At 41.0% G+C, this 576716-nt stretch overlaps 2 protein-coding genes across 7 annotated transcripts in view; one reads left to right on the top strand and one right to left on the bottom strand.

Moving 5' to 3' along the window:
- lrba (LPS-responsive vesicle trafficking, beach and anchor containing) overlaps positions 1-217650 on the top strand; it is an 866835-nt gene extending 649185 nt beyond the window's left edge. Inside the window, exons 47-57 of the mRNA XM_060827381.1 lie at positions 16024-16176; positions 88107-88274; positions 139210-139299; positions 141919-142096; positions 142652-142714; positions 143313-143468; positions 178407-178574; positions 200638-200739; positions 205635-205831; positions 212264-212415; positions 216317-217650. Coding sequence (XP_060683364.1) covers positions 16024-16176; positions 88107-88274; positions 139210-139299; positions 141919-142096; positions 142652-142714; positions 143313-143468; positions 178407-178574; positions 200638-200739; positions 205635-205831; positions 212264-212415; positions 216317-216407 — 1518 coding nt within the window. The 3' untranslated portion in view covers positions 216408-217650. The remainder of the gene's footprint in view (positions 1-16023; positions 16177-88106; positions 88275-139209; positions 139300-141918; positions 142097-142651; positions 142715-143312; positions 143469-178406; positions 178575-200637; positions 200740-205634; positions 205832-212263; positions 212416-216316) is intronic.
- A 22610-nt stretch (positions 217651-240260) lies between these two features.
- On the bottom strand, positions 240261-555059 carry dclk2a (doublecortin-like kinase 2a). 6 transcript variants are annotated; one of them, XM_060827350.1, is made up of 18 exons: positions 553814-555059; positions 499878-500209; positions 392091-392193; positions 380845-380949; positions 379566-379613; positions 369578-369672; positions 337820-337892; positions 324338-324446; positions 309393-309450; positions 305730-305849; positions 298056-298202; positions 278023-278156; positions 272092-272169; positions 269775-269871; positions 258595-258675; positions 255967-256080; positions 248844-248903; positions 244301-245491 (listed from the first exon to the last, which is right to left on the bottom strand). In XM_060827350.1, the coding sequence occupies exons 1-17, from the start codon at positions 554253-554255 to the stop codon at positions 248874-248876; spliced, it is 2166 nt and encodes a 721-aa protein (XP_060683333.1). In that variant the 5' UTR covers positions 554256-555059; the 3' UTR covers positions 244301-245491; positions 248844-248873. The 6 variants fall into 6 exon arrangements, with proteins under 6 accessions (XP_060683309.1, XP_060683325.1, XP_060683342.1 ...); XM_060827326.1 differs by lacking the exons at positions 244301-245491; positions 248844-248903 and adding an exon at positions 240261-240901; XM_060827368.1 differs by lacking the exon at positions 248844-248903.
- Positions 555060-576716: the final 21657 nt, after the last annotated feature.

Raw genomic sequence — 576716 nt, 5'->3', positions numbered from 1 at the left:
TTCATCTTTAGTATCAAAGTATTTCAGGGTATTTCGGGACAGTGGGAGCATTGTCAAACAAAAATTGACATCAAACCTTATGAGCTACTAAGTCAGTTATTCAAAGTTTGGTCAAAGACCATTTGAAGTCTGTATTAAGAGTTCAGGATTAGAGCATTGCAGAAATTTCATCAGCAAGACTGGAGAATGTTGTAAAGATAAAGAGGGTCAGAGCCATAGAAGGACTGGTAACACATACCAACATAATTCGGTGATCATGAATGATGAGTGAATGTTTCTTGATGTCTGTTATCATGGATAAACTCAAGTTCACAGAGGGTGCAAGATGGGAGACTGACCAGGAGAGTATCACAATAGTCAAGACTAATGATCACAAAGGCACAAATAAGTTTTCAGCACCACATGAACGGAGTCAAGAATGGCATTACAGAGGAGGAAGTATACAATCTTGGCAATGAAATAGATACAAGATCTGCAGTTTATCTCTGTAAAGTAGGTTGTTTGATTTAGTCTCGAAAAGTGAACAAATAGTATCAGTGCCTTGGGATCAGATTTTGTGGTGGAGACTAAGGCAATGGTTTCAGTTTTCCTAACTTCTAGCTGATTGAAATTTCTGTACGTTTGTTATTAGATGTCGGACAAGCCACGTGACAATTCAAAGGCACATAGGGGTTGAGAGAGATTAGGCAGAACTGTCTTGTTCCAGGTGATGCTACTGAGAATGAACATGTGGATAAGAAATGGAATTGAGAGAAAATAAAATGGAAGACTCGAGTGATGGAACATGAGTGAAAAGAGAACCTACTGAAGATAAGTTTGTGTCAAATGAATAACAATGAAACCAGATGGAGGTAGTTACATGCAGCTAGATAATGGAGAAGCACTGGAGGTGGATGCTGCAATCAATTATCAAGAGATCAGTAAGGATGCAAAATAATAATTTAATACAGCCCCAGTCACATAGGATGCCATTGGACTATAACCTGGTGTTGTGTGATTTTTAGCTTTGTCCACCCCAGTCCAACACTGGACCTCCAAATCATGGATGCCATTTGTGACTTTGATAAGGACTATTTCACTACATCGGCAATGGTTTAGACCTATTTGGATGTGTTCAAATGCATAGTTTTGGGAAATCTCGCTATGGATTTGCGAAGCAACAAAATGCTGAGGAACTGAATGTCCATGGTAGGTTTGAAGGGAAGGGCCCAGTACCTAACTAAAGGAAACTTGCAAATAATATCACCTGAAGTGGAATCCAGAAAGAGAAGTTGGCTGGTCAGCAGTTTGTTGGAACGCTGGTAGAGGGAGCAGGAGGCCAACTTCATGGATATATGAAAACTTGAAGAAAGCACAAAAAGAAGGACAGAACAGAAATTAGAGAAAGCAAGTTGGGGAGTAAGGTGGGAAACTCTGGGACATTTGGCTTGGTGGGCTACGAGAACAAAGGCGCAGCAGAGACATGTTTATAACAGATTTTGTAATAAGATATCGATAAACTCCTCACATCTTTAAAGGTGAAGGTGGAAGGGCCAGAGAAGAAGGCTTCAAGCAGTGAAGAGAAATCAGGGAATATTTCCACAGTCTCACATGATCCTAGTGTCCGTAGTAATATTATAAAATTCTATTGTAAAATTCAACTTTATTGTTGAAATTCTTTAGAACTTTGCAACTTGGCACTGTGGCTCAGTGCTTAGTACCACCGAGACACAGCGGCATGGTCCCAGGTTCGATTCCAGCCTCTGACACCTGCCTGTATGGAGTTTGCACATTCTCCCCGTGTCTGTGTGGGTTTCCTCCGGGTGCTCAGGTTTCCTCCCACAATCCAAACATGCACAGGTTGGGTGAATTGGCCATCTGAAATGCTCATAGTATTCAGGGATGCCTAGGTTTGGTGCATTAGTTAGGGGTAAATATAGAGTAATGGGCCTGAGTGGTTACTCTTCGGAGGGTCGGTATGGACTTGTTGGGCTGAAGGGCCTGTTTCCACTCTGTAAGGATTCTATAAAATTCTATGAAAATGATAAAACTCTTCTCATAGCAGTAAAATTTCCCTTTACAAAAAGTGCAAAACAGCAAAAATTCCTTTTCTTTATGGTACTTCTTTCTGTCCCACTCCCCTCCCAGAAATAACTAAAGCCACCTGGCCATTTTTTTCATTACAGTTGCCAGCAAAGTATTTTTGGATAAATAATATATTGATGTTATTTATTTCAGGGAGAATTATCACCAATGCTTAAAAACATGGTTTACCTTCAGCCATTCTGCAAGTTATTTAGTGCTGCCAATGGGTAACACCAGACACTGTAGAAGTCTGTCCTATAGTACAAGTACATTGAAGCTTGAGGCTGGCAGCTTTTCCATAGGATGTAGGGAAAGAGGAAAATAATATGATTTTTTGGCTCTCCCTTTCATCTTGCTTTATCTTCCATTTCTGAAGAGAGCAACCTTAATGATTTTAACAGATCCTCATAATTGTTTTAGTATTTGATTAATTCTGGTCCAATCATGATATTCTGTCAAATTCTTTGAAATGTACATTACAGAGTAGTTATTTGCAAGGATTTGAAAATGTTATAACCATGACATGCAAAAGTAAAATGCATGTTCATTGTATAGCAATGCTTCAGTTAGTTATTTGAACACCTTTATTTTAAATTGAATACATCCAAGACAGTGAATACTTTGTTAGAGATGATGTCAGTTTCTTCATTTAAACTTTGACTTGTTTTAGGAAGAGCAAAGACAAGGGAGGTCAGAGGTAGGTGCAGTAATATTAATCTATTGAGTCTTAAACCACCTTCATACTGACTGACTTTGCTTTTGTGTGCTCAAGAGTTATTGCTAGTCTCTGACCTGATGATTAATCTTCCTTGCCCTGGTCTTGATTTCTTTTCTTCAGATATTCTTAACTGAACAAGAAATTCACATATGATAGGTTTTGGTCCAATAGATTACATCTGGTGGTTGGATATTGTAGCTTGAATGCCAGTGAAATGATCTTGTTAGTGTTAAGAGTTACAGGTTTTCTTTCTACTACTTATCTTGAACATGCCATGCTGTCAAGCAAAGCTGCCTTTTAAAATAGTTTCTTTTCATTTCTTCCAAAATGTTTTTTGCTGCATCTTTTGAGCCTGCCACATCCCATTTCTTACCGTGGGTGACTTACCTGTAGTTGGTGATCTTTCTTGGCCTGTGATATCTTTTGGCCTCAAGTGAGACTTCATTGCTGCAATGGTGAAAATAAAGTTGTCTCCAAGAAATGTGGGTCTCAAGGTTTATTGACAGTTTGCCTGTTTTACTGGAATAACATGAATATTGAAGTAGCCAGTATTGTGGGCAATGTGCAATTGCCTATTCTATGGTGAAAGTGAGAATTCTGGTACATTAGTGAAAGCTTCAGTGTAAGCACCCACACTGAAAACATTTGTTTGGCTCTTTGCATAAATCAACAGGAAGCCCTTCCCAAAATCTGGCTGTCTGAAACATGGGCTGCACCCTATTTGTATGTAGCTGGAGTCTACTTTTTTAAGATACTGCTGGAGGTCACCACCAAATAGGTTTATGCATGAATACTCTCATTGCACTTGTTGATTATAAAGCATGTTCCTTCCAACATCACCATGAGGACTGAACTGAGGGTTACCACCAAGAAAGCAAATGATTCAACATTATCTTTAAGAACTAGGAAACTGCCCCTGCACTTCTGACTGGTTTTCACTGCTTGCATCAATGTGCTGACTAGGTGTAAGCCTTCAATTTAGCTGAGCATTGTGCTCCTGATATCAGGTCTATAAGATTGCAGATAGTGGTTCATAAGAATGTGCTGATGGAAAATGTTCTATGGTCAGGTAATCCTGTTACAAGACTTGGACAGTGCTCCAATTTTAATTATCAAGGTATGAGAGCAGAAAGAACCAAATGACATAAAGTTCTTTTATCTAGTCATTTTAGGCTTTTGGTCCTCAGAAATCTGTCTCCAATTTATTATCGTGTACTTATTACATGGCGTTGTTTTCCCTATATGCATTAGGATATTTAAATAATTAAAATGTATTCAGCCACAGAGCCGCCACTGCTGTTGTAACTATTTGATAGTTTGGTCACGGAAGATCATTTTTCCTTATATTGGATAATTGTTTTGCATCTTGATGCAGGTCTTAACTGCCTAAATGTCTCAATTGAGGAGAACTCTTGCTATAGGAATTTACCAGAGATACTTAGAGAACCATGACCTCAAAAAAACAGAATTTTATGAAAGAGAAGGATGCTTTTCAACACATCAACAACTCACCAGAACTACTCAAATGTCACAATTATTGGGGTGGGACTGAAGTGGTTGAACAGGATTGGAGTAGTTAATTAGGAAATAGACTGTAGGCAGACACAAGTGACCAAGTGCTGAGGCTTGTGAGCAGGCCTGCCTTGATTGCCTGGAACTTTAACCAGTTGGATTAAAGGCAATTAGCAGCCCACCCCACTAACAACTCCTTGCCCATTCACCCCATATACTTTGTGGACAGAAACAATGAACCAAGCAGAAAAATAGCACGTGCAGACTGCTCAGAAGAAAAGCATACACTCACATATCATCTTTTCAAATTAGTAAATGCTGTTCTTACAATGCTGTAGAAGTGACCATCACTAAACTTTCAATAAATGAGCTTCTAATATTTCACATCACTTATTCTAATGTAAATGATCACTGGTATTGGTAAAAGAGTTTGAAGGAAGATCTTGAAGATGTCAAGCAAAGTCAATGGTTCTCTCCAGTTGTCAAAACAGAACCTCATATTGTGATTATTCCATGAACCAGGGCTCTTGATTATACATTCCCTAGCTATGCCATTCAGTATATAAAAAGAGCCCTTAAACCTCTCCTCTTTGTTCCTTCAAGTATCATATTTTTGGATGTAGGTTTGCTTGCTGAGCTGGAAGGTTCATTTTCAGATGTTTCGTCACCATACTAGGTAACTCTGCTGATGATTCCTGCTTTCTATTTATATGTTTGGGGTTTCTTTGGGTAAGTGATGTCATTTCCTGCACTTTTTCTCAGGGGGTGGTAAGTGGGGTCCAAGTCAAAGTGTTTGTGGAGAGATTTCTGGTTGGAATGCCATGCTTCTAGGAATTCTCGTGCTTGTTTGTTTGGCTTGTCCCAGGATGGATGTGTTGTCCCAATTGAAGTGGTGTTCTTCCTTATCTGTATGTAAGGATACTAGTGAGAGAAGGTCATGTCGTTTTGTGGCTACTTGATGTTCAAGTATCCTGGTGGCTAGTTTTCTGCCTGTTTGTCCAATGTAGTGTTTGTTACAGTTCTTGCACGGTATTTTGTAAATGACATTAGTTTTGCTTCTTGTCTGTATCGGGTCTTTCAAGTTCATTAGCTGCAGTTTTACTGTGTTGGTGGGTTTGTGGGCTACTATGATGCCAAGAGGTCTGAGTAGTCTGGTAGTCATTTTTGAGATGTCTTTGATGTAGGGGAGAGTGGCTAGGGTTTCTGGACATGTGTTGTCTGCTTGTTTGGGTTTGTTGCTGAGAAATTGGTGCACTGTGTTCATTGGGTACCCATTCTTTTTGAATACCTTTTGAATGTTTTCAAAAAGAATGGGTACCCAATGAACACAGTCAGACGATTTCTCAGCAACAAACCCAAACAAGCAGACAAAATGCATCCAGAAACGATAGCCACTCTCCCTTACATCAAAGACATCTCGGAGATGACTGCCAGACTATTCAGACCCCCTGGCATCACGGTAGCCCACTAACACACTAAAACAGCAGCTAATGAACTTGAAAGGTACTACATTGTACAAACAGACAGAAAACTAGCCCCCAGGATACATGAAAACCACCTAGCCACCAAACGACATGAACCTCTCTCACGAGTATCCTTACGTATAGATAAGGAAGACACCACTTTGACTGGGACAACACATCCATCCTGGGACAAGCCAAACAGAGACGTGCACAAGAATTCCTAGAGGCAAGGCATTCCAACCGGAACTCTATCAACAAACACATTGACTTGGAACCCATTTATCACTCCGAGAAAAAGAAGCGGAAATGACATCTCCAGCCCAAAGTAACCCAAATATATAAATAAAAAGCAGGAATCAGCAGCAGCGCTCCGTCTGGAGGCTCACTGAAGATGTTACCTAGCATGGTAGGTAGCATAGTGAGCAAACCTACATGCACAACCTCAACCTGAGCTGCAAATCTTCTCAAAACTCGCTAACATCATATTTTACTTCCAAGAAAAATTTGTGAATTAATGCTTTTCAGGGAAGTTCCACGTATGTCATTTTAATGTATGATACATTGATCTTGTTTACGATGTATACTGGATGAATGGGTGTGATAAAACCGGGAGTGCCATGGAGGCTGTAAAAGGATTATTGGGTTGAGGAGTTGATGGTGTGGGGTGTATAATAGAGAACATAAGTTGGCATGAGAGCCATAAGACAGGTTTTTGAAATGAGTGGGTGACACGAATTGGAGTGGAGGAGGCATGGGGCTATTAAGGGGCATTGTGATGGAGTGCAGGTAATGGCACAATGTGCGTTCCAAAAGGTTTCTGAGTACAGCCCATAATTCATAACTTCTCTATAGGACCATGAGCCATGGGGAAGTGCAACTGATTCTACTAAAATTGCTTGAGCCTAAGAGATGCCTACCTTGTAATAGACCCAACCAGGTTAGGAGAACACAGTGCAAGCCTGCTTGATAATGCTGACCCATTGCCATCCATCCACCTTTCATCACCTTGCCTTGCCTGACTGTCAGTTCTGAGCAACAATGCTCCCATCCCTATATCAGGTGGGTAGTTGGAGCAGGCAAGCTACTGGAGAAGTTATACTCTAACCCAAGTCTACCCTTAACCAGTGGACTCCATCAGCAGTACACCTTCCCTCATGCTGCCCTTTATAGAAAAATGCCTTAAACTAGGAAATAATAGCTGAGGACCTTTTGCAGGCACAAATATTCACCAGAAACCACTTTCTCACCATTGACCCTACTACTTGTTTCACTCAGTTTTGGTCTCCCTCAGTGACAAGTTTTGAATAATTTTAACCATTTCTAGACTGACCATTGCCTCTGTGCAGCCATTCAGTAGCAATAAGGTACTCAGGATCTTTGAGACTGTAGCTATGGAGCAGAAGTCACAAGCTCTCCAATTGGAAGAAATTAGTTTTACTCTATTCAATCTATCAAAATAGTTCATAATTTGCTGAACTCTACTCAAGTCCTTCAGTGTTTAATATAAATGTATTAGTATTAATTTCCTCACATATTGTCTGGCCGTTTATAAAATCCAGAATAATGACTTCCAAACCGTTACTAATTGTCCTTGAACCTCAAGTGAATTGTGTCTGGACCCCTCCATTTCGCTGTTCATCAGTGCCTTTCAATTTAGCTTATATGAAGTCCCATTTTTAAAGTTTTGGCCTAAGTAGTGCTGGCACACTTATCCTGATCAAATTGCATGTGGTACCCCTTCACCTCTTCTGCTAACCTTGTTTTCCTGAAGCTTTTTACAGTTCACTTCACAGTTTCCTAAGCTTATCAGTTATCTGTCAAGAAAAGTATTGTTTCTGTACTCTCTTTGCAAGTTTGAATTGTCTGTATGTATAAAGAAAGGAAAGGATCTTATTCTGATTCTTGGGTATCCATCTTTCAACACTTCTGTAAAGTTAGTCATCATATTCATACCAGACAATAGATCTGCTCTTTCATGGAAATTAGATCAGCAGTGGTGGCTTAACCTGAGCATCACCACGCTTCCGGCAAGGGAAGAAGTTGAGAAGGACAGTCTTTCATGGCAACCTCAGCTAGTACAAGAATTGAACTTATGCTGTTAACATTATTCTGAATCGCAAGCCAGACTTCCAGCTGACTGAGCTGGCTACTCCCCTCCTAAAGTTGTCATAATCCTACCAGATAATAAGATTGCTCTCTTATTAGAACAAGGTGACTGGTAATGACTTAATCTGAGGGTCACCATTCCTCTGGCAAGAGGAGAGGTTGAGAAGGAGAGTCAGACTGAGAACAGTCTGAGACTGCCCTGCCTTTTCTATATATGGCTGGATTTCAAACTGCAAAGTAATGGTGCCAAATAAAGTACCATGATAACTCCATTGTGTCCACTGCACTAGGCTGAGCCATAGCAGATTCACATTCTCTTACAATGAAGACATTAGGGGAGATTAGTTTACCCTCTGTTTGACAAACATATCAGAAAAGGGTCTCTCATTTTCTTGGAGTTTTCCTTGATACTAGCAATTTTTACAGTTTGATACTCTTGAACTAGCAAATAGAATCCGTCAGCCCTTGCACTACACTGTCCATTTTTCAAAAAAATGAAACCAGCTGATAAACCTAAAGATTAGTATTTCACATAGCAAATCTTCATAACACCGACATCTAAACTTCTAGGAAGGACCTGTGAGAACACCAAAACCACTTTCTGTTCATAGACCCTACTGCCTGTCCTGGGAGAAAGTGAGGACTGCAGACGCTGGATAGTCAGATTCGAAAAGAAAAGCACAGCAGGCCAGGCAGCATCCAAGGAGCAGGAGAATCGACATTATGGGCATAAGCTCTTTATCAGGAACATCGACTCTCCTTCTCAGATGCTGCCTGGTCTGCTGTGCTTTTCCAGCACCACACCTCTCGATGATACTGCTTGTTCTCTCAACTTTGTTCACCCTCAGTGGCAGTTTTACACCACTTTCACCACTTCTGGAAATCAAAGTATACTCCATCTATCAAAAATTGTGATTTTATTTTTACTGTGTTTACTGTGTGTGGGCCTCACTGGCTAAGCCAGTGTTTATTATCCAGCCCTAATTACGCTTGTGGTGAAGTGGTGATGAGCCTCCCTGCAGTCTATGGGGTTAGGAACACCCAACGTGTTATTGTGGCGTTGCTGGATTTTGACCCAGCAGCAGTGAAAAAAAGTGGATGTAGAGTTCCAAGTCATATTGTGTGGCTTGGAGAGTAACTTGCAGCTGGTAGTGTTCCCATGTATTTGCTGCCCATGTTTTCTAGGTAGTAGAGGTCATGAGTCTGGAATATGCAGCCACACATGTCTTGATGAATTTCTTCAGTGTAAATAGTACACACTGCTACTATAGTGCATCTATGATGGAAGGTGTGGTTGTTCGTGGGTATGGTGCCATTCCAGGAGCTGCTTTGTCCTAAAGGATGATGACCTTCTTGAGTGATTTTACAACTGCACCCATGTAGGCCAGTGGAGTGTGTTCCACTGGAGAGTGTTCCACACCTGACTTGGGCTTAGTAGAATGAGGACTGGTTTTATGGAATTAAGAGATGTGTACTTTATGTATAATTTCTTGATTCTAACCTGCCACTGAGTTTATGTGGCTGGTCATCCAATCACTTCTTTCTCAAGTGTGACTTGACTAGATCAGTCTTGGCTGTTCTTGCTTCAACAAACAATCTGAATTCGCATTACCTTGAATTATTGTGTTCATTTTCCCTTTGAAAATATAGATATCTTATATTTGTCAACCACAAATACCTGTTGTGGGTTCTGTTGGCCGAGCTGGGAATTTGTGTTGCAGACATTTCGTCCCCTGTCTAGGTGACATCCTCAGTGCTTGGGATCCTCCTGTGAAGCACTTCTGTCATGTTTCCTCCAGCATTTACAGGAGGCTCCCAAGCACTGAGGATGTCCCCTAGACAGGGGACGAAACATCTGCAACACAAATTCCCAGTTTGGCGAACAGAACCACAACAATGAACACCTGAGCTACAAATCTTCTCCCAAACTTTGAACCACAACTATCTGACTATGAGACTATATAACCTAACACCTTGGTCTCTGTTCATTATTATCTATTATAGAGTGCGGAGTTGGAGTGGTAATTTGATTCCTTCCAAAATTAATTCTTTAAGCAGGTTTGGAATTTCATCTAGTCCAAGAAATGATACCTACCTATTTCCCCAATGTGCACAAAGTCCATGCTGATGAGATAAGAGTCTCTGTAAAAGCAAAAAACAAGGCTCGATAATCCCAAGCAATTAACAATGTATCAATTAAAACTTTGTATACCTTTCACTAAAGATTGAACCAAGAAATTGGCAACCTGCTGTCAAGCTACTCTACAGCTGTCTGCCCACCATTATCACAGGTTTAAGTGGACTTAGATGTGCTCCATGTTGCTGAGGCCTGAGAGTTAGATTTTCCTCGGTCTTACATTGGAAACATCGAATAAGTTTGCTCACCTCAGAGCCCCATGCCTCCCTCTGACCCGAGATTAAAATTGTGCATTAAGTATATGAAACAAAACATTGTAGTTTTATTTGTATTCGTCATGTAAAAACATAGTTAATTTAAAACTGCTTGTCCCAATTTCAAATATATACTTTGGAGTTAGTTTTAATATCTGTTAAAAATAGATGGGACGTAAAGTAAATCTCTCTTTACAATAATTCTTCAATCCTGTCCTTAAATATGTGAAATTCGTGTTTGTCAGATTGTGAAGGAAAGTTTCAGCTGGCATATCAACAAGCTAGTGTTAACCGATATGTGCTAATCTCCTCTGGTTTATGTTTTAATCTGTTATGATGAGCAGAATACATGTTGAGCATAATGCCGACCAGTGACTCTCTCACTTCATAACATCACTCTGCAGAGTATCACCACTTTGCAGAAATTCTTCATTAAATGGAAGGGCTAGTAAATAGAGAAACTTTGGGGGATTGTTTTTTTTTTGTGAATGGAGAGACTCACAGGGAATGGGCAATTAAACATTGTGAAAGTAAAAAAAATTAAAATCACTCAATTTGCAGATGTTTATTTTCAAAATAGCTCTTAGGTCATGCTATATTTTTAAAATGAGACTGTAAGTTACTTGGTTGAGCGATGTCAGGCATTTATCAGTCAAAATGTCATTTTTATTTCTTCTACTGTAGAGATATTGTAAGAATTTATGAATTGTCTTTGGCTGTGTATTATTTTGTTTGAAAAGCATATTTTACATGAATGGAAATTGAGGCAATTGTCTTTTCATTTAAACGCACATTGAAAAATTTTACAATCATTTTGCTATTTCCATCTTTCAATTTCAGACACTTGAGATTAAATTTATGTTGATTATTTTAAAATTTTAAGCAAGTAATTTGACAAATTCAGTATATTTAGTCATAAGCATGATGCTAATTGTGGAACTATGCAGTGCACAAATTATCTGGTGATGTTCCCAACATGGTAGAAGTGTGTATTTCAAAAGAATTTTATTGGCTGTGTATCACTTGTGGCTCTTACATAGTCATGAAAGGTGCGATAGAAATTCAGAATACTATAATCTGGCTATCTACAAATAATGAGTACAACTTTTCTCAATGTTTCACGAATAATTTTAATGGAAGTCCAACTATAAAAATAAGATTCAATCAGATTAAATTTGTAAATTTATTAACTTATGTTTTAATTATATATTTTGATTTTACATGTAATAAAATGTGATTTGTAGTTATTCTCAAAGTAGTAGTGTTCTTCAGAAATAATTTGTGCACAGCATATTCATTTTGTAGCAATTATGTTGTTTTAAAAAGTTGCAGAGTTGTCTTTTATGGTGGTAAATTGGTAGTTGTGTTCTCATTTGGCAATACACTTTACTGAAGTTAGCTAAACAAAGCACTTGCATTTTCATCATGTTAGGTTAAATGTGAAATTTCTTTAGAAAGATGTGCAATTCTGTATACAATGACATACTTGGTGATAGAAGCGATAATAACTTAATTCGTTTCTTGATCCTTGCTGTCTCTGCACTGACTGTTCCAATCTGACCTTGCTCAGCATCTGATGACCTGTTCTGTTGCTGTCAGTTGCTTGGAAAACTGGTGCTGTTGCAAGTGGCCCTCAGGGGTGCCCAAGAACTACTGGTCCACTGACCCATAACAACAAGGGATTTAGATCAGAGCCACTTGCTTTTGACATGGCTGCACAGGGCCATTGCACATAATAGCCATCAGACTGGCCTGTATTTTTCTGCTTGTTAAAAGGCATGTGGTTTGTGCTTGTTAAGAGCCAGACAGGGTTTACATGCAGCACTAGCTGTGATTTTTCATATACTGCAGCAATTACATTTATTATCCCTATTTTGTTTGGGAGTGACAAAATAGCTTACAGCCTACTTGTTTTAACCAGTAATAATAATGTTGTAATTAATGATATGAGGTTACCACAAATTAATTGAGAACTGTAAAGGTGAAGGGCTTTGATCTCAGAGATAAAGGTATGAAGAGGGGAAGCAATTCTGAGAGTAATTTTTGCCTTTGCTGTAAATTCATAATATACACTTGAAGACCTTTTAAACATGACTCTTGATTTTCATTTCGACTAAAAGTCAAAATTATTCTCTCCGTGCTATCTCCATATTTATTCAACAACAGCTGCTCGTATGTGCAGGTTTTACTTAATGTAAAGAGGAATCATCTTGTAGTGTTCAATGATTGGACCTGAAATAAAATATTATTGGAAACTGCAGAGAGGAGACAACTTAATGGTTTAACTCAGTTGAAATATGATATCAAGCAGTTCAATCTTTCTATAAATATGACAAGTCATAAAAATATAATGCAGGTCCATAACTATGAAAAAAATGTTGTGTTCTTTTTAGTAATTTGATGACTACTGACAAAATGGCCTTATTAGAGATAGCAGCTGTACCACCAGAGTATCTTTAAGTTCTCTCGCTTTGATTTAGAACCCTCTGAGTATTGCGTATAAAACTTGAATGATATTTTTCCCTTTTACCTCAAATCCTGGAGACTTGAAGGGTTGGATCTATCAATTCAAGTGCTGTACTGCACCTTTCTCTTTGTCCTTAAACTTAAACTGTAACAAACCCACATCTGTAGTTTGAATCCATTTTTGAATCATTATTTCAAATTCAAAAGAAATTCAGCATACTGATGCAGTATTCTGAGAATCGACAAGGTTTTTCTTTGTTTATTTTTAATTGTCAGCTTGCTCAGTGATAACACTCTCATGTCTGGCTCAGAAGGTAATGAGCTCAAGTGCTTCCATCTATATTGACTGTAAGGACTGCTGTATTGTTGGATGTGCTCTCTTTCAGATGAGTTGAGGTGATGTAAGAGATGACATTTTCAGTAGTATGGAATTTTTCAGGAAACATTATCATTTGACCAACAAGGATTATTGGTCATTTACCTAATTTGTTGCTTGCACAAATGCTTTAAGAAATTCTGAGTACATGAAAGATCAAGTATACATGCAAGTCTTTTTCATTCTTATAAACAGTGGTTAGTTAACTACTTATTAATTAATTTATGTAACCATCCAAATAAGAAACAGGAGGAGGTCATTCAGTCCCCTGACCTCCCTCTGCCATTCATTTGAATCTTGGCTGATCTGATTGTAATGACATATATTTATTGCCGCCTACACTGATAGTTTTATGTGTGTGCTAAACAAGTATCTATCTTTTTTTGTATTCACTCATTTGTTGGTGGTGTCGCTGGCTAGGCCAGCATTTATTAGCCATCCTCCATTACTTCAAGGGCAGTTGACAGTCAAACACATTGCTGTGTGGCTGGAGTCATTTGTAGGCCAGACCAGGTAAGGATTGTAGTTTTCTTCCCTGAAGGCCATTAATGAACCAGATGTGTTTTTCCAACAATAGATTCATGGTCATCATTAGACTCTCATTTCCTGAGTTGTATTGAATTCAAATTCAACTATCTGTGATGGCAGGATTTGAATCCAAATCCCTGGAACATTACCAGGGTCTCTGGATTAGCGGTCCATCAATAATACCACTAGGCCATAGCCTCCACCTCTGCTAGAATAATATTTAAGGATTTTGCTTTCACTACCTTTTCAGGAACAATTGCTTCAAACATTCATGACCTTCTGAGAGAACAATGTTTGTCTCTGCTTAAAATGGGCAACACCTGATTTTTAAATAGTGGTCCCTATTTCTAGATTCTCCCATAAGGTAAAACATCTACACTGCCAAGATTCATTGAGATGTTTCAGTCAAGTCACCTCCTCATCTTCCAAACTCAGCAGAAAAAGCCTAGCCTGTCCAAACTTTCTTCTCATTCCAGGCAATCCATTCATGCTAGGTATTATTCTGGTAAATTTTCGCTACATTGCTTCCAATTACTTCCTTCTTTTAGTAAGGTGTCCAATACTGTGCTTAATATTATAGATGCAGTCATAACAGTGTCCTTTATAACTAGTATAATCTGCTTTCTTTTGTATTCAGTTCCCCTCATGATAAATGAAGATATTCTGTTAGTTTTCCTAATTACTTGCTGCATATTAACATTTGTGTTATTTAGATGGTAAGACACTCAGACCCCAATGCATCTTAGAATTCTGCATTGCCTCACCATTTTAATAATATGAGTCATCAAGTCAGAGAGGTGTACGGCATGGAAACAGACCCTTTGGTCCAACTCATCCACACCAACCAGATATCCTAAACTGATCCAGTCCCATTTGGCCTTATAAAGCCTTTCTACTCCTGGATGTACCAGGTGTCTTAGAAATGTTGCATTTGTACCCCGTTTCCATCTTCTCTGGCAGTTCTTTCTGCATGAAAAAGTTGCCCCTTTTTACATCTTTCCCCTCTCACCTTAAACCTGTGCCCTCTCGTTTTGGACTCCTCTATCCTGGGGAAAAGACCTTGGCTATTCACCTTATACATATCCTTCATGATTTTATAAACCTCTGCAAGGTTACCCCTCAACCTCCGAATCTCCAGGGCATAAAAAAGCATCAGCCTATTCAGCCTCTCCCTCTAGTTCAAACCTCCAATCCTGGCAACATCCTTGTAAATTTTTTCTGAACCCTTTCAAGTTGCAACAGGGAGACCAGAATTGAATGCAGTATTCTGAAAGTGGCCTCACCAATGTTTGTAAAACCGCAACATGATGTTCCAGCTCCTATATTCAATACACTGAGTAATGAAGGCAAGCTTCCCAACTGCCTTTTCCACCACTCTTGTTACCTGCAACTCCACTTTCAAGGAACTATGCATCTGGAACCCTAGGTCTCCTTGTTTGGCAACACTCCCCAGTCTGAAGAAGTGTCACGGGGCCTGAAACATTGTGTGCTTTCTCTTCACAAATGCTGCCAGACCAATTGAGTTTCTCCAACAATTTCTGTTTTTGTTTGAGATTTCCAGCCTCCGCAGTTCTTGGTTTTGTTTCTTTTTTAATTCTTCCTGTCCGAATGGACAATTTTACATTTTCCCACATTTTACTCTAGTTGTCATTTCTTTGCCCACTCACTTAACTTTTCTATATCTGTTTGTAGCTGCATTATGTCCTCTTCACAACCTCTTTCCTACTCAAGTTTCTGCCATGAGCAAATTTGGCAACCATACCCTCATCCCTTCATCTGACTCATTAATATAAATGTAAATGGGTGAGGTCCCCTCCAAGTCATGTGGAACACCATTCATTCTAATATGCCAACTTGAAAAATACGTACTTCTATCTATTCTCTGCTCCTTGTTATCCAGCCAGTTTCTATCCATGCCAATATGTTTGCTCCTACATCATGCACTTTAATCTTCCACAATAACCTTTTAATCTGGCACTTTTTCAAATGTTTTCTAAAAATCTAAGTGCAATATATCAAGCTGTTCTTCTTATTCAGAGCACATTCCTGTGAACTCTGTTCATTATTGGAATTATTATAAATGAATTGCCATTTGAACAGCATTGATATTAAAGATTTTTACAAAAATTGTTTATTTAAGGAGTTGAGATTTATTGAACTGCAGTTAATCTGACATTGACAATAATATGTAAATTTTTCAGTGTTTAAAAACAAATTTACATTGGCTAACAAGTTTAATTATATCTAGCAAATTCAAATTTCATCTGTATAGAATAAATGGTACATCACTTAACTTCAAATGTGCCTGATTTTTTAATGATTAAGTTGATTATGGTGATGTAGACTCAACTGTTAAGCCTTTATTTTAGTAGCGTATTCCTTTGTTTATTTCTTAACAGGAACTGATTCCTGAATTTTATTATCTCCCTGAGATGTTTGTTAATTCCAACAATTATAATCTGGGTGTGATGGATGATGGAACTGTGGTGTCTGATGTCGAGCTTCCACTTTGGGCCAAAACTCCAGAAGAGTTTGTTCGCATAAATAGACTGGTAAGAAATTTGTTTTTAATGTCTGTTCTGCAGAAGATCTTTGCTGATGGAAATGGTCTACCACATCAATTAACATCACATTTGCAAAAATGGTTGTAGAAGATGGTTATTCTGAATTTCATCAGTCAGCTATGGAATAAATACTTAAAGAAAAAAATTGAGATTTAACTTAAAAGATGTGCATTTTAATCTTGTATCATTTGGTTCTATTTTCCAGTTTCAAACCAAGTAAATTATATAAAAGCCTCTCGTGCTTCCTCTTCTGACGGAGGCAATTAATTGCTCTTTAATTTATAGAATCATAGAATCCCCAGAGTGTAGAAATGGACCATTTAACCCAACAAGTCCACAGCAACCTCCAAAGAGCATCCAGATTGATCCCAGTACCCTTTCCCTAAAACCCTGCATGGCTAATGCTGATAACCTACACATCCCTTAACATTATGGACAACTTAGCACAGCCAATCCACCTAACCTGCATATCTTTGGACTGTGGGAGGAAACGGGAATACTCGGTGGAAACCCAGGCAGACACAGGAAAATGTGCAAATTCCACACAGACAGTTGCTCGAGGTTGGAATTGAACTCTGTCCCCTGGTGCTGTGAGGCAGCAGTGCTAACCACTGAGCCACTGTGTTGCCCTGTTTACTTATTTGACATATTGAAAATTCTAATTCATTGGTGTTCATAACCCATAAGTAGGTGTAACCCCAGTATTTAAACTATATGTTATGCATGTTCAGCTACCTTGTTATAGATTAGATTAGATTAGATTAGACTTACAGTGTGGAAACAGGCCCTTCGGCCCAACAAGTCCACACCGACCCGCCGAAGCGAAACCCACCCATACCCCTACATTACCCCTTACCTAACACTACGGGCAATTTAGCATGGCCAATTCACCTGACCCGCACATCTTTGGACTGTGGGAGGAAACCGGAGCACCCGGAGGAAACCCACGCAGAAACGGGGAGAACGTGCAAACTCCTCACAGTCAGTCGCCTGAGTCGGGAATTGAACCCGGGTCTTCAGGCGCTGTGAGGCAGCAGTGCTAACCACTAATCTAAAAAAAAAAAGCTTGTGGCAAAAGGAAAAAAAAAAATAACCCATAAGTAGGTGTAACCCCAGTATTTAAACTATATGTTATGCATGTTCAGCTACCTTGTTATTTTGTTGAGTTAGCTGAATAAAACTAAAATCTGGGGAATTTCTCCTGTTAATGTCATACTTTATTGCCAGTGTTCTGCTTTAAATAGCTTTTCTGGGAATTTGAGATGAAAAATAAAGGGCAGGCTTTTCTACCACATGATTAAATAGAGGTGAGCTGGAGTAAAATTCTATGCTGCCAGTAAGTCAACTTTCTGAGATGGTGGATTAGAGGCCTTCGGGCTTTTTTATGCATGCAGTGGGAGTGGATAGCCAAATGAAGATACATAATGCCTTATTGTCAGGAGTCAGTTGGGATGTTCTGGTTGGCTTGCATGCCGTTAGAGGTTTTGGGAATTAGACCATCTGAAAGCTGTCGAACTCCTTGTACCACCAGCATTCCACATAGGCTTTGAGGCCCTTGCTGCCTGCTTGGTGTTAGCCGCGGTCATATTATAGTAGTGGATTAGTAGTGCTGGAAGAGCACAGCAGTTCAGGCAGCATCCGAGGAGCAAAATTGATGTTTCGGGCAAAAGCCCTTCATCAGGAATAAAGACAGAGAGCCTGATGCGTGGAGAGAAAAGCTAGAGGAGGGTGGTGGTGGGGAGAAAGTAGCATAGAGTACAATAGGTGAGTGGGGGTGGGGATGAAGGTGATAGGTTGGGGGCGGGGGGAGGGTGAAGTGGATAGGTGAAAAAGAAGATAGGCAGGTATGACAAGTCATGGGGACAGTGCTGAGCTGGAAGTTTGGAACTAGGGTGAGGTAGGGGAAATGAGGAAACTGTTGAAGTCCACATTGCTGCCCTGGCGTTGAAGTGTTCCGAGGCGGAAGATGAGGCGTCCTTCCTCCAGGCATCTGGTGATGAGGGAGAGGCGGTGAAGGAGTCCTTGGAAGGTGGGCGGGAGTCCTGATTGTGAAAGTAAGCTCGGAGGCGGAGGCGACGGAAGAAGTGATCGACGTCACGGCGTGTATTAAATTCATTGATGTGTGGACAGAGGGGGATGAAGGTGAGTCCTTTGCTGAGGACTGATCGTTTGTCCTCAGTGAGGGGAAGGTCTGGAGGGATGGCGAAAACTCGGCAAGGCTGGGGGCTGGGATCTGGTATTGGTGTGGAGCTGGGATTGGGGGCGGAGCCAGTAACTGGAGTGGCAGTGATGGTGGGGGGAATGGGAGTGGAGTCATGAGCAGGGGTGGTATCCACAGAACACACCAGATGGCCTCCTTCTTTAGAGACCGCAATTTCCCTTCCCACGTGGTTAAAGATGCCCTCCAACGCATCTCGTCCACATTCCGCACCTCTGCCCTCAGACCCCACCCCTCCAACCGTAACAAGGACAGAACGCCCCTGGTGCTCACCTTCCTCCCTACCAACTTTCACATAAACCAAATCATCCGCTGACATTTCCGCCACCTCCAAAAAGACCCCACCACCAGGGATGTATTTCCCTCCCCACCCCTTTCCGCCTTCCGCAAAGACGGTTCCCTCCATGACTACCTGGTCAGGTCCACGTCCCCCTACAACCCACCCTCCCATCCTGGCACCTTCCCCTGCCACCACAGGAACTGCAAAACCTGTGCCCACACCTCCTCCCTCACCTCCATCCAAGGCCCTAAAGGGGCCTTCCACATCCATCAAAGTTTTACCTGCACATCCACTAATATCATTTATTGTATCAGTTGCTCCCGATGCAGTCTCCTCTACATTGGGGCGACTGGACGCCTCCTAGCAGAGCGCTTTAGGGAACATCTCTGGGACACCCGCACCAATCAACAACACCGCCCTGTGACCCAACATTTCAACTCCCTGTCCCACTTTGCTGAGGACATGGAGGTTATGGGCCTCCTTCACCGCCGCTCCCTCACGACCAGACGCCTGGAGGAAGAACGCCTCATCTTCCGCCTCGGAGTTTGCAAGTTCTCCCCGTGTCTGCGTGGGTTTCCTCCGGGTGCTCCAGTTTCCTCCCACAGTCCAAAGATGTGCGGGTTAGGTGAATTGGCCAGGATAATTCCCCATAGTGTTAGGTAAAGGGGTAAATGTAGGGATATGGGTGGGTTGCGCTTCGGCGGGTCGGTGTGGAGTTGTTGAGCCAAAGGGCCTGTTTCCACACTGTAAGTAATCTAATCTAATCGAAACACTTCAACCCCAGGGCATCAATGTGGACTTCAACAGTTTCCTCATTTCTCCTTCCCCCACCTCATCCTGGTTCCAAACTTCCAGCTCAGCACTGTCCCCATGACTTGTCCTACCTGCCTATCTTGTTTTCCACCTATCCACTCCCCTCCCCCTGCCCCAACCTATCACCTTCATCCCACACCCACTCACCTATTGTACTCTATGCTACTTTCTCCCCACCCCCACCCTCCTCTAACTTATCTCTCCACGCTTCAGGCTCTCTGCCTTTATTCTTGATGAAGGGCTTTTGCCCAAACATCGATTTTACTGCTCCTCGGATGCTGCCTGAACTGCTGTGCTCTTCCAGCACTACTAATCCAAAATCTGGTTTCCAGCATCTGCAGTCATTGTTTTTACATAGTACAATAGTGGCCTGTCTCTACTGAGGCTATTTAACCATTTTAAAGTTCTAAAATATGTAGAGGTGCACTAAAATGGGGACAAACCCTCTGTCTCTTTTAGCTGAACCTATCTTCGAAGCTGGAGAATAATCGACTGATTTTCCAGCTTCTTAAGCCCATACTCAGTCCTTAATTGGTAAGCCTGTCTTCTGGCTACAAATTGGCCAATTCAGGAAAGGACAACACTTGGGGACTGGTTCTTTTGCAGTGTGGAGTTGTGATATCATTTGATCCTTGTGCTGGAGTCCAGGATCAAAAGACAAATCCTGCTCAAAATGTTTTTTGCTCCCCAGTTGAGACCCCTGCTCTGTAGGATAGATGCCGAAGAAAACATGTACTTATGGATGGATTGTCGTAAATACTTGTTTTGGAGACTCATCCCTTCTACCTGATGTAGCATAGCTGATCTCATTCCTTATCCTAATCCTTAAATTAATTCAGCAATAAATAGAATAGTCAGAAATCATTTTTTTTTAAGCAGTATTTCTTCATGGGAATAGGGTATCATTGGCAAATCAGCATTTGTTTCTCATTTCTAATTGCTCTTTGAGGGCATTTAAGAGTCAACTGCTCCACTGTATGTCTGGAGTCCCACATAAACTATAGAAACAAGTAATGATAACAAATATCTATCCCTAAAGGACGTGGGTGAATTAACTAGATTTTTATAACAATCATTGATGGTTTAATTGTCACTTGTCCTCAGAGCATGCCAGGCCTTAATTATTAATCCAGTGATATTACCACTATGCCTCCATGTTTAAATCAGTAAGTTTTTGAGGGAGTGGAAGAAAATATTGTTTACTTCGTAAATATTCTAAAATACTATTTGTTTGTTGTTTACTTGGCTTTTCTCCATATCTTTTAATGTGTGTTAAGTTGATGTATTTAATTTATTAGATTTAATATCAGTCATAATGAATGACCTGCAGTAGACTTGTCATGCTTTCAATCTGTACATCGAAATAAATTAATTCCTAATTTCCCCTGTATGATGTGAACATGTTTAAAAAATTATTCTTTTGAGGAAAATAAACTTAAATTTATGTAGTATGTCCTTCATTTATTTAAATGACAGATAAGTATTGATTCATTTAGCTAAGTAAATGTATACTTTTTAGGTATCTCATAATTTAGTTTTTGCTAAAGGAAGTAGTTTAAACTAAAATAATTAAGGATGGGCAAGTAATCCAGAGAATTTGAATAATGATCAGGTTTATTTTCTTTCTCCTTCACCCATGGGGAGACAGTGACATAGTGATAATGTCATAGGACTAGTGATCCAAAAACCCAGATTAATGCTTTTGAGAGCATGGATACTAATCCAACTGTGACAAAGAGAAAATCTGGAGTATAAAGCTCGCCTCTTGAATGACAGCCATGGTGGTTATGATTGATTATTGTGAAAATTCATTTGATCCACAAATTTCTTTTAAGAACGGAAATCTGCCATGTTACCAGGTCTGGTCTACATGTGACCTCATATCCGTGGAAATATGGTTGATTCTTAAATGCCCTCTGAAATGCTATTGCAAGTGACACAGTTCAAGGAGAAGGGCAACAAACACTGGCCTTGCCAGCAACACCCACATCCTATGAAAGATGAAGAACAAAAAGATAAAATAACAGGAGATTTTTTTTCATGCAAAGAATCCAACCCATTTGCAACAGTAAAATTAACTATGAGATCGGATGCAATAAAGTTCAATGATCAGTCTTATTCCATACGTGACCATTCTGAACTAGAGATAATGACATGATATTTAATTTTTCACATAGACATTAATAATTTTGATTGTATGAGCCAACCTTGAGGCAGTGTTTAGTAGACTAAAATGAGAAGAAATGTAATCTGGCGCACATTAGATTTCTCTGCCATAGGTCCAAAAATGTCAGAGGATACTATTTGTCTTAGGCTGTCATACGAAGGTGTAGGGGCAACTGAGTATTCTGGAGGTTTTCATTAGGTTACCCTTGGAGTTCAGTGTTTTTAAATGTGACATTATCACTGGAGATGTACGTGAATGATATGCTCTATGGTAGTGTAAATCACACTCAGCAGAAGGAGAGGCCTGTTGGCCAGATGTTCAGTTCTGCTCTAGAATCCAGAATCCTGGCAAGAATATTTCTGACTGAGTCACAATTGACACAGCAGATTCATTCAGTCTCTCCCTTCACACACTGACATGCAGTTACATGCTAATACATGCTGTTTCTCTCACTCTTCTTTGCGTAGAAGAAAACTCACTCCTTGTCAGTGTGTCTCTTTGTCACTTCTCCTACTTTTATTATCTCTCTTCAATTTTCTTCATATCTTCCTTTTTAGTTAAAAACTCCATTCCTCAGTTGCTGTCGAGATCAACTCAGATCCATTTGACAAATTCCTTTCTTTCCCAATGAAGATTTTTACGTGGCTGAGGTAGTATAAGGAGTAAACCCATAATTTGTGACTTTCTGATGAAGTTACCATTTCACAATGCACTCTAAACCTCTTTAAGCCCTCAAGATACCAACAAAGTCTTTGTTTCATAACTATTGACCAGCAGCCATGAAGGAAGTTGATGCTTCTAGATACAATCATGGTTTCTAACTTGCATACTTTGGTATTCACACCAATATTATCAAATCAGGAACAATTACCATACTAATAATAGCACAAAACTACTAATGAGAATAGAAAGTAAAAAGCCATTTAAAATGAAATAAAGAGTAAAATATTAGTTTCTAATCTACCTTCCTATTGTGTCTATGTTTTGTTTATGTTTCAATTTTAAAGTCACATCTTGAATACTATGCAATTTGGATTCCTAATATAAGGAAGGATATAATTGTATTGAAGATGTTTCAAGTATTGATACTTGAATTGAGTTGGTTACTTAATAAAGATAGGTTAGATGGACTGGGCTCATGTCCAGAGAATTTTAGACAATCAAGAGGGTCTTGATTACAGTGTACAAGAGCCTGAACTGTCTTGACCTGGTGGGCTTAGGTAGGATGTTTGCTTTTGTAGTTGAGTTCAGAACTAGAGGGCAATGTTTTAAAGTTAGGGATTTTTTTGGACAAGATGAGAAATGTTTTTTTCTGAGGGTTGTGTGACTTTGGAACACTGTGCCTCATGGGGCATTGGAGGCAGGGCCATTAAATATTTTTAATGCAGAGGTAAATTCTTGCAGGGAGATCAAAAGTTATCATGGGTTCATGAATTTGAAGCATAAATAGATCAACCATGATTTTATTGACTGATGGCGCAGGCTCCTGGGATGAATGGTCTACTTCTGCTCCTGTCTTACGTGTTTGTTTACTTTAATCAAATATGTCTTGTTTTAGTGGGGTTTTTGGCATATAAAAAAAACCAGCTAAAAACAATGACTGCAGGTGCTGGAAACCAGATTCTAGATTGGAGTGGTGCTGGGAAAGCACAGCAGGTCAGGCAGTATCCGAGGAGCAGAAAAATCGTGCAAAAGCCCTTCATCAGGCATATAAAAAGAACCATAAAAGGCTTTTTTTTGGTCCTCTTTGATCCCTAGAAATCGATATTTGCCAGGTACGGCGAACGAAAGGAAAAGGTGGTAGACGCTCATTATTTCAAATCTCTATTGTTACTGCTCTGTTCTTGGGGATTTCCTGCAACTTTGCCATGTGATGTAATTAGATCTGAACCTGGACTAATCAGAGGTCATTGTTCATAAATTAACAATGTAGGGGTATTCATGGACTACTTGCTTTGTCTGTCAGTTGAAAACTTCAGCACACAGACTCACTAAAACAGTAGAAATTATTTGCTGCAAATAACTGCCCCAGCACCCAGTGTACTAGTGAGTTTATGTGGCGCTGGCATTTGGTCAAAGATGAAAGAAGCAGGTACAATTTTCTCCATGAATTATAGCTTGTAACCTAATGTTCAGCTGGCAAAGCCCTTCCAATATTTAGGCCTGTGCCTAAAGTATGCTCACGGAAGAAAATCTATTCGTTACCTGTTTTTTTCCTTTTGTTTGCCATCCATTTTGGATATCAGCCTGTGATATAAAAGCAGCATCAAAGACCATTTTGATTAATTGGATATCCAAAATATAAAGACTGACTCAGCAATTTCTATAATGCAGTATTCAAATAATCGTAATAGCTTGGAAGGGCTAATATAAGATGAATGAATTCACCAACAGTCATGAAACTGGTTATGCCCAGACAAGGGAAGTTGCCTTGAGAATTCTACAATTGTATGCAACAACGAATAACATGGAAAAATATCTTCCACTGTATGTCTTGTGTCTGAAACAGTTTAACTAGTATGCTACTGTATTGCTATTTATAGAGCTGAATATGGATTTCACTGCTAATCATTTTTTCCAATTAATTCATGGGATGGCGCTAGCTAGACCAGCATTTATTGGCCATCCCAGAGGGCAGCAAAGACTCAACCACATTGCTGTAAGTCTGATGTCAGACCAGGTAAAACTTAGACCTTCCTTCCCTAAAGGGCATAAGTGAACGAGATAGGTTTCCCAACAATTGACCATGGTTTCATGGTCATCATTAGACTCTTAATTCCAGATTTTTATTCAATTCAAATTCCACTCTCTGCCGTGGTGGAATTTGAATAATACCTGGGTCTCTGGATTAATAGTATAGCAATAACACAATTGGGCCATTGTCTCCCTTATTAATATGTTGACCAAATTATGACTGCAATGTTCGTTGATTATGTTTTTCTGTTATTTCAAGCACAAATATCCTGAGTAGCTCCTGAGTTCTGAATTTTTTGTAAAATCCTTTTAAACATTTAATAAACATTCTTAATTTTATGTGGTATTGGCATGTTACTGTACTCTGCACTCCGATTTATACTGCTTTTTAGATTGATTTTCAAGTTGTGTTCTCTGAACATTTTATTCACATGGGAAGGGGAACAGGAATTAGTGAGCACTGCACTCTTGCCTTTTTAAGAACGTTGGATTAGATCCAAATATTACTTGTATTTGTTTTTTGATACCCCTTCTGGAAAATAAGCAACCTTATAGATTTAACTCTTAGGGCTAGCTGTATCTGCCAATAAAAATTTGTACAATGATTGCAGTTCATGAAATGCACACTGCTTTGATCTATGACCTTTTGTGGTGCTAATCGGGTTCCTGATATCATTATACCGCACTCATTAATCATATTTCCTGGAGCCCGTCACAGAGCCAGACAGCCCAAACCAGTGTTTATAGCCCCAACTTGGCAGGCTCCTGCCGCATAGATTATTACGGTGTGATACTTTGGCTTCAAATGACCAGAGCTACATCAAGCTGTGTCTACAATTAAAGTCAGATGGTCTTCAGGTTGAGCATGGATATTGTGTTGCAGCTGTCTGTCTTCTGTATGAAACCATAGCTGAGAGCAGATGATATATAGGAGGATGTATAATTATAGATTGTACACCACTGGGTCAGAGCTGCAGTGCACAACATTAATTAACTACATGCTGTGTGAAATTCATGTTGATAGTATGTGTTAGAATGACACTCATGTTATTTTATTAAAGCCAGTAAATTCTTTCTAAAAGCTGCATTCCTAGTCTGATGCAAACCATTGATTTTAGTTGATCTAGTTTAAGTCTGAAGGAAAATGCAAACAGTTTTATGGATGTTTGATATTACAGAAAGTATTTTGCTTGCTAATATTAATGGCTTTAATTTGTGTTGTTCTAGTTAAATTGCCTTAGGAATACACCACTTAGCAATGAGTGAATCAAATATACACACCTCTATTTTCACTCTTTAATGAAATAAAACCTGGACTGCATCTGTACTTAATATTTTTTTTTATCAAAATTAATTTTAATGTAGGTTTTAATGTATTCTTTAGATTTGATTTCTTCAGATTCAGGCAAGAGTTTAACAATAAACTTACTGCAATATGGAAAGCTAAACCTTTTCACTTCTTCAAATCTCTTTGTTTTGCTTTCCTACTTGTATTTAGATATGCGTCTTGCTGTTAACTAAATCAATGAGGGCTTGATTTAAAGCAGTTAAACAAGTTATATTTCGTAAATAGAATTTGAAATTAAATTGGGCTCCTTCAATTTCAAATTCTGTGCTAATGAACAACGCATCAGTTAAGAATAATTATATAGCATCATATCACATATTATTTGATTCAAATCTTTCATCTATTCCTTGAAGTTTCATCAATGTAACAAGTATGCACATACTCAGAAGCATTTTTATCAATGGACTAGCTTAATAATGAACAAGTGTGGATGAGCGATTTTCTCTATATGAGAAGCAAAGTTCAATCTCAGGCTGTGCCATCTGCAGACGTTGGGAAGCTAAAGACAAGATTCTGCAATTTAAATCTTCTACCTTCAGTGATGTGTTTTATCACCCCCTCACAGTTTTTTTTCAGCATTAAAACTAGAAATGGCAAAGTGCAGGGAAATACCTTTGTTAACAGTAAGCTTTCTATCAGTATTTGTAATACTCTGTGGTAAAATTGCTTTGTCAAATGTATATGTATGAAAACATTTGTGATTACTTATGATTAACACTTTGAAACTTTACCTTTTATTCATAGAAAGTTGGATGGTACATTATTTAATTTTCACTTGCAACTAGTATCTGATTCTTTTGCTACGGTAAATCTGTATCTCTTGAAGGTCATAAAGTCCAATTAATAAATCAGCACAGACCCATGTGAGGAGGGTTTATTTGCTGTATGATCAGACATTTTTGTAGGTTGGAAAGTGCTTGCTTCAGATTATATATCAATAGAGTCATTACGATACAAGAAGAGACCATTTAGCCCATCAAAGGTAGACTGCAAATGATTAATTTTTTTAAAAAATGGACTGGCTGTTTAACTTCTATTAAAAAAAAGTGTGATACCTGATATGTTATGGAATTGTCTTCTAATGCTGGAAGGAGTGCTGTTAATGTTTTATATCTTGGGAAATGTGTTACTACATTCTGGTAGTACTACACTATGATAATTAAGCACATGAAGGACAAGAGTCCTTGAGCATGACAGATCAATCACAATATGAGAGCCATTTATAAAATGGTAGGAGTTGTACAGGGATTGTCACGTGAAGACAGTAGTCATATACTTCAAGAGCACTCAGGAGAGGGAAATGTGGACATGAAAATTTTTTTGGAGCTTATGGTAGGGTATTTGTACTATGCAGATATTGTTATGTTATTCTCTTTGACCTAAACATCCCAATCACACTACGTGAACAATATGAAACAAATATATTTTTAATTTGAAGTTAAGATACTACACAACTAAAATTAGGACTGTATTGGATATACATTTTACTTCATGTCCAGCTGGAAGAAGAGTGAGTTGGACTGTTAAATGGTATCTTGTAAAGGTAGGAATGATTGTCAGCATTTTAGGATTTTGCCTCTTAAAGGTGAATATCAGAACAATCGCTGAGAATGAAAGGTGCAAAGATGGTAGAACAGAGTGGACTCTGCAACAAGAAATGGTTAGCATGAATGGTAGGAGAAAGGTATAAGTGCCACTGGTAACTGAGACTCAAAATGGACTGAAGGAGAAATAGTTGTCTCCATTCCCTATAAGTTTGGAAATAAAAGCTTTCTTAGTAATTGGGGAAAACTGTTTAAACTAGACGCTTATACATATACATTTTAAGTAATGAGATTTCCTTAGCAGTGACCAAGCAATGTAATATTAGTGAAGTGTTACAAGATGACTGTGTGTTAACATGAAGAATAAATGTCAGACTCTGTAGTTGATTTAAACTTCATGTTTATAAATCAATGGCAGCATCACAGGTTTTTCAGTATTTTGGAAACTTTTATTCTTAAATTTTACTTTTCTCAAGGTGAAGAAGCTCAGAGTAGGAAGATTCAGCTCAACTTGCCTGCTTATGCTGATAATTCACATAAGTATTTCTCCAAGTTGACAGACAATACTGAAATTTAAGTGCTACACCCCTGTTTCTGTACTGTCTGTTGATGGAAAGACCAGCAATTGAACAGGAAATAGTAATTCATTTAAATATTTTGCTTAATGTTTTTCAAGACCAGTACAGTATGAACTTATGATTTGTTTTCATATGGAACTAGCTTTCATATGGTCTCAAAAGTTAACTATTCTATAAGGTGCTTGTATTGCACATACAATAGTCTGGATTCTTGTGAAGTCTGGCAACATCAGAAGGCATTTAAAATGATAGCCATGATCTAATTCTGGAGTTTCCCTAGAATTTCCAACACTTTTTTTGCTGACTATAGAAGGTATGTTTAGCCAATGCATATACATCATTTCTACTTTTGTTGGACCCATTGTAGGAGTGGACAGTTCAGCTCCCCCTGCAATTTTGATAGAGGTGGGTCATATGGTAGTATACATGATTCATGCCACATTAGAGAAGTTTTATATGATAGTGAACTATATCCTCAACAACAAAAACAGAAGTTCCTGAGAAAGCTCCACAGATCTGGCAGCATCAAGTGAAAAGAAATCAGAGTTAACGTTTTGAGTCTGTGACCCTTACTGCCACCCCCCACTCCACCAATCAACTTTCCACAGGGATCATTCTCTCCAGGATATTCTAGCCCACTCCTTCTCCACTCTCATTATTTCCCCAAACCCACCTCCCATTCAATTGAAGAAGACGTAATAACTGTCACTTTTATTCCCTCTTTCCAAGAAGAGCTCAGTGTCATGTCTTGCCCAAAATTCATTGAGGTGCGTGTGCAAAGACTTAAACCTTTGCTAAGTAGCGAATGTTCAGTATCCTTTCCCAACAATTCCTCACACCCAACAGCACCTTCCTCTGCCATCGCCAGTTTACTTCCTCCCTCATTATCTGAGGCCCAGACGCACCTTCTAGATGAAGCAGCAATTTACATGCCCTTCATTCAATCTAGTCTACTGTATTCACTGCTCGCACTATGGTCTCTCCTACATTGCGAAGGTAAAAAACAGAATCAGCAACTCATTGTGGAACACCTATATTCTCTGCAAAAGTGACCCCGAGTTTCCAGTTACCTGCTATTTTATGGCATCACTGTTTCCGTGGCCAACATCTCTGTCGTAGGCTTGCTGCACTATGCCAGAGAGGCTCAGCATAAGGTGAAAGAACAACACCTTATTTTCCACTTGGGGACCCTGCAGCCTTCAGGGCTCATTGTCAAGTTCAATAATTTTAGGGCCTGAGCACCGTCTTCCATGTCCTTTACCCACCATCACACTCTTAACCTTGTAATGCCATGGGCTGCTTTCATCTCAACCAATCTACTTTCACCCGCTATGGTCCACTCAGCAGCTTTTCTTTCTCCCAAGCTCATCAGTATCCATTCCTTTTTCTGCTAGACTACTGTTCTCTTTCTCTGGGCTCCATCTCAACCCCTTCACTCCTTCTCGCACCCAGCCCTCTCACCTCACTTCCTGGCCTTCAGCTTAAATACCATCTTATCCTAGCTACAATCAATTCTGCAGGAGAGTCACTGCTTCCAAAATGTTGATTTCGTTTTCTCTGCACAGTTGCTGCCAGACCTGCTGAGTGTTTCCAGCAATTTCTGCTTTTGGTTCAGATTTCCAGCATCCACAGTTGTTTTGTTTTTATTTAAAAGATCAGGATATTATAAATTATTAAAAATGTGGCTCATCAAAGCTAATAATTTCCTGCAAGTTGGATCAATAGTATGTACAGGGTTGAGTCCATTATCTATTTTGTGAGCTGAACAATGCATGCATAATGAAGCTATCTGAAAAAACAGATATCTGGTCGCTCCATCTGGGACAGTTGCCAATTTGCTGCAAATAGGGGTTGACTAGGATTGACTTATGAGGAGCCAAGGGCCTAATAATTATGAGTACTACTGGACTAATAATGTAGTTCACGGAAATGGCCCTTTTCGCCAACCAGACTCACCATTCTATCTGCCTCTGTTGTTACCTTTGGCAGCCCTTCAGAACTGGTAAGCTAACGTGACAAGCTTATACAAAAATAGGGTAGGCAGTCTCCTCCAAGGTGGAGATGAATTGGGGTGAGAACATCCAGAGCCCCAATACATGCCTGCTTGATGAAAACCTGACACAATGGTGAAAATTTTCACATACCTTGGCATAATGATTAGAACAGATGGATATACTTAATTTGTTTCTAAGAAAACACTCACGCAGCAGCAGAAAAAATATTAACTTTTTGAAAGCTATACATGTGTGAATTTAAACTTAGTTAAATAGAATATTAAGCAGCAGTGATTGGGAGATTAGGTAAGAAAGGCAAAAATATAAATTAGTGTAATCTCTTCTTACGTGTATTGTTTTATCGTCTGGAAGATTTGTGCTTTTGCCAAGGCTTCAGTTTTAACGAAAAGTGGAGAAGGCGAGTCAGAGCACAAAATTGACCACTGAGAGTGCAGAAACAAATATTGGTCATAAATTAGTCAAGTGCAGCATAAACAATGGCAGGTTGTATGAGGTACTGCTGACAGAGATAGAAAGAAGGAAAAGAAGTACAAAAAAGTTTGTTGAGGAGGGGAAGAAATTATATCTGATGAATCCATCTGAGCTGTTTAATTTTGAGTCTGGAGGAACTGAATAGGGCCTATTTGTCTGGAAGGCAGATATGTTGGCAGCCATTTACAGAAATTTGGGGATGTGGCATTGTACACAATTATCTCATTGAGCTTGCCGTTTGGAAATTGCAAAGGAGTAAGAAATAGTAATCAAAACATTTACTTTAGATCCATTGTATTGCTGAAAGTGAAGTTCAAGCTATCATTTGTGTGACATTTAGATAGAATGAAGGTACTTCTGCAACTTGCCTATTGGACGGAATTTGGAAAGGCATAAAGACACAGATTAAACTGTGTTGCACCTATGCACTAAATATTTGGTGACATTTTAAATATTGGCATTCTATAGGCAGTCGGTACTGCAAAAATACATGCACATTTAAAAACAATTTATACATGAACATTAAAAAAAAATTTTAATACAAAAATGACAAGTTTTCAATGTATTTTAGATATGGATGTATCCTTAAGGTAATAATTTTATTAACGACACATGGTTTATTCTGTTCATAACAGTAACAAAGGGAGGTTTCTGCAAAAGCATAAGCATATTCACGGATACACGGTGTTGCCCACCATTTTAGTTACAAAACCACCTAATATCCATGTGCTTGACAAAGTATATATTTAATACTTAACATTTAAGACGTTAAAGAAATATGAATACAATTTTCTGTAAATTGGAAAACTAGTTATATAATACAGTGCTAAATTTGACAATAAGCTTCTGTGCGGAAGATGGACTCTGCCACATATCCTACGAAGAGGCAGGCATAGCTGGAGCCCATGCGGGTGCCCATGGCTACTCCTTTTTGGTTTGGAGGAAATTTGACAATAATCTTGGTCAGATCATCCAGCACAGGAACAAAAAAAAATTGATAGATTGTGCATGAGCTTGTTCTTTGAAAGAAACATTTATGTAATCCCACTCCCTGATCTGTCACCATAGGCATTCAGTTGGTCCTCCTTCAGCTCATATCCATCCCCCTTTTGAAATTAATTTACTACTATTAATTTGCTTTGAATACTCCATCAAAATTATATTTTATAGAGTATTTTGGAGCTACAGACTTCTGAGTACCCCAGTGTTGAATTATTTCATGTAACTAAGATATTAGGGTGTAGTTGTAATTTGAGAATTCACTTATGATGAAAATAACTCGGTTTCAAATGTGAAGTGTTTTATATTATACTGCTTTAAGATGACAATTTAATTTCAGCCTAATAGGATGCCTAACAGGAAAAGGGATAAGGACAACATACACAGGATGTTTGGATTTATCTCTCTCTCTAACTGCCCATCTAAACTATTGTGCCCTCCTCTCAATGTCTGCACTCACTAACATCAAGATGTATGCATTGTGCTGGTTCTTTGCATCTCGATGTGTGTCCGACCATGGTGCCAGGGTTTTGTATAATAACCCAGTATTTACTGTGACTATCAGCACTTTTAAATGTGCTTCATAATCTCAATGTTAAATCTTTTTGGTGGATGGTGTGTTTGTTAGCGAAACAACAGCTTTTTGCTGTGTGAGCTGATGACGCATTCCTTGAGCATGCAGATGGGAGTGATGAAGCATTGGAAATATACATAAACTTCTGGTTAAAAGTCAAAAGGCAGGAAACTGACAAAGAATCCTGTATTCTCTGCCTACTGTATATTTCAAACGACCAAGAGTAAGACAAAGAGAAATAAATTACGTTATGATCTTGTGAGACACCGTTAACATGTTAATTTACTTAATTTTTGGAGAAAACACAGAAATTTTCCAAAAGATTCAAGGTACACAGTTTAAAATAATATAATTTTACAATCCAAAAGTCAGAGTACATAAATAGTAGCCATACACTTTTATATTGACAATTACATTAAACCTATTAAAAATCCAAGTTACTTAAGACTCAAACTTCTTAACCTAAATTTCTTTTGACATCAATTTCACTTACATCCCCAAAACTCAAGTCAAGAACTGATCAGAAATTTGAAGATTAACTACTAAGTCTATAAAGATTTCGGATTCTTGGGCCTCCTTTTTTTTCAGGCCAAGGTGGTTCCTTTAAACCTCCAAGTGTTCCATTATATGGTCTCTGTTAAACAAAAACATAACAAGGATCTTAAGAGGAGCCACCTTGGGTCTGAATTGTCCTGGTTCTAATATTTTGTTCTGCGAAGTTTGTATCTATGAACTCCCTTGTTCACACTCCAGCTCTCTATCTATATTCCCAGATGTCCAACTCACTACTAATAGAGTGCTTCAATTATCAAGAGTTTGAAACCATTTTCAACAACATACAGAATTTTAATTGAATCCCACTTAATCAAGAAATTATCCCTACATGTAACTTGTCCAAGACCAAACCAGAAATGTTTGAACAGTGAATCACACCCAGGAATCTATTGTGCTCTATAATGGAAACCCCATAATCAGTTATTGCAAGGAAACTGCTTTTTATTAGAAACTTTTTTTTGAGAGAAAACTAATTCTTAAAGGGATCATTGCATAAGCAAAAGATATTGACCTGACAAATGTGGTCATTGGTGAGAAATTTGAAAAAATAATGTGAAGTCAGCAATAGCATGATCCTTGATGTTGAGAGCAAAATTCTCCACTGTGTGAGAAGTGACAGGCCTTTTTGTATACATTAGCATGTCATTTTTATCAAATCTTGCTTGATTTTTAAAATCCAGTTTCCCATTCTCCCACCCTCCCACCTGCCAGACAGACTCATGGCTAACAGCTTACCATGATTGTCAGTAGCGATCAGTTAAGGAGGTGGACATCTTGCTGTCTGGCCCTGTTGTATGCCATTTGCACATCGACACCATGTGCTAGTGAGATATGAAGCAAATATGTTGCATGTGCTTCAATCAAATGGCCATGTCTCAAAGTCTACGGGGAATAATCTTCAGTCAGACCAAGGGAAGACAGCCTTTCGTCAGGAGGTCTCGATGCATAAAGTCAAAGGCACTATTCTATTATAGTCCTGTGGATCTGGCACATTGTTCACTTTGAGCAGTCAGGATTGAGGGTTCTTTATCTTTGAAATCTGTACTGGAGTACAGTCAGACTTGCAGGTCCACTGCAACCAGTCCAGGGAGTCACAGTAAGTCAGTTGGGAGCTGCATACAGATTAGTCAAGGGTCTGGTCATTTGTCAGTTGGGATTGTCCATCCATGTCACTTGATGGGGTAGGCCACTTTCTAAACAGCTGTCAGCTGAATTAAAATCAAGGTGGCTAATCAGGGGGCTGCTGTTGTGCCAATGAAATTTTGGGAGTCAGTTGTGGGGCTTGGAAGCAGCATACAAAAAAAAAATGCATTGAAGGAAAAAGCAGCAAGGATGTGACCAATAGTCACAACAACCCCTGAGGTTGATCGGGGAGCACAGCGCAGCAAGGTGGTTGACATGACCATGCGATAGGCTACAATGGGCACTGGGGAAAGAGAAGCTGAGTGTGAATTGGATAATTTGTCTAGCTTGGTTCTCAAATAGCAACTCATTTGCAAATGTGAGCTTGTATTACAGTCCTAGAAGTAGTGACTACCATTTGTGGTGAAAGGGAAAATAGGATGAGTGGGGTGTCATAAATGGTTAGTGCATAGATAATGAGGTGTATTTCAGAAAATTGCATGAGAAATCTCGCTAGAGTACATGGAAAGAAACCCTGCAAAGAATCTCACCCAAATTTATACTTAGCTGATTTCTCGTGAAATCTTTTTGTCCCCCAAGAAAGCAAATGGGCCATCACACATCCTCCCTTAAAATAAAAATGTCCTACTGGAAGTAAAGATTTTATTCACAACCAAATATATGTGACTATACACATTAGTAATTACCTCAGTCATTAGAATACAGGTAATAGGACTAATCCTGTTGTTCTGTCAAAATTCAAGTATTAAATATCCTGTGATTTCAGGTCTTTGATTGAAAGGTAATTGTGTTTAAGCAAATGGGGAGGTTATGTACAAACTTTTGATGTATAGATAATGTTTATAATGTATCTTTATGCAGGAATGAGCTATTTAAACAAATAATCAAAATCTCTGTAAAGCACTTGCAATTACAATGTTCCTCTCTGCAACCTAAATTTGTTTTTATTAACTCCAGCAAAACAATCTAAGATTATTGGTTTGGAATTTCTCTATAACATCAGTGGAATATTATCTGTTTAGAGCACAGTGTCTCTGACATTTCTGTAAATGTATATTTCAAATCACTGAAGAGCTAAAACAATACTAAACACTTACTTTTCACCTGTATTTTGTTTCAGATTTACAGCATCCGCAGTTTCTTTTTGGTTTTTACACTGTTTATTAGAATAGTCATCAGTTTTCTGATGGCAGTCTGGCAAGATTTTGTCCAGTTGAATTCAATTTCATTCTTCAATAAATTTGTTAATAAAGCAACCACTTCTATGACAGTCAGCACTCCTGTACAATCCATATTCTGAGGAACTGCAATATCTCTCATCTCGTTTTCAAAACCGAGAAGTGGACAAACTTGAACTTTAGCTTCTCTGGCAGCACTTGACCTTGCCAAAATTTGGCAAATTCACTTTTCACTGTAATTATCACCAAGTCAGCTTTTTGTAATCTCTCAAAAAATGCAGTGAGGTTGCTCACATATCACTGTAGACCAATAAATCATCAACATAGACAATATAGTTTGGTAGGTCTTTAATAATAATTTGATTTGTTAGCCTTTGAGAACTAGCTTGTGAATTGTTCATTTCAAATGGCATTACTTTACATTGATATAGGACTTATGGAGTTACAGAATGAGAGATTTCCTTGGCTTGATTTCTTAGTGGCACTTTAAATGTCTTTTTAATTGGACAATCTTGCTGATAAATGGAGAGTTGCTAACTCTGTTGTAGCAATCTTCAACTTGTTGTATAAGACCACAATCAGGTTTTGTTTTGGCATTCAGTTAACAATGTGGCTCAGTGGTTGGGGCAGCACAATGGCTCAAAGGCTGGCACTGCTGCTTCACAGCGCCAGGGACCCGGGTTCGATTCCACCTCCGGCGACTGTCCATGTGGAGTTTGCATGTTCTCTCTTTGTCTGCATGAATTTCCTTCCACAATCTAAAGATGTGCAGGTTAGGTGAATTGGCCATACTAAATTGCACATCGTGTTCAGAGATGTGTAGGTTAGGTGCATTTGTCAAGGGTAAATGTACAGAATGGGAGTGGATGGATTACTGTTTGGGGGGTCGGTGTAAACTTGTTGGGCCAAATGGCCTGTTTCCAATGTGTTGGGATTCTATGATTCTATCAGTGCAAAGCCTTTGGATTCCATCAGGTCTTGGTACCAATTTACCTGATGAACTCCAACTGCTTTGCCTCAATTCATCATTCCCCAATATAAAGTTGAGTTTTTCTTTAACTTGAACCAATTTCTCAGGGTTCAGTCAGTAAGAATTTTATGTAAGGGGTGAAGTACTTTCCAAATCCATATCATCCATAGTTAATATGTTTATCTTGGACTATTTCCATGCAATAGAAAACAAGAACTAGGAGCAAGATTTGTTGAATCAGCCCCTTGTGCTTGTTGTTCCATTTGATATAATCATGACTGATCTCATCTCGGTGAAGAAACTGAGGACTGCAGATGCTGGAGATCAGAATTGAGAATGTAGTGCTGGAAAAGCACAGCAGGTCAGGCAGCATCCAAGAAGCAGGAGAGTCAACGTTTTGGGCAAAAGCCTGAAGGGCTCTTGCCCGAAACGTCGATTCTCCTACTCCTTGGATGCTGCCTGACCTGCTGTGCTGATCTCATCTTGGCTTCAACTGTACTTTCCTGCCTGTTCTGCTAAACCCTTTAACCTGTTACTAATTGAAAATCGGTCTTTCTTCTTAAATTTACTCAATATTTCAACATTCACCTCACTCTGAAGTCGTGAATTACACTACTCTCTCATGATCCTTTGAGAGAGGCAATTTCCCCTCTTATGTTTTAAACCCCCCCCCCCCCCCCCCCCCCCCCACCCCCCATCCTAAAACTAATACCTCTTATTCTAGATTGCCCACATGAGGAAACATCCTTTCTACATCTATTTTATCAATCTCCTTTAGCATTTTACAAACCTCAAGTAGATCTTCTTTCATTCTTCTAAATGCCAGAGTATATAGGCCTAAACGTCTCAATCTCTCTCCTTAATAAAACACGTCTCAAGTCTTGAATCGATCATTCAATCAATCAATCAAGTGAGCATCCTCTGAACAGCCTTCAGTACAACTACAGAAAGGATTTATAAGGATGTTACCAGAACTGGAGGGTATGAATTGTAAGGAGAGGCTGGATAAGCTGATACTTTTTCACTGGAACACAGGACATTGAGAGGTGATCTTATCAAGGTTTATAAAGTAATGAGGGGCATGGGTAAGATGAATAGCAAAGGTCTATTCCCTAGGGTGGGGGAGTGCAAACTTAGAGGGTATAATGTTAAGATGAGAGGAGAAACATTTAAAAGGAACCTGAGAGACAACCTTTTCAGAGGGTGGTTCACATATGGAATAAGCTGCCAAAGGATGCAGGTGCAGTTCCAACATTTGAAAGACGTTTGGACAGGTACATGAATATGAAAGGTTTAGCAGGATATGGGCCAAATGCAGGTAAATGAGACTTGTTTATTTTGGGAAACTTGGTCACCATGGATGAATTGGATCAAAAGGGCTGTTTCCATGACTCTATAACATTCCTCTTCAGGGGAGACGACCAACTGTATGTCAGGGCTCATTATTTTTTCACAAATTGACTGTCATTCCAACTTATTTTCAAAACAGAGAAGTCTACAAAATTTAAACTTTAGTTTCTCTGGCAACACTCTATCTTGGAAGATAGCGTAAAATTTTATTCAAATTTTTAACAGTTCTGTATTAACTAAGTTTGTTCCTGATGGTTCACCTGGAAAACATTCTAACTCTGTCTCATCATTTGAACCCTCATGTCTTGATGCATATACTTTTTATTAACTGAAGTAACTTATTCTTCTTGTCATAATGCTGTTTCAACTTAGTTATGTGACACATTTGTCGAGTTCTCCTTTAATCTGGTGAACTAATTTTTAAAAATTATTTTATTTGGTTTCTTTGTAACTAATTAAGGCCCAGTGAATCTAACTTTCAGTGGTTCAAACTGCATGAGTTGCTGAACTGGTACCTTATCACTCGATTTAAAAGTGCATTCTACATTTGTCTTAACTGCTTGATGCTTTGTTACCTGTTGGGAAAATTTAAGGTGTTCTCAAACAACTGTACCAAATATTGACAGTGTGTCTTGGTACTTGAATGCATATTCCAAGAGTAATGTCTTGCTCCTGATCAATTAATTACTCGTTATTAATAAATTAAGTGATCTTCTTACTTTATGTCCATGGATTAATTCTTAAAGGACTGGATATAGTTGACTCTAAAAGTTCATTCATATTGAAATCAAGAAAAATGATATCTAGCTAGCCAGTTCTCTAGATATTCAGTGATAATATTTATATATGTGGAAAAAGTGAGGACCTGAGGAAGGGCTTATGCCCAAAACGTCGATTCTCCTGCTCCTCGGATGCTGCCTCGCCTGCTACGCTTTTCCAGCACCACACTTATCAACACATATTTGTATGTGTCCAGTTTAGTTTCTTGTTAATTGTAACCCCCAAAATGTTGATAATGGGAGATTTAGTGATGGTGATGATGTTGAATGTCATGAGGACACAGGCCAATCAAAATATCCATCAACGCTAACCCCATTTCCCTACACTTGGCTCACATCCTTCTAAACTTTCCTATCCATGTACTTGTCTCAACTACTTCTGCTGGCAGCTCATTCCATGTGGAGAAAGTGAGGACTGCAGATGCTGGAGAGTCAGAGTCAAAAAGCATGGTGCTGGAAAAGCACAACAGGTCTGAGGAGCAGGAGAGTCAATGTTTCAGGCATAAGCCCTTCATCAGACCACCCTCTGTGTAAAAAAAAGTTGTCCCTCAGGTTCCCTTTTATTCTTTCACCTCTAACCTTAAATTGAAGCCTTCTAATCCCTGATTCACCAACTCTAGGAAATAGGCTGAGTATATTCACCCTATCTATGCCTCTCATGGTCCTAACTTGTCCAACCTGTCCCTAGAACTCAGACCATTGAGTCCTGGCAACATTCTTGTAAATTTATTCTACAATATTTCTAATTTAATTACATCCTTCCTGTAGCAAAGTGACCAAAACTGAACACAGTACTCCAAGTGCTGCAACGATGTTGAAAATCATCATTGCTTGACACTTGTATAATGTAAATGGTATTTGCTATTTATCAACCCAAGCTTGGATATTGTGTGGTCTTCCTGCATTTGGATATTGACTGCTTCACTTTCTGAGGAATCCTTAAGGCTGCTGGACACCAATGTAGTCATCTGTGAGCATCCTCACCTCTGGTGTTATGATGGAAGAAAGATCATTGATAAAGCAGCCGAAGATGGTTGGACTGGGACATTACCCTGGGGAATTCCTGCAAAGATCCTTTGATTGAGATGAATGACCTCTGATTAACACAACATCTTCCTTTGTGCTAGGTATGACTCCAAGTAATGGAGATTTTCCCTGCTGACTGAATCCATTTTGCTGGTACTCCATGGTGCCACTGAGTCGAATGTTGCCTTAATGTCAGTAGCAGCCTTTCTTAGCATAGCTCTGGAGTTACCTCTTCTATTTATGTTTGGATAAGGCACAAAAGGCAGGAGTTAAATGGCTATAGCAGGTCCCAAACTTATCATCAGTGAGCAGGGTTATTATGGAGCAAGTGTTGTGTTTTGCACTGTTGACAACACCTTCCCTCACTTTGCTAGTGATTGAGAGTAGTCTGAAAAGATGATTCTTGATTTGATTAGACCTGTTTTTTGTGGATAGGAATAAAGCTTTAACTAATATCTGTGTGCACTTATCACTTCTGGAATTTGCTATGTCAGTGAGGTTCCGCTCCCCCCGCCGCTCGAAACCAACTACTTGAGTGCAGAACCATACCCAGGAACCTTTTCATCCCGATAATTAACTCATTAACTTATGGCTGATCTTTCTTCCTTAACATTTATCTCCCAAGCACCTTGGTCACATGATCAGTTACTGGCAGGAAATTGCTTTTTCAGAGATCTAGTTCTTAAAGGGACCATTGCACCAACATAAACATGTTTTTGTTTACACGCACAAGGGCCATCATGAGACACAGAATTTCACACTTTCCATGTTTTAATTAAACGAACAGATAAATTATGAGTTCTGTTACTTCTTGAAGCAGCACTTGAATTGATCACTGCTATAATAATTTGTATTTATTGGATATCCCAATCTGAAAAAGCCTCTTACAAATTTAAGTGCACACCAAGTAGAAAGGAAAATAAGATGCATTAAATTAAAGGTTTGTGCGAAGATTTGTAGCTCGGGTGCTCATTGTTGTGGTTCTGTTCGCCGAGCTGGAAGTTTTTGTTGCAAACGTTTCGTCCCCTGGCTAGGCGACATCATCAGTGCTCTGGAGCCTCCTGCGAAGCGCTTCTTTGATGTTTCTTCCGGTATTTATAGTGGTCTGCCCTTGCCGCTTCCGGGTGTCAGTTTCAGCTGTCCGCTGTAGTGGTTGGTATATTGGATCCAGGTCGATGTGTTTGTTGATGGAGTTTGTGGATGAATGCCATGTCTCTAGGAATTCCCTGGCTGTTCTCTGTCTGGCTTGCCCTATGATAGTAGTGTTTTCCCAGTCGAATTCATGTTGCTTGTTGTCTGGGTGTGTGGCTACTAGGGATAGCTGGTCGTGTCGTTTCATGGCTAGTTGATGTTCATGTATGCGGATTGTTAGCTGTCTTCCTGTTTGTCCTATATAGTGTTTTGTGCAGTCCTTGCATGGTATTTTGTATTAAATTAAAAGACGGAGACAAAGGACTAATTGAAGAAGAAAACATTTTTGAAAGCAGGGATGGAGTTGGTAAAATCTGAGCATTTCGAGAGTGAGTTATGGAAGTTTGATGTTTGGACAGATTTTTTCCTGTGGGTTTCTGAACTTGCCATCAGGCTCATATATGGGTTAGGCGAAAGTGAGGACTGCAGATACTGGAGATTAGAGTCGAGAGTGTGGTGCTGGAAAAGCACAACAGTCAGGTAGCATCCGAGGAGCAGGAGAATGGCTTTTGCCCGAAACAGGATGAAGGGCTTTTGCCTGAAATGTGGATTCTTCTGCTATTCGATGCTGCCTGATCTGTTGTGCTTTTCCAGTACCACACTCTCGACTCATAGATGGGTTGGACACCTGCATGGCATAGGAAGCAATCACTTCTTATGACCTGCCTCAGAGTGGACAGTTCACTGTCCATTTCAGGAAAGCATGTGGACTCTGGAAAGTAAAGAGCCACTTGATGACTTTCCACCTGGGAAGAAGTTGTAACAAGCAATGGGAGTGAGGGAAGTTAAAAATTAAATAATCTACACTCTAATATTTTTTTAAAGTTTATATTAAAAATATTATGTCTGCAACCAAGCCACTGCTGTTAGGATGAGTAAGCTTCTGTACATGATGACCTGTGACTGCTGCAACACCAGGCAGGCAACAAGAGACTTTTGGCATGCCTGAATCATGCACACTCTTCCATCTCCCCACCTCACCACCTGCCATCATCTGGTGGTCTGACTGTAAAATGCCAGTTGGCTTTTTCTAATAGGCCTTAAGTGACTCTTAGTGAGGCTAATTAGGTGACCCTACCAACCTTTTTCCCCACCCCATCTCTGCGAAATTGATTACAGTGTGGGTAGGGAAGGGAAAATGACATGCAGGTTGGTGCATCTTTTGGCATTTAAAGAATTTGATCAGGTAACTATAAATAGAAACTATTTATACTAGACAGCCCAGGACTTAGGAGTATAACCTTAAAATTAGAGCTCAGGCGTTCGAGAGGAAATGTCAGAAAACTCTTCACTCAAGGATGATAAAGATCTCTTTTACCCAAGCTTTTAGTCATATGATCTAATAATTCTTTATTGGATCAGTGTTGCACTGTCTTCTATCATGTGCCTGGGAAACACCTTTAAGTTGCTGCATTTTGCTAGAGGTTCTGTGTAAATATTTGTTACTGTTATCTCTAGATGATGCAGGAAAATGTCATGAAGACATGAAGAATGTCATGAAGTTACACAAATCCTTCTCTCCCTTTTTCATAAATCTTTCTTTTGCTCTGTACCACACAGCAGCTTGACTATGGTGACAAACTCCTTAGATTTTTAATGACAACAGAAATCAGTTCCTACCATAATATGTGGAAGTGCAGTAGCATGTTGTGCCACTAAATAATTTGATATCTATTGTGCAATGTACTTGTTCCTTTCTAAACGAAGACTTCTATTGTTGTAATTGTTTTTACCTATTCAATATTTTGCTTGCTTGGTATTTTCTCTTACTACTAAATTTGTTGGTGTTGTCTGGCCCTGCATTTAATACTTGACATCACAAATTCAATGGGATTGTCATTTTAAGAAGCGATCTTTGTATGTCCGTTGATTTGCGTTGTCATGCTGTTGTTCCCTCAGTCCAACCAGGAGGCATAGGAAAATCTATTCTCTTGATAACTGTTATTTTTTGTACATGTAAATGTAGGTCTTCCTCCACAATTCCCATTAGTCCCAAAATAATAATGGAGCAAAAATTCATTACGAATTGAATCTTAGGATATGTTAATATGTTAGTGGATAGTCAAGTGGATGTTTCTTAATGAGGTATTTTAAGTATCAGATTTTGAAAGTTGATAGGTTTTTGTTTGGATTCTGTATAAATATTTTTAGATGTGAAATTTGTATCTACAGTTTGCAGTGGATAATCAATCCTGCCTTCGATTTCAAAATGTGTAGGATGAAAGTAGTGAATTTCATTTCTCATGCTCATTCCGAACAATAAATGAGTTTAAATGAAAGCTCTAAACCAAATAACTTATAAGAGAAATATGTTTTGAATGAAATAATCAAAACTAAACATTCTAGTATATCTTATGTTACCAATTGTGGTGTCTACTGCTACATTAGGGCAACAATTTAAACAGCATCTAGCTCAAACCTCTGTCACAGCTGTGCAAAACGAGCTTTGGAGAAAATAGTATAAGAACAGCGGGAACCTTCAGGCACTGGAGCCTCTGTAATGACTGATAACTGGCATTATCTGTTGTCATCTGCTTCCTGAAGCAGAATAAGAAATTTGTAATGAGATACCAGACTCTGAAAATTAGAGCTAAGTGCAAATAGTTAACAGTGAGCTTGCTGGCTTTATCATATCTACCCTGAAGGTGTGAAAATATAACAGGAGAAAGCAAGAAGTATAATACATATACATTCATTTAAAGGGTTGTTAATCTTGCAGCAAAATATATATTTTAAACATAAGGATGGCAGTAATATCCATTTAGCAGTCAAATTTGTTTTTAACGTCACAAGTGAAAAAGTTGTATAGTTCTGTAGTGTTGTTGTAGATACTATTTTATACAAGTTTTTCTCACATGAAGGGAAATATGTTACCTTCCAAAACACAAGTTCTGCATTTATTTTAATTGTTTTTGTCTATGTTGCAATTAATCATTTATAACTGAAGTATGATGATTGTGGTCACCACTTCAACACGATCATTATTTTACATAAAGATTCTAACGGATGTTATTAAACCTATTTTCTTAACTATTTTGTAACACTTCTGAAGCCAGGTTGGGGAATATAATCATATTATGAGAAAACTCAGTTGGAGAAGATAGGATTTTATAAATCTAAGGAAAAATTCTAGTTAGCTTAATGTTCAGTGAAGCATTTAGTGTATTTTCAGTTTCCAAATCCATTAGAATAAATGGTTAAATAGATTTTGCTTTAAAGATAGTTCATTCTAAAAGAAAACATTGTGCAGTACTTAACTTTCCAGGTGTTATGTATCACTGCTTATGATATCAGTGTTGTTTAGGATTTATTCCTTCATTGAAAACTGACTGAAATTAGCTTTTATTACATTATTTTTGAACAAAATGCTGTTCTGAAATGCAAATAATGAATAGAGGAAATAAAAGGGCTTCCAAACCAGTTACAAAACTATTCTATTTTGCCTATCAGATCAATTCATGTTTGCTTTTGAATTTTAGATTTGAGTATAAATAAGTTTAAAACAAAGCCCCAAAGAACTGCAGAAAAACAGAAATTGCTGGGGAAACCCAGCAAGTCTGGCAGCATCTGTGGATGAAAACTAGAGTTAATATTTCAGGTCCAGTGACCCTCCTTCAGAACTATAAATAAGCTATCTGTATATGACAGTTACAAGCAGTTTGTAGTTATTTGGGCTGCTAGATGGCAGCAGTAGGGTAATACTTCTAGTTGGTTAAAATAAATGTGGAGACTGATAGGAACTCAGAAAATCTGATAACTAATTTGCTTTGGATTGTGGTTTCAATGACTCCTTTATTCCAACGTAACTCACTTGTGAAACAGGGATTTGCGACCATTGGGACAAAATTTGTGATAACTGTGAGCTACTGGTAGTCACATTTATGGGTTTCCACAATTTCTTTTTGATCATAAAACCCCAAAAGGCAAATAGGAATATGGTAGTGATTGGTTATTAGAGTTGTTTAACTGTTTGACTGTAAGAAGTTTATTTGCACAGACCACGGTCAGTTTGTAGTTTCCTGGTTTATTTGTGCATTTATCAGTTTCGTTTGTAGACCTCATGGGAGACTTTCTTTTTTGGCTGCTCGGTCACTTCTGACAACTTTTGAATTTTAAACATTGGTCAGGGCAGGAAATACAAGTCAAAAGGCTTAAAGCACTAAATACTATCAGATGTTCCAACATGAGAACTAAGGGTTCCTGCAATTTAAAATAAAGCAAGTTGCTGCACTCTGTTACAATGTAAAATTTGTTCTTGCTGACTTCCAGCTGCATTTTTTCCCTACAGCCAAGCCAGTTTGCAAAAGTATCACATACAGAACAAATGTAAATTTTAGTTGGCTAAATTTGGCAACAGATTGTGCTCATAATTCAAAGTCTAATAATTTAAATGAATGGTTGATTGAATTTTACTTTCCATATAAAGCTATTTTTAAACAAATAAGATTTGGGCCCATTTTTCTGACCTAAACAGCAACTACGTTGGAAATTTGAATAATTTTATATTCCTGTTTGATTCCACCTTGAGATCACGGTGGTCTCTCTAAAGGTCACAAGTGAAATGAGCTCGAACAGTCTTAATCCAATTTTCAGTGAATGTACGTTCACAGTGTATGACTACATAAAATTTAGTAATAAGAAGTACAAGCTCAGTGATGATATTCAGAAATGCCTTCAGGGTAGCAAACTAAAGCATCATGCTGTTATTGTATAGTTATGATTTTGAAGCTAAGGTTATGATACAAGAAATGGACTGACACCATGCACCTAAGGATAACTTTTTTTTTATGTGACACTTTAGTATGCCTTAATGGATGCCGTTCATAATTGCTACTGTTTAGCATTGTTTCATTTGGTGCAAACATGACCAAAAACGGTGACCCCTAAATCTGTAAAATTGCACACAAGATTATGGAATTGCTCTGTAGGTGGATGGGTAAAGAACAATGGTACAGAAATGCTTTTAGATTAAGCATGCAGCATAATGCAGCTGATTTTAAAAATGTTTTGCTTGAGAACAGAAGAGAGAAAACAAGGTTTTATTTCTGTTTAAAATACTGCAGAGTGTCACAGCCTGTAAAGTTATACAGTTTTTGTTTGGTTGTCAAAACATTTAATTATGTGATGCCTTAAGGTGTAAAGCTGTCAAATAAATCGCTTGTTAAAAGTAAACATTTAGATCATGGTATATGTTGTGCTTACCACAGTTGCACCAGTATTATCCATCTTAAAAATAAATCCACATTTACATAGCAAAGATAGCAATCCTCCACTTAAAATTTTACTTATAACTCAACAGTATCGATTTTTTTTATTCATTAAGTATATTCTATAAAATAACTTTTTTTAAATAGGTCATTTATGGACTAGTCCTTATTTGCCTAACTTTGCACGTTAAAAAAATCTAGTTATATATAAAGGACTTTGATATGAGTTTTGAAATAATCTTTATAGTTTGTTTATCTAAGCATTGAATGGAAAGACTTTGTAGACTTGGGAGATTATTGCAATCAATTTTAGCAGTGTTTGTGCCTTTCATGGATTGTACATCTTGGAGCCAATGTCTATCAGGTTAGCAGGTCAGGAAGATAATCAGATTTGATTCCCATGTATGCACAGGTTCAGCCATGGTGAGAATGCCATGTTTTTGTTGTACTGGCCCTGATTGAGAGACAGGTAATGCTGTTATTTACTATCCACTGACCCCTGCTGGCACATGCATGAACTTTGTATTAGCCTGTATTAGCATAGATTGGATCTGGTTGTGATATCCTCTATAGCTGAACAGTTTGTTATTCATTATGAAAGCTCATACATGAATAATAGCCACTGGACTTGGTTTCTATCCTCTAAGTTTTCACCAACCATATTAAGTTAATGCCTCTGGGAGGGTGGGACGGTTAGTTTTTACCTGTTAAATTGTAAATCCATCTTTATTTTCCTGTGAACATGTAGTGAACATAAAAAGTTAAAAGCAGCTTCCTCATTAAGATCCTTGTGCATTTTTCTTTTTCTCTTCATTACTTGAGACTGCCTTTCCTGTCTACAAAGAATAAAAGTTCAGCCAGTTTCTGAGTTATGCTTCACACAAGTTTATAATAATATTTCAAAATATCTATTTGAGGAGGAATCACTCCTGTTCTCTTAGATATATGCACATACACATGCATCCATAGAGACACATACTTTACAAGTGTGCAGTTATACACACAATGCAGGAAAAACAGAGACTGCCTTTTATTACTGATTGTTCATGGCAGACCATCAACTAAACTGCCCTTGGCTTTTTTTTTCCAGTTAAGTGGTTTAGAATCAGAGTTAATTACTCCAGTCATTTATTCTAATCACCCTCCTCCTTTCGTTGGCCACATTCTGTCATGTGGTGGCATCATTTGAAGCTATCAACTTTTTAAACCACTGCAGGGTACTTGAGGCTCATTAGCAAGGCCTATCCATGCCTGGCTTGAGCTCATGTGTGAGTGACTGCTTAACACACCACCCCCAACCCCCCACCCCCAACCCCAACCCCCCACCCCCAACCCCGCCCAAACAAACAGCTGCCTACAATGCAGAATATCATTTTAAACTGGCGGGAAATCAGTCTATTCTTAGAGAAATTGGTTTAAATACCTGAATGCAAACAATTTGTCAAACTACTTAAATACCAAATTGTTTTCTCCAGAGTAGCTTGTGGCCATTTTGGAAAAAGGTTAATATTTCCCATTTCATTGCGAACTTCTGAAAAGTGAAATTTAATCTTTACATTCAACCAAATTTATTGAAAAATTTGGTCTAATTAAAAAAAAATCAAAAAGAATTTGGCAAATAAAAGTAATACTTTCTCTGTGAGACTGCATATAAAATGAAACTGTTCTAATTTGGCTATAAAACATCTTCAGAGAGGACTCTTGTGTATTTTTAAGGCTCGTATTTCAGTATTGTGAAAGTGTTGCTGCTAATATTTGAAACCTTACGCTTAAGCAAAACAGGAAATTCTGTAAAGGTACTTGGTAGTAGTTAGTTTAATGTGGTTAGTCACCTTTTTAAAAATCCATGTTATTTTCCTGATTTTTGAGGCTGGACTGAGTCAAAATATTAATTTATCAGAATATGGCTAGTTCAGTTTCCCTGGTCACTGCTACTTTTTTAGTCCTTCGCCCACAGCTGTGTTTATTCCTTGATACATTAGTTCTTTTTTTCTTGATTCTTCAAAAGCTTTCTCTCCTCCCCTTCATATCACTGAGCCATTCCATCTTTAATTTTTTCCACTTTAGGTACTTGCCTGTCTAATCCCGATGGAAAGATTTCATAATTCCCCAGTTTAATGAACATGCTGCCACTGACCTAGCTGGAATCTCCATTCAATATAAACAGATACTCTTTGAAGAAAAATAAAGGTATATCAAGGCACCTATCACTGCAGCCTTAACAGCGTCAATTGCAACATCACCAGATTCCATTATCATGATCCTTCTCATCCATGACCCACAGGGGCTTTATCTTGCAGGCCTTCTCAATCAGTCCATTGCTGTACCCTTAGATTCTGCTATTCAAACTATCATCAAGCCAATCATGTTTTGTTACTGTGAACAGTCATATTTACATCATGGCTTTGACTGAAATTCGTCACGTGATTATGATACTTTGTCCCTCAACAAAAGCCCACTCCCCTCTGATCGCTAACAAAATTACACATAAGGAGTTGATAGTTCTTTTTGACACTCAAATTAATATGTTCAGCTATCTCTGCTACAATGACCCTTCCCTTTGCCCACAAAACTAAATCCTGAGCCCTAAGTCTGCCACTCTCTTATTAGGTCCTTCCCAATTGTTTCCATGTCCTTTAGGAACTCATGTCATTGATGAGATATATTTCCTGTTCTCTTGACTCAGTTTCCTCAAAGCTGCTGACCATCCAGTTTCAATAAACCAGTAAGTAAGTCAAGATATAAGCTGTGGCTCAGTCTTTATAGCTTTTAAGTCTTGTACTTGTTAACATTTCTGAATAAGGCTGTGCTTCATTGTTGATATTGTCACCTTTTCGAGTAGGATGTTAAATCAATGCTACATATGCCACCTCAGTTAGGTATAAAAAAAATCACAAGGAGAATAATAGTAGAATTCTTTGTGTACTGGTTGACATATCCCTCAAATCACATCACAATAACATCTGATCATTTAAATTATTACTAGTGGATGTAGGTTTGCTTACTGAGCTGGAAGATTCATTTCCGGACATTTCGTCACCCTACTAGGTAACATCTTTAGTGAGCCTCCAGGCGAAGCACTGCTGATGATTCTTGTTTTCTATTTATATGTTTGGGTTCCTTTGGGTTGGTGATGTCATTTCCTGTTCTTTATCTCAGGGGGTGGTAGATGGGATCTAACTTAATGTGTTTGTTGATACAATTCCAGTTGGAATATCGTGCTTCTAGGAATTCTTGTGCACATCTCTGTTTGGCTTGTCCTAGGACAGATGTGTTGGCCGAGTCGAAGTGATGTCCTTCCTTATCTGTATGTAAGGATACTAATGAGAGAAGGTCATGTCGTTTTGTGGCTAGTTGATGTTCATGTATCCTGGTGGCTAGTTTTCTGCTTGTTTGACAAATGTAGTGTTTGTTACAGTTCTTGCACGGTATTTTGTAAATTACATTGTTTTGCTTCGGGTCTTTCAAGTTCATTAGCTGCTGTACTAGTGTGTTGATGGGTTTGTTGGCTACCATGATGCCAAGGGGTCTGAGTAGTCTGGCAGTCATTTCCGAGATGTCTTTGAGGTAGGGGACAGTGGCTAGGATTTCTGGATGTGTTTTGTCTGCTTGTTTGGGTTTGTTGCTGAGAAGTCAGGAAGTACAAGTATCAAAACTGGGCTGTTGTGTCAAAGATTTGATGTGAAGAGGTTATAATGTGGTCTTTGACCCGTGATTACATGATCAGTCCATTAATTCTAAATTACATAAAATTACTCTAATTAAGGAACTAGGCTTCCAATTGTTGAGAAAGTAAAGGAGTATCTAGGTGACAATAATATTTAAGATCATAATTGCGAAGGGCAAAAACCTAAACAAAAGACCAGGGTAACCAAATGGAGAAGTGTTGATTAGAACTTGGGAAAATGAAATTGTCAATAATATTGGCAACAGCATGAGGCATAAATGAGAAGCATTTAAAATGGCATCCAGCTCAGTTCATGAAATGTATAGTCCACAATAAAAATAAGAGCAAACTTAACACTAATGATACACTATGGATGGATAAAGATAGAAGGAAAGTAAAATAGGATAAAAAATAAAGGAGTACGCAAAGTACTCAGACGACAGGAAAGAATATGATGAATAAGCGTATGAAGAGCTTAGGAAAGGCAACACTTAAGTATGTGGTCACTGTTATAAAGTAGTAGATACGACTGCCAATTTACAAATATTAGATTATCACAAAAACAACGTGAGGGTATGTAGATAATCTGTTCTTATGATGTTGAATTTGGGAGAAATGTTGACTATGACACTGGCATTAATTTCCTGGCTGTTATTCAAAATATTGTAGTCAGATCTTTACATCCATCCAAGCAGGCAGATGAGACTGTGGCTTATGTTTCATTTGAAACATGGCATCTTGTACAGTGCACTCAGTCAGAACTGCATTGGACTGTCCTTGACCTTTTTGTGTTTTCATTCTGGAGCAGAACATGGACCTAATTGTTTTGTATCTCTGAGACAGGCACGCTATCAACTGAGTGTCTGTTAACCCCAATAATTACAGAATTTTTGCAGCCTAGAGGAAGGCCATTTAGCAAATTGTATCTCTACTGATTCTCCAATTGAACACATTGTCATTTGTCTGCCTACTCTCCAGACTGTTGCACATGTGCCTGTCCAAGTGACCATCTAAGTATGCTTGTAATGCCTCAATTGAGTCTAACTCCATCCCAGTATATTCCAGGTCTGAACAATTTATTGTGAGAAAATCTGTTTACTTCAGTGTAGAGAAAGTTCATGAGGATGATCCCCAATATAAGGGATTGTCTTATGAGCAAAAGCTGAGAAGATTATAACTCTGCTCACTGGAGTTAGAAGGCTGAGAACTGATGTGGAAACATATAGGATTCTTAAGGAGCCTGACAGGTTTCATACAGAGAGGATGCTTCCACTCATGGGCGAGTCAAGGACCAGAGGGCATAGCTTCAGAATAATGGAGTGCCAATTTAAGACTGAGATGAGGAGGAATTTCTTCTCTCAAAGAGTTGTGAATCTTTGGTAGTTCTTGTCACAGACAGCCGTGGGGCAGAGTCTTTGTAGTAGATTTTTGATGAGTGGGGAAATCAAGGGTTATGAGAAAAGGCAAGAAGGTGGATGTGAAGAATCAGCAATGGTCCAATTAAATGACAGAGCAGGCATGAGATGCTGAACAGCCTACTCTTGTTCCTATTTATTATGGTCTTATGGCCTAATTGTTAGTTATTTTAAATCTGTACCCTTTTGTCCTTAATTCTTTCATAAGTGAGAACATTTCCTCTCAGTTTATTCTGCCTAGATCTCTCATATGTCTTTTCAGTCTTCTCCAAATAAGAGAAGAAAAGTAGACATGAAAATAGGGACCACCAGTAAATGGGCAAGATAAAATTACAGGCAATGATAACAAATAACCAAAGTACCAAATAGTTACTTTGCTTCACTATTTACTTGGAAGATGGACCTATTGGACATGCTGTTGAGTGTGTGGTGCTGGAAAAGCACAGCAGGTCAGGCAACGTCCGAGGAGCAGGGAAAGTCGATGTTTCAGGCAAAAGCTGGTGAAGGGCTGAGCTTTTCTAGCATCTGCAGTCCTCACTTTTGCCCAATTGGATATGATATCAGAAGATGAAAATTAAAAATTATGTAACTGCATTAAAACAAAAGAAGGAAAAATATTAAATAAATTAAACTCAAAGTGAATAAAACCACAAGTTTGAATGTTACCATGACTTTCTGGAGTTGTGTGCTGAAAATCGAGCCCTGCTGTCCCTGGAGTTGTTACAAATGTTGTTACAGAAGTTAAAGATTTTAAAAAGCATGCAAAGATTGCCAAATATATCTGCTTTCTAGGTCCAGCTTAACAGAAAACATAGGCCAGTTTCTGTGTTTTACAGAAGTTCTTATTTATTGCAAATAAATAGACTCGAGTTACAGATAAGTAGTTATGAACTGTTGACAAACTACTCTAGTGATTAAAGCTCTTAATTCCTATGAACTCCCCTTTACACACTCAGACAGACATAGTTAAGGAAGGATAAAACATGGGCATTATGGTTGGAGGGAGCACTGGGACAGCAGTTCAGCGGTCATTGTTCACAGGATTGCTGTGCTTATTCTAATGATTCACTTGCTAGTCAGAATGCTGCTTCTTAGTTTTCCTTCTTGGGATACTGCCCCTAGTTTTGAGGAGTCACAGGGTGGCTAGATCATTTATACAAGATCTCTGGCTTATTAATTTAAAGCCACAACTAAGTACAACTGTTGAAAAGATAGACTTCAGACTTGATCTTTCTTACTGCAGCTAACAGAGAGACAGCTCATAAACAGATCATGGTCCGAAAGCTTTTCTGTATCTTGTTTACAGCACCGAGCTGTTCAGCTACCTGACAACTAATCACAATTGTTTGAGGGCAGAAAACCTTTGTCATTGGTAACTGTCACTAATCCACAAACCAGTCCAGTTTATGTTGTCAGCCAAAGCTCCATTTGTGGACAACCCTGCTTTGAATGCTACAGTTGAATGTGGCCTCATAGGGATCCACAGATTGATTTCAAGTGGTCCAGTTGTTGGTATGTTCCATGAACCATTTTCCCTGTATATCGAAATGTGTGGAATAATCTGAGGCAAGCTATAAAAAAATGTATACAATGCTGGCCTGTTAAATATCATATATACATGGCTGGATGAGTTTCTATGTATGGCATGGACTTCTGCCAATTTAGATAGTTTGAGTCAATGCAAGGGAAACGATACAGATTTGTAAAAGGCAATTCCTGTTTGACTGATCCTACGTTTTTTGATGAGGTAATAGAAGGTTGTGGAAGGAAATACAGTAAGGGCTATCTGCACAGATTTTCAGAAAGTGTTTGACAAAGCACTATATGAAAAAACTAGTTTACAGAAGTTGTGGTTTAAGGACTAAGGGAGCAATATTAACTTGGATCAAAAAACTTGGAACAGAAAACAGTTGTGGTTAATTTTTCAAACTTTATGATGATAGGTGTTATTCAAGGATCAGAACTGAGATTGCTGATTTTTCTTGAAATAAATACATTTTAAAAAGTTTGAAATACAGAGTAATGTTCTCAAAATTCTTATCACAATTGTGAACGTCACAAAGAAGGAGATGGTGCCAGACAATTGCAACAGGACGTAGAAAGGCTATCAGAATGGATTCACAAGTGGCAGATGGAATTTAATGCAGAGAAGTGTGAAGTGATGCATTAGAGAGACCTTAGGTTCATGTGCATAGGCCTTTGAAGATAATAGGACACATTGAATATTGGTAGCAGATCACATGGAATTATGAACTTCATAATTAGAAGTTTTGAGTACAAAGGCAGGAATATTATACTGAACCTATCTAAAGTTATAGCTAGGCCATAACTAGAATGTTGCATTCCAAACCTGTAATCTCACTTTAAGGTCCTTGAGGGAGCACAGTGGTGATTTGGTTCCAAGGATGAGGAAATCTAGCTCCTGGTTTAAGTTGTAGAAGCTGGAGTTGAACTTCTTGGAACAAAGGAGATTGATGGGAGATCTGGTAGACATATAAAATAATTGTAATTTTAGATTAGTCAAACAAAAGCTGTCTTAATTAGCTGTGAGAGTGTTCAAGGACCATGACACAAGTTGACCTTGGGTGGCTAGCCTACCGTCACTCAATAATTGGCTACTTCCTGCCCAGTCTCCATTTTGAGGCTGGGTGTAGTTGTCCGGATGTTTGTGGAGAAGGCACAGTGGATCAGCCTCTTGAAAATACAGGTGTGACTTATCTGTCAAGGACAACTTATCACATTGATGACTCCTCCCAATATTTAAGTAATTTATATTTTTCCCCCAACCCCTTCACTAAAAGTCTGTCCCATCTCCCTTCCCATTCCCTTATACTCTTTCCCCCTTTGGCCTTTTAATCAAAAACCACATACTCCCCAGGGGTCACCTCCCCTCACCATTATGGGAACCCTGGCACATATAAGGTCTTGGATTTTGGGACTTAGGATCTGGGGACTGCTTGTCATCTCAATCCTGCCCACTTCTGCCACTGGTGCAATCAATTGGTCACCAGCTCTCTCGAACAGGACAACTGGATAACCAAGGAAAATTAGTTTTACAGTTTTTTTGTATCATATTATGGACATAACTTAGGTCCAAAAGCCCAACGTTTTCTGGTTCTGTTTGCAATAATTTTTTTGTTAAGATAACATTGTGAATTTTCCTCATTATTATCCCTGAAGGAACTTTCATGGTGACAGTGAAAGAGAGCTGTTGAGAAACAAATGCTTATGATGTAAACTACAGATTTGATTTAAAAGGCTGTGTGTATCTTTGTTCAAAAAACATTACTAGAAACCAGTATCTTGTGACTAGAGCAAGCTAATGCTTCACATGAGACATCAGACAGCAAATGTGCAATGTATTAAAGTCCTCCACCTTCACCCACCTAGTTCAGCAGATGATTTTTCTATAATTTTGTACGTCTCTGCAACAGTTGCCAACTGTCTGTGCTCATCATGTGAAATGTATATTATGCATATTGATTGCTCTTCACAGTGAACAGTTTGAATGATAACTAGATTATAATATACTCTTATTACTAGTAATTTCTTTTGCCTCACTTTTTTTCTTGTATTATAAAGGCATGTTGGACATCAGGTAACCTGCTGATGACTGAATCGAAATTTTGACTGGGAAAAGTCTTTTCATTGAAATACTTCCTGGTGTGGGACTGAAACACCTTAGGCATGAAATTAAAATTGAATGCATAATTTTAAACTTAGAACAAAACATTGCACAACATTTGTGAACTTCTCATTTTTTGGAGGTTTTTGATGATATTATACTGACTTTGCATTGTTAAGAGTTATAATCCACTCCTGTTTCTTTAGTCACATAACATGGGTGTCATTAGCAATATGAGCATTTATTGCCCATCCTCATTTACCCCTGAGAAGGCGGTATTGAACCACTTCTTTCAACTGCTGCAGATTGTGCAGTGAAGTTATTTGCACTGCACTATTAGGTAGGTTGTTCCTGATATTCCAGGAATTTGACCCAACAGCAATGACACAGCATGATACATTTCCAAGTGAAGATGGTGCATCATGTGGAGATAATAGTTTTCCCACATATCTGCACTCCTTGTCCTTCAAGGTTCAGAGGAGGTCAATATTTCGGAGTTGGCTTTTGTGCAAGGATAATTTAAATTGGATAGTCTGAAGATGCTAACATTCAAACTATGTTTTGATTATATGGAACTTCTGAGGCTGTCTATTTATCTTTTTGTGAATAGCAGTCTGCAGTGTAATACATGTTGAAACTGTTTAGAAGCTGATGATTTATAAATATATGCTTCTTAAAGTACGTTAAATTTAGGCAATAAAGACTATTGCAGTCATATATTGACATTGTTTTCTGCAGAGAATTCATCACTATTAAGTCAGCAAAAATTAAAACTGAGCACAAGCCCATTAATATTGATCTTGCTAAGTATTTAGAACCATAGAAAGGTTACAGCACAGAAAGGCCATTCAACCCTTCATATCTGCGTTCGCTGAATAAACTAACCACCTATTCTAAGCCCAGATATCATCACTTTGTCTGTAGTCTCACAGTTTGCAATGCCTCAAATATATATTCAGATTAGTTTTAAATGAGTTGAGGGTTTTCACCTCAACCATCAAACTGGGCAATGATTAGCAGACACCTACCATCATCCAGGTGAAGAAGTTCTTCCTCATGTACCCTCTAATCCTGCTATCAATTGTCTTAAATCTATACCTCCTTGTCATTGACCTGTCTGCTAACTGAATGCAATCCATCTTCTATCCAAGCCCTTTTGTACACCTCGAATAAGTCACCCTCAGCTTCCTCTATTTGAAGGAAAATGACACTGGCCTACCAAATATTTCCTCATACTTATAATTTTCAAGCTCTGTCAATATTCTTGTAGATCTTCTCTGGACTGTCTCTAACTTTATTATTACCTTTCTGCAATGTGGTGATCAGAAATGGACACAAAATTCCGGATGTGGCCTAACTAGAGCCTTGTATAGCTCCAGCATTCCATCACTGCTCTTGTATTCAATACCTCATTCAATGAAGAAAAGCATCCGTATGCCTTCTTTACAACCTTATCTTCTGTCTTACCACCTTAAGATACATGTAAACATGTACCAAGGTCTCCCACTCCCTCTACCTCTTCCAATACACTCCCGTTTATTGTTATTCCCTTGCTTTGTTTGCCTTCCCAAATTGCATGATCCCGCACTTCTCTAGATTAAATGCCATTTACCACTTTAACACCCACTGAACCAAACTACTGATATCCTGCAGTCAGTTTTAAAGAACAACAGCAACGTTCTGTTCTGGTTTTGCATCATAGTTAAAAATCTGAACTTATACTCTGTGCCGATTCAATAAAAGTAATCTGCTTTGGCATCATCTACCCAGCAATGTAAATCAACTCCGCAACCTCCAAATCCAGCTCCTGGCAAATTCAGCAGTCCCTCATTTCAACTCCTGGCTGATAAGCGCCTCCGCCTTTGTCACTCCCATTATTATAAGCCCTGACCATTATATACCAGTGCAGATGTTCAAGAAAATAGGTCAGTACTAGTGCCTACTAAGTTGCTTTTCTAATGCATGGATCTTCAAGGCCCATGAGTGGAGGGAACATTACTCAGCACCAAATTTTCAAGAGAGCTAGGATTGGACAATAAATATTGGTATTGCCAAGAATGTTAATATACTACAAACTTATAAATAGAAATACGATGGTTCTAATGCAATGACTGGATTGAGAGGCTATGCAAAACAAGTGTCTGTAATGTAAATAATTCATTTTCATTCATAAGCTGTTAGTTAGGACCATAAAGTGAGGCATAGATAAGCAGATGGACACTTTTAAGCAAATGGATACTTCTCTAAAGCAGTGCAGGTGCAGGTTTGACTATGTCACACCTAGTCTGTATAGATAATACATTTTACAGAGGAACCCAAGGATTTGTGTTGATCTCAAAAGAATTGTTTCACTTTGTGACTTTACAAGTTTCTCCTCACACAATCATTTCAGTGTGCTTTGGATGAATGCATTCTGGCTAATAAATATTTCAGAACTTTTCTTAATTTAGGAATAATTTTGCATTATTATAATTTAAACTACTTTGTGGTAATAACTATTATAAGTATTATGCATAATTACCAATAATTCAGAGCTGTGTATCAGGCCTGACGCCAGTCTTCATAATTTTATTATAAATGACTGGAGACTTTATGACTGGAATTGGTCTGGATATTGAAGTACTAGTCTGAAATGATGCCGATAACTGCAGCTACCATTATGGAAAAACGAGGCAGGGATAAGTGTTTGTTGGATCAGACTTCAATAACATATGACATATACTTCTTGTTGTGCAGTACATCACGTGAAATGCCTAGATGTACAAACCTAACACAATCAAACCTAACTACAAAATTGTAACTCATTTTGGAATAGCTAGAAGGTGCCATCATAATTTATTATGAGTTTATGATAAACAACCTCTTCAAAAATTAATCTATGTAACAGCTGAAAATTGTGAAATAAAGATTTCCTCAAGTCCAATATGACTCTTTTGCAGGACTCAGGAAAACATGAGAGCGAAGTTGGCCAGTGTGAGTGGCACAAATTAGCAATTTGTCAAATTGCCTGATTTTCCTCTGTGACACGTTTTATTTTCCATTAACTTGGAAAATATTGCCAAAAATTTCTAATTTTGTACAAGTGAAAGCAACAATGTCACCAGGAAACAATTGCCCATAAAAGACCTAAGCTATCATTCTGTGAACTTGAAGAAAGGAAGAACTCCACATCCTAGAATTCTGAGGGAGGTGGCTGAGGAAATAGTGGAGGCGTTGGTTGAGATCTTTCAAAAGTCACTGGAGTCAGGGAAAGTCCCGAATGATTGGAAGATCGCTGTTGTAACCCCCTTGTTCAAGAAAGGATCAAGACAAAAGATGGAAAATTATAGGCCAATTAGCCTAACCTCGGTTGTTGGTAAAATTCATCGTTAAGGATGAGGTTTCTAAATTCTTGGAAGATCAGGGTCGGATTAGAACAAGTCAACATGGATTTAGTAAGGGGTGGTCGTGCCTGACAAACCTGTTAGAATTCTTTGAAGAGGTGACAAGTAGGTTAGACCAGGGAAACCCAGTGGATGTGGTCTATCTACACTTCCAAAAGGCCTTTGATAAGGTGCCACACAGGAGGCTGCTAAGGTGAGGGCCCATGGTGTTTGAGGTGAGCTACTGGGATGGATTGAGGATTGGCTGTCTGACAGAAGGCAGAGAGTTGGGATAAAAGGTTCTTTTTCGGAATGGCAGCCAGTGACAAGCGGTGTCCCACAGGGTTCAGTGTTGGCGCTGCAGCTGTTCACATTATATGTTAATAATCTGGATTAAGAGACTGGGGGCATTCTAGCGAAGTTTGCCGATGATACGAAGTTAGGTGGACAGGCAGGTAGTACTGAGGAAGTGGGGAGGCTACAGAAGAATCTAGACAGTTTGGTAGAGTGGTCCAGGAAATGGCTGATGAAATTCAATGTGAGCAAATGTGTGAGGTCTTGCACTTTGGAAATAAGAATATAAGCATGGACTACTTTCTAAACGGTGAGAAAATTCATAAAGCCAAAGTACAAAGGGATCTGGGAGTGCTAGTTGAGGATTCTCTAAAGGTAAACATGCAGGTTGAATCTGTGATTAAGAAAGCGAATGCAATGTTGTCATTTATCTCAAGAGGGTTGGAATATAAAAGCAGCGATGTGCTACTGAGCCTTTATAAAGCTCTGGTTAGGCCCCATTTGGAGTACTGTGTCCAGTTTTGGGCCCCACACCTTAGGAGGGACATACTGGCACTGGAGCGTGTCCAGTGGAGATTCACACGGATGATCCCTGGAATGGCAGGTCTAACATACGAGGAATGGCTGAGGATCCTGGGATTGTATTCATTGGAGTTTAGAAGGTTAAGGGGAGATCTAATAAACACTTATAAGATAATACATGGCTTGGAAAGGGTGGACGCTAGGAAATTGTTTCCGTTAGGCGAGGAGACTAGGACCTGTGGGCACAGCCTTAGAATTAGAGGGGGTAAATTCAGAACAGAAATGCGAGACATTTCTTCAGTCAGAGAGTGGTGGGCCTGTGGAATTCATTGCCACGGAGTGCAGTGGAAGCCAGGACGCTAAATGGCTTTAAGGCAGAGATTGATAAATTCTTGATGTCACAAGGAATTAAGGGCTACGGGGAGAATGCTGGAAAGTGGAGTTGAAATGCCCATCAGCCATGATTAAACGGCGGAGTGGACTCGATGGGCCGAATGGCCTTACTTCCACTCCTATGTCTTATGATCTTATAAACTGCAATGAATAAAGTTGGAGATGTGGGCAGCGAAGAGGGTTACCTCAGATTACAACAGGATCTTGACCAGATGGGCCAATAGGCTGAGAAGTGGCAGATGGAGTTTAATTTCGATAAATGTGAGGTGCTGCATTTTGGGAAAGCAAATATTAGCAGGACTTATACACTTAATGGTAAGGTCCTAGGGAATGTTGCTGACAAAGAGACCTTGGAGTGCAGGTTTATAGCTCCTTGAAAGTGGAGTCGCAGGTAGATAGGATAGTGAAGAAGATGTTTGGTATGCTTTTCTTTATTGGTCGCAGTATTGAGTACAGGCGTTGGGAGGACATGTTGCAGCTATACAGAACATTGATAAGGCCACTGTTGGAATATTGCATGCAATTCTGGTCTCCATCCCATTGGAAAGATGTGAATCTTGAAAGGGTTCAGAAAAGATTTACCAGGATGTTGCCAAGGTTGGAGGATTTGAGCTATAGGGAGAGGCTGGGGCTGTTTTCCCTGGAGCGTCGGAGGGTGAACTTGTAGAGGTTTACAAAATTATGAGGGGAATGGATAGGGTAAGTAAACAAAGTCTTTTCCCTGGGGTCGGGGAGTCCAGAACTAGAGGGCATAGGTTTAGGGTGAGAGGGGAAATATATAAAAGAGACCTATGGGGTAACCTTTTCACGCAGAGGGTGGTATGTGTATGGAATGAGCTGCCAGAGGAAGTGGTGGAGGCTGGTACAATTGCAACATTTAAGAGGCATTTGGATGGGATATGAATAGGAAGGGTTTGGAGGGATATGGGCCGGGTGCTAGCAGTTGGGACTAGATTGGGTTGGGATATCTGGTCGGCATGGACGGGTTGGACCGAAGGGTCTGTTTCCATGCTGTACATCTCTATGACTCTATGATGATTCATTATGAACCTGTTTTCTTACTGCAGGCCTAGACCAATTTCACTTTATTTTTCCAATCTTCATAATCTTATCTAATGCTCAAGTGGCATTTGACACTATCCTATACTATAGAAGATAAAGGCTAAAGAATACTAAAAAATCCTTTGAATCTATCATAAGATTGTACTTGTAATCCCAAAGGAAATAAACATTTGTAAAGCAATAAAATTAGCTGGCTAATTATGACTAGAATTATTGCTAACTCAATATTTTCTGTAATTAAATTTTTATTACCTCAGTTGAAATGCTGTAAAGGGTTTTTAGTTTGGTGACTGCAAGTTATATGAGGAGAGCCTTAGAAGTTCTTCTTCCATATAAGAGTATGTGGGATTTATAGAAAATAAACTTTAACCCTATTAAGATAATGAGGATGTCAGAGCTTGTAAGTATTTAACAGGACATCCGTTGAAAAATATTTGCAACATATATTGTGAATCAGAATTGTTCTTGAAATGAGATCAATTTTAGGTATTAATTCTGGAGTTCGATATACTTCTCTCATTTATTTCTATTATGTTTGGAAGAAGTTTAGGCTTGACTTTGAACCCATATTTGGACCAGGAATGGAGGCGTAGGGTATAAAATTGTGCACTGCAGGTCTTTGTGCCGATTTGACGGCTATCTTTCTCCTTGACCATTTTTTTCAAGGAAAGCTTGAAGAGGTGGAGGTTGAAGTTGGTTGTTGGCAGCAGGGGCATTAACTAGTTAAAGTCTATAAATTCCTGTTAGTGGAGGTTAACTAGAATTTTCCCATTGGTAATAGGGAACAGTTTGTCCATCTCGTGGTGGCCTCTCAGTACCAGACTAGGGAGCCAGCACTCTTGACAGGCGTACAAGTGTTTCCCTACCTACTTGACTGTGGCAACTACAGATACCCAGTGAAGGGGCTTGTTCCCACCACTATGGTGACTTGGCTATAAAGGCCATTTTTAATTTACATTTTGATGAATGAGATAGAGAGGCACTTCCATTTTGAAGGGCCCTCTCCCTCACTTACTTGCTGTGGCATCCTGCTGCTGTGAAGCTGGTCCTCCAGTTTCAAGAGATTGTGCAAAACAACCCTTTGGTTATTAATTGGCCTCTTGGAGAAAACAGCATTGAATGAATGTCTCCCCCACTGACAGGATTCTGACTCCCATTGGAGCTTACCAACAGAGGGAGAGTCCTGCATAGAGATCAAAATTTATTCAGGTGCATAAAAAAATCCTGGGGTGACGCCCAGATTTTCTCATATACTTGAGAGAAAGAAAGTTCTTTGGTGGTATCTTTCCAGCATCTGAACAATGTGGGCATTGGAAAGAAAGTTCAGAGAATCTTGTGAGATCAACACTGAGGAGCTTCCTGCTGTAACGAATAAAATGTCCCATTTTCCAACAAAATGTTGAACTGCGAAATGAAATTCGGGTTAGGGAGTAGCGAGTGGTCTATTTACATGTATAGTACCATGCCTTAACATTCTAATTTTTACATCAGCTTGCCTCATTTGTAAACATTTTCCTATTCTCCAGACAGCAACTAGATAGGTCACAATTGTAGGCAGTGACCACATGCACCCATTCCAGCAAGACCTCCAGGCCCCTGTTGGCAAGGCGGGATGACCAGTTGCTTTCTGATATCACATCTGACACAAATAAAACAAACCATACAGGGCAGCTGTGGATTGCCAGTGCTCAACCACATGCATGGCTGGGCATTAAAGATGTTGCAGGCACTAGGAATTGTGGGAGGTCCCTGCAATGGGCAGTACCTCAGGGTTCATGATGAGGAAGGATCCAAAAATGCCAAAACTTCAATGTAACAAGTTTCTAGTAAAATTCTGCCTTGTTTATTTTTGCCAAACAGTGTAAAGTGTTAAAAATATTTATAACTACAGAGCCAGAAAAAAAGTTAACCCTAACTTAAGGCAATTGTGATTCACAGAACATTCTGAATATATCACAACAGATGTTAGGAATTATAGTACTCTGGTGTGGATTCAGTTCCAAGAGCGTTGCTTAATGTAACAGCAATGCCTCAGGTAGTTGACACTGAGCTGCTTCAGTGCCCTCAAAGTCCCTGTTGAAGATGACTCTGCAAATTTGCCAGATGCCTAGTAAGTGCATGATGCTTCCCAGATATTTTAAAATGATGCCAAGAAGCACGATCCCAAAGGAATTAAGTTATGAGAAAGTGGATGAGCACAAAGCAGAAAGTGCACTCAGCCCTAATAAAACTCTCTTTAAATGCAGTGAAGACTGAGGTCCTGATTTTATATCCATCCCAGCTCATTTTAGTGTAGATTTAGTCTGTCCATTGCATTGAGAGTTGCCATGAATGAAGTCAGAATATTTATTTACTTCTATTATAATTAACTTTTAAGCACAAGTTGAGCATACAAAAAATCTAAAAGAAATGTCTACCCCATATTAATCCAAAAGTTTCTTGGATTCAGTTTCAACAGTTAATTTTCCAGAAACGCGTCTCAAAATTTGTCCAGACATAGCTGTCGTAAATTATTGATCATATATCTGCAAACCAGAATATGTCTTAGAAAATGCCAAGGTTGTATGTCCAACAGAAATTGCTAATGAGTCCAATGTTGGCACTCAGGTGCTTTATCAAGGCTAATTTGAGTTTCAGTAAATTGAACTGACAGTATCTGTCTGTCTATTTGGCATCATAGAACAGTAGCTACAAGGTTTAATCATGTTCTTAACAAAGCGAACATCAAAGAATGAAAGCTATATATCGCACAATAGAAATAATGATATGTTCCATGTAATGGAGTAAACTATAAACAGCATTTTATGTCTAATTCTTCTGTTAATTTACAGTGATGTTTTACGCAAAACAAGTGTTTATGGTGTTATGATCCCAAAGGGAAACCACATTTACTGAATGACCCTCAAATGAAGGAATTACCACCAATATAGCATGTTTTTAATATAGCTTTTCTTTTAACAAGAATCAGAACTAACACAATGATGTCTTAATGAATGGGCAAATGATACTTAAAATAAAAAGATAAAATTCATTTTAAACATATTACACAATCAGAAGCATTTGCATCATTTCCTACAGAAATGTGATACTACATAGCTACACAATTCCAAAAGAAAGGCGAACGTGGAGATGTACATGTGAATTAAGAGCAAGAGTAGGCCATTTGACCTTTTGAGTTTGTCCAGCCATTTGATAAGATTGTGGCTCGAATCTCAACTCCATGTTTCCACCTACCTGTGATAACGTTGCATTTCCCTTGCTCACCAAGAATCTATCCATCTCTACCTTAAAAATTTTCAAATATCCTGTTCCCATGACCTTTTGTGAAAGAGAATTGCAAAGGTTCTGAAAAAAAATAATCTTCATCGCCGCCTTAAGTGAGTGACCACTTATTTTGAAATGATGACTACCTCAAAAGAGGAGGCATCTATTCCATATCCTCCCTGTGAAGATCACTCTAGATCGTATGTTACATTCAAGTTGTCTCTTACTTTTCTAAACTCCAGCAGATAAATATGAGCATAGCCTGGCCAAGCCAATCTGTCTTCAGACAACCATTCCATTGCAAGTAATTGTCTTGTGAAATTTCACTGAACTGCTTCCAATATATTTGAATCCTCCTTAAGTAAGGAGAGCAATACTATAAGTAGTGCTCCAAATGTGATCTCACTAGCGGCCTTATAAGAGAAGCATAACCTTTCTATTTTTGGATTTAAAACCCCTCATAATAAATAATAAAATTCTCCTAATAACTTCCTGTAACAGCATTCTCAAGCCATTTGCAATTCATGTATCAGGAAACTCATCCTTCTGCATCTCAGAGCTCTGCAATGCCACCATTTAGATAATATGCCTTTTCTTATCTTTTGTGCCAAAATGGACAATTTCTTACATAATTTTCTATTTGGCAACACTTTGCCACTCATGTAACCTATCTCTATCTCTTTATAGGCTCCTTATGTCCTCTTCACTGCATGCTTTTCTACATATCTTTATGTTATCAGCTAATTTAGCAACCTTTCCTTTTATCCCTTCAGAAGGCATTTACAAAATCAAGAGATTATTACATTTGAGGTCCTGCTTTGTAATTTCATACCAAGGTCATCATACTGCCTATACATTACCAATTGGCTCATCAGTTCTTTTTGCTGTTCTTTATTCATGCAGGCTGGGTCATCAAATCCCATCTGACAACAGTTTTCTCCCTTATATCTCATGGGTGCAATTGTCAGCAAGGCACATTTCTGTGAAACCTTTCTCACTATTGTCACAGGCCATTTCAGGGAAAATCCTAACCCTTTAGCATCCCCAAACTATTCAAACAGTTTTCCACTTTTTAGCTGCCTTGTGACCAAATGACATAGTATTTCCAAGAGCTTCCATCTGCTGTTCTGCCAAACAGATAAACTAACATCATCTTGAAAATGATTCACTTTTCTTTGCACAGTAATTTAGTATATTCATCTTTGGCTTCTGCCTGTTTAGGCTTTATGTCTGCAATTGGTTTTGCACTCTTCAACTGCTCTGCTTTTAGGCTTTCTCTCTAGTAGATCACTTGGCTTCTGATCTTAATTTCCATCTTGGTACTACATCCAGGTTGAAGTTTGCTTGGACATTTGGATAACAATTTCTTAATTTCCCAAAAACTTTACAATTAATGAAAACATTGCTAAGAGGAGTTAAGAACTTTATCATCAGGACTGGATGCAAGAAGCAGACATGATTTTAAAAAATGATAATTATATATCCAAAATGAGAAGAAAATGCTGATTGGTTGTGCCATCATGGGCGTGGAAATGTAACAGGAACAGTTAACTGTCAAATATGGATTTCAGACCAGGTAGCTCTGACTTGTCAGCATATTGCCATGGGAAACAACACAGTGTATGGGTGGCATGGTGATTCAGTGGTTAGCACTGTGCTTCACAGCGCCAGGGGGCCTAGATTCGATTCCACCCTTGGAGATTGTCTGTGAAGTTTGCACATTCTCTCCATGTCTTTGTGGGTTTCCTCCAGGTGCTCCCATGGTACAAAGATGTGCAGGTTAGATGGATTAACCAGGCTAAATTGTCCATAGCGTTTAGGGATATGCACGTTGGGTGGATTATCCATGGAAAATGCAAGATTACAGGAATAGGGTAAGGGATTTGGTCTGGATGGGATGTTTGGAGGGTCAGTGTGGACATGATTGGCCAAATAGCCTGTTTCCACACTGTAGGGATTCTATAAAGAAAAGTTTCGCAGAGTCCTTGATCTTTTAATTTTCAATTGGAAAGACACTATACTCATATGAATTTATTTTGCCTACGTAAAGACAATCCTATTAAAGGATATGCCTAGCTTCTGGCAAGCACAATGTATCACACTGCATACCCAGTTTATAACCTTAAATTGGTTTCTGGTTTAATAACACAATCCAGAGTATTGAATAAATGCTGTCCAATAGGGAAGTCATGTCTAGTAGTGAACATAGTGTCCTCAGGCTTGCAAGTATAGTCTGGTTGAGCATGATCAACATTCTACCCACTCCAGGATGATCTGAGGTAAACCGCGCCTCATTCTACGTCAAAAGAGGTGAACATAGACACTTTTGTCACAACGAGATTTTGTGACATGCAACAAGTGATAATTTGGTCAGGGTAAGCAGTATCATGCTGGAGTTTTGATCAGCCCAATTGTTGCGTTAAGCTTACATTGTAAGCAGAAAGTTTGACACTATTCACAAAGATAGAAACTTATTAAGGTCAGTTTGAAACATGCTTGAAAGCAGTTACAGATTTGACTACTTCTGATGGCTTGGGTACTTCATGAATGCCTTGTCTTTGTGTTTTTGAAATTGATTTCCTATAGCACTATGATAGTCCCACATACAATAATGGAGAGTCATTCCTGTCTTATTCAGCCATAAATGGTAATAGAGTGGAGTTGTTTCCACAAATAACCCATTCTTAGCTAATGGCTGAAACATTTGCAATCATTTCCAGCCAGAAGTGATCCATGTCGTCCTATGCCTGATGTCCCTGGCATCACAGATGCAAATTTTAAAATAAATCTGTTCAATCCACATGATATAAAAAAAACAGAGTCTTCTGGATATACAAAGATATGGATCCTAATGACATTCTGATAATAGGACTGAAGAATTGTGCTCTAGAAAGAACTGAATCCCTAGCCAACTGCTCTCATTAAGCAATGACCCTGATATCTAGATGGGAATATGAAAATTGCCCACTTATGCACTTTCTAAAATGAGTAAGAAAATCCAAGACCCCATAATTCATCAGCCAACTCATGATCATCACCAAATTGATTGCAATGACATGCAGTTTGAATTCTGTCCAGGCCACATTACAACCTTGGTCCAGTCATAAAATAAAGAGGTGAACTGCTGAGGTGAAGTGACAATAACTGTCTTTGACATCATGGTAGCATTTCGAGTCATAGAGATAAACAACACAGAAGTAGAGCCTTCAATCCAACTTGTCTGTGCCTAAATAAATCTCATCCCATTTGCCAGCATTTGGCCTATATCCCTTTGTCTCTATCTAGATGTCTTTTAAATGTAACTGAGCCAGCCTCCACCACTTCTTCTGGCAGCTCATTCCATACACGCACCACCTTCCACGTGAAAAAAATCTATTTTAAGTGTTTCCCCCTCACCTTAAATCTAAGCCCTCTAATTTTGTACTCTCCCAAGGAAAAGACCTTGTCTATTTACCCTATCTATGCCCCTCATGATTTTATAAACCTGTCTGAGGTCACCCCTCAGTCTCCCATACTCCAGGAAAATAGTCCCAGTCTATTCAGCCTTCCCCTATAAACCCTCCAGCTCTGGCAACATCTTTGTAAATCTTTACTGAACCCTTTTAAGCTTTACAACATCCTTTTGAACCAGTATTAGTATCAGCTTTAGTAAATCTGGATTCAATGGGAGCAAGGAGAAAACTCATTGTTGATTTGTATCATGCCGAGCACAAAAAAAATGTTTGTGATTCTTAGAGGTCAGTCATCTCAGCACAAGATATCACTGCAGAATTTCATCAGGGTCGTGATCCAGACCCAACCATCTATAGCTGCTTCAATGAACGAACTTCCATTACGAGGTCAGAAGTGAGGATGTCCACTAACGATTTCAAGATGTTTAGCACCATTCATGACATTTCAGACATTGCAGCAGTCTTTGTCTATATGGAGCAAGACCGGGCTTGAGTAGCTGTGACAAGTGACATTTGTGCCACATAGTGCTTGGCAATGACCATTTTCAACAACAGAGAAACTAGCCATCATCATTTTGACATTCAATAACATTACCGTCACTGAATCAATTTACTATATTTGGTGGGGGGGGGGAGGACCACCAGAAAATGAACTGAAACAACCATATAATTCCAAAAACAGAACAAAGAAGCATCACTGGACTCAAATGTTAACTCTGCTTTCTCTCCAAAGGTACTGCCAGACCTGCTGAGTTTCTCCAGCAATTTCTGTTTTTGTTTCTGATTTCCAGCATCCGCAGTTCTTTGTTTTACTTAATCATATACATATCGTGGCTGCAAGAGCAGCCACTACACCAAGAAACTCACCTCTGAACCTTCAAAGACTGTCCATCATCTACAAAGCCCAAGTCAAGAGTGTGTTGAGAAATGCCCCTACTTCCCCGGATGACTGCAGTTCTAACAATACTCGACACCTGTCAAACATAAAGTAGCCACTTGTCTGGCATCCCATCCATCACCTTCAACATTCAGTCCTTTCAACAATGGCAGCAGTATGCATTATGTACAAAGTGCAACCCACTACAGCTCCTACAATGGGTCCTTCCAAACCCTCTACCTCTTACAGGACAAAGAAAACAGATGAATAACATTATCATCACTTGCAAGTTCCCCTCAAATCGCATGCTATCCTGACATGACACTATATTGCCACTCCTCACTGTTGGGTCGAAATCCTGGAACTTCCTCTCTAACAACACTCTGGGTATACCAACCCCTTCATGGACTGCAGTGGTTCAAGAAGGCAGCTCACCACCACCTTCTTCAGAGCACTTTGTTATGGGCAGTGATTGCTGGCCTAGCCAGCAATACCCATATCCTGTAAACTATTGAGAAAAAAAACCATTCTAAAGAAATTACACCTTATCCTTACTTTATGGCTTCTGAGTCAATGGTCATACATAATTCTGCAATTGATTCATTCTTTTCAAATTAGTCTTAAAATTCTTGGAGAAATAAACACGAAACGGGTATGCAGGCCAAATGTACTGGTTTTCCAGCATTGTGACAAGAGCAGCTTGATGTAAATTTGTAACCCTGATGTCTCATTCAGCTGACTAATCTCAGTGGTGTCATTGAAGGAAGGTCTTGAGCTGTGGTAGGCAATTTTTCAGGAGGAGCAAGAATCAAAAGCTGTTGTTATACTATCCCAGCATTTACTGGAGTACCTGTACATATTGACAGATGTTTAATAACAGTTTTCTTGTCCATCCTCTCAGTTGTAGTACACCAAGAAAATATTACATAGGGACAGGAAAGCAGGTGAAATGTACCGAAGTAAACCATGTCATTCTACTAAATTGAGTTCCTCTATGGATTACAACTCCATTGTAAAACAAATTTAGTATACAATAGAACCCAATGAAATGAACAACGAATAATGAACCAAAAACAGAAATTGCTGGCAAAACTTAGCAGCTCTGGCAAAATCTACGGAGCGATATCAGAGTTCATGTTTTGGATCCATGACTACTCTTCAGAACTGAAGCTTCACCGTTCTGAAAAAGGGTCACTGGACTCAAAACATTAATTCTGATTTCTCTCCATAGATGGTGCCAGACCTGTGGAGATTTTCCAGCAATTTTTGTTTTTGTTTCTGATTTCCAGCATCTACATGAATGGGTTCACTCCTATCCGTGGTTTTGGGCTTCCGTGGTACATCTTAGAACATATCCCCTGTGGGTGCGAGGGGAGTACTGTATTCTTAATTGTGAATCATAATACCAAGGAAGATTCCCCCAATTATTCTGGCTTGTTTGCTAGCTGTCCTTCATTACCTGATGGAGATTCTCTTGTGCATCATGAAGGTTGCTCTATTTTAAAGATTCAGGACATAGTTCTCCTATAACATCACGGTTGGGTTCCAGCAAAACCTGACAAGAGAAATAATGGGGCGTGTGGGAAAAGTATGGTTTGGGGCAGACCTGTTTAAAAAAAAATCACTCACTATTGCTCAAAAATCACCCAAACATCTAACACAAAATATAGCACAGCATGAATGAAGGTTGAGATCATGTTTATTTTTTAGATTAGATTACTTAGTGTGGAAACAGGCCCTTCAGCCCAACAAGTCCACACTGACCTGCCGAAGCGCAACCCACCCAGACCCATTCCCCTACATTCACCCCTTCACCTAACACTATGGGCAATTTAGCATGGCCAATTCACCTAACCTGCACATTTTTGGACTGTGGGAGGAAACCAGAGCACCCGGAGGAAACCCCCGCAGACACGGGGGTGCAAACTCCACACGGTCAGTCGCCTGAGGCAGGTATTGAACCCGGTCTCTGGCGCTGTGAGGCAGCAGTGCTAACCACTGTGCCACTGTGCTGCCTACGCTTTGTTTATTAACAAAACAAAATTAAATTTAACACAACATTTGAAAAACGTAAGAAAGCTGCTGTCTGTACGCTATCTCTCTCAGATGCTCTGTGGACAGCTGACACTGGCGCTTACACACTTCAGCACGAAGAGCAGCATGACATACAGACCAGCGCTGGCATCATACATACGCAGAACAGCACGCAGACTTCAATGCAGTTATTGACGCATGCACAGAATAGCAAGAAGACCAAAATCGTGCATGTGCAGAACAGCAAGAAGACTAGTACCGACACCGTGCATGGGAGAGCAGCATGGGTACCAGTTCATGCGCAGAATGACATGAAGATTTCTGCATGGACATCAGCGCATGCACAGAACAAAGCGTGCAAACTGTCCATGTTGGAACCATGCTATCCTGAACGGAGGTAAACATTCTCGAAAGTATCAGTCCCTAATTCTTCAGCGACGTTATAAACAAATAGCGCTGCCAAAATGCGCATTATCCCAGAACTTCCTGTCTATCTTCAGCTAGGCAAATCATATTTACACTGAACTATGTGAATTCAGCAAAATGAAGAATAGACAAAATGTGTGTTCAGGAATTAATACCTGGAGTAGTAGAAAAAGAAATGATTCCTCCACACACACATTTCAGTTTTCTCCCAACTGTGCATCTATTGAATTTCTTATTCAGTTTACCAGGCTGTAGGGAATTCTGTCTCTTGCTTCAAGATGAAATGCAATCCAAAATTCATTCATTCATTCATTGATGAGTTCTATTTTGATCTTGAACTTTGTTTTTGTTCATGCATGGGACACTATCTGCGCCATCGTTTATAGCCCGTTCCTGGTTACTCATGAGAATGGGGGTCAGCTGCCATTTACAGTAATAAAGGAATGTGGCATCATTGACAATCATGATTAGGACTAAGGAAGCATTAAAATATGCCAGGAACATGTTACTCCTCAGTGTCAATCTGAAAAGTCTGTAAAAAGTACTGAAGGTAAAAAAAATTTTTTTTTTTTGAAGATAATGTTATACCTATCAATTTGTCTTATGTGCTGGAATTTTAAAACAAAATTGGGATTACTAGAGTTGGAGTAAACTCGAATTAGAATTTGAATTAGCATTAGAAAAAGCTATGTGAACTCTTTAATTTGCTTGTTGAGAATTCAGTGCAATGCCCCCAAGCTATTCTGCAGCCCCATAAATTAATCCCACTCATGTATTTTAGGGAATGAAATCCGTCATCCTCACCTGGTCTGGCCTACATGTGGCTCCAGAACCACAGCAATGGGATTGACTCTCAACTGCCCTTTAAAGTGGCCGAGCAATTCATTCAGTTGTTTCAGTCAGCAAGAAGTCAAAACAACAAAATGAAAGCAGACTAACTACCAACAATTGATCTAGACATTGGAAATGATAACAGCAAAATCAGTCCTGTTGGCCCTGCAAATACCTCCTTACGAACATCTAAGGGCTAGCTCCAAAACTGAGAGAGCTCTCTCACAAAATAGTCAAGCCTGACATAGTTGTACTAACAGAATCATACCTTACAGACACTGTCCCAGACACCATCATCACCATTCTTAGATGTGTTCTGTCTCACTGACAGGACAGGTGCAAAAGAGGTGGTGGCACAGTGGTGCACAGTTAGGAGGGAGCTGCCCTGGGAGTCCTCAACACGGACTCTAACCCCATGAAGTCTCATGGCATCAGTTTAAACATGGACAAGGAAACCTCGTGCTAATTACCATGTACAGCCCTCACTTAGCTGATGAAATCAGTATTTACCAGAACTTAGCTTCATCCTTACCAATCTGTCTGCTGCAGATGCATCCGTCCTTCACAGTATCAGTAAGAGAGACAACCACACAACTAATGAAGATGAAGTCCCGCCTTCACATTGAGAATTCTCACCATCAAGTTTTGTGGCACTATCACCGTGCTAAATGGGACAGACTTCGAACAGATCAAAACTGGTCATCCATGAGGTGCTGTGAGCAATTAACAGGAGCAGAATCATACTCCAACACAATTTGCAACCTCATGGGCTAACATATTCCCCACTCAACCATTATCTCCAAGCAATGTGCATGTCAAGAGCAACACCAGGTGTGCCTAAAAATGAAGTGTCAACCTAGTGAAGCTACCAAAGAGGACTACTTTCATGCCCAATTGCATAAGCAGCAAGTGATAGATAGAGCGAAGTGATCCCACAACCAGTGGATCATATCTAAACTGCAGTCCTGCACATCCAGCCGTGAATTGTTGTGGATGATTGATCATCTCACTGAGCAGGAGTATCCACAAATATTTCCATCCTCAATGGTGGAAGAGCCCAGCAGATCAGTACTGAAGATAAGGTTGAAGCATTTGCAACAATCTTGTGCCAAATGGATGATTAATTTTGGCCCTCTCCAGTAGTCACCTGCATCACAGGTACCAGTCTTCAGCCAATTCAATTCCATGTGGTGTCAAAAAATGATTGGAGGTTGGACACTGCTGAAGCTATGGACCCTGACAACATTCTGGCACTAGTACTGAAGACTTCTGCTCCAAAACTTCCTGCTCCCCTCTCCAAATGAAGCCACAAAACTGGCATCTATTCAACAATGTGGAAAATTACCCAAGCATGTCCTGTGCACAAAAAGTAGGACAAATATAATCCAGCCAAGTACTGCCCCATCAGTCTACTCCCGATCATCAGTAAAGTGATGGAAGGTGTCATCAACAGTGCAATCAGTCAGAACCTGCTCAATGATACCCAATTTGGTTTCTGCCAGGGCCACTCAGCTGCTGACCTTATGACAATCTTGATTCAAACACGAACAAATGAGCTGAATTCCAGAGGTGAGGTGAGAGTGACAGTCCTTGACGTCAAGGCAGCACTTGATTGAGTGTGGCATCGAGGAGCCCAAGCAAATTAGGAATCAGTGGGATTAAGAGGACAGGTTAGAGTCTTATCTGGCACAGAGGGAGATGGTCAGCCCTCTCAGGTCCAGGACATCTCGACAGGTGTTCTTTGGTATCGTCTCCTGAGCCCAACCATCTTTCAGGTATGACATTCCCTCCATCATGTGGTCAGATTTGGGGATGTTGCCAATGATCCACTAAGTTCAGCACCATTTGTACTCCCTCAGATACTAGAGCAATCATATTCAAATGCAAGAAGACCTGCACAATATCCAGACTTGAGCTGGCAAGTGGCAAGTATTATTCACACCACACAAATGCTAGGCAATAAGAGATAATCCCTTGACATTCAAGGCGATCCCAGCACTGAATCCCTCACTATAAACATTCTGGGGGTTACCATCAACTTCCATATAAAAACAGTAGCTACAAGAGCAGGTCAGAAGCTAGGAATACCATGGTGAATAACTCACCACCTGACTCCTGAAAGCCTGCCTGCCATCTACAAGGCATAAGCCAGCAGTTTGATGGAATACACCCTGCAGTTCTCTGGCAGGTTGAAATGCTATTGAATCCCTGTATTAAGTCTTATTATATAATTAAGTTACAACTATTCTTTAAACGTCTTGTTTATTATCACCAAAACAAGGCCACAACTACTCCAGAATTGATGACACAACAGAAAAACAATCTTAATTCTTTGAATAATTGAATTTGAAATATGTTTTATTTTCTAAATGCCGCATAACTTAGAATTTTCAAAGTTTTCTTCTGCATTGTACAAATAATTAGGATAGCATTGTATTGTGAGTTATGCCGACCTGAGTGGCAATTATTTGTTAGCATAAGAATTAGATTGAATTGTATCAAGACAAAATGGTGTTGGAACTATTAATTTAAATTTGAATATTCCGCTCACTCTGCATGATTATGCCATGGAGTAAAACATATTTTGGCAGTGTTGCAGAGAACATCCAGTAGGAGTAATGATCTGTACAGTCTAGAATTATGAGCTTCAGTTTCCCTTTTAAACCCACGTCGATTTGAAATTTTTAAAATATTGTAATTGTGGAGAGATCCTTAATTCACGATAAAAAGAGTTTTGGAAGCTTAGGATTTAAGCCAGCAACTATATACTTGCAGGTTTGTTATTGCACCCTATGCTGTTGACATGCAGTGAGCAACTTCTTGAATTTTAATTCCCTCAAAGTTAGGCACAGGATAGTGCAAACTAGAAGAACAAGAAACAAGCTTCAGACTTCCGTCAAAATTCTGACATCAACAGAAAGGTTTAGTTGACAGTTGATTGAGAGTGAACCTATATCAGACATTCCCCTGGTAAGATGCCTCACAAGTAGATCGACTTAGTTTGGATATGGTCGTCTGTACCCATAGTTGTGTAATCTGGCTAGATCTAAGACACTTGAAGATGAAACCAAAGCCTAGTTTAAGTGGCAGGTGTTGACTTGCCACAACATTAATGACTGTGGATGTATAAATACTTCCAAGTGCCCCACTGAGAGTTGTTGAGAAAAATGTTCCACCTTTTGACAGTCAAAAGTGTGGTTATATAAATGTTGTAGGGCAGCTGAACTTTATTTATCTTGTTGGGTTTTAGTAATGATTGGAGGTAAAGAAAGGGATTCTTATGAATTGACCTTAAAACAGCTGCAATTCAATAATTGCTGAGAATTGAAGATATTATTTCTTCCATGTACCACAAAATTCATTGAAGAAATAACACTTTCATGCAGATTGTGTGATCTGCAGATTTAGGCATCTAACGCTTCATGGGATCTAGGGTTTTCTTCCTCCTCCCTACTTCACACCTCTCAGCCCATTGTACTGTGAATTTCAATTGTTGGTTTGCTAATGATTGGCGAATTTTAACTGCAATTGAAGTTATCAATTCTGAACCATATATTGTAACCTTCTCTCTTAACAGCTGTGTAAATGTGATATACGTGTGCCATTTTTATTCAAACAAATGGACAGATTGTTGACAGCTCATGGTGATGCTTCAGTTGTGAATTGTGGTGTGCATGGTTTATATTGTCAAGGCTTTCCATTATTGCTGAGTAAAACTGATAGCAACTTCTGCTCTCTACACATGTAGAATTAAATTTGGAAATCTGGAGGTTGCTGTTAATGGTGCACTGTTGTAGATTTCACCATAGAAATCTTCACAGAGATCAATAAGATTGGATGAATTTAGGTTAATTAACTATTATTCTCCTCCTAAAGACATGTGAAAAGGTTAGGCCACAATCAAAGAATAGTAACTGAGTTTGTGGCTGCATTGAAAATAATAATTAGTATTGAACATCCTTAATGAGTTTATAATTATGGAGCATCATTTGCTCAGAAACAAAGGGAGGATTTTTAAAGGAACAGAAGTTAAAATAATGTAATTCGTATTTCTGTTTTTTGGCTTTCCACTAATCCTAGTCTATGACTCGGTCTTCATTTTGCTCCTTATGAAATGACTTAAATCCAATTTGTTTTCTCTATTTTACTGCATACTACTTAGATTAGATTACCTACAGTGTGGAAACAGGCCCTTCGGCCCAACAAGTCCGCACCGATCCGCTGAAGCCCAACCCACCCATACCCCTACACTTAACCCTTCACCTAACACTACGGGAATTTAGCATGGCCAATTCATCTGACCTGTGACTGTGGGAGGAAACAGGAGCACCCGGAGGAAACTCCACACAGTCAGTTGCCTGAGGCGGGTCTCTGGCGCTGTGAGGTAGCAGTGCTAACCACTGTGCCACCGTGCTGCCCACAATCAGTGTGTCTCAATGAGGATTCTTCAGTTTGAATGCTTGAAGATTCTCCTGATTATCTTGCTTAAGATTGCAGATCTTCTGTAGACAGCATCAAATTCAAAGAGATGCTGTGAGATTGGAAGTCTCCACTGGCAAGCCGCTGAAATTCTGTGGCCAGTGGTGGAGGAGATGAATGATGAATGCCATTCCTGTCATCAAATTTGTTACAATCAGAACAACAGCCAAGTGTACAATCTAAGGGTACTATCTCAGATTGCTGCATTTTATTATGAACAAATCATTTAAAGTATGCAATGTGTTTTACAGAAAGGCAACTTTCTAAAATGTGAATATTATTAATTTTTAAATATGACAATTGATTAAAGAACAGTTTTAAAAATTGTTCTTTAATCAATTGTCATATTTAAAAATTATATACTTGGAAAGATTCATTAATTTGCACATTCTTATAATTTTACTTCCAACTCATTTTGCGATTTATGGAGTCCTGTTTCACTAATCACAAATAAATTCAGTACTACAGACATCCAAAAGATTCTTTAAAGTTTATAAATAGACGTAACTCAAATTTTAATTATCTAATTTTATTTCTAGAGATTCAATTGCCATTTAATGTCGTGTTTTGAATCATTATCATTGTTGTAAGCATCATGTCTGTAAATTATCCTTTGGTATCAAGGAATGGTGGTAGTTCAAGTTTATATGTGAACATAAATAAAATTCTGTCGAAAGCATATGTCTAGAAGAAACATTGCAGCAGATTTCCATATGGTCAGCCTTTGCGCTGGCATGATATACTATCTGATAATTCATTAAGGGGAATGGTTTACAATTCACTAGTCTCATTGTAACAAGAAGAAAATGTCAACCATCTACAAAACATTTACAAGCCCTTCTTCTTTCTTGATTGAAAGTTCTAATTAAGTGGATACAGAAAATTAACTGAAATTAGCTGTCAGAAAGTCACATTTAAATGAATGATGAGCTGCTCCAGCAGTAAACATTTAAATGATATAAATTGCCATTTAAGTGTATGGTTTAATGTTTGTCATGCTTTAATGTGACATGAAACTGTAGTGGCAATCAAACAGCTTGTCCTGATTTGAACATATTGGAGGAGTTTTGTTTCTGTGTGACTTTGTGTTATACTGAATAGTTATTTTGGACTTTGCATGTAGACTGTGTATGTTCTCAAATGTGTGCATTTTAATGAAGCAGGTCAGAATTCTGGTATTTTATTCCCAGTAAATGCTTACTAAATAATGAATTTATTGCATACTTAGCTATTGGGTTTGCTGTATATAAATTATTGTTCTGACAGAAGCAACCCCTTGCAGTCTTAGATACGGAATAAATTTATTTTAGTGGTAAATTCTACATTCAGAAGTTCAAATCTTAGAGCTGTTGTATTATTTAAATTATTACTTTATGAAATATACCAGCAGGTACTTTTTAACTAGGAATCAAGAATAATTTTCAATAATTCATTCTTTTATATGAATATTGTAATATGATAAAGACACATTGATTGGTTAATATGTGAATAGATGTTCATTATCGGTATGCAGATCAAACAAAAAACCAACAAAACAAAAATTGCCTCTAAAAGGACTCCTGTATGATAATAAAAGCATTGTAAAGTGCAAGTCTGCACAACCTCTGCACCTAAAATAAATTTCATGGCAGAAAAGCCAACTCAAAATTTACAACAAATTTATTGCACTTCACAAAAAATCCCAACTGTGTGGCATAATACTGCTAGAGGAATAGGGTACCCTTTACCCTTTATTCTTTCACTGAGCCGATGAAAGTAAGAAGTAGGAGGAATAGCAGGCCATCCGGCTCATCAAGCCTGTTATCCCATTCAATACTGGCTGTGGCTAAACTCAATTTTACTTGTCAATCAAAAATCTGTCTGGCAACCATGTAAGTGTTCAATGACCAAGCTTTCACAACTCTTTGTGGAAGGAAATTCAAATATCAGTAATGCTTTGGGAAAATAAATTCCTTCTCAGCTATGCCTTAAAGGAGAAACTTTTTTTTTAAAACAACTGTTCTAGCTTATTCTAGACCCCAATAAGAAACATCCTCCTAGCATGAAGCCTGTTAATCCCCTCACAATTCTTAGTTTATGCAAGATCAGTAAGTTTGGTGGGCCAAATGGCCTGTTTCCATACTGTAGGGAATCTAATCTAATCACACCTCATACTTTGAAGCTGTAATTTCTAGTCTTCACTTATTCAACCTTTTCTCGTAAGACAATCCCTTCACCTGACAAAGCAATATACTGAACCTTCTCTGAAATACTTCCAGTACATGCATATCCCTCTTTAAGTAAGTTGACCAAAACTTTACGGAATACTATACGTGTGGTCTCTCTAAATCACTGTGCAACTATAATAAAGGTTCCCTACTTCGGTTCTCCGCTGCCTTGCAATAAAAAGCTACATTTCACTTCCCTTCTAAATTATGTGATATACCTGCAATTTTAGTGATTTGTATACAGGAACATGTAGATCCCTCTGTCTTGCAGCACTTTGCAGCTTCTCTCCATTTAAATAATACTCTGCTTTTTTTTGTATTGTTGCTGACGATGTGGACAATCTCACATCTTCCCATGTTATACTTTATCTGCTAAATTTGCCCAGTCACTTATTCTAGATATATTCAGTTTCAGGTTCTTAGCATCTTCCCACAACTCACTTTGCTTTCTGTCTTTGTTTGGCTAAGTACACTATGTCCCTTCATCCAAGTACATTGAGGCTCCAACACTGATCCCTGTAACACTCCTGTTGCCTTTTTGCCAATCCAAAATGATTCATTTATCCAAACCCATTTTCTTGATAGTTAACCAAGCCTTCATCCATGTTAATATTTTAACTGTAATACCAAAGGAATTTTTTTTCTTGTGTAGTACCTTTGATGTGGCACCTTAGCAAATATTTTTTGGAAATCCAAATACATTTACAAATTCCACATTATAAAGATTGTTGTTACATTCTGAAAAACTTCAATATGTTTGCCATGGACAACTTCCCTTTAACAAAACTGTATTGACCCTGCCTTTTTTAAAAATGATTCTCTAAATATTAATGATTCTCTACTACCTCAAAAATGATGAATTCCAGCAATTTTACCAACGCCATTTCCTGTTGTCTGCCTTTTTTCATCTAGAATGGTGATATTATACTTGAGATTTTCAAATCCACGAGGACATTTCCTTGCTGTGGTGCAGTTGCTCTGGCAGAAATCTTCATTCATAAAATCCCCATAGTATGGAAACAGGCCATTCGAACCATTGAGGCTGCACTAATCCTCCAAAGACTATCCCATCGATACCCACATTCCCTATTCCCCATGTCTAACCGACCAACCTGCACATCTTTGGACTCTGGGAGGAAACTGGAGCATCTGGGGAGAATGTACAAACTCGACATAGACGGCTGCCCAAGTCTGGCGCTGTGAGACAGCAGTGCAAACTAGTGAGCCACCATTCCTTTCTTGGATCAAGCAGCATACAAGGCAAATAAAGCAAGTGCTGATGCTGTTTCCATAGCTAGAGTTTCCAGGATTAGGTGTCTAGCCTGTCACCATTGGTAGTGATTATATAAGCACAAATAATGTGACACATCCTGCTCTGCCCTAGCCAAAAGTTTGGCCAGTGGATCTAATATTTGAAAAAGAAGCCCTTTCATATCATAGGCTGTACAATTGTGACTGTAGAAAGGGCAACTGTAATAAGGTACTTGGAAACACAACAGCAGCTTGTATTCATATGGAACATTTGTAAAAATACCTGAGAAGTGGGTTGCTGGGTATTAGGCTTTACAATTTGAAATGACTGGGAAGAGAATCGATGGCTCAAAAGAGAATAGTTTATAACATAATTTCATAAATAGTAGAAAACTTTTCGATGGTTGCAATATGCTCCACAGTGCTTTATGATCTTGGCTGACCTTAACTCTACTTTTCTGCCTCCTCATAGAGTCTATTCCCCAGTCAATCAAAGGTCTGTTTGTTAGCCTTGATTGTATTCAATGACCAAGACTTCACTATTCTTAGAGAAAGAAAATTCCAAAGAGTAATGAATGACCCACCGAGAGACAAAATTCCTATTAACTGTACCTAAAATGTGAAGCCTTTATAGTTGCTTGTGGTAGAGCCTACTAGGGAACAGGCAGTTTTGGATTTGGCAGTATATAATAAGGCAGACTTGATTAGGAAGCTTAAAATAAAGAAACACCTAGGGGGCAGTGACAATAATATGACAGAATTCACCCTGCAGTTCAAGAGGAAGAGGCTGTAACCAGATGTAACTGTATTGCAATTGAGTAAAAATAACTGCAAAAAACATGAGGGCAGAGCTAGCCAGAGTTGATTGGAGGGGGGGCCTAGCAAGAAAGATGGTGCAGCAGCAATGCCTGCTGTTTCTACAGATAATTCAGGAGGATTTCATCCCAAGTAAGAAGACACTTACCAAGGGGAGGAGTGGGCAACCAGGGGTAACAAGAGAGATCAGAGATTGCATAAAAGTAAACAAAAAGTTCCATGTGGTGAAGATTAGTGGGAAGCCAGAAGATTGTGAAACCTTTAAAAACCAGCAGAGGGCAACTAAAAATGCAGTAAAGGGGGAGGAGATAAAATATGAATGTAAACTAGCTAGTAATATTAAAAAAAGCAATCATTTTTTGGATACCTGAAAGGTGAGAGAGGGGGGCAAGAGTGGACATTGGACAGCTGGAAAATGAGGCTGCGAAGTAGTAATAGGGAGCAAACAAATATCGGAGAAACTGAACAGGTACTTTGTGTCAGTCTTCACAGTAGATAACTCCAGTACTCTACCAGAACTTCAAGTGTGAGGGACCAGAGGCGAGTGTAGTAGCCCACTAAGGAGAAGGTGCTCAGCATAGCTTCGTCAAGTGGAGGTTATGCCTAACAAATCTGTTAGGATACTTTGGGGAAGTAATGAGCAAGTTAGACAAAGAAGAGCCAGTTGTCACGATCTATTTGGATTTCAAGAAAGCCTTTGACAAAGTGCCATACAGAAGGCTGCTAAATAAGATGAGAGTGCATGGTATTCGGGCAAGGTACTGGCATGGATAGAGGATTAGCTGACTGTCAGAAGGCAGAGAATGGGGATAAAAGGGTCTTTTTCAGATGGCAGCAAGTGACTAGTGGAGTTCTACAGGAACCAGTGATGGAACCACAACTATTAATGTTATACATTAACGATCTGGATGAGAGAACTGAGGGCATTATTGCTAAGTTTGCAGATGACATTAAACAGGTGGAGGGACAGATAATTGTTAATGAGGCAGGGAGGATGCTGATGGATGTGGACTGGTTTGGAGACTGAGCAAAGAAGTAGCAGTTGGAAGCCAATGTGGGTCAGTGTAAGGTTATGCACTTTGGTAAGAAGTGTAGAGGTGTAGGCTGTTTTCTAAATGGTGAAAGGCTTTGGAAATTTGAAGCACAAAGGAACTTAGGAGTCGTAGTTCAAAATTCTCTTAAGGTTAACATGCAAGTTCAGTTGGCAGTTAGGAAGGCAAATGCAATGTTAGCATTCATTTTGGGAGGACTAGACTACAAGAGCAGAGATGTACTACTGAGGCTGTATGATGGTCAGACCACATTTGGAATAGTGAGCAGTTTTGGGCCCCATATCTAAGGAAGGGTGTGCTGGTTTTGGAGGGGGTACAGAGGTGATTCACAAGAATTATCCTAGGAATAAAGAACTTGTCATATGAAGAGCAGTTGAAGGTTCTAGATCTGTACTCAATTGAGTTTAGAAGGATGAAGGGAAGATCTCATTGAAATTTATCCAATACTAAGCGGACTGGATAGAATGGATGCGGAGAAGATGTTTTCACTAGTTGGAGAAACTAGGATCTTGAGGGCACAGCCTCAGAGTGAAGGCAATACCTTTTAGAACTGCAATAAGAAGGCATTTCTTTAGCCAGAGGGTGGTGAATCTGCTCAACTCATTGGTGCATAAAGCTGTGGAGGCAACACTGTTAAGTGGATTTAAGACATAGATGGGTTATTGATTAGTAAGGGGATCGAAGGCTACGGGAAGAAGGCAGGTGAATGGGGTTGAGGAACATATCAGGTGTGATTGAAAGGTAGAGCAGACTCAAAGGGCTGAATGGCCTAATTCTGCTCCTGTATCTTATCGCCTTTTGTCATACGACAAACACCGCATTCTAGGAATCAGTTTAGAGAACCTTCTCTGAATTGCCTCTGTTACAAGTACTTTCATCCTTAGCTAATGTGACAAAGAACAGAATTATCTGTTTTGAAATACTAGTTCATCATCGTGCATGGAAATGAACATCATAGGCATGTGGAAAGAGCATGGTGAATCTTATGGCAGGGCAGAATTATCACCTCTATCATTTATCACTACTAGTCAAATGCCCTGGCACCATATTTTAATGGCAGCAGACATCCGCTTTTTTTCTGCAAACCAGAAATCTCACTAATGCTGTCAGATTTGAAGCTGACAATGTAACATTCTGGCCCTTGCCCCGTTCCCGTTCAACCTTGCTGTCTTCTCCAGATGGACATCTGCCTATGGGTAGACAGAGGTCCCCCTTTAGCCAACCTCCTTTGCTTATAACCATTACAGTGTAGCCTCCCTTTGTCTGTCATCCTCCAATCCCCAAGCAAATTAGACTACTGATACCTAGTCACAGTTAGGGCTCAACACAGGTGATTGATCGCCAAAGAGGACATAGCAAAAGCTGCTCAATCTAGCTACTTGTATCTCACTTGGTGCTTGTGACCTATGTGCATTCATGAGTCTGAAGGCACATACTGGTCACTCATCGGGAGTTTAATTGTGAACGGGAAAATGATTCTGGCAAACTTGTTTTTCTGATGAACCTGCAGGATATTGAAATGTATGCAAGCGTTGGGAAACTCAACATTTGTTTCAAGTTTACAGAACTTACTTGCAAACTTTCATCACACATTACAAATCTGATTATTGTATTCTCACCTAATTAAGCTCCAGTAATTCCTACTCCCAACCACAGTACAAGATTCCACCCAAAACCTGTCAATGTTCTGGATGTAGTCTCACTAATGCTCTGTAAGTTGTAACAGGATTTCTCTAATTTAATATACATTTATAGAATTTAGGCAATGTTGGTAGATTACAACTAAGTGCTGCAGGTAATGCTGTTAAGAACCTGAGATGCAGCCCATCGGACCTTAAGTTCCATTTGTTTCCCCACGACTTTTTCTCAACTGGCAGCAAGAAGCAGCAAAACAGTAATATTTGAAATGACTAAATGACGTAGATATTCATACAGAGATGAAATAGAGTGCAATGGCACTGGCAATCCAGAATCTAAGGAGGTGAATACAAGATGCAGTTTATGATGTGTTTCAATCAAAACTGATGATGTACCCTCTATTATTAAAAATGGGAAAGTAGAAGCAAATTGGTCCACTTAAAATCAATTCTGCCTGGTTAATGGGATGTGAAAAGTCACAATCACCATTCAGTGGTAGGCAGGAACACATCAGGCAATGTTACCAGAGGCTCCGACAATTACAGACCAAGCGATAGAGGAGGTCCTCCAGATTCTGTGCAATCAGTACACTCAAATACAAACAACTTATTGCCTCTGTGGAATAGGTGATATCTGCCTTGGAAATACAGAATCAGCAGAGTAAGTGCTGGAAATGCATTTAAACCTCCAATCCATCTCAGTAGCTATGGTGAGGCAAGAGAGAGACAGGAAAACTTGAACTTGATCACAGAGAAAAGGATCACCAGCTAAGCACGTTGGGAATTTCCCCTGAGGAAACTCTAAAGGTGCCTTGTTTCCCTATCTCCCCTCTGCCAGTGAACTCATTGTCTGCAGCAGTTCAAGCTGAGGGTGGTGCACTTATACGTGGGTTATATGGAAGTATCTAGTATACACTTCTGTTAATATAAACTCACAACAATTGTAATGTTTGCTATAGTCTCATTACGCCACTATGTGCTGACATTCTTGTCTGAATTGAAAGGAATGGCGTATCTTCCCCCATTAGACAGTGAGTGCTGCTCTTCTATCAGGGCACCTTTTTATTGGCTCTCATCAGCAAAAATATGTGCACCTAAAGTTATTTTCATGATTCCGTGAAGTTTACATCTAGCATTTTGGGGATTGTAGTCAATGTTCACAAGATTATTTTTCAGGGACAATGTCCTTGTCTGATGAGATTACAGTGAAGACATTGAGTCTGTGATTGCAAAATTACAGACTCCATAAAGTATATGAGTGATGGAGAAATGGGGCCCTGCTCTTCAGAATTCTGGAGGAAAGACGTTTCTTCTGGTCAAGTATCCAGAACTAGGTAAAACATTATCTGAATAAGAGGAACCCAATACATTACTGATATGCAAAGGACTTCATTCACTAGGGGAAAATAGTGGGAATGTTTAGAGTTATTAAATTCCTTGAAGTGAAAACATAGTAATTGAGGATGCTCAGTAATTGCAATGGTACAGTCAAAGAACCCACCTAGCACTATGAGAATAGTAAGGGAATAAAGCAAATAGTGACATAATTGATCTATCATTTTCATGTTTGCGAGCAACCTCCTATTACATCTTGGGATCATCATCGCTTCCACTTCCTCACTAGAGGACTCTCTCCTTCTCTCATGACAATTTTCCCCTTTTGCCTAGTGAAGCTGTAGAGAGCATAACACATCACATTGATGTGGAATGTTCTTTCTGGTGTAGATAACAGGGTACCAGCTGAACGACCAAAGTGTTGGAATGTCACTGCCAGCAGTCCAGTTGCTCTCTCAACAATGCCCCTACATGCAAAGTTTAATCTCTCCTCAGCATTTGTCTGAAGATTCCTGTTGGGTGTCTCTTGTGTTTCAGCCAATCCTGTATGTGACATGTGGCATTAGAAGCTTTGATCACCTGTGAGTGCTGTATAATGAAGGAGTGATGATAGCTGATTGGATATGGTGGAGTGTATGGCTGTGTGGTTACAGAACGTCTGCTAATAAAGGAGTAGAATTCTTTCCTATTAACAAACATAACTGAGTGGTACCAGGGTGGTCTGATGACAATCATTTGTATTTCTTGCCTTCAGGAAAGCTGTGTGGCAGCAAAGTCAATTGCATCCAGAGAGCAGTGCACAAGTTGATGCATTTCAGCAAGGAGCGCCAAAGTCATCTCTGAGATATATTTATTGGTAGCTGACTATGAAATTCTGCAAAGGTCCCCAGTGGCTCACTGGAACAACCCATCCTCCCTTTAGCCATTTGGGCTTTAACATGACCCTTGCTCCTTGAATATATCCAGTCAGCTTATAACAAACAAATGCAATTTAAAGCCATTTCACTGTAAGGAGAAAGCAGTAAATGCATACCTGAATTCCAGGAAGTTGTAAAGATCACCAGATAAATTCTATTATAAGCAGCTATGTAGTGATTGCTGTCTTAATTGGGAAGGCCCACTTAATTCTAGTGAGTTGTGCTTTCATTGAGATGCCAGTATATGCACATAAGCTTCGCGACACCTGCAGATGGGAAGGTTGACCTGTCTTTTGAGGTTGAAGAATGTTGTTGAATGAGCAATCTGTATTGCTGCTCATCAAGTTCTATATGCTGTCTCTTCAATTCCTCACTATAAGGTACAGAGGACTTTTTTACACCATTCTCTTTAAGGGTAGGGATCTCCAGGACTTGCTTGATCTATTGTGGTGAAGCAATGAGAAGAAACTTTTGTCTTAACATGTAGTTTATTGCATGATAGCAACTACGCTACAAGTTGCACTTATCTGTTAGACCTTTTAAAGTGAATATGAGGACACGGATCACTTCTTTGAGATTGTATGCTATTTTTCTCACTAACACTGTAAGACCATAACACATAGGAGCAAAATCAGGCCATTCGGCCCATCAAGTCTACTCCCCCATTTGATCATGGATGATTTGTTTCTCAACCCCATTCACCTGTCACCTCCCCATAACTCTCGATTCCCTTACCAATCAAAAATCTACCTATCTCTGTCTTGAAAATGTTCAATGACTTGGCCTCCAAATCCCTCTGTGGCAATGAGTTCCAATGATTAACCACCCTCTGGCTGAAGAAATTCCTTCTCATTTTTGTGCTAAATGATTGTGCCTTCATTCTAAGGCTGTGCCCACAGGCCCTCGTTTCTCCTGCTAGTGGAAAGTTCTCCACGTCGTTCTATCCATGCCTGTCAGTATTCTGTAAGCTTCAGTCAGATTCTAATTTCCCCTCCCCTCCATCCTTCCAAACTCCATCACGCACAGACCCAGGGTCCTCACCTGCTCCTCATATAACAAGCCCTTCTTTCCCAGGATCATTCTTGTAAGTCACTCCAACATCTGCATATCGTTCCATAGATATGGGTCCCAAAACTGCTTACAATATACCAAGCATGGTCTGACCGGAACTTTATACAGCCTCAGCAGTAAATTTCTAAACCTGTATGGTAGCCCTCTTGAAATGAGTGGTAACAATGCATTTGCCTTTCTAACTGCCAACTGAACTTGCATATTAACCTTTAAAAGAATTCTGAATTAGGAGTCCCAAGTCCCTTTGTGTTTCAGATTTCCAAAGCCTTTCCTCATTTAGAAAATAGTCTATGCTTCTATTCTTCCTCCCAAAGTGCATAACCTCCCTTTTTCACGCGTTGTATTCCATTGGTCACTTCTTTACCTACTATCCTATCCTGTCCAAATCCTCTAATGTCCCCATTTCCTCAATGTTACCTGTTCATCCACCTATCTTTGTGCCATCTGCAAACTTAGCAACAATGCCATCCGTTCCTATGTCCAGATAATGTGAATAGTTGTGATCCTAACATGGACCCCTGTGGATGTCCACTAGTCAGCAGCTGCTAACCTGAAAAACACCCCTTTATCCCTGCTCATGGTAGTACCTTTCCCCTAACATAAGCCATATAACATCATTCCAATGAGTCGGGCTTAAGGCGCTCCTCAGTATTAATAATTTTAGACCCTTATACTCTTACACAACAAAGACTTAGTCACAGAACATTTCCTTGATGACAAGAATATGATGTTTTGCATCTGCCCAGTACAATTCACCCTTCCCCATTCTTATTTCCTCCTCTGAGACTGGAAGTCTCCATCCTAGAATTCTACTTCTCCTTCAAAGAACTATCTGATTGAAACTGGGACCATATAGACAGCATGCACTGCCTTCTTGTTCCACGGTAATCTTCATTATATCTGCTACAAATCCCAATGAAGATTGTAATATTGACTCATCTAAGTACCTAAGTTCATGTAATATCCTTGCAAATAAATTATAACATTTGATGTATGGTTTCTAATGTTTCCTCAGACTGCATCTGTAAATTTGGGGATTGATGATATGAAATTGTTTAGATTTTACTGTATGAAAATAGTCTGGCAGTAATTTCAGGATAAATTTGTCTCAATACATGTCATTCAAGTTCATTCTTTGAGCAATAGAATTGATTTTATTTGAATATGCTGATTATTTTCTGCATTCTAATTTGGTGTTATATGCTTTAAAATGAACTGTTAGGTGGAACAGTTCACTAGATAAATGTTAGCTGCTATTTTGTTATTTTCTCTGAAGTCACAATTAGCATTTTTTTTGTTGGAACCTTATGGTTTATTGAACTTTATTGCCAGGTTCTAAAACAATTCCTGATGAAGGGCTTATGCCCGAAATGTCGAATTTCCTGTTCCTTGGATGCTGCCTGACCTGCTGCACTTTTCCAGCAACACATTTTCAGCTCTAAAACAATCAGGGCTATAGTTGAATTTGATGGTGTTATTGGATCAGACCAAACACCCTCAAAATATATTAAGATGGTCTAACAATTTCTAATTTTAAAGGCAAGTGCCAAGTGTTGCATTCTAGATGCAATTCAATGAGTCAAACTACCAGATTTGAAGCAAAACACACTTTATTCATACACTATTGTTAAAATATAACAAACGAGAGAAGAAATTGGAATAACTTGAGTCTATTGAAAAACTTAGCAGAATGATAGATTATTTTACTACTATTGTTTAACTGTTCCAATATAGTAACATCCCATGAACATACCCTTGGAAAAAGGCAAATTCAGTAAAGCAGATTGTATGACAGGTATTTCTCCCATCCCAGAAGAAAAACATTAAGAGAAAACTCTGAGGGAGAGAGTAGAAAGGAGAGATGTATAGCAGCTCCCACCTAGCTTCATAACCTAGCAACCGATACAGCTGAAAACTAAAAATCCAGGTTCTCTAGGAGCTTGTCCCTCCCAGTCAGGCTGCTTCTGTTGTTCCAATTTTTAAAAAAAAACAAGGCCTCTCAAGCTGTTTACTTTTATGGGCTTTCACTAGCTCATCATTCTGCTTTAAAACCTCTCCTCAAAAAAAAAGCCTGGGATAAAATACACCTCTTAAAGCCATAGTGTCATCACAGTGGTTATATAGCCTTAAAGTTCTCACTTACTCTCTGGCCAAAATTGATGGTTTTATTTGATAGTTTTGCTGGGAGAGCATATCAAAGTGTGCAAGCCCTATCCAAGCTGAGCAGTAATCCTTAATCTGGCAATACTTTTACTTTGGGCCTGAGACCAGAAACAGGACAGGAAACTGGACTGTCTGATGAATAGCAGCAAGAAAGCCTTTTGGGTTTAGAATTCACCTGAATGTTTGGAGATAGAAGTCCACTTGCCTTCAGACCTGTCTTCAGCTAGCTGTGATGAACCCTTAAACACTTTAAGCAATCACCCAACATTAGCTTATTGATGTTGTGTCCAGATGCCCCATCACTTACAGAAATAGGATACTGGGGGTAAGAGGACTGAGAATGCTCTCTCCCACTTCACTTTCATGACAGATCAGGCCCATGTTCACTTACTGGGAAGCCTGGAATATTTTAAAATATTGAGGCATTGCTTTTAGATTTATCCTCCTCTGCTGTTTTGATTTTTCCACTCAGAGAATAGACATACTCCAATGAGGTCAGGTGACTGGACACCCAAGCTTCAAAGCCACTAACATAATGGGCTGCAATGTATTAGTTGATTGTCTAAATACAACTCAATCAAGGAGTAGATTTTGTAAAATATGTCCTTAGTTTAGAAACTCTATTTCTAATTTGACACTAAAATTACCCCCTGTTGTGATTTGCAGGCTCTGGAGAGTGAGTTTGTTTCCTGCCAGCTTCACCAGTGGATTGACCTGATTTTTGGATATAAGCAGCAGGGGCCTGAGGCTGTTCGAAGCCTCAATGTCTTCTATTACTTGACCTATGAAGGAGCTGTCAATCTGAATTCCATCAGTGACCTGGTACTAAGAGAGGTAAGTTCATGGGAAAACAGAGTGACATAATGCTTGAGCGAATGAACCAGAAGAGTTTTTTTCGCCAGAATTACTAGACACAGCAGAAGCATTAGATATGAAAAAAATTCAACCTTGGTTCAGTCTATCTTTGGTTTGCCAATTTATTCTAAGTAGCTATGAAGCAAGCACAAGAGAAAGTTTACTTGTTCTAAGTATCTCACAGGTGTTTTCACAGATTTGTTTGTTTGATCTACAATTGTATTTAGTGATAGAAAATATTATTCTTGACTTTCACCAATGAGCTTTGGAATGTGTGACTGGCAGATTGGTGAAAACAGGCCTGTAGCTCTGATACAATTTCTGTTAACTGCCCCAGAGACTTAATGATGCATGACAACTGCACCATTACATATCACGCTGCAGCACAGTAAAAAAGAGGGAACCTCTTAGTCATTCAGACTTTGAAATCTTTTTTCCAAATGCAGCTATATATGTTTGATAATTGGAAACATGTTAGAGGGGGAAATAATCTGAATGCACACCAGCCAGGCCCCAGTGGAGCTGATTTGCCTGTGGTTCTGTAAAGCCATTAGTGCACTTGCTGTATGTCAAAAGTTATAAACATTTTAAAGCAGTACTTGTGAATATAATGTCATTGCAGTTGCAAAACACAATTGGAAGTAGCTTTTTTTTTGTTATTTCAGCATCTTTGAATGCTTTCTCCTGCACACTGAGTACTGATAAAAGCATTGGAAATTCTTGATGAACAATGCTTGATTGACTGATACCCCTTTTCTGAAAAAAAAATCCAGTAACAACTCGATATGTATATTTTTGTTCGATATGTATTTTTTAATAGTAAGTGCTGATTGCTTATTTTTAGGGGAAACTAGTTTGAACAAATGAAGGAACTGAGATGCATCCATTAACTCAGGAGTATCTTAGCATAATATATTATTTGAATTGTACATACTAATTTAACTCTCTCAAACTAGCTCAGTAATTCGTACAAGTGAATTCTCTAACAATGCTTCATGTTTCATTGAAAAAATATTATCTTTTAAAATAGACAATGGTGTTCACATTCACAGTGCAAAATTTATGTGTGTCTGAAAATTGTTTTCCCTTAAAAGTTTAAGAACTGTGAAAATGTTTCCCTTGGTTGGAGTATTAATGGTATTGTTGTTTAAGAGATAAGTAGCATGAACTTTTCTGGTTTACTGTTATTTTTGTAATGCTTCAATAATTCATTATTGTTGACCATGTAACATTTAGATGAGTTCACGAAATAATTGACATTCATTTTGAAAACTGACTGAGGAGAGATTTTAAATGAATATTGTTTTATCTTGTATGATTAATACCATTCAATTATTATAATCATACGTGCATTTTCACAGTATCTAATCTTCACATACTTGGGGTTATAGAGACTGAACAAAATTATAAGCAACCTGCCACATTATTGGTACTTATAAAATTTTGTTCAAAGGTGTAACAGAAATACTAACTTGTTTTAATTTAGTGTTTTCACTATCTCAGAAGAAATGCTTTGCAGTCATTGAGGTACTTTTGAAGTGGAGTTATTGTAGTGTAAGAGAAACAAGAAACCAATTTGCATATAACAAGATCGCAAGCAGCAATGAGATAAATGACCAGTTAATCTAATTTAGTGACGTCGGGATTAGTTGGGAGATTAATGCTAGCTAGGCTAAGAAGAATGAACACATATGTTCAGGGATCAACAAAATATTAATCTACATTTGGAATACTATTTTGAAATACTGTTGTCATTTATATGGGCGATGCAGTCAAATGTATATCAACAATTTCAAACTGTTTTGTCAGTGTTTAAGCACAAACTTTTTAAAAGGTCTTTATTCCTCTATCCAAGAGATGCATAGAACTGCCTAACTTTAGACCACAATCTCAATTCCAACCTCAAACATTTTATTTTTAACACAGACAGATACAGCATACCATTAAAAAAAACGTTAGCACATGGAAATAAATAGTTAGCATTAAAACATATCAACTTCTAAGAACAGTGCAAGAATGCCCAATACCTCTGCCTTTTTTCTCCAAGTTGGAACTGGAAATCCAATAAGTGTCCAGCAGGTTCATCAGCATCTGGAAATAAACCAAAATACTTTGAGAGTATATCCTTCATCAGTTTGATATTCTTTCTGAAAATGCAATTCCAAGTACTTCTTCCTTCTTACCTTTTTAAAAATACTATCATTCCTTTTTTTTTCCAACATTGAGAAAGATGCACTGTTGACACTATTAACTAACAGTAATCTCTCCATCTCAGTTTTGAAAGCTGCACTTGTTTAATACTGAAGGACTGATTCGCTTCGTTGACATATCATTGTCGTGTAACGTGAGCTGAAGAGTCTTAGAGTTTATATTTCACTGGATATATAATTTCTTCAGCAATTTAAACTTGATAAACTTATTTCTGGATTTTGCATTAGCCTGAAAGACTGGTAATTTAATGAAGTGATAACTAACAGCCTAACAGCTAATGCTGATAGTTTATGTTGAATACCATGGACCAAGTTACTAGCTGAACTGCATTACACCTCCTCGCTTTTGACAGGATAATTATCCAAATAAAGGGCTAACATGTAGGCTGTGTCCCTCAACAACGTTCAATGGGACAGTGAGTTATCACAAAATATTCATTCATTCTTCACATTCCTATTCCTAGGAGTTATTTCGTGATAAATCAAATTCATGTGCAACTATTGTCTTTCACTGGTGTTCAATTTGTTTGACCTTAAATGCTATTTCAGGCAGGTGGATTGGAGCCAAGACTGAAATCAAGAGAAAGCGTATTGTAGGAAGTGCAGGTCTCTCCTGGGGAAAGAGTGAGGTTGTATAATGAGTTTCCCTGCTATATCCTTTCTTTTCAGTGAGTGCCCTCATTGTATGATGAAACTTTATGAAATGCAGTTCTCAAAATCCAAGTTTTTGAAAGTTAAATCATTTCCTGATAAATTTCAGTTGTCATGAATTCTGTTCTCTCGGGAATGAAGAAAACTTGTTCTGAATTCAAGCTATTCATTGTATACATGTTATCTATGGCCTAATGCAAGAGGACAGTGGCTGTCTTATGTCAAAATGTGTGGCACAGCAGGTTAGGCAACATCAGAGGACTAAGAGAGTCAATGTTTCAGGCATAGGCCCTTCATCAGGAATGTGGTGGGGGTGGGGAAGCTGAGATGAATAGGACAGTGGAGGTGAGGGGAACGTAGTAAACCCACCAACTCTCACAGCTACCTGGATCACCACACTTCCCGTTTTCCCCCCCTCACCCTAGCAAAAACACAATCCCTTACTCCCAATCCTTCCTTCTCCACTGTATCTGATCCCAAACAGAGCAATTCTGGACATCCCAGGTGACCTCCTATTTCAAGGTTCACGATTTCCCCCCTCACATGGTCAACAATGCTCTCCAGCACATCATCTCTACTACCCATACCTCCACCCTTGAACCTCACTCCTCCAACCACAACAAGGAACCCCTAGCCCCCAGTCCTCACCTTCCACTCCACTAATTTCCGGATACAGCACATTATCCTCTGCCATTTCCACCACTTACAATCAAACCATACACTAGAGGTATATTTCCCTCTCCACCCCTATCTGCGTTTCGCAGAGACCATTCCCTCTGTGACTCCCTCGTTACATCCTTATCTCCCACCAACCTCGCTTCCAATCCCGACACCTTCCCCAGCTGCCACAAGAGATGTAAAACCTGTGCCCACACCTCTTCACTTCTACTCCGTCCAATGCCCCAAAGGATCTTTTAACATCCAGCAGAGATTTTCCTGCACCTCCAAACACCTCATCTACTGTGTCTGTTTGCTCTCGGTGTGGTCACCTCTACAGTGGGGGGACAAGATGCCAATTTCCGGAACCTTTCAGGGAATATCTCTGGGAAGCACTCACTAAACAACCCCATCGCCCAGTGGCCGATTACTTCAACTCTCCCACCCACTTCACCAAGGACATGCAAGTCCTGGGCCACCTCCACCTCCAAATCCAAGCCACTTGACAAATGGAGGAATAACGCCTCATCTTCTGCCATGGGACCCTTCAACCACATGGCATCAACTTCGATTTGACGTGTTTCCTAATGTCCCCTCACCCCCGCCCATCCCAGATCCAACCCTCCCAACTCAGCACCACCCTTTTGAACCATCCTACCTGTCCATCTTCCTTCCCACCTATTCTCTGCATCTCCCTTCCAACCTATCACTATCAACCCACACCTGCATCTACCTATCGCCTTCTCAGCCACCTTGCCCTCCACCCCCACCCTCCTGTTTATTTCTCAGCCCTCTCCTCCAACATTCCTGATGAAGGGCTTATGCCTGAAACGTCAACTCTCCTGTTCCTTGGATGCTGCCTGGCCTCTTGTGTTTTCCAGCACCACACTTTTCGACTCTGATCTCCAGCATCTGCAATCTCACTTTCTCCTATTAGCTGTCTTATGCTTAGTGCAGAAAAAGCATATTGTGGAGTCTTCAGATTCAAATGGGTCTGATGTAACTCCTAATTTCCTTGGACAAGCCAGCTTTGATGTAATATTATGGTAGTTCTGTGGTTTGCTATTTATAGAACATAGAACATAGAAAAATACAGCGCAGTACAGGCCCTTCGGCCCTCGATGTTGCGCCGACCGAAGCCTACCTAACCTACACTAGCCCAATAACCTCCAATGCCCGCTTGAATGACCATAAAGGGGGAGAGTCCACCACTGATACTGGCAGGGCATTCCATGAACTCTCAACTTGCTGAGTAAAGAATCTACCCTTAACATCTGTCCTATACCAACCTCCCCTTAATTTAAAGCTGTGTCCCCTAGTAACAGCTGACTCCATACGCGGAAAAAGGTTCTCACTGTCAACCCTATCTAAACCCCTAATCATCTTGTACACCTCTATCAAATCTCCCCTAAACCTTCTTTTCTCCAATGAGAACAGCCCCAAGTGCCTCAGCCTTTCCTCATACGATCTTCCTACCATGCCAGGCAACATCCTGGTAAACCTCCTCTGCACCCGTTCCAGTGCCTCCACATCCTTCCTGTAGTATGGCGACCAAAACTGCACACAGTACTCCAGATGAGGCCGCACCAGAGTCTTATACAACTGCAACATTACCTCAGGACTCTGGAACTCAATTCCTCTACCAATAAAGCCCAGTACGCCATATACCTTCGTCACAGCACTATTTACTTGGGTGGCAACTTTCAGAGATCTGTGTACATGGACACCAAGATCCCTCTGTTCATCCACAAGTAATGTACCATTAGCCCAGTAATCCATCATCTTGTTACTCCTACCAAAGTGAATGACTTCACACTTAGCTACATTGAACTCCATTTGCCACCTTTCTGCCCGGCTCTGCAACTTATCTATATCCCGCTGTAACCTGCCACATCCTTCTTCGCTGTCCACCACTCCACCGACTTTCGTATCATCCGCAAACTTGCTCACCCAGCCTTCAAGCCCCTCCTCCAGGTCATTTATAAAAATGACAAACAGCAATGGTCCCAAAACAGATCCTTGTGGAACACCGCTAGTAACTGCACTCCAAGATGAATCTTTACCATCAACTACTACCCTCTGTCTCCTTCCAGCCAGCCAATTCCTAATCCAAACCTCTAATGCACCCTCAATGCCATACCTCCGTAATTTTTGCAGTAGCCTACCATGGGGTACCTTATCGAACGCCTTACTAAAATCCATATACACCACATCTACTGCTTTACCCTCGTCCACTTCCTTGGTCACCTTCTCAAAGAACTCAATTAGGTTTGTGAGGCACGATCTGCCCTTCACAAAACCATGCTGATTACAGTTGTTTGGCATTGATCTAACTGGTGAATGGCATGCAACCTCTGGTGTCTTCCATTTAATCTTTGATCATGCATTTACATATTGCCAAACATAATGTGCCATGTAATGTTTCACCATAGGCAGTGGTTAGCAGTTCAATGTACTATATAAATGTAACTTATTGTTGTTATCTACACGACATCATGTTCAACAGTTTATGTATTACATGTTTAAACATAAGTAATTTCGTCACTACAAGTGTGCAAATAGTTGGTAGCTACTGTCGTGAATGGCTGTTTATATTTGAGGAATTAGTAATTTCATGGTATCTAGGATAATTTTAGAAACTCCCATTGAAAAATGTACAATATCTGAGACTTTGACTGCCATTTTTTTCTATGCAAGTATTTTGATTTACATTTTACAGCATTGCTTTTTAATTTACTTCAAATACTGTTCCATGGATGCTGTTTTAAATTAGCAAAGCCTGAAAGCCTGTGACTGATCCCTTAAGACCAGCTGTAGTGAAATCTGGTCTGAACAAATGCATTCTCTGTACTTTTCTCTTATTAATCTCAGAATACAGGAGTAATTTGACATTTTGTTAAAGTATGATTTCTTGTATTAAAAGCTGAATGGAAATTTTAATCTGTTCTCTTACAGTTTACATCTGTGATACAACAGTCTCCAATTTACAAAGTTAAGCCTTAAAGTGTGAATTCATAGCCTAGTTCCATAAGATGCACATCCTCATTTATAGTGTTAGCTTTGCCCTCAGTTGACATTTTAATTTTACTTGAAGAGTTGGATTAAATTGGCTAAATTTCTGTTAAATCTAAGATGTAATTAGCTGCTTGAAGAAAAGCTTTGTTTTGAAATGGAAGAACAGTACCAAACAGCATTTTCTCATATTTGATCAGGCAGTTCTGTATTTTTAAAACATTTTATTCTGAAGATGGAGATATTCATAACCTTAGCGCATTATGAAGTGTTTTGACCATATGGACTAAAGTAGTTTAAGAGGAAACCACCAGATTCCCAAAGAGACAAATAACAAATACCTAAATTGCTAATGGTGTGCAATCTCCTGAAAATGAGAATTAAAGAAAAAAAGACTTCCCAAAACTTGTGTAATGTACCTAGAATGTTAATGTTCTTAATCAGGGATGAATTAGGAATCCTTGGGTCCCTGGGCACAATGAATATTTGGGGCTACACCCCACACTCCCCAAAAAAAATCATTAAAATAATTTCTGGTGTTTCTAGCTCTTAGGGTCCACATGAGCCTTTCACATTTCTAGATTAGATTAGATTACTTACAATGTGGAAACAGGCCCTTTGGCCGAACAAGTCCACACCGACCCGCCGAAGCGCAACCCACCCAGACCCATTCCCCTACACTTACCCCTTCACCTAACACTACGGGCAATTTAGCATGGCCAATTCACCTAACCCACACATTTTTGGACTGTGGGAGGAAACCGGAGCACCCGGAGGAAACCCACGCAGACACGAGGAGAATGTGCAAACTCCACACAGTCAGTCGCCTGAGGTGGGAATAGAACCCAGGTCTCTGGCGCTGTGAGGCAGCAGTGCTAACCACTGTGCTACTGTGCCGCCCACAGGTTCCAAGTTCTAGCTCCAAGATGGTGTACTTCTTTGTAGAAAATTAAGAAACGGGTATTAGCATCTCCAGCATCACTTCTCCATCACTCATCATGATGGCAGTGTTTGGTACGCTCATGATTAATATTTATAAATTGATTTTGTTTAGTTGCATGTAAGAAGTAGACTTGGACGATGGATTAATTTGTCCATGTATAAACAAGAGTAGGTTGAACTGGGGTTGCTGTTTGGAAAAGTATATGGTTTGTAATATGTTTCTCTGTAAACAAAAGTTTAGAAACGTGTATAAAATGTTCTGTCCTTCACTCTTGGACTTCCTGGAATAAAAAAATGCCACCTTGGTTTGAAAGTGTCATGATCCCAGTTGATCATAATACTAGACAAGTCAGATGCAAGAATGGTCCTTGATGGACTGTTAGTTTTAAGTCTGCTATTTGGTTGCCATGCTGGTCAATCTCTGACCCTAGTCACATATGTGGCCAATGTACTTTTAATAAAATAATTTAAGTTTATCAGACAAAGGGGGAAACTAATACTACAGAACTTTCAAAGATCTTATCATAAATATAGATGTTTTTCCTCAGCTTTTCGTAGTTCTTGGGTGCTGCAGTGTGTTGTGGCCCTTTTAAATAATGTCCCAATGCAGCTCCATTTGTGGGTGTTAGGATGTTTGCTCCTGCAGTTGAGTATCTGGTCAGTGTGACTGGCATTCCTGTAGATGCTGGCCTGCACCTCTCCATTAGCTTTTTGTTCTACTGTGATGTATAGGAAGTCAGTTATTGTTCTCTTTGGTGAATTTTATATTGGTAAGAATGTTGTTTATGTGCTTGTATGTTTCTTCTATATTGTTGCATTTCATGATGATAAAGATGTCACCCACATAGTGGACCCAAAGCATGGGCTGGATCGAGGGAAGGCTGTTCGTTCTAACCTCTGCATAACTGCTTCTGCTAAGACTTCTGATATTGGTGATCCCATAGGCGTCCTATTGATTTGTTTGTAGGTCGTGTCATTGAGGGTGAAATGGGTTGTGAGGCACAGTTATAGTAGTTTGAGGATGCTATCCTTGCTGATGGAGATGGTGCTGTCAGTTATTTGTGTCCTTGGTTTGTCTAGCAGTGAGGCCAGTGTTTCTTTGGCCAGGATGATGTTTATTGATGTGAATAGATCCTTCATGTCAAAGGAAATCATGACCTCGTCATCCTCTACCTTGGCGTCTTTGGTGTCAGGAATTCCTGTGTCGAGTGGTTGAGTCATCTAGGTATTTCAGTTTGTGTTGCAGTTCCTTTGCTCACCTGTATGGCAGTGTGCCGGGAAGTGGGACTACAAGTCTAAGGAATTTTAAGGACGCCATACCCACAGCCAGTAGAACAGACATCATACGCAGAGTACCCTGAGAGGACTGTGACAAACATTAGGATACGTGAGCACCAGCTAGCCACCAATAAACATGACCAACTATCACTGCTATCCATACACACAGACGAAGAAGGACACCAGTTCGACTGGGATAATACGTCCATCTTGGGACAGGCTAAACAAAGATATGCACGGAATTCCTAGAAGCCTGGCATTCAAACAGGAACTCTATTAACAATATATCTATTTGTATCATTGGTAGTCATAGGTGAGGTGCTGGAAGACTGGAGGTTGGCTAAGGTGATGCTACTGTTTAAGAAAGGTGGTCAGGACAAGCCAGGGAACTATAGACCAATGAATCTGATGTCGGTGGTGGGCAAGTTGTTGGAGGGAATCCTGAGGGACAGGATGTACATGTATTTGGAAAGATGAGAACTGATTATGGATAGTCAACATGGCCTTGTGCATGGGAAGTCATATCTCACAAACTTGACTGAGTTTTTTGAAGAAGTAACAAAAAAGATTGATGAGGGCAGAGCGGTGGACATGATCTATATGGACTTCAGTAAGGCATTCGTCAAGGTTCCCCATGGGAGACTGGTTAGCAAGGTTAGATCTCATGGAATACAGGGAGAACTAGCCATTTGGATACAGAACTGGCTCGAAGGTAGAAGACAGAGGGTGGTGGTAGAAGGTTGTTTTTCGGACTGGAGGCCTGTGACCAGTGGAATGCTACAAGGATCCACTATGTTTCATCATTTATATAAGTGATTTGGATGTGAGCATAAAAGGTATAGTTAGTAAGTTTGCAGATGATACCAACATTGGGGGTGTAGTGGACAGTCAAGAAGGTTATCTCAGATTACAACGGGATCTTGACCAGATGGGCCAATGGGCTGAGAAGTGGCAAGTGGTGTTTAATTTAGATAAATGTGAGGTGCTACATTTTAGGAAAGCAAATCTTAGCAGGACTTATGCACTTAATGGAAGTGTTGCTGAACAAAGAGACCTTGGAGTGCAGGTTCATAGCTCCTTGAAAGTGGAGTCGCAGGTAGATAGGACAGTGAAGAAGGCATTTAGTATACTTTCCTTTATTTGTCAGAGTATTGAGTACAGGAGTTGGGAGGTCATGTTGCGGCTGTACAAGACATTGGTTAAGCCACTGTTGGAATATTGCGTGCAGTTCTGATCTCTTTCATATTGGAAAGATGTTGTGAAACTTGAAAGGGTTCAGAAAAGATTTACAGGGATGTTGCCAGAGTTGGAGGATTTGAGCTTTAGGGAGAGGTTGAATAGGTTGGGGCTGTTTTCCCTGGAGGGTTGGAGGCTGAGGGGTGACCTTATAGAGGTTTACAAAATTATGAGGGGCATGGAAAGAATAATAGACAAAATCTTTTCCCTGAGGTGGGGGAGTCCAGAACCAGAGGGCATAGGTTTAAGGTGAGAGGGGAAAGATATAAAAGAGACCTACTGGGCAACTTTTTTATGCAGAGGGTGGTATGTGTATGAAATGAGCTGCCAGAGGAAGTGGTGGAGGCTGGTACAATTGCAACATTTAGAAAACATCTGAATGGGTATATGAATGGGAAATGTTTGGAGGGATGAAGGCCAGTTGCTGGCAGGTGGGACGAGATTGAGTTGGGATATCTGATTGGCATGGATGAGTTGGACTATGCTGTTCATTTCTATGACTCTATATCGATTTGGACCCCATTTACCAAACTCTCAGAAAAAGAACCCAGAAATGATATCACTTACCACAACAAATCAAGACACATAAATAGCAAGCAGGTCAGAACAGCCTCCGAAGAAACATTGGTCACTGATGATGTTACCTAGCACAGTGACAAAACGTCTGAAAACAAACCTGCCAGCTCAGTGAGCAAACTTACAATCTGAGCATCAACCTGAGCTACAAATCTTCTCTAAAATCTCAAGTACTTAGATACTTTTAGGCTGCTAACCAATCCATTGGTTTCTTATGAATTACACCTGCTTCTGTCCTTTCTTTATCTAGGTTGTAAAAGCTCAAATTAGCAAACACTTCAGCAACATTTTCACCAGGTAGCTGTCTCATCATCTAGCTTGATTCACATGATTTATTGGAAATGCTGTGCACTCACTGATAAAACAAATGGGTTTCTGACCCTTAAAAGTCACCTTCATAGAACTGAAAGTGAAAGCCCATTTACTTCAATTGTAGAATCCAAGTTCCCAAATAACAATAGCATTAGAAATTTGAATTATGTCATCCCCCCCATAAAAAAAACCCGAGAAGATATTTTGAATCTGCTCACTTTTTTTTCATTTAAGTTGACAGCATTAATATATCTACATGAAACACACAAGGATTTCATAACAATCATATTCTGAAGGGAGTCAGTAGCTTTATGATAAAGTCACTTGGATCATATACCAGAACTCCAGGTGAATGTTCTTGGGACGTTGGTTCAAATACCACCACTGCAGATGCCTGTTTGGTCATCCAACATGAACTGAAGGCCAATAGGCTTCACCTGGAGCATCAGAGGCTGAGGGGTGACCTTATAGAAGTTTACAAAATTAAGAGGGGCATGGATAGGATAAATAGGCAAAGTCTTTTCCCTGGGGCGGGGGAGTCCAGAACGAGAGGACATAGGTTTAGGGTGAGAGGGGAAAGATATAAAAGAGACCTACCGGGCAACTTTTTCACACAGAGGGTGGTATGTGTATGAAATAAGCTGCCAGAGAAAGTGGTGGAGGCTGGTACAATTGCAACATTTAAGAGGCATTTGGATAGGTATATGAATAGGAAAGGTTTGGAGGGATATGGGCCGGGTGCTGGCAGGTGGGACTAGATTGGATTGGGATATCTGGTCAGCATGGACGGGTTGGACCGAAAGGTCTGTTTCCATGCGGTACATCTCTATGACCACAGAGCAGGCTCCCTGCACAGCATTTATAGAGCCTGGGGTTGCTATACAAACAGAATCTTAAATTTGTAAATATGATGTCTTAGAGTCATAGAGATATGTAGCACGGAAACAGACTCTTCGACCCTACTTGTCAATGCCGATCCAATAACCTAAGTAATTCTAGTTCTATTTGTTAGCATTTGCCCGCATCCCTCTAATCCCTTCCCATTCACATACCCACCCAGATGCCTTTTAAATGTTGTAATTGTACCAGCCTCCACCACTTTCTCTGGCAACTCATTTGATACATGTACGACCCTCTGCATGAAAAAGTTGCCCCTTCGGCCCGTTTTAAATATTTCCCTTCTCAACCTAAACCTGTGCCCATTAGTTTTAGACTCCCTCACCTTGACTATTTACTCCATCCATGTTCCTCCTGGTTGTATAAGTCTCAATAAGACTGCCCCTCAACCTCCGACGCTCCAGGGAAAATAATGCCAGTCTATTCAGCCTCTCCCTATGCCTCAACTCACCAATTCTGGCAACATGCTTGTAAATCTTTTTTGAACGCTTTCAAGTTTCACAAAATCTTTCCTATACCAGAGAGACCAGAATTCCATGCATTATTCCAAAAGTGGCCTAACCAATGTCCTATATAGCCCCAATATGACTTCCCAACACCTACACTGAATGCACTGACCAATAAAGGCAAGCATACCAAACACCACCTTCACTATCCTACCCACTGCAACTACGCTTTCAATGAACTATGAACCTGCACTCCAAGTTCTTCATTTAGCAACAATCTCCAGGACCTTACCATTAAGTGTATAAGTCCTGCACTGATTTGCCTTTCCAAAATGCATCACTTATCTAAATTAAGCTCATCTGCCACTTCTCAGCCCATTGGCCCATCTGATCAAGATCCTGTTGTACTTTGAGGTAGCCTTCATTGCTGTCTTAAGAAAGAGCAAACTGAAAAAGCTGCATTTGCAATTTGGAATAAATTAGGGGTTGCTTGCTTTAACAGCGTCAATACATTTACGATCAGTAGATGATGGCCACTCAATTCAGCTTCAGTTCATAACACATAAGTCTGGCTTGTTGTATCCAACATTTCTACACTCTATCATGGTGAAGCTAATGTTCCTCCTAATCAATGTCCTCATCTTGTTCCCTGAAATAGTACTGCTATTTCCACAGCTCTTAGAGTCATAGCTCTGTTTCCGTGCTGTATGACTCTTTCAGTCCAACTCGTCCAAGCCGACTATAATCCCAAACTAAACTTGTCCCACTTGCCTGCATTTGGTCTATATCCTTCTAAACCTTTCCTATTCACGTATCATACAGATGCCTTTAAATGATGTAACTGTACCACTTTCTGTGGCAGTTTATTTTATGTAAGAATCACCCTCTACAAAAACATTGCCTCTCAGGTCCCTTTTAAATCCTTCTCCAGTCATCTTAAAATTATACCCCCTAGTTTTGAACTCACCCGAACCTAGGGGAAAGTCCTTTTGCTATTCACCTTATATATAGTGCTCATGATTTTGTCAACCATTTATACTCCAATGAAAAAGTCCCAGTCTCTGCTTATAACTTAAACCCTCCAGTCCCAGCAACATCCTGGTCAATCTTTTTGAACCCACTCTAATTTAATAATATCTGTTCTATAGCAGAGCAATCAGAATGTAAAGAGTACTCCAGAAGTGGCCTCACTAACATTCTGTACAACCTCAACAGGATGTCCCAATTCCTATACTCAGTGATCTAAGCAATGAAGGCAGGCATGCTAAATACCTTCTTAATCATACAGTCTATCTGTGACTCAACTTCAAAGAATTGTGTATCTGAACCCCTAGAGCCAAGTTCTACGACAGTACCCAAGACACTTTTAATTATACAAGTCCTGCCCTTGTTTTACCGAAATGCAATACCTCGCATTTATCTTAGTTAAACTCCATCTGTCACCCCTTGGCCGATTGGCCCAATTGAACAAGATCCCTTTGTAATCTTAGATACTGTTCTTCACTGTTGACTATACCACTAATTTTGGTGTCATCTGTAAACGTACTAACCATGCTTTCTAAATTTGCATGCAATTCATTTATATAAATGACAAACAAAAGTGGCACCAGCACTGTTCACTGTGGAACACCACTGGTCACAAACCTCTAGTCCGAAAAACAATCTTCCACCTTCACTCTGTTTCCTGCCGTTGAGCTAAATTTGTATCCAATTGACAAGCTCACCCTGAATCCTAGTGATCTAATTTTACAAATTAGTCTACCATGTGTAAGCTTATCAAAGACTTTATTTCAGTTCACCTAGACAATGTCTACTGCTGTGCCTTCATCAGTCTTTTTGGTTATGTCGTCAAAACTCCCAACAAGTTTGTGAGAGACAATTCCCTACACATGCAGCTAGCAGGCTATCTGTAATCAGAGCTGAGAAATGTGTTGCTGGAAAAGCACAGCAGGTCAGGCAGCATCCAAGGAGCAGGTGAATCGCATTCCCAATGCCCCTCCCCCAAGTCCCTCCTCCCTACCTTTTATCTTAGCCTGCTTGGCACACCTTCCTCATTCCTGAAGAAGGGCTTATGCCCAAAACGTCGATTCTCCTGCTCCTTGGATGCTGCCTGACCTGCTGCGCTTTTCTAGCAACACATTTTTCAGCTCTGATCTCCAGCATCTGCAGTCCTCACTTTCTCCCAGACTATCCCTAATCAGTCCTTTTCTCATCAAATGCATTTAAATCCCATGTCTCTGAATCCCCTCCAACAACTTCCTCACCACTGATGTCAGACTCCTAGCTCTACAGTTGCCAGGCTTCTCCTTCCAGCCTTTCTTAAATAAATACACAACATTGGCCACCCTCCAGTCCTCTGACACTTCATGTGTGGCTGTAGATGATACAAATATATCCACTAGGGTCCCACAATTTTTTCATGAAGTTCCTACAACATTCTGGGATATTTGATCAGTCCAGAGATTTATCTACTTTTATGTTTTTAAGAGCTCTAGCACTGCTTCCTCTGTAATGTAGACGCTTTAACGACATCGATATTTCTTTCCCAAGTTCTTTGGTCTTCATTTCTTTCTCCATATTAAAAACTGACGTGAAATATTTGTTCAGTATCTCTCCCGTCTCCAGTGATTCCACGCTTAGAGAACCTTGTTGATCTTTAAGGTGCCTTATTCTCATCCTAGTTTTTTTTTGCTCTTAGTGTACTTGTAGCCTCTCTTAGGATTTCCTTAAACTTATCTGCCAAGGCTATCATATATTCTTTCTTTGTCCTCCAATTTGCCTCTTAAGAATGCCTCTATACCCCTTATATTCTTCAAGAGATTCACTTGATCCCAGTTGTCTATGCCTAATGTATAACACCTTCTTATTCTTGACCAGAGCTTAGATATCTTTATTCACCCATTGTTCGCTACTCTTACCAGTCTTACCCCTCACTCTAATAGGAAAATAATGCCTCTGAACTCCCGTTATCTCAGTTTTTAAAGATCCCCATTTGCCAGTTGTCCTTTTACCTACCAACAGTCTACTCCAATTAACTTTTGAAAGTTAAATAAAAACCGAAAGAACTGCAGATACAGGAACTCAGAAATAAAAGCAGAAATTGCTGCTAAAGCTCAGCAGAAGGGTCACTTGACTCAAAACATCAACTCTGATTTCTTTCCAAAGATCTGAGCTTTTCCAAGTTGTGAAAGTTTCTGTCTCAAAATTTGCCTTACTCCAATTAAGAACTTTAACTTTTAAGAAGGCCTTTCGTTTTCCTTAACTATTTAAAAACTAATAGAATTATGATCACTGGTCCCAAAGTACTTCCGCACTAATACTTCATTCTCTTGCCCTGCCTTATTTCCCAATAAAAGGTCAAATTTTGCAGGTAGGTACACCTGCATATTGATAAAGAAAATCTTCTTGAACACATTTAATGAATTTCTTCCCATCCAAGCCTTTATTGCAGACCTGGTAAAGTTTGGAAAATTAAAATTCCCTACTACTACAGGCTATTGTCCTTAGATAATATCAGAGATCTCCCTACATATTTGCTCCTCAATTTCCGTCTGACTATTTGGGGGCCTATAGTACAATCCCATTAAGGTGATCATCTTCTTATTTCTGAGTTCCATCCATATAGCTTCACTGGACGGTCTCTCAGAAATATCTTCGTTAAGTACGGCAATAATGTTTCTCTTCATCGAAAATGCCACTTCTCCTCCTCCTCTTGCCTCCCTTTCTATCTAAACTCTGGAACTTTGAACTGCCAATCCTGTCCCTCCCTCACCCATGTTTCTGTAGTAGCAATGATGCCTTGAGTTCATCTGTCTTACCTGTAAGACTCCTTGCATTGAAATAAATGCAGTTTAATCCTTCACAGTTACCTCATTCACTGCCTTGGTCTTGCCTGCTTTTTCTCATTAACTTCCTTGGTTTTTAAAATTCTGAACCATCTTCACCAATCTTTCTATTCTCACCACAGCTTAGGATCCTCCCACACATCTCCTCTATGAGTTTAAAGAGTCCCGAATAGCACTAGCAAATCTCCATGCCAGGTATCCCTCCAGTTCAGGTGAAACCCATCCCTTTTGAACAGGTCTTTTTTGCCCCAGCAGAGATCCCAATGATCCAAAATCTGAATCGTCCACTACACCATCTCCTCAGCCATTAATTTATCTACCCTGTCTTCTGTTTCTACTCTCAATAATACATGGCACTGGAGGCAACTCCCTTTGGCGTTTTTGCTTTTTAACCTTCTACCTAACTTCTTATATACATTCTGCCTCAACCCTTTCAAGTCATTCTTGCCAATGTGTACGAAACCTTCCAGCTTCTCACTCCTCTTTGACAATATGATGCAACTGCTTTGAGACATCCTTGACCTTGGCACCATTGAGGCAACATACCATCCTGAATTCATGCTCACAGCCACAACACGTGTTCTCCCTGACAGGAGAGTTACTTATAGCAATTACTCTTCTGAACCTTGACAAAGCCCGCTGATCATAAGATTCGTTCTTGGTGTCCAAGATCTGGCTGCCACTTCTGACAGTCACCCATCTATCTGACTAAATCTGCAGTGTAACCACCTCTCTACATCTGTAAACTGTCACACTCTCTGTTTCCTGTATGCTCCTCAGTGACTCTAACTGCCTCTCCAATGGTCCAGATGGTCTGAAAGGAGACAGATCTAAACATACCTCCTGCAGACACAGTTTCCAGGGACAGTCAACTGTTCCCTAATCTCCCACATCCAACAGCTCTTCTTTATTCATTCCTTCCCCTTTGTGCCTGTTCCAGTTGTTCAGAGTACAGCATGCAAAGGTTGTGGCACATTCTGTCTGTAACATACTGCAAGAAACACTCAGACCTGGCCATGCATGGGAGCCTCATCTTGAGGAGGCAATTTTCTGAAGGTTGATGACCCCAGTATCAAGGCTTGGCCTCAGTCAGGAGTTGTAAAATGGAGTTATTGGCCATAGTAGGAGAGGATAGCTCTTACTGTGAGGCATCCAGCTGTAAGACCATAAGATATGGGAGCAAAATTAGGCCATTCAACCTACCATGTCTGCTCCACCATTCAGTCTTGGCTGATATTTTCTCAACCCCATTCTCTTGTCTTCTCCAAATAACCTTTGATCCCCTTACTAATTAAGAACCTATCTGTCTCTGACTTAAATACACTCAATGACTTGGTTTCCACAGCTTTTTGTGACAATGAGTTCCTCAATGAGATTCACTACTCCCTGGCTTCAGAAACTCCTCCTCATCTCAGTCCTGTCGTGTTGTGCCTTCATTCTGAGACTGTGCCTGTGGTTCATAGTCTCTCCTAGTAATGGAAATATCTTCTTTATGTCTACTCTATCCAGTGGTCTCAGTATTCTCTAGGTTTCAATTAGATCCCCCTTATCCTCTAAACTCCATCAAGTACAGATCCAGCGTCCTCAATCGTTCCTCCTAAGATGAGCCCTTCATCTCGCAGATCATTCTTGTAAACTTTCTCTGGAACTCCAGTCCACCATGCAAACCAGCCTTCCCTCCATTGATTCGGTCTATATTTCCTGCTGCCTTGGGAAAGCAGCCAACATCATCAAATACCCTTCCAAACCCGGTTATACTCTCTTCCACCCTCTTCCGTCAGGCAGAAGATACAAAAGTTTGAAAACACATACCAACAGATTCAAGAACAGCTTCTTTCCCACTATCAGACTTTTGAACAGACCTCTCATATACGTAAGTTAATCTTTTTCTGCACCTTCACTGTAGCTGTAACACTATATTCTGCATTCTGTTCTATTACCCTGATGTATTTACATATGGTATAATTTGCCTGGATAGCACAGAAAACAATACTTTTCACTATACCTCAGCATATAACAATAATCAAATCAAATTAAATCAAATCCAAGGCCAGAACATTTTTCCTCAGATATAGGGCCCAAAATTACTCTTAATATTCCAGATGCAGTACAGCCTAAGCAGTACAAACCTGTTTTTGTATTTTCGCCCTCTCAAAATGCATGCTAATATTGCATTTGCCTTCCTAATTGCCAACTGAACCTACATGTTACCCTTAAGAGAATCCTGAACTAGGACTCCTGTAAGTCCTCTTGTGCTTCTCACTTCCAAAGTCTTTCCCTATTTAGAAATGGTCTATATTCTTCCAACCAAAGTACATTACCTTCTACTTTACCCACAGTCCTTGGAATTAAGCAGGAATCTGTAAAGTTATAGGCATTATGGAAGCTTCCACAATACCTCATGCAGATTTCTAAGATATGGTCACAATGATCACAGTTAAATTGGATACTGACCGAATGGAACTCTTTCCTATTAGCAAAATGAATCAAGTTATGATATGGCACTCTAAATGCTACATGCAGTATAAATCACCCTGTACCTGGAAAACTCCAACAAATGACATTGTCCCATGACACCATGACAAAACATTCTCATTCAGTGGTAGCATGGCATCTCCCTCATTTAGAGGACATGCCATTGAAAATGAAAGACTGTGAGCCTCACATTTATTAACAAAACAAAATTAAATTTACCTCTACATTTGATAAATGAGAAAGATGCTCTCTGCACAGTACCTCTAACTGCTCTGTTGGCAGCTGACATTGCGCATATGAGTAATGCAGCACGAAGACCGATGCTCACATCGTGCGTGCGCAGGATGTCATGCGGACCATTGCACATGTGCAGAATGGTGTGGGGACATTTGTGCATGCATAGAACAGCAAGAAGACCAGTACCAAAATCGTGCATGCGCAGAGCAGCGTGGACATCAGTGCATGCGCAAATTGGCACAGAGTTTTCATCAGAAAAATTAGCGTATGCGCAGAACATTGGAATCATGCTATTGAAAACAGGGGGTAAGCATTTTCAACAACACAGTTCCCTAATTCTTCAGCAATGTTATAGACAAATTTTGCTTCCGGAATGTGCATTATTCCAGAACGACTTGTATTTGACATTCATCAAATCAAGTTTTAATGATTGCCAGAACACTACTTTAGAATTTTTTTATAATTGTTGTTTCCTTCATAGTTTCAAATTTTTCTCTAACTTCAATGATTTCAATCACTGATTCCAGAATACTTTTCCTTTGCAGATTTGGAAAATGTCTGATTAAGATTCTTTCTTATAGTTCTAAGTTTTAATTGATAAGCTTCAGGAACAAGTTTACAAGCATTATGATTAACTCTTTTAATAGCTTCATTGTCTGTAGGTTGCTCTTCTGGAGTACGCATTTACAGCTGTACCCCTCAGGACACTGTAACATTATTATTCAAACATTGTTTGACTACTTCAATTTCACAACTACCTTTTCAAAAAGCGTGAAATATCTCACAACATCACACTGTAAAGACTTAGGTACTCAAATTTCTAATTAAATCAAATTGTCACTGGAATCAGAATCATCTTCTGAGCTATTATCTCATTTCTTCCTTTAAGCTTTTCTCTCGCAAAGTCACATTGTCTGAATCTTTTCTCTATTTGGAATTCAAACTCTTTTCATTGTCCTCATTTTCTAATTCAAGCTTTCTTATTTTCAGTTCTCTTTTCCATTCCCCAATTTTCTATTGATATTTTCTTTTCATTCTCATGTTGTTTCATTTCTCATTCAAGTTTGTTTCCATTTCTCACTGAATCTTAGCTAATTCTAGTAGTGACATATCAATTTCAAATTTTTCTCCTTTTAGCTGTAAATGCTTGGTAATTACTTCAAGCATCTTATCCTTTCAAGATCCTGTTGTAATTTTTACCTTTAGTTTCTCTGCTAACTTAATCAAAAATTTCAAGTAACCCACTGTTCCAGTTTCTACTCCCAGAAAAGCCTTTGTAACATTCAAAGTCATTTTAAAATTTAATTCTTTGTATCATACCTTAAAGTATTGTTTTTACTAAATCATAGACCCCTCTTAATTTCATTGATTTTCTATCTCAGAGAAGCCCTCTTTTATTATGATCCCAGCTGATGGTAATCCTGATCAAGTCAATTCCAATGTGAAACTTGGCTTGATAGACAAGAAGTTTTATTTTAGCAATTTGATTAACATGGTGGTCAGTAACTGTATGTGTTCACATGATGCTGCAAAAATACGTTTAAAAAAACAGCATAAGTTTATTCCAAAAGAAAAGCAAAAAAAAAACCCATGTGGCAGTTGTGTAGATCTCATCATGATCATTAAAATAAATATTTAACCCTTTTCCAGCAATGTCTTTTACAGACACTCAAACCAAATGATGTATCATGCCTCTAGTCACTTTAAAATTGTTACTCAACTAACAAGTTCACGAATGTTTCCTTTCTGTGACTTCATGCACATTCTCCAAATGTATTCCCCCCTCCTCTCTGTGAGATACTCCAACCCAAGTTAATTCACTGACTTTTCTTGCTGAACACTAAGAAAGTATGCAAAGTATTGTCCAACTATGTTGGCTACTTTTAAGCTGTTAAACAACACATCTACCTGTATGGATTTTCTGAATTGAACCTTCCTTTGGCCTGTCTTTGTCTCTGGGTTATAAAAGTTCAGCTTAGTAAACACTTCAATAACTTTGTCACTAGATAGCTTGTCTAGTCATTTAGCTTAAATCATACAATTTCTTGGAAATATTGTTTCGATTCTCTGTTTAAAATTTTTTTTGAACTTTAAACAAGTCATTTTCACAGAATTAAAAACCAAAAAAAAATTACTTCCTTGTCTTTCTGCGCCCCATGTATACTGTTAATGCTCACCTGTTCTTAATGAAGGAATCTATCTTGCCTCATAGATGACTCTTGGTTAGATTAAAGTTGACAGAATGCATTGCCATATAGATGAATTCAGGTATCATGTCAACTCGATTTATTTCCTTATTACATTTAATGAAATGAGTGGAAATTGAGTCCTGCAGCATGCACAATTTTGCTAATCAGTTTCAGCATTCAGTGAAAAATAACTAGATGAGCCATTATTAAGTATTTTGAAGAAATATCATGCTTTTCAAATTGCAGTTTTATGGCTTTAGTATTGAAAATGGTAGAGCTTTAAGGCTTGATCCTAAGAAACATTATTGTGTCCTTACAGATTTTGCTCTGCTCAACTTCAACGCTTCCTCCAGTATAAAATGATACAATGCTGAATAATTAAGGCCATTGCTGTATAGGATTTAGCTTGGTTAACGGGGCTTTTGATGCTATCATGTTCAAAGTAGGAAAAGAAATCTATATCCGTATTGGACATGGGTGATTAAATAAAGAAAATTCTGTTGTGTATGGCCACAAAGTAAAGCAAGAAGTACTTAGGACTAGAGTTTGGAATTTGGGGGATTTGGGTTTTTTCACATCCATTACTTCACTGAGTACTTGTGCATTTTGAAGAAAAATTTATCGATTTTCATTGTACATTTTATTTCTGCATACAGTAATACAGCAAAACTTAAGAACATTTGGCTGCAATTAAAACTTTTGGCTGAATTAATTTATAAATTATTTGCAAAACTGTTAAATCAAAACATTAATTACTGGAAATTGGCTACTGCTTTTCGACTCAGTTAAAGTTTAGGTGAGACGAGGATTGAGTACTGATTATAATCAAATTGCTTTCTAAGGACATTTAAAGTTGGCTGACAATACTTTTCTCTTCTTACTTAAACTTTGCAGCACATTTTAGGCAAGGCTTACATGGTTGCCTTCTGGCAAGTTTATACTGAAAACCTTATTTTATGGGGTGGAAATGTTCAGCATTTATACCCTATTCTTAATTGTCCTTGAAGTGAGAGGCTTACGAGATTATTTCAGATGGCAGGTAAGAATCAGTCATCTTTCTCTGGATCTGAAGCCATGCTTAGGTCACAGCAAGTAGACATGGCAAATTTCCTTCCCCAAAGAACATGAGTGATCCAAATGGATTATTACAATAATCAGTGATAATTTCACTCTTACTATGTCACCATTACTGAGAGTAGATTCATAGAGATGTACAGCATGGAAACAGACCCTGCAGTCCAACCAGTCTGTGCCGACCAGATATCCCAACTCAATCTAGTCCTGCCTGCCAGCACCCGGCCCATATCCCTCCAAACCCTTCCTATTCATATACCCATCCAAATGCCTTTTAAATGTTGCAATTGTACCAGCCTCTACCACTTCCTCTGGCAGCTTATTCTGTACACGTAACACCCTCTGTGTGAAAAAGTTGCCCCTTAGGTCTCTTTTATGTCTTTCCCCTCTCACCCTTTCCAATTCCAAATTTACTGATCAAACTAAAATTCCACCAGCTGCCATGGCCCAATTTAAATCCATGCTCTCAGAACATTTGATGAATTACTAGCCCAGTGACATGACCACTACATCACCACCTCCTCTGATGTAATTTATGTATGTTAGTCTTTATTGTAAGGCAGTTCTATGAAGAAGTTGGTGTATATTGGATCTATATTCTGTTGAGTTTCGAAGAATGAGAAATTTTGTTATGAAATTCTGAGGCCTTGAAGGGTAATTGATTGCTGAGAGGCTGTTTCTCCCACTTTAAAGAATTTAGAACAAGCGCTAAAAGTCACAGGATAATGGGTCAACCTTTAAAACTGTGATGTGGAGAAATGTCTCCACTCAGCGTTGTGAATTTTTGGAATTTTCTGTCCAGACATGTAATGTTTGCACTGTCATTGTGTATATTCAAAACTGAAATCAATACATTTTTGGATACTATGCGAATCAAGTTCTGTAGGAATAGGGCAGGAAGGTGAAGATGTAAAATTTCAGCATGATCTTATTGAATGGTATGAGTAGGTTCAATGGGGTCTATGGTCTATTCCTATTTCTCCTGTGCTTCTTGAAGAGGGATCAATTCTCCATTGCACAGAAAGGGCAACGACTCATTTATGTTGGATTATTTTAGAGATAATACATTTTATAATAACAAAAACTGAGTTTTATCAGTTATTTAAATATTGGGCGTAGGTATTGATTTATAAAATAGTTTACTTCCTTACAATTCATAAAGCTGAAATTATTTAAGCTTGAATGCAGATCAGACCTATAAATTGAATCTTGCACTTTGCTCTTCATTATGCAAAGACTACATGCCAGTAAATTGGAATGGCTGTTCAGCTTTTACAAGACCTTTTTGAAAGTTTACAACTTCCATGGGTTTCTTAAATAATCAAAGGTATTAGTGCTGGTTTTTATACCTACACATGACAGAACCATCAAGTGCAATATTTTACAGGTGTGATGCTGGCTTGTATTGAAATTATACACTAAGTTATACAAATCAAATCAAAGTGTGTTAAGGTCCAAAATTAACCACTTAGTATAATGCGATTTTAGTTTTTAGTTAGAGTTATTGGTATGAAAGATGTCATCCTTTTCTTGCGTAGGGCAGGTGGTTATTAAATCATAGCTGCAGTCTCCAGAGTAAAGATAGAAATCAAGTATTTAGAAAACAATGTCAGTAAGTTGTAAATTCATCATACTTAGCATGGTAGGGATGACTGAAATCTTTGTAGAATTTATAAACAACTGCTGGAGCATTACTGGCCAGATGGCTGCATGTTCCAAAGCATGGGGTGAAATAATAAACTTTGCACCAAAATGCTTAGGAACAACTGGGGTGTGTCAGACTTTGTTACTATTTTGTTCACTACTAATGGACAGCTTCACTTTCTTAAACATAGTTAGGACATGACATACTCTGGCAGAAGCTTTGAGTATATCTGCACTTCTAAATCTATTGTTCAGCTGCATAGCACCTTTGTTTAATAGTTTGGAAAATGAAGACTGCTGTTTTGATTTTGGGCTACAGACATAGTATTCAAAACGATTAAAATATGATCTATAATTTGGCAATTTTACCAAAAAAATGTCTTACTTAACTCAGAGTGATTGCAAACATCCTTGCGCATTAAAAGTTCATATAAGATGTTTTTCTTCTACAGTTCCATTAAGAAACTGATAATTGCGATCATTTTTCCTTTTGCTGCTGATCAGACAGTTAGATTTGATTAAGCTCATCAACTGGGATAATCCCAGTATTTGCAAATATGGTGAAGTCTCTAAGATTCTGAGTGAAATTGTTTCTGCTGTAACTGGCTGGTTTCCTTCAGATTGGCAGCTGGGATATATTATGCCAGGCAGACAGCTGTAAGGCTCTAGTTGGACTGAGCATGTTCAGCAATGTCTGTATTTTAATAGATTTGGAATGTATTGCTTCACATTAGGTTAGTATGAAGGGCCCTGGTGGGGAAACCATTGCAAGCTTTTACAGATGATGATTACTTCCTGTTTTTTCTTCTTGGCAGCCACAAGAATGAGCTTTTATAGAGTAGCAATAATAATGGGTGAGGCCAGAGGGAGTTCTTTTGTTTGATAATACACCTATACTTTGTCAAGAGGAGTGTTGTTGTGGTAATATCTTTTTAAATATAATTGGTTGAACATTTATATCACTGTTACTATTAATGAATACTTTTTGTTAGCCCAGAGCCCAGTTATTATATTATTAATTAAATATAGACCAATCCAATTTTCTCATATCTCATTTATTAACAATACTAATTAGTTTTAGATCTGCTGTTGAATGATCACACCTCTTTTCATAATACCATTAATGTTTTCTTTTCCTAAGTTGATGGATTCATTGTAGAAGATTTTTAAATTGGAAAATATGAATTTTTAATTTTGAGGATCACAACCTAATTAACCTACCATGTGTCATTCTCGTTAGCCCATTCCTTTTTATAGAGCAATGACATTCCAATCAAGAAATGAGCTTTCTTATTAAATGCACTTAACATAAATATATTTACTAGCAGAATGTTTACTATAGAATAATGTGTATTTTGGAACAATGATGATTTGTAATACATTATGTTCTACAAGCTGACAATCCAGAAGAGCAAAATGGTTTATTATAATCAGCATTTTAGTTGGAAGTCAATTAAAGGGGTTTTTCTTTAGCATGCATTTATAATTCACTGAATAGAGACTTTGTCATGATTCCAATTATAGTAGTTTAGGAAGACAACAGAAGTGCATTAAACTTATATAATGCTTCTAACCAGCAATATCTCAGAAGGCACTGAAACCAGAGTACTGTTTATTTGTCTTCATGCTGTCTCAGAATAATGAATACTGGAGTAGGTTTACATTTGGGAATGAAAAAATGGAAGCGTAGAAAGCAAAATGATTACTAAAGTGTCATTTCAGAGTAGCTGGTGCAGTTTCTACCTTCAGTTTAAGGTTTCAAAGCCTGAATATTATGAACTGGCTTTCAATAGTCACACATTTAAGAGGTTTAACATTTTACATGTTCATTCATGGATGTGGGCATCACTGACTAGACCAGGACCTAAGTTGCCTTGAGAAGGTGATGGTGAGTGTCATTTATCTCAATGATTTGGATGTGAGCATAGGAGGTATAGTTAGTAAGTTTGCAGATAACCCCAAAATTGCAGGTGTAATGGAGAACGAAGAAGGTTACTTCAGAGCACAATGGGATCTTGATTAGATGGGCTGTTGGGCCAAGGAGTGGTAGATAGAGTTTAATTTAGATGAATGTGAGGTTCTGCATTTTGGAATGGCAAATTTTAGCAGGACTTATACATTTAATGGTAAGGTCCTGGGGAATGTTGCTGAACAAAGAGCCCTTGGAGTGCAGGCTCATAGTTCCTTGAAAGTGGAGTTGCAGGTCGATAGAATGGTGAAAAGGTAATTTAGTATACATGTCTTTATTTGTCAGTGCATTGAGTATAGGAGTCAGGAGATCATGTTGCGGCTGCACAGGACATTGTTTAGGTCACTTTTGGAATACTGCGTGCCTCTGTTATAGAAACAATGTTGTGAAACTTGAAAGGATGTGCTAGGGTTGGAGGGTTTGAGCTATAGGAAGAGACTGAAATAACTGAGGCTATTTTCCCTGGAGGGTCAGAGGCTGAGGGGTGATCTTACAGAGGTTTATAAAATCAAGAGGGACATGGATAGGGTAAATAGACAAGGTGGGGAAGTCCAAAGCTGGACAGTATATTCTTAAGGTGAGAGGACAATGATTTAAAAGGGAACTAAGGGGCAACCTTTTCATGCAGAGGGTGGTGCACGTATGACACATTCTGCCAGAGGAGGTGATGGAGGCTGGTGCAATTACAACATCTGGACATGTATATGAATTGGAAGGGTTTTGAGGGATATGGATCAAATGCTGACAAATGGGATGAGATTTATTTCGGATATCTGGTCGGCGTGGACAAGTTGGACCAAAAGATCTGTTTCCATGCAGTAGGTCCTTATGACTCTGCAGTGCTTATGGTATTTAGAATGTCAACGTTTATTATTCCAAGCCTTAAGGTCCTTGGAATGCTATTAGGAGAGGAGCTGCAGAACTTTGATGCAGTGACAGTCAAAAATCTATGATATTTTTCCAACTCGGGCTTTGTCAGAGCGAGGCTATGCCTAACAAATCTGCTTGAAATTTTTCTGGAGATGAGGGCTGTGCAAGTGATGTAGTTGAAATTCAGCAGGGCTTGTGACAAGGTCCCACCTAGGAAACTGATAAGGACGGTAAAAGCACATGTGATCAAAGGTAACTTGGCAAGTTGGATCCAAAATTGGCTTAGTGGTAGAAGACAGTGTGTGGTAGTGGATGGTTGTTTGTGTGACTGGAGGCCAGTGTCCAGTGGCGTAACATGGATATCAGTGCTGGGTCCCGAGGGAAGATGATAAATAAGTTTGCAGATGACAGAAAGATTGGCCAGGTGGTTGACAGTGAGAAATAAGACCTTGGTTCCAGAAGGATGTAAACAGATTGGTCAGATGGGCAGATCAGTGGCAGATGGAAATTAACCCTGATAAGTGTGAGGTGATGCACTTTGGAAGAAGTAACAAGTCAAGGGATTATCCAATGAACAGTAGGACACTAGGAAGCTCCGGGCAGTAGAAGGATCTTGGGGTGCTTGTCATAGATCTCTGAAGACAGCTGGGCAGGCTAATAAGGTAGTTAAGAAAGTGTACGAGACACTTGCTTTTGCCAGTCGAGAAATAGATTGTAACAGCAGGAATGTTATGTTGGATTTGTACAGAATTTTGGTTACAGCACAACTAGTGTAGTGCGTGCAGTTCTGGTCATTGCACTGTAGAAAGAATGTGATTGCACTGGAGTGGGTGTAGAGGCTATTAGGATTTTGCCAGAGATGGAGCACTTCAGTTATGAAGACAGGCTGGAAAACCTTAGGTTGTTTTCCTAGAAGCAGGAAAGGTTTAGGGGGGCATGATTGAGGGTGATAGACAGGCTGGATAGAGAGCAACTGTTACCCTCAGTTGAAGGGTCAGTAATAAGGTGGGGGTTTACACCTTTTAATGTGAAAGGCAGGAGCTTTAGAGCAGAGTTGAGGAAAAACTACCTTTCATTCAGAGTGCAATGTGAGTATGGAACACACTGTCAGGTAAGCTCACAACTTTTAAAAGTACTTGAATGAGCCCTTGAAGCATCATAACATTCAAGACTATGGGCCAAATGCTGGAAAATGGGACTATTGATTGATTGATTGAATGTCACCGAGGTACAGTGAAAAGCTTTGTTTATGAGCAGTACAAGTAGATCATAGTAAGCAAGGATGTACAGATCAAAAAGACTTAGACAGAAGACAGAAGATTACATTGCACATGGAGTCCACTCAGTGAAATCAATGTTAGCAAGATCAGCATTATTTGAGGCTAGTGAGTCGAATCCTCAGTCTGATAATAGCCAGGAAGAAGTTGTTCCTGAACCTACTGGGACATGTGTTCAGGCTTCTATATTTAGTATAGATTTCAATCACATTCTTTCTACAGCTGATACAGACTCGATGAGCTGAAGAAACTTCTGTGCTGTTCTAGGATAGTGTGTGACTTGAAAGGGAAATTGCAGGTTGTGGTGTTTCCATCTATCTGCTACCCTTGCCCTCTATATTGTTGAAGCTGGGAGTTGGAAGATGCTATCAAAAGAAACTAGGCAATGGTTACACTGCAAGAATTCACCATCTTTGAAGTGGTACATACTGCTGCCATTATGCATCAGTGGTGAAGGTAGTGAATTTTGAAGGTGGTGAATGGAGTAATAATCTTTATACATTCAGTTCTGGTATAATGCGATAGGTCTGTTCTCGTGTAATCTTGTGTTATAAGAAAATCACACAATACCCACGCCATTTAAACTAATGGGGCCAGAATTGTGTTATGGCTAATACAGGATCGGAAAGTTCATGTTTTACAAATAACAGTCTAAAGTTTTCAATCGAGTTAAAGCCAATTTGCATTGAAGAAACACGTGTGATAGCAGAACCGGCTGTACCTAGATGGTATAAAGCTTGTTGAGTGTTTTAGCAGTTATATCCAGCTAGATAGTTAGAGCAAATTACATCACACTCCTGAAATGTGCCTTGTAGATAATTGAGGAAATAGGAGATGAGTTACTTGCTGCAGATTTCCTCACCTTTACCTGCTTTCGTAGCTAGTCCATTTCAGTTTCTAGTCAAAGGTAACCCCTAGGATATTGTTAGCTTTTTAGTTATAGAAATACCATTGAATGTCAAGCCAAGATGGTTAAATTCTCTCTTGTTGGAGATGGTCATTGCTTAGCACTTGTGTGTTGTAAATGTTGCTTGCTACTAATCAGCCAAACCTGAATGTTGTCCAGCTCTTGCTGCCTGTGGCCATGAGTTGCTTCAGTATATGAGGAGTTGCAAGTGTTGCTGAACATTGGGCAGTCATAAGTGAACATATAGATGTTTGACTTTACGATGGAGGAGAAGCCATTCATGAAGCTACTGAAGATATTTGGACCTAGAAACAACCCTGAATAACTGTAGTGATGTCCTGGGACTTGCCTGCCCTTGTGCGTGAATCACAAGAAGTTGGTTGGCAGGTACAGCAGGTAATTAGGCAAATGGAATATTGTCCTTCGTTGCTAGAGGGATGAAGTTTAAAAATAGGGAGATTGTGCTGCAGCTTTATTGGGTGCTGGTGAGGCCACACGTGGACTACTGTGTACAATTTTAGTCTCTTTACTTGAGAAAGGGTATACTAGCACTGGAAGGGGTGCAGAGGAGGTTTGCTGGGTTGATTCTGGAGTTGAGAGGGTTGGCTTATGAGGAGAGATTGAGTATATGGGCCTATTCTCATTATAATTTAGAAGAGTGAGGGAGAATCTTATAGAAACATATAAAATTATGCAGGTGAAACACGAACTAAGAGTATACCCTCAAATTAAGAGGGAGCAGATTTAGAATTGATTTGAGGAGGAACTTCTTCCCCCATAGGTTGTGAATCTGTGGAATTCCCTGCCAGCGAAGCAGTTGAGGCTACCTCATTGAATATTTTTAAGGCAAAGATAAATTTTTGAACAGTTAAAGAATTAAGGATATGGTGAGGAGGCAGGTAAATGGAGCTGATTCCACGAAGAAAATCGGCCATGATCTTATTGAGTGGAAGACCAGGCCCGTTGGGCCAGATGGCCTACTTTCTGTTCCTAATTCTTAAGTTGTAATGACTAAGATGCTTGTCTTACAACAACCACAACATTGTCTTTTGTGATAGGTGTCACTCCACCAATGGAGATTTTCCCTGAGTCCCACTGTGCTCAGTTTTGCTCTGGCTCCTTAATGCTATACATTGTCAACTGTTGCCATGGGCAGTCATTCATCTCTTGAATTCAGCTCTTTTTTTTAAGTGTTTGCACGAAGGTTGTTATGTGGTCAGGAACTAAGTGGCCCTGGCAGAGCCCAAACTGATGGTGGCATTTTGTAGGGGTCTGAATAACGCTGACAATGGCGAGAAATCATGAGAAGTGAAGCAAGGCTTTTTCAATGTCAGGAGTCAGTCCTTCCATTCACGAATTGGATATCAAGACTAATTTCTCTCAAGGGAACAGAGCAGTGCTTATTAATGTTGTCAGCTTGTTGTTAGCCTCATTGATGGTAAAATTCACTTGAGTAATATGCAACTTCCTATACTATGAGAAAACCTGGATGTCAACAATTCCTGATATAAAACTCAGAGCAGGTACCTGGCGACTTATCTCAGTGTGTGCTCTTCTGGATTGCCATCTTGAACACCCAGTAACAACGCCTTAAGGCATGCTCCAAAACACTTGCTGGTCAGTTGCATTTGACACCTGCCTGACTTTCAGGCCCTTTGCCATCTCATGTGTAGGGTGCTGATGCGCTTTAAAGCTGCTTTTCATCACTAACTGACAACTAGCATTGAAATTCTGATGTAATGATGTTTTATGTACACAAAAAGGCACCCAGCTCATGGATCGGACCAGGCTGAATCTCAGGACAGTTTGCTTGTTCTCTTAGTACTCACTCACCTTGAGCCTAACTGGATGCCCTTGTCATCCCTACTTTGCCTTTTTGAATTTTGCCCCATCATCACCAGAGCTACCAGATGGCATTACTTCCATCTTCCCTTACCATTTTGTGCAGACACAATGCCAAGGAAACTTATATTAACTGAAAACTGTCATCATTTAAATCAATGGAGACAGACTTTAGTCAGGGGTCCCAGTACAGTAAGTACAGGGCAGCCCATGCCCAGAGGCTTGGACACTCAGTGTGGTCAGGTTAGGATCCTCTCCAAGAAAGAGTAGTGGAACCAAACATTGGACTGTCCATCACCCATCTTGGCTCTTTTGGTTCTATTGTGAGCTGTTTTCTCCTGGAATGACAAAAAGGGAGGGATTGAGTCAGATGAAAGTGGGTGGCACAGCTGTTAGTGCTGATGGCGGAAAGGTGGTGAGATGTCCCAAGTGTGGGAGTAGGCAGCACAGAAGCCATACAGGGTAAGGAGGCAGGGGAAGTGGGCAAAAGTGAACCAGGGAAGATACCGCAAATAATAACGAGAGAGGTAAAATGTGAGCCTTTCAGGGAGTTAGATGAAGCAGCAGAGGCAGAGTAACATGAGGTAGCAGAGACTAGATGGTGGCATTTATCCTGACCGAGCAGAGAAGGTCATCAATCTTCTTCCACTGCTGGGCATTCTTCCAGATGGCTGAGACCATAATGACTCAGATGGCAACATGGCCTAGGCTGGCAAGGTCTGATGGTGTGGCATTCCTCCCAGCAACTACCGGCCATGCAGCTTAGAGAGAATGTTGGTGCTTGGCTCACCCGTCATTGAAGATAAGGATATTTGTCAGGTCTCATTTTCCTGTTGTTGAATTGTCCATCACCAAATAAAATTGGATGTAGCAGAACTACAGAGTTTAGATCTGTTCTGCTTGTTGTTAATTAGCCAAATTGGCAGCTAATTGTGTTTTGATTACCACATAACCTCATTGTCAAGAAATGTTTCTGCTTGAATCAGGAGTTGTATAAATTGAATTAAAGTAGCCAATTGCCGAATCTTAACATAACAATCCATTCAGTTGTTTATCTGCACTTCAATGTCACCCAAACTAACAGAAGATACTTGATGAAATCTACTTTGTACAAAAATGATTATACAAAATATAATGCTATCATCAAATTGCTTGGTGTTTTAAATTACACAGTTAATTGGATTATTATTTATTGTGAGTTTATTATTAACAGGTTTGAATTGTGAATTCTGTGCAAATGGGACTTGATTTCATTAATTTATAATTAATCTGAACATAAATAATTTGTAGTCAGCTGTATTTTACAGATCTAGTGTGCTTTCGCATTTTATACTTTGAATTAAGTGGACGTTTCTCACTGTGATCACAAGAAGGAACCTCAAAAGGTGTCATATAGATATTTTAACAACTTCTGTTTATTTTTGAAATGTATGTTTATCCTCGTCTACACTTAATGATTCATTATTCTTCAGTTAGCAAAACATCATAGCAATAAAAATTTTAAAATCTTGAAATTTTTTAAAATGGCATGAAGAAAGGGCAGTGTATCATTTTGAACTATTTAGCACATTCACTTAAATGGTTGCAAAACACTTACTCGAGGAGAAATGTATATTGTTTATTTACACCTGTTTTTTGTCACTTTTCATAATTTCATCTACATTGTTGCAACCAACTTTAAATAATAACTTAGTTAAGTTTGCATAAAGTCATTTTTAAGAGTGGTCGGTAGTAACTATCCACCAAGCAAAAGGCAAGAGGCTGCAAAGCAGAGGGTCAGAAATTGAACAAAAGAGTAGTCAAAGAGGAAAGTTATAAAGTGATCTTTGAAGAAAGAAAAGAGGAGGGGAAGGGAGATGCAAATATTTTGTATTGCATTTGAGGTCAGCACCAAACTATTTTTTTTAAATGAAGGACTCTTGCCCGAAACGTCAATTCTCCTGCTCCTCGGATGCTGCCTGACCTGCTGTGCTTTTCCAGCACCACACTCAACCAAACAATTAGCGCCAGGCATTCTTTACACATACAGTTGCCCACGGATTTTCAACTGGAAGATGTAATGATTAGAAATCCAGAACAACACAGCACTCCACAAAAGTGTGGGTTCTTTGTGAACAGAGGAATTAACTGTCTCTGCTTAATCAATAAGATTGAAGAATCCTTACTTTAGCAAGACATGTCATGACCAAAGATGTAAATTACAATATTTAATTCAATGTCAAAATACATACAGAAACCAAAATAAGAGGAAAGCAAGAAAGGGGGGGGGGGCAATAGAAAAAACAGAGAAAAACAGATGCTTTTATTTTAAAACAAATCTCCAACCTAGCATCATATGATTATTACAGCACAAAGGAGGGATTTCAGCCCATCATTTCTATACTGGCTCTTCAAATAAGCTGCTTATAAGATGCCATTCTCCTGTCACCCTGCTCGTATTCTTTTTCAAATAGCAGTCTAATTCTTATTTGAATGCATTGGTTGAACCTGCCTCCAGATCCTGACCACTTAGTCTGTGAATTTTTTTTCCCTCACATCACTTTAACTTCTTTTAATTTAAAACTGTGCTTTCTTATTCTTGATCCTTTCACTAATGGAATTTTTTTTCCCCTATTTGCTCTGTCCATCTCTCTCACGATTTTGAAGACTTCTATCAGATTTCCTCTCAGCTTTTTCTTCAATAAGACAAACAATTCCATCTCATCCAATTTCTCTTCTTAACTAAAGTCCTTCAACTCAGAACCATTCTCATAAAATCTTTTGCACCCTATTCAATGTGATCACATCCTTCCTAAAGTGTGATGCCTAGAACTCCAGCTGAAGCTAAACTAAATTTTTCTATATATCCTCCCTACATTCAGTGTAACTGCCTTGTTCTTATACCAAGGACAGGTAAAAGGATGGGTTTGACCACAGTGCTACAGAATACTCCAAGTAGTTGAACCATTTTCTATCACCTGTCCTTTGTGGAAGGATTTGTAAAGAAGCATACCTTTGACCAGAAGTCCATTTGGAATTGATATAAGCATATAGCTCGAGACCCTGTGGGAAAAGAAGAGGGTGGATCCTGTTGCTTGGTTCCTTCAGCAGACTGTCAGTCACTTAACTATGTGCCTCATTGCCAGAACTTTCCAACAAGCACCAAGATGTAGCTTGGCTGGTGGTGAAAAGTGCACTGCCTGGTGGATCCTTCATGCTTGTCCAGTCTTTCTGCGCTTTTGTATGCTGCCCTCAAAGCAGCTGTGCTGGCAAGGAGTCTGTCACTCATTCCTTTCTGGAATATGTCTTTGCAAAGAAGGTCTGGAGAGAGTTGCAGTGTTTGTTATTTAGGTTTGTTCCAAGCAATCCCATGACACAAAACTCTGCTCTGTGGGCTGTTGTCCAGCTGCACATCGAGGCAGATATTGCAGTGCATAGAGAACCATCAACTTGATAAAAACGCTCTTTGGTCTGCCTGAAACTTGTTAGTTTTCCAGTGCAAAACGTTGACCTCGAATGAGTGTTGCAGACTGGCACATTCCAAGGTCCAGGGCTACGTGCTGAGGGATGCTGTAAACCCTGGGGCACCTGTCACAAGGCGCAGTGGGGAAAGTCCACTCTCTAAGGTCTTTCTGCTGAAGTACAATCTGAGTCATTTCAATTATCAGACCCTCTTGGTGTTTTTATGTATGTAAATATAGTCCTGTAAATGTACAAAATGCCTTGGGTTTTTTGGAACTATAGAGAAGGCCAAATTCCAATGTATGTTTGTTCTAAATAGAACTGCTTCAGTGACTATGGATGTACATAAAGTTTTTTATTAATGACTAAAATAAATTTTTGCAAGAAAAAAACTGCCTTGCTCTTATACCATATTTCTGTAACAAAGGTCTGTTTCATTTCGAGAAGTTCTTGCAGCCTTAATGGGAATATAAATAGTTTCCTTTATGTTTAGAAAATGCCTTTTCTGTTGCAACTGGATTGAAGCTCCAATGAGGAATGTCAAAATTCAACTATATTTTCTGAATGATCTGTATGGAACTGTTTTATACTTGTACTTATACAAAAGGGATTGGTGTTCGGTCCAATTTATATAAATTACTTAAATGAGAATTTAGAAGGCATGGTTAGTAAGTTTGCTGATGACATCAAGATTGTTAGTATAGTGGACAGTGAAGAGGGTTATCTAAGATTACAAAGAGTTCTTGATTAATTGGGTCAATGTACTGAAGAGTGATTGATGGAGTTTAATTTGGATAAATGTTAAGTATTACATTTTGGTAAAACAAACAAGGCAGGACTTGTACAATTAAATGTAGGCCCTTGGGTAATATTGTGAAACAGAGTGATCAAGGGGTTCAGGTGCATAATTCTTTGAAGTTAGGATGATTAAGAAAGATTTGAGCGTGCTTGCCTTCACTTTTCAGACCTTTGAGTACAGGAGTTGGGACATTATGTTGAAGTTCTACAGAACATTAGTGAGGCCTTTTCTGGAGTATCATGTCCAGTTCTGGTTGCCCTATTATTAGATTGGATATTATCGAGCTGAAGAGAGTTCAAAAGAGATTTACCAGTATGTTGCTTGGAATGAAGTGTTTAAGTTATAAGCAGAGTCTGGGACTTCTTTCATTGGAGCATAGGAGGTTGAAGGGTGACTTTATAAAGGTTTATAAAATCATGAGGGCTACAGATAAGGTAAGTGGCAGGTGTATTTTCCCTAGGATGGAAATTTCAAGACTAGGCCATTCATTTAAGGTGAGAGGACAAAGATTTTAAAGAGCAATGAGGGGCAATATTTCTTACATAGCAAGCTGTTTATGTGTGGAATGAACTTCAGGTGGAAAAGGTGGGTGTGAGTATAGTTAGAACATTTAAAAGACATTTGGATAAGTCAATGAATAAGAAATGATTGGGGGATATGGGCCAAGTGCAGGCAGGTGGGACTAGTTTAGTTTGGAATTATGGTCAGCATGGACAACTTGGAGTGAAGGGTCTGTTTCCATACTCTATGATTCTCTTTTTTTTAAGTCATGAAAGTCCCACATTCTTAACCTCATCCCTCGCCTGAGGAGTAGAGACCCTCAGTTAAACCATTATCAGTCATCAGTCTAAAATAGAGCATCTGTATGGTCCTCAAGGACTATGGTGACTTTACCTTTGCTTTACCTTATTTTCAAAATAAAAAAAACTTGCTATTTTACCCTATGCTCCCATAAATAAAGCCTTGAATACTGTATGCTTTATCAACTGCTCTCTCAACTTGTCCCATTTCTTTTAATGACTAATATACACATGCAGCTAGGTCCTCCTCTTCCTGCGTACCCTTTAGTGTTGCACCGTTTATTTTACATTATCTTTCCATATTTATCCTACCAAACTGTATCACTTTACATGTTTCCACATTAAACTTCATCTAACGCCTATTCCTCCCATACCACAAACCTCTCTATGTCCATTTGCACTATCCTCCACACAGTTTATAATGTTACCAGTTTTTTTTCCATCATTTGCAACAGTTTAACAATATTCAAAGCCTTAAGGAAAGTGATTCCACACTTATAAAACCTAATTCATTTGCATTTCAAGAGACAAGCCTTTTAACATTTTCTGATGTGTTTAATGGATATGCATTATGTAAGTGTCCCAGCTTTACATAGTTGCATGCATCTCGATACCAAGTCTATCATGGTACAAATTTGAATGATTTACAAGTCACCTTATTCACTTAAATAATTCTAAGAAATGTTTACAAGTTGAAATTTTATCAGTTATTTACAACTGTTATTGGTGCCGCTTCCCATTATTTCAGCTATAAATGGATGTCTGGTTGCAGGGCAATTGATACAGAAGAGCCTTGATTTCTGCATTTAAGTGCACATGGTACTGAAATGCAAGATGTTAAGTAATACATTATTTTCAAGGAGTCAATTAATAAAAATAAATTTTGAAGGATGTGGAGATTGACTTGATTGGGAAAGCCAAGGTGACTGATGGATGTCATAGCTCAGGAATGAAAGGAGTAAGTTGAGATGTGGCGGTGATGTAAAGGGGATGGTCTAAGGGATAGACTTGATGCAGCAAGTTATATGGGACTGATTAGCTGGATGAATGATGGGTAAGGTTCGAGATAAGGGATGGATGCCCTTGGATAGATTAAGCAGAAAAAGACTGATAGCAGGAGAGGTTGTAGGAAATAGACAGTTCTCTAAATCTTGAATGTGTAATCCAGAAGACTGTCCTTTCATTGAATAACAATCAAAGGTACAAGGAAAGACAGTTCAACGAGACCATTTGTTGTTGCAAACAGAAAGCAAAGTAATTTTTCTGCTCGTAAGGGTGATTTTAGAGTAGCAGAACAACTTGGTCGTGGAGCAATGGTAATCAATGAGGTGGTCAGCATGTACTGATGATTAATTTCCTTAACAGCTAGCTACAATGACCACCCAGCAGATTTGAAGTTAAAAAAAAATGACTCTTCTGTGAGGCTAATAACTGTCCTGGATCTCGTGAGGACATGGATCTTGAAGGTGAAATGAAGCATTTGTTCAGGTTAACAGATGTTAATGTTATTTCAATTGGAGAGTCAGATTGTGGAGCGTTTCTGATCTTTTTAGTTTTGAATTTTTGAAGTGGCTTCATTTGCCTTACATGAGTGTGGCATTTATAAGGAAAGATGACTTTTCTTCACTGTATTTCAGGAATGTCTCCATGGAGTTATTTCCTTTGCGGGCAAGAGTTTTGCTTCTCTGAACCTTTTCTCTTTTCTAAAACATTTTGATTTGCGATTCATTTGAAATTCAATGGTGGAATGCTGTACCTCTCCCTAAACCCCTTGAGAACAGAATTGTTGGCCATTAAAGTGGTCTTTAATTTGTTTACTACTGTGTCTAGTTCAGAGTATGGTATAGGAGAGGACCTCCAGAAATGAGATCTGAGTTATACCATGTTTCTCATGTAAGACAGGGCCTGATCAGTCTGTCAGTTCAACAGAACAAGAGAGGAAAGAACTTTCCATACTACTACTAATACTATATCCGTTTTCAGTAAAGAAGACTGCACTGTTAAACTTTGTGCAAAGACTGAGATGAAGCAAAATTTATCATTTTGTTGCACGTACTTTTCCAGGCTCTTTGTTGCTGTGGCAGTTTAGTAACATCAGATCTTGTTTATAGAGTTGACAGTTTATGAGTACAGTGACTTTCACCTTCTCCACAAATAAAAGATACAGAAGCATCATTGCTTTTTCTTTAGTTGTTCAAGGAGGCAAAAAGTGATAGCAATTTTAAGGATAGTAACTACACCAAAATTTATTCTTATGGCCTCTTTTAGCAAAGTAAGACATTCCCGGACTGTTCACATTACTGTTATAGAATTGTTGATCTATGGAATGGTTGGCCTGTCTTGTCTGTGCTGGCTATCTGCAAGAGCAAGTCATCTTGTTTCATTCCCCTGCCTTTTCCACATGTCCCTGCAAATACTTCTCCGATAATTATTAAATTCCTTTTTCAAGTCCATAACTGAGTTTACTTTCAGGCACTTCATTCCATATACTAAAAGGTTCTCATGAATGCTTCTGCTAGTCACTTTAAGTTGGTACCTTCTTGTTCTCAACCCACCTGTTGGAATATTTTCGCTCTCTCTACTCTATCCATCCTCCTATAATATTCATCAATTGTAACAAATCTCTTTTGCAAGAAGAACAGCTGCAGCTTCTTCAATGTATCTGCACAATTGAAGTTCCTCCTCCCTGCAGCTATTCTAATGATTTTTTTCTGCACTTTCATTAAGGCCTTCACACCTTTACTAAAATCTGGTACCTAGAATTAGACACACAAGCCAATGTTTTGTACAATTTTGCTTGACTTTTTCGCTTTTATACTTTATTCCCCTTTCTTAACTGTGTCTTAACTTGTCCTGCCACTTTCAGTAATTTTACTCATTGATTCCCCCGGGTCCCTCTAGTCTTTTTAGGAATCTCCCTTTTATTGCATCATCTTGCATCTTCATTATTCTGAACAAAGTGTCTCACCTTACCCATTTCCTTGCATTAAATTTAATGTGTGACTTGTCAAGCCATTCTGCTAGACTGGCTATGCCATCTTGCAGGAGAAAGTAAGGACTGCAGATGCTGGAGATCAGAGTTGAGTGTGTGGTGCTGGAAAAGCACAGCAGGTCAGGCAGCGTCCAAGGAGCAGGTCCTAAGCCATTCATCAGGAGTGAGGTTTGCAGTTCTACATAAGTTGGCTATTTAACTTTACATCCAAGCCTAGACTCATCTGTAAGCTTTTAGTTTGTACTATGTACAACTATGTCTAGTTCATTAATGGATATGAAAGAAAAGTTGTGGTCCTAGCACTGACACATAGCACATGAGACTAGATTGGGTTGGGATATCTGGTCGGCATTGATGTTGAGTTGGACCGATGGGACTGTTTCCGTGCTGTACATCTCTATGACATAGGGAACTCTGCTAAATTCCTTACTCCAGTCTGAAATGTAGCCATCTGTCACAAATCTGTTTCCTGTCACTTGGCCAACTTTGTATCTGTTCCTTTTCTGCCATGGTGTTTAACTTGGATAACAAACTTGTCTTTTCAACATTTGGAAATCTAGGTGCATCACGTCAACTGCATTACTTTCATCAACCCATTTCTGTTACCTCATCAATCAGTGAAACCTGATATGCTTTTAACAAATGTAAACTGGCTTTCCTTAATGAACCCGCTTTTGTCCAAGTGGATGTATAATTTTTTTCATGAGTTATCATTTATTAAAACTTTCCCAATATTGAGTTGAAACTCTCTAGCTTGTAGTTGCTGGGTTTATTCTTACACCACTTTTCAACAAAGCTGTAGCATGACAAAGCAGAGAACAAGGTAAGACTGATAAACTAAACTGCATTTATTTCAATGCAAGGGGACTAACAGGGAAGGCAGATGAACTCAGGGCATGGTTCAGAATATGGGACTGGAATATCATAGCAATTACAGAAATATGGCTCAGGGATGGACAGGATTGGCAGCTTAATGTTCCAGGATACAAATGCTAAGGAAGGTCAGAAGGGGAGGCAAGAGAGAAGGAGGAGTGGTGTCTTTGAGAAGGGATAGCATTACAACTGTACTGAGGGAGGATATTCCCAGATATACATCCAGGGAAGTTATTTGGGTGGAACTGAGAAATAAGAAAGGGATGATCACCTTATTGGGATCGTATTATAGACCCCTAATAGTCAGAGGGAATTTGAGAAACAAGCTTGTATGGAAATCTCTGTTATCTGTAAGAATAATAGGGTGGTTATGATAGGGGATCTTAAATTTCCAAACATAGACTGGGACTGTCCTAATTCAAAGTTTGTGAGAAGATTTGTAGCTCAGGTGCTTGTTGTTGTGGTTCTGTTCACTGAGCTGGGAATTTGTGTTGCAGGCATTTCGTCCCCTGTCTAGTGCTTGGGAGCCTCCTGTGAAGCGCTTCTGTGATGTTTCCTCCTGCATTTATCGTGGTTTGTCTCTGCCGCTTCCGGTAGTCAGTTCCAGCTGTCCGCTGTAGTGCCCGGTATATTGGCTTCAGGTCGATGTGTTTGTTAATAGAATCGGTGGATGAGTGCCATGCCTCTGGGAATTCCCTGGCTGTTCTCTGTTTGGCTTGTCCTATAATAACACTACTATTATAGGACAAGCCAAACAGGAAACAGCCAGGGAACTCCTAGAGGCATGGCACTCATCCACAGATACTATCAATAAGCACATCGACCTGGACCCAATATTCCGGCCACTGCAACTGACAACTGGAACTAACAACCGGAAGCAGCAGAGACAAACCACTATAAATGCTGGAGGAAACATCGCAGAAGCGCTTCACAGGAGGCTCCCAAGCACTGAGGATGTCACCTAGACAGGGGATGAAATGTCTACAACACAAATTCCCAGCTCGGCAAATAGAACCACAACAACACTGCCCTAATATTAAGGTTTAGATAAAGAGGAATTTGTTAGGCATGTACAAGAAAACTTTCTGATTCAGTATGTGGATGTATCTACTAGAGAAGGTGCAAAACTTGACCTACTCTTGGGAAATAAGGCAGAGCAGGTGTCTGAGGTGTCAGTAGGGGAGCATTTTGGGGCCAGCGACCATAATTTTATTCATTTTAAAATAGTGCTGAAAAGGATAGACCAGATCTAAAAGTTGAAGTCCTAAATTGGAATAATACCAATTCACAGGTAAGGGACAGCTGGAAAATGGGAAGCCTTCAGAAATGAGATAACGAGAATTCAGCGACAGTATATTCCTGTTAGGTGAAAGGAAAGGCTGTGAGGTATAGGGAATGTTGGATGACTAAAGAAATTGAGGATTTGGTTAAGAAAAAGAAGGAAGCATATGTCAGGTATACACAGGATTGATTGAGCGAATCCTTAGAAGAGTATAAAGGCAGCAGGAGTATACTTAAGAGGGAAATCAGGAGGGCAAAAAGGGGACATGAGATAGCTTTGGCATACAGAGTTAAAAAGAATCCAAAAGGCTTTTTCAAATACATTAAGGACAAAAGGGTAACCAGGGAGAGAATAGGGTCCCTCAAAGATCAGCAAGGTGGCCTTTGTGTGGAGCTGCAGGAGATGGGCAAGATACTAAAGAGTATTTTGTATCAGTATTTATGGTGGAGAAGGACATGGAAGATATAGAATGTGACATCTTGAAAAATGTCCATATTACTGGTGGATGTCTTGAAATGCATAAAAGTGGATAAATCTCTAGGACTTGATCAGGTGTACCCCTGGAACTCTATGGGAAACTAGGGAAGTGGTTACTGGGCCTCTTGCTAAGATATTTGTATCATCAGTAGTCACAGGTGAGGTGCCGGAAGACTGGGGTTGGCTAATATGGTGCCACTGTCTAAGAAAAGTGGTAAGGACAAACCAGAGAACTGTAGACCAGTGAGCCTAATGTCGGTGGTGGGCAAGTTGTTGGAGGAAATCCTAAGGGACCGGATGTACATGTATTTGGAAAGGCAAGGACTGATTAGGGATTGTCAACATGACTTTGTATGTGGGAAATCATGTCTCATAAACTTGATTGAGTTTTTTGAAGGAGTAACAAAGAGGATTGATGAGGGTGGTGATGGAGGGTTGTTTTTCAGATGGTGGCCTGTGACCAGTGGAGTGCCACAAGGTGCTGGGTCCACTACTTTTCACCATTTATATAAATTATTTGGATGTGAGCATGAGGTATAATTAGTAAGTTTGCAGATGACATCAAAATTGGAGATTTAGTGGACAGCGAAGAAGGTTACATCTGATTACAACGGGATCTTGATCAGATGAGCCAGTGGGCTGAGAGGTGTCAGATGGAGTTTAATTTAATTAAATGCAAGGTGCTGCATTTTGGGAAAGCAAACCTGAGCAGGACTTATACAGTTAATGGTGAGGTCCTGGGGAGTGTTGCTGAACAAAGAGACCTTGGAGTGCAGGTTCATAGCTCCTTGAAAGTGGAGTCACAAGTAGATAGGATAGTGAAGAAGGTGTTTGGTATGTTTCATTTATTGATTAGAATATTGAGTACAGGAATTGGGAGGTCATTTTGCAGTTGTACAGGACATTGGTTAGGCCACTGTTAAGAGTATTGCATGCAATTCTGATCTTCCTGTCAGAAAGAAGTTGTGAAACCTGAAATGGTACAGAAAAGATTTACAAGGATGTTGCCAGGGTTGGAGGATTTGAGCTTTAGGGAGAGGTTGAATAGGCTAGGGCTGTTTTGCCTGGAGCATCGCAGGCTGAGGGGTATACTTCTAGAGGTTTATAAAATCATGAGGGGCATGGATAGGATAAGTAGGCAAAATCTTTTCCCTGGGGTGGGGGAGTCCAGAACTAGAGGGCATAAGTTTAGGGTGGAAGGGGAAAGATTTAAAAGAGACCTAAGGGGCAACATTTTCATGCAGAGGGTGGTACTTATATGCAATGAGCTGCCAGAGGAAGTGGTGGAGGCTAGTACAATTGCAACATTTAAAAGGCATCTGGATAGGTATATGAATAGGAAGGGTTTGGAGGGATATGGGCCGGATGCTGGTCAGCATGGACAAGTTGGACCAAAGGGTCTATTTCCATGCTGTACATCTCTATGACTCTATTTGCAACTCTCCAGCCCTCTGGCCTCCAATCCTGTATTTAATGATGATTACAAGATATGGCTAGTACTTCTACCTTACCACTCAGTATCCTTACATGTATTTGACCTGTTCCTGTTGACTTCTCCACTTTAAATACGGCCAGCCAGCTAATATCTCTTTCCTCATTCAGCATTTCAACCACCTCTTTTTTCAGTACGATTTGGACAGAACATTCTCCATCTGCAAGACAGTACTCATTTAACATCTCAGCAATGCCTACCTCTCCTGATTCAAAGCATTTTTTGATTTCTAATTTTCTTCATTCTTCCTTTTCCCATCCTTTTATTTGCTACATGCTTATCAAAGACTTTTGGGTTCCCACTTTTGTTAACTGACGGTTTCTTCTTATATTCCCTCATAACTTTCTTTTCTCACTTACCCTCTGAAATTTTAGTATTCTTCATGATTCATAATTGCGTTATCCATCTGACATTGGCACTTGTGCACCTTTTCTGTGTCATCTTACTTTCATCATCCTATTGCTCTCCCTTGTAGTACTATACTTTAATGTATCCAAATTATTTCTTGTTTAAAAATATGAAGTTGATGTATTAATATTTTTCCCTACTCATTGTTTCAACTTAAAAGGGACAAATCAACTCTCTTCCCATTGAAGATATTCCTTTCCCAAATAATTACTTTTACTCTGGGTTTCCTTATCCTTTTCCATCGCCAATTTAAAGCACTCTAATATTTCTTCAATAAAGCTCCATGACAACACTTGACTCACTTGACCCATCACATTTCCCTAAATCAGATCCAGCAGTGTTTCCCTTCCTTGTTGAGCTGGAAACATACTAGTCTAGAAAATTCTCCTGATCCAATTTCATAGATTCTTCTCCTTTTCTTTCCTTTACTAATTTTCCAATTTATATTAGGATAATTGAAGTCCCTATTATAGTTTTTGCATCTCTAATTTCCTTGCGTTCCCTTACATCTTTCCTAGTCGATTTGGGATGATAGAATAACACAATAGAGTCATGCAGAAGAAACAGACCCTTCGCTCCAACCAGTCAATGCCGACCATTACCCCAAACTAAACTTGTACCACCTGCCTGCATTTGCCTGTATCTCTCCAAACATTATTCATGTAATTATCCAAATGTCTTTTAAACGCTATAACTGTACCTGTGTATCTATCACTCCTGGAAGTTGATTCCACACATAATCTGCTCTATGTTAAAAAAAATTGTCCTCATCCTTCTTAAATCTTTCTTCCATATCCTTAAAAATATGCTCCCTCATCTTGAAATCCCCCACCTTCAGGAAAAGACACCTGCCATTTATCTAATTTAAACCCCTCATTATTTTATAAACTTTTATAAGGTCACCCCTCAACTCCTACACTCCAGTGAGAAAAGTCCTAGCCAATCCAGCTTCTGCTTATTTTTCAAACCGTCTATTCTCGGCAACGTCCTGGTAAAACTTTTCTGAATCCTCTCCAGCTTAATAATATCATATCTGTAACAGGACGACCCGAAGTGGAAGCAGTAGTTCAAAAGAGGCTTCACCAACGTTCTGTACAACGTCAATGTGATCACCCAACTCCCATACACAAAGGTCTGAGCGTTGAAGGCAAGCATGCTAAATTCCTTCTTAACCACCCTACATATGATGGAAACTTCAAAGAATCTGGACCTGAACCCCTATCTTTCTGTTCTGCCATACTAACTTGCCTCACAGCGCCAGAGACCCAGGTTCAATTCCCGTCTCAGGCAACTGTGTGGAGTTTGCACGTTCTCCCCGTGTCTGCGTGGGTTTCCTCTGGGTGCTCCGGTTTCCTCCCACAGTCCAAAGATGTGTGGGATTCAGGTGAATTGGCGATGCTAAATTGCCCGTAAATGTAGGGGTATGGGTGGGTTGCGCTTCGGCGGGTCAGTGTGGACTTGTTGGGTCGAAGGGCCTGTTTCCACACTGTAAGTAATCTAATCTAATCTAATCTAACTAAGGCCCTACTTTTAATTATATAAGTCCTGCCCTTGTTTGCTTTACCAAATGCAATATCTTGCATTAATCCAAATTAAACTCTAATCTGCCATTCCTCAGCCCATTGTGCCTATTGATCAAGATCTCTTTGTAATCTTAGATAACCTTCTTCACAGTCCATTATACCACCAATTTTGATGTCATCTGCAAACCTACTACCTGTTTTCTCAGTTCTAGCCAATAGGTTGTGACCATGGTTCTTCTGGGTTATCCTTTCCAACACCACACTGTTCTCCATGATCAAGATATCCTTCTCTCTATCCTTCCTGAGCACATTATATCCAGGAATAATTAGAACTCAGTACTGTCTTTTTTTGTTAAAATCGCACAGCACCAGGTTATAGTCCAACAGGTGTATTTGGAAGTAGACGTTTGTACTTCCAAATAAACCTGTTGCATTATAACTTGGTGTTGTGGGATTTTTTAACCTTGTCTATCCCAGTCCAACACGAGCAACTCCACATTCCGTTTTTTTTTGAGCAAGGTCAGCATTCTTACCACAATGTTATATTCCCACATTGCTATATGAGCCTACAGCTCATCAATCTTATTTTCTCCACTCTGTATATTCACATGCAACTCTAATTTACAATTTACTTTGCTACCTAACCCGTTATTATTTCTGACTCTAGTGCTATCTGCCTTATGCAACGTCTGTCTTGATTTTTTTCCCCTCCTGGTTCTCAGAATAGGTTAAAACACTGTAGATGTCACAGCAGTGTTGGTCCAGGTTCCATTTAAATCCATGTATAGGTTCTTTCTGCCTCACAACTGGTCCCAATATCACAGCCCTCCCATCTGCACTATATATCTGCTTCATTCACTTCATGTTCACAACTTATTTTAATCCTAGCCTATATTGTCTGTGCTCCTCCACTCAAGTCCCAGCTTCCTCTAAGCCACTCCACTATTGATCTGCTTTACTCAGTTCTGCTGTGCTCCCAACTTAATGCTGCCTGGCTCCTGACCTGTTTCACATCCCTTTGCACTGATTCTCGACTCTTTTACTCCACTTTGTTCTGGCCTGCTTTACTTCCCTCCATTCACAGCTTGCTTTACTTTGCACCGATCAGCTCCTGGCTTGTTTTACTTTTCTCCATTATTGGCCTGCTTTACACCATTCTATTCCTGACCATTCTATTTACTCACCATTGGTCTACTCACAGCCTGACCCTTTTGCTACTCTGCTCCACTCTCTGCCTGCAGTTATATTATTCTGCTCTGCGCAGTTCAACAACACTCTCAACTGCTTTATAGTGCTTCCAGCCTAATTAACACTGCCTCACACCACTTGCAGCCAATTTTACATAGCTCTGCCCTTTGGGTTTCCCTTTATGTGGTTCCATTCCTGCTTGCTTTATGTAGTTCTACTCTTGACCTATATGTTGCTTCATTTTTGACCTGTGTAGTTCTGCTCAACTTACAATGAGGTTTTTCAACCAATCCACATGAGATGTTTTAGTGCAATCCTGGTGAGAGAGAAGGTTGTAGGGAGTGTCTTGAAAAGGTTACGAAAGCTAGAAATTGTTTCGAAAGGAAATTCAAGTGTTTCAGGCCATTGGCAGCTGAAGTTAGAATTGTCAGTAGTGATCTAAATAAAGAGGCCATAATGAAAGGAAAATAAGAGTTGTAGTGCTGGAAAGGATTAGAGATGAGGCATGTAGAACCATGAAGGAATTTGAAAATTAGAGATTTTAAAATCAAGTTATTGCCTGATTTGAAGTCATTATCAGCTGGAGTGGTAGGTGAATGGAAATTGGCGTAGGTTAAGATACAGAGTTTTGGATCACCTCAGAATTTTGCAGGGTAGAAAATGGGAGGCAAGCCAGGAAGGCTTAGGAATTGTCTAGACAACAAATAACAGAGATTTGGATGAGACTTGCAGCAGCAAATGAGCTGAAGCAGGTGCAAAGTAGAGTTTATGTATGTAATAATAGGCGATTTTCTCATGGTATGGATGTGTAGTCAGCAGGGAGAAAGTGAGGACTGCAGATGCTGGAGATCAGAGTTGAGAATGTGGTGCTGGAAAAGCACAGCAGGTTAGGCAGCATCTTGTTCAAGAAAGGATCAAGACAAAAGATGGAAAATTATAGGCCAATTAGCTTAACCTCAGTTGTTGGTAAAATTCTAGAATCCATCATTAAGGATGAGATTTCTAAATTCTTAGAAGAGCAGAGTCTGATTAGAACAAGTCAGCATGGATTTAGTAAGGGAGGTCATGCCTGACAAACCTGTTGGAATTCTTTGAAGAGATGACAAATCGGTTAGACCAGGGAAACCCAGTGGATGTGGTCCATCTAGACTTTCAAAAGGCCTTTGATAAGGTGCCACACGGGAGGCTGCTGAGCAAGGTGAGGGCCCATGGTGTTCGAGGTGAGCTGCTGGGATGGATTGAGGATTTGCCGTCTGACAGATGGAAGAGAGTTGGGATAAAAGGTTCTTTTTCGGAATGGCAGCCGGTGACGAGCGGTGTCCTGCAGGGTTCAGTGTTGGGGCCACAGCTATTCGCATTATATATTAATGATCTGGATGAAGGGACTGGGGGCATTCTAGCGAAGTTTGCAGATGATACGAAGTTAGGTGGACGGGCAGGTAGTACTGAGGAAGTGGGGAGGCTACAGAAGGATCTAGACAGTTTGGGAGAGTGGTCCAGGAAATGGCTGATGGAATTCAATGTGAGCAAATGCGAGGTCTTGCACTTTGGCAAAAAGAATAAAAGCATAGACTACTTTCTAAATGGTGAGAAAATTAGTAAAGCCAAAGTACAAAGGGATCTGGGAGTGCTAGTCGAGGATTCTATAAAGGTAAACATGCAGGTTGAGTCCGTGATTAAGAAAGCGAATGCAATGTTGTCACTTATCTCAAGAGGGTTGGAATATAAAAGCAGAGATGTGCTACTGAGACTTTATAAAGCTCTGGTTAGGCCCCATTTGGAGTACTGTGTCCAGTTTTGGTCCCCACACCTCAGGAAGGAGATACTGGCCAGCGGAGATTCACACGGATGATCCCTGGAATGGTAGGTCTAACATATGAGGAACAGCTGAGGATCCTGGGATTGTATTCATTGGAGTTTAGAAGATTAAGGGGAGACTTAATAGAGACGTACAAGATAATACATGGCTTGGAAAGGGTGGATGCTAGGAAGTTGTTTCTGTTAGGCAAGGAGACTAGGACCCGTGGACACAGCCTTAGAATTAGAGGGGGTCAATTCAGAACAGAAATGCGGAGACATTTCTTCAGCCAGAGAGTGGTAGGCCTGTGGAATTCATTGCCACGGAGTGCAGTGGAGGCCGGGACGCTAAATGTCTTCGAGACAGAGATTGATAGATTCTTGTTGTCTCGAGGATTTAAGGGCTACGGGGAGAACGCTGGTAAGTGGAGTTGAAATGCCCATCAGCCATGATTGAATGGCGGAGTGGACTCGATGGGCCGAATGGCCTTACTTCCACTCCTATGTCTTATGGTCTTATCTGAGGAGCAGGAAAATCGACGTTTCAGGCATAAGCCCTTCATCTTCATCAGAATGAGCCAGCAGCCCATTTTAGGCTAATATGACAGCAAAGTTATGCACAATCAGGGTGAGTCTTAAACTGTTTCTATGGTGAGGCATGATATTGAGTCTAGGGACACGTTATTTGTGACACAGGCTAAAGATGTCGGCTTTATATTTACAATTGTACTTCAAGAAGTTTGTACATGCAATGCTGCATTTTGGACAAGCAATGTGATAGCATAGATCAGTGCTTTCCAAAGTAGGAGTTGGGACTCCAGGTGGCATTTTGGGGTTGTGAGCTTTGAGGCAGCAATGGTTATTGTGGAGTTCTGACAAGGCATTACAGTAACTGTACTCCAACTCTACTGTAAGAAGTCATGACAATTTTCAAGCATTGAAATGGAGTCACGGAGAGAAAATATTTGAGAAGCACTGATTTCAAGAGTCTGGCGGCATCAACAGAGGTGGTGATGAGATTGACCTAGGTGTCATCAGCACACGTTTGGAAATTGATGCTTTGTCCAATCATGTTACTGGGTGGCAGCATATACATAAAATTTGGAGGGGGTCAAGATTCATAAAGGACCATAGATAATAGTACAAAAGCAGGAAGAAAAACCATTGCTTGAGAAGCAATTGAGACACTGAAAGTGATTAAATTGAGAAGAACACAACCAGGTGAGTGCAATGTCACGCAGCCTGGTGTCAGTGGAAGTATGTCAGGAACAGTGATATGGTCAGTGATGTCAAAAGCAGCAGGTCAGTTAATAGGGCGTCAGGATAGGGTATAGTTCAGCTTTATCATAGTCACAAAGAAGCAGGAGTAGTTTGTATTCCTGAAACAAACAACTTAACATGATCAATATAGAGTGAAATTCAATCAACGTGTGGAATTTCAGCAGTAGTCGAGTTTTTTTTAAAATACATATGTCTGAATATTTGAAGAAAGGTAAACCCTTTGCATAAATCCTTTGATTTAATTTTGGTTGGCAGGGGTTGGGGGAGGGGGGGGTGGGTGGAATTCAAAAGAAGCTTTACTATCATCCAAAATATTGAGGAGCATTTCTTAATTTTATTCTCTTTAAACTAAAATTGAGTACATGAAGACAACTTTGCAATCTGGACTAGGAGCAGAATCCTCTCAGATACTGGATGATATGGGCATTAGTGAGTAAGTTGTGAGAATCATGGGAGGTTTGCAGTGAGAAGCTACATGCCATCAAGAGCAAAATGTCAGATTTTCCTTCCAAGTATTGAATGGCAAGACCTGATTCTCACAAGAGATCAGTATGGTGCCTACTTGCATGTATTAGCGTGCACTACATTGTGTCACCTCATTAATGTACAGTTTCCTATTCTCCCTTCTCTGGATAGAAACTGGACAGCAATAATTCTCAATTTGAAAATAGAATGGGTACCTGGCAACTCTAACTTGCCACTTGCTCCTCCAGATCTGCTGCTTTTGACATCACTGGAGGAGTCACCAATATTTCATGGCACATTAAATGGGCAGTGACTGCACAGACCTCCCATCCAGCAGGACTCCCAGATCCATGTCAGCAAAACAAGGTTCCAATTATCCTTTGACCAGTATGTCCAGGAGAAATGAAACAGAATTTGCAGGGCAGCTGGAGAATACTAGAGTTACCATATGCACAGCAAGGCTTTAAAGATGGTGCCAGCACCAGGAATCCAGGAGGGTCTGCAATGACCAGTAATTCTACTTGTGGGAGAATAAGATGAGAGGAGAACCACGTGTGGGACCTCGATAATAAACAAGTTTGGAAAGATAATACAACAAAGCCAGCTGGGGCTCACAGGGAAAATCCTTGCATAAATTCAGCATAAGATTCAGCCTTTTTTCTTTATACCATATCCTCATTTTTTAAAAGAAAAATGGTAGACTTAGGGAAGAGTATGCCTGTTCTGTGTGGTTAATATGTCTGTAGAATTTAAGGTGAAACACTTTACACACTGCAATCATATTTCTAGATCAAGATTAAAAACACACTGTTTTGTAATTGTTTTAATTTGTTCAAGGAATTCTGTTCTTGAAATCAACATATTTTGCTCATGTCATTCAATAACATTAAAAAAATTGCAAATGTTCCAGCCAGAAAAAGCATGCAATTTGATCAAGGCAGAATAATTTTCAGGACTGAAAGGGATTATTAAACATCCTGAAAATAAATGTCATATTTGAAATGTATAATAAACCACTGGAAATATGAATAGATGAAGATATTGAACAGAGTACAAAAAAGCTCCTTTGTTTACATTTGCATCTTATTGAGCAGGAAAGTCACTACTGATGAACCATTCTGTATTTCACTGTTGCCACACTCAGTTATATTCAATCAGCCATCTGGCATAGAAAATGCTAATATATGTTTAAGCTTAGTTCTGCTCTTATTTACTAAGAAATGCAAAACCAGGAGGCAGTACACTCTGAGAGACAAAACAAAGGCAAGGTCAGAATTATGGCTGTAACAGCCAGTTTCTGTTTCTTATCAAATGGGGGGTGGGGGAGTGGGAATGAGAATGTTTTAAGAGTGTTTCGTGGAAATAACATGTACAGTTAAGTGATGAGATAATCCTAGGTGTTAGTGCCAAGCTCCCAACCAGAGGGAACATACGGGCTTGATTTTCAGTATGATGTAATCCAGACGTGTTGCATGACATTTTCAGGTGACCATTTAGTTACTAATGCCTATGATCAGCACTTTTATCATATGCTTGTGTCTTTCCTGCAGGCGGTTGAAGCTCAAATTCGTAGCTTTGGTCAAACTCCTTCTCAACTTTTAATAGAGCCACATCCTCCCAGAAGCTCTGCCATGCAAGTGGTAAGTATATTATACCCTAGTAACCAGGCATGTCCAGCTGCTCCTTAAATCTAATTCCAAATGTGGGGTTGGTGTTGCCTACTTTGAAGAACTGTCCAACTGCCCTCATGCTAAACTCATTTGTGCTGCTTTGCACTTGAATATCTTTCTAATTATTACAAGCTATTAAGAGGAACTCTGATGTGGCCTACTACTGTATATTTTATTAAATTAGATGTATGTTAACTGAAACTTCTGTGTTAACAAAAGCTCCAATAATTTATTGTCATTACATTGTTATAGGCTAGATGCTGAGTAGTGTACTTATGTGATGAAATGTTAGAAATCATGCTATGTTTCTTGGATTTATCTGATATGTATTTTGAATGATTTTATATGTAGTATGTTGTTGCTCTTAATTCTTCACCTGTCTTGGTAAGTATATTACATCTGCCAGTATGATATCAAACCAAGCCTACTGAAGTTTCCAGGTATGATCTATGTTTGCATGCTTTAGCTAAGTACTGTAAGGCCAATATTGTTTCCCTTAGTGTCCTAAGGTTAGAGTGTGGTGGAACTTGACGACTGGTCGCTATCCAGGGACCTCCGCTGGAATGCTATGGAAGGACAGACAAGGCTTGATTGTGGTGGCCTCAAATCTTGCAAACACTATCTCCTTCTTGTGCTCAAACATAAGAACAAGTACTTTAATAAAGTGCCAGTGGTCCACCATTGCTAATAAGCATATACCTTGGTATTAGGCATGAGCTTCAAAGGTGAAAGTGTGCAGGGTTTGTGGAAAGCAATTTACATTCAAAAGTTAGATATAAAGTAGACTTGCATTTAGTCTTGACATGGTAAAATATCTGTGGTTTTAACCTTGGCATTTTCTCAGCATCAGGTACAAGGAACGTTTTGCTTCTACACATGTAAGAGGTGATACCAAATGTAGTTTTGTTTTAAGTTATTTGAAAATATAGGTAATAGAAGTGACCAGAAGTTAACCATAGAACACTAAGGGGAACAATATTGGTCCTACAATGATTAGCTAAGGCATGCAAATATAGATCATACCTGGGAACTTCAATAGGCTTTGTATGATACTGTAGGCAGATTGGTTATGTAAGAATAATAATACTAAATGTTTTATCTCTAATGCTCCCGCTCCTTTTATGAAAGAGGAGACTGGATGGCAAAGCACATTTATTAGTCCTGTGTGCCATGCAAGTGGTTGAATGCAGGCCCAACTTCCACATAATGACTTTCTGATATATCCAAACTACCAGAGGTCATTTAGGAGAATCAAGACACGTAACCCTTGGCTGTTCTTTTACAATGTAATAATGCAAAACTAGAGCAGCGTAGTAGAGAAACATCAACCTATCAGCTAGCAAATGTGGAGAGAAGAGAACAAAGCATGTTGTATTTGATGCTGGAATGGAGTTAAAGACTTTACCAGAATAACTAAGGATGGGGTGCTTTCCTCCTGTCAAAATTATAGTTTCCCTTTATTCTTTAAATCACCTGATAAAAATTCATTGAGTTTCACCAAGCAAATTAGCTTTCAAAATGAGACACAGATTTTAGAAAATAAGGTTGTGTCATGCTGTGCACTGTGCATCAGTGGTAATTTATACCAGGTGTGGTAATTAGTAGACAAACGTACAATGCATATTTGTCTGCTGAGGTTTCTGTTGGCCTATCCCCTAGTGCTTTCAGTGGATCAGATAGTTGGATTTAATTGAGGCTGCATCAGATGAGGCATTACTGACACCTTTAATTGAATGAGTGTCTGGGGAGGATTAACTCATAATATTGATTGGCTTTTAGCCACTCTCACAGAAGGGTGTCACTGAAGCTTATTATCAACATTATTTTTGGTCCTTTCTTAATGCTCCAAAAATCGAATTCCTGCTTTAACAATGCAAGTATGGGTTGTGATGATTCTTCCTTTACTTTGTCTTCCGATGACATCCGGTTGAATTCAATTTCTTGTTTATGTCTTCAGAGTGACTGTTTACCAGTTGTAGTTTTCTATGAAGTGGAGTAATTTGCTGTTTCACCTGACTGTAATTGTGTGTGAAATGTTTTAAGATGTTTCAGTATTACATATACACGTATTTTTATGTATTTTACTCTTTGTCTAAAGTCTTAACCCATTATTCTTCACTGATGGCTTGAATTTATTTTCAGTTTCTTCTCTGTCTGAAATGTCTTTTTTTTTCTTCCACAACTCAAATCTCCGCTTTAATTTTCACCAATGTTAGTTTATTGTTTGCAATGTATGTAAATAAATGCCCTTTCCATCACAAAAATTTTAGAAGTTTGTTTACACTTTTATGTTTCTAAATTTACCCAACTCTATTCTCTGCACTGAATAAAATTTCTTCTGTATTTAAAATACTTGAAGCTTTTCTCTCAATGTATTATTTTATAATATTTAGAACTTCAGTCCCAAATACTTGTAAGATTTATATTCCCCCTTCACTTTAGATGCACCCATACTCTGCTTCCTGCTGCTAACCTATTTCTTCCTATTTGTCATTCTTCCTCTTGCTTTCTTCTCTTTCCCATCACCTTTTTTGATTTTATTTGTTTTTGATTTGGGGTTTTGCCACTGAATAGTATCTCCTCCTGCAGACTCCTCTGATGTTCACAGACCAGATGCAGCAGGATGTCATCATGGTACTCAAGTTCCCATCTAACTCCCCAGTCACCCACGTTGCTGCCAACACTCAGCTGGGCTTGGCTGTACCTGCCATTATCACAGTAACTGCTAGCAGGCTGTTTGCTGTGAACAAGTGGCATAATGTTACCGGTGAGTGTAGAGACATTATTGACAAAACCTAGGTTTGCTATTTTTTGCATGTCCTGTGTGTGTTGAGGTGTTCTGGCATCAGTAATGATTAAATATTTTGTTAACTCTTTGAATGTACTAGCATTTGATTGAAATGATGGTATTAGAAAAATCCAGATGATATTTTAATTCTCAGTGAAATATAATCTGAATTATTTTAAAGTATTTTATGTTAAATTTTTGGAACTTTATAATGTTCCTCACTGTGATAACTCCCAGTAAAATAGGGGACCAGGTGAGGTTACCCCTTCAAAAGCAAGAAAATTATTTTATCAGGATCAGATGATCTCAAATATTTTGAAACCATTCGAAAGAGTGTTTTGAAAAGATATAATGTTTCATACTTTTGAGAGAATAATAGATTCTTCATCATTGTAACATACCAAAATCACAACAGCCAATACATGTCAACTACAAAGCAGTTGTGAAGAAAAGAGAAAGCAATATAGAACTTTTTTTCCTTTTTACAGAGCAGCATGTGCAACATCTAATTTACTTATTTATCTACAATTTTAGGGCTTCATGGAGCTATGCAGGAACAGCCATACCAGCTGCCAGTTGAAATCGATCCTCTGATAGGTCTGTCAGCTTTCCTTTCTGCAATTCATTACATCCTGTGTAGTTGTCTGAAGTGAAGATTACTGTTGTTTTTCACTCATAGTGGTTGAGAATGGAATTTTCTTGATAAACCATTTGCATGCAAATTGGAATGCAATGAGCTGTGGATTTGCTGGTATTTCATCAACTCTCCCTCGTTGGTTTGCCTAATTTGTACAGGGATAGAACCAGTGTCAGTGAAAATTAATATGGATGCTGTAATAATGTGCGATTGAGAATGCGCATGAAGTACTGTCAGGATAATATTGGATCTTTTCATCACACCGACTTGTTGATGAGTGTGAATGAGCTTGGTTATGATAAATTGGTGCCCTCATAATGTGTTGGCTGCATCGCAGAAGAAATTTTCATAATAACAGTCGAGTTCTTTATTGGATTGGCTGGTGAAAAATATTGAACTGATGCCAAGATTTCATCATTAAGAAGATCAGTTCTTGGTTTTATGATCCTGCTGTTCGGAAGTCTAAATTACAGTAGTATAACATTTCCCAAGGTGTACCATATATTTCTCTTCCTGATGTTAGAATTCTAATGCTGTTTCATTTTTTTTTACTTCTAGCTAATAACACTGGAATGCACAGAAGGCAAATTACTGACCTCTTGGATCAAAGCATTCAGGTCAATTCCCAGTGCTTCGTGATCACTGCTGATAACCGCTTCATTCTGGTATGTGGCTTCTGGGATAAGAGTTTCCGTGTTTACTCCACTGAAACAGGTAATTGCCATTTTCCTCTACATATTCACTGATTCAGACTTGGGTTAAGGGTAATCACAGGGGTCAGAGTCAGGGTCAGAATTTTTTTTTCTTTTTTGTTGTAATACCATCTGCTCTCTTTCTCTTTAAAGAAAGCCAGTGCCTCTTTTCTAAACTTGAACTAAATCCTTCAACTCAGCTTAAATCCTTCATTTAAAAGCTTATTCAATAAGCCTAGAATCAACAAAATATACTGCATGTAACATTTTAATAACTGCCGCTTTAGTCTGCTTATCATTTGAATTCATTTGAATTTTGCCCTTCCAAGATGATCACCTGGATATGGCAGTACACCAAATATTCAGCTGCTGATACTAAAAATTCAAGTCAACAATTTATCATTGTCAAAATTACTATTCATAAAATTTAACATTATTCTTTGCCCGTGAGATGTTATATTCTTTGCAGAGTACTTGACTAAATATTAGAGTATTTGGTCATAAACTTATAGGGAAAATAATCCTTTAAACAAATGTGCACCAATTTCCTTTCCAAATGCAGCTTATGGCAGGTACATGCTTCAGTGCAGGTGCTACCAAAGACTGTCCAGTGGAGGAGTTCTCCTCCAACTCCTCCCCACCCTCTCACTATATTGGATTGTTGTTTCTTGTTAATGGAAATTTTAAAATTATTGTTGATGAGACACCTTCATGTTGATGTGCCCTCTTTGATTTTTATCCTATGCTGCAACCTAGTGCTCCTATTAGCCTAGAAAACCACTAATTGGTTCTTGTCTGCAACAATACTTGAACAGGTATCCTGGTTCCATATCAATTGCAGAGAGACTGATTCAGGGCCTAGTCAAGGCTCTGACTCCTACACAAAGTAAATCCTTTCCCTGAATTACTTCTGAATTAAGAAAGTGAACCCCTTCATTCCAACATTAAACACATTTTTTTTTGATACTTTAGTTTTGACCTTAATCCTGGCATGGGCATCATGGACCGATTTTGTATGGCTGCGCTATAAATCTCTATTCACTTATTGGTTTTTTTGCTATCTGGTACATGATTAAAAAGTGAATAATCGTCAGTGACTTTCACTTCTTGGTTTACTCTGTTTGAGAATCATTTAATCTTAGCAGCTGCTCAGCTGTTCCTGTAAGATGTCAAAATGAAATCAGTGTCATAATGGGGGAAATTGATGCTATAAAGTCTCTTCAGTCTTGTGGACAATCTTCTTTGTGACTGGCTATGAGAGCAATCCCTTCACATTGAAACATAGAAAAGGAGTAGGCCATTTCATTCTCTAGATTTGTTCCACCATTCAGTGAGCACTATTACTGGGTCCTGAACCAGTCAATCTCATCTGCAACCTAAATTCATTTACCAGCCTTTATTCCATTTTGTTTTTAATACCTTTGGGTAACAAAAATCTACCAATATTAGAATTAAAATGGGATAACTCATTTAGCATTAATCACTATAGAATCATACAATCCCTATAGTGTGGAAACGGGCTTTTTGCCCCAACAAGTTCACACTGACCCTCCGAAGAGTAACCCACCCAGATCCATTCCCCTACCCTATTAGTCTACATTTCCTCCTGACTAATGCACTTTACTTACACATCCTGAACACTAGGGCAATTTAGTATGACCAATCCACCTAACCTGTGCATCTTTGGCTTGTGGGAGGAAAAAGTGAGGACTGCAGATGCTGGAGATCAGAGCTGAAAATGTGTTGCTGGAAAAGCGCAGCAGGTCAGGCAGAATCCAAAGAGCAGGAGAATCGACGTTTCGGGCATGAGCTCTTCTTCAGGAATAGGGAGGAAACCAAGCACCCAGAAGACATCCATGCATTCGCGAGGAGAATGTGCAAACTCTGCAGATAGTTACCCAAGGGTGTAATTGAACCCGGGTCCCTACTGCTGTGAGGCAGCAGTGCGAACCACGAGTGCCCATGCTGACCACTTGCAGGCAAATTCCAACTTCAAGCATCTTTTGTGAGGAGAAGCATTTCATTCCAGAAAGATCTGACTCTAATAGCCTTAGATTCCCCAATCAATGGAAATAATTTATCCCTATCAACCCTTTTGTTTCCTTTGAAATAATTAAGCAGTTCTGATTTCGTAGTTTTGTTTGTGGCATTTTGCTTTGAGTCACTGTTCTGAATAGAATTGAAAGAAGAAACATTGAGAGGGTTCTCAACAGGGAGACAGAGGAAGGCAAACCAAGTAAAGGGCTGTTTTATTGAACCAGTCTAAGAAGAACCATAACCTGCATGCTGTGGAAGTGAAATAAGGGAAGCCTTCACTCCCTCACAGAATTTCCTCTGCTCAATCCACCTTTGGAAGAAAACTCCAAGTATTCAACTATAGAAGCCATTGTGGCCACTAATTTCTGACCTCCGGTTTTCAAACATTCCATTTCAAAAAGTGAAATCTTCATGCAAGCCAAACATGCAAAGTTAACAGAGACTAGTACTACTTTCATTTTTATAAGTATTTTTTATCCATATCAATATTTAATCTAACTGTACCACTTTTTTTTTTAAACTCTATAATTTTCAGAAATGGTTGCATAATAATCAAACCTTTATCTTGTGTAAGACTACAAGTCAGGTTAGGCACCAGCTTTTTAGAGAATATATAAAACTCTGGTTTCAGTTTTCTTAAGTGACATGTTTTTTTGACTACAGTTTACAAATACTGGTTGCTTATGGTGTTATGACCGGACTCAGGCACAGTTATAAATCATTACAGTACTAGATTGAATACTCAACACTGAGCTCCCAGGTGGAGAGAGATGAACTGGCTCCCCTTCTTTCTTCACTTACCCCAATGGTTGGTTGCAACAAGGCTAATTTGAAAAGTCCCTTTTCCAGGTGTACACTGTTACTTTTTCCAGATCAACATTTGTTCATATTTTAAAAGAATCCAATTTAACCAGACTTTCTTGAACTAACAAAAAGAGTGATTTTATGAATTATTATTAAACGTTATAAAAATTAGCAGAACACATTGCAATATGAGAAATAAGAAGCGAGTCCAAAAAACTAAAAGTTTAAAAAAAAAGTTAAATCTATCATGAAGTGCAGATGGTTAAACATTGCAACTGTTGCATTGGAAGTTACAGGTAGTATTGACTTTGGGAGTGAACAGTCGATGTTTTTAATGTTCTGGGGTTTAGATATTTCAGGTGAGATAGGGTGCAAAAGAGATAGGAGAGTTGTGTTTCTGATGAGGGAAAGTATCACAGGAGTACTGAGGGAGGACACCTCGGAGGGCTTATCCAGCCAGGTCATATGGGTCAAGCTCAGGTGTAGGAAGGGTCACTTTGATCAGATTGTACTGCAGGCCTCTCAACAACCAGCAGGTGATAGAGAAACAGATACATTCTTCCATAATCTGCCCATGTAAAAACAATTGAATTGTTGTGGTGGATGATTTTAAGTTCCCCTATACTGACTATGACTATGTGCCAAGAGCTTGGACGGGCACGATGTTTGTTACATGCGTTCAGGAGGTTTTCTTAAAGTAATATGTAATAGTCCAACGAGGGAAGGGGCCATACTATACTGATATTGAGGAATGAGCCCATCAGGTTGGGTTGGTACCTGGGACTTCGATGTTGTGGCCATTTCGGAGACATGGTTAGAGCAGGGACAGGAATGGTTGTTGCAGGTTCCAGGATTTAGATGTTTCAGTAAGAACAGAGAAGATGGTAAAAGAGGGGGAAGTGTGGCATTGTTGGTCAAGGACAGTATTACAGTTGCAGAAAGGATGTTTGGGGACTCATCAACTGAGGTAGTATGGGCTGAAGTTAGAAACAGGAAAGGAGAGGTCACCCTGTTGGGAGTTTTATAGAGGCCTCCAAATAGTTCCAGAGGTGTAAAGGAAAGGATAGCAAAGGTGATTCTCGATAGGAGTGAGAGAAACAGGGTAGTTGTCATGGGGGACTTCAACTTTCCAAATACTGACTGGGAACATTACAGTACGAGTACTATAGATGGGTCAGTTTTTGTCCAGTGTGTGCAGGAGAGCTTCCTGACACAGTATGTAGACACGCCAACAAGGGGTGAAGCTACATTAGATTTGGTACTGGGTAATGAGCCCGGCCAGGTGTTAGACTTGGAAGTAGGTGAGCACTTTAGTGATAGCGATCACAATTCTGTTATGTTTACTTTTGTGATAGAAAGAGATCGGAGTATACCACTGAGCAAGGGTTAAAGCTGAGGGAAAGGCAATTATAATGCTATTAGGCAAGGTTTAAGAAGCATAGCTGGGAAAGGAAACTGCAGGGGATAGGCACATTAGAAATGCGGAGCTTATTCAAGGAAAAGCTCCTGTGTGTCCTAGCTAAGTATGTACCTGTCAGGCAGGGAGGAAGCTGTGGAGTACGGGAGACATGGTTTACGAAGGAATTGGAATCTCTGCTCAAGAGGAAGAAGAAGGCTTATGTTAGGATGAGATGTGAAGGCTCAGTTAGGACACTTGAGGGTTACAAAGTAACCAGGAAAGACCTAAAGAGAGAGCTCAGAAGAGCCATGAGGAGACATGAGAAGTTGTTGGCGGATAGGATCAGGGTAAACCCTAAATCTTTCTATAGGTATTTAAGGAATAAAAGAATGACAAGAGTAAGATTAGGGCCAATCAACAATAGTAGTGGGAAGTTGTGTGTGGAGTCAGAGGAGATGGGGGAAGCTCTAAATGAATACTTTTCGACAGTATTCACTCTAGAGAATTACATTGTTGTCGAGGAGAATACTGAGATACAGGCTACTAGACTAGGTGGGATTGAGGTTCACAAGGAAGAGATATTAGAAATCCTGCAGAGTGTGAAAATAGATAAGTCCCTGGGCAGGATGGGATTTATCCTAGAATCTTCTGGGAATCCAGGGAGGAGATTGCCAAACCTTTGGTATTGATCTTTAAATCGTCATTGTCTACAGGAATAGTGCCAGAAGACTGGAGGTGATTCATGTTTTCAGTAGGGAAGCATTTCAGGAACAGTGACCATAATTCTATAAGTTTAAAGTTATCTATTGATATAGATAAAAGCAGTCCTTGGGTGAAAATACTAAACTGGGGGGAGGGCTAACTACAAACATATTAGGCAGGAACTGGGAAATGTAGATTGAGGGTAAATCCACATCTGTCATGTGAGAATCTTTTAAAGGCCAGGTGATTAGAGCTCAGGACCAGTAGGTTCCTGTGAAAATGAAGGATGAAAATGGCAAGATTTAGGAACCTTGGATGACAGGAGAAATTAGTCAAAAAGAAAAATAAGCCATATGTAAGGTTTGGGCAACTGAAGACAGGCAGAGGCCTTGAAGAATCTAAAGAAAGCAGCAACGAAGGCCTTGAAGAATCTAAAGAAAGCAGCAACGAATTTAGACAGTGAGTTAGGAGGGCTAAAATGGGCCATGAAAAGCCCGTGGCAAACCAGAAAATCCACACTGTTTTATACGTATATGAAGTGTTAGGGAAATGGTAGGTCACTCGAGGACAAAGAAGGGAATTTATGCGTGGAACTGCAGGAAGCTGGGGAGGTCCTTAACAAATACTTTGCATTGGTATTCACAAAGGATAAGGACATGGTGGATGGTAAGTCTAGTGAGGTGTATGTTGGTATTCTAGGTGCTGGTGTTTTGAAAAGTTTTAAGGTAGACAAGTCCCCAGGACCTGATGGGAACTATTGCAAAATACTGAAGGAGGTGAGGGAGAAACTTGCTTGTACAAAATCTTTGTATCCTCTAGTCACAGGAAAGGCCCCAGAGGACTGGAAAATAACCAACAATGTTTCTTTGTTTAAGAAGGCAACAAGGACAACCCAGGAATTTACAGGCTAGTGAACCTTACATTAAAGGTAGGGAAATGTTTAGAGAAGATTGTTAGGGACAGGCTTTACTTACAATTGGAAAAATATGGACTTAATAGTGATAGGCAGCATGATTGTTTTGTGGGGAGGTTATGTCTCAAAAACTTGATTGAGTTTTTTGAGGAAGTGACAAAGATGATTGATGAAGGCTGGATGATGGAATTTGTCTTCATGGACTTTAGCAAGGTCTTTGACAAAGTCCCTCGTGGCAGGATGATCTAGAAGGTGAAATCACAAGGTGAACTGGCAAGATCGATACTGAGCTGGCTTGGTCATAGAACACAGAGTTGCAGTGGAAAATTGTTTTTCTGACTGGAGATCTGTGACCGGTGGTGTTCCACAGAGATCAGTGCAGGGGCACCTGTTATTTATAAATGATTTGGAGGAGAATGTAGGTGGTCTGATTAGTAAGTTTGCAAATGACACAAAGATTGGTCAAGCTTTGATAGAGAAGAGGATTGCCAGAGGAAACAGCAAGATATGGACAGGCTGGAGACTTCGATGGAGAAATGACAGTAAGAATTTAATCTGGACCATGTGAGGTAATGCATTTTAAAAGATCGAATGAAGCAGTGAAGTATACAGTAAATACCAGAGCCCTCAGAAGCATTAACATACAGAGGGATCTGGGCATACAGATCCCTGAAATTAGCAACACAAGTGGATAAGGTGATCAAGAAGACATATGACATTCTTGCCTTCATCAGTCAGGACATAGGGTATAAATATTGGCAAGTCATATTGCAGCTCCATAGGACTTTAACCAGGCCACATTTGGAATATTGTGTTCAGTTCTGGTTGGCACACCGCCAGAACTTTGGAGAGGGTACAGGAAAGGTTTGCCAAGATGTTGCCTGGTTTAAAGGGTATTAGCTATGAGGGAAGATTGAACAAACTTGGTTTGGTTTCACCTGAATGTTGGAGGCTGAGGGGTGACCTAATAGGAATTTACGAAATTATGAGAGGCACAGATTTAAATGGATAATTAGAGTCTTTTTTTTTCCCCAAGGTAGAAATTGTCAATCATGAGGACAAGTAAGTTTCAGGTAAAAGGGGAAAGTTTAAAGGAGAAGTCAGAGGCAAGTTTTTTACACAGAGGGCACTAAGTGCCTGGAATGTGCTGCTAGAGGAGGTAGTAGAAGCAGATACATTTAAGAGGCATCTTGATAGATATATGAATAGGCAGACAGTAAATGGATATGGACCACTTAAAGGCAAAGGGTTTTTAGTTTAAAAAGGTGCAGGCTTGGTCAGCTGAAGGGTCTGTTGCTCTGCTGTGCTGTTCCTTGTTCTTTGTTCAAATTTCACCTACAAGCTAAACTGTACTGTATATGTTTAAACAGTCAGTCAACAAGTTGCAGCTGAGATCCTTTTGATTATGGTCGGCCAAATTTGAGGAATTGCCATGTGATATTTTTGAAGCGCTGGTGCCTACAGTCAGGGAGAACAGAGGAATTCTTCTTTCAGGTATGGAGGATATGGTGGCAGTACATTGTGCTCTATAACATGCAGGAAATGGAACAGAGAGGGGAAGCTCAGCAAAGTGAACAAGGGCTCTGCACAAAAGGGCCTACCCTCAAGGGCTGTTCAAGAGTTCTCATTCCACACACATCTTGGCCAGGTGCAATACATGAGGTGTCTTACCTTCAGCAAAGTGATTGTAGGCAAAGTGCAGTTGTCCTGTGCCAATTGGCATATGCACCATATTCAGCTTTGTAGAGGAAGCAGAGGACGGTTGTATCAATGGACTGGTCTGTACGTGACTGATGACCACCTCTGCCCTGCCATTCTGCCATATTTGCAGTGAGAACCATGGAACAATTCAGAACAGGTCGTTGGCCTGTTGAAACAATTATCCTGCTGCCTTGATTAATCAGTGGGAACTATTGCATTATATGCCAGAGTCAGTCTCATAGTTTGTGATGGTCAGCGAAGTCCTTCATAGTCAGGCCATCATGAAAACATAGCCATTGCCTCCAGGGATATGGAGGCTAACTAAAGAGGAGAAACAGGAGGAGACATTCTTGACCCTTTTCAACTTATCAGGCTGTGAGATCACAGATTGTAAGGCTGTGATTGCACTTTGCCACACCAACATGGACATTTGTCACCCATTGTTGCGTTCATCTGAGACATGTTATCACAATTTTAATTCAGACCCTATTCAATAATAACGCTAACAAAACCTTTCCAAAATATCTTTAGCTAAAAATGCCTTTTTACAAGCAGAAACGAATTGTTTATCCTTATGCTTTCCCTACATCCCTTACTTTTAAAAAGGCTTGCTTCCTATGTTTCTGGTGAAATGATATTCAAGTGCCAGCAAGCATGGGGGCTGCTGACTTTCACTGAAAATGACCTTGCAAGGTGTCACGGGCAATTCTGAAGCTTCGAATTGCATCACCTTGACTACCTGCCACTTTGGGCACAAATGTTCATAGTCTGAGTCTGTATGGCAGCTGGGATGAATCTAATCTCTTTTTGAGTTTTAAAAGCAACACTGGTCTATAGAGTAGCTTCCACATGAATTGCAGCGTAGGCTGGCACAGGTTTGCTAGAGGTTGTATTGGGTCTGGCTGTACTAATGCAGCTACAGAGTTTGCATTTTTTTATCATTCGTAGGACATGCAAGTTGCTAGTAAGGCCATGGGATATGTGCATCACTAGCGAGGCCAACATTCGTTTTATATTCCTTAATGTCCTTGACAGAGTGGTGAGGTGAACTGCTGCAGCCCAGCTGTTGGGAAGAGAATCCAAGTTCTTGATGTAGAAGGAACAGTGATATAATTCTAGATGAGGATAATGTGTAATGTGGAGAATTTGCAGGTGATCAGGGACAAAAGTTTCTGACATCGCAACAAAGAAGAATTAGTAATATAATTCCAGGTGAGGATGGTGTGTCACTTGTTGGGAATTTGCATTTGGTCATGGTGTTCACTGGTGCCTGCTATCTTTGTCCTTCAAGGTGGTAAAGGGTTGTGGCTTTGGAATGTTGTTCTAAAAAGCTTGTAGAGCTTGGTGAGTTACTACAGTGCATCTTGTGAATGTTACAAACTGCTGCCAATTGTATTTTGGTGGTAAAACTTATGAACGTTGAAAGTGGTGGTTATATTGCCGATTTGTACGGGACTAGATTGGGTTGGGATATCTGGTTGGCATGGACAGGTTGGACTGAAGGGTCTGTTTCCATGCTGTGTATCTCTATGATAATGTCAAGTTTCTTGTGTGTTGTTGGAGCTGTGTTTCTCCAGGTATGGAAAGTGTTTCATCATATTCCTGATTGGTGCCTTGCAGAAGATGAACAAGGAGGAGAAAGTGAGGACTGCAAGTGCTGGAGATCAAAGTTGAGAATGTAGTGCTGAAAAAGCGCAGCAGGTCAGGCAGCATCCAAGGAGCAGGAGAATCGATGTTTCGGGCATTCATTTTGAAGGGTTTATACCCGACACGTCGATTCTCCTGCTCCTCGGATGCTGCCTGACCTGCTGTGCTTTTCCAAATCCACATTCTCGACAAAGATGAACAAATGTTGCTGAGTTATAAGATGACTGACTTGTCACAGAATTCCCTGCCTCTGACCTGCTCTTATGGCCAAGACAAGGACAAATTGTTTCATTCTCTCTTGTTGGAGATAATCTTGACTGATATCTGCTTATGTGAATGGTACTACTTACTTGGGCCACTTACAGCCCAAGCTTGAATGTTGTGTTGATCTTGCTGCATGCAGTGCTGGGCTGCTTATTTGACTCTGTCATAACAGTAAGGTTGCTGGAATAGTCATCTGGAGGGCCAGAATAATGCTGTGAAGATGGAAGTTCAAATCCCACTATTGCAGCTCCATGGATTTTAAATTCCATTAAAAGTCTGAACTTAAAAAGGTAGCCTCAAGAATGGTGATCAGAAACTACCAGATGTATACTTGAGGAACTCTTGCAGTAATGATCTGGAGTGGGATGATTGGCCTCCAATAATCAAAGCTGCTTTCCTTTTGTGCTAGGTGTCACTTAGCCACTGAGGGATTGTTTCTGACCTCCATTGATTTAGGTTTTATGGTTATGTGCTGCCTTAATGTCAAGGGAACTCACTATCACTTTGGAATTCAGCTGTTGAGTCCATATTTAGAACAAAGCTGTTACGAGGGGCAGTCTGATCTTGACAGAATCAAAACTGAGCAACAGTGAGCTGTTGCCACATGAGAGCACTGTGCATAGTTCCTTCCTGATTACTATTGATTGTGTGTCGCTAACTGGGTGACAATTGGCTAGTTTGGTTTGGTCTTGTTTTTGTGACAAGGCATGCAACACAATTTCTACATTATTGAATAAATGGCAATGTGGCTGTGCTGGAATTCTTTAGCTTAGGACAAAGCTGCTTCAGAATCACATATCCCCAGTATTACAGACTGGATATTGTTGGAGCCCACAACCTTTGCTGTGATTAGTTTCAGCTGTTTCTCATTTTGTTTTCTCAAATGAAAACAAAGAAACTACAGGTGCTGTTAATCATGTGTCTCAGTAAACAGGCCCGAATAGAAAAGGAGCGATTGTTAATCTTTTCACTATGGTCTTTTATAAAATAAAGCTTTCAAAATTTAATCTTAAATTTGTTTGGAAAAGGCAGAGAAATTTTCAAATATGAACAGAATGGGAGGCGGTGCAGTGTGCTTAATCTTAGATGCATGCTGAGAAATTCTATAAGGTGCACGTTTTCAGAATGCACAGATGTGCTTAATAACTCTGCAGCATTTCTGGGAACAATACCCAGTCAAAGCTCAAGCTTTTGAGACTTAGGTTGAAGCCTTGATGTAAAAGCTTAGAGGAAGGTATTTAAAGAAAGATAAAATGAATCATGTAATTGTGAAGCATTGCTTTTAAAATATTTTGTTTAAGGTGAATGTACAGAATATACAGATATTGAAGAGGTGGGAGACTTTTTTCAAATGAAAACATTTACATAAAACAGGCCATTAATTGCTGGATTCTCCAGACTGGTTATGATTATTTTTAAAAACCTTTAGAATTTTTCTGTGGTAGTCATGTTCCTTAGTTTTGATTTGTGAATTCCTTACCTTTTCAATTCTGGTATTTAATGTTGAGTCAATTCACAAAGTATAGTTGGCAAATGGCAAAGGTTTGATTTTTAAAAATTAGAGGAACATAAATTAAGATAACTGTATTTTTAAAATGTACACAATGCAAGATTTTAATGAGTTACTAGAATATCTCCTGTGTTGTCACTTTGTGATTCAAAGGTCTTAAGGGCAGAAGCAAAATTGACAGAGTCACTGATAATGTGCAAAAGGGCAATATTTCAGATGCTGAGCATGTGCAATCTTCTGATATGCACTGCTAGCAATGCTGGCTTCGGGTCTTCTGAGTCCAGAGGTTTTTGAGAAGAATGTTCAGATCTAGGATAATTGACAGGGTTAGCGATATTTGAAAACATTGGAGAAGGAAATACTGGTAATGTGGGATTAAATCTAGTTAATTGGGATCATCAGGAAAGGGATTTTGGAATCAAATCTTAAAATTTGAGGTTGTCAAGATCAGGAAACATTGGGAGAGATCTTAAAACAGGCAGCTGCCATATAATTTGAGAACAGAAGGTAGGGACTGTAATCTGAAAATGCAAAGATAACCTAGAGCAGTTTACTGGAGTCTACTGGGATGCAGAAGTGAATCTTACACCACTTAGGCTCAACTTTGACATGATTGAAATAGCTTGCAGACAGAAATCGTCTGGGAACAGGGAGTTTTGGAGGATTGTTGGGATGGTCCAGCAGCCTTAGGAGGGAAGTAAACCCAAGAGAATTAAATCTGAATAGCATCTTATGGTTTTTTTTCATACAGCAGGTCCAGACCCTCCACTACATTTCTAACCTCCTTCCACTCAGATTACTCTTCTCAATGATAAATTCCTTATGATTTTCCTCAAAGTCAGCTGATTCCCATCTTTATAATCTTGCCTGAAAACATTTAAGGATATCTGCTTCAAAATTGAAAGGGCTAGCAGTGTGTTATTTCTTGGAATGCATGTGCCAGGGGAATCCTAGCCTGTGAAATGGGTAGGTTTATTAACTAATAAATTTAAACAAACAGGAGTTAGATTTGGAAAATCATTTACTGATCATGTCTTCTTACTTTGTGTCTTTCATTGTGGACTGAAATAGAAAAAGAAGTGATTTTAAAAAGCAAGGGTTGTTGAGGGATTGCCCCTTTCTGAAGACAAATAATCTGATGCTCATTGTAATTGTTGTTTACATAGTTGCTGGTTCAAGTAGTAGTGAAAGGTCTGCAGATGTGCTGGAGCTGAGGGGTTGTGTCAAAATGGAAGTGCAGCTGGTCAATTGATGTATGAACTAGTGACCAGTTATCAATGACAAAAGCTTCTGTTTGCCATCAATGATGTGATTGCCTCCCAGGATCACCTCTTAAGACCAATAAACGTAGGAGTAGAAGTACGCCATTCAGCCCACTGATTCCCCTCAGCCATTTGATGAGATCATGGCTGATCTGATATCACATTCCTGCCTTTGCCCCATAAATCTTAATTCCTTTACTGATTAAAAATCTGTCCTCTACAGCAATCTCATGGGACAAGGATGACTTGTTCCACTGGGGTGAATAGGTTTTATCATGACTGAATAATCTAATCCTGGAGATGCAGACTCTGTGTTGCAGGTGGGGAAACTGTTGTTTGAACAGGTGGGTGTAGAACTCTGTTGATTCTGCATGCTCTTTCCTTTGCTTGCGCTTGGCCTCCACATGCTCAACTTGATGACTCTTGAAGTGGTTGGCACCTTCACAAATGTTTTTTCTCCAATTTTTATATGCTAGGGCAAGCGATTCCCAAGTATGTTGCATTTGTTTCGGGAGGCTTTCAGGGTGTCCTTGTAGTATTTCTGCTGCCCTGCTAGTGATCACTTCCCATTGGAGAGCTTGGAGTAGAGCACTTGTTTAGGGCTGCCGACAATGTGGCCCACCTGTCACAGCTGGACCAGTGCCTCAATACTGTGAATATTGACTTGGAAGAGAATGCTTATGTTGATAAGTGGATTTGCAGGATTTTGTGAAGACAGCATTGATGAGAAGTCTCTGGTGGTTAAAGTGTCTGCTGTTCACTGTGTTTCTGATGCATTAAGGAGGGTGTACTCTGTAGACCATGAGTTTGATGCTGGGTTTAAGGTGTTGAGCTTCAAACATTTTGTTCCTAAGGCATCCATGGGCAGTGCTGGCATTTTGGAGTTGATGTGAATTTCATTGTCAATGCCTGCTTGTACTAATAAGAGGCTCCTGAGATATGGAAAATGATCCACATTGTCATGGACCTTGATGATTGGGGCTGTATTGTGTGACAGGAACGGGCTAGTAGCGAACCTGTGTTTTCTGGATGTTTATTCTGAAGCCCATTCTGTCTATCTTGGCCTTGAATATACAGAGGAACCTCGATTATCCATATATCAGATTATCTGGCAAGATTGCAAGGTCCTGATGCTTGGCTAAACTATGTTCTCCAGCACTTGATTATCCGGAATTCAATTAACTGAATGAAATACTTCCTTCTCATGTCCTTTGGATAACCAAGGTTCCTCTGTACAAAATGACCGAGCTTTGACAGCCTTCTGCGGTAAAGAATTCCACAGATTCACTACCTTCTGAGAAAATATGTTTCTTCTCATGTCCGTCTTAAATATGTGCACACTTATTCTGTGCTTATACTCTCTGGGCTTAGATTCTTTCCACATCTATCCCAGTAAGTACCCTAAGAACCCTGTATGTTTCAATAAGGTTGCCTCTCGTACTTCTAAATTCCAATGAACACAGTCCCAACCAACTTAACCACTCCACATAAGACAGTCCCTCGATAGCCATTATCAGCTTAGTGAACCTTTGCTGGACTACCTCCGTAGTATTCCAGCTGTGGTCTGATTAGTGCCTTGCATAGTACCTAGTACCTTGTTTTTAGGAAAACCTCCTGACTCATTTACTTCCCCTTCAGTTGCTGTCAGCTGTCACTTTATAAATGTCACTGAATTATTAAATAGTGGTGAACCAGTCACTCTGTGTCTCCTGCAAAAAACTGAAAGCATTCAGACAAAAAAGATTGAGAAGTATCATTCTGATCAACACAAGAATCATCTGAGCAAATATTATGAATAGAGACCATTGAACTGCTTTCTCCCTGGTCTTAACACTTATTGTGTTTCCTGTCTGTAAGTGTAAGGGGAGTTTATAAAAGGGTTAGGGCTTTAATTATTTTTTAATTAGATTACTTACAGTGTGGAAACAGGCCCTTCGGCCCATTTGTAGAGTTATATGCTGATAATTTTTAATTGTTTATCTATAGCTAAAGTATTTTACTTCTATCAAGTAGTCATTCTTGTTAAGAACAGAAACCTGGTCTGTGTTTTCTGTCAACTTTGTTCAGAAAGTCAGGTAAATTGGAGAATTCTGTGTACTTGTTAAAATCTTTAATTTTTGTGGTGACTCAGAGAATAGGCACCCTTGATTTTCTGTATTAGTGCCCCGGTGAAGTGAAACAATTGTCAAAAGTTCAATTAAGTGCAGTTTCCAAGATTTTATGTTCATGAATTTCAAAAGTAGTTGAGAAGAGTTTTTTTTAAACTGGACTTTTAATGGGTATAAAGAACAAGTGGCTAAACAATTTTTGATAACAAAAAACTCATCTTTTTTAACAGAAAAGAAAGTACCTAAGGCTGAATTAGCCAGTCTTAATAATTCACGATAGAATGTAGTTTATGTGTATACTTGACTGATATATAGAAACATCATATATTAATGTTTCTCTTCTAACTTCGCTTATAGGAAGTTAACACTGAGTTCGACACTGGGTCATGCGGGTTCCAACCTTGTATGGGGGCAAACCTAGGAACTATTGAGATAGACAGGTCAAAGAAAGTACAGAAGTTGTGCAAAGAGGACAGATCTTACAAGCTTGGCATTTGACAAAAAGCAGACTTTGGCAAAACAGTCACCGAAATTGGTCAATTTTATGGGTAACTTGGAATTTAGTGACATATTTCAGTTGTAGTTTTTGTCATTGTTATTAATAACAGCTTTAAGTGTGTCCGTGAGCTGGCTATCTACAGGAAATGGCATATCTGTTCAAGAAATTGAGAAACTAGGTAATTTACTCAGTTTTGGGCAACTCATTAGTTCATGAATGGGAACTGATCAGATTTCTGTTGATTGATTTGTATTAATTCTTACTAAATTTGGTGAGCTGGACATTGAACTGAAATTTATCTGTAAATTGATTACTTGAATTGCATCCAGTGTTGGCAGTGTGAATTATGGAATTGTAGCATATTTAAACACCTTCAAACATGCCACAGATATGCACCAGAATAGCTCTTTTGTTATGAAACATGATAATCAAGAGATTGATATAGATGCAATTAGTACTTTGTTAGTTTTGGGATTTACATGTATACACTGTGAATATATCCAACTATAATCCCTATCAATAGACAGATGTCTTTGTAGAGATCCTTAAGTCAATATGTTTATGTTTAATCGGTATGCATTTTGTCAAAACAAAAAGGAAATTTAAATAAGAATTATTCATAATAATTTGGAAAATGGTATTTAAGGCAAAATGGAAAGAAAACCTGTATAATTTTTGGCTTTTTCATGTAATTTCCATTATCTAAATAATCTATTTTCAACCGCTTACTTGAATATTTCTCTAGGATGATTCCCTAATGGTTTCTGGATGAACAGCTGTGCGACACCATTTCAACTCTTGGCCAATACTCTGATAGCTCTTTTCAGTAAAAAGAAATAGCCTACTGGGTCTACCCAGACAAGTGAGGAGGGATAGGAAATATCCTTACCTAGACTCAATTTTGCCAATTCCTCCTTCCCCAGCCACTATACTCTGTCACATTATTTTCACTCATGAATACACTGACTTACTATTTCCAAAGAGATTCTTCTCCTGTACAAACTACCATCCTGCATACTTTGATTCTTTGACACTGATTTCCTGTAAATTACTTTCCTTTCAATTCAGCCATCCTGACCTACTGTTGGAGAAGAATTGGTTAGCATAGCTTGTTGGATGGCTGGTTTGCAATGCAGTGTGATGCCAATAGCATGGGTTCAGTTCTTGTCCTTGTTCAGGTCACTATGAACTCCCACCTTCTCGCCCAAACTACTTGTCTGAGATGTGCTGACCTTCAGGTTATACTCACCTCTGGTCATCTCTTTGTAATGAAAGTGTGACCTGTGCTCCTCTCTAATTATGGCAACTTTCACTTTTATCCTTTTGGGACTCTCTCCTTAGGCACCTTCTCTTTTTTTCTATTGTTCTTTTCATCAAAACCTTTGGCCAAGCTTTCAGCTATTAACACACTCACCCCACTCTAGCACTCTTCTGTGAAGGCATGGGAGGTTTTTGTCTGCAATAATGAATAATAATGGCATCCGTGTTCAAATCAGCCAAGGTCTCTTATGTGACTTTTTTTTGTCTGGTGTTAACTCCTGGAAGACTCAGTTGCTGAAACATTGGACAATTGAATTGCCCCAATACTCTTAAAAGGCAACAATGTGTCATTTAGCTGAAGTACCAGTTGGTCACAAGCTTCTACATAAACTAGTGCCTGGAGAAGAAAAAAAAGATAGCATTAGAGGGAAGACTCTTAGAGAAGAAGAGATAGCATTTGTTGAAGCTTCTACTGAGTCCTCATTGTGTTGATAACATACCCCTTCGTAAAAGAAGAAGTTATGAGTGGGATGCGTTTTGTAGATGCACAATGAGAAGAAACTGAAAGACTCCGTCAAGTCTGTCTCAGCGGGAAAATCTTGTTGATCACTCCACCTTGTATCAAAAATAATTTACTGGGAAAGGTGAAAAATAATTGAAAAAGCAGGAGCAATTCGGTGGGGACCTAAGAAAATTGACTATTGTGTGCAGTTTTGTATCCTTATCTGAAGAAGGATGCTTTGGCTATGGCAGGAGTGAAACCAAGGTTTACCAGACTGATTGCTGGTATGATAGGCTGACATATGAGGAGAGACTGAATCCGTCAGCACTACATACACTAGTGTTTAGAAGAATGAGAAAGCATCTCATAGAACCTATAAAATTCTAACAAGTCTGAACAGGGTAAATATAGGAAGGATGGTCTTGATGAATGGAGAGTCAAGAAACATTCGTCTAAGGATGCAGAAAGGCCAATTAAGACTGAGATGAGGAGAAATCTCTTCACCCAGAGAGTGGTGAGCCTGTGAAATTCTCTGCCAGAGAAAACAGTTGAGGCCAAAACATTGAATGTTTTTAAGAAGTAGTTAGATTTGATTTGACGCTTTTGGGGATCAAAGGGTATGGGAAAAATGGAGAACAGCGTACTGAGGTGGATTATCAACCATGATCATGTTGAGTGGCAGAGCAGACTCAAAGGGCCAAATGGCCTACCTCTGCTTATATTTTCGATGTTGAAACTTCCTGCCAGCTCCTCAAATCGGTTGCCTTTCAAGCATATCTGGAATCACCTAATCCTAAGTACACGGCAGAGCATTTGATCACATGAAGTTGCCTCTTCCACATTACAGGCACATTTATGTGTGTTGGCCTGAAATCTATAAATGTATCCTAAATTACAAGACTTAGTGCATATTTATGTGTTATCCATAATTTGTTAATAGTCCTGCGTGAACCCTCAATAGATTATGGATAAAAATGGTGAACAGCAATAATCCAAACAAAGCCCTACAAACTGCTGTGTATTTCCAGCATAAATCGTATTTATCTCCATGAGTAACAAAGCTTCACTTGAATTATGTCAACTAGTCACCTATCCAGTATAACTCCTTTAGCCAATTAGTTTTTTTTTCCCAAGTTATTGTTTGTGTAGTACTTAATCAAATACCTTTTGAAAGTCCAGGTATATAACATCTTTATCCACTATTCTGGCTATTTTCTCAATTAGCTCGATCCTGAAGAAATGTTGGCTATGCAGAATTTTCGAGTAAAAAATGAGGTCTGCAGATGCTGGAGATCACAGCTGCAAATGTGTTGCTGGTCAAAGCACAGCAGGTTAGGCAGCATCTCAGGAATAGAGAATTCGACGTTTCGAGCATAAGCCAGCAGAATTTTTCCAGTAATTCTGTATTATATTCTGAATTGTGCTTTACAGCAACTTCCCCTGCTTCCAAAGTTTTAAAAAACTTCCAAATTTCTAATGTTCCACTGTTTGAAGTAATAGTGCTATGTGAACCACCCTCTAATCCAAGAGAATTAACTCTGTTGTCAACAAGCTATTGAGTACTGTAACTGCCAATGGCTTACATAGTGTCCAAATTATCTTCACAAAGAAAATACTGTGTAACTTTTCAAATGTATTTCCAATCCATTTAACCACTATTAGCCAACATTATTATTGAGCAAGATTCCAGAGATGCCCAGTTGTTAAATTCATAATTGATAAGCATTCTTTTGTTTCACCTTGCCTATTTCATTTTCTCCCCCTGTTTTCCCCACTGGTGAATTTATTGTTATCAGCTTAAATGTGAGTATATTCATCGCAAGTTTGGGCCACAAGATATCAGAGCAGCAATTAGGGCAGTCAGCCCGTGAAATCTGCTCTGCCATTCAATCATGGCTGATAAGTTTCTCAACCCCATTCTCCAGCTTTCTCCCCATAACCCTTTGACCTCCTTGAAATCAAGAACCTATCTCCGTCTTAAATGTACTCTATGACCCGGCCTCCACAGTCCTCTGTGGCAGTGAATTCCATAGCTTCACCACTGTCTAGCTGAAGAAGTTTCTCCTTAACACAGTTCTAAATAGTCCTCCCTTTACTCGAACGTTATGCCCTCAGGTTCTAGTCCCTTCAACCAATGGAAACATCTTCCCAACATCCACTCTGTCCAGGCCATTCAGTATTCTGCAAGTTTCAATTAGATTCCCCCATCCTTCACAACTCTATTGAATTTAATCCCAGATTCCTCAAGCGTTCCTCATAGATTGTTTTTTATTCCTGTGACCATTCTCGTGAACCTCCTCTGAACCCACTTCAGGGCCACTATAACCTTCCTGAGATATGGGAAAACTGTGCACAGTACTCTAAATGTGGTCTGACCAGACTTTTGTAGAGCCTGAGAAGTACATACCTGCTTTTATATTCAAGTCCTCTCAAAATAAATGCCAACATTGCATTTCCATTTCTAACTACTAACTCAACCTGCTAGTTTACCTTGAGAGAATCTTGGACTAAAACTCCCAAGTCTCTGCACTTCAGACTTAAGAATTTTCTGTGCAGTTTGAAAATATTCCATGCTTCCTATCAAAGTACATGACCTCACACTTTCCCACGTTGTACTCTATCTGCCACTTCTTGTACCATTCTCCTAACCTGTCCAATTCTTTTTCAGCCTCCCTGCCTCCTCCATACTACCTGTCCCTCTACCTATCTTGGTATTGTCTGCTCTCAGTTCCTTCATCTGGGTCATGAATGCATAAGTGAAAAGTTGCGGTCCAAAACACTGAGCATTGCCAACACCACTTGTCACCAGCTGCCATCTTGAGAAAGACCCTGTATCCGCACTCTGTTTTCTGTGAGACAGCCAAACTTCGATCCATGATAGCACCTTACCTCTCTCACCATGGGCTCTTAGCTTTAGCCAGCAGCCTGTTATGCAGCACCTTGTCAAAGGCCGTCTGAAGTCCAGACAGATAACATCCATTGGCTCTCCTTTGACAAACCTGCTTGTTACTTGCTCAAAGAATTCTAGCAGGTTTGTTAGGTATGACTTTGATGAAACCGCTTTATTTTACCATTCACTTCCAAGTATTCAGAAATTTCTCCTTCACAATGGACTCAAGTCTTAGCCACGACTGAGGTTAGGCTAATCTGCCTGTAATTTTCCGTCTTTTGCCTTATTCCCTTTTTAAACAGGGGTGTCACATAGTCCATCTGGTCCAGGAATATTTCTTCCGCCTGGAAGAGTTGATAAGAAATATAGTGTAGTTAAGTGCTAAATGCCTAAGGATCAGTTCTGTCGGCTTGTTCTATTTTGAGGAAGTTACTACTCAATAAAATTTTTACTGACATAATTCCAAATGAACAAAATAGTTGAGGAAGCTATTTCAGGCAGTAAAGAAAGTAGAAGTGATTACTTGCACCAAGTTGTCATTGTCCTTGTTATGTGAATGTTAGTCAAATTTGTAACACCATTATCTTATGTGTAAAGGAGTTATTTTCTGAGTTGTTTCAATAAAAAATGCCTGGAGGAAAAATTAATACAATGAAGTGACTGACATTATAATCTATGCCATGGGAAAAATAGATATGACTTCAGATACATGAGGAACAAACAAAAAATGGGGTATCATGGTTGAAAGTGAGTGCAGGAAATTTATTTTTAAAATGTTGGAAACATACAGAAGCAAATCGACAGTCAGAAATGTTCTATTCTCATCATCCAATCCATCGACATTGTCTCATGACTGAAGCAGAATATGTAACTCGGAACTGAGCTGCCAATTCCCTGTATCTTCTATTACAAAAACTGTACAAAAAATGTCTCCCAGCTTTGCTCATACCTCAGTCCTTCCATCAGTGAAATCTGCACCTGTACTTCTATCACCTTCAGATTTGACACTTTCGACGTTCTTCAGGCTCCCTCCCACCCTCCATAAACTTCACCCTGTCAGAAACAATGCTTGTGATATCACATCCTGCATTATTTAAACCATATTGGCTTCTGGTTCATCAATATCTCAAATTTAAAATGCTTGTGCTTCTATTTTAAGCTCTTAAAAGTTTTGACCACCTCTCCTCTCCTTATCTTCCCAATATCTCTACAACCTCCTGCAGCCCTAAATCCCTGTCACTGACCTTTATGTTTCTCTGATCATGTTTTTGCATCTTCCTTTCTTTCCTTCCACTATTGTCAGTGAGGCCTCGCACTATTCAATACTCCCTTTAAATTTTTCCTTCCTCACCTTTAATAGCATCCATTTGAACAACCTGCTCCCAACATTTCCTTTGTCCTGACATGGATTTTCGTCTGATTATGCCTCTGCGAAAAGCCCAAGGACCTTTTTGTGCTACACTGTACCACATAAATGCAAGCTATTATTGTTGAGGTGTTATTATGGAAGCGTTTATGTTCCTGATATGAATCCAAAGCTCTAACTCAAGTGATAGCAGTTGTTTCACTGCTCTTCATTCCTGAAATTTATCCAGTCATAATCTTACATGTGGCTGTTCCTTCCTTATGGTATAATACAGATCTGGCAGGCAATAGTCCATTCTTGGTGGTTTGTGCTGTAATAAAGTAAGACTGAGTTTTTTTTTTGATATTCAGCTTAAAGGGATCATTGTCACCAAGTGAAAACCAGTTTCTTTTCTCAAAGGAAACGAAAGAAGGACTTGCATTTATATCTTGCTTTCATGAATGCAGGATATCTTACATGATTAGTTTACAGCTTATGAACTAGTTCAGTCTATTTACACATGGCAAGCTCCCACAAAGAATAATATGACAATTGTATGATGATCTATTTTTCTGATGTTCATCAAGAGATGAATGTTTGCTAGAACAGGGATAACTCCCCTCTTCAAAAGGGCTTCACTTTAATATTTGACCTGAAACATGGAAGCTCAGGTAGTGCAGCACTTAATACTGCATAGAGTGACAGCCTTGACTTTTGTGTTCAAGTCCTGGAATGGGACATCCTTGGTCAGCATGTGATGTTATGGTCATAAGCTTGACAGTGAAAGAGGCTTGGGAGCAAGGAACTAAAAATGCAAAGCTAAACTGATTCTAAAAATAAATTGTGGAATTCATTGTTTTTCAAATTACTGCTTAGCTTCAGAATGTTTAAGTGACCAATAGAGGGGTTGTTTATAACTGTTTTGGCTGGGACAAAGGATGCTTCTTTCAATTCATTTTAAAATTGTACTTGGGGGAAAAAATGAATCACCATGACTATTGATAAATACATTCTGTACTGCTTCTTATGGCTGTGTTGGGTGTCAAATTGCTGTTCAAAATTCTACTGAGCATTTATGATGAAAGAGTTCTATAAAGTCGTGGTGTCCTACGGCACGGAGGATAGGTCCTTCGGCCCAACCTGGTCCATGCTGACCAAAATGTTCATCCATTCTAACCCATTTCCCTGCACTTGCCCCATATGCTTCTAAACCTTTCCTATTCATGTATTTGTCCAAATGCCTTTTAAATATTGTTAATGTACCTGCCTCAGTGCAGCACTTAGTACTGCATAGAGTGACAGCTTTGACTTTTGTTGACAGCTCATTCTATATGTGTACCATCCTCTATGTAAAAACCATGTCCCTTAGGTTCCTTTTTATTCTTTCCCCTCTAACCTTAAACAGATGCCCTCTAGTCCTCGACTCCCCAACCCTAGGGATCACCCTACCCATTCCTCTCATGATCTTGTACACTTCTATAAGATCCCGCCTCTGTCTTGCATGCTCTAAAGAATAAAGTCCTAGTTTGTCCGACCTCTCCCTAAAACTCAGACCATTGAGTCCAGTCAACATCCCTGTAAATTTCTTCTGCTTTCCTTTTAGTTTAATAGCATCCTTCCTGTAGCAAGGTACCAAAACTGAACACAATACTCCAACAGTAGCCTTACCAACATCCTGTACAACTGCAACATAACTTCCGAACTTCTATACTCAGTGCCCTGTCTTATGTAGGCCAATGTGCCAAAAGCTGCCTTCACTGCCATATCTACCTGTGACTCCATGTGGCATATAAAGAACCATGCACCTGAACTTCAAGGTCCCTCCATTGCTTAAAGCCCTACCATTCACCGTGAAACTCCTACCTTGATTTGACTTGCCAAAATGCAAGACTTCGCACTTATCTATATTAAACTCCATTTGTCATTTCTCAGCCACTTCCTCAGCTGATCAAGGTCCTGCTGCAATTTATGATAACTTTCCTCACTGACCACTTATTAATCATGCCTTGTACATCCTCATTGAAATCATTAACATAGATAACAAACAACAATGGGACCAGCACAGACCTCCGAGGCACACCACTAGTCACAGGCCTTCAGTCAGACAAGCATCCTTCCACTATTACCCTCTGCTTCCTACCATCAAGCCATCAACCTTCTAGAGCAGCCTACCACATGGAACCATATCAAAGACTTTTCTGAAATCCATGTAGACTATGTTTACCACCCTGCTCTCATCAACCTTCCTGGTGACTTCATCAAAGAACTATTAACAAATTTGTGAGACATGATCTCTCTCGCACAAAACCATGCTGACTACTCCTAATCAAATCCTGTCTTTCCAAATGTATGTCTATCTAACCTCAGAATCTTCTCAAATAACTTACACAGTAACCACAGGTGTTAGGCTTACTGGTCTTTAGATCTCAGGCTTTTCTTTGCAACTCTGCCTGAATAGGGCACAACATTTGCTACTCTCCAGTCTTTTGGGACCTCACCCATGGCTAATAATGATACAAAAATATCAGCCAGGGCCCCTACAATTTCTTCTCTGGCCTTTTGCAGGGTTCTTGGATATATCTGGTCAGGACCAGGAGATTTATCCACCTTCGTACATTCTAGTATGTCCACCACCACCTCTACTGTGATATGCACTAGCCCCAGGATTTCACCTCTGACTTCCCCAAGTTCCCAAGTTTTCATGTCTTTCTCCATGGTAAACACAGAAGGGAAGTACTCATTGACGACCTTGCCCATTTCCTGCAGTTCCATATATACATGTCCACTATGGAAATTGAATGATCCTATTCTTTCTCTAGTTATTTTTTCTTTAATATATTGTAAGAATCTCTTTGAATTCACCCTAATCCTCTCAGCCAAGACTATCTCATGCCCCCTTTCCGCCTCCTGATTTTCTTCAATAAACTCTTGTATCCCCTGTATATCTCCAGGGATTTCCTTCATCCCAGCTGCCTGTACCTGAGCCATGCCTCCTCCTATCTGATAGTGATGGTTGGGATGAAAAATACTATGTTCCTATCCTATGAAGAGAGAGGAATCCAAATCTGTTCATTTCTCCGCACCTCCTACAAATGCTGTAAAACCAATTACTACAATTTGATGTCTACACGAGTATGATTCAATTCACTTGTTACCTTCATGTTTGCAAAGCAAACAGTGAATGTTTCTCAGTTAATAATCTAATTCTGCGGCAAATCTTCAAGACCTTGGCCTTTTTCTTTCCCGATTAACGGATTTCTTTCATAGTTCCTTCAGTGACAGCAGGCTAAATCCAATAGAATAGCAAACATAAGCCAGTGCTGAGATTGGAAAGCAAACAATTCCATTGTTGTAAAGGTATGAATTAACAATGCAAATGTCACTCGTTAAAATCATGTCATATTAAGTTGCAAAATTAATTGTAAATATGGTAACAGGGATAGCATTAGAAAAATAATCATAAAATCTTCCAAAATAATGCAAAACCCAAATTATTTACTAATACCTTCTTCCTTCAGTCTATTATACACACATGTCTAGTCCCACAATATCTCATTGATTCCTCATTCCTTCTGTAGTTTGATGATGCCACTCCTTTAACAATGTGGTGTTGTCCTTGGGTATTTTTTTGCCTTGAACCCAAGCTGCTTCATTTTCCAATGAACTTTAGCCAAATCTAGAGATTGTAATGGCATTTCCAACATATCTTATTTCTGTAATTATCTCTCCTTTCCTTACAGAAGAAGGCAGCTCCAACCCCAGCTTTTTCTGCTAATTTCAGCAGTTTGGCCTTAATCATCTTTTTTAAAACCCCAAAGTCACTTCTTCCACCTCTAGAAAACTCTTAGTGACTGATAGAGCCAATGGTATCCCAAGCACCGCTTAAACCAATGGAAATCAACAACCAGAAGAAAACACACTAACACCTGCCACTCACAGCCTTTGAGTGCAACAACCCAAATCCCAATCCAGAACTATAAGAACAAATCCTGGACGAGCCCCCGATCTGTTGTGGACCAGGTCAGACCCCCTCAAAGCATTGTAAGAAAGTAGTCTGGAGGGGAAAACAAAAGCGACAGGGAGTATGGAGTTAAATGGAAAGGTAAGCAGCAGGATAGCATGTGTGCAGATAAGTTTAAGCTCGAGGCAGACTAGGAATGCAGCAAAAAGGAAGCATAGCTTAGGACATCTTATGATTCCTAATATCTCTAATAATGATAAGAAAGTTAGCAATAAGGCACCTTACCTGAATGCTCATAGTATTCGTAACAAAGTAGATGTAATAATGGCCCAAATCATCATGAATGATTATGATGTGGTAGGCATCACAGAGATGTGGTTGCAGGGGGTTCAGGACTGGCAGTTAAACATCCAAGGATTTACAACTTAGTGAAAAGACAGGGAGTTGGGTGGGGAGGTGGCAGTGGTGGGGTTGCCTTGTTAGTTAAGAATGAAATTAAATCTATGGCACTGAATGACATAGGGTCAGATGATGTGGAGTCTGTGTGGGTAGAGTTGAGGAACCACAGGCAAACAAAATCCATAATGGGAGTTATGTACAGACCTCCTAACAGTGGTCTGGTTCTGAGGTGCAAGATGTACCAGGAAATAGGCCATTTCAGAAAGGCCAGGTCACGGCGATCATGGGAGACATCAGTATGCATGTGGACTAGGTAAATAATATTGGTGGATTCAAAGAAAGGGAATTCATGGAATGCTTACAGGATGGCGTTTTGGAACAGCTTGTGATGGAACCCACAAAGGAGCTGGTTATTCTGGACTTACTGCTATGTAATGAGCCAGACTTTATAAAAGATCCTGAAGTAAAGGAACACTTAGGAGGCAGTGATCATAATATGGTAGAGTTCAATCTGCAGTTTGAAAGAGAGAAAGCAAAATCAGATGTAATGGTGTAACAGTTAAATAAAGGTAATTACAGGGGCATGAGGGAGGAACTGATGAAGATTGGAAGCAGACCCTGGTAGGGATGACAGTAGAGCAACATTAGCTGGAGTTTTTGGGTGTAATTGAGAACACAGTAGAGGTTCATTCCAAAGGAAATAGAGATTATCGGGGACTGGCGTGGGGTGGTGATGGGCAGCCATGGCTGACAAAGGAAGTCAAGAAATGTATCAAAAAAAGAGAGTGCTTATAAGGTGGCCAAAAGGACAAGAAAATCAGAAGATTGGGAAGGCTACAAAAATAAACAACAGAGACATAAGGAAAGAGGATCAAATATGAAGAAAGGCTGACCAATAATATTAGAAATGATAGTAAAAGTTTCTTTCAATATATAAGAAACAAATGAGAGGCAAAAGTAGACATTGGGCTGCTCCAAATTGATGCTGGAAGGCTAGTGATGGGAGGTAAGGAAATAGCTCATGAACTTAATATGTACGTTGCGTCAGTCTTCATAGTGGAAGACATGAGTAATATCCCAACAATTAAGGAGAGTCAGGGGACAGAGTTGAGTATGGTAGCCATTACAAAAGAGAAAGTGCTAGAAAAGGTAAAAGGTCTAAAAATTGATAAATCTCCTGGTCCAGATGGATCGCATCCTAGAGTTCTGAGGGAGGTGGCTGAGAAAATAGCAGAGGTGTTGGTTGTGATCTTTCAAAAGTCACCTGAGTCAGGGAAAGTCTGAGATGATTGGAAAATCGTTGTTGTAACCCCCTTGTTCAAGATAGGATCAAGACAAAAGATGGAAAAGTATAGGCCAATTAGCCTAACCTCAGTTGTTGGTAAAATTCTAGAATCCATCGTTAATGATGAGATTTATAAATACTTGGAAGTGTGGGGTCAGATGGATTTAGTAAGGGGAGGTAGTGCCTGACAAACGTGTGAGAAATCTTTGAAGAGTTAACAAATAGGTTAGACCAGGGAAACGCAGTGTATGTTGTCTATCTAGACTTCCAAAAGGCTTTTTTTGATAAGGCGCCTCACAGGAGGCTGCTGAGTAAGGTGAGGGCCCATGGTGTTCGAGGTGAGCTACTGGCATGGATTGAGGGTTGGCTGTCTGACAGAAGGCAGAGAGTTGGGATCAAAGGATTTTTCTCTGAATGGCAGCCGGTGATAAGTGGTGTCCCGCAGGGTTCAGTGTTTTTTTTTAGATTACTTACAGTGTGGAAACAGGCCCTTCGGCCCAACAAGTCCACTCCGACCCGCCGAACCGCAACCCACCCAGACCCATTCCCCTACATTTACCCCTTCATCTAACACTACGGGCAATTTAGCATGGCCAATTCACCTAATCTGCACATTTTTGGACTGTGGGAGGAAACCGGAGCACCCGGAGGAAACCCACGCAGACACAGGGAGAATGTGCAAACTCCACACAGGCAGGTGCCTGAGGCGGGAATTGACCCCGGGTCTCTGGCGCTGTGAGGCAGCAGTGCTAACCACTGTGCCGCCCCACAATGTTGGGGCTACAGCTGTTCACTTTATATATTAATGATCTGGATGAAGGGACTGGAGGTATTCTGGCAAAGTTTGCTGATGATACGAAGTTAGGCAGACAGGTAGTACTGAGGAGATGGGGATGCTGCAGAAAGATTTAGACAGTTTACGAGAGTGGTCTGGAAACGGCCTATGAAATTATTGTGAGCAAATGCGAGGGCTTGCACTTTGGAAAAAAGAATTCAAGCATAGGCTATTTTCTAAACTGTGAGAAAATTCGCAAAGCCAAATTACAAAGGGATCTGGGAGTGCTAGTCCAGGATTCTCTAAAACTTGCATTTGAGTCTATGATTAAAAAAGCGAATGTAATGTTGTCATTTATCTCAAAAGGATTGAAATATAAAAGCAGTGATGTGCTTCTGAGACTTTATTAAACACTAGTTAGGCCACATTTGGAATGCTGTGTCCAAATTTGGGCCCCACACCTCATGAAGGACATGCTGGCACAGGAGCGTGTCCAGGGAGATTCACACAGATGATGCCTGGAATTGTAGGCGTGACGTACGATGAACAGCTGAGGATCCTGGGATTGTATTCATTTGTGTTGAGGGGAGATCTAGTAGATACTTACAAGATAATGCATAGTTTAGAAAGGGCAGGGAGCCTAGGGCCCATGGGCACAGCCTTAGCATTAGAGGGGGCTAATTTAGAACAGAAATGAGGAGACATTTCTTCAGCCAGAGAGTGGTGGGCCTGTGGAATTCATTGCCACGTAGTGCAGTGGAGTCGGGATGTTAAAGTCTTCAAGGCAGAGATTGATAAATTCTTGATCTGTGGAATTAAGGGCTATGGGGAGAGTGCGGGTAAGCGGAGTTGAAATGCCCATCAGCCATGATTAAATGGCAGAATGGACTCAATGGCTGAATGGCCTTATTTCCACTCCTATGTCTTATGGTCTAACTTTGCTAGTTGTTTAATGCAAGTACCGAGTGGATACTCCAGGAGTGATGCAACTGGCCCAAACATTTAGTTTTAAATAAACAGAATTTATTTGCCATTTTACCGAATAAAACACAAACAAAAAAGAACAGAATATTGAATAACTTAATCTATTCAAAAACCCAACAGATTATCCCAATTTATTGATGCTGTTCCAAGTACTTGCAACAATCCCCATAAGCACCCTTTGGCACAAAAGGGAAAAAAAAACAGTTTCTTACAGGAGAGATGTCAGAGAGAGGGAGGATCAGCATGGACCTACTTCGTATCCAGCAGCTTCACAACTGACTGACTGGCTTTCAGTGAACAGCCAGGATGCTAAAACAAAACAAAACCAAGCCAGAGAAAAGCTGAGCTTGGAAAACTGGCCACTCCCCTTTCATTTACAAATGTGTTCTTTTTAAACTTGAAAGCCTTTTGCCTGAGGCAATATCTGTTAGCTACAATCAAATTGGTACTAAAACCCTTCAAACCTAGACCTCCCAGAGTCTCTGTGTGTATGAACTCTCAAAAAAAAAATTAAGGACAACACAACCTTGCTTAGGGAGCAGCAGCATTACAGTAGTGACAATTTACTTGTACAATTAATTGTGATGAACCATATCGCCTTCTGAACCAAACTTCAAAGGGCATTAAATATGGCACTGACAAACATTACTGAGAACAATGAACAAAAACAAGTTGTAAAAATCTGAAAGTCATAAACCTGCATTTGCTTTTAAATCCGTATCCTACATGCATCATAACATTCATATGAATCAATTTTTCCATTGCGACATCTTGATTTAGTGTAGAGACATTCAATGTAATCCAGGTATTGGCAAATTAAGTAAAATATGTTTCAAGTTGATTCAGACAAGTATGCTTTGTCTTGAATGAAATCCAAAAATTTTAATTAAACTTAATATGAAACCTAAGAATACAGGCAAGCCCGGGTTGCAAGCAGTTCCCTTCTGGAGTCTGTTTGCGAGGCGGAACGCTGCAGGACAATATGAAGCAGCTGTCGTAATTTCAGGAAATATTTGTATGTCAGGTCTTTAAAATTACACCCCTTTATGAGATCATGTTCTTAAATATGAACATTCATAAGTCGGATGTTCGTAAATCATAGTTTCCCTGAAAATATATTGGTTTTAGTTGTAACAGGGATGATGCACAAGACTTAAGAGCAGGAGTAGGCCATTCAACCTTTCAAACCTATTCTGCTGTTTAGTAAGATCATGGCTGATGTGGCTGTAGTCTCATCTCTACTTTCCTTCTAGCTCCAATAGCCCTTGACTGTCTTTTCTAGCAAAAAATCTATGTCACTTTGGATAAATTCAATGACCAAGCCTCCATTGCTTTTTAAGAAAAGGAATTTCACAGACTGGCAATTGTTTGAGGAAAAAAATCTCATTTCTGTATTATTACAATGTTTATTCATAAATTGTGTACCTAGGTTCTAGTCTCTCCCCTCTCTTCATTTAAGTTTTCCCACTCTTCCTGTTAATGTGGATAGATTCACATTTCCCCCACATTATAGTTCTCAACACTTTGGGCACTCAATTAACCTGCCTATATCTCCTCTTTGACTCTCCAGCTTGTTTTGACAACTTAATTTCTGATCAATTTTTGGCTTTGTCTGCAAATTTAACTACTATACATATCCCTTTGTCCAAGTCATTGAGAAATATTGTAAATATTTGAGGCCCAGCACAAATCAACGTGGTACTCCACAAGTTGCAGTTTGTTGAGCTGTAAAAGACATATTCATCGCTACTCTGTTCGTGTTAGCTAATCAATTCTTCATCCATAATAACATCTTATCTCTGTGCAATATGCTTTCTAGTGGCCTATTTTAAATGTGTTTTGGAGATTCCAGTACACCGCATCTACAGATTTCTCTTTACCCACGCTGTGTTACTCACCTTCAAAGAACACTATTTCATTTTCACAAGGCTATGTTGACTGTGCCTGACCAGAGCCTTATATAGCCTCAGAAGTACATGGCTGCTTTTATATTCAAGTCCTCTCCAAATAAATGCCAACATTGCATTTGTCTTCAAACTACTGACTCAACCTGCCAGTTTACCTTGAGAGAAACCTGGACTAGAACTCCCATGTTTCTTTGCAGTTTGGACTTCTGAATTTTCTCCTCATTTAGAAAATAGTCCATGCCTCTACTCTTCCTACCAAGGTGCATGACCTCACACATTATACTCCATCTGCCACTTCTTGTCCTACTGTCCTAACTTGTCTAAACCCTTCTGCAGCTTCCCTGCCTCCACAATGCTATCAGTCCCTCTACCTGCAAACTTAGGCAGAATGCCGTCAGTTATTTCACCTAGATTGTTAATGTATAAAGTTGTGGTCCCAACACTGAACCTTGCAGAACAGCACTTGTCACCAGCTGCCATCCTGAGAAAGAACCTTTTATCCCCACTCACTGCTTTCTGCCAGACAGCCAGGCTTCTATCCATGCTGGCACCTTACCTCTAACGCCATGGGCCCTTATCTTACTGAGCAGCCTCCTATGTGGCACCTTGTAAAAGCTTCTTGAAGTTCAGGTAGATAATATCCATTGTTCTCCTTAGTCTAATCTGCTCGTTACTTCCTCAAAGAATTCTAGGATATTTTTAAGGCATGACCTGCCCTTGATGAAACCATGCTGACTTTGCCCTATTTTACCATATACTTCCAAGTACAGAGGAACTTCCATTATCCGAACATTGGATTATCCGAAGGAGATCTTGAGGTCCCGACAGAAACATTGCATCAAAGATGTGTTTCCAAGTGATCGCATCTTTTGTTAAAAGTGATTAAACAGGCACTGTCTCCAAATGATTGACCTCCCGCCCTCTCTCTCCTCACACTTTCCCTGGAGATCTATAGAGGGGTGTACCCTAAACTCCACCCTGCCCCAAATAATCTCTCCAACATTGACCTGTACAGGACAGAGGTGAAACCCGTCAAAAAGGTGCAGTAAAACGTATGTGGCTGTGGCTGTGGCTGTGTGTGCTATTTGGAGACTTAGCCCACAAAGGCAGCAACAGCCTTATTGTTGGTGTCCAGTCTGGCTGCCCCGGAGAGGGGGACAGGGGCGGTGATGGACTGGGTTGGAGACGGGCGGGGGGGCGGTGATGGACGGGGTTGGATGCGGGCAGGAGGCGATATTGGACAGGGTTGGGGACGGGCGGGGGGTCAGTGCTGGATGGGGTTGGGGGCAGTGTTGGACGGGGTTGGGAGAGTGGTGTTGGAGGCGGAGGCGGTGTTTTATGGGGTTGGGGGCAGGGGGGTGGTGTTTTATGGGGTTGGGGGCGGGGGGCGGTGTTGGATGGGGTTGGGGGGCAGTGTTGGATGGGGCAGTGTGGGACGGGATCGGGGGAGTCGGGGAGCGGTGTTGGACGGGGTCGGGGGGGTGGTGGGAGTCAGGGGGGGCGGCAGTGTGGGACGGGGTTGGGGGCGGGGGTGTGGTGCCGAACGGGGTTGGGGGCGGGGGTGCGGTGTCGGACGGGGTTGGGGGCGGGGCTGGACGGGGTTGGGGCAGGGCGGGCTGGGGTCGGTATCGGTCGGGGTTGTGGGAGGGGTTTGTTATCGGAAGGGGGAGCAGTGTAGGACGAGGTTTAACGGGGAGGTGGGACTTTCTGTGCTGTGTGCTTCTGCGGTCTCCTGAAGGAGCAGCCTTTAAAACTCTGAGCCCAAGAGGAAAGGCATTTAATCGATTAACCGAATAATCGATTATACGAATGAAATAGTGCACGCCCATCTCGTTCCGATAATCAAGTTTCCTCTGTATTCAGAAATCTCATCCTTCACAATGGATTCCAGGATATTACCCACAACTGAGGTTCGGCTAATTTGCCTGCCTCACAGCCCCACACAGCTGCTCCTCACCACTGACCAAATTTGAGTTAGTTAATCTAATGGGTGTGATTGTCCCCAAAACACAACATCCAGTTAACTCTTCCCCACCCTTATGTGTTGTGATGTTTGAAACTCACACTTCAGCTCGTCAACTGTGGCCTTCTAACAAACAACATTTACCACAGACATGGTCACTGGGAACCACAATGGGGTCCACTGGCTCCCAAATCACGCTGAAATAACAAATCACCTGACCCTCCATCCTTATTTTATTAGTTTTGAATTTGTTTTTATTCATTTTTAACTTGTCATATCTCCGCCTACTTCTCAGTCTGAATGCAAGTTGTAATGAATAACCTAACAAAATTCACTTTAACACAGCTTCGAATTTAGCAGACCCCTCATTAGCCAATGAAATCACTGCCCTCCTGTGACGTCACTATCAGTTCTCCACTCAGAATCTCCCACCTTCCTAAGTTGGTGTCCGGTTGGATGCTGTCCCGAAGTGAAAGTTTCCTATTTTCTGTCTCTCTCATTTCTTAATTAAGGGTGTTACATGAACTCTTTCATCGTTCGCTTTCAGAATCTAACAAACTTAGAAGACTAAAACCAATACATAGGATGCAGGCATTAAAATATCTTGAAAACCATTTTTCTTATGTTGCATATTGATATCAGAATTTTTTTGTAGAAAGGCAATGGCCTGAATTTCCATTGTATGTAAATGAACAATTGCATATGTGTATGTATGGAACCTTGATTATGACATCTATTTTCTGCCATTAAGTATTAGCATGTAAATTGTGCTAATGCCATACCAACAATATCTCACCCTCAAAATTTGGTACCAGTAATTAATACTTGTGATGCATTTAAGTTTATATCAGTAGCTTATTTAATCATGTTGAGAACAAAATTGTAAAATCCGATGCAGTGCTGTGATCTTCATGCATCAATCAGGTGCTGTAGAAGACCACTGCACTGACACTTCAATACGTGTGTATTTAACAGCATTTTCAGTGTTATATATGATAAAGACAATTTTTTCCATAAGTAGTTTCATTTTATTAATTCCTAAATATTGTTTGATAAAGTCACAAATAAGGTAAAACCAACTTCACCGCTATTTTCTGCCATGCTGCCATTGTATTAAATTATACTGCAGCATTACAAAAATATCCTCCTTTTGCAGAACTAGCTCCACAAGGTTAGTAGGTGGCATCCAATCCATTAGTGACCTTCAAGACCCAGAAAATTCTAGCTTGGCACCATCTTGGGGCTTCAAAATTACCTCAGCTTTATTAGAGAATTCTATTGACAAGGACCACCCATTTTGTGTCCATGGTACTTTCTCGAGATCACAGGAACAAAATGGGGTAATATTACTTGACCTCAAATTTATGGACAAATCATAAATTTCATACCTTTAGATAAACTCATTACATCATTAATAAACTGCTTATGTATGTATTGAGTGTCGTGCTGGAAAAGCACAGCAGGTCAGGCAGCATCCAAGGAGCATGAGAATTGATTCATTCCTGATGAAGGGCTTATGCCCAAAACGTCGAGTCTTCTGCTCCTCGATGCTGCCTGACCAGCTGTGCTTTTCCAGCACCACACTCTCAACTCTGATGTCAAGCACCTGCAGTCCTCACGTTTTCCCTACTGATGCATGTATGTCTGTTTTGTGACAAGTAATGCTGTTGCTCACTTTACTAACAGATTTTCAAATAGAAAGTATCAAATAATGATGATTATAGGCATTGGTTTGGAACATCTTAACAAATTAATCGTTATGTAATGTCCTTGTTTAAATAGTGCCATTGTTTCTTGCCTATATTTGAAATGATTGTTGCTCGCTCCTAAATGTTCAACTTCAAACATTTCTAGTGACATGTACATTCCAGTCTGGTATTTTTAAAGTTATATGCATCATGTATAGCAGATAAGTGAATACATATGTGCATTGAACTGTAACCGCATGCTGACCAACCTGCATACGTTGATTGGATAGGAACTATACTTTGACCTTCATTACAAACATATCTGAAATGTAATGCCAGACTTACATATTTTGCTTTCTGAAAGGTACTGATAAAAACAACTGACACATACAGTTTAAAGCCATACCTTAGTGACTGTGCTAGAAATGAGGAATGTTAATTGTTCAGCCCTTTTCTATGACTGGTGTGATAGCATTTGTTTGGATCTTGAATCTTCATAAACTGAGTTCCTAATCTTGTTTCAGAAAGTTAAGGAGACACCAGTTAGGGCTGAGTACATGGAAGGAAATCACAAGTCAGCTTGTTTTGCTAGGTTGGCACACTGAAGAAATTCATAAGCAGATGAAACCATTTACCTGCTATTTCTCTCATCAGGACATGATCTGTGGACAGGAGAAACGTAACAGTGCATGAAAATTATTAAATGATGTGTAAAGAATCTTTTCTTCTCCTCACCCACGAAGAAATGTAACAAAAAACATTTTTTATATATACGTGATTCAGTAAGGGTGTCCTCATCTGTCTAGTATTTACAACATACATTGTAAACTAATGAATAGCAAAAGCGGTTTTGCATCTGGTAAGTTTATGTCTTCTGCAAATATTTACTCCTTTACATACTACATTATTAAGATTAATTTACTGCCCTTTGGAAATATTCCCTTGCTTGATGTGAAATCCACTTTAAAATGTTACTGTCCATTTTAAGGTGCAATTTACATAAACTTGCATTCGCAAAGACTTATGTACTTATAGCTGAAATCTTTGTGAAAGAATATTGTTGGAGTTCAATAAAATTTCAAGTGTGTTACGAAATATTGAATGTTCACTTAAACTGAGTTGATAGTGATTTTATTTTTAAAAATACATTTTCAGGTAAACTCTCGCAAGTTATTTTCGGACACTGGGACGTTGTAACCTGTTTAGCCAGATCTGAATCATACATTGGAGGGGACTGTTATATTCTGTCAGGGTCACGTGATGCAACACTGCTTCTCTGGTACTGGAATGGGAAAAAACACAGTGTTGGAGAATACCCTAACAGTAAGTGAAGATAATATACAGAATCTAATGATTTTTGTTATTCGATATTTCGGTCTCTTAACTAACAATAGGAGTTTTGCAAATTCAAGATTAGACCACGCCGCAGTGCTGTTTGTAGTAATGTGAAATAGCCAAAATGAACTCTTTCCCTTTTAAAGTTGTTTTTGTGTTAAAATCATTTGTTAAGTAAGCTTATTTAAATAGAATGCTTTGTGTACTGTAACTACATGTAGATGTCCAGAAAAAAAAGGTAAACGTGGACTAAAGAATTCTTGTTCTATTACGATCCACATGCTCAATATTACTCCCCCATGCAACAGACAGGAGAAGTTACCTGTCAGAATGTTGCTGGAAAAATCAAATCTCCCATTGACTACAGATAAAAGTCCAAGGTAGATTATACACAATTTGTTTTTCCAGGCCAGTGTGTAATATGAGCTGCCACTCTCATGGAAATAGCCAGAAGAGAGAGAATTCTAAATTTCTCCAACATTGCATCTATTAACTCAGCCTTTTCAATGTTTGAGGTGAGATCACTTCATACCCACTCATGTGTTAGAAATGGGAGAGATTATACAAATAAGGCCTGATTTCTCAGGAGTTTAGATGGTTAAGAGTATGATCTGTTTGAAGCCTTCAAGATATTAATAGGAAAATACATGGTAGATGAAAGTAATCCATCTCCATCTAGAGATTCTAGACTGGGGGCATGACCTAGAACTTTGGGCCAGACCATTTAGAAGACATTTTAGGAAGCACTTCTGTACATGTCAGGTGGTAGAGGTTTGAAACTATCTTCCATAAATAACAGTTAATGGTAGATCACTTGAAAATTTTAAATCAGAGATAGATAAATTATTGTTAAGGGATTTGGGCCAAAAACCATATGTTTTACCACATAACCACCATTAAATGGCTGAACAGGCTTGAGGGGCTGAATGTTCTACTCCTGTTTTGTGTTCCTATGTTAAGGATGAAACCTGAAAAATAAAATTTAAGTCATTCCCATGGAAATGTCACATTTCCACACATCTCAGGATATTTGGTATTTGAACCTGTGACCTACCATCCTCCTTCAGCTGTGATCCTTTCTGAACATCGAAGCCAAGCACATGTTTGGATTCCTAATTCATCATGAAATAGTGGAGAGAGAATTCATAAAATTTTATTACATTTAAAATTACATTTTTTGTAGTTTAGGAACAATTTGGCAAAAAATACTTCTGAGTTATATCACAATAGTTGATCTCCTCTGATCATATATATGAGCAGTCAAGGCCAAGTTGAGTCTTCAGGTAGTGTGTGATTATGAAGTGTGGAATATTTAGATCAGGATGGATTGATATACTTCAGTCCCCATAGAAAATAATAAATTTAGACTTTGTTTTCATATCAGTACTTTGAGTGGATTGCCATTACTAATTCACAAATTTGGTGGCCATTAGGAACTGGAATTGTTTGAGCAGAGTAATTTCTATGTAATGTGGTCTGATAAATTGAAATATACAAAATTAAGTGGCTACAGTGCTACCATTGCACAGATGATGCCGTTGCAAATTTTAAAAAATTACATAAGTTTTTTTTGTAACATTGTAAACATAATAATTTATAAATCTGTTTAAACTGACAATGATATTTGCTGGAGCATACCTACAATTTAGATAGGAATCAATTGAAAATTCCCAAATTTCATACTATACTATTTCTAGATTTGTCATTTGAAGCCATTAATATTTCACTTTCCTTGCTCTCACCCAGTCTTCTCCTCTGCAGCCACACTGACAATTCTATTCAACTGCAGTTGTCTTTACACAGCCAAATCTCAGCTATCTTTTCCATCTTCAACTACAATGCAAACAGTGCTCACCAACTGGAGGAATAGATCAAGTATTTCTGCAATCCATTTGAACAGGACTATAACGAGAGGCAGTACCTCACTCATATATATAATTTTCAGAGAGCACTAAGAAAGAAATTTAGATGTTCTGAGCTTCATACACTTAGTTTTCTGTGTTAAAAGCGCAAGTTTCAATAACAGCTGCTGAGTATTATATTGATTCCGTATAAGTGTACAGCTGGTTTAAATTTATGCATGTAAAACTTTTGCCTTGATGTTTTCTACATCAGAAGTAAAATTATGCCTTTAATTGACTGGGAATAAAGTTTGATCATGATTGCCACTATATTTCTTAGCAACAATGGAAAATTCCACAGCTCAGGACCTGTAGCAAGCCTTAGTATTCCACCCATGCAACTATAGAATAAATTAAAATACTGTCTTATCAGACTGTTACCTGTGGAAAAAGATTTAATAATTAAGTAGTTCATGAAGGGCCTCTAGTGTCAAAGACCATTACTGCAGCATCAGGGTTAGTTGGACTCTTTAAAATCTGATGGGACGGCAATACTTTCATAGTATCATGTCCAGGATACAATTTGTCATTTTCTTAAACATGCAAGGTAGTGGCAATGGTGGCTATTGATTATGTTCATCTAGCGGTGTGGTCTTATGATCATGAGACATGTTTGCAAATCCCACCATAGTTGTAACTTAAATAAATCTGGAATGAAAAGGTAATATCAGCAGTGATAAGCATCTAACTAGTGGTTTGTCATTGCAAACCAATCTGATTCACTAATCTCCTCTAGGAAGGAACTCTGCCATCCATACCTAATCACGTTTACATGTGATCACAGGTGCACAGTTGTGTAGTTGACTGTTAATAACACTCTAAAATAACCCAACAAGCCACCCAATTATATCAAACCACTGTGATAAACCATATTGGCTTAGATTTTGCCAACATATGCAAGGTCACAGCTTTCTTGACCTCAAGGAAAGTAACTCTCAAAGATTTCATTATCTCATTGGCATTGACAAGATTTGCGGCCAAGACAAGGGTATTTCCAAGTGTCCAACAACAGTAAGTCATCAGGCAGCTAATAACAATGAAGAATGCTTATAGACAACAAATTAGATACTGACCATCCTTAAACATTTTTAGATTTTGCAGTCAGCAACTGGGAGATGAAATATTGAACACAAAAGCATTAATTAAAAATTTATGGAATTTTAATCATATTAGACAAAGAAGACTGATGTTACAAACTTAAAATTTGTTTTCAAATGAGGTTATTCAGCAATAGTCACATCCAACTATACCTCATTAATTTGATACTACATTTTCAATATTTTTCAACAGTGATATTACAGTGTCAAAGGATAAGTTTTGATGTTATTTCTAATTGATTTTCATCTGTGGCACTATCATTGGTAGAAACATTGACAGCAAGCTTTGGATTTCCACATATAACTTCACATGCAGATTTCGGGCTTCTGTAATGATGCCAACAATTGGCATCACTGCCACAAAATCTGTGTCAGCAAGAATAAGATTGGTCAGCCCATCCAACATTGATCTAAGAATTGAATTTGGGCATACTAAGAGCAAAAACAGCCCAGTTACCCTTATGAAGATATTCTCTTTAATATTTGGGGATTTACGCCAAAATTGGAATTGACACCCTGATATGTCAAGCTCACGGAATCATAGTTTTTAACCAACGTTCCAGTCTTCTCACTGTCTGTCCAAACTCACTAGAGGTGCCAGCAAAGTTATATATAATTATGAGGAAGTGACTTCTGGAGACCTCAACATTAAAAGTATATTCCATAAAGTTTTATTGCATCAGATCAGACATAGGCATGGAATGCTTCTGCTGATTGACCACTTGTTGACCTCTGTCAACTCATAAATCAGGACTCATGTGGTTTGAGCACCACAGAAGAAGCACAGATGTTATCAAGGGCTCCGAATTTATTATGTGTGGAGATTTCCGTATCCATTGCCAAGAATAGCTGGTGGCACCCCTCTTGCTTAACTCATTGAGTCTTGAAGAACATATAGTTAACAGGCTGGCCTTGTCATGCTGAGTGAACTAAGGGAAAAGAAAAACCCACAAAACTGGGCATCTACAAGAACACATGTTCCACCATAAAGTAAGAATTGCATTTTGTCATAATCTGTAACCTCATGGACCAGCTTAAATCTCTCTACTCATTCCCACCAAGTCAAAGGATCTAATCAGCATTCATTAAGAAGTTCAGAAAATCATCCTTGAAGTAGCACTGAGTGATTATAACATTGAGATGCAAACCTTATGGATGTAACATATTAAGTGATTACAAAAACCAATGAATGATATCAAAAGCTGTGCAACATCCATGAATGGTGTACAATTAATTATTTAACTGGACAAGGAGGCTCCATGAAGATCTCACTTCCCAAAAATAGCAGAACCTATTACGTGAATCCAAAAGACCAGAGAGAAGAACTTCAAACAGAAGCGAGAGGCATGTGAACCTGCTTACTGGTGTTTAGCTTTGACTTCATTAGGGCCACTCGGCTCCATCCTTTGGCCAAACAAGCAGAATTCTAAATGAGAGGTGAGAATGACTAACCTTGATACCAAAGCAGCATTTGACAAAAAATGGCACCAAGTAACTATAGTCAGTTTTGAAGCGAATTGAAATTTGGGGGAAACTCTGCATTGCCATATCTAGATGGAAACACAATAATTGTAGTAGATGGAGAGTAATCAACTTATCCCCAGAACACCACCGCACGAAGGTGTTTTGAGTCCAACCATCTTGAACTACTTCATCAATGACCTTTCCTCTGTTAGAAGTGGAAATGTTCACTGATTATTAGTGTTCACTTCCATTCTCATTGTTTTCAATAATAAATTAGTCTGTGTCTGGTTGTAGTAAGATCTGGGCAGCATTTTGGGCTTGGGTTGATAAGTAGCAAGACAAATGGCAGGCAATAACCATTTCCAATAACTGAGCATCTGACCAATTTTATTGATATGCAACATTTTCTAAATGACCTTATTGTATGAATAAATTTTTGAAAAGTCACCTGTCCATTTTGGTTGTAATTTCAATTTATCCTTCTAAAAACATACAATAGCCAAGGACATGATGATGAGAAAAAGCTTCCAATAGTGAAGTTGGCATGGATATTCTTTCGAATTGTATTGTATTTGGGAAGGGCTATTTTTGTGACTTTACTAGGAAACAATTTATTTGACTATAATTATGCAATGAGCGCATTAGTGAATCAATTGTTCAAATCATCTATGAGATGAATAATTTTTTAGACTATGGAATTAAATTTTGTTTTTCTGTTATATTTTTACAGGTTGACATGCTGGCAGTGAAATCTGCCAAATTTTTTAGAATTTGCATTCAAGTTTGGGAAATGTGCTTCTTGCACACATGCCACTTGCATGTTTTATTTTTGAAAATGCAAGATTGCAATTTTTAATCATTATCACACTATTTTTGCACTCCTGGTCTAATTTAACCTTTTTGTCTTGCATGTACAGTACAGTAGTTAGTGTTCTCAGGAATAAGCTTTTCCCAATAGTAATTTTAAAGTGAGTCGGATAACATGCATGTGGCATGTAAACTGGCAGACAATGCTGCTAGTTTATAGCACAATGATTCACAATGACTATATGCAAATTTTCATTTTAACAGAAATATCCAACAAAGTGTTAAATACTTAACAAAAGCAGTAAGGTAAGGAAAAAAAATCGCCATAGTCTTATCAATATTAGATTCTGGATTAGTGGTGCTGGAAGAGCACAGCAGTTCAGGCAGCATCCAAGGAGCAGCAAAATCAACGTTTCGGGCAAAAGCCCTTCATCAGGAATAAAGGCAGAGAGCCTGAAGCGTGGAGAGCTCTCTCTCTATAAAGAGTTTGACAGATGGTGGTTTAGACTAAGAATCACCATGTCTTAGGCAAGGGGAGATGTTGAAAAGGCGAATCTTTCATGCTAACCTCTGCCTGTGCAAGAATTGAACCCACTGTTATTACTGTTGGCGTCACTGCATCACAAATCAGATCCCTTGCTAACTGAACTAAACTGACTACAGTATTGGAAACATATTATTGTGAGTGGTTACAAACTTATTTTGGTGTTACAAAATGAAGTTTATAAGATTGTTACATTTTGGATTGTGTCTTTAATTTTAGGGAAAGTAAAGGGTATAAAGATTAGATTAGATTACTTACAGTGTGGAAACAGGCCCTTCAGCCCAACAAGTCCACACCGACCTGCGAAGCGCAACCCACCCATACCCCTACATTTACCCCTTACCTAACACTACGGGCAATTTAGCATGGTCAATTCACCTGACCCGCACATCTTTGGACTGTGGGAGGAAACCGGAGCACCCGGAGGAAACCCACGCAGACACGGGGAGAACGTGCAAACTCCACGCAGTCTGAGTCGGGAAAAGTGACTGGTCTGCCTGATAACAGGTCTGGCTGAAATCGTTGTTAAAAATTAAAGGAAGGCTCAGGATGTTTTACTGGGAAGAAGGTGTAAAGTGTTCACACTTTGAGACATTAGCTGCAACATCTGTGTTTACATTGATTAGACAGGAACTTCTATAAAACGTCAGGTTGTAAGTACCAATGCTTTAAACTGTTAACTTAATTCCAAGAAAGATTAGAGTTGGGATTGAAAGAAGAGATAATCAGCATCTCTACCTGGATCTGTGGCCAAATAGTTAAATAGAAACTGAGCAAGTCTGGCAACAACTTTAGAGAGAGAGGTAAAGTTAATGATTTGAATCCAATATGGTTCTACTTCAGAGTGCTCATATAATTAACGTTGCTGTGGGGATGGGCTTTGAGAGGGGAAGTGTTTCAACATAATCTAGATTGGTATTGAAGACTATCAGTCTGCTGGGAGTGAGAACTTCTAGATGTTGGAAGTATCTAAGTGAACCTTGTGCTCACATTTAAAGGCCAAAGTCAATGATTTGAGTGGAACTGGAAAATCACCTACCTTTACACTAAATAGAAAAACTCCAAGATTAACTGTCATCATGAAAGACAGTCCTGAGGTTAAAGGTTACCAAGCTGAGAAAGAGAAAACATGGATGAAAACTGTTCAGAGCTAAGAATCATTTTGGGCTGATCCCGTGAAAAGTGAATGCATAAAGAACACTGTATAGACTGTCTGTGGAATGTGGGTTTCCATTATGTTAAGAGAAAAAAGGAGTTCTGTTCTGTCATTTTCATTATAAGCTGCTGACCAAAGCAGTGTTCAGTCAAAAGTACTTTTAGTTTGCTACAGTTAAAGTTTTAAAATGTGAAAATCTTGTAGTGTCTTCCTTTCAGCTGTTAACTGGAAGTTTACTTTTCAAACAGAAGTTATTGGTTTCCAGAGATCATAGCAGTGGTCATATTCACAGCACTATTCATTAGGGTGATATGAAAAAAATCAATATTTAGTCGAGATGAAAATGATTTTTCTTTGGAATTTTAAAACTCAGCCTTGTAAAATAACAACTCAGATTTAGTGGATGCTTCGTTGGTGCTAGCCATTGGAATAATTCAGTTCGGGTCAGAAAATGTTTTTTTTACTCCATAAAGTCACTTTGGTAATGATGGAAAAAAGATATATTTAAACTTTTAATCTCTCTCCTATTTTATCTAATATAAACAAAATCACCTAACTTAAATGCCTACAATACAGTGTGAAAATTACTCCCAAGCTACAAGTTGCAATCGATCTTTCTATAAAACAGCCCAACTCTTCAATTTATGCCTAAAGGCTGCTTGTCTTCCTGATTCCTCCTTCCACCAGAATTCTCTACAGTATTAATAAATAATGAAGAAAAATAAATAAAATGTGGGAATATATAACTGTCAGTGTAACTTGTAAGTCTAAAAAGGTGATGTTGAAGTTGTGCTTGAACTTAGTCCTTTTAAGGCAATATCTGATCTGTGTTCAGATTTGATCTCCATTATATGAGAAATATGTTACATTATTGGTGGGAGTCTGAATAAGGTTTACAAGGTGTTAGAATTATAGTGTAAAAGAATGTCATTGCAAGTTTCCTAAAAGGTCTGTATGAATTTCTACTGGAAAGGAAGGTTTTTAGAAGTGTAAGTACCAGTTGTCTTATTTGCTGTGTTATCTCCTTTCTGTAAAAGAAGACATGTTTGTAGGAAATTGAGATTAGGACTATGTTATGTTGGAAGGTGAATTTCAGAGATTTGATCTTCATAAATGATAGCATGGTCATCAGTCGTGGAGCAGTGAAAATTGGGGGTGCACTTGAAGCAAGAATTGGAGGAAATTGAATTGGAAATTACGTTATTTTCTTTTACACTGGTCATTATTTCCATCCTTCTAATAGACTCTTGGGACATGGGCATTGGTGGCTGAGCCAACATTTCTTGCCTGTCTCTACTTGCCCTTGAGAAGGTGGTGGTGAGCTGCCTTCTTGAACTTCTACAGTACATACCCTGTAAGTTGGTCCACAGTGCTGCTAGGGAGGGAATTCCAGGACTTTGCTGAGCAACAATGAAGGAATGGAGATATATTTCCAAGTCAGGATGGTTATTGGTGTATGGAGGGGAACTTGCAGATGGTGGTGTTCCCATTTACCTGCTGCTTTTGTCCTTCAAGTTGGAAGTGGTTGTGCTTTTGGAAGGTGCTTTCTCAGGATCTTTGTTGAATTTCTGCAGTGCATCCTGTAAATATTATACATTGCTGTTACATCAGTAGTGGAGGGATTGGATGCTTGTGGATGTGGTGCCAATCAAGCGGGGTGCAACTAAGGCCTGGCCACCAAAGGGGGAGCAATTGTAGCCAGAGATGTACAAGAGACCAGAATTTGGTCAGTATTGATATAGACAACTGTAGGTGATTAAAGGGGGAGGAAGGGGCGAGAGAGGAAATTGAGCATGAGAAATTTAAAATCATCATTGTTTGTTTGAGTGGGAGCCAAACTAGATCAGCATGCACAGAGGTGGAAGTTAAGACATGGGCAGCATTTTAGCTTAATTCCTTAAGTTTAGGAAGAGTAGAATGTGGGAGATCAACCAGGATTCCAACCAGCATGCAACTAATCAAGCCTAAAGGTAACTAAGTCATAAATGTAAGCTTTCAGCAGCAAATGAGCGAAGACAGTGATACATTTGGGGAATATTACAAAGATAGAAGTGGTCATACTGAGAGCACAAAAATGAGGATGGAAGCTCATGGGGGTCACAGCTGACTCGAAAATTATGAACAGATTTGCTTAACCTCAGATTTTTGCCAGAGAAAGAGAGAGAATCAGCTGGGAAGAAGAGTTTGGAGGAAGGGGCCAGAAATCAACAACTTCAGTGTTCACAGTACTGTCAGAAAAGAATTCTGATAGCATGATAACAGTGGAAGATTTGAGAGAAATGGTGGTCAGATAGAGCTGGATGTCATCCAAACTCATTAAGAGTATGTGTGAAAACTATCCTGTCATTTTGGATGATTTTGCAGAGAGAAAACAGCTAAATAAGAAATATGTGGTAAAGTCACCAGTCTTATGAGCCCATAGGGCTGCTATCTCATTAGAGAGGGAGAGACAAATGGTGCACACCATGCATCAGATAAGGGGAGAGATTGAGGTGGACAATTCTTAATGGTAATTTCAGCCAGTGCAGAACTTGAACTTGTGCTATTGGCATCACACTGCTTTGTAAACCAGCCATCCAACCAACCGAGCTAAACTGACACCTGAGAAATAGGAGGGGGTAAAGAATAGATCGTTGGAATGTACCTGGGGTTAAAGTGCAGAAGAAGGAAGAAGAAAGCAGGAGTGAGCATCTCTAACTGCCAGCTTGTTAAACATCTCCCAACCAAGCAGGCAGTGAATAGATATCTGGATATCCACAAAAGTGACACTGGCCGCAAAAGATTATTTCATGAGAACCATTGTTGCAGCAAATATTGATTAAAACAGAGGTTAATGCCAAAAGTATAATGGTAATTCTGCATGAAACAATTTCATTTGATACTTGGACTTCAGAGCTAGCCATGCCCTTAGCCAAGCTGTTCCAATACTGGCACTGACCTGACAATATGGAAAATTGTACAAGTATGTTCTGTGCACAAAAAGCAGGACAAATATAGCGTGGCTAGTCACTGCCCAAAAGACTATATCTTGATCATAAGCATAATGATAGACGGTACCATCAACGATATTACCAAACCGATCTTAGAAAGGAGTAAAGGCTTAATTGCAGTTAGTTAGGAAATAACACAAAAAATCTATATTTTGTTCTGCCTTCACTGTGGAGGATACAAAAACATTCCAGTAGTACCTCTAAATCAAGAACTTGAAGCAAGAGAGGTTATAATCACTGAGGAAATAGTACTGAGCAAACTCTTGCGAAATAGGTTGACAGCTTTTCACAGTCTGATGGACTTCTATCTGAGAATCCTAAAAGAGTTGGCTAACGAGACAGCAGGTGAGTTGGAGTTAATTTACTAAATTCATTAGATTTTGGAAAGCAGCAAATGCAGCCCTCCCAGGAAAGGAGGGAGGTAGGAAACAGGAAACTATTTACCTTGAGACCTGTCATGAAGAAAAATATTAAAATCGATCATTTTATAGGTCAAAATGGGATACTTCGAAAAACGCAAGTTAATTGTGAAAAGTCAGCACTGTTTTTGTGAAAGCGAAATCATGTTTAACTAATTTATTGGAATTCTTTGACAAAATAACATATGCTACAGGTAAGAGGGAGTCTGTTGATGTACTAGGATTTACAGAAGACATTTGACAAGTTTCCACATACAAAGTTATTGTGCAAAGTAAGAGCTCATAGTCTTTGTCTGTGGTGAGGGTGGGGACAGGGAGAGATGGGGTGGTGGAAACTAGCAGAGCTGGCAACAAAATGGACTTTCTTTTTACATTGGCTTGATTTGATGAGTGAAGTCACACTGTAAAACGTTGAGGGCCCAGCACATATGCCAATTTACATCAGTGATTTAAGTGAGGGGTAAAAAGGTATGGTGGCTAAGTTTGCAGTTGTCGCTAGATATGTAGGAACATCTGTCACGAAGGTGACATAACTTTAAGCCTCCTTAGACATCACCTTCAAAACCCACAACCACTATCATCTTGAACAACAAGGATAGTAGATACATGGGAACACCATGACCTGCAAGGTCCCTTCCAAACCTTTCACCATCCTGACTTGAAAATATATTGTACTCCCTTCAGTGTCACTGGATCAAAGTCTCTGAACTCTTTTTCTAATGGCAGTGTGGATCTCCTCCCCACATGGACTGCAGTGGTTCAAGAAGGTAGCTCACCACCACTTTATCAAGGCATTTAGGGATGGTCCAAAAATACCGATGTAGCCAGTGATACCCACATCCAATGAATGAATAAAGAAAAATAATAGGGATGCAGGCCAATTTAGATAGATTGAGTTGGTTGGAAAAAAAATTTGTCAGGTGTATAATATGGTGAAATAAAAAATTGTTCACTTCGATTGGAAGAATAAAAGGGCAGTACTATTTAAACGGTGAACAACTGAAAAGTTCTGAGATGCAGAGGATTAGATGTTGCATGAGTTTAAAGTTATTATGCAGGTATGTCATGTGGTTAAGGCAGCTTATGGAATGTATGTTTTACTATAAGAGAAATTGAACAAAGGAGTAAGGATGTTAAGCTTTAGTTATGCAAGACATTGTCTCAACAGTGTCTCAAATACTGTGTGCAGTTTTCACCTTCTTATTTAAGGAAGAATGTACATGTTTTGGAAATGGTTCAGAGGAGGTTTACTAGATTATTACCTGGGATCAGTGGATTGTCTTAGGAGGAAAGCTTGGGTGGGCAGGTGTTTCCAGTAGAGTTTAGACAAGCAAGGAGTGATTTAATTGAGTTTATAAGATCCAGAATTGCCTTGCTGAGGTGGACATGGAAAGGGCGTGAGGCCCAAAATTAAGGGAGTATTTTAAAATTAGTGTTTGGCCTATTAGGACAGTGAGTCAGTTTGTTTTTGGATGAATGGGAATGTGGAGTTCAGAACACAAACAGATCAGACATTTTTTTTTCATGGCTTGAACAGCTGAATGGCTTACTTTTAATCTGAATTAATGTAGGTGTACAGATCTTGATTTGCCTAACTTGCTATTCTGATTATCAGTATTTTTGTCCGATTTTGATTCTATTCTAGTGCAAACATTTCTTTGTTTTTCACTTAGTTACGAGTAAATTTCTTTCATTGAGGCGATTGAATATTTCTCCAGCTAATGTAGACAAGGAAAAGACAATTCTACAATGCTCTGAATTTTTCATAAAACATCCTGTTGTTTTATGTCTGGAAAGTAGACAGCTGCTGAGTTGGCTATCTCATGTTATTAGTTTAGCCATTTTGCAAGCCATATTTCTTTGCCATGAAGAGAGAGTCATCACCAGACTCCTCTTGTGAACATCTCAGCAAACTTTAGAAGGTGACAGTTGAAGATTTTGCTGGAGGTTCTCTGTCCACCTTCAGTATATTAGATTGTTCCATACAAAGATGTTCAGTCTGTAAGAGAGAATGAAGGTAGGAAAGAAATCAGAGAACATAAGGAACCTACCAACTTGAGCATGCAGTATTTATTTTAATTTAAAGTTAGTCTGAAATGCTAAACACGACTTTCTCAAAAGTTTTCACTCCTAGCCACCGACATCTGCAGTCAAATTTGAGGGACAATAGAGCTGCATTCTTATGTTGCAAAGTGCTATACAGCTATGACCTGCACAAAATGAGTGAAAACATCTCCTGTTTTTTAAACGTTAATATAGTGGTGTAATAAAACCAATGTTGGTGGTACTTTACAGGCTGTAAGGCAAACAGTTGTCCCCTTGGGTTAAGAGAAGTGATCTTCACTGCCCAGTAATCCTCTCAGCCTTCAGCTGTGGGCCTATAAATCCACTCATGCTTACTTCTGTAACTGTAGCCAAGATGTTTCATATTTACAATAAAATGTAAAGCAATGTATTTTTAAATGCCTGTTCTTAGTCCAAGCAACTCATAATCAAGCAAAATAGTTACAATATTTTCTTTTAATGCAAACACATAAAAAGAAAGCAAATTAAACTTTTTTTTTTACAGAGCTAGGACAACAAATGTGGTGTCCAATGTTGCATTAAATGGAAGAATTGCTTTTATTTGAAGCAGATCTGCAATATGTTGATGCAGTAGTATCCAATAATTCCATTAGAATTGCAAGGTTCATTTCAGTGTGCTCTAGTTGAAATGAGCAATTGTTGAGAAGTAGCAATTGTAGCTTTTAATTCTGTGTTTGCATATCATTGGTAATGTTAGAAGAAAAATTGTTTAAGAGAATAGTGGAAAGCGCATGTGGCTGGATTATTATTGACAGCCCATTCACAGAAAAGAAATAGGGATTTCAGCACACAATTCTGCCAACATATCTATGTGTTTTCTTGTGATGATGTCAGAAATTACATTGCCACTGCCTCATTCAGTGTTGATGCTACAATTGATAGTGCAAATAAATGGAGCACATACAGAAAGTCCATTTTTAATGTTTACTATTATATTAGCTTTTCCAATCAGCCTTTCCTTCCTCCCTCCATTCCTATCTCTTTCCTCACCCACTTCCCATCCACCTGACCATTCAGCACTCTACCCTCTTCCCATCTACCCTGCTTCATCCATACCCGGCTTCGTCTCCAACCCACTCCTCTCTTTTCTCCCCATCCCTTCCCTATCCTCCATTTCTTCCCTTCTCCCCTCTCGCTTTTCTCCCCACCCCTTCCCTATCCTCCGCTTCTTCCCTTCTCCCGTCCCGTTTTTCTCCCCCATTGCCCTGAATTCTCTCTCCCTGCAGCTCCCCTGTTCCTTCTCTATCTACACCGCTTGTTGAAGTTCAGTTCTTCTTTTATGGCTCTGCAAGTGATAATTGGGTGAAACCTTGAGCTCTCAAAGTTTTTATTTTATTATTGTTCTTAGCTATTGAGTTGGCAGTGAAACTTGTTTGTGAATATAAAAAAAACCTCTTGCTCCTCCTATTTTGCTGTGGTTATCATAGAATCTCTATAGTATGGAAAGAGGCATCCATCAAATTTGCACCAACCTCTGAAGAGCATCCCATCCAGACCCTCCCCCCATAACTTCGCATTTACAGTAGCTACTCCATCAAACCTACACATCACTGCACATTATGGTGCAATTTAACATGGCCAATCCACCTAGGCGAACGTGAGGACTGCAGATGCTGGAGATTCGAGTTGAGAGTGTGATGCTAGAAAAGCACAGCACGTCAGGCAGCATCTGAGGAGCAGGAGAATTGACATTCTGAGCATGAGCCCTTTATCCTGATGAAGGGCTTTTGCCCGAAATGTCAATCCACCTAAGCTGCACGTTCTTGGATTTCAAAACCCATGCAGACACGGGGAGAATGTGCAAACTCCACACAGTTACCGAAGACTATAATTGAACCCAGGTTTGGCATGTGAGGCAACGATGCTTACCACTGAGCCATTGTGCCACCCCAGCTAATTATTTATTAAAATCAAAAGTATGTTTCAGCACACAAATGAGAGTGCCACCTAATGGTGCAGTTTGTTATTTCACATAAGGAAAATTGCTTACATAGTGATTAAGTAATGAAGTACTATGTTTGGACTCCATCTGCATGTATTTATACTTTCTTATGTCTTCAAATAAATATTTGCCAAGGCCTGTAAAGTGCGCACTGTTGGATAGGGTTTTCTTAAAATAAACTCAGTAGCCAAAATTCTGTGTGTAGTTTCTCGTTAACTGTCTTAATTCCAAAATAATTTTTTTTTCTCTTTTTACACTACCACAGACACTGCTTCAATCACCTAGCTTTGATAGTTAGATCTGCAGCAATGTTTTACCAGCATCTTGAGCATTGTGTTTAGGGTGTGTCAACTATGGAGGACATTATTCAAGTGTACTTTAGAGGAAAGGAACATTACATTTATGGAAGGACCATTTATGGTTTATTAATTAAAGGAATATAACTAGAATATATATATGAAGACTTTTTAAATAAGTGTGTGCAAAACAGACTGACAGAAGTTGTTTCCCTGCCGTTTACTGCATCCCATCCTTCTATTAAGTTTGTTAGCAGCATTAATAAAATGGATTGTATTCAGATGTTAGCTGTGTACAGCCTTAATATGTACCATGTGCACACTAGTTAAGCAAAAGAACAATTCATCAATTTTATTTATCTTTTTGGTTAATGAGACAATTGACTACACGTTTCACCCTTAGGCTACAACACATAAATTTAAAATGCTGCGATTAACGCTAAAAATCTAAGATTCACTGCTGTGGCTTACAGATTCATTTGTTTTGTACTGTGTTGAATTGTACATAAAGTGATTTGTTGTATCACATCTAAATCATTGCTTTATTTTAAATAATCTTCAGAACTGTTTCTTTTGTCTTTCACAAACATTGAAAGCAGATATCCTACCAGTGCATTTCAATTTAAAAGAAAAAAAATCAGCTCCTGATGCAGCATTTTGTTGTCCCTTCTTATTTTAAGTGGGTTTTTAAATCTCATGATCCTTTCTCCTCCTCCTTTGCATTTTCTCCTATTGTAATGGGTTACAATTGCAACATTTAAGAGGCATTTGGATGGGTATATGAATAGGAAGGGTTTGGGCTGGGTCCTGGAGGTGGGACTAGATTGGGTTGGGATATCTGGTCAGCATGGACAGGTTGGACTGAAGGGTCTGTTTCTTTGCTGTACATCTCTACTAAACATATATCTTTTGGTAGCTGGGATAGCAAGGTTTTTCTTGTCATCAGTATGGTCATGCTCAACTGTAACAAAATATGAGCTTAAATGGAATAAGTTGGCCCATCTTTCCATCTGATTGCTACTCCTCACTTCAGATATTCCTCTGTCCATGGGTCTAAGCGAAGTGAGTATGATGAGCAGAACTGAGATTCAAATACTCCAACTTGTCACTGTGTTTCATTTCTATTGTTCATATATTTCCCCAGGTTTAAATGCCGTGGTAATTTTTATAGATTCATAAAATCTATATAGGCTTGTGTTTCATGCTGTTGCATTAAGCTACAAAATGAACTTTGCCCCATTAAAGTCTTTGTGCCAGAGTAAGCACTTTGAGCATTTGTATCATTAGGGAGGGAGGAAGTCAGCAGTTGTAGCTTTTCTGTCATTTCTTTAACTGGTTTCTGTTACATTGTAAGATAGCTGACACACTGCATGGTGTTTCCTGTGGAGTGGGGGAGAGCATACACCCAAGCTTTTGTGCGATGGGAGCAAAGATCTGGGAGATAAAATTCCTGCTTTTACTAGTTAACCTGAGTATTAAGCGGGAAAACCTGCTGTGCACTTATTCTTTTTCTACCAAAGTTTGTGAAGAGAGAAATTTTGTCCCCATTTCCTGGTAGTTGCCTGTTGTGTATTTTATCAACTCATAAAAATCAGAGCAGGAGTGGAATATATCAAAGCAAAGAAAGGCTTCTATCATATGTTTTTAAAGCTGCTGACTTTAGGAAGAGAACTAAAATTTCAGACTAATTTTCATGTCTCATTTGGCCAAGCTGGCTGCAGTTCTGAATTCATTTTTCATGCATATTAATTCAAAACCATACTTTTCTGTACAGCACTAATCTCGTTTTACTACAGATTGATTTTTATTAAGCTGTAAATTCCCATAACAAAAAGCACCATTTTTTAAAAATATGATTAGTCACAACTTGTGATGCCCTTTAATTACAATCTAAAGTAACTCTAACAGGAACTCCTGGTGCTGTGGATGTTATCCTGTTTAGTTTGCAAGATTGATTCCACAGTACTGACAGTAGCTGGTAAATACCTACATTCATGCCGACCGAGTTTTGAGTATGGCTGGATAAGTGTCAAGTAGGAAGCTATTGCTGAGCAACATGGGCAAACTGAACACATGATAAGGAGATGTTGCGCCAACAACATGCTGATGATATTGTCGAGAATTGGGGGCGGATTAGCTCAGTTGGCTGGACAACTAGTTTGCAGTGTGGAGTGATCCCAACAGTGTAGATTCAATTCTCTCACCAGTTGAGATTACCATGAAGGATTCTCCTTCTCAACCTCTCCCTTTGCCTGAGGTATGATGACCTTCAGCTTAAACTGCCAGCAGACTTCTCTCTCTCTCTATGGTCAGGTAAGAATATGGTGACTTTATCTTTACCTTACAGAGTTCAGGGAAGTTATTTTGTAGAGGTCCTACTTCTCTTCAGGTGGCAGTTCCATCTATTTTACTTAAAAGGCATAATTTAATCAACCTGTTCAGGTGTGTTATGGCACTCCTCTGGAACAAGTGGTATTTGATCTTGGGCCTTTTGGTTCAGCAGTGGAAACACTACTACTGTGCTATAAGAACCTTAGCAGTATATTTATATATAGTAAATGACCCAGTTAAAGGCAATACTCTAATATTAAGTGGCCATAAATCAATAAGTACATGTGAAAGGGACCTTGTACTTTTCAGGGACCAAGATGTAGGCTAGACTTCTGGTATGCTAAGTTTAAATTATTAATGCTTTTTGCATTTTAACTAATTGTAACATCTTGAGATCAGAAGTAATTTTAAATACTTTAGCTTACGCTTTCAACTGTAGGCTAATTATGTTATAATAGGTACAATGCATTTGTTATTTATTGATGTCATAGTGGATGTCTTGCTTTCTAAGCAAAAATGTAACAAAGCAGAAAGGAATTTGAATTTTGATTGTGATTTTCACAACCTCAAGATGCTCAAATGCATTACAGCCAATTCAGTACTTTTAAAGTCTAATCACAACTGCAATAGAATGATGACCAGATCTGTGTTAGTGAGGGCCTGAAAATAAATTTTGGCCAAGACACCAGCGAGCTCTACTACTCTTTAAATAATGCCCTGAAATCTTGCCCGTCCAACTGAGAGAGTAGTATTGTATGAAGGGTTTATGCTCGAAACGTCGAATTCTCTATTCCTGAGATGCTGCCTGGCCTGCTGTGCTTTGACCAGCAACACATTTGCAGCTGTGATCTCCAGCATCTGCAGACCTCATTTTTTACTCGTATTGTATGAAGTGTCAATTTAGATTATCTGTTGAAGTTGCCAGTATGGGAATTGTCTCTGAGCTAGAAAGTTGTGATTTGCTGCCATTAACACAATTAAAACCTGTAAGTTTGGCAAAACTGATAAAAATGTCATTTTTAATAAATTTTTACAGTTTCATCTCAAGCATATAAATGTAACTGTTACATTGCAGTTGTAATAGCATAAAAAGTAATGCAATGTCAAAGAAACAAAAATGTGTAATTCTATGAGAATGGGATTCTGCACAGTTGTTTTGGAGGTATGATGGATCAAAATCTGCTATATTCGATTATTATTGGATGGACAAGATTCTAGGCCTAAATTTTCTGATTGTAACATATTAATGGTAATCCATTCACTGTTGCTTGTATTATAAAACTTAGATCTTTATTTCCATTATCTTTCAATAAACATCACTGCCACTCAGGTTTCTATGTAAATGATCTTGGGCTATGAGGCCCGACTTCAACTCTATACAAACGAGTGGGCTTTGAACAAGTTCAGTTTTCATCCAGAGATGTGTGAAGCATTTCATGGCATCATTTTAGTTGTAAAGAATATATTGGAATTTTATTTTGGAGTTACATTTTATAATTATTTTCAAATCCGAAGAACAAGTATATGATTATTGAAATTTAAAAGATTGGTATAAGAATTGTATAGCATGATGAGCTTAGATACCAATGGTTCAGCAGTTATATTTTATTCATAAGTTGCAATGTCCATATTAAGGACGTGACATGAAATTGTGCCATCACCTTTAGTGAACTTGTTCCATGCTTGCTTTTCTTTGAAAATAATTTTAATTCTTTTCTTTTAGATTTTGGATTGCTTAATATATTGACGGCAAATTGTTGTAAAGTATTTTTTTCAACTGGCAACAACGCATTCACTTGTGCTACAATAAACTGATTGCATGAAATACTCTCATGAATTAAATGAATAGATTGATTAATGACTAGAAAGTTTGTCTTAAAACATGTTCATTTAAACAAGAATTGATATTTTTTCATCCATGGATCTTGCCTTTAAGAGTCACTATTAATGCTATTCATGTGTTACAAGCTGAATTTTGATTGAGCTCATCTGGCTAAGACATTATATTGATGTCTTTTTGAGATCAAAATTGAGAAATTCTGTTAAAAACAAAGTTACAGTGTAGAAGCACTGATCTGCTAAGCAATTTGAATATATCTATTACTACTGATGACTCAATTTTGATATATCTAGTTGGAATTAGTCCAAGCGGTGTTGATGAGATTTTAGCATGTCATGTGTTTTTATTTATTTTTGTTTATTATAACAGAATTGCAATGTGGAGTTGAAAGATTATTGGATTCTAAATTTAACTGCCAGGACTGTCATTTTTAACAATGATCTGTGTTGTAACCCAAATCATGGTGGCTGCAAAATGAAGGAAGGCTTGGTTGCTTCAGGAACTGAGTAACCACAGCAATATCATTAACTGTATAGACCTCCGTCAGTTATAGTTTGAAGTAGTGATTCCTTGTCAGGCAAATAAAACAACAATTCAATTCTTATGATTCAAACTCAATCAGTGGCCACTCATCTCACTATTTCAGCCGCACCTCAACATTTGGAAGTTTCTGATTGGATTTCAAAACTTTAAAAATATAAATCTGGGAGTACAATGTGCAATATATTAAAACGTGTCGGTCTGCGTTTAAGTAGTAACTAATGGATTGTGTAGACTACCATAAAATATACCGCTTTTGGAATACTGTATTCAGTTCTGGTCTGCTTGCTATTGAAAGGACGTTGTGAAACTCAAAGGTTCAGAGTAGATTTACAAGGATGTTGCCAGTGTTGGAGCATTTGAACTACACGGAAATGCTGAATAGGCTGTGGCTATTTTTCCTAGAATGTCAGAGGCTGAAGGGTGACCTTATAGAGGTCTATATAATAATGAGGGGCACATCTAGGTTGAATAGCGAAGGTGTTTTCCCCCAGGATAGCCAAGTCCAAATGTAAAGGGCATAGGTTTAAGGTGAGAGGGGAAAGATTTAAAAGGGACCTAAAAGGCAACTTTTTCATGCAGAGGGTGATGCGTGTATGGAATAAGCTGCCTGAGGAAGTGATGGAGGCTGGTACAATGACAACATTTAAAAGGCTGGGTATGTGAATTAGAAAGGGTTTAGAGTCATATGGGCTAAATGCTGGCAAATAGGACTAGATTAATTTAGGATATCTGGTTGGCATAGACTAGTTGGACTGAAGGGCCTGTTTCCATGCTGTATAGCTGTATGACTTTATGCTGCATTCACATACAGATGAACGAATACACGTGCAAGAACTGAAATGTCTAAATAACCCTGTTTTAGCACAGTACTAACGGCTTCTGACACTGTTAAATATACAGTGTGTAATGTGTTTTTTCCTGATTACAACTAGATAAACTGTGTACCAGCAGCAGTGAGAAAATACATGCAATTTACACAAAGTTAAGGATTATACTAATAAACTTGAATTTGATCGTTTACTTTAGCACTCTTCCTTGTCATGCCAGTTGAAACAGTATGCCAAAACTTTCAGTGAAATCATACATTATATCCGTTTCTTACTGGAATACAAAAGCTTTAACCAGTTTTACGTTTAGTTTTTTGTTACTGTATAATAATTGCATCCAACATGTATTCCCATTATTACATAACCCAATTGCAAGATCTGAAACATGTAACCGATGAGAAATTTGTTGCAAGATGTTTATATGTATTTGATTGTGATGTGACAACTCATTTTCTGTGTAAATGTTTAATTTTAAAGAAATTTAAAGTCAAGGCAGTGTTGTGCATAATTATATTGATTGTCAAAAATGTAGTAATGTTCAAGTAGGAAAAAAAATGGAAGTTTAAAATCCCCAGTGCAAATACTTCTAAAGCCAGAATTATAATCTTTGCTTGGATTTCACAATCACTTTTATGCTTTCAGTGAGCTCAAGGCCTGCCAAACAATACACTTGCTAGACCTTCCAAGTCAAACAGCCAGGAATACCAGTAAAAATAGAGGTTTCCAGCACGTATCATTTTTGGTTTTTGTTGAGTGCACAAAACCTGTGAATCAGGCATCAACAGTCCTAGCACCCCATTAAACCAACATAATAGTCACTATTATTTAATTATTGCTTGGCAGTCTTGATCATCTAAAATAGCTCATTATGAGTACATTTCTGTTTGGAAAGTTTTTAATTCACACAATGGCTTTCAGTAAATTACAATACATGCAACCTATCTGCTCACACCTGCCTGAGCTAAGGGGTTAGCTATTCCACTCTAGTACACTAACACCAGGGAACTGCAGAGGAAATGGACTGGCTTTGATAATACAAGAACTTAACAGCAGGGACACAATGGAAAAGCTAAATTTCTTGATGGAAATTCTTCATTTATAATTTTATTTTTGTTTCTGCTTGGTGTATAAATTAACATTGAATTGTACTGTAGAGCTAACACTAACTCAGATTGCACAGATAATGGCTAAGTAAATTTTAAGCTTGAGTGTAGACAGCATTTAATATTACTAACTGCCTTCATAAAGTTACTTTTTTTTTAAACCTTTCTTCATCTGCTCATTATTTGAGGAATTTTCTTTGGACTGGCCTAACTAGATTTGGGTCCAATGAACAAATTGACAGTAGATGCTTGGTAATGAGAGAATTTAAAATCCAATTACAAGTGTAAAAGTGAGATTGTATTAATCGCTTCTACTCTTTTCACTTTGGTTCCAGAAATTCTGTTTGAACAACATAAATAAAAAGTGGAAAAAGCTGAAAGCAGACTGTATCATATTGTTGGAAAGAAAGCATTTAAAAGAGAAAAAGAACTCATCCATGTGCTGTATTAAATATTTAATTATGTCACCTGAACAAAAACAGAAATTGCTGGAGAAACTCGGCATTTCTGGCAACATCTGTGGAGAGAAAGCAGTTAACAATTAGAGTTTAGTGACCCTTCTTTAGTTCCGAGTTCTCCTGCAATTTCTGCTTTGGTTTCAGATCTTCAGCATCTGCAGTTCTTTGTTGTATGCTATATCAAATGCTGCAATGTTCAATATTGTCATTTTTATTGAGCTGAACAATTGCTTAAATTACTTTTTCAGATGAATATGCTGCTCCTCGGGCTATCCTAACCGGCCATGACTGTGAGATTAGCTGTGCTGCAATATGTGCAGAACTCGGTCTGGTCATCAGTGGTTCAAAAGGTAGGTACAGGTAGATGAGGTTTGTTATTGAAATAAATATTGTTTTCTAAAGTGTAAATGCTTACTTAATGGACGAGGTGCTGGAGATCTTTGCACTTTTTTAATTGCCTCTGCTTCTCATTTGAGTTCACTTTCCCATGTCTTTCAAATATCTTTAGAGAGTAGCACATTGCATGAGAAAATAGTAGGAGACAATGATTGTGATGATGTAAAATAAGAGAAAAGAGCATGAAGGTAAGCGCAAGAATATGAGAAAATACACATAATTATTCAAGGAAATATGCAATCTCAGTTACCTGCTTAAAATGTGTCTGCTGTATCTGATACTAAGGCTCAACTTTGGCAAGATAGTTCATGTACAGGCCTTTTCCGGTCACAGAACAACAGCATTTTTTAAGATGTCTTTCAGTTCATGCTGGCTCTGTATGTTATTGGCCTTTGTAAGACCAACACATCACTTATGACTCTTAAGCTTGGAACAACATTTTTAAAAAAACACATTGATTCATCAGGCTGTGGTCTTTGCGTTAAACCTGAAAGATACAGTGGGTAATATAGTCTCATAATTAGTGGTGTAGTGAAGTTTCATACCACGATTCCTCCATACGGTGAGCTATTAGTCTAATTTATGTTTGGAAGAACCACCAAAAGTAAAATTGAAAAGAAGCTAGAGAGAAACTTTGTAAAGGAGTCACCAAACAACACCTGTCCACATCTTTGGTGCCAAAATTAAATGTAAATAGCTAAGATCTGAGAACAGTATTATTTGAATAATGGCATAGATAGAGTGAAGTAGTAGTAGCAGCAGTGTAAATAAGAGGGACAAAAATGTACATGGCTGAAATTGGAGCAATGCCACAATCAGTTAGTTAAAAATCATACAACTCCAGGTTATAATCCAACAGGTTTATTTGGAAGCACTAGCTTTCGGAGCGCTGCCCCTTCATCAGATAGTTGTGGAGTATAAGATCGTATGACACTGAATTTATAGCAAAAGTGTGCAGTATGATGTCACTGAAATTATATATTGAAAAAGACCTGCATTTTTTTGTTATGTCTCTCATCTTTTAGAATGGGCATGTTAATTTGAGGTCTTACATGTGTAAGTCGCAAAACTTTTTTTAAAGTTGCAATTTACATATGAAAGAACCGAAATCAACATGCCCATTCTAAAAGATGAGAGACTTAACAAACAATCCAGGTTTTTTTCAATATATAATTTCAGTTACATCACACTGAACTTTTGATACAAGTTTTGTGTCTTACGATCTTATACTCCACAACCATCTGATGAAGGAACAGTGCTCCGAAAGCTAGTGCTTCCAATTAAACCTGTTGGACTATAACCTGGTGTTGTGTGATTTTTAACTTTGTACACCCTAGTCCAACACTGGCATCTTGAAATCATGGCAATCAGTTAGGTTTTGCATTTGGTTTCCAGTGCTTTTGTTCTTTTAAAGATTCAGAACTTACAACGTACTGTCATTATAATGACACACACAATCACTATATGTATGTAGGAAAATAGCACATTAAAGCTGCAGTAACTAACTTGCATGTTAACCAAATACATTTCAGTAAATTTGTTGATTACTTTCATAAACCCGCTGTAACATGTATGCACCTGCTATCTGCTGCGGTTATTACCTTTAGGTTCTTTTTTCAGGTGGCAAATCCTAATCTGGTTCATACAGTTGTGAAAAGGTACCAAGCATCCCTAACACAATTTGATAATTTACTTCATGAAGAGTGAAAACAAAAAATATGGACGTTATTGCTAGAGGATAGAATAAAAAGATTAATTTGATATGAAAACTTGGTTTGGCCATGCTTGAGTAACTCTGCCATTTTGGTCCCTCTATTACAAAACTGGAGCACTGCAGAAAGTACAGAGAGGTTTACAAGGGTGTTATTAAAATTGAAGCAATGTATAACTACAAAGAGGAAATAAACCTGTCTTCACTGGAAAAAGATCTTAGAATGCAAACCTGATAGGTATCTTCAAAATTATGAAAAAGTTCACTCAGGTAACATAGAGAAAGTAGCTGAGTTATAGAATCTTGAAGCACAAATTGAGACCATCAAGCTAATCCTGCTTCCAATTGTTTGCAAACACTGTCCACTTCCACTCAAGTTTTGCTGTGTTGCCCCAGTACCTTGCAACTTGCATCTGTGGGAGAGAACGTGAATGCTTAAGGTTGCAAACAGGTGTCAATCAAGCAGGATTCCACATAATAATGAAACTTCAGTTGAAAAGCTTCTCCTAAATTCTGTTCTGACTTTATTAGTGATTATCTTACATGATGGCCCCTAGTTCCGGTACCCTGCAAGAGGTTTTCCTGGCAACTCCATGACAATTTTCTGTAAGGTCATCCCTCAGCCTTTTGTTTTCCAGAAAACAGAGCTCCAGCATCTTTAAACTTTCTAACATTTAATTCTAGTGGCATCCTGCTGACTTTTGTGTACCTTCTCCACTGTCATTTTTGTAATATGCAGACCAGAATCATGCATAATACCAAGGTTTGATACAATTTTAACATAACTTAATTGTTTTTCAATTGTATTCTTTGCAAACATATCGTAGATGCCGCTTGATATTTTGTTTTATTGCCTTATTAACGTTTGTGCGAAGATTTGTAGCTCGGGTGCTCGTTGTTGTGGTTCTGTTCGCCGAGCTGGGAATTTGTGTTGCAGACGTTTTGTCCCCTGTCTAGGTGACATCCTCCGTGCTTGGGAGCCTCCTGTGAAGGACTTCTGTTATCTTTTCTCCGGCATTTATAGTGGTTTGTATCTGCCGCTTCCAGTTGTCAGTTCCAGCTGTCTATTGCAGTGGCCGGTATATTGGGTCCAGATCGATGTGTTTCTTGATCAACAAGCACATCGACCTGGACCCAATATACCGGCCACTACAGCGGACAGCTAGAACTGACAACCGGAAGCGGCAGATACAAACCACTATAAATGCCAGAGAAAAGATCACAGAAGCGCTTCACAGGAGGGTCCCAAGCACTGAGGATGTCACCTAGACAGGGGACAAAACGTCTGCAACACAAATTCCCTGCCTTATTAACGCATGTCATTATTTTTAGTACATTATGTATTGATATCCCAGATCTCTTTGCTACTTGTGTGACTTAGAACTTCAACATCAAAGCAGTCAGTGTCCTCTTTGCTCTTTCCAGGAAAATGTTGCACCTCACTCGTATTTAAATTGAAATTCATTTACCAATTACACAAACTTTGCAATATTATTTATGGCTTGTATTTTGTTATGTCTTCCTGACTATGCTCCTCAATTTGGTGTTATCCAAAAATTTTGAACTTGAATTTCTTTTTCTGGTTTCCAAATTTGTAAATCATGAAAAACAGAGGTTCCAGCACTGATCCTCACAGACACCACTTAGCATCCATGTAGATCTTTCAAAAAACCTTCTTATTAATATCTTCTAATTTTATATTCTCTTCAGTGTAAACTGAAACAATGTAAATATTTAATATACCTGTTGTTTCATTGTCATCAACTTTTTAAGTTCATTATTTTGCATTTCTTAGTGGCCCTACCTAATGTATTTGTTAAATACTTTGCTCTACACCATTGTTCGATAATTTATTTTTCTTTTTAGTTCTCTTACAGTTTGTTATAATTCTCCTCGCTGTTAACTGCATCTCCGAATGTTGCCTTATCTGCATATTTCACTATTTGAATCCAGAGCATTGGCCATATGCATAGGAAAGTCACTAACCAATCAAATAAAGTATTTAGAAGAAGTTGAGAATATGGGACACTGAGTATTAATCCATTTCAGATAAGTCGTGTTGGATGTATGAGAGAAAAGGGGAAAGTGGAGTACTAGATAGGATGGTGGTGGCACAGAATGGATGAGATCATTGGAGTGGATTAAAAGCACTGGAATAAACTATCTAATCTGTTTCCTGTTGATTCCGTGCAATTCTACATAGCCTAGCCAAACAGGAAGCAAAATGTGGAGGACAAGTCCTCTCTGGATTGCTGAGAGAATCAGTAAATAATATAATTGGTAGAGCTATGACATTTGATCACTTGGCTTCCCTCATGCCATGGCATTGTGCATGCTACAGAACGAAAATTAAAATGATTTTGTAAGAGGAGAAGATCAAAGCACTTGAATAATAAGCCAGCAGAATGTCAAAGTAGGTAAAACTGGGATGTCCGTTAACAAAAAAGACTTAAATAATTTTGGTCCTGTTTTATGTCATTGCACAAAAAAAAGTTACTTGGTCTGAATGGCCCAGCTCACACTTCTGCATATACTAAATCCCTGTACTGCTTGTGATTTCCTGTGAGAACAGAAACCTATTTTAATGAACTCTACCTACTGCTGATTTGCTCCAGAAAAATTTTATTACCTTTTCCCAAAGGCTTTAAAAAATTTTGCAATAAAAGAATTACCAGATGCCTGACCCAAACACAACTCTAATTAATTGTTTCCATAGCAGCCAGCATTGTAGTGATGTTTTCAAAGCTGTTTTTATGTCTAAAAAGGTTGAACATTGGATGGAGTTTGGGCGATTCAGTCAGTGATATACAGCATATGCTAACAGTTCCTTTAACTATAAAGTGACATATGTCTGAAAATGTAACTTTCCTGCATATTGGTGTATGCAATGATATTTGCTACATAACTGTACAATAAGCTGAAATGGTAATTAAATTACGATGTATACATTTTTCTGAAATGACAATGATTGAGTAGAAAATAACAAACTGCAATATCATTCCAGTTGAACTTTGAGGATAAAGGAAAATAGAAAATGAAGAATTTTAGCCCACCTGACTGATGGATTTATTGAAAAGGGTTCATTGTTGTTTTTCAAAAATATCACTGAAATGTATTTCTTTTCTTAATGGTTGACAGAGGGTCCATGCCTAATCCATACAATGAATGGAGACCTTCTGAAGGCTCTTGAGAACCCTGAAAACTACTTGCATCCTCGATTAATCCAGTTGTCCACTGAAGGCCACTGCATTATTTACTACGAAAAGGGCCAGTTTTGTGTCTTCAGTGTGAATGGAAAGCTGCTGAGCAAGATGGAGACAGAAGATTCTGTGAAGGTAAGTAATGTCTTTTGCTTGGAAACAATTAAATCCCCTACATTCTTTACCCTTGCTTGCTTCAATGTTTTCTCCAAGCATTGTTTAACATGGAAGAATATTGATAGGTGAGTTGACTATTGTGGTGACATTTGGTTTCCTAACCATGTTTTACTACTCTCCCCTTCATCCTTCTCCACCATGAGTCTCTGATATGTCTAGTGAATTGAATAAGACAAATCCAGGAGTAACAATAAAGGAATCCAGGATGTCTGAAATACAGCTATTTTAGGTGAGAATGACAGAGCAAAACTGGAATCAATGGGTATCAGGGGCAAACTCTCCACTGGCTGGAGTCATACCTGGCAGGTAGGAAAATGGTTGTGGTTATTGGAGGTCAACCATCTCAGCTCAAGGACATCTCTGCAGGAGTTCCTCTGGTAATGTCCTAGCCCCAGCTATCTTCAGCTGCTTTATCGATGACCTTCCCTCCATCATATGGTTGTCTAGTTACAGGAAGGATATTATTAAGCTGGAGAGGGTTCAGAAGAGATTTACTAGGATGTTGCTGGGTGTGGAAGGTGTGAGTTATAAAGAAAAGCTGTATAGGCTGAGACTGTTATCACTAGAGCGTAGGAGGTTGAGAGGTGACCTAATAGAAGTCTATAGAATAGTGAGGGGTATAGTTAGAGTTAATGGTAGTTGTCTTTTCCCTAAGGTGGGAGATTTCAAGACTGGGGGTACATTTTTAAGATGAGAGAGGAGTGATTTTAAAAAAGATATATGGAGCAATTTTTTTCATATAGAGGTGGTTTGCATGTGGAGCGAACTTCCTGAGGAAGTGGTGGATGTTGGTACAATTACAGCATTTAAAAGACATTTGGATAAGTACGTGAATATAAACAGTTTGACAGGATTTGGGGCAGGAGCAGGCAGGTGGGGCTAGTTTACTTTGGGATTGTGTTCAGCATGGACTGGTTGGACTGAAAGGTCTGCTTCTATTGCTGTATGACTCTATAAGGTCAGAAGTGAGTATGTTGGCCAATGATTGGTGCTGAGCATTGTGCATTCATCACAACTCAGATACTGAAGCAGACCAATTTCAAATAAAACAAGATGGACAATATCCAGACTTGGGCTAACAAGTGGCTAGTAATGTTTGCACTACACAAATACCAGACAATGACCATCTCCAATAATAGGCAATCTATCCATTGCCCCTTTATATGCAGTGGTGTTACCATCACCCACTACCAACATCCTTGAGGTTACCATTGATCAGAAACTTAACCACGTAGACATAATGGCTACTAGAGCAGGTCAGAGGCTAGGAATATTGTGGCAAGTAACTGACCTCCTGACCCACTCAAGCCTGTCCATAATCTACAAGGCTCAAGTCAGGGATGTGATGGAATACTCCCACTTACCTGGATGAGTGCAGCTCCAACAACATTGAACATCTTGATATCCCAGAATAAAGCAGCTCGCTTGATTGGTACCACGTTCACAAGCATCCAGTCCCTCCACCACTAAGTAGCAGCAGGGTGTTCTATCTATCTACAAGATGCAGTAGAGAAATTCTCCAAAGGTTCTTATGCAGCACCTTCCAAACCCATGATCACTTCCATCCAGAAGGACAACAGCAGCAGATAACACCGCCTGCAAGTTCCCCTGTGGGCAGCCAGCAATTCCAACCTCCCACGAGTAAATTTGAAAAATACATTGCTAAATTTTTTCAACTGTATGTTGGAATTACAACTCTCAGCTCTGCAATTCTGGCTCAGTACAATGACCATTGGACCTTTTACACTAATTCAAATCTAAAACCAGAAATAATAGGAAAAAAATTTACAATATTTTTATATTGAACTTCTACCAGCATATATATCAGCATAGTCAAAGTGATATGTTTAACCTGAATGGTGCCCCTTATTTTTCTCAGTTGCTTTTATTAAAGATTAATTCCTCCTTGATTGCTTTCAGAACTACAATTATATGTTAATGTTGCAATCAATCCAGTTTAAGGATATACACAGCATCTAGTGGCAGAGATTGGCTCGCTGTCAATACATTCCTAAGGAACAAGGTGGACTTGCTTAGATTTGCTGCAGAAGAAGAATTTGAAGGGAAATATCATTTTTCATGCTGCATGAAGTCCAAAGAGCTTCTGAGCATGTTTTCATATAGTAACCATTGTTCTTATGTAGGCAAGTTTCACCTCAGAGTGTATTGTTGGGAAAGCACTGGCGGTCAGACAGCATCCAAAGAGCAGGAGAGTCGACGTTTTGGGCATGTGCCCTTCCTGATGAAGGACTTATGCCCGAAATGTCGACTCTCCTGCTCCTCAGATGCTGCCTGACCAGCTGTGCTTTCCCAGCAACACACTCTCGACTCTGATCTCCAGCATCTGCAGTCCTCACTTTCTCCAAGTTTTACCACAGAAACATTCCACATATGGCTGGTTGGTCTGCTTTTGGATGAGGGAGGAATTTTTTTAATCTGAGAGAATTTCCTCCTTTTGTTTGAATTGTATCATGTGATCTGTTACATTTATTTGAACATCTTATTCAAAAAGAAGCATCTTTGACTACAGAAGATTTCATCAGTTCTACAGTGTCGTCTGAACTTAGATAACTTGTTTACATTTTTGACTGGAGCTTAAATCCACATCCTTCTTTCTGACTTAGACACAAGAGTGCTACCACTGAGCTAGAAATTTAGCCTATGGATGAACTGAGCATACAGCAGCCCTAGTGGTTTAATCAGAAGGCTACCCTGCAACTGGTGTGCACAATCGGAAATTGTAATTTCAAAAAGAAACAAAGTGTCTGTTGTGCATCACATTTTTTAAATATGACCCTGGAGCTTAAGTAATTGAGCGCTTGACTGTCAGCTAGGTTCTCAATTTGATTCCCAAGGCTAGTTGTTGCTCAAACTCCCTTGCCTTGGTTGAATGAATTTCATCTGCTCTCGGCAAGCGTTCTGACCAAATACTGAATCTTGAGAGGGGAAAAATTTTGTCCTGCTCAAAATGTATTGACGTTTAGTAAATATATAACTTACTGCATTAAATTTCTTTTGGATCTTTGGCTGCCTTTGAGTTCACTGTAAGCTGTGGAAATTTTATTTTATATAATTGAGAAGTAATGTGCAGATGTGCCCTTGGAAAGGCCTCTTTTGGGATTTTGATTCAAAAGCTGGAGCTGCTGTGCTTTATCACACTGAGGCCCAAAAAATTGTGATTAAAGAGTGTTTGAGATAAACAGTAATTGCGCACAGACTGTGAAAATTACACTTTTGGTGGTATTTGAAATAAAGAACGAACTTCTAGGGCAATGCAGAACTCCTTTGGGTAGTGGACTATGTACAAAACATCTTTGAGGTGCTGTTCAGATGTCATGCAAGGGAATACATGCCAGCATGCTGACAACTGCAATACTTTCCAATTTTCAAGCATAAGACAGAATTCAAATTTACTTTCATCTCACATGGCAAAGATAAAATTGCAACTAAACCTCCTTTCTGCCTGGGAAAAATGTGCTGTTCAACCTACAACTCTCACCTGTTTTGATCTGAAGTTCTGACCCAAAATAACAATACTCCACTTTATTCTTAATGGCATCAACTGCACACATAACATCGGTGATTTAAATTTAAAATATCATTGATCAAATCGTTTATTTAGTTATTTTATTCCAAGAATTTTTTTCTTTAAGATCCTTATTTTGTTTGATTCTTATTTCACAGGACTCTTTGCTCCTAATTGGCCTTTAGCAAAACAATCCGATACTGTACAACTTTAAATCTCTTGCCATAAATTATCAAAAGTAAAGCAGCCAGAGAAATGATGCAATTATGATGCTATATTTAACATGTGGTATCTGTTTTCTAACATTTATAGGATTTATTTTATACTAACACAAATATTGCCTTTCTAGACTGTGATTTGTTTCTGAACTAGTAAAAAGAGAACTGATTAAGAGCAGCATCAAAGAGTGTAATATCCATCTAGACAAAATGTTTTCCTGTAGACAGAGAAATTCCTGCAGTCTTTAGGAGTCTTGCTTATAGGAATTTCTGCAGTGTTCAGGACACCTGCTTACCTGTATTCCTGTGGTGTAGAAGCACACAATCCTTGTGGTAAAGTGCTGTGAGGTTTTTGCTCATTTGAGGCTGTTGAGCTGTCTAGACTTTTATCTAGTTTGTTACTTCTTGCTATACAAGACAAAATGTTCTCAAATTGCTACACTTTTTTTTTCCTTTGTTCATGGGCTGTGGGTAACAGTGGCAAAGTTAGCATTTCTTGTCCACCCCCGGTTTCCCATAAGAAAATAATGGTGAGCCATTGATTTGAACTGCTGAGAGCATTCTGGTTTAGATGCATCCATAATGCTGTTGGGGAGGGAGTTCAGGTGAAGAAATAGTGATTAGTCCCCAAAGTAAGGATAGTGTGTGAGACATGGAACTATTGATGCCAAAAAGCTAGTGATAATCCCTTGGAAACATCAAGAGGGCAATGAGGGGAGCAATACTGTGTGCAATGAAATGTAATTGGTGTTTCCAGGAAGAAGCATGATATTTAACAGAACTTTTTCCCTAAAACAATTTACTTTTGATAAAAGGAGAAAAGGTGAAAACCAGGACATCTGAGCTATTTTTAGGAAATTGTCAGGCACTGGGGCATTTAATGTAAAACTAGGTCTGTCCTGGCAAAATTGAGTGATGTGATTGTGTAAGATGTAATTTTGTTTTCTTGATTATTTAAAGTGAATTTACTTTACTTTGAAGTATTATTTGCCTGTCAATTCAGGTGTCATTTGCAATGGTTCTCATTTGTGATAAAGTAAAAACTACTGTAAGTGGAAATTTGTAGATAATTTCTTAATGGAGGGGTTCATTCAGTAAATTTGTTTATTTCATTTCAATTTTCCCAGAGGATCATATCATATGTGCACGTTTAAAATAAAAAGGAACAATAGAACTCCCTCTTCTGTGCCCATATAACATTCTTCAATCCACCTAAGAAAAGCATGCGTTACTTCACTTGTGAAATTTTTCAATTTCTATAAAGTTCATCTTGTAGTTATTCGAGATTACTAAGCTACAGTAATTTGTGCATTGGGCCCAGAATATGACTTGACTCATCAAATGTAAAATCTAACTTAACACAATATACTAGCAGTGCACTGGCAAAAGTAACTTTCATTCTTTCACTTTGGGCTAGAAAAGTCTGAAAGGGGCAAAGTATGTGTTTTTGTTATGTTTTAGTTCTATTATAAACATTTTGTGCTTTTTTAAAATTGCAATTTCCATAAACTGCTGTTCAGCGCTGCTCTGTAAATATTGCTGTCGTAGAATATAGAACAGTATAGCATAGAAATGGGCACTTTGGCCCACCATGTCTGTAGTGACAATGATGCTATTCTAAACTGATCGCATCTGCCTGTACATGATCCATATCCGTCCATTCCCTGCCATTCATGTGTTAAGTAGACTGATGATTTTGGTTGTTGTATTTTGTTTAACAGAAAATCAAATGCTATATTTTGTGATGTGATTTTAATCTCTTGCAAAAAAGCTTTTTTAAATGGTAATTGCAAATTTACAGTAGTACATGATGGTATAAGAACAGCAAGGATCACCATTTATGACAATAAATTTGTTGAGTATTGCTATAATAACATCTTACTTCTCCAGACTCTTATTTCATGTTCTAAAAATGTAATGAGGCAAAAAGGATTTCTGTTATGATGCAGTACTTCCAAAATTCTAAATTCACCATGCCCCTTTTGAGAAAATGTGAGGTAAAATCCTCGAAGATGCTCAGAAATTCTGTACTAATATATTTTTCAGAAAACAGAGGGGTTCCCATATCAGGAAAAGTTATGATTAGTCTTTTCAAGTGATTGTCAAATTTTGCGTGTTTATGCATCTGGTATGTAACAGAACAGTCCTTCCATTTTCTTTATAGGCTAATAGATATAGTTATGGAAATTAATTCATTCTAATAGCAAACTAAACATTGGGATTTGCAGTTTTACTGTTATAACATGAAATGGTTGCAAATGACACCAGCGGCAACATCATTTGTCAAGAAACCCAGCAATCGACTGAAGAATGTTTTGATCTCAACGATTTGTAATGCGTTTTGATATATTGGCCAGTCGAAACCAAAATGACATATTTTCTTAAAATAAATACAACATATAAGAAGATGATAGTGTACTTGATGATTTACGGTTATGACAAACTGACATATGACAAAAAATAAAACTGTCAGTTTTTTGTTAGAAGAAGTGAGAATGTTATGTCCTTGGAGAAAACCCTGGGTGATACTGTTAATATACAACCTTGTTTAAAAAATACCAGCTGTTGAGTTGCAGCCAAAGTCAGCAGATGACTGAGTGGATATGAGCTGAGAGCTATGTTGTAATACGTGTGGTTCTTCTCCAGGCTATGCTACTGAGTCGTGACGGGCAATACCTCATTGCTGGTGGAGATAGTGGAATTGTGGCTGTTTGGCAGGTATGGGACCTCAAACAACTGATGACTTATCCAGGATGTGATGCTGGTATTAGGGCCATGGCCATGTCTCATGACCAAAGGTAAGATGTATTTCAAAAATACTGGGCAAACTACTTTCTTCTCCTTCAAAGTTGTTCTTTCTCCTATATGCAATTTTTAAAAATTGCCAAACTGTGGCCTGTAAAGTAATAATAGGTTGAAACTTGTCAAGCAAATAATAAGAATGGCAGGATACTCGCATGGATAGAGGATTGGCTGACTGGCACAAGAAAGAAAGTGGGGGGGGAACAGGTCTTTTTAAGGATAGCAGCCAGTACCTAGTGGCGATCCACAGAGGTCCGTTTTGGGACCACAACTATTCATGTTAAACATTAACAATCTGGATGAAGGAACTGAGGGCATTGTTGCTAAATTTGTAGATGATCCAAAGATGGATGAAGGGACACTTTGTGTTAGGGAAGCAGGGAGGCTGCGGCAGGACTTGGACAGATAGGAGCAAAGAAGTGGCAGATGGAATACAATGTGGGAAAGTGTGAGGTTGTGCACTTTGATAGGGAGAAAAGAGGCATAGGCCATTTTCTAAAGAGGGAAAGACTTCAGAAATCTGAAGCACAAAGTGACTTGGGACACCTGGTTCAGGATTCTTTTATATGAAGGTTCAGTTAGCAGTTAGGAAGGCAAATGCAATGTTACCATTCATTGCAAGAGAGCTAGAATGCAACAGCAGGGATGTACTGCTGAGTCTTTATATTCTAGATTACTTATATTACTTAGTGTGGAAACAGGCCCTTCGTCCCAACAAGTCCACACCAACCCGCCGATGCGCAACCCACCCAGACCCATTCCCCTTCATTTAATCCCTTCACCTAACACTACGGGCAATTTAGCATGGCCAATTCACCTAACCGGCACATTTTTGGATTGTGGGAGGAAACCGGAGCACTCGGAGGAAACCCACGCAGACACAGGGAGAATGTGCAAACTCCAACAGAGAGTCACCTGAGGCAGGCATTGAACCCGGGTCTCTGGCGCGATGAGGCAGCAGTGCTATCCACTGTGCCACCATGCCATATAAGACTCTGGTCAGACCACATTTGGAATGTTGTGATCAACTTTAGGCTCCATACCTAAGGAAGGATATGTTGGCGGCCTGGGGGAGGTTCACAAGAATGATCCTGCAAATGAAGGGTTTGTTGTACGAGGAGTGTTTGAAAACTTTTGAACCTGCACTCAATGGAGTTTAGAAGGATAAGGAGTGTCCTATTGCAACTTTCAAAATACTGAGAGGGCTGGAGAGAGAGGATAAACAGCAGGTATCACTAACAGGAGGAACTAGGACATGAGAGCACAACCTCAGAATTGAGGGATGACCATTTAGAAATGAGAGGAGGAGAAATTTCTTCAGCCAGCAGGTGATGAATTTGTGGAACTTGTTGCTGCAGAAGACTGTGGAGGCCAAGACATTGAATGTCTTTAAGGCAGAGATAGATAGGTTCTTGATTAATAAGAGGATAAAAGGTTATGGGGATATACTTCAACCACTGTTCTCGGAAGTGAAAGGCAAACAGACAAAATTGCAGCACTTGTTCAATTATCTTTCTGAACGTGTGAAATTGAACTTGGGACATCTTAATGGTCTCAATTATTTCAGTAATAAAATTAAATATTATCAATGCAAAATTGCATTCCGTTGCTCTATAGCTTTATGCATTGCTGGTTTACTAGCCTACAACTGGATTATTTTAATTTTTAGTAGTCATTGTTTTTTTTAATGGAATACAGATTCTGTATTAAACTAACAGATGAAAGGCTTAACAGACAATCAATTATACAACGTATTTACAATTTCAGTTACATCACACTGTAAATTTTTGCTATAAATTCTGTGTTAGGATTGAGCCCTCCACTCTCACCTGATGAAGGAGCGTTGCTCTGAAACTAGTGTGTTTCCAATTAAACCTGTTGGACTATAACCTGATGTTGTGTGATTTTTAACTTTCTCCACCCCAGTCCAACACCGGCATCTCCAAATCGCAAATCAAATTAGGTATTCTGTAAAGCAGAATTAAAATTCTTAATTTTAGAAATATACTGAGGGTGAAATTCACCTTTGGGCAGTACAAAATATCTGGTGAACAATAGCCCATTATACATCCCATTAAGTCTCCAGTCCTGTTGACTTCTATGGAAAGGAAAATCATTTGAGACATGTATTGCATGGTTCATCCACTACTTCTGTTTTGTTTCACTGATGAAAGTTGGATTTTATCTGCATTGGCCTGTATTTTGTAGGTCAGCAATGAAAAAGTGGTTCTAACCATTGCTTAATCTTTCATATAAGATTTTTATCAATTTATGCACTGACATTTGTGATGGTAAGGGAATCAAAATATTGGGATATCCTCCTCAGGGATGTGAGAGCAGGGCAAGCCTTAACCAATGAGACTGAAGAGTCTTTACTCAGAAACACCAAGTCTGAAGTGGACATTGCAATAGTTAATGTCAAATTGTGTACAGAAAACAAAATAGAAAGGAAAAGACAATGAGATTGAGAGGGAGAGATAAAAGAAACACAAGTTTAAAAAATTTAGTTTTTTAATAGTCTCTAACTAGCATAATTAAAATATTACAGGATTACTTTCTACATTTATAAGGATTCAGTTTTGAATGCAAGGAAGATAAGTTAGCAGTGATTAAGTTTCAGTATATTATTTTTCAAAATTACTTAGCCTGCAGTGAACTAGCTCTAATTTTCTTTGGACAACTTAGTTGTTATCTGTCATGTAAGATACTGCAACTTCAAGCCCTTTCATAGATTTCAATGTTACGACTTTAAGCAAAATACTATTACAAGGCAGCTTTTGGAGCAATGGGGCAAATAGGACAATAATTTTCTGATTTCCATGTTTATGCATATTACTGGAGTTACTAAGAGATTCTTTATTTCTTTAGAATATAGCATCAGCCTGATATATATGTAATGGTTTGAAATTTGAAATCATAAATGTATATCCCCTGTGTACACATATGTACAAGCCCTACATACTCTCACACTTGTCCACCAGAGACTCTCGTAATGAATGTTATTGATTGGACACTTGAACATCAAAGAAAATGCATTGATAGTTTTCAGTTATAGAAAGGTTATATTTTTAAAAGTCAGAAACAATTTGTTTTATCATTGAGTCAATGCTAAAATCCTATGATTTAAGCCAAATGCTTGAGCAAATAATCTATAGGTAGAGAGGCCAAGGATAATAAGCAGGTCCACTTCAGAGAAAAATATCTATACCAATGGAGGAGCAGTTTATTTTTTACAGTCTCCAGGCCATCAAAATTAAAAATAAGTCTTGAGCCATTTTACCACAATGCTCAACAGGCCCAGAGATTTTATTGCATTCAGTGAGGAAAAGTCAATGAGTTAGCTAGTGTTTGTGTATATCAGGGAAACAGTAACAGAGTTATCAGTTCTTTCCAGGAGTGACTATTATCACATCTAAAAGCAGAAAAACCTAGATATAATTATTCAGTGATTTTTTGCCTATTATTGAAAAACCCACACCACAGTATTCCCCCTCTCCATCTATCACCTGCTAACACCAAGCTCTCATTTTAATTGATCTGATGTAAAGCTTTTGAAGTAAATTAACTCTCTGTAAATAGCAATGGTTCCACTGAATATTAAAGACATGTAATTAAATTAGCATGTTTTGACATAAGATGTATGCGCAGAAGCAGGTCATTCAGCCCATTGAGTCTGCTCCGCCATTCAGTGAAATCATGGCTGATCTGATAGTGCTCAAATCCAACTTTCCTACCGACTCTCAATAACCCTGATTCATTATTTGATTTAAAACGTCTATCACAAACTTGGATGTATTGAATTTCAGCCTTTTCTTTGTTTCATTTGGACATTTTTAGTATAATATTGATTGATGTAAATTATATTCTATGAAACTAACTGTACCTCTTTTAATTTAGGGTCATCATTACTGGAATGGCATCTGGAAGTATAGTACTGTTTTACATCGATTTTAATCGATGGCATCATGAGTATCAAACCAGGTACTAAAGATGCCTTCAATACACAGAGATGCATTGCTATGTGCTGGAATTTTTTTAAAAATCAGGATCCAGACGATCAAACAGCCGTCGTTGGTGAATTGAGAGGTTTTAATCATCATAATCATTCAATCCTGCCACTGTATATATATATATAAATATATATGCCTTCATTCATATGAAGAAGCAACAAATTTGAATGTAACTAAAGAGTCTCCAGGAAAGCAGAGTATTTTGAAATGCTTACTGCTATTTTTGTAGAATATGAGGAATTTGACATATCATTCGTAGAACACCAGAACATATAAGTCTGATGCAGAAATACAAACGTCTATTTTTAGGAGGAACAAATCTTTACACGATTCTTTATAAGTGTCTCATTCATAAGAAATACAATGACTATTTCTTTACGCGCATCTCTAAGAAGAAATGACTGATTTAACAGAATGTAAAACAGAAATTTTAATCAGATATTCATAATTATGTTAGAACTAAGCAATATATTTACACCTGTGATTTAATTATTACATATGTAGAGATCAAATTTTGAGAAGTTTCTTTTTTGGGAGAAGATTTGCACGTGGGGTGTACAAATCCTTTCTAAGGCATGGTTCTTTGCTGTATTTTTTCATTAATGTTATGGTAGCTTAGCACTGATATTACTGGGAACAAAAAGCAATATTTAAATTATGACCTAGGATTTTTTTAACTTTATAACAGTCTATCAGAAACTATATTCTTGTCATTGGCATGCTGCTGGGCTGGCAAAGGGAACAGGTGAACGGTAAATCAATCCAGTGTACCAGGTTTTGTCCGTTCCAAAGAGTGTGCGTGCATTTTCAAAGAATTATGTCCATTGATTTCATTTCTATAGCCTTTGTTAAACACATTAATAATCCTAACATTGTTATTTGACATTGACTCCAGATAACTCTTTGTAACTGTGAAATTCTGTTTGGGTTTCTGTCCTACTTGTGTGTGTGTATGTGTGTGTGTGAAAAATCAAATATTGGGATGTTGTGGTAAGCCTCATATTTTCAGAAATTAGATTGCTGAAAACATTCCACCTTGCTGAGCGAAGGTTTGCTCAATATGGATCTTGCTGGTGCCTAATGGTGCATTAGTAACCTGCCAGAGGGACCAAGTTACTGTATTTCAAAACCCCACTCAGAAATGATTTTTGGTGATGATTTGGAATGAGGTTATTCCAGTTTGTGTAATGAAATCAAAAATAAAGTTCACTTGTATCTTGAGACTGGAGTCTTTTCTTTTGACTGACAGTATTAAAACAATCCAACCTTGAGATCGGCTGCTGTTTATTTAGATAACATTATATTGAGCAAATCTCTAAGCACCACTTGTAAACCGTGACTTTGTATGATTTGTGGATCATGTTTTTCTTTTCTGCAATAGAACTCCAAATTACCTGAGGCCATGCAACTGAATAACTGTAACTTAACGGCTGCAAGGTCTCAAGTGGAGAAATAACACTAGCATTTGTTAGAAATTAATTATAGAACAAAATGCTTTGCTGGAAAAGTTAAATTCTTTTGATTTAACTGTTTCAGACAAGCAATGATTTTTCTTGGATTTTGTTTTGACAAAAATAATTATCATGGATTTCACAACTGAAACCTTTTGTTTAGAAAGTAAAGATGGAGTACAGTAAGAGGATTGTTTGGAAAACGTAATTATATCTAATGTTGAAATGGAAACTAGTTCCACTGATGTACAATTGATGGCTTCATTATCACTCAAAAGCTATTAATTAGGTTTCATGTGATGGTTTTACTGCCATTTGACATGCTTTGAACCATGAACTTCACACTTCATGTCAACGGCATCTTTTCAGATGTATGGTTTTGCTTTAAACCCAAGATCACAGTAACAATTAACCCTAAAGTTTCAACCTATTGATCATTATTATAATCAAATTGTGAGAAGTTCAACTGATTAAAACAATCCTAACTATAAAAGCAAGTGATTGTTACTGATTAAATGAAGTAAAAGACTGATTAATGGATGCAAATCATGTATGTGGAGAGTAAATGTGATATTTGCTTTAGTGGTAATTTGAAAGTTGGTGGGAGTAGAAGAATATGGCAGTGTGTTTGTTTTGGCTACTGCAATGTTATACAGTTGCAATATTGGAAAATAAATTTCTGACCTAGTTTCATACTCAATTTGTTTGGGAATAAGCTAAAGGCTGCTCAATTTGCCTATATTGTAGTTTCAGAATTTTGAAATTTGCAACCTAACTTGAGAAGTAAAATGGATGATCATTACATTTAGGCTAAAATATACTCAAAGAAGTTTCAAATTATAAAATAGAATTATATAGGTATACAGTGGAGGGTATAGGTTTACACTTATGATTTTTTTTGAGCAGTTGTCTAGTTTTATCCAGATCAATATTGACAATAAAAACGTTAATAGCTGAAATCAGCCTACTCCTTGGAGTCTACGTTCCAAGATGATGTTAGAGCAGCCAAACCTATGAATTGCAAATAGAAACCTAGAATATTTAAGATTTACAAAAATAATAAACTTGTTTTTAAGAAGAATACCTAATCATATTTAATTTGTTTTGGAATCAAAACCACTTTCCACATTGAAAAGGACAGCCTTTTTTTTTGGGCCTTAGCCTTTTCCTATTCCTGCAATTCCAAAGATCTTAAGAGCAGAGTCATCTTTTAGTCTTGGAATAAAGATTTTTAAAAAAATCTTCAATTGCAGTACTTTAGATCCATTAGTTTAATCTACTCACTTACCTATTCTATTCTTCTTTAGCCCTATCCCATCAGCTAAAAGGCATAATCAGAGGCTTAGATCTATTACTACTGAGAAGCATGTGAAGACACTATATGCTGATGCCACTTTTTTCTGCCTTTTGGGAGAATGTTTTACTCTGTTTAATGTCTCAACAAACCATATAAATAAGATTAGGATTGGAAGAATGTTCTTTTATAATACTGTATTGCCACTGCTAACATTTGTTCAGAGCTACTTACACGTTACTTTCAACGGTCTTGATTAAGTAATTTCATGCCATGAAAGAAACATATGATTGAAAGATTCTACATGTTATGAATATCTTAAATATCATTACCAAACAGAGGTATGAAAATATGAAAAAACTTTTACAGGGATAATATCATCCGCATAAACATTTGGAATAACTTTCTTTTTGAAGATATAGTTGTACTTTTTGCTCCAAATGTGTCACATGCAAGTGGTAGAATAGGTTCAGTTAAATTTACATCATGTAATATGTTCATTTTTAACTTTTCTTTAAAATTGTTTTTTTCATTGAGATAATAACCCTGTACGTGTTCACCCTTATTTTCTTTGAAAATTGTACATCCCTGCTTCAGTTGTACGATTTTAAATAATAATCTGGTGAAGGTAACAATATTTCACATTAAAATTATGCAAGTACCATATTACTAACAGAAAAACGTCTAACATATGAATTTTAACAAATAGATTTATTTTCTGTATTGCTGTAAAAGCTGACGTTTGTACAACATCATGAATCAAATGTACATCAAATTATTTCCCTCTGGAAGAACACAATGAAAGAATAGACATTACCTTTAAACACAGGATTCAAGGAATCCAGGTTTGTCCTAGTTATTAATGATGAACATATCCATAAACAATCTGATCAGATAATGCATGGCTGAGAGGGGACATTTGCAGCCTATATGAAAATTGTTTGAGAGCATCTGTGGATTCTTATGTGCTGAAGATGAGCCAGGGTTGGAGGGTTTGAACTATAGGGAGAAGCTGAATAGGCTGGGGCTGTTTTCCCTGGGGGGTTGGAGGCTGAGGAGTAATGTTATAGTGGTTTATAAAATCATGAGGGTCATGGATAGGATAAATAGGCCGGGGAGTCCAGAACTAGAGGGCATAGGTTTAGGGTGAGAAGGGAAAGATATAAAAGAGACCTAAGGGGCAACTTTTTTTAAGCAGAGAGTGGTATGTGGATGGAATGAGCTGCCAGAGGAAGTGGTGGAGGCTGGTATAATTGCAACATTTAAGAGGCATTTGGATAGGTATATGAATAGGAAGGGTTTAGAGGAATATGGGCTGGGTGCTGGCAGGTAGGACTAGATTGAGTTAAGATATCTGGTCAGCATGGACGGGTTGGACCGAAGGGTCTGTTTCCATGCTGTACATCTCTATGATTCTATATGCCGCCTTAACAGCACTATCAACCTGGGTGGCAACTTTCAGGGATCTATGTGCATGGACTCCAAGATCCCTCTGCACATCCACACTACCAAGAGTCTTTCCATTGACCCAGAACTCTGCTTTCCTGTTATTCTTCCCAAAGTGCATCACCTCACATTTAACTGCATTTGCCACCCCTCAGCCCAATTCTGCAGTTTATCCAAGTCCCCCTGCAACCTGTAACATTCTTCCACACTGTCCACTACTCCACCAACTTTAGTCATTTTCCTTCCCTTCCATACTTACATCCTAGTTTAAAAAGAACTTTGATTACTTGCTTAAATTGTAGTTCAGTACTGGTTCTCTTTATTTTCCAAATCATAGCTTGTTTCAAGCTTACAATAAATATACAAAATCTCTCATTATAACTGTATTTTGTGCTGTATATTGTTTAAAAAATACAATAACTGTGAGTCCAAGACCATGAGATATAGGAGCAGTGTAAGGCCAGTCAGTCCATTGAGTCTGCTTACTGTTTGTTCCTGGCTGATATGTTTCCCAAGCCATTCTCCTCCCTTTTCCCTGGAACCCTTGATCCCCTTACTAATCAAGAACCTACCTTAATGCTCTCAATCAAAGCCTTCTGTGGCAATGAGTTCAACAAATTCATCACCCTCTGGTTGGAGAAATTTCTCCTCATCCCAGTCCTAAAGGGCTGTTTCTTTATTCTGAGGCTGTGCTTTCATGTCCCAGTCTCTTGCAGAATTCTGTGGCAGATACACCAATCAGTTAGTGTCCTACGTTCAATTAACAGAATATGTGTAAAAATATTCCAAATTGAACTGTCCCTTCACGAGCTTCTTCTTTCTATGTGTTGTTGGGAACTCATTTGTTTTCTTGAAAATCTGTTTGAAATTTCAGGTTGAAGGTTTGCACAGGAATTTGTGTAACTTTTTGACTGTGTAGTTTTTCAACTTCATATTCCCTTACCACTCCCCATAGATATTCTGATTTTTTTCAGCTGTTCTATGTTACTTTTAGTTCACATTATCTAAAGATTAAGTATGATTATCATTAGATGTAGTACAAAATAAATGTGCAGAAAGGAGAAACTATTAGATGTAGCCAATACAGCATTGAACTCCCAACCTTATAACTTATTTATTTCTTGTTAAGTTACCAAGACCATTCAGACTGACTGAATCATCTTTTAGTCTGGGATAATTCAGGAACTTATTTCTGTGAAACTGAAAGAACCAACAGAGTAGCAGCCGTAAACTGAAGGAATACAGCAGAAAGTTAATAACCAGCATTCATGTCTGAAACATTTAATTCCTTTGAAATGACATCACTGGAAATTTTTAGAACGAATTACAAATAAAGGAAATATTATTGATCTTTAGTGAAATATCTTATTGCACATATAGCAACATTCTTGTACTGAAGGCATTTAGAAATCCTCCATTTAGCCTACTTAGTTAGTACTGTAACATATGCCTCAAAGAGACTTTAACCAACTGTTTTTAGTTTAGCCAAGGAAGATTCAATGTTTTTTTTAAATGTTTAAAATGTTATATTTTTCCATGTGTTTAATGTTAAGGATCTCAAACATCGTTTCTCTGATCTCCATGATTACATTAACTTTTCACCGATTATGAGTGGCAGTCTTTCTAAAATAATCAGTGCAGGGGACATATTACGTATAAGTCTGTGTTTGAACAAGTATTTGGACAGATTTTGCTTTGAGAATGTGATTGAGCATGATATTGGTGCCCTGGGCTGTGCACTTCTGAATTTGGAGTTCAAATACCAAGGATAGCACTAAACTAAATTGAATTAAAATTATTCCTTTTTTTTAATAAATCCTTTAGATGGTTCAATGATCCTTCACACCTGGGATTTGGATTTCAATCTGCTACAGATTGTTAGATTGAAAGTGATGTTTCCCAATCAACAAAGTTCAAATTACTAATCTGTCATTTCTTAGTTTATCCTTTCACCATTCTTTGAACAAAGACATAATATTTACAATTCTCCACTCCTCTGGCATGCTCCTGAGTCTAAAGATGACTTGAAAATTATTATCAGTACCTCTACTCCCATTTCTCTCTGTATGCTTGGATGCATCTCATTTGGTCCTGCTGTTTTGTCAAGTGGTAGGCAGTGTCGATAGCCTATCCAAAATATCTCCACCTATCAATTTTTTTAAATTTCCAGTGACTGAATTTCCCATCCTTGTTCATTATGACCTATGTAAGATTGATTTCCTTAGAAAGACGGATGCTAAGTATGTTTTGAATACCTCACTTCTGTTCTCTGCCCTATGGTATAGCTTTCCTTTTTGGTCCTTAATTGGCTGCACCCCTCTTTTTCCACCCTGATCATTACTTCTGTGTCTAAGTAAAATTTTGGGATTCCTTTAAAGTTAACTGCCAGTAAATATTCAGCCTAGAGTCTGGTTAACAGTGGTGTGTCACAAGGATCTGTTTGAGACACCCTCTTTGCTAATTTTATTTGTTTCTTCACCTTCTGTCTTTTATATTCAGTCCAGTTCTTAATTAGCTTTTTATCTGACATCTGTAATAAACATTTTTTTCTTCTTTATCATAATTTCTACCTCTTTTGTCATCCAGGAAGCTCTGGATTTGCACCTTTCCCTTTCAAGGGAATTTAATTTGACTGCAACTAAGCCATCTTTTCTTTAATGGTAGCCCATTCTTCAGCAAAGACTTATCCTGCTGAACTTTGACCAATGTATTCAACCCAGGTCTATTGTAGTCAGCTTACCAACAATTAATTTTTCTTACTCTGGATGGCTGATTATCCTTTTTCCATTGTCACCTTCAATACTATGGTACAACAAATATTATCCCTTAAATATCCTACCACCGACTACTTGGCTCACCTCATTCCCAAGAACCAGGTCTCTCAGTACTTCCTTTCTGCCCTTTTCATCAATTATCTGCATACTGACTGGGATATTGGTAAGGTCCTGATTATAAATACAATTGTTCCTTCTGTAATGTCCATGCAAACTTGTTACAGTATATCCTTCTTATTAGTGGCCAAAGCCAAGAGCAGTGCAATTGCACAAGTTTTGTTCTTTATCTCTATGTCTAACCAAATCAGATCTGTTGTTGACCCTTTTAGGACATCTTTCTCAAGCTCTGCATTTCTCTCTTTAATCAATACCAACAACTTCCCTTTTCATTTTTTTCCTAACTTTCCTGAACATCTTGTGAAAGAGAGATTTAAAACCCTGTCCCGCCCTTACTTGAGCTCTCGCTTTAGGTTAGATCTGTTGGAAGATAGTCTTATTGACTCTATAGTCCAAAATGGTCACTTGAGGTGGATGGACCACAATTTTCCCTTCTAAGGTGTATGCCCACATGGTAGAAATGAGTAAGAATCATGTCCAAGTTCTCTAAGTGTTCCTCATCAGCTTTCATTTTATTAGCACATCATCTGGATAAAAGATGACCTGGGATAGACCCTGTAAAATGTTCCCCATTATTCACTGAAAACATTGCACAGGCTGACAATACCCCAAATGGCAGTCTCATATATTGATACAAACCCTTATGGGTATTAATTGTAACATACTTCTGGGAATCCTCATCTAACCACAATTGCAAGTATGCATGGATTTCCAGCTTTGCGAAGGACAGCTCCCCTGCCAGCTTTGCACATAAATCCTCAATGCAAGGGATCAGGTATTTATCCATCTGGGAAAAGTGGTTTACCATTTGTTTAAAATCCCCAGAAAAGTGAACTGACACTTCAAGTTTCACCATCTGTATGACTGGTGCTGCCCATTCTGCAAGCTAGACTGGTTTGATGATTCTTTCGCTTTCCAGCCTTCTGATTTCTGCCTCTACTTTTACCCGTAAGGCAAATGGCACTGGGCAGGTCTTGCAGAATCTTGGAATTGCTTTCTGGTCAACATGCAAGGTGCCCTTGGCTCCTTTGTAAGTCTCTAGACCTTCCTGAAAATCTTTGGGTATTTAATTAGGATTTCACTCAGGCAGTTTTCTACTCAAAAAATGCTGAGTCAATCTAGGCAAATCTTTCTCAACCAATTTCACCCCATCAAGCTTAAGCTTGAGCCTGAGCCTTTGACTACAATCAACCGTAACTGAATCAACTGCTTCTCATAAGAGACCAGAACCAAAGTTGTGCCCAGTAATCTGTAATGGTTCCCATGTATAGGCTCTCAGTTTAGTTGGGGTCTTATGCAAACTTAAGGGTTGAAGTCCAGAGCAAATTTTGTTAAAGACTTGTTCTGTGATCACTGAAATGGCAACGCTGGTATCGACCTCCATTAGAATTGGACAGCCATTTAGCCAGATCTTTATTTTGAGTGGTTCTGATTTGGATGTTGCTGAACAATTGAACTGATCCAAACCAAATGTAGGTGGACTTTCCAGGGTGTACACTCTTCTGGTTATCAGCCAAAGAGTTCTGATACTCAATTTGGGTCTAATGAGACTCTTTTGCTGTCTCAAGTCTGCATACTGGCTGCAACTACTGGCTTGTCAGTCCAGATCATGAAGAACATTTTAACTGTTTGGCTGCATTGGGGTTTTGCTGGGGGCTGACTTGGAATGCCTTTGTTCAGGATATGTGCTGAGCGAGGCTATGCAATTGGCTTCATTCAGGTGGTGTTCCCCAAGCTCAGTCCGATTAGCAAGGTATCCACTTCTATCAGACTACCCTGTGACTCACATGCTTTACTTGCTGCATTTTCCAATGATAAAACCAGTTTTAGAGCCTGTTTAGTCCAGCTGGGCTTCAGCTCGTAGGCGATTTTGCAATTTTACATCATCAATCTCACATACCAAATAGTCTCTCAGCATCTCATGAAGAGTTAAACGAAAGGCACATGCCTCTGCCAGTTGTCTTATCCTAGTCAAAAATCTTGATACGAATTCCCCTGGTTCTTGAATTGCTGAGGAAAACTGATAGCATCTCAGAATTGGAGGAAGCTTGGGTTGTAATATACCTTAATTAAATCCATCAACTCTTGAAAGATTTTGTATTTAGGGCCTCAAGGAAAGTTAGGTTCTTAATAACGTCATCAATGGAGCTGAGTGGGATCAAATGGAGAGCAGTCTGCGAAGGGTTCTGAGCGTTTCAACTGAGGTGGGAACTGAAAGGTGATGTAAGAAGGAGGGCTGTGATTTGATTGGCTAATAAAGAATCTGAGTCAAAAAATGTGGCACTGGTAAAGCACAGCTAGTCAGGCAGCGTCCGAGGAGCAGGAGATATGATGTTTCGAGCGTAAGCTCTTAATTCCTGATAAAAGGTTTATGTTCAAAACATTGATTCTCCTCCTTCTCAGATGCTGCCTGACCAGCTGTGCTTTTCCAGCACCACACTTTTTGACTCTGATCTGCACTCCTCAAGTTCTCCTAATAAGGAGTCTGCAAAAATTGAATCTGTATTAAATTGAATCTTTGGTAAATTATTGGTTACAGCTTATGTTCAGATTGGGAAAATATGCAGAGATATGAAAACAGTTTTTTAAAAAACTAAGAAGACAGATTCAGAACTAATTAAATAAAATAAGAATGGAGGGTCAGGCGATGTGTTATTTCTGCATGATGTGAGAACTGGTGAATCCCATTGTGGTTCCCAGTGACCATATTTGTAGTAAATGTTGGTTGCTAAAGGAACTCTGGACCGGAGTTGATTAGCTGCAATCTGAGCTTCAAACAGTACAACATATTAGGGAGGGGGAGAGTTACCTGGATGCTGTGTTTCCTGGAAGCATCCCTTAAGACTAACTCAAATTCAGCCAGTGGTCAGGGTGTAGCTGTGAGTGAGACAGATAGTGATCCAGGCGATAGAGTTGCAGGAGCCTCAGCCCCTGTCTTTGCCCAAGGTTCAAGAGTTTTGCTCTCTGTGTGGATGGGAATAGGGACTCCAGGGATGACGAGACGACTGACCACAACACCATGGTTCAGGGAGCCATTCAAGTGGGGGCAAGTGATGAGAAATGTCATTCTAATTGGGGATAGTATAGTTAGGGACATAGACAGTCTTCTCTGTGACCAGGATCAAGAGTCCCGAAAGTTGTGTTGCCTACTTGGTGCTCAGGTTCAGGATAGCTCATCTGGGCTGCAAAGGAACTTGGAGTGGGAGGGGAAAGATTCAGTGGTCGTGGTCCGTGTAGGTACCAATAACATTAATGAAACAAGGGCAGTATGAACAGCTAGGAGCTAAATTGAAAAACAGAACAAAAAAGGTAATAATCTCTGGGGGGTTACTATCTGAGTCACGAGCTAATTGGCACAGGGTCAAAAGATTAAGCAGATAAATGCGTGGCTCAAAAACTGGTGTGGGAGAAATGGGTTTGAATTCATGGGACATTGGCACCAGTACTGGGGAAGAAGGGACCTGTTCTGATTAGACAGTTTTCATTTGAATCATACGGGGACCAGAGTCCTAGTGAATCGCATAGCTAGGGCTGTAGACAGGGCTTTAAAGTAATGCTGGGTGGGGTGGGGAGAGCTAGGGTTCAGCTATAGGGGAAACCCAAATTAAAGGAGGAAGTAAGAGTGCAGGTTAACAATGTGGCAGATGGTTACTAGACCATAAAGGTGAGGTTCAGAACCGGTGAATATATTTATGCACTAAGGAATTATAAAAAGAGTAGGGAAATTTACCAACGGAACAAATTTAAAAGCTTTGTATTTAACTGCATGAAGTATAAAGTGGATGGACAAATCATACAGATAGATGTAAATGGGTATGATATAATTGGGATTATGGAGACATAGCTGCAGGGTGACCAGGGATGGGAACTGAATGTCCAAAAGGAAAAGGTGGTGGAGTGGCGTTGCTGGTTAAAGAGGAGATTAACACTATTGTGTGAAAGGAGATTAGTTCTAACAATGGAGTCTATGTGGGTTGAGTTGAAAAATACTAAAAGGGGCAAAAAATATTAGGGGGTGTCATATATAGACCCCCAAACTGCAGTGCTAATGTTAGGAATGGCATTATACAAGAAATTAGAGATGCATGTGATGATAGAATATCGGTGATGATGGTGATTTTAATCTGCATGTAGATTGTGCAAATCAAATTAGCCACAATGTCATAGAGGAGGAATTCTTGGAATGTATACGGGATGGTTTCCTTGACCAACATGTGGAGGAACCAATTCGAGAGCCATCTTAGACTGGATACTGTGTAATGATACGGGAATCATTGCTAATCCAGCTGTCCAAGACCTCAATGGGGATAAGTGGCATGATAGAAATTTTTATTAAGGTGGAGAGTGAGGTGGTTGGTTCAGAGACTGGGATGCTGAATCTTAATAAAGGAAACTATGAAGATATGAGACATGAGTTGGCCTTGAGAGATTAGGGAGAGTTACTTAAAGGGATGACAGTGGATAGCAATGGCAAACATTCAAGGAATACGTGGGGGAACTGCAATAACTGTTTATTCCTGTCCAGCACAAAAACAAAATGAGTAAGAGGGCCAATCCATGGATTACAAAGGGAATTAGAGATAGTGTCTGATCCAAGGAAGAAGCATTCAGAAAAGCCAGGAAAAAAAATAGGCCTGAGGGTTGGGAGCAGTTTAAAATCCACTCGGAAACAAAAAAAAAGCTGCAGATGCTGAAATCCAAGGTAGACCAGCAGGAAGCTGGAAGAACACAGCAAACCAGGCAGAGTCAGGAGGTGGAGAAGTCATTTCGGGTGTAACCCTTCAGGACTGGGGGCGGGTGACTGTCCACTGCAATTTAAAATTCAGTAAAGGAGGACCAAGAGATTGACGAAGAAGGGGGAAATACAGTACAAACATAAGCTTGCAGGGTTGACACTAAGATTTTCTATACGTACGTGAAGAAAAAGAGGTTAGTGAAAACAAATGTATGTCCCCTAAAGACAGAAACTGGGGAATGTATAATAGGGGGCAACGAAATCGCTGAACAACTGAATGTATAAGTTGGTTGCTCACAAAGAGGATACAAATCAGATACCAGAAATGTTGGAGTATGTATGATTTAGTGAGAGGGAAGAACTGAGGGCGATCGATATTAGTAGAGAAATGTTACTGGGAAAATTTAGGGGATTGAAGACAGATAAATCCCCCAAGCCTGATAATCTACATCCCAGAGTACTTAAGGTAATAGTGAATGGATTGGTGATCATCTTCCAGGGTTCTACAGACTCTGGAAGAGTCCCTGCAGATTGGAGCGGAGCTAATTTCATTCCAATATTCAGAAAGGGAGGTAGAGAGAAACCAGAAAATTATAGACCAGTAAACCTAACATCGAGTGGGGAAAATTCTTTAGTCCATTATCAAGGACTTTAGAGCAGAGCAGTTAGAAAGCAGTGGCAGGATCAGACAGAGTCAACATGAATTTGTGAAGGGGAATCATGCTTGACATATCTATTGGAATTCTATGAAGATGCAACTTGTAGAGTTGACAAAGGGAGCCAGTCGATGGTGTATATTTGGACTTTAAGAAAACGTTTGACAAAGTCCCCAAGAGATTATTAAAGTCATAAAGATGTACAGCAAGAAAACAGACCCTTCGATCCAACTTGTCCATGCTGACCGGATATCCCAAACCAATCTAGTCCCACCTGCCAACACCTGGCCCATGTCCCTCCAAACCCTTCCTATTCATAAACCCATCCCGATGCTTTTTAAATGTTGCAACTGTACCAGCCTCCACCATTTCCTTTGGCAGCCCATTCCACACACGCACCACCCTCTGCATGATAAAGTTGCCCCTTAGGTCTCCTTTATATCTTTCCCCTCTCACTCTAAACCTGTGCCCTCTATAAAGAATATAGAATTGGGTAAGTGTGTTGAGATGGATAGAAAACTAGTTGGCAGATGGAAAACAAAGAGTTGGAATGAATGCATCCTTTTCAAATTGGCAGGCAGTGACTGGTAGGGTGCCGTAGGGATTGGTGTTAGGACCCCAGCTATTCACAATATATATTTATGATTTCGATGAAGGAACAAAATGTAAATCTTGAAGCTTGTTCATGCTATCATGTTGGGTGGGAGGGTGAACTGTGTGGGTAGCTATTTGATTCTTGCATTTCTGAAACTGTGTCCCATTTCTCCACATTTTCTGGAAGTGGCTTGGGACAGATAAAATATTCACTTTTAATAATCTGGCACTGTTTGTGCCTGTGAGTTTTTTTTTGTTCCACAGCACTGACCAGCACTTTTAATGACAGCTACCTGTTCTACTTGCTATATTGGTCTATCGTATGTCATTTTCGGTTTGTACCTTGAGAATTGAATGCACCGTGCTAATCTCCAGTGCAAAAGTTAGAATTGATCTATGCTGCTTTCCAACTAATGTTTCACTCATCATTTTACTGGTTTTCGCTAGTGACGGGTCTTTTTTGGACTTTAACAAAGACTCATCAGTAATTTTGAGAATGACCCTGTTCCTGATAAATTCTGGCTTGAAGTTCCCATTGTTGCATTTCTCCAATAATCCATAGAGATCATTAATTAAGCCATCTTTGGATTGTCAAATTCAATTATTTAAATGTTATTCTTTCAAGGATGTTTTTAGTTCTGGCATTGAAGTAATTGGTAAAAGTTTTCAGTATTTGTTATTTCTTTTGTTCTTTGGCAAGGAACATCTGCTCTAATCTTATTTGTTCCTTGAAGTGTATTTATTTGTTCAGCCTCAGATTAAGTATTTAATTTGGAAACCTACTCTAGATCTCAGAAATTGCTTTCTCAAAGATGTCCAATACTGGCCATTCTCTGAATTTTCTTTTCCATTTGTTTTGCGGCTACTTTCATGTGAAATGGGATAAAATGCTGAATTCTGCCTTTTCACTACTTCACTATATGAATTTTGTTGTTCACAGCTTTAATAAATGATCCCTGTTTTAATTATAGCTTTGCTGAATGATTCCAACATTGTTTAAAGAAACTATTCTTACCTTAATTGCTGATTTTATACAAAATATCCCATGGTCACAATAAACTCTCCCAAAACTTTGTCTGTTAGACCAGTTCTACTTAGGCTTTTAATCTGCCTGGTGCTTTTAACTGAACTACTGGTTTTGTGGCATCTGATATATAATTTTGGTCTGATAGTTATAGAGTCATAGAGATGTACAGCATGGAAATAGACCCTGCGGTCTAACCCGTCCATGCCGACCAGATTCATTTCTGCTTCTATAACCATGTCTCACTGTGCATACCTGCTATGGAAGTAACATCTGAACTGAGGAAGAATTAATTTTTTAACGTCTCACTTTTCCATTTACTCATGGGGTTTCCGGTATCATTTACCATTGACCTCAAAATCAGGACTGCTCACACAGAAAAGCCTCGCAATGCTACTTGCTATATGCTTTGAAGTTACTAATTCTCCTTTTGCAAGGATTTATGAACTCACTTGGTGCAGTGCGTTGATGAAGATTGCTACCAGCATCCTCATTAGTAAGAAATTACGTAGCTTGCTTTCTAGTGGTAGGGGTAAATCACTTTCTGGTCTCAGAGAAGAGTCTCTTATATTTAAAATGAAAAGCTCTTTACATTTTAGCAACAAGTGACAGGTTTCATCAATTAGATTAAATGTTACATGAACTTTGAGGATGTCCAGATTTTACAATTTCATTCATCTGCTCTGTTGATACAACAACACAGTAGTAGACCAACAGAAGTTCTTGCCTTAAGGTTTGTGAAATATATTTGCTGTCTCCTATATCTAGCTCCCCAAATGTCAATACAAGAATAAAAGCAGATGCTGGAAATCTGAAACAAACACAGAGATTGGTGGAGGAACTGAGCAGGTCTGGCAGCATCTCTGGACAGGGAAGTGGAGTTATTGTTTTGAGTCCTGCCTGCTTCTTCTGCAGAATATCTAACACTGTAGGAAGGAGGTCAATGTCCTTCTGCACTCTCCTAGTGCAAGTGGCTACCATCATCTCACATGGACTCCATCTCTGTTGTTGCACCCATCAAGGCTCTACCACTCTCACCACTACATCTTCTAAACTTACTGCTAACACCACCATCCCTAACACCACTAACCTAGCAGCCCACAATAAGATAGAGTCATATTGATGGTGTGCTGCCTGACATTCAGCTCCTCACCACTTCCCTCGAGGGCGCCCTGCCTCTGACCACTCCAAGTGGCTGACTAAGTCCCCCAAATTGGTATTGGAAGCTGTCTTTAACTTCCTGTGCCAGTACGCCCCCGCACCACACACACACACACACACACACACACACTCTCTCGCACACTCATACACATACAAAAGTTGTCTCTCTTGACTTTACTGAGGACTGCAGACAACCTTCCTGGCTTTCTGATGGCACTAAACACAAAGGCAATACAGTACTACTATGAGCCAGATTTTTCCGACTAAAGGAGCAAAGTACAAGAACTACTGGAACATTGCTCTGGTGCAATTGTAGCAAGCTCTACATGCATACAACTTACATCAGCATTGGTGAATATAAGTGTACATAACAAGCTCTTATTTAAAATGTGACAATAATACAGACTCAAAACATATCTTCAGAATAAGTAATACACAATCAGAATTTTGAGAAGATATAAAAAAAAGTACACTTTCCAGCTTAATACAAGTGCTGAGGTCACCATGCTATCAGACCAGTTACTAGGAACAACGAAACAGCAGTGACAGCCAACACAGAGGTGGAATAACTGACAGACGTATAGGAATGCTATAATTCATGATACAATCCAAATGTACATTAAAAAGTTGAAAATATGTAGCATTTTATGCAACCAGCCAACTTCACTCTTGATCCTGCATGAATGTCCAACTTTAACGTAGGAGGAGTTTGACTAACTCCCAGAGAGCAACTGGTCCAGAAATGAACCATTGTCAACCAACTGGTGAAAAGGGAAACCAACAGAAGGTTTAGTGGCCTTGCCCAACACATGGCAGAGCTTGAAATGAAGAAACAATCCATTGAAATTATCTGCGAGGATGTAAAAGGGAAGTTTCTTGTAGCCAAGAAGAAACAAGAGACAGCAAGTCAGAAGAAGCTCAATCAAATTTGATGTGGAGTGACTGAGGCTGTGGGGTTGCAATGAAGAACGCAATGACCATAACATCCAGAAGTTGACTGAGCGCGTACACGTTGAGCACCTATAATTTTACAATTATGGTTGATTTCCTAATGCATGACCAGATTAATTATTCCAGCTTCCCTTCATGAAGACATAGTGGAAAGTATATACCAAGGACCATTTGGAATTTAAATTTAAGACCATTTAGAAATTTTTTACTGATCATGTTCAGACAAGCAATGTCAATACAAAATGAGTGCCGGACAAGTAGCAGCCTTTAGTAATATGATTGAAAATCTGGGTAAGTTTATTTCACTAGTTAAACAGTCACAATAGGTGACTGAAATCATCCAGCTCACCAACAAATCAAAGGAGATAACCTGGATTTCATGGCCGCTCAACCATCATCCACTGATTCCGAATGTGGTCAAGTAGGTTGCTCTAAGCATCCAGAACACTGCAAAGAGAAGAGATTACCTCTTCTAATTAGGAAGAGATTTCCCAATCCAGAAATTAATGATTCTACAAGAAAGGTACTTATTTCAACAGGACAACTGTCACCCAAGATGGGCAGTCACAAGATTAAAGGACCTCCTGAAGTTGTTGAGTAACTACCTAGGTTAGCAAAGAGTTCCTCTGCAAAGGAAATTCAGGAGTTTAAGGTCATCTAGATAAGGTAATGGAAAAGGAATGATACACTTCACAGAGCGCATGTGACAGCTAAAAAAAAATCCTCAACTAGAGAATTTGCCCACAGTTCAGAACCAGGTGACCAGTCCTTTGGCAAGACCCCAGCCTCCTCCTTAGTACCAAGCAAGTGTGTTCTGTGAAAGCTCTGACAATGTTCAGATGACTGCAGTTGTGAAGTCAGTGACATGGAGATGGGGTAGTGGTAACTGTAATATAGTCATATACATAATTGGGAGAAAAAGACTTGGGGCTGAGATGTTGTGTATGTTAATGATTCTGAAGGGGTTAATATTGATGTTACATCCATTGTATTGATGTCACACCTGTGAGTGGAAACAGGAATTCTATAGCCCTCAGTAGGAGCAGCCGTATCTGTACCAACCCCTTTAATCCTGATTGTTATGTTTTGTCAAATATAGTTATTTGTATTGCTAACATGCAATAAACCTTCTTGTTTTCTCAGAATAATGACACTTCTGTAGGTGCTCTGCAGTGATGCTTCCTTTATGACTAATCATTTCATGGATGAAAACAAATATGAAAATAAACCTTTTTGACTTATTGTACTTCTTCCCTCATACTGCATCACTTCTATCTGCTTCAACAAACGCAATAGCAAGTTCCATGTTCTGACCATTCTCTGTATAAAGACATTCCTCCTAAATTATTTAGTGTTTAGTAGCTAACTTATAGCTATGCTCATTGTTCTAGACTCACCATATTCACATCAACTAACCCCTTTATTATTTTATTGTCCTCTGTCAAAGTCTCCACATCAAGTTCTCTTTTCAAACAGGAACAGCACAGTCACCTCATTATTTTTAATACAAGAATTTCCCTATGTAACTTGCAGACCTCTGTCTCTTCTGAGACTGGGCATCCCCAAGAAAACTTGGGGCCAGAATTGAATGGCCATTGGGTTGGGTTCTAGGCACAAAATCAGTCCCAGCTTTTGTTCCCTATTTCTAGTAGGGAAACAACCCTGCTGTTCAAGTCTGAACAACTATAGGCTCACTATCTCAAGGAAGTTGAACTTGAAATGTATGAAAGCTGGTATGTCATTCATCTGTACTGCTTTTTGTACCTGCAACTTGCGCATGTGCAGACAAATTGTTTTGCTTCTCCACAGTTCCTAGGTTTTCCTCAGCTGGAAAACATTTTTTGTTCAGTAAAGAATAATCTCATGTTTCAGTCATAGTTTTATCACACTAGTTCTAGCTCCATTTGTAATTTGTTGTATGCATGTACACTGTTAACTGCTTCCTAACTTAGTGTCACCTGCATGCTCGAATATAAAACCCTGAATTCCTTCAGCTAAGCCGTCAATGCATATGGTGAGTGGTCCCATTACAGATTCCTGAAGTGCAAACACTTGTCACCTCTGAGAAACCAATCAGAGAACATTTTCTTTTATCTGTGCTCTTTGTTTCCTACTTCTCATCCAATTACCAACACATGTCACAAGGTTACCTCCAATTCCACTCACTTTCATTTACGATAATCCCTTGTGCAGTTGGTGGCACTAGGGAAGCTAGAAAAAAGGGGATGGAAAATAATTGGGATTCTTCCACTGTGGAATTTCTGATCATTGTGTTTATTCATTGTTGGTATACGCTTAAGGACTGCCTCTCAAGTATCTATGCACAGAATGTGACCTTCTGTCCAGCAAATTGAGTGCACTGGGAATATCTTTCAACCATCAAATCATATCAGATGTCTGTGAATGAAAGAAAGAGACCACTGTAGTTAATGGAGGAGAAACTTTTATTCTGTGAATTTGTAATACAAAAATGAAACCAGCAGCAGATCCGAAGAACAGAAGACAGGACTGAAAGATTAAAAAGTGGATAGGTGTAAAAGCTTATTCCAGCCAATGTTTAAGGAACCAGTTACGACAAATCTACACTTCTGATGACAAATTATCACAATTAGCTAAAATTTAACAGAATAATTTTTGATTGAGAATTTAGTATTCGCTAGATGAGTATGTTAGTACCACCTTGATTCATTAACTGCACTGCATTCAGAAAGTTGTAACCATACTATAGTCTTATGACTGGCATCAGTAACATCAGCGCACCAAGTGCCAAAGAGTATCATCAGTAGTGAGTGGGTTATGTAGCAGAATTACAAATGCATTTGTAGCATGCAGAATAGTTTACTCAAAACTGTAAGGCAAGGAGTATTTAATAACTGCTTACTTTAAAATTTGTAATGTAAGTGCTGAAGAATAGCCAAAAAAAAATTCATTTAGAAAACTAGTGCATTTCCCTTTCAGGCTTTGCAAATATAAATATGTTTATAAATTATCCCCAATAAATAAAACTCCAGTCTTTTTATTCACATTTGTTGAAACTGAACCTGGTTCCTAACATATACTGGTCACATGCTTCAGTGACTTGAACAAAATAATCTTGGTCTGAAAGGCCTTTATTAGGAAGATGTTCGTAGTGATTAAGCTGCTTCCAGAAAGGGTTGAGGTATCTCTGGAATTCCTTGAGTGCCAAAAGTATATACTTTCACATTGCTAGAGTTTTTTTGTTTCAAAATGCAAATGTACACACTTTGATTTACTATCATGAATAGTAATTATACATAAAATGTTAATTATATTTAGTACTTCCCTTCAATTCCAGGGAAAAAAAACAGTTTTAAATGTTAACTCAATAATGATTTTTAATTGAGCAAAGGCCAATATGCATGAATCTGTCAAGCCATGGGTCTAATACTCTAAGCTGCATGCATAACTGCATTACATCTGGGAATGAATCAGTCACTTAATTTATATGTGAGTTAATTAACTGCTGCACAGTTAAACATGTACCAATCTGTTCAAGTACACCAAGACATTGTGCAAGGAGTGCATTTAAACAACTTAACCTTCTGCAATGAATCCTATGGAAATGTAATTTACCACCTGCAATTTTGCTGTCAATATTTCCCTTATTTGATTGCCAGGCACATAACAGAAAAATTGAAAAGCACATTGCAATTTTAACCTCAGTGTGATTTAACAACCCATTTATGAAGTCATCATTATTGATTTGCATATTTACACCTGTCTTCCTGCGGTGGCCAACTTGCTGCCTCAATATTGGGATCAATTCAAAAGACAGTGGGATCACAAGGGATGTTGGAAAGTTGATGCCCTTGTTTTAACCGCTCTCGTTTAGTCTGTGGGCAAAGATTTTTAACTTGGAATTTGGCCTTATATCTGACAGAACTACTATAGTGACTAGAACCATTCAATTTAATGATGCCGAGAAGTTTTAAAGAATTGTACAGCATAATGGATGCAAGTAACCATGACAATCAGTATAATCATCAATGTTCCATGTACAGTGCTGTAAACCCAATTTGCTCTTGGCAGGTCAGCAATGCTGACAGGGATTCCAGTTTCCAACTGCCCTCGAGAAACTGATGAGTTAGCTTCCTTCTTGACCCTGAGACCATGTGGTGTAGATACACACGTAATGCTGTCACAGGCGGTGTGTTCCAATGATTTTGAACCAATGACAGTGAAGGAACAGCAAAATAATTTTGAGTCAAGATAGTGTTTCTTGGAGGTGAATCCATCTTCTACCATGGTTCTTCTAGATGGCAGTGGTTGAGGTTTGAAACAGGTTGTCAAAGAAGGTTAATGAGTTGCTCCAGTGTGTCATGGAGTTCGTACACACTGATAACACCATATGTTAGTTGTGGCGAATGTAAATGGTTACGGTAATGGTATCAATTGAGTGGGCTGATTTGTCCTGTATTTTGTGAAGTGTCTTGAGTTTTTAAATTGGAGACAATCCAGACAAATAAGAGAATTCCATCACACCACTGATTTGTGCCTTGTAGATGTTGGACAGGCTTTTGGGAGTCAGGGGTGAGTTACTCATCATAAAGTTTCTAACCTCACACTAGTTAAGTTTTTGGTTAATGGTGATGCCTAACATGTCAATTATTGGGAATTCTGTGATGGCAAAACTGAGAACATCAAGAAGCGATGGTTATTTCTTTGGTTGGAGATGGACATTGTCTGACACTTGTGTTGTATGAGCATCACTAGAAACTTATCAGTCCAGACCCAAATGCTGCCCTACTTAAGTATCTGAGGAGTCACAAAGTCCACTGAAAAATGTGGAATCACCAGTGATTATCCCTACCTCTGAGTTTATAATGTAGGAAAGTCATTGATGAAGCAACACAAAATGATTAGGCCTACCACACTGCCCTATGGAACTCCTGCAGCTATATCTTGGAGTCAACCTGACAACCACAACCATCTCCTTTTGCACTAGATACAATCATATGTAGTGGAGTGTCTTCCCCCGATTCCTGTCAATTCCAGTTTTACTAGGGCTCCTGGATACCATGCTTTATTAAATGCTGCCTCAATGTTGGGGACAGTGACATTCACCTCACCTTTTGACTAATGTGGACTTTCTAGAATGTAAATTGAATGTCAGTGAGATGAATGCTGTGAAAGTAGTGCTGCTTAACTGGACTGTCAAAAACATGTTCTGTCACTTTGTTGATGACACTGGAGTGGTAGCTGGTCCAGCTGGACTTGTTCAGCATTTTGACAACACAATGCACCTGGATGATTTTTCACATTGTAAAGTAGATATCAGTGTTCTAGCAGTTCTGGAATAGTTTGGCTAGAGGCACGGTTAGTTCTGAAGTATGAATCTTTAATCCTACAGCTAAAATATTGTCAGTGCCAATGGCCTTTGTTGTGGTCAGTGGCTTGAACAGAATGATTAAGCCGAGAGGAGGTAATGCCAATTGTATGAACCATGCTTCAGAATCGTAGCTACTTTGCTCTTGCTATGGGGAAACACTGTACTCAACATAGCTCAACTTCATTAGATAGCACAAAATTCTTCACAATGTTCTCCACTTGTAAGCATTCCCCAGCAAATGGCTTGTTTTTTTTTCTGTATGAGACAAATTAGAACAAATCTGCAGTCTTTTCAATAAAGGGACCATCACAATTAATCCCATCCTCATCTGTCAATGGAATACCATTAGAAGTCAAAGTGCCTGTTCTATGCCCACATGCGAGTTAGAGGGATGAAGAGATGTTTGTGGACTTGATAATGGTGGCTCTTACCATGGACAGAAATTAACTCTGGATTCCAATGGTCATTTCTTTTAGCAGCAGAGACCAGGAGGACTATTATAACCTACTGCTGCAGTATTCGGAGGCTGTTCAAAGCAAACTCAGAAATAGCCAATAGTTTGGAGGTGAAGGTGGGAAGGAAAATGCAAACCTGAGATATGTCCCCAACCCTCCACTTTGTATCTGAATCAGCCAATTAGGGATCTTTATTAAACTACTACTTAATTTCCACAAACGCTATTTATCACAACTTGGGGAAGGAGGCAGCTAAATGTTCTCCCAAATCAATGGCATCTTGAAACTGAGCTTGGCTCTCTCAATTTTCACTTCCTTGAATCAACTGTTGTAGCCCTTTCCACTAGCTATCCCATATAACAGCTGAATGCCTGATGGGAACTAGCTAATGAGGTGTTTACAATTCTATTTTAATCTCGGTTTAGTGCAGGATTGTTGTCGTTTATCGTTGAAGATTTCCTTGGGACTTCTACACTATTGCTGTCACTTTGGCATTAGACTATTTTCCCTTACAGACGGGGTTTCCATTGAACTTAACGCTAATAGGAGATACTCTAGAGAAAATTGCTGATGTGTTTAACCGAACCATTTTGTCCCCGAGGGCTGCAGATTGCAATCCCAACCAAAGCCAACACTGTACCCCCCCCCCCCCCCAAAAAAAATTATTTTCTCCCTTGACCTCATTCTGTCGTCCTATCCGAGACGCGAGGGAACCACCGTGGAATTATAAATTCACAAATCTAGGTTATTTCACCCCGAGGGAACTAGTGATCATTTCCGGGCAGTCAGTACCGACAGATTCTTACACTTCGCTTGGAGATGATACTCTAATACAATCCACTCGTCATTCCGACCCTTACACACACAAACACGTTCAGATGGGATGAGATGAGTGAGTGATGATCTGGAACAGGGGGCTCATGAGGTTGAAATGAATTGCATCGTTCCCCGGCCCGCCCACCCAATTTGAGCTGATTCAGCAGAGGCCTGGAGAGCTTTGAGTGTCCCTGTCGGTTGGAATTTTATCTGCAGACATTGTTTCTGGCCTCTCGAACACATTTCCTTCCACACCAGTTTGCTGCATCCACCCGCACTTTCAGGGAAGACTTGCAGAGACCCTCAGGAAAATGGTTACAATGATCTCCCCACCCTTTTTGCAAATCAAGGAAGCAAGCGGTATCAAGGAATGATTCAGAAATCACAAGTGCCACTCCTGGGGCTATTAGGAAAGTTAAAGTCCATCAGGTTGGGATATTCCTGTCTCCGCAGGGATACGTGTTGGCCTCAGCATTGGGTCCCTATAATGCAAATGCTCATTTTCTCCTCTGCTTAGTCCGTCCTGGAGAATAAGTCAAACTTCTTTCATCGATCAGGCGGTTAGCAACGATGAGAGTTCACCACCATTTTCTGTTCATCAATTAGAGAAATCATTTCCACTTGAAAGACACCTAGGACCTTTGTCTCAATTAGAGGGCCGGCTTGTCTAAAATTAACGAAACCAATTACTGTATTTTCCAACCGAGAACCAGCGGTTCTGTGTTGGTGTGGTTTCACCAGACTCGCTTATTAAGAAAATTAATTCCCCAGGGACCGCACAAATCAAGTGACCAACTTCAGGCATCCCTGCGCTCGTTAGGCTCTGGTTAAACCGATAACCCTGACTTTTGGCGGCAGTGCTCCTGATCTGACATCATAAGATCGACAAAACTCCCCAGAACTCAAAAACAAAACACCTTTCTCTTTCTGAGCAATCGATGGGAAGGTTTTTCGGAATCAGAGTTCAGAAACACCAACTTTTGATTTAATTTTAATTAAACGTTTGATTTGATCACGATTTCGAGCAATGCATCTTGTTTCTCCATCTCATACTGGGTAGGCAGCGCCGTCTAGATTGGAACGATTTGCTGATGAGAGCATGGTGCTTAAACTTCAAGGTGCAAGTCAACTCAAACCTGGGGTTGGGGAGTACAAGTGAGTCCATCCCCAATCCATTACCAACCCTCTGTATTGGGCAGTATTCAATCTCACTCTGAGCTGCTGACACCCTGCCTCACTCGAACATACTTCCAGCTACAGGAGAGCACTAATTCACACAAAAAAACAAGATCCCCAAGCACGTCCGTTTAAAATTGACTCAGGTGTGGCTTCTCTTGTACATGTTTAGGTGTTTTTTTAAATGATACTGTTTTGTTTCTTAAAAGCCATAGTTTCTAGAAAGCTGGATATTTTTTAAAAATTCCTTGCAGTGTGGTTGATCTAGATCTGCAGGACATACACAGACTGGGCAAGGAAGTACGCGAGGGACAAGACTCGTTCAAGATGGTTTGGGGGAAATGGACATGAGGCCAGACATTGAAGCATCCACGCCAGGGGACGTCCGAACGGTTTGCTCCGGACCAACTCCTTCAATATCTCGGTGGGGCTTACCACTGAATATCTGCCGTTCCTTATCAAGAGCTGTGTACTGGAAAATAAACAAAAAAACAGGAAAGAGAGAATGAGCGAGCGTACAAAACATAGAGTGAGCTTAATGTACTTAACATGGATCATGGTGGAACTACAAAACAAAAGGTCAGCAGAGAGAGAGAGAAAGACAATCGCCGTCGTGAGGCTAAGTTCCTGAAATCTCCTCTCCAGATTACAGATGGTGTGACTTAAGGGAAACGTGCTTAATTCAATATAGTTGAAACCAGCTAGATGTGTCTTCGGCGAGAGAATAAGAAGTTGTCTGACGAGTGTCACAGTGTTGGGTAACAATCACAGCATTCAAGGCAAAAGTGAGGACTGCAGATGCTGGAAACCAGAGTTTAGATCAGAGTGGTGCTGGAAAAGCACAGCAGGTCAGGATGGGAGGGTGGGTTGTTGGGGGGCGTGGACCTGAACACATTCGTCCATCTAATGTACTCTTTGCTACCTTCTCCCTAGCCCCACCCCCCATCCCTATTTATCTCTCCACCCTTGAGGCACCCTGCCTCTATTCCTGATGAAGGGCTTTTGCCCGAAACGTTGATTTTCCTGCTTCTGGGATGCTGCCTGACCTGCTGTGCTTTTCCAGCACCACTCTGATCCACAAATTACAGCATTCTGGCTGTTTCTGAACAAACCCCACACTGGGGTATTCTCACTGCCTGGGTGCATTACTTTAAGATATTGTCATTCGAATGTTAAACATGTTTGGTTTATATTAGGTAAAGTGTAACAGTTTTCCATGACGGGTTTAATGCACAAGTTGCTTGCCAGCATGGAAGGAAATAAAAACATATGTGATTACTCACCACGCTGTACCAATCGGTCAGGAACAGGCCAACAATGGAGCAGCAAGTTCTGAATAGAAGAGTTTTGCCTTCATGAAAGAAATTATATCTGGAAAAAGCTGTAGGAATGGATTGGAGTGATGGTATGGAATGATTATTTATGAGAATTTGAATTCAGTTTGCTGGGTCATAGGAAGGACCAGGGTGATGGACATACAATATTTTGTACACAGTCATTCTGAAGTAGTTATGATATTTCCAATGGATACAAGATGGTGGTTGCAGAAGGGGCAGGGGCGTTGGGAGGTCAGATTTTACTGTTATAAATTACAGTAATGAAAATCCTGCCAGCAGTAAAAGAGAGATATGGATAAAAGGCAGATCTTTTTTGTGATGTTGGATAGAGTTCCACGCGTGGAGACATAGCAGTGATTGGTACCAATGTAATGGAACCTAGGGTACAAAACATAACAAAGGCTGCTAGCTTCCTTGTAAATCTCTAGTGAAATGCTAGGGTATCCAAAGATTGTAGTTTCTCTGGAATCTGCAGTCAGCAATTTATGTAGTTTCTTAGACTAGTTACCAGAAGTGGTACTACCTGTCCAACCATATATAACCTGAAAAAGAATTGGTCATATTCTCATTCTATCATGATACAGGAGACCTTGGTGAATGTGAGGATTCATAAATGACTTCTCCCTGGAATGGTACATCACCCACATGTGGGATCAAAGCCAACTCAACAACTGAGCGATCAAACACATTTCAATTCATATCAAGACTATAACATACAGTATCTCCTCCTGCACATTAACTGCTCCTCATTTTCTCTCATTCGATGGAAAAGTATTCTATCCTACTGCCAGGTAATAATGGCACTGAAATTTGTGAACTTAGTTTATTTCTGGATTGGCTCTATCAAGCAGACATTCTATGGTTAGAAACCAGGCTTAACATCGAGGTCTGAACCTCTTAACAACAGAACTATAGAAAGCCATCTGCCAATTCATCTTCTGGATGGCACTGAAAGCTGTGTTGGATAGGGAAGACTGTATGGGGAATATTTCTGAGGTCTGTTGGTGGTGGCGGCATTGAAGTTTAATTCAATAATGCTGGTATTAATTCCAAATATGTGGTGTTAAGGCACAAGTATCTCAACCAGTATAGTTCCCAAGAAAACTTTTCACAATTTAAATTTTCTTTTCTAATTTCACCCTCTCCTGAAAAGTTGGAACAGTGGTAGATGGACAAGTTTCTGCATTCAGTGGAACATATAACCTGTGGCAGTCCAAAATTTGCATTTCTGCAAAGCAGAGTTTTTAGAGAGCTCAGGCCCAGAAGAGAAAACTCAATTGATTTGTTTGATTGACACATGATTTTATCACAGTATGATCACATGACAACAAAAGAGATACAACTCCTAATGACTATTGTAGATTTCTATTAAACAGAGAGTAACAGCTTCGGTGGTTCTCAGTCGAAACTCTTTCAGAGTTGGTGTCTGTGTGGCAGCTTTGGTGATCTGCCCACTGTATTTGTAGCCAGTGACTGAGAGAAGGTGGAGTGAGGGATGGAGCAAGTGATGGAGTGCCAGAGTTATTTGAATGCTACTGTTTCCCTCAGGCCTAACAGTCCAATCTAAAATGCTAAGATATTTAAACATACAGACAAAGGCACTTTTTTTCACACAGCCTTTCTATGGATCTCTCAATATGGAGTTAGTAATGCTCCAAGTAACAACAAGATTAATTCCTAGTGCATGGCCAACAGTTGGAGTCCAACTAGAAATCATCCTACCTTGTACCTTTTAGTACAAGAATCTAACAGTACATAACATTGTAGCTTCACGATGAATCACAGTTTCTCAATTCATTTGTATTATTATTTGTATGATTGCCAAAGTGGTACAGTTTTCAAGAAAAATAGCCAACAATTTTTCTTTTAATTTGTGGATAGCAACTTGTAGAATCATACATCATTTTCATGACAGAGTTATCACACATTCAAATGATGCATTTTGATGGAACGTGTGCTTTCATTGTGACCTTGTAAATGATCAAAAAGGATTGTCAGATATTGCTTGAATAAGATGTTCCTTTTAAAACTTTGCCCCGTTATTTTAGCATGAATTGAGTGGATCATTCATGTCATATAGAAAACTTCTTGAACACAAAAGAGTTCAAAGATTAAAATGATGTCAAATCGCATGATTGTCAAACTTCACTTGTTCTTATACTGTACAGAGGTTCAGGATTAGTTGGATTTCTAAATGAAACACATCTTGCACAATGCTGTTCCATGTCAAAATTAAGACTATAAAAAACAGGATTCACTCACTTAGTCAAAACACTGACAAATCTAAATGTTAAATTAGTTGTATGGGGAAAACATGCAGGGCAAATATCAGTAATTCCAAACAGTTTTCCCTTTGTCCCTACATTTGCAGTTGTTTATAAAAGGGGAGAACCGTGTTCTGAGAGCAGTGCTGATGCAGTTAGTACGTGCCGTGCCACAGGCATTTAAACAATGGAGCAATGCAGGTGTAGGAAGAAGCATGGCAATAAATTCGTCACAGTTCAGACACATTTATATTTGTATATCTTCAAGAAAACACACCACAAACGTGGCTGCAAATTACTTTTTCAAATCAATTCATCGTACAACTTGTCGATTATGGATTCCAACTCAGACATTTCAATGAATACATAAACCTCGACGTATTTCTACTGTTGGTAGCAAAACTGGAGTGGGAAAGTTACCCAATTTTGGTCATGTTTTGTTTTGTACTTACATCGTGCCAATTATTCGCACAGATTTTATTTTAGAAGATTTGTCGATGGAAACAGGCAGCCGTTTAAAACATTTTAAGTGATTCTGGGTGAAGCAGCCCCTCCTGAAGTATCTGACTCTCTTCTGTGCTGTACTAAAGGACAATTATTACAGCTCATATCTTGTTGCAACATGCAAAATACTTGGCTCTCAAGAACTGTGCTTTAATGAAGATGGAGTGCAATTATATTTACTAGCTAATAGATAAACCTGCAATTAAAAAAAAATCACTGATCACATAATCATATCTTAGAGAACCAAGCATCACATGAACATAATACATAATGCAAAAGCACTCTAACAATCAGGGCTAAATTAAACATTTATGAAATAAGGGTCATAGGTTTAGTGGAAAGCAAAGAATCTTTAGCAAAGCTTTTGACATAGCATCTGTAGCAATTCAGCTTTGCTAACACCAGATGGCACTCAAAGATCACTCTGCCCACGAAATAATGTCAGGTTGTCTTCCTTTTTTGGAAGTTCTTGGTTTCTTCTGTTATTTCTGAAGAATTTTAATACCGGTGCTTATCTTAAAACCAATTCTTGTCCATGTACAGTTATGAAGTATGCTTTTGGCTTTCAAATCAAGAGCATGAGGTCTATTATGTAGTAGATTTTTTCAGATGTTCCTGTCAAGTATTCAGCAGTCCAGAAATTTTGATTCTTGAGTGAGTCTGAGGTGAACTTAATCCAGTACAAGCAACAGACAAGAAAAATGTGTGCTCTCCCTTAAATAGCAGCATCAGCCTGAATCCACACCATGAAAAGTTCTGCCTTGTGTGAGCTGAGAAAGCTTTAAAAAGAGCTGTGAGGCACAAGGCAACAGGCCATGCAAATTCGAACCGGCTGGGAGTTAGTGAATGATCACCCTGCTAGGGAACTGCGTTCTACACCATGGTGTCGTTCCAGGTTAGTCCATTGTCTCAGTATGAGGACTGGAGCTCCTCACCCTCTCCCTCTTATACTTCAAACTGTCAAAAAAAGGGAACATACAAAAACAAAACAGACATCAAGGCCAGAAGAAAATGCTGGTTAGGACTCCAATCAATTCCAAATCTGCTTTTTTGGTTTTTTTTCACTCCCACTCAAAGACTTATTCAAACTAATTTGCTTGCCCTCTTCCCTGTCTAAGCTGCCCCTTACCTCATACAATGAATTGCTTGCCAGTCTGAGACTCCAGCCAAAGGCTGAATGGGAAAACTCTGCAAGAAGTGTACTGCTACTTCAGTGTGCGAATCCACTGGGTCAACTCACTGCAGGGTTCAATATGTTGTTCATCATGGCTTTATCCAAAAATGGAAAAATTGGAATATTTGGTATTTCCATGAGTTCTCCTGCCTTAACTTTGGTAGAAATCCTAACTCTCCAAAAATCAGGAGAACCACCCATGCCCACTTATTATTTTACTCCTGTGCCAACCTCTTCCTCCTCCTCACCACCACCACCTTCCTCCACCACCAACCCCAGATATCACAGGTGCAACACTAGCGTGGCATTGCCAGCTGAAGCCAGTGTTCCAGGTTTCAGCCTCACCATCAAGCAGGAAAACAGTAAATAGAGACAGGATTTCTTTTTAAACATCGTCCGGGTTATTTATCCATTATAGGAGTTTATAAAGTTATGAGGGACATGGAAAGCATAAACAAATTCTTTTCCCTGGGGTTGGGGAGTCCAGAACTAGAAGGCATAGTTTTAGGGTGAGAGGGGAAAGATATAAAAGGGACCTAAGGGGCAACTTTTTCATGCAGAGGGTGGTACGTGTATGGAATGAGCTGCCAGAGGAAGTAGTGGAGGCTGGTACAATTGCAACATCTAAGAGGCATTTGGATGGGTACATGAATAGGAAGGGTTTGGAGGGATATGGGCCGGGTGCTGGCAGGTGGGACTAGATTGGGTTGGGATATCTGGTCGGCATGGACGGGTTGGACCGAAGGGTCTGTTTCCATGCTGAACATCTCCATGACTATGACTCTAGTCACGCTAAGTTTCAGTTGGCGATGGTCTTGAGCAAATGAGAAACTCGAGGAGAGGAGAGTCTATCAGATCACTCTCACTCTTACAGCTTTCATGGACTTTTAGTCCAGACCAGTGTCCTGTTCTCATTTTATGCCTTAAAGGATTGAAAGTGGAAGAGTTGGTTGAGTGAAATAATAGAGTCTGGCCACCGTGCTGTCCTCCTAATGTCTGGATGTGGACACTAGGAAGGGAAAACCTACCCCTTGGGTGGCAGTGGAAGACTTTGTTGGGGACATAGCAACAGGCTTCGCTGTTTCTACCAGAATCAGACCTGATCTTGACTGAGATAGTGGAGGAAAGATCAAACCGTGGAACGCATCCACTTCACCAGAAGGGAGCTGGAGGTGAAATTGTAAAGGTTCCAAAACTACTTCAAAAATAAATAATTCATAGTTATCCTGTTTTCGAATAAACTGGGAGAACTGAGAGCTGCATTAATGAGTTCAGAGCCAGGAAAAGGAAATGTGTAAAGCAGCCTGTAAAGAGTTCTACCAAAGCCATGCAGAACCCACATATCTTACATAACATTCAGTAACGTCATTGGACATCAAGAATTCATAATATTTACATAACTACTGACCAAAAAACACTTAACACAGGTGTACAGACCAGAAGGTCTTAAATCTTGATTTCAAATCTAAGTTAGTTACTTTTTGACACAGCGCTCCTTGTAAGGAGAGGATATTCATCCAAAGTTGTTGCTCCTGACAACTACACAGTAACCCCTGCTGGAAGTGCATTGATTGAGCAGTGTTAGAGTGCAGTTTGTGATGTAGCTTGTGATTCAATAGCTTACTGACACTCAAAGGCTGATACATGAAGATTGTATGTTTGGTTCAGGCACTCAGGGGTAACTGGGAGCTGAGCATCTGCAAACATAAGGTCAAAACTAAATGAATAAGTTCACTTAATCATTTTCTATATTCTCCTCCTATCATAGTTCCTTTATCTTTCACGAGACTACAGGTATCCAAACAGAGGGTAGGAACCTCAATATGGGTGGATTAAAACCTGAAACGGTAGGGTGAGGGGAGTTGGGTGATATGGTGGGACTTTACTATTGGGACATATGATTACATCCAAATCATAAAAAGGGACTGGAAGTCACATCACTAATGGTTGTAATTTAAAAGCCAATACAAAGCACAACATGCGATGACAGTAAAGAGATCTCAGGCTGTCAAGAACTTAAAAGTAAAAATTCTAGACAGCAGTGCATTTGTATAAAGGACTGGTCTAGATCTCGTGCAGAACTGCCTCCTTCTCCTCATTATAGTGGGGTATCTGAGAGTAGGAGAGGATGCAGCATATAACAAATAGCTTAAACAGAGAAGGTATTGATGTGGTGTTAATTCCCAGGCTCATGCTCTAGGTCATGGGTTCAAGTGCCATTATAGTAACTGGTTAGAATTTAAATTCAGTTAAAGGTCAGGAATTGAAATTAGTCTTTACAATAATGAGCATGAAGTCACTGTCAATTGTAAAAACCCATCTGGTTCACCAATATCCTTACCTGATTTAGCCCAATGATTCCAGATCTGCACCAAATAAAGTAAGATCTTAAATAGGCACCTCAGCTATGCAGAACAAAAGGCTCTAGTAACTGGGAATGCTTGTACTGAGTAGTCTTATTGAAGTGTTTAAAAATCTAATGGGTATGGACAGGTTAAACCCAAATAATATTTTTAACACAATCACAAACTACAACACTATATCCTCAAGCTCAGTTGAGTTATTTGCTATCACTTGACCACAAAGGAAGGTGAATACATGAAGCAAACTCCTCGGAACCAATGGCCAGAGGGAACTGCAAATCGGTCAAGAGAAAAAAAATAAGGAACATGAGGGATACACCAGTTTTCAATTTAGAGACCAGTCAAAGAAAACACCAATGGTGTTGTCCATTTGTTCCTAAACACTGGGGGATCTTCCATTTCTGTCTTCAATGTGTCCATGTAACTCTCTGAAGAGAGGTACAATTTTCAATGAGCAATCATCTGTCTGCAGAACTCTCATAAAACTTGGCTGGTAACAGGTTCAAATGTAAGATCTGAACTTGGAGAGTCCCTTGGCTAGGATCACTGGAGCTACCAGACTACATGTGCTGCTTTTTGTTTTAATGAGATCTGGCCTAAAAACAATCAGGGCAGTGGTACTGCAGTGGATCCCAAAAAAGTGAACAAACAATATATTTTTTTCCATCATTTGTCTATATCTTCAACATTTTGATTCCATACTGATGTAGCACCTAACAGAAGAAAACAGCATTATCCCTTCCAGTGCCATCAATTCCCAACTCAGACCTACCTTATGATCTTCTAGTGTCCATAAAGGATATTAATCATTGCACTGCACTTCTTGCTGCATCTAGATAATCAAAAAAAAGGGCTGACGCCTGTCTTTTTAAAAACAGTGATACATGGCAATCTTGTAAAATAGCAATTTCAAAACTACTATTTAAAATATATGATCTGCCATTCTATCAGTAAATCAGAATGAGAAGCATTGATTTTTGTCTCTCGCTTACTGAGTAGATGCAGACGCTCACACTAACTTGGGGAAATATTATCCATTATTCCGAGAATCTGCAGCATCTTTTCTGATGTCCGCCTCTAATTCTGGAAATGTTCAATGGAAAAATAGCTGCTGTGTGGTAGCACACTGAGTCTCTGATGATGACATATGGAAATGGTGACATAGAGGTGACAGAGAGAAAGCTTGTGGAAGTTCTACTTCAACATGTTTGTCTACAGCATGTAATCGGAAATATTGAAAGGAACAGGTTTTGCCTCCTCTCATTTATTTTTTCAATGAATTGTTGAGTTAATCAAATGAAAGCTGAGTATTGTGGGCTCAGTCAGACTGTAAATTACCCTCAGTTCCTCCAACAGCGTTTTTTTCCAGATTTTTCTGAGTTTCACTCACCTCTGGGTTTGGAATTCTCTTCCTAATTCCCTCCAACTTTGCACTCAAAATCCTGACAAAAATCCTTTGTTTCCAACCATTTCTGACATTTTTTCCGACCCAAGACCAGCTCTTAGCCTCCCAAAGTGTAAGTGTTGTAGGTCCACTTGCTGCATGCGAGGGAAACACTATACAAACATTCATTATTATTGGATGAGGAACTCTCACACTGAGGACACCCACAGCTGCATTTTTCTCTGCTGCATGTGCTGGGCTTTTCTTTGGGGGAGGGGGAGGAGGAGAAAGATGGAAATAAACTCCAAGACAGTTTCCCGGACTGTGAATGTCTTCAGGGATGGTGTGAAATCAGAGTCGGTCACCATCCCACACATGGATGAATGGCCAATTATGACAGAGAAGAATTCTGCCTTGACTTGCTGCCTTAAGGGAGCCCTTCACTCTCACTGGGAGCTCCAGCCACTTGGGGCCCAGTGGTTAGTACTGCTGCCTCAGCACCAGGGACCTACCCTCAACTCTACCCTTGGGAGATGAGTGAAATTCACACGTTCTCCCGGTATCTGCGTAGGGGTGCTGTGTTAGGTGCTGTGAATTCCTCCTAAAGTCCAAAGGTGTGCCGGTTAGGTGGATTGGGCATAGGAAATCAGGGTTACAGAGACAGATAGGGGGACGGGTCTAGGTGGGATGTTCTTCAGAGGTCAGTGTCAACTCAATGGGCTGAATGGCCTGCTCCCACACTGTTGGGATTCTATGATTCCCTATGGTGAGCTGGGGGGTTGGGGCATTAAAACCAGAAGCCCAATTGCTAAGGAGGAGGTTTTGAACATGGAAGGTCTCACGCACAATCTGAATTATTCCACCAGTGGAGTTTCCACTGCTCAATTCAGGATCCACCAACTTTGGTGTTCATCATTTTTAAATTTCACAAATGCCTCGGAGAGCACCCGTATAGAGACACCACGGCAGCTCCAATCCTGCCTCTGCCAGTACGCTGGCCGCGGTTCCAGAACGGCATCTCTGTGATCGAGCCCCTCCATCACATGAAGACAGCCCCTTTTCTCTGCAGGCCAGTGTGGAATCAGGAACCCTGTCTGGCCCTGATCCTGGGCTCCGGAAAACTTGCACAATTCCAGCCTACACTCTCAGTATTACGTAGTTCCAGGTTCATTGGGTAAATGAAAATCTTCTTTCACCCTCCGCCAACTACGATGCCTCAAATCCAACCCGAGAAGAGAATCCGTCAATGCAGCACCTCCTCATTCTAACTTGCTAACATACCCATCCCTACTGAACGGCAGGTGCTGATTGTGCTCAAACTGTCTATGTTTCATATTAGGGATCCACACTCACTTATTACCAGGCTACTCAAATCCAGCAGGAAGGAAAGGTCACTTTTACTCAGACCTGATGTGATTTGGCAAAAAAATGATCCAGAAATAACAACTTAAAGATAATTCATAGTTAAGCATAGTGAGAGATAGTCAAGGAACAGAGAGTGAAGGTTCAGAACAAAAGTTTTCCTTCAAATAAAAAGGGCAGGATTCCCAAGCCTTGGCAACCCCCTGAGTATCAAAGAAGATATAGAACAGGAAAAGGCAAAAATGAAAAGCCTGTGCCTGGTATAATGAGCTTAATCCTAAAGGACAGCCTAATACCAGTGCAGGGTGAAGTTAAAGAGGAAATTCGTTCACAAAACAAGGGCTTGAAAATAAAAATTGGCAAGTGATATTAAGGAAACCCAAATACGTTTTATCAATACATAAAGAACAAGAGGAAAGGAAAGGGATTCTGACCAGATATGAAGAAATATTAAATTAGTATTGCAGAAAGTGGGTAAGACCAGATGAAATATAAATCAGAATCCTGAGAGACATAAGGAAGATACTAATGGAGTCATAGGCCTGGGGCCAGAGGACTAATTGAAAGGCCAGTGGATTGTCCTAAATTGTTCTTGATTTTAGTGCGTTGGGACAACCTCTAAATTGTCAACACAATCAGGCCAAGTTTATTTTACTTGGACAGGCTGGGCCCATATCTACTGAAGTTTATAAAGATGAAAAGCGATCTTTCATGAAAACGATCAACTCTGAGGCAACTGGGGATGGAGTGGATGTGACGATGATGGTTCCCTTTTGGGGGAGGGGAGGTTGACTAGAACTTGGGGACAGTTTAAAATAAAGGGTATCCCATTAAAGACAGAGATGAAGAAAATTGTTTTTATCTGTGAGGGTTATTAGTCTGTGGAATTCTCTTGCCCTGAGCATAGCAGAGGCAGGGTCATCCAATATTTTTTAATGTTTTCTTTAACAGGGGAATGAAAGGTTATGGGTTGGGGTTGGGGAGGGGGGGAAAGCAGGAAAGTAGAGCCACAGTTATGGTCCATGATTTTGTGAACTGACCAAACATGCTCAAGGGGCAAAATGGCGTGTTACTGCTCCAAATTCACATGTGTACTTGTACGTCTAAGAGTGACAGCATGGCGTCTACAGCAAGATTCCCTCTCAGCTGCTGGTCAGCATTCCCAGCACTGACTTCTGGTTTTGGAAGTGACTGCAGTGCATGGACCTTGGAGAAGGAAACAATGTTAGTGGGAACACTGGACAGCAGTGGCCTGCAGTATTGATGCAGAAAAGCAAGAAAGCACTCCTACTCCTCTAACTCCACGTTACCTGTCAGTTTCCAGGGCAATCTACAGGAATCCCATTGGGACAATTGACTACATGACTTGTAAAAAGCGAAAACAGTCAGAGCTTGTGAAATAACTAGTGTTTCCCAGAATGGGCACTGGGTACTTGCTCCAATATTAAATCGACGTCTAGGCTCATTTCAGGAAGGTGGTATGTAATGTAGTTGGTGGTGGTTTGACTCCAGATACATGAGCCATGGCTCATTTAAAGTTATCAGTTGTGTCATTTTCCAAAGAGAAAGGCCGTTTGGCCCATTAAGTGGGTGCTGGTCATAAACAAGCAATTAACTGTTTTAAATCCCAATTTCCATCACTTGGCCCATTGCCAATATTCCTTAAATGTTATAGAACATAGAACATAGAAGGTTACAGCGCAGTACAGGCCCTTCGGCCCTCGATGTTGCGCCGACCGAATCCTACCTAACCTATACTAGCCCAATAACTTCCAAATGCCTATCCAATGCCCGCTTAAATGACCATAAAGAAGGAGAGTTCACCACTGATACGGGCAGGGCATTCCATGAACTCACAACCCGCTGTGTGAAGAATCTACCCCTAACATCTGTCCTATACCTACCACCCCTTAATTTAAAGCTATGTCCCCTAGTAACACCTGACTCCATTAGCGGTAAAAGGTTCTTAGTATCTACCCTATCTAAACCCCTAATCATCCTATACACTTCTATCAGATCTCCCCTAAACCTTCTCTTCTCCAATGAGAACAGCCCCAAGTGCCTCAGCCTTTCCTCATAAGATTTTCCTACCATTCCAGGCAACATCCTGGTAAACCTCCTCTGCACTCGTTCTAAAGCTTCCACATCCTTCCTATAGTATGGCGACCAAAACTGCACACAATACTCCAGATGAGGCCGCACCAGAGTCTTATATAACTGCAACATGACCTCAGGACTCCGGAACTCAATTCCTCTACCAATAAAGCCCAGTACACCATATGCCTTCCTCACAGCACTATTTACCTGGGTGGCAACTTTCAGAGATCTGTGTACATGGACACCAAGATCCCTCTGCTCATCCACACTACCAAGTAGCCTACCATTAGCCCAGTAATCCATCATCTTGTTATTCCTACCAAAGTGAACGACTTCGCACTTAGCTACATTGAATTCCATTTGCCACATTTCCGCCCAGCTCTGCAACTTATCTATATCCCGCTGTAACCTACCACTTCCTTCCTCACTATCCACAACTCCACCGACTTTCGTGTCATCCGCAAACTTGCTTACCCAGCTTTCAAGTCCTTCCTCTAGATCATTTATAAAGATAACAAAAAGCAATGGTCCCAAAACAGATCCTTGTGGTACACCGCTAGTAACTGCGCTCCAAGATGAACATAATCCATCAACTACTACCCTCTGTCTCCTTCCAGCCAGCCAATTCCTAATCCAAACCTCTAATGTATCCTCAATGCCATACCTCCGAAGTTTTAGCATTAGCCTACCATGGGGAACCTTATCGAACGCCTTACTAAAATCCATATACACAACATCTACTGCTTTACCCTCATCCACTTATGAGGGTTTCTGCTTCCAGCAGTCTTACAGGCAGAGAGTCTAGATTCCCATCACCCTCCAGGTGAAAAACGTTTTCCTCATATCCCAGCGAAACCTCTTAGCTTACCCTGTGCTTTTGAACAATTTATGTTTTTTGCCTCTTCTGAATATCAGATATTGGGCCCCATGTTCGTAGGGAGAGAATTCCAATGTACAACAACCAAAACATCTTACATTTGTACAGTATCTTGTAAAGATGCTTCACAGGGACAACGTAAAATAAAGTATAACACTGCGACACATTGGGAAATATGAACACCCGCTGATCAAAAGCTTTATCACAAATGATAGGTTTGAAGGAGAAGACGTCAGAATTTGTGGCCTTGGTAACTGAGGCATATCCAACAGTGGTGGAGGATTAAAATCACAGCAATTAAAAAGACCAGAATTCTATGTATGCAGCAATTTTAAATGTTTGTGAGGTTTGAGGACACATGCGTGTGATATATATTTCAGTTGTAGATGAGGTGACTGCTACTTATATACTTTTTGGCAGAGTCATTGGATAATGTCAGGAGTGAGAACTCTGGCTGATATGTTTTCCTGAAATTGTTTGTGCATGTAGAGCTATTAGTTATTCTCCATTGGTGCTGGGCACATTCGGCCTGAGAGGAGCTAATTTTATGGCCTTATTTCATTTCCTGACACAGAAGTAATTGCAACATTATGACAAAGGGAATTATGCAATTTTATTTTTTAAATCAACAACACAATTTGCTATGGGAGATAATTCCATCTCATTCCCAAAAAAAGAGAATGGCAGATGTCAGACCATAGTGTCCTTTGGTTGGTATCATCGCCAGTTCTAGTCTGTCCCTAAATTGTCAGAAATCACAACTGCCGTTGGTGGGATGTATTTTCTGACAGAAACTGTCCCTGCATGAACACTTCGCTGCTTGCAGTAACTGTGCAGTTTCCAACAGTGACTTTATAGTGGGGAATCAACAGGGCGCCGATCCAAAAGGTATGTGCAGAACCGGCCTCAGTTCAATCTCACGTTGCAAGTGGGTGAATCTTATTGCTGACAGAACAAAGCCAAAATGTACACTTCTTAAAAACTCATTTAGGAGGTAACTATGTACTGCCGTGCTATCCCTGGGGTAAAATATCAGTTGTTAGGCTGAGTCCAGAATCGAACTGATTTAGATACTATTAATTTTAAAATGTTGTTTCTTATGATGCCACTAAAACACAGAAAATGGAAGTGGACATACCTAATGGATAGTTTTCTTTTAACTCCAACCTGATACATTTAATAATTTTATCTGGAATACAGCTTACTCAACACACATGGCCCACCTTTACTCAACTACGTCCATTAGAGTTCTGAACATTTCCGTCTGTTCCTGAAATCTTTCTGAAATAATATTAACGTAAACTGTCCAAGTTACAACCAGAACACTGAAGGGATTGAAATGTTACCTTTTCCCTTCTTATCCAACTTTACAATCCACTTACTTCAAGGCAAGAAGGTGGAAGGGGAAAAGAGAGATGCAGGATGGAGGATGATGAGGAGAAATGGAAGGGAAGAAAGGAGGCTTAAAGAAAAGGAAGAGGACTGAATTTTTGAGAATTTACATTGAAGAGACAAGTCACTTGACCTGTTCTGTCTTGGTGGTTATGTCCCACATAAGCCTCCTTCTGACCGAGCTCTCCTAAACTCAAGTATAAATCCTTCTACAAGTCCCTTGAAGGGGAGGGGTCAAAAGGGGGGAGATGAGAAACTGGGCATGCAGAAGGAAGAAAGAAAAGGTGAGAAAAGAGCCAGAGCAGGATAATGGGAAAAAAAATGAGGAAGATTAGAAAGGGGGAATAAGAAAAAGATGGAAACAAATGAAAATAGAGAAAACAAATAAAGAAGGGAAGTAAATACAATTAAGAGACGAAAATACAGAATTTTCATTCCACCAACAAATGTTATTTGCCTTTTCATTTCTTCCTCTGGCTGGACATTTTCTCCTTCTAGAGTTTATCCTTGATGTCAAGTCTCGACAATTGTTAATCAAGAGGCAGCTATTGCACTAAGGACACATTATTCGTTCCCCAAATGGACTTAATGTGGGAAATCACAGGCATGAATTTGTACCTCAACAATCTGAGGTGCAGCATGCACCTACAGCCTTTGGTCAAGACACTGTTTAGGAGGATGGACATGAAGAGAATGTTAGTCACACTGCTGAAACACATGAAGGTTTAAGGTGGAGATTGTCCTTAATTGATAAGAGATTGATGTGTGCATTGTCCAACTCACCATTATAACACTGACCCCAGCAGGACTGTTGCTCTGCTTTGCCACAGGGTTAAAGTGCTTTCTCAATTTTCCAGTTACAGCTACCTGCATGTCTCGCTCTTGTGCTGTATCATCCTGCGGGAAGGAAGCAGGAAACTGATAAAATCTCCCAGAGAATCTGCTAATATAACTGATGATGGACAGAATAGCAGCAGTCTATATATTTGAGCAAAACATTACACTCAATATGCTGCTTCTAAACAGCAGCATTGTCATCAGGGAGGATAATACAAAATGCAGCATGCTGAACAAGAACTGTACTATACAAAGATCTGTATAATTATAATCTTAATCCCACATCATCATAATAGGCACTTACAAAATAATCATATTAAAAACAAAGAATAATTTTGACTTTGAACAGTACAGTTGCAGTTCGGAGACCCCTGGTTAACTTTCCCCAAACAATAACATATCTCTTCTAACCACTACTTCCTCTCTACTTCCCAACCAGTTTCCTATCAAAGCACGACTGTTGATTCTACCCGATCCCCTGAAAAGAAGCAAAGTTAACGCTGTCTGCTGATAACCACCTTTTAACTTCACAGCCTAACTATCATTTTGCTACGTTAACATATATTGGCAATTATGATATTTTAAGTTTCCAAATTTACAGATAAATTAACCCAGTGAGCTTTTGCAGAGAGTTACAAATTTTTTTAATAATGGTGATGGCAGTTTTCAAGGCCAAATAACTACAAGTGATCTATCAGATTTTACAGTTCAAGGTTATGTCTACTGCCATTAAATTTTGACTAAAATCTTCCCCTTCCAGCGACCTGGCTTAACCATTCAGGCCATCTTTATCTCCTGAGACAAAGTGCTGGCAATATGGAAGTTACATCCAAGCACTTCATTCTGATGTAGAAGATCCAGTCTAGGCATTAAAAAAAGGAACAGAAAATGATTTTTTTAATATAAATTGCTTCTTAAAGCACTCAAAGGGAAACTATGTGCGAAATTTGAGGGAGATAAAAAAAATTACATTACAAAGCATATCAGTTTATTAGAAAATGTTTTGGAAAAGAATAAATTGAACAGCAACAAACTTACCAGCCTAACGATATTCTTATTTGAATTTGGGATTATTTTGAAATAAAAAAAATTTTGGCACAATTTAGCAGTTTACTTTTGAGAAAATAAAATGCTATCTAAAGTACAGAAGTACTTCTACCTTGTATGATTTCTGTGAAAATATTGTACTTGACAGTTGAGCTCTTGCGTGAAACAGAACATAACTAAAGGTTGTCCCATTTAAATTCAGGACAGAGATAGGAAAAGAAATGGAAAGAATTGACTTGGGTAATTTAATGAAATCAATCTGTGTTTAGTGTGTGTCCTTGAGAAGGGACTAAATAAAACTAGTAACTTAATATGTTTCTGTTGAACATGTTCACCTTTCCACGTGGACATTTCTTTAAAAAGAATTTACACTTGGTAACCCAGTCACTACCTGCAAGTTTTGGACCAGGCATAAGATAAGCATAAAGCTTTGGACAGACACACCTTCTGAAATTATCGGAGTAAACAGTTAAAAAACTTGAGAGAGAAAAGGATCACTTTGGGCAATCAACAGGATATTCAAAGTGATCAATCCTGGCTTCAGTCCTCGTTGGTAGGGGCAGCTCAGGAAGGAACTTCCTCACCACCATCCAATTTGCCCAACACTAACCCTGTCAGCTCGAAAGGATAGAGAACAAACAAAAACAAGGCTGCAAACCGAGCAGAAAAGAGAATGCCAAGAAAAATGTTCTCGGCTCTCACTGGCTGCATGTGTCTCCTGACTATTCATCTTATAATCTCCTTAATAAACAACATAAAAATTGTAAACTTGACCAGCGTTTTTGGGTATTTTTTGACTCCTGTACTTTAGGACTTGCACCAGGAGTGCTGTAAATCTCACCTCCTGCTCCTATTCAGACTGACTTGTGAACATGGATCAAGCTCAGGACTGTCTCTCGTAATTACATTGAAGCAATGACTCAAGAAGAGTTCCTGTTTATTATTACCAAATCTGACTCGTTTCCAGCTGTGTTTTCCCAGTTTTTGGATCAGGTTGATAGGAGTCACAGATTAAACTTGCTTTTCTGTCCTCACATACTCTCCTGATCTTTTTATAGGGAATACTATTGTCTCCTTATATTAATTTGACAGCTATATAGAGTACTCTTAAGTATCAGCTACAGTTTTTCACATCAGAGACAGTTAATTAAAGCAGATCATTTCATTGCTTTCTATTTCTTAAACTTCCAACTTTTAGGGTCTGGTCATGGAAACAACTTTCCTTAATACAAACAAGGGATGTCAAATGCTGCGAAATTCTGTTTCATTTTTTTTCTAACCCCTATATACCCTGAAGATGACAGTTTTTACCATCCTCTTGATCAAGCCTTGTATCTAATATCCCCTCCTTCCACAAATCACACATTTCAAGATCTTAGTTAAATGAATCAGTTACAATTTGATTTTGAGTTCAACAATTCAATGATGCCCTTGCGGTAACCACTCCCACCGCCCACATTTCTAATTCAGTGTAGCCTTTTCAGACACAGCTTTGTTTCTCTCTCTCCATATAATTGTGATACTCACAGCCACCCATGGATGAGTCAGAACCTTCTCAGCTGTGAACCGGGCTTCAATGTTCACCTGCAACATTCGGCTAATCAATTCCTGCAAAGAAATTACACACTGAAGCCAGAGATATTAAATGTCAAGAACACAGACTCGAAGGGCAGAATAACCCCTTCCCTGAAAGGGAAAATAATTGGGTGGGTTTTCCCTGATGAGACACTCGGTTGATGGGGTGGTGAGAAGGAAGTAAGTTCTGAGTGAGATGGTTCTCCAGGGACTAACTAACAACTATATGTGGTCAATTATTAGCCATTGAAGGGCCTCAACTCTTCACCGCCCCGATAAGGTGAGATAGGTGGCTAGTTACCCGCCTGAGAAACCAGAGCAAATGGCTTACTGTTTTCTTGGGTTTGCCCTGCAACCACCTCTCAGGATAACTGGAGGAATAAGAATGTGACCTCCGACCCTGTGACAGGAAAATAAGAAACCCTTACCTTGTCACTGGTGGAACCTGAGGAGTAGGCCTAGACGGGTGGCCGTTTGACCTTTGACACCTGGCAGCTTCTGGAAACCTGGGGCCCCAGAGTCAAGGCTTGTGACAGGCCAAGGAACACCCCCTAGCTCAGCTATCAGCTGTTCACAAGTTGACTCGCACATTGCTAGAGCACTTTGGGAGGGTTTAGACTAGTTTGGCAGGAGGATGGGAACCAGAGCTACAGATCAGAGGAGAAGGTAGTTGTTGAATGGGCAGAAATGGAATGCAGAGTCTGTCAGGAAGGATACACAATTGGTAGGGCAAAGGGGTAGGTTAACGTATGTCTGTTTTAGTGCAAGGAGTGTCAGAAATAGGAGTGATAAACTTAGAGCATGGATCAGTACTTGGAACTACAACATTGTGGCCATAATGGAGATATGGATTTCACAGGGACAGGAACGGTTGCTGGGTCTTCCAGGGTTTAGATCATTTAACAAGAACGGGGGGGGGGGGGGTAAAAGAGGAAGGGGGAGCAGCATTGTTAATTAGAGAGTGTATCATAGCTGCAGAAAAGGAGGTTGTTGAGGAGGGTTTGTTTACTGAGTCAGTGTGGGTGGAAGTCAGTAACAGGAAAGGAGCAGTCACTTTATTGGGTGTTTTCTAATGTGCTTCCCTCCCCATTCCAGCCAATCCAAGAGAGATAGAGAAACAAATTGGATAGCAGATCTTGGAAAGGTGCAGATGTAACAGAGTTGTTGTTATGGGTGATTTCAACTTCCCAGTATTAACTGAAACCTCCTTACTGCAGATGTTCTGGACTGAGCCAGTTTTGTCAGGTGCATCCAGGAAGGATTCCTGACTCCATATGTAGACAGGCTGACTGGGGGGAAGCTGTATTTGATGCTAGGCAACGAGCCAGGCCAGGTGTCAGATCTCTTGGTGGGAGAGCATTTCGATGACAATGATCACAACTGCTTCACCGTTACCATAGCCATGGAGAGGGACAGCAGCAGACAGTATGGGGTGGTATTTAATTGGGTTGGGGAAATTATACTGCTATTAGACAGGAGCTGTGGAGTATAAAGTGGGAACAACTGCTGTATGGAAAATGCACAACTGAAATGTGGAGGCTGTTTAAAGAGCATTTATTGCTCGTCTCGGATAACTTTGTCTCACTGAGACAGGCAAGGAACGGTGAGATGAAGGAGCCTTGGATGACAAGAGGAAGAAGGAAGCTCACTTCCTTCAGGTTAAGGAAGCAAGGTTCAGGCACCGCGTTAGAGGATTATGGGGTAGCTAGGAAAGAACTCAAAAGTGGACTGAGGAGAGCGAGGAAAGGGCACGAAAAAGCCTGAGCAGGACGGAAAACCCAAACATGTTCTAAACTTACATGAGGAATAAGAGAATGATCAGAGAGAGGGTAGGGCCGATAGTAGAGGGAACTTGTGCCTGGAGTCTCAAGAGGTAGGGAAGGCCCTAAATGAGTTTTTTTCCTTCAGTATTCACTAGAGAGAGGGACCTTGTTGATAGTGAGAACACCGTGGATCAGGTTAATACACATGAACAGATTGATATTAAGAAAGTGGATGTGCTGGAAATTCTGGGAAGCATCAAGACAGATAAGTCCTCAGGGCTGGACCCAGTATATCCAAGGTTACTGTGGGAAGTGAGGAATGAGAATGCTGCACCTCTGGTGATAATCTTTGCATCCTCACTCTCCGCAGGAGTAGTAGCGGATGATTGGAGGGAGGTGAGCGTTGCTCTGTGTTCAAGGAAGGGATTAGGGAAATCCCTGGGAATTACAGACCAGTCAGTCTTTTGTCTATGGTAAGCAGTGCACTGGAAAGGATTCTGAGAGGGAGGATTTCTGACTATTTAGAAAAACATAGTTTGATTAAAGATGGTCACCATGGCTTTGTGAGGGGCAGGAGAAAGTGAGGACTGCAGATGTTGGAGATTAGAGCTGAAAATGTGTTGCTGGAAAAGCGCAGCAGGTCAGGCAGCATCCAAGGAGCAGGAGAATCGACGCTTTGTGAGGGGCAGGTCATGCTTCACAAGCCTTACTGAGATCTTTGAGGATGTGACGAGACAAGTTGCTGAAGGATGAGCAGTGGATTACAGTAAGGCACTTGATAAGTTTCCTCATAGTAGGCTCATTCAGAAAGTCAGGAGGGATGGGTTACTGGGAGGTTTGACTGTTTGGATACAGAACTGACTGGCCAAAAGATGACAGCGAGTGGCAGTAGATGGAAAGTATTCTGCCAGTGTTGTCTCACATGGATTTGTTCTTGGGCCTCTGCTCTTTGTCATTTTTATAAATGACTTGGACAAAGAAGTAGACGGGTGGGTTAGTAAGTTTGTCAATGATACAAAGGTCAGTGGTTTCATAGACAGTGTCAAGGCTGAAAATGTGTTGCTGGAAAAGCGCAGCAGGTCAGGCAGCATCCAAGGAATAGGAAATTCGGCGTTATGGGCATAAGCCCTTCATCAGGATAGTGTCAAGGGCTGTTTCAGGCTACAACAAGACATTGACAGGATGCAGAGCTGGGCTGAGAAGTGTCAGATGGAGTTCAACCTGGATAAATGCAAAGTGATTCATTTTGGAAGATCAAATTTGAATGCTGAATACATGGTTAAAGACAGGAGTCTTGGTATTGTGGAGGAACAGCGAGATCTTGGGGCCCATGTACATAGATCCCTCAAAGCTGTCACTCAAGTTGATCGGGTTGTTAAGAAGGGACATGGTGTTTTGGCTGTCATTAACAGGGGGACTGAGTTTAAGAGCTGCGGGGTTATGCTGCAGCTCTATAAAATCCTGGTTAGACCATACTTGGAATATTGTGTCCAGTTCTGGTTGCCTCATTATAGGAAGGATGTAGATACTTTGGAAAGGGTGCAGAGGAGATTTACCAGGATGCTGCCTGGATTGGAGGGCTTGGCTTATGAGTAGAGGTTGAGTGAGCTAGGGCTTTTCACACTGGACAGAAGGAAGAGAGGTGACTTGATAGAGGTGTACAAGGTAATGAGTGGTATAGATAGAGGAGATAGCCAGAGAATTTTTCCCAAGGCTGAAATGGCTGTCACAAAGAGTCATAATTTTAAGGTGATTGGAGGAAGGTATAGGGGAGATGTCAGAGACAGGTCCTTTACACAAAGAGTGGTGGGTGTGTGGAATGCACTGTCAGTGGTGGTACTGGAGTCAGAGACATTAGGGACATTTAAGCAACTACTGGACAAGCACATGGGCAGCAGTAAATTGAGGCTTGTGTAGGTTAGGTTGGTCTTAGATTAAGATAAATGCTCAGCACAACATTGTGGGCCGAAGGGCCTGTACTGTGCTGTACTGTTCTATGTTCTATGATAAACTGAGATATTCCAGCATTGGGGGGCCAGGCATGTTAGTGACATAGAAGAACCATATTTTGGAAATGGAAATATTGCACCAAATTTATGCCCAAATAACCATTTGTAGTTTCTGAATCATTTTGCCAGAGTACGGATTTATTTTTCCATCAATTAGAAGATGTCATTGCGTCTCTTCCCTACTCCCATTCTGAATGAGATGTGGCTGTCTTGTATTTCTGCCACACAGTCAGAACACACATACACATGTAAACCTTACAAATACTGACCATCTATTTCAGAATATCCTAAAACCTCAAAAGCAGTTGTGTGATGTGCAGTAATACTAAAACTGCAGCTCACATCAGAGATAATAAATCCGTCAGAGCCTCCAAATCATTTTTCAAGTCTTTACTGTTCTCTGACATGAAACGACACCCATCAGTCTCCTTACAGCATGCCATCACTGTCAACCTCCAATCTGTCACTCTCCATCAATATTGCCAGTCGCCCTTCATCCAAACTTCATAATCTCCCATTCACACCATTAATTCATTAACAAAACTGATCCTCCCAATTAACAAACCAATCTCTCCCATTATTACTGTAGCCTTTATATTGACACTGTGAATCCCAATTACCACCTCCCCCCCCCCATTAACACTCCCAGCCCCATCTCTCAAAAACACGGCCTACTAACGTTCCCTCTAAGCTCCACACATGCGCAGCTGTTCCAACATTCCATACCTGGCAATTGGCATTGGCTTACCCATAGCAACATTGACTCTCTGGTTGCCCGGAAGTCACTGCCACATGTGGACCACAGCAGCCTGCGCAACTGGATAGAACATTAGAGGGAATGGTGCTGCCAACATCCTCAATGAGCACCGCTAATCCTTTAGAAACTGCACCAGTGAGAAAGAAAAGGAAATACTAGCTGCCCATTCTAATCTCATTTCCCAACATCTGGCTGTAGCAGGGTACAGCACGTCAGTTGCAGATCCCGGTTCCTTTTATTAACGAGTTCAGGATTTCTGCCTCCACCATCAATGTGGGCAGTGAATTTCACACACCCACCATCCTCCAGGTGACCCTAAGACTATAAGAAATAGGAATAGATCATTTGGCCCCTCCAGCTTTCTCCCCCATTCAATAGGATAACTACTGTTTACTCAGTCCTCATTCTTATGTCTACTCTCTTGGGTTTTCCCCATAACCACCAATTCTCTCCTTTATCAAGAATCTAACCATCTCTTCTTAAACGTATGCAGGATCTCTGCCCCCACAGCTCTCTGTGATTCACAACCCTCAGTGAAAAAAAAAATTCCTCCTCATCTCAGTCTTAATTCCTTGATTCGGACACTGCGCCCTCTGGTCCTGGGTTTCCTATGAAAGGCAGCACCCTCTCAGCATTTACTCTGTCAAGTCCCTGAAAAGTCCTGTATATTTCAATGAGATCACCTGTTTAGCCTTTGCTCATAAGACAGTCCTCCATACCAGGGATCATCCTAGCCAACCTTCTCGGAACTGCCTTATCTTTCCTTAAGTTAAGGGACTAAAACTGCTCACAATATTCCAGATGTGGTTCCACCAGTACCTTGTTCAATTGCAGAGGTCACATGACAACCAGGTTGTAGTCCAACAGAGTTATTTGAAATCATAAGCTTTCAGAACGCTGCTTCTTTATCAGGTGAAGTGGAGGGAAGGGCACAGAATTATAGGTGGAGAGATAATGGCAAGATAACTCCAGGTAATTAAGAATGTCAACAGATGAGTACAAATAATGTCAGTGGAGTGTCGACAAGTTGAATAGCAAATGAAGGGATGACCTACAAACCAATTAATTAAGGCTTAGTGAGATAATTACAAAAGTTCAAAAATAAGACGGTGCTAGAGTCAAACCAAATGGCTGGATGACCATGACAGATATTGGAGTCACATGATGAAGGTCTAAACAAAGTAATAAGTAATCCAAAACTGTCCAAACTAATAACAAGTTATCAAGGTGATGGTGTCAAAACAGAACAGTAAGGGAGATTGTGGGCGGCGCAGTGGCACAGTGGTTAGCACTGCTGCCTCACAGCACCTGAGACCCGGGTTCAATTCCCAACTCAGGCGACTGACTGTGTGGAGTTTGCACGTTCTCCCCGTGTCTGCGTGGGTTTCCTCCCACAGTCCAAAGATGTGCGGGTCAGGTGAATTGGCCATGCTAAATTGCCTGTAGTGTTAGGTAAGGGGTAAATGTAGGGGTATGGGTGGGTTGCGCTTTGGCGGGTCGGTGTGGACTTGTTGGGCCGAAGGGCCTGTTTCCACACTGTAAGTAATCTAATCTAATTTTACAAACACAACAGTGTGGTGGGGTTACATGTAGTTCAGTTTTGCTTAAATTTTAAATAAATGAAAATAATTTTTGTTAAGCTGGTGAATTTAAGATGAAAACTGAAGTACTAGAAGACTCAAATTATTTTGGTATGATCTTCATTCTTTGCTGTACATCTTCACTGGGAGTGTGTGTAATCTTCACTGGGAGTCAAACAGGTGATTGAAGGAAACAGTATTCACTTAGAGGAACATTTATCCCTCCTTCGTTGTGAAAGGGGATTCTCTTATGAGTGCAGCAACTTCAGCTCAGTTGTGTTAATATTAGAAAACACTTTATTTCCTTGCTTTTGTAAATAATGTATGTAGTGTTCTATTTTTGAGGTTGAAACGATATTTGAAAACTTTTTAAAAACAATTGGAGGTATATTTTATGTAGGTTTTGAGTTGATAAAAACCACTGGCCTGAAGTTCAAAAGTAAACAAAAAACAGAAACAAAACTTGTGTTTGTAAAATCTTCCTTAACTGACCTTGATAACTTGTTATTATCTCTCTATCTTAATTAGTTTCTTGAAGTTTGGATTATTTGTACCTTTGGTTAGACACTCATCGTGTGACTCACAGACACCTTTCATGCTATTCCAGTCACTTGGTTTGTCTCTAGCACCACCTTATTTTTTATGATTTTATAATGATCTCTCTGCTTTAATTAATCAGTTGGTAGGTCAGCCCTTCACTTGTTATCCAGCCTGTCGACACTCCATTTATACTCATCGGATGGCATTCCTAAATACCTGGAATTATCTTGCCATGATCTCTCTGCTTATATATTCTGTGCCTGTGCACTTCCCTCCACTTCAGCTGACAAAGGAGTAGAGCTCTGAAAGATTGTGATTTCACATAAACCTGTTGGATTATAGCCTGGTACTGTGTGACTTCTGACTTTGTCCACCCCAGTCCAACACCAGCGCCTCCATATCACTGTACAACTGCATTAAGACTTCCCTACTGTTTATACTCTGACCACCTTGAAATGAGGGCCAACATTCCATTAGCCTTCCTGATTACCTTCTGCACCTATGTGCTGGCTTTCTGTGTTTCATGCACAAAAATACCTGAAGTGCCTTTGTTTTGCAGCTTTCTACAGGTTTTCTCCATTTAAATAATATTCTGTACTTGTGTTCTCCCTTCCAAAATGAACAACTTCACGTGTCCCTAGATCAGTCCCTTTGCCAACTTTCAGTCCATTACTTAACCTATCAAGATCACTCTGCAAACTATCTGCAATCCTCTCACAACTTGCCTTTCCATCTATTTCATGTCATCTGCAACTTTAGCTATAGTACATTTAGAGTCATAGAGAAGCACAGCATGGAAACAGACCCTTCAGTCCAACCCATCCAGATACCCCAACCCAATCTAGTCCCACCTGCCAGCACCCGGCCCATATCCCTCCAAACCCTTCCTATTCATATATCCATCCAAATGCCTCTTAAATTTCGCAATTGTACCAGCCTCCACCATTTCCTCTGGCAGCTCATTCCATACACGTACCACCCTCTGTGTGAAAAAGTTGCCCCTTGGGTCCCTTTTATATCTTTCCCCTCTCACCCTAAATCTATGCCCTCTAGTTCTGGATTCCCCGATCCCAGGGAACAGACTTTGTCTATTTATCCTATCCATGCACCTCACGATTTTGTAAACCTCTATAAGGTCACCCCTCCGCCTCCAACGCTCCAGGGAAAACAGACCCAGCATGTTCAGCCTCTCCCTATAGCTCAAATCCTCCAACCCTGGCAACATCCTTGTTGCTTAATATATATTGTGGACAGTTGTCATTAATATATATTGTAAACAGTTGTGGTTTTAACACTGACCCCCCGTGAAACCCCACAGGTTATAGGTTAAGAAAGAACCCTTTTCCACACTTGCTGATTCCAGCCCACCAGCCTATTTTCTATCCAAGTCAATATACTACGTCCAACATGATGGGCTCTTATGAGCTGATCTTTTGTGAGGTGCCTTGTCCAATGCCTTCTGGATGTTCAAATACAATGTATTTGTTGGTTCCCTTCTATCCACTCTGATCGAGACTTGCGCGAAAAACTCTAATAAATTAGTCAGACATGACTGCTCTTTCATGAAGCTGTGGTGACTCTGCTCAATTAGATTATGACTTTCCAAATATTCTGTTATTATGGCTTAACGAATGATCCAGCATTTTTGCAACAACAGACATGAGGCTAATTGCCCTCTAGTTACCCACTTTTCCCCTCCCTCCCTTTTTCAATCAGGGTGTCAGATTGGCAGTTTTCCAATCTCTGGTACTTTGCCAGAATCCAAGGAATTTTGAAAATTACAACCAACACATCCAACATATAATTTACGACTGAGATAAGGAAGAATTTCTCCTCCTGGGGGGTTGAGTATCTGCGGAACTCCTTGTCACAAAGAGCTGAGGGGACAGAATCCTTCTGTATATATTAGGCTGAGGTAGATTGATTCTTGATCACTGGTGGGAAAAGGCAGGAAAATGGGCATTAGGAATTTCGGATCAGCCACGACCCTACTGAATGGCAGATCAGACTTAAAGAGCTGAAAAGCCATATAGTTTAATCTATGCTTTTCTGAATAATAGCTTATTCTGTCTCTCAGAACTGATTGTAATAATTTTCCCACCATCAAAATAAAATTGACTGGCTGATAATTGTTTGTCTTAGCTCTTCCATCTTTTAAGCAATGGTACAATATTTGTAGACATCCAGTCCTTTGGTACCTCACCTGTAATCCCATTAACAATGCCAACCTCCCCCATTAGCAATTATAATCTCTCCCCCAATAACAGTGCCAACCTCCCCCATTTACATATTCCCAAACCCTCTATTTACACTCCTACTCTTCATCTCCTTCGTTAACATACTCCCTCTCCCCTGCCATCTTGCCAAACCTTCTTTAACATGCCAATAAACATTCTTCCCCATTAACACTCGTAATCCCACACTGACTAAACCCTTTTTCTACTGTGTTCAATCTCCTTTCTTTCTCAACACACTTTAAGATTGTCCAATTTGTATCCTTGTTTCACTCAGCAATCTCTTTCCTTTCCCCTCTGATCGTATACATTCCATGCTTTCTTTTCAATTACTCCACCCACTTTCCCTCTCTCTAATTTATCATTCACAACTCCTACTGTGGATATGGAGAGTTTGTAATGTATCATTTCACAAAGCTTTCACGAGAATGTCCATTCACCGTGTGTAACAGAACTCCCAATATAAAAAGGAGATATAGAATCATAAAAAGATTACAGCACAGAGGGAGTTTGTTTGGTAGATTAGATTCGATTACTTACAGTGTGGAAACAGGCCCTTCGGTCCAACAAGTCCACACCGACCCGCTGAAGCGCACCCACCCAGACCTATTCTCCTACACTTACCCTTTCACCTAACACTACAGGCAATTTAGCATGGCCAATTCACCTGACCTGCACATTTTTGGACTGTGGGAGGAAACCGGAGCACCCGGAGGAAACCCACGCAGACACGGGGAGAATGTGCAAACTCCACACAGACAGTCACCCGAGGCGGGAACTGAACCCGGGTCTCTGGCGCTGCAAGGCTACGGGGGAAGAGCAAGGGAGTGGCTTTGGGCATGTTACTCCTGAAGAGGGCTAGCAGGAATACTTCATACCAAACAAACTCCTCCTGTGCTGTAATCTTTTTATAATTCTATATCTCCTTTTCTGTTGGGTGTTCTGTTACACATGGTGAATGGAAATTCTTGTGAAAACTTTGCAATGCCTTTCCCCTCATGTTTTTGTCCAATTCCATCTTGAAAATCAGAAAATAAATCCTCCTCCAACACAATCTCATACTGTCCTTGCGCCACACAAAAACACATTTCCCTCATTTTTGTCTTTAATTCCTTGCCATTCACCCTATATTGGCGCAGTCTGCTTCTCAACTGCTAAAATAGTATAAATCGTTAATAGTACAGTACAAAACATACCATAATAAATAACTGCACTAATGGAAATAAAGCTTGGAAAGCTTTGAGAGGCTAAAGGAAAATAGGACTGAAGTCATGAACGAGCTTTGAGAAGATTTGTAGCTCAGGTTGAGGTTCTGGATGTAGGTTTGCTCGCTGAGCTGGAAGGCTCATGTTTAGACGTTTCGTCATCCTATTAGGTAACATCTTCAGTTGGCCTCCAGACAAAGCACTGCTGATGATTTCTGCTTTCTATTTATATGTTGGGGCTTCTTTGGGTTGGTGATGTCATTTCCTGTGTTCTTCTCAGGGGTTGGTAGATGGAGTCTAACTCGATGTGTTTGTTGATAGAGTTCCAGTTGGAATGCCACGCATGATAATTCCTAGAAGCATGGCATTCTTACTGGAACTCAATCAACAAACACATCGAATTAGACCCCATCTACCACCCCCTGAGAAAAAGCACAGGAAATAATATCACCACAGGAAATGACATCACCAACCCAAAGAAACTCAAACATATAAATAGAAAGTGGGAATCATGAACAGTGCTGTGCCTGGAGGCCATTGATGATGTTACCTAGTAGGGTGATGAAATGTCTGGGAATGAACCTTCCAACTCAGTGAGCAAACCTACATCCAGAACTGAAATCATTAAGTCAGATTTTTGTTTTGTGTAAACATGGCTGCAAAGAGGTAACTTTGTAATAAATGGGACTGGGACATGATGTGTTTGCTTCACTTTTCAGCCCAGTAATAAGTAGTGCATGGTGCTCCTTGCTCTGATTGCATTACCCCAGTTACGGTTTCAACAGGCATGAGTAACCCAGAGGGAAAAAAGTGCAGTCAAAAGCCAACAGTACTTGGACATGAACACACTGGGTATACTATAACTCCATCCGAGGCATTCAAGATGAAGAGGACCAGTATATTTCATTCACAAGTTTTATCATTTCTTTTCCTTCTGTGAAATGTTTGCCAAATATTTGAAGGTTTATGAAGGTAATCCCACTTTAAAATTCTGCTGTAACTCGATCATTCCTGGCTCTAAATAACTCAGAACTCTGTACATACTTTCGCAGAGTTGGTGATACTATCCCAGTAAGGAGAGGGAAATTCCAGTCGTCCAACAAGAATCTGGTCAAACAAGTCTTCCTGGACATTGTTCTCACTAGAGAAACACAAAAACAGGGTTATTACAGAAGAATGTGGAAATGACTTGAATCGATCCATTTAACGTACCTGTTTCTGGATTCTTGAGACTCTCAGTAAATACAGAAAAATAATTTGAGCAAAGGAGATGGCTTCTTGTGTCCATAGACAGATAGATGAAATGTGTCAAATACACTGTTGAGAGTCTGGTGCTGGAAAAACACAGCAGGTCAGGCAGCAACCATGGAGCAGGAGAATCAACGTTTTGGGCAAAAGCCCTTCATCAGCTTTTCCAGCACCACACTCTCAAACTCTAACCTCCAGCATCTGCAGTCCTCACTTTCAGCAAATAGACTGTCGTCAGGGCTTTCAACCTGCAGACTAACCAGTTCTGTCAGCGATACGGAAATTATCAATGTGTCTTCTGAATAGAGTTTTCAAGGAAAATGAATGTAACAGCTCAATCCTAATGTGCACTGCAGTTAGCATGCATTCTGTGGCACAAACAATGGTGAATTGATTAGTGCACACCATTAATAAAGCAGTAATTTTGGTGTCTGAATGTGTGGAGTTAAATGTGAGAAACAGGAAGGTGTACAATGCTCCCTGTTCCTCCACAAGTTGCACTAGTTTGGTACCTTGCTAAGGAACCAGCTGCAGCGTGATAAAGTTTACTTACATTCAATGTCTCTGACATTGAACAATTAACTTTTAATTGTTCAGAGTTACAATTTTTTCAGATTTTAATTACTCTTGGCAATTTAATAAAAACCAACTTTTAATTTTATCTTTGTCGTTTCTCTCTGCTCTCTGTACATGATTTAACGTTGAATTAAATATTTTAGTTTACACTTGCTGTTTAGACCTAAATGCCTCAGGAAGAATTCTTTAATCTGATCAGTCGAAGACCCATCTCAATTGTATGGCCCATCCCTACTGGTCCCAAATTCCTATACAGAGGAACCTTGATTATCCGAATATCAATAATCCGAATATCGAATTATCTGAAGGGGATCTCAAGGTCCCGATAGTAACATTACGTCAAAGAGCTATTTCAACCCTGATCATGATATTTGTTCACAGGTACAATGAATAAAAGCGAACTCAGCTCACTGAAATGCTTCTGAGAACAGTCCTGGACAGTCCAGACACCGTCTCTAAATGTATAGAGGTTTACAAAATTATGAGGGGCATGGATAGGGGTAAATAGGCAAAGTCTTTCCCTGGGGTCGGGGTAGTCCAGAACTAGAGGGCATAGGTTTAGGGTGAGAGGGGAAAGATATAAAAGAGACCTAAGGGGCAACTTTTTCACGCAGAGGGTGGTACGTGTATGGAATGAGCTGCCAGAGGAAGTGGTGGAGGCTGACACAATTACAACATTTAAAAGGCATCTGGATGGGTATATGAATAGGAAGGGTTTGGAGGGATATGGGCCGGGTGCCTGGCAGGTGGAACTAGATTGGGTTGGGATATCTGGTCGGCATGGACAGGTTGGACCGAAGGGTCTGTTTCCATGCTGTACATCTCTATGACTCTATGACTGACCTGCCACCCTCTCTCTCTCCTCGGAGTTCTACAGAGGGGTGTACCCTAAACCCCCCCCTTCCCCAGATAATCTCTCCAACATTGTCCTGTACAGGGCAGAGGTGGAACTTGTCAAAAAGTCAAAATTAAAGGGTGTGTGTGCGTTTGTGTGTGAACGTGCGTGCTGTTTGGAGACTCACACCCCAAGGAAACAGGAATCTTACTGCTGATGTTCAGTCCAGCTGCCTGAGGAGGTGGGATGGTGTATCGGATCAGGTTAGGGGGTGGGTGGGGGAGCAGTGCTGGACGGGGTTGTGGGGCGTACAGGCGCGGGGTGGGAACGGACGGGGTAGGGGGGGGCCTGCTGCCCAGGAAAGAATAAAGATGTTCTTGAGCATCTCTGTTCCATTAATTGCTGCCACATTAACAACAGTATTTAAACTCAGCAGGAGCTGGTAACGTGGGAATACTGAATTTTCACAACCTCCACGTGAGCTTTTGTATCTCCAGTTTTTGTTCTTAGAACCTGCAATGAACTTGGAACTTTGGCAGCTTTTAGAGTAACAGTTTACTTCTAGTTAGTTAATGTTCTGTCACCAAATGCAAGAGCACGTGTTCCTCACACGAGCTGCACACTCTCAGGATAAACGTGCTTGTTTGTACTAGGGTAGGAAAGAAGACAATTCCTGACTTTGAGAAGCTTGAAGCAGATTACCTGCGGAATGGGGGGAAGCCACACAGGAGGATGTATGTAATGACTCCTGCTGCCCAAATGTCAACCTTTAATCCATATCTGTAAAAATAATTAATAATATAGGAATGTTAAAATAACAGAAATAAAGCAACTAGTTCCAATCCAACCATTCCCTGTCTACAGGTTAAGCTTCAGATATCTTTCTTCCATCAATTCCATTTTATCCCTTGTCTCCACAGAAATGCACTTAATTTTCTTTAAGCCGACTATACTGCTGGGCTTCCTTTGTAAATAATTCTATAATCTTATCTCTTTTGAGGAAGGTGATATGGCAGGGGGAAGACAGGAATGGGGCTAGTTGTCAACTAATCTCAGCAAGAAAAGTTAAGTCCAGAAACGATCAGCATTATGACGATGATTACCAACTCACCTTTATTATCCAGAAAGTCAAGAATTGTAAAAGGATCATCATTCCTCTTAGCTGTGAAACTTTTTTAAGAAATTTTAAAAATGTAAATGCGAAAAAAACTTACTTTCTGCTTCAGTTTTTTCATTTGCTCTTCCCCTCTCCCTTGTTTCTCTCACTGTACGTGAATTAGACTCATAGAGATGTACAACTCAGAAACAAACCCTTCGGTCCAACTCGTCCATGTCGACCCGATATCCTGACCTAATCTAGTCCCATTTGCCAGCACTTGGTCCATATCCCTCGAAACCCTTCCTATTCATATACTCAACCGGATACTTCTTAAATGCTGTAACTGTACCACCTCCACCACTCCCTCTGGCAACTCATTCCATACACGTACCACCCTCTGTATGAAAAAGTTGCCCCTTAGGTCCCTTTTATATCTTTCCCCTCTCACCTTAAACCTAAGCCCTCTAGTTCTGGACTCCCCCAACCAAGGGAAAAGACCTTGTCAATTTATCCTATCCACGCCTTTCACGACTTTATAAACCTTTATAAGGTCATGCCTCAGCCTCCAACAATCAGGGAAAACAGCCCCAGCCTGTTCAGCCTCTCCCTATAGGTCAAATCCTCCAACCCTGGCAACATCCTTGTAAATCTTTTCTGAACCCTTTCAAGTTTCACAACATCTTTCCAATAGGAAGGAGACCACAATATTCCAACAGTGGCCTAACCAATACATGACCTCTCAACTCCTATTTTCAATGCTCTGACCAATAAAGGAAAGCATGCCAAACACCTTCTTCACTATCTTACCTACCTATTTTCAAGGAACAATGAACAAATGTACTCCCATGTCTTTTTGTTCAGCAACACTGCCTGGGACCCTATCATTAATTGCATAAGTCCTGCTCTGATTTGCTTTTCCAAACTGCAGCACCTCACATTTATCTAAATTAAACTCCATCTGCCACTCCTCAGCCCACTGGCCCATCTGATCAAGATCCCGTTGGACTCTGACATAACCTTATTTGGCCTCCACTACACCTCCAATTTTGGTGTTATCTGCAAACCTACTGACTATATCTCCAAATGTTCACATCCAAATAATTTATATAAATGATGAAAAGTAGTGGAACTAGCACCGATCCTTGTGGCACTCCCCTGCTCACAGGCCTCCAATCTGAAAAGGAACCCTCCACCATCACCCTCTGTCTTCTACCTTTGAGCCAGTTCTGTATCTAAATGGCTAGTTCTCCCTGTATACCGTGAGATCTAACCTTGCTAATCAGACTCCTGTGGGGAACCTTGTCGAACGCCTTACTGAAGTCCACAAGATCACGGCTACAGCTCTGCCCTCATCAATCCTCTTTATACTTCTCCTAAAAACTCAATCAAGTTTGTGAGACATGATTTCCCATGCATAAAGCCATGTTGACTAATCCTAATCAGTTCCTAACTTTCCAAATACATGTATATCCTGTCCCTCAGGATTCCCTCCAACAACTTGCCCACCACTGAGGTCAGGTTCACTGGTCTATAGTTCCCTGGCTTGTCCTTACCACCCTTCTTAAACAGTGACACCATGTTAGCCAACCTCCAGTCTTCCGGCACCTCACCTGTGACTATTGATGATACAAATATCTCAGCAAGAGGCCCAGCAATCACTTCCCTAGCTTCCCACAGAGTTCTAGAGTACACCTGATCGGGTCCTGGGAATTTATCCACTTTTATGTATTTCAAGACATCCAGAATCTCTTCCTCTGTAATCTGGACATTTTTCAAGATGTCACCATCTAATTCCCTACAGTCTATATCTTCCATGTCCTTCTCCACAGTAAACACTGATGTAAAATACTTGTTTAGTATATCTCCCCCATCTCCTGCGGCTCCACACAAAGGCTGCCTTGCTGATATTTGAGGGGCCCTAGTCTCTCCCTAGTTGACCTTTTGTCCTTAATGTATTTGTGAAAACCCTTTGGATTCTCGTTAGCCCTATTTGCCAAAGTTATTTCATGTCCCCTTTTTGCCTTTCTGATTTCCCTCTAAAGAATACTCCTACTGCCTTTGTACTCTTCTAAAGATTCTCTCTATCTCTGCTGTCTATACCTGACATATGCTTCCTTCTCTTCTTGACCAAGTCCTCAATTTCTCTTATCATCCAGCATTCCCTATACCTACCAGCCTTTCCTTTCACCTTAACAAGTATATACTGTCTCTGGACTCTCGTAATCTCATTTCTGAAGGCTTCCCATTTTCCAACCGTCCCTTTACCTGCGAACATGTGCCCCACATAATCAGCTTTTGAAAGTTCGAGCCTAATACCATGATATTGGCCTTCCTCCACAATTTAGAACTTCAACTTTTAGATCTGGTCTATCTTTTTCCATCACTATTTTCTAACTAATAAAATTATGGTCGCTGGCCCCAAAGTGCTCCCCCACTGACACATCAGTCACCTGCCCTGCCTTATTTCCCATTAGTAGGTCAAGTTTTGCACCTTCTCTAGTAGGTACATCCACATACTGAATCAGAAAATTGTCTTGCACACACTTAGCAAATTCCTCTCCATCTAAACCCTTAACACTATGGCAGTCCCAATCGATGTTTGAATAGTTAAAATTCCCTACCACAACCACCCTATTATTCTTACAGATAGCTGAAATCTCCTTACAAATTTGTTTCCCAATTTCCCTCTGACTATTAGGGGGCCTATAATACAATCCCAACAAGGTGATAATCCCTTTCTCATTTCTCAGTTCTACCCAAATAACTTCCCTGGACGTATTTCCGGGAATATTCTCCCTCAGCACAGCTGTATTGCTATTCCTTATCAAAAATGCCACTCCCCCTCCTCTCTTGCCTCCCTTTCTATCCTTCCTGTAGCATTTGTATCCTGGAACATTAAGCTGCCAGTCCTGCCCATCCCTGAGCCATGTTTCTGTAATTGCTATGATATCCCAATCCCATGTTCCTCACCATGCCCTGAGTTCATCTGCCTTCCCTGTTTGGCCCCTTGCATTGAAATAAATGTAATTTATCACCTACCTTGTTCTTTGCTTTGTTGCTGCCTCTCCTGACTGTTTGACTTGCTTCTTTTCCCAACTGTACCAATCTCAGATTGATCGCTTCCCTTACTAGTTCCCTGGACCCCACCCCCATTCCCCCCAATTTACTAGTTTAAATCCTCCCGAGCAACTCCTGCAAATCTTCCTGACAGTATATTAGTCCCCTTCCAATTTAGGTGCAATCTGTCCTTCTTGTACAGGTCACTTCTACCCCAGAAGAGATTGCAATGATCCAAAAACGTGAACCCTTCTTCCCTGCACCAGCTCCTCAGACATGCATTCATCTGCTCTATCCTCCTATTCCTACCCTCACTTGTAACACAGGGAGGAATCCAGATATTACTACCCTTGAGGACCTCCTTTTTAAAACTCATGCCTAACTTCCTATATTTTTCCTTCAGAATCTCAACCTTTTCCCTTCCTATGTTGTTAGTTCTAATGTGTACAGTCACCTCGTGCTGGCTTCTCTCCCCCAGGAGAACTTTCCGCACCCTCTCTGAACATCCTTGACCCTGGCACCAGGGAGGCAACCCACCATTCTGATTTTTCGCTGCTGGCCACAGAAACGTCTGTTTGTACCTCTGACTAGACACTCCCCTAACACAATCAATCACTTGGAACCCAACATACCCTTCATAAGTTTAAAGCCAGTCCCGATACCAGAAACTTGGCTGTTCACGCTACATTCCTCTGAGAGTCCATCATCCACTACATCTTCCAAAACAGCATACTTGTTTGCAATGGGAATAGCCACAGGAGAGTCCTGCACTACCTGCCTTATCTTTCCTGGAGTTAACCCATGTACCTGACTGTATCTGCAGCTTTTCTCCCTTCCTATAACTTCTATCCATCATACCCCATAGCTCTTGTAAATTCCTCATTACCTCTAACCGCCGTTCCAACCGATCCATATGACCGTGTAGTGTTTGCAACCAAAGACCCTTCCTGCAGACTTAATCATTAGTAACATGGAAACCCTTCGTAAACTCCCACATCCAACAGGAAGAGCATATCACTCTACTTAAGGCCATCTTTGCTCCTTCACAATCTTCAAAACCAGAATATAGCACCGTCTTATTACTCTTTAAAAAAAAAGCAGTGCTCCAGGATAGATTAGATTAGATTACTTACAGTGTGGAAACAGGCCCTTCGGCCCAACAAGTCCACACTGACCCGCCGAAGCGCAACCCACCCATAGCCCTACATTTACCCCCTACCTAACACTACAGGCAATTTGGCATGGCCAGTTCACCTGACCTGCACATCTTTGGACTGTGGGAGGAAACTGGAGCACCCGGAGGAAACCCACGCAGACACGGGGAGAACGTGCAAACTCCACACAGTCAGTCGCCTGAGCGGGGAATTGAACTCGGGTCTCTGGCGCTGTGAGGCAGCAGTGCTAACCACTGTGCCACTGTGCTGATAACTTACGAGAAAGTGAGTACTGCAGATGCTGGAGCTCAGAGTGGGAGAGTGTGGTGCTGGAAAAACACAGCCGGTCAGGCAGCATCCGAAGAGCAGCAGAGTCAATGTTTCAGGCATGAGCCATTCATCAGGAATGAGGGGGAAGGGCTTATACTTGAAATGTCAATTCTCTTGCTCCTCGGATGCTGCCAGACTGGCTGTACCTTTCCAGCACCACACTCTCTGACTCCAGCTAACTTAGTACTTAGAGTTTATATTTTTATAATTTAATTAAGAGGAAGATCTCAATAAAATATAATTAAGACTGAACTCAATCTACTCACTACTGTAGACTTACAGCAAGGTTATACGCTAAAAACTATGCACTTATCTGTTCCTGTGCTGCAAGCTCTCCCACACAGGTTCCTCCAAGGTATATTTCACTGTTTATTCATTTTTCGTGCATGCACTCCAATGTGCAGAGATCCATGAACTCAAACAGCAATGGCAGTATCTATGCAGATTCACTGCAGTGTCAGTTAGCAGTATAGATTTCTTTCTCTCTCTCCCTTGCTGACCATGGGACGCTGCCTTTTGTCTATCATCCTCCTTTGAAAAGTGCCATTGTTTTGATCCTTTTTCCCCAAAGTTCCAAAACAATGCAACAGCATATAAGACAGTAATTGCTGCTCCTGGGATTCGAGGAAATCACCACCAACACCTAAAATACCTCAATAAAGGAGTAACTCTTACAGGCACAATTTCTTCTCACTCTGTATCTTGGATGACCCAGAATCTTTCTTGACACTGAATTCAGTCATTCGAATTTACTCTCTAGCTCAGATCATGTATGTCTCATCCTTTTAATCACATTGATTAAAGAGAAACAACATTATTCATCGAGGTCCCTGCTTCATTGCACCATTATTAGCTCACACTTGTGGCAAAACAAAGGCAAAAAAAATTCGAAGCTTAAACGTGCACCAACATGTCTAACTAATGGGACATGCTGAGAGTTACCCCACTTCAGCCAAAACATGCCCAGCCAAAGGGTGTCTGGTCACGGCGTACCCGCTCTCTGCGATGATCTCTGGAGCGACGTATGTTGGTGTACCACACACTGTGTACAGGGGCCCATCCACCACAGTTGCCAGACCAAAGTCACCCAGTTTCAAGGACTTAGTTCCATCTGCATATTCACAAACCTATTGGAGACAAAACAAAAACTGCTGATTAACAAAGCATGCAAGTAGGCACATTTGAAATTACTCACTGTATTTGCTTTATTTTCAATAGCTATAATAAAGTCCAATTAATCATTTTTCCCAAAATAATTTCAAACACCGTCATTCTTCAAGATTATATCTATGTCTTTTGGCTACATAGAAGTCCAATGTAATGTCACTTAATTCCGATGCAGCTCTTGCATTCCTTTGGAACCTAACATGTGAATCACAGCTGCCATATTTCATACTAAATGATGACAGAAAGAATAAAAACAGGAAGTTGTTACATTTCCGTTTCCTCACAAAAAGCATTCTTCCTGTTGAGGACAAGATCAGCTCCTACAGGTAAGCATTCTAGTTGCCTATAATACAAACTTATAACTTAGGAAGAACATAATGCCTTTGTTAAAAATGGATCTGTTTATAAATTGAATTTCAATTGCATATTCTCCTCAATTTAAATGACATCAAATATGTTCATATAAGTCTAAAGTATCAAATAGATTTTTTTTTGAAATAGAACATTTTAAAATAGAGCACGTACATCCAGTTAGTCAAAATTGCCTAACCATCTCAGAAGGTGACATCTTACCACTGTGTTTGGTCAATAGTACAGAAAAGAACAGAAAAATTGAAACTTTATATTTCTTATATTTCATGCATTCCTGTCTTATACAGAAACAAACTGTCAAAGATCTGTAGGAGTGAGGATTTGGACATGCTATAGTGAAGTGAGAAGAATTACCATTTTACACACAGACCTTCTGTCTCGACCTGACAAAGGGTCTACACTCAAGACATTAATTATCTCCAGAAACTCTCCTCTTTTGTCCAACAACATGGGATTTTGTCACCTTATTCTACTTTTACACATCCAGTCTTAGAGAATCACTTCCCACTTTTACATCTGGTGACCGATTCTCCCTGTAAATCTTTTTATTTGTATATGGAACTCTGAGGTGGTGACTTCTGAAAATGGAAGTTAATATGTTTGCATGCTGATCACTCCAATCAATGTGTGTAGGAACTCAGTGTCCCAAGGATGTGAGTGGGAGAGTTTACTGGGAGGAGGAGGAGGATGGTATAAAAGGCATATTTTCCTCTCTAATATCACTACCTGCAAGTTCTCCTCCAACTCACAGCATCCTGACTTAGATGGAGACTCCAGCTGTGTCTTCAATGCTGTTGGATTAAAATCTTGGAACTCCTTTTTGAACAACACTGTGGTGTACCTACAGCTATTGGAATGCAGCAGTTCAACTCATCACCTACTTCTCAAGGGTTATTAAGGAGGGACAACAGATGCTGGCGTTGTCAATTGCATCCAAGTTCTGTTAAAAATATTAGAAATCAGGAAGTCAGTCTACATTGCCACTGAATTATTTTTTGCTGAATATGGCTGCTTGTGCAGCACGGTGGCTCAGTGGTTAGCACTGCTGTCTCACAGCGACAGGGACCCAGGTTCAATTCCTACTTCAGATGACTGTCCGTGTGAAGTTTGCACATTCTCCTTGTCTCTGTGTGGGTTTCCTCCCACAATCCAAAGATGTGCAGGTTAGGTGAATTGGCCATGGGAAATTGCCCATAGTGTTCAGGGATATGTTGGCTAGGTGCATTAATCAGGGGTAAATGCAGAGTAATAGGGTAGGGGAATGGGTCTGGGAGGGTTACTCTTCGGAGGGTCAGTGTGGACCGGTTGGGCCAAATGGCCTGTTTCCACACTGTAGGGGTTCTATGAGATTGAAATTCCATCATCAATGTCATCATTAAATCCTTTTGATTCAGTAAGAGGAATGCCGAACAAATGTTAATGTATTTTTAGCCAGCTCCATAAGAATTCAAGAAAACCTACTCCAAAATCAACTTTTGTCAGATTGACCACGATGTCCAGATAACCGAAAACCATCTTCCCCCACCGGGTTCTGCATTCTCAGCTCTCAAATGGCCAACTTGTTTTTAAATCCATTCACGGGACGTGGGCTTTGTGGGCGAAGCCAGTATATTGCCCATCCCTTACTGTCCAGAATGCAGGCTAGAGTCACACCAGCTGTGGTTCTGGAGTCCCATGTAGGCCAGACCAAGTAAGGATGGCTGATTTTCTTCTCTAAAGGAGATCTGAGAACCAGATGGGGTTTTTTGGGGGGATTACATGATTGCCATTAGGGCTTACTTTTCATTCTGCTTTTCAAAGAAAGAAAAAGACTGTCTGAAGCTCTCCTGGAAGTGCAGCAGCTTTGACATTATTGACTGGGTAAGGTTTGCTAACAATTATTCAGAATGGTGATACTTTGTCCTTCAAGCTACCTCATGCTTTGAGTCATAATGTGTTAAAGATTAGGCAAAGCAGAGACACAGAAGGAAAGAAAAGGAAGCAAATTCTGCACCTCACTGTCTTGTGGGATCTCTTGCCTCATAAGCCCAAAGACACACAGGTCTATAAGCGGCCTTTTCAGTTCATCAAGAACCATGACAGAAACTCATGACCCTGAGTAACTGCTGTGCTAATATCAAAGGATGGTCACCACCGATGAGTCCTGTACCCAGATGTGTAGCAGGCTACTTAAGATCAAGTCTCTCAGCGTTTCTTTATTTTATATTTGTATAATTAGTGACTAAAGCTTTGCACTGAGTGATTTTATTTAGAAACAAGGCTCGTCTGGTGAATATCACTGATTTCACATCAGGCCCTACAGGTGTTTTAAGCTTTCAGGGTGTTGAGAAAACATGACAAGCAGATGCAACCATTTAACAAAAGACGCTGATAGGGCTGGCCTCCTACCACAACCTCAAAGTGAGCTATAATAGTGGTAATCGCAAAAGGATTAGTAATGTTCCTGACCAAGCAAGATATTTATTTCATCTGATAGCACCCCAGCTGTTCATGCACTCAACTCATCTAGCATAATTAATAATGAATAAAATAAATTAAAAGCATGTTAACATTTTTTAAAACTTCATTGAAAGGCTTTTGATTGTCTGGAGAAATGGTAATTAATTAACTTACAAAAGACTCATCTTTGGGTAAGGGTTTGCATTTTCTTAAAGAAACAGAAAGGACACAATGGTATGATGCTGCCTGCATTGGGTAACAGAGGTGGGCAGGCCGCTCATCAATCCAAATAGCTCTTTGGTGTTGGTTTAATTTGTTCTGAGGGAGACTCTTGCTGAATATCCTGCATAACAGCAAATAAAACACTACCCCCTGTGTTGGTATGTCAATGGCTTCAAGTAGCTTGGTCCCATGTTGGTTGATGGTACTGCCAATGAAAGGAAGGCATAAAATTACATCATCTTCCTACCTCCACAGTCACCTCTTGACAGCTTTTCCTATCTCTCAATTTGGAGAAGCAAACTGCAAGTGTTAGGTAGATAAACATCTCACAGCATCACTGGGCAGCAAGTATTCCAATACAGCTATATTCTGATAAAAATGTTGACTTGTGTGCCTCTTCCAAACCAACAAATAAAAATCAGTCAAGTCTGATAAGAAAGTCAACAGTTTGTCATGCGTTACAAATAAAGTAACCAGAATAGAGAGTTCTGGCCACCTGGGGAAAATTGTTGTCTAAATTTTTTGACAACTTGAAGCCATTTTAATAAAAAAAAACACTGGCCTGAAGGAAATAAAGTATAAAAATGTGAAGGATCAGGGCAAAGCATTTCAATCCAACTTCAGGAAGCAACCAGGTACCAAGATTGCTTCCATGATTTTCACACCAAATTCCTGTTGAATTCCCTTTGAAGATTACTGATGTAACCTCTCTCAATTTCTTCCAAAGCAATGTATTCCAAACAAAAATCCCCTTTTATATGAAGTAGTTTTACCTGCTGGGTGAAACAATATTCCCTTATCTGAGCTTTACCCTGTCCTTCCTTGTTAACATTGTTGTTCGCCAGATCTTGGTAGGTACAAGACCATTAGAAATGGCTGGATGGGTGCAGCTCTAATAACAGTCAAGAAAATTGACACCATCCAAGACAAGGCAATCCACATGTTCGGAACCATCGTTCACATTCTCTGCCTCCCCACCCATGCACAATAGTAATAGTATGTTCTATCTGCAAGATGAACTGCAGTAACTCACAAAGGGCCATTTGACAGCACCTTCTAAACACAGGACATCTACTATCAAGAACATCAAGAGTAGCAGATACGTGCTGACACCACCACTGACAAGTTCCCCTCTAAGCCACACACACCATCCTGTCTTGGAACTATATTCACATCCCTTCCCTATCATTGCGTCAAAGTCCTTTCCTTATAGTCAAAAGAGCAAAGAAGGAAGAGAACAAACAAAATTACAGCACAGGAACAGACCCTTCAGCCCTCCAAGTCTGAGCCGATCCAGTTCCTCTATCTAAAGCCATCGCCTGTTTTCCAAGGATCTGTATCCCTGTGTTCCCTGCCCATTCATGTATCTGTCTAGATACATCTTAAATGACGCTATCGTGACTGCCTTGACCACCCCTGCTGGCAACACATTCCAGGCACCCACCACCCTCTGCGTAAAGCACTTCCAATGAATATCTCCTTTAAATATCTCACTTTGAACTCGTGATCCCCAGTAATTGTGTCCCCACTCTGGGAAAAAGTTTCTTGCTATCCACTGTCTATAAATCTCATGATTTTGTAGACCTCAATCAGGTCCCCCCTCAACAGCTGTCTTTCTAATGAAAATAATCATAAATTACTCAACCTCTCTTCATAGCTAGTGCCCTCCATACCAGGCAACATCCTGGTGAACCTCCTCTGCATCCTCTCCAAAACATCTACATCCTTTTGGTAATGTGATCACCAGAACCGTACACAGTATTCCAAATGTGGCTGAACCAAAGTCCTACACAACTGTAACATAACCTGCCAACTCTTGTACTCAATACCCTGTTCACTGAAGGAAATCATGCCATACACCTTCTTGACCACTCTACTGACCTGCGTTGACACCTTCAGGGAACAATGGACCTGAACACCCAGATCTCTCTGTACATCAATTTTCCACAGGGCTTTTCCATTTACCGTATAGTTTGCTCTAGAATTGGATTTTCCAATCCTCACTTTGCATTTTCCTGGATCAAACTCCATCTGCAATTTCTCTGCCCAACTCTCCAGTCTATCTATATTCTGCTGCATTTTCTGTCAGTCCCCTTCACTACCTGCTACTCCACCAATCTTAGTGTCATCTGCAAACTTGCTAATCTGACCACCCTATACCTTCCTCCAGATCATTTATAAATATCACAAACAACAGTGGTCCCAACACAGATCCCTGTGGAACATCACTGGTCTCAGGTCTCCATTTTGAGAAACTCTCTTCCACTATTAGTCTCTGTCTCCTGTTTCCCAGCTAGATTTCTATCTATCTAGCAAGTACACCCTGGACCCCTTGCAACTTCAGTTTCTCCATCAGCCTACCATGGGGAACCTTATCAAACACCTTACTAAGTCCAGTTAAATGACATCTACAGCCCTTCCTTCCTCAATCAGCTTTGGCACTTCCTCAAAGAATTCTATTAAGTTGGTAAGACATGATCTTCCCTCCGCAAAACCATGCTGCCTATCACTGATTAGCCCATTTTCTTCCAAATGTAAATATATCCTGGCCCTCAGCATCTTCCCTACCACTGTTGTCAGGCTCATGGTCTATGATTACCTGCATTATCCTTGCTAACCTTCTTAAACATTAGCAATTCTCCAATCCTCTGGGACCTCACCTGTATTCAAGAATGCGGCAAAGATATCTGTTAAGGTCCCAGCTATTTCCTGTCTTGCTTCCCTCAGTAACCTGGGATAGATCCCATCTGGACCCAGGGACTTGTCCATCTTAATGCCTTTTAGAATAACCAACACTTCCTCCATCCTTATGCCATCTTGACCTACAGTATCTATGCCGAACCTCAACTGGTTCTCTCATGTCCCTCTCCTCAGTGTTTACTGACACAAAGTACTCAGTGAGAATCTCACCCATTTTCTCTGACTCCACGCATAACTTCCCTCCCTTGTCCTTGAGTGGGCCAACCCTTTCTCTGGTGACCCTTTTGTTCCTTGTATACGAATAAAAGGCTTTGTGATTTTCCTTAACCCTATTTGCCGCAGATATTTCATGGCACCTTTTAGCCCTTTTAATTCCTCATTTCACATTGGCCCTATTTTCCCAATGTTCTCCCAAAGCTTCAGCAGCTTTCAGTTGCGTGGACCTTATGTATGCTTCCTTTTTCCTCATAGCAAGTCTCACAATTTTACCTGTCAACCATGGTTCCCTAATCTTGCCATTTCTATCCCTCATTTTCACAGGAACGTGTCTGTCCTGCACTCTAATCAACCTCTCTTTAAAAGCCACCCACACATCAAATGTGGATTTACCCTCCACAGCTGCTCCCAATCCACATTCCCCAGCTCCTGCCAAATTTTGCATTGGTTGGCCTTCCCCCAATTTAGCACTCTTCCTTTAGGATCACTCTCATCTTTGTTCATGAGTATTCTAACATTTACTATATTATGATCACTATTCCCAAAGTAATCCCCTACTGAAGCTTCAACCACCTGGCCGGGCTCATTCCCCAACACCAGGTTCAAATGACCCCTTCCCCTTTTATAGACTGCTCTATAAAACCCTCCTGGATGCTCCTTACAAATTCTGCTCCATCTAGACCTCAAACATTAAGTGAATCCCAGTCAATGTTGGGAAAATTAAAATCTCCCATCCCCACCACACTGTTGCTCCTACATCTTCCCATAATCAGTCTACATATGTGTCCCCCGATCTCACTCTTGTTGGGAGGTCTGTAGTACAGCCCCAACATTGTTACCACACTCTTCCTATTTCTGAGCTCTGCCTATATTGCCTCACTGTTCGAGTCCTCCATAGTGCCCTCCTTCACAACAGCTGTGATATCCTCCCTGACCAGTAATGCGACTCCTATACTCCTTTTACCTCCCTCTCTAACCCACCTGAAGCATCTATATCCTGGGATATTTATTTGCCAATCTTGTCCTTCCCTTAACAAAGTCTCAGTAATATCAATAACATAATTCTCCAGGTACAAATATACAAATACAAATTTAAAAAAATAAAGTACAAATATACAAACATATCCCAAGCCCTAAGTTCATCTGCCTTACCTACTACACCACTTGCATTAAAACAAATGCAACTCAGATCACGAGTCCTTTTGCATTCATCATCTGCTCCCTGCCTCCTCTTCCCCTTACTCACACTGACTTCATTATCTAGTTCCTTACAGGCTTTGAACACTACTTCCTTACTGTCCACTAACCTCCTCATGTTGTTTCCCTTTCCCCTGCCACATTAGTTTAAACCCTCCCCAACAGCATTAGCAAAAGTACCCCCAAGGACATCGGTTCCAGTCCGGCCCAAGTGTCGGCTGTCTAATTTACAATTGCCCCACCTCCCTCAGAACCAGTCCCAATGTCCCAAAAATCTGAACCCCTCCCTCCGGCACCATCTCTCAAGCCAGGCATTCATCCTGCCTATTCTTTCATTTCCACTCTGACTAGCACATGGCACTGGTAGCAATCCTGAGATTACTATCTCTGAGGTCCTACTTTGTAAACTTGGCTCCTAACTCCCTAAATTCTGCTTGTAAAATTCTCCATTTTTTACGGACATCATTGGTGCCTATACGCACCATGATAACTGCTGCTCACCCTCCCCCTTCAGCATGTTCTGCAGCCGATCTGAGACATTCCTGGGAGTCTTGTTTTTGACCACAAAACTGCCTACTACTCCCCTTACTATTGAATCTCCTATTACTATAGCACTTCCACTCTTTAACCTGCCCTTCTGTACAGCAGAGTCAGCCATGGTGCCATGAGCCTGGCTCCTGCTGCCTTGCCCTGGTGAGCCATCTTCCTCCAACAGTATCCAAAACGGTATACCTGACCACAGGGGACACCTGCACTACCTTGCTGCTCTCTCTCTCTCTCTCTCTGCCTTTTGGTCACCCATACCCGTTCTCCCTTAGCAATCCTAATCTGCAGTGTGACCAATTCGCTGAATGTGCTATCCATGACCTCCTCAGCATCGCTCCAAGGTCAGTCCATCCACAGCTCCAGATCTGTCATGTGGTCTAACAAGAGTTGCAACTGGACACACTTCCTGCACAGGGACACCAGCTGCACCCCTGAGATCCCACATTGAGCAAGAGGAGCATAACGTGGGTGTGGGATCTTTTGCCATTTTCACTCTTAAGCTTAATTTAGTCCAACTACAATACCAAATAAATGAAATAAACTTGTTTTTTTTACCCAATCATCACTACTTATGAGCACACAATAAAAAAGAAAATGAAAACTTTACTTTATCAACACACCAGTGTCTTTTTTTGTTTGGTTAGAGGAGGACGGGTGGGAGACACTACATGTGTAGTGAAGGGTCACTGCCCAAAAGTAGCAATTCACTCACCATCCCGCAGCGCAAGTTGGCCGCTCCCACTACTCCATAATGGATGTCACTGATTCCACAAGGTATGTACTTACATGGGAAATTTCCCTTCCCAGCAGTCTCCACCCACCCACCCCACCCACCCCACCCCCAGTCCTCGCTCTCACTGTTGCTGCTAAATGGAGTCGTGGTTATTGCCTTTTTTTTGTGATTTATACACAAGAACACACGGGTATCTTTGTACAACCGCACTCTGAAACCCCCGTTCCACTTAAATAATAGTTTTTATTCCTCATATTTACTTATATTCTATCCAGTCTACCTAATATTTGCCCATTCACTTCACCTATCCATTCCCTTTGCAGACTTATTGTGCAGTCTTGCTTCCACACCTACCTTTGCATCATCAGGAAATTTAGCTTAAAAATAGACACCATCTTCTCATGTCAGAAACTAAGAGATTGTAAACCACTGAAGCCCTAGCCATGATCTCTGCAGCAGTCCTCTAGCTACAAATGCCAACTTGAAAATAACTCATTTAACATAACGCAATTTACCCACCTCCATTGCAGCAAAAACAGTGGAAAAGTCAGAATCCCAAGTACGGTCCCTGAACTCGGCATTTCTCATTTTAATGGAAGCAAGATTGGGACGGGAAGCATTTCATTCATGTGTGCCAGTTAAATGGCCACTTGTCTCCACTCAAATTGGATTCTGCAATCATTGGTGTCTGGAATCCAGAGTGTGGAGATTAGACCACGTACAATCAGGATTGTATGCAGCTTAATTCTTTTACATATCCCTTTTGAGGACTGAGATACTCATGCAGATATGAATTAGAATTCGAATCCCTACAGTATGGAAACAGGCCCTTCGGCCCAACAAGTCCACACTGAATCTCCAAAGAGTAACTCACCCAGACCCATTCACCCCTGACTAATGTACCTACCTTACATAGCCCTGAACATTATGAGCAATTTAGCATGGCCAATTCACCTGACCTGCACATCTTTGGACTGTGGGAGCACCCGGAGGAAACTCATGCAGACATGGGGAGAATGTGCAAACTCCACACAGACAGACAAACACCTGAGGCTGGAATTGAACCTGGGTCCTTGGCTCTGTGAGGTAGCAGTGCTAACCACTGAGCCACCGTGCCGCCCTCCACTGAACCACTGTACCACTCCACAGTCCCTGACCACCTTTGGAATTGGGGGTTAGAGTTTGATTGGGGAGGGGATCTATCAGGCGCCCTTTGCGACTGTTAACCGTACAGAGAATTGTATGTGAAAGGCACACAAACCCTTTGGGACTTTGCAACTTGTCAAGTCCTGTCCAAAACTGTCAAGAAGTGTGTTGACATGTCAACATGTTAAGTGTCAAGGATGTGAACCAGCATCAAGATTTGCCAAGAAGAATAAAAATGCATTCTTTTATGAATGCTTTCCCTGTAGCATGCACTCTGCAATGCTGAATGTTAATTTTTTCACTTGTGTACATGGGTACTTGTGAATACTCAATGTGTTAAATGGTAGGTGATGGCAGAAGACACTGAGTTGAAACAGGGATATGAGGGAGCATGGAAAAGGAGTACAGATCATTCGATTGGATGGAGCAAATTACTGAAGCTGCTGGAGATCACAGTGGGTCAGAGCCACATCCTTGTAGAGAAAGCAACCTAATATTACAAGTCTGGAAGACTCTTCATCAGGGATCAAGTGAAGTGCTGAGGGGAAACATTTATGTGATAGTTGGTGAAGCAGCATTGGAGTGCTGGGGGAGAGAAGATGTTGACAGTTCAGATTACGTGATCAGAATGTGAGAATAGCAGAACAATGTTGTGTCTAACCGCCAGACTGCAAAGGACAGACAGTCCCACTGGGGTGGGGCAAGGGGGGGAGAGGACATGGTGACAGAGAATGTAACAAGCAAAACTAAAAGAAAGGGAGGGAATGGGTTCCCAATTTGAAGGTACTGAAGTCAGCATTGAGCCCAGAAGGTTACAAACTGCCTCATTTGAAGATGTGATGTGCTCCTCCAGTTTGCACTGTGATTCGCTGGAGCATTGCAGTATGCTGAGGACAGACAAGTGGGCATACAAACAGGACCCTGTGCTCAAATGACTGGCTATGGGAAGGTTTGTGCGCGTATGGATTGGAGAGGTTCTGCAAAATGGTCACCCAGTCTGTGTTTGGTTCCTCCAGTGTAGAGTAGGCTACATTGGGTGCTGCTTCAACTGTTTAGGCCTCCTCCAATCTTATTTAGTGTATTCGCTGCACCCAATGTGGTCTACTCTACATTGCAGAAATTAAATGCAGACTGGCTGACCTCTTTTACAGAACACTCTAGTCTGTGTGCAAGCACGACCCCACCTTCTCCTAGCAACAGGCCATTTTAACACAGAGTACTGCTCGCATGCCCACTTATCTGTCCTTGACATGCTGATACCATCTACCATGCCCCCAGGCCGTGGGGGGGGGAATGTGTCGATGAGCAAAGGGTGGCACAGGGACTCTGAAGGGCTATGTCAAATTGGAAATGGACACAGCTATGAGGGGCGATGGGGAATGGGCAATGGGCGTGGGGAGGCAGAGATTCTATGGAGGCCCATTGTGAATGGATAAAGAGTAGTACACAGAGTAGTACAGGGAGAATGAAGGACTGTGGGTATAGGTCAATGTGCATACAGTGGCACGGGGATTTGAGGGGCCATGGGAAGTGGTGGATGGGCTTAGGGTGGCAGGACTGGGACATCGGGAGTGCGTGGAGGTGAAGGGGAGTGTAGGGGAGAATGAGTAAGGAGGAAGGAGGTTTTATGTTTTAATCTTTATTTTAAAAAATTGACCACAGTCCTAGAGCTCGGAGGTAGACTCTCTTCCCAGCCAGCTTCAGGAACTGGCAAAGTCTTGAGCTCTATTCAACTCCCAATTCATCCCACACCTTTGGACTGGAAATGTGAAGTCCAGTGCCTGGTTTTCCAGTTTAGGTTTGCAAAGCTGAGATTTCTCCTGCCTCTTGCGGCCTGTTTCCTGTTAGTTAGCCAGTCCCCTACCAATGCTAAAATTGACCCCCAGCATCATGGTTTGGTAGATACATTTTACGTGGCGCCCGAGTAAATTTTTTTTAAAGAAATGAAACATGTTATATCCAGAGGTTCCTCTTTAACCATTTTGCTTGCTACATCTTTCTCAATACACGATTTTATTCTTCTAAAACTACATTAATGATTGCATTGTGATTTTCTTAATTACTTGTCACTACTTGCTCAGTAAGTCCAGCATTTTCCCAATGGCAGTTGGTGGGAACTCGAGTATATTTTCCTGCTTTCTGCCTTTCTTCCTTCTTGATCAAGGTCTTACATTTGCAGGGCTTTCTTACACAGCTATGATCAAATCTATCATCTCAAATATGGGACTTCCTCCCTCTGCATTGAGAAACATGGTGATCACATTCCCAGACAGGGAAACCCAAGCACTCTGCTGTGCTTTTCATATTAAATCAACAATGCATTATGAGTGTACATTTTTCTGGAATGTATAGATGATCTTCCCCCTTTAAGATTTCAAGAAACAATATTCTGTAATGGCTAGTATTCAAGTAAATCACCTGCATCTGGATTTGGGATTTTTCAGTCCTGATTTGGGACCATGTGGCGTTGGATGGGAGAACAAGTGGCAGGTAGGGAGTGGATGTGGTGGACCCACCCCCATTTCTATCTCTGGCCATTTCCAGCAGCACAAAATCCTGCCAGCAGGCACTCTGGGATAGAATTGGGATAGCAATGTTGGAAAACCCCCAATTCCTGGTTCCCACCTCCATCATGAAAATCTGGCTGAAGTATACCAAACAGTTGGGAGGTTTGTGAGATAGCTCCGAATGGATCCGATTTACCCTGATAGCAAATAGATAAATTATACGCTAATATTACTTTCAAGTTACGAATAAAAATCTTCAATGGTGACTAGCCCATTATTTTTCCCTGTGCTACATTCTAGAGCCAAATAGCCTGGTCCCTTCGCTAATGACATCACTTTTCAGTTGTCTATAATAAAAGCCATTTTGCCAGGTCTCACTTTAGCTTCCTAACCCCAACCTACTTAGGTTCCTTCACACAAGACAACACCTTCTTCATTGTTACAAACTTCATCTCCCACTGTCCTGTCTGCACCACTGTACAACATAGCGTCACAGGGAAATTTAAACAGCTTTATTTCCCGTTGCACTCCTGCATCACTGATAAAAAGTCTAACAGCAAAATGAATAAACTGAATAGCACTGCTCTTTGGAATAACCTGTTCCTGGCACCAACTCATAGATGTCTCTGAATAACCATCCTTTACCTTGTTTGACACAGTTTCTAATGCTCTCCAAAGCTGACCTCAATACATGCTTATCTCCCTTTTGCTAGATCCAAAAAAACTGCAGATGCTGGATTCCAAGGTCAGAATCCAAAGCAGGAGGCTGGAAGAACACAGCAAGCTAAGCAGCATCAGGAGGCAGAGAAGTCAATGCTTTAGGTGATGGGTATGGGAGGAGCTGGAGATAAAGGGTGTGGGGCAGGGTGACAAAGTGGCGATAGGTGAAGACAGGTAGAGGTTACGACCTGGTCGGTCAATGGGAGGAATGAATCTGGTCAGTGGCTAGAAGGGTCGGTCAGAGCAATGGGAGGGGGGAGGGGCTGGGAAGGGAGGTTATTTGAAATTAGAGAACTCAATGTTGAGTCCTCCAGGCTGTAGGCTACCCAGACAGAAAATAAGGTGTTGTTCCTCCAATTTGTTTTTTGATTCGTTGTGGCAATGGAGGAGGCCGAGGTCATGTTGGAAAGAGGTGGGAAGGGGAATTAAAATGGGCGGTGACTGGGAGGTCAGGTAGGCCCCAGAGGGCCCGGCTGAGATACTGAGCGAAACATTCCCTTAGTTTATGTTTGGACTCCCGAGGTAGAGAAGACTACTTCCTTTCCCTTCTCACTCCCTTTCTGACATGACCATCCTTGGCCTCCTCCACTGCCACAAGGAGTCAAACCGCAACTTGGAGGAACACCACCTATCTTCCACCTGGGCAGCCTACACCCTGGAGGACTCAACACTGAGTTGTCCAATAACCTTGCTTCCTCTGACTGACCCTTCCTTCTCTGCCACCAACCGGATTCATTCCTCCCATTGACCAACCAGGTCGTACCCTCTGCCTATCTTCACTGATCCCTTCACCAACCTGCCCCTGCCACCCCCTTTATCTGCAGCTCCCCCTACACCCAACCCCAGCCCTGAAGAAGGATTACACCCGAAACGTTGACTTCTCCCCCTCCTGATGCTGCCTGGCTTGTTGTGTTCTTCCAGCCTCCTGCCTGTCTACCCTTTGCACCAGGCTTTGATAGTTTGCAGCAAAACTCCTGTTCCAGTCTAGGTAAAGGATGTCTATGGAACTCTTTTCTTCACAAACTTCAATGTCATCTCAAAGGATGCAAACAGATTTGTCATGTGCAGTCCTCTCTGGAAACCTATATTGACCTGTCCTGACGACACAACTGCTCTGGGAGGTTGAATGAGAGGCAGCAGTTTCTTGCACAGACACTAAATATAGATGGCCTTCAGCAGATAGCACAACTCTGCAAGCACCCTTGAGTTGACCTGTGTCCGATAGTTTGGGCAGAATCAGCAAAAATCCCACAGAAAGGTGGAAACTGCCACTGCTGAGGTTCTAGGTAAAAACAATGACTGCAGATGCTGGAAACCAGATTCTGGATCAGTGGTGCTGGAAGAGCACAGCAGTTCAGGCAATTAGATACTGCCTGAACTGCTGTGCTCTTCCAGCATCACTGATCCAGAAACTGCTGAGGTTCTGTCAGGCCACTGTCACTGCCCAACCAGACTTGCAGAAATTATACCCTGTAATTTCGAAGTTTTCTAATTACGATCTGATCAAGATTTGGAAACATTTCCTTCAATCTTAAAAGATTATTCTGAAAGAGAATTTAAAATATACTTGCTCGTACTGTACTCTTATACTGTGTGTGCACTCTGCTTAATCAACAGAATCAGTGCAGCTTGCAGCAACTGACTGAAACTGGAACCAACATGAATATATTCAGTGTTCAACGCGGTGGGAGAAATAATGGGCACAGCTGCTGACTTTGTTAAAATGAAAGGAACTAGGATAGTTATGCTCGCAGGACTCTCACAGAATACAGCTGGGATTTTGCTAATGTCAAGACATCTTAAAGTTTAGCTGCTGCCAAAAGAATCCTGCAATTATTTTCTAGAATGATCTTAGATCTCTGCAGCTGCGTCATCCATATAACGGTGCAGTGACTGGGCAGAAAATCAATGACAGCCGCCGTCAGCAGGGACATTGGTTTATAGTGATTGAAAAAGGTAAAAATTTAATGAGTTTCTGAGACCTTTGCTGGTGCTTTGGGATCATAATCTATAATTCTATCAGAAAAAAACAAATCCAATCCTGGGATTCAGGCAATGCTCTTTCTGAAATTGAAACAAAGGTTCAATAGAGCACATGTACCTCAAATTCAGTCTGCAAGCAATTGCCTGATGGTCTCAGCACAGATTACCACGAGGTTTCTGAATGCCTGCAAGCTGCCAGTATTAAACTCGTTTCTTCCTTACCCCAGGCTGTGAATGGAGCACCTCCCCTGGGTGTGGTTGAAGACAAGAGCAAAGCCATTAAAAGGACAGTTTATATCAGATGTCCAAATGTTCAAAATGTCAGATAGCTCAGGTGAGTATAGAAAGTTAAAATAAAATTGAGAGAGCAAAGAGGGGCCATGAAACTATATTGGCAATAAAATACATAAAGAGCAAGTGCGTACATAAAGAGTAAGTATGGTCAGAGATCAAAAGGTGACATTTTTGCATGGATGTGTAAGATTCAGGCATGCTTGATTGTTTCTGTTTTCACAAAGCAGAGGGACAAAACAATGTAATCAAGGAAGGGAGTATGAAAAATCTAACATAAAAAAGGCCAAGAAATATTACGCTGTGTAGCATCCTTGATAATTTTACAAGTCACCTGCCTCAGACAGAGTGTGTTTCAGGCTGCTACAGAAGAAATGGCAGTGGCTCTGACCATTATTTTTTAATCTCACTGGCTGCATGCAAGGTGCTAGAAGACAGAAGAGCTACTCACATTTTCTGCAAAGGGAGAAGAGTGAACAAGAGAGAATCTAACCACTGCCTCTTGACATTCAATAGCATTACCATTTCTGAATCCTCCAGACTAACCGCTTGGAGCTTGCCACTGACTCAAAACTGAACTGGACTGGCCACTTCATACTGTAGCTACAACAGCAGATCAGAGGAGGAATTCTTTAGTGACCCATTTCATGTCTCCCCAGTGTATTTCCACAAGGTACAGTTAGGGTTCTAATGGAATACTCAGCAGTTACCTGGATGAATGAATCTCCATCAACTTTCAAGAAGTTCAACACCATCCAGAACAAATAACACTTGGCTGGCACCCCACCCACTACCTTCCACATACATTTGCTTTACCAATGCACAATGGCAGCAGCGTGGTTCATCTACAATGACCCAAGGTTCCTTTGACAGAACCTTCTAAACCCATGACTCCTTCTACCCCTGAGAACGACAAGGGCATGGTAATACCAATGCCCACAAGTTCTCCTCCAAGCCATATACCATCCTGACTTATAACTATATCATTGTTTCTTCACTGTCGCTGGCTCAGAATCCTGGGACTCCCTTCCTTACAGTATTGTGGGTGCAGCGACACCCCAAGGTCTTCAGTAATTCCAGAAAGCAGCTCACCACCACTTTCTCAGGGAAATTAAAGTTGTGCAATAAGGCTAGCTACAGGTGCCAATGTCTCATGACAAATATGAAAAGAACAGTATATAATGGGCAATTACAGGCCAGTCAGCTTAATCTCAGTGGTGGGAAAATTATTGGAAACAGTTCTGAGAGGCAGTATAAATATAGACACATGAAATAATCAAAGACAGTCAGAATGGATTTGTTAATGGAAGGTGATGCCCGACTAACTCATTACATTTTCTTGAAAAGGTAACAAGGGTCAATGAAGGCAATATCTTTGATGTAATTTACATGGATTTCAGCAAGGTTTTTGATAAAGTCCCAGAAGGCATTCTGGGCTGCAAATTAATAGCCCATGGTAGTGGCAAGTTAGATTGATAACTCAGATACTACAAGATACAAAGAGTATTGGTTAAGAGATGATTTCTTGAGATTGGAAGCCTGTTTTTGGTGGGATTCCACAGGGCTCACTACAGGCAATGTCCAGGATTTAGACTTAAATGCAGGAGTCATAAATAATTTTGCATGACACAAGAATCGGTTGTGGTGAGGAAGAAAGATGTAATCCATACAGACTGCTACCAATGGATTGATCGAGCGAGCAGAAAATTAGCAAATGGAATTCAATTCAATGTAAAGCAATGCATTTGAGGAGCTTAGACAAGGCAAAGAGTTCACAATAAATAGTCAGATTCTGAAAAGGTAGAGGGACAAAGGGACTTTACAGTGTGTGTTTACAGTCTTTGGAGGAAGCTAGACAGCTAGAAGAGGTGATCAAAATGGACTACAATATTACTAAGAGGGAGTAACGTCTGGGGCAGCAGTTAGGGTGCAGAAAGATCAGGGGTGGGGCGTTGTGTGTGGCTGGAACTAGGAGGGCAGTAGGGTGGATTGAAAGGGACATGCTGAATGAGGAGAAGGGTCCTCAGCTAGAGTTGGTCAAGGCAACATAAGGGAAAAGCTGGAAACTGAAATAATAGATTCAGGTCCAGAATAGCAAAACACATACATGAACTCCGAAAACTCACGATACTTAGGACTGGTTACAGAAAAGTGAGGAAACAGAAAACCTGATGGTGAATAGAAAATGGGAGCTATTAGGAAGAAATCCAGAATTAAAATCAAAGATCCTCTGTGGGATAATGACAACATTGGCAGGATAGAGTCACCTCAGTTTTAGTGCAGTAACAATTTGTTGTTGATGGTTAGAGATTGCAGAGCTGTCTATTTAAAGGTGACAAATAACCTTCAATGAGACAGTTGGAGACCTCCCCTGGCTTCAAAGGAGTGTCGAGCTGCAGCGAAAGCTAACTGACAAAGCACTTTATTTAAATACACTAAAAATGCAAAAAGCAGCCAGCAATCATGGTGAGGGGGTGGGGGCTGGAGGTGATCCGCAATACAGACCCTCTTACACCTGTATCTCTCCCCATGCAGAAATATGCGTAGGCCCTCAACCTTCCTAGAAAATCCATATCTTTAAAAAGGTTCTTAATAAATCTGATTGGCTGCCTGCTTCATTGGACAGCCAGTCCTGCTGGTTTTGAAACCATCTCAGGAATGGGCTTGGGAAACAGCCTGATTGGTTGTTACCTGCTCTGTTACCTCTCTGGTAGCTCTGCTGTTGGTGATATTTGTGAATGATATGGAGCCAAACATTTGTAATAGTATTATTTTATTTTTCACTCAGGTCAGGGGGCAGGTCCAAATGCTTGGGTATGGGCAGGGTGGTGCCAGGGGCAGCACTGAGGCCTGTGATTTCTGACACTAGCCCTGCTGAACAAAACTGTGGTTGATTTAAGCAGTTCCAGGCTCTTTAGGTGGCTGATAGAGTCATAGAGTTATACAACATGGATCCTTTGATCTACCTCATCCATTCCAAGTACCATTCACCAGAGTTTGGCCCATATCCCTCTAGCCCTTTCCTATCACGTACTCAAGCAGATGTCTTTTAAATATTGTAATTGTACCTGCCCCACCATTTCCTCTGGCAGCTCATTCCATACCCTCTTCGTGAAAAAGTCACCCCTTAGGTCCTTTTTACATCTTTCCCCTGTCACTTTAAGCCTATGCCCTCTAGTTTTAGTATCCCCTACCCAGGGAAAAAGACCTTGGCTATTCACTTTATCCATGCCCTTTATGATTTTATAAACCTCTATTAGGTCACCCTTCAGCTTTTGATACTCCAGGGAAAACAACCCCAGTCTATTCAGCCTCTCCCTATAGCTCAAGCCCTCCAACCCTGGCAACATCCTTGAAATCTTTTTGGAACCCTTTCAAGTTTAACATCTTTCCTATTGTAGGGTGACCAGATTTGATTAATTTTAATATTGACAAACGTGCAATAATACACAAACAGAAAAGAAGGAGCTGTATTTTCAGAACAAGTCCCGTGTCTTCAAGACATCCCAGGTGCTCTAACATAAAGAAGACATTCGATGATTGAATCACTGTAACCAATACAAATAGGCCTCATGTACATGAATAAATTGGGAATAATATTACTTGCAGCTGCCTGTCATAACAGCACACTAGTAACCTGATAATGCTGGTAAGTTACTTAGCACAATATCAGTGTGGTAGGAACTTCTGGATGAGACAGTAGGGAAACCTGCTTATTCCAGGCAGGAAGCAACCTGTAATATGCAAATCAGGGTCATAAAACATGGTCAAACTACAATTTAAAGTCTAATGAGCTTGACAGATGTACTGCCCATTTTCACAAGCTCGGAGCGGCCTCATCAATGGTCTTTAAAGAGAACGCTTCAACTGGTTTCCCATTCACAGCTGTTCTCCCACCCAGCAAACGCTCCTCAGGGGCACCTTCTTCCTGCCCAGGAGACAGCGAGGTCTACAGATGCTGGAGATCAGAGTCGAGTATGTGGTGCTGGAAAAGCACAGCAAGTCAGGCAGCATCCAAGAAGCAGGAGAATCGACGTTTCGGGTTGGAGCCCTACATCAGGAATGTCGATTCTCCTGCTCCTCGGATGCTGCCTGGACTGATGTTCTTTTCCAGCACCACACTCTTGACTTCTTCCTTCCCAGGCCCAAGCTGTCTTCTGCTCCCATGTAGGGTGGAAAGGTTTGGCACAACGAACTTGTTAGGTCCTTACAAATGAGGTCCAGGCTGTAAGCTGATACAGACTTCATAGCACCAACACACGATGGACGGTGGTGGGGAAGACAGAAGTAAAAGGTAAAGTTGTTGTAAGCCCAAGATCCCCATCAGGCTGCTCTCTCATTAGAGAGAGAGAGAGAGAGAGAGAGACACACAAGTGGTGGTGAGAGCATAACCTGAAGGTCACCATAGCTGAAGGAAAGGATGAGGTTGAGAAGGCAATCTCAGCCAGTGCAGGAACTGAACCCACTCCATTGACATCACTCTGCACTCATCACACTGAACCAGACGTTCAGCCAACTAAGCATTCTCTGGCCACAAGGCACTTTTGTAATACGTGCTCAAATCATTTGGAATCTTTGTTAACTTCAATGGTGACAATGTCAAATCGATAACTTTGTAAAGGAGATTTGATTTGGGTGTTTCCCATTCATATATTTGTAACATGGCTAAAATTCAATCATTCATTCACTGTGTCTGATACAGGTGAAATCAGTATTAATACTGTGCTGGTCAACTCTACAGGACTAAAATAATTGGTGGTATATTCACTCCCAAGCTCAAAACATACCAACAAGTTTTCCGGCTTGATGTCCCTGTGTACAATGTTCAGGCTGTGCAGATATTTGAGTGCAGAAACGAGGTTGTACACCATGGCACTAGCATCCCGTTCTGTGTACTTAGTTGATGATGTAATGGCATCAAACAGGTCTCCACCCTGTCAGGAAAGACATTAACAACAGACAAGAAATGAGCCATGTACGATAGTAGGGAACAGTGCAAAATACCCTTTGGTTGTTGTACACTGACATCGCACCTTCAGCACAAATCCACAGGAAAGTTTTAGACTTGGAATTAAATTTGTCCTGTCCTGAATTTGCAAGGTAATTTGTACGTGTTTTTGACAGGGGTGCAGCCTCTACCAAATCAGAGCAAAGTGAACGTGTGTGAGACCCAGAGATGAACACCAACTAGCCACAAAACGACACTACCAGCTAATCCTTAGTAACCACACACGCAGATGACAAGCAACATGAATTCGACTGGGACAACACTACTATTATAGGACAAGCCAAACAGAGAACAGCCAGGGAATTCCTAGAGGCATGGCACTCATCCACAGATTCTATCAACAAGCACATCGACCTGGACCCAATATACCGGCCACTGCAGCGGACAGCTGGAACTGACAACCGGAAGCGGCAGAGACAAATCACTACAAATGCTGGAGGAAAGATCACAGAAGCGCTTCACAGGAGGCTCCCAAGCACTGAGGATGTCACCTAGACAGGGGACGAAATGTTTGCAACACAAATTCCCAGCTCGGCGAACAGAACCACAACACCCAGAAGTGGGAATAGCATAGTCAAGAATACTTTATGATCCTGTCAGATCAGGACGATATTGGGGAAGTGATCAGTAAGCCCAGAAGGAAGATGCATTACCTTCTTCAGGAATATCAGCTTTAAAGGCCATCTTTGTAGCGGAGGCCTGAGTCATAGAGATGTACAGCATGGAAACAGACCCTTCGGTCCAACCCGTCCATGCCGACCAGATATCCCAACCCAATCTAGTCTCACCTGCCAGCACCCGGCCCATATCCCTCTAAACCCTTCCTATTCATATACCCATCCAAATGCCTCTTAAATGTTACAAATGTACCAGCCTCCACCACATCCTCTGGCAGCTTATTCCATACACGTACCACCCTCTGCTTGAAAAAGTTGCCCCTTAGGTCCCTTTTATATCTTTCCCCTCTCACCCTAAACCTATGCCCTTTAATTCTGGACTCCCCCAACCTCAGGAAAAAGACTTTGTCTATTTATCCTATCCATGTCCCTCATAATTTTGTAAACCTCCATAAGGTCACCCCTCAGCCTCCGACGCTCCAGGGAAAACAGCCCCAGCCTGTTCAGCCTCTCCCTATAGCTCAAATCCTCCAACCCTGGCAACATCCTTGTAAATCCTTTCTGAACCCTTTCAAGTTTCATAGCATCTTTCCAATAGGAAGGAGACCAGAATTGCATGCAATATTCCAACAGTGGCCTAACCAATGCTCTGTAGAGCCACAACATGACCTTCTAACTCCTGTACTCAATACTCTGACCAATAAAGGAAAGCATACCAAACGCCTTCTTCACTATTCTATCTACCTTTGACTCCACTTTCAAGGAGCTATGAACCTGTACTTCAAGGTCTCTTTGTTCAGCAACACTCCCTAGGACCTTACTATTAAGTGTATAAGTCCTGTTAAAATTTGCTTTCCCAAAATGCAGCACCTCGTACTTATCTAAATTAAATTCCATCTGCCACTTCTCAGCCCATTGGCCCATTTGTTCTGGAAAGCTGGAATTATGTGTACCCCAGTCGAGCTATGATTTTATCTTCATGGAAGGATTTCAAAATAGATTGCCCCACAGTTCCCTGGGATGGGCAGTTTCCCTTGATGTTCCCCTGTGAGAGCAAACAACTGTAGAGTAACAGGACACTAAAAACAAGGTGGAATTGTTATTGCTGTCAATCATAAGACATGCCTGATATTGAAGTCAATGAAATTGAATATCGCTTAACTGCGCCTATATTTATTCAGCACCACTAACAGAACAGCACTGTCATCACTGATCAATACCAGAAACCAGATGCATGATCATGGGGCTGAATCTCCTTCAGCCTCCTCAATCTTCCTGACAGCAATTCACATCCACCACTCGCCACACCAACCAAGCTATCATTACCATGTAGCGGGGGGGGAGGGGGGGGGGGGAATCCGCAACAGGGATATTCATGTACAAATTCCCTTGCAAATTCAGGCTATACAAACATCTAACATACCTTTGTTAGTGGTGACAATTGTCCTGATCAATCAAAGTGATTGGTTGCTGCAACATCAATTATTGCTCATACCACCTTCCTTCCCATGAGCAGATTCCCGATTGGCTGAGGCTTCCTGTCACTCTCTAACTCGCAGACAGATTGGTTGCTGCCTCCACAACTGTCAAGCTGAGATGGACTCCAACTGAAAGGAAGGAGACCTGTCGAGAGTTTCCACATCCTGGTGGGTTGAATGTCTGGGATCTTTGAACAGTGTCTTGTCTTTAAATTCAGTGTCCAGGATGTTTCCCCAGAGGGTGCAGATGCAGAATGGATTGGCCCAAAACTGAACAGAGCTCAAACTGCACACAAGGGCTGGCTTAAAGAGGAGGGCACTCAGTGGAACTGCAAACCCAGACAGTTCAGCAATTGGATCAAACTGTCAGGACACCACATCATTTGGGACTGTTCCAACCAAAAGTTGAGAGATGGTGAGACAGTGTTATTTAGCTAACATTTGATAATTAATGTTGTGCCTTTTGATAAAGTTGCTCGTCAACATTTAACAAGTGACTGATGGGATGTCACCAGTCTTTCAACGTGATCACATTGAAACTCACTCTGTAACATTCCCTTGATTCCAGTGACCCTAGATAATGTCATTACAGGAAATGTCAGCTAGCACACAGGAACGTGGACCTTGCTGATTTTCAGCCTCTTGTATAAAAGCTTGATTGGTTAAATTATTTGTGAATATCAGATTAAAAACTACTCATGAGTGCAAACTGAAAGAATAATTTTGATTTCCAAATGTTTTGAACAGCACCACTGAGTGATGTGCTTGAAGGAATGAGCTTCATTTGAACTTAGATTACAAAGTATTGCAGGTCTCATTCAAATTCCAGTTCCGATCTCAGATGTATCTTAGTCAGAAAATGAATCTAAATTTGAATATTAGATCTGGGCTTCAGTAATAGTATTGATAACTGAAATCCCAACTACGCCTGTAGATCCTGCCTTGAGATGCTGTTGAATTCTATGCAACATGAAGGTTGTTTGGAGTGAGCAGTGAGCTGAATTCAATGGGTACCTGCTTTGATTTCCATGTCTAGTTTTCTTGATGTCTAGCTTGCTTCATAAGATGTGAAGCTAAATATTAATGAGACAACTTGGGTCATTAACAAGATGTTTAACAAGCACTAATCCTCTTCCATTGGCAACCCGCCTCTGTCAAGTAAGAAACTCACTATTCTGCAGGTCGAAGTGTTCCCAGCATCAATGTGGGCCTTCTTGGACTTCATTTCTGTTTCTGTTATAAATCTCACAAAAGTCCATATTGCTCAGACCCTTATAAGATTCCACCCAATCTTTCAATATCATTTTGGCATGGCATATAGCCCCTGCTGAATTAGTGACTGTAACCTGCTCTTGATGTTACAACCTATCCTTTCCACTTCCCTTCTCATTCTCAATGCCTTCACAGAGTCGTAGAGATGTACAAAGCACGGAAACAGACTCTTCAATCCAACAAATCCATGCTGACCAGATATCCCAACCTAATCTAGTCCCCTTTGCCAGCACCTGGCCCATATCCCTCTAAACCTTCATATTCATATACCCATGCTGATGCCTCTCAAACGTTTAATTGTAACAGCTTCCACCACTTCCCCAGGCTGCTCATTCCATACACGTACCACCCTCTGCGTGAAAACGTTTCCCTTAGGTCTCTTTTATATCTTTCCCCTCTCACCCTAAACCTATGCCCTCTAGTTCTGGATTCCCCCCACCCCAGAAAAAAGACGTCTATTTATCCTATCCATGCCCCTCATGATCTTATAATCAAATGCATCTTGAATCTTGATCATATACTCTTGGTATCATTTCAAAGAAGCTGAAGTCTTAAGATTTCGTGGTCATTTTCGCTTGTCAATATTAAGAGTTTGATTCCACCAGACAGCACAGCTCCGTCACTACCTCCTGGTGAGTCAGAGCTAGCAAAGACATTCTCAAGTATACATCGTCCCGGGTGACTCGCAAGGGGAAAGCTAGACACTGACAATCCATCACTGATGGAAGCAAAACTGCCTCACATGCATCCTTTACATCTATCTTAAGATCTCAAGTAATCAGGGACGGGAAAAAAAGATGCATCGGTGATTACTCAACTCTGCAAGCCTGAAAACACTGTTACCTGTTTTTTGGTCATTGAACCTGGGCAGTCAGTCTACAACACACCCCTGATGAAAACAGTGGGAAGTCTTGCTTTTGTGTAACACCCCTTCCTTCACACAAGCCTTATGGATTCTCAGACATTTTATAGATGGGTATTACGACTGACTGTTAAAATCTATCTTCAACTCAGTGGCTCTATAACTGTGAAACTCTATTTTTGACCGAGTTGTGCTGTATTGAAATACAGTATGGAAATTAAGACATGGGCACCAGTCCACAATTTTAACAAAAATTATGATTTTCAGATTTGGAGCTGTGGCTCTATACTGGGATAGAGATTGTCTCATATAATATGGAACTGGATTAATATGCGCTGTTAAATGTAATCAGTTCCATGAACTGGGATTAATTGCGTGAAGGGGTTGAAGAGGAATTTTGCGTATTTATTGGCCCCAAGGTATTTTTTCTGATTTCCTTTTGCCTTCCCATGTCCTTTGCCCTGGAGCATGTATCCATTTTCCTTCGTTACAAGGAGTGGCAGGGAAAGATTAATGTCCAATAATTAGATATTGTATTTTGCTTTGTGATTTTAAGTTTGGAACCATAAACCCTCCACATGAAATTGTGAAAAGATTGCTTTTTAAAGATGCACAGCAGTGTGTACTTCGAAGCTGAACATTTAAAGTGAAAATATAATTATATCCATCAATCAAACAGCATCAGTAACAATAGAACAGCAATCCAACAGTACCTGAGGGAACATCATCACTGCTAACTGACAGCAATTCTGTATATCTCATTAAGGATAACTATTAAAAAAAAAAGTGTTATAAATATGATAGTTGTTCATATGTTGAAATTTTAAGTGTGCTGCCCTCCAGATCTAATACTTATAAGTTCAATTATATGCTTAGACTTTTACTGCTCACCTCAATTGCCATCACAAGAGAATTTAAGATATTATTCTCAGTTTGCATAGTAATGAAAATGAGCACCAGCCTCGTGAATAACTTATTCAGTATCTAATTTCAATTATTAATGAATGAAATTGTATGACTGCAATGAGAAAACGGCATTTGAAAACATTCTCATGTCTTTTAGATTAGATTACTTAGATTAGATTACTTACAGTGTGGAAACAGGCCCTTCGGCCCAACAAGTCCACACCGACCTGCCGAAGCGCAACCCACCCACACCCCTACATTTACCCCTTACCTAACCTATTTAGCATGGCCAATTCACCTGACCCGCACATCTTTGGACTGTGGGAGGAAACCGGAGCACCCGGAGGAAACCCACGCAGACACTGGGAGAACGTGCAAACTCCACACAGTCTGTCGCCAGAGTCGGGAATTGAACCCGGGTCTCCGGTGCTGTGAGGCAGCAGTGCTAACCACTGTGCCACCGTGCTGCCCACTTGTCATGCAGGACTTGAACCTGTATGAATTACATTGCCTGGCCAACCCTGCTCACTGATCCAGAAGTTCCAGTTGCCTCCTACTGCACAGAAGAAAGATTTAATCCAACTGAATAATGCTGGCTGAATCCAGTTTATTTAACGGGATTCAGTTGATTCTACATTTAGAAATCAGAAATCTGATTACGAGAGATCTAATGTTTGCATCATAAACACACTCTGACCTCAGTACACCAAAAGGATCATGTGCTGGTTGTTTACTTCTCACTTTTTCAAGTACTTCTGCAGCCCAACCAGTGTCAGAGGAAGTGCTGCATACTGCCGTTACGGTTATTTCCTTTTGATTTTCAACTCCCTTGAAGTGGAGTCGGGAGTAGGAACAGTTACTTGCCTCACAACAAAACTGCAGACTGCTGCAAGTCAGTGCTTATACCCTTCCATTGCATCCAACCTATTCTCAGCACCCCCTGAACTGCTGGTGTTATAACTCACCCAAATGGGCCTGGAGTGGTTAATACCTGTTGCTTTGCGAAGGTGAGAAACAAGGCCTCACCTGGGATGAGCTTTGGGCCTAGACATCTGGTGCATGTGCCAAATGTGTCACCAATCCTGTGTCTGAAATTAAGCTCAAACCAATTTCTTACCAGATTTTCACTTCAGCACCAGCTTGAACACTAATTGGGCATATCTGTTCAGGGAGAAAGAGAGGTCTGCAGATGCTGGAGATCAGAGCTGAAAATGTGTTGCTGGAAAAACGCAGCAGGTCAGGCAGCATCCAAGGAACAGGAGATTCGACATTTCGGGCATAAGCCTGAAGAAGGGTTTATGCCCGAAACGTCGAATCTCCTGTTCCTTGGATGCTGTCTGACCTGCTGCGCTTTTCCAGCAACACATTTTCAGCTCATATCTGTTCAGGATTGACCAGAAGGCCATAAAAAATAGGAGCTGAATTAGGCCATTCATGCCATTGAGGCTGCTCCACCATTTGATCCTGCCTGATACGTTTCTCAGAGTAAAAAGTGAGGTCTGCAGATGCTGGAGATCAGAGCTGAAAATGTGTTGCTGGTTAAAGCACAGCAGGTTAGGCAGCATCCAAGGAACAGGAAATTTGACGTTTTGGGCCAGAGCCCTTCATCCTGATGAAGGGCTCTGGCCCGAAATGTCGAATTTCCTGTTCCTTGGATGCTGCCTAACCTGCTGTGCTTTAACCAGCAACACATTTTCAGCTCTGATACGTTTCTCAACCCATCTCCTCCCTTCTCCCCATAACCCTTACTAATCAAGAACCTATCTCCATCTTAAACCCACATAATGCCTTGGCCTCCACAGACTCTGCAGCAATGAGCTCCACAGATTCACCATCCTGTGGCTGAAGAAGTTCCTTCTCATCTCAGTTCTAAAGGCTCATCCCTTCACTGAGGTTTGGCTCCTAGTATCTCCTAGTAGTGGAAACATCATCTCCAGTCCACTGTATCCACGCCCCTCAATACTCTGTAAGCTTCAATCAGATCCCCCTCGTTCCCCAAAACTCCAGGTACAGACCCAGACACCTCAACTGTTAGTCACATGACAAGCCCTTCATCCCCAGGATCTTTCTGCTAGACTTCCTCCAATGCCAGCACATCCTTCTTTCGATAATGTGTCCAAAACTGTGCACAGTATTTCAAATTCCATTACAGACCATTGTTCCTGTTTTAGGGACTGGGTAAGCTTTGCAGTGCTCATAATCTGCATGTTGGGACAAGAACATCTGGCTTTGGGTAGCAATCAAGAGTCTTTAATAAGTGAATGGAAATTTATTTTACCCGCAACTGACTCATTTCCAACTTCTTTAAGTCCTCTTACCTTGACTAACTCCATTACTAGGTACAACTCTGTCGGTGTGTCTACTTCTTCAATTAACATGATGATGTTGGGATGTTTAACCCTCCTCAGCACTGCCACCTCATTCTCAATTAAGTGCTCCTAATAATAAAGAAAAGCACAGTAGAAATATCATTTATAACAACAAAGTGGCCTTAGTTCTAACCAATAGCAACTACACGCCAATTAGGGCAAAGCAGTAAGGACTCCACATTCAATTTACATCATGGTGAAACTCCTTTTGTTTCAAATCGATTGACAACTGATAATTAAAATAATTATCTAATCACTTTAGAATATGTAAATGGTCCTTCATTTCGGAGTTATCCTGAGTTGCTCTAACTTATTCAAAGTTAAAAATCACACAACACCAGGTTATAGTCCAACAGGTTTAATTGGAAGCACACTAGCTTTCGGAGCGACGCTCCTTCATCAGGTGATAGTGGAGGGCTCAATCCTAACATGCAGAATTTATAGCCCTCCACTATCACCTGATGAAGGAGCGTCGCTCCGAAAGCTAGTGTGCTTCCAATTAAACCTGTTGGACTATAACCTGGTGTTGTGTGATTTTTAACTTTGTACACCCCAGTCCAACACTGGCACCTCCAAATCATAACTTATTCAATTAAGCTTTGAACATTCAGTTGTTCAGGTTCACGATATTAGTTCACAGATGAAAAATGGTGAACTTGGCTCCCATGGACAAACACAATCACATGGCTGAGCATTCATAAGTGGGGACATACTAAAAACCAATAAGGAACTCAGATGTCCCAAAAAGAAAGGTGAGAAAATCATAAAGAGAATTGGATGTTCAGCTTCTGTCTGCTCAAATTCCTCAGCTGTCTTAACAGAACCTGCTGCCTTTGTAACAGCTTCCACAGTGGCACTGTTGTCTGTTGTTGCAACACAAGATGCTGTATATCTTAGTTCCATTGGCTGAGCACTTAAAGTGTTGGGTGGGTATGCTTTTCTACGGCTTTTAGTTTTGGATGTTAGGAGGGCTGAGCAATTATCCACGAGTGTCAGGATCTTGCTTCTCTGGAACTGCAAGCGCTGTTCAAATCTCTGAACCCAATGAATTAAAAATTGTACATTTCATCTCGGCCTTCTGGTTTGTTTCAGAGATGACTGGGAAATAGTTGCTGTTGTTTATGCCAGTTGGCTTTTTGAACCTGCAGATGGATAATAAACCATGTCTTTTCAGTTTTGGTCAGGTTTGCGGCAATAAGATCTATTGGTTGCTTACTATCAACTGCAGGCTGTTCCTTGGCAGTGTAAGTTTTATCTAGTGTGCATTCATAGAATAGGGTAATTTTGTCCACATTAAAGATCTCCATTGGGTTATATTCTTGAACAATTTCTTGAACATACTTATGCGAATCATTCTGAAGTGTCGACAAATGAACCTTTCCCTCAGAGCTGTGTGTGGATGCGATTATGTCACCATTTAAAAAGAAACAGCCATTGCTAGGAGTAAAATTGTCAACATCAATTTTATCTGCAACACTTTAAACTTGCTCGAGAAAAGGGTTTCTTTTGTTAGCCCTTCGCTTGGGTTGACTGTAATTGTATCTTTGTACCAAGTGAAGAGTGCCTTCTTCAATCTCAGATATTTTGCAAGTTGCATCTTTTTGATTAAAAACCACACAGCACCAGGTTATAGTTTATTTGGAAACACTAGCTTTCAGAGTGCGCCAAAGCTAGCATGCCTCCAATTAAACCTGTTGGACTATAACCTGGTGTTGTGTGATTTTTAACTTTGTACACTCCAGTCCAACACCGGCATCTCCAAATCATCTTTTTGGTGTTAGTATTCCATTCTCTAATAATTCTCTTTAATCTTTTCAGCATTTTTTTTTATCTGACCGCTCACTCTATTGTGTTTGACAATGAATTCAGATTGAATTTTTTTTGCATATCTTTCCTTCATTCAGTGCTTTCAATGCCTGGCACTTGATTTCAAGTTCTTGAAAGTTATCTTCTTTCTTCACCACAGATCTTCAATAGTCATAACTGAAACATGTGCTTCCTTAAACTGCAGCATGTGCTTCAGACTTAATAGGATTATGCCCCTTTTTATTTTCTGTCTTTTAAATTATGTTTAATTTGAAGCATTAAACATCAAACATGCGGGTTGATTCAAAGATAAGGCAATAGATCAGGATAACCTCATTTCATCAGGTTATCCTTCTATGTTGACACTAAGTTCGAATCATGGAATCATAAAATCCCCACAATGTGGAAAGAGGCCATTCAGCCCATCGAGTCTGCACCTACCCTCTGAGGAACATCTCATCCAGACGCAGCCACCTCCCCCCCCCCCCCCCACCACCCCCCACCCCGTGCTATCCCCGTAATCCTGCATTTACTATGGCTAACCCACCAGGCCTCCACATCCCTGGGCACTATGGGGCAATCTACCTTATCTACACATCTTTGGACTGTAGGAGGAAACCCAAGCAGACAGGGAAAATATGCAAACTTCGATGCAAGCCACTGATGCACTGTGCCACCCCGCAAAGAGTTAATGAGGTTGAAATTACAAAGACAAAGAGAAAAACAGATTGGCACCATATTGTGTGGTCAACAAAGGCAGGATGTTGACTTGTATAGTGTTGAACTAAGTGGGTAGCTCTGTAATCACACTGAGAGCAATCTGACTGCTGGAATGTTTCTGTCATTGGGACCAAAGTGAAACACACACTTGAGCACATTTTCAAATAATTCCAACAAATTGTTAGGTGTGACTTCCCTGTGACAAAGCCATGCTGACTATCCCTAGTTGGCCCATGCCTTTCCAAGTGGGTATTAATGCTCTCCTTCGGAACTTTCTCTAATAGTTTCCCTACCACTGATGTGAGATTCATCAGCCTGTAATTTCCTGGCCATCTCTACCACCCTTCCTGAAAAGCTATCCTCCAGTCCGTTGGCACTTCCCCTGTGGCCAGACAGGAATTAAAAATTTGTTGCAGAGCCCCCCACAACTTCCTGCCTTGCCTCCCAGAGCAGCCTGGGATGCGGTTCATCTGGGGCAAGGGATTTGTTTGTTTTTAAGCCTGACAGAGCGTCCAAGATCTCCCCATTTCCTACACCAAATTGCACAAGTGCCTCACAACCCATTTTCCTGAATTCCGTACTGACGTTCTCCTTTTCCAGAGTGAAGACTGAAGAGAAGTATTCATTTAGCACCTTTCCAATATCCTGCGGCTTCACACAGACAACGCCCTCTTGGTCCCAAATGGGCCATATTCCTTCCCTGCTTAACCTGCTCCCTTTAATGTACTTACAAAATATCTTAGGATTCTCCCTAATCCTGCTCGCAAGTTCATGTCCATTTTTGCTCTTCTGATTGTGTTCTTATGTTTCCTCCTCACTTCCTGTATTCCTCTCGGGCTGATGCTGAAATGCTGCTCTCTTTGCACGTGCTGAGAGCTTTTTTATTCTTCCTCATGCAGTCCTCGTCGTTCAGAGTTCTCTGAATGTTCTGCTCCTATATTTCCCTCGAAAGAATATCTGTTGGATCTGTATTCTCCCCAGCTCCTTTTCGAATGTCCCCCACTGCTCTGCTGTAGACTTCAAGCCGTATCCCAGAAGTTAGTCAAACACTGAAGAAAAATAATGCTGAACAGGAAATTTTCTTACCTTCCCACTGCACTTGGCCTTGTCAATTATTTTCAGTGCATACTCCTTGCCACTGGATCTAAGCAAAAAACAGATAAAGAAAAAAACTTTTGTGGTATCAATATCATGTTCACTCCCCAAAAATAGTTTCAAATGATTCTTTTTTTCTCTCTCACCTCCTCTTCCTCAAGCATATATTCATATTATTTTGACCTGAGATACAAACAGTACCAAACATTTTCATGTTACTTTTTGCAGTTCTGATCTGGTCGATTGGAAACTAACAGTTAATGATCCTTGTTAGCTTATCTCTGGGGTGTTGTATTATTTTACAGGTGGTTTCTACTTAAAGCAATTCTATGAAAAATTCAGGCTGCTCCAATGCTCTGTTTATTTGTCCACAGAAATACTGATAATTTGTGAACAGTTTATTGCTAAGCAGGTGCCACTCAGTCAATAACCTCTTCCATTACTTCACTGATGATCAACAGTGGACCGATGGGGCAGTAATTGACTAAGGCGGATTTGTCCTGATTTTTGTCGATAGGATATTACTGTGCAACTTTCCACATTATCTGGTAGATGTCAGTACTGTACTGGGACAGCGTGACTAAGTCTGGCTCATGCTGATGCATCAGTCTTCCATACTATTGATGCAATGTAATCAGGGCCCATAGCCTTTGGAGAGTATCATGTCTTCTGTCATTTTCAGTTTGCAAATTGTCTGAAGACTGTCATCTATGAAGATGTAGATCTCAGGAGGAGGCCAAGATGGGTCTAACGATTCCGCTTTGTTTTTTACCTTGATGTGTTGGGTTGACTCATTATTGAGGTTGGGGATGTTTGCGGAGTCTTCCCATTTGTTTTTAGTTGATTAATTGCTCACCATCATTCAGAGTTAGATGCATAGGACTGCAGAGTTTAGATCTCACATGTTGGTTGCGGGAGCACTTAGAGTCACAGATGTACAGCATGGAAACAGACCCTTTGGTACAACTCATCCATTCCGACCAGATATCCTAAATAAGCCCCTAGTCCCATTTGCCAGCACCCGGCCCATATCCCTCAAAACCCTTCCTATTCATATACCCATCCAGATGCCTTTTAAATGTTGTAATTGTGCCAGCCTCCACCATTTCCTCTGGCAACTCATTCCATGCATGTATCACCCTCTGCATGAAAACGTTGCCCCTTAGGTCTCTTTTATATCTTTCCCCTCTCACCCTAAACCTATGCCCACTAGTTCTGGACTCCCCGACCCCAGGGAAAAGACCTTGTCTATTTATCCTATCCAAGCTTCTCATGATTTTATAAACGTCTATAAGGTCACCCCTCAGCCTCCAATGCTCCAGGGAAAACAGCCCCAAGCTGTTCAGCCTCTCTTTATAGCTCAAATCCTCCAGCCCTGGCAACATCCTTATAAATCATTTCTGAACCCTTTCAAGTTTCACAACATCTTTCCTGTAGCAGAGAGACCAGAACGGCATGCAGTATTCCAAAAGTGGCTTAACCAATGTCCTGTACATCTGTAACCAAGACCGCCCAACTCCTATATTCAATACTCTGACCAATTGTCTACTGTCAGGGAGCTATGAACCTGAACTCCAAGGTCTCTTTGTTCAGCAACACTCCCTAGGATCTTACCATTAAGTATATAAATCCTGCCCTGATTTGCCTTTCCTTAGTGCAGCGCCTCACATTTATCTAAATTAAACTCTGTCAGTCACTCCTTGGCCCTTTTGTCCATCTGATCAAGATCCCGTTTTACTCTGAGGTAACCTTCTTCGCTGTCAGCTTCACTGCCAATTTTGGTGTCATCTGCAAACTTACCAACCATACCTCCTATATTCACACCCAAATCAGTTATGTAAATGACAAAAAGCAGTGGACACAGCACTAAACCTTGTGGCACTCCACTGGTCACAGGCCTCCAGTCTGAAAAGCAACTGTTACCCACCATCTTGTGTCTTCTACCTTTGAGCCAGTTCTGTATCCAAATGGCTAGTTCTCCTTGTATTCCATGAGATCTAACCTTGCTAACCACGAGGAACCTTGTCGAACTCCTTACTGAAGTGCAATGAGATTACATCCACTGCTCTGCCCTCATTAATCCTCTTCATTACTTCTTCAAAAAACTCAACCAAGTTAGTTAGCCTAGCCAATTTCATACTGCCTCTGCTGTTTGCTATGCAAATATTTCAGTGCTGTAGCTTCACTGGGCTGCTATCTCATATTTCAGCAAGCTTGACATGACTCTTGGCATGGCCTTCCGCACTTTTCATTAAACCAGGTTTGACCTCACTTTCTGGTAATCACGCATTAGCCGGTACATGAAGTCACAGATTGTGACTGAATACAATTCTGCTGCTGCCAATGAGATATAGTGCCTCACAGTTATCTAGTTTTGAGTTGCTAGATCCGTTTGATATCCACTCATTTAGTGCTGTGATAGGACCATACAACATGATAAAACTAGACTTTATTTCTACAAGTGTGGTTTGGTGCTCAGGATGACCTGTTTTCTTGAGGATGCAGCTGCAATAAGTAGATTGATGGGGATAATGTCAAGCAGATTTTTTTCCAGTTTTTTTTGGTTCCACACCATTTAGTGCAGATTGAGTCAAACAGCTATGTATTTTCAGATTTGGCCAGTTTGGTCAGTAGCGAAGCTACTAAGTCCCTCTTGGAAATGGCATCAATGAATTCGAACAAAACTGAAGTCCATGGGAAGCTTGGGAAAACTCTGGCTGGTTGGTATCACGTCTAGCACAAAGAAAGATGATTATGGTTGCTGCTCAATCATCTCAGCCCTATGACATTATGGCAGGACTTCCTCAGGGAGTGTCCCATATATAGACCCATATGCTATAAAGAGTTCTTCAAATACCTTTCCTTCAACTTCCAGTCAGGAGCTGGATGTTCAATGATGATAGCACAGTGCTAAACACCATTCATGAGCAATCAGATTGTAAAGACTGTCTCCGTATAGTTTTTGTACTTTTGATTGCAAACTGAAATCTGAAAAATGGACTGTTACAAAACAAAAGGCATGGGAAGGAATTGCTGCGCTTCTAAAATCCGGTTACTGCAGCTCATTGGGAGTGGTGTTTACACTGTTGCTTTGTTCAAGCAGCACTGAAGCTGTTTTGTAGATGGTATGGCACTATGCAGGTGTTTGCAGAATGAGAGCTGACCAACAACAGCAGTTGATTGGTTACTCCAATTATGACCAGTTGTGGATGCTAAAGATCAGCCTGATGGCAATTCTGATTGGTTTCTAGGAGGCTGAACGTCATATGGTGGGATCAATACCATGAGAAGCCTTTGAATTGCTGGAAGAATCACAATCATAGAGATTGTACCGCATGGAAACACTCCCTTTGATCCAATTTGTCCATTCTGACCAGATATCCTAATCTAATCCAGCCCCACTTGCCAGCAACCAGCCCATATCCCTCCAAACCCTTCCTATTCATATACCCATCGAAATGCCTTTTAAATGTTGTAATTGTACCAAACTCTACCATACCCTCTGCAGCTCATTCCATGCACATACCACCCTCTGTGTGAAAATGTTGCCCCTTATGTCTTTTTTATATCTTTCCCCTCTCACCCTAAACCTGTGTCCTCTAGTTCTGGGCTCCCCCACCACAGGGAAAATACTTTGTCTATTTATCTTATCCATGCCCCTTGTGATTTTATAGATCTCTATAAGGTCACCCCTCAGTCTCCGACGCCCCAGGGAAAACAGCCCTAGCCTATTCAATGTCTCCCTATAGCTCAAATCCTTTAACCCTAGCAACATCCTTGTAAATCTTTTCTGAACCATTTCAAGTTTCACAACATCCTTCCAATAGGAAGGAGACCAGAATTGCACGCAATATTCCAACAGTGGCCTAACCAATGTCCTGTACAGCCGCAACATGACCTCCCAACTCCTGTCTTCAAAACTCTGATCAAGAAAGGAAAGCATAGTAAACATTTTCTTCACTATCCTATCTACCTGCAACTCCACTTTCAAGGAGCTATGAACCTGCACTCCAAGGTCTCTTTGTTCAGCACCACTCCCTAGGACCTTACCATTAAGTGTATAAGTCCTGCTCTGAATTGCTTTCCCAAAATGCAGCACCTTGCATTTATCTAAAATAAACTCCGCTGCCATTCCTGATTGGCCCATCTGATCAAGATCCCGTTGTAATCTGAGGTAACCTTCTTCGCTGTCCACTCCACCTCCAATTTTGGTGCCATCTGCAAACTTACTAACTGTACCTCTTATGCTCGCATCAAAATCATTTATATAAACGATGAAAAGTAGTGAACCCAGCACCAATCCTAGTGGCACTCCACTGGTCACAGGCTTCCAGTCTGAAAAATGACCGTCCACCACCACCTTCTGTCTTCTACCTTCAAGCCAGTTCTGTATCTCAATGGCTAGTTCTCCCTGTATTCCATGCTAATCAGTCTCCCCTAGGGAACCTTGTTGACCACCTTACTGAAGTCCATACAATGAGCAGGTGGTGTCTCTCTCACTCTGCAGTAAAAATGTCTGAGGCCAAAAGAAAATCTGATTTATAGTCATACAGTTATACAGAAACAGATGTTATCCATGCTGACCAAATGCCTCTAAACCTTTCCTATTCATATGCCAATCCCCAAGTGTCTTTTGACTGTTGTAAGTGTATCTGCATCCATGATTTCTTCTGGAAGTTCATTCACATATGAAGCACCCTCTGTATGAAAAGTTGCCCCTCAGGTCCCTTTCAAATCTTTCTTCACTCACCTTAAAAATATGCTTCCTAGTTTTGGACTCCCCAACCCTAGGGAAAAGACCTTTGCTATTCACCTTATCTCTGCCCCTTAAGATTTTATAAACTTCTACAAGAACACTCCTCAACCTCCTATGTTCCAGTGAAAGAACTCCCAGCCTATCCACCTTTTCCTTATAAATCAAACTCTCTGGTCCCAGCATCATCCTGGTAAATCTCCCAAAAGTTGCTTTCTGCAGTTGCCTTTAACCAGTAACTAAAAAATTGTTGTACCAGTCACCCTGTGCCTCCTGCAGAGAGGTCAAAAGAACCTGAAAGAAGGAGAATGAAGAACAGAAAGTCCTAGCAAACAAAAGGATCATCTCAATGAATGCTATGGACTGGTGCTAGTGAACTGTGGATCCCAGATCGGTTTTCCCCTCCACCCATAACATGAATGTTTTTCATTTTCCTGTCTGTCTGTCTATGGGTATAATAGGGGTTTTAAAAGTTGGTTAGAGTTTAACCAGTAGAGCCATCTACTGATAGCTCATAACTGCTTACTTGTGATTAGAATTCACTTGCTTGTAATAAATAGTGGGTCTTGTTAAATACAGGAACCTGGTCAGTGTTTCACATTGACTCGATTCCAACTGAAAGGTAAGTCAGGAGCTTTGCATGCTGTGATCAGATCATTGATGTTCTGTGGTAACCCAGGCAGCTGGAGGCCTTGAGAACCAGTGCATTTTCCCAAGTGGATTGTATCAAAATTTTCATTGAATCACAGAATCGCTACAGTGTGGAAGCAGGCCATTCGGCCCAGCGAGTCCATACCAACTCTCCGAAGAGTATCCCACTCAGATCTATCCCCTTTACCCTATCTCTGTAATTCTGCATTTCGTCTGTCAAGTCCACCTAGCCTGCATATTCTTGGACACTGTGGGCAATTTAGCAGGGCCAATCCACCTAATCTGCAGTTCTTTGGACTGTGGGAGGAAGCTGGACGAAAGCCATGCAGACACGGGGAGAATGTGCAAACTCCACCCAAACAGTCACTTGAGGCTGGAATCAAGCTCGGGTCCCTGGCACTGTCAGGCATTAGTGCTAACAACTGAGCCACTGTGCCATACCCATATCCATATGCAGCATGGCTTGGACAAGGACTGAAAAGTAACATTTGTAACATACAAGGAAATGACCATCTCTAACCAGAGAATCTAACCATCTCCCCAAGACATTCAATGGTGTTACGATTGCTGAATCCTTTATCATCAACATCCTGAGGATTACCATTGCTGAGAAACTGAACTCCTCCCAGCCATATAAATGTGTGACTGCATAAAAAGGTCAGAGGCCTGGAATTTGGAGGCAAATAATTCACTTAACTCCTGAAACCCTGTCAAACAGCTACTCAGTGACAGAACACTCCCCACTTGCAGCGTATATCCAACCACATCCAAGAAACTGAACACCAGCCAAAGCAAAGTGACCAGCTTAATTGACACCCTATCCAACACCTCCAGCATTCACTCCCTTCAATGCACCACTGCAGCAGCACGTACTCTCTACCTAATGCACCATCCCAACTCACCAAAGTTCGCTCCACTGCATCACCCAAGCCCAGCTGCTCTATCAGCTAAAAGAACAAGGATAGCCAATGCACAAGAACATCATCCAAGTTCCTTTCCAAGCCATAAGCCATCCTGACATGGAAATATATTATCGTCCCTTCGCTGTCACAAGATCAAAATCCCGGAGCTCCATCCCAAACAGTCTCGTCAAGCCCTGCAGTGGTTCCACATCGGCAAAGGCAATTCAGAATGGACAACAAATACTGGCTTAACCAGCAACATTCACATCATGTGAATGAATAAAAAAAATCTTCTGATTTTCTCTGACTTCAGTGTCAAAGCGGATTTAAATGGTTGCCCTTGTAACAAATGCCAAAAGATACCTCAGCGTTTTACTGTGGCAGCAGATCCCTGGAAGGAACCAGGGCTAACCAAATCTTGGGCTGTGGTGACCCTGACAGTTCTCCAGTTGTCTGGGAAAGAGGTCTTATTCAAAAGGCTGTAGATGTCAGCAAAGACCTTCCCTGGAAGTCTGAATGTCTTGAAGCACACTGCTGCAAAGAACATGCCTGCAGACCCTGTGCTGGGAATGTCAGTACCCTTGTGCTGGAGTTCTGTGTCCATCCCCTCTGTCTGTGGAGAGACGTACCCAGGAGGAGGAAGCAGCTGCAATTAATCTGCTTCTTTTGGTTTTTGGAGTCGTTGTTTCTCTTGTTGCTTACGATCAACATTGGCTGCTTATGTTGCTCCAATATGCAGTGAAAGATTAAAATGGAGGATGAATCAAAGACAAGTGAAATTATATGCAAAAAGTTGGAACTCATTCACGAACTAGTGAAACCGGGTCCTCTGCACAAGTGCTGTTACTCCAGGACGTTCACAAAGGCAGGATAGTTGATCTTCAGTTTTGCTGTTTAAAGGCTTCCCAGCCTGTCAATGTCATTGAACAAGGGCTCACTTTACTGATCCTTGCAAGTTCCACGTAGATCAGGAACCTATACTCTATTTGGGATAGACACATTTTTGTTAAGCAAAGGTATTAGGGTTTTGGGCCAAAGACAGGTATGTGGAGTTAACCATAGATCAGCCATGATCTCATTGAATGTCGGAACAGGCTCAAGGGTTTAATGTTGACAGTGCCTTGCTGGAAAAGCACAACAGATCAGGCAGCATCCGAGGAGCAGGAAAATCGACATTTTGGGCCGGAACCCTTCCTTATGAAGGGCTTTTGCCTGAAATGTGGATTTTCCTGCTCCTCAGATGCTGCCTGACCTGCTGTGCTTTTCCAGCAACACACTCTCAAATCTGATCTCCAGCATCTGCAGACCTCATTGTCTCATCAAGGGTTTAATGGCCTACACCCGTTCCTACGCTACCTAAAACCAGAGGGATAAACACAGTTAACCGCTTGCTTGAATATTTAAATTACTAACCTGACAGTTCTTCAAGAGACCTTTGCTCACTTTGTAACGAATTTTGGAAAAACCTGGAATTTGTTGGTGGTTCTCTCGGGTTTCTGAGATGGAGATATTTTCAGGTCTTTTTACCCCTTCCTGTCCCCCGAGATCACCCTTCTCCTATTGACAATTCTGTCCTATGTACGGACTTGGTATGAGAGGCACAAGGGATGAGAAGCTTTGAATGTGCAAGAACTCCCAACTTACAGTTGCTGCATTTAAATCAATGTGAACCTCAGACAGTTGGGTCACTGTGTGATCAGAAGCTGAAATCCTAATCATCAATTGACAGGTAATATGTAGTGAGTTCAGCTTAAAATATGGCATACAAGGAGTGATTCTTTGACGATACAGTTTGAAGCTACATTTGTAAAGTACAGAAGCTTAGTGCTGTTCTTCCCACGCGTGCAGCTTCCACTGGGCTCACTGACAGGACTCCAATGGTAGATATAATCTTCCTGTGCACTGGTAACATATTGCATCCTAACAACAGGAATATTGGAAGATTTCAGGAACTCCTGCACTCACCATCTAATCACACAGTTTCAAATCAAATAATCTTGTCAGACATCTAAGGTTGCAAGTCCTTCTCTAGATGAGCATTAACAACCCAGTGGATTTTTACATGAAGCACCTCAAAATAGCAAAATGGAGAGTAAAGGCATGCATAGCCCCTTCTCTTCTAAAAATGTTCTTGACTGACAGCAAATTATAGCACAGCACTGAAAAAGCTTGAAACCAGATTTATAAGCAATAGGAGTGAATAAGATGTCTTGATGATAGTATTTGGAAATCTAACAGCTGTTCCATGCAGAACTGCTCTCACCTTCATTATAAGAAGGAATGATCATGACTGCTTATGCGCTGTGGATTGGATGCATACACACAAAACATTTCCATTTAATTTTCTGATTGAGGTCACATGGGGCTGGTGGGTGGAAGTGCGGTGAGTCATGATGCTTAAGGCATCACGAATGTGGGGGAGACAGGTTTAATGGAACAACTGCTTTTTTTGTAACCCATCATTTTCATACTTTTATACATGAAGTCAAAGAAAACATGTCAGAGCACGACCAGTCCTCTGCAATGTTTTTCTTTAGTAAATCGATAAATAAGGCTGGATTCACAGGACAACAATGAAAAGAACAACTCAAATCTCTCTCTAGCAAACAGCAAAATTTACAACAGCAATTTCACTTTTTAATTGTCTATTTGTTAAATAAAATACCAAACTGCCAGAGACCCTTACGTCCACAGGCAATCTTTTTCTCAGTCAGTTGTGTGTTTTTCTCATCGATAATGTATATTACGAACTCTAACATTGAGCATGTGTGTCTGTCAGTGTCATTATCATGGACATGGAGACCATTGATGTCAGTAATACATCAATGCTGTTATATATTTCATTTTAACATCTTCATTTGATAACTTGTTTTTAAAAGCTGTAATTCTATCATGGGGCAAAAGATTATTGAGCTTGTAAAAGTTCAACGTCATGAAGCCTTGTGTATGTGCCAGGTTGTTTGAGCTGTTGGGAATACATATTTATACTTAAAGACTAGCTGGACCTTTTTAACAGTTTGCACATTCTCCAAATTCAAATTGATTTTACGTGTGATTTCTTGGAAATGAATAAATGCTCACGGTGCTTTTCCTGTTTTGAACTGGAAATCAAGTGATTTTGGGGAAACAGCAAAGCAAAGGTTTCAAGGAAATAAGAAAATGAGGTTTATTTCCTGAGTTACTGGCTTTGAGGGAGTTAGGCTCCCTTTGCTAATGACTGCCTTGCAGTCCTCTATGGATTTAGAATTCTGTTATACAGACCCAAGAGTCAGATTAAAGAAAACATTCTTGAAGCTGCAAAACTCCTGAAAACCTGTTCTCATTAAAAGCCCCTGAAACCCGGATCAGAGTTTCCAAAAACCGATATTTGTGTCTCCTCCATAATACCTGAAATGATGGACTGTGACCAACATTCAGGAACTTGAATGAAATTGGTTGGAACTGGACATGTACGCCACTGTACGACTATCAGTAATTCAGCGAGTACAATTTGTGGAGGTGTTGCAAGTATGGAGCATCAAGGGTGGGTCCAAATTTGGAGGGTTTAAAGCGTTCTTGTAAGCCTTGAGGAATGAGGTGGTTGCAAAGGCAGCAGCTGAGGAACATCACATGATTGTAGTTTGTCAGTAATTCAGTTTCATCAAAGGGAAATCCAATGATGTCAGAAGTTATCATATTCCATTCTTTATTCCAGATCTTTGATCCACTAGGATTGCTTTGTCCCCTTGGACTTACAAAGAAAATCTTGAGAGAAACCTTTCTTTTAGTGCTGTGACAGTTGGTGTGTGGGAGTTAAGGAGACATAGTCTAATTCCAGATCATAGTTTAGATGTTGATCATATTTAGCACTTGCTTCAAGAATAAACACTTTGTTCATAATAAACAGATTATTTTGAGTTTATTGAAGCCTGGGGACATTTCTATTTTCTATAGTGGTACAAAAAGAAGCACTGGTTAATTTGGTAACTGAGTGGACACATATATACTAATGGTGTGACTGGTGGAGTGGTAGGGTTTGTTTAACATGAACTGCTTTTGCAACAGTTGAGAAGCACCACTGAAGGAATAATTAGGGGTAATTATGCCAGATAGAAACAGGCACTGTGACATGATGGGCATCTACCCAGAGTGTGGGTGGGACAGCAGCAGGAGGGTGGGATAACTCCTTCTAAGGTTAGTTGTAACTTCAAGATGAAACAGCATTCTGAAAGAGCCCTGTAAAAGGAGGTACGTCAGGCTAAATTCCAGAAAGGTCACTGGACTCAAAACATCTCCACAAGTGGGCGGCATGGTGGCTCAGTGGTTAGCACAGCTGCCTCACAGCACCAGGGTCCCAGGTTTGATTCCAGCCTTGGGTGACTGTCTGTGTGGAGTTTGCACGTTCTCCCCGTGTCTGCGTGGGTTTCCTCCGGGTGCTCTGGTTTCCTCCCACAGTCTGAAGATGTGCAGGGCAGGTGAATTGGCCATGCTAATTGCCCATAGTATTAGGTGCACTAGTCAGAGGGAAATGGGTCTGGGTGGGTTGCTCTTCAGAGTGGACTTGTTGGGCCTGTTCCCACACTGTAGGGAATCTAATCTAATCAGATGCCGCCAGAAGTGCTGAGTTTCAAATTACAGACCAAAGTCTTCAGAAATCCAGAGCAAGGACCAATCCCAGGATTCCCAGGTGAGGTCCACATACATAATCCTAGGAAGTCAGGATATCTGGTTCTCTGGCACCACTCCCCACCGATTCCTCCGCTACACTGATGATGGTATCAGCGCCACCTCGTGTTCCCACAAGGAGGTTGAGCAATTCATGAACTTCACAAACACATTCCACCCTGACCTTAAATTCACATGGACCATCTCTGACACCTCCCTCCCCTTCCTGGACCTCTCCATCTCCAATGACGACCGACTTGAGACTGACATTTTTTTACAAACCCACCGACTCCCACAGCTACCTGGATTACACCTCTTCCCACCCTACCTCCTGCAAAAATGCCATTCCGTATTCCCAATTCCTCCACCTCCACCATATCTGCTCCCAGGAGGACCAGATGGCATCCTTCTTTAAAGACCGTGGCCCGACATTTCAACTCGCCCTCACACTGCCGAGGACATGCAGGTCTTGGGCCTGCCCCATTGTTACTCCTTCACCACCCGATGCCTGGAGGAAGAACGCCTCATCTTCTACCTTGGAACACTTCAACCCCAGGGCATCAATGTGGTCTTCACCAGTTTCCTAAGTTCCCCTCCCCCCACCTTACCCCAGTTCCAACCTTCAGCTCAGCACCATCCTCATGACCTGTCCCACCTGTCAATCTTCCTTCCCACCTATCCACTCCACCCTCCTCTCTGACCTATCACCTTCATTCCAGCCCCCAACCCACCTATTGTATTCTTTGCTACATTCTCCTCAGCCCCACCCCCCTCCCATTTAATTCTCCACCCCAGAGGCTCCCTGCCTTCATTCCTGAAGAAGGGCTTTTGCCCGAAACGCCGATTTTCCTGCTCCTCGGATGCTGCCTGACCTGCTGTGCTTTTCTGGCACCACTCTAATGTAGACTCTGATCTCCAGCATCTGCAGACCTCACTTTTGCCTATTGAATAGAGGCTGCCTGGTGCAAAACCTATACTTGAGCTGTGCTAGTAACTCACCACTGCAGTCACAGCCTCTTTTTCTGATGTATGGGTACACATCTATGGAAGATTGCAGATTGTGCCATAAAATAGAAACGTGTAACAGTACATCACAGTACTGATCTAAGTCACAGGCCTGATTGGACTTGAAGGAAAGCAACAGATGACTCGAGGATTTTTGAGCTCACTTAATTAATTTAAACAATCCAAATTATGAGACCGCAGTTAGGTAAGATGGGAAAATTTGAAGAAAGCCCTGAACCTGACTCCATTCAGTCACTTTCCAAGATTAATAGAGCTGGAGGGAGGATGATTCCATGAGGTGAATTAGCCATTTAAATAATATAAAGACACTGGGAGCATCACACATAAAATTGGTTTTTAACTCAGAAACTTATCTATCACGTGACAGTTTATCTTCTTTGACATCACAGTATGTTCTCAAATGCTTTATAGTCAATTAGGTACTTTGGTAATGGAGTGACTGCCGTCATGTAGGGAAAATGGCTGTCAAATTGGGGTGAAGCAATATTCTGCATAATGACCACATAATCTGTTTTACAAATATAGGGAATAAACCTTACCCAGGTCACTGGGGATAATCCTTTCTCTGCAGGAAATAGTGGCATGTTCTTCTGAAACACAACATGTCTGACATCACAGTATTCCTACGTACTGCAATGGACTGTTCATCTAGACTTTTACATAGATTAGATTAGACTTACAGCGTGGAAACAGGCCCTTCGGCCCAACAAGTCCACACCGACCCGCCGAAGCGAAACCCACCCATACCCCTACATTTACCCCTTACCTCACACTACGGGCAATTTAGCATGGCCAATTCACCTGACCCACACATCTTTGGACTGTGGGAGGAAACCGGAGTACCCGGAGGAAACCCACGCAGACATGGGGAGAACGTGCAAACTCCACACAGTCAGTCGCCTGAGTCGGGAATTGAACCCAGGTCTCAGGCGCTGTGAGGCAGCAGTGCTAACCACTGTGCCACCGTGCCGCCCAAAACGGGTTTTGAAATAATACAAGATTTTTGATTCCTACATCAGATGTAGGTGTCTTTGGCTAAACCAACATTTAGTGCTAAAATGCGCATTGCGCTGGAGAAGGTGGTACAGTCATAGAGATGTACAGCACAGAAACAGACCCTTTGGTCCAACTCGTCCATGCTGATCAGATAATCTGAATTAATCTAATCCCATTTGTCAGCACTTGACCCATATCCCTTCCTATTCATATATCCTTTTCAATGTTGCAATTGTACAGCCTCCACCACTTCCTCTGACAGTTCATTCCATACACACACCACCATCTGCGTGAACAAGTTGCCCCTTAGGTCCCTTCTAAATCGTTCCACTCTAACCTTAAACCCATGCCCTCTAGTTCTGGACTCCCCCACCCCAGGGAAAAGACCTAGTCTATTTACCCTATCCCTGCCCCTCAAACCTCTATAAGGACACCCCTAACCACACCAGTACTTGGGGCATAGAGACATTCACAGTGCTGTTAGTCACAGAGTTCTTTATTTTGACGCAGATACAGGGAACGAATAGTGAAATAATTCCTAGTCAGGATGGTGTGTGGCTGGGAAGAGGAATTTGCAAATAATGCTGTTCCCTTGCATCTGTTGCCAGTCTTCTCCTAGATGGCAGAGGTCACAGGTTTGCAAGGAGCCTTGGTAAGGGAATGCAATGCATTTTCTACATGTCATGCTTGCTGCCACATTGTGTCAATGGAAAATAAGTCAATTTGAAAGTGGTGAATGGGATTCCAACGAAGTGGGCAGCTTTGCCTTGGATGGTGTTAAGCTTCTTGAATGTTGTTGGAGCTGCAATCATCCAGGCAAGTGGGGAGTATTCCATCACACTCATGACTTGTGCCTTGTGGAGAGTGGACAGGCTTTTGGGAGATGGGGTGAGTTACCCCTTCAAGATTCTTAGCCTTTTATTTGGTCTTGCAGCCACTGTATTTGTACCGCTGGTCTAGTTCAGTTTCTGGTCATTGATAACAGCCAGGATGTTGATTGCAAGGCATTCAATGATGATAATGCATTTGAATGGCAAGGAATGATGATAAGATTCTCTCTTGTCAAAAGACATTGCCTGACACGTGTGTGGTACAAATCAGCACCTCAGGAATTGCAAATGGTATTGAGCATTTTTCAATCATCAGCAAACAGTCTCACCTCTGACCTTATGATGGAGAAAAAGTCATTGATGAAGCAACTGAAATGGTTGGGCTGAGGACACTACCCTGAGGAACTCCTGCAGAGATGTCCTGGAACCAAGCTGACTGATCTCCAACAACCACAATCTTCTTCCTTTATGCAAAGTATGACTCCATCCAGCAGAGAATTTTCCCCTGGTTCCCACCAACTCCAGTTTTGCTAAGACTTTCTGATGCCACATTCAGTCTAACATTGCCTTTGATGTCAAGGGCAATCAATCTCAACTCAACTCTGGAGTTCAGCTCTATTGTTCATGTTTTGGTCAAGACTGTAACAAAGTCAGGAGCTGAATGACCCTGATGGAAACCCAAACTTAGCATCACTGAGCAAGTTACACCTTTACCAGTGCAGCCGATAGCACTGTCAAAGTCCACTTATACCATTCTAGTGATCATCGGGAACAGATAGATTGATCACTAATTGACCAATTGGATTTGTCCTGCTTTTTGATGAACAGGACATATCTGGCAATTTTCCACATCTTAGATAGACGCTAGTAGCTGTATAGGAACAGCCTGCTACATGCCCAAGTAGCTTTGCTAGAATGTTCTCACTTGGAGATGAGTATGCTATGAATGAGCCACAGCTGACCCCGTGGCAACTTTAGCTTACTACATGCTGTAGGAAAAAGCATTTCACTACAATTCTGCAGAAAAAATTTCAGTCATGTGTAAAATGCAAAACAGTCTGTTAAATAAATCACATTCGCGGTGTTCCCTTAAATATAAGTAAAGGTTTCAGAGGTATCATTATGTTGACTTACCGTTCCACACATTCTTTAACAACGGCAAAATTCCCATCTCCAATCACCTTCCCAACTTTATATTTATCAAGAATAGTTGAAGCTGACAAGGATCTATTTCCATTCAAACCTGTGGGTGATCAAAGAAAACTTGGGTCATCATTTTCAGATCTAACTGTACCGGTATCTCCACATTAACGGAGAGGGAGAAAAGTCATTGATTCTTTTTGTGAGCCTTTCTAAAGAAATAACTTGTTTTTGTTTGATAACTCTACCAGAACATTTTGACATAATTCTTTACTCAACAGCATTTCCTTGCACCCATTTGCGATGATCTGCATTCCAAAATGTTCAGTCATCGACTGAGAGCTAACAGTGATCGATTGAAACACATAGCCCTGAAAGTAAATCACACGGCTTTGAACCACATCAATTGCAAGCCTTATGCTTTTAAAGCAGTCAGCAGCATTCAACTGCAATCATTGGAAAGCAACTCACAAAGAATGAAACTTAAACAAAAGCACCAGGGAACTGAGCAAGGCATCGTTAGCCCAGACATGATCAAGGCAAAAATTCTTAGCTAGAGATCACAAAGTTTTAGACATGCTTCTAGGTCCCAGCTGTAATGCCATGTAGTATGCAATTGTTTAACTCAGATGAATTACTACAGAGATCATTATCGTGTTATCTGGTATTCTTAATGTGTGTTATTATAGTCCTCCTCCCTTCGATTTACATTCCCTCCCACACCACCCCTCTTTTACCCCCTCCCTCTCCACATTCCTATCCCCTTTCCTCCACCCTGTCCACCTTCCCTACACAACGCTCTCAACCACTTCCCTGTCCTCATCTCCTTCCTTCTTCTCTCCTCCACCTCCCTTAGCTCACCTCCTGCTCCTGTGGTGGGCGGGGAGAAACAGTTGGAAGGGAAGATCTTGAGCCTGGGGCAAGGAAGGAAGTGGGTCAAGTCTGAAGAAGAGGGGAGAGTCCCAAAGCTGGAAGAGGAGAGGAAATATCTCAAATCTGGAGTGCACGGGAGGTAGGATCCATAGGGATAGGGTGGGCGTGAAGGGATAGTCCCAAGCCTGGGTTATTCGGGGAAGGTTGTAGTCCTGAATGTGGGAGCTGGCTAGTTATACTCCTGAGACAGGAGAAGGAGTGGGAATTGGAGTCTGGAGACCAGAGGCATGCAGGACAGCTTAGTCCTGAGACTCTAGTAGGCTTGAAGAGGCTTTTAGCCTTAGAGGCATGAGGAGCTGACTTCTGGTGGGCTAGGGGGTTCAGTAGAGTATTGGAAGTGTGGTATGAACTGCAAGATTCTTTGCCACTTATTGGACGATAAAGGTTTCCTTTAAAACATTTTCAGGATGGTGAGCTGTAACTAGTTGAATGCCGGTTCAGGGATTACAATTATTTACAATATATATTAATGATTTGGAAGATTGAAAATGAATGTACTACAGACATGTTTGAGGACGACAGAGGCACGTTAAGTAAGTGGGCAAAAGCTTGGCAGAAGGAATATAAAATAGGAAATTGTGAGGTTATGCATTTTGGCAGGAAGAATAGAGGAAGGAGGAGAGAAGGAGAGAGATGAGGAGGGGGAAGTGGTTGAGAGAAAGTTGTGTACAGAAGGTGGACAGAGTGGAGCAAAGGGGATAGGAATGTGGGAGAGGGAGGGGGTTAGAGGAATTGTTGGAGGGAGTGGAAATGTAGGAATATTATCACACAGAAGATTTGGGAATCCTTGGGCATAAATCAATCAAAGCAAACATCAAAATTCAACTGGTAATAGGAAAAGCAAATGGAATGTTGGCCTTTATTTCAAATGGAACAGAGTATAAGAATATACATCACACTAGGGTGAAGATACCAAGGCTTTTTTGGTCTTTTTTTTAAATGAAGAGAAGTTGAGATAGAGGTGCCAAGCGTCGATTCAAAACCAATAAAGTAAACAAATCGTAATGCTTTTTTAATTGGAACAATGGAAGCAGGGTGAATGGATGGGGTCAGGCTCCCACAGAATCCAGGGTTTTAGTTTAGCTTTCAGCAGTGCTAGGGCTTTGAGGCTGGGTCTGGAAGGTCTCTCTCTCTCTCTCTGTTACAGCTAAAGGCTGGAGTTTTCTCTGTTGCTTGAATTGCTTGTGAGATAATCTATTTTATTGAATTTGCCTTCGCCAAAGGTGTGTTTATGGGATGTTATTGTATTGGAACAGTTGATGATTAGTTTTTAAATAATCTATTATTCTGTTAAGTTTTCCAATAAAGTTAAGGTTGGCTAATTCTTCTATCTTTTGTTTGCTTTTTAGCTGTAGAGTAAGAATAAAGTGTGTTTTGCTTAAAACCGACTTGCGTAACCAATCAAATTACATTTGGACACGGCACCTTACAATTGCCTTTAAATAAGGAAGATTTAGGGTCTAGGCTATATCCTGGATATATTTGAAGGGGTTTAGTCTGAACCATAATATTAATCAGACCTCAACAGGTATACTGTGAACAATTTCGGTACCCTTAACCAAGGAAAGCTGAACTAGCTTTGGAGACAGCGAGTTTTGAGAAGATTTGTGGCTCAGGTTGACGTTCTGGATGTGAGTTTGCTTGCTGAGCTGGAAGGTTTGTTTTGTCACCATACTAGGTAATATCATCAGTGAGCCTCCAGTGAAGCACTGTGTTTGTTGATAGAGTTCTGGTTGGAATGCCATGCCTCTCGGAATTCTCACACCTGTCTTAGTTTGGCTTGTCCTAGGATGGATGTGTTGTCCCCAGTCAAACTGATGTCCTTTCTTATCTGTGTGTAAGGGAACACCTTGACTTGGGCCCCACTTACCACCCGCTGAGAAAAAGAACAGGAAATAACATCACCAGAGAAAATGATGTCACCAACCCTAAGGAAACCTAAACACAAAGAGAAAGCGAGTCATGAACACCAGTGCTTCACTGAAGGCTCACTGATGATGTTATCTAGTACGGTGATGCAACATCTGAAAACGAACATTCCACCTCAGCAATCAAACTTATATCCAAAGCCTTGGTAGGTTGATAGCATGTATGGCTGGACTGTATTAGGAGGAGAGGTTGAGTTGGTTAGGTATTTACACATTTAAGCTCAGAAGAATAATTGAAACATAAGATTCTTAGCAGACTTGACAGGGTAGATACAAAAAAGTTGTTTCCCCTTGTGGGGAGAGACTAGGAGTATCGGGCATATTCTCAGAATAAGGGGCTGCTCATTTAAGATACAGATAAGGAGGCATTTAATTTCTCAAAACATTATAAGTCTGTGAAATTCATTATCACAGAGAACTGTGGTGATTAGATTAGATTACTTACAGTGCGGAAACAGGCCCTTCGGCCCAACAAGTCCACACTGACCCGCCGAAGCGCAACCCACCCATACCCCTACATTTACCCCTTACCTAACACCACGGGCAATTTAGCATGGCCAATTCACCTGACCTGCACATCTTTGGACTGTGGGAGGAAACCGGAGCACCCGGAGGAAACCCACGCAGACACGGGGAGAATGTGCAAACTCCACACAGTCAGTCGCCTGAGTCAGGAATTGAACCCAGGTCTCTGGCGCTGTGAGGCAGCAGTGCTAACCACTGTGCCACCGTGCCTTCCCGTGGCTGTGTCATTAAGTGCAGGTAATATTCAAGGATGAGATAGCTTTTAATCAATAAGGGAATCAAGGGTTACGGGCTGAGGATTATCAGATGAGCTATGATCTTGTTAAGTGTTGGAGTGGACTCAATGGGCGAGATGGCTTACTTTTTGTTGCTATGTCTTATGGCCTTGTCAACTACAAAAATGTTTTATTCACAATATGTTTTAACCCTTTACTAATCTTGTCCCTATAAGAGTAAACCTTGAAGGGATGTCCAGTTTCCTTGGCTGTAGTGAAGCCTGGATGTTGGAGAGAATCATGCCCTGGTCTACAAACAGAGACGGACTGCAAGGGAGTACTAGGAGTTTCACTCAGAGGAAGTGAGGTAACAGTGATGTCGTTCCAAGTCAGGCTAGTGTCTGGCTTGAAGGTTAATTGCAGGTAGGGGTAGTGCTCTCTGGCATCTCTTGGTTTCTGATCTTCCAGATAGCAGAGGATGTGAGTTTGCATCGTGCTGTCAAAGGAGTCTTGGCAGGTTGGTGAGTTGCTGGCTTTCATTTCTCATTATATACATTCAAACCTATTTCCACTGTCTTTTACATCTCCTAATGTTAATGCACTTATGTTGTACTTATGACGTTGACTTTTGTTATCACCTTCCCACCTCCGCTCCTCATCAGAGTTGATAACTCTGGCACAGTGGCTACCCTGGCAGAGTCCACCCTGACAGAGTGGCACAGAGGCTACCCTGGCAGAGTCCACCCTGACAGATGGGGTCAGAGAACGACCAGTTGGAAGTGCAGCCTGCCAGTTGAAATGGAAGGTGTGAAAGAAGCTCTTAGAAAAAATGTTGAAAGAAGGGGAAAAGTTTTGTACACAGTTATTCAGATCACTCCATGGAGGAAGCTGCATTTGGTAACTCATGCCCACTTCCATCAATATGACAAGCTCTGGGTCAGTTTTGAATGTATGACTCTGGACCATAATGCTAAATGCTATTTATCTGTGATTGAGATTTGCTCCAAATTACGCCTTCCGATTTTAAACGATATACTGATCCATTTAAACTGTCATCAAATGTAGATGCTACGTCAATGTTTTCTGATTGGGTACATTCCTTTATCCAAAGTATTGATGAAAAGGGTGGTGGAAAAGGCAGATTGATATTTTAAGCATCAGAAATGAATAATGGTTGTTTCAAGCGAGCAGAAAACTGATGCCTTGTCACAATACCATTTTAGATTTTTTAGTTATTTACTGTCCTCTGTAGTCATATTACCTCCTTTATAAGTATCCTCACAGCACACAACACATTACCTCAGGGGACAATGATGGTGTTCAGTTGGATCTCCCTGTCCTGATTCATGTAAATTGAGAATGGATTAGAAATCTATCCTGAGCAAAGAAAAAGTAATTTGGCCAATCAGGGCTGGTTCATGCACGGTCTATGATTTATTGTACTGTCATTTATTTCTTCCCTAAGCCACGTGTTACTCTTCTGAAGTTAGTGAACACTAATTTCCTTCTCTTAACTCCTCTGAGATTTAAAGTGCTCCTCAACAACTACTGACCAAGCTTCTTTTGACCAACTGAAACAGGAGCAAGAGTAGACTAATCACTGAGCTCAGTCCAACATTCCGTTTGATCATGGCTGACCTGTCCCTCAACGTGCATTTACCCACTTCAGCTCCATCTCCCTGACAACCATACTAAATAAAAATATACCATACACAGACAGCTTTGTGATTTCACCCCTGAACAGCCCGGCTCTAATTTTAAAGTATGTCCTCTTGTTTTTGATTTCCCCAACAGATGAAATACTTTATTGTACCTATCATACTGAATTGTCATACATTTAAAACAAAAATGATCAGATCACCCTTCAATCTTCAATACTTTGAGCCATGTTTAAGCCTTCAAACCTCAAACCTGTAAGTGCCAGCATCATTATAAGGAACTTGTGTTACACCTCCTTGGCAGCTAGTAGATCTTTCCTGAAGTATATGGTGCCAAGACTACTTCAGATGGGACATCACCAAGGCTTTATACAATTGAAACATTATTTCAAATCATCTACATTCAATGACAAAACAAAGACACACATTCCAGTCGGCCTTTGGGTGTGATTTGTCGCTGTCTACCAACTTGAATAGACTTGTGCGCTTGGTCTCTCAAATCCATTTACCTACAGTGTCTGATATCTCACAGTTAACAACATACTCTGATTTATCTTTGAAATCTTCACATATGAAATTTCCCCTACCTCCAATTCCATGCACTCTCAAACATTTTGGCAACGACTTCTTGCATGGAACCTAATGTATTAGCCATGGAGCCAACTTCCACCTTAAACCCTTTGTCTCCCTCACAAATGATCTCCTCAAAACATTCACCTTGATTTGGCTTTCAAGACTGACCTTTATAAATATAGTGCTGGCTTTGTCTGATCAGCATATAGTTTATTCCAGTTTTGTCCTTAAATGATTTTAATACCTCCCCCAAAATAGACATCAAATTGAGAGGTCCATAGCCACTTGGTTTTGTACTCCGACCCTCCTTAAATAATGGAATAATGTTAGCAAATTTCCAGTCTAACTGCACAATTTCAAAATCAAGAAAGTTTTGAAAGATTACTGCTAATGCTAAAACCAATTTGAGTCATAGAGTCATAGAGATGTACAGTTTGGAAACAGACCCTTCAGTCCAACCCATCCATGTTGGCCAGATATCCCAACCCAATCTAGTCCCACCTGCCAGCACCCAGCCCATATCCCTCCAAACCCTTCCTATTCATATACCCATCCAAATGCCTCTTAAATGTCGCAATTGTATCAGCCTCCACTACTTCCTCTGGCAGCTCATTCCATACACATATCACCCTCTGTGTGAAAAAGTTGCCCCTTAGGTCTCTTTTATGTCTTTCCCCTCTCACCTTAAACCTATGCTCTCTAGTTCTGGACTCTCCGACCCCAGGGAAAAGACTTTGCCTATTTACTCTATCCATGCCCCTGATAATTTTGTAAACCTCTCTAAGGTCACCCCTCAGCCTCCGACACTCCAGGGAAAACAGCCCCAGCCTGTTCAGCTTCTCCCAATAGCTCAAATCCTGCAACCCTGGCAACATCCTTGTAAATCTTTTCTGAACCCTTTCAAATTTCACAACATCTTGCCTTTTCCAAAAATAAAATCAGCTCCACTTATTCTTTAACCTATTAGAAGAAAACATTTTCCCAAACTTGAACAATGCGTGACACATGGCAACGTTACAGTTGTGTGCTCTTGTTTCAGTCTCCATTTCCCTCAATGGAAGAATTTAAAATTATACATGGGCTTATCACAATCGATTCCTGATGATGGACTCTGGCCCGAAACGTTGAATTTCCTGTTCCTTGGATGCTGCCTAACCTGCTGTGCTTTAACCAGCAACACATTTTCAGCTTATCACAATCAGGCAGCTTGATGGCAACAGATCTTTGCCTCAAAGCAGTTGAAAGTCTCAGGAGGTCTTAATGAAGTAAATCCTATTGAGATATTTCAAGAAAAGCGTTGACTGAAAATTGCTTTGTCCTTCTAGTATTCAATGTTGAAGACGAGCAAAGCTAACACATTAAAAGAAAGTGTTTCCAGCAAGCAGCTGTCCCTGTCAGGACTCTGCATCATAAAACTTCAGCATATGTGAGTTTCCAAATTGTAGTCATGGAGAACAAGGGTGCCAAAGTGGGAGCAGGATGCTGTAAAATCAGCCTATGGGCTGTAGATCTGCAAGATGTTTTGAAATAACAATTTAACTGCATTTGCTCCTTCAAAGAAAATGCACAGCATTCCTGAACTATCAAAGAGCCACGACAAACAATGGCCATTTCCATAAACAAGGCAAATTCCTAAAATTGGCCTTATGGATTTGTGTATGCTTGCAATATTTCACCAAATCTCTAAAGAAATGAGTTCTCAGAAAACGTTAGCAAATAGTGAAGTTGTGACATCCTTAAAGAAGAACTAATGGGTCAAATAATAAACTTCCAGAGAGAAATATAACCCACTGGAAAGTAATAATGTGTATGCTTCTCTACACATGGGCATTTTGCCACACTAGCTATAACTGCTGTGTAAAAATTGGATATGAGGACGATGATTTTGATAAATGCTTATCTGCTGAAGAATATCAATAACATTTAACTGCACAAATGAGACACAACAGAAAGAGGTAAAAAAAACGACTTCCATTTCAAAAAGGCAGGTTTGGTTTCAGATTTTCATTTTGGAAACTTCCGGAGAGACCACTAAAACATCAGCAGCTTATTCAAAATTGAAGAAATTGAATAGATATCTTGAGGAAGTATTTCATGATGTTATTGCATTCTTAACATTCTCATGGTTGTAGAAGACAAAGTTAATAAATCTTAAAAATGGGAATGATATATAAGGGCTGTTGGTAAGCAGGAGTCTATGAGAATTATTAACATCATAGAGGGACTGAACTTTGTCAAAATTTTGTTTCATGTTTATTATTCACATTTACTTGAAAAATGTGCACCACTGGAAAATAAAATGGAGCTGTTCAACAGAAAAAGAAGCAATATTTCAGTCCTTTGGCGGGTTCATAAGAATTTAGTTATTTAACATCTGCACCTTTTCACTAATTGAAATATGGAAACATCAATATGGAGATTGGGATATGTTTTCCATATTTGACACCCAACATCAACATGAGTGTTCCCTGGTTAAGTACAGAAAAGAGCAAATGCGCAATAAAATTTACTCTAATTCTCCAAGGCAAAATACAAAATGATAGTAAAAATGAAAAAGAGTAAGAGGCAGCCTCAATACTTAAAAATGACACCATTTCAATGATAAAAGTAGTATAATGAAAGATCTAAGCGGGCAGTGAAGACATTAGGAGCAGAATATGTTTTAAATTTAAGACTGTATTGGAGAGTTGTGTACAGCCCAACCCTTCCAACCTTAGCTGTACCTATGAAGTGGTGCAGTTGTAGAGACTGGATTAGCATGCAGTAAAGACAGGATGGCTTCAGTGTGCAATTTAAGATGTATTATAGATTGGGATAAGCAGACTGGCTCTTTCTTGTATGTCTTCAGGATAATTTTCTCCAACAATATATTCTAGAACCAAATAAGAGAATAGCTATATTCAATTTGGACATTAATGTGATGAGACACAGACTGTTCATAGGAAACTGTGTAAATCTGTGAAAAGATAATGATCATGTAGAATTTCATGTCATACGGAAATTACTTGTATCCATCAGGGCAAAAGTTCTAATTGCCAACAAAAGGCATGTTAGACTAAAGGGGTAAAAAAATTACTACAAAAAGTAAAAAAAATAGCACATACCAGGCAATGGAGGTATTAAAAGAACAATGAAAGATGAACAACCAAATTATAAGAGCTATGAAAAAAAAGAGTACAATAAGAAATATGCAAGCAACATCAGAATCACCAAAATAAATTTCTATAATTCTATCAGGAAAGAGTGCAATATGGGCCCCTTACAAATAACATTATTGAAATTAAAGAAATAGTGTGCATGTTGAACAATTACTTTGTTTACATCAGTGATAACATTAGGTATTTAAGAAAATAACTCTTAAGTGGTGGAAAATTGCCAAATCACGAAACAAAATAGGCTGATGACAGGAGACAATGAGCAGAGATAATGGGAAGGTACACTGATACACAGAATATGTCTAGTGCAGGTCTGCATGACAATGGTGGGGCATTAGCTACTTATGGAAATTAACAATAACTCAGTCACGAGGTACAAGGCCGTACATTCAAATTTTCCAATGAAACAACAATAGGCAGCATTATAAGCAGTGTAAATGGTAGCATAAAATTACAAAGAGATATTAACAGGTTAACGAAATGACATTACAGGATTATGGAGATAACTAGTTTGCTTTTGTTTTTACAGAGGTCAATGAAACTTTTTTAAAACAATACATTTCTTGAAAATCTCATGTCTCGTGGTAACGGCTTGTTTATTGCAGACTCTTGCCTAGGTTTACCACTGAAAATGTGTTGCTGGAAAAGCGCAGCAGGTCAGGCAGCATCCAAGGAGCAGAAGAATCGACGTTTCGGGCATGAGCCCTTCTTCAGGAAACTTCTGCTTTCTGCTTTGATGATTGTTTGTTTTCTTCAGCTTGGTGGCCAGTCTGGTTCACCGTTCTAACTCTCTTGTTCCTGAAAACCATCCTATTGTGGACAAGGTCAGAAGTCACAAACACCAGGTTACAGTTCACCAGGTTTATTCAAAGTCACAAGCTTTTGGAGCCTTGCTCCATCATCAGATAAAGTGAAGAGCAGCACACAGGCACAGAATTTACAGGCAGAGTGATCGAAAAATCATATAAATGGTGTGAGTGGAGTGTCAACAGCTGGATACCAAGTGAAGGGATGACCTATAATCTGATTAGTTGAGGCAGAGAGCTAATTACAAAAAATTAAAAATAAGGTGGTGCTAGAGACAAACATACCTGGTATGTTACATAGTATGATGTTGTTTAGTATGGTGACAAAACGTCTAACAACAAACTTTCCAACTGAGTGAGCAAACTTACATCCAGAACCTCAATCTGAGCTACAAATGTTTTCAAAAATCGCTAACAAACTAACCAGCTGGAATAACACGAGAGACATCTCTCTGTAGGCACGGTGGCTCAGTGGTTACCACTGCTACCTCACAGCGCCAGGGACCCAGGTTCGATTCCAGCCTCGGGCGGCTGGTTTGTGTAGAGTTTTCACATTCTTTCCATGACTGGATGGGCTTCCTCCGGGTGCTCCGGTGCACTTTAGGTGATTTGGTCATGCTAAATTGCCCACAGTGTTCAGGAATGTGTACGTTAGGTGCATTAGTCATGGGAAATGTAGAGTAATAGGGTTGGGGAATGTATCTGAGTGGGATACTCTTTCAAGGGTCAGTGTGGACTTGTTGGGCGAAATGGCCTATTTCCACTCTGTAGGGATTCTATGATAGATGAGAGTCACATGCCAAGGATCTAATCAAAGTAACAAGTAATCCAAAACTGTACAAATAGACTAATTGAACCTTCCTCAACACAATGAATGTTTCAACACTATACCAGTACCTGCTACAACAATGGGATTGCTGCTGCAGCCTCAGTACTCAATACCAACACACAATCTCCAGGCATCATCCTACAACTCATCCACTTCATCCTCGACCACAGCAGCTTCACCCTTTACAACCAGTTCTTCATCCAGACACAGAGCAGCCATAGTGACCAAATGTGCACCCCAATATGCCAACATTTTCATGCACAAGTTCGAGAAAAACTTCTTTGATGCGCAGGACCTGATACAAATGCTATACACTAGGTACATCAACAGTTTTTCCTCTGGACTCATGGTGAGGAATCACTGAAATGCCTACACAAGGATATCAACAAGTTTCATCTCACCATTAGACTTACCATGGACTACTCTTCAGAATCAGTCTCATTCTTGGACACACACATCTCCATCAAAGACAGACACCCCAGTACCTCACTTTATCGCAAGCCCATGGATAATCTCAGGATGCTGCACTTCTCCAGCTTCCAACCGTAAACACTTTAAAGAAGCCATCCCCTATGGACATGTCCTGCTCATAAACAGGATCTGCTCAGATGAGGAGGAACATGACAGACACCCTCATAAGAACATGATACAATTCTCAACTCATCGATCACCAGTTCCGACGTGCCACAGCGAACAACCACAATGACCTCTGCAGAAGACAGGCACAGGACATGACCAATAGAGTACCCTGCATCACCCAGTACTTCCCTGGAACGGAGAAATTAAGCCATGTTCTTTGCAGCCTTCAATATGTCAGCACTGATAACGAACATCTCGCCAAGATCATCCCTACACCCGTACTTCTCGCCTTCAAACAACTGCCAAACTTTAAACAAACCATCATTCACAGTAACCTACCCAGCCTTCAGGAGAACATCAAATACAACACCACACAACCCTGCCATGGCAACCTCTGCAAGACATGTTAGATCAACAACATGGATACCATTACCACATGTGGGAGCATCACTCACCACACATATGGCAGATACTCATGTGACTCAACTAATGTTGTCTACCTCATACGTACAGGCAAGGATGCCCAGAGGCATGGTATATTGGCAAGACCACGCAGACGCTACAACAGATGAATGGACAGACAGGATTATTCCCTCCCACTCGGGGAATATTACAGCAGTGAAGGATATTCAGCCACCAAGACAGCCTTTGAAATACACAACAATGCAGAAACGCTGAGCAGAAACTGACAGTCAAGTTCCATACCCATGAAGATGGCCTCAACCATGGTCTCGGGTTCACGTTGTGCTACATTACACCCCGCCATTGTTTTGACACCATCAATTTGATAACTTGTTATGATCCCTCTACCTCAATTAGCTTGTAACAGTTTTGGATAACTTGTTAGTTTGGTTTGGCCCTCAGCTTGTGACTCATATCACCCATATTATTCCAGCTATTTGGTTTGTCTCCAGCACCACCTTATTTTTTAATTTTTTGTAATTAACTCTCTGCCTCAATTAATCAGATTACAGGTCATTCCCTTCAGTTGTCAATCAGCCGTTGACACTTTACTCACACCGTCTGACACTTTTGATCACCTGCAGAGACTTATTATTCAGCCTAGCGACACTCCACTCACACCATTTTTATGATTTTTGATCTCTTTGTCTTTAAATTCTGTGCCTGTGTGCTTTCTTCACTTCACATAACGAAGGACCAGTGCTCTGAAAGCCTGTGATTTTGAATAAACCTGTTGAACTATAACCCGGTGATGGGTGCCTTCTGACCTTGACCACCCCAGTCCAAGACTGGCACCTCCACCTCCTGTTGTGAATCCAGCATAGTATCTGGAGCGCTGGTCCAGGCTCAACCCTGATGTTCTCTTTGAGAGATTCTGGAAGAATCCTCTATGCTGTGCTTCCTGAGAAAGCTGCATTGGATCCATCCCAGAGACACCTGTCTATGTTTTGGTGTGTTAGAACCCTTGCTGCATTATGTTTAAACAAATAGCAGAAGTCGACTATTAATGATGCCAGTACTTAGATATTCATTCTAGAAATCTGGTAAGATGGTATTCTCAAACAGATTGTGAATGGCTGATGAGACTGCATGGAGGAGGTGGTCAGTCTGTCAGGGAGTGGTCAGAGTTTGAACTTAGTTTTTGGATTGTGTTTCCTGCGGGGAAAACTAATCTGGCTATTGTTGGTACAACAGAGATTCAAATGCTCCCTGCCTAAACTTCTTAATCAGCTCCTGAAAGCTCAGTGTTTATTTGTGTGCGTGTTTTAGTTTATTCAGAGGGATAAACATTTGTATAATTATATTACAAACTGCATGTGTTACCAAATTCTGCACCTTCAAGGAATAGTTTTTTATATACTAATATAATAATGGTAAATCTTTACCAACTGGTCTGAAGAGTCATATCAGACTTGAAGTAGTTTTACTCTGTTTCTCTCACCACTGATGCTCCAAACCTGCTGAATTTCTGGAGCATTTTCTGATCTGGCAGGTAATCCAAAATCTGCGAAACACTGAGATCTGCCACAACCATAGTCCTGGGAGAATGCACTCTCAAAACTTTTGCTTTTGCAGGTTTTGGACATTGAATCTGTATTTGAAACAATGCTCCACAAGCAGCATTGATGCTAGGTCTGAGATTGATGGAACTTTGCTAACCAATTGCATTAGGAATATAGGACAAGTTCAGCCACACAGAATTGGGTCAGGGACTAAGGTTCAGGACTCTAAGGCTCCTGATTCCAAAGCCTTACATCTCCACTGCATCTTTAGAAGCAATTAACAGTCAATGCTCCAAAGCATAACCACTTACCTTCTGGACTGATGCCATTGGCTTGTTGAGATACTCCATTCACATTGGTGGACAAACCTATCTGGTGAATAATCTGTAAATAATACAATGTAAAGCATTATATAGTTTCAGAGATCTCAAAATTTTCACTTTAGAGAGCCCTTGGCCATAGGATGTAAGACCAAGGATTGCACAGTAACATGACAATATATTTTGGGCAGGAAAAGGCAATCTGGTGGGACCTTTCATTATTTCTTGGATTACTATCACAGTTAAAGTCAATTCAAACACAGAACCATACGGGTATGGCTGCAGCATTTTTGTTAGAAAAATAGCAAGAAGATGGGAACAATTTATCAAAATACATTTGTGTAATAAAAACACTTCACATAAAGCTGAAAGCATTTGCCATTGACTGTTGGAATTAAGTTTACAGAAAAGATCAGTATTTAATTGTGAATTTTAATAATCTAACCTAATGGCAGTTTTGTGACTGGTGCACCTGCACAATAACTGGTCGATATATGACCACGTAGTCTGTAATTTAACATTTGTTCTGTAGGGCTTATTTTCAAATTCATACTTTTTGAGCACGATCAGAAAAATATAGGTGTGCTTCAAATAGTAGAAGCAATAATCATGGGCAGGAGTCTGAATTTTAATAGTCATATATTCCAGGATGTTTAAGATCTTACATGTCTGGGAAGTTGTAACATGTGAATAGCTAAACTCTCAGTTAAGACAAAGTGAATTCCCTCAGCATGTTAGCACAGTGGGTAGCTATCCAGCAAGATTCCCATGTCACCCCATTTATAGGAATGTGATTTACTGCCTGAAATCTTGAAATTGAATTCAATGCCAGAAGGTTAAAAAGGAGCAGAAACACTAATGTCCCGAATTTTTAAACCAAATTTCTGCAGTCTCTGAGTTAACCAATGCTGTGATTTGAACCATGGGGGATATTTTGACCTTGGACAATAGTGCAAGGTGTCTATAATGGATACGATTAGGTCTGCCATCCATTCTATTTCCCCTGATATTTATATCTCTTGACGTCAATGGAAATGAGAATTGGACAGACCCATAATAAATGGCTGCTCTGTCACTGCGCATATAGTGCCTTTGCCAAAGTCAAACCTCCCCATGGAATTTTATAGTCCAAAAGGAAACCAGAACTGCCGGAAATACACAGCAGGTTAGGAAGCACCTATGGACAGAGGAACAGTGCTAACCTTTCAAGTCAATGACTATGCGTGAGCTCTGATGAAAGGGTGTTGACCTGAAATGAAGAAAAACATTTTTGTGCAGCAACAGGTTAAGATTTGGAATGCATTGCCTGACAGCATGATGTAGAAATGTGCAATTGAGGCATTCAAGAGGACAGCTATCTATAAAATAACATTGTGTACAGCTATCAGGAGAACAGTCAAATGGCAATAAATAATTGTTCCAATGGAGAACTGGCAGTGACACAGCTGTTTTAACTTGCTTTACAATGTTGTGGATTCTGCTACTGTAGCAACATTGGCCACAGCTGTCACAACGTGTGCAGAGGTTTCAGAGCAGAGTGTAGGATGTGGATTGGAGCCTTGAGTCTATTCTGTAAGGATGGACACACTTTATAAAAATGTCTTCTGCAACTTTGTTGGTACAGTTCCTTAAGGAAGAGTTGCATAGTTGTAGTAATGTTGGGTTAGCAAATTCTGACAGAGGTTTGCACTCTGTGTTCACTCTTCAGTTGGTTTCTTTTGCATTACATCCCCTTGAGTTTTCATATGCCTTTTATAAATTCAAATTGCTTGACTCACTTGAGAAAACTCAGTTATTGCTGCTATTCCTGCTGAGCTCTTATCCATCATTAGCTATTGTTTGAAAGATTGCACGAATATTTCCCAGAAAGAAACACCGGAACTCACTCTAATTTTCAGGTTATGTCCCATTGTTCAGAACTTTCTCACAAGAGGGTTATCCATCTTAGCAAATCCTTTAGTCACCTTAAATATATCATATAAAAATTACTTTTTCATCTTTTATATGCTAGGGAATATGAGCCAATTCTATGTAACCAGTCCTCATGATTTGATCCTTTTATCCATAGTGTCCTCCTGGTGAACTTTTACACTCCCTCAAAGCCAAATTAATCTTGTGTTACAGTGCCCAGAATGGAAAGCAGTACTCTAACTAGAATCTAGCCAGAGTTTTATATAGCTATAAGATCACTTTCACTTCTTTGTATTCTAGTCCTCTTGAAATAAAAGCCAACATTTTAAAAATATTTTTTGTAATTGTCCTCTAGCTTTTAATGGTTTCTGTAGTTGGACCCTTAAGAACTTATACCACAGTTTCTAGCTTTTTAACCATTTAAAAATGCAGTGATCTATCTTTTTTGGCTTTGAAGTAAATGACTTCACACTGTTTCTGCATTAAACTTCATCTGCCAATGTTCTGCCCACATATCAGCGTCCCTTTGTCCCCGGCTGTTTCTATCTACTACTCTCAATTCGACCTAACTTTGTGCTGTGAGCAAATTAAGATACACTACTCTCCAGTTCAACATCAATTGTGAAAAGCTGAGGTTCTAGTTCAAATCCCGAATTCCAGAACTCGTAAACGTCCAGTCATTTGAGTACACGCTGGTTTTAAAGTGGGATTTTATATAAAATAGCTAACTACCTGAAGCAGGAAGGAGACCAAAGCTGCGCAGGAAGGCTTCAAAAGATAGATGTCAGTCTGAGAAAGGATTGGGAGCCTTGCCTTAAAGCAATTAATGTTACTTCCATTGATAACTTGTCTTGGGACAGCTGTCTGGTTGATGGGTAGGGTCCTCCCCAGTGTTTCAGACAGGAGTGCAGGGACTGTGCTTCTTTTAAATCCCAATCCCTGCCCCAGGAATCAAAATTCCTTTCTTGTCTTTGTTCTTTCATGGGTTGTGAGCATTGTTGACGCGGTCAGCAGCAGTTACCCAGCTGTTACCCAGGGTGCCAGCTGTTACGCAGGGTGCCAGCTGCTGCAGACTCCCTGCCTCTATTCCTGATGAAGGGCTTTTGCCCGAAACATCGATTTTCCTGCTCCTCAGATGCTGCCTGAACTGCTGTGCTTTTCCAGCACCACTCTGATCTAGACTCTGGTTTCCAGCATCTGCAGTCCTTGTTTTTACCGAGCTGTTACCCATCCCTAACTTGAGAAGCTGATGTATTGGGAACTGCCTTTTTAAATAAGGGCAGACCCACAGCACTGATGGGGAAGATTCAGATCCTGTGACAGTGAAGGAACAGCCATATAATTCCAAGTTAGCATAGTGTGAGACTTGATGGAAGCTTAAAGACGATACAAGTCTCAAGCATCCCTACCTTTGCTTTTCTGGAATCATGGTTTTGGGAGGTGCAGGCATAGCAGGTTTGATGTTTTGCTGCAGTCCACCTTGTAGCTGACCCATATATTAGTCTTTGTACAAAAGGGATTGAACATTTAAGGTGGTAGAAGGGTGTCAATCAGTAGGAGAAAGTGAGGTCTGCAGATGCTGGAGTATCAGAGCTGAAAATGTGTTGCTGGAAAAGCGCAGCAGGTCAGGCAGCATCCAAGGAACAGGAAATTCAACGTTTCGGGCATAAGCCCTTTATCATGAATCTGTCAATCAGTAGATTGTTTTGTCTCTAATTTCCTTAAACTTTCACTGCTATAATCTGTTATGTATGCTTAAAATTTCATGTTTGAACCAATATAGACTGCATAAATTTAAAAAAAACTGCTCTTCCCAATTCAGCACTAGCTTTGGAACTAATCCATAGCTGCTCCTTCAGCTAACACATGCAAACAAACATACAAATAATCATGAGTCCTGACAATCATGCAAGAATATCGATTGCATTTTCTTTATAAGCTGTTCAGAGATGGCACAATGCACCTCAGAAGCAAGTGGGGCTTGAACCAGGTCTCCTGGCCCAGAGGCAGGGACATTAACGTTGCACTAGGGAAGCCCAAGAATATCTACTGTCGATATTTTCTAATCAATCTGCTCAGTAATGTTATTACACTCCTCTGGAGCAGGTGGAATTTGATCTTGGGCCTCCTGGCTGAGAGGGAGGGGCACTACTATTATGCCACAAGAGGCCATGAATATCTATTGTATAGTCAGGGCAATAATTGGGAGCTGTGTCCGGGCAGTATGACTGAGAAGTTTAAGCTCAATTACGTCCCTACTTAGCTCAATATTTTTATGATCACTTCTCTTTTGTTTCTTCCTAACTAGGAAGGATTTAGAGTTATAGCCCACATGCTGGCAAATAGGACGAGGTCAGATTGGGATGTGTGCTTGGCACAGATGAGTTGGACCAATGGCTCTGTTTTCATGCTGCATGACTCTACATGTAGTCTGTAGTATTCTTGCTGAAGATAAGTGGAGAAGTGACATCAGTAATGAGAGATACAATTAATAATAGAATTGATCACTTCGTTACAATAAGCGCAGTGGAATTATCACTTAATAATTAAAGAGGAGAGTTTTCACAGTGCGCTGGTGCAATAATAAGAGTCAGGAGACCAATGTTTAAGTGCCACCTGTTGCAGCCCTATGACCAGATTGATTCGAAATAAAAGGAGGGGTTTCAATGGGCTGCTTTGCCAGCCAAGTACTGGACACTCTTATGGCAAGTTCTAAGACAGCTACTGTCAAAGAAAAGAGTTCAAGAGGGGTTACACTTTGATGGATTGATAGCCTGTATGAAGTTGCAAATCATTGAGTTAAAAGCATACATTTACTCCTTTAATCAACTTCACTGAAACTTCCTATTCATTTCAGTAAAATGGCTGAAAAAGCTACAGAGAACAAGACGGAAAACATAAATCTTTAAAAAGGTTGTCTAGACCCACACAAAGCATGGTCATTTAAGTTAGAAAGCATAGGGCAGACCAGTGTCAAGTACCTCAGAATAAATCAGAGCCTTCAAAAGATGGGAAGTGAAACTGGTAAATGAATTATTTGGATACTGACATTTTCACCAATTTCAATATCTTATTTTGGACTGCTCTATTGGAGATGTAATTTTATTGTGAGCTGTTACTGGTACCTGAGTTACACCAGTGCCTGTCTTTATAAAAGTCCCCTCTTTATTCATTCATAGGATGTGAGCATTGTTTGGCTAGGCTCGCATTTATTCCCTATTCCTAAGTGCCTCTGAAAAAGTGGTCATAAGCTGTCTTGGAGAGGAACATCCAGTATATGGTGCCCCCATGTATCAGATGGCCTTGTCCTTCTGGGTGGTAAAGGGTTGGGCTTGGAAGATGCTATTGCAGGAGCTTTGGAGAGTTGTTGCAGGACGGCTTATAGCTTCTACACACTGTAGCAGTGATGGAGGGTGAGGCAGTAGCATAATGGTATAATCACTTGACCAAAACGTCCCATGGCCTCAAATCCCACCATAGCAGACAGTGAAATGTAAAATCAATTAGTGGATGTCTGAAATTAAAAGCTAAAAGGATGGTGATAAGCTTTGGGATATCCTGACGTGTTGAAAAAAAAACTGATAAAAAGGTTATTTCCGCACCAATCCATGATCACTAATGAATAATGGTAGAATAAGGTTATACTTCGTTCCTACAGTTTCCTCTGGTTGTGAATTGTCACATGAGCCTTGAGAGCAATGAGAATCCACTGTGACTAGTGCATTCTAACGTGGCGTTTGGTTTTGGAATCTTTGCCAATGGTGCACGTGGATATTATTGGTGGCTTCAAAGAATTCTCAGATGGTTGACACTTCCAATACACAAATCTGCAAACTCCACAACCTGCAGGACAAGTGCTACTTCAAGGGCTGGATAGATGAGCTCGCTGAAGGTTTCTGAGATTCCCTCCAATATCTCCACTTTTGCTTCTGGATGAAGTCTCTCAACGTGCATGTACCCTCCCATATACAAGGCTTGCTTGGTCACAAGCCAGGGGTCTCACCTGAGTTGGCAATCATATTAGAACTCTTCCAGCAGTTCCAATGTTTGGCTTTGATGGAGGACATCTTGGACAGATTCACAGTCACCAATCTTTCTCATTGGTATTACTCTAAGCTACTGATACTATGCAGGAAGGATGTTCACAGAAGATGGCTTAATCTTGTGAACAGTAACTAGGTTTCTTGTCTTGTGGGACATCAAACTTAACAGAAAGTTCACATTGCGACTTTAGCTACTTTCTGTTAACATGACAAACAACTGGGGAATCACCTGGTTCCTCCCAGGAACAGCTGTTATATCCTGATGGGCAGACATTATCTGGTGATTTCAGTGAGCCCTTATAAAACAAGGAGTGCTTTGAAGACCTCCGTTAAGCATTTCTGCTGTCCTCTGGGGAACACCCCTGCTGTGATTTGTTCTGAGTAAGATTTGCTTTGGGCATTTAGAATACAAACCACCTTTTCCAGCCAGCACAATGGCATTGACTGGTTAGTGCCTTGATTTTGTAACAAGATTAGAGTGGTGCTAGAAAAGCACAGCAGGTCAGGCAGCATCCGAGGAGCAGGAAAATCAATGCTTTGGGCAAAAGCCCTTCATCAGGAATGAGGTACAACCTGTCGGGGAGAGGATGCTACTGTAGCACTATCTTCCTTGGCAGTAAAGTTGGAGGATTCTGCAAAGGAATTTTGGTGATACTGTCTTCCAGTGCTTTGAGGTATCTGCTGCCCAAAGCATATAGGAGCACAGAGACCATAGTTCCATGAAATATTTCTTCACTTGTTGATCAAAACAGTGAGTTTTTTTGAGCACTAAAATAAGGATGTAAATAAGGATATTTATGGTAAAGACAAAGTCATTAGTATTGACATTAGTATTTATCTCGTGGGCATGAGATCAGCTTCCTCCTAGCTTACAGGCTGAAAATAGACATCAATTCTTCCATCAATTTTGCTGATTATCTTACACAACTTCAATGATTTTTGTCCTTGGTTTGTATATCTCACTGTTACTTGACAGTTTCCTTGCCTCGCATTAATAGTTTTTTTTTGTATGACTAACCATAATACATCATCATCAGAGGTGGCCTAATAAATCCTAACAATTTATCTTATGTTCAAAATGTTGACATTTCTGTTTTTATTTTAAAATGATAAAGGTGATTTAAACTGAATTGAAAGACATTAAAAATTGCAAATAGGTACTGAGACCGCGGGATTTTGTTGAACCAACGAGCAATCCCCGTCTGATTGTAACACAGTCCGTCTTGCAGGACACAGGTATTGGAAAATTTTGAATAGGCTGTCCATTCAAAATTCAAACTCAAAAAAAAAGATGCTTTCATTCCACTGTATTTTGTTGAAGCAAAATGGATCTATCCATATGCTATGCATGGTTACTCAAAGGATATTTATTTATGCTCCGAAATACACAGTGTTTTAAGAAACTAATGCTGCTCTAGACCACTATAGGAGAATTAATCATATTTTCAGGTTCAACCTCAATGATCATGGGTGCATTTATATTGAAATTTAAAATCAGTGGCCTTAAATACACTTTCGTTTTGTTAACAATGCAGTTAGTTTTTATCTCTTCAATTTTTTTTAAAAAACCAACTCTGCAGAGGAAATCTTCAAGTAGGAAGGTGATAGATAGTTAAAAACCTTGAATAGCAACAGTGGGACCTGGGTGAACACATGTAACTTTGGAAGGATGATCCTGGGGTTCAGAAATGAGGAGCACTGAGTCTGAAATAATGACACATAATGGGATTAGGAGTGTCATGTTCACTGGAGAGATAGGTTAATGTAGTTGGGAGCACTGGGAAAAACATGGGTCTGGAATGAGCAGTGAAAGAGTTACTTCATTTAACCCACCTTGTATCTCTAAATACCACAAAAATGGCAGCAAATCCACATTGCAATCTCAGCAAACCAGAGATGGAAAGGTTGTTGTGATCACTGCTGCCAGTGTGGGAGAGAAACTAATAAATCTAAACTCCACTGCAATGGATTGCCTTCATGAAAATTATCTGTTGGAAAGTCGTCATGCCACATCTTATTTATGTCATAGTGCAGTGTACCGTCGCTTGTAAAAGAAGGAAAAATGATCTTCACTTTACATTGTCTATGGAAGTGCAGTCAGTGTGGTAATGTAGGAAACACTGTGTGGATAATAGGCACACACCAAGCTCACAAAGAGCAGTGTAACCAAATAACCTGCTTTTTTATTTTACAAGTGGTTTGTTTAAGGAATAAATGTTCATGAGTGCATGGGGAACAGTGATGGACCCTGACTCCAAATAGAAAGTCAGTCCTGATGAAGGGCTTATGCCCAAAACGTCATTTCTCCTGCTCCTCGGATGCTGCTTGACCTGCTGTGCTTTTCCAGCACCACACTCTTGACCGGACTCCAACGTAAGCCCACTTTTTTGGATAGGCCTGGCAGGAAGATCCAAGTGAGTGGACGAATGGATGGGGAAACGGGGTTCGACAAGGTGGGGGAGATTGGTGAGGTGAGCGAGGACTAAAGAAAAGGTTAGCAGGAGCTCCAGAAGAAGACTCTCTTCCCTTCTCACTTAGTTTTCTGAGGAGGCCCCTTAGCTTTCTGACACGATCTTTGCAAGGCAGGAGGAAGGACGCGTTCTTGCCTTGTTACCTGTAGTACATCAGCACAGGTGCAATGAAGCTCTTAACTGGCCATTAATTGGTCACTCAAGACCCTCAGTCAGCCCAGTTAGGCTTCCAAGTGCCTGACCTATCCACTGTAATTTGAAGACAGAAAGGGCGAATGGGAAGGACAGCCACTTTATTTTATGAGACCCTTGCTTTCAAATTCACTGATGGCGTGCTATAGAATGCAGGACCATCTCAAAAGGAGGACGGAGAAATCAAATGCTGTTAACAGAGACGGTGTGGACACCCTCCAAATTGCAGGTCTTCCTTTTCTGTAGAGAAATTGAGAACCATTTTGAGAGGCAGTATGTTTTGACTCCGTTTTATAAATTGGTTCTGGGTCTACAGTAAGTAGCACTTCCCTTTGGAAATTTCAGGTTCAGCACTTCTCTAATGTAAAGCAGACAACCTTCAATACTTTCCTGGCAGATAACATTCTTCCAAAAAAAGCACTGTCACTATGACTAAGTAAGAGGCATTCCACTCCACTTCCCAACATTGACAAATGAGAAGACACTGTTATAGGTAAATTAAACAACTTGAAAATTCACATCCTGATGCTTTTATTAACAGTATTTTAAAATTTACAGTTCACCCAGAGTTTAGAAATTAATCACATTTCCAGGTAAAATCCTTTCACGGAAATAAACTGCAGAACTCTTTAAAGCCCAGAAACACGACTTTTTCACACAGAGGGTGGTACGTGTATGGAACGAGCTGCCAGAGGAAGTGGTGGAGTCATAGAGATGTACAGCACGGAAACAGACCCTTTGGTCCAACCTGTCCATGCCGACAGATATCCCAACCCAATCTAGTCCCACCTGCCAGTGCCCAGCCCATATCCCTCCAAACCCTTCCTATTCATATACCCATCCAAATGCCTCTTAAATGTTGCAATTGTACCAGCCTCCACCACTTCCTCTGGCAGCTCATTCCATACATGTACCACCCTCTAAGTGAAAAAGTTGCCCCTTAGGTCTCTTTTATATCTTTCCCCTCTCACCCTTAACCTATGACCTCTAGTTCTGGACTCCCCGACCCCAGGGAAAAGACTTTGCCTATTTATCCTATCCATGCCCCTCATAATTTTGTAAACCTCCATAAGGTCACCAATGCTCCAGGGAAAACAGCCCCAGCCAGTTCAGTCTCTCCCTAGGCTGGTACAATTGCAATGTTTAAGAGGCATTTGGATGGGTATATGAATGGGAAGGTTTCGAGGGATATGGGCCGGGTACTGGCAGGTTGGACTAGATTGGGTTGGGATATCTGGTCGGCATGGACGGGTTGGACCGAAGGGTCTATTTCCATGCTGTACATCTCTATGACTCAGTTCAGAACCCAAGCCATATAAATGATGCCGAGACTTGGCACTTGCTAGTGATTTTTTTAAAATCACAAAACTGGCTGAGCTTGAAGCTTTAACAATATTTGACTATACATCTCTAGATTGAAAGGACCATAAATGCTGTAAAACTAGGCCACCTTCTTCAAACTGCTGATCCTCTGACAGCATTCCTGCATTAAAATTAACATGATTACACGCAAGTTGAAGAACGCTAATCATAGAAATTACAACACAAAATGAAAACATTTAGCCCATCATGTCTGTAGCAGCTATGACGATAATCCCTCGTTTGCTCTCCCCTAGTGGCGGTCCTCCACTTCATATCTTTTTCTGATTTTTTTATAAAAGCAAGTAAGAGTCTCATCCCTCTACCTTGACATTCCATGCTCACTAATCCTTTGTGTAAAGAAATGTCTCCTCACTTCTTTCCTTAGTGAGGATTTTAAATTGATGACTCCCTCGTCACTAACTCAAAACAAAAAGAAACTCCTCATGTCCGATATGTTCTGTCAAATTCCTTCATTTTAAAATGCTCTGTAATATCTCTTGTTTCTTCTCTACTGCAATGGAAATCACAACAATGAGCTGGGATTTCACCAAGAAACAAGCATCCAGTAAAGGGCTGGTTTCTGCTGCTTTGTCCGTGTTCACAAAGATTGTTTTTGAACTCTCCTTAAAGCTACACATGAGATCATGGCAGTTTTTCACAGGAATCAACACCAGTATCTCAAACCCTTCCACCACAAACTTTTGTTTCTCCATTCTTAGCATCTTAAAAGCAAAATAACTGCCTTGTTAAAAGTATTAGATTAGATTACTTACAGTGTGGAAACAGGCCCTTCGGCCCAACAAGTCCACACCGACCCACCGAAGCGCAACCCACCCATACCCCTACCCCTACATATACCCCTTACCTAACACTATGGGCAATTTTAGCATGGCCAATTCACCTGACCCGCACATTTTTGGACTGTGGGAGGAAACCCACGCAGACACGGGGAGAACGTGCAAACTCCACACAGTCAGTCGCCTGAGGTGGGAATTGAACCCAGATCCCTGGCGCTGTGAGGCAGCAGTGCTAACCACTGTGCCACCGTGCCGCCCTGCTGTGCCACCGTGCCGCCCTATCATCGCCTGAGCGTATATCACCGCTCTTTTATTTACCTGTTTAAAAACAATGCAGGTATCCAAAACACTTCAACAGAAGGAAACAAAAAATATTAAATATGAAGCTACTGGAAAAGTATAAATAGATGGACGTTATTTATTGCTGCTGAATTTTAAATTTATTCACTTTTGGATAATGAGCGATAATCAGAAAATGAAAGCTCTGTATCATTTTTTTAGTCACTGCAGAATACATAGATCTACACATCCTAAGTACTGTCTCACAGATCCTGTTTAAATTCTCCTTCTGAAGAACAGGACACCTGGATAATCCTAAAGGTGCTTCTGTAAAAAGAAAAGTGACAATTATTCAGGAACCTAGCATCTGTGCTTTGACATTTCACATTTGTACTGATAATTGAGTTGCTTTATTCTGGCAACAGAATTGCAGAAATTTGAAGTCAATAATATAAATGTGCTTTGAGATTGCTGGCTCGAAAGCCAGAATCCATTTGGTTGGATTTCTTTGTTGCCATAAATTTAATTCTTTCTGAGCTGGGACTGATTTTATAAACTCACACATGTTGTGCAATGTGAAATTCAGTGTTACCTTCTCAGCAATCAAACTAGATTAGTTAGTACAGTGATTTGAAGTGTTAATTAGATATTGAAGCGAGGGATGTCGCATATTATCGCAAATTTTTCTTCACAATGTTGGATTGCACAAGGCTGTAACAACTCTGAACGTGCCCTGCTGAAAACACCCAGCAAAAGTCCCAAGAGTGATCAATAACAAAGGACAAAGAAACTTTACAGCCCAGCAACAGGCCCTTCGGCCCTCCAAGCCTTAGCCAATCCAAATGTACTGTCTAAATCTGTCAGTCAATTCCTAAGCATCTGTATCCCTCTGCTCCCCACCTACTCATGCATCTGTCCAGATGCATCTTAACTGAAGCTACCATGCCTGCCTCTACCACCTCTGCTGGTAACACGATCCAGACACCCACCACCCTCTGTGTAAAGTATTTGCCGTGTGTATCCCCCTTAAACTTTCCATCTCTCACCTTGAAAGTGTGACCTCTCGTTATGGAATCCTTCACCCTGGGAAAAAGCTTGTCTCTATTCACCCTGTCTATACCCTTTATGATTTTGTAAACCTCAATCAGGTCCCCCCTCAATCTCCTTTTTTCTAATGAAAATAAACCTAACCTACTCAATCTCTCTTCATAGCTAGCACCTTCCATACCAGGCAACATCCTCGTAAACCTTCTCCGCACCCTCTCCAAAGCGTCCACATCCTTTTGGTAATGTAGCGACCAGAACTGTACACAGTATTCCAAATGCGGCCAAACCAACGTCCTGTACAATTTTAACATGACTTGCCAGCTCTTATACTCAATACACTATCCAATGCAGGCAAGCATACTATATGCCTTCTTGACCACTCTATCCACCTGTGCAGCAACCTTCAGGGTACAATGGACCTGCACTCCCAGATCTCTGTGCCCATCAACCTTTCCCAAGGCTCTTCCGTTCATTGTATAATTCACTCTAGAATTAGTCTTGCCTAAATGTATCACCTCACAATTACCTGGATTGAACTCCATCTGCCACTTTTCTGCCCAACTCTCCAGTCTATCTATACCCTCCTGTATTCTCTGACAGTCCCTTATGCTTTCTGCTACTCCACCAATCTTCGTGTCATCTGCAAACTTGCTGATCATACCAACAATGCCCTCTTCCAGATCATTTATGTATATCACAAACAACAGTGGCCCCAGCACTGATCCCTGTGGAACGCCACTGGTCACCTTTCTCCATTTCGAGAAACTCCCTTCAACTCTCTGTCTCCTGTTGCTGAACCAGTTCTTTATCCACCTGCTAGAACACCCGCACACCATGTGACTTCACTTTCTCCATTAGTCTACAATGGGGAACCTTATCAAATGCCTTACTAAAGTCCATGTATATAACATCAACAGCCCTTCCTTCATCTATCAACTTGGTCACTACCTCGAAGAACTCTACTAAGTTAGTAAAGCACGATCTCGCCTGCACAAAACCATGTTGTCTATCACTGATAAGCCCATTCTTTTCTAAATATAAATAGATCCCATCCCTCAGTACCCTCTCCAGCAACTTCCCCACCGCCAACGTCAGGCTCAGTGGTCTGTAGTTACCCAGAATATCCCTACTGCCCTTCTTGTACAGGAGGACAACATGAGCAACCCTCCAGCCCTCCGGCACCTCACCTGTATTTAAGGATGCCACAAAGATATCTGTCAGGGCCCCAGCTATTTCCTCTCTCGCCTCCCTCAGCAACTTGGGATAGGTCCCATCCAGTCCTGGGGATTTGTCCACCTTAATAACCTATAGCCTACCAAACACACCTTCCCTACTTATGCCAATGTGATCCAGACTAATCAAACTTCTATCTCTAATTTCAACATTCATCATGTTCCTCTCCTCAGTGAATACTGATGCAAAGTAATCATTCAGAATCTCACCCAATCTCAGGTTTGACACACAGCCTTCCTTAGTTATCCTTTAGTGGACCAATCCTTTCTCTAATTCCCTGCTTGCTTCTTATATAAAAATAAAATGCTTTGGGAGTCTCCTTAATTCTGCTTGCTAAAGCTATTTCATGACCCCTTTTAGCCCACTTGATTCCTCATTTAAGACTTGTCCTACTCTTCCGATATTCCTCCAGGGCCCGTTCTGTTCTTAGCCGCCTGGACCTTCTGTACGCTTCCCTTTTCCTCTTGGCTAGTCGTACAATTTCTCCTGTCACCCACGGTTCACGAATCTTGCCCTTCCTATCCTTTGCCTTCAACGGGACATGCCTATCCTGCACTATCTTTAACCTATCTTTGAAAGCCTCCCACGTATCAAATGTGGACTTCCCTTCAAATAGCTGTGTCCAATCCACATTTCCGAGCTCCTGCCTAATTTTGATATAATTGGCATTGGGCCGGTTTAGTACTCTTCCCTTAGGACCACTCTCATCTTTGTCTATGAGTATTCTAAAACTTACAGAATTGTGCTCACTGTTCCCAAAGAAATCCCCCACCGCAACTTCTACCACGTGTCCTGGCTTGTTCCCCAATACCAGGTCCAATATGGCTCCTTCCCTCATCGGACTAGTGACATACTGCTCTAGAAAACTCTCCTGGACACTTCTTACAAATTCTACCCTCTCCAGACCTCTGAAGCTAAGTGTTTCCCAATCAATGTTGGGAAAATTAAAATCTCCCATCACCACTACCCTGCTGCCTCTAAATCTTTCCATAATCTGTTCTACCTCACGATCCCTGTTGGGAGATCTGTAATACAGCCCCAACAATGTAACTGCACCCTGCTTATTTCTCAGCTCCATCCATAATGCCTCCAAGACCTCCACAGTGTCCTCCTTTAGCACAGCCGTGACATTGTCCTTGACGAGCAATGCAACACCACCCCACCTTTTACTTCCCTCCCTGTCCTGTCTGAAGCATCTATATCCTGGAACATTTAGTTGCCAATCATCATGCTCTTCCTTCAACCAAGTCTCTGTGATTGCATTAATACAACAACTTGCATTGATATAGCACCATTTAATAATATCCCAAGGCATTAATCAGGACAATATTACTAAAAAAAGAGAGACACCAAGCTATACAGAAATTAGGCCATGATTGATCAGTAGGTTAGTTGAAGTGAGAGGATTTGAGTTGCATCTTAATGGAATAAAGAGAGACTGAGAAATGGAGAAGTTTCAAGAGTATTCCAGAGCTTCAAGCAAGTGAAGTTGAAACAAATATAGAAATTGTTGGAAGAGAGCTTACCAGGTCTGGCAGCATCTGTGGACAGACATCAGAGTCAACCTTTCGGGTTTCTGATTTACAGCTTCCTCAGTTCTTTCCGTTTTTATTGAGTGAACTTGGAAAGCATGGCAACCAACGACGGAGCAATTAAAATGGGGACTGCTCAAAAGACCCAAGTTGGAGGAGGACAGATTTGCCAGAGGGCTGTACAGTTACAGAAGGTACCACAGATTTAGAGGTTCGTGGCCTGATGGGAATTTCAAGTTTGAGATTTTGCTTAGCCAGGATTCAATGCAGATCAGCGAGAGAGGGTACTGGTCACAGGAAGCACAGCTCAGGATGACCTCCCATGTAGATGGATGTGAACTGAATATAGTAACTGCCTTGCGATGAAACTGCAGGGCCTGTTGTTCGAGAAGATCAATTCTGCAGCTTTAAGCACTGCAGCCCACACATTTGTATTAAAAGTTCTACCATTTCTGCATAAGTAATTTTTCAAATACCATGAAAAATCAGCAGTGTTGAGACTATGGTATTGAAATAAAAACTATTCAGCACCCGCAGGATACATTCAGAATGTCAGGCTCCTAGATAACTCATTAAATCTCAATCCTTCCACCACCTCTTCCTCATCAGACTCCCTGAAGAATTGCCAAGTAGTAGCTAAGCTCAGCAAATGAGGTTGTCATCTTCCTGCCAGTGATCATTGAGCAATCTAACAAGAGATAAATGTTTAGATTATTAGGCACTGGACACCAAGGCTTGAAAGTCCAGGTATACAGCTTGCTAGATCGACATCTAAATTAAGTGTCACCTCAAATGTCACTGCACTGCTTTGCTAAGGTTCTGTCTCTAGTGTTGCAAAGGATGGGCCTGACCACACTCCGCTGAGTTTTGCTGCACCTGTTCTCATGGAAAACAGAGTGGTCACAAGCAGTGTCCTTGAAGCATTGCAGAAAAAGGGAGATGGTGGGTAGATTGTTAAAGGCAACTTAGCAAAATGCCTCAGCCCCATAATTATGAACCCACCCAAAATTGTAGCTTGGCTGAGAAGGACTTCCTCATCAGATACTTTGGGCATACCCAGAGTGTAACCACCAACACTCAATGCCCTCAAGGCAGCTGTAGGAGAAAAGAGACCATGACTTACTTCTTCAAAGAAAGGAAAGAAATGCAGCAGTTGTTATTGAAGTAGTTCTATCATTCAGAACCCATGCTTTCTGGGATTTTCCCAATGACTGACATCAAAAGAAACATCAAATGCTGCTGGAGGATAATGAAAGATACTCTTTAGACTTCCCAAAACCTGCTCATCTTCCAGTACAAATGCTTTTAATGACTGAGTGTTGTAGACTGTCACAATCCAAGGTGTATTTCATGCTGAGGTAGTTGGTGCAAAGGCTCAACAGAGAATGGTCACTGACTAAGGTCCTCCCCCTCTCCCCCATACTTAAACTAAGAGGTTGGAACTTGTGTAAAATCCATCAAGTGGGTTGCATCAGAGAATGACGTGAAGTAAAAACAAAGCTAATGTTTCCAGTCCAGTGACGCTTCTTCAGAACAGACCCATAATCTGAAACGGTAACTCTGCGTTCTCTCCCTAGATGCTGCTAGGCCTAAGTTTCTCAAGCAACTTCTGCTTTTGTTTCAGATTTCCAGCACCCACAGTTCTTTGTTTTACTTTTGCATTGGAGAATGTTGACAATAAATGTCAATATAACCTGTATTTCTAAGTGTAATGAGATATCCTACAAGATATATTGATATACTGATCTGCACTGCATGTTCACGAATCTTTACAAAACAAATAGCCTACATTAACCATAAAAATGTAGGCATCTTACATCCATCTCCTCTGAATTCATACAACATTTTTTTTCCACTTGTCCAGTGGCCATGAAAAGCACTATACAACTCAAAAGTACTTTACAGCCAATGAAATAGTTCTGAAGTGTAAGCAAGTGAAAAATGAAAAGCTTTGAAAAGAGAAACTGATGTCACTAAGCTGGCACTTATAAGAACAAAGCCAAATTTAGAAACTTAGTGAACACTGCTAAGATAAACCACTCTGCTTTAAAATGTGAGCCTCTCTTACATGTGCACATTACTGGTTAAAAAGTGAATTGCTTCTAAAGGACAGAGGGTAAAGGTAGTTGTTAATTGTTCACTCAACTCAAATCTAGACAGCTAATGATTTTTTACTCTCAAACGCAATGTAGAAGGTGTTTCATTAGGCGTGTTAAGATTGATTCAGTACTAAAGCAGATTCTTTCTCTCTCACATTTAATTGAAGTTGTTAGTTTTTTGTGCTGCCATAAATGAGATGTGATAATTAATCTCAGTCTCAGTTGTACAGTGACTCCTCAGTGATGCTGCTACAATGTTCATCACATACTCTGCCGCTGTATGGAAATCAGGGAATAAACATTTTAAATCTGTGGAATTTTAAACAGCAACTATTTCACCAAACTGCTATGAAGCAGTTTATGGTTGCAACAAGAATAAGATGAATGCAAAGTACTACAGATGCCGAATATTTGAAATAATACATAGGAGTTGGGAGGTCATGTTGCGGCTCAGAGGATGTTGGTTAGGCCACTTTTGGAATGCTGTGCGCAATTCCTTTCTCGCTGTTATAGGAAAGATGTTATAAACTTTAAAGGATTCAGGAAAAATTTAGAAGGATGTTGCCAGGTTTGGAGGGTTTTAGCTATGAGGAGAGGCTGAAAATGCTATTTTCACTGGAGCGTTGGAGGCTGAGGGGTGACCTCATAGAGGTTATAAAATCAGTAGGGACATGGAGAGGGTAAATAGACAAGACCTTTTCCCTGGGGGTGAGCAAGTCCAAAATGAGTGGGTATAGGTTTAAGGTGAGAGGAGAAAGATTTAAAAGGGACCTGGGGTAACTTTTTCACACAGAAGGTGGTGCATGTATGGAATGAGCTGCCGCAGGAAGTGGTGGAGACTGGTACAATTGCAACGCTTAGAAGGCATTTGGATGGGTACATAAATAGGAAGGGTTTACAGGGATATAGACCAGGTGCTGGCAAGCGGACGAGATTTCTTTAGGCTATCTGGCCAGCGTGGAAGTACTTGGTTGGTACCACATCCAGAAGGTCAGAGTTGATAAAGTGTGGCTCTGGAAAAACAACAGGTCAGGCAGCATCACAGGATCAGGAGATTCGATATTTCGGGCAGGACTGATGTTGTATCAGTGCAGCTTATCAAGATGGGTGAATGGGATGATGCAAAAGGTTACAGTCACGATTGATTTAACAAGATTCAAGCAACAGTGCCCCATTGTAAAGTTATCTTAGGTTCTATATTGTTATTATTACAGAACTGCACCCTGAAGTGCTTCTGCAATATGAAAGCAGTTTTTTTTTCCCAAGATCTCTCTAGATTAGATTACTTACAGTGTGCAAACAGGCCCTTCAGCCCAACAAGTCCACACCGACCCGCCAAAGCGCAACCCACCCATACGCCTACATTTACTCCTAGCACTACAGGCAATTTAGCATGGCCAATTCACCTGACCCGCACATCTTTGGACAGTGGGAGGAAACTGGAGCACCTGGAGGAAACCCACGCAGACACGGGGAGAACGTGCAAACTCCACACAGTCAGTTGCCTGAGGCGGAATTGAACCCGGGTCTCTGGCACTGTGAGGCAGCAGTGCTAACCACTGTAACACCGTGCCGCCCACAGTTAATCATAATTCAGTCCTCATAGTATCTCAGGAGATATTAAAGTGATAGAGTCAGTTCTACAATAGCTGCAGCAATAAAAAGATAATTACGGAAGTTTAAATTAGACTTTCACCTGATATCTTAATTTCAATACTTTGCTCAAGTTATAATCCAAGGCAATTACTGATGCAATAAAATTTGCACAGTCTTAGTACAAAAATGCATTGGCACAAAGATTGGAATTTCAGTGGGGTGAAACAAAATATCAGTTTGAAAATGCATATACTTAGAACTCTGAAAGCACCAATGGCATGAAATTTAGATTGGCAGCACCATCAGTCGGGCATTATAGCTTATTGTACCCTGTACCAAGTGGCAATGGGGATTATGGGCAAAATTTGAGGCATGTCAGTTTGAAAGCCATGTTTTAGAGGCACTGAATGGCTGCTTGAAGTGTGTAGAGCAGACCAGTTGTAATGTCAGTCTTCTTCTTCTGTTTATTTGACACCAGAGATGTCCTTTTAGAGCTCAATGCATTAGCCAATGGCTCCTCTTTAACAAATGAACAACTGCTAAGCAGCAACAAAAGATATTCCAATGTGTTAACTCAAGGGGTCATCAACTACCTAGAAGTTGGCTGCTGATTCATTTCTTCTGGCTGTTTGTCATTTTATAACATGTGCTTTTTATAGTTTTTGAAAGATTAAAGTTGACAGGAAATGGTGTGACATATTTAAGGAGATCCCTGATTTTAAAAGTTGTACACAATGCAATGGCTCATCAGCATGGATATATTGCCAAGCATTGCTTTTAAGGGGTGGGGGAGAGAGGGGAGTAGTACTCTCAGCAGAAGGATATATTTATGCAGGATGTTCAGGGAGCAACTCTCCACTTGATCACTGAGGGACTGTGCACACAATATTTGTGCTCCAGTTGGGGCATCTTCACTGAGATCTGTAATGTGCTGCATTTACATCTGCAACCCCAGAACATACCAAGCACATCACTGTCAATGGTTATGAGGGTGACTGTGGTCATGACCTTTTATGCAGGTAGTTCCTAGGTTAGCTGGAGATGGAGATACTTGCAATATCTTTCCATTAATTCTTGTTTGAGAGAGATCATTGAGCCTTTCTTTTCATGAAGAGCTAGCTAAATTTCATTCTTCCTTGCCAGAGACAAACAGTAGGCAAACCATGTGATTTGTTGCTAGGTTTGCACACGCCCCCACAGCGCACGGTGCCACTGACTGCATATGCATTACTTTGCAGGCACTGCATGTCAATTCTACCCTGTACTGAATTGAAATACATTTCCTCACTGTGTAGATGGTGAGTGCCCATACAGAGAGTATTGTACAGGTCAATGCCAAACATCCTGGCAGTGGTCATGATGCCTTAGTTCTCCTGCAGCCTTCTGGTCCATCTGCACTTGCCTGAGCACCATTACTCACTGGTAGCTGGTGTCTCCAAGATTCATCTGCTAAACATATAGTTGATGATTTCAGTGGTCAAACCATGCACACATGTAACATACACAGAATGAAAGCCATGTTGCCAAATGCAATGCAACTGAGCAGATCACTGGGATGCTGAAACAACATTTCCCTCCCTGAGTTACTCACCAGTGCAAAACAGAGACATTAGCAATAGTCTACTGCACACTAATTATGTGGTGATGTTATTTTAAACATATGCTATACATTCATAATTAAAGAACTAACCACCAGGCAGTTAGTGTACTGTTGCTGGAGTTGCAGCTGTTGCTTTGAGCTTTAGTGGGTATTGAATTCCTGGAGGCAATATGAAACAGTAAATCTTACAAAGGACGGGACTGGTCTTCATCACCTCTATCTTCTTGGGTATCCCTGCACTGCCTGGTCAGGGCACACATCTCAGGTGTCCAAACTTGCTTAGGCCATCTGCAGCTTGCAAATCAGACGTTTCTCTGTGGTGACGGGAAAATGGGATCCAAGGAGAAGTAAACGTGAGGATACCATTGTCTTTGATGGTTTCAGTACTTCCACTGACCACTACTTCAGCAATGGATGCTCTAATAATATCCAATACCATTTTATTGATTGATTCAAAATACAGAGTTGTGCTTTACCCCTCCAATAAATGTCTGTACCAAGATAAAGGCAAATACGCCAGTATGTGTCCTGCCATATGTTTGCATGATACGGCTGTTGGATAGCTGGCAGAATATGCAAGTTGGGAACATAGGTTCCAGGCTCATGGCAGTGAAAGGTATGCAAGGGTCAAGCACATCAGTGACAGGTATGAGGCCTGACTGACAGAAAGTATTGGTACAGGAGTGTGATAAATTGATGTTTGATAATACTGTTGCAATCGTTTTGGTAAGACATTTGAAAACATATTCAATGACGTTGCTCACTTCTGTCCAGATCCTCGGGAATGGACTTCTGGCACTGACCTCCACTATCTGTTTCTGAGCAGAATGTTTCGAGAGTCCTCCAGACCTTGCTACCAATTATGGAGCAAAAGAGTGTAATTCCTTCCGGGACAGTAAGTAGGTTGGTTAGAGTCCATTACAATGTAAAATGAGGAAGAAAATTCAAGATCAGTGTTGAAACAATCTCAATATTGCAGACAATGCCAATATTGTTCCTGGTCATTTAATCCATTACAGTCAATAATGTCTTCTGGGTCGTTGTATTATAAAGTTATCACACACTATCATTCACCTGCTGGAAGGTTGATCTGAAATTTACCAACTTTACCTTTATTCTTTTTACTGAAGTTCTCAAGAAAGGTCATTGCACTCAAAACATTAACTCTGGTTTCTCTACACAGCTGGTGCCAGGTCTGCTGAGATTTTCCAGCAATTTCTGTTTTGTTTTGATTTCCAGTATCTGCAGTTCTTTCAGTTTCTTTTTTTAATCCAGTTCTGTTTTAACAAAACAGTTTCTTAAAGACACGGTAAACACTGGAACCAAATAAGATACCATGCTGCCGCGCCTTAAAAATGAACTAAAGGATCATCAGCTTGTTGAATGTCAATACTAATGAATGCTCGGAATGATAATAACATGTTTGCAGTTTTCTGAGCTGTCAGTTTCTAGACTTGCATTTCACATCCAATTGTTTTCAGTGAAATGGATGTTACTCTTGAAAGGAACACCACACACTATAATAAGTAGTTGTACTACAGTGTAATACATGTTGAAGAGCAGTTGAATTTGACAATTTCCCTGTTGGTTTCAACATGAACTATATAAACACTGGATCATTTGCTATTTGCAGCTACCATCCCCAGTGCTGATGCAAGTGACAGCACAGATTTTGTTTACATGTTAATGATGTAATACTGCTGCTTTTGGAACTAAACTCCTCTGGAAGCAGCAGCACTGAGTAAATGTTACACTCAGGCACAAGGGTTCTCCTGGTAGCCATCCCTGATCAGCAAGAAGGGAGAGCTGACGGCTTCACTTTGAAGAGAACGATAAACAACCAAAACATTTTGTACATATTCTAATAAGAGAGCTTGCCAGTTCATGGTTTACTGCCCGATATAGTTATGATAAGCTATAAATTCACAGGCTTCTGAGCTCAGAAGAGGAAAATTGTGGATTCATTTCTCTATTTTCTCGAAGGGGTGAAGCTATAAAGTAAATATATATTACTGACATTCTTTCTTAACATTACATGCCAAAATTTCCATATTGATTAGCATTTAGTTCATAAAAATATCTAACCTATTGGGTCACATAACTGATATCCTGCAACACATAATATTTCTAGTTGACACCATGAGCTCTCTAGAGAACAATCAATGACAGCAAGCTTTATACAGGTACTGAGTTATCAATGGGGAGCAATCTCAATTGTAGCACATTAGAGGGGGCACAGAGCTCAAGAAGTATATTCATTAACAGTATGGAGGTTTTCACTTGTAGGTCCCTGCAAGATAAGTTCCAAATCTTTATTGTGCTGTCAAGGAGACGACATGTCCAGGGAAGGGCAATAAAACTGATGAAACATCATCATGCTACTTTTAAGCATCTCTCAAGTTTGAAAAAGGTTGCCAGTTCACCCTGTTAGCTGCAGAAAGATACAATGAAGAATGGGAAATATCTGTATCCTCTTGTCCATATACAATTTGTTACATATAATTACCAATAAATCTTTGTTTTTTATTGAATAATCAGCTTACTAGTTTTGCCAGTTTCAATCATGTGAAGAACAATTTATCTGACCTACGTTTTCATTCATCTTGCAATGCAATAACTAAAACTCTTTGGTCATTACTGACTAGTCATTAAGCATTGCCGCAAAGGAGGGAAGGAAGGGAAACCTGGAGGGAAGACGTTCTCACAGTTAAATAATTTTCACCCGTTCACTGTCACAGTGGATAACATCAAATGAGTTCTGTTCTCTATTTGTGATCCTCCACACCATGTCTTCCCATGTTTGTTTGACCCAGCCAGTAAGAAGGCATAAAATAGATTTCATATTATTTTAGCAAAACTCTTTCCTCTCACCATTTCACCAATCACAGGGTGAGAACTCCTGAAACTTACACTCTATCCACTTGTTATTAATAATTCTAATTTGTGCATTTTCCACAGAACAATTTCAGTCCAATAATTTATTTTCAGAATTAAAATGGATTGGCACTAGTGATGGAAAAATAATGTAATCTATAGAAACCAGAACTTGTTTAGAGATTAAAGTTTTATGTTTGCAAAAGTGCAACTTTGTCAATGATCTGATGCACAAACTGTGTATACAAGTTTTAAATATATATACAAAGAAAGAGACAGGCAAAAGTGAAATTAGATTCGAGTGTGTGGTGCTGGAAAAACACAGCAAGTCAAGCAGCAACTGAGGAGCAGGAAAATCGACGTTTCGGGCATATGCCCTTCATCAGGAATGAGGCTGGTGGGCCGGAGGGCTGAACACTCCCCTCCCATTTATCTCTCAGCCCTCCGGCCGACCAGCCTCATTCCTGATGAAGGGCTTATGCCCGAAACGCAGATTTTCCTGCTCCTCGGATGCTGCCTGACCTGCTGTGCTTTTCCAGCCCCACACTCTCGACTCTGATCTCCAGCATCTGCAGACCTCACTTTCACAAAAAGTGAAACTAGGCCCCTTAGAGGATGAGGCTGGGGAAATAATAATAGGGAACTGGGAAATGGCATTGGAATTTAATAAATATTTTGCATCAGTCTTCACATTAGAAGACACTAATAGCATTCCAAACTTACTGAGTAATGGAGGGGCGAAAGAGAAGAGGAAATAAATACATCTGCTATCGCTACAGAACCATTTGGATCTAGAGACTAACACATTCAAGAGTCTACAGGAATTTGACATTTAGATGCAAAAAGGTTGTTTTCCCTTCAAGGAGAGTCTTGGTGCAGAGGGCATAATCTCAGAATAAGGGCTAATAATTTAAAATGAAAACGAGGAGGGACTTCTCTGAGGGCAGTGAATCTGTGAGATTCTTTACTGCAGAAGATTGTGGATGCTAACTTATTGTATATTCAAAACTGAGATAGACAGATTTTTAATCAGTAAGAGAAATAAGTCTGACAAGGGATAGTCAGCATGCTGGGAAATCATGTCTCACAAACTTGATTGAGCTTTACGAAGAAGCAACAAAGAGGATGAGGGCAGAGCGGTAGACGTAATCTATATGGACTTCAGTAAGGCTTTTGGCAAGGCTCCCCATGTTAGCAAGGTTAGATCTCACTGAATACAGGGAGAACTAGCCATTTGGAAACAGAACTGGCTCAAACATGGTGTAGGATTGCTTTTCAGACTGGAGGCCTGTGACCAGCGGAATGCCACATGGATTGGTGCTGGGTCCACTGCTTTTCATCATTTACATAAGTGATTTGGATGTGAACAAAGGAGGTGCAGTTAGTAAGTTTTCAGATGACACCAAAATTGGAGCTGTAGTGGACAGCAAAGAAGATTACCTCAGAGTACAACGGGATCTTAATGAGATGGGCCAATGGGCTGAGAAGTGGCAGATGGAATTTAATTTAGATAAATGTGAGGTGCTGCATTTTGGAAAAGCAAATCTGAGCAGGACTTATACATTTAATGGTAAGGTCCCAGGGAGTGTTGCTGAACAAAGAGACCTTGGAGTGCAGGTTCATAGCTCCTTGAAAGTGGAGTTGCAGATAGATAGGATAGTGAAGATGATGTTTGGTATGCTTTCCTTTACTGGTCAGAGTATTGAGTACAGGAGCTGGGAGGTAATGTGGCAGCTGTACAGGACATCAGTTAGGCCACTTTTGGAACATTGCATGCAATTCTGGTCTCCCTATCGGATAGATGTTGTGAAACTTGAAAAGGTTCAGAAAAGCTTTACAAGGATGTTGCCAGGGTTGGAGGATTTGAGCTATAGGGACTGTTTTCCCTGGAGGTCAGAGGTTGAGGGGTGACCTTATAGAGGTTTACAAAATTATGAGGGGCATGGATAGGCTAAATAGACAAAGTCTTTTCCCTCGGGTGGGGGGGGGTCCAGAATTAGAGGGCATAAGTTTAGGGTGAGAGGGGAAAGATATAAAAAGGACCTAAGGGGTCACCTTTTCATGCAGAAGGTGGTGCATGTATGGAATGAGCTGCCAAAGGAAGTGGTGGAGTCTGGTACAATTACAACATTTAAAAGGCATCTGGATGGGTATATGAACAGGAAGGGTTTAGAGGGATGTGGACCGAGTGCTGGCAGGTGGGACTTGATTAGGTGAGGCTATCTGGTCGGCATGGATAATTGGACCGAAATGTCTGTTTCTGTGCTGTACATCTCTGTGACTCTAAGTGTCACCAAGGAAAGTGGAGTTGAAGGTTATCAAATCAGTCATGATCGCATTGAACAGTGAGGCAGACTCAATGGGGCTGAATGGTCTACTTCTGCTCCTGTGTCTTCTGGTCTGTTGAAATTTAAAGAATATACTGAGATTGTGGAGTTAAATACTTCAGTGTATGTAATGTTCAAGTATCACTCGAGTGTAAGAATGGAAGAAATGGGGGAACGAGTATGGTCATTTGGCCCCTCAAGTCTTTCCCACTGTTTAATAAGTATATAGTTGATTAGCTGCAGGCCTCAGCTCCTCTTTGTTGCCAGGTTCTTGTAGCCTTCATCTCAAAACTACTCCAAAAATCTATCGACCTCCTCTTTAAAGTCAGTGATCTAGTCTCCACAATTTTCATGGGTTGAAAATCTGACCATCACAAAAGTTATTCCAATGTGTCTCAGTTTTTACTAAGCGTCTCCTTATTCTGTAAGTATGTTCCCTGTGTCCCCCACCAGTGCAAACAATTTCTCAACATCTATCTGTCAAAACCCAACAGAACCTTGCATGTTTCAATACATCACCCCCGATTCTTCTGAACTCTCATGAATAAAAACCTGCTCGGCTGTTCTTGAACAGTCAAGCCTTTCCTCACAAGTTCAGCTGGTGAGTTTAGAAAAAAAAACTGCCAGAATGTCCTTTCTTAAGGATATACTTAAGGATCTTAAGATCTATATGCAGTACTCCAGATGAGGCCTCACCAACATCATGTACACTTGTAACAACATCATGTAGACTTTTACACTCCAACAATAAAGGCCAATATTCCATTGACCTTCATAATTATTTGGTGTAACTGCATGGTTTTGGTGATTGATGGTCAAGAGTACCCAGATCCCACCACACTGCACATTTTTGGAATTTCTCTCCATTTAAATGATAGTCTGACCTTTTATTCTTCCTACCAAAGTACATGGTCTCACACTTTCCTACATTAAACTTAATCTCTCAAACATTTTCCCGTTCACTCTATCTGTATCCCCTTGAAGACTCCATGGTCTTCATTACAACATGCTCTGTATCTATTTTTACACCAGCAAATTTGGATACATTATCTTTGTCTTCACTATGGGGACTAATGCAAAGTAGTTTTTTTTAAATTAGCTGCCATTTCCCTGTTCCTCAATGTTAATTCTCCAGTTGCATCCTCCAGGGCTTCCACACTTTCTTTAGCTTCTCTCTTTCTTTTTACCCCTTAGAAGCTCTTGCTGTTTGTCTTCATGTTTCCTGCTAATTTACTTTCATAATGAATTTTGTCCATCGCATGCCTTTGTTTTCGATTCATTACTCTGCTTTGTTAACCATGGGTGGTTTGACCTGCTTATCGAGTCATTCTTTTTGACTGGAATAATTCGTTGTTGAGCGTTATGAAATATCAGCTGAAATAGCTGCCACTGATTAATCACTAGCTAGCCCTTTGGTTCATTTTCCCAAACCAGTTTATTCAACTCTTTCTTCACACCTCGCTAATTACCCTTTCTAATTTAAGGACACGGCTTTGTCACCCAAATTGCTCTCCCACTGAATTTGAAATTCTACCATATTGTGATTACTACCTCAACCAAAATCCTTTCCATAGTACTGGTGATACTGCTCCCTACCAATCATTGAGCCATGCAGTTAGCTCTCAAATCTTATTTGCTCTTTGCCAATTTGCATTTGGTGCAGATAATAATCTAGATCGTATTACCATTGTCATTCTGCCTTAGCTCCTTGCAATCCCTCAGCAGAATTTCTTTCCTGGTCCAACCCATGTTGTTGGCACCTTCCTTGACCACAACAACGAGACCTTCCGCTCCTGCAGCAAGTTCCTCTCCAGCGCAAAAGGAGATAACCCGAAACTCAGCACCAAGTAAGTAACACAGCCTTCAGGATTTTCTGCTTTTGCTAGAGAAAACAATATATATTCTTCCAACAATGATAACCCTTATTACTACATTTCTGTTTTCTCCATTCACTTGAAAGCAGCTCTGGAGCTAGGTGCTTGGTCCTTGGTCAATTTACTCACCTGTCCTACAACTTGTGCCCTCACCCACTCTGTCAGCAAAAACCTCAAACCTCTCAAACAAGTGCACTTTCCGAGGTTCCTCCAAAGCTAATTTCTGGATCACCATGCCGTGCTCATTTATAGTCATAACCTCTTATTCCTGACCATGGTCCAAATTTGACTAATTTATCCAAGGGGTTTGATTGTCTTCTGAATCAGCGTCCAGGTCTCTCCACGTCTCGCTGATGTGTCAGTGTCCATAGCTCAGACTCCAACTCAGTAATGTTGGTGTGAAGTTCCTTCGATGGCAGGAGCTGTGGTCAGCATGGATTAGACTGCTATCCACCAGCTCTCACATGTTACAGCTGCAACACATCACCTGCCTAACCATCTTTCTTTTGTTCAACTAATTAATTTGGTGTTAAAGATTTTAAAAGTGAACTCCTTAACTTTACTCTTCGGCTATGATAACATCTTTTGATTTTGATTTGGCCAATCAAAAGATAAATGGAAGAAATACCCAGCAATCACATACACGTTTTCCCAAGATCAGGCAACATCAGCTGTGACTGGTAAAAGCAGGGTGAAGGGAGTCTCTGTCTACAGTTTTCATCTCCCACTGCTGCTGCCCTCCTCACCCAAGTCCAATCTTCTCTTTATGAGGCTCCTGTCCTTGGTCTCTCACACACTTTATGAAGTTGATATCCCTGCTCTGACCCAATTTACATTGTATTATTTGCTGTAATCTTCACAAAATCTCGAACTGAAATTAAGTACATTTCTTTTGACTTACAGTAATCAGAACTCTGATCAAAGTCACATTAGAACATAGATCGATACAGCGCAGTACAAGCCCTCTAGCCGTCCATGTTATGCTGACCTGTGAAATGAATCTGATGCCCATCTAGCCCACACCATTCCATTATTATCCACATGTATGTCCAATGCCCATTTAAATGCCCTTAACATCAGTGAGTCTACTACTGTTGCAGGCAGGCCTCTACTATTCTCTGAGTAAAGAAACTATCCCTGATATCTGTCCTAAATCGATCACCCCTCAATTTAAAGCTATGGCCTCTTGTGTTAGTCTTCACCATCTGAGGAAAAAGACTCTCACTGTCCACCCTATCTAACCATCTGATTACCTTATGTCTCAATTAAGTCACCTCTCAACCTCTTTCTCTCTAACGAAAACAGCCTCATGTCCCTCATCTTTTCGACATAAGATCTTCCCTCCATACCAGGCAACATCCTAGTAAATCTCCTCTGAACCCTTTCCAAAGCTTCCACATCCTTCCTATAATGCGGTGATCAGAACTGTACACAATACTCCATGTGCAGCCTTACCAGTGTCTTGTACAGCTGAAGCATGACCTCGTGGCTCTGAAACTCAGTCCCCCTACCAATACCTGCCAACACACCATATGCCTTCTTAACAACCCTATCAACCTGGGTGGCAACTTTCAGGGATTTATGCACCTGGACACCATGATCTCTCTGTTCGCCCACTGCCAAGAAACTTACCATTAGCCTAGTGGTCTGCATTCCTGTTATTTCTTCCAAAATGAACTACCTCACACATTTCTGCATTAAACTCCATTGGTCACTTCTCCGCTCAGCTTTGCAGCTTATCTATATTCCTCAGTAACCCACAACATCTTTCTGCACGATCCACAACTCTGCCTACCTTAGTGTCATCTACAAATTTACTAACCCATCTTTCTATGCCCACATCAAGATCATTTATAAAAATGAAAAAATGCAGTGGCCCCAAAACACATCCTTGCAGCAAACCACTGGTAACTGAGCTCCAGGATGAACATTTCCCATCAACCACCACCTTCTCTCTTCTTTCAGCTAGCCAATTCCTGATCCAATTTGTTAAATCACCATTAATCCCGAAACTCCGTATTTTGTGCAATAGCCTACCATGTGGAACCTTATCAAATGCCTTATTGAAGTCCACGTACACCACATCAACCGCTTTACCTTCACCCACCTGTTTTGACACCTTCTCGAAGAACTCAATAAGGTTAGTTAGGCATGACCTACCATTCACAAAACCGTGTTGACTATCTCTAATCAAATTATTCCTTTCCAGATGATCATAAATCCTATCTCTTATAACATTTTCCAACACCTTACCCACAACTAAAGTAAGGCTCACTGACCTATAATTACCAGGGTTGTCTCTACTCCCCTTCTTGAACAAGGGGACAACATTTGCTAGTCTTCCAGCACTACTACTGTTGACAACGATGACATAAAGATCAAAGCCAAAGGCTCTGCAATCTCCTTCCTGGCTTCCCAGAGAATCCTAGGATAAATCCCATCTGGCCCAGATTTCTTATCTATTTTCAGATCTTACAAACTTGCTAAAACCTCCTCATTGTCAACCGCAATCCCATCTAATCTAGTAGCCTGTATCTCTGTATTCTCACTAACATTGCCCTTTTTCAATGCGAATACTGATGAAAAGTATTCATTAAACCCTTGCCCTATGTCTCAGATTCCACACACAACTTTCCACTATTATCTTTGATTGGCCCTAATCTTACTCTAGTCATTTTTTAATTCCTGATATACCCACAGAAGGTCTTAGGGTTTTCCTTGATCCTATCCGCCAACAACTTCTCATGTGCCCTCCTGGCTCTTCTGAGCTCTCTCTTTAGGTCTTTCCTGGCTACCTTGTAACCCTCAAGCCCCCTAACTGAGCCTTTGCGCTTCATCCTCACGTAAGCCTTCTTTTTCCTCTTGACAAGAGCTTCAACTTTGTTAGTAAACCATGGCTCCCTCTCTTGACAATTACCTCCCTGCCTGATAGGTATATACTTATCAAGGATATACAGTAGCTGTTCCTTGAATAAGCTCCACATGTCAATTGTCCGTCCCCTGCAGTTTCCTTTCCCATTCTATGCATCCTAAATCTTGCCTAATTGCATCATAATTGCCTTTCCCCCAGTTATACCTCTTTCCCTGCGGTATGTACCTATCCCTTTCCATGACGAAAATAAACATAACTGAATTGTGATCACTATTGCCAAAGTGATCACTTACCTCCAAATCTAACACCTGGCTGGGTTCATTCCCCAGTACCAAATCCAATATGGCCTGTCTATATACTGTGCCAGAAAACCCTCCTGCACAGATTGAACAAAAACTGATCCATCTAAGCTATTTGAACTATAGTATTCCAGTCAATGTTGGGGAAGTTAAAGACCCCATAACAACTATCCTGTTATGCTTGCTCCTTTCGAGAATCATCTTTGCTATCCCTTCCTTTACATCACTGGAACAATTCGGGGGCCTACAGAAAACTCCCAACAGGGTGACCTCTCCTTTCCTAACATTATCTCAGCTGCTGCAATACTTCCCTTGATTAACAATGCCACCCCACCATCCCCCTCTTTTACCATCTTCTCTGTTCTTGCTGAAATATCTAAATCCCAGAATCTGCACAACCATTCCTGTTCCTCTTCCAGCCATGCCACTGAAATGGCCACAACATCGAAATCCAAGGTGCCAACCCATGCTGCAAATTCATCCACCTGATTCCGGATGCTCCTGGCATTGAAGTGCACACATTTCAAACCAACACCCTGATTGCCAGTGCCCTCTCGCAGCCTTGTAAACCTGTCCCTGACCTACCAGCAACCTCCTGTACACTGGAACTACAATTCAGGGTCCCATCAGCGCGCAACACTTGTTTAAATTGCAGTTTTAATTTCTTGTTCTTGGTTTAAATTTTTAAAATGCTTTCATGATCACACCCTCACCAATATTTATTTATCTAAAGCTAGAATGGATTAGCAGCTGACAGTGAAGAAGAGGCCATAATGATTAGGGAGAGGGACAAGGGAGGATAATGACTTGACAGAAGTGATTATGCTACAGCTGATGATTGAAGATACAATCCTTGGAGCATCCTCAGCTGGTTTTGAAAGGCTCTGCAAAAATAGGATAGCAGCACTGTGGTGGCAGGATGCTGGTCCATGGTCACAGTCTCCCAAAGTTTCTAGTCTCAGACAAGTCAACAGTCAAAGATATAAAAGAAGTGGGTAGTTAGAGAACAGGCCACTCATGGCTTGCAGACCCAGTCACCTTTTGAAAGCTAGTGATGAAGAGGAGATCTTTTGAGGACTGGAACATTGTTACAACTTCTCCCGTTAAAAGAATTTGTAAGACAAAAGAAACGTGAAAATTAGGAAACCCAGGCTCCCAAGATGCAGTGAACTACAGTGCCTGCACATTCACATGTTCAAAGCTGCACCCTATATGCTTGATAGCTCTTTGAAATCACACCTTATTCAAGAGTTCTCCCATTTGTTGCTGTTTTTGGTCAGTGTAGAGGTTTTCAGCAAAAGTCAACCTTTTGTGAGTACATGAACAGATTTTTTTATTTACCTTGTGAGCTCTTAAGCTGCCAGGGCTGGTTGGGGAGGAGCTCGATGACTTTGTGGATTTGGGTGTTGACAGCTGACTGCTTGGAGTTCCATTCACTGTGCACAAGAAAATAAATATTTAAATGACGTGAAAATCTAAAAAGCACAGATTGATAGACAATCTTTTTAAAAAAAACCCCAAAAATTTCATATTGTTACATAATGCAAAATAACCTTTTCTTTACATGGGACATTTATATCTACCCTGCTGATTTCCAACATGTAAAACAATGTGATTATCAAGATTTATTTTGAAGAAGTAAGCAGTGTCTTTTGTTTGTTTATTTTAAATAACATTGAAAAGGAATTGGTGTTTGCCTGTAGCACAAATTTGGTTCATTGCAAATTGGCAGCCCAATTTATGCCAGACGCAAATTCCTTTTGCGCCAACTTCAACAGGTGTGGGAATAAAAAGGATTCAGCATAAAATGACTTCCAATTTGCTCCAAGCTTACTGTAGAAGACCACTGACTTTCTAGCACATTTAATTTTAAAGTTACGGCATTAATATAAGGACTGGCAAGTTTTATTTATTGGCTATGTTGGGGCAATATATATCTTTCTATTTCCATAACTTCTTTTGTCTTTGTTGTAAAGTTAATGGAAATTTGTTGAGTAGTGCAGAGGAAAGACTATGAATTTAGAGGGACTGTGTTTGGTGAAAGGAAGATGAATGACAGACTAAAATACTCTTAATCTCCCTGCTTGCCTGCTTCGTCATAATTACAGCGTAATTTTTTTTAATGTATCCTCCTCAGTTGGAATCTTGGAGGATGGGAGAGTGTAGGGAGAGAGAGCTACCCCTATTTTGAAGAAAAGTCATCAGACTCAAAACATAACTCTGCTTTCCTCCCACAGATGCTGTCACACCTGCTGGGTTTTGTCAGCCATTTCTGTTTTTGTTTCTCATCTATCCTTGGACTGTGATCCCTGGGTCCTGGACCCTCTCATCATTGGGAACACCATTTCTAGCCTGGTTAGAAGTTTATTTGTGTGCGTGTATGTGTGGTTGTGTGTGTGCAGAAGAATTTAGTTAGCATTTTAACTAGTACAGCTGTATGTTGACAGTTCATGATCATTTACCTACTTATTTGCAATAAGTAGACATTCTTGTTAACCACAGAAATCTAGTCCATGTTCAACCTGGCCTCAAAAGACAGATAAATAGAAGAATTTTGCACAACTTCACAAATTTTTCGTGACAACTCTGGGCATAGCTCAATTTCCATCCCAGTGACATGAAAAAGCTGTAGATTGAGCAGATTGAATAACTAGAATATTGGACTAACTGAGATGATAGGTCTCTGCCCATGCATTCCTTTAAACAAATTTGCCTCATAAAATGGTATTTTTCATCAGTAATATGAATTGTAGAATTAGTGTCTGTTTCATTTACTAAGTTGGTCAACAGTGTAGGTTCAAAAGTCTGAAAGTTGACATCAAACATGCAATCTAGTAATTTGCACTGCAAAGATTATGATTACATTTTTAATAAGTTAAAATAGACAACAGATAATAAACATCGAAAAAAAAGACTTCACAGTAACCACAGTTGATTCAGTCAAATCAAAATATGGAATTTTCTGTTTTAATAGTTTTTATCAATTAACTTATTACCACAGAGAATGAAAACCTGATTTCTACTCAGTCCCATCTGCCCACAATGATCTTGAAAGCGATAGACTTTGTTACATTTTGCAGGCTTTAAGTTGTCAAATTGATTTCAATACCATGAAGACTCCTGTAATATCAGTGCCTTTCCCAGCTGAAGTAAATTATTCTATGACGCCATTGAATAATAACAATAAATACGGCTGTATAAAAGAGAAAATATCAGTCATGATGTTGATGGGTTTTAAAGAATATTAAAGGGCTTTTTTTTTCAGATTTATTAATGTTGAACACATTGCTCTTTTCACACTCTATATTCACTTTCTTTCTATTTTGCCTTCCTCTGCCTTTGTCACACAACATTGCCAAGAATGAAACCTTCACCTCTGCATCAAACAATGTTACTTTCTAACATGTCATTAATATCTCAAACTCGTCGTGAGATGTAATGAGTAGTAAGTGTCAAGAGCTTGGGAGAAACAGGCGACTTTGGAGCTACTGTGTGAAATTTTAAACTTACTCAAAATCCATTCACGAAGTTAAAATCAAGCCCCATCCAATGTTTCCAAAGCTTTCCATCACTGGTGTGCCTTTCCTCAGTTGATGTTTGTGTCTGCTGTAGACTAATTGATGGAGATTGAGTGCTATCTTGTCAATAACTCAATTATCATTGCATCATGCAGCAACGAGGATGACAGAAGACAAACTAAATGGACCCTGATCTTTTCCCACCTAGCAAGTCTTCAGTTCCTTTGAGAACAATAATGAATACTCATCAGATTTTCCCCCCCTCCTTTCCGGAAAGTGTGTCGATTTCACTTGGCATTTCCTCATCTGTCTCATTACAATAATGTGACATCCTGCTGGTTTGATTGAGTCAAAGATTGGATTTTACATTTATCACAATCTAAAGAGGTCTCTGAGCACAGACCAGTCAATCAAGCAGCTTCACAGACACAATACAGTATAGGTAAATTAGGAACTGGAGTAGAAAATTGAGCCCCTTGGGCCTGCTCCACCATTCAATTAGAACAAGGCTGACCTGCCCCTCACCTCCATTTTACTGCCTTTGCTTGATGGTTGTTGAATCCCTTATCTGACAAAAATCTTATGAACTCAAATTTCATAGCAATGATTGACACAGAACTCACAGAGACTATTCCAAATGTCCACTACCCTTCCTGTGACAAAGTACTTCCTAATTTTGGTGGTGAATGGCCTACCTCTAACTTTAGGATGGCATTCTCTTGTTCTTCACTTCCCCCACCACAGAAAATAGTATCTCAATTTTTGAACTGAACTGTTCTGTATTTTCTAGTTCTGGAATCACTGGATCCAAAATGTTGACTCTGCTTCTCTTCACAGACCTGCTGAGCTTCTCCAGTGATTTCTGTTTCTGCAATATTCTGGGGACATGGGTTTGAATCACAGATGATGAATGATGATGAAATTTGAATTCAATAAAAATCCAGAATTAAACGCTAGTCTAATGGCAATGATGTAGCCACTGTTCATTGCTATAACAACCCATCTGGTTCACTAACATCCTTTGGGCGACACAGTGGCTCAGAGTGGTTAGCTCTGCTGCCTCACAGCACCAGGGACTCGGGTTCAATTTCATCTTTGGGCAATTGTCTGTGTGGAGTTTGCACCCCGTGTCTGCGTGGGTTTCCTCCCGCAATCCTAAAATGTGCAGATTAAGTGGATTGGCCATGCTAAATTGCCCTGTAGTGTTTAGGAATGTGCAGGTTAACCATAATTAATTTTTAAAAATGTGGGATTGTTGTGGAGGGAATAGGTCTGGGTAGGTTGATGGGACAAATGGCCTCTTTCAAAGGGATTCAATGACTTATGAAAGGAAATCTATAATCTTTTCCTGGTCTGGCTGACATGTGACTTCAAACTCACAGCAATATAGTTGACTCTTAGTTGGGAAATTAGGCGTTGGCAATAAATGTTCATTCTCAATATCTCTGGTCTGTGGATATACACATACACGTATCTGCATTTGTTAGGTAGGGGGCTGCTGCTTCTTTTGCACTGCATTACTCTTACTTATATCTACAAACTACATTATTAAGTACAGCTCTAAGATTTTTCTCTTTACATTCTCATTCTAGGCTCCTGCCTTCTCTAAGTGCTATTAGAGTCACATCAACACGGTGGCTCAGTGGTTAGCACTGCTGCCTCACAGCACCAGGGACCCGGATTCAATTCCTGCCTTGGGCAACTGACTGTGTGGAGTTGGCACGTTCTCTCCATGTCCTTCCTTCCTGGTGCTCCAGTTTCCTCCCACGTTCCAAAGTTGTGTAGGTTAGGTGAATTCACCATGCTAAATTTCCCGTAGTGTTAGGTGCATGAGTCAGGGGTAAATATAGGGGAATGGGTCTGGGTGGGTTGCTCTTTGGAAGGTCAGTGTGGACTTGTTGGACTGAAGGGCCTGTTTCCACACTCTAATAATTTACATTATAATTTGCATACATCATTATACTATACCCTGGGGGCATCAGAGGTGCACAGGCCTCAAAGATGCACCCCATTTTGAGCTTCCCACCCTGTCTTCCTTTCCAAGGGTGCAAGATACCTGTGGGCCTGGGCCCTTCCTGGTTCTGGACACTAGTGATGCGTCATGGACCTGCTGCAAGCCTCAGCAACACTCAGCGCTGCTGAGGTGGCTGGAGCTGCCACCAATGAGGAGCAGAGTAAGTCTCACCCTTACTCACACCACTAGCAGTGCATTATTGGGGCAGAGTAGCCATCTTTCAGTTATTCAGCTCATGTTCAACTTCTGTGCACCCTAGCCCCTGTAAAATTCATCCTTATAATTCTAAGTCACTGGATCAGTTGAATACTAATTCAATCAGAAGGCAGCAGCACGGGAGACCAGTGGTCTCACAGCGCCAGGGGGCGACTGTCTGCGGGGGTTTCCTCCGGGTGCTCTGGTTTCCTCCCACAGTCCAAAGATGTGCAGGTCAGGTAGATTGGCCATGCTAAATTTGCCATAAGTGTCCAGGGATGAGCAGGCTAGGTAGATTAACCATGGGAAATGCAGGATCACTGGGATAGGGTAGGGGTCTGGGGGAGATGCTGCTCGGAGGGTCGGTGTGGACTCAATGGACTGACTGGACATCTTCCACAATGTAGGGATTCTATGATGATTGAAATGATATTTAGTTGTTTCAGCAAGCAATGACAGTCAAGAAAATCCCTGACAACATAATTTCTTCAGCTTACTATAAATTTACAACAACCCTTTGTCCATCCCAGTGACTCCCTTGTTTTACGATGTTACATTCTAATGGTTCTGTAATAGTGGCAGTCCCTGAATTCCTTAAATAAATGAGCTATAACAAAAGATGAACAACATATGACAGAGAGAGAGCCACAGTCATAAATAAACTTAAATTGGCCTAATGGTTCTGAGAAAGGCAACAGGTTGGATTTTCTGGTAATGAGCCTCCTGGCTGTGACACTCACCCTTTGATAATCAATACAGTGAGTGGATCAGCACCTTGCTACGTGATAAATCGATTAAAACATTCACACATTGTGACACATCCAAGAATACAATAATATCTACAGTTGAGAGGTGGATTCTCCCATAGGAATGAGAATATAAGTGATATAGTTAACTTAATATTATCCAACGCCCAGCTGCTGAAACTCAGACTTACTTCAGTTTTAAGACAAACATCGAATGATAAAAAAAGAGGTTCCCAGCTCATCATTTATCTCAGTATGCTGCTTTTCAGCTGGTATATACATAATTCATCCTCCAGCTTTATTCCCCTTTTCCGTTGAAGTCCTGGAAATACATTTAGCATTGTAGAAAAACAGCACAGCCAAAGTGAACTAGTCAGCAAATGAGGAGCTGAGAGTACAAGTGATGAAATGGGGCAATTTGATTGTCAGCTCACTTGGAATCAGCATCAGACTTCCATGAAACCTTTACCTACGGGTTGTGCATGAACTGCAAATTAATGGAACGGAATCCAAGATAAAATGCAAAGTTGACAAACGCTTCTGGTTGGTTGGTGTCTGTCATGTTTGTGTAGTCACACCTAAACTGTGCAACTCCTGGTGCACACTCTAGTCTTCTCTCAACAGGGAATGGCTACATACAACCCAGCTCTGGAAAGCTGTCCATTTGCCACATGCACTTCGGTAAAATTGACCCAATAAGATCTTCTGATTATTAATCAGAACAATTTCAGTTTACTTAGCTGAATGGTTACCCAGGAAATGTTAGACAGCTTAAAACTGTATCTAACTCTTGGAAGTAGATACAATTGAGCAATTCCCATTACTCCTGAATTCTCCATGGCCCCCTGTCAACCTGACTTAATAGTCCCAACACTTGACACCCAAAACCAAACCTATAGTCAGATTATACTGAGGGCAGAGCAGGCTCAATAAGCTGAGTTGCTTTCTCTTGTTCTAGTTTCTTATGTTCTTATGTTCGAACGCCATTGCTTGATTATTTATTTTCATTTAGAGTTTGGCAATTTGGGTTAAGTAGGCTTCTTGAATGTTGTTGGCAATATACATTAACCAATAAAATAAGCTTTCTTCCCACAGTTTTCCATCACCCTCACTCCCTCCTGAACTGAAACAATCAAAGATGGAATTTATATAGTTACTCCACACACTGGCTGGGTGTCTTAGGAAACTGCAGCTACGTCCCATTAATTGATGTAAACCACAGGCTGCATTTCCATTTCCTAAGCTTTGCTGCATGTGATTACAACTCACACTTGGAGCACAGAGAAGGTCTTCTCTACATCGGTGAGACCAAATGTAAAACTCAGGGCACATTTCGCCAAGCACCTCAACTGGGCTCGCAGGGGTCGATCTGACCTCCCAGTCACCAGCCATTTTAATTCCCCTTCCCGCTCCCTTTCCCACATGACCATCCTTGGCCTCCTCCATTGCTACAGTGAACCAGACTGCAAATTGGAGGAACCACACCTCGTCTTCTGCCTGGCCAGCCTACACCCAGAGGACTCAACATTGAGTTCTCCAATTTCAAATAACCTCCTTTTCCATCCCCTCTCCCTCCCTTCCATTCCTGTGACTGACCCTTCCTTCCAGCTACCAACCGGATTCATTCCTCCCATCAACCAGTCAGGTGGTACTCTCTGTGTTTAAAAAGGGTGGCAACAGTGCAGCCACACGATAGCCAGGAACACTTTCCTTTCTGCTTGGAACCTTTTCCTAGTACCTCAGTTTTACCCCACCCTCACATCCATTTTCCTGCCCTTCCCCATAACCCTCGATTCCCCTACTGATGAAGTATCTATCTCAAACTGAAATAAGTAGAAGGACTCTGCCCCCATGGCTCTTTGTGACAAGGAGTTCCAAAGACTCTCAACCCTCTGGGAAGAGGAATTTCTCCTCTTCTTAGTCTTAAATGGGTACTGCTTTATTAAGTAAGCGTACCATCTGGGATTGCTTCAGGAGCACAGCTATGGTCCCTCATTCAAAGGCATTCACTGTCTGAAGCCCCACTCTCTCCAGAACTACCATGTGGCCTGGGATCTGGTTAAAACCATAGGCAGAGCTCAAATTACCCAGTTACAGCAGGTGAACACACCCTTGAAATCCAAAAACAGTCAGGGGAATTCACTCACAGGGTCAACCAATCAGTGAAAAAGTCACCCTGAACAGCAAATGGAATGACCGAAAGAGGAGGGGGTCCCAGGAAGACATCAAAGGCAGAGGCTGGGCAGTGAGGCTTGACAATGAAGCTTGTGTCTGGGGGAAACAAGACCAGGAGCTGCGGAGCAATGTGAAGGGCCTGAGGAATGAAGCTTAGGATTGAGGTCAGGGCCCTGTCAGTGAGGCCAAGGGCCTCAGGAGTGACATTGGGAAGCGTGGTTGTAAATGATGGGAACTAGATGAAGGAACTGAAGAGTGAGGCTTTGGAATGAAGTCAAGGAATAAGTTCTCCCCTTTCACCTCCGTCCAAGGCTCCAAAGGAGCTTTCCACATCCATCAAAGTTTTACCCACACTTCGACACATATCATTTACTGTATCCACTGCTCTCAATGCAGTCTCCTCTATTTTGAGGAGACAGGACGTCATCTCACAGATCGCTTCAGAGAACATCTCCGGGACACTTGCACCAACCAACCCCACCGCCCCATGCCTGAACACTTCAACTCCTCTCCCCCCACCCCCACTCGGCTGAGGACATGCAGGTCCTGGGCCGCCTCCATCACCACTCCCTCACCACCCGACGCCTGGAGGACAAATGCCTCATCTTCCGCCTCAGGTCCCTACAGCCCCAGGGCATCAATGTGGATTTGGCCAGTTTCCTCATTTCCTCCCACCACCCCCCCTCCCCCCCCACCCCCCCCCACCCCAGTTCCAACCTTCCAGCTCAGCACCATCCTCATGACCTGTCCCACCTGTCAATCTTCCTTCCCACCTATCCGCTCCATCCTCCTCTCTGATCTATCACCTTTCCCCCCACCTCCATCCACCTATTGCACTCTCAGCTACCTTCCCCCCAGCCCCACACCCCTCTCATTTATCTCTCCACCCCCGAGGCTACCAGCCTCATTCCTGATGAAGGGCTTTTGCCCGAAATGTCAACTCTCCTGCCCATCGGATGCTGCCTGTCCTGCTGTGCTTTTCCAGCACCACACTCTCGACTCTGATCTCCAGCATCTGCAGTCCTCACTTTCTCCTCAGGGAAGCACAGATGAGGGTGTAGGTAGCAAGAGGGAGTGATGATAAAGAGTGAAGAGAAAGGAACTTTGCGGGGCATTGAGGGATGAGGATCAAGAAGAACTGTAGAGAGGGATGGGGGAGTGCAAAGTGGGGAGAGGATTTGCAGAAGATAGTGAAGCACGATAAAAAGGGAATTTGATGATAGAGAGTCCACAAAAGGGGAAGACTGAGTGTGGCTGATGCAAGGGGTCTGAAAGGAGGGAGTGAGAATGCAATGGAGTGAAAACAGTTTAAAATTTTTTCAACCAAGGAAAACTCACCCCCCACTGGTGACGAGAAAACTGAGGTAATGTATTCCTTGCAAATTAATGTGGGGCTTTTAGGTTAAAGTTACAAGGGTTTACAACCTATTATAATGAGTAGTGGGTGCTATTGTAATGAACAGAGTGAATTGTATCCAAACAGGATGCTGCCTGACCTGCTGTGCTTTAACCAGCAACACATTTTCAGCTCTGATCTCCAGCATCTGCAGACCTCACTTTTTACTCGAATAACTCAGCAAGTCTGGCAGCATCTGCAGAGATAAAGTTTCAAGTCAACCCTCCTTTCTCTCTACAGATGGTGCTGGGCCTGCTGAACTTTTCCTGCAATTTCTATTTTTGTTTCTGGTTTCCAACATCCACAGTACTTTATTTTTAAGCCAATTGTATAACTTAACATTGAACACTTTTACTTCATAAAGTTTTGTCTGTTAGCACCTCACAAAGCAGCTTACATACTGTGAATTACTTAAGCTCAGTAGCTGTGTTAGAGACAAGTATGTCATGTTGTAGTGTAATGTCATCAAACTGGAAGCACACACATTGTAATGGCTTTTTGTATATAGAAAAGGTGTCATTTTTTAAAAAAATGCATTTGCTGCCACCTTATGTCCATTATTTTACATCAACTGACTACAATAGTGTCCACAAAATCAATTGGAACTAATGCAGAGTTAGCACATGTAGCCCAGTTCCAATGAAGAGTCACTGATCTTGATACATTAACTTTGCTTGCCCCTCCTCCAACCTCCCCACCCCCCCCACCCCACCAACAGATGTGCTGAGTTTCACCAGCAGTTTGTTTTAGTTTCAGATCTCCAGTTCTGTGTTTTATCTCTCTCAAAATCAATACTTTGCTTAGGTGGTGTAGTTTTCCATTTAATAGAGCTGCAATGATTATTGGGGATATTAGTGAATTCTTCTAATTCTGCTTCTGTGCAAATCCAACTCTCTCACACATCACCATTTCATGGCCCATGCTTTCACAGAGCAGCTTATTTTCATCTTTGTTGACTTCGGTGGGGTTTAAGTTACCGTTCTTCTTATCCTAAAGCCCAAAAAAGTCATTCCATCCCCAGAAAGTTTCAAGTAGCAAATGAGGTCAACACGCCAAAAGCTACTTTGCTGTTATTTCTGTCAGTCATTCATAATTATACTAGGTACAGATAAGGTCATGTGATCAAGCCACCAGGCCCAGTACAGTCCTCATCCTTCCAGTTCCTCATCAACTGCTGAGATGGGGAAAACTCGAGCTCTTTGTGAATATTACCGTTGTAGAAACAAACCTGCCTTGAGGATGGTAACAAAGTATGAGATGGGATTGTATGAAAAGAGGGGCTCACCTGGGGATTTGACTGGAGAGAAAGCTGTGTAGTAACCTCCTCTTTTAACTGCACTCATTCAGTTAACACACAAACAGAAGGAAAAAACATTAAGGAGAGATGTTACCACACAATCATAAATAGAAGAGATTCAAATCCAAAACATAAGAAGGGTTAAAGACAAAGACAATTACAGACAACATTTAGCTTTGTAACAAAGACTAATGTAAGGAGGTGAAGACATTAGAGATCACAAATATATAACTACATACAGGGTACAGAATTACAGGTGGGGGAGACACAATTTTCTGAATCTGGAAAAACAGATCTCTGAAGCACATTTTTGAAAAATAATGACTACAAAACAACTATGTGGAAATCAGGTTGTGCGGTTCTATTCAAAAACTCTGACCTTCACATTGAACATATATTTGTTCTATTACATGTGTAAGTTCAAACACCCAGGTGTCTTTTTTGTTCACGCATTATTACAGTTTATATTTGCAGCTGTCTTATAAATAAAGCAGGAACAAGTTTAACTTGGGGAAATGGTATAAAATTGAAACATCAAATTGGCCTCCCATTTCAGAGTTTGGTTAACCTTCCTTTGCCAATCCAAGATGAGTGCAGCCTAGTACATAAGTGGCAGCTAATCTGAAATCAGCTTTGTTACACTGCATAAAGTTAAAATGACCTCCAGATGTAAAAATTTGAAGAATCGCACCCAAAGTGTTTCCTGTTGGCAAAATAAACCATGCGTTATTTGAGAAACGTGAAACAAAGAAGACCCTAAAGTGCCGTAAGTGCGAAACTTCCCAGGGTAAGTGTCCAACAAAGTCATAATAAGCATTATTCACCCCTTGAATCTGGATTTTTTCTGCCAGACAGGGTGCAGAACACTTATTTACAATGGCTACTTTTAAAGCAACATTCAAAAGCGTTTGGTGATGTAAACATCAAGTGAAAGTCTGACATGGATAAGGGTAAGGGATAAAGGTCAGGAATAGTCACATGAGAACAGCTTCAAAAGAAGCTAATACTGTGAGTGAACCTGCAGCTCAGGACTGCAGCAGTTTAAGGTGGTAACTCACAACCACTCTTCTCAAGGGCAATAAATGCAATGGCCACACTGCACAAAGTCATTTAAAAACAGATTGGAAGCGAATTTTGTGGGTCCACAGGCAAAGTATCTTTCTGACAATGCATTCTCGCACACAATTTCCTCAGCAGGTTGCTAAGATCAGTTTATCACTTCACTTGATGGCTTTACTTGTGTGGCCATTCTTTTTTAAAAAAGTACCTGATGCAGGAGATCTGCTTCGGCGAGTTAGCCCGGGACTTCTTGATCCAGAATGTCGTGAGGCGCTACCAGAACGCGAGTACGATGATTTCATCACCCGACACTCTGGATCAGAAAAGAGTTACATCACTATATCTTTCACATATCACACTTTATTCCTGCATTTCATGCCATTATTGATTACAAAATGTGCATTAACTATATTATGGTGCAGTTCCATATTAGTGTTCTACCATTGTGCCCTTAACACCGACATACAGTTTCCGATCTGCAGCGCAATTGACAGCATTAGCTGTAGCGTAAGAGATAAAATTACATAAGACCTCAGTGGAAGAAACTGATAGTGTTTAGTTGTTATCTTTATTTACAAATTTTCAAGGGACTGCATATCAACTGGGCCCTTATGGTAATGACATCCCTGAAAAGTTAAATGACCCAGTCTTATTTACAATAGAGTCTCGGTATTCTTCTGTTGTTTGTGCCACAGGGTAACGAACAGATGGGTGTCATGCATCAAGCAGCAAACCAAAACTAAAATTCTTGGCTTTCAGAAGATCTGCACTCCATACAACTTGCAGTAAGCAATAGTGAGGACTGCAGATGCTGGAGATCAGAGTCTACATTAGAGTGGTGCTGGAAAAGCACAGCAGGTCAGGCAGCATCCGAGGAGCAGGAAAATAGACATTACGGGCAAAAGCCCTTCATCAGGAATGAAGGCAGGGAGCCTCCAGGGTGGAGAGATAAATGGGAGGGGGTGGGGCTGGGGGGAAGGTAGCCAAGAGTACATTAGGTGGATGGAGGTGGGGATGAAGGTGATAGGTCAGAGAAGAGGGTGGACCGGATAGGTGGGAAGGAAGATTGACAGGTAGGACAGGTCATGAGGATGGTGCTGAGCTGGAAGTTTGGAACTGGGGTAAGGTGGGGGGAGGGGAAATGTGGAAAGTCCACATTGATGCCCTGGGGTTGAAGTGTTCTGAGGCAGAAGATGAGGCTTTCTTCCTCCAGGTGTCGGGTGGTGAGGGAGTGGAGGTGGAGGAGGCCCAGGACCTGCATGTCCTCAGCAGAGTTGCAGGGGGAGTTGAAATGTTGGGCCATGAGGTGGTGGGGTTGATTGGTGCGGGTGTCCCGGATTTGTTCCCTAAAGACAACTTGCAGTAGTTTGGGCAACATACACTTCTAATACCCAAAGTCGAAACTTTCCAGGTCATGTGCAGAAATGCTGAAGGTGGAACGGGGGTAAACTTGCACATCGGAGCCTCAGGTTAGTGGACCAATGTGCTTTCATCTCCAGTAAATGGTAAATAAACAACATTAGCAGCCCCATGCCCAGGAGCAGCAAATAGTCAATAGTTTCCAATGAGGATGATAAAGAGAGGGACTTGGTTGGGATTTTGCTGGCATTGAAGTGGCCTCCAAGAATGCCAAGCTTGTTGGCAGGTCTCTCTCTCTCTCTCCCCCCCCCCCCCTCCCCCTCACCCTCCACCCACCACTCCTTTCACCCCCACCTCCCTAGTTGCAGCTTGCTGTTTGACCCCTCTTGTCATTAATTATAACATCATCAATAAATATAAACAGGTTCTTTGGAAACAGCCAAGCAGAGGTCAAATGTTCCTAGTGACAAACTCATTGGTCTAAGGAAGTACAGGTGTTGCCTTGCTACCAGATCAAACTGTACCTCCATTCCATGCAGGAACCCTATAAAAACATAGCAGAGTTCCTACCTTTTAGTGACGCAAAGGTTTCATTTCAACAACATCAAGACTACTAAGTTGACTTGGTGTAAATTCGATCACCCACAAACTGATCTCTACCTCGATCTTTTAATCCCAAGAGTAGTGAAGCGGAGATGTTTGCTACTATTGTGTATCGCAGTAGGAGCTGATTTATTCCTGAACCTGGAACATTGGATATGCCAAAATTGGTTCTGTGGGAGACCATGCTGATGGGCCCCATTACATTTTGTTGTAATGACTGTCCAGAGTTGGGAACCAATTGGTCAGGACTGGATTGTGCTTTAAAATGCTCCAGCAGGCTAAGACCTGTACTGAATGGTCAGGATACATGTGACACAACATTGGCCCGATGTAGCTCAGTAACTGACAGCACCACAAACTGCTGAGTCAGAGAGGTCTAACCTTTCCAAACCCAAAGAGTGATTATTTCTAATACCTAGGAGCCAACATACAACAGGAAGGTATTTAGTATATCTGTAAACATGTAAACCAAGCTGTTTGCCCTACACTTTATACATTGGTTACAGAAAGCTCTTAACAGGTGTAAAGCTTACCTCAGGAAGCACAGTTTGAAGTAAGTCAGGTGGAAATATCCAAAAGCTTCAATGCTAAGACAACTCAACACTAATCACCCCAGCAACCTCCTTACTCACCCTCCCAATATTGTTCCCTTTCCCAGTGTCCTCTTTACCCACAGCCCAACACTGCTCCCTCTCCCAGCCTCCTCTTTATCCACAACCCCAACACTGTTCTCTCTCCCAGCCTCCTCTTTACCCATCCTCTTAATGTTCTCCTTCCTCATCCTCCCAACATTGCTCCCTCACCTAGCATTCTCCCATGCCCTCCCAAGTGGTAATAGGGAGTACAGGGTTGAGGGTTTTGGGTGGGGAACAGGAGGAGAGAAAGAGAACCTAACAAAGACAGGTCTATTTACAATAGTATATCGTGAACCTATGACCCATCAAATGGGCCATGATTTTAGTCTGTGATGGGAAAGGGTGTCAGTGGAATTGTGCTTTGTCACAAAACCCCCAACTCTCATTGCTCCTGCTCTGCCACTGAGGAGAAAATCCAGGCCTTTATATTTTAATCCATTCCTGTCTTTTTTCCCCATATTTTTGTTTGCTCTTGGAACTACCTTTGATTTTTTTTGCCTGCATCATCTATATATCCCATTTACTTCCTAACCTCATCTAGCCGGAGAACCCTCTGACAATTCAGTGTTTCTCCAACTTTGCCTACTTACAGTGCCTCCCTGTTCCTTGCCCCAGCATTGTCTTCAATTGTCCAGGCCCTACGTTCTTGAACTACCACTGCAAAGTTACACACTCCTCCCCCTTTAATATGCTTTTTTTTAAAAAAACTACTTCTTTAACTAGACATTTGCCCTTTTCATTCAACTGAGCACCAATTGTTTGGTGACTCTTCAGTCAAGTACAGTGGGATATTCTTAAGATGCTGGATGAATTCACATTGCCATTGTCTTCAACAGGCTCAACATACTCTCAGGAACTCTGAAGGAAACAGAAATGAACATTAACTTCCACAGAACACATTACAAATGGATAATGGTAATGTTCACAGATGGCAAAGCACTCTCTCTTGCCAGTATTTTCCCATTTCTCATGAAAATACTGAGGCAGAATTTCCAACGGGGATCCTTCAATCTCCTGCTGTAACACTGCCAAATGATTCATGAAAACCCCAAATTCATAATTAGCCATATAATCCACAAGGCATTTTTCTGTTCATTGTAGTTCCTCCTTTCATCAAGATGATGTCTAACCATCCTGTCCTTCTCCAAACTGGCACATTCTTTCCTAATGTTTCACATCTATTGTCACCGAGATGATCTAACCATCTCCCCTGGACATTTAATGGCATCACCAAATACCCTGCTGTCAAACTCCTGTGGATTACCATAGACCAGAATTTAAAGTGGACTAGTCATGTAAATATTTGGCTACCAGAGCAGCTAAGAGACTAGGTATACTGTAGCGATTAACTCACCTCCTGTTTCCTATCCACTATGCACTAAGCGCAAGAGTGTGATAAAATACACTGCACTTGCCTGGACAAATGTAGCTCCAATAGCACTCAAGAAGCTTGACATCATCTAGGACAAAGCAGCCCACTTGATTGGGACTACATCCACAAACATTCACTCCCTTGGCCTTTTATACTCAGTAGCTATAGTGTACCATCTACAAGATGCACTGTAACAATTTACCAAGACTCTTCAGATAGCATCTTCCAAATCCACTGCCTCTTCCATCCTGAAGGATAGTATAGCAAAATTATGGGAAAGCTACAATCTGCAGATATCTCTTCAACCCACACACCATCCTGACTTTGAAATAATTCACTGTTCGGTCAATGTTGCTCGGTCAAATCCTGCAACTCCCACCCTAACAGCATTGGGGATTGTCCTACACCAATTGGACAATAACAGGGTTCAAGAATGCAGCCCACTACCAACTGCTTAAGGGTGTCTAGATTGGGCATTAAATGCTAGCCAAGCTAACAACACCCTCAGCTCCTGAGTGAATGAAAAAAACATTTCTCAACTCTCACCCCCATTTGTTCTAGTGGTCAGACCTACTTATTTCCACTCCAGTTAAATGGTGCACGTGAATATTTATATTATATTCCGAGAATTGTGGCCAAAGCTCCTTCAAAGTTGTGAATTGTGCATCTGTCATGTTCCATGAGTTGAGGCCTTATCAGTGTAGGGTAATGGATCCCCTGGTATAATTGAAAGGAGGGAAGGGAGCTTTCTTCCTCTTCTGGTCAGGTTAGACCACCATCGTGCTGGTTACCTACTTGTTCATTTCAGTTGTTTTTTGTGGACATTGTGAGTGTACATTTGCTGTAACACAAGCTTCAGAGTGGTTCAAAACACTGTGTGACGAAGCTGCTCCTTTAACAAAGGTTATTCTGTCCTTGGTGTTTTTTCCAGAGAGGTTATAAATGACACAGGTTCCGAAGAGTCTGAGTTTGGATGGACTTAAGGGCCAATTTGTTTACAGCTAACAGATACTGCCTCGGGAAGAAGGCTTTCAAGTATTAAAAATAAAACCACTTGTATAATAAAAGGGAAGTGGCCAGTCCTCAAAGCTCTTCTCTGGTTTGGTTTTAATGCACCAGAGTGTGTGTGTGTGTGTGTGTGTGTGTGTGTGTGTGTGTGTGTGTGTGTGTGTGTGTGTGTATAGAAAGGCTGCTAGACCCTCTCTCTCTTGGACTTCTCTCCTGTTAGAACTTGTTTGATTCTTCCTTTTGTGCTAAGGGGTGTTTATGGGGATTGCTGTGAGTATTTTGGAAGTTGGGATAGTCTGTTGGGTTTTCAGATAGGATAGGTTATTCGGTAATCTGCTTTCTGTTCTTTGTGTTTCATTTGGTAATCTTGTAAATAAATTCTCCTGGAATATCCACTGTACACTTGCTTAAAATCAAATAACAAAGTTAGTCTGGGCTACCTTCTTGAAATGTATTGAGGGGTCTGGCTTGGTCCATAACAATTGTGAAGATATAAACTGCATCTAGATAGCAATATTATTAGAGAGATGGCAGCACTCCCACTTCTGATTGTAAAGGATGCGGATTTATCCCACACCTCAGCAACTGGAACATGCCGCTCTGAGTGCCATGCTGCTGGAGGTGTCAATTATTTGACAAGAGGCTATACTCTTGTTGTATTTAAAAAGATCAGTTACCACACCTTCAAGAAGAACGAGAGGGGTCATTTTCGCCTCACTTGTCCCATTGCAGTTTAAATGTTCTACCTACCTGCATTAACAACTTGGTTAAGAAACAGAAGATTTACTTAATGTAAAATAGCCACCTGAGAGAAAAATAAAGTTCTGATCCCTTAATGATCTACAATCCATTTTCAGAGGTCCAGCTTTCCCTTTAATATCCATCCTGATTCACGTTTCCCAGTTAATTATGCTGGCTAAGACGTACGCACAAATCCTAGAGTGAAATATTAATGCTCCGTATTCAACTTAAAATGTTGGACTCTTGCATATCCCCACAGCCCAGAAAGTGTCACGATGAAAATCCCAAATGTGAGCCCAGGACGATGAGAACAGAACATGGTGTAACGATGCAAATAGACTGGAATTTTGAATCACATTTGACTTGCATTAGAATCTTGCTTGAAAATGGAACAAGTACCTCACCAATCTCAGGAAAACTCAATTTCTAAACAAGAAAATTGCATAGTTTTAATATGAGAGAAAAATTGACTAGTTTTATTATAAATAGTGCTTTATGCTGTTACACTGCAGATCTTAAAAAAAAACTTCCATTTTATGTGTTGTCTTTCAGAACTTCAGGACTTCCAAACGTACTTTTACAGCCAATGCAGTACTTTTGATGTGCCTTCTCAGTTTTAATGTAGGCAATGTTATCATCAACTTCTGCAGAGCAAGGTCCTAAAAGCACCATAGTGATATTCACAAGGTCCTCTGTTTCAGTGGTGTTGCTTGAGTGGTAACAACTGACCAGGAAATTAGGGAGAATGTAAACTACTCCTCTTCAAAACGGTGCTACAGAATCATAAATATCCATCAGAGAGAACAGATTGGGCTCTGCTTATTGTCTGAGCTATAAGACAGCATCTCTCCCTCATTCCTGGGTGGTGTGTTACGCTTGTTTTCTGATTATATGAAGAGCTGGGATGAGACCTGTATCCACAACCTTCTGACTCAAAAGCAAGCCTGCTTTATGCTGACGTCTCAATACAATTGACCAATGACATCTACAGGATTTAATAAATCCAAGGAGAAAAGTTTATGCGTGACAGGTTAAAAAAAGTATTAAATCTTATTAAAATGTATTACTCATTCTAATATCAATGTGAATTTGACTTCAGGTTCTTTAGATTTAGATTAGTGTTGAAACAGGCCCTTCAGCCCAAAAAGTCCACACTACCCCCCCTATGTTTACCCCTGACTGATCCACCTAACACTACGGGCAATTTAGCACAGCCAATTCACCTAACCTGCACATCTTTGGATTGTGGGAGGAAACCAAAGCACCCAGAGGAAACCTATGCAGACACGGGGAGAATGTGCAAACTCCACAATTCCCACTCCGAGGTGGGAATTGAACTCAGGTTCCTGGTGCTGTGAGGCAGCAGTGCTAACCACTAAGCCACCGTGCCGCCTGTCTACCCTTTTGCTCTTTATAATTTGCAATCACAGTTTTTCAACCAACTTAGGCAGAATGATGTAGAATATTTGATCTCAACTTTTTGAATAAGCTGCATAACTCAGCTAACATGATCTGCTCAATTCTCAAATTTAAATTGTAGACAACAAATAGAGTCACGCTGCCATTTTATCCAGTAGGAAGTGCATGAATACAGTGGCAGCCTAATTACATCATGCCTGAGATCACAGGCAGAGATAGTAATGAACAATTTTCCTGTGTCCATTGGCTGCAATAGAGGAAACACATCAACTTCATGATACCAGCTCATCTGAGTGGCTGCAGTGTGCAGCCTGCGTTAACAAGCTTGTTAATGGATTGAACGTGTCAGCACCAGCCTTGGTGCTAGTTCGAGATGCATGTACCTCTAAGCCAGGGATGTGCGACGTGGCAATCTTGTAGAAATCAATCTGACTCTGAAACAGTGAATATTAGCACAACATGGGAGCCAAAGGACCGTAAGGTTCCAACCTGACCCTATGCTGGAGGGTTTGGTGAAGGAGGTGAAAAGGAGTGGAGAGGGGGAGGGGGAGGGTGAAACAGAGGAAGGTGAAACGGAGGGGGGGGGGGGTGAAACAGTGGAAGGTGAAATGGAGGGGAGGTATCCTGTAACTATAGAAACCCAGGACACCTTCTGGGCATATGCTTTGTAGATAGTAAGATCAATGAATGCATCTTCAAATGCAACAACCATAACAGCAGTCTAAATAGTATTCAAATCATCATAATCCCAATGTTTGTCCAATAATTTCCATCAGACAGGTCTTACGTCCAACAATCATATATATTTCCGCTCACCATCATGTACTCAGTTTCACTGCAAATAGCATAACCACAGCTGACAGTGTGAACAACTGTTTAACCTCGACTGCCATATCAGCCCCACTCATAGACACTTTCTTCTCTCTTGCAGAAGGATACATCATCCAACCCGAGGCAACGCAGATCAAACTGACATGGCAAAAGGCACTTCAGTATTTGCTAACCCCTGTGCTGTCAGCAAGCTTTGTTCAGCTGAAGGGTTACAAATCTGAAGCATTAACACCCTCTCTCCTCACAGGGTCTGCCTGAGCAGTAAAGTATTTCCAGCATTTTCTGCTTTTATTTAACATTCCCAGCCGCTGTAATATTTTGCTTTTGCCTGCCATGATTTAGATTCCCATTTACGTACAATGTAGCTGTACCCGTGAAAGCTCATTGTGGCCAAGTGTACAGAACTTTCACCTTTAACCTTCTCACTATTCTCACCAGGCTCTGATGGGATTCTGTCCACAGGATGACAATGTAATTACAGATTAGATTCCCCACAGTGCAGAAACAGGCCCTTCGGCCCAACAAGTCCACACCAACCCTCCGAAGAGCAACCCACCAGGACCCATTCACCTACTCCCTACTAATGCACCTATCACTATGGGGCATTTTAGCATGGACAATTCACCTGGCCTGCACATCTTTGGACTGTGGGAGGAAACCGGAGCACCCGGAGGAAACCCACGCAGACACAGGGAGAACGTGCAAACTCCACACAGACAGTCGCCTGAGGCTGGAATCGAACCCAGATCCCTGGTGTTGTGAAGCAACAGTGCTAACCACTGAGCCACTGTGCTGCCCACAGTGGGGGGTTGCTGCTACAACGGCTGGAGCCCAGCAATCCCAAGACCAACCCTTCAAATCAGGCTCAGAGTTTCAGTAAGCACCATTCAACATTTTCAGTAATCTACTTATTTGAAACTTTTTTTAAAATCAGGGAATCTAATGTCTAATCCAATTCACGCTCACCATCACATCAAATCAGTCAATTTTAAAACCAAGCTTGAATAGATTTTTGGAAATAAATCTGCTGCTTACTGGTACTGTTTAAATGGAAAATAAAAAAAAAACTGAAGAACTGCAGATGCTATAATCCAAAAACAAAAGCAAAAATCACTCCAAAGGTTCAGCAGGTCTGGCAGCATTTGTGAAGAGAAATCACAGATGACATTTCACATCCTGTGAACCTAATTAAGACCTGATGGTAGCTAGGAAAATGCCAGTTTACATACAGAAGATAGGTTGGGAGAGAGGGTAAGGAGGAACCAATAGGTGGAAAGAGAATCCAAAGAGAGAAAAAGATCTGTTGGATAAAGGAGTGGGCAACTATCGGGCTAAGAGAGTGAACAGCTGTAAGTGGACTGTTAGCAGCTAACAATACATTGTGTGTAATGGCAGACTATGTGATAACAAGACCTGGTGTGCGGGGTTGGGGGCTAGGACATGGGAGAGTTACTGAACTTGATATCGAGTCCGGGGGTGGGGGCGGCGCAACAAGCAGAAAGTGGGGTGTTGTTCTTTCAGCTTGTGCTGAGCTTCATGGTATACTGCAGCAAGCCTGAGACAGAGATATTGGCCAGGGAACAGGGTGGGGTGTTAACGTGACAGGCATCTGGAGACTCAGGATCATTTTTGCAGGCAGAACGTAGGTATTCTGCAAAGTGGTCACCCAGTCTAATTGTAGGTAAAGTGCTGCTTCACCTGGAATGCATATTTGGACTCTTGGAGACTGAGGAGGGAGGAAGGTAAGTGGGCAGGTGTGGGCACCTTCAGCAGTTGCAGAGGGAGGGCCCCGAGGCTGTGTTCAGAGTGAAAGAACAGTGAACCAGGGTAGCCTGGAGGGAACAGTCCCTGTGAAGTGTGGACAAAGGAGGGAAAGTTGTTTGGTGGTGGCATCTTGCTGGAGGAGGTGGAAATGTCAGCTGACGATCTTCTGGATGTAGACACTGGTGGGATGGTAGGTAAGGACAAAGGGAACCCTATCACCGTTGTGGGTGGGAAGAGACGGGGTTAGGGCAGACATGTGGGTGGTGGGTCGGACTCAGTTGAGAGCCCTGTCAACAACGGTGCTGGGAAACCTTTGGTTGAGGATGTAGTTGGATGTTTTGGAGGCTCCCTTGTAAAAATGGCATAACGTGACGTTGAATTCTTCTTCTAGCCTCTTCACCACCTTGAACATTTCTTTAAGCAAGAGTCCTCCTCCTGTCCCACAGAATCCTTCACTCAGTTCGAACACTCTCCCTCCACCTGGACCCTTCCCTCTGGCCTTTTACCTGTGCTCCATCTGTTCATTGAGAACTATTGACATAACATTGGTGACCTCAATTTCTCTGCCCACCCCCCCACCCAAACCAAACTGTCTTCCTCGAACTGGCTGCACTCCAGGGCTTAGATCCAACCTTGACTTGTCATTCAGCCTGCCTGTAAAGCTGGTGCTGCTTTATTGGGCTCTACACTGCAGAGGCTGAGCAGCAGCTCTCAGATAACCTCCTCCTATCTCCCCGGACCATGAGCCCACCATGGAACATCAGGCCAATGTGTCAACTGTGGGTCACTGACCTCACTTTATCTGGTGATCTCCCCACCACTACCTCCAAACTGAGAGGGCTCACTTCTAACTCCTTCCAAAAATCCACAAACAGGATTCCCTTTGCAGACCCAATGTTTCTGCCTGCTCCTGCCCCACAGAGCTCATCTCTCCCTACCTTGACTCAGTCTTTTCTCCCGCCAGTCCAGTCCCTGCCCACTTATATCTACAATTTGTCTGATGCTTTAGCCGGTTTCAGAATTTCCAGTTTTCAGGTTGCGGTTGGTTTCTCTTTACTATGGATGTGCAATCCCTTCACATATCCATGGAAATAGCTGGAAGTGGCTTCCTTTTCTGATCAAGCTTCTCCTCCCCACTCTGCATCAGTTAAAGGAATCAACTCCTTGCTTCAGTAAAGTTTTACAAGGGTGTTGTTCATTGTACCTCACACAAGTGGGTGCTGTCCATTCAGCCAAGCAAGACGATGATATCCCCAACAAGCTGGGGCAATGGATAAAGGTCAAAGTAAGGAACCCTGGCTGTCTTCCTTCAAACAACCAGCAGTGATATAGTAACCCTGTTTGCAGCACAAGGATCAGCGTCTGGGTATTAATCACAGCACCGACTTTAACAATTTCAGAGGCAAGATTTGTGCTCCACATGTCTCATTCAAACAAACAAAGTAAGCTTGACAGTTGTAAAGAGATTCATTTAAAGGTGTTGTAACAGTAAGACTCGTCGGCTGACCTATTAAAGGTAATTTTCAGTTATTAATGGCCAGCTTGATTGAAGGCAAGCACAATTCCGAATGGAACAATTCAAAAAGGCTAGTGAACTTTCAAATAAGAACAATCAAAATCACGACTTGGAGCCAAATGGGAATTTCCTTCCTTCTTTAACCTCATTCATAGAAGAGGGAGATTGAATTTGAATCACACACAGACTGCTCCACAGAATCTTACCACTGCTGTCCAGTAAAAAGTCATCCTGGGCATAGCGATACTTTTCCGGACCACATGCAACAAAGACATCATCGTCCCCAAAAAAATCCTGGAGGCAAACGATCTGAAAGAGAAAATAGCGATGGTAATCACTTGATGAACAAATTATTTAAATCAAATAATAGTAGAGCATTCTAATACTCTATGTTAATAATATGCCTTTATACATCTGAATTGAATAGTAAAGATTGAAATTCGGGAACACTCTTATTGACCGTTTCAGTTGTGAGCATGTCAGTCTCAGGCAAGATGCCAAATACAGTTCCAAAGACAACAGGCTCTACTCATCTCAATTTAATCACAAACCATGAGAACAGAGTAGTCCCTCAGCCACTCAAGCCTGTCCCACTATTCAATGAGATCATGGCTGATCTGTGGTCTTTTGGCCCATATCCCTTAAAACCTTTGCTTAACAAAAAATGATTTGTCTCAGCTTTAAAATAAACACTCGATCCAGCATCCAAACAGCCAAGTCAAACCTGGGAGCAGCAAATGGAGCCATGGTGGTCAAAGCCTCTCACCTGAACCCCTTTTATGTATTTTTCTTTTTTATATTAAATCCAGTTGTGCACTCACACTAAAAACTGAAAAGTTTATTTTCCCCATCACCAAATCACCCATGGTTCCTGAAACCCTTTGATCTACTTTCCATTACAAATGTGTACACTTCTACTCAGCAAGTTGGTGCATGACAAGAACTGACATCTATATGACAGACTTAATACAGTAAAACATTCCACAATATCACTTAAAGAGGCAGGTGACCCAGCAGGAAAAACAATGAAGGTCAGGAGGAGTTACCAAAAGTGTGGTCACAGAAGACTGACTTAAAAAAGACAAGAGAGAGGAGGTTCCAGACTTCACAATTTTGGGACTAATTTTGGTTTTGGGACTAATGGTGGGACAAAGGGAATGTGATGCATAATAGTTCAAATTCAGAAGGGCAGTTGGAAGTCATCTGGGTCTGAGCTGAAGACAGATTATGGACAGTTGTACAGGAAATAAAGATCTTGAAGTCAACTTGTTAGAGGGTGGGGTAGAGGTTATGAGGGCAGAGTTGATGGATAAGCAAAACTTTGTGAAGTGAAGATACTGGGAACATTTCTAGGTAAATTATTGCTCAGGTAGGTCTTTCCTGTCTCAAGTAATTACAATTTAACAGGTTATAGTCCATTCTGTCACACTGGGCCAGGCCATGCACTTACATTTTGCAGCATATTTTGATGTTCAGTACACCATACAACGGGAAGCTTCATGGGGTAGAATTTGAGAAGGCCCAAAATATACAAGGGAATCATGATGCACGATTAACCTCAATCAACTTGTGATATTGCAGGCAGCATCCAATCACATGCAGTCCAGCACGTAATACTGAATGGCTGTGATAATCAGGACAAGTCCCAAGTTCCTGAGAGATGAGCATCACTTAAAGCCTGGCTGCATCTCAAGGGCAGGCACATGTTTGCTCTGGCAGGTGTTAGAGGGGCTGAATAAGAGTCTTTGAGTAGTAATAAGTGTGAATGGTGTAACAGGTCAGACAGCAAGGTCCAGGGTTCTGTGACATAAAACTGGTGCCTTCTGTACAGGAAATGCATAGGAAGAGTGATGTCCTCAATAAAATGTCTACAGATGTGCTGGTTTGGTGGACTGACCAAATTAAATTATCCATAATGTCCAGGGGTGAGCAGGCTAGGTGGATTAGCCATGGGAAATGCAGGGTTACAGGGATAGGGTGGAATGCTTTTCAGAGGGTTGGTGTGGACTCGATGGGCCAAATGGTCTGCTTCCACATAGTAGGGACTCTATGAGTCTATAAAAAAGGGAGCCAAGGGGCACTCTAGGCAAATACTGAGACAACAGGAGCATATAGTCATCAAAGTATTTGTTAGTAGTCTGGTTCCAATAACTTAGATGCAACATAAGATGAAAGCTAATGAGCTTTCACAAAGGAACCATCAGCATTTCTCACTGCTCCATTCACCACTACCCTCCTGATCAAACATGATTCATACCCAACATTCATAGCTCACCTCAACCTCACGCCCACAGCACTGCTCCAAGCCTCACAATCACAATTCATACTTTATACAGAGATATTCAACAAGGATTCTGGGTAATCCAAGATGGAGGACGGGAAACATTTCTGGCTAAAACAGGCTGCTCCTTTTCTGAGCTATTTCACATGTTGGAGGTGATTTCCTCGAATTTCAGGAGCAGCAATTGCTGTTTCATACGCTGTTGCATTGTTTTGGAACTTGGAGAAAAAGAATCAAAACAATGGCACTTTTAAAAAGGAGAGGAACAGACAAAGTCAGCACATGGTGAGGTCAGTGAGGGGGAGAGAGAGGGAGAAAGAAATCCACACTGCTTCCTGACAGAGCAGTGAACCTGCGCAGTTACTGCCTTTGCTGTTTGAATTCATGTATCAGTGGACATCGGAGTGCATCTAGGAAAAGACGATGCCTGAAAAAGGGCTTATGCCCGAAACGTCGATACTCCTGTTCCGTTGATGCTGCCTGACCTACTGCGCTTTTCCAGCAACACATTTTTAAGCTAGGAAAATTAACAGTAAAATTCACAACTGATCTTGAGGAACCTGTTTGGGAGACATCACAGCACACAAACAGGTAAGTGAATAGTTTTAAGTGTGGCCTTGCTGTAAGTCTGCAATAGTGAGCAGAGTGGGTTCTTTCTTGATTATATGTCTTATTGAGATATGTCTCTTGATTAAACTTAAAAATATAAGCCATAAATATTAAGTTAGCCTGGAGCAGTGTTTTGTGGAGGAATAAGACGGTGCTATTTTCTGGGTCTGTGGATTGGAAGAAGCAAAAATGGCCCTTAATAGAGTGATATGCTGCTCTTGTCAAATGTGGGAGTTTAGAGAGAGTTTACGTTTTACTGAGGATTATATCTGCAATAAATGCTGTTGGTTGCGAATCCTATCAGACCAAATGGAGCGACAGTTAGAGGCAATGAGGAATTTACAAGAGCAAAGGGATGTGATGGATGGTAGTTATAGGAAAGGAGAAAAGTTGCAGATACAGTCACCTAGATGTGTTAACTCCAGGAAAGGGAAGAGAGGTAGGCAGGTAGTGCAGGGGTCTTCTGTGGCTATCCCCATTTCAAGCAGGTATGCTGTTTTGGAAAATGTAAAGGGTGATAGATTCTCAGGGGAATGTAGCACGAACAGCCAAGTTTCTGGTATCGAAACTGGCTCTAATGTAATGAGGGGTACACTAGGTTCCAAGCCATCGATTTTGTTAGGGGACTCTCTATTCAGAGGCACAGACAGATGTTTCTGCTAGCAACGAAAAAGCAGAATGGTGTGTTGTTTCCCTGGTGCCAGGATCAAGGATGTCTCAGAGAGGGTGCAGAATGTTCTCACAGGGGAGAGGGGCCAGCAGGAGGTCATTGTCCACATTGGAACCAACGACATAGGAAGGGAAAAGGATGAGATTCTGAAGGGAGATTACAGAGAGTTAGGCAGGAATTTAAAAAGGAGGTCCTCAAGAGTAGTAATATCTGGATTACTCCCAGTGCTACGAGCTAATGAGGGCAGGAATAGGAGGATAGAGCAGATGAATGCATGGCTGAGGAGCTGGTGTATGGGAGAAGGATTCTCATTTTTGGATCATTGGAATCTCTTTTGGGGTAGAAGTGACCTATACAAGAAGGACGGATTGCACTTAAATTGGAAGGGGACGAAGATACTGGCAGGAAGATTTGCTAGAGCTGCTCAGGAGAATATAAACTAATAAGGTGGGGAGAGGGGCTGGAGCCAGGGAGATAGTGAGGAAAGTTTTCAATCTGAGACTAGAACAGTTGAGAAAAAAAAAGTGAGTCAAACAGTCAGGGCAGGCAGGGACAAAGCAGAGAACAAGGTAGGACTGATAAATTAAACTGCATTTATTTCAATGCAAGAGGTCTAACAGGGAAGGCAGATGAACTCAGGGCATGATGAGGAACATGGGACTGCAATATCAATAAAAAGGAGGGGTGTCCTGTCTTCACTTGATCCCACTCTACTGCAAAAGGTTTCCCTGAGGGACATTATGCATTTCTATACAAGGCTGAATCCAATGACCTCAGAAAAAAAATGTGCAACTTAGTCAGATCAGGGAAATTTATTAGCACAGTGGCTAGTTGCTTGTTCTTGGAGCTGCTTGGAAGGTTTGGGGTAATGAACACCTCTCTCTGAGCATAAAGAGCATTAGTTACCTCCCTTGGATGGTGAACTGGGAGCTGTGCAGATGTCACCTGCTTCAGGGTCCCTACATACAGAAATTCAGAGTTACAGGTAATACGCCCAATCACTGGAAAAACTGTCCCCACCTTACTCTGAAGTTGTAGTTCTGCCCAAAGAGATGGTAGATTTCCATAAAACACAGTCAGCATTACCACCATTGATTACTTGGGTTGAAGGAAGATGAATGCTCGCGGAAAGTTCTGCCTTTATGAGTCCTTGTCACCCTGCAATCCTTCTGCCAACTATTAGGCATTTTCCATACTCCCTCTGCTCCAATGGCCTTTCATGCTGCAGTGCAAAGGCATTAGTAACATCACAATTGGGAGTACACTGCAAAGTTATCACTGCAAAGTTTCTGGTGAAACAAAGGACTTCACAGCATCACTCCCTCAACAATTTAGAATAATTCAGCAAACCACTGAACCCTCCGACAAATTTACATCAGGTCAGTGGGAATTAATCGTAGTTGGTAATCCTTTAATGGTGGAAGGAGTTCTTCCTGTGGTGAACACATGCTCAGCTGTGCTTCTTTAAGAAAGGGTGTTGGCTGGAATGACAAAGTTAGAAATTGCAGCACTCGGGTCAAATCAGCAATATACATTAACCGAAATCACAACCTGCCTAGTCTGCATACATCTGGTACATGATTCTAACACTGAAACATGGACAACCAGATGTATGCTCACTGGAAGGGTGTATGGGGCTGGTTGTCCTTTTGGGATCAAAACAGCAACAGAAGCCATAAAAACTATAGTTGAAACCATAAAGTCGAACTTTGTAACTAGTAGCTACTATTTAAGGGGTTTCCTTTAAACCTCTGTTCATTTAATATTCCATACCCAGTGCACCATATAACCTCGTTTAACCGTTACAATGTTAACAAGCCTTCTACAGTTCAAACAAAAGATTTATTGGGCACTACCTCAACCTATTATGAACATACTGTTGTCAAAAATAAGGCGGCTTTGTCCTTCGAAGAAATGAAATCTAACATTCAAATGGAGGTGGGAAGGGGACGTTAGTCTTCAGGCATCATGAATACCTGTCTGTAGTCAGTGGCTGACAGGATTTAGACAGTATAGATAGACAGTCCCCAAAATACAGAACATCAACAGGGTTAGGTGGGGAGGGAGAGGTGTGAGTGAGAGGATCCAGGGAAATGGACTGAACATCAGCCTGAGAGAGGAACAAATGCGACTTCAAAACCATTGCTTTGTTTCCTCCATTCTGCAAGACAATTTTGGTATTGGGAAAGCATTTCATCAGTCATGGTGTTATATTTTCTTTGCCTAATTAACTGATGGTTTATATCTAAACTGCTGTTTCTTAATGAATTCTCTTAATAAACTTGGAGGGAAGGCAATGGCCTAATGATAATATCACAGTGGTGAATCCAAAAATTCCAGGTAATGTTCTGGGATTCAAATTCTGCCACAGCAGATTGTGGAACTTGAATTCAATAAAAATCTAGAATTAAGAGTCTAATGATAAACATGAAATCATTGCCTGACTGTTGGAAAAACCCATCTGATCCACTAATGTCCTTTAGAGAGGAAATTATCATCCCTACCTGGTCTGGATGACATGTGATTCCAGACCCATAGCAAGGCAGTTGACTCTTAACTGCTCTCTGGGCAAGTGGCGATGGGTAATAAATATTGGCTTGCCCAGTGATGCCCTCATCCAGTGAATGAGTAATTTAAAAAATTCAATAAACCATCAGAAAATTGTTACAAGCAGTCAACTGCACATATCAGGTAACTGTGATCACTAACCCATCTGGTGTTAGTCCAGTTCGGTGTCTGGTCAATGATAACCCCAAGACATTGACAGTGGAAGATTCAATGATGGTAAACACTCATGAATATCAAGAGGCAATGATTAGATTCTCTCATGTTGGAAATTGTTATTGTCAGGCACTTAATGTGGTGTAAATGTTACTTACCTGCCTATGTCTGGATATTGTCCAGATCTTGTGGCATTTGGACACGGACTATTTCAGTTATGAATGATACCAAGCACTGCACAGTCATCAGTAAACATCTCCACTTCTGATCTAATGATGGTGGGAAGGTCATTGATGATTATTAAAATTCTTTCTGATCAAGGTTTGTTCAAAATCCCTCCTGATGCTTTTGTTTACCTTTTGTCCAAATTTCTTCTACAAATTGCAGAGGGATGGTTTCTTAGGTTAAAGGTGCTACAAGATGCAGGTTCCTGTATTAGTTAAATAAAACTATAACTAAATTAAAGGATTCAGATAGAATTCATAAATCACCAGAAGGCTTAAGGCATTTTTTTTGTGTCAGTATTAGTGTAAAATCCCTGGTTACTAAGGCTAGACTCCCACTCCCCCACTCAATATCTCTTGGGATTAGTGCTTCAATTAACCTGAGAAGAGGTTCCTAATTGTTCCCTGCCACAGAGGCCATTAGAAAACTCATCTCATCCCCAGTCTGGAACCGATTATTACAAAATTCAGTCCTGCAAAGTTCGTTTATAGGGATGATTACAGCCAGAATTGTTATATTAGTCACTTTTATCACTTGCAACTGCAAGAAAGCAGGTTTCCTGTTTTGTGCAAATTGTTTCCAGCTGGTGTAACATTTTTATTGGCCTCCAGCTCAATGATAGGCAGAGGTTTTATTAACCAATCAGAGTCTGCCTCTACCACTCTCAAGTCGAGAATAGATTGCAGCTGTGTTAATGATATTGAAATGAGATTAGTTGCTGCAGGCTCCTGACAGACTGGTGCTGTGAATGTAATTTAGAGGGAACGAGAGGGGGAAAAAAAATTCTATTGTGGCAAACTCTCCTCACCCTTTGCAAAGAATATACAGCAACAAAGAAAGGTAGAGGTATTACTGAAGAATGTTCATGAGCTGAATTTGCTGCAACAGGGCATCAGTAAAGGTTGACATTTTCCTACAGGCTTCAATTCAACTCAAAAACATTTTGTCCTGTATTTTGCTGGAAAGGTCGTCTGATAATGGCAACGAGAGAGCAACAGACTATCTATGATTTAGTTGAACATTGGAAGTGACAGCAAATCTATTTAGCCAATGGGACTTGAAGTTTGAGGAAGACTTTAGAAGGCAAAAACAAGGATTAAGTTTTGGGTTGAGAGGCAGGAGACAGAAAATTAAATTTGGGATTTTTAAAATCATTGCCCATAATTTTACAACCTAAAAGAATGAGACTCTACACTTTCTAGGCCAGTGGGTTTAATGGTCACTTATCAGTTATTACATTGTGGTAAGTTTTGTGGCTTATCCTGTTTAAATATAGCAAGTGCATAAAAATCAGAGGGTGTGTAAGGTGAAATGTCACATTTGCAAAGTTGTTGATACAATAATACAATCTACCAGTAACTTGTGGCATTGTAATCATCTCTTTCTCACTGAGATGATGACTGATTGAACACCAATACCTGAGTTTAGTTGCCATGCACTGCTATTTCTTTCAGCAAGTTCAGATTCAGTGTTTGTCAATATGCATTTGAAAAAATATTAATAAATGTTAGAAAATAATGACTACTGTACAGAACGCATGATGAAGAGGCAACCAAACTCAAAGTTAACTCTACTTTCTCTTCATAATCGCCATCAGGCCTGAATTTTGCCCACAATTTCAGTTCTCATTCTAGATCTCCACCTTCCTCAGTTCTTTGTTTTATTAGAGAAATGACAATGCAGCAATGAATGGCACCTTATTGTGGAAAATTCTGGATGTGAAAGTTCAAACAATATTTGAATCCAATGATCTTTAGTTTCTATAATCACTATTTTCCACCTTTGCACAGTCTAATTCTTTTCCATAGTAGTATTTATTGTAAGGCAATACAGGAACATGATAAATATCATTGGACTAGTAATCCAGGTAATGTTCTGGGACCCAAGTTCAAGTTCCACCATGGCAGATGGTGGAATCTGAAATCAATTAAACATCTTTCATTAAAAGTCTAAAGATAACCATGAAACCAGTATTAATTGTCAGAAAGCACCTATCTGGTTCACTAATGTTGGCCTTACCTGGCCTGGCTTACATGCGACTCCAGACTGGTTGACTGAAATAGTCTCACAAACCATTCAGTTGTATCGAAAGAAGAGGGAAAAAAAAGGAAGGACACGAGGCAGATTCCCGGCATTAATGAAGGTATTGGATAGAATCACAGCAAACATGACCCTGTTGTCCCTGGGGTAAGTGTTATATTGGGAGTACTATCTCACAGACTGGTCTAGCTTGATATAGTCATTCTCACAGAATCATGCATAGAATTAGCACTCAAGGTCCCAAACAACACAATAACCATGCAGCAGAGGTGGCAGTCCACTGATGTATAGTCAGGAGGACAACAACGACTCTGCGCTCTATGAACTCTCATGGCACCAGGTCAAACATTGGCAGGGAAATTTCCGGGTGAATGCCACATCCCCAGCTAAATCAGCACTCCTCAATGCTGATCAGCATTTCCAGGAAGGACCAATCCTTGTGAGGATCCACCACTAATTACAGGTTGCCAGCTTGAAAAAGCCCCTTCCCCTCAACTCTGTTTTTTAATGAGTTAGTCAATTCTCTCCTCATGCTAATATCCAACCTCCACCACCAAGGGCACTTATCTTTAGTGGCCTAATGTGTCGTACATTATCAATATGCCTTCTGAAAATCCAAATATATTGCATTGACTGATTTCCCCCTTATCAAACCTGTCTGTTATCTCTTCAGAGAATTCGAGTAAATTTGTCAGGCATTATTACCCTTTCCTGAAACCATACTGACTCTGCTACTCTGCTTGATCATATTATGCACATCCTTAATTGAATACTCCAACATTGTCCCAATAACAGAGATTAAACAAACTAGTTTATAGCTGCCTAAACTTTGTCTCCTCTTTTTAAAATCAAGGTGTTACATTGATAATTTTCCAAACCTCTGGGACTTTTTCAGAAGCCAGATTATAACCAGTGCATCCACTGTCTCTGTAGTTACTCTCTTTAATATCCAAGGATCCATCCTGTTAGGTCCAGGAGACCTATCAGTCTTTAGCCCTATTAGTTTCCTTGGCACTCTTTCTCCACTGATAATTATACTTTATAAATTTTCTGCGACATGATTACATTATAAATTATTTGCTTTTCCTTTTTCATTTCATTTATATTGTACTCTGTTACTAATTTTCTATGCTATATATACTAAAGAATGTTAGCAGATTAAGTTCTTTCTACAGAGCTGGATTTAATATTCCAATATACCAAACTGATCAAATATTGTTCCTCTCTTGCTGTGAATACTTACTCCACATATAGTGGGTTCCTGCAATGCACTGAGAAGCATTCCTGTCTCTGCGCCAAAAGCTCAGAGAGTTTGAGTACCACTCCAGGAATTGATACCCAAGGAAGGTACATTCAGAGTGGAACCAAACAGCTTGAGTATGATCCCACGTATTCGTCAACACCACACCAAAAACTGGCAGGAGAAGAGGGAAAGATTCCTGGGCAGCCAATAGGATGGAATGAAAAATCGGAGCTTCTACCACTACCAGACATAACTCTAGATTACATCACGCTGAATACAAAAGTCCATTTTCATGGAATCCCTACAGTATGGAAACAGGCCAGGAGGCCCAACAAGTGCATACTGACCCTCCGAAGAGCATCCCACCCAGACCCATTCCCCTACCCTATTACTCTATATTCCCCCTGACTAATGCACCTAACCTGCACATCCCTGAACACTGTGGGCAATTTAGCATGGCCAATTCACCTGACCTGCACATCTTTGGACTGTGGGAGGAAACCGGAGCACCTAGAAGAAACCCACGCAGACACAGGAAGAATGTGTAAGCTCCATACAGTTGCTCAAGGCTGGAATTGAACCCAGGTCCCCAGTTCTGCGAGGCAGCAGTGCTAACCACTGAGCCACCATGCTGCCTATTTTGTTAAAGAAATCCAACTCTAAGTGAACTGCAACATACTACATAAAGCAAAATGGTTCTAGTATAACATGACAATAATCCTTCCTCTTTTCAATGGATAAAGTGCCAATGTTAAAGTATTCTCTATTATAACAGTATAATTTCATCTAAAGACTTGAAAGCACACAACTGATATTCTCCTCTAACTGCTATGAAAACAAAAACATATTCTGCCTACCAATAAATGAGTAATGTGGTTTATGAATTTCAGTGCTGGTGTGATAACAAGTACACAGGCTGTATGTCTCTCACTTGTTCACAATTGTGTCAAGAAACACATCTTTTCCATTTTCCACAATGGGCCACACACTGACTGTGCTAAAGCAATCTGTGCTGGAAAAACATTGGACATGGTATCGAACATTCGGTGGAATTCTGTTTTGGACAATATTTAGTAAATAACTCTAACTGCACTAAAAATTAAACTGAAAACCGATACCAGACGTGATGAATTTGCACATGCTAGAAGCTTTATTTACTCATACGACAGGCCTGTTCTTTGCAAACAAAAGGAATATGTCCATGCACCTTTTTTCACTAATTAAGAACTATGGAGACAACTAATGCTGACTACATCCCTACAGTAATGTGTTGGCTGATTAGGGTTCACCTGCCTGGTACGAGTTAATTTAATACAAAGAACAAAGCACATTACAGCACAGGAACAGGCCCTTCGGCCCTCCAAGCCTGTGCTGATCCAGATCCTTTATCTAAACTCAACACTTATTTTCTAAAGAACAAAGAATATTACAGCACAGGAAAGGCCCTCCAGTCTGACAAGTCTACACCGTCCCACTGAAGAGTAACTCACCCAGACCCATTCGCCTACATTTACTCCTGATTAATGTACCGGACCTACATATCTATGTGCAATTGAGCATGGCAAATTCACCTAACCTGCACATCTTAAGATTGTGGGAGGAAACCAGAGCACCCAGAAGAAACCCACACAGACACTGGAGAATGTGCAAACTCCACACAGTCACCCCAAGGCTAGAATTGGCGTCAGACCCCTGGCACTGAGGGGCAGCAGTGCTAGCCACAGAGCCACCGTGCCACCATACACTTAATCCGTAACTAGGACAGTCGACAGTTCTGGTGGTATCTCCATGCCAACCACAGTACAACCTGTTAGCACCCTCTTTTTGTGCTATCTCAATTGTCACTTTCTTTCTAAAGTTTTGTTTTCTTGTGTTTCAGTTCTGCTGAGTGCAAGACAAAACGCTTCAACTTAACATCCTTTTAGGTATGTCTCATGTTTTTTTATTATTAAGCAGCTAGATACAAAAGTCTTCCATTGACGACAAATAATTCTAGCATTCTCATTATCGCTCATACCAGTAAATCCCTCCTTCCACAAGGAACATTATTAAAGAGATTTCAAAAATCATACATTTTGCAATTGTAGTAATCCATGAAATATGTGGCAGGGTTTTGCAGTAAAAATAATTTAATGGGACAAGCACTGTCCACTTTATTAATGTGGAAATCAGTTAGCAGCGTTTTGAAACCACACAAGTGCAGCTAATTGAGGAAATAAGGAGACTGCTATCTAAGATGCCTTGCTTGGCATGAAATAGATTTGTGATAGATATGCATTCAACTTTTGCAATGTATGAACCTCCCAACTTAGCCAACACAAGGGATGAGCAGATGAAGTGTTTAGGTAAAGATAAGGGCTGCAGATGCTGGAAACTAGAGTCTAGATTAGAGTGGTGCTGGAAAAGCACAGCAGATCAGGCAGCATCTGAGGTATTCCTGATGAAGGGCTTTTGCCCGAAATGTCGATTTTCCTGCTCCTCGGATGCTGCCTGAACTGCTGTGCTTTTCCAGCACCATTCTAATCTAGATGAAGTGTTTAGCTTAGTCCTGAGCAAAGGACACTACTGAAACCCATTATTGTTTGATTTGGTGCAAATAATTCCACAGTTATCTACTGTGAAACACAACTGTTTCTTACAAGGAACATCGAAAATGACCTCATTGGCGAAGTGGTTCAACCTGAAATCCCAATCACATGATTGAAACTGCTGGTTTGTTCAAATCATCTTTGACTTGACTTTTGTTTCAGAGTCTGCTTGTAACACGGGAACAGCAAGCAGTCCCAGGCTTGACTAAAGACTTGTTTCTGACCTCAATACCTTCCAAAAAGAATAATTTCTATAAAGAAACCTGTCTTTCGTCTGCACAGTTTACCAATTTGCAGCTTACAACCACTAAACATTCATAAGCAATTCAATTGTATCAGCGCTCCTGTACACTGAGAATTCTGTGCACCACCAACTGAAGGAACCTCAACTGGACAAGGACTTACTGGACTCCCTAGTGTATGTGAACTAATTCTGACCTCTTTGATTTCAAGCAAATTGTGCTATCTCGATTTGACTTTCATTTTTCAGTCTTTCTTATCTGCAAATCTGTTAAGTATGTGCCCAAGCTTTGAAGACAGTAAACAAACACTATTCTGTTTCAAAACTAAAGAGCTTACTGCATGTCATTTTAAAATTACCTTTCCCTCCTCTCTTGCCTCCCCTTTTATCTTTCCTGTACCATTCGTTTCTGGGACATTCAGCTGCCAGTCCTGTCTCCCTCTTCCGTGTTTCTGTAATTGCAATGATATCCCAATCCAGCGTTCCCGTTCATGCCCTGAGTCCATCTGCCTTAACTGTCAATTTATTTCATCAGTCTTTCCTCATTCTTTATGATTGTGCCTGCCTTGTCTATTTAACTTGTTGTCTTTGACTTGTGTACAGGCCCCAACCTTCTCTCGCTGCACTACTGTTTAGGGTCCCACCACCCTGCCAGACTAGCTTAAATCCTGCTGAGTAGCTCTAGCAAACAGGATATCGATTCCCCTCCAGTTCAGGTACAATCCATCCCTCTGGTACAGGTCACTTCTGCCCCAGAAGAGATCCCAATGATCCAAAAATCTGAACCCTCCCCATTGTACCACCTCCTCAGCCACACATTGATCTGTCCTATCCTCCCATTCCTACTCTGCGTAGCATGCAGCACCAGGAATAACCCAGAGATTACTACCCTTTAACCTCCTGACTAACTCGCTACATTCACTCTGCAGGAAAGTGTATTGGAAAAGCATAAAAGTGCTGAAATATTCCTTGGATTATTCAGATTATATTTTTAAAAATCTTTGCTGCTGTCCAGGATTTTTTCCTCCTCTGTTGTGCTGCACTCCAATACTTCAAGCTTCTGATGTCGACTGTAATATCTGATTTTTTTTGGCAGAAATACTTTGGAAACAGTCAGTTTGAGAAGATTTTTATTTCTTTTTAGTATCTTCACTAGCTGACTTAGTCGCTTTGCAAAATTAAGTAAGCATTGACCCCTCCTGAGTTAAATTTGAAACCTGTAACTTGACTGAGAAATGCTGTCTTTAGATTTTGAAAAGTTTTAACCCAAAATATTAATAATACAGGAAGCAATATATTCAAAAGCAACACCACAAACAATTTGACCTTTATATGTGGCTGATGTTAAGTACATTGGGATGCATTAAAAAGAATGCATCGAGAGGTAGAAAAAAACATTCATTTTAAAAATGTGTCACAGTTTGCAGGTCCATCCTTAAAGAACCCAAATGCTGAATAAGTATGGTCAATATCTGCTTCTAGAAAGAAAACTTTCCCTCATTATTCACCTTTCCAGCATCTGAAAGAGAAAGTCAAATAGAAAGTAGTGACCAGAATTTGAGTTGTGCCTTAAATATAGTTTATTAGGCTTAAACAATCAGGCACATCATCCAAGCTGTCAGTGAAACTAATGGAAGAAATCTGTATTGTACTCATACTGACAGTGTACTCAAGAATGAGGCTTAATTAAAAACAGTTGACAGAGTTTGGATCCAAATCTGAGCAGAGTTGTCAGATTGTCAAACAAGGCTGTCAAAGTTTTACCAATTGCTACAACTAACCTTTTGTGAAAGAGGATTTACCTCTCTGGAAAAAGAATCAACTTGTGTCTTAAGTTATGACCTGTCAATTCAATTCAGTACCATTAAAAATTGTTGCTGTTGCATGTGTGTTATAATATGACCATTTAAATGATGCCTGGGCCGTAACATGTTTCAATATCAGACCTATATGCTGCCAGGGGTATTCAGGCTGGTAACTTTGAAACTGAGTAGACAATAAATAGTTTGGGAATCTCAACTGTGTATTTAAATGTCAAGAGCAAAACTACATTGGCGACATCTGCGTGCAATTGCAGTTTTTCACCAACAAATGTCACTCTAGAGCATCCTAAAGGTCTGAGCCTCCAGCACATCAGGAATACACCCTTTTGAGAAAGGCAAAGCAAAAGGCAGAAGAAATTTCTATGTCTGGTCAATATCCCATTCTAACACACTCTTCCTTCAGAGCCTCTGCTTCCAATTGCAGTGCATTCAGAATACTGTCCCCCTATCCTGCTGGGTTCTGAATTCAGATGCTCCAGCACACCATTACTCCAGTTGCCCTGCTATAATCTACTGGAGCCCATACTGCTGAAAGCTGGGTTACAACCTGTCAGTCTATTCAGTATCTGACTTCACACTTTCAAAGGCCTGTGCCCTGACCAACCTCTCTGCTTGCATGTTCTTCTTTTCCCAAGAATGTCTTTCACATTGTAGTAATTCTTGGCCTAAACATATATTGTTCCTCTCCCAATGTGAAGGATTTAGCAGGCTCAGCCCTTCGTGCCAGACTATAAATACCAACGATACTGCCCCTCATAGGGAGCAACATTTTGACTCTAAATGTGCCCATCCTTCCCTGTCCTCAGAGCTTGCTTCTGAGACGTATCAAAGGATGCCCTGAATGCCTAAAGGTTGCGGTACATCCAGGAGAACAGATGAAATATATGTTGTTGCAATGAATTCCTCTAATGTCCAACATCACTTTCAATTTCAGTTAGGCAGGAAGGGTGACAATGTCCCTGGACAAGTAATCTCAAGGTTAGGGCTAATACTGAGAGAACACAGGATCAAACCTCACCATTGTAGCTGGTAGAATTAAAATTCAATAACTGATTCTATACAACATTTAAAAGATGGGTATATGAATAGGAAGGGTTTAGAAAGATATGGGCCAAATACTGGCAAATGGGACTCAGTCAAATTGGAATGTCTGGTCAGCACAGATGAGTTGGACTGTCTGTTTCTGTTTCTGTGCTGTATGATTCTGTAACGTAATTTGGAATATAAAAGTGGCCCTGTAATGGTAACTGTGAAAACCATCATCAGTTGGTGTAAGAACCCATTTGGTTCACTCACATCCTCCAGCAAGCGAAGAATGCCATCATTTCCTGGTCTGGACAACATGTGAATCCAGACTTGACTTTCAACTGCCCACAGCATTGACACGGCATGGCACTCAAGTCAAGGGCAACCCAGGACAGGAAATAAATGCCAGCCTTGAAAGTGACAACCTCATGAAAGTAAAACAAAACACCAACTTTCTCATGATCATAAGAATTACTTGAAACCCATTAAACTGCTTACTGGGGGCACGCATGGTATATCATAAACAATCTTCAGATGAACAAAAGTCCAAAACTTAGAACGTTGACAACACTCTCTTCAAATTCTCCGTGCTGTCCTCTCTCATGAAAGCAAACAATTGTTTCTTTCTACTCCATTTCAAATTTCAATTTATCAAACTGGAAAATCAAATAACTTGTAATGAGAGCCTGAATGCAATGGTGGCTCAGATGGGAAAATATTTTATAAAGAAGCATTATGTTCACCACACTGCAGACTTCCAGTTCTGTAAATTAATGGTATTGCGATTTTCGGATGACTAATTAGTGGCCCAGGATTAAAAGTAAACAAGACACAGCTTTACCTCACCATTGCTCAGCTGCTTTCAAATGGAGCCTTCCTTTTTGTTTCAGCAAATATCAAGGACCTGCTTTACTAGAGAACAAAGTTGTTGCATGATGCATCATTTGGTGACACCACGTCTTAACATTTTGAATAGACCGAATGTCATTGAATCAAGCTATTATTTTGCTTTGTAACACAACGGCCCTTTGCAACGGTTCCTACTTAATCGTTTTCTCAAGATAATATAAATCTAATCAAGGGCAGCAACAAATGCCTGCTAATAACTGACAAGACTAGGATTCAACTGAAGAACTGAGGTTACATCACCAACTGCAAAGTATAAGTCATTCAGAGTCGAGAGTGTGGCACTGGAAAAGCACAGCAGGTCAGGCAGAGATGATGGCCTCATAGTTTGTGAGAAGATTTGTAGTTCGGGTGCTCGTTGTTGTGGTTCTGTTCGCCGAGCTGGGAATTTGTGTTGCAGACGTATCGTCCCCTGTCTAGGTGACATCCTCAGTGCTTGGGAGCCTCCTGTGAAGCACTTTGTGGATCTTTCTTCTGGTATTTGTAGTGGTTTGTCTCTGCCGCTTCCGGTTGTCAGTTCCAGCTGTCTGCTGCAGTGGCTGGTATATTGGGTCCAGGTCGATGTGCTTTTTGATTGAATCTGTGGATGAGTGCCATGCCTCTTGGAATTCCCTGGCTGTTCTGTGTTTGGCTTGTCCTATAATAGTAGTGTTGTCCCAGTCGAACTCATGTTGTTTGTCATCTGTGTGTGTGGCTACTAAGGATAGCTGGTCGTGTCATTTCGTGGCTAGTTGGTGTTCATGGATGCGGATCATTAGCTGTCTTCCTGTTTGTCCTATGTAGTGTTTTGTGCAGTCCTTGCATGGGATTTTGTACACTACGTTGGTTTTGCTCATGCTGGGTATTGGGTCCTTCGTTCTGGTGAGTTGTTGTCTGAGAGTGGCAGTTGGTTTGTGTGCTGTTGTGAGTCCTAGTGGTCGCAATAGTCTGGCTGTCAGTTCAGAAATGCTCTTGATGTATGGGAGTGTGGCTAGTCCTTTGGGTTGTGGCATGTCCTCGTTCCATTGTCTTTCCCTTAGGCATCTGTTGATGAAATTGCGCGGGTATCCATTTTTGGCGAATACATTGTATAGGTGTTCTTCTTCCTCTTTTTGCAGTTCCGGTGTACTGCAGTGTGTTGTGGCCCTTTTGAATAGTGTCCTGATGCAACTTCTTTTGTGTGTGTTGGGGTGGTTGCTTTCATAGTTCAGGACTTGGTCTGTGTGTGTGGCTTTCCTGTATACCTTTGTGGTGAATTCTCAATTCAGTGTTCTCTGTACCATCACGTCTAGGAATGGGAGTTGGTTGTCCTATTCTTCCTCTCTAGTGAATCAGATTCCTGTGAGTGTGGCGTTTATGATCTGGTGTGTGTTCTCTATCTGTGTTTTTAATGATTACAAAGGTGTCACCACATATCTGACCCAGAGTTTGTCTCTGCCGCTTCCGATTGTTAGTTCTAGTTATCAGTTGCAGTGACCGGTATATTGGGTCCAGGTCGATGTGCTTATTGATTGAATCTGTGGATGAGTGCCATGCCTCTAGGAATTCCCTGGCTGTTCTCTGTTTGGCTTGTCCTATAATAGTAGTGTTGTCCCAGTCGAATTCATGTTGCTTGTCATCTGCGTGTGTGGCTACTAAGGATAGCTGGAACAACACTAACCAGGGAATTCCTAGATCCACAAATTTAATCAATAAGCACATCGATCTGGACCCAATATACCGACCACTGCAGCGGACAGCTGGAACTGACAACCAGAAGCGGCAGAGACAAACCACTACAAATACCGGAGGAAACATCACAGAAGCGCTTCAGAGGAGGCTCAAGCACTGAGGATGTCACCTAGGCAGGGGACGAAACATCTGCGACACAAATTCCCAGCTCGGCGAACAGAACCACAACAATGATGGCCTCATTCCTGATATAGGGCTTTTGCCAGAAATGCTGATTCTCCTCCTCCTCCTCGGATTCTGCCTGACCTGTTGTACTTTTCCAGCAACACACTCTCGACTCTAATCTTCAGCACCAGCAGTCCTCACTTTCACACCAGTCATTTATAACCAATCAACAGTTTTTCACAATTTGACGAGTTGTTTTTCTTACAAATTCCTCCATATTCCAGCTGTAATCATGCCTCGCCTGACACTGAATATTATGCCTTTTATGTGTGATGCCAATCTCAAATGACATATTAATAATACTTGAAATCCACAAAACGATTCAGCGAGGCAAACCCACAAGATAAAAGAAAGCAGAGAAGTATCAAAGCTCAATCAAACACAGTAGGTTTTAAGAACAATCTTAACTTAAGAACTTGAAGTATTGAATTAGGGAGACGTAAAGAGGGTGTTCAGAACTTAGGACCAAGACCCCCAAGTCCCTCCTCCCTACCTTTTATCTTAGCCTGCCTGGCACCCTCTCCTCATTCCTGATGAAGGGCTTATGCCCGAAACGTCGAATTTCCTATTCCTTGGAGGCTGCCTAACCTGCTGTGCTTTAACCAGCGACACATTTTCAACCAAGACAAGTAAAGCCAGCCTCACCAATGATACAGCAATTAAAGACAGAGAGATGCACAAGAGATCAGAATTAGTGGAGCACGGCTACCTCATGGGATTCTGGAGCTGGAGAAGATTACAGAGATTGGGAGGGGCAAGGCCATCAAGCAATTCAAAAAGAAGGAAGAGAATTTCCTTCCAAAACTTATTTCCAATCTAATCTGACATAAATAAATCATTTCTAATCAGAAAGGAAACTGCTTTGATTGCATACTTTACATTTTTTTATGGCTCTTCAGTGTCTCAGTATTTCTGTGCCAATGTGTGTAGTTGTAATTGGAGCTACTGACAAACTCAGCCCTACTTTTTAAAACTCAGTTCCTTCAACTGTCCACTTACTTATTTCTCTCCCAGTCTTTAAAAGCATTTTCAAAACCTATCCTTTTGACCTTAATTTTGCTCATTTCTCCTGCTAATGTTTGTACCCCCCATTTTTGCCTATGCAAAGCACATTAAAAATGCAATATCAATGTAAATTAACGGCAAATCTCTGCATTTGTACAACTCTGTAGTGCTCCTGGTTGCAGGGGCTCTCTGTTTTGTTTTCCATTCCTGTGCAGAGACAGCAGCTTTACTGCAATATATGATTGATGAAACTTGGCACCTCTGAATTAAATAAGTACTGCAAGTGGTGGGAACCATGGTACCAGAAAAAAGGCCAGTTTTGTTCCAAATAAAAGAGGCTGGGAAATCTCATCAGAAAATATGAGCCAGAGAAGCTTCTAGCTGTGTTAATTCTTTGATAAGCTAACAGAGGCAAAGTACAGAGAATACCCTGTAATGGAGACTACTGCACACAAAGAAGAGCGACTTCAGTGTTCATGCTGTCGTGGGGAGCCTCACCCATCAGACACCATTACTGAGAAACTACCGTATGGCATGTAATATTCTTTCCATTATAATGGGACACTGAGCCCAGCATGGCGATAATTTCCTGATACCTGCAGTCAGCAAAGAGAAACAACCCAGTGTTGGCATAAACAAGGAAATCAGATCCCTTAACAAAGTGAAAATCTGACACAAAAGTCGTGTGGTGATAACTAACTTGTATACACCCTGGTAGAACTCCCAATATGAAGGGTAAGTAAATTGCTATTCCTTATATTGTCCAGATGGTCCCCCAAATCATGTTTCTTTTAACTGCCTGCAGAACTTGCTAAATTGCAGCTCAGAGACTACAAATCACACAACACATGGCAAATGCTGAAACTCATCGGCTTTCCCACAGGAAATTTTGCCACAAGCCATTTGCACTGCTATTTTTTTTTTTGGTTTTCTTTATTTCAAAAATATACTTTAATCATAAAATTACAAATATCGATCTATTTTATATTTCCTTTACGTAGTCACCAAAGTAGTTTGGATCTGTGCTGCAGCACATGAAGAAACATTTGTTTGTTGGCTAAAGTCAAAGGCATTTCTTACTTCTTCACGACTATATTTACATATATTTCTGTGGGTTGTGTGGTCTGGGACCCTCATTTAACTTCGACTGAAAGACTTTAGACAGTGGTCTTTCCCCACTGTGCTTTGGCAGCAGCTGCCTCAACCTTTATTGCATCCTTCAGCACGTAGTCCTGGACCTTAGAACATGCCAGTCTGTAATACTAAGTTGAGGTCAATGTCCTTGCTCTGGAAGACTAACCAATTTCAGGCCTACCAAAGAGCACAGTTTACCGAGCTACGGGTCCTCCAGGGGCAGTCAATGTTTGGTTCAGTGTGTGTCCCAGAGAATAGCCCATATGACACAGAGCCCTGTGTCATGCAGCTGCTCGGGATGAATCTCTAGAAAGCCAACTGTATCTTTCTCCAAACCTCCTTGCCCTGCTGCTAAATGTGATAGTGAAAGATTAACAACTACAACAAGACAAGAAACAACTCAATTATTGGGAAGTACCCAACTCCTTCAAATCAGGTACACCAAACAAAATTAAAAATCAGTAATAAGATTAAAGATGCACTTTTAGGGCAGTGTTTTAGACAATATGAGTAGACATTGGAAATTTGAGCATGGCAATCACTGAACCCACAGCATTCTATCCTATTAATTTGAATAAATGCAAAATTCTTCATGCCAACTAATCTCTTTGCTGAAATTCCTGATTCACTCTCTTGACACATGTAGCTACCCTACTTTGTGGACTTGTTTTTATAAGCACTGTGGTCGGAAATGTCAAAGGGAAGAATTTTCCCAGTGCCTGAACAATGTGGACAAATGCAAGGAATGGGAAATGTGGCCAGCATGTTGAAAGAAAATGGAGAAAGAACAAGTTGGATTTTCCTCTTAAGGTTTCTGTGGCTGCAACAGAACCTTCCATAGAGAGCGGGAAGACCTCCATTTGCACCGATTTACATTTCATTATCATGCAAAAAGCAGGCAGCTCTTCTCCCACAACTGGCCTCCGCTGGTGAGAAACCAGACAGCATCAACTCCCAACATGAAGGTCAGAGCAATAGCCTGGCAGCTTCAGGTCACTGTCTTCTCCAGGCTTCCATGTTGGTCAGCATTCCCGAATACCTCAGGACACACCAGCATGGCAGCTACCATCTGTACTCCCTATTCTCTGAAATTGCCAATGGCAAAACACCAGCCTTACCACATCACTATGGCACGTCTCAGACAAACTTATAATACAGTTCAGCCCTTTACTTTCAAGTTCACTAAAACCTGACTGAGGAACTAGCCTCCTGATTGACCAGGATCCCCACTTTTACTGCACTTACAGGCATGGCCATTTGGTTGAAACTCACATAATATATTTTCTATGTAAGCTACTGGCACATACTGTAAATGTGACATTGATGTAGCAGAGTTCGCCAAAGTAATATGCCTACTCCCTGCATGACTACACAGCATTACTGCTGCCAAGTGGCTTTGCCCACTGGGGCTAGTACCCATCTTGTTCATTGGAACAGTGTCAATCTTAGGGCTGTTAACTTGCTTTCTTAGCACTCACTCTACTTGGATGAATGCTCACAGCATCTCTGCCTTATTTTTCAATATATATGAAAGCTAGGCAGCAATGAGCAGTCCAGTGGGGGTAGACCGGTCAGTGTACTGACTTCTGTGATATCACACCTACAGCATGTCCCAATAGCTAACATGGCAATCACACCACATGTGCTGCAACCAAATGGCCATGTCTGAACGTCCATGGTCTTTAGTCCAGTTAAAAAAAAACTAAGATGAGTTAGGGAGCTGGTCCATTCCTCATTAGGAAATACTGAATGTCATTTATAAACGAGCTCCCAAGTAGGGCCAAACCAACTAAAGTCTGTCTGTGTGTAAATTATGTTCAAGTCGCTTACAATCATATGGTCTCCAATTGTGATCAACAGTGAATTATCCAATCATTTCCAATCTGGTCAGGACTAGTGCTGTCCTGGCAACAATATATGCAGCTTGTTGTGTTACCTTTTTCAGAGATTTTATTGGCTGGCATATGGGATACAGATCATTGTCTGGTATGCAATATGTCACTTAAGTATGTGAGTCTGGGAACACAAAACAAGAGAAAAATTTATTCAACGTAGTTGTCTGCTCTGTTCCAAAACTGAGAAATGGTGTGATGGCCAAGATCTTCTGATCAGAAACCCTATTTCTGTTGCCATGGGTCAAAAAATAAACAATTATCTTTAGAGTAATTCTCTGTGCGCACCAGAAACCTTCTCAGCTGAAGTAGTTCAGTCCAGGCCAGGCCATTCCTGATGAAGGGCTCTTAACTGTAACATTGATTCTCCTGCTCTTCGGAGACGGTTGTGGACAACGTCGATGAACTGCTCCAGTTCAGTCTGGGTGCAGGTTGCTGCACCAATGCAGTCAATGTAATGCGGAAGTGGTAGGACACAGTGCCTGTGGAGGTACTGAAGGGGGACTGTTCTATATAGCCGACAAAGAGGCAGGTGTAGCTGGGGCCTGAACGGGTGCCCGTGGCCAACCCCTTGATTTAGAAGAAATGGGAGGAGTTAAAGGAAAAGTTGTTGAGGATGAAAACCAGTTTGTTGAGTGGAGGATGGAATTGGTGGAGGGGGACAGGATGGGTCTGTTGGACAGGAAGTAGCGGAAGGGCATGGAGGCCATCCTTGTGAGTTATGGACGTGTATAAGGACTGCACGTCCATAGTGAAGATAAAGCACTGGGGGCTGGGGAACTGGAAGTTGCTGAAGAGATGAAGGGTGTAGTTGGTATTGTGGATGTAGGTGGGAAGTGCCTGAATGGAAGTGGGAGAGGATGGAGTTGAGGTAGGACAAGATGAACTTGTGGGTTTAGGAGCATGCTGAGACGATAGGTCCCCTGCAACCAGAAAAGACGCAAAACCTGTCGGTACACCACGCCCCTCAGCTCCATCCAGGGCCCCAACCAGATGAGACAGAGGTTCACCTGCCTCTCCTCCAACCTCGTTTACTGCATCAGGTGCTCCCGATGCGATCTTCTCCATATCGGGGAGACCATACGTAAACTTAGGGAATGGTTCACCGAGCATCACAGGGGCTGACGAACCTCCCAGACACCACCCATTTCTATCCCCACCAACCATTCCCTTTCCAACATGACCATCCTTGGCCTGCTCCATTTCCACAACAAGCCACATTGCAAATTGGAGGAACAATGGCTCATCTTTCACCTGGGCTGCCTACAGCCCAGAGGACTCAACACTGAGTTCTTCAGTTTCAAATAAGCTCCCTTCCCATCCACTGACTCCCCTCCCCATCCCTTCCACTGTAGGCAGGAGAGATGGAGAGTATAAAGTCAGTAGGAGCATATTTAAGAGGGAAATCAGGAGGGAAAAAAGGGACATGAGGTAGCTTTAGCAAATGGGGTAATTAAGGACTAAAGGGCAATTAAGAAGAGAGTAGGACCCCTCAAAGATCAGCAAGGCAGCTTATGTGTGGAACCACAGGAGATGGGGGAGATAATAAACGAACACTTCGCATTAGTGTTTACTGTGGACAATGACATGGAAGATATAGAATGTAGAAAAATGAATGGTGACATCTTGAAAAATGTCCATATTACAGACGTGGTGGTGCTGGATGTCTTGAAATGCACAAAGGTGGATAAATCCCCAGGACCTGATCAGGTGTACCCTAGAACTCTGTGAGAAGCTAGAGAAGTGATTGCTGGGCTCCTTGCTGAGATATTTGTAAGAAAGATGGTAAAGACAAGCCAGGGAACTATAAACCAGTGAGCCTGACCTCAGTGGTGGGCAAGTTGTTGGAGGGAATCCTGAGGGACATGGTGTACATATATTTGGAAAGGCAAAGACTGATTAGGAATAGTCAACATGGCTTTGTGTGTGGGAAATCATGTCTCACAAACTTGATTGAGTTTTGTGAAGAAGTAACAAAGAAGACTGATGAGGGCAGAGCAGTAGATGTGATCTATATGGACTTCAGTAAGGCGCTTCACAAGGTTCCCCATGGGAGACTTATTAGTAAGGTTAGATCTCACGGAATACAGGGAGAACTAGCCATTTGGATACAGAACTGACTCAAAGGTAGAAGACAGAGGATGGTGGTGGAAACTGTGACAGCAACTCTCATTCCTGAAGAAGGGCTTATGCCCGAAATGTCAATTCTCCTGCTCCTCGGATGCTGCCTGGCCTGCTGTGTTTTTCCAGCACCATATTTTTCAACTCTGGTCTCCAGCATCTGCAGTCCTCACTTTCGCCATACCAGGTAATGGCCAGCCTAACCAGTATCTCTTAATTTCGACAAAAGGTCTGTCATTTTTTTTTGTGTAGTTGGAGGGGTCTTTTTGTGAGAGGGCCAAGAGTGCAAGACCCCCTCAAGTTCCCAGAAATACTGCAGCCTGCGGATGGCTGTTCATGACCATCTCCAAAAGTCAACTTCCAACTCTCTGTGTTCCTTCCTTCAACTCCATGCTGGAGTGGAGCACCAGTTTGGTTCTTTCATCTCTGATGAGGACTAAATAAAGCCTGGACCTCAAGGTTGTTCAGCTGGGGATATTGTAACTCCTTGGCCAACTTCCTGCCTGTTCCATAAGGAAATGAACCTCCTCCCACTCCCAATCATTGCTCACTGTAGCTACACATTGATTTGTTTCTTTCTGATCGAGCTCCACTTTTAAATTACACACACACACACACACACACCTAATGCTTGACTGGAATTAGAAAGTGGAAACTGTGATAGCAAGTCTCATTTTCCATCTTTCCCAGTGGAGGCTGAGGATGTACTGCTTATCCTTTCACTATGAGGTTACGTGTGTGGCGAGGGACTCATTATGGGATGTTGAACGTGTTAGTCAATGATTCGGCACTCTCATTGGAAAGCACTGGATCTTGGAAATGTGTGAATCCACTGTGAATTTTAGTCCATGACAATTAACCTGTTTGTTGTGGAATTACCCCTCATATACCAGATCTGCAAAATGAGGTGGCTGAATCCATTTTCACTGTATTCCTAAGGTGAATTCCTCATTATCATCCACAGTCTTGGTTACTCCTAATTTTAGATACTTTGTATAATCAACGGTTATGAGGGAATCAATAATTCAAAGAATGTTGCTCCATTTTTCTACATAGTCCAAGCCAAAATTAAGTATGTGTCTCCATTAATAACTCAACAAAGGAAAGAAAATCCAGATTCTTGTCTCTACCTCATGTCCCTTGTTCTGCCTTGGCTGCAGATGGAGCTATTTGTCAAACTACACTGCACACATGATTGGCCTTAAATTGCAAACCAGACTTAAGGAATTTGAAATAAATCTGGATTTCATTTCTTATGAATTCCTGAATTTCCCAGGAAATTCATTTGAAACGATAAAGCTGTCAGAACGCACAATATTGGAAGAATACTCATTATGGACGTGTTCACTTTGTCACAGGCATTTGGGAGTACTGTACTATTTGTTTCTAATCTAACAATTCTGATGTTACATGGATTTGGGGAGGTTTTGCGCTGGTCACTGCATTAGAATTATTGCAAACACAGCCGAAAGATTGGTTTTCCATGCACCTTCTAACAAACTTTTAAATTTGTTTTAGAAAAGATTATTTCTAGCAAAATTGTAAACAATGGAAGTTCCCTGTTGATGTTTACAGTGTCATTTCTCCCAATATTATCCACATGGAAATCTAGGATGAAATGGAAAACAAATGCGAATTAATAATGCTGTGACTTATCCACGTTTGAGTTATCGACGGTCATTAAACTATTTGGGCAGCACGATGACTCAGTGGTTAATACTATTGTCTCTCAGCGCCACAGACCCAGGTTCGATTCCCGCCTCGGGCAACTGTCTGTGTGGAGTTTGCACATTCTCCCCGTGTCTGCGTGGGTTTCTTCCAGGTGCTCCGGTTTCCTCCCACAGTCCAAAAGATGTGCAGATTAGGTGAATTGGCCATGCTAAATTGCCCGTAGTGTTCAGGGATGTATAGGTTAAGTGCATTAGTCAGGGGTAAATATAGAGTAATAGGGTAGATAATGGGTCTGGGTAGGTTACTCTTCGGAGGGTCGGTGGGGACTTGTTGGACCCAAGGGTCTTCCACACGGTAGGGATTCTATGATTCTACTTTTGATAATAACCTTACATAACCTAATATGACACACCAGCTATTAAATAGAAAATGTAATAAATATAAGAAGACAAATTTCTTCCAAGTTACTGAGTGCAGACCATCCTTCTGTGGTAGAAAAACATGTTTCCTTGTTCAAGTCCATGTAAGGCTTCTAAAAATATTCTGTCAGGACAATGATACAGAACTGAAACACTGCACCCGTAAATCTTTACAGCTTAAAACACCGCTCTGTTTACATGAAAGAAAATATTTACTTACTTCCAGCTGTACAAGAGAGCAAAAGCAGACAGCATGATCATTATTTTTTATGCATGTGCTATATCATGTTGCCATGCCATCTAAACCTTTTGCAGTTCATGAAAATCATTATTGAACTCCATTATAGAACTGAATCCAGTTCAGCCAATTAGTGCTCCATTTGCCTCTCAAGAGGTCAGTAAAATGGTGGAAGGTGCCATTGATAGTGCTACTTGCACAGCAATAAAAACTTGGTCATAGACCCTCAGTTAGTGTTTTGCCAGGGTGACTTGGTTCCTGACCTCATTTCAGCCTTGATTGAAACATGGACAGGAAAAGCTAAAATCCAGAAGTTTGATGAGAGTTACTGTTCTTGACATCAAGGTAGTTGTTTGAGTATAGCTTCAAGGAGCCGTAGCAAAACTGAAGCCAGTGATAGCAGTCTGACCTTGCAGTTAGGAAGATGATTGTGGTTGTTGAAAGGAAACCATCTCAGTCCCAGGACATCAAGGCAGGAGATTCTCAGCTGCTTCATTAATGGCTCGCCTTCCAAAATAATGTCAGAAATGGGAACATTTGCACAATTTTCCTTAAATTCCGAAGTCCACAGCCACATAAGGGGCAAGTGTGCTACATAAGAGCCAGGCATTGACTTTCTTCAACAAAAATGAGCTTACTGTCCTTGACAATCAATGTCATTACCAACACTGAATTCCCACTATCAACACACTTCACTGGCATCTCATCACAAACCTAACCATTAATTCACTTCACTATTGATAGGCAGTAATAGTGATGTGAACTTTATACAAAACACATAGCAGCAACTCTCCAAGGCTCCTTCAACAACACTTTCTAAACTTGTGACCTCGACTGTTTAGAAGAACAACGACTAGCAGATGCTGGGGACATCACCACCTGCAAGCTCCTATCTAAGACAGGCATCACCCTGACCTGGAAATCTACTGATGTTCCTTCACTGTTGCTGAATCAAATCATGGAATAACCCTCCTGATAGGTTTGCAGGTGTACCTGCACCACATGAACTGCAGTGGTATAAACAGACAGCTCATCACCACATTCTAAGGGGCTGCATTATGTTTCCATGTTGATACTGAATATTTGACCCAAAATTTCCAATTTCCCAATCTAATTCCAATTTTCACTGGGAAATGAGAATCTGGACTCTGTGTGGAACATGATGTTCTTTTATTGGCCTGCTCTCTCTTGGATTTGCTTCACATTAGAAATTTCTTTCCAAAACAGCTCTTTCTGTACTTACCCTGTCCCACAGGATCAGTTTTATTTATTTCCGAGTATCTCCGTTTTAAAAAATATTCCCTTCTTTACTTTTGAACAATACAAAACAAAAATGGCAAATTTCCTTGCCACAATGTTTATGGTCTGTCTACATTTTTGAATTATAGGACATCAAACAAGATCTAACTCCCTTGTTGTTCATTTACTGTGAATGCTGAAGTATTAAGTTCTCCCACTGTCTGTGCAAAAGGTTTACTGCAGCTCAAAGCGGCTAAATATAGTGCTTAGCTATGGATCTTATCAGTAAATTTAAGCTGTCAGTCAGAAATGTTAATAAATAGTAAATCCTCATACACACAAAATCACAACTCATGAATTTGCCTATCCACGGCAAAAAAACCCAACCAAAAATTAACATGCATGGGCAAAACCCCACTTATCCGTGATATTTGTAACCTATCTTTAGTGAGGTCTGCATGTCTGCATCACGGATGTCATCAATTGCAGAGGTTTTCCAGAATGGAACCCTCGCAGATACAGAGGAATAATTGTCACCGTTTTAAAAATAGCTGCATTTTCAAATATTTATATTTGTTTTTGGCTATCAGAAGATTTTAGTCCATTGAAAAGCAAAGATTCTATTGTTTATGAAGAGTAGTCTAGAAATTACTTTTGTTGGTAATAGCAGTTGAAAATTCAGCACATCTCACGAAGCATCTAGCCTGCTCTTTTTAACGGAGATGATCTACTTGGAACAGAACGACTACTGGCTGCCCACTGAAACTGGCTCAATGTAGAAGCTGCAAAAGAAAAACAAAATGGGGGCATAAGGAAAGGAGGAGGTTCATAGGTTTAAGTGCAAGTATAATGTGCCTGAAAGGGAGCAGAAATTGTGCAGCCTATTCAGTTGGTGACCTCAGAGATTAATTCATGCTTTGGCCCCAAGGAGCTTGGAGCAGTCTCACCTCACCCAGGTGGGCACAGTCAGTGAATACACCTTCACATGACATCTCCTATCCACTTGTCTCTTGTGCTGCTCAATACATGACAGCCCACCACACACTCATCAGAAATACTTCCTGGTTCTCAGGACTTACCTCCAACTACCCTTCAGTGTACAAACCAATGATGTCAGCCTCACAATCGGCTATTGCTGTTTCCGCTTACTTCCAACTATTTGGCTGTGGTAGGCATGTCACCCAAACTCAGCTGAGCTGGTGATAGACATGGACATCTCACCCGAGCCCGAGAGAAAACAGGCCTTAGCAACATGGGGCTGACTGCTGAGCAAATTCAGGATGACAGAATGCTGCTGTTGGTTTGCTCCTACTTAAGACCCACTCTCTCTCATCCTGCTACCTAATGTGAACAGCAACCTGTACATCATCCAACCATGGAGCGCCTACTTTGCAACCCACTACCCCTTTCTTCACCCCATCTTGATTTCTTACTTTCAGAGACACAAGCTCAATGCCTATCCAACACAGCAAAGCATGAAGAGGAGAAGAAACTACAAAATTAATGATGAACAAGCGTCATCGTTTGATATGACACTTCATCACCAGCTCTGATCCAGGCACTGCATATACCAGCGAGGCTGGTATAGATTTGGATTTGCACTTGCTGAGACATGCAGACTTCAGGGTGCAATAGTCAGATCAAGGGAGAGGACCAATGGTGCTGCAAATCCAAATTTCACACTGTAGATTCCAACTGTTCAGTTCCCAGCAAGAACCCATCTTAATTGTTTTTATTAAATTATCAATGCAGGAATTTCATCCACCAGAAGGCTGAAACTTTCATCTTGGCAAATCCATCTCCAGCTAGCGCTGTCACATTTTACCAACTGATGATCTTAAGCACTTTGTTTAAAGCACATTTCTGTCACATTTAAATTTTAAATGATGCCCAATTCACCACTATCCTATAATAATCACTGGGAAAGATTGTGCTGCTGGAAATTTGACCCCTTTTAGTGACGCTTGAGTTGTTGTTTTACCATTTAACTTACTTTTCTTTATAGAAGATACTTCAGAATATAAGGAATAAGAGGGTAACTAGGGAAAGGGTTGGCCCACTCAAGGACAACGGAGGGGAGTTATGCATGGAATCAGAGAATATGAGTGAGATTCTTAATGATGACTTTGCATCACTATTCACCGAGGTTCGGGATAGAGGTTTGACTAGTCTAGGTGAAGTCGGCATAAGGAGGAAGTGTTGGGTATTCTAAAAGGCATTAAGGTGGACAGGTCCCCAGGTTGGGATGGGATCTATCCCAGGTTACTGAGGGAAGGAAGACAGGAAATAGCTGGGACCCTAACAAGTATCTTTGCAGCATCCCTGAACACAGGTGAGGTCTTGGAGGACTAGAGAACTGCTCATGTTGTCCCCTTGTTTAAGAAGGTTAGCAGAGATAATCCAGGTAACTGTAGACCAGTGAGCATGACATCAGTGGTAGGGAAGCTGCTGAGGGCTAGGATATATTTACATTTGGAAGAAAATGGGCTAATCAGTGATAGGCAGCATGATTTTGTGCAGGGAAAATAATGTCTTACCAAGTTAATAGAATTCTTTGAGGAAGTGACAAAGCTGATTGATGAAGGAAGGGCTGTAGATGTCACATACATGGGCTTCAGTAAGGTGTTTGACAACGTTCCTCATGGTAGGCTGATGAAGAAAGTCAAGTTGCATGGGCTCCAGGGTGTAGTAGCTAGATGGATAGAGAACTGGCTGGGCAACAGGAGACAGAGAGAGTTAATAGAACGGAGTTTCTCAAAAGGCAGAACTGAGACCAGTGGTGTTCAACAGGGATCCATGTTGGGACCATTGTTGTTTGTGATAGTCATAAATGATCTGAAGAAAGATATAGGAGGTCTGAATAGCAAGTCTGCAGGTGACACTAAGATTGGTGGAGTAACAGATAGTGAAGGGGACTGTCAGAGAATGCAGCAGAATATAGATAGATTGGAGAGTTGGGCAGAGAAATGATAGATGGAGTTTGATCCAGGCAAATGTGAGGTGATGCATTTTGGAAGATCCAATCCTGGAGCGAAATATACAATAAATGGAAAAGTCCTTGGGAAAATTGATGTAGAGAGATCTGGGTGTTCATGTCCATTACTCCCTGAAGGTGGCAACACAGGTCGATAAAGTGGTCAAGATGGCATACGGCATGCTTTCCTTCATCGGATGGGGTGTTGCGTTCAAGGGTTGGCTGGTCATGTTACAGTTGAATATGACTTTGGTTCAGCCACATGATGGGGACAAACTATTTCGAATACTGTGTACAGTTCTGGTCTCCACGTTACCAGAAGGATGTTAATGCTTCGGAGAGGAGGTCCACCAGGATGTTGCCTGGTATGGAGGGCACTAGCTATGAAGAGAGGTTGAGTAATTTAGGATTATTTTCAGTAGAAAGACAGCGGTTGAGGGGGGACCTGATTGAGGTCTACAAAATCATGAGATTTATAGACAGTGGATAGCAAGAAACATTTTCCCCAGAATGGGGGACTCAATTACAAGAGGGCATGAGTTCAAGGTGAGAGGGAAGAAGTTTAAGGGAGAAACGTGTGGAAAGGTCTTTACGTAGAGGGTGGTGGGTGCCTGGAACACATTGCCAGTGGAGGTGGTCAAGGCAGGCACTTTTAATATGTGTCTAGACAGAGACATGAATGGACAGGGAGCAGAGGGACACAGATCCTTGGAAAATAGGCGACAGGTTTAGACAGAGGATCTGTATCAGTGCAGGCTTGGAGTGCCAAAGGGTCAGTTCCTGTACTGTAATTTTCTTTGCTCTTTGTTCTCGTCATGACATCAATATCCTATTCAAATTACTAATGGAGCAATATGCCTAATAAAATAGATCAGGGAGAAAGCAAGGCCTTTTTACATACTTTTGTATAATCACAACCAAACCTACAATGGACACTGTAGCTCTGCGAGTTTCATAATCACTTTCAAGTTCAATTAGATCCTGATAAATTGCCTCCAAATCCTGCTAATATATATGCAGTCTGGATCTCGGGGAAATAAATAGCAACATCTTGAAAAATATCCATATTACAGAGGAGGAGGTGCTCGAGGTCTTAAACACTAAGGATAAATCCCTGGAAACTGATCAAATGTACCCCAGAACTTTGTGGGAATTTAGGGAAGTGATTGCTGGGCTCCCGGTTTGTGATATTTGTATCATTGATAGCCATAGGTAAGGTGCCAGTAGTTGGCTAATGTGGTGCCACTATTTAAGAAAGGTGGTAAGGAAAAGCCAGGGTACTGTAGACCAGTGAGCCTGACATCAGTGGTGGGCAAATTATTGGAGGGGCTGCTGAGGGACAGGACTTACACGGATTTGGAAAGGCAAGGACTAATTAGGGATAGTCAACAGGACTTTTTGTGTGGGAAATCATGTCTCACAAATTTGACTGAGCTTTTTGAGAAAGTAACCAAGAGGATTGATGAGGGCAGAGCAGTGGATGTGATCGATATGGACTTCAGGAAGTCTGGTTGGCAAGGTTAGATCTCATGGAACACAGGGAGAACTAACCATTTGGATACAGAACTGGCTTGAAGCTAGGAAACAGAGGGTGGTGGTAGAGGGTTGGTTTTCAGATTGGAGGCCTGTGACCAGTGGTGTGCCACAAGGATCAGTGTTAGATCCATTACTTTTCATCATTTATGAAAATGATTTCGATGTGAACATATGAGATATGAGTTGGTAAGTTTGCAGATGACACCAAAGGTGGTAGAGTAGTGGACAGCCAAAAAGGTTACCTCAGAGTACAACAAGACCTTGGTCAGATGGACCAGTGGGGCAAGGAAGTACAGATGGAATTTAGTTTAGATAAATTTCAGGCGCTGCATTTTGGAAAAGAAAATCAAGGCAAGACTTATACACTTAATGGTAAGGTCCTAGTGAGTGTTGCTGAACAAAGAGACCTTGGAGTGCAGGTTCATAGCTCCTTGAAAGTAGAGTCGCCGGTAGATAGGATAGTGAAGGAGGTGGTTGGGATGCTTTCCTTTATTCTCAGTGTATTGAGTACAGGAGTTGGAAGGTCATGTTGCAGCTGTACATGCAACTGGAAAACTACATGCAATTCTGGTCTACCTATAACAGAAGGATGTTGTGAAACTTGAAAGGGTTCAGAAAAGATTTACAAGGATGTTGCCAGGGTTGGAGCGATAGGCAGAAGCTGAATAGGCTGGAGCTATTTTCCCTACAGCATTCGAGGCTGAGGTATGGCCTTATGGAAGATGATAAAATCATGAGGGGCACAGATAGGGTGACTAGCCAAGGTCTTTCCCATTTGGGAAACAGAGTCCAAACTGGAGGGCACAGGTTCAAGGTGAGAGGGGAAGAATTTACAATGAGCTAAGGAGTAACCTTATCACACAGAGGGTGGTGTGTGTATGGAATGAGCTGCCAGAGGAAGTGGTAGAGGCTGGTACAATTACAACATTTAAAAGGCATCTGGATGGGTATATGAATAGGAAGGGTTTGGAGGGATATGGGCCAAATGCAGGCAAATGGGACGAGATTAGGTTAGGATATCTGGTCAGCATGGATGAGTTGGATAGAAGATCTGTTTCCATGCTGTACACCTCTATGACTCTCTCACGGAGTCTTCCTACCATTTTTGAAATTGTTTCAGTGTTTTCAGACTCCATGGAAATACAGGCCAATATTTCAAGTTAAGAATCTTCCATTAAGTGGTTTTGGCAAGATAGGTTTCCAACAAAACTGAACAGACCACTCACATCAATCCAGGAATCAAAAACAACAGGAAATTCAGACCTGTTGATGTTGCAAAGTCGTCCTTCCCAACACCTGGGGTTGATGCCAAAGATATGCAATGAATGTTCCCAATGCATCCTTGCATCTCTCCCACACTTCATGGCATTTATCAGAGATTCAATGTTCTGGGCACCTAAGTTTGAATTTGAATTTAAGAACTAAATTTAAAAATCTAATGATGACCTTTGTCAATTGTTGTAAATGCCCATCTGGTTCACTAATATCCTTTGGAGAATGAAATCAGCTATCCTTCCCTGGTCTGGCCTACCTGTAATTCCAAATACACAACAATATGGTTAGCTCTTAACTGTCCTCTGAAATGGCCCTGCATGCCATCTTGTTGTTTGAAAACCACTAAAATGTTTGAAAGTAACAAAACTGAACAGACCACTGATCCAGGAATCAGAAACAACAAATTCAGCCCCTTATTGATCCTGTAAAGTCCTCCCTACAAACACCTGGGGTTAGTGCCAAAATCCAGAGAGTTGTGCCATTTCCTAACAGTCACACTCGCAGAATGATACCATCCAAACATTCCCAGACACTGCTATCACCGTCCTCAGGTATGGCCTGTTCAGGACAAACCCGGCAGAACAATGTATATCGTCAGAAGCAAGTCGACTTGGGAATTCTCAATATTGACCATGGACCTCAGAATGTTCATGACATCATGTCAAAGATAGGCAAGGAAACTTCCTACTGATTTCTACATAGTGGACCCAATTGGATGATGAATCAGTGCACCTCCACGTTTAACACCTCATGGAGGAAGCACGGAGGGTGGCAAGGATGCAGAATATACTCTGAGTGAAGGGCTTCAATGTCCACCATCATGAGTGGCTCAGCAGCAACACTAATTACAAAGCTGGTCATGTCCTAAAGGACACAGCTACTGGACTGGACCTGCAGCAGGTGGTGAGAGAACCAATGAAAGGGAAAATGTGTGCTTTATTTACTGTCCATCCCTAATCGCCCACAAAGGGGAGTTAAGAATGAACTACATTACTGTCGGTCTGAAATTACATATAGGCCAGACCAGGCAAGAATGGAGGATATCCTTCCCTATAGAACATATGGAACCAGATAATCAACAGTCATGGTCACCATTCGACTAGCTTTCATAAGGATATAAGTAGTCGGATCAGGAGTAGGCCATCTGGGCCATTGAGCCCACTCTGCCTTCCAGTCAGACCATGGCTAATCTTTTCATGGATTCAACTCTACTTGCTCGCCTGCTTAGCCCAATTCCCTTACTGTTCAAAAATCTATGCTATTTCAGATTCTTATTTAATATAAAATTCACCATCTTGCGTGGTGGGATTCAAACTAACGTTCTTAGAAAATTAGCCTGGGATTCTGGATTATCAGAGCTGAAAATGTGTTGCTGGAAAAGCGCAGCAGGTCAAGCAGCATCCAAGGAGCAGGAGAGTCGACGTTTCGGGCTTGAGCCCTTCTTCAGGATTATCAGTCCAGTGACATTACCGCTAAAGCCCATTTAATCTCATCCTTACCAAACTACCTGTTGCAAATATGTCTGTTCACGACAGTATTGTCAGAAGTCCATCCTTATGGAGACATTAAGTCTCGCCCTCATATTGAGGCACTGTGGGAGGAATCTCACCTTTATACCGAGTTAATGTTACAAGTCTGAAGGGAATTCATTTAGCTGGATAATGTGTTCTCCCTCAAAGTCAGTATTCCTTTAACAGACATACTCATGATATCATCATTCCATCATAGCATGCGAACTAAGGTTACAAAGATTGTGTATGCCATCTCAAAGACCTCTTGAAGCATGACATTCCTGCTTAAAACTACTAGCTTAACATTAGCCCAGACACCTTGGTGTGTGAGGATTGTAATGTCATGCATAATAGCTGGTCATGATATCTATTGGGTTCATCAATAAGCATGATGGCCATGCACAGTCTTTGATGTTATGGGAGATAACATAAGCAAACTCACATCAGATAATCTCCACAGATAATCTAAACAAAAGGAAAAAAAGAAAACCAAATGCTTATATGTTTCAGCGAGGAAGTTGCAAAGTAGTAATTTTTTGTTTGTTACATGGTGTAGCCAGTTAACCACAGCCAGTGTTCAAATTGCTCATTTTGCTGCTCTTTTCCTTCTTCTCCCACTGTTTGACAAGATTACAGATCCTGCGAAATAGGGGCAGGAGACATCATGGAGACATCAGGAGATATCCTATTTCGCGTACTGTGCACGGGTATGCTCTTTCACAAGGCTTTTGTTATTATGAGTTTGAATGGGTCGCAATGGAGTTCCAGAGATGGCCATTATAATTGTAATTTTGAACAGGCACTACATAAATGCACAAAATACGTGTGCTGTTTTAATGGCTGTCACTATTCGCTCATTTTGTAGGGCAGGTTGATGGCACTTACATTTTCTAAAGACAAAATAAGTTCTTACTAGTTCGGTTTGAAACAGTGAACATCCACCTCTCGTGATGGTAACAAATATGAAAGATGTTCACTTGAAGTCTCAAGTTTCATTTCTTGCCATGCACATGGCGTGTTGTGATCAGGCAAAAGTAGGGGAGGCCCCTACTGACATGGCATCATGCATGCAAAACTCTACCCTCATCAACCTCTGCTTCTGATGGCTCACCCTCTGACCTGACCAATGTTGGCAGCACTATGACTAGGGGTTAGCACTACTGCCTCACAGTACAAGGGACCCAGGCTTGATTCTGGACTCGGGTGATTGTACAAACTCCGCACAGCCATTCTCCCCATGTCTGCGGGAGAATCCTTCGGCTGCTGTGATTTCCTCCCACAGCCCACGGAGGTGTGGATTAGGTGGGTCGGCTGTGCTAAGTTGCCCATAGTGTCCTGGGCTAGGCGGATAGTCCTTGGGAGGTGCAGAGATGTGCATGTGGCTCTTCGGAGAAGTGGTATGGATTCCAAGGGCCGAATGGCCTTCTTCCATACTGTTAGGATTCTGTGATGAATGAAAGCATGGGCCTTCCATTAGCATGTACCTACTCAAGATGAACTCACTTCTCTTGTTAATAGTCTGCAGTAGGTACAAACAACCACTATCCAGAGACTTTGATTGGTGAATATTACATGGTCCCTCTGGAATGATCCAGACAGTGAAAGCACATTATAATTTTATTTTCCTCTGAAACTCATCCATGGGTGAAAACCTCTATAGAGGCTATTGAGAGATCTTGACCTGAATTTATAATTCCACAGGGCAGGATACTAAGCAGGGAAAGATATAAATAAAGTTAGATGTCATGGCAGCAGTGCCCTGTCCAGCTACTGCCATTCATTACCCATTATTTACTCAGGATCAGGGACATCTGTGAGACTTACTTGCCTATGGAATAGTTGAGGCCTTTTTAACATTAATGCTACCTCTAAAATTATAAGGTAATGTGTGAAATTTGTGGAGCTTTTTTTATTGAACCAGAGCATGGGAATGTGATTATCAAATTTATCAAAGGTCTTGAGAAGATTTCAACTAGTTAAGGTCGGCACTGTGGCTCAGTGGTTAGCACTGCTGCCTCACAGCGCCAGGGACCAGGGTTTGATTCCAGCCTCAGGCGACTAGCTGTTGAGTTTGTACATTCTCCCTGTGTCTGTATGGGTTTCTTCCAGGTGCTCCAGTTTAGTCAGTGGGAAATGGGTCTGGGTGGGGTAGTCTTCGGAGGGTTGGTGTGGTCTTGTTGGGCTGAAGGGCCCGTTTCCACACTGTAGGGAATCTTATCTAGATTCCAAACCCAGGCAACTATCTGCATGGAGTTTGCACATTCTCCCCGTGTCTGCATGGGTTTCCTCCAGGTGCTCCAATTTCCTTCCACAGTCCAAAGATTGCAGGTCGGGTGAATTGGCCAGGCTAAATTGCCCATAACGTTCAGGGATGTGTAGGTTTGGTACATTAGTCAGGGGTAAATGAAGAATAGCATGGTAGGGGGAATGGGTCTGGGAGGGTTACTCATCGGAAGGTGGGTGTGGATTTGTTGGGCCAAAGGACCTGTTTCCACATTGTCGGGAGTCAGTGATTCTAGTTCATGAATCAGTGAAAGGGGCACATACTGAGATCAATTCAGAGAACAAAAAGGTAGAAGTTATCAAAAATGAGTTTTACATAGAGCATTCGCAACAAATTTAATGTTTATTACAGGTGAAGGACACAAAAGAAGGCAGACAGGATTACAGTTAATTGTCCCAGCAGAAAACCTCACACAGGCACTGCCATAATAGCTTCCTCCTGTGCTATAATTTCTGAGTCTATAGTTGAAGACTGAGCACAAAGTCGAGAGTTATTACAAACTGATAATCAGCCTTAGAGATTTATTTGGCAGCTGAGGCTTTCACCTCTCAGTTGACAGAAATGGGGCACTGAGACAGTAATTAGCAATGACAACAAAGACAGTCCCAGTTAATAAGATCTACATCATGTCTATTTCAACTCTTTAATACTTAGGGAAGAAGGATTGTAAAAGGAAACATATATATTTTTGAAAAACATGAGCTTGCGAGTGGCATCAAAAATGGTCAAATAACCAGTCAAGGCCAAAGATACAAAGGTCAAGACATTAATGGCACAACCTCTAACAACTCTAGTAGTTTACAGCTCTGCTTATTATCGGGCAACTGATGAAAAGCACAGTAACCTGGAGGGAACACAAGGACTATGGAGCTGTAATTAGAGACTCCTAGGACCAGTCCCCGTCAATCAGGAGGGAGGTGAAGCAATCAAAAGATGGGGCAATGGGGAAATGGAGATTGAGACTACGGTGGGAGAGATTGACAAACAAGGCTTATTGAGGGCCAGTAGGGAGAACCTCTGCTCTAAGCTCCTGGCCTACCCAGGAGGACTGAAAGAAGCATCCATCATGAGGGATCAGCAGTTCCTACTTCACATTCACTGCTCAGTTTGCTAACCACTTGAAACCTGTACAGCAGTAAGTTTCAATCATGCTCCCAAGTGTAATGTTGGAACCTGATTTAACTATGTTAATAAGAAACTTGTCTATATACAATTGGCCATTCACACTTCCCAACAGATATCATGTTGCAGTGGTGTGTTTGGCAGTGCATGCCACAAATTTCACATTTTAATCTGCCCCTTCTTCCTTTCAGGCATTGTTAATATGGAGGCCTGAAGAGCTTCCTTATTACTGAAAATAACAACTACCTTATTTTTCACATTTATCTGTTGGTAGAAGCCTGTTAAACCTAAGAGAACACAGCTGAAAGCTGTGAAAAAATGCCACTCAGTGGTAATAAGGAACTTCTACACATAGCTGGAGGTTCACACTCAGTGATGAGGGGTCTACAGAATCCGAGTTCAAACAATATCATAGTCAAGAATACTGGGACTACAAACAATTTAAGGACGTGGACATGACTGATGACACATATTAGATTAGATTAGATTACTTACAGTGTGGAAACAGGCCCAACAAGTCCACACCGACCCGCCGAAGCGAAACCCACCCATACCCCTACATTTACCCCTTACCTCACACTACGGGCAATTTTGCATGGCCAATTCACCTGACCCGCACATCTTTGGACTGTGGGAGGAAACTGGAGCACCCAGAGGAAACCCACGCAGACACAGGGAGAATGTGCAAACTCCACACAGTCAGTCGCCTGAGTCGGGAATTGAACCCGGATCTCAGGCGCTGTGAGGCAGCAGCGCTAACCACTGTGCCACCATGCCGCCCCATATTAGGCCTGTTTTGAATTGTATAGTCCTGCTTCTTTAAATAAACTTCTGAGCATCAGCCTGCTCAACATTAACCACTGCTGAGTATCTTTCAGTATCAGGTCACGTGTGTGATTGGCAGTTCTGTGGTGAATTTAATACTAATGTCCAATGAGGAATAGCCAAAAGTAAAAACAATTTACAAGCTGTCACTTCTTTTGTGGCCTCGAAGTATAGCTGTTAGTCAACTGACAGTATCTTGGCATCACTCTGTAGAAATAGCAGTAATTTTTACATGGTGTTACCATCAGGTACACAGTAGGTACACCTCAAATTTCCACATTAAGCCAGTGTAGTTGGCAGATTTCCTGACAATGGTGGTTCCTACAACAAAGTGGAGTGTCTAAGAGGAATGTTAGAGAAACTTACAATGCATTAACCCTGACCATCCACAGATTCTTCTTATTCATAGAATCCCTACAGTGTGGAAACACTCGGCCCAACAAGACCATACCAACCCTCTGAAGAGCAGCCCACCCAGACCCATTCCCCTATTTACCACCCCACCCCTGCCCTCCCTCCCACCAATGCACCTGACCCGCACATCCCTGAACACTATAAACAATTTAACATAGCCAATTCACCCTAACCTATATATTTTGGATTATGGGAGGAAACCAGAGCAAACCCACGCAGACACGGGGAGAATGGGCAAACTCCACACAGACAGCCACCTGAGGCTGGAATTGAACCCGGGTCCCTAGCGCTGAGGCAGTAGTGCTAATCACTGAGCCACCCATGATTCATCATTTGCTTTGCATGCCAGCCTTCTTTTGTTTGATATTTGTTATTTGTCCATACCTCCAAAAATGTTAAGGATTTGAAAAGTTTAATATAATATGGCTCCACAAAGTAGTGAAGCCTTCTAAAGGACTGTCCTCTCAATCAGATCAATTCTATCACAGAATGTCCCCAATGGGAAGGCGCTGGCCTACATGCATCATTGCTCAACTCTTAAACCAGAGACCCCTGTAATGTTCTGGGGGATCTAGGTTCAAATCTTGCCATTCCAGATGATGGAATCTGAACTCAAAAACCTGAAATCCTGAGTCCATTGATGACCGTGAGACCACGATCAGGTGTCAGGAAAAACCCATCTGGTTCACTAACGTCCTTCAGGGATGGAAACTGCTGTCCTTTCCTGGTCTGACTGACATGTGACTCCAGACCCACAGCAATGCAGTTCACTCTTAACTGCTCTCTGGGCAATAAATGCTGGCTTAGCCAGTGACGCCCACACCCGACGGATGAATTTTTTTTAAAAACCTACTCAAAAACCCCTTTGAAGAGAATGTTATACAATAGGCTGGTGATCAAGTTGAGCTTCATGATGCAATCTTCCATTAAAGAGTGGATATTTGCCAGATATTGTCTGATTTCATTAACAGGATAATTGCTGAGCACCATATGTTAACAGACTGAACTGCGATTTAAAAACTCTCGTTTTGTTGACTGATTTAGCACATCTCTCAGTTTTACTTATCTCTGAATTGAATTCATCCTTGTGCAAGCTATTCACAGTTTCAGCAATTTATACAATCCCAACATGACCATGCAATCCCATGATCTCTCTGTCAGAGGCCAGCTACACCACTGTTATTATATCACCCAGCTTCACTCCAAACTCCGCAGACTTCCACTAAAACCCATCATCTTCAGTCTCAGTGATTTCAAAGCCCTGTTTCCACTCTCCACAAACGTTAACTCATCCAAAACTCTGATTCCTGCATGTAAACCCAAAGTAAATACTTCTTACAATGATCCTTGTCCTAAATGACATTCATTTACACTGGTTCCAGATGCAAACTTAATATTCCGTCTCAACTGTAAATTCCTTCTTGATCTCAGTCATCCCGAACTCCAGCTCTACAATCCCTCCTGAACCTGCAATTGTTCTAGCAGAACTTTATGATCCTCTCTCCTCCCTCTAACATTGGCAGCTGAAGCACTCAACCTCCACAATTTCGAAACACTCTGCCTCTCCACCTCCTGCACCTTTTATAACATCATCCCTAAACCTCATGATTTTTCTTTGCTACCCCTTCTATTATTATATTTTTGGTGTTACATGTTTTTCCAAATAAAGTCACATCTTTGTGAAATGCCTTCGGATATTCGACTGCATCAGAGTGCTAGACAAAAGCACATTGCTATTGCACTAGTTATGGTCCTTGGAAGGTATTTCCTCACAATACAGTTCCACAAAGAATATGATTGCTGGTTCAGGGAAAACCAGAACGATTCCTAATCTTCTATTAATTGGCATCATGGATGGTATTTAGTGGAGACATTGGAGGCATTTTGCTGAAGAGCCAGCAAAACCCCCCAGCGTCTCCGTTTATGAAATCCAACCAAACCAAGTGCTAATCAGACACTTAACTAGGCAGTGGCCGGACACAAGAGAGATCAAGGACCATTGGGAGGATGGAAATCCCATACTCCTGCTGGTCACTCAGAGGCCAGCAGTCCATCTGTTTCTGAGTGAGAAATCATCTTCTGTCTACTGCTGGGTGAATACCTGTGTTGGTCGGATAAAGCCCTTAATTGCCACTTTCCACTGGGTTGGAGAAGGGGAGCCATTCATGAACTTTCTTAACATGGCCTTAATTGGGGCAGAGGCGGGTAGGCAGATAAGAAACCACCAATTGTCATTAAATGTGTACCCATCAAAAAAATTTGCCTTAGGGGTCAAGTATTCCAGTCACTAGTTCCTGTAAGCTGTGTGCACAGCTTTCGTGGGTGGTACGGAGGCCTGTCAGTCTTACTGCATTTACGATAATATTTCAGCGCGTGGTGACCTGTATCAGGAAACAGCTCATAGAGATCCCCATCAGTATTCCACAGGCCTGTGTTGTAGATGCTGCAAAATGCACCAGGTTAATACTGATCCCTGTAGTGAGGGCAGAGGTGTTGTTGTTGCACAGAGACCCCGAGGGATACAGGTACATAGTTTTTTGAAAGTGGCCATCAAGTTACAGCTGTATAATACTTTGGTGAGGCCACATTTGGAGCACTGTATACAATTCTGGTCACCCAGCTATAGGAAGGCTATTATTAAACTGAAAAGAGTGCAAAAGAGAATCACAAGGACATTACCAAGACTGGAGGGTTGGAATCATGTACAAGGAAAGGCTGGATAGGCTTGGAGTTTTTTCCTTGGAACGTAGGAGGCTGAGGGATGACCTTGCTGAAGTTTAGAAAATTGTGGGGGGCATAGATAAAGGTAAATAGCCAAGGTCGTTTCCCCAACATAGGGGAAGCCAAAACTCAAGCACATAGGTTTAAGGTGAGAAAGGAAAGATTTAAGAATGACCTCTTTGTCACGCGGAGAATGGTGCCTACATGGAATGAGCTGCCAGAGGAAGTGGAAGACGCTGATACAATTAAAACATTTAAAAGACATTTGGACAGGCACGTGGATAGGAAGGGTACAGAGGAATATGGGCCAAACACAGGGAAATGGGACTAGTTCAGTTTAGGAAAGCTGTTTGGCATAGACGAGTTGGGCTGAAGGGTCTGTTGTGCTACATGACTCTATTAATTTCTACCATTGGTGTTGTTTCAAATTCCCGAAATATGCAGTCTTGGTCCAGAGGATGTACTAGGGGAAAGGTGAGGACTGAAGATGCTGGAGATCAGAGTCAAAAAGTGTGGGGCTGGAAAAGCACAGCTGGTCAGGCAGTATCCGAGGAGCAGGAGAATCTGCGTTTCAAGCATAAGCCCTTCATCAGGAATGTGTAGGGGGGGCCCCAAGGGGGCAGAGAGATAAATGGGAGGGGTTGATAGGCTGAGGGGAAGGTAGCTAGGAATGCGATAGGAAGATGAAGTTGGAGGCTGGTGGTGATAGGTCAGAGAGGAGGGTGGAGTGGATAGATGGGAAGGAAGATGGATAAGTAAGACAGCGGAGTGGGAGGGGGAGTTGAAGTGGTTGGCCACAGGGTAGTGGGGTTGTTTCGTGCAAATGTTCCAGAGATGTTCTCTGAAACATTCCTCACGTTGGCATCCTGTGTCCCCGATGTAGGGGAGATCACACTGAGAGCAACAGGCATCATTCCTCTGCCTCCGCCACATCTGCTCCCAGGAGGACCAATTCCACTCTCGAACATCCTAAATTACCTCCTATTTCAAGGACCGCAATTGCCCCTCCCACATGGTCAACAATGCCCTCTGGCGTATCTCCTCACTTCCTGCATCTCCACCCCTGTATCCCACCCCTCCAACCATAACAAGGACAGAATCCCCACCTTGGTCCTCAACTTCCATCCCATAACCTCTGGCTACAATGCATCATCCTCCATCATTTCTGCCACCTAGAAACACACCCCACCACCAGAGATATATTTCCCTCCCTACCCCTTTTCACAGAGACCATTCCCTCAGCAACTCCCTCATTAGGTCCATGCCCACCACCAAACCACCCTCCACTATTGATACCTTTCCTTGCCACTATAAGAGGTGTAAAACCTGCGCCCACACCTCCCCTCTCACCTCCATCCAAGGTCCCAAAGGATCCTTCCACATCAAACACCTCATCTACTGTGTTTGTTGCTCTTGTTGTGGTCTCCTCTATGTTGGGGAGACAGGATGCCAACTGGTGGAACGTTTCAGAGAACATCTCTGGGACACACACACTAAACAGCCCAACGCCCTGTGGCCAACCACGTCAACTCCCCCTCCCACTCTGCCAAGGACATGCAAATACCGAGCCTCCTCCACCGCCAAATCCAAGCCACCCGACACCTGGAGGAAGAACACCTCATCAAGAACACCTTCCCCCTCCCCCCCAAACCCCCACATTCCCAATGAAGGGCTTATGCTCAAAATGTCAACTCTCCTGATACTCGGATGCTGTCTGACCAACTGTGCTTTTCCAGCCCCACACTTTCTGACATCCAGAAGATGTACATCCAGCAATGTCTTCTAATTTATAGATTCAAGTTGATAAGTGTAGTAATAAATATCATTGAATAATTAGTAGAAAGGTTAAAAAAGCCATTAAAAACAGTAATGGAGCTCTTCAGCCAGGAGGCAGAAATCTAAGAGAGGCTGTATTTTGTTCATATGAAATAGTTTTTAATTTGGATCCCACGGCCATTAAACAAAGGGATCAACCTCAGTTCAAAGGAAAGTGCAGGATGGCATAGTAGGAGCAGCACCAGGCATTACTAAAAAGGAGGTGCCAGCGTGCTGAAGCTACATAGGGTTAGCTTGTCGACCGAACAACATAAGCAGAAAGTGATAAGACAGAGCTAAGTAGTTCTGCAATCACAGGGTCAGACCCAAGCTCTGCAATCCTGCCACATCCAGTCATGAATGGTGGCGGACAACTAAACAACTCACTGGAGGAGAGGGCTCCACAAATACCCACTGCATTCAATTAGAAGTATCCAGAGGGAAAATATATATATATATAGTGAAAATCTCGCTCCTTATTCTCATTGAGCTATAATGGTGAGAATCTCGCTCCCAGTCCTCACTGAGCTATAATGGTGAGAATCTCGCTCCCAGTCCTCACTGAGATATAATGGTGAGAATCTCGCTCCTTATTCTCACTGTGCTATAATGGTGAGAATCCCGCTCCGTCTCCACACTGAGCTAGAATGGTGAGAATCTCGCTCCTTATTCTCACTGAGCTAGAATGGTGAGAATCTCACTCCTTATTCTCTGAGTTATAATGGTGAGAATCTCGCTCCCAGTCCTCACTGAGCTATAATGGTGAGAATCTCGCTCCTTATCCTCGCTGAGTTATAATGGTGAGAATCTTGCTCCCAGTCCTCACTGAGCTATAATGGTGAGGATCTCACTCCTTATTCTTCCTGAGCTTTAATGCTGAGAATCTTGCTCCTTAGTCTCACTGAGCTATAATGGTGAGAATCACACTCCCCGTCCTCCCTGAGGTATAATGCTAAGAATCACGCTCCCCATTCTCGCTGAACTATAATGGTGAGAATCTTTTTGAGCTTCCTATTTCCCAATTCAGTAAAAATACAGCCAAGTCTTGATCACATGATCAGGATCTGACATACACATGTTAGAAAAGATCCACTGCCTTCAGATCTTGGCATGAGGAAAGAATTAAAATTAATTCCCACTGAGAATGCACACAACTAAAACGCGTATTTTTTTAAAAAGACCAAAGTTGACAGTTCTAATGGAACTAAACACGATAAAAGTTTACGATTGTTCCATTGTCATGTACAGAGGAACCTCGATTATCCGGCATTTGTTTAACAAAATTTCTAATGATCTTAACAAGATCGCGAGGTCTAGATGCTTGACTAACTATGTTATCCAGCATTCAATTATCCGAACAAAATACTCTCCGGCCGTTCCCTTCAGAGAATCGAAGTTTCTTTGTACCTCCATTCTTATAATAATGACCATTACATTTTATAGCCACGCTCTAATCTTCTCATGGTTAGATGTCTTCTCTTAATGAAAACCCATTTAAGGTCACAATCATTGCCTCAACATAAAAAAAGGACTCGTGCACTAAACTGCAAGAATTAAGTAAGTGCTCATTTTAATGGAGATTTGCATATGTTGAAATATAAACCTCAGCAAAAACTTGTATTTCTGTGATTTGCAATATTCCACGTCACAAATAACAAGATTATTTCATGATTTCAATTACAGAGTTTAATAATGGAATATGAAAAAATAATCATAAGGATTAGATTTCCCTGTATTCAGCAAGCATTTGAAAAAGTGTGGGCTATACAGCCTTGCCAATCAGGTTTCAATACTTCTCCACTCTCAGCATCAAGCTGCACACCATCGCGACTTGGAAGTGTGTTGCTACTCCATCACTGGCACTGGGTCACAATCCTTCCGCTCCCTTCCTAATACCACTGTCGATGGACCTACACAAAATGAACTGCAGTGGTTCAAGAAGGTGGAGAACTGTCACACTTTTCAGTGTCTTTATAGATGGGTAATAAAACCCAGCCAAGCTTGCAATTCTCCCAACCCAGGCACAAATAAAAGCTGTATTAAATATTCAGCAGGAAGAGCTGTACATGTCAGCAAACTGACATCATCACGAATTTGTGTTATTTAGGAGTGAGCCATTAAAGCTCACAGCTTATGTATCCACTTCAATTTTAATCTGTGAATGTAATGGCCCATAAATTGCTGCAGTATCTCAGAATAATTATAGTAATCTTTGACTTCAAAATTAAATCTATGTATAGAGTAAGAGGAGGTGGGCAATGAATTGTGACGATCTGTTATATAAAAAAAAGACATGAACATTAAAAATGTCAAAAAAAAAGAGAATTCCAGAAATACCGTGAAGATTCTAGTCATAAAATACAAGTATTCAAGAGAAAAATTACATCACATAATGAATTGAGACATACAGAATGGAGTTTGCTAAAACAAAAATAATTTTTCATGCTATTGTGGGGGGAGGGGGGGAATGACAAGAATGTGAACACAGTGAATTCAGTTGTTAAACATACCAAGCATGTTTGAATGAACAGATGAATATTAATAATGCAGCTATTTTCAAATTGATCGCTTAAAGCAGGGCTACCAGCACGTTTCCTTCCTGTTGTACTGAAAAGTATGTTCGAGGAGCAGCACATTGATATGCTATTAATATTAATTAGCATCACTGAGCGACTTAAAATTTTCACTTCAAATGCCTCGTTACGCCTTTCATGCACCTGCAGTCGTTGCAGCTTCATTAGTGAGGTTTATTCTTGAAGGGCTTGTTAAAATGTTTATGGCATTTCAATGCAGTCAATCAGCGGCACAGCTGAGTGGCTCCAGCCAGCACCTACAGAGGCCCTGTACTGTCAGCTGTGCTGAGGAAGTGGGTCAGCTTCCAGCTCATGTGTTATTCCCACTTCACGGTGAGAGAGAAAAAAAAATCCGAATGTTGCCATGGCAACAGGATCTTGTCAAATGCTGCAAGGTCACCAAAGGGCAATGCAGAAAGGTTTTGTGAAATAAAACGAAGGAGAAAGCATTACGCTACACTGAAATAGCTCATGAAAAGAAAATCTTTAGGCACATGAGTGAAAGAAAACCAATTTTTTGAGCTAAATTTTGTTGCAAAAACATGTGTCAAAACATTTTGGAGTGTTAAATCAATCACACCCCACCCAAGTACTGTATTTACATTTAATACATTATTACACATGATCCTGCCTTTCCAAATTTCCATTTAGATGATACAAAGCTTTTGGCGGTGACAAATTAATTACTCATACTGATATTTTACTGGGACAACAATGGTTAGTAACAGGGATTGTATTTTTCAGCAAAGGTGCAGTATTCAATTACAGAAGTTCAATGATAATGCGTTTGACAGTGTTACTAGAGTAAGGGAAGTTAAAATACCTCAAATTACTTCACAATCACATTTAATCTTCAGAATTAAGTGATATTTTAAAAGGTGAGATCTGAGGTAGATCCTTTCCCTCTGAAGTCCTCATTTTAAGCATCGATACCAAACAGAAAGGAACATACAGCTCTCAGCTCAAGGGCAATTAGAAATATGCCTTGCTAGAGATGCACACATAATTAAGTAATGAATTTTAAAAATTCAGTTTTCAATGATGGCTAATTTTGAAATGAAGATAACACATCTTCTGAAAGGGGGAAACCATCTCTCACATATTCTCCCTTGATTGGTCACACTGTAGGCTTGCTCAGATGAAAGCATTGTTACCTTTCCCCATTGCACCATTCTATCTTGTGAATATTCATTACTTAACGATCTAACAATATCTAGTTATCACCAGATGCTTGATAAAGAATTTATTGTCCTCAGTCTCAACTGCTTTTCTCTGACGTTTCTATTGTTTCCTAGTTTTTCCTTCAGGCAAATATGAAGCACTCGTTTTTTTTCTCTGTCAAATGTATCCACGTTTGCAGATTAACTCCCTCCTCTTCTTACACCCCAGGAATGAGATTTCGGAGCATTGTTGAGAAAGACATATTGTGTCCATGCCTTTTTGTTTTGTAATGTATAGATGTTGCTTTCCCTTCACTTTGGAATTTCTTGTGAATTATCCTGAAGTGTGCAGTTATTTTTTGGTAGGGTTTTTTAAAAAAAAACTTTATTAAAGTCATCAACACTTCTCATGCTTTTAGGAGCTGCCGTGTCATTCCTAACACTTGCCTGTACAAGAAGTTGCAGTTCACATGTTGTAGAGTAGAATAAAAAGTGTACATCTACAGTAATCTGGGGAGTATTGTATACAAAAAATATGCACTCTGGCAGTTACTCCTCCTTTTCAGTTATATTGGCTGTACAAAAATGACTGAAAAACATTACTATCATTCCTGATGTGATTAAAACTCATTGTTAATTGGATGTTTATTCCCCCATCAGAGCCATCAGGTTACTCATGTCCCTCTACATATTAACAGCACAGAGGTGGAACGAGTGGAGAGTAAGCTTTTTACTGTGTATCGGTACACGTGACAATAAATTCAATTCAAAGGCTGGAGTGTGATCAGCATGGGATATGTAGTGTGCCAGTACTCCAACTCCATCCTGCACCTCAGACACTATGTTGGACACAGGAAGTATGTTGGGAATGATGGTAAACCAGGACCATCCACACACAAACAGCAACTAGCCAACTAGCTACAGAAGCCTGTTAACAGAGGCCAACTGTTTTCAGTCAGCCTCCCGTTATCAGCGGCTTGCAGAAAACCATGTCACTGCCTGAAGACAGAGTCTCCAACCAGCATAGTAAGGGGCCAGGCCTACCAGCAGGGCCCAGCCTGTCTGCTTGCGTGTACCAGCAGTCACCGGCTGCCTTGTTGAGGCTTTCCATTGGTGTGGCTGTCTTCAATGGCCGCTTTTAATTTAAATTTTGAAGAGCCCACTCTCGAGTTGCAATTTTCATTTTGAGACCAGGTACAGAGTTGGGTGTAGTGGCAGTGAGAAAGACTCATGCTCAGGGATAAGTTGGGTTTTCTCGCATGAATGCGTCCCTTCTTAGTTCATTTCATATGCACAAGGAAGTCAAAGGCCCAAGTGTCTTCCCAGAATCCAACAACCAAACACCATATTTAAAAGGTACCCAGACAACACTTTAGTCTCTGCAAACCAAACTTCTGCTCATCACCTCCACCCATCCCTGGAGATGTCCGAAAACAGGTAAAACACGCAGCACCAGTTTTAGTGATGTCCCTGAGAGGTTCACCTGAAGGCTATTCAGGAGAGAGCAGACATTCTTTTCCCTCTGGATAGCAAGAAAATGACATCCCAACCAATGAATACAGCCTAGGCAGAGGTGCCTGTAGAGGTTAAGGCCCAAGTACAGACCCAGTGAACCTGGCTCCAGTGCACCAGGAAGACGTGTGATCTGCTGCACTGTCAGTTCTGCCAACATTATCTCAGCAAAATCTAAGCCAGTTGTTTTTCGCTTTTCCCACTTTGCTGTCCCAGAAGGCTTCAAATATTTCATTTTTAAAGGTGCATTACCTTCGTTAAAGACAAATACTTCTAAAAAGTGTTAGGAAGGTTTTATTCAATCCTCATTGAAAAACATCACTTACTTGTAACATAATTAAGAAAATTGACCAAAAATGTTCAATAAGCCAGGATGCCTTCAACAATTCCACAGTACTAATTTTGTGAATGACACTAATTTGTTAGTGTAAGATTAAAAATCCACAACAAAGAACATGTTCGTACCAACTGAGTAATAAAAGATTTTAATATTAAAGACATTAATGTGGTCAACAGGTAGTATAGTAGTGTCTTCCATTTTATTACACAGTTGTTGGTGTTTGCTGTGCAACATTAAAAAAATGCTTCCCCTCTCACCTTCTATACTACAACCAGAAATGTATTAATAAAAAAGGCTTTTTTTTTCTAACTCATCTCCATCATGCCACTGATGGATAGTAGCTGCTCCTCTGCCAAGCTCTCCTGCCCAGTCCTTTTGGTGTTCTATACCTGTTTTTCACCAATTGCCAAAAAAAAAACAAAATTAGCACAGCACTGAAGTCAAAAAACATCTCCTAAAGAACTCTACATGTTGCCAATAACTCAAATGGAACAGCTTACAAGGCTACTGTGCAGCTAATTTGTTACAACAGCTGCGAACCATTGTGTAGAGGCTGCACAGGAAGCAAAGGGTGGTGACTGCAGTGATTACCTCTGAACTGTGTTTCAATAGGACAGTGTTGCACCATTATCAGTCAGAAACCAGTTAATTGAAGAATTCTTGCCCCTTCCATGCTGTGAAGAATAAGCGTCAGCCTGGTCCTGAACACATCTTGCAAAACAAAATGCAACTCCATCAAAACTGCACGTAATGTCTCAATTGCCCTTTATGTTACACTGCTATTCAAAATCGCTGTTCCTGACTCAGAACGCCATTGTAGGTTGCTTTCAACTCTGCATTACAATGGTCACTCTGGAAAGCAAAATACAGCTCAGTTTACCATGTTCAGCCAATAAGCAGAAGCATGTCTTTAATTTAGAAACACAACCCCAAAGTGCTTCATTAATGTTCAAGAGAAAAATAATCAAACCATCCATTATAATGTTCAGGACCATTGCAGATATTTGAATTATTGTATTGGTGTACAATAAAAAAGAGCAACCAATTTCAGTCCAGGTAATTCATTTGCTCTGCCATTTGTGATCATTCTCTCTGACAGTGAAGATGGCCTGGATAAGAGGGTCAACCAAGTCAGTGCATTCGTGATCAATCCATGTGAGGTCGTCTTTTGAGATTTGTAGTTTCTTTTTTTCCATGTTTTAAAGGAGCATCGTTTTTGTAAAATTATTTGCAATGCATTTCTTCATTAGTTTAAAATACATTATGATTCACTGACACATGAAACATGATTCACTGACACATTTTGACACAAGAACTTGATCATTGACTTAGTCCACTGCAACAAAATTTGTTACTTTCTTTTCATTAAGACAGGAGTGAAAAGAACCTTTGATGAGATGACAAAATGGACAACCGTGAATCTGTCATTTGCTTTATAGCACACTAGATTTTATTTTCAGTTCAGAAGTACTTAAATATAAAGGTTCCAACTGGTGAAGACTTGCATGCCAAACAGCAGAAGCAGCATGCACTAGGCGCGGCTCAGGGGTCCCACAGCTGAAGAATCACATCTAATTTCTGAAACCAAAAGAGAAAATACTGGAAAATCTCAGCAGCTCTGGCAGCATCTGTAAGGAGAGAAAAGAGCTGACCTGTCAGTTAGACTCGAAACGTCAGCTCTTTTCTCTCCTTAGAGATGCTGTCAGACCTGCTGAGATTTTCCAGCATTTTCTCTTTTGGTTTCAGATTCCAGCATCCGCAGTAATTTGCTTTTTTACGTCTAATTTCTGAAGTTGACCCACATCCAAATGTGAGTGCTAGTGAACAAATAAACAACTAACAGAAGCTGGGGATTCTACAAAAAACCTCATCCTCAATTACTGGAGAACCCAATGTTGTTTAAGGTAATGGTTTAATGTTTATGTTACATTAAGATTCACCCAACCTGGTGATGTTACATAGTCTTTGAGGTCAACAATGATTTTGCACGTGTATGCAACTGTCCTCTGTAATTATACCTAAGTTGTTAAAGTAAATTTTACCTATCATAGAAACATGGAATAAATTACCTTGTTTATGTCAGACAGTGTCTATTCCATTTAGATGCACTAGTGATCTATCTTCAGCCACTAATAAATAGTCAGGCTATAGACTCAGTTCAGAGAAAGGATTGGTGGCATCAACCTACTCTAACCAGGATATCAGATGCTGGAATTGGTGGTATCTGAAAGTGGAAGCTAGGGGCTGGATTGCTCGTTATGATGCAATGACACCAACAGTGTGGGTTCAATTTTTACATTGGCTTAGGTTAACATGAAGGACTGTCCTTCTCAACCTCTCCCCTCATATGAAGCATGGTGACCATCAGGTTAAACCACCCCTAGTCACTACTCTCTAAGAAGAGAGCAGCCTTGGAGTCTACTAAAACTATGATGACTTTAACTTACCTGAAAGTACAACGCTCAACAAGTCAGTGCAAAGACAAAGCCGAAACATTTGCAGCAATTTGCAGAAATACCAAGTGGATAATCCATCTCAGCCTTTTCCAAAAGTCCCCAGCATCACAGATACCAGCTTTAAACCAACCCACTCCACTCCAGGTGATCGCAAGATACAGCTGAGAGATTGGATTTTGCAAAGACTATGGACAATATCCCCAGGACAAGTTGTGCCCTAAGCCAAGCTGTTCCAGTGCAGGCACAACACTAGCAGCTACCCAACAAAGTGGAAAATTACCCAGCTATATCCCAGCTGCAAAACAGAACAAATGCACCCAGGACAATTACTGTCCTGTCAGCCTAACTTTGATTATCAAAGTTACGGAAGGAAATGTCAACATTATTTTCAAGCAGCATTTGCAAAGGAAAAACCTGCTCATTGATTTGGTTTGGGAACCATGAGGGCCACTTGGCTCCTGACGTCATTCCAGCCTTGGTCTGTCAGGTTCCCTTCTTGAGATATGCCAACTTCTGGGAACAGCCACGGTTTATTTCAGCAAGTACCAGCTTTTGGAGGATCACATAACACTCTTTGTGATGCTTGGAAGCATGTCAAATGAGGATCCCTGAACAAGGGAACCGTCCTCCCTTTATACACGGTTATAAATCACAGTCAGTTATGTGCACAAAACACAACCACATGTCGTTCCCCACAGTCACGTGCCCCCCCAACAACAATGTAATGCGATTAGATTATTTCCAGAAACAATGTGATATTAGGTTATTCCTTAAAACAGTATGTGATTAGGCTATTCTTTAAAACAATAGGTGATTACGCTATTCCTTAATATGCAGCATTTACAGATTATGATTAGATTGTTCCATCCTGTCTGCAAGACAGAAAAACACACCTCCCAGAACATCCAATGTCTTACATGTCAGCAGACCAATGAGTTGGTAGAAAGTGAGGACTGCAGAAGCTGGAGATCAGAGTCAAGGGTGTGGTGCTGGAAAAGCACAGCCTGTCAGGCAGCATCTGAGGACCCTTTAACACCTCAGGTTCAAATATGGGGAAAATAATTGAACTGCAGAGGTAAGGTGAGAGTGACAACCTTTGACATCAGGCTACATTTGACCAAGTGTGGCAGCAAGAAGCCCTAGCAAAATACAGTTAATGGGAATCAAGTGAGATATCTTTCAGTTGGTTGGAGTCATACCTAGTGCAAAGGAAAATGGCTGCTGGTGTTCAATACTCCAAAACATCTCTGCAGGTGTTCTTCACAGTCATTTCTTAGACCCAAACATTTTCAGCTGCTTCATCAATGACCTTCCATCCATCAAATGGTCAGAAGTGGGGATGTTCTCTGAACGTACAATGTTCAGCATAGATACTGAAACAGTACAGATTCATACACAGGAAGCTGTAAATAACATCCAGACATCAGGTGATAAGTGGCATACAAGTACCATGGATTGATCACTTCCAAGAAAATAAAATGCTTACTCAATGGAAAGCAGAAATCAGTAAAATGTAGAGCACTGAAATGCACAATGTAAACAAATAAATCTGTGAAAGATAAACAGAGCTCTGGTCAAATCACACCTTGAAGACGACAGACTTTTCTAGTCTGCAAGACACAAGGTTGATGTGAAAGCACTTGATGTGGTGCCAATAAGAATCTTGAAGGTACTAGAATTAGAATTAGTTTTATTGCCACACGTACTTAAATGAGTACAGTGGCAAGTTTACAGTCACCACTTACTGCATTATCTCAGATACAAAGGTACCCAGGTACAGATTCTTCAATCCAAGGTTGTGGGGGAAAAAAATTCCAAAATTATGAAATGAAAAGTCCAGCATTGTGGATTGTAGGAATAAATTAGAAAATAGAGAAATAACAAGTTCAAAACAACAATCCTTCCAACCTAGTCCAACCTGGCACCTAGCCTCCAGTCCATGCCAGGCCTTGACTCCAGGCATGCACTCGGCTTCACCTCAAACACAACCCTAGTCATCAAACTTCAACAAATGTTTCACACTGGTTTTCTGAAGAGTGCACGCCTGATTTACTGAGGGCCCAATACATACATTCCTGATGAAGGGCTCATGCCCGAAACGTCGATTCTCCTGCTCCTCGGATGCTGCCTGACCTGCTGTGCTTTTCCAGCACCACACACTTGCCTCTGATCTCCAGCTTCTGCAGTCCTCACTTTCTCCTACCCAATACATTTCTGTCGGATTCAAAGCTATGATTCCAATATATTACACATTCATAGAGTTGACCTTAAAACCATGACGCACTCAAAATGCTATTAAATGCTTTAAGTGACAGCTTTCCATTCAGCAATTATGCGTCAGATCTTGTGGGAGATTCTACATCAAGGGATCACAGTTTCATAATAAGGAGTCGTCCATTTGAGATAGAGACAGAGAGAAACTCTTTCTTACAGTCAATCACGAGCCTTTGTGATCATTTCTTCACAAGGCAAGTGAGCAGTCTTCAAATAATTCTGAGAGGTAGATAGATTCTGGATAAGTGAGTGGGTAAAGGGTTTTTAAGGGGTAGATGGGAATTCACACAACCAGATCAGCCATGACCTCACTGAATGGTAGAGGACGCTCGAATTGCCAGAGCCAGAATCACTTTTAGAATGACTTCCAGTACCTGCTCCACAGTACCCCCCCTCTTGAAGGCTGACTTTAGATCTGGGTATTTGAAGTGATGGTAAATTTTTCATGATTTTGAGCTGCCCAATTCACCACAGAACCACTCAAAAGCCCAGTCAGCACTGGCTACACGCAATTATGTTAATTCACAGGAACCACAGAGGTCTGTACTGCACAGTGCTGCCTGCACTGGAAACCATCAGACCGAGTATTTCTGTGTTGCAAACCCCACTTTGTTTTGGTAGACCAGTGGATTTTAACCCCTTAAACTCTTACTTTGATTGCTATATAGATCCACTACCTCCAGCTACCTTTCTCCAGCTGTTTAATCGCATGTCAGAAATAAGAAAAATCACCTATGTAGACAAAATCAAGGCCAATGATAAAACTTGGTTCAAAATTTAATGTTAAGTTTTGTAAGGCTAGTTTGTAAGGCATGGGTTGGGACCTGGGACTTTGATGTTGTGGCCATTTTGGGGACAGGATAGAGCAGGGACAGGAATGGCTGTTGCAGGTTTTGGGGTTCAGATGTTTCAGTAAAAATAGGGAAGGTGGTTAGAAAAAAGGGTGAGATGTGGCATTGTTAGTCAAGGACAGTATTACCATGGCAAAAAGGACATTTGGAGGACTCGTCTACTCAGGTAGTTTGGGCTGAGGTTAGAAACAGGAAAGGAGAGGTCACCCTGTTGCGAGTTTTCTATGGGCCTCCAAATAGCCTCCAGAGATGTAGAAGAAAGGATAGCAAAGATAATTCTGGATAGGCGTGAGAGTAACAGGGTAGCTGTTATGGGGGACTTTAATTTTCCAAATATTGACTGGGAATACTATAGTTCGAGTACTTTAGATGGCCCAGTTTTTGTCTAATGTGTGCCAGCAATGGATGAAGCCACACTGGATTTGGTATTGGGTAATGAACCCGGCCAGGTGTTAGATTTGGAGGTAGATGGGCATTTTGGTGATGGTGATCACAATTCAGTTACGTTTATTCTAGCAATGGAAAGGGATAGGTATATACTGCAGGGCAAGAGTTATTGCTGGAGGAAAGGCAATTATGATGTGATTAGGCAAGATTTAGGATGCATAGGATGGGGAAGGAAACAGCAGGGGATGGGCACAATTGGAATGTGGAGCTTATTCAAGTAACAGATACTGCGGGTCTTTGATAAGTATGTGCTGGTCAGGCAGTCAAAGAAGTGGTCGAGCGCGGGAGCTGTGGTTTACTAAAGAAGTTAAATTGCGGCTTATCTTAGAATGAGATGTGAAGGCTCAGTTAGGGTGCTTGAGAGTTACAAGTTAGCCAGAAAGGACCTAAAGAGAGAGCTAAGAAAAGCCAGGAGGGGACATGAGAAATCGTTGGTAGATAGGATCAAGGAAAACCCTAAAGCTTTCCATCGGTATGTCAGTAATAAAAGAATGACTAGAGTAAGCTTAGAGTCGAGAGCATGGGGCTAGAAAAGCACAGATCATGCAGCATCCGAGCAGCAGGAGAATCAACATTTTGGGCTAAAGCCCTTCATCAGGAATGAGGCTTGTGAGCCAAGGGCTGAGATAAATGGGAGTGGGGTGGGGTGGGGGGTATGGAGGGAAAGTAGCTGAGAATGCAATAGGGAGATGAAGATGGGGGAGAAGGTGACAGGTCAGAGAGGAGGATGAAGTAGATAGATGGGAAAGTTGATGGACAGGCCAAGAAGGCAGTGCTGAGTTGGAGACTTCAGACTGGAATAATGTGGAGGGAGGGAAAATGAGGAAACTGGTGAAATCCACACTGATCCCATGTGGTTGTAGGGTCTCAAGGTGGAAGATGAAGCATTCTTCCTCTAGGTGTCAGGTGGCTAAGTTTTGGTGATGGAGGAGGTCCAGGATCTGCTTTTCCAGCACCACACTCTCTACTCTGATCTCCAGCATCTGTAGTCCTCACTTTCTCCTACAGTCAGATTAGAGCCAATCAAGGACAGTAGTGGGAAGTTGTGCATGGAGTCCAAAGATTAGATTACTTACAGTGTCCAACAAGTCCACACTGACCCTCCAAAGAGAAACCCACCCAGACCCATTCCCGTACATTTACCCCTTCACCTAACACTATGGGTAATTTAGCATGGCCAATTCACCTGACCTGCACATTTTTGGACTGTGGGAGAAACTGGAGCGCCCGGAGGAAACCCACACAGACACGGGGAGAATGTGCAAACTCCACACGTACAGTTGCCTGAGTCGGGAATTGAACCCAGGTCTCTGGCGCTGTGAGGCAGCAGTGCTAACCACTGTGCCACTGTGCTGCCCACTAAAGAGATAGGAGAAGTGCTAAATGAATATTATTTGTCAGTATTCACACCAGAAAAAGACAATGTTGTCCTGCACAATGCCAAGATACAGGCTACTACATGAGACAGGATTGAGGTTCACAAGGAGGTGGTGTTAGAAATTCTGGAAAATGCGAAAATAGGTAAGTCCCTGGGCCCAATGGGATTTATCCTAGAATTCTCTGGGAAGCTAGAGAGGAGATTGCAGAGCCTTTGACTTTGATCTTTATGTCATCATTGTCTACCGCAATAGTTCCAGAAGACTAGAAAATGTTGTCCCCTTGTTCAAGGAGAGTAGAGACAAGCCTGGTAATTATAGACAAGAGAGCCTTACTTCAGCTGTGGGTAAAGTGTTGGAAAGGGTTATAAGAGACAGGATTTATAATCATTTAGAAAGGAATAATTGATTAGGGATAGTCAACACGATTTTGTCACAAACTCAAATTGAGTTTTTTGAGAAGGTGACCAAACAGGTGGATGAGGATAAACCAGTTGATGTCGTGTATATGGATTTCAGTAAAGTGTGTGTTCGGATTCCCCACAGTAGGCTATTGTACAAAATACAGAGGCATGGGGACTGAGGGTGATTTGGCGGTTTAGATCAGAAATTGGGAAGCTGAAAGAGGACAAGAGGGTGGTGGTTGATGGGAAATATTCATCCTGGAGTTCAGTTACTAGTGGTGTACTGCAAGAATCTGTTTTGTGGCCACTGCTATTTGTTATTTTTATAAATGATCTGGTTGAGGGCGTAGAAGAATGGGTTAGTAAATTTGCAGATGACATTAAGGTTGGTGGAGTCGTGGATAGTGCCAAAGGGTGTTGCAGGTTACAGTGGGACATACATAAGCTACAGAGCTGGGCTGAGAGGTGGCAAATGGAGTTTAATGCAGAAAAGTGTGAGGTGATTCACTTTGGAAGGAGTAACACGAATGCAGAGTGCTGGGCTAATGGTAAGATTCTTGGTAGTGTAGATGAGCAGAGAGATCTCAGTGTCCATGTACATTGATCCCTGAAAGTTGCCACCCAGGTTTATAGGGTTGTTAAGAAGGCATGCGGTGTGTTAGCTTTCATTGGTAGAGGGATTGAGTTTTGGAGCCATGAGGTCATGCTGCAGCTGTACAAAACTCTGGTGCAGCCGCACTTGGAGTGTTGCATACAGTTCTGGTCACTGCATTATAGGAAGGATATGGAAGTTTTGGAAAGGGTTCAGAGGAGATTTACTGGATATTGCCTGGTATGGAGGGAATGTCTTATGATGAAAAGCTGAGGGAAATGAGGCTGTTTTCATTAGAGAGAGGAAGGTTGAGAGGTGACCTAATTGATACATGAGATAATCAGAGGGTTAGATAGGGTGGACAGCGAGAACCTTTTTCCTCAGGTGGTGATGTTTAGTACAAAAGGACATAACTTTAAATTGAGCGGTAACAGATATCGGACAGAAGTCAGAGGTAGTATCTTTACTCAGAAAGTAGTAGGGATGTGCAGTGCACTGCCTGCAACAGTAGTAGACTTGTCAATGTTACGAGCATTTAAGTGGCCATTGGGTAAATATATGGATGAGAATGGAATAGTGTAGGTTAGATGGGGTTCAGATTGGTTTCACAGGTTGGCACAACATCAAGGGTTAAAGAGCCTGTACTGTGCTGTAATGTTCTATGATTAAAAATTAGTCTATCTCTGCCTTGAATAAAAGTCCCAGTCTTGACACAGCTCTGTGATAAAGAATTCCACAGACATATGACCCTTCAAGAAAAAATTCTTCCTCATCTTTATCTTAAATGGGTGACCCCCTTACTCTCAGATTATTCCCTCTGGTCCCTATTAAAAGGGAAAATAACTTCTCCACATCTACCCTGCCAAGCCCCCAAAGAATTTTATACATTTCAATAAGGTCTCCTCTCATTGTTCTAAACTCCAATGAGTACAGGCCCAGTCTACACTACCTCTCCGCATAACAGACTCCCTCCATACAGGATCAGTCTAGTAAATCTTCAACGCAGGGCCGCCAATGGCAGAATTTCTTTCCTTAAACAATAGGATCAGAACTGATCACAGTATTCCAACTGTGGTCTGATTATTGCCTTGCATAATTTTAGTAATACCTCCCTATTACTATACTCCATTCCCTTCGAAATAAAGACCACATTTCCTACTGATTAGCCAATGAATTAGGATGCTGTATTTTTTATAATTCATTCACGATGACCCTAAAATCCCTCTGGGCTGCTATCTTTCTCCATTCAAATTTTCAGTTCCTCTTGCCAAAGTGCACAATTTCATATTTTTCCATGTTATATTCTGCTGAATTCCTGCCCACTCACTTCACCTGTCTATCTCCATCTGGAGACTCCTTGCTTCATCCCCACTACCTGCCTTCCCACCTATTTTTGTGCCATCTGCATCTTGGCTATAGTATTATCCAAATCATTCATGTACTGTATATTGTAAATAATTGTGGCCCGAGCATTGATACCAGCGGCACTTAATTAATTACAGGTTGCCATCCTGAAAATACCCCTTTTATCCCAACTCTCTGAATTCTATCAGTCAGTCAATCCTCTATCCTGGAGTAAAAAGTGAGGTCTGCAGATGCTGGAGATCACAGCTGAAAATGTGTTGCTGGTTAAAGCACAGCAGGTCAGGCAGCATCCAAGGAACAGGAAATTCGACGTTTCGGGCCACAGCCCATGAAGGGCTCTGGCCCAAAACGTCGAATTTCCTGTTCCTTGGATGCTGCCTAACCTGCTGTGCTTTAACCAGCAACACATTTTCAGCTCCAGTCCTCTATCCCGGCCAGTATACTACCCCAAGGCCATGGGCTCATCTTACGAAGTAGCCTTATGTGCTGAACCTTATGTATTGAACGCCTTTTGGAAATTCAAACACAATACATCCATCTTTTCCCCTTTATCTGTCATTCTTGTTACTTCCTCAAGGAATGTTAATACATCATGATTTTCCTCTCGTGAACCTATACCTCAGTTTGATCACATTATGTAAAGCTAAATGCTCTGCTGTTATCTCCCTTTTCATAGACTCTAACATTTTACCAAGACAGATGTGAGCTAACTGGAAAATAGTTAACTACTTTGTGTCTTCCTCCCTTTTTTTGAATAAGGGTGTTGTTACATTGGAAGTATTCCAATCCTCTGGGACTTCCAGAATATTAGCATTTGCAGGCAATCATTGCCAGTGCATCCATTATCTCTGCTGCTTTTTCTTTTAAAATTATAGTTTGCAACTGATGAGGTCCAGGGGAGTTATTGGCCTCTCACCCCATTCGTTTCCCTGGGACTTTTCCTGCAATGACAGTTGCTATATTTACACCCTTCCCATCCACCCACCCTTTATCCCTGAAACAACTGAATATCAGCAGTCCTCTGGGACAGACCATTCCAATGACTCGCCACCCTCAAAGGGAAACAAATCCCGGATCAGAGTCTGAAATGGCTTGCCCTGAACTCTGAGACTGTGCTCGCTGGCTTTAGAATCCAGCAAGGGAAACATCCTTCCTGCGTCTATCCTGTCAATATCTGCAATAATTCTGTATGTTTGAATGAGATTACACCTCATTTTTCTAAACTGCAGAGAATAAAGGTGTAATCAATTTAATCTTTCCTTATGGGACAATCCATTCATTCCAAGAATTAATTTAACAAACATTTAGCATACTCCCTTTATGACAATTATATCTTTCCTTGGGTAAGGAGTTCAGGTTTGCATACAACACGTGGAAAGATGGTTTCACCGAAGTTCGTATTTATTTGCAGGAAGATATTTTTACTCCTTTCCTTCCCAATGTTTCACTGAAGCAATCGATCTATCAAGCAGAATCTTCTACCCTCCCTGGTGGTGTGTTTGGAGATTGGGAGGATGTTTAATTAAGTGGTGAGCAACTAGTCACCTTTCTGCCACTACCATGATAGGATCCAATGGGATAATTGATGCAACTAATAATTGGCCAATTGCTGACCACTTTGGGGCATCATTCTATTGCCACTAATATGAGACCAACTGTGGGCAGGGTGATCACCACGCAGTGTGGGCAGGGTGAGGGGCAGGGTGATCACCACGCAGTGTGGGCAGGGTGATCACCACGCAGTGTGGGCAGTGTGATCACCATGCAGTGTGGGGCAGGGTGAGGGGCAGGGTGATCACCAAGCAGTGAGGGGCAGGGTGATCACCACGCAGTGTGGGGCAGGGTGATCACCAAGCAGTGAGGGGCAGGGTGATCACCACGCAGTGTGGGGCAGGGTGATCACCAAGCAGTGAGGGGCAGGGTGATCACCATGCAGTGTGGGCAGGGTGAGGAGCAGGGTGATCACCAAGCAGTGAGGGGCAGGGTGATCACCATGCAGTGTGGGGCAGGGTGATCACCACGCAGTGTGGGGCAGGGTGATCACCACGCAGTGTGGGCAGGGTGTGGGGCAGGGTGATCACCATGCAGTGTGGGGCTGGGTGATCACCATGCAGTGTGGGGCAGGGTGATCACCACGCAGTGTGGGGCAGGGTGATCACCACGCAGTGTGGGGCAGGGTGATCACCACGCAGTGTGGGCAGTGTGATCACCACGCAGTGTGGGCAGGGTGAGGGGCAGGGTGATCATCACGCAGTGTGGGGCAGGGTGATCACCACGCAGTGTGGGGCAGGGTGAGGGGCAGGGTGATCACCACGCAGTGTGGGGCAGGGTGAGGGGCAGGGTGATCACCACGCAGTGTGGGGCAGGGTGAGGGGCAGGGTGATCATCACGCAGTGTGGGGCAGGGTGATCACCACGCAGTGTGGGCAGGGTGATCACCACGCAGTGTGGGGCAGGGTGAGGGGCAGGGTGATCACCATGCAGTGTGGGGCAGGGTGATCACCATGCAGTGTGGGGCAGGGCGAGGGGCAGGGTGATCATCATGCAGTGTGGGGCTGGGTGATCACCAAACAGTGTGGGGCTGGGTGATCACCAAACAGTGTGGGGCAGGATGATCACCAAACAGTGTGGGGCAGGATGATCACCATGCAGTGTGGGCAGGGTGTGGGGCAGGGTGTGGGGCAGGGTGATCACCATGCGGTGTGGGCAGGGTGTGGGGCAGGGTGATCACCATGCAGTGTGGGCAGGGTGTGGGGCAGGGTGATCACCATGCAGTGTGGGGCAGGGTGATCACCATGCAGTGTGGGGCAGGGTGATCACCATGCAGTGTGAGGATGGCCTCCTATCCTAGACACACTATACACTACCTAACTGATAAACCTCACTCCATTAAGATCCCTCCTGACATCTGGACATGAATAGAAATGTTTAGAAGATTATGGGTGAAATGTATGCAAATAGACTAATTTAGTTTTGGGAAACTTTGCCACCATGGAGGAGTTGGACTGAAGTGTCCGTTTCTGTGCTGTCTGACTTTATTTATTTAGGATATGGTTCACTGTTTGAGACTGGACCAGAGGGAGCAGCAGCCATCATCTTCCCTGGTGACATGGGAGAGCAAAGGAGCTTCCAGTTCCTGATTAGCCAGAGACCTCCTCAATCAACTCTCAACTCTACAAGATTCTTCCTGCAAACTCCATAACATCTCACATCACTGCCACTCACAGACACAAGTAGTGAACGCACACCATCAGCTATGGACAGCAATTGTACAAAATCTGTTCCAGAGAGTTGGTACTGAACTGAAGTTATCCTTGCTGAGTCGCTCACTGTTTTGACAATGCCCTGGAATGGTGAAGCAAAAACAGAAATGTGTGGAAATCTGAGCAAGTCTAATAGCACCTGTGGTGAGAAAGTGGAATTAATGTTTTGGGTCCGGTGATCCTTCTTCACTGTTTTGAAGGTGGTCAGAAATCACATGACACCAGGTGACAAAGGAGCTTGCGATTTCAAATAAACCTGATGGACGATAACCTGGTGACTTCTGACGTTGCCCACCCACGCCTCCACATCACATTCTGAAGGAGGGTCACTGGACCTGAAACTTTAACTCTGTTTTATCTCCACAGTTGCTGCCAAACCTGCTGAGTATTTTCAACATCTGCAGTGCTATGGAAGGGTGAGTTTCCTGTCATGTATGTACCCACTGGAGTTTTCATTCATATCAATCCTGTGGAAAGCAGGTGCCACTATCTGGGAATTTCCTAATTTTCATAGAGGAGCATAGGACAGAAGATCCAAGAGACTAAGATGAAATTGCGTAAAGCATGGATGGGGTCTTACGTACAGGTAAGATTCTTGTGGTAGAGAACTAGAATTATGGGGAATGCATAAAATAGATTCAGTGGAGGGACTGGAAACTAGCTATAAGGTGAAACATTTCACTGAGACAAAGAAAAGATTAAAGGAGGTTTATGTTTCTTGGGAATAGAATGGTTTTTATAGGGAATGGGGAAAGGCTATTTCCTCTGGGACACCACTGGCAAGGGATAAATGATTAGATTAGATTACTTACAGTGTGGAAACAGGCCCTTCGGCCCAACAAGTCTACACCGACCCGCAACCCACCCATACCCCTATATTTACCCCATTACCTAACACTACAGGCAACTTAGCATGGCCAATTCACCCTGACCTGCACATCTTTGGACTGTGGGAGGAAACCAGAGCACCCGGAGGAAACCCCCGCAGACACGGGGAGAACGTGCAAACTCCACACAGTCAGTCGCCTGAGTCGGGAATTGAACCCGGGTCTCTGGCGCTGTGAGGCAGCAGTGCTAACCACTGTGCCACCGAATGAGGTTGAGAGTTTAGGAATTACAAGAGATTATTTACAAAGTGAGCAGTTGGAGTGTGCAATGCTTTGTCAGAGAGTGCAGTTGCGACAAAGAATAGATTAAAAACTTAAGGAACAGGAAGATTAAGAGATATGAGGAGATAGGATTCACTCCACGTTCCTTTAGTGTGAACAAGAGCTTAATGTCCTCCCTCTGTACTGAGAGCTTCCAAGCTTTAAAAATGTAATGCTTTACAATGTTAGTGATGGCTTATTATTTTACAAACCGAATGTTGCTGCATTTTATGGCTTTAATTAAAATCTTAACACGAGCTCCCTCCACAAAATGAAACAAAGAAATGGAGCCCTTTGGCTGATCAGGCGATTGCTTTTGATAATTGCCCTTTCAAAATAAATGACACAAGGCTCTCATTAGCAAAGCAAAAGGGAGAACAAAACATTGCAAACTCAGCTCAGTTTTTCTTCTTGAATGATGATGTGCTCTTGCAGTTTAATGAAAACAGCACAACAATCAGGCTGGACTAGTTAATATCAACACAGTCTGGAGAAGACTGCAGTGTGGACACATTTAGTAAAAACAAGGTCTGAAAGATAACAGTAAAGCAGTCAAATGAACCCATTGCCTACGCTCTGCCAAGATACCTTTATGGGGGTATATTTTCTTCTGTTCACTTCTTTGAACAAATAAAAGTAGTGATGAGACAGCCAAAGCTCGTGAAAAGTGATTATTCTAAAAATATTTTAGTTCAAACATTGCAGCCATTTCAGAAACACAGGTGCAACATTGATGTTGTTGTTGCTCTTTCACTTGCCCCTCGGACTTGACTACAAATGTCCTAGCTGTCCATAATGAGATACTTCAATTGATTGCCTCCCGGCTGAGAGGACCATGATGAGATGCTCAGTAAAATGCACCTGTAGAGTGGAATTCTATGGTCTCTCTTGGCGAGTTTGGAGGTGAGAATGTGAAGCAATGATGCAGAAAGTTAATTACAGTCTGGATTTTGTGGAAACATCAGGGGTCTAGGCTAGGCTTATAGCCAGCCAGCCGGCGATGTGTGTTGCCTCCTCTGGCTAAGTGCCACATGGTTAATTAAAAAGCCATTGGTGGGCAATTCCTGGGAATAGGAACTGGAGGACAGAGGTCCCCACCTCCTGAGAGGTGCGGGCCAGTCAGAGGCTTGCAACCCGTTTAAACGGTAGCACCAGCAGAACAATGAGCACAGCTGATCCAGCATTGAGAAGTGGGAGGGTTGTACTGGGGAGAGGCTGCAGGGAAGCAGATAGGAGGTGGCAGAAAGGGAAGGATGGCAGCTCTCAGGATACACATGCAAACCACCCACAGTGTTGGATCTCATGATTGTGCGTGCCTTTGAATGAAAGACCCCAAGCTCAATACAGCCTGCACACTGCAAGCTGGCTGCACAGAGGCAATGGGGTTTAGGCGTGCCGCCATTCCGCTTAATCAACTGCCTCTCTCACTCTAAACCTTCTCAAAGGCCTGTTGGCATACTAGTACTTTTGGATTCACATGATCACTTTAAACTGGACACTGAACATTATTCTTCAGGACCACGCTCCATTTTATGCTCAGTTTAGAACGCTGATGTTTTCTATCCAACATGAGACCCTCAGAAACAAGAACAGAGAAACTCAGCAGCTCTGACAGCATCTGAGGGGAGAAAGCAAAGTTAACATTTCAATTCCAGTGGCCCTTCTTCAGAACTGCCAGGAATATTGCCAACTGGAGACTAAAATTTGAAAACAGTATAAATATAAAAACAATGAAGTCATAGACATACTGTAGGAACAAGAAAGGAGATTTCCAGCTGGTTTCAATTTCATGTATATATCTGCCATGGAGTATCTGTAGCCTCAGGAGTAGGTATTGAAAATATGTAACATTTATTCTTTATTAAATCTGCAAGTGTTTTCAATATGGTGTGTATACCATTCCTTTAACACAATATAATGTCCCAAGATGCTCTCTAGGAGCTCTGGAAAATAAGATAGTGTACCAAACTATAGAGGAGATATTACATCACCTCACAAAAAGTTTGGTCAAAGTGTTGGGTTTTATGCAGTATCTAGCAGAAGTAAAGCAACTGGAAGTACAGAGGCAGAGGGAGAGAATTCCAGAGCTTGGGGTCCCTGTATCGAAAGACACAGCTGTCAATGTTGAAGGTGATAGTCCAGTGGTGGCACGATGGCGCAGTGGTTAGCACTGCTGCCTCACAGCACCTGAGAGCTGGGTTCAATTCCTGCCTCAGGCGACTGACTGTGTGGAGTTTGCACGTTCTCCCCGTGTCTGCGTGGGTTTCCTCCGGGTGCTCCAGTTTCCTCCCACAGTCCAAAGATGTGCGGGTCAGGTGAATTGGCCATGTTAAATTGCCCGTAGTGTTAGGTTAGGGGTATGGGTGGGTTGCGGGTCAGTGTGGACTTGTTGGGCCGAAGGGCCTGTTTCCACACTGTAATGTAATGTAATCTAATCTAAAAACTATTAATCCAGCGACCCAGGCAATGTCCTGGGGATCCAGGTTCACATTGAGTCATGGCTGAATTTTTAATTTGAATTCAATGAAAAGTTGGGATTAAGAGTCTAATGATAATTATGAAACCATTGCCAATTGTCGGAACAAAGCCACCTGCTTCATAAACATCCTTTAGGAAAGGAAATCTGCCACTCTTACCTGGTGTGGCCTATATATGACTTCAGACCTTACCCAGTGCGGCCTATCTATCTGTGACTACAGACCTACAGTAATGTGGTTGACTCTCAATTGCTAACTGGGCAATTGGGATGAGGAATAAATACTAGCCTGGCCAGCAACATCCACATCCTGCAAATGAAGTTTTTTAAAAAAACCAGAATCTGTAAAAGGTGAAAATTAAAGTCATACAAATGGACTGGAGTTTGTGGACTTGAAAAGGTTGTAGAATTGGAGCAGCCAAATGAGGACACAAAAATAATTTTGAGTCTTGTGAAATCAAGGTGTTACTCGACGGGGAGTCAACATAGGTGAGCAGTGTGTGAGGGGAACGGGGCACGGTGCCAGAGTTTTGGATGACGTCAGGAAGCAGAATGAGAGACCCCAAATAGGAATGCATTGAAAGCCTAAAAGCAACGATGACACAAATGAGAGCTTCAGCAGCTGTTGAGCTGGAACAAGGGGAAAATGGAACAAACTTACGAGGTGGCCAAAGCAGTTTCAGAGGCTGCATTAACGATTTTGAAATCTTATCTCAGGATCCAATATGACACCCAGATTGCAATCAGATTGGCTTAATTTCAGACTGTTATCAGGAACACGGATGGAGTCAGTGTTTAGGGAATGAAGTTTGGAGTGGGGTCTGAAAACAATGGCTTCAATCGCATCAATATTTAACTGAAGGAAATTTCTCCTCATCCAGTACTGAATATTAGATAAGTCGTTTGATAATTTAGCAACAGTGGAGCCCTCAAAGGAGGTGGGGAGTTCGAGCTGGGTGCTGTTGATGTATAATTGTAAACTAATGGTGTGCCTTTAGATGAATTTGTCAAAGGACGGCATATAGATGGGCAGCAGGTCGGGACTAAGCTAAGATCCTCAGCATACATCAGAGGTAACAGTAGTGGGGCAGGAAGAGAAACCATTACAAATTATTCTCTGACTAAGATTAGAAAAATAAGAATGGAACCAAGTGAAAGCAGTCATAGAATCATAAAATGCCTATAGTGTGGAAACAGGCCCTTCGGCCCAACATTTCTACACTGATCCTCTGAACAGTGATCCACCCAGACCCATTCCCCTACCCCATTACTCTACATTTACTCCTGACTAATGCACTTAACCTACACATCCCTGAACATTATGGACAATTTAGCTAGGTTAATTCTCCTAACTTGCACATCTTTGGATTGTGGGAAGAAACCGGAGCAACCCCATGCAGACACAGGGAGAATGTGCAAACGCCACAAAGACAGTCGCCCAAAGCTAGATTTGCACCCAGGTTCCTGGCGTCGTGAGGCAGCACTGCTAACCACTGAGCCACCGTGCCACCCTTCCCAGCTGGACAGCAGCACAGATTAGAGTGGTGCTGGAAGAGCACAGCAGGTCAGGCAGCATCCAAGGAGCAGGAAAATCGGCGTTTTGGGCAAAAGCTCTTCATCAGGACTGAAGAAAGGCTTCTGCCCAAAACATCGATTTTCCTGCTCCTTGGATGCTGCCTGACCTGCTGTGCTCTTCCAGCACCACTCTAATCTAGATTGATTTCCAGCATCTGTAGTCCTCACTTTTACCTGGACAACAGTATAGAGCTACTGGAGGAGGATGGTGTAGAAAACTATGAAAAGCTGTAGAAATGTTAAGAAACAAACATTAGGATTGTCACAGCAAAATAGGGTGTACTTTATGACTTCGATAAGAGTCATTTTGGTACTGTCAAAGGCAGAAACCTGAATGGAAGGATCTAACTGTCAATTCCAGGCAAGTCGGCAAAAAGACTTGAGAGTTGACAACACTTTGGAGAGGAAAGGGAAGGTGATGGCTTGCAAAGGTGTAAAGATTAAAGGTTGTTAACTGTGGGTGATAGCAGCAGATTTAAAGGAAAGAGGAACAGTATCTGAAAGGAGAGATCAGTTTAGAGTATCAGTGAACATGGGGACCAGCAGAAAAATCTGGTCACCCGCAGTTTCATGGCAATGAAATCCAAGTCACAGGAAGTGAGTCTCATGGGCAAGATGAACTCAGGAGACCATGAAGGTGATAGGAGAGGAACCAGAAAAAGCTGAGAGTTCAGGGCTAGGACATGGAGGGGGAATAAAAAGAGGTTTGGTCTGGAGGGAAATGGTGGATGCAGCAATCAGACAGCTTTGATCTTAGTGACAAAGATATCCACAAGCTCATCACATTTGTTGTTGGAGGTGAGAGCACAGGGAAGAAAGGATGGGTGGTTTATTTATATTCAGGATGATCCTGGATTAGCAAGCATCTGAGCAGATGAGAGTGGAATCCATTACTATTTTCAGGTTCACCTGGATCTGGAATTTTGAGACAACAACACAAACAGTGACACCTATCAGCAACATCCCTTACATCCCCACAATCATTGCTGGCAATGTACCCATCCTACAGATGACATGGACTCAAAACAGGGGGAATACAATGGTATCCCATTGGACAAGTGTGACCCTGGGATTTCTGTAAAATCTCATTATACCAGGTCAAAGAAAACCGAGGAATGTTTCTGTTCATTAACTACACCCACCTGCATTCCTAAACATTTTTTCCATTTAATCTTGGGATACAAAAATCACTGGCAAGGCCAGTACTTACTGCACATCCCTAACTGCCCTTGAGCCAATGTTGTAGATACGTGCCCTTGCGGTGTTGTTGTGGGTCAAGCGATGCAGAAGACTTGCCCCCTTTCCCCAAGAATATTCTCTCATAATCAAATCAATCAATCAATCTCCCACTCTTCACCTTCCAATACAAAAATCCCTCACCTCTGTGGGATTGGGAGTCGGTGCTCACACCGAACTCAAAGTCAAGCTTGTTACCCAAGCTGACTTTTGCTGGGGAAGGTGTCACAGCCAAGGGACTCATTGTAACCTCTTCTTACAGCACAATTCAGACTCTCTCGCCTGAACCTCCACGTAACAACATAACTACATACATTACCCTCATTTGTTACTATCCAGGCCACTGTGTCTCCATTTCACAGAGCGTATATGAGCCGGGTATATCAAGTGGCTGCCCTGAATAATTGCTGAATTACTGGGGGGATTATTTAGGCCCTTACAAAGGTGAATGGGTCATTCATTGGGACTTAGCACTCAAGGATGGTTGTGGGCAGATTTTTATTTGCACTGAAAAGCACATTTTCAAGCCCCAAGGGCTTGATGATGGTGGATTCAGATGTTTGAAATAATAAAAGGATTGAACAAGACCATTTGGGAATAATCTTTAATCCAATAAAGGAACCCAGGCCAGACTAACATGTAGAATATGCTACTTTTGAAGATCACAGATGAAGAATGAGCACGACATTCAGAAGATAGCAAGGGAACTATGCATTAAGTCATGAGAAGCTATGGCAGAAAAATGAGAGATGATGCTAGTTTTGCTACCAAAATAGCAGGTAAGTTCGATGAGCTGGATGGCCTATTCATTTTCCTCATACTCTGAACAGATGACAGTAAATCTATTTACAGGTTGATAATAGCTTCTTGTGGAGATATCATACAGGGATGATTTAACGTTTTACTATATTTTCATTTACTAGAAACAGTTGTGAAAGTCACAATGGAAAACATATGGTCATTTAAAGTACATGAAGACTGGCAGCACTTGATGTTTAAAGTCTGGACAGATGAAACTGATTGCTGAGTTTTGTGACTGCTTCATTCTGTCTGACAGGATGAAGCAGCAGTTGCTTCATCTGTACATCCAGGTCTGTGAAAAATTAGCCCCATGGGAAGGTGAGAAGATATAAAATATAGATTACTTGGTCCGTCTGACTCACAGAAACTAGAAGCATTGGCCAGACCCTGATTTAGTATTTTGTTTCTCCAACTGAATACCAGAAACATCATTACGAGAGCATAGCGGATAGTTAGTGCATATATTCTGTCAAACAACTCAGCAAATATTAAACACAGACATGACACAATAGCACATTACCACAAACTAGAGACTTAGTTCTGGATGAATAAAACAACATTTAGAATGCAGGAAGTTTGAAATAAAAGCAGAATATGGAATGAACTGCCAGAGGAAGTGGTGGAGGCTGGTTCCACTATAACACTTAAAAGGCATCTGGATGAGCACATGAATAGGAAGGTTTAGAGGGATATGGGCCAAATACTAGCAAATGGGACTAGATTAATTCAGGATATCTGGTCAGCATGGACAAGTTGGGCTGAAGGGTCTGTTTCTGTGCCGTACATCTCTATGACTCTATGTGGGAATACATGGTAAGCGCAAAAGATAAAGGGAGATTATGTTTAGATACCTTAGAAATCATGACCCAGTTTGGATAGTGCATCTATTAACAATTGAACAATAGACCCAGCATTAAGCCAGCAGAAGATCAAGTACTGAGCAGTCACCTATAAATTACATCAAATTATATTCCAATTGTTCTAGTGTCAAATACTGAACATTGAGCAGTCATAAATTTATAGCAACTGGTGATTTGTACCTAGCTGTGTGTCTTCTATCCTGTAGGTTTTAATCAGCCTGCTCAGATAACCTAATGACAAATGTCTGGAGCAGGTGGGACTTGAACACAGGCCTTCTGGCTTAGAGGTGGGAACACTACCACTGCAATTTCATCTATTCTGCAAGTATCCTAAATCTGAGGGTTTTCAGCTGTATCCACCTCACCACCTTATTGGCATTGTCCTAGAGATAAACAGCATTCAAATCCGATCAATTTAAATCAATTTTTGACAGCATTCTTCATTTCCCAGACACCACACTTGGTGCAAAACCATCGAATCATAACTGAGCAGTCTTTAAAAACTGCCCAAAAAGACAAAGGACACCAATCAATCTCCATTCAGAATGAAATCCTGTGACTCCCCAAACATGGAGAAACATTTAAAGCAACCACTACCAGCAAAACCCTCTGACTGGCCTCAAGACGACAAACCTCTTCCTTTCTATGAGCATTTGAATATAGATTATAAAGCAGAGGGTTAGCAACTAAACCTTTCATGCTCCACACTTTCAACTTGTAACAAGCAATTTTATGTAAAGTCAGTTACAATTTTTTTTTAAAAGCAGATACAAGTAATTTTATTTCAAATATAAAGTGCTACATATCATCTCCATTGGAAACAGTTATGAAGGCACGAATTTCGAAGAACTTCCAATTTCCACTTTAGCGAAATAAGACACAACCACAGAAGTGCTTGTGACTTTCTGGTGCACATAATACTGCACCATAACCCATGTAAGTCATTAAAATGTTTTGAAAATTAACTTGTGTGAAGAATTTTGAGATGTTTAAATATCATAAGATGCTGTATAGCTGCAAGTACCGCTGCTGTTTCTATTATCACAACTGAGTGGAATGTGTGCTCACTGAACTGTAATAACTTAGAAACCTTGAAATTAAACCACACTACAATCATGGAACACTTCACAATACCACAGCCTGACATAATGTAAAAGCCCTGAAGGACTTACAATGCATATAAGGAGCTGTGCACATTATTACTGCATTAAAGACAAATATTAAGCAGATTCTCTGGCATTATAAAGTCAACATTGACCAAATCTTAATATGAACGTAGGTTTGCTCACTGAGCTGGATGGTTCATTTCCAGATGTTTCATCACCTTGCTCGGTAACATCTTCAGAGGCCTCCAGGCAAAGCACTGTTCATGATTCCTGCTCTCTATTTATATGTTTGGGTAGCTTTGGGTTGGTGATGTCATTTCCTGTTCTTTTTCTTCGGGGGTGGGGGGTGGGTAGATGGGGTCTAACTCAATGTGTTTGTTGATAGAGTTCCGGTTGGAATGCCATGCTTCTAGGAATTCTCGTGTGTGTCTCACTTTGGCTTGTTCTAGGGTGAATGTGTTATCCCAGTCAAAACGGTATCCTTCCTCATCTGTATGTAAGGATACTAGTGAGACAGGGTCATGTCATTTTTTTGGACATGTATCCTGGTGGCTAGTTTTCTGCCTGTTTGTCCAATATAGTGTCTGTTACAGTTCTTGCACGGTATTTTGTAAATGACATTAATTTTGCTTCTTGTCTGTATCGGGTCTTTCAAGTTCATTTTAGTTTTAGTGTGTTGGTGGGTTTGTGGACTATCACGATGCCAAGGGGTCTGAGTAGTCTAGCAGTCATTTCCGAGATGTCTTTGTGGTTAGGGTTTCTGGACTTGTTTTGTCTGCTTGTTTGGGTTTGCTGCTGAGAAATCGGAGGACTGTGTTCATTGGATACCCATTCTTTTTGAATACACGATATAGGTGATGAATATGAATTTTACTTACAAACTATTCCTCTCAAGTAGGTTATGAAGTAATTGTTAAAAATAGATTCTTCCTCAATCATTTTTTCTCACTTGCTAATGCTTTTTTCTGTAATATTTATTTTATCTTGACAACAAACCTTATTGAGTTTTCTTTAATTTCAATTGTGATTTTCTAGTATAACTACAGCCCTGTTTCATGAGGTGCGTTTTGACTAGATACATATCAGGGAATACTAGTATGGTCCCTATACATAAAAATTACAATCCTGAGAAAGGAAAGCTGAAGACTGCAATTCTCCCATTGAGTTTCTTGCTGAACATGAACAGGATGACAAGTCTATTAACACAGAAAATAGGTTCATTTATGTAATAACGTGATGAAGCAAGCTCATCCGTCAGCAACAAACTGCAGATCAAGATAGCAGGATATAGTATAGGCTTTCAGACCGTGAGTAAAATTATTAAATGAATGAGAAAACCACACAAAATAATAATGAAATGTAAATGGATTGAACAGGAAAAAAATAAATGTCTTTACATTTTCAATTGAAATAACTCTGATGCTGTGCTTCCAGGCTTAATTAGAAATTCATGGATGGCAGTTTTGTTTCCTAGTATCTAACAAGCTGACCCTGGGAGCATTGTTCTACACTGGGCAGGGGAGACATGGGATCACAGGATAACCAGATCAATAACTTATGGACTATATTATTAATAATAATTCAGCTAAAGTAATCAGAAAGAAATGGGATTTAGTTTTGATTATTGGGAAGCTAAGGGGGAAGTTACTCCAGAGGTAGTAGATTGCAGTAGCAAGGAAGTGGAAAATATCAGATCACGTTTCAAAATAGGAATTGCTGACGAAGTGAGTGGGCTGATTGGATTGAGTGGACTTTTCGAATGCCTCTGTTCTCATGCTCCTATGAAAGTATTTCAATTGAAGTTGAGAAATTGGGCAAGTCTACTGTTGAACTCATGGGGAATGAAGAGGGCTTTATTATAATGTGTTCAGCCTAGCCAACTGCATCACTGGTGAAGATTAGTGAACACCCAGTCTGTTGCTAGCATGGCTACTAGTCTTGGCTAATAAATCAAAAGAAACTAAGGTCAAAAGGGAATGAAGAGTGAGTAATGATCTTTTTAATCCTGCTTCCCTGGAAGCAGGGCAAGTTAAGGGGTTGGATATGATCATAGTAAAGTACCGTTGGTTCTGCCTTAACATCCATTTCTTCAATGTGAATTGGCTATAACACATTCTGAAAAATGTAGACCATAATTCGTAGAACGAGAACTTTCCAAAGCTGTATTGGCTATAATGCGATCCCTGTCCCATTAGTTTAAGTGGTGCTGCTGTTACGCGATTGTCTTATAATGGAGGATCACACAGGAACTGAACAATCGACTGTAGTGTGGAGTGCAACACATTGAGCAGAGTTCCAATTTACTCGTTCCTGACCTTGTGAGTACAAAGTCAGTGAAGTGATGTTGTACTTGTACAAGACACTTTTTAGAGCTCAGATTAAGTATTGTGTACAGTATGGCCAGCACATTTATCAAAAAGGTGTAATGCATTGGAGACACTACAGAAGCAATTAACAAGAATGGTTCAAAGAATGAGAAAGTTCAGTTATGAGGATAGACTGAAGAAGTTGGGACTATTCTCCTTGGAGAGAGGTAGGCTGAGATGAGATATGATGTTGGTTTTCAAAATCATGAGCAGATTGTATAGAAAAGATAGGGAGAAGCAATTTCTGCTCATAAAAAGGAACAAGAATGAGAGGGCATAGATTTAAAGTGATCGCAAAAGTAAGGGTGATGTGAGGAAAAGCTTTTTCACACAACTCCGTTTGGAATGTACTGCCTGGAGATACGGTGAGACAGCTTCAACTGAGGTATTCAAGTGGGAAATGGATGATTATTCGCATTGATATATAGTGCAAGGCTATGGGGCAAAAGCAGGAAATAGGCACATGATAATGATGCTCGTCTGAAGAGCTGGTACAGACATGATGGGTTGAATGGCCTCTTTCCATGCTGTAACTATTCCGTGATTCTGTAATTTAGGGAAGGAAATCTGCTGTCCCTTCTTGGTCTAACAAACATGTGACCCACAGCAATGTGATTTAGTCTTAATCTCCGAAATGGCATAGCAAGCCATGTAGCTGTAACAAACCACTAAACATACCAGGTGGACAACCTTGCATTGACTTGAGCAGTGGAAATGTTAATGGCAAACTCAGCCCTCTCAACCTTTCCAAGTTCTACATGCCACCAACTGGGGAGCTACTGCCAAAATTAAGAGAGCTGCCTGACAGACTAGTCAAGCAAAAACCTGACACAGTCACGCCTTTCAAACAATGTCCCAAAATAACAGCATCATCACCATGCCTGGCTATGTCCCAGCAGAAGTGGTAATACCATCAGAAGGGTGTTACATTGGAAGCCCTCAGCACTGACTCCAAACCTCATGAGGTCTCAAGGCATCAAGTCAAACATGTGCAGTGAAACCTTCTGCTTATTACCACGTCGCCATCCTGCACTCTCCACTACCTGAGATGACTAATTTCAGGTTCCTTTTCTAGCCCTTTGCATCACAGATGCCAACCATCAGCCAAAGTTAAAAATCACACAACACCAGGTTATAGTTCAACAGGTTTATTTGGAAGCACTAGCTTTCAGAGTGCTGCTCCTTCGTCAGGTAGTTTTGGAAGAGGATTATAAGCTACAGAATTTATAGCAAAAGATTACAGTGTCATGCAACTGAAATGATATATTGAACAAACCTAGATTGCTGTTCAGTCTTCCATCCTTTAGAATGGATTGCAGGTTTAAGTTAATTAATATTTAAATCCCAGAACTTCTTTTAAGTCACATTCTCTAGATAACGTAAGGCTTTATTTTTAAAAAGGTGACATCTCAGCTCAGATAATGCATTAAAGATGTCTGTCTGTATCCCAATCTTGAAATTCAAGATGTGTGCAATGCTGCCTAATCAGTTCCACAGACACCCTGCCAACTTACCTTTGGTGACATTGCTATCCTGTAGAGAAATGTTGCTCATCTTGACCTGATGCGCTGGATGAAGCTAACAGCATACAATACTATCACCAGTCTAATAGAAAATTGATGCATTCAAATATTGCATTACCATAATGTTCTGCAAATGGCAGAAGCAATATTTATCCAATTGAAGCTTTGCTCCATACAATGTTTCTGAAATGTGTGTTCCCTTTTCACCACTCATACCCTTCATAACCTAGGCTGTCACTTTAGGATGGATTACTGCATCGTTAGAGATACCATTTCCAAAGCTCTATGTTGCAGTTCAAGAGGATGCTAAAATATCCAGTATTTTATTCAGAATGTTGTACAACATTTTCTGAATTGAGTAACCAGTGTTCCTCATCCAACCAACACTAAAATTAGATTAACAGCTTGTTTAGTTATATTGCTGTTCATGGGATTTGTTGTGTGCACACTGCTTGCTGAAACTGCCGATGTGAAGAAATGTACTGGATATCCTGAGGGTACGGTAACACGTGAAGAAATGTACTGGATACCCTGAGGACACGGTAACACGTGAAGAAATGTATTGGATATCCTGAGGACACGGTAACACGTGCAGAAATGTATTGGATATCCTGAGGACACGGTAACATGTGAAGAAATGTATTGGATATCCTGAGGGTACGGTAACACGTGAAGAAATGTACTGGATACCCTGAGGACACGGTAACACGTGAAGAAATGTATTGGATATCCTGAGGACACGGTAACACGTGCAGAAATGTATTGGATATCCTGAGGACACGGTAACACGTGAAGAAATGTATTGGATACCCTGAGGACACGGTAACACATGAAGAGATGTATTGGATATCCTGAGGACATGATAAAATTCATTCCCTTCTTTCATGCAGTTTGTTCAACCAGGCTCATATTTAAACAGCTTTTGTCATCACAGATGTTGCTTCTAAGGTTTTGCTTGTGTCAGCATTACAGAATAAATCCACATTACTCCAATATTTATAACAGTTAGCACTAAGTAACCCAAGCATAGACTGCTAATGGTAGTCTGAATGATGAAAGATTTACAAATCAAAATAATTTACATATAAGACCAGAACATTTTAAGTGCTGGAGCTGTGAATATTCCTTCTTCTGAATCTTCACAATTGTGGGATCATCCTTGGGAAGAACGATTGTTGATGTATGGACTTAGAAACAAATGGCCTTTGTACTCTGTATGCATGGTTACCTCATGTTTCGTAACTACAGAGCAGTAGCAGGTACTTGCTTCTGTCAATTCTTATTTGTCCATGCCATTTTTTTTGAAAATCTCAAATAATCAGTCTGTTATTCTTCCCTTCTAGTGATTCTAGTTTTTAGTGATTCCCATTCTAATTCGTTGATCAAAAGTACTAGTGTATTTCATGCACTGAGTCATGTGGCATGTCCTTGGATTGCTTGAATCTTACTTATATCACTCATCATAAAAAAAATCCCAGATATAATGTGCATACACTCTGATTGGATAAACAAATGCTTGAAAAGGTATTACTCTGGTATTGCATTAAAAATAGCATGGATTCCTCCTCAGAAGTAAGAAAAATCTGTTGCTTTGGATGTTGTCTGCTGAATATGGGATTCCCAATGAACTGTTTCAAAAATGAACTTCCAGGTACAGGTGTGTACCAAAAACACATTACTGGAGAAACTCAGCATGTCTGGCAGCATCTGTAGAGAGAAAGCAGGTTAGCATTTCTTCAGAACTGAGGAAAGCTCATTGGACCCAAAATGTTAAGTCTGTTTTCTCTCTGCTGCCAAACCTGCTGAGTTTTTCCAGCAATTCCGGTTTTTGTTTTGTTTTTTCAGCATCCACAGTTCTTTGTTTGATTATCATAGTTGTGCATCTACTTGTTGGTGAATTTGCTTGCAAACCTTTTTAAAGAATGTGTGCTCATCTGATGAAGGAAGGTTGAACAGGTTGGTTTGTATCCATTGGAATTTAGAAGAATGAGAGGTGTTCCTATTGGAAAATGTAAGATCTAAAGGGGACTTGACAAGGTGGGTCTCAGGAGGATGTTTCTTCTTGTAGAAGAAACTAGAATAGGGTCCAAGGTTTAAGAATCTTCTTTTAGGACAAGATTGGGAGAATTTGTTTCTCTCTCTGGGTTGTTGGTCTGTGCACTCATTGGACTCTTGTTGATAAAGAAGTGCAGAAGGGTGGCAGGTGAGATGTAGATCATCACTTTTCTAAACATTAACTTGCACAGGAGTGGGAAGGAAGGTGGCACATTTCTTTTGGCTGGGTTATTGGCACCCCCGCAAAACCACAACTGATGTTTTTACAACACACACACGTCAAAGCCAACCTATCTCAACCCACTCATTGGTCCTCGCAATACGTTTCAATAAAAGGCTGATATCACTCAATGTATTTATATAGGTTTGGGTTCTCATGCCACAGTGGCAGTGGCCTTACCTTTGAACAGGATTTTAAAATAACTACTCCTGTAGGTAATACTAAGCAAATGCAGATAATCATCATTCATAGCGCACTTCTGAGTGGTGAAGGTTAGAGAAAAAAAGCAAATATCTGTACTTTGCAAAGGGGAAAAAAGGGGTCAACTATTATGTAGGAAATCAAGTTGAGGACTCAGTGGGATGGAAAAGGTTGATGGGGACTTACTGTGCACTGAATGCAAATGAAAGCTTGAATGCCAAAAGAACCATCCGCTAATACATTTGCATGCACATTGTCAAAGCACAAGAACAGGCCAGAAGTACTGGCCTCCCTCTGCAGCCCTATCTTTTGTCCTTCATGAACAGCACTGTAAATGTGTCACAGAAGTAGGCTTGTACTGTTTATCTGCTGCATAATGTGTGCTGATTGCTAAAGCACTTTCTTTTCCCTAAACATCTGAATCCTGAAGCTTACAGAACTAAAATCATATGGAGAAAGGACAATTTAACAAGGAGGAACAGTAATGGGCTTGTTTCACTTTCCCATGGGAATGTTACAATTTGAAATGTGCAGTCATATCCTGCCAAACGGGTTGTAATTGTTTCAAGACAGTACACTGCTCCATTGTTGCTGTAACAGCATAAGTTGTGTCAAGCCAATTTCAAACTCAATGTGAGTAATGTGTCCAAATGCCACATGCGTTGATATATATGACAGTTTCAAGCTGTAATATTAAAAATGACACTCACCCTCATTTAAAATGCAAAGGTTTATCCAACAGACCAAAGTGACATCAGTAGGATAAAGCCAATAAATACTGATGTTTACTTGGCAATGTGATATGACAGCAAACATCTCCTTAACAGAACATGCATTCCATTAAAGAGGGCAATAGAATAAGTCTCAGTGTTAAAAGGGATCCTGTGAAAAGCTGCATCCATTATAATTCCATCCCTGTACTTTACAGAACAGGAATGCATTTCATAAGGAAGCAAGTGTCATCTGAAAGAACAGGAAACAGAACATATTAGATAGGACTAGAGATTAACGAAAAGAAAATGTGGGGTTGTTTTTCTTTTCCAGACCAAATTGTGCTACTATTGCTAAACATCAGGTAACTTTTAGCTTGTTATGGCTATGAAAGTATCAATGCTATAAGCTGTGCCTCTTCCAGTCCCCACTATTCATAGCGAAAATATATGCAACATAATACTGCTGCTAACAGATAGAAATAAGTTTAAATCTGTGTAAAGTCACTGGATTTGAAATTAATTGCAGTGGTGTGTATATCCCCAGAATGAATATTGAAAAACTGTGTGTGAAAACAGAGATGTTAAAAATTAGGCTCGTGCTCATAACAAGGTCAGATTGGTCGTTCAAATTAAGACTTCGTTCTTAATGCAATATTTATTCTTAGGTCTAAATATTTTAAAACGTATCCAGCAGATGCTGAACTTATGAAAACAGCACGGGTTATATTTTTACAGTAATTGAATGGGTCAATTGCCACTGACTAGCATATGTATGGTGGTGCTGGAATTTAAAATAACAAATTGCAACATCTTTAAACTCACATTAATGGATCTGCAAATAAAACTAATAATCACAACCCACTACTCAGTATGTTTTCAGGATATTGGATGGTATTTGACATGATGCACAGATAGATCTGCCCTCTGCACCCCACAAGAGAAAAGTCAGAGGTCAGCCAAGTGCACAGTTAGAAGATAATCCCACCTCCGTTAAACGCTGCAGGAGCAGCAAACAAGCTCATAGTGGGACTTCCATCCCTCACTGGGAGGAGGTTCTACTCACTGGAGCCAACGGTGAATCAGATTAGTCAGTAGCTTCAACAGTCCATAATGGGCACTGCTGGGACTGGAGGAGGTTCCCAACATTTTGCATTGAGTCTCCGGTCAGTGTGCCTTAAAGAGAAAAGGTCATGATATCATCACTATCAAAGCAGGAGTCTCATACTCCATCTTTGCATTAATTGAACCAGAACCCAAATAAAAGCATGCTCCTCTATTGTAAACTAATAGGTAATGTTACCTCAAACACTGTACCCTCTGTCATGCAATGCTTGTAATAAATCTCTGTTGGATGCTTCTATACCATGATAGCCACACCCAGTTTCTTATGAGATGGGAGATAACATAAGCATTGCTGCATCAGGGCAAACACATGACTGGAAGCAAGCTCACTCCATGATCAGTTCTGGATCGAGGTAAATCAGGAGGTTTGGAGAGGTTTTTTTTGACAATGCAAAGTTGGAGTGAGAGTATTTTGGAGGTGGTTTTGAAAGCAGGTGTTGAAGCAGTGCCACCTTTTTAGAGAGTGCCTCTGATGGAAAGGGTCAGCCAGGTCAGGAGACCAATGTGTGAACAATGATTCAATGCAGTCTGCACTCTTATTGTGTATTGGTGAAAATGGAGGGCATTAGGATTAGGGTCAGAATTCCAGAGTGGAATGGCCTCACTGCATGAAAACCTGGTCCAATAAGTCTTCAGACCCCAGCTTCCTTTCTCCCTACACACTCTTAAAAATGATGTATTTAAGCAGATATTGTCTCTCCATCTCCCTCTTGCCAAAATATATCATCTCACAGTTCTTTGCATTAAATTCTCTCTACCATTAGACTATCATTTCTATCAGTGTATCTGTATCATGTTTTAATGGTTCAGATTCTTGTCCTGATCATAAACCACAAACCAACAAATTTACCAAACAACTACCCCCACCGCAAGTGAAATATTTACCAACAAGACTTCTTTTTTTTTTTGCAGCTTTTACTTCTACACAAATCAGAATGAACTTGTATTAAATGTAAGTTAATAGACAAATCATAGTTGGCAAAGCTGGAACAGCTGATACATCAATGACTATCTCTCTGACTTAGTCAGTGGGCATCATCATTTATAGGTGCCCTTTTCGGGTACACAGATCTTAAAACCAAATTCCAATTCCTTTCCTTCCAAGAGCTAGCAGAATCTCTGCAGGCACAGCAGAAACAAAGTTCTGATTTGGAACCTTCTCAACTACTCTTCAGCTTCTTATTTTTGCCTGCATTTGTATAATTACCACCTTCTACCTCCTGTCTTGCTGCCCTGTTTTTGTGTCTAACACATGGCTTCCATCTTCCTGTTGCGGTAGTGCTTCTTAGTTAAGCACATGAACCGTATCTCTTTATATCTCAAAATGATCATTAATCCGTCTACAATGGATAGAAACTCTCAAGAGTTGTATTCAAATATTTTGAAAACAATTACAGGTTCAAATATTTTAAAGAGGTTCTAATTTTTTCCTTGCTGAACTGCTTCGAGGTTACAAGTTATGATACCACTGGCTGCCAGACCTCCTAGCACTCAACTTTGGAGAACACCACTGTTTACCATTTCCTACTCCAAAATAAATTACCACAAGTATCATAAAACAAAGAACTGTGGCTGCTGGAAAACTAAAATAAAAACAGAAACTGATGTAGAAAATCAGTAGGTCAGGCAGTATCTGTTGAGAGTAAACAGAATGAATGTTTCAAGTTCAGAACGGATGAATATTTACCAGAATTAGCTGTTCTGGCCTCAATCAATATTTGTTTTTCCCCAAGTTAACATTCACCTCATGTATATTCCATGAGATTCAATTTTCTTAGACTACCCTTTATATCATACTTTGTCAACTGCTTTCTTAAAATTAATATAGACAATATTTACTGCATTTCTTTAAAGCAACCTTCCTCGTCATTTCATTAAAACTCATTTAGCTTAGTCAAACCTGATCTGTGCCACATTTGTTATAAGACCACGCAACATTAAAGACGCTGATTCACTTCTGGATATATACCTAATAGGGCTCATGCAAATTAGTATGAAAGTAAAGCCAAACAAAGTGATCAAAGAAAAATCTGCAAAGTGATTCAAGCTGTAGAGTGAAAGACATTTGTAATCATTTACAGATCTGGAATTTCCAGCCTTTGGGAGAACAAATCTCATTTAATCTTACCAAAGAATTTCACATAACCTAATATCAGTCAATATGACGACGCACTGGGATAGTTTATTCAACTGAAGTTTGAACAAACAGCAACCTAACAGTCTCGGTGCAGAAGTATTTTCATCAGCATCAATTAAATGTACTATTTTACAACAACTTATTTAAACTGTTACTTAACAAACACAAAAATCAACATTTTATAACAACATTACTTGAAATAGTAGCAATACAAGCAGGTAAAAAACATTGACAGAAACCTCTATCAATATATAGGTATTAAGATATGTTGATGCATGCAAAGGAATCTATACTGAAGATAAATGACATGTCCTTAGCCTAATTTAAAATGTTCCTTTTTTTGTTTAAATTAAATATTTGTTAGTGCAACTTATTTTGGGATTTGAAAAGGAAAGGAAAAATAGAAGACATGACTGACACAAGTGGAAAATTTAATCCGTAGAGCGAGTAAATGATTACCCTTTATGCACCTGCTCGCTGCAAACTGTCTTCCAGGTTTAATTATTTCAACAGCCCAAAGTCAGGCAGACCTGTGTTAATAGATCTTTTTTTTAAAAAATTCCCAGTATATCTAAACTAGTTCTCAACTAATGCCATATTTTGACATTTGTAAACATCTAGAGAACATAAAAATTTGTATCTCCCAGACTTGATTCCATCATGTAAGCAAAAAGTCAAATATGATTTGAACCTCATTAATGTTGACTAATCATCCAACTTTAGTTTCAGCCTGGAGAATAAGTGATCCTACATTAATACCAGAGATTCAAATATTAATCAAAGAACACTATACAATAAACAGAGCTTTAACAACACAGAGTAACTCCCATGTGTGAATTTTCTTTACAACTGTCAAGACCGTCCACAATCTGTCAGTAATAAAATGTAATTAAAAGAGTTTACATGCAGATTAATAATAGGGTAATAACCTGAATTATAATCAATAACAGGCCAGACCATAACGGTGGTAGACCATGTCCTCAGTATAATTATGGGTTGCTGGATGTTGTGTTCTTGATGTAAATTTGTTCAGAGCAGATAAAAACTAGTTGAGCTAAGTGCCAGTTTATTTAGGACATTGTGTTTTTTGGGTATGGTTATATCAATCAGGAAAATACCTTTCTACTGTTAATAATTCATCCCAGACGTACTCAACCAAGTTCAGTTGCTTTGAGGTAATGGTGGAGAAATATATGAAACACACCACTGTTACATTCTAACAACTACACGAGAGACAGGTTAGGGATCACAACACTCATCCAACTTTCTTGGGAACACTAACGTGTTTTTTAGAAGCGTGCGGTCTTTGGGTCCATGGGCCTTTTAAATCTTTCCATGTGGCCACGCACCACAATTACTTAAGGGACATAATTTGCTTGCTGTGTGTGTGGGAACTCGCAGATTTCTGTGCAGCTGTACAGCTTACAGTATCATCAGTGGACAGAGATTGATACATCGCAATGATAAGAACTTGAACCTATTTAACTATCATAACTTGTATTTTAATAGCTCTTTTTATGGACTAAAATGATTGAAAGCACTTCAAAGAATCATTATCAAACAAAATTTGACACAAAATGACCCAAGGAGATATTATGGCAGATGAAGGGGAGATTGGCCAAAGAGATAACTTTTAAAGGGAGTGTAAAAGGAGGAAAGAGTGGGCGGGAGGAAGAAAGATTTACGGAGGGAATTCCAGAGCTCAGTTTTGACATCTAGAAGCAGTACCACCAATAGTGGAATGAGTTAAATTAGATATGCTCAGATGGCCAGAATTGGAGGTGTGAGATCTCTGGAAGGCAGACAGAGGTGGAGAAAATTGAGATGGGTTTTGGAAAGATTTGAAAACATGGAGAATTTTAAAATCAAGGTTTTATCTGTCTGGGTGAACGAGGCTTGATGTGAGTTGGGACATGGCTGACAGACACTTTTTTTTAAAACATGGTGCTTTTGCAGAATAAATGTTGCAACACATTTGTTACCCATAAACCTGCAGGTATTAATTTTTTTTTGAGTAAAGTTCTCTATATTAGATAATTATTCATACTGACAGAACTAGTTTATTTGTTATTATGGCTGAAAATGTGGATCAGAACAACAGACAATCATATTCAAAACAGGATTGCCGTAGATTGTACATATTTTACCACAGCTCCTGACCTCAGCATTCTTTGCTGTCTGTGGTGGTTTTCCAGCCTAAAATTAGAGAAAGTGTTTTTCTCAGGACAGCTAACTGTGATGGAAGCTGAAGGGCCCTACACCGTGGGCGGCACGGTGGCACAGTGGTTAGCACTGCTGCCTCACAGCGCCTGAGACCCGGGTTCAATTCCCGACTCAGGCGACCGACTGCGTGGGTTTCCTCCGGGTGCTCCGGTTTCCTCCCACAGTCCAAAGATGTGCTGGTCAGGTCAATTGGCCATGATAAATTGCCCGTAGTGTTAGGTAGGGGTAAATGTAGGAGGATGGGTGGGTTACGTTTCGGTGGGTTGGTGTGGACTTGTTGGGCCGGAGGGCCTGTTTCCACACTGTAAGTCTAATCTAATTCTTCAGATGATTTGGCCCTTCCATCGATACCCTGCATCCATTCGAAGTATAGTAAATGACAGGCTATAATGTTGGCTCTCCAAACTTATGCTTAGCAAATCCGAATGAGAAATTTACAACACAGACATTCCCAGACTCAGCTAACACTGGCGGAGTTTTTCAGCCCAAAGACTAATAGAAATTGGTCTTGTCATGACTGCAGCTGGGAATAATAATTTTCAGTAATTCTTTTGTTGGAATTTAGCCTGGACAGAACCGAATTTTAATCTGACATTCAAACCCCCTGTGACATAGCAGCTGCAGCATTCCATTTAGATACCATGGGAAAAAAAAAGGCAGGAGAGGATGGATGAAAAGGCAGCAAAAAGGATGTACTCACCAAAATATTACTGCCACCTAACCAAAAGAATTTCAAGATGATAAGTCCGATTAAAATTTTAGGAAATGTGTATTGGGCAGAATTTAACAGGGAGATAACAGAGGAGCAGTGCCAGAAAATATCTGTATTTTGAGCTGATATTACAGGAAATGATTTAATTTAAATTCATTCTTTTTTTTATTTGTTTAATGTGGACACATGTAGTTAACCCCAAAAATGACTTTCTCACAATTTGCTGAAAATGTGTTGCTGGTTAAAGCGCAGCAGGTCAGACAGCATCCAAGGAACAGGAAATTCGACGTTTCGGGCATAAGCCCTTCATCAGGAATCACAATTTACCTAACATACGAATTTTTACCAAAGTAGTTATTTTGATAATCAAAAGCTAAAAAGACAGATACAGAGAATGAGAGGCAGAGCTTGTAACTAAGCAGAGGAATTGGCAGAACCAGAGGGCACCAACTGGGCAATGGCTTCTGTAGCCTGAATGCAAGACAGTGGCATTCACCAAGAGACCTGATTGACCTCAGGATTGACCTCAGGAAGATAAGATTTTTTCTGACAATTGAAAGGTCCAAAAATACTTCGCACATTTAAAAAATAAATAGAAGGCAGATAGTTCAAATTAAAAACATTTAACACAAAATACACAAAGAAAACTGTGGTGATTGGTAATGACAACTGGTTCAGTTTCTAAAGGGTGTGACTGCATTCTGCAGCAAACTATTAAGTATGGAGCATGGGCGGAGCTCCACATCAAGGAAGAAATCAGCAGAAAAGTTAGTGATGCTGAACAAAATCCCCAATGACATCAGCATCCTTTGAGGATTTCCTGCAGCCCAAACTCCAGTATGAATAATATTTATTTTAAAGCAGAAGTAACAAATCGAAACTAGATGGCCTTCATTTAATATTTATGACAAGTGCGAGCTGTATGACCTGCTCTTCTCTGTCTCTGTGCAGCTTGGGTGTTTTACCAAGTCCTTGATGTAAATCAGTGGCTGGCTATGAAAGACTCACCTCATTTGGGAGAGACAGCAAGGATTTGAAGCTGCTTGTATTGAGATGGCTGATATTTCAACGAATAAATGATGCAACATTATCCCAAGCCAGCCTCTGTATGCTGCCTCACAGAAAACTGCCTGAGAAGAGGAGGTGTGGGCTGAAAATACCATAAAGAATACAGATGAATGCGATTAGTTCATTATTGCCTGACTCCAGACAGTGCTCAGTGGTAAGCGCACAATGTCCGCATGACTCTTTGAGGTCAAATATCAGCACCTGGTTATAACGTGCGTGATTTCTTCAAACAGTGGCTTGTTCAAGTGCAACAAAAAAAAAAGGAGCAGTTTAGTCACATACAGGCTGGTAAACGATGACAAGTTTTCAGAACAGGAAGCCAGCAGCAGGATTTGAAACAGGAACAGCAACAAAAAAAAAGACCATGTGAAACGGCCTTTTGTCAAACCTGGCATAGCTGACTTGGCTGTGAACAGAGCTACACAGTCACACTGTCAGTACTTTTGTTTAATATTCAAAACATTGGTTGACCTGTACAATGGGAAGAAGGTATAAAAGCCAGATTATGAGGAATCTGTTCCTAGCTTCCAAAAGTTTATGCTTTTCAGATCTCACCTAATTTACTATTCACATCCAAGGCTAGACATTTCTTATGTCACAAAGATAGTTAGGATTACATCAATATCACACCACACACTCAGAGTAAGGGCAGTTTTCACTAGATTGCACTTTTTTTTGCCCCAAAATCTTTGCAAAGGTGCAGAATGTTAAATACAAATTAGAATAAGAGCAAACTGACTTTTCACAAGCCTCTGTCCTTGTTTTGAAGAACTTGGATTGGGCTTTTCTTTGGGAGACAGACTGAAGGTTGATTCAGCAAACCCATCTCCTATAAAAATACCCAGCATGCCATATTTTTGTATTGAAGAGGCAAGGGTGGGATGGAATCAGGAACCATACCCCAGGAAGTCTAGCTCTGTTTACTGGGACATCAACCTAATTTTAATGATGCATGCCAGCTCCTCAAATACTTATTCCTCAACTCTCACCAACACTCCACATTCTCCAGTTTCTCAATGTCCCAATGCTTCCTTATATTATCCATACCACCTCCATGCCTCCTTCTGTCCTCCATTTCCACTCATCCAACATGGCCAGGCTACAGGATGTGTGCCTTTGGTACAGTAATTAAGAGAAAGTTCTTGAACAATTGAATAAACTATACTCTCAAACATAACTCATACTGAAAAAATTGAATTCATAAAATCAAGTTAAGTTAATCTCAAGTGGTCAATCAGCAAAAACAACAATCAACTTCACATTTGGGGTGACATGGTGGTTAGCACTGCTGCCTCACAGCACCAGGGTCCCAGGTTCGATTCCAGCCTCAGGCGACTGTCTGTGTGGAGTGTGCACATTCTCCCCGTATCTGCGTGGGTTTCCTCTGGGTGCTCTGGTTTCCTCCCACAGTCCAAAGATGTGCACAGGTCAGGTGAATTGGCCATGTTAAATTGCTTATATAGTGTTAGGTGCATTAGTCAGAGGGAGATGGGCCTGGGTGGGTTACTCTTCGGAGGGTCGGTGTGGACTGGTTGGGCCAAAGGGCCTGTTTCCACACTGTAGGGAACCTAATCTAATCAAGAATGACTAATCTTTTAATAACTTCTTAAAACTGGCCATATCTCTGTAACAATCAGTGCTGAGAAAGGAGGGCATGTGTCTATTTAAACTCAGCTACACACTTACAAAAAGATTAACTTTCATAACAAAACAGTCCAATTCTCAAACAATGGTCCCTAATCAAAATTGCCAAAACAGAGATAAGATAATTCTGAGCGACACTGAAAAGTGCTGAAGCACTTTTTCTCACTTGTAAAGGGCTGTCCGCCTTTAACACAATTCAAAATGTTGCACTTTAGTTTCCAAGCATCAATGCCTTCTGTTTTGAGTGGATGAGTACTTTTTGCCAGTTGAAAAAAGACACTTTGGCGTCTCAACACTTGAATAAACGTTGTGAATGCAATGATCAATTTACCTTTACAGGATTGATTGATTAATCAAGGTAGTTAAAACACACCTAACGTATAATACAACATCTAATCATTGAAATGAAATATAGCTTTTCTCCCCCAAAGCTTGTTGTCAAAGGTATTTCAGCAGCAGGGGACTGTGCTGTTCCTCACCTGTGACTCATGATCCCCCATGGTGCATGGTTACTCTGAGGTGCTGTGAACTATGTCTCCCTACAGACCAGGTCCATGACGATAGCAGAGGGTCAAAAATCCCCCCTACCTGCAACAGAATAAGCAAAGGTGGTATTACTGAGTCCAAGCTCAGTACCTGCCCCAGGAACCATGAAAATCACAGACATACAACAGGAATCGAGGCATTCTCTTCCAGTATTGATGAAGGCATGACACAAAACTGGCCATGTGCCAGATCAACGTAAAAGTCAATTGGCACTTCCCTAAATTCCACTCGTTTGCAGGCCTTCGAGGAAGCTGTAAGAATTAACTTTGCTCTTTTGGGTGTAGGAAAAGCTATATAATCAAAAAGCTATTCGTGTAATTCTTTCGCTAACTAAAAAAACTGCCTAAAATGATTCTGTTGTTGTTTTTAACCCCTTCCCCGGTGACTTTTTTTGGAGAAAATGTTTCATTTTCAGACGAATTTTTGTATTGCTTTATTTTATAGTATTTTTAATGCTTGCACTCTCATCTGATGTATCCATGCTTCTAATAGAAGGTTCATACTCATTGTCATCTGCTGAGCTCGACATCTGGGTGTAATTTGTAAAAAAAAACAGAAAAAAACCGAATGACAGCGTGTGCCCAAAAGCAGTGCGTCGACACTTCTTGCGATGCCTGAGGCGGAAGAGAGACAGTTATCAGACGTATGAGTCACTGAGTATACTTGTTTCTAGCTGAGAAGGGCCCAGAAATGCTGAGAAATGACGTATAAACACGTCTGTGGCTGTTTTTGAAATTAAATGTTTTGGACGAGTTTACTCGTCGCACTCTGAAAAAGACACATTGGGTGAGCACAAGTTAACTCGTCTTTGCTGGGTAAGGGGTTAAAGTAATTCAGCAACTTAAAACTGGGTTACACAATGTTGATGGTGGCTTGGTTTGGTACTGTAACTGAAAAGCTGTTTTTGTGTTGGGATACATCTATTTTCAGTGGTACTGATAAAACAGCTCCAGTTTTCATTCTTAAAGATTTCGAGGAATGTGCTTTAAAACTTTTTTATTTTAAATGCTTTAAATCACTGCTCAGGTATACTGACTTAGAATTTGCGACTGGTTCTACAAGAATTAGTTTGAATGGAAACCCCGGAGCAAAACCCACTTCTGAAACGTGTTCCACCTGTAGCCAAATCAGTGATTGTACCAAAAATAAAAACTTGCCCCATGGTGTGTACTTCCCTCAATGTAAATCCCCAAGCAGCTGTTCACCTCTTGAACTTTTAAAATTTTGATCATTGCTCCAGCTTCCTTTACATCCCAACTCTCTTTGGAGAAATGTTATGTAGCTTCCCCAATCTCGCATCATAACTTTGGTGTGAATCCCAAAAAACCACTACAAACTGCAATATTCCAATACCCTTCCGTTTCTGGGGTTTCAGCTGACCACCCACCAAACTGACAGCAGAAGATCGTGGAAATCCAGGTCTTTGACATTAAAGACATGAGAATAACATTGTCAACAAATTAAAAACTCCCAGCCAAAGGACTAACCCATTTACTTGCATTATCATCAACACCCACCGTCAGGCAGAAGAAAGTGGGAACCCTGCAAAGCAATAAGTGTCTGGATTTCTTGTGGACATCCAAGGGAGTGTGGCTATGGTTTGTTCAATGCCCATTGAGTACTATCATGTGCCCTTGCTGCTGATGCCCTTCCTCAACAATCATGTGATCCCAGTCCTGCCCCAACTCATCCACGTTGGTGTCTATGCTGATTCTCAAGCTTAGGTGAGTATAATACTGGCAAAAGCCACCGGACCCTACTGAGCCATTAATAGCAACTTCTGCCTTTGGGTTTGTTGATTCTGAGGAAGGCCTGCTACTTCCTATACTGGCACTAAATTTCTTGAAAAGAGACCCCTAACAACTTCCATTAAACATCATCTACTAATTCCATTGTTAATAAAACTGGTCACATATTCACATCACTCCAGCACTGTTGATCCATATAAACCTAATAGGGCCCTGCCACAAATACTAATACAGAAGCCAAGTGATCAGGAAACATCAAGTTAGGAATATTTCTGTGGGCCTCTGGATCTTATCGGCTCTAGTGGGATTTAGAAGCTCAAATCTGGGTGCGTTGATTTTTTTTTGGTGGGGTGGGTGGATTTCATGGAGCTCATAAGAGAGGGAAAAACATGCTGTGCGAGGTGACTTTATGAGACTCGCCGAAAAACCTCAATTTCCTGAAAATCCATGGCATTGTTTCTTGCAGAATAGAGGAAGTGTCTGTAAATTCTCCTGGGGCCACCAAGGCACGCCAGCATATTTAACTCTCTGACCAAGCTCAACAAGTAACAATTATATGGATAAAGTTAAACCATTGAATTGCAAAGTATTTACAAGTGAACATTAATTTTGAAAAACACCCGCTGCCACTTTGCGTTCTCATGACGAATCAAAATGCAAACCCCTCCCCCCCACCCCCCCCCAGCTCAATTATATCATTTCGGGTCAGACATCATTTTAACCTCAAGCAGTGCAAACTAGCACAGCATCAAATCATCAGTGTGGCTCCCGTCTGCTGATCTTAATGTCATCAGTTGGGAAAGACAGATTTCCGAAGTTAAAATGAAGTTCAAGAATTAAAATGCAGTGTAAATGTCAAGGGGAATAATGCAAATAAAATCATGAATTATTATTAATTCAGTATTATGCTCAGAATGTCTCATGATAACATATAAAACATTACATTTCATAATGAGTCAGCTTCAGGGGTTGCAAATAATTTTGTCATTTTGGATAAATTTCCAAATTCCAAGTTTGCACCTCACTACCGAACTAGCATTAGGCCCAACCTAGATTAATAGCTGGCCTGATGTAACAAGGTGCACAGCCATTCAGGTAATTACCCCTCCATTAATGACGTTAGCTTGTAATTATATAGCACCTTAAAACACAGTAAAACATCAAAGATGTTTACTGGGGAGTTCAGGGATATTTCTTTCATTATGTAAGAAACACTGTAATGTATTGTTGATCAGGAAGTTGAAAGTTTGTATCCGCCTAACTAAGCTACCCCACACACTACGTTTATCATTCTTACAGGGTCTATAAACCCACACCCCTCCTCTGCCCCACCCCAGCAGCATCTGACACCTATTTAAGCCTGCTGGGTTCAGAATTAGCCAATATAATTTGAGGTACTGCAGCTGAAAGGATATTCACCGGTAGAGAAATGAAAATCCAAGATGTGTAAGAGGCCAGATCTGGAGTTAGAGAGAAATTGCACAAGACTGCAGAGCAGAAGAGATGAGCAAGATGAGGAGGAACAAGACAACACGGAGGTTTGAATACATGGATGGGAACCATAAAATTTGTAATTTTGAGTTTAAATGTAATTTTAAATACAACAACACCTTCTGTCAGTTTTGGATTCTGTATAGCAATTAAATATAAATAGAACTATTTTCTTGCATGTTGTATGATGGGTGAGTTAGATAGATGGTGAACATATACATTCTCATTGCCACATAACACTGACCAACTAACTGATAGCCAAAAAAAACTCTCTGTAAACTTCTAAAATAGAGGGTAGCAGGGACTTAACACTTCACGGACCACTTCAAATACAATATATGGTGTGGAACGTAACACACTAATTTCATTGAGTCAAAGAAACCCAAATTTAAATCTGATATTATTCATAATGACATATAGACTGTACAAGCCCTCAAGCTGACAAGGAATGAATTGTAACGTGTCACTTTTGGACCTGGGTCATTCTGAGCATAATACTGAATTAACAAATGGTTCATGATTGATGAGAGACTGGAATATTTTCTTTGTTAAATTGATAGCAATTTTTAAAACTAGCAATTTATAAGAAGACTAAAATTGCAAATAAGAATGCTCCATTTTAAATCAATTCCATATTTACATTTATTCGGATGCATCAAGTATGGCTGACCTAATGCAGAATAATAAAAGATATGACGAATATGATAATAAAATATACTATAGGTTGCTCTATTGAAGAAATGACTCAGCATGAACATGATCAACCAAGTTCCGGTGCTGCTACATCCTATGATTCTCTTCAGATATTTAATCAGAGGTAAGGATGGAACAAAATAAAAAGACAAGTTCCTACTGTGTCATCATTTTCCCTGTCTGGCCCAAGCACATTGCTATTTAAGAATCCCAACTGCAAGTACAGTGGACACTCCACACAGCGAAAGAGGCCTGAAAATCAAAGTGCCACATACTTCATAAGAATACTGAGCACTGCAGCCTCTCCAGGAACCCATGCAGAATATACTGCATTTACAACTGTCTGACCTCTGAACCTGAAGGTTCAGTTGACCTTTGGAGACCTGAGATCACACTGGGTTTCAATATTCATTTCACTTTAATAATTATGAATGAAGCTCAATCCTCCAAGTGGGCTGGGTCTCCTGATGGTACCACCTGGCATCTGGCTGATAATTAAAATCTAACATTTTGGTTTCATAAAACTCAGTTGTGCAAAGTAAAATGTGGAACTGTGTGGAATCCAAATGTCTGAAAATTTCAAAACTCTTCAAGCACCCAATGCTTAAAACATGAAAGTGAAAATGTTCCTGCTTACCACTCGGTTTTAATAAATTTGTTACAGTATTTTGTAATGTGAGATAGTGCTTTCATTGGTCTGGGCCCACTGCCAACGAGACAGCTTTGAATCCAGTAAGTTCAGACTATGGCTCACTACACTTGGGCTGTGAGTCATGAGTCATCAAGACGCTGGCCAAACATCATGAAAACCTTCTAGATGGTGGAGTCGGTCTGTTAACAGAAATCTGTGAGTTTCTGCAGTACATCTTGTAGAAGGTACACACTGTGCATTGACAGTGAAGGGAATTAATGTTGAAGGTGGTGGATGTGGTGGCAGTCAAGTGGGACTGCTTTATCCTGGATAGTGATATTAGAGTTATCCTCTCCAGGAAAGCACAGAGTATTCCATCACCCTCCTGACTTGTGCCTTGTAGATGGAGAGCCACTGGGGAGGCAGGTCGTGAGGTACTTGCTACAGCCTCTGGCTTGCTCTTACAGCTACAGTATTTACATGGCTAATCTAGTTCAGCTTCTGGTCAATGGTTATACCCATGATGTTAATAATGGAGGTTTCAATTATGGCAGTGCCATTGAACATTTAATGGCTAGATTCTCTGTTATAGGAGATGGTCATTTCCTGACATTTGTGTGGCACAAACATTACATCTCACTTGTCAATCTAAGCCCAGATGTTGGTCAGGTTTGTTGCAAATGTACATGGACTGCTTCAGTAAGCGAGGAGTCACAAATCTTACTGAACACTGTGCAATTATCATAGATCATCACCATTCTGACTTTAGGATGGAGAGACTATTATTGATGAAGCAACTGGTCAGGTCTAGATTGCTACCCTGAAGTGATATGCTGGAGTCAATATGACTGACCTTCAACAACCACAACCATCTTCCTTTTTTCTACATAAGACTCTGACCATCAGGCAGTTTTCCCCTCAATTTCCATTGACTCCAGTTTTACTGGGGCTCTAAGAGAGTGTTGGCCTAGTGATATTATCACTAAACTTTTAATCCAGAAATTTAGCACATATTGTGGGGACTTGGGTTTGAATCCTGCCACAGATTTTGAATTCAATATATAAAAAGAAATCTTGAATTAAAAATCTACCTATGACCATGAAACTTTTGTCTCTTCTTGGGGGGAAAACAATCCCATCTGGCTCACTCGTGGAAGGTAATCAGCCAACCTCACAGGCCCACATCAATGCAGTTGACTTTCAACTGATTTCTGAAATTGCCAACATGCCACTCAGTTTTATCAAACTCAAAAAAAAAGTAGGCACCAGAAATGGCAAAACCCACCCTGTTGGCTCTGCAAAGTACTCCAAACTAACATTGGGGGCTAGTGCCAAAATTGGGAGAGCTATCTCACAGACTAGTCAAGCAACAGCCTGACACAGTCATACCTTGCAGACAATATCCCAGACAACACCAATCAGAGATACATCCTGTCCCACCAGTAGGGAAGACCCAGCAAAGGTAGTGGCAAGTGGTATATACAGTTGGAAGTTGCCCTTGCATTAACTCCAGACCCCAAGAAATCTGACGGCTTCAGGTTCAAGCGCCTGCTGATTATGACGTACCCTCCACCTTGAACAAAAGCTGAAGGAAGCACTGAGAGTAACGAGGACTCAAATGTACTCTGGGTGGGTCTTTCAATGTCTACCACAAATGTAGTTCAGCACCAGTACTGCTGACCAAGCTGGTCATGTACTAGAAGACATAGCTACTAGACTGGGTTTGCAGCAAGTGGTGAGGGAACCAATATGAGAGAAAAACATACTTACTGCAGATATAACTGTCCATATCAAATCAGTAAAAGTGAACATCTCACAGATCTTGTGGAGACAAAACTCCCCCTCTTAACGCTGAGTATATCCTCTATCATGTTGTGTAACACTATCACCTTGCTAAATTGCACAGACTTCAAACAGATCTAGCGACTTAAGACTATGCATTCATGAGGGGCTGTAGGCCATCAGCAACAGCAGAATTATACTCCAAACTAAATCAATGGGAATCAGAGGGCAAACTCTCTGCTGGCTGGAGTCATACCAAACACTTGTGGAGGTCAGCCATCTCAGCTCCAGGACATTTCTGCTGGAGCTCCTCAGGCTAGTGTCCTAGACCCAACTATCTTCAGCTGCTTCATCAATGACCTTCCCTACCACCATAAGGTCAGAAGTGGAATTGTTCACTTATGATTCACAATATTCAGTGATTCCTCAGACACTTCAGTAGTCCATGTTCAAATGCAACAAGATCTGGACAATACCCTGGCTTGGGCTGACAATTGTCAAATTACACTGATGCCATAAAAAGGCTAGGCAATAACTAATTCCAATAAGATACAATCTAATCACTGCCCCTTGACATTCAATGGAGTGATTACTATCACTGAATCCCCCACTAACATCCTGGGGATTACCATTAACCAGAAACTCAACTAAACCCTCTACACAAATGCTGTGGTTACAAGAGCAGACAGAGACTAGGAACACTGCAGTAAGGAACCCACCTCCTGATGCACAAAGCCTACCTACTATCTCCAAGGCAGGACTGTGATGGAATACTCCCCACTTGTCTGGATAGGTGCAGCTCCAACAACACTCAAGCAGCTTGACACCATCCAGGACAAAGCAGCAGCCTGCTCATGGCACCACACCCACAAGCATCCACCCCCAGTGTTCAAGAGCAGCAGTGTGTATTATCCACAAGATGTACTGGCCAATTTGTCAATCTTAAAATTAATGAAGTGTCCGTTGACATAAACAGTTTTAGTCAAACTCAAGTCGGTTGGATTACTAGTTTTCTGTTGGGATGCATTGGATATCTTTTCCAATGTTAGTAGTTCCACTACATTAATATTTTTGGATGAGTAGTCATTGAACCACTGTGTTCTGTTTCAACATATGTCCTCCAAGTGACTTACAGTTTTACAGAGAATGTTTTTTCCAAGGCCTGGACTAAATTTGTGTCTATGAGCTTCCTTATTCCACAGAACTGTCACTATATCTCTTAGTGTCCTCTGCCTGGCTTGCTCTGTGGGTTTTCTTGTCATGTGTGTCTTTAAGGTTTTCATATCTTATACACTTAATGGATTATGTTGTTCTCCTGTGACAAAGTTAACCTTCTCTTGGCAGGATTTCTCCCTGTTTGGTTGAGAGTTTATCTTAAAAGACCCATGTCATTCTCTGCAGGATTACCACAACACTGTCTTGGACATGACTCTTCAATATTTGGAATTCCAGGCCAGTCTTGGGAGTTTGGAGGTTCCTTATAACTCCAATCCAAGGAAACTTGGGTCCATTGTCAAAGAGTTCCACAAAATTGCATTTGGCTATAAAAGATAAAACCTGACTGAATTACTCCTCGCAAAGCGACATGACAGACTAAATGGTTGTCTTCTGTCACAACTTTATATCTCTGAAAATGATTCCATCTGAGGTACTGTGTGATTCACTACATTTGGAAGCTGTCTGGACTGTGTTGCCACTCCAGTAAGAAAATGCCACAGTGCAGCACAATTCAACATCAAATTAAGGATCTAAGCTAGTCAGTCATATGGGTGGTTGAGATGGAAAACAGAAACATTACATTGAGACTTGGTTCAAAGCACTTTATAGCATACAGCAGAAATTCTCTCTCCACCTGGCAGTGGTTAATGCTGACTGTGAAAATTCAGAAATAAAGCTCCATTTCAGAGCACTGGCATAACTTACATTTAACATAAAAGTTCGTCAAAAGGTATACATTTAAAAAAACAAATACTCTGGGTATAATTATGGGTTTACAATTAATGACTCTCAGCAGGGAGAAAGGTCCTCGCAAACAGAATTGGCAACTGACCATTTAAACTGCTGCCAATTTCATTCCACTGCCTTCATCAGTTCATTCGATAACTTCCTTTATGAGCAATATGCCAGGACTGAATGAAAAAGTGTTACAGAAAGGTAAGCATACATCGGTCAGACAAAGGGAGAACTTTGTTCAAAGTTAAAATCAGCTAAACTAACCTCGTGTGTTCAGACTCAACAGAGAGGAATGCCGCATGATGAAGAAATTACAGTTGGAAGAGGGTCAAATAAAGAAGAAACATTTCCTGTATGCTCTGCAGATAGCAGTCACACAGCAACAAGGAATAGATTAGATTACTTACAGTGTGGAAATAGGCTCTTCGGCCCAACAAGTCCACACCGACCCGCCGAAGCGCAACCCACCCAGACCCATTCCCCGACATTTACCCCTTCACCTAACACTGCAGGCAGTTTAGCACGGCCAATTCACCTAACCTGCACATTTTTGGATTGTGGGAGGAAACCGGAGCACCCGGGGGAAACCCACGCAGACACAGGGAGAATGTGCAAACTGCACACAGTGAGTCACCTGAGGCGGGAATTGAACCCAGGTCTTTGGCGCTGTGAGGCAGCTGTGCTAACCACTGTGCCACCCACTAATATCTTATGGATGAGATAAACAGGTCACACACAAACAGCAAACCCTTTTATGTAGGAAAGGTTTGGAGGGCTTTGGACTAGGAGCAGGGAAGTGTGATGTTTAATTTGGGATGATGTTCAGCATGGACTGGATGGACCGAAGGGTCTAATTCTGTCTTGAGTGACTCTTGACTTTTTGACTATGAGCATTTAGCCACTAATCTAAAGGAACCACATAAGCAAAAATAAGCCACACACAATAAAGGGAAATTAAAGGGAATATTGGTGGGGGCTTGGGGGTATGATTTAAATGGTTAAAAATGAGAGACCAATTCCAACTCACCACAAAGGTGCCAGATTTGGGATTGGCCATGGCAGATTTGGAGAGGCAAGTCAGTCATTTTAGTCTGTCATAACTTACAGCAGTGTAGACAAAGCAGGAGGCTGGAAAAACACAACAAGCCAGGCAGCATCATCAGCCTTACTTAAAATTCCCACTGCCCGCTGAATTTCTGTATTGTCTTCAGTGAAATTTGCTGTAAATTAGAGGTCCCAAGAGCATCAGGGCAAGCAATTCTGTGTCTGAATAATCAGACTGAAGGCTGTCAATGGGCAGTACAGAGTTAATCAAAAAATTCAGCAAGATATTGATTTTCTGCATCAAATCAGGAAAAGGAAGATGGGAAGATAGAAAGAGAGGAAAAGAAAGAGGAAAAGTATGGGAAAATTCCGTTTTGAAAATCTTCAATAATGATTAAAATCAGAAGGAGCAAGATGTCATAACTGTTCAAGTTGCTTTGACTGTCAGAGTGATCGTTTAGTATTAACTTAGAGTTGCCACACCATTAAGAAGAGGACACTTAGACTGAACTGACCAAATCTTTGTGTGAATTCTAGCTCATATCCACAGCATTGTTACAAATACTTCGCACCACTAAACACATTGGATAGGGGAGCCATGTAACAAAGTGCCTTTTTTAATGCACTTTACTGACATACTTCAGCCAACTTCCTAACTCTCACATTTGACTGCGTATATCTGCACTTTCCTGAAATTACTCTCCTTTTTGTGCATAAGTAATGGAGAGCACAGACCATTATTTTTACAGTAAATGCTGGTCCATGGAGGTGAATGAGAAGGTGCTCTTGGATTTCAGTAACAAATTAAATCTAATGTGCCTGATGTTCTATGGTGAAGAAAATGCAGCAACTGAAGGGAGGCAGCTGCTGAAAGATATGTAACAAAGCAACAGGGAAAATGAACTTGCAACCCAAAGACAGCTGTTCAAATTCCACCATGACAGCTGGGGAACTGAAAATTAGGAACCTAACTAAAACTTCAATAAAAGGTTAGTTTCATAATAATGATCACTAAGTTACCCGATTACCATAAAACCCATCAAGCTCACTAATGTCAACCAGAAGGAGAAACGTGCCATCCTACCTGGTTTTCTCCATATGTAACAGAAGAGCCACAGCGATATGATGACCCTGAAGTGCCCTCTGAAGTGCCTGAGCAAACCATTCACTTTTGTCAAAAGCAAAACAAAAATCCACAATTCAACACTGAGGCAGTGCATTCTTCACACACCGTCAATATCTATTTGAGAAAATACCTCAGCACCACGTGCAATGGGGGATAAATGCTGGCCTCGCCACTGACAAATACATCCGAACAACGCATGAAAGCAAACAGGCAATGGTTTCTCCAGCTGTGCGTGCGCCAGGAGCGCCAGGGTCCTCTACAACCTGCTGCATCTGTTCTTGCCCCAATTTCCACAACTGTCCCAGTGATCTCCAGACACCATTCTCTTCCCTTCTCTGTCCAAACTCAGCAGTGTAACTCCAGAGTCAAGCATTCCTTTCAAGCTGAGTGGTTGTACAAAAACACAAAGGTTTCCATGTGGACCATGTACCAGTACCTTTAGGTTATCATAAATGTGCTGCTCTTTCCAAAAATTTAAAGAGAACATTAATTTGAACAAATTTCTAGTACATGTCAAAACAGAATTAAAGAGAACAGTGTGGTTGACCCTGCCTGCAACCTACAGATAACATCCTTACAGTTAATAGCCTTGTCATCAGTCTCCAGGCAATATCTGAGCAACAGGCTAACACTGGCTGAAAGATCTAGAGCCACTATGATGGTCAGAGCTTCCTGTTTTTATCCTCAGGCCATTCCACCTCTACCTCCAGACCTTTCCCACTAAAGGTAGCCTTATAAAGACATCAGGTCATGAGTAGATTTCCTCCGGTAATAAATTATTGAATGAATCATACACATTGGGAAGAATGTTATGGAGATAATGGGTGTTTGACTGCTGACTGGAAAACCAACAAGCAGCCCATATTACATGGTTAATGGAAAGCGTGCCTTATTCCTTGCCAAGCAGGCAGTTGAGTGGTCGTTGGTGGGCCTTCATGGGATCAGAACTGACCCCTTTCACTCTGAGGGCTACTGGCCAATCAGAAGCAACAACACTTTTACCTGTCAATGACACAGGAGAGGCAGTCATTGCTGCTGGAAAGTCATCCACTCTCAGCTTTGTTGGATGCCTGACCTCAGTGAATAGTGATAGGAGGAGATAATTTCTAATGAATGTCTTTCCTTGTCCTGCCATTACTGGAGTGTTCTCTACCTGTTTGAAGTAGATGATGTTGACATAAGTACGGTTTGTAGTTGACTCATTTGGCAAAGGTAACTAGGAAGCCCATCAGCATTCCAACCTCTGCATATGGGTCAAGTCCAAGATGGCAGCAGGCCTCCTGTGCTCTGTCTGATTCCTTTCTTCTTTCTCTTTCCACATTTTTGTTCCTGTCTACTTACTTCAGATGACATCAGTGGCGATGAGTTAAGACAGCACAGCCTTGAGGTAGAGTCTAGTATAGACTCATCTGCTTTGTCCTTTATTTTTTTCTCTCTCTTTCTCTGCTTTAGAAGGACGGTATTGCTGATCTTTTAACTTTATTTCTTTACTTTTCTAATTTATACCTAAGATTTTGTATGTGGGCTCCTTTGGACTCAAGGTGCACTGGAAATGGTGACTTTGTACATTTTTCACTGTACTCATGTATTCCTCTACTTGAGTTCAAGTAGGGGCGGCACGGTGGCACAGTGGTTAGCACTGCTGCCTCACAGCGCCAGGGACCTGGGTTCACTTCCCACCTCAGGCGACTGACTGTGTGGAGTTTGCACGTTCTCCCCGTGTCTGCGTGGGTTTCCTCCGGATGCTCCGGTTTCCTCCCACAGTCCAAAGATGTGCGGGTCAGGTGAATTGGCTATGCTAAATTGCCCGTAGTGTTAGGTAAGGGGTATATGTAGGGGTATGGGTGGGTTGCGCTTCGGCGGGTCGGTGTGGACTTGTTGGGCCGAAGGGCCTGTTTCCACACTGTAAGTAATCTAATCTAATCTAAGATAGTAAAACCTAATTCTAATATGGCTTGCTGTATAGAGAAGGTACCCCCTCTATGAGGCTCAAATATTGTGATCAACAGTCTGTGGTCCGTTAGTTGGGTTAATTCTTGGCCAAGCATCGACAGAATCCTCTAATGCCAAAAATGATTTATAAAGCTTCTTTCCCTATCTGTGCATAGTTCAATTCTCCACTTACTTAAAATGATCTCGATTCAAAAGGCGTTTCCTTCTCTTCACCACCGGGTAATGTATGTGAAATGATTGCTCCCACTCCATTCCGTGATGCATCACTTGCTTGTTGCAATGACAACTTTGGGTCAAAGGGATTTGAACTTGTGACTTTAATAAAGCTCTTTCACATTCATCCTCCCATTTCCAAACCTTGTTTTGTCATAAATTGTGCAACAGCTTCAGAAATAGATGCGCAATTTGGAATAGACCTGCCATAGTAATCTAGCAGACACAAAAATGATTGTTAGTTGGTTTACATTTTTAGGTATCAGTGCCTCAGTTATGGTTTTTATTTTTGAATATAACTTGTATAGTTCCTTAGCTTCAATGACATGACCTAAATATTTAATGGAAAATTTAAAAAGTTCACATTTGTCTTTCCTCACTTTAGGGCATAACCATCAAGTCTCTACAGCTTAGTAACTAAAAATTGTGGAGGTGCGCTTTTTCATTTTTTCCCATGAATAAAATATTATCGAGGTAATATTGGACTCCTTCCAATCCACTTAAAATCTGATCCAATGCACGTTGGAACAATGCAGGTACAAATGTGATTGTGTATGTCATAATCAAGTATTTCTGTAATTCAGGATAAATTGATCTGCAGATTTTCAGTTTACTTAAAAATGACCTTCTGCTAGTTCAGCAAATTGGTCATCGATTAAAGGCAACTGATACTACTAAAAACATCATTCATCATTAATAATGACCTTAAAATCACCACAGATGTGTACTGATCCATCTGTCTTCATTATTGGTACAATAGATGTGCGCAATCACTCACATTTAAGTGTTCAAGGACTCCCATCTTGTTCAACCGTCCTAATTCTGCCTCGACCTTTGGTCCGATTGTCTAAGGCACTGATCGAGCCTGACAATATTTTGCTCAATTCTTAATGTCGGTTTTCCATTTGACAAAGATCGTTCCCATGCTTCCCAGATCTAAATTATAAGCAATGGCATACTTCATTACAATTCATGATAGATCATGCTCAGAATCTGACACGTCATTTAGTTAGTGGTTAGTGGTAACTCATTGGTGAGTGAGTTAAGATGACCTGTAACACGATATCTCATAACACAACATCTCACGTGACTGAACTATTCTGATACACACTTTCAGGTAACACTAATGTGATGAACACCTCCATAGTTTCTGATTTGCCATTTAGTAAGGGAGTGAACCAATCGGTTGGTATCGCCAACAACAGCCACTATGTTCATAGCAACTCCTCTTCAGACTGAAAGAACATGAGCAAAGTTCAAACTCTATCTATTCATGTAGATTTTCTTGAGTTTCTGTATTTTCACTGCATGTTGTTCATGGTTTGTCCTCAAGCAGACCTCTTTGATTTGCCCTTCTTTTGCCGCAACTTCTGCATACAACGTGACTATCCCATGGGTCTGCGGCTGTGCGGCCAGATTTTCCACTCCGATGGCAGTTTTGAGTATGCATCGGTGCTTGTCTCTCAACCACCATTTTGTGAACTCTCAAACTTGAGCTTACCTATTCAACCACCTTGGTTGCTAGTCCTAGTATTTTCATTAAGTTTCGGCTCCTTTCCATCAGTAATCTCTTATGGGGACCTTAAATCACAAACTAATCTGTCCCTGATAGCATCATTTAAGCAGTCTCCGAATTCATAAAATTCTGCTAACTTTTTTTCAAAATTGCTACAAACTGGGAAATAGATACAACCGACACGCTGATTACATTTGTGGAATCTGAACCTTCCAACAAGTTCTGCAGGATTCTCGTTACTTCTTCCCAAGTTTTGGAATGCAGTTTCTCTGGCTGCACCAAGTGCCTCAGGATGGTAAAACATTTCCCCTACAATACTCAGGATGACAAGGATGACTATATCTGCTTCAAGTTTGTTGGCTTGAGTGAAGCAAGGGAATCTTCCAGTGTAGGAGTTTCAGCTTTTGGTATTTTTCATCATACAGTTCCATGGAGCAAAACTTACCCCCTTTGTGTTTGCAAATGGAATTAACTGTGTAGCAATGTACCATGAAAATTTTAGCACTATCTTGCTTTATCTCACTTTTACCCATTTAAAACAAGATGTTTCTAAGGTAGCCTGTTCTTTTTTCCCCTGAGACTATACCCCGAACTCAAAACATTTCCCTCCGGGTAGGGTACTCAATCCTCGCAGTGTCCTTCCCAAGTGGGGTAAGTTACAAGCTGCTCCGGCACCGATCACCTTTTCCCTGGGGTGAACTCCTTTTGAATGAGTCCTCGCTTTGGTGCGGCAATGATGCTTTTGATTTCTATTTTACTGAAGAGCCTCCATGATCTGCAGTGGGGACTGTGATTCTAGTTCATTTCTTTTTAATGGATCAGTGGATTCACCCAATAGATCCTGAATCAGTTTTTACCCTTGTCGCCAGTTTTCTGTGTGTTATGTTTCAGGTAGAACAAGGAAACCAAAAGGAGCTCTGTTATATGAGGTGCAAGTTAGACTGAACTGCTTCCCTCCAAAATACCCAAGGATACTTTTTAAATAACAATCCTCCAATACTTAGCAAATACATGCGGTCTTAAGATTGCACTTTATAAAACATAAAGCAACCACTAAGAGACTTAGAAAAAAAAATAGTAGAACATTACAGCGTAGTTCAAGCCCTTCAGCCCTCGATGTTGCACCGACCTGTGGCACCAATCTGAGACCCATCTAACCTCCACTATTCCATTCTCGTCCATATGCCTATCCACTGACCACTTAAATGCTCTTAACGTTGGCAAGTCTACTACTGTTGCAGGCAGTACATTCCACACCCCTACTACGCAGTAAAGAAACTACTTCTGACATCGGACCTATATCCATCACCCCTCAATTTAAAGCTACATCCCCTCGTGCTAGCCACCACCATCAGAGGAAAAAGGCTCTTACTGTTCACCCTATTTAACCCTCTGAATATCCGATATGTCTCAATTAAGTCACCTCTCAACCTTCTTCAACATAAAAAAAAGCCTCAAATCTCTCAGTGCCATAAGACCTTCCCTCCATACCAGGCAACATCCTACTAAATCGCCTCTGAGCCCTTCCTGTGTAATGTGTAATCTAACAACTGTTAAGAAGGTATCTTTTAAAATTCCCTTGTTAAGTATGATCCACCATGTAGAGTGAACAAAGTATCTTAACCTCAGCACAAATCAATTGGACTAAAGTTGAGGTCATTTGAAGATCAACTGGCTGTTGGGAGCACAACTCAGTCACTATCTCTAATCAAGTCCAAGCATCAAAGGCAGGACTTGTTCAGGCAACTTAGGTGCTATTGGCATTGTCTGGATACTTGGAACCTGGGGTTTCACCTTGAGGAAGACAATTTGTTGAGGTGCCTTTAAATGAAGGTGAATTTTGAGAAAAAAGCCTTCCTCATCCAGATTGTGGAATTCTACTGAACTACCAGTGGGAATGCTCTCCTCCCACCTCAATTCTGCACCTCACATTTGTGACCAGAAAAGCCAGGAGAGGTGTCTGTTGCAAAAATGCAGGTTGTAACAAACTGACCCACAAACAAAAGATACCAGAGATGCACAGAATGTACAGTTAAAGTTCAGAATCCTCCTGTTTATGCAGACACCTGCTGGATTAAATGCAGGTACCAACAACTCAAGAGACGCTGTCAACGTGCAGACAATTTCTGCATAGCAAGTTGTCCTGTGCTTACATATTGCATAAGTCATGGGATGAGATCAAATGTCATGGAATCAAATGTCACGTGACCAATTCTCCCAAAAAATATGCCAAACACAGGTTAGAACTCTTCAGTACAACATATCTCAGTAGAAATGTTCAGCAACCGGAAATTGCATTGAAATCACAAACCATAAATTTTACAACTTAGCTTTGACAAAATCTCAAAAAAGAGGCTAGACCCGCTCTTGATAGATTTTATACAAAGGAATCAGACGGAAATCAGGAGGGCAAAAAGGGGACATGAGATAACTTTGGCAAATAGGATTAAGGAGAATTGAAAGAGTTTTTTACAAATACTTTAAGGTCAAAAGGGTAACTAGGGAGAGAATAGGGCCCTCAAAGATCAGCAAGGCAGCCTTTGTGTGGAGCTGCAGGAGATGGGGGAGATATTAAACAAGTATTTTGCATCAGTATTTACTGTGGAGAAGGACATGGAAGATATAGAATGTGGGGAAATAGATGGTGGCACCTTGAAAAATGTCCATGTTACGGAGGATGTCATGAAACACATAAAAGTGGGTAAATCCCCAGGACCTGATCAGGTATACCCTAGAACTTTGTGGGAAGCTGGGCCTCTTGCTAAGATATTTGTACCATCAATACTCACAGGTGAGATGCCAGAAGACTGGAGGTTGGCTAACTTGAGACCATTATTTCAGGTAGGCGGTAAAGACAAGCCAGGGAACTATAGACTAGTGAGCCTGACGTCCATAGTGGGCAAGATGTTGAAGAGAATCGTGAGGGACAGGATGTACATGTATTTGGAAAGGCAAGGACTGATTAGGGATAATCAACATGGCTTTGTGCGTGGGAAATCATGTCTCACAAACTTGACTGAGTTTTTTTGAAGAAGTAACAAAGAGGATTGATGAGGGCAGAGCAGTTGCTGTGATCTATATGAACTTCAGTAAGGCATTCTATAAGGTTCCCCAGGGGAGACTGGTTGGCAAGGTTAGATCTCATGGAACACAGGGAGAATTAAACATTTGGATACAGAACTGGCTCGAAGGTCGAAGTCAGAGGCTGGTGGTGAAGGGATATTTTTCAGACTGGAGGCCTGTGACCAGTGATGTGCCACAAGGATCGGTGCTGGGTCCTCTACCTCTTATCATTTATACAAATGATTTGGATGCGAACATAGGAGGTGTAGTTAATAAGTTTGCAGGTGACACCAAATAGGTGGTGTAGTGGACAGCGAAAAATGTGACCTCAGAGTACAACGGATGAGATAGGTCAATGGGCTGAGGATTGGCAGATGGAGTTTAATTTCGATAAATGCAAAGTGCTATGTTTTAGAAAAGCAAATCTTAGCAGGACTTATACACTTAATGGTAAGGTCCTAGGGAGTGTTGTTGAACAAAGAGACCTTGGAGTGCAGGTTCATAGTTTCTTGAAATTGGAGTCACAGGTAGATAGGAAAGTGAAGGCGGTGTTTGGTATGCTTTCCTTTATTGGTCAGGGTATTGAGTAGAGATGTACCGCATGGAAACAGACCCTTCGGTCCAACCTGCCCATGCCGACCAGATATCCCAACTCAATCTAGTCCCACCTGCCAGCACCTGGCCCATATCCCTCCAAACCTTTCCTACTCATATACCCATCCAAATGCCTCTTAAATGTTGCAATTGTACCAGCCCCCACCACATCCTCTGGCAGCTCATTCCATACATGTACCACACTCTGTGTGAAAAGGTTGCCCCTTAGGTCTCTTTTATATCTTTCCCATCTCACCCTAAACCTATGCCCTCTAGTTCTGGACTCCCCAACCCCAGGGAAAAGACTTTGTCTGTTTATCCTATCCATGCCCCTCTTAATTTTGCAAACCTCTATAAGGTCACCCCTCAGCCTCCGACGCTCCAGGGAAAACAGCCTCAGCCTGTTCAGCCTCTCCCTGTAGCTCAGATCCTCCAACCCTGGCAATATCCTTGTAAATCTTTTCTGAACCCTTTCAAGTTGCACAACAACTTTGCGATAGGAAGGAGACCAGAATTGCACGCAATATTCCAACAGTGGCCTAACCAATGTCCTGTACAGCCGCAACATAACCTCCCAACTCCTGTACTCAATACAGGATTTGAATTGTAGGGAGAGGTTGATAGGCTGGAGCTGTTTTCCCTGGAGTATCAGAGGCTGAGGAGTGAGAGGTTTATAAAATCATGAGGGGCATGGATAGGATAAACAGGCAAAGTCTTTTCCTGGGGTAAGGGAGTCCAGACCTAGAGGGCATAGGTTTAGGGTGAGATGGGAAAGATATGAAAGGATCCTAAGGGGCAACTTTTTCACTCAGAGGGTGGTACGTGTATGGAATGAGCTGCTAGAGGAAGTGGTGGAGGCTGATACAATTACAACATTTAAGAGGCATCTGGATGGGTAAATTAATAGGAAGGGTTTGGAGGGGTATGGGCCAGGTGCTGGCAAATGGGACTAGATTAGATTGGGATATCTGGTCGGCATAGACAAGTTGGACCAAAGGGTCTATTTCTGTCCTGTACATCTCTATGACTCTATGAATAGTACAAGGAGAGTTACCTCATCTGACCTTCACATAGCCAAGTTAAAAGAATTTTAATATATGTGAACAAGGAGGTTATCAAACCTGCATCTGCACACCAAAATTTCTCATGAAAACGTCAGAATGAATACGTCAGGTTAAGGTCATTTTGACGCCACATACAAATTAATTAAAAAGGTGTTAGAAATTGTGTTCAGCCTTGACAAAACATAACAGATTGTACCATCAGAAACAGCTAGAAATTCAGACAACAAGGGCAGACACGGTGTTACAAAGTTTAACCATGGTACCTGTACAAATATGTACTCTTACTCTCTGTAAATGTTGTATGATCAAGGAGTTAGATCAGAGCATTTCCTACCTGCTTTCCATCAAGTGTGTATAGCCTTCTGACTGCTCCAGAATCTAACTTGATGGCGTCTGTAATGTCATTTAACACCTGCTCGAATGAATGCGCTGTCTTCTTATTGAGAAGAATCCTCACAGCTTTCCGTGGTTTTACACCACTGCGGATAACGGTCACCAGCTTGGGCCTGATAAAATCCTTCGATTCTTTCCCTTCACCTCTTGATGTCAGTGATGAAAGAGAGCGGGATGTTCCTGCTTTGATATTGACTGACCAGTTTGGATTAACGTTCTTCGCATAGTCTACTTTCCGAAATGGCTCATTGGATGCACAAACATAGCTTTCTCCTGTTTGAAAAGAAAAGATGCCCTTGTAAAAGATAGATTCACTTTCCAAAGGATTGTATTTCTGATTTTATCTTTACCATATCTACTGGGTACTCATTAGAACAGACAGTTATATCCCATTGCTTTCACTAAACAAAAGTGTCACTATAGGAAATATGATGGCATTTTTACATCAGTAACTTGATACAATAAGAACTCTTTTGAAGAAAATTAGTGAAATACTCTAAACTTGTGAAGCAGATTGATCTTTCTGTAGAATGTAGCAGTTCAGCCTCTTCACAAAGTCTGGCCAAAAATAGCTATGGGAATGGTCACAAGGTATAACTTACAAATGTTGTTTAAAAGGTTAAATTAATAACATCACAACAAACAGTTTAACCATGTGATGCTCGTAAAGTATATATTTGTTGAAGTAGCATGGAGGCCAGCTCAATGGAATCCAGCTTCTCCAGAGTATTTAACTCAGAACGTCATGCCGAAATCTGGCATTATGAGGGAAGAAGTGCTGTTCTGCCTTCACAAGACAGGAGTGGTCTGAGACAAGGAGTGAGAAAGGGAGGCTGAAGTGCTGAGGTCCGGAGTTCTCAATTAGCTGAGTAGGTCAGGGATTAATTACTCACCCCAATGGCTTTCTTGTCTCAAAATTAGGATCAGGAAGATTGTCAGGTTAAATTGCTCAATACAACTAAAAATGATCACAGTGTGATTTTAGAATTTCATTTTGTTTTTGTTTTCCATCATGGGATGTGGAGATCACTGATTAAGTCAGCATTTCTTACTTTCCCCTGATTGCCCTTGAGAAAGTGAGTTGTCCACTTAAACTGTTGTAGCCCATAAGGTACAGGGACACCGAAAATGCTGTTCAGGAGGGAGTTCAGGATTTTCACCCAACAGTGAAGTAATGGCAATACAGTTTCACTTCAGGATGATGGGTGGCTTGGAGAAAACTTACAGGTGGTGTCCCCTTGCATCTGTTGCCCTTGTCCGTCCAGGAGTTAGAGGCTGCAAGTTTGGAATGAGCTGCTGAAGATGGACTGTACAGATGACACACACTGCTGCCTCTGTGCATCAGTGGTGAAGGAAACAAAGTTTAAAAGATGGTGGATGTTAATTAAGAGCAAATGTTTGGTCCTTGACAGTATTAAGTTGGAGTGTTTTTGGGGGCTCCAAATTAGTGAGAAATGACCAGGTGGCAACTACAGTGGAGACCTCAGCTACATCAATATTTCCTGGATACATGCTGGGACCTGCACTCTTGTGGCTCAAGCCATGCCTTGGGATCTGTTTGATGGGGACATCACTCTGGAAGTGGCAGAAATGACAGAGAATGGCATGTTAAACACAAAACTAGAGGGGTGGAGGATGAGGGCACAAGAAGCTACTGTCATAGCTTGGGGAGTAGGGCAAGGGATGGAAACAAAAGCATGGGCCTAGGACAGACATGTTCAAAAGCTCTGCCCTTTGAGGCTCGGTCCATCAGCTTCCATCCAACATCCTCCTCCTCGCCTGGCTGAATTTGTTCTCACATTGAGCAACTTCCCCTTTAATTTCACTCACTTCTCCAAACAGAATAGGTCACTGAGTATCACCACCTCCCTTTTTGTTGCATATACAAAACATTCCTTGTTCCCATCCAACTCAGGACATCCTTCATCTTTTCATGGAATAGTAATGACTGGAGTGGCACTGCTTACTGCAATTGCTCAAAACCAAAATCACAATCCTCAGCTGACTTCCAATTTCCATTTTCTCTCACCGTCACATGGACTTTCTCCCAGATGTTCCTTCCCTTCCATGATTTCTCCATTTCTGGGATAGGCTGTAAATGAATATTCACTGTAAGCCCTTCAATTCCCAAAGCTACCTCGACCACATATTCTCAAAACTTGCTTCCTAAGACTTAATTCCGTTCCTCCAGTTTTTCCAACATTGTTGCATCTAATCTATGAAACCAACATTCATTCCAAAATTTCTGATATATCATCCTTAACTAAGGATTCTCCCCACAGTTGACTGGTTCTTCACAATGTCTATCCCCTTCCCCGAATTCTGGTCCCACCTTTTCCTTCCCGTGACTTCATCTTGATACCCCAGGACATTCTATCGATCATAGTTCTTCATTTTTGCCACCATGAAACACATCGTTCCCTCCTTTAACCTTCCACAGAAATGGTTCCCTCCACAACCTTCTAGCCCACTTCTCAGTTACCCTCAAAACCTCCAACTCTTCCATGCATGCACAATAAATGAACATCTATCATTTCATATTCTTCCATCTCACTGTTGGAAGCCACAAATACCCCTTCCAAGTGATCAGCAATTTACATGTACTTCTTTCAACGTAGCATATCATGTCTGCTGCTTAGAACACTGTCTAGCCTACACTGCGGAGACAAAATGCAGATTACACAATTGCTGCACAAAATATTACCATTCAGTCCTCAAGCGTGACCCTGAGCTTTCAGTTGCTGGTCATTTTAATTCTTCACTTCTCACCTTGAGTTGACCTCCGCCTCTTACAATGAGATTCAACATAAACTTGAGGAAGCGCACTTCATATTTCAATTTTACGGTCTTCCAAACTCAACATGGGAGTCCAACATTTTCAGAGCATAACCCTTCTCCCCAAATTGTTATTCTTTTTTACTTTTTCCACAGTTTTTAGTTTTATTCAGAGAGCTGCTGTTCCTTATTCTGCTGTTCCTGCCTCCTGTAGCCAGTATACAATTTCTTTATTTCTGCCATTTTCACTCACTTTGGCTCTGTACTGAAAATAAATTTTGTCATTTCATGTCACCTGACTTCCATCCTGTCGCATATCTTCTTGTTTGTTTGTTTCCCATCCTCCCTTTCACAGGCTGAAAATCTATTACAGTCCTTAATTTATCTCAGTTCTCATGACACGACGTATCGGAGTCTACCCTGTTTCTCCTTCCACATGCTGACTGACCGCCTGTGTATTTCCAGTATTTTGCATTTTTAAGCTGACACAACTCATACTACTGATGTCAAACATCCGAAATACAAACAGAAAATACTGGATATACTCCGAAGGTCAGACAACACCTCTGGAGAGTTAAACAGCTCGTGGATGACACCTGAATGACATTTATGCAGAATGATGTAAGTATTCATTTCACATATTTTCTGAACAGGGTCCCATCGGAATTTAACATGATCTTCTTGTTTTTCCTTCTTGTACATCTTGACTGGGATTCTGATACGTCGCGACCTTGCCAAAGGCCTACTCGAGCTGCTACACTTAGCAACGTAACCAGTTATATTGCTTTACTTCAGTATCTCCTTGCCACTCTACACCAGTTACTTAGCCTTCCACAGTCACTTTCTTTTATCATTTATCAATATAGACCATCCCCTTCCTTTCCTAAATTTCACTTGTTAACTGTCTACCAAACCTCATGCTTGTTTATGCCTCCCACATGACTTGCTTTAGTCTGTATCATCTGCAGACTGAGCTCACCACTATTACTGTCAAGTGAACAATGAAGGCCAATCACTTTGGAAATTGCAGCTCTCAGAACACACTGTCACTTTGCATAAGTACTCTGTGAACTCCCCGGACACATTAACGTCACTCTGTACAGGTAATCTGTGTTCATAACTACCAGCAATTCTCTTATACTTGACAGCTAGACAGACCTGCAAAACACACAGGCCCTGGCGTTTCTTTTATTCAAGGGGATGAGGTAGCAGTAGAATAAATAACCCAGAACTCATTAATAGAAACAGTTAGATAAGTAATGCTCAACAGGGAGACTAGGAGGTTATTTTAGATTAGATTCCCTACAATGTGGAAACAGGCCCTTCAGCCCAACAAGTCCACACTGACCCTCTGAAGAGTGACCCACCCAGACCCATTTCCCTCTGACTAATGCACCTAGCACTGTGGGCAATTTAGCATGGCCAATTCACCTGACCTGCACATCTTTGGACTGTGAGAGGAAACTGGAGCCCCCGGAGGAAACTCACGCAGCCATGGGAAGAATGTGCAAACTCCACACAGTCGCCCAAGGCTGGGATCAAACCTGAGTCCCTGGCTCTGTGAGGCAGCAGTGCTAACCACTGAGCCACTGTGCCGCCCAAAGGTTATGCAGAAGCACATGTTCCAGCTCTCCTGCATCTCAAAGCCTGGCTGGAGCTTGCACAGGAAAGGTGCACCCAGCAGAATGATGATTTGATTGTTAGTATTGCAGTTGGCTACAAGCAAAAATCAAATAAATGGAGTATCAGGGAAAAGACACGCCTTTGATATATATAGGTGCAGTGTTGGGGGTCTTAACCGTGGATATCAACAGGAAGGTACAGGCCATCTCTCCACGGGGTGAAGAGCCCCTCAGGAAATGCTCAAAGAAAACACAACAGTCATGTAGGAAGTTGTTCAATGACCTTGTGTGTGATCAACATCATTAGTTGTGTACCACTGCTCTGCAATTTCTCAGGCTGTTCAATATGTCACATATCCCACTCACTCATCAACAGTCCCTAGTCAGGACATGTACATAAGATTCCATCTTACCAACACGCACAAACAAAATTTATTACTAACCATACACTGCCTCTCCGCACCCATAGATTTTCGGTTCCAGCAGGCGGATCACCAAGAACGCAGTACCCTTCATATTATAAGTTTGCTCACTGAGCTGGTAGGTTTGTCACTATGAGAGGTGACACCATCAGTGAGCCTCCAGACTGATGATGTTAGCTCACATGGTGATGAAACTTCTGAAAACAAACCTGGCAGCTCAGCGAGCAAACTTACAACCTGAACCTCGATTTGAGCTACTAATCTTCTCAAAACAAGAGTACACTAATATCATTCATAGTTGTTCAAGTCTCTTGCAGGACAAGGTCACAATCAGTCACAGGGAACAGGGTCAAAAAGCCTTATAGCTCTGAGAACTGTCAAGGAGGTGATATACTACCAACTGTGATAAAGCCCATGGCACTCAATCATCAAAACAAAATGTTGAGTGTGTCCTGCCTATGCCCCTGCTCAACTCCAAGAGCATCCTTACTGCAATTTGGTATGCAGTACAAACTGCTAATAGTGGTAACATTGACTTTTTAAAACATTCTGTCATGCAACAGGTGCACAGTACTTACTGCCCATCGCTAACTGGTTCTGAGAAAATCAGAACATGACAAACTCCAAATGTGAAGCACAGCCGTCCATCTGTGGCAGATACTCCCAGACTGCGGTTAGGAAGAGAGTTCTAGGACTTTGACCCAGTGACAGTGAAGTGATGGCAATATATTTCCAGGGGACATGCAGGTGGTGATGTTTTTCACTTCACCCTCCTTCCCTCAAGCCCAACCTTCCCACTCTGAATTGCTGCTGAGGGTTCACGGGAAGAATGAGAACAGTACTATCCCCATTTGTTTTCCATAACACTCTCAGCTAACAGCTCACCAATTCCTGAGCAGCTGGGCATAGGTAGACTGGATCAGTGAATGCACCAGCTCACAAGACAGTCAGGTTGCATGCAATTTCCACGATCAAATACTCAAACGAGGACTCTGATTGGGAACCATACATAGCAATGCTGCTGAGCGCATCAAGGACGGCAGGCCTGCCAGACAACCTCCTGACACAGTCAAGAACTAATGAAGAGTCTGCCTCCAATCAACAAAAAGATATCTGATGGTATCATGCAGAGTCTGGACTACATCTGTTCTCCAGCCAACTCCAATGTGAAAATGGCAGAGACACTAACCACATTTTCTGGTTATCTTCATAATTGAAGATGCAGATTACACAGCAGAAATAGCAGGTAACAATGGTGTGAGTAAGAGTGAGGAACCTAAAATAATTAATAATTGCAACAAAAGCATAATGGAGAAGTCTAAGAGTCATACAGCATAGAAAAAGACCTTAGCGAGTTTTGAGAAGATTTGTAGCTCAGGTTGAGGTTCTGGATATAGGTTTGCTCACTGAGCTGCAAGGTTCATTTCCAGATGTTTTATCACCCTCATAAGTAACATCTTCAGTGGGCCTCAGGTGAAGCACTGCTGAAAATTCCTGCTTTCTATTTATATGTTTGGGTTTCTTTGGGTTGATGATGTCATTTGCTGTGGTGAAGTCACTTCCTGTTCCTTTTCTCAGGGGGTGGTAGATAGGGTCTAACTCGATGTGTTTGTTGGTAAGAGTTCTGGTTGGAATGCCGTGCTTCAAGGAATTCTCATGCATGTCTCTGTTTGGTTTGTCCTAGGATGGATGTATTGTCCCATCAAAGTGGTGTCCTTCCTCATCTGTATGTAAGGATACTAGGGAGAGTGGGTCGTGTCTGTGTGGGTAGTTGATGCTCATGTATCATGGTGACTAGTTTTCAGGCTGTTTGTCCGATGCAGTGTTTGTTACAGTTCTTGCATGGTATTTTGTAAATTACATTAGTTTTGCTTCCTGTCTGTATTGGGTCTTTCAAGTTCATTAGCTGCTGTTTCAGTGTGTTGGTGGGTTTGTGGGCTACCCTGATGCCAAGGGGTCTGAGTAGTCTGGCAGTCATTTCCAAGATGTCTTTGATGTAGGGGAGAGTGGCTAGGGTTTCTGGATATGTTTTGCCTACTTGTTTGGGTTTGTTGCTGAGAAATCGGCGGTGTGTGTTCATTCTTTTTGAATACACTGTATAGGTGATTTTCCTCTGCTCTGTGTAGTCTCTCTGTGCTGCAGTGTGTAGTGGCTCATTGAAATAATGTTCTGATGCAGCTTCATTTGTGGGTGTTGGGATGGTTGCTTCTGTAGTTCAATATTTGGTCTGTAAGTGTTGTTTTTCTGTAGACGCTGGTTTGAAGTTCCCTATTGCCTGTTCGCTCTAGGAATGGCAGCTTGTTGTTGTTTTCCTCCTCTTCAAAAAGAACGGGTATCCAATGAACATAGTCCACCAGTTTCTCAGCAACAAACCCAAACGAGCAGACAAAACGCAGCCAGAAACCCTAGCCACTCTCTCCTACATCAAAGACATCTCGGAAATGACTGCCAGACCACTCAGACCCGTTGGTATCATGGTAGCCCACAAACCCACCAACACACTAAAACAGCAGCTAATGAACTTGAAAGACCCGATACAGACAACAAGCAGAACTAACATCATTTACAAAATACCGTGCAAGAACTGTAACAAACACTACATCGGACAAACAGCCTGAAAACTAGTCACCATGATCCATGAGCATCAACTAGCCACAAAATGACATGACCCACTCTCACTAGTATCCTCACATACAGATGAGGAAGGACACCACTTTGATTGGGACAATACATCCATCCTAGGACAAGCCAAACAAAGACACGCACGAGAATTCCTAGAAGCATGGCATTCCATGGCATGGAACTCTATCAACAAACACATTGAGTTAGACCCCATCTATCACCCCCTATAAAAAAGAACAGGAAGTAACTTCACCACAGGAAATAACATCAGCACAGGAAATGACATCACCAACCCAAGAAACCCCAAACATATAAATAGAAAGCAGGAATTTTCAGCAGTGCTTCGCCTGAGGCCCACTGAAGATGTTACCTAGGAGAGTAACAAAACATCTGGAAATGAACCAGCTCAGCAAGCAAACCCACATCCATAGAAACAGACCTTCAGTCCAACCAGACTATGCTGACCATATTCCAAAGCTAAACTAGTCCCACCTGCCTGTGCTTGGCCCATAACCCTCCAAACCTTTCCAATTCACAGACTTGACCAAATGACTTTTAAACAGTGCATCTGTACCTGCATCCATGATTTCTCTGCAAGTTCATTCTACACACGAACCACTCTGTGCAAAAAAAATTGCCCTCATGTCCTTTTTTAAAATCTTTCTCCTCTCACCTAAAAAATACACCACTTTGTTTCAAACTCCCTCACCATAGGGAAAAGGAGCAATTAAGGCAAATGTGCTAAATGCTTTCTTAACCACCCTGTCTACCTGTGATGCTAATTTCAAAGAATCATGTACCTGAATCCTTAGTCCTCTCTATTTGACAACGCTACCCAGGACCCGACTATTAAGTCTTGCCATTGTTTGTTCTACCAAAATGCAATACCTCACATTTATCCAAATTAAACTTCAACCGCCACTCATCAGTCCATTGACCCAACTGATCAAGATCTCTTTATAATCTTAGGTAACATTCTTCACTGACGACTTTACCATCAATTTTGGTGTCATCTGCAAACTGACTCACCATGCCTCCTATATTCTCATCAAAATCAGTTGTATAAATGACCAACAAAAGTGGACCCAGTACCGATCCCTGTGGAATACAAGCCTCCAATCCAGAGAACAACCCTCCATCATCACCCTCTGTTTCCTACAGTTAAGCTAATTTTGTGTTCAACTGGCTCACCCTGAATCCCATGTGATCTAACTTAGTCAACCACACCAGAATCTTGTCAAAGGCTTTATTGAAGTCCAAGTAAACAAATGTCAACTGCACTGCCCTCAATTGTTTTGGTTATTTCACTTTAAAAATACTCAAGTCAACCAAAGTTATGAGGCATGATTTTCCTCACATTAAATCATGCTGATTATCCCTAATCAATCCTTGCCTCTCCAAATGCATGGAAATCCTATCTGTCAGAATCACCTCCAACAACTTACCTACCACCAATGTCAGTCTCAGAAGTCTATAATTCCCAGGTTTCTCCTTACAGCCTTTCTTAACTAATGGCACCACATTAGCTACACTCCAGTCCTCCAGTGCTTCACCCACGTTTATAGATGATACAAATATTTCTGCTGAGGGCCCTGCAATTTCCTCCCTAATTTCCCACATCCTGGAATACACTTGATCAGGTCCTGGAGATTTATTTACCTTTATGTTTCTAAGACCTCTAGCACTTCGTCTTCTTTACTGTGAACGATTTTCAATACATCAACATTCATTGCCCTGAATTTTCTAGCCTCTATTCCTTTATCGACTGATGCAAATTATTTATTTAATATCTCTCATCTCTGGAGGTTCAACACAACGATGACCTTGTTGATCTTTAAGGGGTCCGACTCTCTCTCACCAGTTGCTCTCCTGATCTTAATGTATTTGGAGAATCTTTTTGAATTATCTTTAGGGATTGAAAATGACCAAATCTCCAGGTTCCCAGATTGCCTAAACTGTAAAGACTTGGAAGAAGCAATTGCAGAGTCAGTAGTCACTGGTTACAATTTTCTAAAATTTTCTAAATTAATGGATTGGAAATTTGCCACTAACCAGGAATAGGAGAGAGAGTTGACATACAAACCAATTAGCAGTCATTGGGAAACGCTGGCATGTGTCATTAAGGAGGTTTTACTTCTGTACTTAGAAAATCACAGTATGAACAGACAAAATCAAAATGATTTTTTGATAGATAACTGTCACATTTGACAAATTGATTACAGTTTTTCAAGCATGCAACTAATAAGGTGAATGAATGGAGCCAGTGGATGCATTACCTTTAGAATTTTCACAAGGTACCACACAAAAGGCAAAATACACAGAGTGAGGCTCACGGGTTGTGGTAACGTACCAGTAAGGAAGAAGGATGGGTTGATAATAGAAAGCAGAAAGTAGGGATAAGCAGAATGTTGTTCAAGTAGGCAGGCTTTGATAAGTAGAATGCCTCAAGGATCAGTACTGGTGCCTCAGAGATTTACAAAGCATATTAAACACTTGAAAAACAATTACAAAGTAAAGATCATGTCTTCTTATTTTCTGTATGTTTAACTATGGCCTGAAATAAGAAAAGGGCGGTTTTAAAAATCAAGGATTACAGAAAGGGTCGCTGCACTTTTAAAAGGAGTTACTGACACTCATTGTTAATGTTATTTATACTGTCTGTAACTGCTGTTACACTGCCAAGTAAAACTGGCTTTGCTGAATCACGTTTTATTTTGCTCAAAAATTGCATTAGGCCATGTAAAACTCTGTAAAACTATGCAGAGGGTTTGTCAGTCTGCCATAGCATTGGGACACAGACAGTCTTCACACCTATTGTTTAAAAAGCTGAGCTATCCTGAGAATGTAAGTTTAAAGAAGTTCTGGGATTCACATATCAAAGAACAGAAACCAGTATACTGTATCCCATTCTAAAAGATAAATATTTTCATCTAAAACTGTTTACTGTAACACATCTCCATGACATTAGAACATAGAACAATACAGCACAGAACAGGCCCTTTGGCCCTCGATGTTGCACCGACCTGTGAACTATTCTCAGCTCGTCCCCCTACACTATCCCAAAATCATCCATGTGCTTATCTAAGGATTGTTTAAATCTCCCTAATGTGGCTGAGTTAACTACATTAGCAGGTAGGGCATTCCACGCCCTTACCACTCTCTGTGTAAAGAACCTGCCTCTGACATCGGTCTTAAATCTATCACCCCTCAATTTGTATTTATGGCCCCTTGTACAAGCTCATGTCATCACCCTAGGAAAAAGACTTTCACTGTATAACTTATCTAATTCTCTGATCATCTTGTATGTCTCTATCAAATCCCCTCTTAGCTGCCTTCTTTCCAATGAGAAAAGACCCAAGTGTCTCAGCCTGTCCTCATAAGACCTTCCCTCCAGACCAGACAACATCCTGGTAAATCTCCTCTGCACCTTTTCCAATGCTTCCACATCCTTCCCAAAATATGGAGACCAGAACTGTACACAATATTCCAAGTGTGGCCGCGCCAGCATTTTGTATAGTTGCAGCATGATATTGCGGAGAAAGTGAGGACTGCAGATGCTGGAGATCAGAGCTGAAAATGTGTTGCTGGAAAAGCGCAGCAGGTCAGGCAGCATCCAAGGAACAGGAGATTCGACGTTTCAGGTATAAGCCCTTCTTCAGGCCTTATGCCTCTACAAATGAAACCTAACACACCGTATACCTTCTTAACTGCACTATCCACCTGAGTGGCAATTTTCAGGGATCTATGTACATGGACTTCAAGATCCCTCTGCACATCCACACTACCAAGAATCGTTCCATTGACCCAGTATTCTGCCTTCCTGTTATTCTTCCCAAAGTGCATCACTTCACATTTACCTGCATTGAACTCCATTTGCCACCTCTCAGCCCAATTCTACAGTTTATCCAAGTCCCCCTGCAAACTGTAACATTCTTCCACACTGTTCACTACTCCACCGACTTTAGTGTCATCTGCAAACTTACTAATCCATCCACCAATGCCTGCGTATAAGTTATTTATAAAAATGACAAACAGCAGTGGTCCCAAAACAGATCCTTGTGGTACACCACTAATAACCGGACTCCAGGCTGAATATTTTCCATCAACCACCACTCGCTGCCTTCTTTCAGAAAGCCAGTTTCTAATCCAAACTGCTAATTCACTTTCAATTCCATGCCTCTGCATTTTCTCCAACAGCCTACCATGTGGAACCTTATCAAAGGCTTTACTGATGTCTATGCAGACCACGTCAACTGCCCTACCCTCATCTACATGTTTGGTCACCTTCTCAAAAAAACTCAGGTTTGTGAGACATGGCCCGCCCTTGACAAAACCATGTTGACTATCTGAAATCAAATTGTTGCTTGTTAGATGGTTATAGATCTTATCTCTCATAATCCTTTCCAAAACTTTTCCTACAACAGAAGTAAGGCTCACTGATCTATAATTACCTGGTCATCTCTACTGCCCTTCTTGAACAAGGGCACATTTGCAACCCTCCAGTCCTCTGGTACCAAACCTGTAGACAATGACGACTCAAATATCAAAGCCAAAGGCTCTGCTATCTCCTCCCTAGCATCCCAGAGAATTCGCATATAAATCCCATTCGGCCCAGGGGATTTGTCTACGTCCATTCCTTCTAGAATTGGTAACGCCTGTTCAGAACTAACCACGATCCTTTCTAGTCTAATATCTCGTACCTCACTCTTCTCCTCAACAATAATCTCCTTTTCCTGAGCGAAAACTGATGAGAAATGTTAGTTTTGCACCTCTCCGATCTCCACAGGGTCCACACTCTTCCCACTTCTGTCTTTGACTGGCCCTACTCCTACTCTAATCATCCTTTTATTCCTCACATACCTATAGAAAGCTTTAGGGTTCTCCTTTATTCTATTTGCTAAAGACTGCTTGTGTCCTCTCTTTGCTCCTCTTAACTCTCTCTTTAAATCCTTCCAAGCTGATCTGTAATTCTCCATCACCTCATCTGAACCATCTTGCCTCATCAACACATAAGCCTCCTTCTTCTTCGTAACAAGTGATGTAATTTCTATTGTAAATCACGGTTCCCTTACTTTAATCACTTCCTGCCTGCCTGACGGGGACATACCTATCAAGGACGTGCAATATTTGTTCCTTAAATCAGCTCCACATTTCCATTGGCTGCATCTCCTGCATTTTGCTACCCCATTCTATGCATCCTAATTCTTGCTTAATCGCACTATAATTGCTCTTGCTCCATCGATAACTCTTGACCTGTGGCATGTACTTATCCCTTTCCATCGCTAAACTAAACATAATTGAATTATGGTCACTCTCTCCAAAGTGCTCACCTAGAACTAAATCAAACACCAGGCCTGGTTCATTACCAAGCACCAGATCCAGCGTGGCCTCCCCTCTTGTCAGCCCTTCGACATACTGTGTCAGGAAACCCTCCTGTACACACTGGACAAAAACTGATCGATCCAAAGTACTAGAGTTATAGCATTTCCAGTCAATGTTGGGTAAGTTAAAGTCCCCCAATAATGACCACACTGTTCCTTTTACTCCTACCCAGAATAATTTTGCTAATCGTCTCTTCCACCTCCCTGGAACTCTGCTGATGCCTATAAAAAACTCCAAATAGTGTGACCCCTCCTCTCCTGTTTCTAACCTCAGCCCACAATACCTCAGTAGACAAGTTCTCATCAAAAGTTCTCTCAGCCACCGTTATACTTCCTTGACTAACAAGGCCACGCTTCCCCCTCTTTTATTGCCTACTTAATGAAAGTTCTAAACCCTGGAACCTGCAACATCCATTCCTCACCCTGATCTATCCATGTCTCCGAAATGGCCACAACACCCAAGTCCCAGGTACCCATCCATGCTGCAAGCTCACCTACCTTATTTTGGATACTTCTGGTGTTGAAGTAGACACACTTCAAACCACCTCGCTGTCTGACAGCACATTTCTGTGACCCTGAAATCTTGTCCCTGTCCTTCCTACTCTCATCCTCCTGTGCACTGGAACTACACCTCCAGTTCCCATCCCCCTGCTGAGCTGGTTTAAACCCACCCGAATAGCACCAGCAAATTTCCCCCCCAGGATATTAGTGCCCCTCTGGTTCAAGTGAAGACCGTCCTGTTTGTACAAGTCCCACCTTCCCCAGAATGAGCCCCAATTATCCAAGAACCTGAAACCCTCCCTCCTGCACCATCCTTGCAGCCACGTGTTCAGCTGATATCTCTCTCTATTCCTTGCCTCGCTATCACGTGGCATGGGTAACAAACCAAAGATGATAACTCTGTTTGTGCTAGCTCTCAGCTTGTACCCTAGCTCCCTGAACTCCTGTCTTACATCCCTATCCCTCTTTCTCCCATGTCGTTGGTACCTACATGAATATGACTTGAGGCTGGTCACCCTCTCCCTTCAGGACCCCAAAGGTACGATCTGAGACATCACAGACCCTGGTACCTAGGACGCAACACACCAGCCGCGAGTCTCGCTCGTTCCCAACAAACCTTCTATCTGAGTCTCTAACTAAGGAGTTCCCAATGACTAACACTCTCCTCCTTTCCCTCCTTCACTCCTGTGCAACAGGGACAGGCTCTGTGCCAGAGACTTGGGCCCCACTGCTTGCCCCTGGTAAGTCGTCCCCCTCAACAGTATCTAAAACAGTATACATGTTTTTCAGGGGAACGAACACATGGGATTACTCCACTGACTGTCTTTTTCCCCTTTCGAACAGTCACCCAGCTTTCTTCGTGCCAAGGAGTAACTACCTCCCTGTAACTCCTATCTATCTCAGCCTCTGCCTCCCAAATGATCCAAATGAGAAAACACTGACTTATACAGCTGGACGGAACTAAAAATAAGAAGTCCCTCCTTTCCCAGAAACCCCTGTTCTCTGACTTCAAATACAAAAGCTCAAATCAGGGATTCACTGCTCCCGCTCGGCCCCTGGTACAAGCTCCCACCCTTCGAGTTGCTGCTGCTGCTGACAAACAGAAATGGAGGACTCCTAGGCTCAGTGGACTCCTTTGGCTATAAACTCTGTGAGCATGATCTTCACCTCCACAACCACCTGATGAAGGAGCAGCGCTCTGAAAGCTAGCGCTTCCAAATAAATCTATTGGACGATAAATCAGTGTTATGTGATTTTTAACTTTGCCCAAAAAAGAATGTTCCACAGTGACACCATTGAGGGGGCAGCATTCAATCCTGGACTATGTCTACAGTCAAAGAAACATCCGTGCACTCTCTGACCACATTTCCATTCGCTCTCGTCCCCATCCCACCCCTTCCACCATTGCAGCTGAGCCGGTCGCAGTGCCACAAGTTTGACTCTAACTACATTCGTCCGATAAACCATCGACTTCACCAGTGTCCAAAATGAAAAACTGGGGCGTGAGTGAAATAAGCCCAGGAGCTCCTGTACTATCTACCAGGTCATTCCATACTGTCTAGCAGTTAGCCAACCTGCCTCTATCTACACGGTATTACACAGCAGGTCAGGCAGCATCCGAGGAGCAGGAGAATTGACGTTTCGGGCAAAAGTGCTTCATTCCCAAAACATCGATTCTCCTGTTCCTGAGCTGCTGCCTGACATGCTGTGCTTTTCCAGCACCTCACTCTTGACTCTAATCTCTAGCATCTGCAGTCCTCACTTTCACTTCCTTAACCTGCAGTGTGATCACTTTGATAAACATACTATCCACGTAGTTCTCAGTCTTCTGCAGCACTGAGTTCCACAGATTAACCATCGTCTGAACGAAGAAATTGCTCCTCATCTCATTTCTAAAGGGTTTCCCAAGACTCTGCATCTGTACCCTCAGGTGCCAGTCCCTCCTACTAGTGGAAACATCTTCTCCATTCTATCCAGGCATCTCCGTACTCTAAGTTTCAGTAAGATCCCCCATATGCTTCTAAATTCCATTGAGTAAAGACACAAGAATCTACAACTGCTCCTTATATAACAAGCCCTTCACCCCAGGATTATGCTTCTGAATTTCCCCGGACTCCCTCCAAGGCCGGAGCATCCTTCCTGAGTCAGCTGGACAAAAACTGCTCACAATCTTCCAAATGCATTTCTGATCAGAGCTTTATTCAGCCTCAGCAGACCTCTGCTGTCATAATCTTGAAATAAATGCTAACGTTGCATTTGCTTTCTGAACCGCCAACTGAACCTGCATGTTAACCTTGAGAATCCCGCACAAGGACACCCAAGACCCTTTGTGGTTCAGACTGTCAAAGCCTTTTGTTGTTTAGAAAATAGTCTATGCCTCTATTCGTCCTACCAAAGTGCATAACCTCACACTTCCCTTCTGCCATTTCTTTGTCCACACTCCTAGCTGTCCAAGTCCTTCTGCAGTCTCCTCATCTCGTCAACACTACCTGTACCTTATTGTTATCTACAAACTTAGCAACAATTCCTTCAGTTCCGTCATCCTGATCATCAGTGTACATCATGAATAGTTCTGGTCCCATCACAGACCCTTGCAGAACTCCATTAATCACCAGCTGCCATCTGAAAAAGAGCCCTACAATCCCCACCCTCTGCCTTCTGCTTGTCAGACAATCATTTATCTATGCCAGTACCTTACCCCTATCACAATAGGTTTTTATTTAATTGAGCAGCCTCCTGGGCGGTACCTTGTCAAACACATTGTGGAACTCCAAATAGATCACATCCACCATCTCTCCTTGTCTCACTTGCTCATTACCTCCTCAAAAGAATTCTAAAAAAATTGTCAGGCATGGCTGCCCCTTGATGAAGCCATGCTGAGTCAGTCCTATTTTACCTTCCACTTACAAGTAGCCTGCAATCTCATCCTTAATAATAAGACCATAAGACCATAAGACATAGGAGTGGAAGTAAGGCCATTCAGCCCATCGAGTCCACTCCGCCATTCAATCATGGCTGATGGGCATTTCAACTCCACTTACCAGCGTTCTCCCCGTAGCCCTTAATTCCTCGAGACAACAAGAATCTATCAATCTCGGCCTTGAAGACATTTAGCGTCCCGGCCTCCACTGCACTCCGCGGCAATGAATTCCACAGGCCCACCACCCTCTGGCTGAAGAAATGTCTCCGCATTTCTGTTCAGAATTGACCCCCTCTAATTCTAAGGCTGTGTCCATGGGTCCTAGTCTCTTCGCCTAACAGAAACAATTTCCTAGTGTCCACCCTTTCCAAGCCATGTATTATCTTGTACGTCTCTATTAAGTCTCCCTTTAATCTTCTAAACTCCAATGAATACAATCCCAGGATCCTCAGCCGTTCCTCGTATGTTAGACCTGCCATTCCAGGGATCATCCGTGTGAATCTCCACTGGACACGTTCCAGTGCCAGTATGTCCTTCCTGAGGTGTGGGGACCAAAACTGGACACAGTACTCCAAATGGGGCCTAACCAGAGCTTTATAAAGGCTCAGTAGCACATCGCTGCTTTTATATTCTCTTGAGATAAGAGACAACATTGCATTCGCTTTCTTAATCACGGACTCAACCTGCATGTTTACCTTTAGAGAACCCTCGACTAGCACTCCCAGATCCCTTTGTACTTTGGCTTTACTAATTTTCTCACCATTTAGAAAGTAGTCTATGCTTTTATTCTTTTTGCCAAAGTGCAAGACCTCACACTTGCTCACGTTAAATTCCATCAGCCATTTCCTGGACCACTCTCCCAACCTGTCTAGATCCTTCTGTAGCCTCCCCACTTCCTCAGTACTACCTGCCTGTCCACCTAACTTCGTATCATCTGCAAACTTCGCTAGGATGCCCCCAGTCCCCTCATCCAAATCATTAATATATAATGCGAATAGCTGTGGCCCCAACACTGAACCCTGTGGGACACCGCTTGTCACCGGCTGCCATTCTGAAAAAGAACCTTTTATCCCAACTCTCTGCCTTCTGTCAGACAGCCAATCCTCAATCCATTCCAGCAGCTCACCTCAAACACCATGGGCCCTCACCTTGCTCAGCAGCCTCCTGTGTGGCACCTTATCAAAGGCCTTTTGAAAGTCTAGATAGACTACATCCACTAGGTTTCCCTGGTCTAACCTACTTGTTACCTCTTCAAAAAATTCCAAAAGGTTTGTCAGGCATGACCTCCCCTTACTAAATCCATGTTGACTTGTTCTAATCAGACTCTGCTCTTCTAAGAATTTAGAAACCTCATCCTTAATGATGGATTCTAGAATTTTACCAACAACTGAGGGTAAGATAATTGGCCTATAATTTTCCATCTTTTGTCTTGATCCTTTCTTGAACAAGGGGGTTACAACAGCCATCTTCCAATCATCCGGGACCTTTCCTGACTCCAGTGACTCTTGAAAGATCTCAACTAATGCCTCTGCTATTTCCTCAGCCACCTCTCTCAGAACTCTAAGGTGTATCCCATCGGGGCCAGGAGATTTATCAATTTTAAGACTTTTTAACTTTTCTAGCACCATCTCTTTCGTAACGGCAACCATACTGAACTCAGCCCCATGACTCCCTTTAATTTTTGGGATATTACTCATATCTTCCACTGTGAAAACTGACGCAAAGTACTTGTTAAGTTCTCCTGCTATTTCCTTATCTCCCATCATTAGGCTTCCTGCATCAGTTTGAAGTGGGTAAAAAATGAGGTCTGCAGATGCTGGAGATCACAGCTGCAAATGTGTTGCTGGTCAAAGCACAGCAGGTTAGGCAGCATCTCAGGAATAGAGAATTCAACGTTTCGAGCCCAATGTCTACTTTTGCCCGTCGTTTGTTTCTTATGTATTGAAAGAAACTTTTACTACCATTTCTAATATTACTGGCTAACCTACCTTCATATTTGATCCTCTCATTTCTTATTACACTCTTTGTTATCCTCTGTTTGTTTTTGTAGCCTTCCCAATCTTCTGATTTCCCACTGTTCTTAGCCACTTTATAGGATCTCTCTTTTTCTTTAATACATTTCCTGACTTCCTTTGTCAGCCATGGTTGTCTAATCCCTCCCTGGATAATCTTTCTTTTCTTGGGGATGAACCTCTGTACAGTGCCCTCAATTATACCCACAAACTCCTGCCATTTTTGCTCTACTGTCTTCCCAGTTAGCCTCTGCTTCCAGTCTATTTTTGTCAGTTCCTCTCTCATGCCCTCATAATTACCTTTATTTAACTGTAACACCATTACATCCGATTTTGCCTTCTCTCTTTCAAACTGCAGACTGAACTCTACCATATTATGATCGCTGCTTCCTAAAGGTTCCCTTACTTTAAGATCTTTTATAGAATCTATTATAATGGACTATTCCCAACAACTAAAGCCAGGCTAATAGGCCTACAATTTCCTTTCTTAGATTAGCCATTTTTTATCCTCTGGGAACATCCCTCACTCCAATGATTCCGTAAAGATCACCACCAATGCTTCTGCAATCTCCTCAGCTATCCCCTTCAGAACTCTGTGCTATAGTCCATCTGATCTGGGTGATTTCATCCACCTTCAGACCTTTCAGCTTCCCCAGCACCTTCTCCTTCATGATGGCTACTGCACTCACTTCTGCCTCTTGATTCACATGAAGTTTTGGTATTCTATTGGTGTCTTTCATTGTGAAAACTGATGCAAAGTACCTATTCAGTTCCTCTGCCATTTCTTTGGTCCACATCACTATTTCTCCAACCTCATTTCCCAGACGCTCAATGTTCACTTTTGCCTCTCGCTTATCTTTTAGCTATCTATCTAAAGATCTCCTGCAATTTTCTTTGATGTTACAAGCTAGCTTATTCTCATGTTTCATCTTCTTCCCTCTTATTGGGTTTTTAGTTCCCTGCTGTTTTTTTTTAAGGTTTCTCAATCCTCTGACTTCCTATTCATCTTCATCACATTGTATGCCTTAGTTTTTGCTTTTGCTGTCCGTGACTTCCCTCACCAGCCTTGTCCACCCTTTAGTATGTTTCTTCTTTCTTGGGATGCATTTCTGCTGTGCCTCCCAAATTACCTCAGAAACCCTTGCTGTTTCTCCTCCATGATCTTCCCTGCTAAGCTCCCCATCTAATCAACTCTGGCCAGCTCCCCCTCATGTCTTTGTAGTTACCTTTACTCAATTGTTAAACTGTTATGTCTGATTCCAGCTTCTCCCTCTCAACAGGATGAATTTGATCATACTATCTATATGATCTATTGTCTATATATTACCTATACCACTTCCTGTTATCAACTTAGTTTCATTTTGTACTGACAAGGCATCTCTGCTCCCTTCGCCCATCTGCCTTTCTTTTCAATAGCGTGCGTCTCCTTGGATGTAAAATTCCCAGCCCTAATCCCCCTTGCAGCCATGTCTCTGTCTTCCCCACAACATCTTACCAGCCAATTTCAATCTGCACTACAAGGTCATTTAGAGTCATAGAGCTATACAGCATGGAAACAGACTCTTCAGTCCAACCCATCCATGCCAACCAGATATCCTAAATAAATCATGTCCCACTTATCACTTTAAACTGTCCCTATTCATATACCCACCCAAATGCCTTTAAATATTGTAATTTACCAGCCTCCACCACTTCCCTCTGGCAGCTCATTCCATACACACATCACCTTTTCAGCGTGAAAGCCCTGAGGTCCCTTTGAATCTTTCCCCACTCACCTTCAACCTATGCTCTCTAGTTTTAGATCCCTCGACCCAGGGAAAGGCCTTGTCTACTCACCTCATCTATTTTATAAACCTCTATAGGGCTTTGTGTACTGCATGCATTGAAGTACACCCTCAGCGTTGACCCACCCCTTCTCATTTGTCCCCTCATCTCCTGTGACTGCGAATAGATTCCTGACCCTTTCCAATATTCTCTGCCCTGCTATTCATTTTAGAAACTTTAATTACCTTGGATGAGCCTCCCCCACTCTAACCTTTTCTATAAATTTCCATGCACTGAACTCCCTAGCTGCTCATATTCCCTCAACAGAATCTCTTGCCTCTCTCCCGATAACACTGGTACCTACGTGGCCTTCAATCTTTCACCTCCCTTGTCACATTCCTCTGCAGCCCAGATGAAGTATCCTGAACCCAGGCACCAGGTAGGTAACACGAGCCTTCAGGACTCTCTATCCTGGCCACAGAGAACAGCGTCTATTCCCCTAACTACATTATTACTGATTATAACCACACCAGTCTTTTCTCTGCTCTCTTGAATGGCTCCCTGTACCATCTTGCAAAACTATCTGCAATTCACCACCATCCCCTCAAGTGACAGTCAACAGTCTTTCAGCAGCCATTCTGCAGCCATAAGGGTGGCACTGCATTGGAAAATATGAACAGCATTCAAGGAATGCACAAAGGTAAAGAGTTCATTGTGTATTGCAGGATGACGATGTTATGCTAAGAACCTGTTGATGACCGTAGAATTCTGGTCAAGTGGACACTATGTTGGGATATTGCAATGGATGGGAAAGTGGAAAATAATGAAGAAATTATACACCTTTCCTGCAGCCCACTCGTCACCTCTCGCCCACTCCAGGATCCCTCTGGGTTGCCTTTTATTTTTTACCTGCTAACCTTTCTCACCAACGCTCCCTCTTTACTTCTCCTTTCCACTCTCAACCTCTCCAACTCACCACTTCCCTCCCACCCCAGCACTTCTGCTCATTGTTTCTCTCCCAGCTGCAGACCCTCCTCCCCCAGCTCCCAGACACTGCCTCGTCCCTAACTGACAACCCTCCTGCTTGCCACCATCCTCACTCACTTTTCTCACCACCCGCCCCCCCCTCGCTCCCACTTGCCCTCCTCTTGCTCATTATTTCTCTGATTCACCACACCCTTCCTGGTCCTTTTGCTCAGCGCTTCTCTCTCACTCACTGGGTCACTCATTCATTCTCTCGGAGGAAGAGATATAGAGAAAAGGAAAGAGGCAGAAAATACAAAAACTTAAACACACGTACCAACAGATTCAAGAGCAGCTTCTTCCCCACTGTTATGAGACATCCGAATGGACCTCTCAGAATTTCTAAATTCTAATGCTGATCTTGCTCTTTGTGCATCTTCTCTACAGTCACAACGTTACATTCTTCACTCTGTTCCATTAGCCGAATGCCCTTCGTATGGTATGATCTACCTGGACTGCATGTAAACGGAACTGTTCACTGCAACTACATACATGTGACAATAACAAATTAAATCAGAGAGGAAAGGAAGAGTGGGCGGGCACGGAGAGCGGGTGGAGGGAGACAGGGGAGGGGGGAGTGGGAGGAGGGAGAGCAGCAGGAGGGAGAGTGGGGGGGGGGAGGGAGGGAGACGGGGAGGGGAGAGCAGGAGAGGGAGACTAGGGGAGGGAGAGTGGGGGGAGGGGAAAGCAGGGAAGGAAGACGAGGAGGGGGAGCAGGGGGAGGGAGATGGGGGAGGGAGACGGGGGAGAGAGGGCGGGGGGAGGTGGAGCAGGGGGAGGGGGAGGAGGAGCAGGGGAGGAAGACGGGAAGGGGGAGCAGGGGGAGGGGGAGACGGGGCGAGGGAGGGAGGGCGGGGGGAGGTGGAGCAGGGGGAGGGAAAGAGGGCAGGGGGAGGGGGAGCGGGGCGAGGGAGAAAGAGCGGGGGTGAAGACGGGGGAGGGGGAGCGGGGGGGGTGAAGGGAGAATGGGAGGAGAGAGCGGGGGAGCCAGGGAAAGGACAGGAGAGAGAGCGGGGGAGTGGGGGGGGGGGGCGGGGGGGGGGGGGGGGGGGGGGAGAGGAGAGGAGAGGAGAGGAGGAAGAAAATACAGAAAAACAGTAAGAAAGAAATCATAATTTGGTATTATGATGCATGTAATTTCAAGGCCGAATGTATAATAAGTGCTTTGAGTAAAGAACTGCTTGCTGTAACCATACTAGAATTGTAAAGCTTGATACAGTAACTGAGTTCTTCAAGTGACTGGTGAACTCAGTAAAACTACATAGCCATATAATCATATGGAATTAAACCACACGATTTAATAGTGCACACATGTTGGATTGTGTAACATGACCTTGTTAAAGACACAGATCTGATCTTGGATATTACAACTGATGACTGCTTGAAATAACAAGGCAGAATACTGATGTTTATAAAAATGGATCTGTGCTAAACTAAACTGTTGAAAGAGCAGTGAGCCTTCAGCAGTTTCTCCAGCCAGACAGGTTCAAGGTGAAACCTGGAGACAGCAGTATCTCCGACTGACACAACTCAAACTCTGAAGGAAATGAATCGAATGGAAAGCACACCGAGAGTGAATCCATCAGCTACATTCAGAGAGAGTGTAATGGATTAAGAATTGTGTCAAAGGCAAAATGCAAGGAATAAATTGAAGTTTGGAGAAGGCAATGTGTGAGATTTGCAGCATGAACTGATCAGATCAGTCTCTTCCCAATTCCACTGTCCACCTAAACATCCTACCACACTGCATCAATGCTGAAGTAGCACTCATGTTCTCTGGAATAGTTTATGACTGACATGCCATTCATCTCACAGCAGTAACTTAACATGAATATTTCAGATAGTCAGGATATTGCTTTTTTGTTACCAAAACACTGCATAATGACAACAGGTCGACTAAAGGGTCAAAGTCCCACCCTTCACAGAAGCCTTGGGAATGAATCTACACCTTACAGGAATTACTTACTCCTTCATGTCTTTGACAAGTTCTGCAAAGCACTAAAAACTGAAGTTACTAATGCAATGGCCCTCCGCATTTTTAATATAATCAGATTCAAAAGTCTGATTTTCTTTACTATCAATGGCCATTTGTTAGCGAGATTGGAATTGTCTATAGAAAGGGAAATAGCTGATAATTGCTCACATCTTGTAAAGTTTGAAACTGGAAGCAGGTGCTGAGTATGAATTGCTGGGTCCTGGCTGATGAAAGAGTTGCTTGATGCTGTCATTGGGGGGGGGGGTTATGACAGCATTTCACCATTCAAGTCACATCCCCATTTCTTTCTTCGTCTGTTCTTTCTTCTCCCAAGTGGGCATTTAAAAGCCATCTTAGAGAATGGAATCAAAGCATTGCTTTTCAGAATATTCTTGTTAAGAGAGAATTCAAAGTCAGCGCAGTTAAACTCCCAGAACTGAGCTAACTGCTGTAAACTTTAGCCATACTTCTGTAATTCTTTTTTAATTTCAAAAATATGCTTTATTCATAAAACACCTTTATATACATATCTAGTCCCTAAAGCAGTTTGATTCTGTACAGTAACATATGAAGAAACAAATATTAGACTTTGGCTCTATCCAACAAACAAACCAAAGGCATTTCTTATTTGTATATGACTATATTTCCATATTTGAGACATGGTCAAGTAACTGAACACACCTCAATTTAACTTTGGCAGAAAGGCCTTAGACAGTGGTCTTTCCCCACTGTGCCTCAGTGGCAGCTAGCCCAAGCTTTAGGGTGATCCTCAGCCTGTAGTCCTGGACCTTGGAATGTGCCAGTCTGTAATCCCTTGTTCTGGGAGACCTGCAGGTTTTGGGCTGACCAAACAGCATCTTTCACAGAGTCGATGGTCCTTCAGGAACCGTTGATGTTGGCCAACCAGGGAACAGACCGTGCAGCACAGAGTCCCACATAACAGAGCTGCTCAGGATGAACCTCGACAAAAATCACAGCAGACTTCCTTGGCAAAGGCACATTCCGACAGGAGATGTGTGACAGGCCAGACCTGTATCACATACAGCACAGAGAGAGATTCAGCCTCACACCTGAGGACCAGGAAGGGAGAGGGAGTGGTGCTCCTAAAAGCCCAGTCCTTGCCCCACCTTGGCGATGCACTCCTTGCAAGTTTTTATGCATGTTGTGGCCCCTCTGATCCATACTTCTAGCACCTTCCGTTAATCTGCCCTGATGGTGAAGGGGATAAAGGATGGTCAGCTCAGTTCTCAAAGCACACAGCCTCACTCTTGCCTTCATTTATCTTGGCTATCAAGGCCAGTTCAAATTGGTCACACATGCTCATGGGTCTTTGCACTGAGAGCAAATCTGAGCAGAAAGCAGTGATGTCATCCATATACATGGAGGCTTTGATCTGCAGGTCTCCACTGCCTGGAACAGTCACCCCTCTCAGGCTCACATCCTTCCTGATGGACTCAGCAAAAAGCTCTATATAACACACTAAGAAAAAAGGGAGAGAGTGGACAGCCCTGCCTGACCAGGAAGCTTTCCGATTACCACCCAACAATTGAGAGTGCACTAACAATGTTGGTGTTGAGCAGTCAGATGCAATTGCAGATTCCTTCCCCAAAGCCCATTCTGGAAAGCACATCCCACATACAGGCGGTATCTATCGAAGGCCTTTTCTTGGTCAAATGTGATGAGGCAGGCATCCATCCCTCCACCCCATCCTGCCCCTAGGTGATCATATTCCAGAGGAACACGAGGGTCTCAAACATCATCCTGCCCAATACAACACAGTCACGGCAAATCACCAATCACTGAACACACCTGGCCCAGTTGGCGATGACCTTAGACAGGATTTTGGAATCCGCATTCAGCACAGAATATGGTCACCAATTTCTGATTTCCTCCCTCTCCACTTGTAGATGAGGGTGATGAGACCTTTCCTCATGGATTTGCACATGCTCTCTGCCGGAAGCATACTTTCATGTATCTCCAGCAGATCCTGGCGAATCGAGCCCCACAGAGTAGAATACAAGTTAGTCAGTAAGCCAGGAGCTTTATTCTTTTCTAAGGACTTGAGGGCCTTTGTCAGCTCCTCTGGCTGGTCCAACCTCTCCTGCTTGTTAAGGATAGGAATAACTGGGAGGAGTGCCGCCTGTGAGCATCATGTCATGAAGTCCGGCATAAAAGCATTTGCGATTCTTCAGGAGGTCAGACTGAGACGATATTACTGAACTGCCATCTTCTTTCAGGCTGCTGAGCACAGAGCTCTCCCTGTGTACCTTTCAGAAGAAGAAATGTGAGCACATCGCATCCTGCTCCATGGCGCAGACCCTGGACTAGAAGGTTATCTTGGAGACCTCAGAGGCAAAACAGTGAGGCTTGCTGGCTCTTTACCTCCTGGAGATCCTCTATGACATTGGCCCCTATTGTCTGCAGCTGGAGTAGGTTCTGCATACTTTTCTGGACTTTGGACAGTTTTCTCTCTCTCAGTTTCTGAACACCTTTAGAGGATAAAGAACCTCTTGACGTTCTTCTTGACTGTTTCCCACCAGTCTGATGGAGACCTGACGTTTATGATTCAATGCAAGTCTAGCCAACTAAAAAAAAACACCAACAGCCTGCTTTCATTTTCAATCCAAGAAGTCGAGTCCCATAGAGATAAACAACTCTGCTGTACTTATTAGTGAATAATTTCCTCGCTACTCAATTTAACAGAGGGAAAAAAAAAATCACAGGAAGAAAAATGGGATTCTAACGCTGGGGTACCAATTTAAGTCAACTGAAGGTTTGCATCAATAATTTATACTTGTGGGATCTGGTTCACAAACAAAATAGCTTGCCATTTCAAGAAACCACCTTGCTTCACGCTACCATTTCCATCCTTGTCCTGTAAGAACATTACAATGCTACAAGTATGTCACTAAAGCAAGCTAGAGGAACACCACCTCCTCCTTAGGGACTTTATTGCAATGAGACAAAATATTGATTTTCACAACTTCAGCGTATGACATTTGCCTTTTATTGTTCTTACCTTCCCGCCGGCCCCTGGGGTCTCTGGTTTGTCTTGTTGGCTTTTCTCTCAGTGGAACGGAGGCTTCTCATCTTCACAGCTAACATTTCCACATCTATCACTCCCTTACCACCATTGCACTGCCCTTGCTGTGACCATCCTCACAATCTGATCCACTCGGACATCCTTTGCCTGTGTCTATTACATTGAAAAAAAAACACCATTCTCCAACTCCATACAAGAATCGCACAGGATCGAAACATTAATTGTTTCTCTCTACGCAGATGATGTTGGAATTGCTGAGTTTCTCCAGCACTTTATGTTTTTATTTTATATGAAAGACAGTGGCATCTGACAAATTAAGGTGTTTGTTTGTATAGTGACTTTTTTTTAAAAATGGATAATAATTATTGTGGGTATTTGTGGATTCTTCTAATTCTGCTTCTGTGCAAGTCCAAATGTCTTGTGTGTCAACACGAATACACAACATAATGTTGCCTGAATCACCTCATAAAGAAGTCAGTGAGAATGAAAAGTAAATCCTGAAAACTAAAAACTCACCTTTAAAAATTAAACAGCAGCCCTAATAGGAATTGTCATGTAAATAAGATGAAGCATTTTATGACCTGGTAAGAGTTCTTGAGGCAGCTTGCTGCCATTAGGCCTTTGTGTTTTATCACGTGATCAGTGGTAGAGAGTACATCTGTGTAACAGGCACTGTTCTTAGGTAACAAGAAAGTTTATTGCATGGTTTAAAAAAAAGTATGATTACACCTGGTCAAATATAACTATTAGGGCACTGGGGAGCTGTTACAGATCCATCTGTCCCCTCTGAAATCTCCAGGAGACCTCCTTGTTTCCAGCTACAGACTGTGTGTTACATCAGTCAAACGAGTGAAGCCATTGCCATGAACATTAAACTCTTCAGAACCATTACACTACATCATGAAAAGAGTTGTCCCAAGCATGTTCAATCACCCTGGCAGAAACCTTGAAGAAATAGCGCCAACTGCATTTATACCATTTCTCTCAAGATTCTGTGGATGCTCCTAAATTGGAAGAGATAACTGGGGAAAAAAAACCCAAAAACACAAGTTGTTGTAAACTCAACAGATCTGACAGCATCTGTGGAGAGAAATTAGAGTTAACGTTTCGGCTCGAGTGATCCCTCCTCAGACCTGCTGAACTTTTCCAGCAATTTCTGTTTTTGTTTCTGACTTACAACAGCTGCAGTTCTTTCATGTTTTATTTGGGAAAAACATGTTAATTCAGTATGGAATTGGCAAAAGGTTATTCATATCAAAGTGAACGACACAAAGGATTTCACTGCTGGGAGCAAACTGCTCTGACTGAGTCTGATCATCAGATTTCAGTAACAGCCATCCCAATAAACCCCAGAAGGTGCAGCAATAGCTCAAAGTCATGTTTCTGCTATGGCTCAGGTTTAACATTCAAGTCCACAGAGGGATAGAACCAATTTTGCATCTTTTCTTATGGGTCACCTTGAAAGCAATTATTGTGAACGAGGCTATCTATCTATCCCTTTAGATAATATATGATGGATAGTATTAGGATCAGAGGGACAGGAATTAACTGACTTGGAGGCCCAGTCAGTCAGTCAGTCATTCTTACACACTTACTAGGCCAGACGTTTAAACAAAACAAACTTCCATTGGATGCATCAATTCGCAGTCTTGGGGTAGCAGGTTATAGCAAATACCAGTGCCAAATTTAGTTTAAATCACTTCGTTTTATTAAAAGGATGTCATAATATTTTTCCCCCACGAGTATACTTGTAAATTAGCTCATTTTACATAAAAGGAACTTGACAAATGCTAATCTGGCAGCAGTTAAATGAAGCTTTATAGATAAAAGCAACCTTCTTTAGCCTGAAAGCATCAACACATTCAATGTCACGATTATGAACTTCAAAGCTCAGTGTCACAGGCTTGGCAATATGCATAAGCAAATCTATTCCTAGATCAACAACTCTTCAGTGTGCTGCACACTGCAAAATGCATCACATTCACTTTCAAGCCATAGAATGGTTAACCATTTAGCATCTCTTGTCAACAGAGTCAATGATGCACTAGAAAACAAAATATAAATGTCACCTCAAAGCAAGGTAGAAAGAAACAGTTTTTATCTGTACAGGTAGTTCTTTTATAGAGTCATAGAGATGTACAGCATGGAAACAGACCCTTCCAGTTCTATTTGTCCATGCCAACCAAATATCCTAACCTAATCTAGTTCCATTTGCCAGCACTTGGCCCGTATCTTCTAAACCCTTCCTGTTCATATACTCATCCAGATGCCTTTTAAATGTTGCAATTGTGCCAAACTCCACCACATCCTCTGGCAGCTCATTCTAAACATGCACCACCCTCTGCATGAAAAAGTTGCCCCTTAGGTCTCTTTTATATCTTTCCACTTTCACCCTAAAGCTATGCCCTCTAGTTCTGGATTCTCCCCACCCCAGGGAAAAGAACCTGTCTATTTACCCTATCCATGCCCCTCATGACTTTATAAACCTCTATAAAGTCACTCCTCAGCCTCCAACACTCCAGGGAAAACAGCCCCAGCCTATTCAGCCTCTCCATGTAGCTCAAATCCTCCAACCCTGGCAACATCCATGTAAATCTTTTCTGAACCCTTTCAAGTCTCACAACATCCATCCGATAGGAAGGAGACCAGAATTGCGCGCAATATTCCAACAGTGGCCTAACCATTATCCTGTACAGCCGCAACATGACCTCCCAACTCCTGTACTCAATACTCTGACCAATAAAAGAAAGCATACCAAACACCGCCTTCACTATCCTATCTACCTGCAACTGGACTTCTATAACACGATGGTTGCATTCTTGTGCAATACCACATTATAGAAAAATCACACTCCAGAAACAATGCTTAAAGTGTTGGTGATGTAATCTCATTAAAGCCAACATACATTTTAACAATTCACACTTGAGAAACAGTGTCCCCAATTCATCAATTGCATTACTGTGAATTCTCATTAACGAAACACACGTTATAGCAGAACGACCTGTATCGGTAAAATTGCTCCAGCTGTCCACATTTCCAGATAAGATTTAATATTGTTGACATCTCAATTTTACAGTTAAGTCATGCCCAAAAACATGGAGAGATCAAGAGAATGATTTTCCAAAAACAAATCCTCTTTTTAAAACATGGACTCTTTCCAGACTTGCAATAGCTGTTACCAACAGATGTTTTTTACAGAAATTTCCAGTGAACAAAATCTAGCTCATCAGCCTCCTGGAATTTCACACTTTGCATTTCAGTCAAACCAATTGGGAGGACCATGCTCCAAATGTCGACTCTCCTGCTCCTCGGATGCTGTCTGACCAGCTCTGCTTTTCTGGCGCTACACTTATTGACTCAGGCAATGAGCTATCAATCTCAGCTCCAAACAAACTCATTATGCCTCAGATGGTGCCAATTGTTATCTCCCATAACAATAAGAGATACCAAAATCATCTTGTGAACTGAATTGACTCAAGAGGACATTTGATTGAAACTGTTGATTTTTGAATAACTTTAGTATACAGTTTTGAGCTGTTTCCTCAGACTATTTTTTAACACTAGAACAGGGAAGCAGCAGCTCCAAGCTCAGCTAAAAGCCTGTCTCAAATCTTGACTTCTCTCAAAACCCAAATTCCAAACAAAATTCAGTGTTTCACCTGAAACATGAACTAATTCCCATATTGTTATACATTCAACTGCATCTGAGAAACTACGAAAGAAAATTCCGCCAGAACAGCCAACTGCAGAAACTTTCACTGGACAACAACTTACTGATCTCTCAGTCACGTGAATTCATGCTTTTTTTTAAAGACTGTTATTCACCATTGTAACTTCCGTTCGTTTCTCGTATGCTGGGGTGCATTCTGTGTTTCTTCATAAACACGGAAAGAAATAAAAAGTAAGAAACAAATTCAAAACTAATCTCGGTTACGGGCAAAAAGGGAAGGTCCATAAAATAATTAAATTAACCCCTCCCTCTTTCACATGACAGACATCCAATCAGAGACAGTTAGACAAACATTTCTGAAAGTAACAGAGGACAGTATTCCAAAGTGGACCCAGAGGGAAATAATCCTAGAAAATGCGACAAAATTAGCTGAGATTATAGAAATACAATTAAGTCTGAAAGAAAAGTGTGTAATATCCTGTCACCAATTACTTTGCTTACATTTCTTGATTTCTTCCTTAAGAATGATCAGATTCTCTCCTGAAAGGCTTGCAGTTCCAATTATTTCAGAATTTCTCACATGTTTTCACATTCATTTGCACTCTCTCATGCTTCTCTTTTGCACCTCAAGTTTATTTACATTTTCACAGTATCACAGAAACCCTACCATGTGGAAGCAGGCCATTCAGTCCATCGAGTCCACATTGACCCTCTGAAGAACATCCCACCAAGACCCATCCCCCTCCCCGACCCCTGCATTTCCCATTGCTAATCTACTTAGCCTGCACATCCTTGGACACTATGGGCATTTCAGCCTGGCTAATCTACCCAACCTGCACATCTTTGGACTGTGGGAGGGAACTAAAGTCCTTGCAGGAGACGCACGCAGACACAGGGAGAGTATGCAAACTCCACACAGACAGTCACCTAAGAGTGCGTCCCTGGCACTCTGAGGCAGCTGAGCGAACCACTAAATCACTGTGCTGTCTTTGATTTTCTGAGAACAAAAGGTGACATCAAACACTTATTTTCAGATGCATTTTCAAAAGTACCAACTGTTAATTGCATTTTTTAAATATTCATAATTTGCCACAGCATGAAAGTGACTAAATTAGCATATTCTCTAGTCACAGAGATTGGTGGTTCAACCAGAACTTCTATTTCTCTACTTTTCTAATTTACTCTTATGATCTGTAAACCTGGACTTTTCACTTCTTTATTTTCCAAAATTGATTTCCCTAAGAACTTGTACTGAAGTATCTGTACCTAGGTACCTTGTACCTCAGATGGCATCGTTAGTGACAACTTGTAAACTTTTCACTGTACACATTTGAGGACATGTGACAATAAATCTAATTCAATACAATTCAACTTATGGCACGTTGTATGGACAGCTCTTCAATATAGCAGGAGTGCTACTTTGTTGGGTGTGCTGCTTTGCAAAGAGATGTTAAACTTTCTGGTTATTTTGATGAATGCAAAAGGTCCCATGCTATTTAAAGAAGAGCTTGAAATTCTCCCAGGACCCTCGACAACATTCAATTCTCAAACAAAGTAAATAAATCGGTAATTTCCCTCCTATGCTGTAAGTGGGACCTTGCTCTATACAAACTAGCTGTCACATTGGCCCAAACAAAATACTGACTACAGTTTATAAATATCGCATCAGGTATGAACTGCTTTAGAACATTCTGATGAGGTGAAAGGCTCTACTTAAATGGAAAATATTACACTGTAAAGGCTAAACGAGTGTGCAAATGAATTTTTCTGTTGGAAAAGAAAGAATATACACGTTGGGAGGAAGAACAGAGAAGAATAGCAATTAAACTGAAATAGACTGCAGCCTTATCTGGTGCACAGGGTCCGAGTGTCCTTTACATAAATCACAAAATGTTAACAAGCATCTGGAAGGAAAGGGGCTGCTGATGCATAAGAACACTACCATTTGTAATTCCATATCCAAGCAAAACACAATCCTGACTGAAAAATACAACCATTCCTTCACAGTCACTGGATCGAAACCTGGAACTTCCATCCTCACAGTTGTGGATATACCTACATGAAATAAACTACAGGTGACTGAAGAAGGACATTCACCTCCACCTCCTCAAAGGTGATTAGGGACGAGTAACAAATGCTGCCCTAGCCAGTAATAGCTACATCCTATAAAAGAAGTACAGCGAATATTTGAAAGGCAAATGAGTTGCTGGGCCTGACAGCAAGGGGTGTGAAATATAAAAGTGGGAGTGTGTTTTGCAATAACTGCGTACAGCATCGTTGACACGGTGCTTAAAGTACTGTGCGCAGCTTTGACCTCCTTATTTAAAAAGGAGGGATATTCACCCATTAGAGGTAAAACTGGAGAAGGTTTCCTGAGTTGATGGTGGGCTATGCTGTTGTGTGATTTTTAAACTTTGTCCACCCCAGTCCAACACTGGAACCTCCGTATGATGTCTGGAATGAAAGAGTTTTTCTTATGGGGAAAAAAGTGTTGAGCAGTTTGGGCCGACACGCACTGGATATTAGAAGAGTCAAAGGTGATCTTATTGAAAGAAAAGAGATAGTGAGGGGACCTAGGGTAGTTGCTGAAAAAAACGTTCCCCTCATGGAAGACTAGAACTGAGAGCAGAGTTTCACACTAAGAGGCCTGATTTTAGCTACCAGATTGATAGCTCCATGATTCATCAGACTTGCCATGGCTGAAAGGTACTTGCGATTTTCATGCAATCGAAGGTTGGAGGATCTGAGCTATAGGGAGAGGCTGACTGGTCTGGGGCTGTTTTCCCTGGAGCGTCGGAGGCTGAGGGATGACCTTATAAAGGTTTATAAAATCATGAGGGGCATGGATAGGATAAATAGACAAAATCTTTTCCCTGAGGTGGGGAATCCAGAACTAGAGGGCATAGGTTCAGGGTGAGAGGGGAAAGATATAAAAGGGGCCTAAGGGGCAACGTTTTCTCACAGAGGGTGGTACGTGTATGGAATGAGCTGCCAGAGGAAGTGGTGGAGGCTGGTACAATTGCAACATTTAAAAGGCATGTGGATGGGTATATGAATAGGAAGGGTTTTTGCAAGGTCTGTGAAGGTTTGTAGCTCAGGTTGAGGTTTAGGGTGTAGGTTTGCTCACTGAGCTGTAGGTTTGATATTCAGACGTTTCATTACCTGGCTAGGTAACATCATCAGTGGTGACCTCCAAGTGAAGCGAAGCTGTTGTCTCCTGCTTTCTATTTATATCTTTCTCCTGGATGGGGTTCCTGGGGTTTGTGATGATGTCATTTCCTGTTCGTTTTCTGAGGGATTGATAGATGGCATCTAGATCTATGCGTTTGTTCATGGCGTTGTGGGTGGAATGCCAAGCCTCTAGGAATTCTCTGGCATGTCTTTGCTTAGCCTGTCCCAGGATAGATATGTTGTCCCAGTCAAAATGGTGGCTTTTTCATCCGTGTGTAGGGCTACGAGGGAGAGGGGGTCGTGAAGGGGTTAGAGGAATATGGGCCAAGTGCTGGCAAATGAGACTAGATTAATTTAGGATATCTGGTCAGCATGGATGAGTAGGAACAAAGTATCTGTTTCTGTGCTATACATCTCTATGAGTCTATGACTGAGTACTGATAGCATTCGGCCCACTGATCCCAGTAGCTCCAAACAGATAGTCAGAGGTGGACAAGTGCCAAGGAAGGATGTTGAGAAGGACCTACTTTGGTTCTCATTTTGGAACCTCATTCCAATAATTTTAGAATGTGTTATGCCCTTTAGTCCTCTCACCCCTCATGCTTCACTCATCCTCATTCACCAAGATGATGCATCAGAGATTCCACGCCATTCCCATAGCCACTAACCTCACATTCACCAGGGGCACACCTGAAGAGCCATGGGAGATGGGAAAAAAACCAACATTCCAATAGAGCTCACATTCCTACACACCACATGGCAAAAGAAATTCCCATTCATTCAATCCACTCAGAGCTTTTAGATCTCAGGTGGTTAATCTCTGGAAACAAACAAACAAATTTCTATTCAGAATCAACCACTTTAAACTGTCAATCAAATAATGATCCAGAATCCCTTTCTGGCATAATTGTGGCTTTTGAAACTCAGCTAAGCATTCTGAATATTATTAGCCCATCTGTAAATGTCAACAAAGGGCTCTGTAGAAATTATAGTAATTATTTTTATTTCTAATTTCTGCCTGTTAATCAAAGTAGTACAAGAGGTCTTTTTAAGCTCTCACTTGTAACAGCTGTACATGCATTTAAAAATGTAATAAACAGGCATTTACAAAGTCTTCAGATCATATCAGACAGGCAGATATTATCCTCAATAATCAAGAACGTTTACATTCACTCATGGCTCCCAAACTACTGCTTAAGACTTCTCAATCAGCCCAAATGGTTCAAATGGTCCTACTGAGAGTGCATTTCCTGTCTGTGAAACAATTCCCTGTTCACAGAGAGGGTGGGACTTCTGAATATGGGTCATGCCCAGCATTTTTAAAGGTCTGTGCAGTCTTCCCAATTTTGAGATAATCCATTTAAGTTGAAGGTTAGGAGGAATATCTTCACTTGACGCATTGCTCATCTTTCAAACTCTCTCCCCATGACAGCCACCTGCAGGCTGGCCCTATGAATATATTCAAGCCTGAGTTAGACAGACATTTGATCGACAAGTGAACCAGAAGCTGTGGGGACCACCAGGAGGTAATGCTGAGGCCACAAACAGAGCAGCCACGACTTAATGGAACGGTCCAAACAGTTGACTCCTGTTCCTAATTCTTATGTTCTTATTACTGAGGCAAGCCAAATGTACTTTTGATGCAGAATTCTAAAGTCATCAATGTAACGTGTTAAATTTTGAATTTTCAGAAGATTCTCAAGGCCTCAAACTGACAACATCGGTAGAATTTTAGCAGCTGTGTGACTACAGTGGCCAAGGTAAGCTGGAGTGAGAATGGTAATTCCTTTGATTACACATGACTCACAATCACTGGTAACCTTCCTACATGAAACATGTGGGTAGACGACATCCACAAATGAGAAACTACACACAAAGGAATAACAATCAGTTTATGATACTCCATGTTAGTTAATCTCTAGAATGATCACAGCCAAAAACTAATGGGTTTCATGTAACTCAGACACCAGCTGTGGTGTAATTTGGCTGCCCCATTTATATATAGTTCTTCTAAATATTAGGCTGTTTTTAGAGCAATTAAATTAAATTTTAAAATATAGCCAACAGGCTATCGACAATGTGACTCTATTTATATTTAGCAAAGTATGCTTTATAATCTATTTCCTTAAATGGACTTAGAAAACTAACACTACACAGCACACATAAAGATGGTCTATGTGGACAGTATGGCTGCATCTTGCATGCCAGCTGTCTAAGAATTACAATACCATTTATTATAGAACACTATGTTACAGCTTCATGAAATAATATTTCCAGAACTGATTTATACAGTATGAAAGCAAATATATGGACTGTGAACAAACCAATGTTTCCAAATATTCAAGTTAACTCACATGCTGCCAACAATTTTTTTCCTCTGTGAACGCCAAGAGATTTTTAGGCCCAAGGTCTATTTTTAAAGGTTTGCAGTTTAGATAGCAAGGGAACTAATTCTTATCCTAGTTTAATGACTGTCTCACAGACAGCTACTGTTTAGAACAGTATCCGAGTAAAGTACATGAAACTGAAGAGAAAGTTAAGTTACTGCAATGGAAAATGAACCAGCTTTTGTACTGCGTAAGAGCAAACTCCATTGGGAGCTGCAGTGTTTGTCTTACATTTGGGAATGACTCTATCCCCAGTAGTGTTAGGATCTGCTCATCATCCAGCCAAATGATGAAATATTTATTTCAGTCTTGAGATCCAGCACTTCTATCCGTTGGTATCAACGGATTTGTTGAGCATTTTGGAATTTTCTTTTTGAGATTTCCTGTAGTTCTCTTTATGAGGAAGACCCTGCTTAGGGTGGGTCGTGAAAGGATGAACTGATTGACCTTGCAACCTAAGGTAGTGCTTATTTTGGAGACTAAGAATGAGAAGAATTTAAATAATCTGAGCTCACACTTGTCCAAACAGCATATGTGAAATTAATTCAAGTAAATTTGTCCGTTCTAAGACCTAACAATTACTCCATTGTCAAAATAAAAGATTATGATTCAATGGCAGTCTTAAATGGCCCTTACAGTCAATGATGATGAATATAATTTACAAACTGAGCTCTGTTGTAATATTTGGGTGGAACATCTAACCTGAGGAAGCCGGATGGAGCACTCAATCGTGTAGTCTTCAAAAGGTAAGGCACTGAATTGTACAAAGAGACAGCTTGGATGGTGGACAGTCAGCCCATCTGAAAGAGTGATCCAATTGGTCCACTGCTCCTTTTCTTTCCTAATGGCCCTAAGCAGGAGATAATGGCATTTTCCTTTCCTTCTCATTTATCCAAGTTCATTTTGAAAGTTATTATCAAATCTATGTCACTGTCATTTCATGCAATGTATTCCAGTTCAAAACAACTAGCTTTTTCTCTCATGTCCCCTCTAGCTCTTTTGTTAATTAACTTAAATTTATGTCCTCTGATTATCACTGCTTCCACTGCATATGACTTTAAAGGCAGGATTCAAATATACGTTTTCATTGTTGTTGATACGCCTTGAAGACTACCATCTGCATAAATTCTTCAAGGCAAAATCTGGTGAATTTTCAGCAGCTTCTTTCAGACAACTCACTGGAAATGGAGGGGTCACAAACAGTCCCATCCTCAACGATGGAAGAACCCAGTGCATCAGCGCAGAAGATAAAGTTGAAACATTCACAACAATTTTCAGCTCGAAGTGCCGAGTGAATGATCCACACAGTCTCCTCCAATAGGCCCAGCATCACAGATGCCAGGTTTCAGTCAATTTGCATCACTCCGCGTGACATCAAGAAGTAGCTGGAGGCACAGGATACTGCAAAGGCTGCAGGCTCTGACAAGATTCCAGCAACAATACTGAAGACATGCTCCAGAACTTTCCGCTCTCCTGGCCAAGCTACAACACTGACACCTACCTGATGATGTCAAAAATTGCCCATGTATGTTCTGTACACAAGAAGCAGGACAAATCCAACCTGACCAATTACCGCCTCATCAATCTACTCTCGATCATCTGTAAAGGGGTCATTAACAGTGCTGTCAAGCAGTATCATCTCAGCAATAACCTGCCCAGTGACACCTAGTTTGGATCCGACCAGGGCCACTCAGCTCCTGATCTCATTTTGGTTCAAACATGGAGAAAAGAGCTGAATTCTAGAGGTGAGGTGAGAGTGACAGCCCTTAATATCAAAGCCTCACATGACCAAGTATGGCATAAAGGGGCCCTAGCAAAACTTAATCAATGGGAATCAGTGAGCAGACTCACCCCTGGTGGAGTCATACCATGCACATAGGCAGATGGTTCTGAGTGTTTGTGGTCAGTTATCTCAGGTCCAGGACATCTCTGCAGAAGCTCCTCAGGGCAGTGTCCTCGGCCCAACCATCTTCAGCTGCTTCATCAATGACCTTCCCTCCATCATAAGGCCAGAAGTGGGGATGTTCATCGATGACTGCACAATGTTCAGCAGCAATCGCGACTCCTCAGACACTGAAGCAGTGTTCAAAAGCAATAAAATCCGGACAGTGGCAAGTAACATTTGTGCTACACAAATGCCAGGCTATGACCATCACCAATAAGGGACAATCTAACCAACACACCTTGACATTCAATTGTATTACCATTAATGAATTTCCCACAATCAACTTTCTGGGGGGTTATCACTGATCATGAAGCCAATTCACCATAGAAATACGGTAGCTACAAGAGCAGGTCGGAGGCTAATGATGCCAGCAGAGAGAAACTCCTGATTCCCGAAAGCCTGCCCACCACTAAGGCACAAGTCAGGACTGTGATAGAATTACCCCCAACTCTAGAAGCTTGACACAAGCAGCTTACTTGACTGGCACCACATCCACAAACATCTACTCTCTCCTCTACCAATGCTCAGGTGCAGCAGTGTGTACTCTTTACAAGATGCACTGCAGAAATGAACCAAACGATATTAGACAGCATCTTCCAAACCCTCAACCACTTCCATTTCGAAGATTAAGGGCAGTAGATACACCACTACCTGCAACTTTTGCATCAATGTTTACTGTGGAGAAGGATATGGAAGATAAAAAATGTAGGGAAATAAATAACAGCATCTTGAAAAATGCCCATATTACAGAGACTCTGAGTGTCTTAAAATGCATAAAGGTGGATGAATCCCTGGGACGTAGTCAGGTGTACCCTAGAACTCTGTGGGAAGCTAGGGAAGTGATTGCTTGGCCCCTTACTGAGATATTTGTATCATCGATAGTCACAAGTGAGGTACCAGAAGACTGGAGGTTGGCTAACGTGGTGCCATTATTTAAGAAAGGTGGTAAGGAAAAGCCAGGGAACTATATACTGGTGAGTCTGACATTGGTGGTGGGCAAGTTGTTGGAGGGAATCCTGCGGGACATGTATCTGGAAAGGCAAGGACTGAATAGGGATAGTTAACAAGGCCTTATGCATGGCAAATCATGTCTCACAAACTTGATTGAATTTTTTGAAGAAGTAACAAAGAGGATTGATGAGGGCAGAGCAGAGCACATGATCTACACGGAGTTCAGTAAGACTGGAGGCCTGTGACCATCAGTGTACCACAAGGATCAGTGCTGTGTGCACTGCTTTTCATCATTTATATAAACTATTTAGATGTGAACGTAGGAGGTTTAGTTGGTAAGTTTGCAGATGACACCAGAATTGAAGGTGTAGTGGACAGCCAAGAAGGTTACATCAGAGTACAATAGGACCTTCATCAGATGGGCCAATGGGCTGAGGAGTGATAGATGGAGTCTAATTTACATAAATATGAGGTGCTGCACTTTGTTAAGGCAAATCAGAGCAAGACATATACACTTAATGGTAAGGTCCCAAGATTGTTGTTGAACAGAGACCTTGGAGTACAGGTTCATAGCTCCAGGTAAACAGGGTAGTGAAGGCAGCATTTGGTATGCTTTCCTTTGTTGGTCAGAGTATTGAGTACAGGAGTTGGGAGGTCTTGTTGGTTAGGCACCTTTTGGAATATTGCGTGCAATTCTGGTGTCCCTGCTATAGGAAGGATGCTGTGAAACTTGAAAGGGTTCAGAAAAGATTTACAAGGGTGTTGCCAGGGTTACAGGGTTTGCGCTTTAGGGAGAGGCTGAATAAGTTGGGGCTGTTTTCCCTGGAGCGTTGGAGGCTGAGGGGTGAACTTAAAGAGTTCAGATATAAAATCACGGATCAGGTGAATACTCAAGGTCTTTTCCCCAGGTTGGGGGCGTCCAGCACTAGAGGGCATAGGTTTAGGGTGAGACGCGAAAGATATAAAAGAGACCTAAGGGGCAACTTTTTCTTGCAAATGAAATGAAGTGGTGGAGGCTGGTATAATTACAACATTTCAAAGGCATCTGGATGGATATATGAATAAGAAGGGTGTGGAGGGATACGGGCTAAATGGGACTAGATTAATTTAGGATATCTGGTCAGCGCAGACAAGTTGGATCAATGGGTCTGTTGTCATGCTGTACAGCTCTATGACTAAGTATCCCTTCAAGATGCCCACCACCCTGACTTGGAAGTATATTATGCTCTTTCACTAACACGGAGTCAAAATTCTGGAATTCCTTCCCTCAGGGCTTTGTGGGTCAATCTACAGCACATGGTCTACTGCAGGTCAAGTAGACAGTTCACTACCCCCTTCTCAAGGGCAACATCGAAGTAAGCAACATGGGAGGAACATGATATCCATCTGAGCATTGACAGACTATAGCCTGTTCCTAGTGTGGAATGTGTGGTGCTGGAGAAGCATAGCAGGTCAGGCAGCATCCAAGGAGCAGGAGAACGGACGTTTCGAGCAAAAGCCCTTCATCAGGAATGGTTACCATTGACCATAAACTCAATTCACTATAGAAATATAGTAGCTACAAGAGCAGGTCAGAGGCTATGAAACTTGCAGCAACTAACTCCACTTTCTGGATGAAGGGCTTTTGCCAGCGACTCTCCTGCTCCTCAAATGCTGCCTGACCAGCTGTGCTTTTCCAGCACCACACTCTCGACTCTAATCTCCAGCATCTGCAGCCATCCCTTTTGCTGAGGACCAGTTCCTACCCTAGGAACAAAGAGTAAATACTTCCTGCTCAGAAATGCCCAGTGTTTCACTGTATGAGCAAAGTCAAATTATATCTCCCAACTCAAGTCTCAGCAAATATCTAAATTGCTTGACTTCTTTGCGTTTCACTTTGTTTTAGGTTTCCAAATTTTCTAGTTCCGTCATACTGGATTTAATTGAGCTCAAAATATAAATCTGATGGATTACAAGTTGGAAAGGTAGTTTGCACAACTTCCACCCAAAATGGACCATGAAGAATGAACATCTTTTGGATGGACTGTCAGATTGTCTTCTGAATTTACCTTCTTGCCATTATCATCACATGGGAATATCTGCTTCGGTTTTCAGCCTCTGTGTACTGTATACTTCGAAAGAAGTGGTTTTATTGTTGTTGATCACCCACCTCACAGCCTGAACATGACTGTTTAAGAAGGCCTCACTGCTTTCTCCCTCACATTACAATCCAAAAGTACTCATTCGTAAAGAAGTAGCTTTCTTTTTATGTCTATAAAATAATAATTTATCCGTGTGAATAACAAATAAAAATTACAGCCAGGCAGTAGTTTAATTATTAAAAATAACAGCTTCAGAAAATGACACCCAAGAAATAAGGCAAAGCAAGAATACAGAGCTTTTTTTTTAAGATTAGGTACGGGTACTGTAAAGAAATATTAAGTGTTATATTTGAGAAAAATCTGATTTCAGCTTGAACTCTGTTTTTAAAAGAGAAAAACAATGTTTCTTGAAATATCCCTAATGCAGCAAAAGCAACTTAAAATTTAACCTTACACCTTTATCATAATAAAACGTGATATAGTGTGCTGTCAGTGCATTCTTAATCAAATTCTGACATCAGGCCACATGAGGAGAAAGCGAGGACTGCAGACGCTGGTGATCAGAGTCGTGAATGTGGAGCTGGAGAAGCACAGCAGGTCAGGCAGCATCCGAGGAGCAGGAGAGTTGACGTTTCGGACATAAGCCCTTCATCAGGAATGAGGCTGGTGGGCCAGAGGGTTGAGCACCCCTCCCTCCCATTTATCTTTCAGCGGCCCCCTGGCCCACGAGTCTCATTCCTGATGAAGGGCTTATGCCTGAAATGTCGACTCTCCTGCTCCTCAGATGCTGCCTGACCTGCTGTGCTTTTCTAGCTCCACACTCTCGACATCAAGCCACATGAGAAGATATTAGAACAAATTACCAAAAGCTCAATGAAAAAGGTGGGTTTTAAGGTACATTTTAAACAAGGAAAGAGATGTCTAGGGCTGGAGAATCTTTGGGAGGGTATTTTAGAACTTCATGGCTCTGAGAACTCACACTATGGCAACCAATAATGGAACAATTAAAATCAAGAATGCTAAAGAAAACGGAATTAGAGAAACACAAGTCATGGGGCTGCAGCAGTTTACAGAAATTGGGGGGAAACAATGCTTTGGTCAGAGGTGAAAAGGATGAGAATTTCAAATGAGAGCCAAGGTGCACCCACACACAACGGCGACAGGTGAACAGAACTTGGGGGATGGGCTTTGTACAGCATAACGTGGTGGCTCACACTGAAAATTGCTCAGGAGGCTCTGAATCATGTTCTCCGCAGCAGAAGGCTGTAAATGATTAAGTCAGTATCAGAAAGGTGAAAGAAAGAGAGAATTCATTTGCTAATGGTTGAAAGCTCTCCAATTTGCTTAATTATCCATTTGCCTATAATTTAAATGCAATTCAATGGAATTTAATCCTGCCTCACATATGTATTGAAACTCACACGTCTCTTGCACCTTCAGTAACCCACCCAGTGAAAGCTGCTGACTAACATATACTTTCTTGACACAATGACAGAGTCCTTTTTATGTCAGGAGACTGCATCCCAGGGCATTGCACTGATCTTGAAGGCAATTTTGCTGAATTGACTATCTAAAGGGGTGAAGGCTCACAAAGGAAAGTTAGAACCCAGAAGCACTTGATCCAAATTGAAAGGGGCAGAGTAAATTGCAGAGGAATCATCCCTTAAAGTGACGTGACTGCTTGGAGTCCCTAAGAACAAGACACCTCAGAGGCTGACTGTGAGGAAAGGGACAATTAGTAGAAGCATGGGAACTATTCACCTTTCATCCTCAATCTGCAACAGAGCTGCACTAATTGGACTGGGACATCTCAGGCTTGAATTAAACCCATTGGACCATACAATTTTCATCTGACTACAGAGGAAACTTCACCCTTGACTTGACAATGCTCTGTGTTGAGCACAGAAATTGCAAGAAATTAGTTTCTAAGTTGATTTCCAATTCAAAAACAGGGCTGTCCTTTAAAGATGGCATCAGCTCCTACATTGCCACCAGATGATATGGACCTTCCCTGCCACATGATCCATTTGTAAATCCATCCACAAGCCTGCCACTACAAAATCTGGCTCAATGGCGTGGTCCACACCAGAGCCCTCCACAGTGGTTAGCACTGCTGCCTCATAGCGCCTGTAGACCCGGGTTCAATTCCCGACTCAGGCGACTGACTGTGTGGAGTTTGCACGTTCTCCCCGTGTCTGCGTGGGTTTCCTCCGGGTGCTCCGGTTTCCTCCCACAGTCACAAAGATGTGCGGGTCAGGTGAATTGGCCATGCTAAATTGCCCATAGTGTTAGGTAAGGGGTAATGTAGGGGTATGGGTGGGTTACGCTTCGGCGGGTCGGTGTGGACTTGTTGGGCCGAAGGGCCTGTTTCCACACTGTAAGTCTAATCTAAATAACTTTCAGGCCTGCTGACAAGTGCTGTGACTGTAGAAGTAAGTCCAGCCTTACAGAGTTAGCACATCAGCAGGTTAAGTTTAGATGTTCTCAAGTATGCATAAGGTAGATGTAGGAGCTAATCAGAAGTATGCGGCACGGTGGCACAGTGATTAGCACTGCTGTCTCACAGCGCCAGGGACCTGGGTTCAATTCCCGCCTCAGGCGACTGACTGTGTGGAGTTTGCACATTCTCCCCGTGTCTGCGTGGGTTTCCTCCGGGTGCTCCGGTTTCCTCCCACAGTCCAAAGATGTGCGGGTCAGGTGAATTGGCCATACTAAATTGCCCGTAGTGTTAGGTAAGGGGTATATGTAGGGGTATGGGTGGGTTGCGCTTCGGCGGGTCGGTGTGGACTTGTTGGGCCGAAGGGCCTGTTTCCACACTGTAAGTAATCTAAAAAAAATCTAAAAGTTGAGTCTGAAAGATAAAGGATTGAATGAGGGCATCAGCAGCAGATGAACTGAGACAGGGCCAAAGGACAGGTTATGTCCCAGTGGAACACACAGTGGTAGTGATGGCATCAGATACGAAGGTGGCAAATCATCTCAGGGTCAAAAGGTCACTAACATTCGGTGCAGTTTGATTCAGACTCAAACAACTGCCTAGTGAGTGGCAGAAGTGGCCGGGGAACAGAACTCATTGAATCCTTCCGAACCTCAGCTAGTGTTTCTGCTTTGGTTCCGCCAGCATCACAGAATAATATCCATCAGCTGCCAATATCTCTAATCTTAGCATGAGTTACCCCAAGCATGACGTGTCAGTATTAGAATAAAGAAGAACAAATAAAATTTACAGCCCAGGAACAGGCCCTTCGGCCCTCCAAGCCTGAGCCGATCCAAATCTACTATCTACATCTGTTGCCCAATTCCTAAGCATCTGTATCCCTCTGCTCCCCACCTACTCATGCATCTGTCCAGACGCATCTTGATTGAATCTACCGTGCCTGCCTCTACCACTTCTGCTGGCGATGTGTTCCAAATTCCCACCACCCTCTGTGTGAAGTACTTGCTGCATGTATCCCCCTTAAGCTGTTCACCTCGCACCTTGAACACATGACCACTCGTTATTGAATCTTTCACCCTGGGGGAAAGAGCTTATCTCTATCCACCCTGTCTATACCCATCATGATTTTGTAAACCTTAATCAGGTCCCCTCTCAATCTCCTTTTTTCTAATGAAAACAAACCTAACCTACTCAACCTCTCTTCATTGTAGACTTTGATAACAAAAGGTTTACAAATGGAAATGGCCTAGAGATAGGTCCGAAAGATTTCAAGTGATGGAGCTTTGACTATTTCTTCTGCCAGCTTGTTCCATGAGATTTTCCTTTAGAAGAAAAAATGGTTGATACACCATCCTCATGGTTTATGTGGATAGTTATGCCACATTTTGTCTTGCCAGAGAAAAGCACGTAGTTATTTCTGTCAATTCCCACCGATCCAGTCCATCTTTTACAGAACACTGTCAGCCTACTTTTTTTGTTCACATTTGCTGTACTGATCCTCATTCCAAATCTTGGATCAAGGATGTCACACTGCTCTACTGCAATACTGATCTGTTCAGAATCGTGCAGCACGTGTTTGGATCATTCCACTTATTTATTTCTCTCACTATGCAAGGACCCCTGACACTACCTGCACACTGAGACCGAATGAAAAAGAGATTTTGGCAAACCATCACTTTGATATTTTCGTTGCGTTACCAAACATTGCTCTTCAGAAATCGGAGCGCCTTGTTGCATTGAATGCCATAGGCAGAATGTGAAAGCCCCATTAGAGGATTTGAATATAGAACTTGAAATGATCTTTTGTAGTTCTCTGTTGTTGGTAATATACATAACACAGCATTTTTAACATTTTCCACTGGTCCTTCCAAGTTCGCATTCCAAATGATCATCTTACATAAAATTGATATGATCTTGTGTCAATTGTGAGATATAAACCATACAGATATCTTTAAATATTTGCACTTTTATTTTTAATAATTAGGAAGGTTGCTTATGTACATCACGAAGGTTAGAAGTCCCAACGTAGATGCCTGGGACACTCTAGGAGAGGATGATACCCTGTTAGCAAGCCCCAGATCCAATTTAATAATTCCCTCTGATTCTGCAGAATGTAAGAAATAACACATATCAGACAGCATTTTGGAGAAAGTGAATGGAGCTTTGACAAAGGGTCAGTTAGACTCGAAACATCAGCTCTTTTCTCTCCTTACAGATGCTGCCAGACCTGCTGAGATTTTCCAGCATTTTCTCTTCTGGCCTTTCATCAAAACTGGTGTTTATTGTTCTATTAACTAAGGTGGCTGCATATAAAGTGAAAAAAAAATCAAGTATGAGCACAAAACTGGCATTTTTAGGGCAGATATAGATGGAGACCAGTTTTCCTGAATTATAGCAGAAACTGATCCCTGCCAAATATGTACACAAGGAACTGACTAGAAACACCAGATAAGACAAGTAACAATACAGCACTTGACACAATTAAAAGCTGCACTTTGCCATCCAAAACAAAAATCACAACACACTGCTAATTCTAACTTTGGAAATCAAATAACACAAATGTCAGGATGTTTGAGATCCTATGCAACACTGCACAAAGAAAGAGGTAGGCAATTCAGAACTTTATGGCCCTCTAAGCTGGTATATTTACAGGTAGGGCTAGTTACATAAAATAGGTTGATGCATGGGTAGTCCACCACCTTGCCACCCACCTGCAGCTTTCCCCATAATAAACTGGCGGGTATGCCAGCCGACATGGTCTTTAATCTATTGAGAGCCTTGACTGGCCTCAATAATCAAACCCAGATGTTAGATGGACCGAATAACCAAATCTACCACCATTTGAAGATGCTTCCAAGGAAGTCGTTGATTGGGAGGCTGTATATACTAAGCGCAACATGCAAGCATCGAGAGAAAAACATGAACAATTATATTACCACAAACTTTGCTAAATGCTTTTCAGCAGATGGAGAGCAGGGCCTACAGTGCATCATGAAATGACTCTAACAATGCTCGTTGGCTTAAATCAAGTGCCCTTTTCTTTTAACAGAGAGTGTAATACCTCCAACATAAAGCTGAACTTTCTCAGCAATATGCCTCACCCATAGGTTTCCAGCATGATCACTTCAAGTGGGCTTCAATTGAGGTGCAGAGTCAGCAGACTTCATGTCTTAGGTAAAGAAATGCATAACAAGTTATCCCTTAATCAGAAAGGGCAGAATTGATGGATGAAGTAGTGTTGTTTCCTGTTCAGCACAGGCACAGCACTGGTATGTCCTGTTGACTCACTTCTTAAATAGATCCTCAAGGAGATAACTGTGAAGTGAAAGATGTTTGACAGGGAGGCTAATTAAAGATTCTGCCATTGACGTTGAGGTTCATATTCATAATAACATGTCCAACGTGCAGACAGATTTGTAGTCATGCAACCAGCAACTTTAATGCTTTGTGCTTAAACATAATATTGGCCTCAGTTCAGTATGGATACTGTTCCCAAGGAGGGTACATACCTAGAAGCACAGAAATGGCAGCAACTTTGAAATCAATGCCAGTCTCGTGAGTGTAGCTGCCTCTGAACTAGGGAAGGTGAAGTATGCAAAACCAAGTAGGTCAGGGCTGTATGGGCTAGCCAGAAGACTAATACCAAAGTTCCACATAGACAGTACAAGTACCATGTCACTAATATATCAATGACATAAAATAGGTAACATGGTACATATCCTATACTAATACCCACAAAAAAGTGACATGACCATAAATCTAAAATTAATAATCATTTATTTCACACAGAGATGTACAGCATGGAAACAGACTTTTTGGTCCAACTTGACCATGCCGACCAGGTATCCTGAATTAACCTAGTCCCATTTGCAGCACTTGGCCAATTTTCCCACAAAACCCTTCGTATTCATATACCCATCCAGATGCCTTTAAATATTGTAATTGTACCAGCCTCCACCACGTCCTCTGGCAGCTCATTCTATACCATACCACCAACTGCGTAAAAATGTACACCTTAGGTCCCTTTTAAATCTTTACCCTCTCACCATAAACTAGTCCAAATCTTGTTTTGGACTCTGCTTTCCTGGGGAAAAGACCTTGGCTATTCACCTTATCTATGCCCCTCATGATTTTATAAACCTCTATAAGGTCACCTCTCAGCCTCCAACATTCCAAGGAAAATTGCCCCAGTCTATTCATCCTCTCCCTATAGCTCAAATCCTCCAACTCTGGCAATATTTAAGGGCAGCACGGTGGCTCAGTGGTTAGCACTGCTGCCTCACAGCGCCAGGGTCCCAGGTTTGATTCCGGCCTCAGGCAACTGTCTGTGTGGAGTTCACACATTCTCTGTGTGGGTTTCCTCTGGGTGCTCCGGTTTCTTCCCACAGTCCAAAGATGTGCCAGTCAGGTGAATTGGCCATGCTAAATTGTCTATAGTTGTTGGGCGCATTCAGGAGAGGTGGGTTACTCTTTGGAGGATTGGTATGGACTTGTTGGGTCGAAGGGCCTGTTTCCACACTGTAGGGAATCTAATCCTTGTAAATCTTTTCTGAACTCTAAGTTTCACAACATCCTTACTATAGCAGGGAGACCAGAAATGAATGCAATATTCCAAAAGGTGCCTAACTAATGTCCTGTACAGCTGCAACATGACCTCCCAACTGCTATACTTATTGCACTGACCAATAAAGGCATGTATACCAAATGCCTTCTCCACTAATCTATTTACTTGAAACTCCACTTTCAAGGAACTATGAACCTGTGTTCCAAGGTCTCTTTGTTCAGCAACGCTCCCCAGGACCTTACCATTAAGTGTATAAGTCCTGCCCTGATGTGCTTTTCCAAAATGCAGGACCTCACATGTATCTAAATTAAACTCCATCTGCCATTCCTCAGCCCATTGGCCCATCTGATCAAGGTCATATCACAGAGAAATTATTCTGTGTAAAATCACACAAAAATGCATGAAGCCCTTGAAAAAGGAACTGCTTAGCAGAGCCTGAAGTTCTGGCTTAGTTTCTGCTAGTTCTCATCATCATCTTCCACCTTTTTGTCACCTTGCTCAGGCACAATAGCCTTTTGCTGCTCAGTCTTGACTTATTTGCCTTTTTTGAAAGCTATAGTGTTCAGAATTCAGCATTCAACTCGGCAGCTTCAGCTGGTGCATATCCTACTACAAGTCTCCCAGTATAATTAACTGCTGTTTCAGCTTGTGACTCAATTATATTCCTCCCTCTCAAATATATATGTACTTGCATGTTTGTGTTGTGGGTATGGGTTATGTACAATTTATAAACCATTTTGGGTGAATAATCTATATTTCCACAGAACTAATTTCCTTTGGAATAAGGAATGCATTCTAAGGTTAAGGAATTGTGGATATTCTAAGCAGTCCATTTTACATACATGTGTTTTAGAAGCAGAAGCTATTTAGATATTCAACATTTTTTCTTTGATAGGTTGATTAGGTAATATTGCTTAAATGATGATGTGTGCATTCAAATGACCATTTTTGTACAGAAGTGTTTTTCGCATCTCCTACTGCAGCTGCCTACTGACTTTAATGTATTCATCACCCTGGTGTCGATGATTGGCTTAATGTAGCAGTGGAACATGAAGCAAATTAATCTGGCCAGGTTCCTCACTTTGCCTGGAAGGTAGATATAGCAATGTGTAATAATACCATAATCAAAATCAGAAATTGCTGAAAAAAAATTCAGATTTGGCAGCATGTGTGGACAGAATGTAGAGCTAATGTTTCAGGTCCAATGACCTTTTCAGAACATTGCTGATCCCAGTTCCAGTTGCAAAAGATGGCACAATTCCTGTGCGGCTTTGCTCTTCAATGATTGTCCTTCAATAAGATTCAGTTGAAATATTGTTATTAGACATCAATATCACGTCTGTAGAAAATGGCTTAAGATTACCATTGTCTTTCTCTGCTGTTCCTTTACAACTACAATGCATCTAAATAAATGTTTGTCATCCTCACTCCATTGTACGCAGTTAAATAGGAGTCGCTCTTTATAATGTCTCCAACTTTCTTTGTGCTAGAACCCTTATCAACTCTCTCTGCTGTTTCTACATTTTTTAGCAGGTGTCATTAAAACAACATTGCTCAAAATAGGCCAAATAGTATCCACAAAGAGCTAAGATATAATGTGTTACAAGGATTGCCAACAAATAAGCCATCTGACAGATTCATTTGAGGCATTTTTTTTAAGACACAAACAACTATAAAAATTGTTCTTCGAACATACCTCAACTACTGAGACTTGATTTCCCAGGTTCATTGGTGAGATTAGTAAAAGTCCCAGCAATGCTCAAAAACTGTTTGCCTCAGATTTTAAATTTACATAAGATTGAAATGTTGTACTTCAGGGAAAAATGTTTGTTCTATTTAGATTAATAGAAATTAATTATCTTGAATTGGCACGTTAAGTAATGAATACTTGAGGTTAAGGGTATTATAAAGAATAACTAGAGAGAGAGAAGGACCAAAGTGAACATGTATGTGTGGAGCTGCAGGGGTTGGGCAAGATCCTCAATGAATATTTCTCCTCGGTTTTTATCGCAGAGAAACAACATGAAGACTTGGGAACTTGGCGAAGTTAGTGCTGATATCTTGGGGATAGTCCACATAACAGTAAAGGTGGTGTTGGACATATTAGAATATATGAAGGTGGATAAATCTCCTGGTTCTGACCAGATATATCCAAGAACCCTGCAAGAAGCTAGAGAAGAAATTACAGGGCCCAGGCTGATATTTTTGCATCAGCATTAGCCATGGATAAGGCCCTGGAATACTGGAGGGTAGCAAATGTTATGCCCTTATTCAAGGAGGACTGCTAAGAAAAACCTGACAACTATAGACCAATCAGCTTCATGTCTATGGTTGGTAAGTTACTTGAGAAGATTCTGAAGGATAAGATATACGTGCATTTGGAAAGACAGGGTTTGATTAGAAGTAGTCAGCATAGCTTTGTGCACGAGAGATCATACCTCACTAATTTGATAAGAGCTCTTTGATGATGTGATCAGGAAGTTTGATGAGGGCAGGGCAGTAGACATCGTCTACAAGGATTTCAGTATGGCCTTTGATAAGCTTCCACATGGCGGGTTGCTCTGGAGGGTTAGATCGCTGGGGTCCAGGGAGAGCTGGTAAATTAGATACACAATTAACTTGATGGTAGGAAGCAAAGGGTAATAGTGGAAGGATGCTTGTTGGACTGGAGGCCTGTGACGAGTGATGTACCTCAGGGTGTTGTTGGGCCCATTGTTGTTTGTTATCTATATCAATGATTTAGATGAGAATGTACAAAGCATGATAAATACATTAGCAGATGGCGCTAAAATAGGCAGTGTCGTGGACAGTGAGGAAGGTTATCAGAAATTGCAGCAGGATCTTCATCAGTTGGGGAAGTGGGCCAAGAAATGGCAAATGGATTTTAATATAGATAAGTGTGAGATCTTGCATTTTGGAAAGTCAAATCAAAGTGGGAGTTTCATGGTGAATGGCAGAGCCTCAACAAGTGTCGTGGAATAGAAGGACCTTGGAATCCAGGTGCACGGCTATCTGAAAGTGGAGTCCCAGGCAGACAGGGCAGTGAAGGAGGCTTTTGACACACTGGCCTTCATCAGTCAGGGCACTGAGTACAGAAGTTGGGAAGTTATGTTGCAGTTGTACAGGACGTTGGTGAGGCCGCACTTGGAGTATTGTGTTCAGTTTTGCTCACCTCGCTATAGGAAGGATGTTATTAAACTGGAAAGAGTGCAGAAGACACTTACAAGGATGTTGCCAGGACTGAACGGTCTGAGTTATAGGGAGAGGTTGGACAAGCTAGGACCTTTTTTCTTTAGAGCACAGGAGATTGAGGGGGTGGATGTAGAAGATCATGGGAGGCATGGGTAGGGTGAATGTACTCAGCCTGTTTCCCAGGGTTGGGGAATCAAGGACTAGAGGGAATCAGTTTAAGGTTATTGGGGAAAGAATGAGAGGGAACCTGAAGGGCAACGTTTTTTTTTACACAGAGGGTGGTAACATATGGAATGAGCTGCCAGTGGAAGTGGTTGAGGTGGGTACATTAACAACATTTAAAAGGCATTTGGACAAATACATGGATAGGAAAGGTTCAGAAAGATATGGGGCAAGTGCAGGGAAATGGGGTTAGTGTGGATGGACATTTTGGTCAGTATGGATCAGTTTGGGCAGAAGGGCCTGTCTCCGTGCAGTAGGACTCTATGACTCTGAAAGCAAAAATGCTGTAACTATTACTGGATTATCACATTTTTGCTGACAGGTAGCAATTAGTCATAGCGATGTACAGCGTGGAAACAGACCTTTCAGTCCAACTCATCGATGCAGACCAGACGTCCTAAACTAGTCTAGTCCTATTTGCCAGCACTTGGCCCATATTCCTCTATATCCTTCTAATTTGTATACCCGTCCAGATGCCTTTTAAACACTGTAATTGTACCAGTTTCCATCACCTCTCCTCTGGCAGCTTATTCCACACACTCACCACCCTCTGTATGAAGAAGTTACCACTTAGGTCCCTGATAAATCTTTCCCCTTTCATTCTAAACCTATGCCCTCTAGCTTTGGACTCCCCCACCCTGAGAAAAAGCACTTGGTTATTTACCCTACCCATGCCCTTCATGATTTTATTAACCTCTAGAAGGTCAACCTTCAACCTCCGACGCTCCAGGGAAAACAACCCCAGCCTGTTCAGCCTCTCCCTATAGCTCAAACCCTCCAACCCTGGCAACATCTTGTAAATCTTTTCTGAACCCTTTCAAGTTTCACAACATCTTTCCTATAGCAGGAAAGTCAGCATTCCAAAAGTGGCCTAACTAAATGTCCTATACCTCCCAACTCAATGCACTGACCAAGAAAGGCAAACGTACCAAAACACCTTCTTCACTACCTTGCCTACCTGTGACTCCACTTGCAAGAAACTGTGACCCAGTGCCCCAATGTCTCTGTGTTTGGTAATATTCGCCAGGACCTTAACATTAAGTGCATAAGTCCTGCCCTGATTTGCCTTACCAAAATACAACACCTCACGTTTATCCAAATTAAACTCCATCTGATCAAGGTCCAATTGTTCTCTTGAGATAACCACCTTCGCTGTCCACTACTTCACCAATTTTGGTGTCATAGGCAAACTTACCAACTATACCTCTCACATAAATGATTTGGACATGAATATCGATAACAAAAAGCAGTGACCCAGCACTGATCCTAGTTTTAAATAGTCTAATCATTACCAACTCAGAGACAGACACTGAAGCAGGCAATGATAATATCTTTACTGGTCCTAACTGGAGTTGTTCTTTTTAAGTTAGCAAGTTAACCAAGTTTTGAATGCTAACAGATAAATGGTGTCACTATCTTTTAAGGACTGCTGATTATTGCGTTAACACATAATCGAGTAAAAAATGAGGTCTGCAGATGCTGGAGATCACAGCTGCAAATGTGTTGCTGGTCAAAGCACAGCAGGTTAGGCAGCATCTCAGGAATAGAGAATTCGACGTTTCGAGCATAAGCCCTTCATCAGGAATAAGAGAGAGAGAGCCAAGCCGGCTGAGACATAACACATTATCGGCACTAACTGCATTCAGCATAGCCCAAATTTGGAAAAGGGCCAACACACACAATTTGGGCCTCCTATTTGCAAATGGATATGTCTAGGTGCAAGTTCTCAATAATTTTATCAGAACATTTTCTGTTATGAACAGTACACATAATCAGTGACCATTATATCACCTTCTATGTGGTGTAAGTAACCTATTGTCAGAAAACAACTTACCCTTTCATGAGCAACCCAATCATCTACAATATTACATTAAAATTCTTACATGCAGCACGTTTCTTCTGTCAGAATCACCTTTTGTAATAGTTTTACATCACACGTTTTAGGAAGGTCATCCTTTTTGTGACAGTAAATGAGTCTTACCAAAAATGTATGTTTTGAAGTTTAAAAAATCAATTATATCAACTCCTAAATCAAGTCTTCTTTTCCTACTGAGCTACCTCTAAATTATAACCACCAAAGTGACTCCCCCGTAAGTTGCAAATAAGAGCAACTTCAAACATGAACTTTACTAAAAATAATAATAATAGCTTTGCTTAATATGGAAAATTGTTGTTATTGCTGATGCCCATCTCAAATTTGGAGGAAGATGAGCTTGGGAAACCATATTTCAGGTTTAAGTCTGCATCCTCAGTTGTGGCAAGGTTATCAAAATTGGACTGACATTAAACACCACTCACCATTCACAAGAATAATAACTTGGAGATAAACATAATTTCATTACATAACACTCTTTGGTCATCAATCCCTTTTAACTACAATTGTTTCATTCAGAATGCTGCTCATAACTGCACTATTGAATGCCTTAGCAAGATGGAAACCCAACTCAAGGATCTCCATCTTGCTAACAAAATTAGTTCCAACATAACTTGGGAGAATTTTTTTACTTGATTCAAAAAGTGGGTACCTTGAAGACAGGATGTTCCTCCTACACTTCCTTGACCTTTGAGTTGCTCCTTTTCTTTCATTTAATACGAGGACCACAAAGTAGTAAAAAAGATAATACACTAACTTTGTAAACAGGAATTTGAACACTGTCATTATAGTTACAGCACAATTGTATCCAAGATGAAAACCCTACAGGTCTGTGTTAAGCTAAAATAAAAGCTACAAAGGAAATACTGAAATTACCATTTAAAATTCTGTTTAAAAGCATCACGATGGATTGTCACAGAAGTTTCCAAATAAAAATCATTCCAACATCAAGCACCAAAACCCCATAGGAAAAAATATCCTTTAGTTTAGCTATGACAACAAAAACAATTATGATGCAGAAATACAAATGAATATTTGTTACTTAATTGATTTTTAAAATTATTGCGAAGAAAAAAACAACCTTTGCTTCCTTGTACTTGCAATTCACTTGTTTCAGCATTATTGTGATAATTGTAAATGAAGATAGCCTATCCCTAAAAGCAATGACAGGTTTTCTGTGTTGGAATGGAAAGCTGGTTCTCCCATCATACAGTGCGGTTTCCTCTAAAACTGCAATGGTGATCAAAACCACATATCTGACTCTGAGGCAATTTAAGTTGACCATACACATATTTAAACATATTTTTGTCTTTTTCCCACTCACCTTCCAGCAATTCATCCAAGCTGGTGATCTTCTTGTTTCCATCAATGCTATAGATAGTCCTGACTCCTTGGGACAGGTTGACATTGTCTGATAGAGACTTAGTCAGTTCCGCAAGCAAAGCATCTAACGACCTGAACCGGTCCGGGGAGACAGCATACACGAGCCCTTTAAAGTAACGGTCTCCATTCCGGTAAAAACGGACTTTTTTGGCTTTTTTCTCCTGACTCAGCGCCTGCAGGGTCCGGGTCCGGTAGAAACTGCAGTGAGCGCTGTGAGCTGGGCTCGGTATACCATTTCCCCGGGAGCCTGAACCTCCTCCACCACCACCACCACCTCCTCCTGCTCCTGCTCCTCCTCCGGTACCACTTCCACGCCGGGAAGATCGGTGGCCCTTGCTCCTTTCCTCAAAGTGCTCCAGCTCGATACTCCGATCGTGTGACATTGTTAATAGTGCAACAACAAATTAAAATTAGAAACAACGTCAAAGAAAACTGCTGCTCTCCTAAATAATCCTGTTCCCTCTCTAACTGCCAGCTGCAATGCAGTGGAAGCACCACTTTCCCAAAGATCATGTACACGGTCAGTTTGATGACCTTATTGTTGGCATTGAACTTCAAATATGTGAGCAATCATTATCCTTTCAAATAAAAAAGAGACTGAACAATGGCAGTAGGCTGTCTCATTCACCAGAGACTATCTTCTACACAGGATAAGGAAAGGAGGGGGATGGGGTTGGTGGGAGAGGAGAGGGTCACCCACCATATCCTAATTGCTTCAGCTGATGCCCACCCAGAAAGGAAGAGGGAAGTGGAGGATCAGAGAGACTCTGTCGCCTGGGTTCGGCCTCTTCACAGATGATGATGATGATGATGATGATGACAGGTCTGGGTTAACTGAGGAGTGCAGAAGACGGAGGAGAAGATGCAACCGAGGCGGCAGAATACTGTGATTTCTCTCTCTCTCTCTCTGCCCGTTGTGGTCCACTTGCCAATTGGAGCAGCGAGCGAGGACGACAGCAAATCGGTGTGGTCCAGCTCCGGGCTTGACTGTGACTGAAGCGGAAACAGGAGTAAGGCGATCCTGTTGTGTGTGTGTGTGTGTGAGAGTGCTGAGGATGGGGAGAGGGTTGATGCACTGCAGCGTCGCTGTTTAAGGGGTGTGGAGCTATCAGGCAGAGAGAGGCACGGCTGCTGGAGTGCATATACAACCATTCGAACTGCTCATCCTCTTTGTGTGTGTGTGTGTGTGTGTGGTAGTCTTCCCTACCCCGGCAGCACGAACAGCCTGTGGGCTGAGCCGCAGTGTGCAGGAGGAAATCGCTGCAGCTCCACACACAGACACACACACAGCTTCCTCCAGGTCTTAGTGCCGGAGGGCAGCCCTGCTTCTTTGACTGCCCCCTCCAATTATTGACACTTCCCCCGCCCTTTTAAACTCCAAACATACTCAGCGACTGCCAGTCGTCCCTTCTGTTTTCTTTCGAATAATTATTTAAAATCTACATCGTTAGGAAATATCCCAAACAACACTTCTTCACTCTATCATGTCATCCTGAAGACAAGTGATTGTGATTTTTTTAAAAACAAATTAATTCACGTAATTAAATCTGTTTGAAAACATTGCACCGTTATTTGGAGGGTCAAGATGGAAATGCCACACTGTTCTTACTTAGAAAACAAATATAAAGTCTGCCCCTTTTTATTCCACGTTGACTCTCCACCATTACAATTTAAATTTTGTGACAACAATGGGGCAGGCCTAAGCCAGGCAAAAATTCAGGTGAGGGGTGAAAAATGTTGTTTAGATTCAGATTCCCTACAGTGCGGAAACAGGCCCTTTGGCCCAACCAGTCCACACCGACCCTCCGAAGAGTAATCCATCCAGACCCATTTCCCTCTGACTAATACACCTAACACTATGGACAATTTAGCATAGCCAATTCACCCTAACCTGCACATTTCTTTTTGGATTGTGGGAGGAAACTGGAGCACCCGGAGGAAACCCACGCAGACACAGGGAGAATGTGCAAACTTCACACAGAGAGTCGGCCAAGGCTGGAATCGAACCTGGGTCCCTGGTGCCGAGAGGCAGCAGTGCTAACCACTGAGCCAAATGGAAAAAGAAAATCAGGGATAAGGAATAAGGGGAGGCTCCCAAAAGCTTTCAGAAAGAACAGTCCAGTTTTCCAAAACTGGGATTAGCTAAAAGAGAATTATTAATTGAGAAGTTAGGCCCCAGGTGGAGACGAATAGTGAGTAAAGAATAGACGCAAATTGGCAGAAAAATTTAAGTGTGCTGCTGCAAAAGCACAGCAGGTCAGGCAGCACCCAAGGAGCAGAAGAATCGACTAAATTGCCCTTAGTGTTAGGTGTAGGGGAATGGGACTGGGTGGGCTGCTCTTCAGAGGGTCGGTGTGGACTTGTTGGGCCGAAGGGCCTGTTTCCACACTAAGTAATCTGATTGTACATAGGTACCAGAGGACTGGAGAGTAACATTCAACTTTTAATTTCAAAATTAGTCAAATCTAATTAGTGTGGATATGAGTCAGTTAGATTAACATCTGCATGAGAACATGAATTGCTAATTTTCATTTAAAATGAAATACTAAATACCTACAAAGAGAAAATAATTTAAAAATTAGCATGATTTTAGAGAGGGAAATCACACTTGGGAAACGTGGTAGATTTAAGAAATATGGAAAAAAATTCTGTGGATGTGCAGAACTTTGATAAAGTACCATAGAGAAATGATTGGATAAGGTTAAGGGTTAGAAAATTGGGGGGGGGGGGGGGAAGCATAGAAAATTGAATCAAAAGTTGATTAGAAGGAAGCAAACAGAAGCTAATGATTTCTCAAAAAGTGGTAATGTCCTGCAAATCCTATTAATAATTTCATTATAGGATATGAGAAATTAGTTCCCAAAAGTTTTTGATGATACTAAACTCGGAAGGATTCTATATAATTTTAAGGAGTACCAGAGACTGCAAATACACATAGTTATCAGCCAAATAGACAGGAAAATGGCAGATTGAATTCAATGCCAGAAAACATGAAATTGCAGATGATGAATTTGAGATGTTTGGGTGATGTGCAAGGCAAAGGAACTGAATGTTCAGAAATTAAAACCATTTCAAGTTTATAAGACAATAGAAATTTTAAATGGATGCCAGGTTTTAAGGAAAGTGGTGTGGAATATTAAATTTGAGATGTAACACTAATCCGTAGAAAATATTAGTGAGTTCACAATTGGAATACTGTTTGCAACTTTTGACTTGACAAAGATCCTTGAAGCAAGAGAGAGGCTATTGTTGGATTTACAAGAAAGCTACCTGTCATGAGAAAATACAAATGCAGTGCAAGGAAAGAGTTAGCTGATAACCATACTGAGAGGATATACCTACCAGGAAAGACTGAACAGACTGCAGGAAAGAGAAATTTGAGGAGTGACTTGATCGAGGTCTTTACGTTTTGTGATGATTTCTGTGGGTTATTATATTCTTCAAACATTCTTAAGCTGAGTTTCAAGTAGTTTTTTTTTAATTAACAATATAGACAGAATGAACCAACAACAGACATAATTTCCCTCATCAGGCTTACAATAAGTAGACCAGCACATGACCTCTGAGGTCATCCTTACATCACAGTCTACCTCAGAAGCTTATCTACATATTCATCAAACTTTCAGACAATGAAATGTATTATAAGGCAGACGCAGGGACACTTGGGGGCTGAGGGATGGGGTGGGGAATTTACAACTGTCATCAATAAGTCCAGCAGGGAATTCAAGAGAATTCGTTCAGAGTGGTAAGAATGTTAAAAGTGCTACCACAAAGAATAGCCCAGAAGACCAAGCTAGATAAATATATTAGGAAGCAAGGAATAAAAGGATATGTTGGTGGAATTAGATAGTGTGGTTGGGAGGACGTTTCAAACAATTTTGTGATCGTCTGAGATCGAGGACTGGAGGGCGCTCCTCGACCTAATGATCTGAAGCAGAGAATATTCCCATTTGCAGATTGATTATGTAAGCAGCCGAAGAAACAAACAACCTACATCTATCTAGTGCCTTTCACAACTTCGACATTTCAAACAAGTATTTTTCAGCCAATGAAATAAAGCCAGTGCTGTCTATAACAAAATGCAGCATATAATTTACACATGGCAGTAATTTTCTTTGGTTGGGAACCAAATCTAATCTTGATGAGAATACCTGAAATAGGCTAAGACTATTCTCCCTGGAGTGTCGGGGGCTGAGGGGTGAGCTCACAGATGTTTATAAAATCATGACAGGCATAGATAGGGTGGATAACCAGGATAGGGGAGTCCAAATCGAGAGGTCATAGGTTTAAGGTGAGAGGGGAAAGATATAAAAGGGATCTAAGGGACAACTTTTCACACAGAGGGTGGTGTGTTTTTGGAATGAGCTGCCAGAAGAAGCGGTGGAGGCTGGTACAATTGCAACATTTAAAAGGCACCTGGATGGGTAAATGAATAGGAAGGGTTGAGAGGGATTTGGGCCAAGTGCTGACAAATGGGACTAGTTTATTTCAGGATATATGGTTGGCATGGACAAGTTGGACTGAAGGGTCTGTTTCCTTGTGATACAACTCTATGACTCTCAGAAGTACACCTTTTGGAAAAGTGACATGGAACATATTCCAAATACTGAAAGAACAGTTAGAGCAATGGTGCAATGTAAAAAAATAGTAACTCTGACAACTCAGCACAGCACTGAAATATCTGCATGAATGATGTGCTGGTGTCCTTGCTTAGGGTTTGAAACCACAACATACAGACGTGGGTACATAAGAAGCCAATTTATAAACCAAGTAACCACAAAGGGTTTGCTGCTTACGAGGAGGATGAAAGCTAACATGGAGCTAGACCACCAGCCCAATCATTGAGTAGGACCACCACAAAGTCACTTTATTTTGTCTCAGAAAAGAAGACCATGTCATATGGTCTACAATAAAGTGACAAACAAACACTGAAACTGTAGACAATGGACTGAACCTGCAGAAAGTGACATGGCAGATGTTGTCTTCGAAACTGATCATGAAATATTCAGAATATTAACAAAGATTGAGAAGATATGTATAGATGTAGACCTTGATCCTGATGATTTGAAAGTGATTATTAAAAATCATTTGGTAGGAATTGTAAATCTGATTAAACAAGAGTCAAGTAAAGCAATTTAAATAAATTACATGTGAAAAGGAAGATGTCCAGTAAATGTTTTTCATATAATTTTCTGTGACTTTAAGTACTTATATCTCACTTTTTTATGAGATTAAAATTGTTGATTGAAATAATTGTGCAGCACGAGGGGAATTGTTGAATGAGTGGCAGACAATTAAACAATTAACAGGAGGAGGTTTCATTGCTTTCCTCAGCCTAAATAATGGGTGGGCCCAGCACATCGGTCCTGATGAAGGGCTTTTCCCTGAAACGTCGATTCTCCTGCTCCTCGGATGTCGCCTGACCTGCTGTGCTTTTCCAGCACCACACTCTCGACTCCAGCTCAGTGCAAAAGACAAGGCAAAAACATTTGTATCTATCTTCAGCCAAAATTACTCCATGAATAATCCTCCTCTGTCTCCTCCTGAAGTTCACAGCAACATACACACCAAACTTCAGCCAAGTCATTTCACTCCACGTGGATACCAAGAAATGGCTGAAGGCACTGGATCCTGCCGAAGCTCTGGGCCAAGTTAACATTCTGACAAAACACTGAAAACTGGTGCTCTGAAAACGTTAAGCAAGGCTGTTCCATTACAGCTATAACATCGACATCAGCCCAGCAATGTGAAAAATTGCCCAGATATTATCTGGTCACAAGAAGTGGGATAAATCCAACCCAGATAATTACCATCCAGTTGGTGTATTGTGAATTATCAGCAAAGTGTTAGAAAGGGTCATTGACATTTCTATTAAGTATTACTTTCTCAGCAATAATCTGCTCACTTACCATTCCACCAGGACCACTCAGCTCCTCATCCAAAAACAGCTTTGGTCCAAACATGGTCAAAAGAGCAAAACTTCTGAAGTGAGCTGACAGTGACTACTTTTAATGTCAAGGCTACATTTGACCAAGTGAAGTGTCATGACCACACAGTCATACAGCATAGAAATAGACCATTCAGTCCAAACAATCCATGCAGACTATAATCTCAAATGAAACTAGTCCCACCTGCCTGCACTTGGCCCACATCCTTCCAAGCATTTATTATTCATGTACATACAAGTCTTTTAAACTTTGTAACTGTGTCCACAGCCATCAATTCCTCTGAAGGTTCATTCCACACATGACCAACTCTCAGTGTAAAAAAAAGCCCCCTTATCTTAGTGGGCGGCACGGTGGCTCAGTGGTTAGCACTGCTACCTCACAGCGCCAGAGACCTGGGTTCAATTCCTGCCTCGGGTAACTGTTTGTGCGGAGTTTGCACGTTCTCCCTGTGTCTGCGTGGTTTCCTCCCACAGTCCAAAGATGTACAGGATAGGTGAATTGGCCATGGGAAATTGCCCATAGTGTTAGATGAAGGGGTAAATGTTGGGGAATGGGTCTAGGTGGGTTGCTCTTCAGAGGGTCAGTGTGGACTTGTTGGGCCAAAGGGCCTGCTTCCACACTGTAGCTAATCTAATCTTTTTAAAATCTTTCTCCTCTCACCTCAAAAATATGCCCCCTAGTCTTGAAATCCCCCGCCCTAGGGAAAAGACACCTTATTTCTATCCCTTGTGATTTTATAAACCTTTATGTTCTACAAAGGAGTCCATGTGAAACTTGAGTCAATGGAAATCAAAGAAACAACTCTCCATTTGTTGATGTCACACTGAGCAAAAAGGGGGGCGGGTGTTTGTTTGCAGTCAGTTGTCTCAGCTCCAGAACACTTCTGTAGAAATTCCCAACTGCAATGCCTGAGGCTTAACCATCTTCTGCTGATTCATCAATGACCTTGCCTCCATAATGAATTCAGAAGAGGGAATATTTGCTGATTATTTCACAATGTTCAGCACCATTCATGACTCATGTAGCCACAGAGGTCTACAGCATAGAAAAAGGCTTTTTGGCAATCGACACCGAAGATACTGAAGTCCAAATGCAGCAAGATCTACACAACATCCAGACTTCGACTGCTAAGTGGCTAATGAGAGTCATGCCATACAAGTAACAAGCAATGACTATCTTTAACAAGAGGGAATCTAACCATAGCTAATGCTCAATGGCATTAACTCCATTGAATCCCTCATTATTAACATACTGAGAATGACCATTGACCTAGAAACAGAACCAGACTAGCCATATAAATAATGTAGCCACAGAAACAGGTTAGAGACGAGGAGTTCTGAAACTCACCTCCTACCTCCCTAATGCAAGTCTATCATCGCCAAGGCACAAGTCAGAATTGTGATGGAATATACTCCATTTCCCTCCAAGCTATGGGTAAAGCTCCATCAATACTCAAAAAGCTGTGGGGTGACACGCTGGCTCAGCAGTTAGCACTGCTGCCTCACAGCGCTAGGGACCTGGGTTTGATTCCAGACTTGGCAACTGTCTGTGTGGAGTTTGCACATTCTCCCTGTTTCTGCATGGGTTTTTCCCAGGTGCTGCAGTTCCCTCCCACAGTCCAAAGATGTGTAGGTCAGGTGAATTGTCCATGCTAAATTGTCCATAGTGACCAGGGACAGTCAGGGGAAATGTAGAACAATGGGGAATAGGTCTAGGTGGGATACTCTTCAGAGGGTTGGTGGGGACTTGCTGAGCCAAATGGCCTGTTTTCACACTGTAGAGATTCTATGATTCAAGCTTACCACTACCCATGGCAGAACAGCTGGTTTGCTTGGCGTTGTATCCAACAAGTTCAACATTTACTCCGTTCACCACCAATGTACAACAATAGCAGCATGTCCCATCTACAAAAGCACACTCCAGCAACCAACCAAAATCAGTATGTACCATCTACAAGAGCATACTATAACAACTCACCAGTGCTCATTTAAAAGCATCTTCTAAACCTCTGTCACCGAGAAGAACAAAGGCAGCAGAGGCATCGAAACATCATCGACTGCAAGTTTCCCTCCAAGCCATGCATACCCTGATTTGAAATTATATTACTTTTCCTTCACTGCCACTGGATGAAAATCTTGGAGCTCCCTTCCTGACAGCACTGTGGGTGTCCTGCCAACTGCAGCAGTTCAAGAAGATAGCTCAATCCATCTTCCCCAGGGCAAGTAGGAATAGGTAATCTATGTCCTGCTCCCCATCCTGTGAAGGATAAAGTAAGCTGTCGCATAGAGGAAATGCAACAGTAAATTACTTCATAAAAACCTTTTTGTGATCTAATTTTCAGCTTTAATATCTATTTCGTTCACTCTATAACCGAGAGAGTCAATATATCAGTTTATTATTTCATAAAAACATTTTCTTTAACTTATTTTCCAGATCGTATTTTGAACTTTCCTTTATTTCCTAGACGTATTACAGACAGTCCAACTTTCTTGATGTCATCAAGCAAGTGTTTGTCTTTTGTGGGAAATTTATGCCCCGTTTCACCCATCACAAAAGGGCTCATGCCAAACAGGAGCCTGTTTTCCATCTTGCCTTTGTTTACATTTCCTGCAGAACGAATGAAACTCATGTTATTGTTTGCTGTCAGTGTGCGGTTTAATCATCGATGTACTTTGTTTACTGTGTTCCAGCCTCAGACCATTCAAACCCCATGGTCTGCAAAAGCAGAATTAATTCAAATTATTTTGTTATCCTTCCGTACAGCACTGAACCATTTTCTTGTGTCTCCTTTTGATGCAAATTTTGCTACCTACTATACTGATGCAGAATAATTGCACAATAAGTATTTGATTCATTGTTGCACTGTACATGAATAAGTACATTATTCAGATCAAGCATTGTTAAACTCAAAAGAGTTAACTAGAAACAGGTAGGAAAAGCGAGAAAGGGAAAAATTAAGGAGCAAATAGCAAGAAAGGATGAAATAAGAGGAAGAAGTTGGAACTTCATGTGGTACGGGTTTATGAAGAAATGTTGCAATAGAAATTCTGATGAAGGGCTCTGGCCCGAAACGTTGAATTTCCTGTTCCTTGGATGGTGCCTGACCTGCTGTGATTTAACCAGCAACACATTTTCAGCATAGAAATTCTGAAACCTACTTTCCTAATGCTTGTAAAGTGAAGATTTGATTTGATTTATTGTTCACATGTACCTAAGTACAGTGAATAGTTTTGTTTTGTGAGCAGTACAGGCAGATCGTAACAAACGAAGACATACAGATCATACAGGTTGCGTAGACAGAGTGAGGCTTACAAGGTTACGACTGCACAGGAGGTGCACAAAAGCAAGGTCAACATTTGATTTGAAAGTAGAGAGTCCATTGAGCAGTCTAATAATGTCAAGGAGAAGCTATTCTTGAACCTGTTGGTGCATGTGTTCAAACTTCGGTCTATTCTGCCTGAGGGAAGAGGTTGGAAGAGAGTATTACTGGGTGGGAGGGGCCTTTGATGATGTTGGCAGCCTCTCCGCGGCAACAAGAAGTGTAAATGGAGTCTGTGGCTGGGAGGTTGGCATCCGTGATGGTCTGGGCTGTGCACACAACTTTCTGTAGTTTCCTGGGCAGAGCAATTGCCATGCCAAGCTATTACGCACCTGGACAGTACGCTTTTAATGGTGCATCTGTAAAAGTTGTTGAAGATCCTTATGGAGATGTAAAATTTCCAAAGCCACCTGAGGACACGAGGCGTTGTCATGCCTTCATGACCATCGCATCTATTTGGAAGTCCAGGACAGATTGTTGGTTATTGTCACCCTGAGGAACTTGACACTCTCAACCCTCTCTACCTCAGCTCCGTTGATGTAGATAGAGCCGTGTCCTCCTCCTTTCTTCCTGAAGTTCATGATCAGTTTTTTTTCTTTTTCTGACATTGAGAGAGAGAGATTGTTATCGCACCATAACACCAAGCTCTCTATCTCTTTCCTGTATTCTGACTCATCATTATCTGGTATCCGGCCACAACAGTGGTATATCAGCAAACTTGTAGATGGCGTTTGTATGAAATTTGGCGACACAGTTGCGGTTGTACAGGGAGTACAGTAGGGGGCTGAGAATGCATGCTTGCAGGGTGTCAGTGTTGAGGATTATCAATGAGGAGGTGCTGGTGTCTATCTTCACTGATGGTAGTCTGTCTGTGGGTCAGGAAACTGAGGATCCAGTTGCAGAGACCTAGGTCTCTGGGTTTTGAGATTGGTCTGGAGGAGATTATGGTGTTGAAGGTGGATATATCTTTGATAAATTGGAGCCTGATGTAGGTGTCCTTGTTATCCAGATGTTCCAAGGATGAGTGTAGGGCTCAGGAAATAGTGTCCATTGTGGACCTGTTTTGAAAGGAGGCTGGAGACTGAGGCGGACTGGCATGCGAGAGTTAATGTAGGCCATGACTAACTTCTCAAAGCACTTCATGACTATGGAGGTCAGAGCTACAAGGTGGTAGTCACTGAGGCATGTTGCATGTGTTTTCTTTGTGAATAAACCTGGCCTGCATTCCCAGTTAGAAGCATGTTCCCTATCCCACTCATTACTAGATAACTTGTCAATCAATATAGCTAAAAGCTTCACATCCTACCTAATTAGTGATGATCAGGTCTCTGATCAATACTATCTCCTAATTGTGCCAATATTATCACATACACTCCTAGTTTAGCTGAAAACAAATGTAGACAAATTTGAATCTGTGAGGTGGCGACATGAGGCCAAATCCTCTGGTCTACAGATCATCAGAGACTAGACACACAGTGGAAAACCTGCACTGAGATCCTGTAGAAGTTCTGATGCATAGACCTACATGGGAATTACCCAAGAAGTTCAAACCTCTGAGGGACAATTCCCCAATTCCCAGGGCCCTCCGTGAATGTTTCCAAACAAACACCAACTCAATCTAACTACCCTCACCAAGCCCTCAACTAAGCCCCCTGGCCTGACTTGACTAAACCCCTACAACCATACCAACTCCCAACCGGACCCAACTCTTTGATCACTCAGCTACTCTTTAGCAGAAGTCATCTATTCCTGACCACTCAACTGTCCTCCAATCAAAGCCAGCTACTGTATTGCCCATCACTCAGATACCCTCCAACACAACACAACTACTGTTGACCACTCAACTGTTGCCCAACCTGACCTGAATACCCTCCCAACCAGAATTAACCAGAATTCAATCACCTGACTAAAAAAGAAAAAGAGAGTTTTTCTTCAAGTGTTATTGCACATTCTAGCCTATCCTTCATGACATTGTTATTGATCGGGTGGACATTTAGAATGATGAGGGATTTCAAAGAGATGGGAATGGTGAGATTGCAACGGACCAATTTGAGATTTTGTCAGAGAAAAAGGAATTGGACGCTAATATTTTCTTTAAATCTGATATCTCTTTCCACTATCCAGTTACAAAACCTCTGCCCTCTTTTTATAACTTTGGAATTATAAATTCTAGTGGGAGACAGTGAGGACTGCAGATGCTGGAGATCAGAGCTGAAAAATGTGTTGCTGGAAAAGCGCAGCAGGTCAGGCAGCATCCAAGGAGCAGGAGAATCGATGTTTCAGGCATAAGCCCTTCTTCAGGAATGAGGAAGGTGTGCCAAGCAGGCTAAGATAAAAGGTAGGGAGGAGGGACTTGGGGGAGGGGCGTTGGGAATGCAATAGGTGGAAGGAGGTTAAGGTGAGGGTGATAGGCCGGAGAGGGGGTGGGAGCAGATCGATAACTGTATCGGCGCTACCTCGTGCTCCCATGAGAAGGTTGAACAGTTCATCCACTTTACTAACACCTTCCACCCCGACCTCAAATTTACCTGGACCATCTCAGACTCCTCCCTCCCCTTTGTAGACCTCTCCATTTCTATCTTGGGCGACCGACTCAACACGGACATTTAATATAAACCGACCGACTCCCACAGCTACCTAGATTACACCTCCTCCCTCCCTGCCCCCTGTAAAAACACCATCCTATATTCCCAATTCCTTCATCTCCGCCGCATCTGCTCCCAGGAGGACTAATTCCAATACTGAACAACCCAGGTGGCCTCCTTCTTCAAAGACCGCAATTTCCCCCCAGATGTGGTCGACGATGCTCTCCACCGCATCTCCTCCACTTCCCGCTCCTCCGCCCTTGAATCCCGCCCCTCCGATCGCCACCAGGACAGAACCCCACTGGTCCTCACCTACCACCTCACCAACCTCCATATACATCGTATCATCCATCGTCATTTCCGCCACCTCCAAACAGACCCCACCACTAAGGATATATTTCCCTTCCCTCCCCTATCAGCATTCCGGAAAGACCACTCCCTCCGCGACTCCCTCGTCAGGTCCACACCCCCCACCAACCCAACCTCCACTCCCGGCACCTTCCCCTGCAACCACAAGAAATGCAAAACTTGCGCCCACACCTCCCCCCTTACTTCCCTCCAAGGCCCCAAGGGATCCTTCCATATCCATCACAAATTCACCTGAACCTCCACACACATCATCTATTGCACCCGCTGCACCCGATGTGGCCTTCTCTATATTGGGGAGACAGGACACCTACTTGCGGAACATTTCAGAGAACATCTCAGGGACACCCGGACCAACCAACCCAACCACCCTGCGGCTGAGCACTTTAACTCCCCCTCCCACTCCGCCAAGGACATGCAGGTCCTTGGACTCCTCCATCGCCAGACCATGGCAACACTATGCCTGGAGGAAGAGCGCCTCATCTTCTGCCTGGGAACCCTCCAACCACAAGGGATGAATGCAGATTTCTCCAACTTCCTCATTTCCCCTCCCCCCACCTTTTCTCAGTCCCAACCCTTGGACTCAGCACCGCCTTCTTGACCTGCAATCTTCTTCCCAACCTCTCCGCCCCACCCTCTCTCCGGCCTATCACCATCACCTTAACCTCCTTCCACCTATCGCTTTCCCAGCGCCCCTCCCCCAAGTCCCTCCTCCCTACCTTTTATCTTAGCCTGCTTGGCACACCTTCCTCATTCCTGAAGAAGGGCTTATGCCCGAAACATCGTATCGCCTGTTCCTTGGATGCTGCCTGACCTGCTGCACTTCTCCAGCAACACATTTTTCAGCTCATTATGAATTCTAGTGTCTGGATTAACAATGTAATTAGGTTGTGCAAACCTGGTGCTGCGTAAATGCTAAACATATTTACCTATGAGTTAGTGTACAGCTTCAATGAGAGTTAGAGATCTGGACACCACTTTGTTATAAGTTATCGTAGAAATGAAACCAAAGAAATGCTGGCTAGTGAATAGAATTGATCTCTCAAGCAATCGAGGGAGACTGGGCAGGGGACAAAAATCCACATTTAATCACTTTAATAGCCATGACTTGGAGATGCCGGTGTTGGACTGGAGTGTACAAAGTTAAAAATCACACAACACCAGGTTATAGTCCAACAGGTTTAATTGGAAGCACTAGCTTTCGGAGCGCCACTCCATCAGGTGGTTGTGGATCATGTGTTACGATCTTATACTCCACAACCATCTGATGAAGGAGCAGAGCTGTGAAAGCTAGTACTTCCAAATAAACCTGTTAGACTATAGCCTGGTGTTGCGTGATTTTCACTTCAGGAGCATGTGACCACCAAAAGAAATAAAAATAAATTCTAGCAATCCAGGGATCTGTCACCAATTTGACTTGTTCCATTAATTGGGATCATAACAGGGTGCATGCTACATAACCGCTCAGAACAATTTGGAATCTGGTGCTTCCAAAGGTAAATGGTACTTGCCAGATCTGTATCTTGGAAATTTTCTAACTCCCGATATCATCTATTCACTGTTTTGCAATTCTCAATGAGAGTGGTAACCAGTAGAATCTTCCCATATTTTTATAATCCATTTTCTGTTACAAATAATCAGAACAGTAAAGCATTGAGCCAGGGAAGTGAATATTGCAATGGATTCATAAAGATTAATCTCTGGGGTGTGGTATGTGGGAGAATGTGAAACTGCATATCAATGAGCTGAGGCTGGATAATAGTGACATGCTAATACATGCAAATAGATGCAAATAGGCTTTGCACTGCTTACTAATGTCTGTAGAATCAGACATTTTGCTTTCAACAACAAGAGTTTAATTCTGCGAATCTCATCTTATTTTCACAACAGATTCTCCAGTGCCCAAGTAATTTCGGAAGCAAGGAATATTCTGCACATAGTACTTTGTTGGACATTATTGTGCACAGAATGGTTGCTACGTTCAATTACAAAAAAGAACAGTATGTGAAAGTGACTCTCTGTGAAAGAAAAAGTGCTGGAATGGGATTTGACAGTGTTATCAAGTGGCACCTACTCTTCAATAACCGACTCACTCACTGGGAGCACTCATTTTCAGCCTTTCTAAAGGGACAAAGTAGTTGAAATCTCGAGGTGAGAGGAAAATGACTTCAGGGTGGCATTTACCTGAATGTGGCATCAAGGAGCCTGAGTAAAACTAAAGTCAGTGAGAATCAGCTTAATACTTATCACCAGCTGAAGTGACAACTAACCAAAGGAAAGATGTTTGTAGTTGTTGGAGACCAATCACCTTAACTTCAACTTCTAAAGAGCTTAATCTGGTGACCAATAAGTTATATTGCACTATTGTTCTATTTTATTGCATTTTAAATAGATGTGGAATGATGGATTTTAAAATTTCCCTCAATTTGGCATTTGGCCACCTCGGAATTCTTTTTTTAGAAATACATTATCATGTGATCTGAAAAAAAACCACTGCTGGAGTTCCTCAGTGAAAGTGTCCAAGGCCCATACATCTCCAGTTGCTCTATCAATTATTCCTTCCAATCGTAAAATTAGAAATGGTCATATTTGCTCTGAATCTCACAGGATTTACTTGAGTTTTAACCCCTCAGGTAATGGAGCAGCCTGACACCATTCAGGACAAATGTACCCTGTATCACATCATGCAGTCACTCCTTCCACCATTGGTGCACTGTACTGCGGTGTACGCATCCACAAAATGCATTGTAGCAACTTCTCAGGATTCTTTCAACGGCAGTTCCTAAACCTGCGACCTCTACATTGTAGAAGGACAAAAAGATCAAGTTCATGGGAACACCTCCACTTGCAAACTCATTTCCAAAGCACACCCATCCTGTTTTAGAAATAAATCATCATTCCTTCATTGTCACAAGTCAAAGTTCCAACAGTGCAGTGGGCGTACAGAAACAACACTGTGATTTAAGACACTACTCCCCATTACTTTCTCAAGGCCATTAAAGAATGGACAATAAACGTGATGCCAATGATGAAAGAATAAGAAACAGTTCTAAATGCTGAGTGACATGACACATATAGATGTAAGTGCTTTCTCTGTTGTGTTGAATTCAGGACACAAGTGCCTTGGATAAATTCTACTCTAGTTATATTTAGTCTCAGTTAAAGAACAAAACATGAGACAAACACTTTTTAGATATATTTATTATGATATAATTAAGAGACATTTTGCATTCAACTTTTTTGTCCATAGAATCTATTACAGTGTAAGGGTTGTGTTACTTGAACACATTTTCTGCTTTGTTTATCTCTCAAGCCACATTTTGCGATTTATTTCCGAGTTTATACATACTTAATACATTATTAGTTTGATATATTAAACATGAACTCATGTACAGCTATAATTAACATTTGAAGTGCATGCATCAGTCTAACGGGCAACATTTGTGACAGCATGTGACAACTCTTCAAAAATGTCTTGTTCTTAAAAAAATATTGTCAATGATTTGATAAAACATATATTAGCTTAAGATTCCAAACCAAATCTGGTAAACTGGTGTTACACATGTGAGGTGGAGGGTGCAGTAATCCTCGAGTAAAAAATGAGGTCTGCAGATGCTGGAGATCACAGCTGCAAATGTGTTGCTGGTCAAAGGACAGCAGGCCAGGCAGCATCTCAGGAATAGAGAATTTGACGTTTCGAGGGCTTATGCTCAAAACGTTGAATTCTCTATTCCTGAGATGCTGCCTGGCCTGCTGTGCTTTGACCAACAACACATTTGCAGCAGATGCAGTAATCCTGTTCGACCTGAACAGTAAACAATATATGAAACTTGTTGTTTTTAACTATCTACAAGTCAACATTCGCTACCACTGCCCCTAACAGTTTCTGATATACAAAACAAATCATAAAGCAAATAAATGCTATTCCTAAGGCCTGATAGATGGTTTATGCTTAATAAAGGATTCCTAGACCTCAAAGTAGAGAAATAATTCATCTAGGGTTTTAAAACAGATGGCCAGTGAAGTAGCAGACATGCAAATATCTGGCAGATAGTCTTTTCTTTAATAAATATTTTTATTAGAAATCTTTTTAAATCTTTTACAAAACATCTACTTGCAAAAATAAATAATATCTGAATACAGAAAGATAGAGGCAGTACAACAAAGTCATGTCACGATACTATTAATAATGACCTACCTACTATTCTACCAGAACAAACGTATCTACTTAACTTAAACTAAACTATAAACAAATTAAATCAGACTCAAATTAAATTGAATTTAAATTAACTTAAATTAAATTATATCTCACAACTTTATTCTATTTCACGCATCACACCTCCACTGAGGCTCCCATCCATGGGAGCACCGATCATTGTACCCGTATTCTTTTCCCCTAGCTTCCCCCCTCCCAGGGCCCCACAGGCGCCCAGACTGATTCCCAAAGCTATACCACAGCCCTAGTTAATATTGCTGATAAGTCTGCGTCAATATAATTTAAAAAGGGCTGCCACATTTTGTAAAACGGCTCAATTTTGTGCTGCACCATATTTGTGAGGTAGTCTTGGGGGTGTTCCAACACCAGCCTGCAACGAGACCTGGGGGGTTTTCCAACATCCAATTCATTAACATGTTCTTCTGCACACCTATGCATGAGAATGTTACACAGTCTCTTCCAGTGTGCCCCCACAGGGGGCAAAGTTGGCAATCCCAGAAGAAATAATAGCGGGTCCACTTTGACTTCAATTCCCAGGATTTCCTTCAGCTCCCTTACTATGGTACGCCAGTGTCTCTGAATCTTACAACATGACCAAAAGCAGTGTGTTAGAGTGCCTATACTAACTTTACATTTGGGACACCCTGGAGATGCTCCTCTTTTGAACTTAGCTAGCTTCTCTGGTGCCGAATGAGTCCTGTGTAAAATCTTCACTTGCATGGCTTGTGCTTTGTTGCATATTGAGATATTCTTCACATTTTCCCATGTATCTTCCCATGTTTCCAGTGAAATGTACTTTCCTAGTTCCGATTCCAAGTCCGACAGAGTCTCTCCACATCTCCTAAGGCACGTCCCTCCTGTAAATAATACAAAGTACTAACTGAAAGAGCACCCGTGCACCAGAGCACTCTTTTTCTCCACGTCTGACTTGTAAGGCTGAGTCAGGAGCATGGTCTTCCTCCGTATATAATCCTTTATCTGAAAGTACCAGAAAAGGTACCAATCAGACAATCAATACTTCTGATGTAGTTGGCTAAATGACATCAAAACTTCCTCCTCGAATAAATCTCCCAAACAAGAGATTCTCTTATTCTCCTATAGCTTAAATCCAGAGTCCATTGCCCCAGGTTTAAATCCTGGGGCTCCCGCCAACAAGATAAATGACAAGATCTTAAGTCAATTGTCCTTGTCTTGCCTCATTATCCTCCAAGCTTTCACCCTATTTAAAATGGTGGGCTCTTATACTGCTCAATCACAGAATTCATCCAATCCATGAATAATAAATTAACTCGGGGAATCTTGGCTGCAACGTCAAACCAAATTGACTCCAATTCCACTCTTCCCCCCCCCCCCAATCACCTACATATGCTAACAGGGCGCTTATTTGATATCTCTTCAAGTCTGGAAGGTCCACCCCTCCCTCACCCTGTAGTTGCAATTTAGTAAATTTAATTAAAGAGCGCCTGCAACACCAAATAAAGGACCCAAACTAACCATTGAGCCTCTGTAACACTTGTCTGGGTAGCAACAACGGAAGCATTCACATGGGATGCAACAGGTGAAGAAGAACATTCGTTTTAATCAGGGCTAGTCAGCCTATCCATGACAACAGGAATCCATCCCAATGCTGCAAATCCTGTTTTATCCTCTCCAGTAGTTGTACATAGTTAGCTTTATACAGCTGGTGGAAGGCAGGGGTAAATAAAAATTCCCAAATATTAAAAAACCTTTTGATGACCATCTAAACAGGAATTGCATTCCATCCTTCAGATCAGGCACCTCCACTAATCTCCCCCACCGGTATGGCTTCCCAATTTTGTGAGGTTGATCCTGTATCCCGAAAAACCGCAAAATACCTTTTTTGAATCAATCGAGGAACGGACTCCTCCGAATCGGCCAAGAACAAAAGGAAGTCATCAGCGTATAGGGTGATCTTATGCTCCCCCATTCTCACCCTCGGGCCCATTACTTCAGGACCCCTCCTGAAAGCCTCAGCTCAATTGCCAAGGTAAATAATAGCATGAAAAAGGTCACCCCTGTCGACTACCTCTCCCAATACTAAAGTTATCCGACTTAATGCCATTTCTGATGACTGCCACCTTAGGGTCATTATATAACACCACCACCCACCTACCTACCAAAGACTTTCCCCAGACCAAAGCGCTCTAGGACCCCCAAACAGGTACAGCCACTCTGTCCGGTCAAAACACCTTTTCCGCGTCTCGGGAGGCCACCAAACCTGGGAGCAATCTTTGCTGGCATACCTGCACTATTCCTGATGAAGGGCTTTTGCCCGAAACGTCGATTTCCCTGCTCCTCATATGCTGCCTGACCTACTGTGCTTTTCCAGCACCATTCTAATCTAGACTCTGGTTTCCAGCATCTGCAGTCTTTGTTTTTACCTACCTGCACTATGTTCAGTACCCTCCTTATATTGTTGGAGGAGTTATGGCCCTCGATAAAATCCGTTTGATCTTCTTTCATAATACCTTTGCCAACCTCAGGGCCAGCACCTTTGACAGAATTTTAAAGTCTGCATTCAACAACGTTTGTGTGAAGCACCTTCTTTGGGGTCTTTCCCCTTCTTTAAAATGAGGGAGATATTAGACTCCCTAAGAGAGGGCAGAAGACAATCCTGTGTATAGGAATAGCTACACATCCCCAAAAGTGGCACAGCCTACCCATTTATGAATTGTTGTGGTTCTGTTCACCGAGATGGGAATTTGTGTTGCAGACATTTCGTCCCCTGTCTAGGTGACATCCTCAGTGCTTGAGAGCCTCCTGTGAAGCGCTTCTGTGATCTTTCCTCTGGCATTTGTAGTGGTTTGTATCTGCCCCTTCTGGTTGTCAGTTCCAGCTGTCCGCTGCAGTGGTCGGTATATTGGGTCCAGGTCGATGTGCTTATTGATTGAATCTGTGGATGAGTGCCATGCCTCTAGTAATTCGCTGGCTGTTCTCTGTTTGGCTTGTCCTATAATAGTAGTGTTGTCCCAGTCCAACTCATGTTGCTTGTCATCTATGTGTATGGCTACTAAGGATAGCTGGTCGTGTTGTTTCATGGCTAGTTGGTGTTCACTAGAGAGGAACAAAAGGACAACCAACTCCCATTCCTAGACATGATGGTACAGAGAACACTGAACGGAGAATTCAGCATGAAGGTATACAGGAAAGCCACTCACACAGACCAAGTCCTGAACTACGAAAGCAACCACCCCAACACACACAAAAGAAGTTGCATCAAGACACTATTCAAAAGAGCCACAACACACTGCAGTACACCAGAACTGCAAAAAGAGGAAGAAGAACACCTATACAATGTATTCGCCAAAAACGGATACCCCGGCAATTTCATCAACAGCTGCCTAAGGGAAAGACAATGGAACAAGGACATGCCACAACCCAAAGGACTAGCTACACTACCATACATCAAGAGCATTTCCGAACTGACAGCCAGACTACTACGACCACTAGGACTCATAACAGCACACAAACCAATAGCCACTCTCAGACAACAACTCACCAGAACGAAGGACCCGATACCCAGCATGAGCAAAACCACTGTAGTATACAAAATCCCATGCAAGGACTGCACAAAATACTACATAGGACAAACAGGAAGACAGCTAACGATCCGCCTCCATGAACACCAACTAGCCACGAAACCACACGACCAGCTATCCTTAGTAGCCACACACACAGATGACAAGCAACATGAATTCGACTGGGACAACACTACTATTATAGGACAAGCCAAACAGAGAACAGCCAGGGAATTCCTAGAGGCATGGCACTCATCCACAGATTCTATCAACAAACACATTGACTGTATTCGCCTCCCTCCAACCAGTATAACTCTGTAAAGTATTCCCGAAATCTAACATTGATCTTCTTCAACTCAAGGGTAATTATGCCAGCCTTTTCTCTAAGAGATAATAGATTGGGAAGCATTTTTCTTTTTAACCAGATATCTACCTGGTTTATCTCCAAAGTCAAACAAACAATCTGTTTAGCAAAGAAGACCTTTTCTTTGTCACCTGCGTGAGCAATGAGTTGAGAGCAGCCCAGAGAGCCGTGACCCACTGCAGCTTGACCAATGAAGGCCTATTATAATATACTTCCTCAGCTACTTTCAGCCGGGGCTCCAGCATCTGGTGCTGCTCCTCCGTCTGCTTCCTTCTAGTCATTGAATACAAAATGATCAGGCCTTGTAAATATGCCTTAGGAGTCCCCAAGTATTACCGGATTACTGGCCATACCAGAGCTGATATCCCAAAAGGCACTGAACGTTCTTCTAATGTACTGAACAAATTTGCTATCCCTTAACAGAAATGGGTCCATGTGCCAGTGCCACACACCCTTGATTTTAACATCTAAAAACACTGGCGCATGGTCAGAGACAGATATATTCCCAATTTTGCAAGTCAATGTTCTGTCCGAACAATCCAATGGCATAAAAAAACATGTCAATTCGCATGTGGCACTTGTGTGGGTTGGAATAGAAAGTAAAGTCTTTTCCATTAGGGAGGAGATGCTTCCACACATCCACAAATTCCAACTCCCCAGACAAGTTCACAAACTGTCTAGATTGCACGGGTGTACCTGCCGGGCCCCTTGGCATCCTGTCTACCACGGGATCTATTAGGCAGTTAAAATCCCTTCCTATGATTGTACGGTGCACCCCAAGATTTATTAACTTAGCTATTACATCAATTAGAAATTTAAGAGGGTGCGCCGGGGGACAATACACATTCAGGACATCATATTCTTCCACATGTATTAGAGCTTTAAGAATGATGAACCATCCTCACCCTTAATTTGCTCAGTTACCTGGAATGGAAGGTTTCTTCTTAACAGTACAGCCACTCCACTACTCTCTGGATGGGTATATGCATACGAAGGGTTTGGAGGGATATGGGCCAGGTGCTGGCAGGTGGGACTAGATTGGATTGGGATATCTGGTCAGCATGGATGAGTTGGACCGAATGGTCTGTTTCCATGCTGTACCATCTCTATTACTTTGTAACTAATATAACTAATAACTATTCTCCCCATGTCTGCGTGGATTTCCTCCGGGCGCTCCGGTTTCTTCCCACAGTCTAAAGATGTGCAGGTCAGGTGAATTGGTCATGCTAAATTGCCCATAATATTAGGTGCATTAATCAGAGGGGAAATGGGTCTGGGTGAGTTACTCTTCGGAGGGTCAGTGTGGACTGGTTGGGCTGAAGGGCCTATTTCCACACTGTAGGGAATCTAAAGGAGGAGAAAGAGTACCCTATCATAATGTCCTGCCAAAGCTTCATGTTCCTTATCAGTTTAAATGCCTCTCCTTCAGCAGGGCGATGTCAACCCTTTCCTTCCTAAGGCTTGACAGCACTTATTTTTTAAAATGGGGGAATGGCTCCCTTTTACATTCTAGGTGCACCACCTGAACAAATCACTAGCCATGGTCGTCCAGGGCAGCCCACGGTTTCCCAAGAGGAGGAAGCTTATCTGAGGGGCAGCGAGTGACAAAGACATTAACTCTACAAAGTCTTAAAACTACTTCAATAAAAACTACTACAAATAAAAAACAAATCACTACATTTAATTTAAGCAAACACCCAAATAACTCCCAATTCTCTTGCGATCTCCCCCCTTGCCCATAGGGGACACTCCCCCCAATCCTTGCTACCATCCCAACTCCCTCTAGCTGAAGCTGTGCTCTAGCCCCGGGCAATTCACAAATGAAGAAAACCTGTTATTTACATTCTGAGAGTTAACAATGGATGCCTAAGCACCCCCCCAACACATCGTAACCACAGGAATAGCCACCCCCAATCCAAAAACAAAGGACAGCAGTAAAATAAAGCCCAAGATAATACCCAACCGACCAATGTATGAAATAATTCTGGTTTTACAGCAAGGCAGTACCTATAGAGCCAATAACCACAAGAGAAAGGGAGAAAGGAGAAGAGACGGCAACAATTCTTTTTTAAAAAGAACCCATATCATTGTCTGTAACGATGCCCCCTCTTTCCATCCCGATCTGAGTGTTAATTCAGAGAATTCACAAGGTCCTTGGCCTTTTCTGCAGAATCAAAATTATATACTACCTCTCCATGAGTGAAATGCAACACCGTCGGGTACTTCAAGGAATATCGAATGTTCAAATCCCTTCATTTTCTCCTAACTTCATCAAATGCCTTTCTCTTCTTAATTATGGCTCCTGAGAAGTCCTGAAAAAACATTATTCTTGAGCCTTTGTACATTAAAGTGTATGAATCTCTTCCTAGTCTTCTTGCTGTTTCAATCACGAACTGCTTTTCTTTATAATGCTGGAGTTGCACTAGGACCGAGCGGGGGTTTGTTCCACGCTCACCAGGCCCAACCCCAACTTCAGCCCCAGGAACTTTGGGAGCCACGGTCTCCAG

This window comes from Hemiscyllium ocellatum, chromosome 1 (genome assembly GCF_020745735.1).
Source record: "Hemiscyllium ocellatum isolate sHemOce1 chromosome 1, sHemOce1.pat.X.cur, whole genome shotgun sequence".
NCBI lineage: Eukaryota > Metazoa > Chordata > Chondrichthyes > Orectolobiformes > Hemiscylliidae > Hemiscyllium > Hemiscyllium ocellatum.
Note: the sequence above shows the minus strand (reverse complement) of the source record. Positions and strands in the feature narration are given on the sequence as shown.

What these genes read in the sequence shown, in the direction of transcription:
- dclk2a (XM_060827326.1), bottom strand. Translation starts at nt 554,255, where the DNA reads ATGTCACACGATCGGAGTATCGAGCTGGAGCACTTTGAGGAAAGGAGC. An exon ending in ACACACTTGATGGAAAGCAG is followed by an intron (nt 392,194 to 499,877) that starts GTAGGAAATGCT and finishes TTTCTCTTTCAG; the next exon opens with ATCGTTTGCCTCCAGGATTT. An exon ending in CTCTCCAGTCAAATCCCCAG is followed by an intron (nt 369,673 to 379,565) that starts GTGAGCCCCTCT and finishes TCTTGTGCACAG; the next exon opens with TGAATGGAACTCCAAGCAGT.